The following is a 528,030-nucleotide window of genomic DNA, read 5'->3' as shown; positions in this document are numbered from 1 at the left end:
CAAAAGCCCTTTTAAACACAAGCACAATTCCAAGGGGATTTTAATGAGCTTGTCTGGGAGTAGGCTACACCATGATTTATAGCAAACAAAGTAATATGGGACAAAAAAAGATAAAACATTTTAGATGAATTGGTTATTTCCTTAGAAGTACCCTTTTAGGTCACTCAGAGCTACACATCAGTTCCTGTAAATTTAATGAATACTTTCAGCCAAAAAAAAATGTAAAACATTTTGAGGAAGATAAATTGAGCCAAGTTTAATTTTACAGGGGAAAAACAAATGCAAACTTTTTTTTTTTAATTAAGTCAACAAGACAAAATACGTGATTTCCATGGCTCTGATATGGAAAAGAAAAAGAAAACCTTTACTCTGGGATATGACGATGCAGATCCTGCTTCACAAAGGCTCTGCTTTTTATACATACAGGCTAGTTGTTACATGACGGATCTCTGTTTGGCCAAGGAACCTCTGGTTGGGCCACACAGCTAACATTGGCCACAGGACACATCAGGATCGCAGTGTGCCAGTTTAAAATGACACATTTGATAACTTTCTCATTTTAGGAAGTTTAAAAGAGTACAAGTGCAGTAAGAACATTCTACTGAGCTTGAGCTACATTTATTCCTCACACGGACAAAGAACGTCGAGCAAAACCAGTCTGACATTAGCACACTAATTAACAGAGGCACAGTTACAGCTAACACAGCTATGTTGCTCCTGAGATTCAGGTGAGTATCTCTGCACAGGACTATGGAGATACTTTGTAAAGGATACTCCTTTTATATCTGTTAATTGTAATGGATGCAAAACCAGGATTGAGTGGCTGAGAATCATTCAAAAATGCAACATATTATGAAAGGAGTTTATACTTACTGTTTATATGTTCATTTTCTAGATAAAGAATTCCTGACTCGCAAGGATTATTTGTTCCTAATCCATATGGTTAATCAGTAACCAATTTGGGGCAGGAGTGGCTGTAGCTCACTTCATGCTCTTTCTCCTCAGGAGCAAGGAACAGATAAAAAGGAAGTAATGACAGCATGTGCCAAACAGAGGTGTAGTCTCCTTTAGCAGGATGACATTAAGTCCACATATACCCTAGGCCTATAAGAAAGCAGCAGCACAGATTTTTCAGATAGTTATTTTTCAAGCCATGGATTGTTTCAGTCTTGCCCTGTCACACGCAACACTGTGTTTACATTTGCAGCCTCAGAAGTCGTGAAACTTAGGATGCCCCAAACACAGTTACATAAAGCACAGATCCTCTCAAGTTCTTAAACACATAATATGGGTCACAGACAACCAAATCCTAAAGCATGATCCTCAAAACTCTAAAGGTAGTTTTAGATAATGTCTGTGCTGTGCAATGCTGAGCTACCTCAGCGCTAGGTCAAAGGCACCGAGACGTATGTTTTGCATACACAGATAGCCCTATGCTTATCTGCTATCTTGGAGCCCGGCAGTGGTACAGCTGTTAGTGCAGCTCTGTAGTAATATTTTTGGGAAATGGATTGTTCTTCATTCAGCAGCTAACTCGAGGATCTCTGGACAATACCAAGTGACACAGTGCAAACCTATACTCAGTGCATTACACCTTCTTGGCAAGATACAACCATCTGGCATTCAGTTTCTGTGAAATGTATATCGGCTTTCGCAACACGAGAACACTGAAATTTGCCTAACTACTGCATAAGCTACGTCCCGAAAGGGTGTTTGCCTCACTGCCACTAAATTAGGCCTTAACATGGGAAATATGTAGTTAATATATTCCAGACATCAATTGTATTTTATAGTTTGTAGGCAATAAATGGGCACAAGCAGAATATGTAATTTCTTCTGATGAGATAAGACATCCTGTAACTCAAGTAATTAAAGGATGTGTAGATAGATTTGTGAAAACACAGAAAAACAGACATATGGACTCAAGGATGAGTAAAATTGAGAACACAAGTAAGAAGATAAGGAGTGATTTGTTAGCATGAGAACAGCATTTTGGGGGTCAAAGATTATTTGACATGACAGATACGAGAAGAACAAAGGAAAACCAGAAGTTTAATGTGAAAATATTGAAAAGTGCGACTGGAGGAAAACGACAGGGTGAAAAGTGCAGCCAGAGGAAGACTACTGACTTCATCCCTTGCAGATCCCCAAAGGCCCCTCCGAACCACACGAGACGCGCACAAGTGGGGGGTGGTCTGGGGTGGAGTTATGTTAATAGATACCTGAAATATTAAAATAACCCCTTCGAAACGCCACGAACACAGTGTATAAAAAGGCGAGTTTGGGTATAACCGGTGCGCCTCTGGTTTTGACCATGCGCCCAGCGCTGTTTGCCTTTGTTCTATAATAAACTTGTAAAATTCATGAAATTCAGTGTGAGTGCATTTCTCACAGTCTCTATATGAAGCCTCCTCAAGGTAGGTGTTTATGCTTCTGTGGGATCTCACCCTGGAGGCATATTTGACACATTTGAGCTTAGCACACAAAGCTACAGTCACTCAACACCCAGAAATCCTTTTCACCCAAGCTTATGTCCTGTCTCTGAGCTGTCAGGTCATGATTTCTCATTGGGACCAAGTAAACTTCATTTTTGCCCCTGAACAGTAACAGTGAAAAAAAAAATCAGCTATGTAAGCTTTCACAGATGGATCTTTAGTCATATATCAGCCTCTCTCTCTCTCTCTTTTTTTTTTTTAGAATTGTTACTATCAGGGAATAGCAGTATTTTTAAATTAGTTTTTCAGAGGGGACTCCTGTTCTCATAGCATCCCATCTCTATCCCTTGCCTGACTGGCCACAGTTGGAAACTATTTCTTAGTTTATTAACGTTAATCCTGGATACAAATTGTCCTGGGTTCAGCTGGGATAGAGTTAATTTTTACAGGAACCTGGGAGGTGGGGGGGCACAGCCGGGGCAGCTGACCTGAACTAGCCAAGGAGCTATTCCATACCATGTGACATCATGCCCAGTATATAAATGGGGAGTGGGCTGGGGGATGGTCTCTCGACTTTCGGTGGGGGAAGTGGCGGAGCGTCGGGTTCCGGGTGGTGAGCAGTTGCACTGTGCATCACTCCTTTTGTATATTCTTTTTTTAGTACGGTTGTTGTAACTTCTTTTTTTGTGTTGTCCCAGTAAACTGCCTTTATCCCAACCCTCGAGGTTCCGGTTTTTTTTTCCTTTTCTCTCCTCCGACTCTCCTCCCTATCCCACCGGGGGGGGGGCGGGAGGAGTGAGCGAGCGGCTGCGTGGTCCTTTGTTACCGGCTGGGCTGAAACCACAACAAAGATCTATTAAAAATAGACAGCAGAAAGATACATGAAAATAAAGGCCAGTTTTAAGAATCTATGTTTTAATTTGTTGTGTTTCTCAGTTTAGTAAGTCAGCCTTTACAGCAAGGAGATAAAGTATCGAAGTCTTACAGATCCCTTAAAGCCAAGCAACCAACCAAGTAGCTTAACAACCATCCAGGCTTTATTCTTTTGTTGTAGATTTTAAATGATCGCTAATCCTGCTACAAAACTTCCAATTCCATAGGCTCTACATTGCCTAACTTCAGATACAGTCCAAAGCTTGGGAGTCTGAGGTCCCTTTCACTACTAATATGCATCATGCAGCAGCATACACAGGCTAGTCTTTTGTGTTCTTAAATTATTGTTGCAGAGCTAAGGAGATGGCTGAATAAACTTAATTAAATACATAAGGAGACTAATCAGATTTCCATTTCTTAAAATGTAATTCCTGACCAGTGCAATTTTATAAACATTAACTTCATTTTCTAGAAGATGTTTTCTGATTCTACAATTGCTAACCCAGCAAGCCAGTATAGTTTTAAATTCAAGTCTTTAAGAGAACCCAATCACATAAGTTATTTTATATTTACTAACAGAACAGAGGAAAAGCATTTACCAGAGCAATCACAATGGATCACCAGGAATCCAGCCTCAAAGTCTCTCCACGTTCAGCAAAAGGTAACCTCTTTCTGTCATCAGAGACTATACATCACACGTGTAAATCACTACTTGCAAGGACTTAGTAGATACATGTATCTGAGGGCAGGAAGGGAGCACTGTGCCAAAACCCCCCAATGACAGCAAAACTAAACAATGGTGTCTTTGTGGGTTTCAGGCCTGATCAAACTATTATGGAAGTCAATGGGACCCTTTCCGGTGGTTTCCAGGGACATTGGATGAGAGCCACAATACATTACAAGCAGTATCACTAACTCTGAAAACCAGAAATAAGAGCACACAGACATTAGCTTCTCATTTAGAATAGGAGTCTGTCCACTGATTCCTCCTACCTTTTTACAGAACAGAGTGATGAGCTTGTTGTAATCCCCAGCGCTTGTCACAGGAAGCTGGGAGGTAAGATTTCCTACAACTTCTTAGGTGTCGAGCTTTCATCTTGAAGAGAACCAGCCTGGGGAAGTAAAGCAGCTCCCAGGCTGGATGTTGTGGACATACAATGTAGAAAATATGAGGCCAATAAAGAATAAAAGTGGGCACTACAATAGAAGGCAAGGAGAAAACTGCAAAACACAAAGCTCTGACAAACTTGTTCCCATCAGACTATCGGCTGTGTGCCTGTGGTTCCCGAGGCCCACTGGGAAGCCCCCTTCTTAACCCTCTGACCAAGAGGTCTGTCTGTATGGGTCAGTTTGTCTGATCTCAGCCTTCTAGAAATTGCTCATGGCTAACAGTGTCTCTGCCACGTACATAAAGGTTAGTACCTTTCAAACACATGGATGGATTTGGGGAGGATTGCTTGGTTTTTTGTATTCAGAGAAATAGCCACTAAGGCATTGCTGAATTGGAGTTTTCTGAGATGTATCTATGTAAAACCTAAAATGTTTTGGCTTGATCAAAACTAGTGCACTCTGGGCAGTTCAGCACATCATATAATCATTTCAGCTGTTTGCTACTGAATTTTTACCACCTCTGACCTCTACGAAATACAAGGCAGGGTGTGGGGAATAACAACCCAAACCCATTAAATAGTTATATTTTAGATAATAATGATTATCCTCATTTTCCCATGGATGGTGTTCTGGTTCTTTCTCAAACAGGCCAGCTCAAATAGCAGTGTTACTTAGTTGGATATTTTTGCTTTTAAACCCCCCCAAATAAATGTGCATCTCCTCATAAACATAGCATATATGTATTCTGTGTGGAACTGTAAACCTCCAGCCACTCATTCTCAGATAAGCACTGATTTATAAAACACCTTCCTGCTTTTCAGCAGAATTGTGTTGTATTCAGGAAAAAAGGAAATCCTAGAATTATTATGCAGATCTATAGAGGTGAACTTGGCATGCAGCATGAGAGTCCAGCTTTCAACTTTGCAGTATGTAACTGGAAAAACTATTGAGCTATTTAGCTGTGGGGCTGGAGGCAGAGGGCATTTTCAGTTGGCTAGCTGTACTTGCTTTTGTGAGAGGTAGTTATTTAAGAAGACTTTGTACTTCCCAGGGCATGTATTTCTTTAATGAGGTCTTTCTTCGATTCTAACAGCCTGTAAAACATTCCTAGCCAACTCTTTCCAAGTTCTCAAGTCAAGCTTTAAGCAAAATCGGACCAAGACTCACCCTTACTGCTCCACAGGCAGGGAGAGGCACTACAAACAAAGAGACCGAAACAAACCTGAGGGAAAGTGTGTAATGGGAACACGTATTCCTGCACAGAAGGGGGTATGTGGCAGCACTGTGTGAGACATATATATATGCTGTACGGGCCAGAGCTGGTGGCCAGGTGGGAAGGAAGGAGCTGGTACTGCCTTTTCCTCTCTCTCTCTGAATTCATGGAGAGCAGTTCCTCCAAAATCTGAAGCAGGATCACTCTGATCTGTATTACATAGGAGACTGCACTAGTTCAGATTTTGGAAGGACAGGATGATGGCATTTCTCAGGAATTGTTCTGCCTGCCTCTGCTTTCCATTGAAGGGCAGCTTTTTTTACATGCCAAGAGGAAAGGAGATAAGCTTTGGTACATGGCATTGAACCAGAAAAGGGAAACATGGTTATGAGAGAATAGCAAGCCAATAGACTCATTTTCACTGTGAAACTGTCCTGGAATGCATGCCTAGCATACGCTCCAGCAGCACTTGCGTGCAAATTTTGGTTGTGTTTTTCTTTTTTTTTTTTTCAAATTGGCCTGGAAAATGTAGTTTTCACAGAAACCGCTCTCTAATGGCATGAGAATAGTCAGAGACCAACTACAGCAAGAAGAATAACTATTCTCATACGCTGCTTGATAAACGAGTGGAGCTGGCACTGAAGGATTAGCCACCCCACAGAGCCATCAGCTCTTGCTGACCCCTGTGGTTCTCCTCTGCCCAAGAAGATGAAGCAAAGCACAGCCAGAGCAACTCACGTCAGCAACACTGCATCAAAGCCTGGCAGGTGCTTTGTGCAGTCACTGTGAACTGCCCAACCTAAAATAAACTCTGCTGCTGGCCTACCGTTAAATAGCAATGGAGCACACATTCCCATTTTTATTGCGAAGCTTGCCTTCTCCCCTTTTCTTCCAGCACATCGTTTCACAGCAGCAAAACTCTCACGTGCAGCTGCCTCCCCTCAGCCCGCCGTGTTGCCTACGTTTCTTAAAAGGCAGCCCTGGCACTACAGCTGCTGTAGCACACTCGAGCCCTCACAGCACAGAACTCCTGCCCCCTCAGGTACAGCATGGTTCCAGTGAAAGGCCAAGAGAAGTAACAAACGTGGTACCGGCCCAGGCACGGACCAAACCCTTCCTTCTCGTAACGGGGGGGTCAAGGAGGGGAGAAATGCTGGATTTTCCCAACGCCCCAGGCAGAAGGAGCGTTAAATCGAGGAGCCTTGCCGGAGCGCGGTGCATAACACAGACCCCGACACGACCGCCGGCGGGGCGGGGCAGCTTGCCGCCCACGCACAAGACCGCTGCCCGCAGCCCCAACGGTCGCCCCGCCCCGCGCATGCGCTTCGGCCCGCCGCCCTGCCCCGCGCGGGCGCGCGCGCGTCCCCCTCGTCCCGGCCGGCCGGCCGGCCCTCCGCCGGACCCCGGCTGTCGGCGGCGGCAGCAGCGCAGGTGAGCGGGGCGGGCCCCGGGAGGGAACCGCGTCTCTCGTTCCAGCCGGCGGGGCTTCCACCGCCCTCCCCCCAGCCCCTTTCCCCGCAGCGGGAGGGCTGCACCCCGCTCCCGGGCCCTTCCTCCGCGGCCGCGCTGCCGCCCCTCGCCGCCATGGTGGGTTGCCCCTGCCTTTATGTAACTCGCCCCCCTCCCCTCAGGTGTAACGGGAAGCGGTCCTGCTCGCTTTGGCGCGGGCGGGCGGGATGGTTTGTCCTCCTCCTTGCAGCCCCCCGCCTCCATTCTTTACCCCTGAAATGCCCCTGGCCGCCTCTCAACGCGCCGACGGCGGGAGGGGGGACGGCCCGGACCCCGCTCCCGTGAGGCGCTCCTTCGGCCGCGGGGCGGGGGATGGTAACGGGCCCGGCTCCCTTTCATTGCAAACGGTTATTGCCACGGCCGGCCTCAGAGACCCAAACCGAGCGTGGATCTCTTGTAGGTTAACCTAGAATTGGTGGAAATCACCCAGAGCTGGATTACGCCCCTTGCAAGAGCGCACAAGGGTGGCACGCTGCCTGGGCTAGCCTCAGCATCAGAGGGCTCATTCTTTGGGAGGCACCCGTGGGGTCCTGTGCTCACGGAGCTCTTAGTTGCAATTCAAGCACAGAGACAAAACCACACGAATAAACTGAGCTGGGAGTCCACGCATTTCAAGATGGTGCATGTAATTCACTACTGTGGAGACCACAGCCCAAGAAGCTAGCACTCTGGTCAGCTTACTGGTTGACATCTTGCAATGGATAACAAGTAGAGTCACTTCAGTTACCCCAAACCAAATATTTCTTGTGTTAAAAAACAGCAAGAAATTACCTCTTGCTGCTGGGGAGAGCTTCAGGAGTTCCTAACCTCTCCTTCCTTCTCAAATAGATGAGAATTTCAGATGCTGCAACTCCACCAGCTCTTTATATTGCCCGCCTGAGTTTCCTTCCTGCTTTGATAGGTTCCACCTTCCCATCTCCACTCAAGCCAATTGCTTACTGGCTGCTGGGAAGTCTCAGTTAATCAAGCTCTTACCCATAAGGGGTGTGGATGTAGTTCACAAACCAGATAGAGCCTCCTAGTTCGTAGATCTGCATTTCCTCCTTTGCCTAGTCACTCCTACGTATTGTGCAGTAGTAAAAGTTATAAAACTCAGAGATACCTGGCTTTCTGTGCCTGTTGCAAATGCTTCTGGAAGTACAATCAAACAATTTACGCGTGTGACTGTAGAAAAGTACCACAGCAGGTAAAATAGCTCATCAACTGTTAATAAGCTAAAACCACAACAGGTGTGTCACATACAGCTTTGATTGCTTGTAACTGAGGTTAAGCTGCAAAAGGTTCAGCCACCTTCTTTAAGCAATTGGGTCTGAGGTTTTTGAGTTAGTTTGGGCTGATTCCCCTATAATCTATGTGAACTCGCTGTGTAATGTAAGAAGTGTATCGGCTTTGTAACATGCCAAGATTGTACCTGTAGTTTCTGTGCAGCATGTGATTAGCAGTGTACTTACAACCTTGTTTATTTTATAAATTGTTAGTGAGATGTCAGTAGCCCGGCATCCAGTTTTCTAGCTGGCCATTTATTTGTGAAAGCAAGTTTAATCAGTGTGGTCACAAGAAGACACAATCATTGTGTAATTACTGCCAGTAATTTGATGCAAGGCAGCATAGTACTATGCTAGCCAGTGTCTTAGTTCTTCCTCAGCAGGCTTCACCAAACAAATTTTGTAATAATAATTTCCTGCATCAATAGTTGTAGCTTCGTGGGTTGTGAAGCCTTTTATCTTGTATTACCTCTGCCCCCTCCTGATTTCAAACAGATTTTGAAGGAGCCTTACAGCTCTGGGACAAAAGGAAGATGATATTGCTTTATGGTTTGAGCCATTTGACTTGTGATTGTAACATGAGGCTGCAGCCTCAGTGAATCTTGACTCTAGATGAGAGAATATGATGATGGTTGGCAGCTAAGGCAGAGAGCTCTGAGAGGATGGGGCTGGTGGGTATATGGGAAATGGTGTTTGGCTACAGCTCTGGGATGCGCTGGTGGGTGCCATGCCTTGATTTATGTGTCCAGGATAAAGGGCAGCTGGCAAATGACTTAGAAATTATTTTGCTCTCCGTTAACACTTCCCAGGAAGGGCTGGACTAAATACTGCTGTGGAGACCATTAAACTATTGTTATTTTAAATCAGGTCCATCAGAGGAGACAATAGTGTCTCTCCTTGGTAAGGGCCTGTTCTGTGTTCTTACGAATGTAAAGTACTAGTTAAAATTTTTATTACATATCTACCAACACTTCACTATGGTCCCAATAATTGGACTCATTTGCAGTGTTTTTTCTTTTGTGTTCTACTTTTTGGATATTGCCAAGGTTACCTTGCATAAATAAATCACTTAAGTGCACCTGTATCTATAAAGCAGAGTCTTTCTTCACTGTTTTGGGGCTTCTGATGTGTTTTGCTGATTGTTCTGAAGCAAAAGTAAATCAAGCAGAAGTAAATCATGGCATATTAGGTTGTTTGGTTTTGATTACGCAAAATTGAACAAAATTGTCAACCTGTCATCCCATAAAGCCCAGAAGACAGTTGGCCTTTCTGGTGTTCGATGGAAACTGGGATTAAACCTCAGTAGAACTTTGTTGAGCATAATCATGTATTAGATCAAAAGAAGCAGGGAAGAAGCTATCTCAAAAGAGGATTAAGGGATTGCCAGGCAGAATTATTTCCAAAATGAGATTTTATCTGTCTGTGCTTTTCATGCTCTACAAAACACCTTTTCTGTCACATTTTTCCAAGAAAGAGCAGTCCACATTCACTGTTTGTGCGTCTACAGCACTGATGAGGTTTTAGTTACAGAAGAAGATGAAAGATGGTGCCAGCTGTACCCATTTCACTGTTTTCTGAACTACCTGTGTGACAAGTAACACAGAACAATAACACGTGTCAGTTTTTGCTACAAAGAACCTTTGAAATTCTGAAAGGATCTGGAAATTTATATTCATGTTGTCTTGAGAAAATTTTTTATGAATTTCTACAAAAGGAAGCCTGGTGGTTTTAAACAAGCTAAACCAGTTAGATATGTGGTTTCTGATTTTTTTTTTCCTGTTAAATTAACTTTCTGCTGAAAAGTACAATAGGCTTAGGCTTGTAATACAGTGTGTAACTTGAACTTTCCCATGTTTTCCAACCTTGTCTGATTTGACCTAATTAGCATGGGCATCTGAGCAGTTTTGCCTGAGGTTTCCATAACTCCTGTGACAGAGTTGGTGAATGGAGAAGGGGAGAGCACTGATGTTTTTCTACACTATTTTGTCAGTTTTTCCCCCCATGTTCCTTCTTGGTGATGCAGCTGTAACCAAACTGAACAGCGAACAGCTGCTTGTGCAGTCCCTGCCAAAGCTGCTGCTGGGCTGCAGTTTGCATTGCAGCTGCCTCCTGCCCTTCCCACTTCTGTCCCTCTGTCTCTTCCTCAGCTCTGCCAGCTGCCCTCTTTTCAAATGTTCAGGTTTTCTTAGTACAACACAAGACAACAACTAGCCTTGTTCTGTTAGTGTCCTGGTTTCAGCTGGGATAGAGTTAATTGTCTTCCTAGTAGCTGGTAAGGTGCTATGTTTTGAGTTCAGTAGGGGAAGAATGTTGATAACACACCAATGTTTTCAGTTGTTGCTAAGTAGTGTTTAGTCTAAAGTCAAGGATTTTTCAGCTTCTCAAGCCTAGCCAGCAAGAAAGCTGGAGGGGCACAAGAAGTTGGCACAGGACACAGCCAGGGCAGCTGACCCCAACTGGCCAAAGGGGTATTCCATACCATGGGATGTCACATCTAGTATAGAAACTGGAGGGAGTGGGGGCGGGGGGCATTGCTGCTCAGGGACTAACTGGGTGTTGATTGGCAGGTGGCGAGCAATTGCACTGTGCATCATTTGTACATTCCAATCCTTTTATTGTTACTGTTGTCATTTTATTAGTGTTATCATTATCATTATTAGTTTCTTCTTTTCTGTTCTATTAAACCGTTCTTACCTCAACCCATGAGTTTTACTTCTTTTCCCGATTTTCTCCCCCATTCCACTGGGTGGGGGGGAGTGAGTGAGTGGCTGCGTGGTGCTTAGTTGCTCGCTGGGCTTAAACCACGACGGTTAGCTACATTAAATTGGAGAAGATCTCATCACTGCATATGCTTATCTAATCTTGTGGTCAGCAGCACCAGCGTGTCATCAGGCTCTGTATTAGACAAGTTAGTTTTACACAGCCACACATATAAACTCGTATATATTTATATGCATGCAGTCTGTTCGTACTCAAGTCACTTCCAAAACCTCCCTGTTCATAGGGCTACAAACTTTGCATTTACAGAAGGCAAATTTCTCGTCTCCTTCAATTAAAAGGCCCTTTTGTTTTCTGAGTGAGTGAGGCTAACTGTCCTTCTCTGTACAGACCATGATGTGATTTTTTGTTCATCTTGTGGGTTGGTAACCAAAATTACATACAGGATACTTGGTGAAACTTCACCTGTGTCTTGACTTCTCCTGGATTTCTGCCGCCTTTTCTCCAACTTACTTCAGTACCACTGCTCATAAAGAGCATTGGATTTACGGGTATCATAATACTTCTCACCTGAACACTGCCTAGTTGTGGTTATAGTGGGGGTCTTGGTTTTGTTTCTGTTCTGTATCACTGAAATGTCTTTCTCCCTTGTGTCAGTGGAAGAATGAGGACAATCCCCTCTTTCTAGGGCACTGTCTCCCAAGGTACGTGACAGGGGGAGGAGGCCATGTACTCCAACATCTAGGTTGGCTCGTCGGCCAGCATTCCTGGGGTTTAATTTCATAACACAGGAAAACAGAGCAATGTTCATTCATGTCTTGCCACTGTCTTAATGTCTTAATTTCTTTTTGTTTCAAAATTATATTTGAGGTATTTTACCTATACTGAACATAAGTACTCTATGTGACTTGACTTGAGTAATGTTACACTTAATTCAGTTTCAGACTTAGCTAGAATGTCTGAATCAAAATCGCTTCGCTTCAGGGTGTTACTGTTATCTGAACTGTAGCAGATATAAGATAACGTGCTTGTGCTCTGACCTCCCATCCCTGCTTGCTTTTCTAAGTTTGATAGTGAGGAGTAGCTAGGAGGGCATCCTTGGTCCCTTGCCTGAGGACCAGCACTGAGGACCAGAACACCAACTCTGGGGTCTGGAACAGCTGCACTCTGGGAACAGCAGACACAATCAATATTTCTAAATATTTAACTTGAACAAGAAAATTGCTGGCCTGTTCTCAGCAAACAATGGTGAGCTATAAACAATGTGTGGTTTGTTTTTTTATTCAGTCACTCCTTCATGGAAAGTGTCAAACAGCTGTCTACAAGGAATAACAGATGATGTTATGAATAAGGCACTTCCTTTAGTTTCCTTAGAGTCAGTCACTTTCTGTGATGGCCACTTACACTCTTAGTGTAGTCGAAATACTAGACTGTACCGAGGCTGGAAGACTTAATTGCCAAGATGAAAAGGGAGCACATGTTATTGAGGTTTTGAATGGCCATGGCAGTGTTTCGTCCTAGAGAGGGAAATAACTCTGTGTGTCCAAGTGTGCAGCATTCACCCAGTACTAAACTAACCTCAAGTAGTTGGATGTTATTGTTGCATTACTGTTGATTTGGGGAGCAAATCTGTAAATGGCTAAGCTTCTCTCTATTTGTGGATTCTTAGTACATAATTAACAGAGCATCATGCACGCTAACCTAAATGCTGATCAATCCTCCTAGCTAGTGGTTCTTAAACTAGTGAACTTCTATATAATTAAAGATGTGAAAATACAACTTCAACTTCTTGCCCTTTTCATCTGCTGTCCCTTCAGGCTGTGCAATGACAAACCTATTTACCATTCCATTTCAAGCTGGAAGGAGGAGTAGGTTTGGACTTGAAATATACTGATGTTCATGACTTCTGTGTGACCTTCAGATTTCCAGAGTTTAGTATCTTGATTCAAGTGCTACTAAAACTCATTTCTGTTCTGTTTAAAATCTGAGAACAGTAAAAGCCTATAGCTAAGCATTCATATCAGCCCAAACCAGTATTTTCTGCAAGTGGAACATCTGTTCTCTCCTTCTGTCTGGATCGTGATCAATTCTATCACACACTGCAATACATTATCTTAATATTGTGTTTTACATCTGTAATATTACTTCTTTTCATGTTTAACTCTAGTAGTGCATCGTGTTGATAAGACTGGCTCTTGACTTACCTTAAACCTCTGATTGTGAAAATCCCTTGATTTTTCAAATAGATGATATAATTCATAACTGCTGTTTCTCAAGCCAGATACAATTAACAGCCAACTGGATATATACAGTGACCTGGCTCTCCTTCACAGCTAGCTTTACAGCTGTCTTATGGCTACAGCTGGTACTTTCCAATAGTAGATGATGATTTGTTTGAAGACTCAAACTGTGAGATGCTGTAATTAAGACAAGTGGAGGATTTGTGGATGGATATCTAAACAGATTTGGATGATGTATCACAGAAGCTCCTGAAGTGGTGACTTGGGAGAAGAATAAAAATGTTACCCTATGATATTATTATCTGTCACAAAGTCTCATCAAAATTAAACTGAAGTGTGTTAGACTATTGCTATCTGAATATTTCCTTAAGGTTATATTAAACATGTTAATTTTTAACATGTCGCAGAAACTTCTTTTTACTTGAGGAGCAGTAACTGACTTGTTCTCATGTTCCCATACACTTATTTCATATTGCCATACTGGGAGCTCCCTTGTACATGTGATTCCCCTATCTATGGCTATGTGCCTGAATAACGGCCTTGGTCTCCTCTGGTGTGATTTCTAGCTTCTTCCCCTGACATATCAAGTGTGTACTTAGTATGTACTAAATATATAAATACAAATACGTGCTCAACTTCTTTTCTTACAGGTGAGAGCTCAGAGCATCTCCAAGAGCTTCATTTGATACACGCATCAGATACAGATGAAAGACATTGCTTAAAATCAGTTATGTTTGGCTTTTGTGTTATTGCTCAGTTTTTTTAAAACATGAAAAAAAGCCACCCCAGCAGCAGTGATTTATCTTAAGACTCAAGGGTTTTGTGTTCATGTTTACAATGGCATACCCAGAATAGGTAAAATGTACACCATCAGCCTTTTTTACAGTGAAACACAGAATAGTTTTGGAAAGTATGTGTGCAGTTGCAGTTAAAGCATGAGGATAAATATAGCATATGTCAGATGGAAAAACCTTAAGAACTTGGGAGCTGCGAACTATTGTTTAGTAGTCAGTGGCAGTTCTGTCTGAAAGCAGTGTTTCCACTCGGCTATAAAAATACTGTTAGATGTGAGTAGCTAGGGAGCGGTGAGGTGAGAGTGTCAGTTAAGGAGCAAAAATAAGCAAGAGTTCCCTAGAAGTGTAGGCTAAAGACGCTGTATCTTACCTCTGAATGAATAATACATGATGCTTTTCAAAACCCTTGTACAGCATTTCAATTTCTTTCTTTTTCCTCTTGCTTGTCTATGTTGCCTTTTGTAACCTCAGTAGGTTGCCTCTGAAGCTGTGTGTTAGCTTCATATCTCAATGGTAATAGTGACTTCTTCAAAGGGCATGTTTGTTGTGTTTGAACCCAGCTGGTAACAAAGCCCCACGCAGCCGCTCGCTCACTCCTCCCCACCCCGGCCATGGTGGGATTTGGAGAAAATATGAAGAAAGGCTTGTGGGTCGAGACAAGGACAGGGAGGGATCACTCCCCCTTATGGTCACAGGCAAAAGACAGGCTCAACTTGGGGAAGAAACAAAATAAATTTAATTTACTACAAGTCAAATCAAACCAAGGATATTAGGAAGTAAAAACCAAACCTTAGAACACCTTCCCCCCACCCCTCCCTCCTTCCCGGCTCAACCCCACTCCCAGTTCTCTCCACCTCCTCCCCCCGGCGGTGCTGGGGGATGGGGAATGGGGGTTGGGGTCAGCTCCCCACACCTTGTCTCTGCCGCTCCTTCCTCCTCAGGGGCAGGACTCCTCACTCCTCCCCTGCTCCACCGTGGGGTCCCTCCCACGGGAGACAGTCCTTCACGAACTTCTCCAGCATGAGTCCTTTCTGCGGGCTGCAGTTCCTCACAAAATTCCCTGGCGTGGGCCCTTTCCACGGGCCGATCTTCAGTTACAGACTGCTCCAGCGTGGGCTTTCCCATGGAGTCATGCCATCATCGGGGGCATCTGACTGTTCCAGCGTGGGTTCTCCACAGGCTGCAAGTGGGCCTCCGCTCCCCTGCTCACCTCTGTGGGCTGCAGGGGGACAGCCTGCCGTCTCACCACGGGCTGCAGGGGCATCCACCTCCTCAGGCACCTCTCCTCCTCCTCCTTCTTCACTGACCTCGGTATCTGCAGAGGGGTTCCTCTCACATTCCAATCTCCTCCCCCACTGCAGGTTTTCCTTCTTAAATCTGTTATCCCAGAGGTGCTACCACCATCACTGTTTGGGTTGGCCTGGGCCAGAGGCAGTGGGGGAGCTTCTAGCAGCTTCTCACAGGAACCACCCCTGCAGCCCCCTCCCCCACTACCAAAAAAACCCCCACCACACAAACTCAAAACAATGTTAAACAAAGCAAAGGTAGTAAGTACCAGTAGTGGACAATTAAGTTGAAGTTAAAAGAGGAGAACCAAAATATCAAGATTTTTCCTCCTAATGAACTAGAAAAACATCTTAGTATAGTAATTTGACAAGTCTGAGAAGTTGTTAAGTTTTCAGCAGAAAAAGGTATTCCTTGCTATAAACAATATAAATATACCATGATCCGTAATATCGTTGAGCTAGTTTGTGGTTTTGGAAGAAGTAAGATATTTCTCTTAGATATATTTTAAAAGAAGAATACTTACCTTGCTAACAGCACCATTAGTGAATATTCTAGGTATGTTTGATCTTGCTTTAACCTGCCTGGCCCAGTGCAGTGAACAGCCTTGTCACGGCACAGGATATGGAGCTGACAACAACCCTGTGAACTACAGCAGAAATGGGTATGATCACCCTCAAGTCACTTCCTGCTCTTTCTCTGGTACCGATGCATGAGGAGTTATAAATTTAGTAAGAGGCACAGACACTTTCAAAATACCCTGGAAGAAAATCAGTTCTGCTCCCAGACATGTGACTGACACACATTTTTATTGTAGAAGAATTTTTTGTTACTTCAGTCAGTCCACTTCCTCTAACACCAGAGTCCATGAGCAGAAATCACTGAGCTACAGCAATCGTCAAGTCTTAGGGTAGACTGAAGAATGAATGCATAATAAATTAACCGGAAACCACGAAAACCAAAGCTAGCCAGTGTAAGAGAGGAACACACTACTAAATATGCTCTCCAGAGACTTTGTCTTAAAACCTTACAAATCCATTTTCTTCCCTTGCCAAAAATCTAACAGAACTCTTGCTTGTAAGCTGAATCAGTAACTCCATGCTTTCAAAGAGCATGTAATTTTTTTCTTGTGGACTTTGTAATCATCCTCCATAAAGCATGTGGATTAACAGCCTAAATCTCAGTGAGTTGGCTTTCATGGCTTTTAGACACACAGAACTAAAACTTAAAATATGCTACAGAACTGGAAAAAAATTTGCACTTCCCCTACTGCTTAACTTTTTTTTGCAAATAAAAAGGTCAACTTCAAGCTTAACCTAACTGACGCTCACAGTAGCAGGAAGAGTAAAGTATTTGAGTGACAGGAGCAGAAAAAGCCTTCTCCCCATTGTCTTGGTATCCCAGATTTGTCTTTCAGCCCTGGGAAAGCTGTGATGTCAGTATAGCTAAGATTCCTTTAGTCTGAGCTGTATAAATCTTAGACACCTTAAATATCTTCAGCTAAGCTGGGTAAACAGTCTAAAACAAAAGCTAGCAAGCAGGAGCAAACTTTTGCCTAACACTCATTCTCATGCTTTAAATACCAATCTGTTGGATTAATAAAGTTGCTAGATAAAAGGAAATAATTTTCATTCCACAATTTTTCTGTAAGTGTAAATTTTGTTCTCTAGTTCTGTAGAAGCTTTTTATATTTTGCTTACATTTGCATAAATGGATAAAACACTTAAGGCTTGCTTTAGCTTTTGAAGAGACCTAGGAAAGCTGAGTAGTATGTACAAAATAACTGGTGGGGTCAGATCAATAGTCTGTCTGTGGCAGCAGTGATGAGAGATGCTACTTAGGGACCAAAGCAGCACAGCTGTCTGCAGGCCATGTCCCTTCTGTTCCTCTGCCATCCACAGCAGTGAGATCAGCAATGTTAGAAGATACATTCTTGGCTTTTCTTTTTCATGTCTTTTTCAAGAAGTGTGGGCAACAAGTTCACAGACAACGGCTTTTTTCTAAAGGTACCTGCACAGGATTCTTGACTGTGGGTCTTTTTTCCCCCCCTTCTCCCATATTCCCCAAGCAAGATTATAGGCAGTATTTATAACATGTAATCAAAGTGTTAGGTACTAGCAGTACCTAATGTCTCATCTGCTTTTTTTGTGTTTTCTTAAACAGGAAGATGAACAGAACTTAACAGCACTTTAGGACTTGACTCCTGATGGACTGGATCTTTTCTTGGCAGGAGTTTTTGAAGATTCATGCAGTGAAAAGAAGAAACAGCCAATGGCTTCAGAATCCATGGTGCCAGAGCAGGCAAAACAACATCTGGTAAAGGGAAAAAGGCGGCAGCAACAGCAGCAGCAGCAGCAAACTAGGTCTTCCAACAGTGACGGTGAAGATGACATCTTTGTATTTGAAGCAAATGAGGCTTGGAAGGATTTTCATAGCTCTCTTCTTCACTTCTTTGAAGCTGGAGAGCTCTGCGATGTTACACTGAAGGTGATATTGTCACACATCCATTTCATTTAACAGTCTGAAGATTAAGCTACAAATAAGTGTGCTGGAGGTGGCTGTGAATTTAGGCTGTGAATTTAGGGGTATGGAAGCTATAGAATACCTGTTGGATCGAAGGTATCTCTAGATATGCTCATGGGGGTTTTTTTTTCTTATTTAGGAAGTTTACAACTGAAATGTAAACATTTAAGATATTGACAGTCTGAGAGAGGAAGTACATGACTTTGACGTCACCCAACTTGCCTTCTAAGCAAGTTCCCACAGTTGATCAGTGTATTACTGTGCAGTTTCAGCTCCTTGTAGCCTCTTTGTTCTCACACATTTTCATCCCCAATTTTATCTCTATTTTTGCATTCTGTGTTGCTCTGCTAGATCTTTCATGGCAAACAGGATTTCTGGAACAAATCCAACTTCCAGCATTCTCAAAGAAAGGAAAAAAAAAACCCCAAACAGGCAATTATGTTCTACAGTTGATCAAAGAGTAAAGGAGGAGGAGGAAACCAGTTTTATGATTCTTGCATAGCATTGCTTTAATGCATTCTTTGTAACTCAGCTGTATATTACTTATATCCTGATCACAATAAATTTATATCTAGCATCTGTAACAGTGGTTGCCAGCACCTACAAATATTAAGTATTGCTTAGCTAGACATCTTAGTAGTGCAAGATAGTTATTTAAGAAAAAGAGATGAAGCATAGTTCCTATACCAAGAACAAATGACAGATGCCTTTAAGAGAAATTGTTTGCCTGCCACTTTTACTATTAGATATTAATAAGGAAAATGCTTGACAGATGTGTGTCTCTTGTGCCCCCCCCCGGTAGGCATCTCATCTTTCTAAAACACTTGGGAGACAATGGAGATCTCTGAGAGGAAGAGGGTTTCTCTCCTGCCCCAGTGGACAACAGGAGTAGAACAAGCAAGAACATTTTTCTGTTCTGCTTTGCAGCAGGTATTAAATTGCCTGTCACCAGCCATGGAGCAGGCACTAGATGCAGCAGCAAATAGGTCCAGTGCCTCATAACAGTTGAGTTAATGCTCATAGGACACTGAATGACAATACTGAAGCTGCTCTGGCCAGCATGAGCGCCATGAAACAGAACTTGCCTGAGCTCATCATCAGGTCTTTTTACATCTTGTCATTTTAAAAGGTCTTTTTACATCTTGTCATTTTAAAAGGTGTTTTGGGGAAGAAGGTTCATGTCAGAGCTCTTTAACAACCCTCCTCTCTTCCCTTTTCTTGACCTCATCCTCACTTTTCTCTCTTTCCACCCACCCTTGCGAAAAAGGCAGAAAGTCTTATTTTATAAACGTAGTTAAACATATACTCGTGCTAGGGAGCTTGGCTTCCAAAATACACTTTACTGTGGCTGCAGTTTAACTTCCCCTGAGTTAGGCTTGTATTGTTCATATGTATTATTTGTGTGAAGCTACTTCAGTAATTTAAGAATATTAGATTGCATGACTTGGCTTCCAGTCCTTAAGTAGAGGAGATAATCTGTGCAGGCTAGAGCAATCTATGTATGTACATCTTACCATAAGGCTTCCTAAATCAGTGATTTTCAAGTAACTGTTAACTCCATCTTGAACTAGAATTTTCTGGAGGGCTTGATTATTCTCTCTCTAGCGCTCAGTCATTTCTCGTGTTTTAAGAATAATTACTTCTCTACTGAACTTTCTGCTTTTGTGCATGACCTCTGATAGTGAGCAATTCTGGCATTGCTGTTGTCAGACCAATTATTGATTTAACTGCTGGCTCTTAAAATATGATAGTTAATAACTGGAGGGGAACTTTGATTTCAAAATACCAAGAACATACTAGATATTTAAAGTTAAGCAAATTTGGGTAAAATAGTGAAGCCACCTAATTCAAAAGAAAGATGCAATTAGAGAGTGGGATGATGGACAGAATAACAATCTCTGAAGGTGAGAATGGCCTAGGAGCTTTTCCTGATATAGCAGGCCAGCTGGTACCATCTTTTTGCATCAGTACTATAATTAGTTGGAATGCTGACATTGTAACAGTGATAAACCATGGGAGACTTCCTCTGCTCCAAAAAGTTAAAATCTGGAATGTCACCTACTGTACTGCTACTGTCATATGAACAGCTCCCTGTTAGAAGGTGGAGAGTGTCAGTTGCATACCATCTATCTGCTTTTCTCCTGTTGGTCTGTTTTTTTGTTTGTTTGGTAGGTCTATGAATTGTTCCTTCTGGAGTGATCTAATTAACTCACACGGAGCCATCCATCTTTTCCTCTCTTTTAATGTCCGTACTCTTTCATGTGTGTTTGCTTTCTGTACTCAACTTACTGGTTACCAGGCAGGTTACACTTGGGTTGATAATACACACTTTTAAAAAGGGTAGAGCAATTGTGTATTGAATCAGAGGTAGAAAAACCTCCAAATTCTCCTTTAGAATTTAATATCCCTTTTTTTTTTTTTTTAAACTGCAAGACAGCTCAGTGTAACACTTTCATCTGGAAATGAACATGTAATTCGAGTCTGTCAGGGAAACTGGTTGCTTAACTTGGCCATGTGCTTGTTAGTGCAGACTGCAGAATGACAAAGGCTGTAAGAAAGCACTCTTGTAACACCAATAAGTAGTAGATTGTTCATTTACCTTCAATAGTTACATTGTCTTGTAATGTAATTGAATTCTAGAATTTTGTAAGTGAAAAGCTTATTTTGCACTTTCTGATCAGAATTTTGAAAAATACCACATCTTTTGTGGCTAAACAGCTTCTAAAAATCCTTGAAGTGATTGGTAACTCTTAATAATCCCTGTAATAGCTGTTATTATGGTAGTTTTACATGAATTTGCTTCTATAAACAGCATTATCAATTCCTCAACACTAGTAGAAGTCCAGAGGTTTAAATTAAGTAGTCTAAAAATGTCAGTTTACAATTCCCTGCCCCCCCAAATCTCTGAATACACATAACCCAAACAAGTGCCTAGCAGTCTCCTCCTGTCTCCAAGATGTATCTAGAAGGTTCTTAAGGATGTTTCATTTAAAAAATAGGACATAGCTCTTAAAGAAAATCAAGTTCAGTACATCAATGCTATTGCTTCCTTGTGTTATTGCCTTGCCCTACTCTGACGGCCAAGTTACAACTCAGATCTGTTTGGGATACATTGATGTAATGTCAGAAGTACAGGGCAAGTGGAGTTAATTTGTTTGAACAAAATACACTAGCTGAGTTCAGAATTCTTACTTCAGCTTAACTGTCCCTCCTTTCACAGCTGAAACTGACATTCCAGTAAAAGACTGGGGGTTTTTTTGTTCTTTTTTTTTCAGGTTGGGTCAAAGCTTATCTCCTGCCACAAACTGGTGCTAGCTTGTGTTATACCTTACTTCAGAGCCATGTTTCTTTCAGAAATGGCTGAAGCCAAGCAGACGTTGATTGAGATCAGGGACTTCGATGGAGATGCAATAGAAGACCTAGTGAAGTTTGTGTACTCCTCCCGGCTTACTCTGACGGTGGATAACGTCCAGCCTCTCTTGTACGCTGCTTGCATTCTTCAGGTGGAACTGGTAGCAAAGGCGTGCTGTGAATACATGAAGCTGCACTTCCATCCCTCCAACTGCCTGGCAGTCAGGGCATTTGCAGAGAGTCATAACCGCATTGACTTGATGGACATGGCTGATCAGTATGCTTGCGAACATTTTACAGAAGTGGTGGAGTGTGAAGACTTTGTGAGCATGTCACCACAGCACCTCCATAAACTCCTGTCCTCCAGCGACCTGAATATTGAAAATGAAAAGCAAGTTTACAATGCTGCTATCAAGTGGCTGCTAGCCAATCCACAGCATCATGCTATGTGGCTGGATGAAATACTTGCGCAGGTAGGGCAGACCAAGGTGCTGGGCGCCTGTCTCGTCACTGGGTTAGTTGTATAATCAACTGTTTGTACTTAGGTAGATCTCAAGATGAAGAATATTCTTAGCAGTTGGTGCTTCCTCTGGTATTCACAGTTGTTGAGTTGGCAGTGGAAGCAGGTTAGATCTCCTGAATATTAGGAAGAAGTTGTATTCTCCAGTTTCTGTAGAGAGAAGAGTACTCACTTCATGCTCATGGCTGGGGGGTAGGGAGCCAACAAAAAGCTGTATCTGTGTTAGAGCAGAAACTTCTTAGATTTACACATAGTGGAGAACATAAAGCCATCACTTCACTTGGTTTGATGCTACTGCAGCCTGAAACGCTCACTTCCCCTGCTGGTGAAGTATTTGTACTTAAGAAAGGAGAGCAGAGCTGTTGAGGAGGTTTTTTACATGATTAGGAAAGTAAAACTGTAACGGAGATGTGTCACATAAAGTTGTGCTAATTCTAGAACTTTCCGTATATTTAATTAACAAAAGACCAAGGTGTGTTAGCCCTATGAGCAGGCTAGGAAGCTGTCGTGGTTTAATGCCAGCCAGCAACTAAGCACCAGGCAGCCGCTCACTCACTCCCCCCCACCCAGTGGAATGGGGGAGAAAATCAGGAAAAGAAGTAAAACTCATGGGTTGAGGTAAGAACGGTTTAATAGAACAGAAAAGAAGAAACTAATAATGATAATGATAACACTAATAAAATGACAACAGTAACAATAAAAGGATTGGAATGTACAAATGATGCACAGTGCAATTGCTCGCCACCCGCCAATCGACACCCAGTTAGTCCCCGAGCAGCAATGCCTCCTGCCCCCCACTCCCTCCAGTTTCTATACTAGATGTGACATCCCATGGTATGGAATACCCTGTTGGCCAGCTGGGGTCAGGTGCCCTGGCTGTGTCCTGTGCCAACTTCTTGTGCCCCTCCAGCTTTCTCACTGGCTGGGCTTGAGAAGCTGAAAAATCCTTGACTTTAGACTAAACACTACTTAGCAACAACTGAAAACATCGGTGTGTTATCAACATTCTTGCATACTGAACTCAAAACATAGCACCTTACCAGCTACTAGGAAGACAATTAACTCTATCCCAGCTGAAACCAGGACAGAAGCATATGCTAGACCCTTTAATGCTCACTAGACTAGCACTGCTGGTTACCTGTAGGATCGGAAAGTAGTTTGGAGTTTAATTGTCCAGACTTGATGCAAGTCCACTGCTTCTGAAAGAAGGTATCAAAAGGTCACTTAGCTGAACTTATTTAAACACCCATCAGACCTCTTCCTGTCAAAGTGTTAGGTACTTCAGTTATTCAAGTTCCATATGTGCTGGCTATAGGAGTTTAAAATACAGTATTTGAGACAGGTATGGAGAACCCGTGCTGGGGAGGAGGGGGGTACATGCCATGCGCTGCAAAATGCCCTATGTATCTTAGCAGGTAGGATCAACTGTGCCGTTTCAGTTGTCACTGAACTCCAACTTAAATAGTTTGCATTTAGCAGAATTGCTAATATTGGCATCATGTGAGTAACGAGAGGTGCACTAACATGCTGCTGTCATTGTCTTCTTGCATCACTTTTCACACTTCCTGGTAAAAGATCACAACTGTTTATTAACTGTCTTCCAAAAACCTTCAGTTTCATCTAGACTAGCATGAGGTTTTTGGTACAAAAAAACCACTTCAGTACACTGTAATTAAATTCACAGGCTATATAATTTGAGATTAAAAAAAAAAAAAGATTGATTTTTATTGCCCAGTTTTGCTAGCAGATGAGATTAACAACAGCTTTATTCTATTCAGGGAAACCAGAGTCTAGAATGAAGCAATGAAAAAGTAAATGCCTTCGTGTAAACATGGGTTATTTGCCAGAGTATATGGAGCCATCAGTTGATTTGGACATTGCTGCTAGCAGAAAACATGACTGGGCTTCTTCACAGTTACTATCCACATCATAATCAGCCATACAGGTTTTGCTGTTATAATGAGGTTCTGAATTTGTCAGCCTTGAGTTCTTACCGCATCACTAACCTTATGATTCTATTAGCAGGGCTATGGTGGTGCTTTTAATTAGCCAAAAATAAGCTGGGCCACAGTAAAGGAAGAAGTGGGACTGAAAGTGAGTGGGCAAGGAAGAAGTGGTAGAGACACTTGCTTATGTGAAGACAGGGACACTTGTCAGCCATTTAAAAGCACCATGCTGGTGCTCTGAGAAGCACCAGAGATACTGGACTTCACCATTTCTGCTGAGCTAACTGGGAGCTGCCTGACAGCATTGACTCCAAACCTTAGGAATTCAGATGGTGATTTACTTCAGTCGTGTGTGTCCCCCCCGCTAACACCTGTCCCACCTTTGCATCTGATTGTACTTCATATTCCTCGCTGTTTCTCTCACAAGGCCAAACGAAAGGCTTAGTGAAATAAATTGACTGTGGGGAGGAAGGCATTTCAAGGCAGTCTTGGAGAGGCTGACCTTATTTCAGATCTGCCCTGTCACTGGGGATTGCTCTGGGCAGTGACCACCTGTAGCCTTACCCAGAGCAAGCCTTCTGTTCCTGAGCCTGGTCACCAGCACTCTTCTGGGGAACCACAGGAAGGATTTGAGGAAGGAAACAATTAACTCTCAACCTTTCTTTTTTTATCCTCCAGTCTTGTCAAGGCCACGCTAGAGAAAGGTGTTACTGCACTAGCAATACCTCCTTAATAGACACTTAGTTCATGCTGACAGTGGTTCCTTTTTGACTTGCCACCCAAAGAAAATGAACTATTCTAGCAAAAGCCCTCTATACACTGGTACAGCCGTGATCTGAAAATTCATACCCTCAGCAGACTACCTGACACAGACTATTCTGGTACAGTCACAGATGCTGCCTGTGTCATGCCAAGCAGGCACAGTTGCAGTACAGGCAGCGGCACTTCTTCCTCTGCTCAGCCTGGGCCAAGGGACAGTTCTCCACTGCTGCTTAAATGCAAATGGTTGTAGCAAACGTTTGTCACTAAAAAGAACTGTTCATATCACTGTTATTCTGGAAAAAAAAAAAATATGAAAGCTGCTCTTTTTAGTGAAGAGTGTGGGGCTGGTAGCTGGCTCAGAAGCTGCCATCTGTTATGCGTGCATCACTGTAAATGGTGAGACTCAGTCAGTTCAGCCAGTTACTCCAACTGTGTTCATTTCTGTCAGGTACGGCTGCCTCTCTTGCCCATTTGTTTCCTTATGGGTGTTGTGGCAAAGGAAGAGATTGTCAAGCAGAATCTAAAATGTAGGGATTTACTGGATGAAGCAAGAAACTACCACCTTCACCTGAGCAGCAGGGCAGTGCCAGACTTTGAGTACTCCATTCGCACAACACCAAGGAAGCAGACTGCTGGTAATTAAATGTGTGTCTGATTATCGAGTAAGGAGTGTGGAGAAAAGGTGGTGCATCTGTGCAGGCTTAGATAGCTTGATATAAATGGTTGTTAATGACTTAATGCAAAATTGTGAAAGCCATTGTGTACCTCTGGTAATTAGGAAATGTGCTGCATTTTCCTAGCAGAATGTTAGCAGTCATTTTCTTTCTTCAAAGCATTATTTATTTGTCCTGATTGGCTCTATCTGTATTAAAGCTAGAACTGTTAAGTATGTTATGACCAGGCAGTATGCTCAAAGTTATACCAAAAACAGTGGACACTTATCTTTTGGTGCGAGAAGGTTGAGCTAACTTTTAAACTCCTTGGCTAACCTACACCAAAAGTGACTGATGAATATTAGACTGCAAATCCTAATTTTACATTGTTATCTTTAACAAACAATCTGTTCATCTCCCTAAACAAAATCACAAAAAGCATATTTAAAATATGCATTGTTTTTGCAAGAGCATAGATAGTTAATTGCCATAGCAGCATGCCAAGCAAAGGCCAGAATCCAGCATCCAATTATACAGGGCAATGACCATGCCCCTTGAAGTGAAATACCACTTCTCCCAGACTACATAATTTTCAGTTCACTCTGCTATACAACTTTATCTGCCATCTTCCTGCTGGTTTTCTGGAAACCCGTTTTGTCTTCTTCAGGTGTGCTGTTCTGTGTTGGTGGTAGAGGTGGATCAGGTGATCCATTTCGCAGCATTGAATGTTACTCTATCAGCAAAAACAACTGGTTCTTCGGCCCTGAAATGAACAGCAGGAGAAGGCACGTGGGTGTGATCTCTGTGGGAGGTCAGTAACCCTATTCAAGCAACCCTATTCAAAAGGCACTTGTTTGCTCCTTTTGCTGGAATTGGTACTTTACTAAATAAATCTGTCTTGCAATGGCTTAACTGTTGGATATTCTTCAGTTTAGTAAAGCTTCTTCCTCATGAAGGGGTTTTTGATTCTGAAATTATCTGAGAGCATGCTTACTGAAAAGACATTACTGCGAACTGAAAAAGTTAGGGTTGTTCAGCCTGGAGATAGCTTTTTAGTAGGGCCTGTAGCAATAGGACAAGGGGTAATGGTTTTAAACTAAAAGAGGATAGATTTAGACTAGATATAAGGATGAAATTTTTTACAGTGAGGGTGGTGAAACACTGGAACAGGTTGCCTGGAGAGGTTGTAGATGCCCCATCCCTGGAAACATTCCAAGTCAGGTTGGATAGGGCTCTGAGCAACTTGATCTAGTTGAAGATGTCTCTGCTCATTGCAGGGGGGGCTGGACTAGATGACCATTAAAGGTCCCTTCCAACCCAAACTATTCTATGATTCTATGAACTGTATATAGCCTCTTGCTTTAATAGGCAATTGAATTTTTTTTATTCCATTTATAAAGAAACAGCCTTACACAGCAGAGTCACCCAGTATTTGCTATCTCCCTTCATACTTAAATCTGTACAGGCAAGTCACTAAGACCATAACTCTTCTGAGAGCAGACCTACCTTTATTTTTGGGTCTCCTTCTTCTGAAACTAAGTCCGTGCAGTCTAGAGCAGCTTAGCACCCATGATGCAACTTTTCCTTGTACATGGTAGCTCCTGTGTTGCTGCAGCAGAACAGGTATCTTTTTATCCCCATAGAAAATCTGGAGAGACTGATAGAAATGTCCAAAATTGATCTGACCTGCAGTACTGAAGTTATGGGAAGATCTTTTGTCTACGTATCTCAAGCTTTGTGTAAGTTCACGTTAGAACAGATTTCTGGTTGAGTACAGCATGTAAAAATATAAAGTCTGTACTTATTAAAATCCTGATATTGAAAACATTTGAAAACTTTAGCCTTTGTTTGAGCTTTTGTCTTCACATAGGCAGGGATATTGCATAAATGAAAACTGAAATGTTGCCAAGCAATCTCTGTACCAAAAGATGTGTTTGTGTTTCAGGTAAAGTCTACGCAGTAGGTGGGCATGATGGAAATGAACACTTAGGAAGCATGGAAGTATTTGATCCTCTCACAAACAAGTGGATGATGAAGGCATCAATGAACACAAAGAGGTACCTGTCTCATGATCCAAAATATAAGTCCTAGTCTGTGATGTATCATTTCTTGCTGATGCTGAAAAACGTCATGTCTGTCCTGTCTTTATTTGGGTTTCCAAACTGTGTTATTTTTAGGAAATTTGTTCTCCTAGTTTGTGGCTTTATGCTATCAGACACCTTTATTTACCACCTGTAAAGCAAACACAAATCTGCATCACATACTTGCACAAACACAAAGTTGTGTGTAACATAATATTTCACTGCAAAACTGCATAATCCCTCTCTCTAGGGAGAGGCCCTGGCTGGTAACATTGGTTATGTTTATGCTTTGGCTTTCTTTTGTTGCTCTATCCTTTTATCCTTTTCTTTTTTTCTTTTTTTTTTTGGGGGGGGGGGCGGGCAGCGCACAGTGTGGCTGGCTTCTGGAGCAGAGAGCTCTTCTACTCCAGCTGTGCTTACATTCTGACATCTAGGGCCTTTCTGCTGTGCCCAATAAAGAACTTGAAACTGATTAACTGGTTCTGTGGGTTTTCTGCTCTTTTTAATAATGAGCAGGATAACTGCCATCAGAACATGCACAGTGAAATATTTCATGCCCAGGAAACGATAGATGCCTATTTTTTTGCCACAAAAGGCCGGAAGCACTAAAACACTGACAGTCAGATTGAGGATTTTTCTTGCCTTTTGACATTTTAAGATTCTTTTAAGGAGCTACTGGACTCACAGATCTGTATTTTTTTTTCTGCTGTCATTTAAATCAGCCTCCGTAATTCTACATTCCATTTTGTTGTTTGTTGTTTCTAAAAGCATCATGTACAAGTAGGAGTAAAATACCAAGTTTGGCTAAGTCCTAAAATTATTTGTAGCTGTGACCTAATCAAAATAGAAGACCCACACTCCTGGAAGTGGCTTCTTGCTCCTCTTCCTCCCTCCGTCATGCCACCACCCCAGGGCATATTCTTGGCAAACATCAGTCCTAGATTTCTGTGACATTTCTTACTCAGTACCTTGGTAAAGGAAAGGGCTGCCGTGCTGTCGTGGTTTAAGCCCAGCCAGCAACTAAGCACCACGCAGCCGCTCACTCACTCCCCCCCCCACCCAGTGGGATGGGGGAGAAAATTGGGAAAAAGAAGCAAAACCCACGGGTTGAGATAAGAACAGTTTAATAGAGCAGAAAAGAAGAAACGAATAATGATAATGATAACACTAATAAAATGACAACAGCAATAATGAAAGGATTGGAATGTACAAATGATGCACAGTGCAATTGCTCACCACCCGCCGACCGGCACCCAGCTAGTCCCCGAGCGGCGATTCCCCGCCCCCACTTCCCAGTTCCTCTACTGGATGGGACGTCACATGGTATGGAATACCCTGTTGGCCAGTTTGGGTCAGGTGCCCTGGCTGTGTCCTGTGCCAACTTCTTGTGCCCCTCCAGCTTTCTCGCTGGCTGGGCATGAGAAGCTGAAAAATCCTTGACATTAGTCTAAACACTACTAGCAGCAACTGAAAACATCAGTGTTATCAACATTCTTCACATACTGAACTCAAAACATAGCACCATACCAGCTACTAGGAAGACAGTTAACTCTATCCCAGCTGAAACTAGGACACGTGCCTGGGCTACACTCCACTCCTCCCATTCACCGAGGTGGTGTTGGAATACTTAGTTGACAAAAAACTGCCACCATTGATGGTGTCTATGCTAACGGCTGAGTAGAAAGATTGTGCCTCCCTTGCTCCTGCTTAGGTATCTGTGAACCTGCCCTCTGTGTAATGAGACAAGAATGTTCTCAGTGAAATGGTAAATCACCTGTCTTGGTAGTTAAAGCAGAAACTTAATGCTTACATTCTACACCATACTTTTCATTTTGTAGTAGTGACTGTACTTTCATGTTGGTAGATTCAGTAGAAAAAAATCTGACAGCTATTTTAACACAGACTTAATAGAAAATAACAGAATGGAAGAAACTGCAATTAAATCTTGCTAGAGTTCTGTCATCTGATATCCAGCTCAGGTTTGCCTTTTAATGTATATTAATCTCACCCCCCAAAAAATCATTCCCAAATTGTAGCAGCAGCTATACCAGTTAAAACCAGCAGGTTTTGGTTCTCCATCAGATTCAGTAAAACGAGATAGGAGGTGTAAAATTAAGTACCAAGACAGAGATATCAAATAACTAAGACAATCTCATATATCCAAGCATGTAAGTAGAGGACTTGGGCCTTAGGTGACATTCAGTCAAAACAATATTCCATGCACCCCACCTTTATTATTTTTTTTATTTTTTAAACAGGAGCTTTGTCTTTTCGCAGTCTAAAAAAATTCTAGCTGCAGCAGTCCTAACAAACAGGTGCCCGGGAAAGCTGAGGCGAAGTAAAGATAAAACTCTAGAGTCCCTCTAATGGGAGGCTGCAAACATACAAAAGACTTTCAGGATAAAGCTGCAAGACTGATACAGGTGTGCAGAGGGCCAGCCACAGTTACTGGTCATTATTTATTATAAACTTCACTTTTAAAATTTTCATTACTTTTTCCCCATAGTTTAAAACAGGTGCCAGTCACTTGATCTGTCTTTCCCATTCCCTTTCCTTAAGGATTTGCACTGAGGTATTGATCCTATGGTTTTCTTAGGAGAGGAATTGCTCTTGCCTCCCTTGGTGGCCCCATTTATGCAATAGGAGGTTTAGATGACAACACTTGCTTCAGCGATGTGGAAAGATACGACATTGATTCTGATCGATGGAGCGCAGTTGCCCCAATGAACACTCCCAGGGGAGGAGTCGGCTCTGTAGCCCTTGTGGTAAGTGACTGTTTCCTCCCAAGTCAGGGCCAACTGAGGAACTGACCTGCTTTTCAAATCTGCTTTTACCAGGTAGAACACAAGGATTTTAAACAAAATGCAGCTGGTGGGTCTGAGCACCTCCAGTCATCAAAATTCTATGGAACTGTGCAAAAGGTGAGGTATTTAGGATAATACTCATAGCAGATTGAACCGCGCTCCCTGTTTCAACAGTACTTGAGGTACTGGGAGCAAGTACAAGGACCCTTCTAACAACATCAGGTTAATGCTTCACGTCTCATTCAGAAGACTCTGGTTTGCCATGGTTACTATGTTTAAAGGTACTGAATGTATCTGCACTGTAACCCCCTTCACCATATATAATCTGCAAGATGTCTGCAACACTATGTAACTTTTTCACTTCTTTAACTGGAAGATGGCGTTTACAATTTGTTGGATAATTAAGTCCGTTGTTGGAATTATTAAATAAAAGTAAATGATTAGGACTGTGTGGATATACCATGTTTTCCTATAATTCTAACATTGCTTATGAAAAGCTGAGTAAATACATATACATTACAAATAATCTTTCTCTATACAACTGTTTTGCAGAACCATGTTTATGCTGTGGGTGGCAACGATGGTGTAGCATCTCTTTCCAGTGTGGAGAAATATGATCCCCATTTGGATAAGTGGACAGAAGTGAAAGAGATGGGTCAGCGAAGAGCTGGCAATGGTGTCAGCGAGCTCCATGGCTGCTTGTATGTTGTTGGTGAGTAGGGATGTGACATTTTGTAGTGCTGTTTCTGCCAAGTATTGGCATTTGGAAGAGGCTGTGTTTGCTAGAGGAACTGGGGAACAGATAGACCTGACCTATACTTTGTGTTCCTGGGCAGAAGAAAGCAAGCACAACCAGGGCATGCTTAAACGAAGGTATGTTAGCGAGGAAATAAAAAGCAGTTCCTAACCCACATTTAGGGTGGCCTGTACTGTTCAGGACAGTAAGTCTATATAGAAGATCCTCTTGAGACTCACTAATCTTGAGTTTCCTTTTAGGAAAATTATTCTGAAGTTCACGCACTTCTAAAGCACTCTACTTCCATTTTGAGCGTAGACAACAGTAGCTTTTTCACATGGTGATGATACTTATTCCACAGCCTGTTTTCCTAGGGCTGTCTTGTTCTGCTCTACCTTGCATTTACCTGCTCTCCTGAGGGGGGAAGGTGCCAGGTAGGTATGATGTAGTCATAGGTTGCAGAGCTCTGCCTTGTCTATTATCATAAGTGATTTAAAAAGTTTCAAGTAAAATGCTCATCTGACAGCTGCCCCAGCAAGGGGAATGCATCACTGAAGTCCTACTTGAGGATTTTTTTTCCTACTCAAGTATTCAGCAATGCTGTAATTTGAAAACAATGCAAGAGTGTGTTTTGCTTAAGCCAAAATAAGATCAGGACCATCCTTTTACTGGTCTTAGGGTTTTTTTCTATTTCAAATTAGAAGCTGTTTTATTATAACTATGTGTAAGATGAATTCAAGGAGAAAAATAATAGAAATACCACTCCTTGTAACTTGAGTAGAAGAAAACCGTCACTCTGGGTGATGCTTGTACAGTGACGGGAGGGAGAACTGTTAATTTTTAGGAGCTTGTAAAATTCATGTAAAGAAATAGAGCTGGACACTAGCCCACTGAATGCTGAGAATAGCATGATAATGCCAGTCTTGGATATCAGCTAAAAACTGATAATGTGATGATTCTTTACAGGTGGCTTTGATGACAACTCTCCACTGAGCTCAGTGGAGCGGTTTGACCCACGCAGTAACAAATGGGAATATGTAGCAGAGCTTACAACTCCGAGGGGTGGCGTTGGCATAGCGACACTGATGGGTAAAATTTTTGCAGTTGGAGGTCATAATGGCAACACGTACCTGAATACAGTGGAAGCATTTGATCCCATAGTGAATAGGTAATTTAAAATTTTCTATTTGGCTTAGTAAGACAATGAAATTTGCCTATATGAAAACACAACATAATAGAAATAGTGTGCAGCAGGAGTTTCTCTGTTGTTTCCTCGTAATAATTGAGTAATATCCATGACTAGTGATGCAGGAGTGCTGCTTATGCCACTAGGTTCTTGTAAATATTTAAGCACCTCTTCCTCCTCTCCATCCCTTGTCCTCTTCCCTTCATTCAGTAAGAATCTACATTCTTCTGGTTGTTTCAGTCTGATTTTGCACTAAATTTACCAGAGAAATAAGAATAAACTAGCAGGGTGTATTTTTGTGCACAGTAAACAGCTAGGCTGTATAATAGAATTTCAGACACAGAAAAGAAATACTTTCAAGTTGCTCAGAAAGGACAGGAACTTACTTTTCTTTTTTTCCTCTGCCATCTTCTTAGATGGGAACTCGTCGGCTCTGTGTCACACTGCAGGGCAGGGGCAGGTGTGGCTGTGTGCTCTTGTCTCAGCAGCCAGGTCCGGGATGTGGGCCAAGGATCCAGCAACGTCGTTGACTGCATGTGAGCTCTGCTGCCTCCTCCAAATTGCAGAGGAATGATAGTAGGGAGGCACTGCAGAGCTTTTAAACACCATGTTTTGTATGGTAGGTTAAGAAATAAAACCAACACATTTTCTTTGTGAAAATGTTACCTTCTGCAACTGTAAAGCTTTTGGTGGCTTTCTATCAATAGTGATACAGAAAAGCCTGTGAAAACATGGAATACAAGTGGGACTCACAGGAGAAGACCTGCCAAGAGCTGCCATCATCCCATTTTTAAGAAGTTGCAATTTCAAAATCATTTGAGGCAGCTGTTGCAGGGACTCATTATTGAACCATAAACCAGGCATGGGGTGAGGAGAGAGAGCGGCAGTTAGGACTGCTGAGCCTTACCTAACAGGCCTGCTACATGTTTTCTGGAGGACTTGAGTGCCATTTAATATAACTTATTTTCAGGAATGTAGTCTTAAACATTTCCTAATTGTACAAGAGCTTTGTAACACAAAACACAAAGTGTCTCAAGTTTCAGAAGGTAATGATATCCCTGTTGCACACTAAGATAACTGGAGCAGAGAAGTTCACTGCACACCTCCCAAGGGACTTACGGCAGCAGTGGAAATTGCCGGTACTTAGTCTGAAACCTGCCTTTCAAAGTACTTTCTCAAGCTAACACACTTGTTAGAAAGCTGAAAAAATTCTTGACCTGAGTTTAGCCACTGGAATACTGGAAGTTTCAAGTCTTCAAAAAAATTTATAGTAACGACCCCCTCAAAAGGCAAGTTTCTGTTGAGAGGTCATTGCTGAAGTAACCAGTGTGATTTGTCCTACTTTGAGATGATACAGTGTATGAAAATGTAGGCTTCAGTGGTGTCTGAATCACCATTTTCATATGAAATGGAAACATAATAAAAGTTGCAGTATTCTGTAAAGACCTTTAAATGCAACTCTAGAAGATGACATGTCCAATTTCAGTTTCCAGTAGCAACTCTGTGGTAATTCTAGGGGTACTGGCTCTTTTTAAGATAGTTAAGCCAGAAAGATCTAGCCTCAAAACAGGTAGATGACTTAAAGCTTACATAAACCAAAGAGAATCAGCAACAAAAAGAATTGGAAATGAACCAGTTCTTACATCAAAAATTGAAATAGGAAGTTGACAATGCTGTGTACAAAGACGTCTTATGCAGTCAGACACCCTGAATTCCACATAAAGTCCAGCTGGAAAGACTGCAGATTCTTATTCTGGCATCAACTTGAACAGACCAACAACTGACAATCCTTTGTGACCAAAGTTTCATGTTACCAGGTTGTTACAAGTGACTAGGGAGAGCAGCAAACTTCTCTGCATTCAGTACCAGGTGAGAGGCAGGACAGTACAAGCATAAGGCATAGTCATGTTTTGCTGTTGAGTTACCATAATTTAGCTTTTCTGTTTCAAATGGCTTGCACTTTGGTAGCACCCAGGGTCAAAGTGAATGGTACTGTAAATAATGAAACATTGCAATAAAACATTTGTACTTCAAAGCACCTTGTTTATAGTATGACTGGAGCATGCTACTGTGGGGAAACATTTGAGTATTTTTTGGTTTCTGCAGAGTGTAATTCTCAACAGGAAGCCTTTATCAGCAGGGAAAATCCTGCGTTAGAGCCATGAGCCATACCACCCTGCTACTGCCCTTGTCCCCATGCGAGGATGCGGTCACCCTTGTGGCTCTTGATCTTGCTAGGAGGGGTGGAAAGAAGAGGTGCAGGTTCCCTCTCTGGAACCAAACAGGTTCTTCTATGGATGTCCTAGCTAACGAGAAAACTTAAGAAGGAAAAAAAAAGAAAAAAAAAAAAAAAAAAAAAAGAGGCAAGTTTTCCACAAAGTAACACTGACCATGAAACCAAGTAGCCTGGCACTGCTACTTGCCAGCTGATACATTTCTCCTCTTGGTGGAAAGTGCTACCACCCACAGGTACAGCCTGTAACTCACACTTACGGACCACACTGACAGCAATCACCTTCCAGGCACCAAAGGGAGGCATGTGTGTCAGCACGTTAAGGTTACAGCAAATGCACTGGGATTCTGTACAGTGTGGGAGGAGCTCTGCTGTCAACCCTGTAGCTGGAAGTCAAACTATACTAGGTCTGAAGACAATCGTAAGACAGACACTTCTGTTGTATTTCAATTCGTGCACCCTGCCCCCCAACATTTGTGCTCAGGCTTCTGAAGGCATATCTTTTAGGGCTGGCAGGAAAACTGCAAAAAAGGTTTACAAGGAACAACCCTGTTGCCAGTATAGTGGTGTCCACATTATTAATCTTAGACGGCACCAGAACTACAAATATTTTGTGCAGAACTGTTTTTAGGAACACTTGCTGGAAATGTGATAATGATGTCAAAGTATATAAAAAAAAAAAAGTATAGGATTACTGTGGCAACAAACCGTAATGACTTACCTGCATATAAAGCTGTTGTGATTTAACGCCAGCAAACTCGTTTTTCTTCTTCCAGTACTGGCAACAGGACAATGGTAACAAAGAAGTAACCTCCCCCAGGCTGGGGAAACAGAGCAGCCTGCCCTGGTTCCCCGTGGTGAGGCAGCCCTCCAGTGGCAGCAGGCCCTCACTCCCACTGCCTCTTCTAATTTAAAAGTAAACTCAGGATTTGCAATAGCAAAGTCTTTAAACATTCAGGATCATGAAATCATTGCATCTAAACATGATGCACATCTCATGCCAAATGTGGAATTGTTACTGCTTCTGTTAATGATGTTTTTCCTGTATCCTTGACCTCACCCATAAAAATCATAAACCCAAAGATGTCTATTAGTACATCCTTTAAACACAAAGAAAAAATAATTTTGGAAGAATCGAGTGTGGTCACAGTTACATCAAAGTTCCCAGCCTGCTGATTTTAACCATGTCACGGGCTTCCGGGAAGAGCAAGACCAGGTTCTGGACCACTCTTGACCAGCCACCCTGCTGCCTGTCCACCCTGCTGCCACCCCAGGTTCTGGGACACGCCACCTCCCCATCTCAGCTCTCCTGCTGCCCCACAGCAGCCCTCACGCATGATGCTGCTCCTCACCTCAGGACTTGGACCAATTCTTCCCAAGCCAAGGGCAGCGCATCATCTGCTGTGCCATCCACAGCCATGTTGTCTTCAGGAAATTTTAATCTCAGCCCTTTTATTTATGGAAGATCAATACAAAGACAAAGATTTCCCTTTAAGTTAGATTTCTTATCACTACATTAAAATAGTAATTTCTGATGGTATTTTTTTCAGGACATGCCACCATGTAACACCATGATGATGCAAGGATCTTGCATGTATTACTGTTTATTTCAATTTTGTAAAATACGTCCTTTCAATATAATCTTAAATTCATATCTTATTATTTACGTTCAAAGTGGATTGTGAGAATTTGGTTATACTTTCACAGCTTTGAATACTTTTTAATATTGTTCTTCCCCAAAGGCATCTCATTCCTAATAGAGCCATGCTTGCAGCAAAACTGTTTGGCTTAGACATTCTGCTAAAATATTCAGATGTGGACAGAAGACTTCAGAAGGTGATGCACATGCTACTTGCATATTTTAAAATGTAAACAAAATATATGCATGCATTCTTACTCCATTCAGAAAGACAACAGACTTTCCTCCTGCTGAATACCAGCTGAGAGAAAATTATTTCACTGAAATGTCCGCCTGTAGAGGGGGATGCAGCCCAGCAAATAACCAAGCCTTTGCAGAGGGCTTTGCACACACTTCTATTTATGCCACATAACCAACAGGCAATCAACCAACGGCCTCGGGCTGCTGCACGGAAGCAGGAGGTAACAATGACCCCAGCCAGGCACTGGAGGGATCCCGTGTCTGTCTCCAGGATCTTCTTTCAGATGCAGTGGGATCTGGGCGCAGTTATTCCCAGTGTCAGTGTTGTTAACCCGTGTAGCATGCATTCATGTAGGGCAGACTGAACATGTCAAAAGCAATTTATTCATCAAAATCAAGGAAATGCTCTTGCTTGTGATCTGGTAAGACACTTCTTTATTTAGAGCAGTGGAAAGGTAATTAAATAAAAGCATGACTGGCAGCAGATTCTGAAACCAACACTCAGGCTGAACAGCCTCTTTATGCTCAATCCGACTGCATTCAAGTGCTAGCAATAAAGATGCAGACCAGCAGCAATAAGATAATCAAAGCCCCAGGAAATTTTACGAGATCGCTTTGCTGCTCTGAACTTTTCTGTGAACTTAACTAAAATCAGGCTGCCTTCCTATGTTCCGACTGCATGACTTCAGTTCTGTGTCTTACCTCCACTTGCAACATTTTAACTCTGGAGTGATTCCATCTCTTCTAAGCATTGGAAGCAAGCTGCATGAGAAAATTCAAGTCAACAGGCAAAAGCATTTACGAACGGCAAACACTGAGGAATGGGGGGCAGGCCTCACTGACTCAGGGAAACTCCTGAGTAAATAAAGGTTTGTTAAAGATAAAACTGAGTGCTCAGAACGCAACGCTGATTACGCAGCTTCCCAACAGCTCCAGCCCAACGTAACTGCCCTGAACCACAATGAGAAACAGAAGTGGTTGCATTTACCTTGTTTTCTGTGTGTCTGCTCTGTCTGCCAAGACAACTGCAGCATGCTCAGTATGATCTTGTATGATGGGACCACAGCTCCAACACAAAATGACACTGAGATTCATTTTACAAACAAGTTGTCATCAGGCGATAAAAATTCAGCCAATTAACCTGTTCAAGCTTAATTAGAAAAAAATGCCTGGAAAGTCCGTAACTCCAGATTACTCCCACAGTTAAATAGAGCTTTTTAGGCTGAAACTGCTTTTAAAACTATTTTCAGCATCGCTGCAGTGCACAGTTTTGCAAACCCAAGTACTTTATTCCAGATGCTCCACTTAATTTTTTTTGCTGGCTGCTTTTATCACATCTGTGTTTGTTTTCTAAACCTTTGCATGTTCTCTTGACTGGAACTGGCAGCAAATAAAGCACTCCTAGCCAGGAGATGAAACTTGTATTTGTAATTCTTTCCTGGCTGTCAGCATGGTTGGTGTTTCTGTCACTTTGCAGCATTTCAACGCAATTCCTTGGATTCCAGACAGTTTCATTTTAAAGCTGTTCCAGCACAAAAAAAAAAAAAAAAAAAGTCAACAGGGAACTATGTAATTTCTGCCATCTGACTCGTCTGGTCTGCAGGCGTTGTTGTGTTCCATCAATTCAAGCAAAAAGCCCATGCAAATACATACCTGCCGCAAGTTTTCCACTGAAACGGTAACTTGATCTTTTAATGAGTACACACAACCTACGTTAGATGGTGCAGCAGCCACCGTACGGACAGAGATAGTAAGACACATGTGCACTGGGCTGTGATGAAGAGAACACATGCATGACTATGGCTGCCTGCCTGGCTTCTAAAGCGCCCCTGCTACCTGGCAGTGCCTCACAGGAGAATTTCTCTGATGTTCGTTAAATTAATGGTCCTGAAAATGAATACTCCAAGCAGGCAACTATGCAGCTATAGCTGTTCTGGGAGTGGTGGCAAGGCTTGGCTCTGGTTACATAGCCAACGAGAAACATTTTTGTGTCTTCATTTGCTTGATGGGTAAGACTTAACTTGGGCCAAGAACCATAAGGAAATTATCTTCCCCTACACACATTTTCCAAGAAAGAAAAAAAATTGGACAGTGCAAGTCAGCACACCTAACTCAGCACAGGCTGCTGGGAGAAAGTAATTGCAAATCCATGCACTGTTCTGACACAGTCCTAGTCAGACCTCCAACTGAACGGCTGCCAGATGAAACAAATGGCACATTACAGCTGCCAATACGATTGTATTTAGGTGTCACGTTGTCATCGCGCATTATGCCACATGGCAACTGCCTCCTCCCGCTTCTCACTTTTCTTTTGTATGAGCAGCTACCAGCTCCCCAGCCAAAATCTTGGTCAATGCAGGACAGAAAGGACAGGAATGGAAAAGCAGAGCCAAACAGCCCTTCTTTCTTCCCGTCCTCAGTGGACATCCTAGCTGCTCTCACTACTGCCATTTGGTTCCCAAGGTCTTCCTTTTACCTCCAAGAGACCACCATGCTTCTCTCTCTCTCTCTTACCTTTTCCTTTCCCAGCTCCTCACACCTGGCTCTGCTTCCCCCCAGCTGGTTTCCTTGCTTTTTATCACTCCCTACGCGACGTGGGTTGCTGGAGCACCCCTAGGTCAGCTAACTGTAATAATCCATCTTACCTAATTACCACCAAAGATCTACAACTCCATGCTCCCTCCCGAGGACCAGCTCCTCTGCTCCACGCACTCTTTTCCTGCTTGCAACATCTGCACACACACGCACTTCAGCTTTCAGATGAAGCCCGTTTCACCTGGCACCAAGACCACTCTAAGGCATGCCAAAACTCCCTCCAGTGGAGCCTGTCCAAGAGGAAAAAAGGAAAGCTGATATGGGCATACACTTGCCTTGCTCTGTAAAGACTGTGGCCACAGAAACACACAGCACAGCCCTACTGGAGTCCTTAGCTGGGTTGCTGCTATGTGGTGCTGAGTCACGCCCACTGATGACTGGTTTTTAGCAGAAGGTTAGTTACCACCCTTAATTAAAGTTTTCCTCACTGAAAGAAGGTCAAAGCTGTCAGACAAAATGAACAGGTAAAACAGAAGAGTAATTCTGTTTTCTTTTTCATGTTATCAACCAAAAGACAGAGGCAGCATTGGACCACTATGCATACAGTCATTAGGAGAGAGGAAAAAAAGGAAAATACATACGTACCAGGTTATCCAGAGCTCCGGAGGACACTTGGCCTGGTAGAACATGCCCCAGTCTCAGGCAAAATAAACGGGATTTGGAAACATGCTTGAATATTTTGCTGAAGTAGTACTTACAAATGAATCCCTGCATCGCAGTGTCATCAGGATGGACACCTGAATTTCAAACTTCAAGGTTAAAAAACTTGAAACACACCATTTTGATATATTCCCTCAAAAGGTGGCAATGAGGTGACAAAAGTGGCAAGTTCGTGCTGTTGAATATTTCAAGAAATTCAACCACTTACCAAGGAAGATGCACGGCACAATCGCACATTGCACAGCCACATCAACCCTCACCTCTGAGCAAAGCTGCACCCAGTGGCTGTGCTTGTGCAACTTTGTGCAACTTTGTGTGAGCAAAGCACAGGGGAGGGTGAGACATCTCAGCTTCAGATCAGGAAAACAAGAAATTCCCCCTCCCCAGGCAGCTTGTTTTTCATTTCATGTTTACAATTTTGACCAACATCCCTTTCATCTGAAGAACTTGAAGACAAGCAAGTCAAAATTCATATTTTAATTTTATATATATATACACACACACGTGCAGCAATTCATCCTCAGTACAGAAGACAAACAAACAAAAGATCTGTGGCACAATTTCTTTGGAGAGGTTTTCTTTCTTTTTTTACTTTTTTTTTTTAAGCTGTATCACAGATCTGATTTTTGTCTTTTTCAAGGACTATAAAAGGCAGCTACTTCTAATTCACAGAAGCCTTTGAGTGCGGATTCAGTGCTGAAGTCAAACACATCAGTCTCCTCCTCTCACTTATTTGCACATCTTTTCCCACTGGAGACTCCATTTTGCAAGAGGTTTGGCATCCTCATTTCTCCATGGGGCTCTAACACTTTGCACCTCTCCCATGCCCAGGCCACTCCTGTGTCCCAGCACATGAAGAGCTGCTGTGAGAGGGGAGGACTAGCATGTCACTCCCCACAGGACGAGGACCATTTAACAGATTTAAGACCGATGTTCCATGTTCAAGAAACCTGACAGTTAATTTTTAAGGACATTTTCACTGAGAACTGCAGATTTTATTTACGCTCGAAAATGATGAGTAAAGCAGGGTGAAAAAAAGAGAAAAACCCAACCCTGTATGATAACAGTTGAAACAGAAATCCCACAGAAATAACCTAGAAATGCAAGGACAGAGTGGCTGGCAGCTGAACAGACAGGCAGCGGTTTGACCAGTGCGCCACAATTCACGTGCTGCCTGGAGACCTGATGACACAAGCCCTACCGGCACCCACAGCACTACCGTACGCATTCATGTCGCAAAGAAAATACCACCCATGAAACCTTCAGCTCCTGCCCTCCTTTCCAGATTGCATCTCGCTCAACCCCATTTCCCAGGGACCCCTGGAAAAACAAGACAAAGCAAAAGCCTGACCCCGAATCCTAACTAGCTCTTCTCTGAACAGCAAGGAGAGTTCATGAGCAAGTTCAGAGCCTGCTGCACCTCATGTGTAACAAGCAAAAAGTTGCACAAGTTGGAGCAACTTTCAGAAATACCTTTCAGCTGCCACAGACCATATACAGGCTGGTACATGCCTTCAAATATTGAAAGAGAACAGAAAAAAGCTATTGGTTGGAATGCAGTTTTGCTGGCTCAACAGAAGTGGACAACATCGCCATTTTGCTATGATATGAAACACTGGACCCAAAGAAAACCTTAAGCTCAGCAATACCGAGTAGGAGAGGAGAAAAACGCAGCAGGAATTTCAGGAACCCTGTAGCTTGACAAAACACATCACAAACCAGCAGTGATCGCATGCTGTCATTGCAACATGCACAAGTCCTCATTTCAGAAACACAAAGTTTAAGGAAACACGATCAGAAATGCTGATGGTGGCCCAGGAACACTGTTGGTTTCAGGTAGTGACAGGGGTTACTAAAAGTGCAATTAATATAAAGCAAGCATAGGCTGTCAACGGGCTATTTTAGTGTTTGGAGAGCAGCATAGGGCTGAGAAACTGTAATCAACTTTAATGCAGCTGTTTTGCCAAAAATAACTTTTGTCTTTGAAAAGGGTAAGCCAAGCCAAAGAGAGAAAGCAAGCTAATCTATAACGTATAACAAATCTCAAAATAAATTAAATGTGGTTGCAAAATTAGGTTTGGTCAATAAAGGCTCAATAAATAAATAAACAACAACAAAATATTATTGGAAAACAACCCCAAAATATTTTTGGCAGTTTTAGCCCAGGGTGGGCCGCTGCCCCAGGCAGAAAGCTGAGCAGGGTGGTCAACGCCTGCTGCAGCCCTATGGCCTCCTGCTCCCCCTTTTCCCTCCCTGGCTTTTGGATGACCTCCCCTGCTGGCATGTTGCACCTCCTTCCTCTGCATCCCTCCTTCCACTCCCCATCTCCACTCCACCTCCAAAACTAATCCTCCTTGCTTTTGCCCCAAGCAAGGAGTCTGGGAAACATGCCTTTTGGGGTGTGAGGGGGAAGGAAATGGAGGGACAGAGGATCCGAGTAACCCAGGAAAAGCAGCTCCACCCTGACCAGCAGACAGGATAGCTCGTGTCCAACTACGCCTCGCACCCCACTGAAACCGGAACAAAATTCACAGATGCTTAATCCACATATGTATGGCCACAACCACAAGCTATCTTCCTATGCTCTTTTCTTACCCTCCATCCATCTTCCAACCAGCCTGGGGCCAACCTGGTTTCATGCCACTTGAAAGACTAATTGATGGCAATGAACTGAGTCCCAGTCCCACCTCGCCTGAGCAAACGCACCACCAAGCTCCTCCTGTCTAGTCTGTAGCTAAAAATCCCACCAGATGCTCATCTGGGGATGTTTAACGTTTCATTTTTTTTTTTACTAACTAGATATTTTTTCCTTTTATTCTTACTTCAATACCAATTTTGCCATTGGGATTTTAAGCATGCAGTGAAAAAGTGCATTGACCCCAGAAAAGTGTACATTCCTATGTACAACATCTGTAACAGCAACATATCTAGCAGGTATTAAAACAGGTTTCAGTATCGTCTACAATTTACATACTACATTAGAAAACCACATCCATTATTAGCAAACATCTTAGGTGCAATGCCTGTTGCAAAAAGGACCTGAATTATACACACAAATTATATCACAATAGTGCATAGAGAGATGCAAAAATCATTCTTCCAAGGAACAGCTACATTGCCCGACATAAAACAAAAAGTGGGAAAAGCCCCAAACAAGAAGTGTAAGGCCATTGCAAAGAGATCACCCTGCACAACCAATGAGAAGCAGAGCTATCACGGGACATGAAATCCTGCAGGATTACCCAAGGGAATTCCTCCTTGCAGCACTTTAGAAATGTATCCATGAACTAGACCTGAGCAGACCCTCCTCCCACCACCGAGCCCTGCAACACCTTTGTGGCAAACATGGAGCAGTATGCTTCAACTACTATTTTTGCACCTTGTCTCCTTGTTTTCTTATTTAACTTGTTCAACTGCATGAAACCAACCCGTGGGATTTTCCTGTCAGCAAGCGCTCAGAGCCAGGCTTTGCTGGCTGTCAGCGGCTGACCCCAGCATAGCCTTCCCTGAATCTGTATCGGGAGGATAGGAGGCAGATTTCTTGAGTCGTGACCCTTCTGCCACTCTGAGCATGTAGATTTGCACCCATTCTTGTTCCTAAAGGAAAGGGCAAGGGGCAATAAACAGGGGAGCAATTGAAACAGAGACTTCTTGTACAGAAATTCATGTTTAAACCTCATTCAGAAGGGAAACACTAAGACCATTCAGAGAGAAAAGGCAAATTACAATTTCTCTACAAGAAGCTGAGAACATGAGGACTCTTGCAACAACTCATAACAAATAGGCTACTTCATTTATTGTTTATTTCCCCATATGAATAAATCAACCATCTCGGAAACTCCCATCACACACAGGGCAGAAAAAGTTATTTACAAAAGGGACATACATCCCCAAAATAAGTTTAAGATGTACAGATTTATAATGGGAACCAAGAGGGAGGGGAGAGGACAAAACCAAAAACGACGACATTGCAGTCAGACTTTGACTTTCAGTTACAGAAGAGATCTCTATCGCCATGTAAGTGGGGTTTTCAACTATTAAATAAATGGCATCTTAAAAATAGAACATTTGAGAATTTCAACACATGTATTATTTCTTCTAAATAAATATTGCATGGAAATGATTCTGCTTTGCCACCATAGCTGCCTCCTCTCCTCCTGGGACTCAACCACCACCTCTGTTTTTCCTTGGATTCATGGTTTTGTTTCCTAATGGCAAATGCTATTTCCTCCACTGTTATGTTTTGGTTTGGTTTTTTTTATTTATTATTTTTTTGTTCGTTTTTTTTGTTTGTTTTTTTTTAAAGGCCTGAACAGGCCCAAGTCAAAATGATGAGCATCTTTCCTAACCCTTTGCAGGCCTCTGACCTGGCTCAAGGTTGAAATACGATGGCTTTTCAAAAATTTCCTATTATTTAAACAGTCTTCTCCATGACCTGAAACAAAACATAGCTTCCTGCTATGTAGCTTGGTACTGAGGCTTCCACTGATCGCTTTTGAAATGAGAGCCCCCAAATAGCCCCCCACATGCCTGTAACACAAACTGCCTGTGATCTCATTTACTCCAAAGCCTGGGGGAACGGGAGCAGTTCTTGCACAACTGCCTTTGCACGGTAGCAGAGCACGTGCTGCCTTTTCCCAACTGTAAAGAAGCAAATGCCAGTAGTTCATCTGCCTTCGCTGGGTGTCTTCTTACCAACTTTGCTCACCCGGCACCCTTGCATGAGCTTTCCTAGGAGCAGGACAACAGATTATCACTCTCTGGGCAGTAGAGTGCCCAAAGAGCAGGCGAGGACAGGACCTGGTGCACCCGCAGGCTGCACCAAGCTGGATGCAGGAGCGGGGCAGCCGCACACCCTGACTCGCAGGTTGTGGCAGGCAGTCGCCCCCGGGGCTGGCAAGCCATGAGCAAGCAGCTCTCCGACAGGAACCTGGCCTGGCAGCAGGGAGGGAGATGGGTGTATGCGAAATGAAGTACCAGGGGTACCCGTGTCCCTGCTTCACCTTATGCTTCCCCCTAACACTTTGCTATCATTCTTACAGACTCGCACAGCGGTTTTCAGGTTCAATAAAGCTTTCTGCCTGCCTTCCTCCTCCTCAGCTGGTGATCCTAAAAATAGCTTTGTTTGAAGACAAAGTCAGAATAAGGCATCGACCCACTAGTATGGAATCAAGCTCCAAAGTGCACGTCAAGCCTTCAGGCCAGCCGGCCATCGCTGCACTTCCTGAGAACAAAACAGTTAACACCGAGCCTCTCTCTGTCCCTGGCTTACTCAGAGCAGTTGCTCCTCCAGGGAGGAGGAGTAAAAGTGAACTTTGATAGGTAAAATGGGGAGGGGGGGGACATGGACCTTCCTTCCATTGGCTAGGACAACTTATCCCTGAAATGCACTAAGGCTTTTGATAAAGTGAACATAAAAGGACAGTCTCTTGAAGGTGCAGGAAGACGCCGCCACGATCCTGGCAGTCCTGCGCTGCCTTGTGCTCGGGATGAGGGCAGGGCCACAGCACACTCCTGCCAGCTCCTCCCAGAGGCAAGATGACTCCAGGCTTCCTTGTGGCAGGGGCCATTTCTACAGAAACTACTTCTGGAAGTGCAGACCTTTTGCTGATATTTATTTACTGTCCATTTTCAGAAGCCTCAAAACCACAAGAAGGTATTTTACAAAGGGAGTACTGCTACACGCATGCAGACCTGTTCCTCCATCCTGAAATTATGTGGAAAAGGGAGCTAATTCTTTCCTGTAAGCACAATTATTTTGGGATACCATCCTTCTCTTCGCCACTCCCACGGGTCTGGGATAGGGAGAGGGGTCCAGAGGGCTAAGGCACACTATTAGATACGAGGACGGCAGGACGCTGCTGTCACACAACAGGAAACCTTTGGGTAGAGAAGGGTGTCATCTTACTGAATACACTAATGCCGTGGATGCTGCCTTCGCTGTTACTGTCACCTGCAAAATTGCAATTTCAAAAATGCAGCTCCTGACAAGGAAAAAATGCTTGCAAACAGTTAATTATCCCTTTTGTGTTCTCTTGACAGATTTCTAAGTTGCTGGGCCCATCCTGTAGTTTGGCTGAGAAAAAGCACAAGTTATCTCCCACATGAAGGATGCCCTACTTTGGTACCAAATCCTGCTCTTAGATATTCACTGAGACCAGCAACGGTTGCAGGCAAATACCCAAAACCAAAATTTGTCTTATGTTTCACATTCAGCCACTTAGTCCCTCCTTAAACAGAAGTGATTCCTCCCCATGTAAGCTCTCAGACTCAGAACCATGTCCAAGCAATCAGAGTGACCCAGTACAGCTGTCCACCCCCACTCATCAGAATGACAAAAAGCAACAAGTCAAGGAGTCCTCAGTGTGAGTGACGTCCCTCCACCACAGAAGAAAGGCAGAGCTGTTTCCAACCACACCTGGTCATTTTGCCACCCCAACTGTTTTTGGCTTACAAGGCTTAAACCAAGCAAGACCCTAAGTAATACAGTTCGAGTGCTAAGGGCTTCTGTGTGCGTGAGTGCATGGCAAGGAGGAGGACCAAAGCAGCGATGACTTAAAAAGTGAACTTGCAGCACTGAAGGCAGTGGCTTCCCCCGATTCTCAGGACAGCAGCTGGCTGACAAATGCAAGAGGGTGAGGTTGGAAAGCAGGCAAGGCAGACCACTTTGCTGTTTTTATTGTAACATAATGCTTTTCGGTGCTGATGAGGTTGCTACTTGCCATCTGAGGAACAAAGACACCAAAGATTTCATCCATGCTTGAAAAAACATTTCTCTGACATGTCTTCTGGGCACACAACTGTTGCAGACTGTGGGATGTTGCATAATAACCTCTGGAGGCAGATTTCCTTCTTGTCGGCACTTTTTCATGTGTGATTATTGTCCTGCTGGTTATTCGTAATAGAAATGTTTATAGACCATCAATACATTAGGCCATTCAGACAATTCATTGCACTTCATCGTTTTAAAGGAAGGTGCCATCAACGCTGAGGCTTTCCTCCATCTCTTCTTTTTCAAGGCAGCAAAGCACTACCCTAAAAACGCAGTTCAAAGTTTTTCCAGTGTAACCAGATCCCTTCCACCTTGATTTATTTTCCCTTGCAGGTGCTTTGTATCCAATGATTCAACAAGTTAGACTGTTTCTGAGGCTTCAAAAGTGCAAAAAAGTTCAAGGTACTTAACCACCTTGAGCACCAGTTAAGGCGTATTTGTTTCCAGTCTCAGCCACTGTAAACCCTGTCTAGTGTAGTGTACCAGTTCGGTCATGCTACTGTTCAGTGCCAGAGCACACGTCACTGTGCTGAGTTCAGCAAAAAACTCTGGAAAAAGGGGAGGGAGAGAGAAAACATTTGGTTGGTTTCACACAACAGGCACGTCTGACAGGCTAGGGGGCAGGGAGGAGTGACAACAGCAGCACACTGACAGTTGGCAAGTCCCATTAAACATTGTTAATGCAGAGAGGTCAGCAATATTAGAAGGCTGAGAAGTGTAATAAGTACACGAGGCACAGCACGTGAGAGGAAAATCACACTCACACATGCATACACGCACTGAACCACCTCCCCAGGTGCTGCCTTTAAAAGGACATCGAGACTCCATGGTAGGTGGGCAAAAGTTTGCGTGTTCATACCCCAGTTACTGCTGTGTGCTTCCCCCAGATTTTAAACAGGCCAAATTTGAGTGTCTTTCTGAGTGATGCCGGGAAGCACACACAGCTGTCATCAGACTGGTCCCCTTCCTTCATCCATCCTCAAACCTTGGAGACATCATGATTTCTCAACTGAACAGGTTTAAAAATTTATATAGCTTGCCAGGCTATACAGCTCAGATTTGGGTTGCTTATAGCTGGGCATGTCAGGCAGATTTAACAGAGTCCTCCTATCCTGCCACCAACTTGAGGCACCATGCTCCTCCTCCCACATGGGCAGGAGATGGCTCTTGCAGCATATCTGAATCTGCTGGGAGGTGCCGGCAGGCTGCATGCCCTGCTCTGTGCTGGCAATCATCTGTGCAGGTAACAGTGAATTACGGGAAATTATAACACCTATTCCTTTCCAGTCACCTTTCCAAGATATTCCTGCCTGACCTGCCTCCCAGTGACATGGGCTCGTCCCAGTCCCTCGGTCCCTCCAGCCCTGATCATGTTGCCAGGTACCTTTTCAGAAACCGCCCGTTCTCAGCTCTCCTTTTTTACACACAAAGATTGAACCTGGAGGCTGAAGATTTCTGCTTGGCTGTGCAAGGAACTCTTCAGCAGCAGAGAGCACAACACTTTCATTCTAATACTTTCCAATTCAGAAGCAGAGAACACATTTCCCCTGATTTTCCTCCTTTTGTGTACAAAATGGGTATCCATTCCCTTCACGGGAAACAGAAGAGCTGTAAGCAGAGACAAGGAGTCCGAACACCCTGCCTGAGCAACAAGAAGATAATCTGATCTGTGACCACAGTACTTTGTGAAAGGAGAGTGACTTCACATGCACACGTGCAACCTCAGCTTGTCCTTGCTGTGGGAAATCAGAGGCCGGAAGACAACCTGTTACAGCCTCATGATCCACAGTGCTGCTCTGCATTACAGTGAGGAGCTGTGTCCTGCGCTGGAAGCACCTGGTTGCGGACCCGCCAGAAAGCACTTCAGCTCTGTACAAGTGACTTGGACATCAGTTACAACTAACTGCCTTCCACTAACTTATGACTTCCCTGTTTAAGGGAACTCGATAGCTGAAGACCACTGCTCTTTCCTCTTCTTCTTATGCCCTATGAATTGCACAAAAGAATCAAGGATATGGCCTTTTTTTTAGTTTTAGGTACTCACTCTCTGTACCTCTTAGCATCTGTACATTACACTGAATATCAACAAGTTCCAGTTCTGAAATTCCTCCACCATCCTGAACAGTGACAACAACTGCTAAGCCTACATGAGTATTTACTGTTCTGCACAGATCTACTCCCTTAGGAGTATTTACTACCCCGGTCATCATTCCCCTACATCAAAACAGCAACACATAGCAGGTTTTGAATTTAGTCTTGATTGATGCAAGATTGTGCTCAGGCTGCCCTCCCACAGGTTTTCCTCCATGACTCATTCCTCTGGCTTACCAGCAGCATCCACTGCTCCTTCTATGTGACAGTCTTTTATCAGCCTTTTGAGGCTATAATCCAAAATACTACACATTAATTGCTGCTGCGAGCACAGATTTGCTCAGAGGACAGCCAACAACTGGAGTTACTTTATTCAAAGGTGACTTGCAAAGCCTTTTAAATTTCAGCAACTGCCTCATTAGTGTGAGTATTTTTAAGCCTTCCAACAATTCAGCCAGCCACATCGTGTTTATTTTCTTTCACAAGTTTGCCAATGGATCACGGCAACACATCCCTTTGCCCACAGTAGCTCACAAAACTTTGTGTTTTATGGAAAACGACACTGCAAATGCCACATGAGATGGGAGGTTACAGACTGAACTGCACCCGCTCTAGGGCTTTTGCTTATTCACCACTGCTTGTACCACCGGACAATACAACATTTTTAACAACAAAACTGTAAAATAAAAAAAAGTAGGAGCAATTTTAGGAAATGCTGCTTGGCAAATACTGGTCACATGCCCAGCAAGGACTCCAACTGAAGTGCTGCTCAGCTTCTCTGTTATGGAGAGAAGCCAGCTTCACCGTTTTCAAGACAAAAATACCTGGAAGTTTGACAAACAAACTAAAACACAAGGCTACAGGCCAAAAAGCTGTTTTTAAAGAAAATGGACCAATTCAGAAAAGCTAAGCGCCCCAAAGGGAAAAACAAACAGAAGAAAAACGCTTATGCTTCTTGTGTTACCATGGAGCGAGTTGGCTGGTTTCCTGCACTTGATACCCTCATCCCTTAGCTCTTAGACATTTGAGGATGCCAACCTTTTAATTGGAACACTCATCATTATATCACCATCAAGTATCTCTGCCAATAACCTGCCAATAAGCCATAGCTGTCTATTTCAACATTTTTACTGCTTTGTTCTTTAGGTATGGTGTTTGCTACACTGAGTGTTAGGATTTAAGCAAGTACATACACATAAACACAACACATAAGACAGAAAAGCCAGAGGGCAAAAACTTACCCTTATTCTTCCTGACCAGTGCATCAGCCCGTTCCCAAATATCATACGCATAGAGGATATAGGAAGTAATGTTGACGTAGGAAGAGGTGATGCTTGGGATATTATAAGGGACAGTGACTGAAGAGCCAATGCTGTTGCCACTGCAGTTGCTAGCATTCGATCCTGGCTGAGAACTCACAGAACTGGCAGGAGAGGGCATTGGAGAAAGAGGAGAAGGCATGCCTGTGCTTCTGCAGGAGAAAGAAACACCACCACAAACATTTCATTTCAGAGTTGAAAGTCTTGCCACAAGACTGCCTTATGCCAGGAGCTATCCAGTATCATCTAGGCCTGCAGCATAGAGTGGAGTGTTAAAAACCGAGATGCGTTCAGCTACATAACAGGTAATTGTCCTTTGAGTGCAAGGCCAAAGTTTTTGAAGTGATTTGCGACTCTAAGGACTTCTCTTGACAAAAGAAAATGTGGGACCCGACATCAGAAAGGGCCACCCATCCACCTTCCAAAATCTACACCTCCTTGTGCAAGCCTTCACCAGATTCTCTAAGTGTTTTTTGCTAAAGACTTCCATTTCAGGCATGCTGAAGCTCCCCACCTACGGAAGCTAGAGCTTTCTGACAGCTAGTCAAAGCAGCCAGGTCAGCCTACACACACTTATTTATAGACCTAGGGAAGCTAAATGCAGTCAGCTGCCCGCCTTCCAGACACAGGCTGGCTTCATCACATAGCTTCACCCCCACCACTTCAACCAACCTAATTTTAGTCACTGGTATGAGAGAGCTTCCACCACTGCTCTTGGGAGACCATTTAATTCCCAATAACCTACACTGTCCAAGGTGGCAGAAAAATAACTGGAATTTCAGCATCACTACTGAAGACCAAACAACCTTCTCTCAACTGCAGAGTTTAAAAGGGACAGACGTGGAGCTGGATAGCTATCTGCCAAATGCAATTACCACAGTATACAGAAAAACTCTTACTCATTGTCATTAAAACACAGCACCAGCCTGCTGGGCATTGGGTCAAACACTGTTATGTGACATCTTGCCTTTTACTTTTGCTGCCACATATGCAGCAACACTGCTGCAGATACATAGAAAGGACAAAATGCTCAATAACTCACAAATTAGAAAATGAGTTTCTTTTTCTTAATTGGTGACTGAGGTAAAGAGAAAAATATTAAAGTATCACCTCAAAGTTATGCTACCACAGGGTGAAGGCATAATCCTACTGGACAGTGGCCAGGGAGATGGGGATGGTACCCTGTTAAGTCTGAAACGATCTCTAAATGAGAGCGACAGAACAGAACAAAGATGACAACAACAGGGGCTCTGAAATAGCATAGTGATGCTACCTTCCTTGCTCCTCTGACCTGTTTCTCTGGTGGAGAACTGCTCTGCCTGATACGCAGTAACTCTGGACCTCAAAAAAAAAAACCAAACCCTTTCCAATGAGAAAAGACAGGAAAGAGAGAGCAGAAGCCTACTCATGCCCCCTAACAGTATGATTTCAGGTGGTAAGAAAGAGCGAGTGGTGAGGCACTCAAACGCAGCTTGCAACTCAAATACTCTGGATACTGTTTTCACTCACACCCTTATAGACACATCACAACATATATATTTTTAAATCTTACCTTGCAACACATGGAGAAGGTGCTTGTGTTACTCTGGAAGAACTCTGCAGTAAGGAACAGAACTCTTGTTAGGTTTGGGCTATTCAGTCAACATCAGTAACTACTGCAGCCATCCAGCTGGCAGCTTAGTAATACGCATGCCCTACCTTGAAGTGGTCATTCAGGATCCTGGAATACTTTATTGCAGTGTCTTTTTTGTAACGAAACATTGCCATGTGCAGAATGGACTGGCAGCGCATGCTGTGAACAAAAACACAACCAAGCATAAGTGTTCACGCTCACTGCTGCCTGCTCAGCAGTCATCAGCCTTGTGGGATGGAGGCAGGCACACATCAGCTGTATTGCGAAGTCAAGAAAGCTCAGAATTTCTCCTTCTGCTCATCTTAAAGAAAAAGTCTGTGAAAAAATCACAAGGAGGGGGGGGGACGGACCAAAACAACCAAACAAGGAAGGGCCATGTCTGGTCTTTTACATAAAACAGGTGCCCAACCTCTTATAGGTGCCACAGGCTGACTAAGCCTCTGTCCAGAAGTGCCTCAGCTACGTTCAGCTACAGCTTCAGTTACGCAGCTCAAACACGGACAGGCAAATTGCATTCTTTCACCTTAGGTGAAAGCCCTTATGTGCTCTCAAGTTACCAGCAGATCAAATTTTTGAGCCTGTGCCTTCCACGTGTGGTCCCTTGTGATATCCCAGCTCGCTTTAGAGATGTTCCTGTTCATTCTGGTTTTTATATTGTGCGTTTTTTTCCTTGCAGAACTCTAATTCCCATTTAACTCATTCTTTCGCCCCTGAAAGTAATGGGTCCTTCACTCTATCAAGTCTAAAAACAGAATATGAAGGCGCAGAACAACAGTTACGCACCATAACACGGCAAAGATTTTTTCTTGTGAAGATGCTGAGGAGTCCGTAAAGGATTTCAATGTCATGATGAATCTAAGGAAACAAACAGAATCTTGTCAGTCATCAGGGCCCTGAAGTCCCACTGTTTATGAAAAACCAGTGCATGCTGTTATCTCAAACACTGGTCCAAAAGTCAGGAAACCTGCCCTGAGTTCTTAGTCCTGGCACCAAGTGCTTTGTATGATCTTGAGCAGAGGACTGTCTCAAAACGCCTTGTTTTCCACGGAGCAGGAACAGATGTGGCCCCTTATGTGACTCGCTCTCCTCTTACACTGATTAATGGGCAACATCCCTACAAGTAGATGCCCCGCTGTGGGCCATGTACAGGCCTGAGGCCCAGAAGAGGTGCCCCCACCACTGACTACAACACTAATTCAAGTGTTTCTGGACAAGACAGACATCTCAGTGGAAATGTTTCTTTTGGCAAAGAACAAATAAGCAAACCTCCTTTTTGAAAACAAAGCAACAGTAGCATCTTGGAAATGCAGTCCATCAAGAACAAAAAGCAATGTAATTTAAACAGTTTGAAGTCTACCACAAAAAAACCCCTGACAGCTCTTTCAGCTCTAAGGCAAGAAGTCAAATCAGCTCTCGAAAACTCACATAACCTGTAATTTCAATATGAATAAACTGATACCTGTCTCTCTTCTATCCAGTACATAGTTCCTTGGATTGCACTGCCTGTATATGTCATACTGTCTACTATCTACATACATCTACTATGGCTGTGAAACTAAACAGGGAACATTGCTAAAAGAAACCCCAATAAAGTGCACTGGTACAAAGACACATGGGAGAAACCAGTAAAATCTGCCTTCAATCAAGCTGCAAGACCTTTGGGGCACAAACTGCTCTTCCACGTGCTATATTGTTGCTTTGATTTTTTTAACTGAAATACTATTGAGCTTACATGCAAAAGCAACTTCAGTTCTGGATAAAGTAAAAACTCCTTCATGTCCTCAATTATCTGAACCAGTGTCCTCTGGTGTACCTCAACTGCAAGGCTCAAATGCTGAGGAGGACATGGTGCCTGCTTCTTCTGATAAGCAATGCTGAAACACATTTCAAAGCATTTGTCTCTGGTGCCTCTGGATGGACTGTCTCATGCTTGTACAGCAGCCCAAACTCTGCTCCATGGTGGGAATCCAGAGCTGCCACAGTTGCAAACAAGCAATGCAACTAACCCTTCCCCTCCAAACATGCTGCCTAACCATCATGCTTTGAAAACCACTTACTTGATGAGATCTATGGTGTCACTGAATATGCTGTAAGCTGATTTTGGTGCTGGTGCATCCGATTCCAAGGCAATCCCATACTCAATGAAGGAAAGGGCAGCATCTAAGTACTGAAAGGCCTTTCCAGTCTTGTCGGTCTATTGGGAAGAAAATTCTCATTTTTAGACTAAGACAAAAACTACTTCTCTCAAGTATACCTGAATTCCTTTTTTTTCCCCTAGTTAGGCAGGATTTGAAGAAAGAAAAAGATGCAAGTCAGGCCTCCAGATGATAATTAAAGGATTCTCAGCAGAACCGCTAATGTGGTCCCAGTCATCAGCTTTGTGGGCTCTGGCTATTCGTATCTCTTCCTCTTGCTCAACGTTTTCCTTAAGTAATTTATTACCTTCTCATTTTTTGGATATTATTGTCTCGTCTTGGGGGCCTGCCTTGTGAGAGGCAGATGGGGCCTTCCCATTGCAGTATTCCCTCACTTCATTTTCACAGGTAAACGGCAAGTAGCAAATATACATTATCTGACTGAGCCATAATTAGCAAAAAAATAGGTTCATTCATGCACACTGTTAAACTGCACATAGTGGAGAAAGCCAGTTACATCTGCAAAGGGCACTTCCAAGTCTTGTTCACCAACAACACAGGATCCTGACGTTTCAGAGTAAACTGTCCTAAAACTATCTTCCAAGGACTTTGTGATAGCTCTGCAAAGCAAACAGGCCTGCTAACCTCAGACAACATCAGTTCTGAATCCTATTCTCTAGGCACATTCTCTAGATGTGTTTATAACAAAGGGAAATGCCTGAACATTTGGCAAATAAAGACAGCCTCCCCACATACGACTTGAACATACTCCATGTATGGAGTATGGAAGTAACATTAGCCAGCGAATCTTATTCACATGCATGCAAGTATCAGGTCTGAATGGAAGAGCTGGTTAACATTTCTAGCACAGGGCCAAGACTTACCATTGCATCAGCTTTGTGCTTCAGCCTCTTGGCCTCTTCTATGTAGTATTCCATCGGATACTGCCTGTATTGGGGACAGAAAGAGAAAAAACAGAAAACAGAGAAGAAGAGTAGGATAAATTTTACCTTCTTATCTACAGGATGCTATGAGTCCAAACATCCTGTTTTGGTAAGCTTGTTACAGCTTTATCAAACACACATTACAATTATGATAGTCACTAAATGAATGTGGTCTGCATGTTCAGAAATACACAGCAGTTGAATGGACAGATAAAATGAACTGATTTCTTAAAAAATGTATGTTAGAATAACACTGAAAACTTACATTTCTAAATAAAAAAAACACTGGAGGTTAGGCTACTATGAGGCCAAGTTTACTTCTTCGCTCCCATGGAAAGATAGTAATTACGTGATGCCCTATCATTCCTCAAGTACAATACCAGAAATACATTTTTGATTGAAACATACAGTAAACTCTGCAGTATGACACACTCAGACCAAAAGAGCTTGCATTCAAGTTATCTGCTTACGAGAGATATGGTGCGCAAGGCTTCTACAGATCTTGGTCTCAGTCAACACATAAATGATGATAAATTTGGACTGCACACATTTCTGTGCATTGGGATAATCTATTCACCATGGAAATGGCACACAGCCACCTGTGCACTAACAAAACGAGCAAGTAGAGTCATGCCCTCTCAGAAAAAGTCAGTTGTCTGCCCAGCACCCTGTCACAGAGGAGTTTGCCACTTGTCAAGAATCAGACAAATCAAAACCCATCACTTGTAGGCAGGCACAAAAGACACCTCTCAGAGTTAAAAAGTACTTAATTTCTAGAGTAGCTTCCCTCAAACCAAGAACTGTTGTAATGAGACCTTTGCTTTGTGGCAGGTGGGCTAAGTCCCAGACACAAGAAGGCAGTACAGGGCAGGTCTCAGACAACTCTCTCTCTCTCTCTCTCTCCCCCCTCCCCAAAGAAGTGATCAAGAAGCAGAAGCCTGGGTGGCTGCAGGGCCAGCCTTGTCTGGTGTCTTCAGAAAGTACAGGTGACGGGTGTAAAACAAAAACTTACTTTTCAAACTTGAGTTGAGGTCTCCTTGGCTTGGAGGTACCATTTGGCAAAGAAGGCACTGGGAAAGGATTTGTGACATCCCCTGCAGATCCCTGAAAAAAACACAGAGTGGAGATAAAGCTGGTTAGAGAGAGATGTCTAAATCAATTCCAAAGCTTGGCTTTCCTAAATTTCAAGAGAAAATGTTTATTTGTCCCAGGCATAGTCTATTCTCCAGGCTCTCCAGCTCTTCTTACTTTCTTCCCCAGCACCCCTTTCAATAATGGAAATGGAAACTTGGCATCTTACCTGACTGCTAGCAAGGCTTAATACCATTCAAACTTCTCCCAAGCATGGAGAAATTAAGTAGCAGGTTTCCTTGCACAATGGCTAAAATAGCAGTAAGGCTGCAAGCAGCACATTTTTCATGGCCACTAGCCAAGGCAGAATGGATAATATCCATTCACACTTATTTCCAGCTTAACCACATGGAAATTGCTGATTCTCCATTACTAACTACATTATCAGGAAAAAGCAAGCAGTTAGAAGCCAGCTAATAGAGCATGCACAGTCTGGCTTAACACACACACACACACACACAACAACATCCTAGATCACACACACAGAGCCATGAGTAAACAGCAATATAATCGAATTTTATAACCTCAAAATGCAAAGATCCAGCTGCAAGGATCATTAGCAATTTTGTAAGCAAGCTATAAAACCTTATATGTAGGTCACGGTCAAAAACACAGGTTGCTTGTTTCTTATTTTTAAGCAATCCACTCTTTCTTTTTGTAAACACACTTATTTTTACACCAATATTGTACTTGCAGTTGCCTACAGTCAGAAACAGTTGCTACCATAAACATGATTCTCTTGCCTTTGTTTTTCACATGGTCACCCCTTCTCACTATGTTTCACTGGTAAGATTAAAACAGATGATGGAAAGTCAGCAGAGAAGTTACAACACAGGCTTTTGAGCTAGCAACATAAGGTCACAGATAGCCATTAAAGGGGTAAAAATGCTTCAAAGAGCTTTCTCTGGTGGCTGGTTTATCTTCCTTCCTTTTTAATATCCTCAGAGCATGTTTCTAAAGAGAATCACACAGCACCCATGGGTTGCAGGAAACATCCTGCCAGTTATAATGGATACCTACTTTGATGCCCTTTGAGAGCTCAGCGTGATTTCTCTCCACTTTCTTGTGCTTGGAGAACAAAGGATCCTTGTGGTTGCTCTTGTTCCTGGCAGTGTTATCCACAGCAGGCAGCTCGCTGCTCTCACTTTTGTGTCTCTTTTGGGCCATCTTGGTTGACTTTGGTGGAGGATGTACAGGAGACACGGGTGGCAGTGGCGGGGGTAGCAGGAGATCTTTCTTCTGGGTTTCAAGTGAAGTTTTTGATGCTCTGGAGATGGGAAGCAAATTCAACAATTGGGATGAATATGGTGTACATATAAGGCAGGGATTTTTTAAAAACACAGTTACATCATATGCCAGTTCTGTTTAAATTTCTCTGGAAGTGTGAAATGAGTTGTTAACATAAAGAATCCAACAAAAGCAAAACAAAACTTCAGGGACTTCACTGGCATTAGATAACACATCTTAAGCTGCCAACAACACACAAGCAAGTTGGTTTTCAAGTAGGAATAACCTCCAGGACTTATCATTGGAGTAAATGCTTGCAACCAGTTTATGAGGATGTTGCAAAAAAGGCATCCCTCCAACACAGCCCCTTTTCACTGAAAGAGGGAGAGAGGCAATCACAGCAACTAAAATCCCTGGCACAAATCACCCAACAAGGCAAATGAACTGCAGCACTACCTCTCTTTCCCCATTATGGTAGAAGATATCTTCTATGGTCAGAGATACTCACCTAGACACTTGATCCTGTATGTGCTTTGACAGAATTAAACTGAGTCATTCCTTGCCAGGACTCGCCAGCTCAACTAGACAACACTATAAAGTTGAGAGGATTCAAGTGATAGAGACTTAAAATGCTGTGCTTTTAAATGGCAGAGACTATCACATTTAATAGGATGGTGGCACATCAGATTTCTGATCATTTGAAGTTAGGGTTACCAGGCAACTCTGGCAGCTCTAAGCAGCACCAAATAGCTCTAAACCTTGTTTCACTACTGCTCATTTACATCATTTTTATTCAGCTTCTCAAAGTTTCCAGGAAAACACAGAGCAGTGAATCCCAACTCATGGACTGCAACATCAGAAGAGGAGGAAATTAAGTTAAACCCAGTGAGAAGACTGAAGTGTAACATTGCACATCTTGCTTCATTCTGCTGTGCATGCGACAGTCCTCTCCCCTCTTCCACAACCCACTTTTCCCATGGTACAGTCCCTACTCACTGCGCACATGCTCCCCAGCTTCACTACCTTGGTACAGCTGACGCTCCAGAGAGGACTATTTTACACAGAGCTCAGCAGCATCCCCTGACCTGATCCGGAGCCCTCTCTCCCCAAAAATGCATCCTATTCTTCCCACTCTGAAAGCCAGAACATGGCTAAAAGGGGTGCTCATTTTCACTGAGAAAAAGGGAGGAATGAACCACAGAAGTAATGCCCTTCCATTATTACCACAGCTGAAATATCCCTTCACCCAACTAAATGTTAGCCCCAACGTCTAAGTGCTTTCAGAGTTCTTCAATGTCTTCTCTGCAGAAAAGCAGTTTACTCATATTGTCAGGACACAAACCTCAATGCTACATACCAATCCAAGTCAATACCTCAAATTCAAGCCACAATCAAGCAGGAATTGAATGCAGTAGCCCATAACTGACACAGGAGCCTCCCCTCTCAGGAACACCGCCCATTTGAAGACATGCTCTTGGAAGCATTTGCTCTAGCAAAGACCCAGCCAAAATGCTGGCAGTACACTGGTATGCAAATTATGGGGTAAGTTTCAGCAGATCTACCAGAAACACTGCAAATGCTATAGTGGAATACATGAGAAATTCCTGGCCATAAAGGCCACGTGAAATTGTAGACAGACCATAATTCAAAAGGCACACTGGTTGTGTCCCCATTAAGTCACATACAAAAAAGACAAAAACAAGACGATGATTTTAGTGGAGAACGCAAATGCTCCCTACCCACCTATACATACAAATCTGTTTTCTGGACTGGGCTTTGCACATTTCACCTCTATGCAAATTTGGGCCAGTCACAGTGAAAAGCCTACTGGCACTGCGGCATCTTGGTTTGGTTAGAGAAAGGGGGAGCTGCATATCCACGTGCTTCTGGAGCATCCCAGCTCAGCAGCCTCCCATGGCAGCAAGGTGAGAAAACAGAGCTCTGCAATATCCATCACATTCACCTCTGCGTTCTCAGCTGGGAGAAGACAGGTTCCACCTAGCACAGACACTGCGTGCACCAGCAGCCAGCCGCTAAGTGCTATTCAAAGTCTGTAACCGATGACAGCAAAAGCAGCTGAGGGAGTAGACAGTATCAGCATTAACACCTGACTTTTTTTTCATCAGGACCTGTCCAATTAAGAAAACAGCAATGATCACCAAGTCAAAATTTATGGACATACAGTTGCATTTAGTACAATATCCTTTCCCAAGAGGCTGCCAGAACTTGCTCTGCTGTGGATATGATTGCTCAATCATGGGAATAAGACTCACGACTTCCGGGCCACACTTTCAGCTATTTCACCTGTTTGCAGCAGGAGCCTGAGCAAGCAACTCAAATTTGTCTGCACCTCAGTTTCTCCATGTGCAAAACATGTTCACATCATCTTCTCACCTTACAAAGACTCAGAGCTTTAAATGCATGTGAAGTATTATGAATCTGCTAAAAAGCTTTCTGCTGCTTCCCATGCAGCGAGAGCACGAACTTCCCCAAAATAAGTATGACAGTAGAACCCAGAATGAGGAAGACATGCGCAAAGAAGAAGTTCATAAGAATCATTGAATGGTTTGGGTTGGAAGGGACCTTTAAAGATCATCTAGTCCAACTCCCTTTTTAAAAGCATTTTAAGGCTAGTTCCATTTCTCATGAAAGCAGAAATAATTGATACTTGAACTCTCAAGTCTTACTCACCTAGAGTCATACGATAGTTTCGGTTGGAAGGGACCTTTAAAGATCATCTAGTACAACCCCCCTGCAATGAGCAGAGACATTGTCAACCAGATGGCAAGTTCTCTTGCCATCCCCTGAAACACCTAAACCATCGTGCAGAACAAGCATATGCTACTCCCCACAGAACAGCTGCCACCTCCCAGATCACCTGGGCAATTTTCTGCTGAGAGATTACCACCACTGTAGTTTGGAGAAGGGGAGATGACTCCTACATCCCAGCATGCAGGCAATCTACCACACTGTTTGCAACTCAAACAACGTATAATTTTTTTGCACAAATTTGTTTCCTGCATCTGGTCTGAAAGACAGCAGTGCAAATGGTTGCCTACCAGCTTAGAAGGAAAAGTAGTACGGGCACAACTGGCAATTAAATTTCTTGCAGCATAAACAGATTCTTTGAGCTACATGTAATATATGGATCAGAGCATGCAGCAACATAAGCTGCAGGATGGACAAGTTTGTGTTTAAAATGGTGAAGTCTTCATTCCCATCTCAACTGTTAGAAATCAGGACAAATGCCACAACATTCAATGCTTTTGCAGCAGTGTAAACCAAGTATAGGAGGATGATCAGCCACTGAAACGTCAGCTTATGCTTGAATGATTAGAACCATAATCCTCAGCGTTAAGAAGGGAGAGGAAGATAAGTGACACCCAAGTATCACTTCACATCTGCAACAAATAAAAAGGCAAATAAATTACAATCCCATAGCCATATGGTTGGTTCCAGGATGTAAAGACAGATTGCAGCACATTAAGTTTCAGAAGGCACACTATGTTATAAGCAAACACAGAAGTATAAGGACAGGAGATACAGTTCCTCGCCTTAACCTTTTTAAAAAAAGACTTAGTTTTATGCATGTCTGCCATCCCACCACTGTATACTCACTTCAATTTATTGGAGTCTTTGTTAGCTGAAGACTGCAATGATTTTGTTTCTTTTTCTGATTTCATTTTCTTCCTATCAATCTCCTTCTCCACTTCCCTCTAACAGGAAGAAAAGAAAAAAAAAACACTCATGTTTTGAAAGTTCATTTAAAGTACAGACCAATACAGCTAAGTTTGATTCTGGTTAAAAAAAGAAAAGGATAAGATAACAGAACTGACAAAGCGTAAACCCAAAGCACAGCGGATATAGATTTCAGGCTCACTGACAAGTATCCTAAAATGACATTTTACCTACTTTTGCTTGGATAGATTAATTATTTTGTAGTGATGGGGATGGAACTGCTAAACCTCTTGTTGCTAATAGTAATCAAAATTAAGGCATTTCCATTGCTGAAAATAAGCATTTCATCTGTTCTGGATGGGCTTTTTTCTCCTACTCAGTATGAATTATACAGAAATGTATTCAGATTCCTCCTGGCAAAGTCATGAACTGCAAACAATTGTGTTTTGTGATATGCCTTATCAAAGGGAAGGAAAAAAATGCATTCACAGGAGACTTAGATCACTCCGATTCCTCAGATGTGCAGGGGTTTTTGGTTTTATGAACAAGAATCTGATATAGCTGAAATTTTAAACAGGCAGTTAAAATCACTGCCATTGTCCTCCAGAAGAACAGGAACCATTAAGGCAGAGAGGTAATAAATAATACTTTTTAACTGCACTCCATAGGTCTTACAATACAAAGCATGCAAATCATCAGCTCACCTGAACGAAAAACTTTAGAATAATTTGCTACAAGCCAAGAAAAAGTAAAAGAAACTGCACTTATCAGTCAGTGTTACCCAGAGTGTGCCTGGTGGCAGCCAAAAGCATTCCAGGACTTTCTGTCTCTCTCCCAAGAGTACATCCAGGTTTATGACACTGTGATGGAGCTCAGTGGGTTCTGCTCGGCAGAGTCGACCTCTGGCAGTGTGCTCAGGGCAAGGCTCCAGCACCTAGATCATGTTCTTAAACTGTTTCTCAAGTTGAGCTCCACACTGCTGCAAACAATGTCTGACAGTTGTACCTGACCTAGCTGGCTGTTACAAAGCCTGAGCCTCCAAGGACACTGATGCATGCTGACATAATGCAGACAGCAAGGCTCTGAGGTGGGGTTTCCTGCAATCAGACACTCAGACTGCAAGGGAAGACATGTCTAATATCAAATAGCTCCTCTTTTGGGTCTTTGAGATAACAGGAGAAGCAACAGATTTACTGCCTGTTTACCCTCCTCCACTGCTCTGCAAGAGGGGGACTGCTGGGGTCTCTCAGGTTTCTTCACCCTCTCCCTGCTCTTCTGAATTCTCCCCCACAACTATGGGAAGTTCAGAAAACGACAAGACTAAATGAAACCCACGCGGGAACCAAGGTTGTTCACCCACACGTGCTAAGCCACCTGCTCTATGAGGAGGACCAAAAAGGTATACAGGCACTGAAATATCCACAGTGAATACCCATTCACCACAAGGCCTGCAACCAACTCTGTGCAGCTGAACCAGCTGGCTAGAAGTATATTCACAGCCCCCTTCGGGACTTAGCTTTCCAAAAAACATTTGTGAGCAACCACCATCTCAGTTAAATAAAGGGCTGTCTTGTAATTCAAAGCAAAGCAACTATTATAGCTGAAGGACTCTGGACACATGCATCTTTTAAGCACTAGCATCACTGCTAGCACCTCAGCAGCTCCAGGGGAAACCAAAGAAGTTTTGTACATATTTATCCAACTGCTGAGATCCAAAGCAGGGTTTAGTGACAGTTGTTACTATCGGTGAACCTGGTTCAGTTAAAAGTCTGGATTTATGGAAAAGCAAAAACATGGGGCTGCTGCCATCATCCCTAGTAAAAACACAATTCACACCGGCAGAATTTGTTCCTCTTTGTGTAAGCAAGGAATCACAACTGTTTCATGGAAATAAATGACTCCACACAGGAAAAGACTACACTACGCAGACTAAGGTTGCATGGCCAAAGGCAGCAGAAGGTCCATACATAGACAAAACCAAAAACCAGATCAGGGCAGCCTGTGTCAGTTCTCCCCACAAACTGCAGGCAAGGTGCTCTCCCACAACAGACATTAAATGGATAGTGTAGATGACTGCACAGTCTGGGACGTGCTTCAGATACCATGCTGCATTTAAAGGGGTTGCAGGGGGAGGGGGCACCACAGCCCTACAAAGCTCTGCTTGGGTTGAAAGCCAGGGAAACCCACAAATGCTACCAGGGGGCTGGCCAACCACATGCTGACACAGCCTGCTGCTGAAAGCTCCTCCAATATAGGAGGGCTGGGGTTTTGTTGTCTGAGAAAACTAGTATTTCAAGAAAATACAGCAAAAAATGTTTTAAAACACCAAAGTGTTTGTTAGCTCACAGGGCTTTTCATTTGCTCAGCAGGGCATTTGTGACCAACAAGAAACATCTGTGGATGGTTTTGATACACATTCCCTTTAGAAGTTTGATAACACCTTTACAGGAGGAGCGCAAGGGATCTACTCCCAACTTATGAAGCAGAAATGAACTCTCCGCATGGGTTTTTCAAACACCACCTTGGTCCTTGTACAAACCCACCTCCACCTCTTACCTTCCTCTTTTGAAGGGACTTGTCAAGAGTATCCGTGATTTTCCTCTCCAAGTCCTGCTTCCTTGCACCAGGGGGTTCCTTGGCTTCCGCTCTCTTCTGGTGACTCCCTTTCCCAGGGGGCTGGGGGACTCTTGACAGGAGAGGGAGATCTATTTTCACCATGAGGGACTGAGGGGCAGAGGAGTCCCTCACTGGCGAGAGCAACTTCTTCTCCCTGATAGGCAAGGGAAGTTTCTCCTTGTGAAAATCCTCTCTGGCCACGATGGCAGGCCTGTGGCCGCTAGTCCTGGTGGGGGTTGTGCCCTGGCCTTGAGGAAGGGGACTGAGAGCGAGATGCTCCTGGACACTGCCAAGCAAAACATCTCTCATGATCTTGGGGTCCAAGAAGGGTTTGGCATTGGCCTGGTGGGAGCTCTTGTGCTTTCTGTTCTCAGGGGGCTCTTGCAGTGCCGGGTTCAGGTCTTTTCTGTCACTGGATTTTGGCTTCCCTTTCGTTTTGACTTTTGGCTTGTCTCTGGAAGACTGGTCTCTGACCTCAAAAGGACCAGGGTCACTCTCCACCTTCAGGCCTCCCTTGGGCCCCTCGTGGACAAGGGCCTTGCTGGGCCCTTTGATGCCCACAGTCTGCCTGGGTGAGGGCTCCTCGGCCTGCACAGGAGACTTCTGGCAGTTGCGTTTGGTCAGAAGATGAGCGTCCTGAGGAGCCCTGGCTGCTCGGCCAGAGCTTTTGTGATGAGGCTCCCTCGGCTCAGTACACTGGTGGGAGGAATTGCTGCTGACAGCCTGCCCCTGCTCCTTGCCCTCCTCACATCCATCCCCATGGGCAATTTCGCTGAGACTCTCTGTTGGCACTGCTGGTGGGTTCACCTTGGTTAGCCAGTTGTCAAGCTGCCACTTATTAGAAATCGGTGGGTCAGGCTGCACACAAAAAGAGAAAGGAAGGATGCAAGACTGATGCCTTTATGGGCTATTTTCATCCTAGCACAGCTTACCAGAACACAGTAAAATTTCCCCTTAATGTTAAAAGAGCTTGAAAGTGAAAGACCATGTGACAGTGGGGATGCTTTAGCGTGTGCACATCGACAATTCAGAAACACAGACCTCATTTTCACACAGGATCAGTCAAATGTATTGCACAGCCCTCCTGGATCTCTGCTAGCCCTACCTGTTGCTCAGCAAGAGACCAGTCTACATGAAAGCTTCATCTTGGTTTGCCACTAATCAACATCGTTGTGCTATCAGACAACATATAAAAAAAGCAGCAGTTGTAAAAATGGATTAGGTGCTGTCCTCACAACACTTTTTGAAAGTTATCTGCACACAGCACTACTTTCAAAACAGATGAGCAGCTGTGCCAGCTAACACATCTCATTGAAGCCTGACAGGTAGGCTGTCAGGCTCCTGTGGTTTAACTAAAAGAAAACCATTTACCAAAATAAATTGTATGGCTAGCACGTCAAGTCCGGCCTCTTCTGAGTCCTCTGCCTACACAACCCAACACTCGCTTCCCTCTGGGTCAAGCAAGGCATGAGCAACGACTGAAGTCTGAAGGCCTCTGGCATCACGGTCAGATAACATAATGTGGTTGCTACAAGCTCTGCCTAATCCAACAGCAGTCTGACAAATTACGAGAAAAGCAAACCCAACTAATGCTAAAACAGACAACAGAAGCTGCAAATAAGGGGCATGATTCTCTAGGGCCCATTCTGAAAATACCATGTATGTGTCAGCACCACTCAAATGGGTAACTCATTATCTGGGCACCATCAGAGCACAGCTAAACTCTCGCCCTCACTGATTCTCCCCAGTTACAACTCTCACTTCTGAGAAGAGCCACAACCCTTCCCCAAAAAGAGAAAGCCCAGTACATGAAATGTTTTCCGAGACTAATGAATCCCTTCTGCCATGATTTTCTTCTCTATCCAGACTCAACTCACTGTAGAACATGTAGATAAATAAGACATGTCTTCAACTGTGTTTAAGTCAGTCAATCTAGAATCCTGGTTTAAAAAACAGTGTTTGGTTTTACCATGGGTTTGGAAGTAAAATTAAACCACAAATTCCATTAGACTTTTCAGATAACACAAAACTGCTTTATTTTCATCAGAATTTTAACTTACTAGCCACTGAAGAGCATTTTTTTTGGTCAAACACTATAAAAACATGGCTAAAAGAATAGTAAACTTTGGTTTACAATGTAGTTAGCTATCAGACAGTGGCATACTCTGATCCTTTTCTAGCACTTCTACCATCGGTTATTTTGTTTGTGATCTACACCATCATACAGGTTTTCATTAGGTTTCCAAAACCAAAGGATAGTAAGAGACTTTTTTTAAAAAAAAAAATAAAGGAACTACTGCCTATAGGTCTTAAAGTCTGTGCTTTTGCATGTGAAGAACTGACTATAAACAAATGGGCCATGTGCACTAACTTACTCCTTGAGCACCATGGATGAATAGTTTGCTGAATAAAAAAGGATAAAATGGTCAATGGCAAATAGTTAGGACTTCACTAGAGTGAGAAGGATCTTACAATCTAGTATTTTCAGGACAAACCAGGCAGGATTTGGTAAAAGAGGACAAATATAACATCTGTCCTTCCAAAGACACCCACATTGCAGAGGGCAAAGTCTGTAACTGAACTGCTGGAGGGTGAAGTGTATTAGATGTGAGATGAAAAGATACACCTTCTCAAAGCTTGTTTTCTGCACATAATATTCTCCCTGTTCATGTGCTTCTAAGGTAAAAGAAAGGAAAACTAGGGCTGGAGGAGGGGGGGAAGAAATAAATTACACGGTTTCTGTGCTTTGTGAGAGTACCTCAAAACTGTCAGCAGATTGGTTTACATCAGCCGTGGTCCACAGGATATAACTATATACTTCCCACTGGCCCAAGAATGTTTTGCAAGCTGGAGGAACTGTTTGAAACCATGGGATATGAGCACTTCTGCAGCAGATTTTAAAAAAATGCATGGTCTCAATTATGAAACTTTAAGGCGCTAAGTTCTGTTTGTCTGCTTTTCCCAATAAAAGCCTCAGAAATGCCAGTGCAGCACTATCTGAGCCAAATTCAACAGAAGCATGTCTAAGCACATTCCAGCCCTTCCTGCAGGTCTGATCACTTCAGCTGTGATCTGGGAGAAGCTGAATCTGTCACTCACACACAGGAGCTGCAGGGAGGCAGTGGCTCCTCTTAATGTATCAGGAAACTGGTCTCACCCCGAAGCAGCCCATAGCCTCGGCACCCAGGAAGGCTGCACGGGCAGACGTGGGACCCAAACACCCCAGACAAGCTGTGCTTCTCATCTGCACCTTGCTTGTGTCTCACCAGTGAAGGCACTAATTCCTCCAGGAGTGCTAGACAATGATGCCAAAGGAGGAGGGGGGAACACTTCAAGGTTAGGCACGTAGAAGTCTAATTATGCTGTTACTAAGGGTTATTTAATTGACAAACTCTAGAAGGGAAACAAAGGGCAAGATAAGTCTGATGATGCAGCAAAGATGTCAAGGGGATACCTGAACAATGACAGTATCTCAGGTCTCCTGTCCTGAATGCATTCAGACAGCAGAGAGCCTGAGGCAAGAGGGTGCATTAAGCAGCCTCTACATTTTATTTGCATTCACCTCAGGTGCTGACGCTCTTGGAGGGTCGTTTGCTTCACTGTCACTCGAGTTGCTCTCCGTCTCTGAGTCTGAAGAGCTGTCTGAGTCACTGGTGCTCCCTGACTCCGGGCTGCTGGAATGTGCTGATGCCACACTCTTGGGCTGGGACTGTAGGGCACTGCAAGGCCACCATGAGATAAAATTAGAAAGCAGCATGGGTGAAGGTTACTTACTTATTATATTGACATGGCAGGATTCAAAACTAAAACTGAAACCCTGTGTTTTGGCACTGAGGGGAGGGCAGAAGGCCAAAGGAATACCTTGCCATAGTCAAAAGATAAAGCACTGGAATAAAAAACCTCTGGAAATAATAAAACCTTCAACTCCAACCCAGTCGGACAAATACATAAGCAGGACATCACTGCTACAGTATGAAGCTGCATTTAGCCAACCAAAGTTTAAAAAACAACCAAAACTGACAAGTGTTTTTCTGAAAGCCCCAACCCTCATTGGAAAAATTTCCAATAAAGGCTAACAAGACAGAAACATACATTCCAGGATGGTTTCTCTTTTTTGTGTTCTCCCCCTTAAGTTTTCACTTCTTCATCTGTGTTACTTGGTCAAGGTGCTGTAACAGTTTCATTAAAGGTCATGTCAAGCAGTAGCATTTCTTGCAACACCCTCCCCTACTCAAAAGTGTTTTCCTCCAGCGCTGACAATGGGAGTGGATGGAACTGAGGGAGAACCGTGACTTTTATGCACACCTTCTTTTTGTTTTGAAATGGGCTTACAAAATCAAAATGTTGATTATTTTTTTTTGCTTTGAAAACCATTTCCCACATTAGTATCAACACATTTGTATGATCTGGAGGCAAGCTCCTTGCTTATCCAGACTGATACTGTGAGAACACTCTATTTCAAGAGCTTGCAGAGACACAGATCACACCACGAACTGACGTGCCCTTCTGCAAGTCTGACTTTGTAGACCATTACCCTGTGCTTGAAGAATATAGATATCAAGCCAAAAACATATGTCGGTGCTCTCCTATAGGAAAAATTCTGGGCTTCTCCACCTTTCCTCCTCTAATGCTGGCGTGTGGCTGTTCAGTCTACCTTGAATACTGCTTCTGACTAACAACACATGGCAGGAACTGCTTACAGTCAGCTGCCTTATCAGTAGGAGCTGAAATAGCCTCCATGAGCCTACCTAACCCTTTCCTGTTCTTCACCCACTTGGCTTTTTTGGGCTTCCTTCTAAACTAAAACTGGACTCACACCTCACTCGTCACTACTACAGCTGAAAATCCCATTAGCTCCAGTGTGATCTACGTATACACTGGTGGAGAGGAAGAGGAGAAAAGAAGGGAACAGTTGGGGAAATCAGTTCTGGTTCATAGGCAAAATCTAGCATGCCTGGATTATTACTTTCTAATCGGAGCTTTCCGTAAAACTCCACACAACTAAAGGCGATTTTCAACAGCAGCTTCAGGCAGCTAGAAACCACCACCTGTATCTACAAGAGAAACCAGGAACCCTTACCCATCTACCCCATTAGTTTTGTTTTTCCTCCTTATTTGGTCTAGCTAGTAGTTTGGGAACAAACCTGTACCTTGGAGGAGCAAGTGAAGAAGGTGGCTTTTCAACAACCTGTTTTGTTCACAAAAACAAAGAGGAGAGGGGGAGGAAAGGTTAGCTTAAGGAACTCGGAACAACACAACAAGTTGTGATGATTTAAAGGGAAGTCTATGTGCCTAGTGTATAAAACATCTAAAACTGACTTGGTCGTCACCACTCTCTTCACTATCACTGAGCTGCAGGTCGTCCTGGAGCATTCTGAAAGACAACCAGAAGATAAATATCAGCCAAGGCAGACACATTTTCAAGCAGCAGACACTGAAAAATACTTAGTTTGCACTTGCCAAAACAAACAAACCTCCCACATCCTTTTTGAACATTCAGCATGCTCAATCTGCTAAACCTTGTCATTACCTGAATGAATGATAAAATGATAACACACAACCTAAGCATTTTACTGTGCTTTCCAACTGATCTCAGGACGTTTTGCAATGGAGGTCAGTATCCTTGGCTGCCATCTACAGACAACAAAGACAAAGTTCTGTGAGGGGAATTCTCAACGAAGGTTACCTAGCACACTAACACAGCCAACAAAGGTTACCTAGCACACTAACACAGCAGGGCGGGGCGGAAGAAGTCTGATCCTTGTATGGCAAGAGACTAGCGTGCTATTAGACTGCACTGGCTCCCCAAGGGGCAGAAAGCATTGACTTTGCACCAGAAGCTGTGCATGTTCACTCTCTCTGCGAATATTTCTTCTGCCACAGGGGTTCTTTTTTTGCTGCTGAGGTCTCCTACACAAGACGTAAGCAAATGCCAAGGTCAAGCCTTTCTCCTATTTTTTCTCTACGCAATGAACTTCATGCTCCTGCACATCTCAGCAGTAACTGTAACATTGAGCAGTTCAGATACTTAAAGCAGTTTACAAGTGGGGAGGCATGAACTCTGTTTTACTGTTGCTAGAGTAGAAAGCAGGCTGCCTGCAAATGTTTCCAAAAGCATAATTTAGTCCTCTGCCTGCAGATGGCAACTACTGCTGGCAATTTCAATGTATTACCGAGGTCCTCAAAAGGCTGGAAGGGAAGGATTTATGGGGAGGGACCCGAAGTTCTCCCAAATTGCTATTCCCCTCTTTGGCAATGATGCAGGCATCCCAAAAGGAGTTGGAAAACAGACAGGCAAAACTCTTGCTATTCAAAAGTATAGTGGTTTAAATCTTGAAACTAGCTGGAGACCGACTACTCAATGCAAAGAATTACACAAGTGTCGTTCCAAAAATGGGATAAAAAGCTTGGGAACCGAGACAGGGGTTTTAATCAATCAGGTCAAAACTGTTTATTTCAACCTCGTTTCAAACTAAGGGCTCTCTGTGAGAAATTTTTCTCATGCCCAAATAAGAAAAATAAGCTATAACACATTTTATAGCAAGAAAACAAATACAAAAGATTCCCAGTGAACCACATCACCTTGGAAAAGTGAGGAGAGAGTTAGTGTTCCTGACACTTGTTAGGAAAAGGAAAACTGCATAAACTTTCACACTCTTTCAAGCCTTCATGTCAAATTATGAACAAAGCAAAAAAGATTTACAGCTCTGTGGGTCACCTCTAATGACTCTGAGCAGTTTGCTTTTATGATTCTGTGACAACAGAGGAGTAAAAACCTTGAATAAAAAAGTGATTCCCTTATTTAAACACTATCCCCACCAACTAGACAAATTATTTTACTCTCATACCAAAGCAACTGACATGCATGGAGATACTTTCATTGAAATAGGACCACGTTTACTGCCGAAGGTGGTCACCATCTCGCAACGAAGAACAATTTCACAAACCAGAAGTGAGAAATCTGCTCTTGTCCATGGAGCAGGACAACATGAAGAAACCCCAAAGGTCTCCTGTGTCTACCAGTACAGAGCCAACCCCTCCTGCACAGGTGACGCCTCCTGCAAATGTACTGACCCCACAGTCCCTGAGTACCTCTCACTGATGCAGAAGAGGTTCTCAGTGCACAAGGGCTCTGCCAGATTACACTTATGAAGACGTACATGCTTTCTTTGTTCAGGCATTTTGACTTTGCCATTCCCCTGTGACTGTTCTCCTCCATCTCTCAGCTTCTACTGCCTCATTTCCTTACACACCTTCTTGGTGGAAATCACTTCCTTCCTCTTCTTTTAGAGTAAACACTGAAGGGAAGCACTATGAGACACCACCTTGGAAAACGAGGCCCCTGAATTTCCTACAGAAGGCAAATGGCACACAGTCTGCAGCAATCCTGCACACACCAACTTCACATGTAGGGTACAGCCGAAGCTCACTGCCAGTCCACCAAGACACAAAAAGGAAAAAAAGAATAGCAGCAACAATACAGCCACTTTCCACACTTCTGGGCAGTTTGGCCAAATGTCTACTGGCATCTCAATGAATTCTTTTTATTTTTTTTCCAACCTGTTAGGGGAAGTAGTCCTTCAAAGGTGATAATGAACAAACTTCCAGGGATGCTAAAAAGTTCTGAAAGTGTTTTTGCTTTTTTGTTTTGTTTTGCTTTAGGAATTGTGGACTACAGATGTATTTCCTTTAGCGGTAAGAAGATAATGCAAGGAAACATTACCTAGATCTTCTTTTAAATCTGATTTAACTGTTTGTAATAAAAAGGACTGCCCTTTTCACCTAAGCTGCTAGTGAATAAAACGCATCAGCATAAAAGAACATTGCAACTACTTAAGTTCAATTTAGGATCAAGGAAGAACAGTAAAACTTTAAATGAGTCATACTTCTGCAAGGATAGACAAAGCCAGTTTCCCCAAAACAAGGTTTCAACAAGTTGTTAAGTAGCCTAGTTAAAGAAAATAAATCTGCTTTAATATTTTTACGGCTTTAATTAGCTCAGGAGTTAATAGATGCCAAGTTTTCATTTGCAGGACCTGTTCATTTGCAGCTTATATACACACCATCAATCTCCCTGTAAAGCTATGTAAAAAGAGCTCTTTTAGCAAGAGAAGCAGCCCTAAAATTAATATTGCTTGCCAAACAACGCCACTGAAAGCACAGGCTGGTCCCTCTCCACCAGCAGGTTAAAGATGCATCACCAAGAATGAGCTTGGCATCTCCCCTTTTAAAAGAAGGGCTACTTCCATTCCAGCACAGCCAGGTGCTAACTTCAGGGCTATATTCAAGAATGAAAGCCATCTGGGAAACCCTTGCATGCTCTGTAAAGCTGAATGCTTAATTTGGGCACACAGATGCACTGGGATTTCAACTTCTAATTAAACAGCACAAAGGCTGTTTGTTTTCAGCCAGCTACACTCTGTAACACAAGCTACTCTAGGCAGCTGAATTTTCAGGCACATGAGCTTTGAACAGCAAAGAAAGCAAGCCCTGTTGTGCAAATGAAAACAAAAACAAAACAAAAAAGAAGGGATGCATCAGTTCAAGGGAAAGATGTAGAGGAAGTCCTTGGGCAAATCTCGCTTGACTCCATTTTGGACATAAAACTAAGCCATGCTGTTCCTCCCGCTTCAACTGCCTTCATCTATTGTGAGCACACATGTCCCTAGTAGATGACCGCTGACTCTGAAGTGCCCACAAGGACGCTGAGCAGAGAGGGGGTGTTGGCTAAGGACAGAGTTACGTACCATGTCAAATTTACAATTCTGGACCTTTGGGCTAAGAAAGGAGTATTTTCAGATTCTTATCTACAGTAAAAGTCTCTTCTCTCTCTGTCACCTGGAGAACTGACTGAAGTGCTAGAGGGATTTTTACAAGCAGCTGAGAAGAATTGAAATAAAGATGATGATTGTAGGGTAGCTGAGGAGGAAGGCAGAGCCTGGAGCAGTTGAAACTAGTATTTTTAATAGTGCAATGAAAATTTCCAGAAATTGTTCAGGAGGAGCAAGCTGGGGTGGAAAAAGTTGGAAAAAAAATAAAGAATGGATTTAGGGAGTAGTTGACTGCTCAGCAAGACACTATCTCACACTCCCAGCCAGCGAGGGCTCCTCTGCATGATGCTGGAACAGTATGGAAAGAGTTGTTCTACAGATCTTACAGAGCTCGAGTGCAAAATTTTACAGTCTCAACCAAGATGGAGAGATGCTCTTCCTCTTACTTGTGACTAGCCCAGTTTTGTGGGTTTTTTTAACTAAATTGTTCATGATAAGGAAAAGGAAAACAAGTGGAGCAAACTTTGTAGCCTGTAGTTTGCAGCCTTCCATGGAACAACATACCACGGAGTAACATGAGATCTTTATGTATCACATGAACTGACAGGCATTTAATGGTTCCGCAATTGCCTTGCACACGCACCCCTTAGCCTTCCAGGCATGGAAAGACTTCTGTTTGTTACTTGGGACTCAGAACCTATCAATGCTGCCATCTGGCCAGGTTAACACTGAAAGACTAATGTCAGCTCAGACAAAACTACTTTCAAGCAATTTCTGTAATTAACCTAATTGATAGATAGCCACTTTCACCTACAAGGACAGTACCAAGTTATTTCATCCACCAACTTAAAATTTTCTATTGGAACGATTCATTTATTAGTTGATACTCCTTCCTAGCCTTGTAAAACTTTTGTAGTGACACTGGATAAACATCTTACACTGAGACTCAAATTCTAAGAAGCTTTCTTCTGAGAGAAAATATAACATGACAGGGAAAAGAAGAAATATATAAAGAAAAGTAGAAATATATATACTATTAAAAAAAGGTACAGAAACTTCATCTTCACCCCACTTTGCAACTAGTTAACTATTAGAATATAAATTGAGGTTTCTAGAAAGTCCACATGAAAGGTGTTTGTTTGTTTGTTTTTAAATAAAAATAAAATTAAGACAACACTTTTTAGAAAACTTTTCCTTGGGCAATTGCAGAAAGTTACGCCACATGATTACTTTAAAGTGTCATCCCTAGTTTTCACAGTTTTCATAGCTGTAGCTTTACTAGCCCTCACAGGCTTTCAAAATGATATGCAGAATAGATCAGATTCAGTTTGTATCCCTTATAATTTATGTCAGTTGAATGCATTGCTAGTAGTTTGAATAGCACTAAATGTGACAAGATGTTAAGTAGCCACAGACTAAAAGAGCAAACAAGCTTCAATCATGTACATAATAGTTGGGGGTTTTTTCTTCAGTTTTGTTTTAACACTGTCATTATAATAATGAAACAGCAATGCTTCTGTTGGTGAAAATTCCCTGCATTGCAATTTTCTGAGAAAAATCAGACTGATAAAACCATCATGTTCGGAATCATCAAGTAAACCAAATTTTAATTCATTCCAGGTTCTTTTAAGTAACTGCACAGTAGAGATGGGAACTGAGTCTGGTTACTTACGATGTTCTTGGTTGAGAACTAGGCAACGTTTCTGAAGGTGCGTCATACTGTTCTGTAAATCAAAAATGAATCGGTTGGTTTTATTTGCCTCACTTGTAGCATATTTTACCCTATGATCTCTGAGCATGAGATTAGAAAGTCACTTTCTTCCAGGATGTAATTGTTTGCCATTGAGATTATTCATCATGGCAAAAGGGGTTTCCTAACAAAATATTGTTTGGTCTCTGATGAACTGCTGCCTTAATTTCTAGGCAATGAATGTATACGATCTCTTAAACATTTTCTAAATTCATCACTGTTCAAAGCAGCACAGGAAATTGTGCTCCTCAATCAATGTAAACATTTGATGTTCTCCTCAACCTGTTAACACACAACACACAAAACTATCTATCAATACACACATAACAGTGTGTTTTCTCTGGATTTCTACTTACTCTGATTCTGTGCTACAGATCCAACATGCTGCGATTCCTAGAAAAAAGGGACAAAGTGCAAACTGAGAATAAAATAAATCAGCTCTCTCTCAATAGCACCATATCGGTGATTTGTTTTCCACATGTTACTTAGTGTAATAAATATTTTTACTAACTTGTCAAAGTATGACTTTTAAGTCATAATAGTCTAAGCTGGCCTGACGTACCTTAGCATGGACAGAAATGATACGTGCTACTGCCACCAAAAATGTGTTGCTAGCACATTAGTGGTATGTGCATTTTTGAAGAAATATTAAAAAAATTTTATAAAAGCTGCCAAACACTTCTGTTTAACACAGTCAGCAAATATTTTTGTTGACAATAAAGATAAAATGTTTTTTGTGCTGCAACAGAGATGAGATGCTTAAAATATTTCTGAAAAGCAGTCACATTTGAAGCCCACAATTACAACAAAAGTGTAAGTCATTGAAACATTATTCATTCATCCCCCCATCTGGCTCAAACATCTTACAAATTTAAAAATACAAAGCTTGCTTAAAAAATAAGAAAGAGGAAAGATAATTACCCTACCATATAGCCCACTCAAAAACAATTACTCAGAAGCACAATCTGATCTAATTCTCAGTAAAACAATGCATTGCAAGCAGCCATTACGCAACTCAAGATCCATTGTGCTTTAATTTATATGAATTCTTCTAAAGATAATCTTTCCTAACAGCCTTTATCTACAAAAAGGGAGACAAAATCAGATGAAAACACATGCAAGAGCTGGAAAGCTCTCTTCTAATTTATCAAAAGCCCTGGCAAAAAGAGGGTGTTTTACCTTTGTTGGGAATGGAAATTTGGAAGGCTCTGCTGTACTAGGCGTATGAATAGCTGTCAGGGGAGGTGGCCATGAGTGGGTCATTTCCTGTAAAGAGATTGAGAAGCGGCTTACAGTATTTTTGCTGATAGACGCAGGTGAAGTTTTATACTAAAGAGATTCATATTGATCTACCAAAATAGTCCTTGTCAACCCGATCATAAACCCAAGAGACGGTACTGCAGCGAGAAGCCCTCCTTTGAGCACAGCAGCCAGACCATGGGAAGGACTTGCTCCTTTTCTGCAAGCATATTTGAATTGCCCAAGTAACAGCAATCTCAGTGAAGCCTATAGAGAGTTAGGTACTTACTGTGTTTGCAGGATTAGGCCTCAGCCTTACAGCTATCACAGTTAATAAAGGGAAAAGTAAATAAAATCCATATATGAGTAGTTCTGAGGTTTTTCAAAGCGCAGGACTTTCCTATTATGGAAGTTCTTATATCCCCTTACAGCAACAACACTCTGAAAGGCTCTTCATACTTTGAGGGTGTCACCCAGAGAGCCCTGACTGCCAGCCTTTCCCCATGCTATTCTGCCTGAAACATTGGCTTTTGCTCTGAACGACCAAGACGTCTTTGACGCAGAGCTCCAGGATGTGGTTTCAAACCAAAGAAAGAGACTGCTTGATATGCTATGTCTTTAGGAATCCTTCTGCCCTGTTCCCCTGCCCTTACTCTCACCCATCATCACTACCAGCTACTGGCTTCTTGGGCTCAGCCATGGTCCAGGTGAAAGCAGAGCACAAACATCACGGCCATGGGATAGGGCTCAGCAGGTGAGATCAACCTCCAGCCTGCCTCTTCTGGCACCACAGCTGGGCCCAGACGAGCATGCTAAAACTTTGGCTTGCACTGCAACACACACACATGAAAAGCCTAGCACGAAGATCTTTGTCTTGAACATACACTAAAATACTTTAATAGGGGTTAATCTAGACGAGGCCTTTGGGGAAGCTGGGGGTCAGAAATTTAGAACCACCTTGTTGAAATCACACAGGACAGACTTTTCTTGGCTCCTGAGCCTCAAGTTTTAAATCCTGAAGAGCATAATAGTCGCTCCAAGAAGTAAGTGAATTCATATGGCCTGCCAGCCTCACTGCCTTTCCAAGAATAGTTATCTCAGGATTTCCTGCTCAGTCCAACACCACCTCTGTACTCAAGGTGTGCACCCACCATCCCCATCCCCAGTGGCTGTCATCACAACCATTCCCTGCCAACTTCCCAAAGAAAGCAGCTTGCAGAGTAACACAATAATGGCACTTTGCTCAGCTCAGAAAGTTAGCAATTATGTTCATGCTGAACACATCTCATGATGAGGATGCACCACACGCAGCTTGCTCAGGGGCTTAAAAGAAATTAATGAGGAACCTGTCAGTGCAAAGTACATTTTTGTACTTTTGGCACCAAATAGACTGAGGTGTGAAAATCTCCACTGTGTTGTAATTTACAAGTGCCATTTTTTCATCAAGGCACAAATATTAAAGTTCAGAAGTGTCCCTAGTTTCCTATCTATTAGGAGTACCATCAAATGCAAAGATTTACAGGGAATGAAACCACATTGCTAGCTTTGGATCTATAAGCAGGGATCAGAGCAATCTACGGGGGTTTCTGTGCAGAACTAGAAGCAGCCTACAACTAACCTGGGTAACTATTTGATCGCGTTGTTACCACCTTTGCCGTCTCCTCCCCTCCCACTGTTCACTGCTCACTTCACTGCTCGCTTCACTCACTAGCTGTGCAATCTTTCAATAGATGATAAACTCCTCAATATAGTGCGCTACATTTCTTCATGTATTTGCACATGCTTCCCTGTGGTTGCTATAAAAATAGTGTTATGCATTACCAACAGGCAAGAAAACAGGACATTTTGTGAAACAAGAAAGAATGCAGTACTTCCAGGCAGAGTACTTGTGCTGCAACACCAACCAGCACATGGCAGCTAGTGAGCACCTGTGCACAACGAACTACCCTTCAGCTAAAACACTGCCCCAACAACAGCTTCTTGAGAGCAATAAAGGCACCAGGATTTTGCAACCTGAAGCAACAGTGAGGGAAGTCAATCACAGAAACCAAACACCTCCATTAGGATTTCAGTGCCTCAGAATAGTATTTGACATCAAGGAACTGTCTTCTCCGTATCAGCATGACCAGCTTGCACATCATAGTGCATTATCACACTGTGCATGGTGAATGGGTGACACGTACTTAGACCCAGCTACTGGGAGCCTGTGCATGGCTCACAGAGCCAGCTCTGACACAAGGTTACAAAGACAGTTTCGCATCAGAGCTGGCTTAGCTTTGCATGAATGGACTGGAATTACAGCAAAGGAGAAGCAGCCCAGCAGCAGCGCCGTGTGCAGGCACGTGGGAAGGACGCAGGTGCGCGCTCCTGTTCAGGGCCGAGCTGCTGGGGCTGGCAGCACAGACAGAGGCAGCATGTCCAGCGCCTCTGGAGGAAGTGCGCTTAGTAATGGCAACCCCCTGACTTGACAAGCAGCAGCTCTGGCTGTTTCAGATGACTTGTCAGTCTTGCTCTTGGACTGCACCAGACTGTATTACACTTACATACTAATAGAAAGACTGGTCTTACAACTCCAGCTGTATCCAAGGCTAACTTTTATTTTTACTTCTCCACAGCATACCCCAAAACACACTTTTAGTGATTGCAACATCCACTGATAGAACAGAAGCAGAGCGATATTTTTTTCCCACACACTAATGCATGCAAAATATAAGCAAACACAGAGATCTATTATTTAAGACCACCTACCCTCAAAATTTCTTCAATGGAGTGGACATCACTGGGAAAGGTTTGCTACAACAAAAAAGAGGGAAGCAGCATGAGTTTGTTTTGTTTTTACCAACTGACACAAGACAAACAGATGCACTCATCAAACACTGCTTATCAACAGTTCTATAAGTTTCATGGAAGTCCATTAATAATATAATGCTAGGAAGAATTAAAAGCCACATCAGAAGGGCAGTTAAAAATGCACTTCTGGAAAGCCTGTTGTTTTCAAGTCTCTAGTAGAAGATATATTCTAAGAAAGATGAGAAGGAAGGAAAGTGAAACAGAGCTCATTAAACAGTGGTGCTCGTTCAGCTGACAGGATTCTCTGTTTCATGACTTGAGTTCTTGTATGCACCCATGTACACTCAGCAGAAAAACAAGACAGTATAAAGCTCTAAGCTTTGGAGAAGGCAAAGTACAGGTGGTTTTAAGTGGAGGAATTGTGCACCAGGCCCTTGAATGCCAGCTCTTGGACTCATGGGAACATCAACTACCATTAAAAAACAGAAAAGCAATACAATTGTAACTTGTACAGTTCAGAGTAAAACCTCGAATGTACCACCAGGTAGGAGCAACATGGTGATTTCTAGAAAAGCCTGCAGATGACCTGGATCTGGATTGAGGGACTGCCCCTGTACCTCCCCTACCTGTTTTGCTGGCACCCAGGCAGTGACCACCATGTGCCCGTCTGGCAGGGGCCAGGGCTCCCCAAGTGCAAGCATGGTGAGGACCTCTGAAGGGAGGCCAGCTCCCTGGTGGTGCCCTGGCACTACCCCAACACCACCTGAAGGGGACGAGGAAACAGCTGTGGCAGTGTCTGCAGCTGCCTTCAACCAGCCTCACAAGCCCAGGCACGATGAAGCTCTGGGGAAGAGTACACAGCAAAACCAATGCTAATATTTGCCAGTTATATAACAAACAGCAGACATTGCAGCTTGTGCAAACACATAAATCTGCTTTTAATCTATCAGCAAAACTACTTCATGGGTCCTGGCAGGACACTCCCCTCCACACATGCGACACCACGCATTGGCAGCGTGGGTACTGCTGGGCAAGGCAGGGGCTGGGACAAGCACGGTGAACACCTCCTGCTCCCCAGGCACATGGGGATGAGGGTAACTGCACAGCCAGGGCGACCAGCTATGCCCCCTGACAGAGCCCCCCTGCCTCATGCCTGGGCTGTGCACAGCGGGAAAGGATGCAGCAGCAGTGCCCTCCGTCCAGTGCCACCAACAGCACTAGGTGCCAGGGATGCTCCACAGCAGGACCTGCACTGCTTCCACACACTGACCTGCCACCTGGCCGTGGGGAACACTGCTTCACTTCAACAGATCAGCTTCTCATCTACTAGCAAGGCATGTGTTTTCAAAGTACCTGTCATTTACACATCCTTTCCTAACTGGTATCATTAAAGGAAATTGAAATGAAAAACAACCAAAGAGCTGAGTAGTTATAAGGAGCAAAGTGTATCCAGGACCAGCTTCTTGCCCATAAACAAGAGATTCAATGGAAATGCCCAACAATCAGCATAATTGCTGAAAGGGAAAGGCCAGGAAGACATTCCTCGTGTTAAAGGAAGGGGGCAGTGAGCACAGTGCCCAATCAGAAGGATCTTCCGCAGAACAAGGTAAACAGCAAAGCAAGCAAACACTTTAATAAAGTAAAAGTGTGTCGTTGTTAACACTCTCACAGAAAGGTCACTCATCTGTTTCCCATATGCTGCACTATTTACATTGGAGGGAGAAGCGGAGATGAGGAATCTCTTTTCCCTGCAACCTCATTTGTCCGTGTCTACATAAAGCTCTCATCGAGGCAGTGCTCATTTGACAAAGATTTGACTTTTCTTCAGAAAATCACGCATGGATAGCTGCTTCTGACCTTAATCACCCCGAGACAAATGGAAGCTGAGGCATGGCCAGATGAGTCACATGAATGAAAGCAAGGGGCTGGGATCTAGCAAGGCTTGCGGAAGCACCCCACAGCAGGCAGGAGAAGGGGAGAGGGAGAGCAAACAGCAGGGAACTTCTACCACATGGCAAGAGATCCGGATGCTTCAGAACTCACGGTGCCAAAAAGCAATCCCTCTTCCTTCCCAGCAAGCTTAACCTGGTAGCTCAACCACCTAACTTACTTCTTAATTTAATAAATGGTGAAAAGCAGACACAGAAACTTGTGTCTTGCTGTTACAGAAAAGCAGTGTTCAACTAGCAGATTGCTTCAGAAAGCTCCTAAGATATCCCATGAGAGCATCACAGTAAAAACCCTTCCCACAAAACAGGTTAAGGAATCAAGATCCTGCCTGGACGAAGAATTCAAAAACTCTTTCTTTCTACAATGGATCAATTGCAACAAATCAAAATCAGTTTGCTTCTCTCATTCCAGAAACTTAAGTTTTATGAGGTGATAACTGATGACAAAAGTGGAATTCAATTAACCTGAGAATCAGAGAATATCTGCAACAGCCAGTTTGGACCTCTCTTATCCTTGCCAAACAACTCACATCCCTTCCTGAAGGTCTTTCAGATAGGCCTGAAGAGACTTTGAAATTGATATAGGTTTACATACAATGAGTATTTATAGTGCAATTATCAGGAGGATTTATCATAACACCAAAGGGCACTGTTCAGTGACTGCTGTTCTTCACAGGTCCAGTGGCTTAGCAGAAACCACTTTCTTCTTCATGGCACAAAATTTAAAGGAAAGCAAACACATGATACTGACCAAGTACTGCAGAAGCCTGCATCAGCAGCACAAGGACCTCTATTTTTGTTTTTTTAAGACACAAGGTTTAAATACGTGCCTCCAAAATATGTGCAGCTCTGGAGATACACAACATAAGGTATTAGGGATGCTCACAGGATTGCTTTCATCTTTGGCTAGCAGTTTACTCCCAGAGCCACTAAGTTAGGACACATCCATGCCCCTGCTGGAGACTCTTCCTGAAGAGCATGGGTTTTCAGGCATTTTTAATCTCTGTTCTGCTATCCTGCTGCATCCTAAGACTGAAAAACCCAATGACACTTTCACCATCAGTAAAATGTGCAACAGGCAAATATAACTGCTGCTCACAAATGGACTTGCAACACCCGCACCAAATATACGGTGAAACATTTGCTCTAGAGATTAAAATCACAGACTGTTCAGGACACACACAGAAAATTTGTTTTCTGTGCTAAAACCACAACATCACTGGTCAGTGCCATTTGACTGCACTGGGGAACCCTCCTGTCTCTCAGGTAGGACTGTGACTGTCATTTTTACTGCAGTCTGCAGCCCTTCACAGTCTCCGTGCCCCAAACTCGCTGGCCCTGGAGAGGGCAGGCACACACCCTTTCACTCTGTCCCAGCTGCAGTGTCCAAGCACTCCTCATCTTTTACAAAGCTGGGCTTTTCTGCATGCTGAGTAATTTTTTGCACGCTCCTCCACCCCCCCTTTTTTTTCCCTCCTTCAAGTCATATCTTGGCCTCTAAACGACCATTAAATCACAATTACCACCCAGCAGCAAGGGCAGTCTTTGGCAGTTTTAAGAAAAGAGGTTAGGGAAAAGGAGAAATACAATGTTGCTCAAAGAAAAGTTAAAAAGCCATAAAGCCAAAGAAATCACTGAAATGAGATAAGCTCCAGTGAGGGCTGTGTGTGTAGAAGATCAAATATTACATGTTGTTGTCTATCCCCGCTAGCAGTTTTACAGCCTTTACTGGGAACACTATAACATACTCCCCCCCAAAGACAAGCCCTGTGCATATTTGCTGGCTGACACTGACATCTGCACAATCTCAAGCTAGGATTTCCTCGTGCCATTTTCACACTCACTGTCAGTATGGGAATGATGCAGATGCCTCTGAGTGCCACTCATAAAACATTTTGATGGCCAAGGTCAAGCGCAATCACAGGACATCCAGAACCATTGGGTCACTGGGTTTTTGTTTTGGTTTTGCTTTTTAACGCCAATGTTCCCATCCAAACTGATGCTGTGCTTCAGTAACAGCCACCCCCCTCAGCAATAATACTAATTTATGTTCCAAAAAGTCTGGTTTTGCTCAAGTGAAGGCCCAACTCCCAGTGATCTCACAGCCTCCAAAAAGGTCTGTAAGGCAGCACACTTCTCCATTTACCATCTCCCCCAGCAGAAGGCACTGTCAGAGCCAGATGCACACGTCCAGCCACAAGCAGGTAGTCACAACTGACCCAAGACTCCAGCCCAGTTCTTCTGTTGACCCAGGCCCACAGACTCTGGAGAGGTTAAATGGATGTAACTTGGAAATAAATCTTGTTCAGGAAGACAGAAATCTACTTTAAGAAAGCAGGCAGAAGAAACTGCCACCTTTGTAATTTGCAGTGCTTATCTACAAAAATCCCAGGGAACAGCTAGACACAGACTGCGTAACATGGTTCATGCCTGTTACATGACCGATAATTTAAGGGACAATTTAAAAATTATACTTATATGATAACATATGATGGGAGCAGAATCTGGACTGATAAATTTCCATAATAAGTTTTGCAAGGCTAATTTAATAGACAACTTCCTTACTTGCAAGCTTAAAAAGCAAAGAGAAAGGTTTAAGAAGGTCATCAAGACAAAATCAAGTATCTCTGATGAGGATTCACAGACTTAATTGGCATAACAGACATTTCACAATGTCAAGGATAAGTCTGGTTTCAAGGTTTTTGTTAACAAAAAGCTGGATAAACATAAAGCCAAAGCCATTAAATAAATTTTGACTACAGAAAAATGCAGAGAATACCATTAATATGACTTCTAAGCCTCTCTCAGTTACTAAAGAACAAGCATCATGCTATTAAAACGGTGAGACACCACCACATTTTCTCCTTTTTATAATTTTTGCAGTATATACATTTTTCCAATTCACCAACTTGCACAACTGGCTGATGAAGGCCAAGTAATATTTTGCAAAGTCATATCATCTCAAGGTTAACAAAAGACAGTGCTACAAGGCAATATGCCTGAAGTACTGCTAAGTATAGGTGAAGTTGTCTGAAAAGGACTTCACTCAAACCTTTCGGTTCAACATAACTTCAACGTAATAGCTCAGACTAGCATGACCTAAATCCCACATACACTCTCTCCCCTTGGTAGTTGCACAAAATCACCCACCTCCTTCTTCCTCACTACTAGTGACCTCAGCCAAGAAGAAATCTCTATGCAGATATCTGTGAAAGTTTTAATAAAACAAACAAAAAAAGAGGTACCATATATTTTCAGGGGGCTTTGGGGAGTTTGGTTTTGTTTTGATTCAAGTTTTTTTGACAAAGAAGTTGTGTGCTTTTATTCAGCATCTAGTATAGGTACACCACTTTGGAAACCTCCGATACATGCAAGTGCATTGCCCAGATAATGATGTGGGGAATGACATGCAATTCAGAGTCATTTCAGACAAGCACTGCTATACTTGTTTTCCTTCTGGGAAAATGCAGTTGAAGAAGTTATTTCAGAGAGATTAATTAATTCCTATAGATTCCAGCAACTCCCTTTTCGCTCACTTACACACACACAGCACAACATAATACTGTATCCAGAAAGCCAATGTATGGTTACAGAAAGAAAAAAATGTATATAAATACCACATGCTTGGGTGATACATTTTAATGCAGTTTCTTTACCACAGTAATAAGGACATTAATGCTTTCACTTTATCCAAGCACAAACAACTCAAAGGCTAGAGACCTGCAGGAATTACCATCTACATTATAACCTACTGCAGCTGACCAGATAAAGAGTATTTTGCTTTGCTCTACAGCATCATGCTTGCTCTGAGGAAGTTAAATGTTTGCCTCCTGTACCATAATGCATTCAATCACATGAAACGTAGCTTTCTTTATGCTAAAGGAGGTGAAAAGAAGCGGAATTAGCAGCTAAAGCATCTATTAGAAATTTGGCTGTGAAAGATTTTGTGTGATCCCCTCCCCATATGTACTAGGGTAGCACATGATTTGCTGATTTGACTATGCAATGGGATTTACCCTTGCCCATTAAAAGTCAAAAAACCCAGCCACTGAAGGATTCAGTACTACTTTGATCCTGAGCTGAAAAGGATTTCAGGATTGGGGCCAATATAATTTCAAGCATCTACACAAACATAAGAAGCCCTAGAAGTTATGAGAGGAGCTAGTCTGCCTTTATTACAACAGTCTTGCAAAAATGCACAGGTGCACATAAGAAGAGAGCAAGCTCTTAATTTAGAAGACAATTTAAAATCTGCACAGGCACTCAATTCAAGCTGCATAGCAACTGTGACACGAAAATCTCAGAAATACCTCCGAGTCCTCTCTTCATGAGGAATTCCAAAGAAACACACACTTTGATGAGCACAAAGCTCTGCTCATGCCCCAAGCCTTGCACAGCTCTGCTAGACACACTAAATGGAGATGAACGAGGAAATTGAGGAAATTGGGATAATAAGAATTACCCTGAAACCAGACTAAACTGCTTGAGGAACCACCTGGTACATAAATGAGATGCCCCACTGGCCGTAATATGTTGGCCAGACACCCAACCATCAACCAGAAGCGCTGCAGTGCCCCAGTCAGGGAGTAACACAAGAAAGGGACAGCATCAACCCTCCTGGCGCTGCGCTCTTTTCCTGCTGACACAGTTATACCCGCTAGACCGTCACAGCAGGAGGGAACAGCAACCTGCTCCTTGGTCTCAGCATGATGGCTAGAGGGGGAAGGGGAAAATGAGAGAGATGTTGAAAGGATCCTTGCAAAAGCCCAGCTTTCTCCTCTCTGGCACAACGCAGTCAATACTGGCCAGAGTTGGGAAACTAAACAACTGGGCATCTTTTTAAAAATAAGGTTTTGCCATAGATACTACAAGGAATAAGCACTGCTTTTTTTGGTAATAGAGGTGATGTTGAAGAGCCTCTAAGATTGCTTCTTTTTTTAAAAAGGTATTCCATTGAAAACTACAGCACACGTTTTTCTCCCATTCTGCCACATGTGCCAAATGGACCTGAAGGACCATGAGGCTCTCACACTTAGAAGTGGGGGGCTGAAGCTTTCTCCCTGGTTTTTAAATGGCTTGCCTCATCAGGAGGCTGGCAGAATAGTTTCAAGCAGGCCATCAAAAAAATTGTCTCCAAGAGAGAGCTGGCCATGCATTATTTCAGAAGTCACCGAGTGGCACCGCTGGGATGTGTGGGCTCAAACAAGGCCAGCGGCCATAACAGCATATAGATTATGCAGAGATGCGGACAGGAGGTCTGGAAGCAGATATTAACTAGAATGGATATGGGCTGCCTTTCAGGCAAGCATTAAGGTGTTGCAGACCTTTCTGTTCCTTCTCATCTCAGTAATTTCTACCCGACTGCATATTTCTGCTTATTTGCATGCCTCTGCTGTCACAGCCCATTTAGAGCTGCCCCTCTGACACCCTGCACACAAACAAGCCCCATGCTTCCCCATCTCCTTCACCTCCGGTGAAACTGGTGCCTGTAGATACCCAGGCAGCACAGGTGAAGAACACCTACAGCATGCATGCGTTTCATATGCTGCCTGGTATCTCCTCCTAATCGAAATGGGTTTGCAATGTGCATGTGTGTGTAGATCAAGTGTGCCAGCTATTGCTCTTTGCCTCATTTCAGACTGAATTATGACTGCTGAGAAAACCCAAGTGAGCAGTGCAGCAAGGATAAGAAAAGCCAATTATGAGTTCCATGCCCTTCATTGTATTGTCTGTTTTCTTTGTTTCCTAATGAGAGCTTTGCCACTGCAACTATCAGCAGAGGTCACCTGTTCACGCTCAAAAAAACCCAAACCCAAACCTTCACATTTACACCTGCTTCCCATTTAATACTGTATTTTAATGTAAATATTTAGTTTTAAATTTATTTTTCGCGTCAACTGCACAGGCTTTTGCCACTTGAATGCAATGAAGATCACAAAACTGCATATGCATGAAAGGTTAGTTTGAAAACAACAGGCAGGACAAAATCAGACTGAAACCTACCATCCTGTCCTCACTTCACCCACATGTGCTTAGCCAGCTCAGAGCAGGAGGAGATCTTGCATATTAGATGGACTCTCCTACTTGCACACAAGTCACGCTAGGGATAGCACGCTAACTTACTCTTCAAAGCAATTTTCCACATGCATTTCTGTGCAGTTAAAAATCCACTCTCTCCATACTATAGATAGATGTGAGATGCACACAGAGAGCGTGTTTCCAAAATGACCCAGCCAACAAAAGAGACAATATGTATTTTAACCAAGCCTCTACTAATCTTGATTATGGATGCAATAATGTTCTGCCATGTATTGAAAAAAGCTGCCAAAATTTGAAGCTCAGATTACTTTGTTGATCAAAACAAACACATAACACACAAATTCATAAAGGTTTTCACACACTATCTTGAGGAACACCCAAGCAGATTCTCTGCCAAGGATGTTTAAATGCTCCGTATCACAAAACGGATTAAAATACATCTATGATACAAAGACAGGTCCAATGGTCTGAAACCTGGCTTATTCCATCCACCTTTTTTTGGAGGATGTGGTGACAAAGCTGCTTTCACAGAAAGCTGAAGCAACAATTCCTAGTTATCTATTCAGGAGAACATTTATCAGAACAAATATGAAGACTGTGTGAATACATTTGTGACTAAAATCACTTTTAGCCAGACAGGCATCATCCTGCAAGCAAACTATCAGCATGGGTGGTCGTTAAGTGTGTTTTTAAAAGATGTTCATATTTTGCTGCAGACATGGTGCACTTGTTCAACAGATCTCTCTCTCTCTCACGCACTTACTGATTCCCAAAAGCCGTCTGCTGCGTGGGGAACCCTTTCTTAAGAGGGCAAACAAAGTTTTTCCAACTCAACCAGCTAAAGGTTTATTTTGCGGTTAGACAGGTTTCCTAACAAGCCTTCAAACAGTATGCACTCAATTCAACAACATTTTCTTACCCTGAATAACAATTGTTAAGATATGCTATTAAAAAAAAAGTGGGGGCAGGAGGAACAGAAATGAAAACCAAGACTAATTAGATAGCAATGCTAACAACATTCTCATGCCTGTGAGCTTTACGTTTTGATTCATCTTTTATGATCTCTCAGCCAGCATTAAGCATGAACTGTACAGTAAACAATATTTGTTTTAGCAGTAATGAATCTCAGATAGAAGGCACAAAAGGAAGTGCTATAAAGTAATCCCACCTAAAACAGTAGCCTTGAGGCAAAAAATCAGCCCCACAAGTCTTTTGGGGAGGCAAGCAAGTCAGCCGCCAGCAGTCACTGAAAGCAGGACTCTGCTTTTGAGCTTTTTGCCTCGAGTGGGAGCCAGGGAGGAGAAGGGAAAATGAAGCAAAAATAATTTTGAAGCAGAAACAGCTCTAGGGCTCAAGGGTGAGGTTTGACAGCACAGGGAAGGCAATGCAGCCCTCGGTGGCTGCCAGGACAAGTGATTGCATGGGCCCTGGCCATGTGCACCCCTCTGCTGCCCTTCCCTTACCCTGGCACTGGCCTGAGCCTGCACTGAGACAGTCCAGGACTTAGTCTGGCAGACAATCATTCCCCTTCTGTTGATTCAGCTCCTTTGATCACCTGGCCACAGCACCAGATGAATACCAGAAGTGGTGCAGCTGAAGGGGAAGGAGAGTGCATTCCCACAAATGCTCAGGCGCACCTGGAGGGAGCAAAGGTCTTCATTTTACACAGCTTCCAATGTTTGGTAAACCCTTTGGATCCAGAGCCAACCTCCTATGGTCAAAATTATCTCCAGAAGCACACAGTTCACAGTTTAACTCTGCTCCTACAGTGGTAAAACTCCCATGAACTGCAGAGGAAAAAGTGTTGCAATTCTTCACATTTTACAGATCTCAGGTGCCTCTTATATTGCACCTGATATTTGCATAACTTGAAAATAATGATTTTTAAAAAGTGGGTATTTTAGATTTTCAAAAAGACAAAGAAAACCTCCCATGCGATCAATGTACGTTTTGCTGCTAGCAAATTTCCTTATGCCTAGAAAGCCTGTAAATAAGAAAGATTGTGTCATGATGCTCCATTTTCTTGCATACACTAATCTAGTTCAAGGCACTGTTTTTGCCTCAGTACTCTGAACTGTGGATTAGGGGTTTTTTAATTGCTTATAGCTAGACAGATTGGAAACAAAAGAAAGCGATGACTTGGGTTTGAAGTGCAGGACACACTGGTGAAACTTACTAACCTCAACAGCTCTCTGGGGCATAAAACCACATTTTCGTTTCCAACCCACAGGTTTTATCAGCATCCACCCCTTCTAATGCAATGCAACTTGTTCAGATCTGGCACCACCAACCACTTAGGTGAACCTGATTTCACCTACCCAGGGAGAAACCAAACAGCTGTTGTCTGCTACCATGCCAACTTTCCCTGCCCTCGGGTGGGCTCCTCGGCTTGTGAGGGCAACCTGAAATCACAAGCAAATCTTGCACCCACATCACTTGTGGAGGATCAAGATCAGTAAAGAGCCCACACACAACGAGCAGAGATTTTAAAGCCAGCTGGCTCCTCTTCACAGCGCTGTGGGGCTGCAGAGCCCACAGCACTGGGAACAGTACAGAACAAGCCCTGGGCGCTCTGCATGGCTTCACTAACCACAGCTCAGAGCAGCGGCATCCTGACTGCACAGCAAGCGGCCCTGCTGAGTGGGGGGCAAAGTGGTCTGCGGGGAAGGCACAGCCAGCAACAGCAGAGGAGTTCTCTGCCGCGTTCCTGCGGCATCTGCCATGCTGCGGGGAGTCGGGAGCAGCGGGAGAAGCCGATTCAAAGGGCACGTGGTTAACCCAAAGCACACCTACGTAAAAGTCAAAATGGTTCAGATGTATCACCTGCATTTGTAAACATGTGTATTCTTGCAAGAATATATGAAAGGAAAACATCGCTATCACAGCTGCTGCAGTAAAAAAGACCCCTACAAACCACAGGAGAACTGACTACACAGGGGAAACAGCCACACTGATGAACAGCCAACGAAAGCAGCAAAATTGCATCAAATACGAGAAAGGTGCAGGCGGGTAGTTAATACAAGATTTTCTTCTGATTTCTTTCAGCTTCAGGAATTGTAGGGGTTAGGATTTTGTGTTTGTTTCTTTTTTAAAGTTCATACAAAAAAGTGTTAGCATTTTTGAAAGGAAAAACATGGAATTTGAGCTAAAACTTACTGAGATGAGTAGATCTTTGCACTCTTGCCTGTGAGCTTTGGATTGAGTCAATAATAAATCAGATAAAAGAGTGTGCAAAGACTTCAAAACAAGCTGTATTTTAAGAATGAGACCATCCCTTCCCTGACTTCAGTGTGGGAATACTTGCATGCATTTAAGTTTTCCTTCCTGCTATTTTTGTATTAAGCTCAAAAACATTTATTTCAGAAACTTAAAATAAGAAGGGACTTTTATTATCTAGTCATGAAATCTTTGTTGATATCATTTGTTTAAAATCTCAAATTGTACAGAGCTAAATATGTCCTTAATGACTGGCTTCATAAATTATAGGTACAGAGTTTAAGTGCCATTTTGTTATGTGGAATATTGCCTGAGGTTTCATTACTACTGTAAAATAATGCACAGATAATATTTGGCAGCAGAGTCCTTGTAACAGCAGCTTGAGCTGTTCTAGAAAATTCAGGAAGCTGCTGTCAGAGAATGACAAACCGGTGAGAAGGGAAGGCAATTTTCTCAGCAGGTAGCCTAAGACTAGGATTAATTTTCACAGGAGGTTAAAAATTACTGCAAGACGCATCATTTTCAGCACAGAAGAACAAAGCTCACCTCATTTCAACAAAAACTTGACAACCACAACAAAAAGACAGAAGACAGTAGAAGAGAGAGGGACAAAAAGAGGAAATGAAACACAAAGAAAACTGAAATAGAAAACCAATTTTATAAAAACCTTGTTATCAGACTATCTTTGTGGAAAGAGAAGAAATTTGGTTCTAGTGCAGTACTAACGAGGCACCACACACCACAGCAGCTGTAAAAAATACATGTTTGGGGATGCACTTGTTCAAGTTTTGGTCTAGCTTCAGGTAGCCAGCTGGGTGGGTTTAGCAATGAAGGATGAGCAGAAACAAGCAACACATTCTAAGTCTCCCCTCTCACCAACTCAGTTCTTGAACATAATGGAGCGAGGCTAGAATAATTCCAGCAAATCAAAGCAAAGCTAAAGTAGATCTGCTTTCCATTGCTTACAGCATTAAGTTTCACTTCTGTATTTCATGAAAAACAAAAGCCATGTTATACTTTTTGCTTTATGCACACTGAAACAACACTGAGGCACCATAGAAATGTACATAAGGGCTCTGCCTCATCCAGCAAGACAAAAATCTTCAAAATTACATTATAAATGCATTTGTCTTCACATTTGTGTTTATGCTGCTTGCTTGTTTTTGACACACAAGACTTCATTGTAGACTACAAAACCAATCCACAAGTCTCAAAGTCCACGGGAGCCTTCTAAAATAATTTCTCTGGGTGCTATTTCAGGTCCTCTGTGGGCACCAGCATTAAACCAGGAGGTTGCATGTAGCCAAGTCCCCTGTGGACCCTTTCACAAGCACACTTAACCCATCTGAGTCCACTCCTCTCCTTTCCAAGGCAACGCCAAAGTTATTCCACCGTAACAATGCCACACCACCAGGCACTCTCCTGCTTCTGCCCCGACGTCAACCCAGCAGCCCAGCTCACAAGAAAAGACAGCAGCTCCAACCTGCCACCGCCCTCATCGCAGGTTTGAAAACAAATCAAACCAGTTCCATGAACTTCTACTCTTGCTTTCTTCAGCTGACACTGAATGATCCTGGCAATTTAAGCATTTTACATCAAAATGCTCAGTAAACAATGGTTGTACTCTCGTGTTCCTGCGTGGGCGCCTGGAGGAAATAAAACATTCTTTAAAGATTTTACACGCTTTTCTAACTCTGAGATGGATTATTTTGCTCAATCTAAAAATAAATGCATGGGCCTCCTTGTGTTCAAACAGCGTAAGAGAAAAAAAAAAATCCCTATTTTGTCTTCCTTTGTCTGCTGGAGCAAAGGGTTTTGTGTTCTAGGGGAATGGACTGTTGATATGTTTTAATAAAGGTTTCTTTAAAAATCTTGCATTGCTGAAAGCAATTCATGCATCCCTTGTTAGCCTTCATCTAATAATAATATAATTGAAATCCAAACAAACTAAACATGAAAATTAAGAGCAGCATCACCTGCATATAGCCATGTAGACCTGAACTCCAGCCAAGGCTGATTATTTCACTAGTAAATTGCTCTACATAAATAACCTCTGCACAAAAGCACCTCCCCATTGTAGTATATACCATCTGTATAGCACCCCTCAATAACCTAATTTTGACCACTTGATCCTGCAAAACTTTCTTACCTACTCTCCTCTTAAAGTCTCTGCAGTAAATAATTTTTAAACTGCTTAACATTAATCTATAAGTATTGTGTCCATAACAGGCTGAGTCTGTGTCCTCCTGTTCCGTTCAGAACAAACACAAGGCATCTTTCAGTGTAAGTGTTGAAGGTATGAAAAGCATTTGAGTAAGAGTAGCAAGCCATGATTTCAGGTATTTTCTCATTTCCAATACCACCTTGTCACAATTTATGCCATTAGATATAATTTTTACAATATTTTGGGTAGCCTGACTCTTAGCCTACTCCAGAAAAAAGCTGGTCACTGCAGCCGATACAGATAATGCTGTGCAAGTAGCAGAACTAAACAGAACTCATGTCACAGGAGATTTTTGTTGATAATCTGTCAGATGAGTAAATAAAATAAATCTGTACTCTGCTGACATAACTAAATTTACATATGAATTTTTGCTAACATAAAATAGTCACAGGGAAGGATCAGGGCAGGAGGAGAAATCACAGCTTTGATATTATTCTGGGGGCTGGAGGGGAAAACAGCTCAGACCTGGTTGAAAGATAATGATTTTTAACATTTTTCTAAAGAAAAATAGCATGAAATCACACATTAGGGTGCATCATTATTATCTGCAAAATTTAATACATGATCATTAGTAGGAATGTTGTATCAAGGCTAATACATATATATGCGTTAGTGATAGATCAACTGTAGCAAAGCTATTTGAAAACCACGAAGTGCCATAATTAAATAAACATGCAGCACAAGTTAGGAAATTCAAATGATGGGGTATACATTTCAAAGGTTTCCAGTTTCTCAGATGCTCTAGCTTTACTTCCTAAAGTGATTTAACCATTTAAGGGTCCATGTTTTGCTGGAGGTCAGCAGGACTTAGGCTTTTAAAAGCAAATAGCATTTTGCCAATAAATTCTATTCACTTAGATCTGAGCTGAGCATAGCTACCTTTTGGCTCTAAAAAAAAATAATAAAAAATATCTGTGCATTAAGATACCTGTTAACAATACGAGCAAGTACAAAGGATGCACTTTGGTTCTCAAATCAACTGCTTTAACCAAAAAAACCTCCTTGCAACACTTGAAAACCCACACATGCTTCCCAAACTTCCACTCTTTCCCATCCCATTCTTCACCACTCCTGTATATCTTATGGACGCTCAGTGCCAGTATCACAAAACCCTGGGTATTCATACTGGAAGTAACTTCGAATCACATAGGAACTACAGTCTTCAAGCAGGCTGACTTCTTATGTCAACCATAACTTTGGCACTAGTATGGTTTCCCTTCCATGGAAACAGTAATGTTGTAGGCATTATTTTATTATGGCTAATATACTTCTTTTCCAAATCCCCTAATGCAAGCTTGAGAAATTATTTGATGGTAAATCCTGATCTTCATTTGAGTTCAACGAAAAGGTAAGAAAACAGTAAGTACATTTGTTAAGGCCATCAAGGAAACTGGGGTTTTTAGTGGTGAGAGGTGTCCTGTGGTTCTGGGGATTATCTCAGATAATTAACGGCTGCCATCTCTCAGAAGTTTTTTCCCTTTCCAAACACTAGTTTCCCCTTGGAAAAAGAGCCGAGTTAGATTTATGATGGCAGTGGTGACACTTGGTGCACTTCCCCTTAATGACTCAGTAAACAATACTTGGAGATGCAGGCTCTCGCACTGTTTTAATACTTAACAGGACTGCTTTTCTGAACCGAGACCTTTTATTTGTCCATCTGTTTTGAAGAGCAGTACCCCATGCCACCTCTCTGCATTGCCACCACTGCAAATAAAAATTTGGAAAACAAAGGAATTTAAGAGGCAGGCTGGAGCCTGGCGGAGCATCACCAGTCCCAGTCCAGCACCCGGCACAGCTCTGTGCTGCTGCCTGGGACAGATCACACAACTTGGAGGGGAGCTGGAAGGCATCAGCCACCAGCACAAGTGCATCAACAGAGCAGACAAGCGGGAGGGAAGTGAATAAAGGGATACTTGTTAGTGGGTCCAAGGATAGTATTCCCAAAGGAAAAAAAGAAAACGTGTGTGTTGAGAAGACATGAGTTTTATCTCTCTCCTTAAGAAAGCAAAGTTCTTAACTGAGAAAGAGCCTAGGTGCCATTTTAAAAACTTAATGGAAATTTAAGAAATATTTTTAAATGCTTCCAAACCAAGGTACTTAACCTGTGGGAAAAAAAATAGCAAGATATCCTTTTACTTGTAAAGGCAACTATTGCCATAGTTTTACAACTCACCTAAATGCAAACAGATTATTACTAGATTTGATGTTTTGGGGTTGGGACAGTGAAGTGCCTTATTATTATTAAGTCATGTATACACAGATGAAAGTTATCCTCCCCGAGATGAGCATTGGAAAAGTCTCTTAGAAAGCTCCCCTCTCTTGCCGTAGAAGACTGGAAGCCACAGCAAGTCCTGTCCACCAGTTACCTGGTCACCCTTTCCGGTATACAAAACTACCTGCTGAAGTAGCTTAACTTAAACTTACAGCTGTAAAAGCAGTGTCCGAGGCTGACAAGGCCTGCTCCTGGGAGATGATTATTATTACTTTACTGAACACACACACACAGACACTTTCATCCTGTCCTCAGCAAACAGCTTTGCAAACTCAAGTGTAAAGCCCGCAGCATGCTCAGCTTGTTTGCCAGGTGGGTACAGAGGCCAGGGCTGGACACAGCCTTCTAGGACCTGCTTTGCTTGTGCTGTGCCTAGAAAAACCAGTCTAAAACTGATTATTTCAAATCCGTATGTAGAAGATACTTGCCTCTGTTATGATTAAAAACGTAAGCTTCCCTAAAAGACATTTTTATCATCCCCTAAACTGTGCATTAAAGACTACAGACAGTGTTTCCCAAGTCCCAGAAATTCTTTACGGCCAGGCTTAAGCGCTGCAGAGCTGTCACATACAATTTTTACCCGCAGCTAAGTGAAGCGGGAGGTGCTGAGCTTACATACCTGGCTGGCATTTGAGAAGTGATCCCTGTTAAGTCAGGTGTATTAATTAGGAAGGCTATGGGCCATCAGCCTCCCAGGCTCACATAGCTGTCAAAACAAAGCAATGCTGAGAGGACAGGAGAGTGTCAGTTCACTGTTTCTTTCCTTGTCTGTCTAATCTGGAAGGAAGAAGCAGCTTTTTTGCTTATTTAACATACCATCTGAATGGCTTATAATCAAAATCCAACCAAGGGGAGATGGTTACAAGAATTACCAAGAGACCAGCCAACCTCGGCCTAAGGAAAGCTTTTTGCATCTTTCTCTAAAGCAGCTTTTGGGGACAGCAAACTGGAGAAGACTTAATTACTTGAGGCTCTCATCCCCTACTCTCATTTCCAGATTTTCTGTATTACTGTTTCACTGCCTGTACTTTCCTTCATACATAATCGCTCATATGATGGCAATATTTGTGTGAAAAGTTCCCATGAACCAGTGGCAAAATACTCAAACCATTTTAAATACTTCAGGGATGTGAGCAGGCAGGTTAATAATTTGTAGTCATATGATGGTTCGGGCTCAACACCTTTGTGTATTGCAATTTGTTCTTTATGTCTTCTCAGGCAAAGTCTCTACATCCGGATAGTTTTGCATGCAATCCCCAACCAACCTCCTGCAAGCTGGACAACAAGCATTTCCCTACATGTACACCACAGAAGGCTGTGGACTACAGGACTCTGAGGAAATGTCTAAGGAAAGGGTAGGACATACCCAAGGGGTTACTGCTACCATAGCAAACAAAAATAAATACCACACTGCTTCTCTTCTTGCTTTCATTATGGAAACATGCGGAGTATTACTGTGGTAACATGAACACTGTATTAGCAGGCAGAGGAAGGAATGGAGCTGACCCTGCTCTGCAGTATAGCAAACTAAGGAGGCAAGGGAAGTCAGCCTGTCCTCTTTCAGCACATCCAGCCAAGGATTAACAAAGCAAAACTGCAAATAGACAAGCAACTTAAAAGCCAAGAACACCTTTAGTAAAATGCTTGCTTCAAGTGAAAACGTTCAGGCTGAAAATACTGCACTTTTCACCTTTAGCAAACAGATGGAGTCCAACCAAGTCTGAATTACAACTTAGTCTGAACAGCAATGAGCTGACAGGCTGATGAAAGAAACCAAAATATTCCTTGTATAAGAAGTAGGTTGGCAGGATCCAAATCTGACATGACTTTGTCTCCTGTTACAGGAATTCACCCTTCATCTTCCAAAACCTGTAGCGTTCTTCATAAGCCACTGCTATTCAAAATGCAACATGCATAAGGCACATGTAAAAAAACCTAGTGTTCTTATGCTGTGTTAAAAAAAAAAAAACAAGCTTTAAAAGAAATATATACCACAGCATTAATAAGGAATCATTCCACACATTGTTTATTTTACAATAGACTTTAAAAATGAGCAGTCACCCTGCCAGTGTGTTCAACCTAGAAACACAGAAAAATAGTTGTAAATACATACAGCAGTTAGCCTTAAAAATCGTGGGGAAGTACTCACTCAAAATTTCCTGCATTTCTGTGGGTTTGATCTCTAAACTTTAGGAATTTCTCCCTTTGGGCGTGCTTTGTTTATTGAATTCAATAGTGCATTAAAACAAATATTTGAATCTAGGCTCTGATTCAAGAGGAATAAGTTCTCTCAAAATTCTGCTAATACAGAAACTTAATTTTCTCAACATCTCTCAAGAAAAGGAAAAAGTAAGTATTGCTATGTAGTCACTATTCTTTCTAAATTCAAGCAGTGAAAGAGGAAGATATATCTGAAAACTTTAAGTTGTGGGTTTTTTTAATGTTCACATTTTTCTTTTCACTTAATGAAGCTTAATAAGCCAGCCAAGATGATATTTCTGCTTGTGGCATAATCTAAGCTATACAGCAATGTATTGAATAGCAATAGTTACTATTTGTCTTGACAGGAAAGTGCACATCTGGATAAGTCACCCAAACTGGAGTTTCTGTAAGCAATGGGAGTTTAGGTTAAGTTTCATTTTTTTACTAGTATTGAAGGTGACTAACCAGTTAAAAATTAGTCCGTAAGTCCAGTACTATTGAGCTCTATTTCCTTAGCAGACAAGGCAAACATCACCCTTGTTCCTTCCTCCTTTGATTCAAGAAAAGCTCCATCTTAAGAACAGGCAGAAAGGCCAAAGTGATTAAATTCAGTATCCCAGAGAAGCAGGACTCATAGAAAGCAGTAATGCCTTTTATTAGATGAAGGTAGCTGCAGGGAAGGAAGGGGGCAAAGGACACTTTCCAGCATCAAGCCCCTGCCTGGTCTGAAACAAAAGCTAAGTCATGGCCACAGGCAGCTGCAGTTTGTTTTCCATGTGGTTGGGTATATGCAAAGGCAGCTGGGCTGACAGCAGAGCCTCTCTGGGAAATGCACCCGGACCTTTTGCTCGGAGCAGGATGGACTGCCAAGATCATGTCTCGTACTATTTGCTACACCTGACTGCATGCAAAAAGAGCACCTCAATATCTAATGACATTTATGAACCATTTGACCAATTGAACAATTTGGCAAGAAAATGTAACACTGCTAATGCAGTTTAGAAAGAGAAATTAGTGTGTTGAAAAGCGGGAGATCAAAAAGGTAGGAATATCACCTTTTCCAACTGGGAATTAAAATATTCTTCTGTTTAAAACAATTAAGCACTAATTTATTGTCTAAGTAATAAACGCTCATCATTATGATAATGAAAAGTGGCAGCTAAAGCTTGGGAAGGAGGGGGATATTAAAGATAATTAAGTGAGTGACATTGTTAGTTTTTATTTTCACTGATGTCTAAGACCTGAAACTTTGAGAAACAGAATAACCACACAAGGTAACAAATAAGAGAGGCATAACTGACAGAAAACAGATTATGCTGAGTGGTATGTCATGGCAAGAATACCACTACTTTCTTAATATCATTTCAAAAATTAACATACTGGTATAGTCAGGCTTTGGGAACAGTACAGCACATCAGCCAGAGATGTTGAAATTCAGGATTGGTGTATCATTGGTTTAGCACTAGCCATCAGCTTCAAAAGCAGCCAGTGCTGGAGACTGCAGAGGTCAGGTCCCCACACACAGGGATGCTCACAGAGAGCTGGACCCCCACTCTGAGCCCATCCCTGCCAAGGATGCTAGAGCTGTGCTCTAGCCAATGTCACTGCCCCTAAGGTGGCAGTGGTTACACACTGCCTTCTTTGGTGAGCTCTGGCAATCTCACGCCCTACCAGGTAACATCAGGAATCACTTCTGCCATACAGGACTATACCAGCTGCCCTCTCAAGTTACTCATCATCAAGAGGGCAGGAAAACTTTTCTCCCCTTAGTAAGCAAGCTTATTGAAAACCAGAGAGCTGACCAACACTTCAGCATAGCAACTTCTTGCTGCAGCACCTGTATGGGGCAAGAGCACTGCAATCACAACAGAGCCCAACAAGCAAGAGCAGTACCACAAGACTCATCATAACATGCATCACTGTGCTGATGCAGACGATGCCTATGGAGCATCCTTAGGCTGCAAAATGCCATTTCCACTGTGGTTCACTGGTACCTAGTAAAAATCCCATGAAATAAGACATGAAACACAACGTGTGCTAAACATCTCCCTTCACTCAAACAATGCCAAGAATCAGATCAAAGACGAGAAGGTGCTCAAAATAGCATTAGGAGAGTATTAATGTGATGCCCAATGTAGAAAAACAAATCTGTTTTATTCCTGAAAATACATTCTTGAACAGGACACCAGAGGTATATTGCCAAAATAATGCAGAGGCTTGAAACAGGCAAATTCATTCTCTGAGGAAACATCTCCAGTGGCATGCAGGACCACCAGAAAAACGACCTCCAGCCTGGCACTGAGCTATGAGGTGCTGCTTGGCCAGGGAGGAGTGCAACTATACACAGGTGTTTTAAGACTTGCCTTGTTTATAAGCTCTTTTGTCCTTCAATAACTAGAGAAGTTAACTCGATTTACATGAGGCAGCCTGCAATTACAAGACTCACTGAAAGCAGCCCCCTCTCCCCACCAGCCCATCCTTCAGCAACCTGCTCGCAAGCCAGATACGAAAGCTGGACCCAGACAAGGACCCCCGCAGACTTCACAGGGCTCAGCTGCCTGCCTGGGTTTTACCTCCTCCCGCTGAAGCTAAACGCCTGACATTGCCCTGGCAGAGGCAGCTTAGTGCCGAGCCACGTCTGTGTGGTGCACTTACCTCCGTGAACATGTCTTACTGCCTTCCTACATGGCAGGGGAGATTTCCTGTTTTCATACATTCCCTTGTCAGCCCTAATCAGTGTCAATAGGTTATGGTGTCTTTTGTGCTGGCAGCGTCAGCCCTGACAGGAAAGAACTTTTAATCTCTTCCCTCGCACCAAGCCATGAGAAGCTGCAAGCGCTCCCAGGCATAACTCCCTTGGCTCCTCTCCGAAAAATGCTCTCTCAAGCACACGGTTGCTTAGCAATATTTGCCTTCCCCCTGTACGGTTCAAATTGGCAACATCTGTCCCTTTGGCACTTTCCACTTGTGCAAGAAATGGTGCGGAGAGTTTAAAAAAAATCTACAAACAGGTTGGTGGAGGACATTTTGTGTGAGCTATTAGTGCTGCTTTGGCATGTTATTGCTGGTTTATTTCCAGCCTGGATAAAACATGTGGCTTCTTCCAAAGGAGAGGCACACAAGGGAAAAAAAGTCTTTCGCATCCAGTGGGACTCACCTATTGAATAAAATACAACAAGTAGCTATTTCTGTTTATATAATTACACTTGCATGCTATGGCTTGCTTATTAAAAAAAACCCAAACCAAAACACAGCACTGCCATATAATTCTCTCCTGTCCACTGGGATTGACTTTGATTTCTCCTAAGATACTGCATGCACATCAGGTGAGAGAAAACAAGAGAAGCCAAAATCTGTTTATGTATTTAAAAATGCGAAAGCTGTATGCAATCCTGACCTCATAACCAGTAGCGCTCTGTCAAACCGCTAAACTGCTTGCGTCTATGAAATCACCCCAAGAAGCAGTGATCAGGGTCAGTACCTCTGAATGTACCTCCAATACAGCTGCTACAGCAAATGAAGGGAAAAAGAAATGAAATTAATGTAAGAGCAGAAAAGGTACCAACTACTTTCAATTCTGAGAGCCAAAAAGGGCCATGGAGAAGACTCAAATAAAAGGATACATCTTTGGGCACTTGGTATTACAACAAGCAGCGGAGAATCCTGTAGTTATCCTTTCTCTGGCTGCAATTCATTTCAGCTCACACTTACCACAATGCCTAAGGGTTACAAGAAAGGATCGGACCACACAGCTTTGGATATTTACATGCAAGTTTTTAGGGATGTTTACTGGGAATAGTGTAGCTCAGTTTCAGCCCTTATAGTGAAGCTGAGGTTTTGGTGGTTTTTTTAAGTTTCTCATATAAAACAAGAGTGAGAAAAATAAAATGGAGTTGATCAGACTAAGTGCTATTACAACAAGCCTGAGTATTAAAGTATCATTACATATACATGTGAAGAAACTATAAAAATAAATGGTTTTGCCAAGCGATTTAAAAAAAAAAAAAAGTAATTAAAACCCCCAATCCTCCTAGAAACACATACAATCCATCCTCTTACAAAGATGCAGGCAAACACCTCTAACATCTTCCAAGGTGCCAACCACTATGCCCAGTAAGGGGATAGTGGTGGAATCCAAGTTCAGTTTCTTCCAAACAAATGACTCGTGTCATGTTTAAGATCAAGTGACATCCCAGATATAGGCATTTTTATGCCACAATATAAACCCCAATGACAGACTCCACCCTGGTTGTTAAGAGATGCTTATAACACGAAGGCTGATGAATGGCTAGCTAACCATATACTGTGAAAAGCTGATGTATACTTTAATCTACAGAAAAATAACTTCAAGAGCTGCCACCATGTTCAACCCCCCTTATCTTGTACACTGCACTCTTCCCACTGCCCCCTGGCTTGGTACAGCAAGAAAGGCGCTAGGAGAGAAAACACTGGGAAACCCAATGCAGCATAAATGCAAGAGGAGAGGAGGGAAAGAAGTGAAGGAATTGTGATTTGCGGTCTCCAATGAGCTGTTTATCCTTTTTTTTGCCTGTTTCATTTTACTTTAACAGAGGGTAAGATACTGGAGCTTCAAGGCTCCATTGAAGCGTGCAGTTTTCCGTACAGGTTTCCAAAATATGCCCCAACCAACGCAGTCTGGCTTGCAGAGGACTGATGGATTAAGTGAGCCATGTCGAGGACAGAAAAATTTTCTACTTCAAAGTCCAAAGGAATTCTTAAATAAATCATAAGTCATTTTTAAACAAACCTTAGACATATTTCACGTTTAAACAGATATCAGGTCAGAAATAAAGCTACTCCTCAGCCGTTAACAAGCTTACTGCCCCAGGCTACAAGAAAATTGTCTGTCGGTGCCGCCTAACATCAAGTGTAACATGGATTTTCAAAAGACCATGGGTTTGTGGTTTTGGGGTTTTTCTTCCAGAATTACATCTAAAATTAAAAAAAAAAAAAAAAACCCAAACCCAAAACTTTTTATGCCTCTTGCAATCAAAGACCTTACAACTGCAGGACAATGGAGTCTGGAGACCAGGCAGAGAAACAGTTGAGGCCACTACAGTCACCTCCTCCTCCTCCAAGATAAATGTCTGGCTTTACTTTTGAAACTAGAAGTGATAAGCTGTCAGTGGCTGTGTTTTGTTTGGAGCTTTTTAACATGCATGTCGCCTGCAACGTCTCCCTGCCTTCAGTGCTTGCTTTGAAGTTGGCTTGTTGGAAGGTTTGGCTGTCATCTGCTCTTAGCCTTCTCATCAGGCTTTCCAGACCACTTTTCTTGTCTATTAGTCATAATATTGGGCAGTAACAATCTGTATTAGCAGTATGAAATGCCTCTTGTAATGTTTCTGCAGCTAATCACAACCTCCTTGGATTTCGTTCATGATGTGCACCCACAAGCAAAGAACCCAAGTTCTATTTTCACTTGCTGTTTCTTCCCCACAACAATTTCCTCTTTGAGATTCCACTACATGAGTATACGTTACTCTGTTCAGACAACAGTTTTGCATACCAGCAGTCGCCACTGGAGACCCATGTGAACAATAACCAAAGATAAGGTTGACATAAAGTTTTCTCATTTCCACACAGATTTTTAGCAGGAGTGTCAGGTAATTACTGCGAACAATTACTATCCACACAAGGTTTGAAAACAGCCACTTCAGCTTAACAAAACAGTTAAAACCAACCAACCAACCAACCAACCAATCCCTCCCTGACACGCCAGCCCAGCAGCTGGTAGTTCATTTCCTCCCTTGCAAAGCTTACCACCCCAAACGAGCTGCTTCACAAACCAGTAACGCCCATGTAACTGCAGTGGCCACCTGACAGTCAGGGAACATTGTTTCCATTCCCAAACTACTTTTTTTTTTTTTTTTTAAATAAATATTTTTCTGCAGTCTGCTCCCTTCATTGAATTTTGCTTTCCTTAAGTTGCTATCGGAGCAGCTAAGCTTTGTCTGCAAAGGCACAGGCTGCCTCTGCATTTAAAAGATTTGTGCAGAAAACTTCCATTAGTTTAAAAAAAAAAGTTAGAAATAATAGTTCCCAATTCTTCTAAGCCAGTTCTAAAGAAGCAGTAACATTTCTCATTCACCCAACTAAAATTAGACTCCTTGCTGTTCAGAAGTAAATAAAGCTGGCTATAATGCAACCGTCTGCAAGGTGCAGCTTGACACTTGGCTTCAAATTCAGAATACTGTTCAGGGTCAGGTAATTCATGCTGGTCTCCAGGTTGGGTTCTTCTGCCGAAATTTAACTTTGGCTAAGCAGCTCTAGCAAAGGACTTCACCATCATCATCACTACGGGGGGCAGCACAGATTTAAGTCATGACAGCAATGGTTAAGCCTTCAAGGTAGAAGATGGGACTCTTCCGAAAGAGCCAAAAAAATAAATCTTTCAGAGGATGGAGAATACCCAGCACACAACTCACAGCATTATGTTTTTACTCCTGAGTTCTGTCAATATAACTGTTACAGTGACACTGAAGCAGCGATATTTGTCAAGACACATGATTCCAGGTTCCCAGAAAGAGATACTACTACTTATTAAACAAAGTGCTTTAGCAGAAAAACCAAATCAGGCCTTCAGGTGTACAAGCTTTTCTGAAGGACTAAAATAGAGACCACAAACTTCCAAACCAAACACAGCTCGCAGACAAGCTCTGCATGTTTGATTTGGTTTTGTTTAGCAATTATAGCACAAGAAAAGCATCCTCATATGAAACTCCTGCAAGACAGACAAGACTATTAAACAATGTGTTTTCAGCTGCCTTCAAATGATGCTTCCTTCCTTCCTTCCCTGGGACTCACGGTCAGCACCAAAGCCCACAAACTCCATGCTGTCCCTCAAACCACAGCTACCCTAACATAACTGCAGTCCCAGTGGCACACACTACATTCCCCTCACTCTCTCTAGCGTGTACAAACTCACATAGCTGGCACTAGATAATCATGGCTTGAAAAAGTTAGGAAACCTGAGGGATCCAGCAAAACTGTCTCACTGACATTTTCCATACTCGCTCAGAAGCCAGCCACTCATTCCTGCTGCCCTGCATTTCAAGAATACTAACCCAACAACATCAAGCACTCAGGAGAAATGTGAGAATGTGTGTCATATAGACGTTTTGCCATTTGCCGTGTTAGACAGATGGAGCTTTACAAAGCAGCTTATAGCACTTGCTGGTTTACCCCTCAGCTCCAAACTATTGCTTCTTGCTTGACTTACCAGAGCCCACTACTAACTCCGTGCTTTGAAGACAGGGTTATCAATTTTATTTTGATACCTTCTCAGCATTACTACATCTGAAAGTTTCTACACACATTTATTCACTCACCTTTGTAAAACTTGTGCATGTTAGTCCTCATTGTACAGATGAAGGTTTGGAAAATTACTCATACCCACAATTGCAGGATATTCATTTTACTCATTAACATACAGCCATTGACACAAAATGGGTTATTACAGGAAAAAAAGTAGCTGTTTACATACACAACATTTAACAAGCGCTGATTTTGTGCCTGCACGGCAATGGTAAACAACATAAGTGCTCTTAAGTTCTCCTTAAATTCAGCTTGTTGGCTCCTGACCTTGCAAACTGCAGAGGACCACAGGTTTTGTTTCTTTTTTTTTTTTTTTTTTTTGTCCCTCCTTTTTAAACACCGCTCTCTTTACAGTTGCCAATGAGAAAGGCAATGGTCTAAATGCTGTGCTGGAATCATAACTGATTCCAGTAAGGATGGCTGATCACAAGCCCTTTACAGGAAGAACAACCACCTAAAAAACCTCAACCAAAAAACTTCCCAGTGATTAATACGCTATGGCAGCTTGTTTAAGCCCAAGTTTCTCACAGCAATCTGGACGAGACACTGACTTCTGAGTCATCTGGAAAGATGCAACGTAGTTTATGGAAATTCTTGCCTGACCTTATCTATCCTGCTCTTGCTCTCTGCAGGATTTGCAAATCCCCATCTAACTACTCTTTCTCAGTCTCCCATTGCTTTGCAAAGTGATGGATTTAGCAACTGAATCTGGACAAATGTTCTGCAATGGTGCCCAGAGACACTCTATGGAGAGAAGTCGGGTTTGGTGTAAGCCAAAGAGCTAAGTCCATCCACATCTGATGGGAAAAACTGGCAAGGACTCAACAGTTCTCTCAGAAACAGTTTCTTGGCACCCCCTCCTTCCCCTCCTCACCACACACTCTTGGCAGATGCAGGATCCCTGTTCCTTTTCTTCACACTGATACTGCCTAGTTGGCCTTCCAAGCAGCAAGAACAAACACTACCCATTTCTGGTGGCCTGATGGCTGAATGCAGTTTTTTTAAAACAATTCCCCTATTATTTGGTATTTTGCATAAAAGCCAAGCCCAGACCTTGGAGCCAAGTGAACAAGCAAGGGTCTCAAACTTGAAAAGCCTTGCAGGTGAGAGTTGGTAGTTGGACACTGGACTTGAGCGTACCTTCTCCAAGCATCAAAGAGGAAGATGAACGAGACTACTTCTAATTTATGACTTGTGCAGTCTGACGCATGAACTTTGAACATCAGAGTCTGGTTAAACTGAATTAACAATACAAGATGTCCTTTGTGGCTTTTGAACCAACCACCTGCTCCTTGCCCCACATGCCCTCACCCTCCAGCTCTTCCAGAGCACTCTTTGTTCTGGAGACTGTAAGCAAACATTAAAAATCTAGTAGTAACAATTGTCATTCATGTTTGATCTACTTCTTTAGCAGTCACACACCAACAAAAAGACAAATTTACACAATGTTTGTGGTGAAGCAAGGAAACCCTTCTCCAATCACATAAGGCACTTCTGACTATAAAGAGGGCAGCAGAGGAGACACAGAAGCAACACCTTGTTACCTCTCTTGGTGCAAAGCAGGGGAAAAAAGAAAAAAAAGAATTAAAAAAAGGAATACAAAGGGGAGAGGGGAAAAAAAGCCCAATATTCCTTCTATTCAGTAAATGATAAATAAATATAAGGTTGGTAGAAAAACAACAATAGCAGCATAATGCTAAATACTCTGTATTCAGTAGGTAAGACCAAATGACAGTGCTATATATGTATTTCAAAAGATTTTCATTTTTAAAGGACAGATTAAAGCAATATATTTATTTCTAGTTTACAGGGTTCACCTGTCTGACTACTTCCAGTAGAAAAGCTCAGTTGCCATGGAGAGAAGTCAGTGAAAAAATATTATCTAGAATGGTTTTGTTTTGGCATTCAAACTTCTTTCTAGGTATTTAGTCATCACTATATACTATGCAACAATCATGTTTTAACTGGTGACCATTCATAAATGTTTACTGAGGTGAACAGAGCTCAATGACACCAATCCCACTTCGAACAGAGATCTTTGTGTGTACCCTGTACTTCAAGGATAATACAGTATTACCAAAAAGACGTAACATGTCTGGACTCCTCTATTGTTTGCTGCTGTTGTTTTGTTTGCTTTTTTTTTAAATTGGTTGCTTCCCTATTTGCTTCCCAGTTTGTAGGTGAAAGAGGAAAGTCCAATGAGGTCTCATTACATGAGATAAAAGGAGCTACTCCCTAACGTTTACAAAACTGCCGGGAAAACAAAGCCAAATCTTCAGTGAGCATCAAGTGCTATACATTCCTCCAGACACTATGCCCTTAATAATGCTTGAGGATTTATAAACACTCTCAAACCAGCCTCACTGCTTCTTAGCCCTTCCGTCAAGACGATTCCCTTTAAGACATCACAGTCTTTGTCAACTGAGGTAATACAAGGGTCTCTGTTGGTGCTGCAGCTCTCCTAAAGACATGAAAAGACAGAATGGCTTTAAAAGCATCTTTGTTTAGGTGCTGGGGGAAGAGGTAAAACCTGGCACATTAAGAGAAGGGATACATCTAAGCTTCATGTATGCTATATTTTTAAGTCGTCTCACAATAAATTTGGAAAGATTCCTTAAAGAGTCGGGGATGACGTTTGAAAGTGAAGGTTTCTATTTGGGGAAGTGGGGCAAGAGCTGTTCGGTTTCTTTACATGAATGCAAAGTGAGTCACTGCGCAGTTATCCACTGTGGATTAATTCACTCTACAGTGAATCTGCTTGTCTATTCAGACTGGAAGGCTTAACTTGTCAGTGTTGCCATGAACAGAAGCTGTCAATAATGAATTCACAGCTGCAGGTGACACACGCCTTAGAAATTCAATTAGCCAAAAAACATGCAGTAAGAAATGGCTTTCCTAAATGATGTCAAGAGAGATCACGGGAAAAACTGTGTTTGGCATGTGGCTGTTCAGTATAACTGGGGCCGAACAGTTTAAATAAAATTTGTAAAACCATGCTCCCAGTTGCTGGGAAGAAGAGGGAAGAACAGCAGAGTTTCTGCTAGTCTAGACCTATTCACTGTCAGGGTCATGGGAGGGCAAGAAGCCTTCCCACAGCTCCTGCTTCACCAGAAACAAAAGGGAGGGCCAATCTTTCAGGCAAAGGACCCCCTGATTAGCCTTCCCAAGATCCCTTTCTTTGGGTGAATCTTTCACCTGCATGCAACATACCCCACTGGATGTTTCCTAAAAGCAAACCAGCCCAGCCCTGTTCCCCAATCACCTCTCTTATAGTGTACATCCAGCACAGAGGGAATATACCCAGGTGTGCAACCACACTGTTTCTTCCTCTTCACTCTCCAGGCTTTAGCACTGAAAGACTGTACCATCAAATATACATTAATCATTGAGACCAAACAGAAGTAAGTGAATATGATAATGATGAGCCTCAAACAAGCAGAAAATGAAGTCACAGATTTTTCACTAGAGCTTACAGAGCCATTATCCAAAACGCCTATGCACAGAAGAAAACAGTCAGACGTCACAGCCTAAAGATACCTACCTCAAATGAGGATCATTCAGCATATTCACAAAAGGTTTCATCTATCAGCTTCAACATGGACTAACCATATAATTAAAACCAGGGTTTTGGTTTGTGCAAAACCATTTCTTTCATTATCTTCAGTTCCCTTTTTATTATGTTCTTACTCTGCCGCAGATCTAATAGCATGGGTAACACTACTCATGCTCTGGCAGCTGTAAGATTTTTACGGGCATTTGGATTCAGAGTCACGTGCTCAATGGAAAGTGAGAAAGAATTTCATTAAGCATATAGCATCATAGCTAACACTACCCTATCTAAAATCGTATTAAACCAGAGATACATGAGACAACATAAAAAGCATGGGGATTAAAAATGAAAAAAAAAATTAAAAAAAAAAAAAAAAAGAGAAGATGAAAATAGAAATGGGACCAGGGACCAGGAGAGTTGGAAGAAAACAAGGAAGTCTCATTTTTAAAAAATAAGCATGCCCTCTCAAAAAGAAAAAAAAAAAAATTGCAAAGAGTTTTAAAAAGAGTTTTAAACCCAGAAATGCCCTTTATCTTTTTGGCAATGGTTAATGAAGAATGGGTAATGCAGAAGGTAAGGCCCTGCACTGCTTTACTTCTCCCCCAGGAGTAAAATATCTGGTCAAACAAATAATGAAAAGCAGACCACAGTGCACTTCCTGTTCGGAGTTATGATGTGCAATGTCAAACCTACTTTGAAGCAAATAAAGTCTCTCAGCATGAAAGTATTTTCACAACTTCTCAACAATGTCATTTTGCCAGTCTCATCTCATTTTCCACAAAAAATTGCCTACAGCCATTTGCAGCTGATCAACACCCTTTTCCATGAAAAGCAGACCTCACCCACACTCTCCCTTTTTATTACAAAGGCAAAATACAATTTGAAAACATCTCCACAGCTCTCCTCGCCCAGCTGCCTTAGGTCAGCACTGTGGGATCCTACATCCCACAGAGCATAGCAATATTCTCAGTGCTGAAGGATGAGCATGGTAAAACTGCCAAACGTACCTGGGAACCAAGTGCCTTTGAGCTCGTAGGAGGCTAAGCCGCAAGGCAGGCAGAATCAGTGTGCTGGTCCCTTAGCAAAGCTGAAACAATGGTCTTCAAAGGGCACAACAAAAAAGAGCGTGCATTTGCTGAACAACACTGTTCCTCCTCTCCCACTGCTTTATCAGTGTGAGCTTCAAGCCACTTTAACTTACAGCACATGTCTGAGAAATCCAAGGCTTCTACCTCAATCACACATGACAAATCAGATAGGTGGTCTTGGGGTCAGCAAAAACGGAATACAACAAGGAATCTTGCTGTATCAAAATAATTATAAAGGAAAGAACCACTTCTTAACCGCCTGGTTAAGAAGCAATTTTAATTCCAGCCATCCTCCCCTTCCCCTAAAGTTTCCTAACAGTGTCCTAAACAACACACCTGCTCCTTGTGAGGCCACCGGACTTCAGAGCAGGGCCCAAACACAGGTGAGAGATGCTTTCTGAAATCTTTGGAAAAGCCTTCCCAACCGCTCTGACCACTGCCTTTTCCTTTTTCTCTCAAGTGAAAGCTAGAACAGACTAATCTAATCCAGTTTAACTGCGCCCGTCTCTACCACACACTGCATATGATCTCTAACCAACTCAAGATGCAGGGAGAACTATATAAAAAAATCCATATTCTCAGAAGTTTTCGTCCCTCTGGCAAGAGGGCCAGTTAAGCAGAACAAGAGCAACAGCGTTATGTTCTGAGTTGCACCTGCTAATCTGCAATACCCCTGCATTCAACCTTGCTGCAACCAACTGACATGTCTCAACCTGGAAAAGACAAATCCATGAAAATGACCAAAAGAGCAGAACGAAAGACGGAAGAGCACCTGAAGAGAGAAGTCTAATTGCAGATTGAAACTGCAGATTCTAACTGAAGGTTGAAATCTAAGCCCCAAAACATTATTCATTTTTAAATGGGGGACAAATGAAGAAGCTAGTGTTTTGCTCTCAAGAAAATAATATATATCAGGAAGAAGCTGTTCTCAGATGAGCAGGAATAACCAAAGGTTAACATGCAACACATTTTGGTCTTTGGCCCAAATGCCACCTCTTCACTGCAACAACTGCAGCTTCACATCCCACGTCTTTTGCAACATCCCTCTCAGTCCTTGGCAGAGAAAGGGTAAGTGTGGTGACTAGAATGAAGGTATGCACAAGCTTGCTGCCCAGGCTGCCTTCTGCTAATAAGAACAAACACATAGCAGAGTTCTGCTCATAGTTGGTACAAGAAAGAGGGTATCTTCTTTGCTTGAATGCAAAATTTTACAGAACTTTTAGGATCTTGCTTATCATTGAGAATTCCACTTCTGCACTAAATTTACTTAACCTTCAGAACTTACTCAAAAGGCATTTGATGAAGCGGGAGACAGAACGGTGGTGTGTTTCCAGAGAAAGCTAGGCTAAATCCATCTGGCAGAAATCTATAGGATGTTTTTTGTTCACATTAATACTTTCCTGAGGGTCTACAGTGAGATCTTACAAACTTATTTAGGAGAACCCTGTGGTGTTCACAGTCACTTATCAAAGCCCCAAAACCTTCAACCTACCAGGTGACCACAGAACTCACTGCACAGTCAGCTGTCCCAATAGTCAGTGAGGATCTGGGGCTTCTACCCACCAGCACTCAGACTGAGTACTGACACTCTGCATGTACTAACTGCAGGTGCATCACCACTGGACCTTCTCAGTATATCATTTCCCCCTTCTCCTTTTCAACATCCTTTACAGGCAAAACAAAAATCGTAGCAACAGAAGCAGTCTCTCTAACCATAAAACCTGCTACGGCCTCACTGAGAAAACCACAGAATCACAGCAAGTGTTGCATTTTCACCAAACAGGTATCCCACCCAGGTCAGCAAAAGCCAACCTCAAAATGCACCTTCTAATAATGGTAACACATGCACAGCCATCATTGCTTCCAGTAGCCTCTGTCCCTCGATGACCTGTTCTACCACAGCTGAACTTACCCTGCCAGTAACAGAGCCCCCCAACAATGGCACTCACCTCTATGGGCTCAGAAGGGATTTCCAATTTGGATAGTTTGGCTTTGGCATTTGCCTTCAAATCTGAGATTTTTTCATAAGGTTCTCCGTGGTATTCCTCCAGAAGAGGTTTGAGCTCTGGTGATTCAACTGGTGCCTGATCTTGGCCATCCATTGGTCTGACATACGCTGTTGGTTTCTGCTGCATTGCACTGGTTTTTGATGGCAAAGGTGGGGGGAAAGTCTGAGAGGAAGGCTGAGTGGTGCTGGTCAGGTTAACAGCTGAGCTGTCCCGACTTTCCTTCTCCTGTGATCCTGTCACTAGGTCCTGAGATGATTTTGTTTGACTGTAGGTCTGCCCACGACTTTTGCTGCTGTTCTGTGACCTGGAATTGATATGCTGGCTGGAATGTAGAGGTGACAGGGGTGCCACTGGAGAAGAAAAAGATGACAGCAATGGAGAAAGCACCAAAAGGGAGGCCTGCAGTTCATCAGCATGACCTTCACCAACCACACGCCTGTCATTTCTCTTGTGGTGAAAACATGCATGACTTTGCTGACCACCACGACTGTGTTCTTGACCTTGGCTCCGACCATTGGATAAGCTGTGACTCTTCGTGTGCAAACCTGAAGCTGGTTCTGTTCTTGATTGTGCCTTTTGGTAGTGAATGGAGTGGCTTGGAGGGGGAGGAGGTACAACCATAGGTCCCATGGGTGGATGGTAGGTTGTGCGGTGGAATGAAGATGGTAATGTATGGCTGGTCTTTTCCGGGAAGTATGGGCGATCAGGCTTTCCTTGTGGGATCAGAGGAGCAACACTTTTTGGAATCCCTATGAGATTCTGATGGGATTTGTTGCTGATGAGCTCCTTGACCTCCTCATAATTGCCCAGCATGTTCTGAATTCGGCTTGACAACTCATCTTCTTTATTAGTCTGCAACAGAAGAACAGAGAGGCGGAAACTTAAAAAGCATGACCCCCCATCCCAAGAGATCCAGCTCAAGAAGAGACATTCTTCAGGATCTTATTTTAATCACCATGCATCACTGTGAGTGAAGTTATGCAAGCTCATCTTGATCCTGCATGCAGTTTCTGAAAGCAAGTGGGACTGCTCTAGTCAGTATTAGTTCTTCTGAGCCAAGTCTTCAGGAACACTAACATCAGACCAGTTTGTTTCAACCACAGCTGCAGACAGGCAGCCAAGCTGCTTCTGGGCAACTCTCCCTCAAACTCCCAGACTACAGGAGGCCCCCAAATGAATCTGCGCAACCCAAAGTCTGTACTGCGCTTGCACCATCTACAGAGCTTTAAGCACATACTCTGATGAATTTAAGTTAAGCAGATGGGAAGATGCTGTGTTTGCATGTATCATGCTCAAGTCTGCTATAGCGTATGCAGAGGCCACAGCTCTCCGCTTCCACCCCAACCCTCTTTCCTCCTCTCCCTCCACCACGCACTCCTCTACCATTACCTTGTAGGGTTCTGCAAAGAGGGGAGTCTTCTCAGGGAACTTGTCTTTCTCCTGCAGAGCCTCCTGATTCCGCCTCTCTTTCTCTCGAATACGTAGCAAGTTTCTGTCCTCGTTGTACAAGCTTTAGGAAAGAGAGAAAGAAAGGATGGTTAACACTTTACACCAGTGTTATTAACAAGTATCTACTTTGTGCAGAAACTGTGGTTTTCAGACTGGCATATGTCCAGCACGAAAATAATTTTGAAATTCACAAGGTGGTTATAGCTGACTAATCAGTTACGTCAAGTATTTGCCATACCGCATAGTAACGTAACATACAAGGTACAGCATACATCCTTCTCAGTGATTTCTACTCCTGATACCATACATCAAGAAGGGTGGGAAGGGAAAAACTATCCATCCATTTAATTGTGAAACACAAACTGAGAGGAAGTCAACGTGGGTGATCAGCGCATGAGCTGGCAAATCCAGTTGCAATGATTGATGTGAAAACTACCATTCTTGTTCTCCTCCAGACTTCTGCCCCAACTCTTCACCTGAGAGTAAAAAAGAATTCACTACTTTCAAAGTGTTGCCACTTTCAGAGATTGAACTTTGCTTACTTTATAAATAGGCTTGAAAACTTACTCTCTACTTTAAATGGACATTTGGAAAGCTGCTTGCCTGGCAAACCACATAGTTGCATTTAAAGCAATTGCGTAAATGTATTTAAAGAGAAGGTCTCCGAAATTTGGAAAACACCAGGTCAAATCCCCCTGTTCCTCCTCAAACACGTACGCATGCACTCAATTCCACCAGCCCCACATCAAACCAGCAATAAAACTGTATCACATGGACAGCAGGATGACTTCATGGAGAGCCAGATCCTTTAAACTACACCTCCTCTGTGAAATACTACTGCAAAATAAGTGAATCTATTGCCCTAATATTTATGGACATTTGGGAAGAAAAAGCATGCAGGCATAGTATGTGGATGCAGGTATTTCTCTCCTCTCCTGTTTCTACTCTATTGCACAGCCTACTGCATACATGCAATTTCTATATTCGTCTTGGTACACTCAACTTCTCAAGTGTTCCAGTTTGGAAGGGAAGAGCCTTGTCTTCCCCACCAGTGACATTGTCTCAAATATCACACTAATAATCATCTACTGAAAGTTTAATCATCCCTAAAGGAGAGATAGAGGACTGGCTTTGCTGTAACAGTTAACCAAGAGGTCTGACTACTGCAGAGGCGGTTTCCGGACTCAATGTGAGCTCTGGAAAACGATGCTGTCTGATGGCAAATTTCCATATATGGAACTGCAGCAAGGATGTACTTGTGCCACTAAGACAGAAAAACATATTCAGGGGGTTAGACTGTGCACATTTAAAATAGTTTCCAACTTTGTTAGTGCTGAACTGTTTCCAAACATAGCAAAACAGGTTTCCAGTAAGCTCTATGTAACCCACTTCTGCAAACAATGCAAAAAATTTTAAAAATTAAAAAAAAAAATAAATCACAGATCACTGATTCAGTAAATATACACAATCCTTCTGTTACGAACAATATATAATAGAAACATTTCTTCTGTGCATCCGATGTCATTCTGAATGTGAGCAATTTCATATCTATCATCAGTGAGTTGCCGTGTGTGTGCCAGGAAAGCTTTGTGCAGCCAGATATGGGAGATACCAACTGCAGAAGACAAAAAATTAGGAGGAATTATACGGCAAACTAGAAGCAATCTTGGCTACACCTACTACTTGAAATTGTATGGGAACGAATGATTTTTAAGTGAATGCATTTCAAGTTGACAGCGTTTTTTAAACATATCTGTTCAAGTTATCTGGAAAATTTTTACTGAATGAAGCACCATTTTCCTAACATTCCAGGAAGTAAAAAATGATTCTGTAAATATCCTTTCTATAAACTTCAAAAAAATTCCCTTAACAGCAAGCATGAAAAAAACACAAAAGATGGTTTTAACGGCTAAGATGCTGGCTTGTAGCATGAAGGAGACTTCTGAAACCTTCTCTTCACCAATCTGTGACACTATGGCTCAGTGTCAGGAACACCAATGAGAACTGTAGAATGAACTTTTTTTTTTTTTTTTTTTTTTTTTTTTTTTGATGGGCACAATTTAATTCAGGTCCATCAGCAACTTTTCCCCCACTGGTCCCCAGTCCATTTCCCCCATGGCTGCACAAGTGCTCAAGCTAACACAGTGGGGAGGGCAAAGGAGGAAAACCACTGCCCTGGTGGCAGTCCTCACTTCTTGCCATTTCCCAGCCTCTTTGCCCTGCTGTCAGTATCTTCCCTTAACAAATTATACAACTCTCTTGCAAGGAGCTCTTCTGACATGTTCAGACTAATCAAGACTCTTACTGCAACCAGGTGCTCAGCTCCAGCTCTCCCCACCCACCTTGACTTTTTCCTTTTGAAGCTACCACCATGTTTTTGAGCCTAACTATAGTATTCAGTGCAATGCTGAAGGTACAATATTAAGTTAGTTTAACTCCTCCTCCTTGAGCATCAGCTGTTTTCCCAGTCATGTTTTTCCCTGTCAGCTCTTCAGCCATAATTTTCATCATTCGATAGACAGAGGGACATACAGGAAATTAAAACACAAAGGGGATCTACTTTTTACAAGCTTGACAACTGCATTAAAGAAAAAGAAAGCAAAGCTCCTTCTCCCACTTTGTGTCTCTTGATACATGTACACATTTTGGTCTGCACAACGCTACTGACATCTCAGCCCACCCTGTTACTATTTCTGTCTTGATCCACACCATGAATGGCAAGCACTCAGACCTACACAGTACTTTTTAATACAACTGCAACATTAAATATACTTATTTGTTTTTGTTTGTTTTCTCCCTAGTACTTATTAAATTACTCATGGTGTTGGCTGGAGTACACAGCACACACAGATATTGTGCTAGCTTTCCCCAAAACAGATTCTGCCACTGCAATTTGCAGATTGTTGTGGCACACTTCAGATCCAGGCTTCCTGCAGACAAGCTGTTGAGCTGGCATAGCCCTCTGCTGAAGCCCAAGAAGTGAAAGCAGTTTAAAAAGTTCATCTAAACAATACATAAGGACAAAAGCCACAGCCAACCCTTCTGTTTTTAAAATAGATTGTTTTAAAATGAGCCAATCTCATTTTACCTTCCCAGGTAAGAGACTGTTTGCTTCTTTCAGAAGGGACAGAGAAAGACATAAAAGCCACAAGGCTGAACACAAGTCTCTTGGGGAACACTGTCAAGACTAAAAGAATAACTTCTCTTCTAACAGACCCATTCCCAACCTCCCTAACAACATCAGTTACCTTTCAAAAACTCTAACATCACTACTAGAGCATACCACATCACTTTATAACCTGCATTATTATATAGTAAGACACATGCAAAAGTATTTGAATACTTGAGATCTTTCAAGGTGCACTATTGTAGTAGTGGCCATTCCTATAAAGCACTGAGGACTTTGAGTAACAGCCTCCCACACACTACTAGAGTCAAGTATCATATCTTGTTATGACTTCACTACCCCCTGCTTGTCTAGCTTTCAACAGTAATCTAAAATTTACTCCCCTGATCAGCTTCTTCACGTAAGATTTATTAGCAAGGAGATAAATGTAGATCAACTTTCTTAAACAAAACAAAAAAAAATACATGCAATACTTTAGATGGATCCAGTTAACAAGCTGGGTTATCATTTCCACATACCAGAAGGCTGACGTGGGAAGTCAGTGGGAATCCACATGTTCACCTGTGTTCTCCCTTTGTATGATAAAACCTATACAGAACATTACTTGGTATTAACAGGTCTTTTTCTATGGTTGCTGGGTAAAAGGGCAGGAGCCGTGAACTACTCAGATTACTATTCTTGCAGGAAAATACAAAACAGCATGCCACTATCAGCAGTAAACCAAGATTGAAAAGCATTAGTGATGATACACAAATATCAGCATAACCACGTGTGTATCTCCCTGGCTGGAGGAGCACTGAGAAGCTGAACCACTCCACAGTAAGACTCTGCTGCAAAACAAATGGAAATTCTGACCAAGAGGTTTTGTTTGGTTGTTTCAACTTGCAGAGCAGGAGGGTTAGCCAAAGCCCACTGAAATAGGCAAAAAACTTCTTATTGATTTCAAGGGACTTTGTGTTGGGCAATAAGAGCACATTCTTTAGTCATGCAAAACAGGCGTGACCTTGGGCACACATTTGGACACTATACATCAGCTCACAAGGTTCAGCTTCTGCACCTTTCAAAAAATTTAAAAAAAACAAACAAACAAAAAAAAAAAAACCCCAAACCCAACAACCCCCCCCAACCAAACAGCCCTCAAATATTAAGTGTGAGTTTATAAATCTTAATCATAAACCAAAGCATTAGCACAATATTACTACTTATAAATGTCATCTTCTTTACCACAGACTCTCTTAACAATAACATCAAGTCCTAATTATTAAGACAAAACAGAACCTGTATGTGCACATACATGCACAAGCAAAAATCTACTGGAAAGGAGGCACACAGAAGAACATCAGTCTGACATGCTGGAAGAACTGCAGAAAATGTCATAGGCTATTTTTATTTGTTCTCCCAGGACAAAATCTGCTGTCAGCGCTGGCCAATCAGGGTTCTTGTTTTACATTATGCCTTGCTATAAATGTCTTACTAGATCTCCACTCAGAGCAAGAGAAGCCCATAACTTGCAAGTAGTTTAAAAACTAACAGCAGCAATGAAAAAAAAATTAAAACCAACCAAACAAAAAAAAACCCCAAGCCACATATTATGACCCTGCAAATTGTTTTCTACTAAAACACTGCGCTACGTCAGATATCCTTCTATTTCTAGGCTGGCGAGCATCCAAATTCAGAGCAATCAAGCTGTTTTGCTCAGAGGTTCTGATTATATTCAAACAAAAGGAAAACCCTAAACAACTGTAACTTGTGTCTCTTGCAACAATAATATTTACAATGAGAAACAGCTATCTTTCCTATAGGTATCCCAACACTGAATGTAAAACATCTTACATGCCGCTTGCTGCAAAAACGGCAGCTGAAATACCTCCAAAGGCCTTTTCTCTCCCTGAACCTTCCTTGACCCCAAGCTCTCTTCCCAGCAATAAATTCTTTTTAAAGAGTGTGTGAAGAGAAAGAGAGGAGGGGCAGTGGGGAAGGGAAGGGACACCGCCTTTCTGCCATAATGCCAATTCCTGCAGGTTTAAAAGAAGAACGTGCCTACTCCAAGGCAGCCCGGCTGACACGGGTGCTCTCACACGTACAGGCCTGCTGCGCACTGCTCAGCGAGGTTAGTCATGCGTTGTTCCTACTGCAGACCTCTTCGTGCTGTCATGGTGACTAGTGGCCCAGGCTGCTGGCCATGCACAGCTGACTTCCCGTTCAGCCAGGCAAGGGGTCATACCCCTCTGTTTTGCTGCTCAGGATCACCATCCACCCTCTGCCTCCCTTTCTGAAATGGATCAAACCAATTTTCATTCCAAGTTTTCCTCCAACTTCAGTGCACAGATGGAGGTATCATTTTAACAGCAGGATGATAAGGGAATAAACACTAAGTAGCTACTTACTTGGTCATGCAGTGGAGAGCACCAGCCCTCGCTTCTCTTAAGTTACAGACAAGCCCTTAAACTACCTGAAGACAACAGCTAAAACTCATTTTAATATGTATATTTTACCATGTAGGTGTCAAGTTTCCATGCATGCTGCCTCATCTCATACTGAGGAGCTCTTCTTTAAAAACAAGTAAGTTGTATTGCACTAGATGCAATTCCTGATTCAGAGCAGAAGCATCTGCTGCTTACTGAAATGTCTACTTTTTAAATGTAAGCCTGTAGTTATCCTAGTCCCAACATCTGTGGAGACAGTTTCTGTCCACCATTAACCTGGCCTTTTAGGGTATTTGTCAATATGCTCTCTAAAGCTTTTGAAAACCTGGGCTATGCTGTAACTCATAACACTACACAGTTTCCCCAAAGTTAGTGTTAGGAAGGCAGGCAGAAAGCATCGGAGAACCACAGTCAGCTAAGGGCCTTCATGGACCTGTGCCAAGAGGAGAGGAGGTCTCCACGGCCTGCCAGGCACCATTAGAGGAAATGGCAGCAAAGCTGCCTGCCAGGCTCCAGCAAGCCGTCCCTTGTGCATGCATGGCCAGAGCCCTAACCTCACTATTGCCACAGCTGCAGGATGAACCCCAGATCCTGTTCTTCAGGAACCTCTCCAGATTAGCAGCTTTGATATTTAGATTTTCCTAGAATGGGAACTCAAAAAACCTCAAAACCAAAATCACCCCCAAGCTCTTCATTACTGATCTGTGGAAGTGCTTTGGGAAACTGGACCTCCAGGCTTAGCACCAACATGCCAAGTACATGGGAGCCTGGGAACTCCACAGTCCCACCCCATCCATCTTCAGGGGGGAAACAGTTCAAAATTTGAGTTAAAAATAGTGCTGCACTCTCTGCAGCTGGGCCACACGTGACATGTCACCAGGAAAACCCAAGTACCCCGTATGTTCAAACAGGCAGATGAGACAATGTCTGCTCTGAAACATTAGTTCAGTCTTGATCATCTTCAAACACATGCACAAGTCCCGCCCCGGCTGCCCCACCCCAAGAAACCCAAATCATGCTTTGCTACACACTGAAAGGGTACAACACTCCTAGGCTTAAACCAGCCCAAGCTCGAAAAGGCAGTCCACTGGCTCCAGTAAAAAGAGATCTGGTTCAGAAAGTTCAGCAAAGCATACACCCTGACCCACAACATCTAGGCTTGGGTCTGTAACAGAATCCATGCAAATACCAAAGTGCTCTGAAGCCACTCTCAGTGACATGACAATCCTTACTACAGAGTTTCAAATGCCGATATGTGACAATCCAGCCCATGACAACAGTTTTCAAAAAAAGACTGGTGCAGGAAGAAATTCTGCCTCTCCTCCTGCCCTGTGTGTTCTCCAAATGAAAGTGAAATGAAAATAAAAATCTGCTTTTATTTTAATTGTAATAAGATATGTTGCTGGCTCCCAAAAGGAATTAATTATTCCAGCAGCAGGGAAGGGGGTGGAGAAAGGCTAAAAAGCAAACACACAAACGGTGCTCACTTCCTTCTGAATGCACAGAACCTCTTCCTCCAAAACATTAAGACAGAACATTTCCTTTTAGTACAACTGCAGGAAATCACAAATTTATCGAAGCTGTTTTGTCATTCAAATGGACTCTTTTTTTATCATGACAAGCTGCTGATCAACATTTCTCAAGATTGAGACACATATTCTTGTTTAATTTCAAGGCAAGACACATCACCCCCCAAAAAAGATTAATAGAAATCACATGGATGCAGTGTAACAGCCTTGCTGCAGCACTCTGGCTCTGCTGCTCTGAAAGTCTCCATAGAAGAATTGCCACCGATTTATACAGCCAGGATCACATCTACAGAGATTAAATATGCAGTTTCATTCATCAGCCCATCAGCTTGAAAAGAAACATGGATAAACGCATGGCACAGGAAGTTACCAAGCATCACAGATGTGCTCAGCTCTCACCTCAGCAGCTTGTCACTGTAAGACAAGCAGATGAAAGGATGACATTAAAGTTAATACCAAACAGCATTAAAAATGCCTCGTCCTGACTTTTGCTTCCTTTCCTTTATGGAAACATCACCAAGTTGTGACTTGCTGGATATTTTTAAGTTCTGTTTCACATCAAACACTACTTCACAGAACATACACAGTTTGAACAGAAACAAATGATAAGAGGAAAACATATGGCAGAAGCACAACAGATGGTACAGTTAGTCAATTATTTTCTGCATCATCACCATCAACCAGCTTTGGTACATGCTTTCCAAAAATACATATCTTCACACTGGAGAAATATGAGTTGGAATTTGTTTTTCAAGCTTTTGCTACCTCCAGCTCCTTCAACTTATCAAGTCTATCCAGCCCTGTTCACTGACTGTACAACAGCAGCAATTAGACCACTGAGCAGGAGATCAAGGCCTCACAGCCCATCTGTACTTCCACGATGACTCTAAGAAACCTCCTGGCAAATATTTTTTAACAAAAACAATGTTCCAAGAAAATCCAGTACTGCTGCAAGCTTTCCTTCAAACCATATGGAAAAATTATGCTGAATACACCTCCTCCTATGTTTTAAATACAGAGCCCTCTAGGTTACACCAAAAAATTGAAGTGGAGAATGGCTGGGATGTTGTAACAGGCAGCAGGGAACTGTCAGTTTGCTTAAGTATAAGCTAAGTTGGCTTTTGCCAGAAAAAAAAATCAGTTCTACCTATGTAACATTAAGCATCTTCTCACTCTGCCTGTTCCACGGTAATCTTTGGGTTCAGATTCTTACTTATTTGTTTCCTATTGCTGATGCCAAGTTTAAAAATACATTCATTACTCAGCCATTAAAAGGTTTTTGCTTCCTTTTGGCATCAATAGGCCTTTCTTTGTCAAGCAGTTCCCAGGAATAATCCTGAACATTTCCTGAGAAGAGCTGAGCCCCTGCAGGACCCAGTGACTTTGTCAGGAATTGGGAACTCTCAGACATTCTTCAAACACAACAAACCCTTCACGCAATTGAGCCTCAAATGGCTATGCACTTAAAAACACACCCCGGGATTTGGAGCAGTACTTCTCAGCCTATGGTCTACAAACCACTGAAGGCTCAAAAGAGGAAAATGAAGATTTTTTTAAAAGATGCAAATAATTGACAGTAACAACTTCTTCTCTGCCTACTCAAAAAAGGCAGAAAATGAAGGGTTTATGACTTGGACTTTCCCTCATGCACTGAAATGTTTAAAATCTAACTTTTATTTAGTTGTAAATGAAAGCCATTATAGCAACATCGCACTAGATAGGATACTTGGATACTTTCAAAAAAGGTGCAGCACTCTCCAGCTGAAAATGCTTCCAATAGGAGTGCTCCAAGCTGCAGTGCTCCCCTAAGCAGCAGGGCATCCTATTCTTCCTCCCCTCCACCGTGACAGGAGCTCTCATACCTGAGTCAACTGTTCCTCGGTCTCCACAGACACACCATTTAACCTATGAGCAGAAAGCTTTTGATTGTAAGAGGCAAGAAAGCCTCACGATGAACATATAACAGAAACAAACGACCCCCTCCCAAAGTGGTGAATCCCTGAGAGGCCAGAAAACAGCATGCAAACAGTCAGAGCCTGTTAGCAGAAAGATGCTCCCAACAAAAAGCAGGAGCTCATGCTGAGGGCCAGCCTCACTTAACAGCCACATAGAGCAGCAACTTACAAAATTTGGAAAAATGTGACAATTACTTCAGTTTATACAATCTTCACTTAGTGGTCTTCAATAACAGCACTTAACTATGTTGCCGTAGTTGAAGCACCTGAACAAATCTAGAGGCAGTCTCTCCACTCATGATGCTGCAAAAATGAAGTCTCTAAAGAAACCCATGCTTTCAACCTCACCCCACGTATGCTGATGTTAATCAGCACTGTCAGAGAAGCACTGTCAGACACTGTCAGAAAAGGTGTTAATTATGAGTTACACGGGGAACACAAAAGTTGTCATTCTCCATCTAAATGCAAATATACTAGAAGGGCTTCTAAGAAGGTGTGGATGTGTTAAGTGTAATTACAAGGAGAGCAGACAAGGCGTTGGAACAATGATGAATTTAAGGCTTTCTTTGATCTGGATGTGGCAAGCAAAGGAGGAAATGTGAAAAATTTAAATCACCAGGTACCTGCAATGAAAAATCCTGACCACTTTGCCTCTTAGAGACAAGGCGTTCTGTACACAGCAGCCTAATTCATCAGGCACACATCTCAGGATTTCCCCAAGCCAAAGTGGTCCAACTGCCTTTCAGCCCTGAAGGCACATATGTCTTTTTGGGTAGGTGAGTAAAGATCGGCAATTCAAGTACTATTTCAGTAATTGAGTATGCACAGAAAGATTCAGACAAAGCTGCTGGTGCCTTGGCTGCAGCACTGATGGAGCAGCTTTAGATATGCAGCCTAGAATGGGACCCGAGTGCAGGACTACTCCCCAGGCTCCAAGAGCCCCCTCACAGTTGTACGCCAAGCAGTCTTGGTTGTGGTGACCCAACTGTGACAAGACTGAGCTTACATGGGAACAGCTTTTGCAGGCAAGAGGAGCCCATCCATGTCTCTTCTCACTTCATCAGCAAGGATCAAAAAGTTAGCCTGGTCAGGATGCAGATAGACACATGCCCAAATGACTGGGATTACTTTGCAGAGGCGACAGTGAGAAATGAGTTATTCTAAACTTCACTCTGTATCAAAATTGGAGACCTCAATCTGCCACAAACACAGTTACACTCCTCTGTTGCACAGCTGAGCAAACATTTTCACATAGACCCAAGTGCCTCCAGAGCCTCTCCCACAGCATGCTCTCAGACCCAAGAGCAATCTGGTTAAGCTCAGCTGGTAGTTTGAGAAATGCACACCCAGATCCCTCTGACAGAGTGTTACATCCTGGCTTTGTCTGAGAATTGGTCTGTTTGGAGAAACAGCATTCCCTGCTGAGCAGATCCTGCTCTAACTGGGAGAGGACTCCAAGTCACCCATGATCACCCCAAGACCTGTCTGCAAAAAGGCCTGAGGAAACGATCGCACAAACAGAAAAGACATTTACCCTTCAAAAGCACTTACATCATGCCTCCCTAGATCAAAGGCTACTGGAAGTAAATACAAGGCCTTGGCACTATCAACAAACATATGGGGTGTAGCCTTTCTACCAGAGTGTAAACTTCGGGTCTGCTTGGAAGTTTAGCTCAGAGAGAAAATATCTACCGTCAAAGCACAGGAAAAACAGATTTCAAAGGCCAGCCACTCTGTTCCTCTTGCTGCCCCCCACAGTGGTCATGCAGCTAATTCACATTCTTATCCCACTCGATTCTACTTGTCCTGTTTTAAGCGGTCTCACACTCACACCATTTCTAAGCACTTCATGCCCCCCTCCCCCAAAACCTGCTTCAGCATGCAATTTCATAAGCTATTTAGAAAGGACTTCTTGGAAGATGCCTAGGGTAGCCTTCATTAAGCACCATCCATCACCACAGTGACTGCAGGATCACATTCGAGTTTTCATCTATCATTCTTTTCTCTTCTGCATTTGTCTTGGAGTCATCTTGCATTAGCTTAGGCCCCTTTCTGACAAGCCTTGGATGTTATCTTCCTGACGGTTCGTCTGTGCTGAGGCAAATGCCTTCCATGTTAGCTCATTTTCCAATGAGAACAGCCATGCTGCATAATACAGCCTACAGCATCTGCATTCACACCACCATGCTGAGTGCCTCTACATGACAAAGCAAGCATCAGCAACATCTCATCTTCCGAGCCCCAGCAGGTCCACCAAATGACCAAAAGACACGAGCTGCCTGGTTGAATCAAGCTAAGGGCAGCTGAGTTGAACCAATTAGGAAACATTGTTGGTTCAAGGCCACAAAATGCCTTTCACGTGAGCAGAACTGAACTTTTCACTGACATACCTGATGGCTGTAAACATCTTGGAAATTGCTATGCACAGACTTACTGTAGTAACACACCACTCTTTGCACATACTATGTTGCTTAGAAATTCATCTGCATTGCCTAAGAAACAGCCAGAAACAGGCAGATTCTGAAGTTAAGTAGACAAGCAGGGAAAAGACATCACTAAATAGGTTTGTTTAGTTTACAGAGGCACATATACTTGGTGGATGGCTTTATATCCTTCCATTCTTCTCCCTTCCCTTCTCCTACCCTGAGAAGCATGCTTCCTGAGTTGACGTCTTTTTTTTTTTTAAAGAAGCTCTAACATGTGCTCATTATTCCAAGATAACAAACACAAAACAAAGCAATATTTATTTCAGCAGAGCATAGTATGACAACACAAGAATTCCATTTACTACTTTTTTCTTCAAGAGTTCTATGAAAAATGAGTGCAGAAAAAGGACTTTTACACAGAAGGTGCAGTCAATTTTGCATTTAAAATAACTGTCCACAGAAGGTCATCAAACACTTCATACGCACATACAATTACATCTCATATAAAGCTACACCCTAGTAGCAAGCTTTCCCCAGTTATGAACAACATACTATCAATAGCTATGGAAAGATATCGCTAAAAGCCTATAAGTCTCCTTTACCACAAAAAACTACTATTCCTTTTTTGTGTTTTTACCCACCAAGTGCCATGCATGCTAGGATAGCAACCTTACTAGCACTTATACCCATGAAGATGAACATATTTTTACCTGCCTTCCTAAAGCCAGCAGAGCTCCCCACATATGAACTGTGACACGTTTCCAGATCAAAGCCCAGACTTCTACCAAATATTACACATGAAAAAAAAAAAATTGCCACAAAGCCCTCACCAAGTGTCACACATGCCTCTATAGAATTAATACAAAAGAGATGTGAGGAAATAATAAGGAAACAAGAGAGGAAAAAGACTGCGAGAAGTAAGTCACAGAATTTTCTCCAGGGTTTCTTCTTCCAGAAGAATGCCAGACATTGAGAAACCCACCAAAAAAAGCATCAATGGGCATGGGAGAAATTATCTCTAGTGATGTACTCTCATTTTTATTTCCTCAGATAAGGAGAAGGAAGATAGAGACAGTTGAAAAACACATTCACGAAAGGCACAGTTACTTTCCAGAGCTCATCATGGCTGATCCTGCTCCACCCGGTCTAAACATTACAATACAACATAGATGCAAAGTAACTTTAAAAGGAAGTGACCTAGGATCAAATCTCACTAAGGAAAGCGTGTGTTTAAGTAACCGCAGATGTACTGTAGCAACCCATGGTTGCAAAAGACCTGTTGTCACAGTACACAGCGTTCTGAAAAAGTAACTAGTCTTCTACTTAAGTGTGCTACCTACAGTCTGATTTTGTTAAAAACTTAGTGCAGTTAAGATAAAACTTCCTGTAGGCAGAGTTCAGGTTTTAAACCAGCTGTTTCACATGCAAACCCATTCTGAACACAAGATCAAGATCTACTTCTTCTCAGAAGTGACCTTTTCCCATTTTTATGGATTTAAAAGTCAAAGGTAGTCATACAGTCTCCCATCAACAAAAAGCAACCTCGTATTATTCCTAATTTGCCACAGGGCAAGCGCAGGCATGCTGGCAGCAGGGTAACAAGCTACTGTGCGTCAGCTGCTGTTTGTACCTGTTTCAGCAGTACCCTGCCTCTGCACCACCTGGAGCTTGCTGCAAGGTGGAGTTTTTCTTCCCGTTGATGAAAACAGAGGTAAAGCACTTAGCAACTGCCATGAATTAAGAACATATAAATGAACTCAAATATGGCCACCTTAGAGCAGGACAGTGGCAATTTGTTTGGATAAGTCAGTGTTCAGTCAGTATGAGGGCATTAAGAAAAATTAAGGTGAGTACACCCGTTAGAGACCCAGCTCAACACCTTCTGCTCTCTGCCAGGATTACAGCACCCAGAACAACTCTCACCACTCAGGAATGGGCTGCCCTGCAGCATTATCCCTTCCCACAATGTTTCTCCCTCTTGATTATCTACATGCTAGTCATAATAAAAACAATCACGCACTTCTCCCAGTTGTTTAAGTCAACTTGAGACAAATAAATAAGTCTAACTCAAGTGTTAGCTTACAAACCCCAGCTCAGGAAAATGATGTGACTGAAGTAAAATCAGTGGAAGAGTGCCAAAACTCAAGTTTTGTTAATCCCGGCTAGATCCTCTAGCACTCTGCACTTCAGTGCACCACTTCAGCTATTATCTCTGTGCCAAATCTTTCTGTTACAGCTCTTTAAGTCAGTTATATGAGCACAGGAACAGGGTAACTACTATGTGGTAAGCAGCAAGCTTTTCAGAGCGGGGGTAGCCTTTTGCTGCGTGCACATGTGTGCACAACTGCCCGGCACAGTGAGGTGTTCCCCAGTGGAAACACAGAGGCCATGACTATGATGTTTCATCAACTAACCCACCACTAGCAAAATATCACTGTTTCTAACACCAATAAGGCATTCTTGAATAGACAGAAGTGGTTATCAGCCGCTGCCCAATCAGTCTGAAGGCTTTCTTCAATGAAGTGCTGCATGAAATCTCCCACCATACCCATCTGTTTCTGAATTCTTCCTCTCAGTGGCAGAAATCCAGCACCTCAGAGGAACTGCTCCAGGTTTGCCTGGGAAAATGTATAGGGTGAAACCTACATTCTACCCTATATAAGACCTATCCTACCTGTTCATTTGCTTTTGCCTTGAAATATCTTTGTTGTTGTTATTGTTGTTCTGTACAGTCAGTTTATTGGTAATAGGTTTAAAGGCAGCAAGAGAACAGTGCATTCGTAGTAGCGATGTACAAAAAATGGAATGTAATCGTGAAATCAGGTTTCTATTTCTTTAAAATAGGCTCCAAAAGAATGTCTTTTACAAGCAAATCTTGGAGATCAGAGAGATTAGGTAAAAGGCTCTTGCAAACTAGTACTGGTTGAGAAAGAGCCAAATAATCAAGTAAGGAATCAAGAAATTTTAATACATTTTTTCACTCAATTACAAGATGATGATTCACACACTTATTTCCATCTTACTGATTGTAGGAAATGAAACTGTGATTGCTTAGACATACTGTTTCTTCCACCAACTGTCCAAACATTTTATTCCTGACCTAGCACAGAAGTACTCAGTACAGCAAAGCCCAGTGGTCCCTCCCCCAACCCAGTTACTGTTTCCCCAGGGTCCTCATAAAAATTATGAGCCTTTCAATGAACTAGCTCAGTCAAAAGGTCTTAAGATAAAAGTAGGTTACACCAAAATTAAAAAAAGAAAAAAATCTAGATGATATCAGCCATTACATTTCAGAAAACCCCCCAATGTTTAATTTTCCATGTGAAATCATCTTGCAAGTTAAATCAAGGATTCAAGTCTTACAATCTATTTTTCTACCTCAGTTCTTCAAGTATACATAAATGCTTACTGCAGGTGCAAGAAGTCAAATGCAATAAATTTTCTGCTTTAAGACTACATTAAAATTATTCAACCAGATGTGCCTTTTGTTCAGTGATTTTATAGAACTGGTTTCCCAAATGCTTTTAAAAAAACCCAAAACTTTATTGTTCTCCACTACACCAAAGAAGAATTTTAACAAGATATATAGTTAGTAAAAAAGGAACTGAAATATTTAGTGACCAGCTGCTTCATGTGTCTGCATTTTAAATCTCTTCTCACGTAATACTCCTCCTCACATAGCTAACATCCCTGTACATCCAGCCGAGTAAATACGTCATTGGGTTTACGTAGGAGCCTGCTATCAGCTGACCTTGTCCATGCTCTGCCAAGCAGCTCATAAGTCCATCAGCTGCATTGCCATGCGGCCCACAGATGCCACATCATACATCTATTGCCACACAGTGCCTCACATCCTCATTTCACACACAGCTCAGCTTCAGTACCATTTCTCCACAACGAGCCCCTGCACACTCCCCACACCATGTTATGCGGGTGGAGCACCAGTTGCAGCATTACTTCATCTTGCTTTGCATAACACACAAATATATGCACATACATTACAACTTATCTTTTGTCAATTCTCCTCTTGAGGCAACAGAACCATCCATATCACCGTAAAGCATGTAAGCCTGTTCCCTTAAACACTACCAAAAACCCCCTGTTTTTCAGAGACCTAATTCCACCCAGCCTTTCCTAAATGCTGTCAGTTTGCAAGGCTGGCAGCGAGACTGCTGCAGAGCCTAAGAGCCTTGCACCTCGCATTTCCTGCAGTCAGAAGGGTCCTCCTTTCTACCCTCTGCTACCATCCCAGCTGTGGGCTAACATGTACTCCTGAAGACCTACAGCTTAACACAAACAAAGCCCAACGTAAAAAGGAATGTAATGTCAGCCTTTGCATTTGTTCCTTTCGTGACTGCAAACCTGAAGCTGTTTAAAGAATAAACTACACATCAAATGCTATCAGTGGTTTAATTTGCTATGGAGCATAACAAAAGCAAAACCTACAAATATAAGCATTTGAAACTGTCTCAGAAATATGGATATGTACAATTCTGCCTCCTGAATCTTTAAACCCCCTGCAACCCATTAAGCGCATGAGCAAATCTGTAATATTTTTTGTGAAACATACTCTGTAAAATTCTTGCCAAACAATTGACTAAATCAGACCTAACATGCTATGAACAGGAACAAGACAGTACTGTAACTAATTTGAGATTAAGAAAAAATTAAAGAATATTAAAGACCTAAATTCTTTCATACTTTCATAGGAATTAGCAGCAAACAAATCACGCGCAAATGAAAAGGTTTCCTATTCTTTTGATTTTTCCACTTACATAACAGCATGTACCAAGTAACAGGTTGGACAAGTCTTATCTGCATAGCAAGGACTAAGCAGGAACAAATAGAGATTAATAATGTTTGTAAAAAAGATCTGTTTATATCCGAGAAAGCCTATTTTAAAATCTTTCCTGCAGTCTCTGCCAGACTATAATTATTCCAGAAGTATTTCCTAATTTTTCCATTTACACACACAAGTGCCTGCTAATTTTCCTATGGTTTTGTAACTGTTGTTCAGTTTTATTAAGAGGCGCACATGCTCCGTATCTCAGTACCTCTCTATGCTGGAGTTTCAAACTGCATTCAAATCATTAGCCTGATGTCTATATAACAAAGCATTTCATTGTCATTCAAAAGGACTTGGAAAGCGTTCAAACTACGCAAGAGCAATAATCCATGACAGGGTGCATTAGGCAGGTACTGATGCATGCCTAATACACATTGCAAAGCATATGCTGCTCTAAAATACACTCTGAAGTGTCTTATCTTTCATTTTTCCTGCTTTTAAAAAAATATTTACATGCAGTTCATCTTACACAAGCTATTACTTTTAGCAACTACAAAAAGCTACTCCTTTAAGAGAATAATTTAAAAAGCTACAAATACTTTTTCCCTTCAATCCCAAACACAATTATTCAACATCTTTCTAAAAAAAAAAAAAAAAAAAAAAAAGAATCATTTTCCTTGCATCATCTGAACCTCTATTTGAAAAGCTCCTATCTTTCCCTCAGGAATAGTGAACGGCTCAGCAGGCAGTGAGAACTTCACACTGGCCCAGATCAAAAGCAACAGCTAGGTCCAGTTCCCACGGGACAGCAGCATGGGTTTGGAAGTGCTGAGACCCACTCCAAACACTGGAAATATCTCTGACTTGCTTGGTGCAGGCATGGCACTTGGGCTGCGTCTGTGTGTACCAGAGAAAGAAAGATAAAGTCCAACAGGCACGTGGAATGTCCCAAACATGCAAAGAAAGGCTTGAGCAACAGAGGGGCTTTTGCAAGCAGGTGAAGTCAGGTGTCCTTTTTCTTAGGCAGCACAGGGAAACCAGGCAGTAAATTGTGAGAAAGGTAAGTGCTGGTGGGAACCAGCAAGGCCACTTCCAAAACACTTGCCTTGCCTTCCTGAGCAGCATGTGCTCTTGGAGGACATATTCCCTGACAACTATGCTCTGTTCCGGAGAGCACACAGCTGTACACCAAATCAATTGCCAGCTCAATACCAAGCTATTCTTTTTCTACCTGCTGCTGCCTAACCTAGGTGAGATATGTGAAAGACTGACACAGCTTCTGTAAGGACTAATGTGTCTTGAAAGGCTTGCAGCAATACCAAAAGATGATAATGTCAACACGCCTTTGAGCACATCTCCTTTGCTGCTTAAAAACATGAGGTATTTTTTGTGAAGCACGTAACACAGCAAAAGCCATGATTTTAACAGGGAGGGAGAGGGACAATGCATTTTCTAGCTGAAATAGCAAACTACTACATACCAGGAGTTATCTGCCAATAATTGGGCAATGTGCTGATTAATACTTTTTCTGGGTTGCCTAAGGACAGTGCATGCATGAGTATCTCACCACTATTAATTAATCGCTCTTTGTGCATTTATCCTGGTAGAATTTACGTGTCCCATGCAGTGAATACCATGAATGAGGCAATTTCTACCTCTAAAAGCACTTACTATTGTCAGTTTATTTGCCCTGCTTAGCCTGATGCTCAAATTGGCAATAAATCATCATTCTTAGCAGCTGAAGTGTTTAGTGTCCTTCATTCAATATTCCTTCCTCCCCACTGTCCCCCCTGCAAGTACAGTAATCATGTGCTGAATAGTCATTTACAGCACTGCAATTAAATGATTATTCCATTAGGCTTTGTATTTCTATCCAGTTTTATGTTTCCATTAAAAGCACTTTGTTAAACAATTGAGCAACAAACATAATGCAACCGCAGGAGTCTCATGAGCAGATACCTGTCAGGCAGAGCCCCTGTGAAGCAGCCCAGGAAGGGCAGGCAGTGCTCATGGGTCAACAGAAACACCCTCTTCTCATGTGGGGTCCCAAAACCAGGGAAAGGACATGTAGCATGCCTACAGATGGGCCAACGTGGAATAAGCAATGGAGGAGTTGGCTTCCTGACAGGAGTTTGGGTGAAACTGGGTAAGAATCACTGGCTAGACACCTATGTGCAGGATGAGTTCCTCTGTAAACACAGCATCATTGCTCGTGCCTCTAAGAGCAGAGTAAGAAATGTCAAGGAAGTTTTACTTCTGCAAAAAGTGACCACTCCTGCCTCTTGCATTTCAGTACGCATGTGGGACTCAGGAATTCAAGTATTTCAGACATCTCCAGTGTTCGTGCAGCCTCAGTCAATACATTTACCACCAAGAAAACTGGACAATGAAGTACGTTTGCCGCTTCTGTGGGTGGTTCTCCTCATGCCCCACTTTACCGTTTGTTGGTTTGTTTTGGGGTTTTTTTTCTCTGCTTCCTTCTTTTTCTGCAGCATAGCTCTGCTGCTCTTTCCCAAGTCCTTGCCCTCTCTGCATGATCCATTTTAAGCCCATGAAAACTGGAGGTTACTGGTGAAAGCCCCCGCTTTGCCAGGTGCGCAAAGTTTCAGCCCTTGGAAACTATCAGTACCAGTGAAGCCCTTGCAAAGTAAAAAGGCTGTGACAAACGAGGAAGATGTTCTTCCTCGGACCTTGGCAGGAAGTACACGTTAGATGCAACTCCCGCAAATGGAAATTAGAGAGGAAGCTCAACTTCAGTCATATTAAAAATATGCCTGTCTCAGCTATGAGAACACCCTGTCACATCACGGCAACTTTTCTTTCCTTCTTCAAGGAGCAAAACCTGGCAGCCAACTGGTAAAAGGCAACTAGTCAAAATACTTGTTAATTACATTACAGCTCTTCTATTTCATCAGCTTCCAGACTCTATCACTTTGTTTCCAGTTTTAACCTTCTAAGGGATTGGTATCTTTCCAAGACTGTTCTCAACCAGCTGTCCTTTTGTCTGGGGAAACTACCACTCTCAAAGGAAGTCAAGTCTGCCCAGGCAATAATGGTGGTGATTTTGTGCCAAGCTTGCAACCAAGGCTGGAAAATTACACTGAAGTGCTGCAGGAATACACAGGAGGAGTTCCACTAGGCATATGCAACGTTTTGTCCACTCAGTGGCGACTCAGGATGTCTTCCAGCGATACATTGCCTTCTCTGATAAAACCCATCAGAGCCCTGCCCTTTTGAGTATTTTCATGGTAACAACCAACAGCCTCTTAGAGCCCCTGTCCTCAATGCCACAGTGGCGACAGACAGTTTGGAAGGAGAATGAGTCAGCACTGCCTCTCCCTGGGGTTCCTCATCCCCTGCCCTTCCACACATGTTCCCAATGACACTTACTCATCACCCTGAGCACGAGGCAGGAGGTCTGTGCTTTGCTCTCCATGGGACCGAGCAGATGCCCTACAGTAACTATTGTGTCAAACTTCTGAAAAAGGTTTTAAATTCTTCCATGTCAGTTGCTGCATTTTCCCTTGCGCCCTGACCCTGTCTGTCTAGAGCTACATCCAGTGTCAAGCGTGGTAGGCCTCTTGAACAACCTGCTTCCAACCAGACAGCTTCCTGCATCATCATGGGGACGCGCTTCCTCTGGATTGCTTCATCTCTCTGTAGTCTCTCACTGTCCCAGAGATTCATTAATGAAGCATCCACAAACACGATGAATAACAACTCCAACACCAGCTAACACCCCAAATAACCCAAGTAACATCCAGCCAAGTCTTCTGTAGAAAGCTAGATACTTTCAAGAAAATGCAAGCTGATCATAGGGATTTGGAATAACTTTTTTTTTCTAAAGCACAGGATAACTACATCTCCCTAAAATCTCAGCACACACTTTCTAATACATTCCATATCTTTTCCACCTTACTCAATTGCTTAGTTGTCACAGTTACTAAACATGCAACCACAAAAGAGTAGACGTTTTGCACAACAAACTTGTTATGCATAAGTATTTCCGGAAGCCACTTGAAAAATGGGAGGACGGAAAGAACAGAGAGAGTCGCTATTTCTGCATTTTCCTAGTCCACCTGAAACTTTCCTTTTATCCGTCCTCAGAACAACTCTCAGAATCCTTCCTGGCCAGCATATTGTGCCTTAGCACCACATTTTTTCACTTAACACAGCCCTGCTTAGAAATATGATGCTTGTAGCAATACAACAAAGAAAGAACAAAGGAAATGGTAAGGTTAATATCCCTCCCCTCTCCCATATCTCTTTTTCTCTCTGTCATGCGCACATGTAGAAGTCATTCCTCAGTTTCAAGCTGTGAATCAGGAACCCATTTTGAGCACCTCCTTATACACACACACATGCAAAGACCATCCTCTGCGTAAAAGCTCGAGGTCAAGAATTCATTCTGAGCACAAACTCAAGCACGGCTCTTTAACAGGAATGCTTTCTTGAATTGGACTTGAAAGCTTAAAACCAAAGGAAACTAGAAAACCAGATACCAGTCTAAAATCCTCCTTTCACCAAAGTAGTTCATTGCCTTATAATATACAGTTTAAGCCTCTCAAAAGATGCAGGGGGAATAGATCAGCTGGAACTGAGTGTACATGCTGAAGGCTACAATTTGGCCCTGAATAAGACCGACGTAGAAAAACCCAGAGGGACCCACGAAATTCAGAGCAGCAGCTCTAACACCTTGCACGTACACCCTGCTGAGCCCTGGCGCGTCACCTCTCACCGCCGGCTCAGCTTCCAGCACACCCTTGGCAGGCTGAACTCGCACAAACCATTTCAACCCTCCTCTGGTTTCCTATTTTCCATTGAGACTTTGCTGCCTGTCAGCAGGGTCCAAGATCTGTATCTAGTCACTGCCCGCACCTCACTTGCACTCCATCTTATTTGCACTTACTCACCAAAGGGAAAGAGAAAAGGAAGGGGTAAAAGAATAGTTCAAGGACTTTCTAAGAAAACTGCATGACTTAATTAAAGACCATTTAAACGCATCATATTAACTCCAGTGACTGCTAGTGGTTTTTCAGCCCTCACACTCTGGCTCCTGTGTGTTCAGGGACTTCTCTAGGGGAAAGAAAGAAATATTGAACAAACAAAACCAAATCATTATTTGCTTGCCAGATTACTGTACATAAACAGTCTTTAAAGTTGTTACACTCAAGTAAACATAGCTTATATCAACATCATCTGTACATTTCCTTCATTAGGCTGAGAGGGAGGAGGATTGCCCATTTTCAAGGAAGCAATTTTTAAAAAAGGAAACCATTAACTTGATATTTAATCAATGTACAAAGGAACAGGGAAGTAAAGAAGTAATTTTCCCAGTATTTCCCCTGTCCATAAGTTGCATACTTTTTCATCTGCCCCATGCACGACACCCCTCGCCCACCAAATTAACAGCTAGAAAACAATGTCCCATAGAAAAAAAATGAAAGGACGGCTAATACAGAAATCCATCAAAAGAAAAGCAAAAGATGGGGTTGGGACACAGAAATAAAAGAGTTTTCTTCACAATACCCTCTTTATACAGCATTTCTATCAGACTTTTTCAAGGAGGGGAATATTTTTAAACACGGCTTTTGAGTTTTTCTTTTGCTATAGATGAAAAAAGGACTTTTTCTTCCCCTCCCCGCTGTTTTGGCTAGCACAAATGATTACTGCCAAATCAGAAAGCTATGGGAATACGCACTCTTAAGGGAGGGGAGCTGAGTGGAAATGGTACTGAATGCGAGACCCTTGACTGAGACACCATGCGCTCCGTATGTGTCTCTTTATAATTAAGTACAGCACAGATACCAAGTCAGTTCTTAGGCTAAGGACTGAAACAACTGTATTTGGCCACAAAACGACACAAGGGTCAGCCCAAAGGATGGAATGTCAACTAAATGTTCATCAGATTTAAAAATTAACCTAGATCACATCTGGCTGTATAAGCATTACAGGATGGGGGGCGAGGGGGGGCAGGCGTTGTGTGTCATTTTCTTCTTCTTTGTTTTGGGGTGTTTTGTTTTTCAATAGCACAGTTCCTAAGTTTTCATGATAAATACTTTCCCAAGCTGTTAAAATAGTGAAACAACATCAACACACACCAATACAGCTGCCAAAACAGAGCCTGAGAAGCTTTTGGTTGCAATTATCAGATTATGTTATAATTACAAACTACTTTCATTAATTTAAGAATTACAGAAAGAAGGTTCTGGCTGTGAAACACAGTGCTAGACTACATCAGCTGTCTACACTGTAAGAGAAGGGAACAGCAATAGGCTCCCTGCATGTAAATTCAGTCTGTCCCTCCAAAGACGTATGAAAAAGGGATGTGTAATGAGAGAAACCTATCTACTGTAGGTCAGTTCATTCAGTTTACTTAACTGACCTGGAAAGAAAACACACTTTCCAAATCATTAGCAACCAGACTGACTCACATATTTAAGGAGCAGCAAGAACCAGCTTGGGAGCCAAGTTTTAGTGTTATCATTTCTGCAGACTGACAATTTCATCCATCCAGTTTAATTAGCTGTGGTCCTACTTGTGCAGAGTTGCACTGCCTGTGCACTGCAGCACTGAGCAACAGCACTATGCTATGCTCAGCAACATGCTAAGGTAGGTACAGAAATTCCAGCTTGGGGCTGTCTCATTTTGGCTTGCTCGGAACCAAGGTTGAGGTCATCCCATTTACTCACCAAGAGTTTGAAGCTGGTCTGGAAGGAGAAGGGAACAACATCAACAAAAAGTTAAGGGCATCTTCAAAGGGAAAGTCTAGCCTTTGTTCAAAATAAAGTTGTTAACTTTTTTTCTTCTCCATTCCCAAGTTAAATTCTGCATTGCAAACTGGCTAGGCTGCCTTGTAGGCACAATTCCATGTATCTGCACAGAAAGCCTTTGATAAAAAATGAGTTTCCAGCGTGGTTTATTCTTGCAGAAAAAGCTGCAGTCTGTAGATAAAACGTATAGCTATTCACAACCAAACCTTAAGCACACCTTTTTACTCAGAGATATTAATTTTTGTGAGAGATTCATTTAAGCTAGTAACTTTCCCTTCAGCTGTTGTTATTAATGGTTCCCTAGTAAGCTACAAAACTGCTCAATACAAACACGGGTATCCTGCTAAGAAAGTCTACAAAGTAAAAGCTTTTCTCCCCCAAAATGAAACTTGCTGAATGATATGCTAAAAATAAGGTTTTTTTCCATAGGTAACTTATGGAAAAAACACTCTAACATCTGTTACAGTTAGATGGCACCTCTTTACATCATTATTAGTGTTAACCATGTTCTCTTTCAGCTTTCTTACTTGCTCTTACTTGATTACATTGTACCACCTAACTTACTAACTCTGGGTTTTCCCAGCAGGGAAGAATTTCTGCCAGCTCCTTCATATATCACATCATTTTTGTTGCAATAGCTTGATGACATTAAAAATTCCCTATACCTAGAAGAACAAAAGCCATACCATAAAGGTATTCCTTTATCAGCATATGCTTTTAACAGAAAAGGCTGGCAATACTGGTGCCATTTTTGTTACAAATAAATAGAGAACTGCAAGGGAAAGCTTTGTGGCACTTAATTCACTAAATGACCAAACATCTTTTTTCAAGGGTGATACACTGAGTTACTGAATTTTTCCAAGTTAGTCAATTTCGGAAGGTTTTTTTTTTTTTTTGGTCTATTATTTTTAATGCCTCAGTGTATGAGTCAACTACTTTTCATGCAGAATGCAATGGGAAAAATCCCCCCTGTCTCTGAATACCAGATCTCATTATTACAGTGTTTCTAAAAGCAGATCAGACTTTCTTAAAGAACAGAACACAATTCTACCTATTTTTCTGTCTCTCCCTGATTTGGGCAGTTACACAGAATTTTCTTAAGCTCTAGACTAGTAGGTTTTTTACTCCTGTAGTCCATTACACAAAACAGGCATTTCCTCTTAGGAGGGTCACAAACACTAGCTAAGCAAAGAAAGCCTATTATTAGTTTGCTGAAGCCAGCCCATGTAAAATGGACAGGGGTCTGCAAACAGATAAAGATCGTTAATGGTGTTCCAAAACTTCAGCAAAGTGATCACATTCCCTTTAAATATTTTCTCGTTCATCTTGTTTCCAGAATGAAAGTTATAGAATATCATGTGTTAAATAAATCATAAACCCAAAATCAAACCTAAAACTTCATATATCTAAACATTTCTGAGACACAGAGCATCTAAACAAGTTGAAAATCATGAGCTTTCAAAAATAAATGTGCATAAAACATACTCACAGACACAGGAAAAAAAACCATATAAACGCCACATGCTTCTGAATTGACATTCTTAAAGCTTTAAAACTTGATAACTATTTTCGAAGGGAGAAGCACTGCTTCGAGTACTGCCATAAGTTTCATATCAGCCCACAAAAGAGACACCCATGGGGAAAGCATCACTCTCCAGCCTGGGACGTACCTCAAATCTGGGTGTCCATCAGCCAAGATCACCCTGCAGCGCAGACTGAGAATTAACTGCAAGCCAGGCTGCAAATGAAGAGTTTACAAGTGGGCTCGGCTTTCCAGTAGCAAATACTATAGAGAGGCACGAGTGAGAAAATAGCAAACAGACTAACCACAAATGGGTATCACACTGGTGAAGGCAGGCCCCAAAACAGCCTTCTCTGAGAAGGGCGATGAGTTTTATTTCTCATGTGCTAACTCAGGCAGTAATCACAGTTTAGGACAAGAACCACAAGAGACATGGTATGAATTCTCAAGTATCACCACGTTATTTCTAATGACTGCTTTCCATTCTCCCCGTTTCCTCCCCAAAACAAGTACCAGAACCAAATGCAATCACCTCACTCACACACTGAAGACTCAACACAACAGTTGGGAAAAAAAAAAAAAAAAAAAAGGAAGAGTAGTTGTACAATTATTTTTGCAAAAGGACACCTAGCAGGAACAGAGAAGTAACTGCATTCCTCGTGTCAGACTACATTGCACTAGTAATAGAAAAAACGAGTTTCTCCAAAAGAGGTGCATACTATAAACCCAGTGATTTACACGAGGCATCTTCATTTTTCTATGTAAACCACAGGGGGTTCAGTGCTTTTTTAAATGTATATAGATAGACAATTCTAGAAGTAACTTTAAAAACTTAAAAGGCGGGTGTAACATTTCAGTAAAATTGAATCAAGCCTTTCAGGCTGGAGTACAGGAAAGATCATGATCCCACTGGACAGATGGGTGTTTTCTTTCACCAATTAAGAGTTAACTGCTGGACAAAGCAGACTATCCCGCTGCAAGGGGTGTGCAGGGTCTCAGCAAAGAAGGGAGACGCAGTGGTCCAGAAGAGCTCTTTAGCCAACACAGCTTACATCCACGATCCCATACCCAACCCCTAGAAGCTGTATGCCAGAAAAAGCAGCCTTATTCACCAGCATCATGGAGTTTACACTAATCTTTGGCCAACACAGTTATCTCACCTCTGCAGTATATTTGTTGCCTGTACTTTTAGCTATGCCAGCAAAACTTTTCACAATAAACAAGACCTTGAAGCTGCAGTGACAGACAGACAGACAGACATGGTAGCCACCAGGGGAGCCTCTAGGTAATGGCAACACTAAGGGAGTCAAAAAAAAAAAAAAAAAAAGCCAAGCAAAAAAACCCCAAGCAAACCTCTGGGCTCTGCAGCATGGGTAGCCCATGCTATCTTTCTGTTAGTAGACGTTATTTTAGCAAAGGTATTAAGAAATAGGTCCCTAGACTGACAGCCTGCTCTCAGCAGAACCACAGGCTTACTGGCACCAGGAAAACAACTTTTACTAGAACAGCTTGCTCTTCCGAGGGCTGTGGGGACAGGGAAAAGAGAGAAGGATTTCACCAAAGCACTTCTAAACTGCCAGCATATTCCCTGTCTTCAAATTAGGATGATTTTTCCAAAACAGCCTAGTGGGGGGAGAGGATTCTTGAGAAATAGATGCAGACCAGTTATGAGGGAGAGTTTCTAAGCTGTGCTTGCAAAGATTAATTATCTTGATAATATTTTTTTAAGCACAATCTAACAAACTGCAGTAGCATAAGAACACTGAAAGCAATTTCTTACAATACGTCTACAACTCCCCAAAAATGTAAATATCCCTTTATTGCTACACATTTTAATAACTCCTTTCAATTTCAGATGCTAGCAGATACCCGTATTTCGAACTGTAATGCCCATAACTCAGGTCAGGGAAGAGGCACATGCACTCATGCTCTCTCGCACACCTCACATACACATACCAGCTGCTAAATGCTACTGTGCCATGAAGGAGATGTTCATACATCGATAAATACATCATTTGCTGCTTATAGATTACACAGTATATGGTATTCCAAGCAAAACATGTATAGAATAAAAATACATATGCTTATGCGTTTGCTCTTCTGTTTCTTTTTAAAAAGGGCATCTGCTGTGCTCTTCTTGCTTAGGTTTTGGTGAATTGGGGGTAGGGGTGGTTTTGTTTATTGTTCTTTGTTGCATTTTTGGTTGTGGTTTTTCGTAGCTTTTTTTTTTTTTTTTTTACAAGTACAAAAATGAAACCCACATTTTTTACAGTTCTGAGAATGAGTTCTACTGTCGTCTCTGAGGTTAAACGTTAACAGTTTGCCTGTTGAACCTTCTCTAAAAATTAAAGCCGGGACATTATTTTGTCTTAACCTGATGGGTAGCATTGCAAAAACACTACCAAAGGAAAACTTTAGGTCACTGATACAATAAATACTCAGTTCAACTGAAGATGACAACTCTACACACTAAACAATATCTAAGCCTAAACTAACCCAGAAGACAAACCTCTTCATGAAGCATATGGTACCTATGATGAAGGTTGCCTATTCAAACCTTCCTAGACACCTCGGCTTGACAATGCTGAAAACAGCATTAACATTAGCAGAGCACCTTCCCAAATGCAGTTTTGTGCCCACAGACCTGCTTTTTCTCCCTCCCTGCCACCTCTCCCTACCCCTACAAGAATAAGGCAGCAAGAGAAATGCACTTTTTAAAACCTGTACAGTAAAATAAGGCGATCAACAATTTCTGCACCTCAGCAGCGTACAAGACAGCTGGGGGCTAGCTCTGCACAAAGCAGCCATCACAGCCAAGAGGAAAGACAGGCAGGAAGGATTCTGCCCCTCACCACTTTCCAAAGCTGCTTGATTCTGTACAGAACTAGAATGCAACTTCTCTTCCCCAAATTGTCTGTGAATATGCAACTGTGGAAAATCTGCTCATAGCACATGCAGTAGCTCTTGCTTGTTCCCCATAAAAGCATTCTGCTGGAACAATGCAGCTCTATCCTAATCCACCTATGATAACACTGCATTTTGGAGCAGTATCTGCCCCAGCCAGTTGCTCCACCCCAGCCAGTGCTACGTGTGTCTTCTCATTTTTATCATGGACACAGATGAACTGCAGCAGCCAAAATTGCAAAACATAACATAGCCAGTACTTTTTTCACTATAACATACCACAGGGGAAAAAATCTCCACGCTGTGTTCAAGCCTGAACAGGATGAGTCAGGATGAATACTTCCCCCCTTTTTTTTTTTCGAGGCTTGGGCATCTCTACATTAAAGTAACTCTTTCGCCATGTTGCTCGCGAGCTAGGCACTAAACCAGCCTCTGCACTCCTGACCACCCTATGCCTGATCCAGGCCTTAGGAAGACACCCTGCACTCAGTGGAGAACTCTTCCTCACTTCACCGTAGTCCACCTCATGAAGAACAATGTCTTCATAGCATCCGTATGTACTACTGAGACAGCTTTTCTATTATATTTTAAAAGCATTTAAAAGCTATGTGCTGTCATTCACTATGCCTACGCTTAGAAGGAAAGTGATGAGGAGAATTTATGCAGTTCATTAAAAGCTTGTTTCCTGCTACTTGGACTGCATCTTACAGTTGAACTAGCAAATGATTTTCTCATAAAAAGCAGTGAGAACATGCCTTTCTCTACAATGCAGATTCAGACCCAGTAAAATTACGTGATCTAAAGAAACATTCCCTTCTATACCATCTCATGTATACCATGACAATTGTATTTCAAAGTTTTCAAAGGCCTATAACAACTTGAAACCCCCACTGGAAAAAAAAAAAAAACAAACAAGAACAACCCCCAAAGTAACAAAAAACCACCACACAAAACCAAAAACCAACAAACCTACTTGAAAAATCCACTTCCCTGTGAGCATCTCTTCTCTGTGGGGGAGCTTCAGCTGCAGGCCTGCTCCAAAGCAACAGACTCCAGGTTCAGAAAGTCCAGGAAATAAGGAACTGTGAACTGAAAATCCCTAGCAGCCCGCAAAACATGCTGTAGATCAGCTAGGCATTTTGTTCTGGAGAAAATAGTGTTGTATTTCTACAGGCAGGGCTAGTAGCAGTGTATTAGCAAAACTGACGGGGGTCCACAGGATGTTTTAGCTTTCAATAGACAGGTAAACTCCAACAAGACATTGCTTCACCCCTTCTTCACCAAGATCAGCTGACTGGAATGCAGCGTCACCAATACCGGCATTTGCCTGTACCAACAGGACCCACGAAACAAACAAGTTATGAAACATGTCTTCAGATCTGGCCTGGAAAGCTGTGAAATGACATGGAACAAAATCAAGCTGCATCATTCAACATAGCTTCTCCTCGGGGAAAAGCCTCAGCGTTATTCCCTTCAGAAGAAACTGCCTTGCTGCATTTACCATGTTTTAAATGCGGATATGGCCACATTTTACTTCCGCACAGCATCACCTTCTTTTTCTACCAAAATGAGTGGTTTGGCCTCATTTGAAGACTCTTCTGGGTTTAGCTGGTATGCTTGGCTTTAAGGGCCGGAAACAGAGGGCTTCCCAGACTGCTGTCCATCATTACCCTTCCCTGCAGGGCTGACTCCGGAGAAAGAGCAAGGTGAGCCCAGCAGGGATGACAGCACAACACTTGGATTTCATGTTGCTCAGACTGTGCTACTGTGTTCACCTATGTACAAAGATTAGGAAATTGCACTCATTCTGCATACCTGCAATCATGCTAATCATGACCACTTCAAAAGGCAAGTTATACGACAACTAGAAATTCTTAGCATCCATAATGACAAAGTATTTATTTATCCACGAATTTTAAATAAAGTAAGTGTAACCAACAGGCTCTACAGATAATTTCAAATGATCCCAACCAGCCTGAGAAAAACAACCTACATCTTCAAAAAAGCAGCTGTTCACCTAAAGATCCTCCGCTTGCGATTGCTGCAGTAGAGCACACATTTTAACGAAGAAGGAAGCAAAAGAGAGATGGGCTCTGCCACTCACTTAAGGAGCCATATCCTCGTGCCTCACTGACCACTGGTAGTAGCTGGTAGTGAGCGCAGGTGCCAGTCAGTCCCACACACCTCCTAGGGGTCTTGCCGTATCTCAGAGCAGCTAAACAGCATGTGATGAATATCACACCACATTTAACAAGAAAGTAAACTTGTCCTCATTCAGATCGATTCTGCTTCTGCTCACACGCTCCTGAATATACCATAAACACCTGACACAAGCCCTGTTGCCTGGGGACACTACAGGCATCAGATCATCCGTGCATTCCAGAAGCGAGTGCATAGAAAGCTACAGCTGAAAACCTACAGCTCAGCTAGCAACTTGAAAAAAAAAGAAAATCTACATTATACACAAAACAACACTAACTGGAGCATCGTTTCTCCACCTAATGGCTCTAGATATAGGCTATTTACAGCAGCTACTGGTAGAAACTGATTATTCTCAAACAGTCGAAACAAAAACATACCCAACTCACCACATAATCATTTCTTAAGATTTACTATTTTAAAAAATGTTGTGGCATCCATTAGCACATCAGTTTCTCTGTCATCACTATTACAGTTTTTAAAATGCTGAAGAGCAGCAACAGGCATGTTTTATCACCTTGTTTTCCTTACCCTTTCACCCTTCAAAACAGTGAAGCCCAAATGCTAGGCGAGCTGTCCAAGATCACAGCCCTGAAGCTCAAGAAAGGATGCAGGATTTTCTTATTACCAAACAAGCATCATCCCCAATGTCACATCCCTTTCACTAGCTGAAACATACAGCACGTGAGAAATAGCAAACCCAAGCAGATGGAGGAGTGCCTGAAGGCCTCATACAGAGTGATACCCAAAATGCTACATACAGTGCTCTGTACCATACCACCTCATCAGTAATTTACTGAGCTTGCAGAACTTGTTTGTATTTTTTACAAAGGAGAAATGAACACAAAAAACTCACCCACATCTTTTGTCAGCTACCTAGCAGAGTAAACCCTCCAACACGTTTTGGCAAACAAATTCTAGACACATGTGGCCTCTCAGTCCCACACAGTGTATATAACTCCAATTATTATTGTGAATATGAATTCATCCTTCACTGTTGAATAAAAGCTTCTACGCATCCACAAATTACAAATCTCTTGGACTGAGATGGATACCCCTGCTGACCTGTGCCACAAGCACCAGGCTTTCTGGCAAATGTAGCCTCTCCTGCAAGAGATTCACTTCTGCTGCCCTTATTCACTCCTACTCTCTTTCAAATGTCTTAAAATGAGCAATAATCAGAGACTTTAACACTGAGCTTCAAGCACACAGAGGTTATCTTCTTACTCACTACGCTCAAATGCTCTGACACAGTTTTACAGCTTGAGCACCTGACAGCATCTTGACAAAAGCAAAAGCCAACGCATACGACAGAGGAGAAGGGAGGGTACAGAATGGCAGGTGCACATCTTGTCTCTGTGCCTGTCTCAGACAGTAGGTGTGGGCCACGGTCCTTTCACCTACCCCACAGGACTCAGCCCCATGGATGCAGCCCTTGGTCCATTTTCCTCACTTTCAGTTTGAACCACTCAGTGTATAAAACTTTATTCTCTGCACCATCCACCTTACAGGTTAGGGATGTGGGCTGCTGACCCCAGTGCCAGCCTTGCCCTTTCTCAGCCAGTTTGCCGAGGCTGGGGGCTACTGCTGGGATCTGACTTCCATGTGCTCTCCTGCCACCCAAGAAAATGGCTGTGCAACCTCTGAGACATCAAGCACGTCCCTGGCCTTGGAGCCAAGCCAAGCTTCAAGGCCAGCCAGCAGCACTAAGATTTATGCTGTATCCTCTCTTAGTGTGCAGACCTATTAAAGCAATGCACTGGTAATGCAGGCCAGTAAATCATGCAAATAAGTGATCATACGAAGGAAAAAAAGATGCTGAAAAATTAAACCTTTGCCTCTTTGTTAAGTACTCCCAGTCTTCCCACACACAGAGAGAGCAGGCAGTCAGAGCTACAGAAGAGTTCAGCTGTTCACGAAGCAATCAATCTTCCCGTCCTTCCTCCCCAAACCTCAGGGCTCTGTCATTTGCAGTTTGTAATTTAAAGCCAGCTCATGGCTTCAAACCTGCAGAAAAGCACCACTGTGAGAATACACTGCAAGTGCCAAACTTCTGTGTAGGATATGCCACCATTTTAATTTTTTTTTCTCTCTGCCTGGAGGAAAAAGGGGAGCAGGGTGACTGTTTGGTATGGGACTAAAGAGCAAAAAAGAAAGGAATTTCTCTCTTCAGCATTTCTGAAATGCCCATTAAAGTATCGTAAAAGCTAAAAGGCCTTTAACAGGTACCTTAAATAGTACTGCTTCATCAAGTACTGTGACTTAAGAAAAGCTGCCTCCCCCACGCTGAGTGTGAAATTTACTTTAGACAGGATGCCCCCCGAGAGCAGGCAAGAAGTTGTTTCTTTAAAAACACAGTTTGTTGAAAAGTATTTAACAAGATTGGTATATTTGCTTGAATTTTGCTGCCTGACAGCAACTACATTGGATCATTCTTTTTCATACTCTACAACCATTTTCTACCCTCCCACCTATCCAGCAGATTTGCACACAAGCAGACACAACCTGCTTCCATTTTATACAGCCAGCTCTCCAATGCAACCAAATATAAACCATTTACCTTTTAAAATATTGCTGTGATCAATCACAGAAACCTGTTTACACTAGGCTGGTTACAGGGGAAAAAAAAAACAAACAAATAATAGACAAGTCCACAAGGGAGAAGAAAATCAGCTTCAAAGAGCTATTAACTTGTTGGATAGGGAGAGATTTGACAGGGAGGAATTGAGACTTTGTTTTCCTGTTAAAAGAAAGTTTATGCTGAGAGGAGGTAGTGGACACTTCAGTGAACAAAATACATGAACAAAATCTATCCAGGACGTTTCTCTACACACATCTCTGTGAAGCACCGTGTGAAAATCAACAGCAAACCGTGTCTGAAAACGAACGAGAGCATCATTAACAACACCGGGCTATGAAAAGCCCTCAGTGAAATCCACCAACAGCGATAAAAGTTATTTAATGCCATACCTCGACTGGGCAGCCATCGTGAAGTTTATACTGCCAAGCGTCCTCTATCCATGAGCTCTTTCCCCAGCTGTCCAGGCTCTACCCCCCTGTCAAAATCTTCTCTTCCATTTGCCGGCTGCCTTCCTGCCCGCTCCCCGGTTCCCCTCTAAAATGTCACTGCGCCCCTCGCTCCCGGAGCCCCAGTTTCCCGAGCCCGGGCTGGCTAGCGCAGGGTTGGATTACACTCATTTTGATCGACATCCGGGCACTCGGGCCCTCCCCCGGCTCGATGCATTCCCGGCCGGCAGGGAGGGCGATGCGGCCCTCGCACTTTCAGCTGGCGGGGGGGGGGGGGGGGCACACAGAGCCGCTGAAAAGCCAAGGGCTGGCTCGCAGCTTGCGAGCGTCAGCGCCGCACGCCGCCGGCTGCTCTTTTCTTCCTCTGCTGCTTTTTGGCCAGCGGGCCTCGCAGGGGCTCACGCAGCCCAGGCGCCCGCAGTGTGCACAGCTACCCCTTTTTAGCAAGGTTTTCATGGTACGACCCAACCTCCTTAAATGGACATGCCGCTCTGTCAGGGCAGGAGAACTGAAGGGTTGGGTCGGCGCGGTGCGGTCCCGCGGTGGTGGGGTGGTCCCTGCCCGACACCGAGACCGGGCCCGGGCCAGCGCCCCGCCACCCCCGGAGCGCGAGCGCAGGCCTCCGCAACCCGCGTCCCTCTCCGGAGGCGCTGCCGGGGCTTGGGGGGGCCTTGGGGAGGACAAAGCTAGAGAAAAAGAGCACGCGTCAGAAACCGGGAGATGGGGTGGCAGCGGAGGCTACTCCGCGTACCAGCTCCTGCCACTTGCCGCGCCCCAGGGGCTGGCGGGGGGTTCTTTGTTTTTGTAGAGAGACGAGAGAATGTGGCTCACACAGTTTCCAAAATTTTCAAAGCCAGACATAGAACCTAGATGTAAACGTGAACCCCATCTGGCCACACAGATGGAGCAAACGAAAACCTGAGTATACTACTAAACTTGCGGGTGCCCGTACTTGAAATTGCAGGCTGAGAAACTGGGCGGGGGGGGGGGGAATCTGTTACGCAATTTTTTCTGGGCTCTAGTCCTGACCGTGGTTTGTAGACTTGCTCAGAAAGCAGCAATACCTGTCCTTTGCTCTGGGTGTTCTTGGCACAATTATAAAAACAAAACTACTGCGACTCCTTTCAACCAGTAATTAACCAAGCATTCAGCAGGCAAAAACATTTATCCAAGATCCCTTCACCTTTTCTCAGCAGACTATATATAGCTAAGATTCCTACCAACACTGCAACATTACATTCCTCCTAATTTTCTGTTTTAAAGCACAACTTGCATCAAAGTACTCAGCAGGTACCAGGAAAAGAGTTTATACCCCGTTCATGGAAAATAATATAATTCTAAAAGGCCATTTATATAAAGCTTCTACAAGCATATAATTTTAAGTACATAGTTTAAAAATATAAAAATTATTGAAAAATGTTTGGGTTTTTCCCATTCCTTGTCTTTGCCCAAAAAGGAAAGATTGTAAATAGAAAACTGCAAAACAAGTGGCTCTGATTATAAACTAAGCAGATAATACCACTGTTATGTCAGATAATCACGGACTCAACTGCTCATAAGTGACTGGGGATTTGAGGTGTCACCTTGATAATAGACAATGTCTATTATGAACTCCAAAAACCCACCCTCAAAAACCAACCCAAACAAACGAAAACAAAATCCACACCCAGCATTTTGTGAAATTGTTTGAAGTCCTAAAAGTGCCACTAAAACCACTATCATCTCTGAAGACAAGATGACAATTTCACAGCAATTAACAAATAAGCAAGCCCATGAGGGCTGGACAAAATAATAAGTTATCCAAGCAGCAGACACCCCTCACTAGGAAGAGTAACTGTAACACAAACCCCCTAACTCCCAGCAAAGCATACGTTTTAAATTTACACAAACACTCGCATACACATTTTTTTAAACTTAAAACTAAGCTTGCAGAAGTAGCTATTTAGTGCAAATTTCATATGTAAATGAGATAGTACAGAAGGCAGCAAGAGATGATTACTGTATATGACCTGTGGTGTGGAGGTAACAAGATTAACATGAAAACCTCATACAACACTTTTTAATAAGGGCATCTCCAAAGAGACCAATATCAATCTCATCAGGTTATGAACAGGGTACAAAAGACAGGTGCCATGACGTGCCCAGCATCACCCAGCTGGCCAACAGCAAAGCCTAGAACGGAAGACAAGCATCCCAGATTGCAGCAGGGGTCTTCAAAGAGGCAAACTAACTACCAGTATTAGAGTTGCTAACGTTGGTAGCTAATACTTCTTATTTTGCAGCATTTTATAAATTCATAACACTATAGAAATATTAGAGCTCTGTCAAGAAGGAAGCACAGCATCTCTCTTTTCCCTAGAAGACTAATTAAGGCTCTTAGCTCTGATAACTTGATACTGGTGACCACAAGACCTTTCAGCCAGGTTTGTAATATGTAATTTACCCCACATGGTAAAAATGATAGTTTTGTCTTTTTTTCCCCTTGGCTTTATTTGAAGAATCACTCCAATCATCTAAACTCCTGGTCTGGAGTTTGCCATTCTGATATTCAGTATTGTATGAATTAAAACACTTCTGCGAGGTACTACAGAAAAACAAGCTAGAAAATTCCTGTCTACATCCTCTTCCTGTTGCCTTCAACTGTATTGTAACCTGGAGGGGGCTTTTTGCATCTTGTAAGTGTTTTTATTTTGTTGAAGCTGAACTCATTGATTTTCTCATCGGGGGATTTTTATCATTTTCAGGTAAGACACAACCCGAAGGAAACGCACCTTACCCTCATGCCCCTTTTCCACTAGGAAAGGGCCAAATGAACAAAGAAAGCAACAGCGAGGCAGGAATGCTATGCAGATACACGATGTGCAAGCCTTTGCCATTAGGAGAGCAGCTTAAGCAGGAGAGTTTCAGCACTTTACAGTCAAGAAAAAAAAAAAAACACTGCTGTCGGGGCTACCACTGCTAGAGCTGGATTCACAAATACCTAACTCTTCTCAGGTGAAACATCTCCCCTCTCCCCAACCTTAAAAAAAAAAGTTTCACATCCCAGGTGAGTACCCCAGTCCTTGGACCATTGCTGGTCTCTCCTTATCACCTGTCACATTTTGTCGAGTTAGGGATGAGAGAAGGAAGAGAGACTGAGGATAGCCAGGCTGTCACTTGAGGGCGCAAGAAACTGAGGCTTCTTAAATACATGTTTCAAAAGGTTTAATGTGAACAAAATATAAATTGACAACAGGTCTTTAAAAGTTTGGGGGGTTTTTTCCATTTTTTTATTTTGCAAGACAGAATGACAGAATAATTTAGGTGCCTGGGATATCCAGACATCAGTTAATCCAACTTCTGCCCTCAAAGCACAACCAACTTTTATCAAGTTGCACTGAGGCTGGATATCCTACAATCTCTCTAGCCCCTGCTCTTACTATCTAATTGTAATTTCTTGTGTTTCAAAATGCACCTGTTGCCTCCCATCCTTTCACTGTTCACGTCTGGGAGAACTCTGCTCCTGCCTGCTCTCTACCCCCACCGGATAGCAACAGACAGGAATAAACACCCCTTCATCCTTCTCTTGCCCAGGAAAACAAACCCAGCTGTCTTGGCCTCTCCTGCACTTTGTGCACTCCAGCCCGGCTGTCCCGGTAGCTCTGCACTGCGTTTTCTGTAACATCTCAGTGTCCTTCCTCTACTAGGGAGCATGGTCTCCCCAGCATTGGACAGAGGGGAGGAATCCTTTCCCTCATCCTGCCAGCCACCCTCCTGCTAAGGCAGTCCAGGCAGTAGTTTTCTACAAGGGCACGCTGATGGCTCCTGTTCATCTTCTTCACCACGACACATAGTCTGCCTTACATAGCAAAGTCTGGGATTCAGTGCAATGTATGTCACCAACAAGAAGGTAAGAGTAACTGCAGCTTTCAAAACACATGCTGCTTTTCTTCTTAGGGCTTAATGATAGCATTTGAAATCATAACTTAAAAAAAAAAAAAAAAAAAGTCCCACATCCTCTTTCAAGCTCACACGTCACTTGAAGGAACTTGATTCTTCCCCCTATGAAAAGCTGTGGAAAATAATAATAATGCTGAGAGCCTGACAGCTTCAGAGAAGAGAATATATTTAACTGCTGCTAGAAAGTTCTTACTAAGTATAATCAAAAGCACTGGTAATTAAACATACTAATACCAGCACCAAAACTGCACATCCAGCAACACTTTGGAGGGGTTTTCCAAACAAACGCAAAGATCCTATTTGCCCTGGAGAGTTATATATGTAATTATCTTCTGCCATTTCAGCTGAAGAGATTAGAAAGCAAGGAAAAAGGGAAGCATTTAATTATTTAAGACTATCTACTTTTTTAAGTAATTTAGAATTCATTTAGTCTTCTTCATGTATACCTTTCATGCAAACAATAACAAAACTCTCCTTTTTGAAAGAAAGGATACTGTGCAGAGAAAGGAAACAAGTTGAAATCTATGCCTCTATCTCAAAATTTCATCATCAAGTTTGGGGTTTTTTTTCCCCTGTATCTATCTAGACCATTACAGTACTTTTGAAGATTTGGAAGCTATTGATTGACAGGAAGAAAGCTTTACCAAGCTAGCAAATTTAAGGTTCCTCCAACATACCATTCTGCTGTTTAAGCAAAGAAACAAAAATGCACTGCTGTACTTAGTTGAACACTGTGCACATCCAGCGCTGCAAATGCAAAATACCAACATGGGGAATGACACTTTTGGCTACCCCACAGTTCCCACATCTTGCTAAGACCTGTGGAATCCACACTTCCCCAAGAATCTGCTAACTGTTTTTTACCATGGCTACTCAAACACACAGGCTGTAACTATTTTCTATATGTTAGAAGAGATTTTGCACTTGAATCAAAGCTGCTACAAAATATTGCTAAACATCACAAAATATTCACATTGTATAGATGGATAAGCGTATGCACAAAGAAGGCAATCAAATTTCTTCATGTCTACCCTGCAGAAATCCTGTGACAGAGATGATATTCAGCATTTCTCTCTCCAAAACCTGCACTTCAACTAATTCCACTCCACCTCCCCAGGTGAAGGGAATGCTAAGTACTCTAGGCTCCCAAAGCACTTAGGTAAATATCAAGACTTTGACCACATGTCAAATCTTCTGCTTGACTAGAAATTAATTTGGACCAGGGCCTGCAGTCCAGAGTACATTTCCAGATGTTACACATCTGGAAAAATCATTAAATGAGAGGGTCAGTTTCCTTTCCATGAGATCAGTTTCAAACTTTCTGAAGACACAGCTGGATGCTTCAGTCCAGTATGAAGAGATTAACAGAGCAGTATGGGATATCTTCAACCCTTTGCCGGTACTTAACCAGGCTGGAACCTGCTCTCTATTCAAGAAAACTTTAAAGATTATATACTTCTGGACTTCTTCTTTGCCTCCAATAGTAAACAAAGCTTTTGTCTGTAAGGCTGCACAGATACACTGGTTAGGAAATTTTAAGGAATATGATTTGTCTTATTCTGGCTGGTAGCAGGTTCCATTGCTAGATGTGGACATACATACACCATCTAATATCATGGCATTTAAACGTCTATGCAGTGAAATACAGTAAGCCAACGTTGTATATATCTACACACACACTTGATGTACACAGCAGTCTTGCATTTGCTATGTGCTCTGAGGTTTAAACACACATTCTCTTAATGACTGAAAGCTTTAATAAGATATTTCACTGCATACACAATCATGTAGTCATGGGAGAAGCCAGCATTTTGAATATGATACTGAGTGCAATTAAATTTTTATTTGATAGTTTCAGGATCAATAAGCAGTAAGAGATCACTGCCACCTCTTCCCTAGGATGTGAGAAGGGGAGAACATAGTGAAAACAATCAAGAAACCCCTAGTGTATGTGTATATACTTATGCAATATATGTAGGTTTTAGTCTGTTTTAGGAATGCTTAAATTGGGCAGGAGGAGGAGGTTGTCTAGGTCATATAAGCACTTCCACTGTTGGAAAGAATTTGTGAGGTGGAAACAAAGGTAAGAAAAGATCAGAAAACACCACCCACTCCCCTTACATGTCCTCCCGTCTCTTCCATGACTCTATGGTATTCGGTCACTTTTGACCACAAAATGCATTTTCCCCTCTTAAAGCATTAATCTGACCTATCACTAGCTTAATTTCTGTTATTTATTATAGTACAGTAGTGCCTAAGATGACACTAGCTACAACTATAGCTCCACTTGCCTCCATATGTACTAACACATGGACATCATTCTTGTCCAGTGGCAAAAAAGGCCAGGGAAAAGGGATAAACAAATGACAGGCACAGCTGCTCTCTGTTTTAAAACCCTCTCCAGCTGATCATACAAGTTTTCTTAATCCAGATATCTTAGACTGGAGATTTCCATACAGCTTATCTCCCTGAAGATTAAATAAAATTCATGTAAGCTTTTTCAGGTAGAACAATAGATAATGGAAAAAGTATATTATATAGACTTGCTACAACAGCTAAGCTTTCTCCAGGAAAAAATGTCAAGAACAACATCCTTTGTTTGCATCAAAAGTTTCTAGCAGTTTTCCACCCGCCCTCCATGAAAAGCACTTGTTGAAGTGCTTCTTGATTCCAGTATTGTGAAAAGAGATTGATGTTTAACAGGGTGTTGGCTTTATGGCAAGGCCTTCTGCATTGATCCAAGGTACACAAGGCTGTGCCAAGGTGACACACCTGTACTGGAAGCACAGAGGCTTTCCAAGAGAACAAGGAGTGTGAGGAAATAGGGCAGAAGGAGACAAACCTCCATGTCATTATTCAACTTCTGTATTTCAGTGCTCATTTCATAAATGCCTATGAAACCTCTCTGAGACAGTAAAAGAAAATCTAACCCTGCTTCACACTGCCAGGTGAGGACTGCCTACCATCAATTTCTTCAAAGCACACAGCAGAGACCTCTGCTGAGGCTCTGAAGAAATTGCAAACCTGTAAGGTAAATCAAAAGGGTGACCAAATAAAACTGTGGCATAGAAATAGCTGCTAGCCTTTTTTTTAACATAGCCCTTAAACAGATACACTGTGATGAAAAGTATGCTATTATTTTTGCAAAGGCAAGCACTCAAAAATTAAGAAATGTTAATATCACTGGCACCCAGGCAATGATGATACAGTCTTTCAAGACATGACCACGAACAACGTAGAAACCACTGTTAGTCCTCAGGACAAACCTATCCTGGGAGTGAAACACCTGTTTACAGAAGAAAGGAAGTTAATGTTCATAACAAGCTCTTTGGGCCTTGTGCTGAAGCCTCTACCTCATTCCTCTCAGTCCACAGCTCAGCTGGCCTTCTTGCAGCAGTAGCATTGCTATCCTGAGTGGGTCGTAGACACAGCCTTCTCAGAGCATCAGTGCCATGAAAAGCACAGCGCTGGTCTGAGAGACCCCCACAGCGGTGACGCTATGCCACAGGCCCTGATATCTGGGGCTGTACCTGACAGAAAGGCTATTTTATTAGGCAGTATCCAAGCAACAAATGCAGCAGAAATCATTGCCTTTGCCACTAAATTATTACTTGAACCTTACTTAAATCATCTAAATCTTGATATATGGTATTCTTTACCTAATGGTCTCCTCCCTTCCCCCAATTTGTGTCACACTGAATTTGGTTTAACAGTGAATTCAAATAAAAAGTAGATTAATATCAGCTGTTAAAAAAGATGAACAAAGTCACCATAACGTCACAGAGTGACACTGTCACACAGTACGCTGTCACATGGGAGTGTTTTGGATCACTTAAAGAATCACCGTCAAAGGTATTAGCAAATGTGATTTTAACATGGATTTGTAAAAGTGCGACTTAAGAGTTCAATGGCAAGGTTCACTCTATTACTAACTACGTGGAAAAAAACATACAAAGGAAAATTGAGCTAGAATCAATTTAGAATGATTTACGCAGAGACCAGAGATGCAAAAAGGAAAGGGAGACCCTCCCGATGAGTCACAAGGTTCAGAGTGGACCCCCTTACTTTCTAAACTCCTCCTCAGAGAGGAGTCTACGTGTGGCTGGTCCAGACTTAGTCCCAGACTTGGTCAACAGTTTATGGCTAATGGAATTAGCTACATGGATTTCATTAGACATTCATTCAGCATGCTATCAGACACTTACCGAGGATCTGTTGCAAATAAGGGGCCTCTCTGCCTTGGGTAAGGAAGGATCTCTTAGTCTCAGATAAGGAATCTCAAACCTTGATGTTAAAGAAGTGCCTTCTGTCCAGACATCTGGTGTTAGTTCACTCCGAAGTTCAAACCCTAGGTTTCCCAAAGCAGAGTTTGAGGCATCGAATCTTATAAAAATAAACAATGTAATAGAGTGGTACAGCAGCAGGATCAGCTCGAGCTGGGTGCCTCCAGAGAGGGACACTGAACAAAGAAATCCCTGGGCAGTTATACCCTTAAAGACTATTCACCCACCCCTCACGCACTGTTCACACGCCTTCCACGCGCCCTTTGGTCCAATAGTGATTCTGGTCTGGGATCTTCTGACTCTTTATTGGATTCCTTCAATGTCTCCAGACAGGCTGTTATCTTGCCTAGTTGCAGCTGCTGTTGACAGTTGTAGCCTCCTTATCTTCTGGTTTGTGCTGGCTCTGGAGGCCCTTGTGTTGCTTAAGTAGGTACAGGCTCAGTAAATCTAGGTGAAAGTTTACGGCTTGCAGCCTAAGACTTCAGCAAATCTAGCTACTCATGCTAAGTAAGTAAAGCCAAGCAAACAGCATACTAAATCACACATTATAACTCTATTTAAAACTTACTTACTTAAGCTAAACAACTAATATCTCTTAACATTGAGAGGCGTCCCTGCTCAAGGGGAGAGCTGCCTGGCATACAGTCCAGTTGCCATACAGGGAGAATTCAAATTGGGCTCATCCAACGATCTGTCATTGGTAAAAGATCTCATTGCTTCAACGCACAACCTTGAGAGGTGTCCCAGCTCAAGGGGAGATCACCGCCATGCAGCCATCCTGCCTAGCAGGGAGAGCTCAAAGAAGGCTCATTTATGCTGTCATATTTATGGGATAAAGTGCTTGGCTCATCGTCAAATTGCATACAGTGGGGGAGGTATGCACAAGACTCCTTGTACCCACAGCTTGCTTTGTTCCTTGATAAATGATTCTTGGAAGAACCACCCCGCTATTCATGTGTTAATCGCATGATCAGTGTTCCAAGCACACATGCATCAGTGCTCACTGGACTCTGCTTCTTTGTGGGTTTCCTAGAGGAGTTCTTGGCCCAGCTACGGCTCAGGCCTCTAGCTCCTTTGGAGCCTGTACCAAACTACTGCTAGTTTGGTTAAGGGGGGGTTGAGTGCATCTGTCTCATATGCACACCCCCTGAAAAGAACTTGTAAGTAAAATCAATACTCAAATTGTTTGAAACCTCAGTGCAAAAATATCATACAGCACAAGTAGGGAATATCAAGATCCTGCCAACTACTGGAAGAGAGGAAAAACAGTATCAGAAATTGAAGCAGGAAAGGACTGGGAGACTAGGACACTAGGAGTAGACTTCCCCTAGTGCTGCTCACAGTGATATAACAACATACTGCTGCTGAATCACAGGACTTTTTTTGTTCTCCTTTCCTAGGAAGGTATCTTCAGAGAAAGAAAAGGGAAGGAACACTGGAGTGTCATGTGTGGAAAACAGCATCTCAAGTTTGCTGAAGATGTAAAAGGAATTTCAAAACAAAAGCAAACTGAGCATTCTCTCTGTCACAAATTTAACAAGGAAGATAATGAACTGAACAACAACATTGTATTACTTTCAGATTTTCTAAAACATCCCAACAATCCTAGTTACTGCGGTTTTCCAAACAGCCAAGGCAGGCAGGTGCCTGCTGTCTCCTAAAAGGGGTAAGTAATAATTCCTGAGCTGTGCTGGCAGCCACTTTCCATTTTTAAGGAGGGGGGGGGCAGAGCATTGAACATCCCACCCAGAATAAAGCCTCAGAAATCCTGTGCCACAAATGTTTCACATGAAGCAAGTACCATTCGGATGCTTTTTTTAAAGTTTCAGACACATGACCAAGGGAATGGCCAAGAGGCCTCGTATCGCCCACCTGTTTTTTGGCTCACCAGCTGCCCTAAGAACAAAATTATGCCATTTGTACTGGAAGATTTGATGAAAACTGGTAAGTTCCCGTGGAACATTTCGAGTTTGAAAAATCAGTGTTTCCCCGAAGAAAGCTTTCTGTCAGAATATATCCCATCAGCTGTAGACCCCCTCCCTTATATCTGTTTTCAAGATTAGCAGACTGCAGCTTTTCCCACCTGTTTTTTTATTCACCTATCAGGGATACAAGTTTCCCCTTTTTCAGGTCCTTGTCTCTGAAAGATGTATTGCAAATGAAGGGAACCGTCTCCATTAAGTAAAGCGCAAACAAAGCAAACCAATAAAATAAGCTTTTCATACTCTTCAGCTCATCATAAGCTCAGAAATGCACTCCTGAGGTGACGAGGATTACCAAAGTAATAAACGTAACAGCAAAAGTTTCCTACAGGTGATCATAATCCCATACATATTTAAACTATTTATGAGCATTTTGATTTTAGAAGATCCATTCTTATCTACCTATGTTTTGAATGAGAATGGAGTTCTCCAGAGACGAAGCCTGTGATTTAAATACTGCATAGAAATGCAAATCCAACCAAAAAACAAAGGATGGTGTGCAGGCAACCTGGATGACGTTGTTTCTTAATTTTGAATTCCTGAAAATGCCAGACTACTGACCTCAGGCATCAGTGATGAAGCACAGGATGTGGGTACATTATTTGCATTTTATGTACACAGCACCATCTCGCCTGGCCATATACCTACCCATATCTGGACATGTTGACCAAAAGGAGGCTGAGATTTACAAGGGGAAAAAAAAGACTCAGAAGTTTCAAGCATAAAGGAACAACATTTTCAGATAAGGTGCAGATGCTGATACATTGCCAAAAACAGTACCTACAGCACCTACAAAGGGTCTGGCACTCCTACAGAAGGAAGATTGGTATCTCTTTGCTCACCACTAACAATGCCTGCCATACCTGAGTGGTGGTTCAGTACTACTCAGTTCACACACCCATGGATTTTCAAAGTAATGACATGGTATTTTATCTCCAGCCTTGTTCATCTATTCAACTTATTCCTCCTGAAGCATCTGAAAGTTTTCCACATCTCCACACAGCTCAAGGAAGCCATTTTTTAAGTTAATAATTTTTCACCTGCTATGAAATTTAGTTGCTCCTGGGCCTTTTCTGTTATAATGCTATTTAAGGTGTTGGGTGGGCATGCATGGGGGTGGTATTATTAAAGAAATCTTTGCACATCTTTGTTTTCAAGAAGTGTTAAATAAAATAAAATAATCAACAACAACAACAAAAAAAGTTAACAACAGCAATCAGTACCTAGCTTTTGTTGCAAGATTCCAACAAATCTGAATCAGGGACTGTTCAAAGGAGAATACAGCATCCTTTAACTCAGGAAAAAAATGCAATATGACATTATACTCATAAATGTATGATAATCCATTAAGTTTGTGGGAAAAATCCCAGAAGCTTACAGTACTGTGAAAGAATTAATCAAGCATGAAGTACCAATGAAGAAGGAATAGATACCAAGCTGTATTAAAATCATTAAATACACAGCCAGTAAGCTTTCCTGAAATGTATTTGCTGGAAAATAAAACATGTATTTGTTTATAGCCAGAAATAGGTAAAATTCATGCCCTTACCAGGCTTTTCAAAACATCTCATTGCACTGTACCGCATCAGGTTTTTTAGACACACCCCCTTACTTTCAGTCTTCAAGAGTCACTGCTGTCCTTTAATTAAAATGTGTTCTCCCAGCTCTGTTGACAAGAAATCCGTCTTGCCACTGCCATTTATTGCCACTGATGAGTCCTTCGCATTTGGAGGTGAAAAGAGTCAACTGGATATTGTGATTCCTGGCCTGAAGCAGCCTTTTCATTTGCAAAGGGGACTTCTGCACCAGGTCAGAAGGCAAGGACCATGCTCCACAAAGGCTCTGCTGCCTCAGACCAGCGGGACAATTCCTAACATCCCAGTCCCACGAGCCTCCCCAGCTGTCAGCACCCTTCTTCCTTGCATCTCCTTGCTACCTCTACAGAAAACCAGAGGCCATATGTCTGCAGAGAGGATAATCCTTAAAGAGTTGCTTACATTCTGTCAATCCCAAACCCTACACAAGCCTGTCAAGGACTTCATACTGTTGTGTCTTTCTCCACCAGTATTCGAGGAACTAGCTGTGCAACAAATACATACATTGCTACTGTAAAGCACAGGTTACAACTACAAAACACAGAATTTCAAGGGCTCCACATATTTGGAGGAAAGGAGATAAATTAATCTTATCCCCAAACTCCTGCCTCTAAAGTACAGTTGGAAAGCAAGCAAAATTCAGAAACCCATACACGCAAGCATACACAAAAACCAGTTTAACAAGGTAAATGAAGCTGTGCGCTGTAAGCAATGGCAAGTCTGAAGAAGGCTGAGGCAGCAGAACTCTCTGTTGACCCTGATTCAGCAAAGCACTTGTCCATAGGCTTGCTTTATAGCACCTTCTTAAACTTAGCACTTTCCAGAACCAAAGCTGACTGCCAGCAGTACATCCTTGCTGAACAAATCATGAAAGGCACTTAGATTTCACCAGGTCTAACCCACACGGCACGGCTACAGTGTAGCTAGAGGAGCAGCAGGGCAAAGGAAAGAAACTACCGAGTACAACACTGAAAAAAAGGGCAAGGAAGAATATAATCAAAAGAATATTTCAACTTTAACAACAGAAGACTAAGCTGAAAGAAATTGCTCTACAGATGTTAGGAATCAAACATTTCTGAGAAAAGAGAGGAAAACAACCTTTTGTCCTTCAATATTTAAACTGAAGGAAACATTTAAAAAAGAAACCACCTTCTCCCAGGAACCAGACTGTACTAGAGGCTGCACCCTACTAGCTTTTGGCAGCCATCAGAAGCAATTTCCATCATCTTCCTTGGCATTACTCACTTATCACTCTGAATGCCTTAAAATGTTCCATAACCAGTATGAACTTTCACAAGCAGTTAAAAACAACAGAAAGAAGTTTATAGTCCTTGTTGGCTTTAGCACTGGAGCTGTCAGAAACCACACTGTGAAGAGTGTTAAATATCCTGATTTATATTCCAATTGTATCAAGATAACATCTACATACAGAACACAATGTACCCTCCAGATTCACTACAGCTGTCAGATTCATTTTGTGGCAATCCAATCCCTAGATGAGGCAGAGAGCTATGTAGGACACTGAGCAAGTAAATGCCTGTGATTTTGGTTTGCTTTTTGATCAGGCTACTAAATACAGTATTCCAACCAGAAGCCATCCAGAAAACAGATTTTTTTTTTTTTTTTTTAAAGTCCATTCCTTCCCTTGTATTGCCAAAAAAAAGAAATTATGAAGTTAGATGTACTTTGGAGAGTGATAGCAGAGGAGGTGCAGTAGAGAGTTTGGGTGTCTTCGCAATATCCCTGTCCACCCACACCTCCCCCCTTAATGTGACTGTGTAGTGATCACTGTCCTTTTGTGCCTCAGGATGGCATGTATAATAGCGGAAAAGAACAGTGACCTGTGGTATGAAGATAAAGCATACTGACAGTTGTAAAGAGCTAAATGAGAAAGAAATTGGAACTGCAGAAAACTGACCCCCTTGGGGGGGGGTGGGGGGGAGGACAGGGGGAAATCAATTTTGCAAATTAGATGTCTAAGTGTAAAAACCCTCATTGCCCAAACTTCCAAAGATGTGTACCTGTGTCATGGTTGAACCCCAGCCAGCAATTAAGCACCATGCAGCTGGTCGCTCACTTCCCCCCCACCCAGTGGGATGGGGGAAAGAATCAGAAGGAAAAAGGTAAAACTCGTGGGTTGAGATAGGAACAGTTTAATAGAACAGAAAGGAAGAAAATAATAATGATAATAACAATAATGACAATAATAGTAAAATGATTGGAATATACAAAACAAGTGATGCACAATTCAGTTGCTTGCTGACCGATGCCCACTTTGTTCCTGAGCAGCGATCTCCCCCAGGCCAACTCCCCCCAGTTTATATACTAGGCATGACATCACATGGTCTGGAATATCCCTTTGGCCAGTTTGGGTCAGCTGTCCTGGCTGTGTCCCCTCCCAACTTCTTGTGCCCCTCCAGCCTTCTTGCTGGCTGGGCATGAGAAGCTGAAAAATCCTTGACTTAGTCTAAACACTACTTAGCAAGAACTGAAAACATCAGTGTGTTGTCAACACTGTTTTCATGCTGAACCCAAACCATAACACTATATCAGCTACTAGAAAGAAAATTCACTCTATCCCAGCCAAAACCAGGACAACCTACAAGACTCAGAGCCCTGAGTCAGGTCCGGATTGCCTTTCTCAATTCAAATGCATTAAGAGTACAGAAACGTTTGTTTAAGTGCTGGGTTGCCTCACACAGATCACTGGGATGGCAATGTTGCCCCCAGCTACACTGAGGCTGTGAACAGGACAGGATATGAAGCAACAGGGCTGGCACACTAGGTATCACAGCATGATGTGCTGTAAGCAAACACCTGAACTCCATGTGATGAGTAGAGTTTCCACAGGACAAGGGGCCACTCTCACCAGTGAGAATCATATAGCTTGGAAAAGACCCTTAATATCATCAAGTCCAAGCATTAACCTAACACTGCCAAGTCCACCACTAAACCATGTCCCTAAGCGCCACATCTACATGAGGGTCCCATTGCGACCCAGTGTCAAACACTGTTCATTTCACAACAGATTCAAGTTACAAAAGGCATCAATTCTTTGATAAAAGAGCATGTTAGATTTGAAACTCCTCCTCTCCCACTCAGTCATTACGATTCTTGCACTGAGGGGGGGATTATTTTTTTTAAACCGTCTCAAGATTTGCCACAGCACCTGGGAAGCCAGGATTACATCAAATTAGTTCCTACCCATTGTTGCTGCTCTGGTTGTCTGTAGGTTCCATTATGATGTTTCCATTTGAGTCAGCTCATCTGGAAGAAAAAAAAAAAGATATTCAATATCTCTTTTACAAAACAGCAGCACATTGTACTCAGTAGATGCCACCCAAGCTTTGTTTCAACAGTCACAAAGACCAACAGAAGAACACCCTTCCTCAGAGTAAGCAGAGGGGAAAAGAGGGAATGTTGAACAAGCAAACATGAAAAATCTTCAGTTTCCAAAGTAGCAAGTCATTACAGTATAGCGATGTCTAGAATGTTTGTCACAGCAAACAAAAAATGAAATAAAAATGTTTATTTCCTTTGTCTGTCTGCGTCTGTGTGCACACTCTGCATTTAGGTTTGTATGTGTGTTACATCCGAAATCTCCATTTTAAATTAACTCTCCAAAATTATTTTGCACTGCAAAATTAAAAAGATACACAATACTCACCCCCAACACTCTCCCACAGATATTTTCAGAGTTGCGTGAATCCCTCAATTCTCCCTAGCAGTCTAAATCATCTTTCAATTACATTCAAGATGATGGTGTGAAATACTACACAACAGGAAGGTTATATGGGTAAGAAATCTATTCTTTAGGTTACAAGGCAGCAAATCATTTGAATTTTTGCTGTTGACTAGGTTGACAGCTTTCTCCACAATCCTCAATACTGATAGGCTGAGGCACAATCTCTACATCAAACACACAGTTCAAGAAACTGAGCTCTGAAAAAGCTTGTAAATGCTGGGAACGCTCCTGTAAACACTTCTGTTGGTTTCAAAGATACCTGTTAGAGCCACCAACACTCATTAGTATATCGTAATGAGTGTTTGCAGAAATTGGCCTTAACTGTCTAGCAACAACGAAATACATTTAGTAATCATCTGTCTGGAACAGCAAGACAGCAGGAGCTACCATGTGACATTGGCTCTCACAGCAGGTTTTTCAAAGGACTAGCAGCTACCTAATCCAGCACCTGTACCAATCTCTGCTGAGCTCTTCAGCATTCAAAACAGGGAGCTAACTACAGCTGGCTAAGTACCTGCTTACAGCTGGGAGGCTGGGCTGAGATCTCCAGGGACATGCTACACACAGAGTGTGGGATGTCCGACTGGCAGTTATTGCAGTACTCCTAAACACATACATTCCAAACACATGGATCCTACGTAGCTAAGAATTGGAGAACCAAGATAACCATTTTCCCCTTCCCCAAACAGTGACACTGCATTTCAGGTTGGCTCTTAAAGAGAACTATAGGCTTGGCCAAGAGCATGACAAACAAGGCTATTGCACAGGCTCCAGGATATTCAGTTCAATTTTAAGAATAAATATGCCATTAGGGCACTCCCTTCAGACAACCAAATAGCCCTCTGATGAATGGAAACGTTTGTGGAAAGGGGAAGGAGAGAAGAGAAAAAACAAGCATGAAAAATAGAGCTATAGATTAAAAGGTAACACTGGATAAAGATTCAAAGCAGCAGCGTTCAGGAAGCAAGGAGGAAACAGAAGGGGAAGGATGTTGCAGCAATTAGTACTGCAAGAGAGAGAGCCCCTCAAGTCAGTGTAACAGCAGGTCCACCTATCAGGGCCCTCAGAGACAGCTAAGTTTCAGCCACTACATAACTAGCGCCATTTTGGCTGATCACAGGAGAAAAAAAAAAAAATTCCCCTTGCTTACATCCACACAAAAGAGATGAACTCAGAGCATACCCTCACACAAAGCTCTTTGCTCACTCTATGTCCAACACCTATTTCTCACCATCTCCTGTGTGCCCCAAACTTGTCTTTAGTTCACAGTGGTGCAGGCAAAGCAAAGCATGTGCAGAACTCATGGCATCAAAATAGTTTTCATGATGCCTGCCACATTGGTTGTTGCCCTGTGCAGCTAAGACGTGGTCTACAAGGACTTGTGAAGAAAGGAAATACGCCTGGAAACACAAAGACACAGTAAGTGCAAGATCACCTCAGCAGAAGCGTAAAATCTCCAACAGGAAGAAATATGACTGAAAATGTTTACATATCAATTTGTGACATGCATTTGCAGCATCTCACGCTCCTGAGGGAGCAAAATGATTTATGGCTGGGGGGCAGACTACAGTAACATTATGTGAAGCCTTGTGAACCCACCTACAGCAACTGATATTAAACAGGAGCACAGATGCTTTGATGATTAGATGAAGTATCTGACCTCTAGGTCATGGTTTTAGTCCCACCTAAGATACCATCAGATAATCATTCTGCAAGTCACAGAAAGACACAGGCCACTAAAGATGGGAATCCTGTCAGACACCCACCTCAACCTGCAGCTAGGAAGACTGAGTAATAGACACACATACTAAGTTTAGAGTACAGACCTGAAAGCAAACAAACCCTTATTATTTGTTCCCTCCTAAGAATCATGAAAACCATAACCTTTGCTGGTAAATAAACAGCCTTAAAAGAACAAGGTGCCCACTTGAATTTAAAAACAAACTGAGGTGGGAGAAGCAGGAAGCACATATGGAAGAAGTCATTCCAACTTTCTTTCAACTTTTTTTTATTTAATTCTACATTCCTGGTCTTCAAATATTCAGAGGACTTTCCTCAGCCAATGCATGGACCTCACATTGTAATGACATAGGCAGATAGAAATGCATGCACACATTTGACTAAACAGCATGGTGGGGAAGCCTGCTCTGTGACCAACTTGTCCTTAACATGGCTATAAAGCATGTGAGCGTCCAGGAATAAAATCTAGATTTCACTAAACAGTCTACAAGTTTTGCGAATGTCTTTGACAGCGCCAGGTTTTCAACCATACGGATGCAGCACGGATTTGAGGTTGCATGGGCATTATTAATCTGACACATTTTAAAAAGTTACAAATGCTTTTGCTTTTATTTTCTGCAACCAAGCTATCTTTATAAACATAAGCTTTCCTTTCTGATGTCAATTAGCCTAGCTGGCTAATTTAGTCAGGATGCCTTTTGTTGTTCCAAAAGCAACCGTTCTGTTATTAACAGTGCTTTTTGCTCAAAAAGCTTAAAATAGTTTCTTCCTTCACTCATTTTCAGTGATATGTGTTGCTGCTTGCCCTGCAGCCGCCCCCCCCCCCCCCCACCTCCCTGATGTTTCAGCAACTCTAGGATGCCAAGGTTTTTCTTCTGAGTCAGTCAGGAAGCACCCTTGCAAAAGACTGGTGGAAATCGCTTTTTAGATATGAAAAATGCTAACCATTTTTTGTAAAGCTTGTTTCTTTAGTGGGTTTGTTTGTTTGTTTCATTCTTCAATAATTTCAGATTGAAAATAGAAATTAATGCCTGTGTGCATTTATACAGACTGCTAACTTGTCCTCCAAAAATGTTGCTAGTATCAGTCATGCAAAAATGAGGCAATGCAAAAGGAGACAGACTGAGTTTGCTGTATGGGAAAAGGTCACATTTTTATTATTTGCTTTACTGAAGTCTTAGAAATAGCAATTCTAACACTACTTAGGATACGTCGTAACTCTTAAATAAGAAAGAGGAAAGATTAGCACTACACATCATAGTATATGCAAAAATACTATAAATAAAGCCCTGATGGCACCTGGATGAAACAAAATCACCCTGCCTCTGTGGCCACATTGCATGAGGAGACAGTGCACCACCTCCTGGCCATGAGATGCAGCTCATAATCCAGCTGCACCATACCCTAGCGAGCCAAGCTCTGTTTTACACACTTGGGTACAGATTAATCAAGATGTTAGCCAAAACTGAGGAAGTGGAGAGCTGCCGGGGGAAGAAACTGTCCACATCTGCTCCTAACCCCAGGCGAGCCAACAATGCCTCCTAATCCATGGGGCTGAGGGCAGCTGGGGGCTAATTACACCAATGCTAACACCTGAGCTGCATACCACAGCAAAACAGCCATCAGAAATTCAAGACCAAGCAGTTTCTGTTCCAAAGACTCTCCCCAAAGTCATGAAAAAATAAGATAGTCAGAAGCTTCTAGATTCCTCATCACAACCTAATCAAGATGTAAGACTGCTTTGTGACTGGCTAGATCAAGAGCATTAAACACCACCTTTTTAACAAAAAACATGCCAGCACTGCCTTTAAAGGAGAAGCCTGCCTAAGTTAAAGATACAGTCCAACGGGGAGATAGAACAAGCATACCTTGTGCGTCTTCAACAGGCAAGACAGACATGGATTCAAGGATTTAGATGTGGAAGGTAATTTTAGGTACTGAGAGGTGACAGATATGCTCATAAACTGACTCTGCAGGAGCTCAGACTTTTATGAAAGGAAGGCAATGTAGTTCTGCAAAGCTGCGAAATTTACAAATGCATTGCAAAGCTCGTGGATGCAGGTGGACACCTTAGCTGAATATTGGGTTAAGTTCGCCACCAATAAGTAGTTTTCTACCAATCTACCAGAAAACGTATGCAAATTTAATGTTATTTTGTATTTCCCATCAAACTGTCTGGAAGCAAGTAAAACATACATGTAGTACCATGACTTAAAATTTACTAATAATGAAAAGCCAGGTGAGATGCACATGTACTTACCTTATCATCTAAAATAGATTTGAACACTGCAACTAGTATTCATGAACAGAAGAAAGGGTTAGAGCTGAGTCTGGAAAGCTCTGGCTCTATTTCTCAGGAATTGCAAAAAGTATGATCATGAGGGGTAGCAGGAGTAATTTATTTCACTGGCTTTACCCTTGGATAGGCTATCTGCAGCTGTCAGTTTTCTACTACTGCCAATTATTCCTTTCTACTTCACATTTATTGCAAAAAGAAGTGTAAGGCTAGTTGTTGGTAAAGAAGCTGAACTCTTCATAATCACTGTTTCTCATTTTTAAAAAGCTATTGTCGTAGGCAGCCACAGCGTACAATGGGGATGAAAGCAGGCACCCAAGTGGCCCTTATCTGAATTTTTACAAGTTTCTTACAGTGCTGTACTTGGAAAAACTGATTTCTGTATCCCTTAGCTGAACATATTTGTATTCCTCTTCTTTCTGCCTTTCTCCATCAAGCCACAGGCAAACAGCTGCTCTGATGGAACACATAAGCTGCTTGGAAAGTTAAATCTTATGTTCCCATCTCAAAAATTTCCCTTCAACACTGTTATTACTAATATAGATATGATATTATTATAGGTAAAACTTGATGTATTTGCATACATAAAATTATCTGAAGGTACATCTCAATGACCAGTCACAGAAGAATTTGGATTATTGCAACTAAAAAAAAAACCCCCCAAACCACCACTAGTTTTGACTTCACTTCTCCAATCTGGGTTTTTCCACCTAGGCTTTACCATCTTCCTCTAGAGTCATAGAGTGCTACAGCTCAACTGTAAGACTGACCAATGCCCATGCCCGAGTGAGAGCAGCGGTATTACTCACCTGAGTAAAAACACCCAGGATAAGCTCCTTGCCCAAGCAGATCCCACGCTAGTAAGATCCCACTTACACAGCGCGGGGAGGCGGGGCGGGGGCGAACAGACAGAAAAGACTGCAGCAGTCAAGGAAAATTGCCGGGGAACTGGGATACAACCACTCTGATGACACCCGGCTTATCTGGAGGAAGGCGTTTTAAGTTATCGCCTTGCTAACCTGAAGGGATACAGCACTTCTTCTATGCCTAACCTCACTTTCCATGTCACAACGCAGCAACTTTCAGCAGCCAGTTACTGCGCTACAGCACGCTGTAGCATTGCAACGCCCGTCAAGATGCCGCAAGCGCTCGCGCAGGCGGTTGGAAACCGCCCCGACCCCCGCCTGGACACCGCCCGCTCCGCCCAGCAGCCGCGCGACGGCCCCATCCACAAACGGCGGCGGGCAGCACCGGCTGCTGCTTGCAGGGGCGCCCCGCCGCCCCAGCCTCCTCCCTCCCGCCGGCACCGGCCGCTCCGTCTCCACGGGTAGTCCCTGGCAGCGGCAGGCCCCCCCCACCTCCTCACCTCACCTCACCCCACCCCACCTCACCTCACCTCACCTCCACCGCATCGCTGCCGGCCGGGCTCCGCGGCAGCCGTCCCCGCTCGCGCTCCGCCCCCCCGACCTGTTGCGCGGAGCCCTGGGGCCGCCCCCTGCCGCCGCCGCAGCGCGGCCGGCGCCGCAAGGTGAGCGGCGCCGGGCCGCCCCGCCCGCCCCGCCGAGGGATTCCGGACGCGCCCGAAGGGTTCCGGAAGGACCCGAAGGCCGGCGGTGGCGGAGCTCCCCACTCGTGTCCGCCCCGGCCGGGCCGAGTGCGGGCGGTGCCGGGGCGAGCGATTTCGGGCGCTCTCACCGCCCCCGCGTTGCGTCTCGTTGACACCTGGATGAAGAATGGATTTGAAGAACGACACAAAATCCAAGGGAATAGCAGAGATTAAATCCAAACGACTGTGCAGAAATAAACGTCCCGACCTATAGACCTGCTCGGGGTTCGAAAAGGCCAATTTCACAAATTGCCCTGCGGCTCTAGCAATTTGACACTGAGGTTGACGCAAAAAAAAAAAAAAAAAAAAAAAAAAGTTTATTTTTTGAAGGGAAATGGATGCAGGCTGATTTTCTATCCTAGAACAATGCAATCCACACAGTATCTCACTTTGCAGCCACCTTGACGGGTGATCACCTCACAGGGAGCACCACTGTGGGCTGAACCCTCAGGCACTGCCAGTTTTGCACGACTCACAGGGAGCTCTGCACTTTACCAGGACTCCTAATCAGCTTCCAACCCACTGAAGTTAATGGTACCTGCTTAAGGGCATTGCTTAGTAAAAGCACAGAGGAGCTACTGTAGGTCTTATCACAGAAGAGGGTGCAAGGAGTTGCTCTTTCCACAGATATGATTGTCTTCTCTCAACCTTCTCTTTTTCAGCAGTGTGACCCTTTGGCAGCACAAAGACCAGAAACAAGTGTGCTTTGCACTGCCAGTATCATCCCCCTTTACAACACTATCAATGGGCTATGAAATAAAAGTTATAGCTCAGAAACATGTTACCTAGCTAAGAAATAAACCAAGAAGAGGAGGGAGAACGTGCTGTCCTCCCTGGGAAGATAGGTGTACTTGGCGGGAGGGAAATAAAATGTCCCTTGGCATTGCTCTTTCATGTCATTGTAGGGTCAGGCAGCAGGGGCCGCTGTGGAGTGCAAGGGCTGCTGGATGCCTAGATCCTCCTCTGCCTCAAGGACCACCTAATACTTACATTAAAGGCTCAGGCATGCAAACCTTACCTAAACAAACTTTCCAATTAGCTAGTAAATTTTCATACACACAAGCAAAATGCAATGAAGCTACTTTATCAAAAGACGTGTTTTCCTATTGTCACACAAGTATGTGTGCAAGACACTTAAGTTCTTGTCTTGTATTTCTGCTCAAACTCTAGAAGCAAATGAGGATCATCATCTTCTCAAATATGTTGTGCATTCCTAAGGAGTTCATTAGCATAGGAAGCAAAACAGTAGCAACAGAAACACTGGGAGAGCCGACTGACTGAGAAACCTCTTGGCCATAAATATTCTCTTACCATCTTCCTTTTTTTTTTTCTTAACAAGCAATGAAACATTTTCACCACATGACTCATGTCAGACTACGAGAGAACTCCTTCAACACACACATATACAGGCTGAGAGAAGTTCATAAAAGCTGTGCCAGATGCTGCAGATAGATCTTTGGATGTATACACTTCCTGCACACAGAAGAAACCTCACCAGAGAAATCACTTCCACAACACTCTCTGCTTCACACAGCTTCCTGTAGGCCCTCTTGATTTACTGAACAGGCCAAGCCAGTAACAGAACAGTATGTGAAATTTATCTCATCACAGAACTTGCAGTAAACTTACCTCAGGCTAGAAAACACTAGATGAAGGCATTGACCAGTGCCTAGGCACTTGGCTCCTACAATCAAGTAATTATGAGCAAAGATCAACTTTCAGGATATACAATAGCAAAATGCCAGCGTGAGGTCTTACGGTTAGGAAGACAACACATAACACAATCTTTGTTTCAGTAGAGAAATATTTTTTTAGCAGAAATTATTTCCTAGCAACAGTAGCTATTTTAGTGGCAGCTATTAGTTCAGAATGTATGGAAAAGCAGGAAAATAAGTAATTCATTTAGTAACATCTGTGTATCCTAGGATGTTCCAAGTCTAAATTCAGACTCATTGGAATTAAAATGTGAGTTTACTGCTAGTCAGTGTCTCAAAGCTGCTTTTTTCCAACTTTATTTAAATATTGATTGTATAAGACTCTTTCTTCATTTTAAGTTCAAACTTGAAGTGTCAGCAGATTGTCTAACAGGACTGTTAGAACAGGTGCATAATTTTGGGAACACATTTTAACTGTCCTAACTCTGAGGCTTGAGGTAAGAAGGAGAAAAGGACAGATGTGCTCCACATCATAACGCTTTGAAATGCCTTCTATTTCTAAGAGTTTTACAGAAACGCGGTAACTGGTGTGTGCAATGTCTGCATGCTGATTTGCTACGCCTGATACATTGCAACTGCTGCATCAGCTCATGCCAATCCTCTTCCTGATCTTGTTTCAATCGCTTGCTGGGGGCAGCTGATTCAGAGGAAACTTCAAGAAATCCTCAAAAAGCTATTTTTAGAATCAATAACTGCCCCAGTGGTAGCGCTACTTCCTAACCATGCGCTAGCCCTTGGTCTCTGCTTTGATACACTTCTGCTCTGCTGGGTGTTGAACTTGGCTGAACTTGCTCACACTAGCCACACAACTGTACAGAGAAAGATTCTTCCAAGTTGGCAACCCAAGTTAAAGGTGCAGTTTTATGGTGGAGATGTGTTCTTGCTGCCAAAATTCAGAGCTCCAGAAATCTTTTTTTGTCTGCTCTTCCCCTAACAAAGAAATATCATGCACACAACACAGAATTTGTACTTGGCCAGGCTACTCACTACATGGCAGACACCTAGGATTACAACACAAAACTATCACTACAGAGCACTCAAACAAGAGGGATTACATGGCTATCCTACTCCTCAAAGAGACTTATGTTTAAAGCTGAATCAGCAGCAAGCCCTCCTGGAACCTTACCCTCCTTACCTTATTCCTCCACTTGGAATTAATTTGACACAATGCAGTCTGTTAATAATAATTAAAAAAAAAAAAAATCCATAAAAATGGCCTTACCTGCAATTTGCATGGTGAGGTGACTTCTTGCAGGAAAAAAGATTCACAGCATCCAGCTTGCAGAGAAAAGTAGTAAGAATCTGGAGTTAAAGATGCAGTAGCATTTTTTTCTCCTAAAAAAGGAGGTAAAAGAAATCCAGGACTGCTAGAAGAACAGCAAAGAGTCACCAAGTTCAGTGTCCCTTATCCTCTGTATTTTATGCAGAGATCCAGGTCAAAGGTACTGTCTGTGTTTTCTGTGAATGACAACTAAAGGATGGCACTGCAAAGCTAAGCCTATGAGCATTTCCTAAGCTGCCTGTAAAAGGAATATTCAAGAGGATATATACAGCTGAACTTGTGGATGTTAATGTTTACAGCTTCTGAAATCTTCCAGAAGTTAATGCTGAACTGTTCTGGGGACAGGTCACAATTTTACCATATTTCTAAGAAACACAGCCGAAAATTTCAGTAGGCAAATCCACCAAACCCAGCATTTATGACTGTTTTTGAGGCCTTAATTTTCAAGTGAGCTGCATGATTCTGCTGGGCAGGTGGATGATGGCATGACTTTTAAGGGGTGTACTGATAAAAGCGTTTCACACAGCACAATAAGGTAATTAAGACTTTTCAAGTCCTTGTATTTCCCAGTTATCTGATCCTTTCCACTTCTTCTCATGACATCAAATTTCATCCTTTTCCCTATTGCCTACAAGAATGGAAACCAAGAAACCCAAGTTCCTTCATCCTGCTAGCTTTCAACCCTGCAGGCAGCTGCTTTGGTGCCATACCCACTATGCTGCCCACAGCAATTAATCCTGTGATAATACAAGCCAAGGTAATGGACAACTGTAGATGGTCTTTCTTGAGGGTTCATACTGGATTGTCCATGACCAAATACAGACCGCCTGACCTTGAACTTGTAGGTGCTGCCCTGGCTGCACACCTATCTCCTGGGTTCCTGTCAATCTACACTGATGGAAGGGAGAGGAGATGCAAGTGCCTACCCTTTTTTCCCCCCTTTCAGATAAGCAGACAATTTTCTTGGAGTCCCTATTCTCTGATGCACAAATAATGACAAGGAATGCTTAAAAAAAAATCAGAGAAAAGACCTAATGAGACATACTGCCATGCATACCTTCTAGCTCTGCCTGAAGGAACTGGTGCTGTGTTCCCGAGGGTCTGGAGCCCCAATGTCAAAAAGGTGTTGCTGGGGCAGCATCGAGCTGTGTGGGGCCGCACTGTGGGGCCAGTGACCCAGGGACACATTGGCAACGCTGGTCCGATCCACAAACCGAGCTGAAGTTGGGGGAACTCAGCACTTCCAAACACAAGGACAACGGCATGTCACTAAGGCAGTAATACAGCACAGACCTGTATGACAGAACCTCCCTACCCTCTGCCCAGAAGCTGATAGTCACTTAAGGAACCCTTAAGTACCAGGACCAGACATGCAGCTTCTTTTTCCAAAGGCTGCAGTCTCAGAGGGATTAAATGAAAAAGAGAAAGGCAGCAAGAAATTAAATGACGTAACTTGCACATTTCGTGTGGACCTGTGCACCGACGGAAATGCAAGGAGGCTCTGTTTACCAATATAGACAGGCTAACTACTGGGCTGGGTCCTTTGCAACAAGAATTTCATATATAAATTCTGTGTTAATGGGATAAGAAACACAAACACCACTGGAATTCTGTAGCCAGTGAAACACCACAGCAACCCAGCTTTGAGCAGGTCTATATGATTTACAGGGTCTTTACATTTCCTTCAGCTAATTCTTGAAAGACTTGATATGAGAAAAGGCTTCTGCACACCTTCCCGAGTAACCCCATCAGATTGTGAATGCAGTATTAAATCTTCTCAGTCAAATATACACAACTAATCAAAAAAAATTTAAAATGAACACATCACTGATAAGGTACAAATCATCAATTCAAAGAATTCCTAATTTGCTGAGAAAATCAAGGAGATTATTTGCTCACCTCTACACTGAAAAATACTTGTATTAGATGATTTTTTAATGAAAGCTGATTCACGCAGCTCAATTGCTCTAATTATCTGTCAGCTGCAAATCTTTTTTTTACATTTGATTGCTACGCTGTAACTCTAAGTCAGAAAACTTTCTGTGAAAAGAGGGAATCCTGTATCAAATTCCTGTTTAGGATAGCTTTCAATTACAACAGTGACAGCACTTAAAAGTCTGATCTCCTACAACACAGCTTTGCTGGAAGAAGACTCAGCACGTTAGGTGATTAACTGGTCTCCAGAGGGAGCATTGTCCTAACGCTCTGGAACCCAACAAGAGTGGAATGCTTTTATGTCATAAAAATGATACCATTTAAACAAATTAACAAGAATATTGTGTGTCTTTCTCTCTATGACGTGTACACACAATAAAAAGAGCTGCCAGGCTTCCAGCCTTTTCCATGGGAGATTAGTGTAAGATGTCTGGCTCACACAATGGGCTCAGCTGCCTCACCTTCAATCTCCCCACATACAGCTCAACATTCCCTTGCATTTTTCTGAAAGAGCCACAGTCATTAGATTCTTTGACCAAAACATACTGCCTGAATGATTTCATTTCAGTGTACAGTTTAACCTGTAGTTGATTATGGAGCACTTAACCTTATCTTCAGTATACCACTTCCTACAAGAGACTTGAGATCCCTCAAACAGCACTGAATTCAGAAGCAAAACTGCACGATCATTTCCAGCTTGAAAGCCCAAGGGACATTTTTGCTGTCTGTACTGATCAGAGACACCATAGCTATTGCCCAGCCTATTTCTACCTAACCCAGTTTCCCAGCCTGAACTTTTACAGTCACTGGAAATAAAATCAGAGGTTTAATTTCACTTCACGTTTTTTTGGTTTTGTTACAGAATTTTCTACTTCCTCCACTTTAAATGTGCAATTTTGTTTTAAAGGACATAAGCTCCAGTATCGCATTTTCCCATGCTTAATGCTGAAGTTACAAGGAGAATTAAGAGGTATTTCCTTTTGCCTTTTCAGTATTCATAAAAAATAAATCTACATTTATTTCTTCACAAATGTTCTCCCAAAAAAGCTTGCCATTTCCCACTTATCGCCAGTCATTGCACACTTACACTGCATGGTCTCTCCTCTTGACGTAGTCCTAAGGAATCACCGTAGAGAAACAACACGCAGTTTATGCACCAGTAAGATGTCCACGCTGTACCATGTCAGTTCTAGCTACCAAATTGCAGTGTGAGATTTTCATTTTTCCCAGGGCAAATCTTGCTCTTACACAAAAAAACAGCAGGGGGAAGTAATGCTTCTGTCTGTAGTGTAGCTTTTCCTCCAGTAACAACATAAATACTATGAACTGTTTGCTTTTAGGACTGTCTGCCTCTTGTTTAATAATCACCACAGAAACCCCCCTGGGTGTCTATAAGCAGGTTTAATGTGCCAAAATAAACATTATGTCTGTGATCTGCAGATTTCTCTTCACCTTTTAACTGAGTCAGACTATTTACTCTAACTTACTACCTGCACTCAGCTTACTATTCCAATTAACACTGAATATATTCAAAGTGAAGGGCTCATTTCTCCTAGCTACGTAGGTTAGCAAAGACTTCATGCAATGACTTCAAGATACATACCCCTAATGCATCTCCAGTTCTGACCTGCATGCACTGTATTTCTCATATTGGTCTGTAGCACTACTTTTTGCCCACAACCTCCTCTGTGGTCCAAAAGATTCCAGCTACTCCAAAGGCACTATATTGTCTAAATAATGAATCCTTTACAATCATTGAACCATTAGTATTTTCTGATTCTTTCAAATAAAAATTAAACAAAGACCGTAATTTATCATAGCTATAGTTTCCAAGTGAAAAGGAACAGCAGGCATCTGGGGAAAAAAACCACACGCAACGAGTGAAACACAGATGCACTTTATTACTTGGAAATTGAAAAATAAAAATCTGAACTATTTTTTCCATTTACAAACATCTCTTCCGATGCTCTATAGAGGCCAATGCCCGGAAAGGACAGGGCAGCAAATAGATTTCAATTTAAGGAGCCTTATGTCTTTCATGTAATTTTCTATTTTATTCTGTTCTCCCTGCTGTAACCTAAGCATTCGAGATCTAAAGAGCCTGACACAGGCCCACTGGATTTAGGAGAAAAGATCTTCACTGACACTTTTAGCCTTTCATCAAGCCTAAAAGTCAGTTTTCTTTCTATGTATACAGAAAATATAGGAGCAAAATTGAAATTGGGATTAGAAAGTTTGTTCATTCTTCCCTTGATGATGTGTTCAGAATTAGGCAACTAAAAAAAGAGCTAAGTAAGATGGCAGGCAGAATGGGTCTTCAAAGCTAATAGGAACTACTTTTGTAGGTGGGCACTGAGGAAAAGAAGGCAGTTTAATTCAGTTTTTGCCATATCTACAGAAGTGCATTTCATTAGGTGCAGACTATGGAATACAATTTACACAAGAAAGAGGACATTCAAAGCAGCACAGCATTGTTCTTTATATTGCTATATTATATTAATCACTAGTTACTAAGAGACTGTGACTCAAAAGTGTTGAGCAGCATCCAAACACATGATAAAAGAGAGTTTAAGTAGCTTAAGACATATATAAAAGTACTCCACCAAAAACAGAACAGGAAAAAAGGCAGGGAGATGATTTTCCCTCACCTGGGCAGACAGACAGCAATACTACTAAGACAAGAACACCAACGATGGCAGCTTCTTGCTCGCAATTCCTGGTGACCTTTCATGCTCTTTGAGTGTCAGAATCATGGAAGGGGAATTTTTGAGTTGCTAATGCCAGGAAGCTAGCTAGCTATGAGTGCTAAAACAGGCTCTAACACATGTAAGATATAATGCCAAATCATATGTAACAGCAAACACTAAAAAAAACCAACCACCAAACACCCAAGCCTACCATGAATAAAGGTAGATTAAACATATATAAAAAGTAGAATTAGGGAAAAAAAAAAAAAATCATTCCATTTGCATCATCTGAATCAACTGCATGATTTCTCAACCTACAAGTTCTTATTAAAGAGCCTTAATTGTAGATGTCTTAATTTTCTGTTACTTCACTGATGTGGCTAGACCTCCAGTAACTGTAACATGAGCACAGACACCAGGCTCCCATGATGAAACCTAACTTGTTTCTCAATTATCAGGAATCCCGAGTCCTGTCCTCAAAAAGGACATAGATGCCTCACGTTAGTGAAAGTGAGTGGGACACACAAGTCGACCTTGAGAACGCACACTGAGGTTTCCAATGTCTCGGTTCCCTGTATTAGCAAATGGGGTGACAGGAGGGGGCCTGGGACTGGAAGAATTCCATAAGCATCTGGAGCCAGTCCCTCACCATCACTGCTAAGACAGCAGCACATAACAGTACCCAAGATCTTTATGAAGATAAATCAACCTTCTCTGAGCCCTGCAGCGTGCATATTAGCAGGGGCTCTTGTGCACATAAATAATTTAGTTTCCCCAAATATTATCCAGGATCCTTCAAGCTCCTGGAAAAGGAGCCAGAAAGATAACACACAATATATGTGGGAAATTCCTTCTGTTCTCAGAGTTTAACAAGGCTAACAAAATAGCCTTAAGTACTGTTAGTGATTCTAAGATCTTGAGTTAGAGCTCTATGTCTCAGGCTCCGCCTTATGCTAATTTGGATATGAATTGATTTCATATGGACTTATTTTTACTGTTATGTGGGTCTTACTAAGCACCCTTCTCCCAAGACAATACCTATGGAGATGATGAGCCACAAAGTTGCATCATCTGGAATGGCTGCAAATTCAGAAGACACCGAAAATTTTCTTCACGGAATGTGAAGACTCCCCAGATTTCATGTTTTCATTTCTATAAGATCTATTCTTTCTATTCTACTGGAAATGTCACAGGCATGACCCCATGGAACGAGCTTTGCAAGATCTGGGAAAACATCCAATGACTGCTCGTCAAGACATCCCCAAGAAACATGCTGTCACATTGCAGAGAAGCTGTAACCATTGAGAATGGCCCGATACCACCAAGAGAAAGTATTGTTTGCTTTCTGAAGCAGCACAGGACCTTTCTGATTAGGAGCCTCTGCTCTCAAAGATGTGTCTTCAAATCTGGTTGCCTTGAAGAGACTACTATATTAGTCCCTCATAGCTATGACAATGACATTGACCACAGCCTTGATATAGTCACTTGGCATGCGTAAAATGTGGATACTAACAATTACCTCCAGTGGTGTCTTCAGAAACAGGACTAATTACTTAATGTTGAAGTAAAACATGTTGTAAATTGAAATGTAGCAGAACAGAGCTCCTGCAGAGCTTTCCATCAGAAAATCTCAGGCTGCTATCAACAAAATGAATTCTGGCATCATTATTTTACAAAAGGGAAACCAAAGTACAGCATGGCTATATGACTCGTTGTAAGTTGGAATCTGACGCAGGTCTACTCAAATCCTATCAGAAGCCCCATGCAGAATGCAGAGATACATTATAGGAATAAAAATGGATATGGACATGACACGATAAAGTGTGGAATTATTTGCACCTGCCTTATAAGTGCTTGATTCCCAGTTATGCAAACTCATGCTTACTCTACAGATAAAAAACATGCAGGCACATCTCAGCTTCTCGCCTAGTAGAAGTTCTGGGCTGACTGAAGCCTGAGCTAGCCCCTGGCAGGTATGGAGATAACTTTTGAATGCTTTCAGTGGAACTGAGGAGTGGGGAATTCAACTTGTCAATTTTACCTCCCACAGGAATTCCCCTCTGTAAGTGTTAGATCACTAGTTGCCTCTCAAGGGCAGTGCTAAAGAGCATGAAAACCAAATTGAAGCTGGGCAAGATTCTAGCTCAAAACTCCTACTGTAATAATTTAAATCAAGAGGAAAAAGCAAACCCACTTCTCCAAATCATGCACTAAAGCACTGACTCTTCGTTCTGTGGCTTAGCTTTTAAAAAAGAAATTAAAAAAAAAAAAAACAACTTTATTTTTAACTTCTGGTGACAGCAGTTTCTTGGGGGAATTTCATATCCCCCAACAATCCTATCAGGATTAATGACACCATTGAGTCAGACTCCAGAATATAAATGCTAGTGAAGCGGTATTGCTTCCTGTAGAGTTTAACTCAGAGATGTCAGATGAAATGGACCTATTATTGATAGAATTGACCTAAACCAGTTGCTTGACTAAGCCCTTCCAGCTTCTTAACTAAAAAAAAAAAAAAATAAAAAAAAAAATTGTATTCTTATACTTGAGCCTCTTTATGTGTTTTTGTGAACATAAAGTTTCTTTGCAAGGTTAAGCTGTAAATTGGAATCTGATGGTACTTGAACATGTTTGGCAAAAGCTCGTCATTAAACTCCAGACTGAAAAATAAGCCAGAAGAAGAGTTCCTCTTAATATGCACAACAATTATTTATGCAGAAGATGGAGGAAAGGGTAGGAGGAAAAATTCTTGCATTTCCTCTATCTTTTTTCCTTTTGAGACCTCCTGTCCTGGTGAAATAGATAAACACTCACCAAAATCACATTTGCGGTAGATAGTGTTTTCCTTAATCATACCATGAACAAAACCAATCCTGGGAAATTAAAAAACCAAAAAAATTATTGGAAATCACCTTCTCCTTTTCCTGGGAGAACCCTAACATTACAGTTTATATTCAGCATACTGTATATGAGTGCTAAAAATCTTTCAGTATATTTACTTTTTCTCTCTTTTCCCCGTATAGCCATAGAGGCTGAAACATTAGCTAAAATTGAATTCCTCTGTCTTTACCAGCACTGTTGGGCCCCAGGCCTTGGGAACAAAAATCCAGGGTGATGCAAACACAGACCCACCATCAGTGAAGGAAGAGTTGGTATGTGAACTGTTACAGGAGCTTGACCCCTACAAATCAATGGGCCCTGACAATATCCACCCAAGAGTGTTGAGAGAGCTGGCTGATGTCATTGTGAGGCTGCTCTCCATAATCTTTGAGAAGTCGTGGAGATTGGGGGGCCTCCCAGAAGACTGGAAGAAGGCTAATGTCACCCCCACCTACAAGAAGGGCTTAAAGGAGGATCCAGGGAATTACAGGCCCATCAGTCTTTCTTCAGTCCCTGGGAAAGTTATGGAACGAATCCTCCTGGGGGCTACCACAAGTCGGATGAAGCAAGTGATTGGGAAAAGCCAGCACAGATTCACCAAGGGCAAATCGTGCTTGACAAACCTGATGGCCTTCTACGACAAAGTAACTGGCTCGGTTGATGTGGGGTGAGCGGTGGACATGGTCTACCCAGATTTCTCCAAGGCTTTCAATACAGTTTCCCACAGCCTCCTCCTAGAGAAACGGATGCTTTACGGTCTAGACAAGTGGTCTGTGCGGTGGGTGGGGAACTGGCTGACGACCGCACCCAGAGGGTGGTGGTAAATACCTCCTTTTCGAACTGGCAACCTGTCACAAGTGGGGTCCCCCAGGGATTGATACTGGGCCCAATGCTGTTTAATATCTTCATAAGTGATCTGGATGATGGGATCAAGCGTACCCTGATGAAGTTTGCCAATGATACCAAATTGAGTGGGGAAGTGGATGCTTCGGAAGGGAGAGCCACCCTGCAGGAAGACCTGGATAGGCTGGAAGAGCGGGCTAACAAGAACCTTATGAAGTTCAACAAAGACAAATGTAAGGTCTTGCACCTGAGAAAACATAATCCAGGAGCGCAGCACAGGCTGGGATCTACCTGGCTGGGGAGCAGCTCTGTGGAAAGGGACCTGGGGGTCCTGCTGAACAACAAGCTCAATATGAGCGAACAGTGTGCTGCTGCGGCAAAGAAAGCCAACAGGATGCTGGGTTGCATCAACAACGGCGTCTCCAGCAGAGATAAAGAAGTCATTATCCCACTCTACTCAGCACTTGTTGGGCCACACCTGGAATACTGTGTTCAGTTTTGGTCCCTGCTGTACAAAAAAGATGTGGACAGGCTGGAGAGGGTCCAGAGAAGGGCCACAAAGATGACCAAAGGACTGGGAAGCCTGCCATATGAGGAAAGGCTGAGAGAACTGGGTTTGTTCAGCCTTGAGAAAAGAAGGCTTAGGGAAGACCTTATCACCATGTTCCAGTATTTAAAGGGTAGCTACAAAGAAGATGGAGACTCCCTTTTTACAAGGAGTTACATGGAAAACATGAGGGGTAACGGGTACAAGTTACTCCTGGTGAGATTCCAGTTGGACACGAGAGGAAAATTTTTCACAGTCATAAGAGAATAATCAGCCATTGGAATAACCTCCCCAGGGAAGTGGTGGATTCCCCAACATTGGACACTTTTATGATTTGGCTGGACAGGGTGCTGGGCCATCTTGTTTAGAACGTGTTTTTGCTGAGAAAGGTTGGACCAGATGATCCTTGAGGTCCCTTCCAACCTGGTATCCTATGATTCTATGAATAAGCTCACATGGCAAACTGCATCCGATCTGCAAGGCACAACAATTGGTGCAAGAAGACCCCTCCCACCCTCTGAGCACAAGCTGAACCCAAACCCTGACTCCAGCTTTACCACACTTTACTCAGACCTCTTAACCAGGCCAGGCCCCCAGATCCCATTTACACCAGCTAACTCAGACCTTCCTACTTCTACTCTTAACAGGCACATGAGTACCAAAAACCCCAACTGCCTGAAGCCTTCTCACGCAACACCCACTTGTCACAAAAGCTGCTTGAAAGACTACGGCAAGAGCTAGACGGAGGAGGAAACTTTTGAAATAAACATTACCCTTTGACCAGATCCTTCATAAGGACTTAAGCAATTATGATTGCTTGGCACAGTTCCCTCTTGGATCCCTCTCCTGGAGGAGCCGATCCTTACACAGCAAGTGAGGCAACTTTTAAGTTCCATAGGAAGGGGGAGATTCTACTACTTTTAAAATAACACTAATAAAACCCACTTCTTTCCATTCTAGCCTTTCAGCTGTGCTTTCACACCACAGCTCCTTTGGGCCCGAAGATGAATTTTTACAAAAAGAAACTGACTGGAATGTAATATAATCAATTTCTCTGCACACCTAAGATAATAAATTTCTTGGGTCACGTGCTGATTCGTGGTTTTGCCTAGTACCAAGAACACTGGTAACTCTCAGCAAATGAAGTGAATGAGACAACTGGACAACATGACACAGCAAGACTGCACAATAAATAGTGCTAGGGGAGCCAGGAGATCTCGAATGATAAGGTACCTATGTGCTTCCCTTGGTTGTACTTCTCTTCTGCCCAGTTCCATAACCTCGGAGTGCAGAAGGTTATTGTATCTCTAGGAGCCTCTGATACCATGCCTGAATGCAGAAAAAAAAACCAGAAAACTTCCCAAAATTGCATTATCCCTATGACCATCAAGTCACTGGTCAAACAAGAGACATGTAAAGAACGTCTCTCTCCGAAGAGAACCTTAATAATAAAAAGAGAAAGAAGGTGATTTTGGGGCTAAGGTAAATGTTCGTAAAGTAAACAAGGCAAACATTCCTACTAGTACATCCACGTGTCTAGACACACAAATCCCACTCAGGCAAATGTTTCTGTTAAATCCTGCTCTCAGATAATTGTAATTTCTAAAGCAACCATCACCATGCCAGTGCTACACATGACTAGACAAGCAGTTTATATCTGAAGTCCACAGACCAGAAGACCCAGGGCAAGTAGCCTGCGCTGCTGGGAGCAGAAAACAGTCATGGTAAGGACTTACCACAACACATGAGAATTACTGAATGCTTAACAGGGATCCAGCAATTTGAAACAAACAAAAAAATTTGGGCTCTGCTGGGAGGAAAAAGCAGCTGTGCATGAAAAAGCAGGTTACAGAAAGGGGATGAATGCAGAATAATTATCATATGAATAGACAACCATGCTTGTTTAAGTGTATGCTTGGCTCACATAGATCCTGCATAAATCTAACCTTGCTCACTAGTGCTTTATAATTCACTGAGAAAAGCTAAGCAAAGCAGGTAACTGTGCTTCAGGAATCGTTTCCATTAGGGCACTGGGTAACGTGATCAAATTGTGCTGATGGAAGACTGGCAGTGCTCTAGGAACACTACCGTTGAGGAAATGTCTCCTGATAACCATTCACTCACCTATTATCTGTAGCATCAGCAGGATAACCTTTCCCACAGCAGAACTGGGAGTGATAACTTTGTGTCATTATACCAACAGCCAGCTTTAAGAGCCACCAGGCAGTGTTACAGCTGCTTCAAAGCATTCAGCACTTGTTAAAGACACTAGATAAATGGACTTGACCTTACTTTATCATTTCATTTACTGTAAATGAAGATTCTTCTCATGGATACATCAAGAAGGCCCAGACCAGTTATTTTAATTATCAAGCCAGAGGTCACTGATCTTTGAGACATTATTATTCATTGTTACAGAACTGCTACAAAAAGCCTTGTTACATACTAAGACTCCACTGAACAATGCCAAAACCTAAAGACAGATTTGACCTCAAAAAACCCGCAACTTAATATTAAGAAGCAACAGAATGACACCAGATGGACAGACAGCACAGGAAACCAAACAGACTATATGTGCCAGGCTGACAGTCACTATTTTGAACATACCAATAGCCTGCGTGGCATCAGAGCAAGGGTGAACTATAATGAGATAAACAAGGTGACTGGCAATCGGCTGCCTGCGCTTTTTGGGGCCAGCTCCAATAGGCTTGAAACATCTGGCTTCAGATGCTCCTGTGGTGGCCATACCATAAGGGCAGTCTTCCTTCTCTATCCCAGAAAAAGCCACACACAGGAGATAGAAGGAGATGCAAGAAGATACAGTCGCTACAGTTGTGCTGCACCCCCGACTCTTGACCACTCAAGGCCAGGATATTTTTAAAGCCACAACTGTTTGACATGAGAAATTTATTTGCTTGATAGGTGTCAAAGTAGCCCTGGAAAAAGTAATCCCATTCTACACTGCATAGCCAAGTACTCTTTTGCTTTATCCTCTAACCCTGTCCAGCTTCCAAAAGACTCCCGCAGGCTTGCTCAGCACATTGAAGTTGGCTTACCCATCTCACGGAGACAGAGACTTGTTATAGACAAAACACTCACCACACTTGGCTCCAATTTCAGTAGGCTTGGCCTGAATACTCAACACTGTTAGTGGTGGAACCAAAATCAGGCTCCTTTACCGAAGCTTTGAATTCCACCTCTCTCAAGACTTCAAGGCTGGAACAATAACTTGAAGTGTTGACTGCTTTTCATGAATGATCTGCTCCTTGCAATGACAACTACAGCATGCACAGCTGAAGGCAGAGATGCAGCTATGATCACAGACAGATGCACTACTGGGGAAATGGGAAAGCAGAACCCCAGAACTCCTTTGTATACTTTCTGAATTCCTTTGCATACTTTCTTTAACTAAATCTATATACTAAAACAGATTATTAACCATACATTCAGACCCGATTTTGCTGTTTGCAAAATAACCTCCCACTTCTGGAAAAAGCAAAGGCTTATCTCAGCACTCTGTGGGATTTACCCATTATCGAAGGCACAAACAATGTTCTAGGAGTTGGAATGGAGAGTTGTAGCACAAGGAGATAAGAAAAGAAACACAATAGGATGAAGAGGAATGGGAATGTCTTCTGGGCACATGACTAACACCTGCATTTGGGATTGCAGTATTGGTCAGAGACATGGAATACATTTAGAAGCATGCACCGAGAGTCTGCCAGTTCTCTGCGTGATGCCGTGACGATAGATGGTCACATCACAACACACCTGCACAACACGCAGGCATATTCCGCTGCTGTGAGAAGTGATCCCAGCAAGCCACACTTCTGACAGACTGAGTAATCCACATGGGGTTTGCACAGACACTGTACCTGTTACCATGAGGGGCAAGGGACTTCACTCTCCAGTGCCAGCACTCTCACAGATTTTCTTGAACCAGTTCTCAGTTTGCCGCACGGTATAGAAAGATGACATCCAATACATATTTGCTGTCTACAGTACTACTGCATAGACAAATCAAGCATGGGAGACGCGTATGATTCTTTTATGCATGGTCTATCCAGTGTACAAGGAATTAACATACATGTGATATGAAAAGCGAAGTGAAACTACTGGACTTTGTGAAGTGCTTTAAAAAAGCAACAGCTTTCAAGGGGCATTGCTGTCTGAGGAAGATGAAAAGAGCAGTGAAACTCAGATTCACAGACACCCTAAAGCAACCCTAGCACAGCTGGACTCCATACACATTTTGCAAAGTTGCAAAATTGGCTCTGAAAGGCACTTGAGTTTCTTTGAACAAAATACATCAAAAAATGGAAAATCAGTAGTAAGAATGGTCTGAGGTAACACTGAAACTTTTTCAATTGTCTTAATGCTAAAAGGAGAAAATACTTTCTGAGATGGTTTTTGTGCTTAGCCTTCAGTGGGCTACCGGTGATGGCCTACACAAATTAGCTACAATTTCTGTCCCAACCTTCCCCAGGGATTTAACAGTCCCTTTAATTCTGACTGCAATACCAAAAACATTACTGATATTGGAGACGTAAGAGATAACACAACAGACTTATACAACAACTTCTTTAGGAAGGAAAGACTGAAAAATTGACATGCTACCATATCTTCCACAGCAAATCATTCACATGAACTTTTATGAAAAACAGTATATAGTCTGTGGAGGAGAATCCAGCAGTACAAAAATGCGGTGCTGAATATACACCTTCCCCCAAAGAAATAAAAAGCATATATATATATATATATATATGATTCAAAGGAATTATGAGTATGTATGAACAGACAGCTGTAGGACAAGACATGTATTTTTTTATGGGATATCCCTGTGTATCTGTTCTTGAGGACAACGTGGAAATATCCAACCTGGCTTTAGAGAGAGCCAAGAAGCCAAATTAGTCCATACAAAGCTCCTTGTTACTGAATACCAGGCTGCTTCTGTGACCAAGTTAACTTGTTTAGAGATAACACTGTGTTTGGGAATCTGGTTATTATACTGAAATAGCAGTCAGAGCCCTACTGAAGAAAAAAATTTATTATGGTGGTCATCACAGTACAACAGGGAAGACTAAATCCATTTCCTGGGACTCACTTGAGGAAATTAGCAATTAAATCTGTTCCCAGCCCAATGATTTATCCTTCAGATCACATTCTCTTAGCCAGCAAGGTCTTTCCAGCACTTCATTAAAATAAAACTAACCACCCCTTCCCTAACACCTCATTAAGAAACAAAGCTCCCCACGCAGCCCACTTGGCTAGCTGACACAAATCAGTAGAAATAAAGCACAAATAATGTTAAAATTCAGGTCTGAGTGCCAGCCACAGAAGGTGTTGTTCTGCCCCCTTTTTTTTTTAAAAAAAACAAAGCAGCACTGTTCTTTACCCCCACCCCAGACTTCAAGGTGACTCAGTCCCTCACTATGGAAAACAGCAATGCCATCACAGTGTGTAGCTGTTTTTCTCCTTACAAAGAGAGCTGGCTGAAGGTAGTGAGGACTGTTCTGCTCCTAAAAGAGGAAACTTTGCCCCAAATGAAATAATCTGTTTCCAAGACTCAGCTCCACCACCTTCCTCTCACAAGCCCAACCAGAATTTCTAAGCCACCTGCCTGCCATGCTGCTGTTCGTGACCAGGTGCCAGGCCCTCTTTGAGCTCTGTACCACTTCTGCTCTGGGATTCTTAAAGACAACCCAAACATGCTTCTAGGAGATCATCCATGAATCAAAAGGCGTATTTTTTTGGGTTGTTTTTTTGTTTGTTTGTTTTGTTTTGTTTTTTTAACATGGAGTCAGAAGTGAGTCAGAAGCACTTTGTAAGCATTTTACCACCTGCAAGTCAGCTGTTTTTGAACCTTCAAAGCTTAGATTAAAATTTTCTTCTACACTGTTAATCATACACACTACTTATCCTGGCCCAACTATTATCTTGTGCCTTCATTTAAGAGGTTTGCAGAGGTGGGTATTACACTGGCTTCTGCCACACACGCAGGGTCACTACAAAACACCTTCACTAAGGTGTAGTTCACCTCCCAGAAAGAGTTGTCCAGCTCCCAAGATTTCTCCCATGTCACCTTTCATTGTCCTCCTAAGTCCCACCTCATCATACAGACAGAAGACTTTTTCTATCTGCAGAATCACCTGAAGACCCAAGAGAACAGGCCTCTATTAGGGCTTGCACCATCAAACGATGATGTGCAAGTGTTTTAACAAAAATACAGACCCACACCCTAGTTATGAGCCTGCGTCCACTTACTTAAAGGAGATATTCACATCTTTTCCTACCACCTTTCAGGATCCTCCAGCAAAACACTGGACACGTGATAAAGGAAAGCATTCCCTACACACAGCAAACTTCTCAATTGTTCTTAAGTACTTATTTTCCCCAGATAGCTAGTTTTAGAAGAACCTAAATTGTAAAGGAAGAGGCTGCTTAGAAGCATTCAAGGAGCAACAGTAATGAGCCCTCAAAATAGTCTCCAAGGAGCAACTGGAATTTCTCCTTTGTAGGCTGTTGTCCTTCTCTTGCATAGGCAAAGACCAGCAAGAAAAACAAAGGTATAACAAACTACTAATGGCACAGGGCTACTTACATAGCAAAGCATATATGCTTCTGTCAGCTAACTCTGTTTGGAAGAAAAAAAAGGATCCTTTCTCTCTTGGGTTAACACACAAGGGCAGTTCTTTAATTAGAACCATAATGGGTTATATATGCTTTTTTCCTAGTCTGGTAAACTTCCTGCGGCAAATCAGATACCTATAAAAACAAAAATCCCTTTCAGCTGGAGCATGTCCTGGTTGCTTACTCAGCAAGACATCACAGTTCTAAAAAAAAGCAAAAAAAAAAAAAAAGGGCAAAAAAAAAAGCCACTCAAGATTTTTCCCCCTGAAAATTATATAGTCAGCATGCTAAGAAAGCACATGGCATTTTTTCCATTCAAGGAACTAGCTTCTCAGTCATTTTTCTTCTAATTTCTTCAAAGGGTGTATAAAGATTTTTAGGTAGCCTAATCCTGTGGAGAAAAAGATGAGCATTGGTGCATATTTCCAACCAGGTTCCCCATAGAAACCAAGCTTAAGCAATCACCTGCATAAGCATGTCCATTTTCTTGTACTAAGTTTTGAGCTATGGGGTCTATTTCAACCAAACTGACCACATCAAGTGTCACAGATGGCAAGTTCCTCCTGCTTAGTAGAAAACAGATACCTTCCTAGTGTCCTCAACAAATATTAGACCAGGAAGCATTCCATCTTTATTAGATATCTAATTCCTCAAGGTTGAGACAAAAACCCAAAGAAATTCAGACCATTTCTCAGAAGGGGCCAATGCCATACTTCACCATACATGCATGTCTTAGGAACACCTGAATGCTTCCCATTGGGGCCCATCTGTCTTAACATAAAGTCAGGGTAATCAGGAATTTGACCAAGAAAACTTCAGTGTAGGAACTCTGTATTATTCCTGCATGACCCTGTTTTCAGCTACGTACTGATGGTACTGGGAGGATGATTTCAGATGGAAAGAGCTGGATCAAAGAGATTGAAGGCAGATGTAGAAGGGCCGCATTTATCCTTTTTTGTTCAGACAAGGATGTTTTGCTCCACAAGATCCTCAGTTTCTTAAAAAGAGTTAAAATAGTTAAAAAGTGAGTATGGATAGCTGGGTTTCCCAGCGGGACTTCTGGGGTTGGGGTCCAATACAATACCTAAACATTAGCAGGGTGAATAGACAGGTCTGTCTATTCACTAATCATGTGCTCACCTTCCAAGGGTAATCATCCGAAAAACTGAAAAGACTGTCGGGGGGGGTTGGTTTCCTTTTTCTGAGGATGGGGAGGTTAGGTCAAATTAATTATCCTCTCCTTTTCCGTGCACCCATCATTAAAAGGAAATTGCGTATAACATACCATACCATAGATCTTCATATTTGTGAGGACAAACCGCAAATCCTGGAATCTTGTACTGATTTGTTTCCCATAGGCAGTAATCTGATGCAAATTGTTTGTGCCATACCAAAATGGGCTTCATGTAGCATACTATACAAAAAACAGTTCCTGTTTCTACATTGTTTGGCATGTATCTGAAAACATCTAAAGGAAGAATTCAACTGCCTTAACCATACTGACTAGTTACCATAACCATTTTTTTTTCCTAAAAACCAGATGTACCCAAATCCTCTGAACTCACTATTTATGTTAAAACAGTAACAGCAGTGTATCAACTAGCTGCTTTGACTTACTTTGCCTGTTGACAACTGTAGTCCTGAAAATCTTCTGTCTTCACTTTAAAGCTCTTTCATATACGTGTACTGTCAACATGGCTTGTCAATTTGCCTCTGCTTCTATCTACAGAGAATTAATTTTCCTTCCTCAAACTACATTGCTCTGAAAAAGGCACAATTTTTCAACTGTGTTGCTACGCTGGAAGGAATAAAAATCATAGTATTACTGTGACAAGTGAAAAATGCTCTTTTCCTTTTTTAAGTCATGCTATTGCTAGCTAGAATACCATTAAACAAGCAAGATAGTGACTGTTTCAGTTTTGGGACACCAGAACACTGTGGGCTACTACTTTGAACAGTGAAAGCCTTGGATAATCACAGGCCTCTGAACTTATGTCCACCATTGCAATGCAGAATGCTGTCAAATTAGTACTCTTATACCCTTCTTGACAGCACAAGTCACAAGCTTCAATTCTGGTAAGGACTACTGGGACAGGAATACTGCTCAAACACTCAAACGGTCCCCTGTGCTGGCTGATGGCAGTTATTCATCATCCAAGGTTCCCATACAGTATAAAATGAAGATTTCCTTTCAGAACAGTTTTGACTGTTTACAATATCACTAAAACACTGAGTTACTTAGAACCCAATATCCTGTCTCTCACCTCAAACCTGCTTGCTTTAAGCAAAGTAGCTTACATTGTTGTCAGATCACTGCCATAGCACCCAAGTGCAAACACACCCCAAAAAAATGTGAAATGGGTCTCAATGCCCAGGTATGCTAAAAAACAGGAAGGGAAGGAAAATAACCTCTTCCTTTCATCACAGTGTGGAAACTCTCCAGAAAATAACCCGCAGTTCTGCAGTTTTTTTCAAACGGACACTGAAGAACAGAAGGACACATTAAGATTTAAAACGTGCACAGCCCTTTTGTTGCAAATTTCTTAAGAGCAGCAACCACAATGAAGGATGCCATGTAAGGCCAAGAAAAATCAGTCACAAGGACACAAAAATATCCAGACCCACTGATCAGTGTACTTTAGGTGTATTTTTTATTTACAGAGTAAAGATGCCTAATCAGTTATAAGGTTAGACACCTGATAATTCAGCTTTTTTTGTAAAAGTATATAAATATATACATGGACCTCTATGAAGTAAACATTATTAACTGTGATACTTACAGTAAACATTCACTACTATCCTTATGCTAATAGGCATCTCTTAAAGCTTAAATGCTGATTTTAAGATACCCTCTATAAAATAGCTGTAACTGTACTAAAAGGGCAAAAATTCTGTGCCATAAACAAGCTTTTAAAAGAGACTAATAAAATGTCTTTGTAATAAAGTTTGCCAGGATAAAAATACTGCTTCATCCCTCCCACTCCCCCACCCCATAAGAAAAAAATACCCCCAAACAATTGCAGAACTGCAAGAATTATTGTAAGATTACTTTTTTTCTTCTTATTTACTTTTTTTTTTAAATTAAAATATTTTTATTTCAGTATTTTATCACATATTAAGGAAGCTGCAAAAAATGCAGCTTTATTAAATATTATTTACTGTTATACAAAAAATCTCACATATGTATCCATGGGGCTGAAGACATTAGTGGTACTGTATGAGCTATCCCTTTTCCTTATAACTATATACCTTATTTGGAATGATGGAGAGACTTTATAGAAAAGATTTTTGACAGCAACTGAAGAAAGGGACTGGAAAACTATTGGCAGAACAAAGAAAACATGTGAGAGCCTCTAGACTTCCTTGCTTCCTTATTTTAAAAGCACTTCTGCTTCAGTATTTTATTTGCCTCTCTATTGTTCTTCATGTTGGAGATGATTCAGGACATAAAGGACAACTTGATAGCAGAAAATGTACTGATCCTGCAAGGGAAAGGAAATCACAGAACATTTCACTTCACAGGTGCACAGCACTTGATTTCCATACTATTTCTACAGTTAAATAAAAACCCCACAAAACAAAAAACCCACAGTGGAGAAATATGCAACTTCAACTTAAAACAAATACAGGCACTCCCCTGCCACTAAAGATTTATTTTTATATGGGACATTTATCCCCCTTTCACACCAAGACCACATCAAGCAGAGTAAGTACTTTACATAAGTAGAAATGAAGACAGCAAGTGAATTTCAAGGTCTTGCATCAATGCCAATTAATACAGAACTCAGATGACAGTGCAACTTCTTATCTTAATCTCAGTGATACAGGTGTGGGGGCTAATCCATGTTTTGGGGTGTGAGGTGAGGCTGATAATTTTGTGGTTTGGTTTTAGGTTTTTTGGTGCTGTGGTGTTGATTTTTAGTTGGGTTTTTATTAAACTGTGATTCAACAATTCCTTCACATTCGAAGAGAAAGTGCAGATTTTAACAAGACCTTGTGATGTCTAAGGTATTTAGCTCTAGATCTAGATTATTCCTAAAACATTCATTTAACTTCTGGTTGATTATCTGCCCAAAGGAGATTTCAGGACATCTCTGGCAGTATCAGTGATTCACAGCAGCTGCAGTTAGGCTTTCTCTTCAGTTTATAATGCAATTTTTAGCCAAAAACCCCCAACTGATTACCCTATAACACATGCTTTTGAAGATGAAAGATCCCAACTTTTTTTTTAAAAAACACAGATCAAAACAGCACAGCATGTTAAAAATTGCATGCATTTATAACTGTTAAATATGTACTGCTACTCACTGGTATGCATCTGATTTAATTCTCACGACACAAACGTTGCATTAGAGGGCACAAAGACAATCATTGTGTGCATCACAGAAAGTTTTCTGGCACATCAGAGTTAGAAGTCCAGTGTCCTTCCTTTAGCGTATAGCTGGGGAAGCCAGACTCACCTCTGTCTGAACCATCCCATGTCTCTGCAGACGCATCGTGCGCACCAGGTCTGAGATGTCAAACTACCAAAACAAACAGCAAGTTAAACATTCAAAAAAAGACGTACATGCATGTAAAGAAACATCCCCAGCATCAAACCAAGAAATCCAACTAGGTACATTAAACATTTAGTAGTGAAACAAATAACAATTCACTATAGCCTATGCATGTCTGGTAGATAACCCGCATGTGCTGTCTCTGGACAATATGTATGTGGCCCTCCTACACCAGACACGCTCCTTCTCTTGTTTTCTTTCTCTGTGCACAGGCTCTCTTGCTTACTTTTACTGGGAGCTGAGTGTGCAGAAAAGAGAGCCCCTTGGTCCAACCTAGCAAAACACTTTTTATTTCCCCAGGTCTATAAAGTTCTAGACATTTAGTAGGTGCTTAGAAATCCCGCTGAGCTAAGCATGACATAGCTCATCTTCTCTACAAATTCACAAAAAGATTTGCTACACCAGGCCACTGAAGGACTTAAACATAAGGAAGCTAACACCCTCCTGTGGATCACCCTAGAAAGCACATCCCTGGTTGTGCTGGAAAAATTAGTTTACATACCCTCATCTCCAGCTCAGATGTTTGCACACTGAGGTTTTGGTTCAGTCGCCTAAAGCAGATATTCTGCTTGGCTTCTAGCTGCCCTCCAACAGTTCACGGATCTCTGACTGACCAAGTGCCACAACTCTCAGCCCTAACGCCATTTAACACGATAGTTTCACTAAGTACATACAGCCAAGGTAAGGCAGGCGTTTTAACTTTTCCTTCAATTGCCCGAGTCATCACGGCAACACACTGTTCTTCCCAGAAATTTGCTATGGTAGTTGTCCTTGCAACATACCCTAGAACGTCTCAAGTGGCACCTAACAATGTTGGATTGCTGAGGTGTTAACACTTAACAAGATTCCCTGAGCTAACCCAAGAACCAATGGATGTTAGAGCTCTTCACCCCTGGGATCATCAACAAAGAAACATTTCACAGGTACTACTGTTACACCCTCATTTATGTTACATTAAGACATGGCCAGCATACTACTCTCAAAAGCATGGCATATTCTGTAAACAATTGAACAGATCCAATGGAACACATTTCCTGCAAGTCAAAAGCACAGTTTAGCCCATCCTCTTGGGTACTCACATCGAGGTCTCTGCTGATTAACCCTAGAACAACGTCTATACAAATAAGGGTCCCCGATCGTCCAATGCCTGCACTGCAGTGAGTTATGATAGGTCCTGATTTGTGGACATGCCGCATGTAGGAGATAAATGTAAGCAGGTCATCTGGTTGAGAAGGGGTGTCATGGTCAGGCCAGGCAATGAAGTTCAAATGGGAAATGTGCCGTACTTCACCCGTCTGAGGTTTAAAAACAACAACAAAACGTTAACACATGGGAAGAATAAAACAACAAAAGGTAAGTTCCCAAAGGAAACAGTCTCAAAGAGAGGGATTTGCCCAATAAAGGTGTTCTGTAATTCCATAAAACCAGAGAAACAATGAGCTAAACTGAAAATAACTAGCAAGTAAATGAATAGTATAAGGTTCACTGTGCAGATGGAGCTGATCTCACAGAGGAATGAACTAGCCAGACTGAATTATTAGTGCATTATTAGTGAATTTCATATCCCTATATATGTTTCTGTGGCCAAAGGCACCTAGGGAGCCAAAATGTAGAGTCTCATTAGCATAATGAAATCATGTCCTGGCCCAACTGCCTCCTCCTATAAAGGTCACAGAGTAGCACAAGCTGCAATGAGGAAGAGTTGTCCAGTAATGATGACTGGGCAAAGAGAAGCCCCGGGTTACGTCTTGATGCAGACATTGCGATTGAAAGCAGGCAAGCCAGAAGTATGAGGATAAAAATGCCAACACTCAGAAAAAAAATTTTCAGCCTGCAGAATTAGATTCACTTACCTGAATCTCTTTTAGCTCCAGCACTCTAATGATAAAGCCTTTCAGCTGCTGGAGTCTTACAAGAGTAAGCCATAGTCTATCATTGATCATGGTGGTTTTATTGAGTACATCTGGCCAGTAACGCTGGCATTTTATTTTTTCTCCTTCAACCTCCTGAGTCATCATGGCAATCACAGTACAGTTTTGCTCCCAAACCATTTGCCAGAAATCTGCTACAGTAGTAGGGAGAGGTCCTTGACATGCAATGTAAGTGAACTCTTCATTCCCCACTGGCATGCGAATGAAGCTGGCATTGATGTATCCACCTTCAATCCCAAGAGGTACTCTAGTGGTATCATCTGCAAACCCACACAACAAAAATACCACAATGTTATGCGTGCACATAATTAGACCTTCACATAATAGAGATGCTGAGCCTTACACACTCACATAGTACTTATGTCTACAGATGCTTCCAGAACTTATTAAAAAAAAAAAAAATAAAAAAATCACTACAATACTTGCTTTTGGATACTAATCAGTACTTCTCTTTGAATAAAGAAAAAGATGGCTAGGGGAAAAATCTAAATCAGCAGACAGGCAAGATACACGATTTGAACTGCAGCATCTCTGAAACCGAGGTTGAATATTTCTCACTCAGAACTAACTTTTGTCAGTTCTCACTTCTCCACACATATCCCACCTAACAAACAGAATTTTGTTGCAGGAAATTTACTGACAATAGGAAACGTCTGTTTTTCCAATTTTTCATGGGAAAAAGTGAAAAAAATCTTGTCTGGCTCTATATGTATATCTCATTTAAGACACAGGATCTGCCAAAACAACTGTAGAATCTGTGAACATCCATCCCAACCTACTAGAGTAGTCTATTGTTCACTGATCTTAAACTGCTTTATAAATGCTTGCTTTAAATGTGTAGAAAATAAGTGGCAGATTTATTTTTTTCCCTACTCAGTAGCAGAATTAGGAATGAGAATCAAACCATCCCACTCATCTGACCATACAGGTGGTGACAAAATATCAACAGTGAACTTCAGATTAGTTAGGACTTACAAGGAAGTATGTTTTTGTATCTGTTCTTTCTCCTGTTCTCCTTTGCTTGTCCAATCAAACACTGATCCAAAGGTTTTAACTCCTGAAGGTTCTGTAAAGAAACATACATTAGAAAGCCCTGAACTGTAAGTAGTGTTAAGAGCAGTTATGTAACCAAGTCTTCAACAGGCAGAAGCATTAAAAAAAATAAATCCTAATGTAAGTATGCAAAATAATTCAGTCACAGGAAGGAATCTGATTTCACATAGCTAAGAAAATTAAACAAAATAATAATAAAAAAAACCTATTATCCAGTAAGTATTTTATCTCATTCTTTCAAAAAAGAGATCATGTAACATGGTTAACTTAAGACTTTGGAAAGGCTGTTTTCACATTCTGCAGCTAGATTTCAAAGCCTTTATTTACCTTGTCTATGCATGTTAAGGTCATATTCACTTGGTAATTTACCAGAAGTAAGAATGATGTAAACACACTTTTGAATTGAATTCCCAGTTCATATCTCTCAGCAGCTAGTGGGGGGAAGGGAGAGAAGTCTTTGGTAAAAGAAGTCTTTTCATCCCTTCAGAGCTGCAAATTAAAGAGCTATGGTATTTAAGGCAGTGATGAACCAGCCATTCTATTTCTAACTGTTTCATACCAGAAAAAAAGGACTTTAAAGGACAAATACTCACTTCAATCTCTTTAGAAGGGACTCCCTGTTCCAGCAATCCACGCACCATCCTGATCACCGACTTCAATTTGGCTCCTGAGTACTTGCCTCCAGGGAGCACATTCACAGTAGGGAGTGCAGAGATCTCTTCATTTGTCACTAAAGGGAAATCTACCAGAAGAACAAGACTGATTGATATAAAAATAAATAAATAAATAAATAGCTAAACCTAGGGAAATGTAAACTGCAGTGTAATGTTGGATTTCCTTGTCACTGTTCACCACTGTACTACCTGTTGTCTCTAGAATGCCTCCATACACCAGAGAATACACAGACGTCCTCTCAGTTTGACAGGCAAAAACAAATTAACAAAACCAGTAAGACACAAAATCAGCTTTGATGAATCCAGGAACCAAAAGGAGCATTTTCCTGAACTTCCAATAAATACACTGATAACAAACTTCAAATACAATTTAAACGTAAGTTCTTCACACAATAACCTACAAAATTGACGAGTGCACACAGGGATGAATTCAGAACTCTCCACTTAAACATCACAGCCTGTGACTTCATTTTTAGCACTTATACTCAACATGTCTTTCAAGTGGTAATTGTAAGCTGTGTTAAACACATCTTTTTTTCCAATAAAGCTTGCTTTCTATCAGGCCTTCAGTGCTTCTCTGAAGCACAACAAAATTAATAAACCAAGAGTCTCTCTGGTATGGCAATTAAAAGTGCCCTAAACCTACTGACTTAGTCTAAAGGTTTACATGGATTATCTTTTTTTCTTTTAATGAATGCAGACAAAAGGCTGCTGTATATGAATTTCAGGAACTGACATTTCTAATGCTATTCTTAAAAAGTAAAGACTAGATTCTGCCAAACACATCAAATTGAGTAGGGTTCCACTCTGCCATGTTGAGCAGCAGTGGAAGAATTAGAGTCAAGATAAAGAAAAAAAAATTGCCCAATTTGAGCATGGAGTAACCAGTATGTGAAGCACATAATATATTGATCTGATCACGGTCAAACATCTATATTGTTTACAGCTTTTGCCAGACAGATACTATGCAAAAAAGCATCTCAGCTGGTTTCAACTCTACTACAACTACAGGCACAATGTTGCCAATACTTGTTCCTAATAACTCTGACAAATTTATTACACAAAGCTGTAAAGATCCTTTCCAGTGGGTTGCTGAGCTGTTAGATTTCCCATTATACCTGTCACTACACCCTCAAAACATATCCAGGACATTCTAAAATTAATTTCTGACATTTTGTCTATTTAATGTGATCCTCAGTTTTCCACTGATTATTTACTGAAGTTCTTGCCTTTATTTACATGTTCCTGGCTGACTGATTCAATCGGCAGTTCATCACTTCCCCACGTGACTTCATCTTCATCTGCTTGGCTCAAGGGAGGTTGTGGAGGAGATCTGCAAGAGAACAAGGAATTGAAGTAAGAAAGAACACCTAGAAATAACCAACACATTTGCAGTCTAATAAAAAAATCACCAGAAAGTAATTTATAGCTACAAGTATTTCTGGACTGGATCCATACCAGTCTCAAAAACCCACCATTTTTTTCCTTTTTTAAATCCCAGCGGGGATTTGAAAAAGGTAACAGTGGAAAAAGAGCCAGGAAGGCATGAATCTAGTAATAACTATAACTACAATTACTTTTCAAAGGCTAAGCAGTAAAATAACATCCAATAGCAGATTTGTACCATTAACATAATTCACTACCTATATACTAGAATATCTATTTTCAGTTGCAAGTTTACTAGCTTTGTTGAAGATGGTGAGAAATGTATTAAGTATTTTAGGTCATAATGTCGCTGCTTGTGCCAAGTCTCAACCCAAAACTTCCCAGAAACTTAATCAAAACATAAAAAGAACTATATACACTTTGACTGAAGCTTCACTTAGACTAAGGTCTAAAATTATTTCACATTGAAAATGATCTTGGGAACTTCCAAAATTCAAGGTGGCTCAAAGGGACAACCGGTAACTTGGCCAGGCATACCCTTAGTTTTTCATGCAAGGAAAAAAAAAAGTTCCAAGAACCCAAATGGGAACAGATGGACCACTGGAACTACACAGCTTAGTTTCCGTGCTCTAAAACCTGAAGAAGTAACATTAATGAAGCTTGTAAAGATTCAAACTGAAGACAGCATTGTTTGAATGTTTTCTTCACACACAAGTACCAAATTGTTAGTAAAATGCAAATTAAGTTATTTGGAGCCGTTTGAACACAGACCAGTTACTTGTTATAACTGCATATAAAAGGAATAAATAAAACTAGGGCATAGTAAAACACATAAAGCTGACTAGTATTTGGGCAAATTATAACCTTGTAAATAACAAGAATACAGAGAGAGCAATTCAACAAGACATTGCACAGATTTTATTGGGTTTGGTTTGGTTGTGGTTTTTTTGTTTTGGTTTTTTTTTTTTTTTTCCTCTCATTATAACATATCCCTCTTCAGAGTTTCAGACTTCACAGGACTGCTTTCAAGCAACACTAGAAAAGAAATCTTACCTTTCTGGCATAGCTTTTACTTCACAATAGTCTTCACAACCATTTACATGTGTTGGCTAGTGGAAGAAATATTTCAAAACACATGAAAGGACATAGTTGTAACACTCACCCACTGTAAATTTTAAATGATTAACAATTACATGGATTATTTCTGAAGGGTACTAAGTTCAAAGCAGCACATAATGAAAGACTTTCCTCTTTTAGATGTCTCATTAACCCAAAATAACAGAGGATGAGAACACTGAGCACTTGGAAAGAGGCTCTACTGTAACAAGGCCAAAAAAGCTATCTTAAAATCATTCCTGACTCACAGCAGCAGTAGAGCCGTCTAAATTTTCTCCAGTTGACTTTTCTGTTTCTAATACTTAAAAACCCTTTACGAGGTAAGTTGAAGAGTGAAAACTTCTGCCTCTTGTCAGGCCACCATTCCTATATAGAACAGAACAGAGCTTTACCTCTAAATGACAGGTACTCCTATATACACCTTCCTCAACAGACAATGAAGACTCAGCAGAGAAAGCGGCATTTTGATACTCCTTTCAAGAAAAACTCTACAAAACCATTTATACTTATTATATTAGGCCAGCTTGCAAGTTTCCACTGCCATACTCAGAGAATTTGTCTTGTGGATCTCCTAGAGCACACTAACGCACAGCCAGGTTCCTGATTTGACTCTCAGGTCTACTAACTGGACTGAAAGCTGCAACAGTCAGGATGTGCTGGGTAGACAGAGTTCTGCTGATTTGAAATACGAGACAAAACCTGGGCATCTAGTGACTGATGTAAAACAGGACATGCAATAATGTAGGGTAAACCAGACATAGAAATTATTCAAGTTAATGAACATATCCTAGCAAAAAGGAGGGGAAAAAGAAATCTCAAATTTACATTTTGGACAGTTAAGTTTACACAGCATTCATTATGACTACTTCCCTTTTTTGAGCAGGAATCAAGGAAATCTTTTCGATTAAATGCCTGAAATAACACACTAACAAGGTAGTTTATTATCGCCCTTTTTGAAAAAAAGCTGTTGGGCTTTATATGAGAAACAATGTAAAATAACTCTATGCTTTGTTCTCTTATATAATTAATTTATGGTAGAATAATTATACACTATTTAAAAAGTAAATGTTTGTACACCATTTACAGCTACTACCGACAAGGATGTTTTCATTTAAAAGACATGTAAAGTTATTTCCACAAGTTCTATGCCAATAAAGAAAATAATAAAATGAAAGAGCATCCGAGAAAGCAAAATCAGTAGATAAATGTCTGCCAGCTTCTTGCCATCCCACCTCTGAAAAATCTTCAGGTAAAGATGACCCATCACAGTCTGTGTCTTCAGACTTATCTTCTGTCAGCTTTCCATTCATCTCTACTGGAACAGGAAAATCAGGAGATACAGCATAAACACACCAAAAGATGCCCAGGAGTCACCTTCTCACAGATGTGAATCCTGTTACACCTGTCTGGCACTACACAGGGAATACAGGTGCCAGAATAAACAAGAAACATCTTTTAAGTCTCTTTGCTACCACTGTGTTGGAAAAGAGGTCTTACTGTATAGGATAATCAGACCTTAGGTCTCTTTCTTTTTTAACTGGAACAGCTGTCATTACATGTGAGGTTGTTTGCCAAGCTAACAGAATATCTGTGCCACAGCATAATGGATGGACAGGCTAGCGCTAGTAAGTTATCAGGATTCCCATGTCAATAGTGCTTCTGCAGTTCAGTTACATTTAGACCAGCAGTATGTCTAAACCAGGATTCTACTTGTTCTTTCTATTAACAAGACCTAATTAAGATGTGCTGGGTAAAACCTGACTTGTATCTGTCTGCTACAGTACTTCCCTGATGCCTTATCTTATGGATTCAATTCATCTTCAGTTGCAAAGGCTAGATCCTATCTACAAGAAATTGGAAGTAGTGGAGCTCCAATGATATTCCACAGCTGAGAGACTGGCACAGCCAGAACCTCAGCGTTCCCTGATTTCTAACGTAATGACCAATGACAGTAACCCAATGAACTTGAAGAGCAGAAAAAGAGCTGAAATAATTATAATTTTGGAAGGTATATCTTGAGTTCTAGAACGAACCTCTGCAGGACTAGCAAGGGTCTTGCTTGAACTTTTGGAGCTTACATAGATAGTGTGACACCACAAAGGAACTACAAATCCTACTCCAGGCTAAATTTCAGTTAATAACAACTGGGGCTGAGGAGATGGAATGAAGGAAAAGAAAGGTGTACAGACAGAAGCAGATACTGAAAAAACATATTTTTTCCTAAAACAGACAAAGCAGGTTGGCGAATTGTTTGGTTTTGAGAGATCTCAAGACACTTCCAAGTAGTGCAATCTGCAATCAATGAAATGTTGAAAAGCTTCAGCATTTGAACATGACTGTAGCTGCAGAACCAGGTACCTAAACAACATGAATTCCACTCAAGAGACAATTCCAGAATGGGATTAATTTTCCCAGATTACTTAAACAAAATCCAGATTTATCAAACCAGAACTTGACTTATTAAATTGCATCTGAAGTGCACTGGAATCAGCAACCATTTGTCTGTGTTCTACTTGGGAAACTTTCAGTTCACACATCAATTCAATGTCAGCTCTCCCCCTTGCGAAATCAATTGCTTACTTGGCATCTTGTTTCAAGAAGTATTTCGCTGTTGATATGCTTTTTCAATGGCTCATGTTACCTGGCAGGTGATCTTCTGATGCGGCCTTCTTAAGATGTAGAAGACACTGAGCCTCTGAAGTTGCATTATTACGATTTAAGAGGTTCTGGGCTTCCTCATCTACAACATCCAATAGATACTGGACAACTTCATTGTGATCATCCTCATCATAATACTCATCATCTGGAACCTCTGTTTCTAATGAGAAATAGTGTAAAATGACAAGTTTTCCCAGTATAGGATGTTTGGGGGGGGGACAGGACGGGGACGGGACTTAAAGGGGCAGACACCATGGCATTATTTCTAGGTGTTATCCACCAACAGAATCCAATTTCCAAAAATCTACTTCCAACATCAACTAATTCCTCTAAAGCAGAGCATATAACTTGGGAGATGATCTTCTAAAATTGACTGCCAGCCTAACATTGACTTATTTCAGCCTATTCAACAACACCTTGATTCTCTTGTACACTTACACTAATGACTGAATAATGCTGTCCCCCATCTCACCTCCTCTTACCTGATTTGTCACTGTGTTTAGAAAAATCTGACATCTGATTGGTGAAGCTAAGGGAAGGTACATCTCCAGATCCTGAGAGATTCATTAGTCTTTTTGTGTGATGGATATTGTTTTCTGTATTTGCCTGAGAAGGTCCTAGGATGCCATTGCCATTTATCTAAGAAAGCAAAGAACGGTACAAATTAACTTTTAAAAAGTCTGGCAGTTTGTTGAAGCAGCAAGCAACCCTTAAAAAGTTTATCTATCTACTTAGCAACAAATAAAAAACCCTATTCATATTGTTTTCTCATCTGAGATAGCTGGGTGAGGGGTGGGCAGCTTTCAGGTGTGTTAGAAGTTCCACATGAAAAGAACAAATAAAAAAATTTTAAAGCAACTAAGAAAAAAACCCACATGGTGTTGAAGAAGCAACTACTACAAGAGAACACATAGTAGTATTCAACATTATTATAACATCTATAAAACATATGCAGGCTTCAATACTTTTGGTCCCACAACACACCATTTCTCAGAAAAAACAAAGGGGGAAAAAAGAAAGAAAACCATCTAGTAAACGTGAGATGCAAGCATCTGCAGATACTGTGAACAGAATGGAGTTTTCTGGATCGTAGCCATGCATCCTTCTCATAAGACCATTTGTCTTTCGATAACCCAGTCCCAAAGAAAGAGAAGATCAATTAAAAAAAAAACCCCTTGCATATTTATTATGATCACTTCTTATTCACATCAACTGACAATAGTAGGTTTGCATACTTTCATTAATGGATTGTTTAATTTATTTATTTATTTTTAAAATGTATATAAAGTAGATCCTTTTCTCTGGTTAATGATAATAGGTACAATAGAGGAGTATTTACCTTGGGCCCGTAAGCATCAGTTGTCTTTTCTGTTTTATCACAGGGATCACCACAGGAACTGCCTAAAGAAAAATGGGAAAACACAACAACGTTACAGCAACTTCTTCACAGATATTAAATTAGCGCCCATCCATTATTTTTATAAAAGAAACAAGGTATTTAATATTATGTTATGAAATGAATAACATTTCTGCCTGCCTGGTTACTGGGTATTGCCAAACTTATGTCTGATGGACTATACTTTATAATGACTTTTTAAATGTTACGTTCAATGGGATCAGAAAGCATGAATTCTAATACAAGTAACCAACTCTAGGCAAAGAAAACAACATAGGCAACATACAGCGGAAACATGCACCTTTGGGAAACAGGGCATGATTCCCTTTCCCTTGAAATGTACAAAATACAACCCTACAATCACCTGTCACTAACTTTTTTTTTTTTAAACATCATCTGACATTTGGATCCTTGTTCAAAGGTACCTTTCCCTTCTTGCCAAAGAAAAGAGTGATACTATGATATCAGAGACCACTGCCTATCCTAGAGATTCCATTACTAGTATAATAAATGAGACAAAGTGGAACCAGTAGATGCTATATACCTAGCTATTAGTGAAGTTCTGGATTTTCACATACATTACACTTTTACAAATGAAGAAGCTTGTAGATGAAATAACTGAAGGCTAAGAGTAACCTTATATCCTACCATGAACCTATGCATGACAAGTCAACTACAAGAAGGGAGTTTTAAGTGGGGTCTTCCAAGATTTGGTTACAGGGCTTGTTCCTAATGAATATCTTGACCAAGTTTTTTGAAACAAAACTTGTAGCATACTTGGAAAATATGTGAGCAACACTAAACTGTAAGAGTTGCAATAATTTCATAAGGCAAGATCAATACTCAAAGTTATCTAGATACATTAAAGGAAGCATGAGAAAAAAGATTATGATGAATCAAGACAAATGCAAAGTGCCACATTTCAAAGAAAAAGCAAATGCTTAAGATGGTAAGTAACCACATAAGCTGTTGCTCTGCACAGAAGCAAATGTAGGTGGTAAAGGATCCTGAGTCTGAACAAGCAACTATTTAGCAAAAGGAAGTTAATCTCAACTTGGGATGTATTAACAGGAATGCTGTCTACACAACTCTGGAAATAATTCTTCCTGTCTGCTTGGCAACGGTGAGCCTCACCCAATCCCATGTGCATGACCAGAAGCACCGCACTTGAAGAGGAAAACAGCGAGACATAAACAAACTGGAGGGGAGCAATAAAATCAATTTCTGCTCCTTTGGTCTTGGAATAGAGAAGACCAACAGGAGACCTGAAGCCCTTTCAAATCTAACAAATTGGTATTTTTATGCCTGGTCAGAGGAAACAACAACAACAACAACATCATTATTATTATTATTAACAACACTTATGATGATGATGATAATCAATTGATTAATTTTTTTTTTTTAACTCCTTGAAAGACTTAGGCTTGATATTAGAGAGACTTTCTAAACTACAAGAGAAATGGAATCATAAAGAGACTATGGTTGAATCTCTTTTCACGGGGCTTTTAAAAGAAAGATCAAGCAAACACCTGCTGGAGCTGCCCTCTGTAAGTGGAGTTCTAGTGCAGCCACTGGACTAGGATGGTATCCTAAGGCCCATATCGGTTCCTTCATTTTTATAAACATGCGCATTTCACTTGTAATAAGTAAGCAAGCAAATCTTACCATTAGCTTTCATTGGCCATGGATTTGAGCTATCGGGGCTTTGGGATTTTGGAAGCACTGGATGACCATCTCTATGAAAAGAAACGTTTACAGAAATTTTTATTAAAAAAATAATAAATCATGGTAATCATCAGATATTGATGTAAATATGTCCTATTAGTAAAACTGCTAATTGTGCTTTCTATTACAACAGCTTTGGAATACTTAAAATATTCAATGAGAGAGATTAAGCACTGGTAGTTAGGCTAGTTTCTACTTTAGGGAGCACTGAAGAGTTCGTTAGAGCTGGACTTTCCTTATAGATTCTGACAAAAAGATTCGACCTTGCAGCCTCAGGACTTTGCAACTCCTTCCCCTTCTGAGATAAAACAGAATGGGAAGGAGAAAGGGAGAGAGGAAGGAAAGAACAGCAGGCATGGCTGGAAGACTTCAAAAATGAAGTAAATGTTTCAGTCCCAGGTAAATATGAAAACAGAGTAATCTGGAGTTTTTTACATGGCTGTATTGCCATAAAAGAAGCAGCAGGGCTCAGAGAAAATACAGTGGCACGCTAGGATCTGTGCCATAGAGTTTTGACATTCACCAGTGTGCTGGGACATCCATGTGACTGTAGAACCATTTAAGCACAAAACAACATTTTATCTCCTTTTTATGATTATAGAATCCTCAGTAGCAATTTTAAGGAAAAGGAGTAATTGTATTTAAATAACCTGTGCCGTAGTTTGAAAATGACATTTTGAACACTTGCACTTCATAGCTGGGCACAGCCTTGTCTTCCCAAGAAACACAAAGCACAGCAAGTACTAAGTACCCTTCTGCTCCACTGAAGCACAAAAACTGTGAATATACAGACCCTTTCTGTGGTGTCAGTCCTCAATAACATGCTACCTAGTACCACCCTGGTGAATTAGCTGTCATACCAGGAACATGTTTTACGCATATACTCATACAATCATGTGAGAGAAACAAAAAGTACAAGGAAGCATTTGCTTCCAAAACATACCTGGTCACTTTGAGCACCACTTTCGGAAGGTATGTTTCTAGCATTCTTTTGGCTTCTTTCAGAGTCATTCCCTGTGTGCTTACTCCATTAATGTAATGGATAATATCTAGTGCATGGAGACTCTCCTCTCTGGCAGCAACCGATTTGGGGAGAATGTCACTAATATACACAACTTGGTAAAGGCTGTCATGACCTCCTGATAACAACAAACCTTTGCAGGAAAAAGGAGGGAGGGGGGAGGAAAAAATCAAGTTCGTTCTTTGTAACTGAAGGGCAAAATTCTGCTTTAGAGCAAAAAGCAGTATACTTCTGTGTTACCTAGCTCCTCCTTATGGCACGTTAGTGTAATATCAGGCAGTAAATGAGGCAACACTGGCATCTTAGGTAACTCCAAAACACGCCCTAACACTAATCTGACAGTCTTTGGGGCAGCGCGGAGAAAGTTTACTGCATCGGTATGGCTCATGTTAGTGACATCAATGTCATTAACCTATGAAAATAAAAGCAACAGAGATCTCCTTGTTAGGTTCCAAGTAAAACAGTTAGCATAACTGCAAAAAAATTTATCACTGTTCCTATTGTTGACATTTGACATTAAATGACAAAACAATAGATGCTTTATCAACCACAGTTGCAGTTCATCATACTTACCCAAGGAGACAGAACACATAAATGTAACTGAACTTTTGCAAGTGAAGAAACAAGTTTACAGTCCAAAAGTCAAAATATTAGACAATCTGAAGAGGTATATTATTTAACTGTTCCTATTTAAAAAATTGGAATGCTGTAACTGCATAGGCCAACACCTGAAATTCTGACTCACAACCTAATCCAATTTGACTTGTATTTGCCTAACTTTATTAAGGTTTAACAGTATTCAGCAGTGCTTCAGTGTCCTGATCTAGCAACGACTCACACACGTGCTCTGTATTATGCACTTCGTCACTATTGCTCACAGTCTCTGTAAGCCTAAATGCAAGTTTTCAGTCAAGCAACTCCTGGTATCAATACAGGCTGGAAGATGAAGGATTGAGAGCAGCCCTGAAAAGAAGGACTTGGGGGTACCAGTGGATGAAAAACTGGACATGAGCCAATAATATGGGCTCACAGCCCAGAAAGCCAACTGTATCCTGGGGTGCATCAAAACAAGCGTGACTAGCAGGTTGAGGGAGGTGGTTCTGCCCCCTCCCCTCTGCTCTGGTGAGATCCCACCTGGAGTACTGCATCCAGCTCTGGAGTCCTCAGCACAAGAAGGACATGGACCTGTTAGAGCGGGTCCAGAGGAGGGCCACAAAAATAATCAGAGGGATGGAACACCTCTGCTATGAGGAAAGGCCGAGAGTTGGGGTTGTTCAGCCTGGAGAAGAGAAGGCTCTGGGGAGACCTTATTGCAGCCTTTCAATACTTAAAGGGGGCTTGTAAGAAAGATGGGGAAAAACTTTTTAGTAGGGCCTGTTGTGATAGGACAAGGAGTAATGGTTTTAAACTAAAATAGGGTAGATTTAGACTAGATATAAGGAAGAACTTTTTTATGATGAGGGTGGTGAAACACTGGAACAGGTTGCCTGAAGAGGTTGTAGATGCCCCATCCCCGGAAACATTCAAGGTCAGGTTAGATGGGGCTCTGAGCAACCTGATCTAGCTGAAGATGTCCCTGCTCATTACAGGGGGGCTGGACTAGATCACCTTTAAGCTCTCTTCCAACCCAAACTATTTTATGATTCTATGATGAAGATCTGAACTACATGATACGCACCTGGTAAACTCTTCTATAGCAAATCTCTTAAAATTTATGTCTTAACAATATGTTAACTATAGATGTATTTGAGCAACAGCCTCTCCACATATTTGAGCAACCATCTTAATTTAATCAGTGAATGCTTTTCTCTTTAAACCATTTTTTGCCATCATGAATAGTGGTTGCACACATGCCTAGCTGTGGGACATACTGTAACTCCCTTCAGCAATCTTCTCACATGTTTTCACACTTGTATTTCTTTTGTCTTAACTGCTATCAAATTAAGCCTCTCAGAAGGCACATGCCTTTGTTCCTTAACCACATTTACTTTGGCCCACAACAGAGGTTTTTGGGTTATTTTGACTCAAAGTTGTCCTTTTCACACAATCCCTGAAAACATTAATTCTCTCACTTTTATCAGTCGGTCTCCAGGTCGTAGTCTCCCATCACTTTTGGCAGGATCCTGAACAATGTCATGAATGTAGCAGCCCACGTTATCGTTACCTTTGGTCACTGTAAAACCCAGACTACCCTTTTCTGACTTTGTCATAGTAACTCGGAGCTCTACTTCCTAGGGAAAGAAAATAGCACTTTACAACACAGACAAACAGAAGCAATGTGAACACTTTACTGAATTTAAGACAGAAACAGACAACTGATTTACCTATTAGTTTAAGTGGAACACAAGCCTGGACAGTACCAAGACATGCATCTTAGCAGGCTCAGCTTAGCTGCTTCAAGTAAGCAGCTCTAACGAATTCAGACAGACTACTGTTTTGCATGGAGCTAACCTTGAGTCAAAGGCCTATGATCTAAACAAAATTGTGAAGGCATATACCAAAACTGACACCTTATTTTACCCTCAACTAGCTGCCATATATAAAAAGGCTCTGTATCTTTCAAATAAGACAACACATCAGGGATTATTCAACTGAAGAAAGTAGGTGAACGTATTTTCCTACGATGAGATAGAATACCATAGCTTATCTTGTAACTGAACACATGGGCATGTTTTGCCGATTTTAATTTGCATGAATTTTTATTTGAAAGATACAGATCTGCCTCATTTGCATAGAAATTCATAGAGCACCAGGAACGTTTGAGAAAAACTTCTGAAAAAGGGACTAAGAAAAAAGACAGTTTGTTTCTTCTCAAAATAGACTATGTGCTAGAATAGCTTTGTAACCTGAAAGACCCTCACAACTGAGATACATCAAGGCTCAATTTTCATTTTTTTCAATCTTTGAATAGGTTATGTAAGGATATGGAAGCAGAAGTCCCTTCTGTTACACAACGCATTTCTGGGGTGGCAAGAAGCTATCTCAGAAGAGTCTCAAAAATATGCTGCATTTTTCAGCAGAGCAGAAAGCGTTTGGGATTCACAGATATAAATGCAGCAAAGAACAGGGTCTCCTGGGGTCCCTTGCTGCTAATTTATCGCCTGATCTCTGAACAACCACATGTAAAACTAACAGGGCAGAAGCAACATATCTGCCATTTAAGCTTTGTCTGAGTACATGGTTTAGAGGTAAATAAATATTTAATGCCAACTTTTCCAGGCTGAAATGACACACGGAATAGACATATACACATCTAACTATGTTTGCATGGATGCCTCCACATTCACAGAGAGAAATCTATCAACTCCTCAAGAGCTCAAACAGATAATGCCTGCAGAGCTGCAGTTCACTGGTTACAAATGGCACATGTATGTGTGCCATTTATAAGGCACACACCCAAGTTAGTGCACGTATAACCTACAACTATCCCATTTGTAAATTAATATGTCTAAATTCTATCCAGTCACTCCCAATACCATGGCTACAACAATTTCCAGTTGGCCACAGCAGTAGGTACATTTATGCTACTGAAAAACAGAAACAGTAAATTACTGGCTCATATTCTTCAGCATTTTTTTCCAACTGGCTGTGTAATGAATCCATTCCTCCCAGGTGCGGAGTCAGCTCAGAAGCAGGAGTAGCATAACAGTCATTTATTAAAACGGATGTGGTAACATCAGGAACAGTTCTACAGGTTGGGATCAATGGCAAATCCAATGGCAGATTGCTACAGATAAACAAGCAAAAAACAAGGATCAGCTTGTACAATATGGCTGTCACCCAGAAATGAATATATGAACCAATATTGACTTTATGCAGATCTAAAAACTAAAACAAGAAAAGTATTTCTATGAATAGGTGCAATAAACTATTTTTGTGAACACGTTCTGCAATATTACGAGAATCATTATAAACAGCATACCTGTCCTCAAGCTCTGACTTGCTAGAAGCCTCTTGATCAGAATATAAGATGGTGCGAACAGCCTCTTCCTGACCACCGTGTGTCTCATACTGACTATGTGCCTGTGCCATAGCTTCATCTGAAGTTTGGTATAGCGCAGAACTCCAGTCAAGGCCCACCTGTGCTGGCAAGTCTATCACCTCCTCATCACCACTCCTGCTGCTGTCACTGTAGCTGTCTCTTCTAGAGGGAGATTTTAGCCTTTTCTTGCTCAGATCCGTAGTTTCATTTTCATCTGAGCTGTCACCTTGTTCTCTGTTTGATGGACCAGAAACTTCTCTGCTGACATCTGGAAATACTTGTTGGGGTGAATGGATGGGAGTCTACAGAAAGCAAGGAGACTTAATTCATCAAACTCCGGTTTTGATGACAAAAGAAATTTGCAAAGACTGCATGAAATTACCAAAAGCAATTAGTCAGTGGCTCCCTCCATTTAGATGTTGCCTTAACTGTGTAAACGTATCATAGCACAGTTTCACCAAGTTGAATGCAATTTGGCCAAGACAAAGTGTGCAAAACTTTGAAACATATACTCTAAGGAACTGCAAATTCATCTAAGGAAAACAAATATACTCTTGGCTTTAGCCTCGGAGAGCTTGCTGACAGATGCCTTTAAGCTATGCCCAGCAGTCATCTAGGCAATTACCATGAAATCCCTTCCAAGCACAACACACTGCTGACGCTTACAGTGTAACTGAAGTCAAATTAATCTCACGCAGGAGGGAAACAGGGAAGCTTTCAAGCAAAAAGCTACATAACAGATTATGATAATTTACACCAAAGGGAGACTGTTCAGCCAAGTTATTAATTCCCATGAGCATGAACAACATTTTTGCCAATAATCCCATATTCCCAAGAAAGATGTCAGCTAGCAGACACACAAAGCTTAAAAGCTTCATTTACACTTTTATGGCCAAATTCTTGTGTTCATGAACACAACAATTTGTGATGATGTTATAAACCAAAATTGTAATTTGTTTATTGGTTTTTCTCTTCTTTTAATATATGCGCTGTTTTATTAAAGTTATTCCATACTACAAGCAGGTTCATTACAGGACTAGTTATTTGTATTATTAGTTTGTTCAGTTGCTTATCTCTTACTCGTAATTTTAACTTCACTTAAATTTGTATTTGTACATTTAAATTTCTGTCATCAGACTTGAATGGTTTTTATTGTTTGAAAATTATATGAAAATAACTTAAATTGAAGACTTGTCTCCATTAGTTTTACACTTTCCTATATTATGGAAAGCCTACTTTTCAGGCAAATTCCCCTCTACATTCTCTTTTGCTGAAACACATTTAATTTCCACTTCTTCCAAGTATCCTAAAATGGCCTTCTGTTATTTTGATTTACTTATTGGAGCATTTTGAAAAATATGCTTTGGGACTCCTCTAATTTCCAGTAAGTAAATATGGCAATCTTTTCCCTGGTTTTACATGCACCAAAACCAGACAAATCAGTGTTTTGCAGAATATTCTCCACATATATTACAGAAATAACCAATTTCTATTTGAGATCAACTTCAAACCATTGGGCTGCAAAGAAATCCCTGCCACAGAAACAGGGTATTAAGCCAACTTCCAATGTCTTAAGCCACAAAATGGAGGGGGAAAAAAAATATTAAAGCCCTGCATTCTTTTCACATTTCCACAAAATGCTTAGTACGTTCCTGAGGGATTTACTATAAGAACTAAGTTTCTGTGAGCACCCTCCCCATCTTTCCATCTGCATCTTGCATTTAAACTAACCCACCCACCAGTTTGAATAAATGAACCTTCAAATAGCAATTTGAAAAAAGAAAAAAAAAAAAAAAATCATATGCCATACATCTTACCAACAAAGAAGGATCGATGTCTGGTAGTATACCGGATGGTGGCCGACAAAGGAGGAGAGAGACTTCTGGAGATGTTCCCCTCAGAGCAGAGATGACTTCCTATGGTCACAGTGGGATTCATTATTAGATGCAGACCCTGCAAGACTTGCAGGACTACCACAGCATGAGTTTCACTACTAAGATACAAACCTGCTGGGATAAACCCTTTAGCGATGCCCCATTCACTTTCAGAATGACGTCCCCAATTTCTATCTGCCCACTTTCTGCAGCGGGCTGCCCAGGGAAGAGCTTTTTCACCCTCACAATAGTGGAGCCTAGTTGCTCTGGGGTAAGGTTATCTTCACGGCAGAAACTGAACCCAAGGCCTGAGCTATTCTTCAACAGCTTTACTTCAAATGTGTTCTCTGCAAAAGAAACATTAACTTATTATTTTCCACAGCATGCTGGCCATGAAAAAAAGTGACTGGCACTCTTAATTCAGACATGACAATGCACACTCTCCCTCTCACAGGGTTCTTCCACTTTACTGAACACAAGCATTATCTAAAAGATCCCTCCAAGTATAAAGAGGACAAAAAGCTGATCATGACTTCTCAGTTTGCTGGCTTGCCCTGACAACATCCACACTATACAGAAAGCCAGGGTGTCTCCAAAATACTGTTCCCCAGGAAGTCCATACAGGAGCCTGTTAAAGCACAGTGACACACAACCTTTCTGGTCACTGATCAGACATTAGTGAGAGCAGCAACTGGAGTTCCTCGCAGACAGGATAAATCCCATGTAGGGAGACCATAAGCTATCTGCAGTGGTTTCCCCATGTGGGTAGGCTTCCCTCCACTTTCACAGGTCTCCAGCAAGAGAAGCTGAAATATGCCAACCTCTAGTCAGCTACACAAATCCCTCTGCTCTCTTCATCCAGCTCTTGATGTCTTCTCTCACCTAGACAGGAGCAGCAGGACCTACAGAAGTTCTCATTTATATATGAGTATCTTAACCTCCTTGGCACTCCTTAGCATCACCTCTTTTACTCCAACCTTGCTACAGCCCTGGTCTGCAAGGCTGGTGAAATTGAGAAACAAGAAAGAACAGTGAGAGAGCAAACAGTTAATAGTAACTAAACAGTTACCAAGATGTGAAAGGAAATCTTAAAAAACAAATGCAACAGCACAAAAAGGAAGAGACTGCATTATGTGCAGGGGCTCGGTATAGATTCATACCAGCTCTTTCTCTTGTCTGTCTTTCTATTCTACAGAAGACTTGAAGAAAAATATTATAAAAACTAAAGGATGCTTTGAAAGTTCAGACAACTGTCCTATGTGACCTGACCTGCAGTGACAAAGCTGTAATCTTTGGCATTTGTAGTTTTTGTCGCTGGTTTCTCCTGTAGGTCACATTGCCCCGCCTGATTTGGAGGCGTGCATTGTGGTGTTAGCGGAGCATGAACCTTGGCCACAGAAAGCTGACCTTTTTCCAACAGCAGATGCACCACCTAAAGAGATGAAACATTCTCCAGTTAACTGGCAACAGTCATGGAAATAGCACAGTCTAAAGCATGTTGCTTTCTAACTTGTCAGGGTCCTAAGTTTTACAGCAGCAAACTTTATAGACACCTCCCTCCCCATACAGCCTCAATTTATTCCTTATTTTAAGGGCTGCAAGTGACAACCTCCAAAATACACTAATGGACTTGCAAGATACTTGCCAACACACAGTAAGAAAGGGTTTTCTTCCAATAATGCTGTGAGGGTGTTAAGAAGTGTCAGTATCATTTTCACATGCATACAGGGAAGAGTTAAAAGCATTTTATAAAGTGAGCACAAATAGTAGTCCTTAGCAGCTCTGAATGTGTACATTCACGGGCTATTTTCAGGTGTGCACGTACTTCCACATATGAAGCAGCTGCCATAAACAGCACTATTAAATGAGGAGACACCACTGACAGAATCAGGCACTATCCAAGAAGGCCAGGACTCAAGTAAAGCTACCAACACAGCATGCAAACACAGCTGCATATATGGAGGCCCTTGTCTCCTCAGTGGTTCAGATTTGGGACCTGTCTGTAGCATGCTGCTGCAGCTGCTTTCCAACCAATGCACCTGGGCTTCCCTCCCTCCCCTCTCACCTGCACATAGAGCCAGGTGGGCAGCAAGACTCAAGGCCCAGGAAGCCCAGGAGTATAAGAAAGCACACCTAAAGCAACCAGGACCATGGGGAGAATTTCAGTCTTCAAGGTCCTTTACCTCTTTTCACTCATGAAGATCTGGTTTACCACAGATTGGAGTAGAACCAGCAGCCACTTACCTGCCCAGTGTTTCTCAGCGTTTCAACAGCTTGCTTATGGGTAGCACCTTCCAAACTAATCCCATTGACAGAGAGCACACGGTCACCTACAAAGAAAAAGCAGGCAGAACATCATCTATGAAATGTATATGACACACAGAAACCTTCAAGTCTCAGCTAACAAGGACAGTTATTGAAGTAACTTCTCCCTCCACACTCTGAGTCAAGAAGAGAACTTTGCAACTAAACTATATGGTTGGACTCAATGATCTTAAAGGTCTTTTCCAACCTAAATGATTCTATGAGACAACCCCATGTCAAACCTTGTTAGCCATCAGAATGATAGCCTGCCACAATGCTCAGACTCTTTATTAAAAACAAATCTTGGTCTACAGTGGGAATTCTCACTTCAGTAAAGAATGTGCCCTGGCTTATGTACAAGAAAAGCTGTAATAAATACAGTGATTTTCTGCACTGAGTTGCCCAGCATGCCAAGCAAGAAGGCCACAAATAATACAAAGCCCTCTCTCTCCATGGCTGGAACAGAGAAGTGTTCTCCATTAACACAGGCTGCATTAGAAAAAAAGAAAGAAAAATCCTGCAGCCTATCTCCTATTTTTCCCCTCCACAGTCTCAGCAGTTTTCTATTGGTTCTGCAGTTGTTCCACACTTTTTTTTTAATCTTCACCTGCAGAATTAGCTATCAAGGCAATATTTAAAATGACAACTGCAAATGCAGTGGCTTGGAAAAACAGCTCTTCTTCCCAGTGAAAAAGGTACAATGAAAGGAGGCAAACAGAGTTTCTAGCTTCTAGGCCACAGTGTATCGTCAAGTCCACCACAGACAGTTATCTGCCCTTTTTTCCACATTAAGAGTCCCGACTGAAAATACTGAAATACTACCTTTTTCTATTCTGCCATCTGCTTCAGCTGCTCCCTTAGGAATAATCGCTTTCACATAAATACCACCATGCCTTATGCTAGTATTTACACCACCCTAAATGGAAAGCAAAAATAGGATTTTTTAGTCTTTTTGCAGTTAGAATGCTTTGTAATTAAACAGTGTCACACAAGAAAAATTGCACTCAGGAAGCACTTGGGCTACTGGCACATAAAAAGAACAGCCAAACTATCAAAACCAAAATGTTACACAAAGCATGTCTTTGCAGTCATGCAATTTATTACAAATGAAGCTGGGGTAGGGAGATTGTAAAAACACGATGCATCACAATGCAAATGTATCCAAAACCAAATAAATGTCCTTCAGCAGAAACATGTCTGCATTATGCCAGACTTTACATGCTTGCATGCATATCAAAGCTCAGAGATGTGTGAGAGCACAGCATACCAAAGCAGAAGATGCATACCCACGCAGTGTCCTACTCTAATATACCCTCTCTGATGTAACAGGAAACTAAGGAGTGCTGCTTTCTTTGAGCTCATACAAGTTTGAAGGCCTAAGCTGAAAAAATCTGGTCAAGCTCAAATGGCATTGGTTTTGGAGGGTCTTAGCCTTTCTGCTCATTGCAGAGGGGGTTGGACTAGATGATCTTTAAAGGTCCCTTCCAACCCAAACCATTGTATGATTCTGGCTCACTGCTGCACTATCAGTGCTCCTCCACAAACTTGGAGGGAAGAGGGAGACCAACAGTGTATTAACGTTCACTCCCAAAGCACACAGTATTACATGTGAAAACTTAAAACACAGAGCTAATCGTACACCTCTTCTTTTCACTACTGTACAGGATAGCAATGCAAGGGGCAGAATGGAGGCTGGAAAAGGAAAGGTCAATGAAGATACCACTTGGTCATCCTTTAAGGGAAATCTTTGCATTGGTGGGCATCTTCTAACATTTTCTACAAAGCCAATGCATGCATACAGCAGGCTTGATGCTATTCAATAATCAACTCGTGCTGAACCTTTGTTCCTCCAGCTGTCTCAAGTTATAAGCTTGACAAAGCAATATGACTTTGAATAGACTGGGATGCTAAAATAATAGAATTTCATTCTGCTCCTCTTACAATACTAGCCATATATATGAAAACAGTGCTAGGCTTGCGAGTTGGCAGTCCACCTACATGCCTATCTATATGGCCACATTTGGGAAAAGGCCAACTTAGTTTTAGGTATAAATAGCCAGTGAAAGCCACCAGTTTTGAACTACAGCTAATAACTGCTCTCTATTGTTATAATTTAAGCAACTTTCCCTTTTTCAAATTACCACGTAGTCCATCAATCAACCAGAGATAATGTATTTTTGAACACAATACAAGAACAGAAACAGTGAAAAATGTGTGCATCTCAGTCATAAATCATTATCTTCTTCCCTGAAGTGCCACTCTGCAGTATGGCAGGCCCTAAATGTAAATTACCTTCAAAATTTTATAGCCCCAAGAAAAATCAGTTCATTAAAAGTACATTTTTGTCTCGTATTGCAAGAAAGCAGTGTCGGCCAGGTCTTACTTGGATTTAGGTAGCTTTTTGCTTTCTGCCTTTTATCCAGCAGAGGGAGAACACTAAACATGGTATATGTGTGTGGACCATGCATAGATACTCTTAAGTCTTAAGTAATACTATCGCTTCCACTGCCTGCGATGCCAGTCTTATTTCTCTCCCTTGTAAATTTGCTACATTATTAGGTAGCAAGGGACAAAGACCATCTTGCTTTTTGTACTCACAAAGCCGCACCTGTAATAAGATTCTATTAGGACTTTGGGAATCCACCATAAAACAACAAACAAGAGTTACTTAAAGGGCAGATGACAAGAAAAGGTATATAAAGTAGTATTACTTTTCAGCTTTGGTAAGATAATCACACATCAGTAAAACTACATACTTAACAGTGACTCCAGAAAATATTTTGTTTCCTTGTAATTTAGCAATTTAATGGGTTGCTGGGAGTAGAGAAAAAGAGAAAACATCTAAAAACCTTGTCAAACAGTACCGTGACACTTATTCCCAAGCCGTTATCTTTTTTGGCTAGTTCAACCTCAAAGATATCTCCAGGTTTAAGAAGTGTTGGAGTAACCTTTTTAGAATTCATTTTGTTTGCTGTATTCACTGAGGAAGATTCCTTTATTTAAAAAAAAAAAAGAAAAAGAAACAAACAAAACAAAAAGAATTATTTGCCATTAGAACAGAAGTTTACAGTTAAGACCCAAAAGGTGTAGTTTTGAGTCAGATGCAGCCAAAAGGAGTCCACATGGCAAAGTACCAATTAGTAAGACTCATAAGGCTCATTGATTTAACTCTTTCATTGCTGTCATTGAACAGGTTTAGCACAGAAATATGCTTGGCCTTCAGCAGCCGAGTCTTTACTGTCAAAGTGAGTTGGTCACAGAACACAGAAACTATAGTACTTCAGTATTACAGCAGCCTAGGGGTCTGTTGGATTCATTTGCAGGCGCTGCCACAACTTGATTGAATAACCTCCATCAGCTGAAAAGAGGAATCACCGGAAGTTAGGAATTAATTTGTAGTACTTGCCATTGTGTACTTTTGGAAAAGTGAAGCAGCAAGCTGTCTCTGTTCAGAGTACGGCTTACTGGTGAACTTCACTCCACAAGAGCAATTTCCCATGGATTAGATCAATCCCAAAGGACAATGAGTTATGCTGCTACCCATTCCAGATGCATCATAACCACTTTAATCTAGGCAAAACTTAATTTCTGTGCCAGGTGAATAAACTTACCTTTAGGGGTGGTCACTAGACTATAATCATATTGGATAAACACAGAATTGAAAGAAGGTTTTCTACAGAATCAATAAGTGCACTATACATTCATCCCACAGCACAATCTGCCTCCAGCAAGACATGCCCATCTAGTGACACTGGAAAGCTGCGAAGTTGTTTCAAGTTACAGGAGTGACTTTCTCGATTTTGAACAAAATCACCGAACTATTAGAAATTAGCTATTCGCATTTGCCATTAGCAGGATAAGCTGCGGGCTAGCCTGTCCTTCCCCCACGTCCTTCCACCTGATTCACACCCACAGTCAGCTATTTCACTACCACTATTATACTGATGGGAAATATTCATATGAAATACACTATGCCTTTTTAGCTGGCTGTTGCTCCTGACTGCTGGAATAAGTTGCTTCATCCATGTCAGAATCCCCTCGGTCAGAATATTCCACAGATTCCACTACCCCAGGCCTTTTATTTTTTGCTCGAGTACTGTCAGACGAGGATCTTCTCTTCTCATTCATTTTAGAAAGCCCAGACTGGGAATCACTGTAATGCTGAGGATCCTGCTGAGCTCTACCACTTGCATGTTTGCCAAAGAAGCTGGCTGGCTGGCTCTGAGACAGGCTGGCACTCTCAGTTCTGGAATCCTGGGAGCTCATGCTTCCATCCCGCTTGCCTCCCAACAAACCAGACAAACTCCCCGAAACAGGCCTCTGGTGACCATGGGACCAGTTGTGTTCTTCTGAAGAGGACTCTGCCTCATTGTCCTGCACCAACGATGGCCTCCTTAAATAACCCCTGGTTCCATTACTGATGTGTGCAGCGTTAGATGATGCTGAAAACCAGGAGACAAGACAGTCATCAGTAGATGGTAACATCTTATCTGTGGTATGACACAGATTTCTCAGCTCACAACCACATAAGATTTTAACCATTCATATTACGCAGAACACTTTCCGTTTACGATGCAACTGGTGTGTCCTCACTGTAACACACTTCTTTGTTCAATCTCAGAACACAGTTTCAAGCATATACTAGCTGGGGTTGCTTACAGAGGTGACTGCAGTTAGGGTGATGTTTTACAGCTATCTCAGTTGATTAGATTAGTAATTTTAAAGAAACACAGGAACTACTTTACAAAAGGTGTTAGAGAAGGCAGAGTGCTCAAACTCAAAGAACTCCTCTTTAATAATAAGGAATATTTCTCTCCGTACCTTTGGGTAGCTTGTCCTTGGGCTGAGAGATAACAAGTGTCACGTCTTCAGGTGCATTCTCCAAAATTTCTAATGCTGCATGGTGGCTGACGCCTTCTAAACTTGTGCTATTTATGGATATTAGTCGGTGTCCTGCACAAAAGGGTTTGTTCAGATACAATCTAACATCTATATTTTTATCCATCAGTGAGAATGTGGAGTACAGGTCTAAAAATCTCTACACAGCACATGGATTAAAAATTACTAAAATTCGAGTGATGCTGGAATAGGGAACCCTAATCATTAAAAAAACTCACAAAACCCAAAACAAACCAGAAGAACTGGTTATGAATATTTCCTCTTTTTAAACCTGCCAAACGCTTCCATATTATGATTTCTACCCTTTCTGCTGTAAGAAAAACATATGCAAAAGCAAAAATCAAGAAGTGAAATAAGCAATATGCAGTTGAGTTCAAGGCACGGACTAAAATGAAAAGAAAAAAAAAAGCAGGTATTAAATAAAACAAATTATCCCCCCCGCCCCCGCTACAGTAGCCATATGGTTACATTCACTTTTTCCAAAATCAAAGTATGGATTTTGAGTTTTAAAACATTGAAATTACAAAGCACCTATAGAGAAGCAATAGCAAATAAAGCCCTTATGGTTATATGCAACTTTAATTTTCTGCTACTTCAAGCTTTATCATTTTTACTTTGATTCGAATGATTTTTGTTTTCATATAGTTTAACAAAGAAGTATCACCAGTTTTCAGAAATTATCCAGAAGGTAACTGGAGGTCAGCATTTGTAAGGGACTGATGCCCACAGCCATAGATGGAAATGGTACTACATATGTGTTTTGTCTTTTCTTTCACGTATACACCTCTTCTTATTTACACTATTCACCTGGTTTTAGAGATCCTTCCAAATCAGCTGGCCCTCCGGGAATAACAGAGTGAATAAAAATTCCCAGATCAAGTTTCCCAGTCTTCTCTCCGCCAACTATTTGAAAGCCTATTAAAAAAGGCCCAAAGCAGGCAAAAATGTCATTCTAATAAATATAAAGTAAAAGAAAACTAGGGAAGGATGTTCAAGATGAAGAAAAAGAAAATAGAAGATAACAGGTCTTCTCTATTCTAGCTAAAACAGCAAAGTACCACAGATTGCATGTGGAAGAATGAGAAGTCATGCATTTCTCATGAATTTCCTTCCTTCTTGGTCAACTCAAGTTACTGTGCTGGGTAAACACTAAATATTATTGTCTTGTAGGCTTTTTCCACTCCTCAAATTTACGCAACAGTCCTATTTTGAATGACAGACAGAACAATGTCCTTAAGGACACTTTAGAGATCCTGACACCAAATTATTCATTACTCATACAGGGAAAAATTATGTTGGTTTATGAAAAAACTCAGCAGTAGAAGGAGGAATGGAATGCAAATATCTTGTCTTCCAGGCTCCTTAAACTTCAAAGTAGTGTTCCATCTGATGATATTATAAGAGTAAGAAAAACAATCCACAATTAGCTCATAATGGGTTTTTAATGTCTTTTTTTTGTTTAAAGCCTTCAAGCTGTCACAGCTGTGAGGTGTCCACATAGACAAAAATCTTGTGCCTGAACACAGAGATAAACTTTAAAGGCCAACTTTTACAATATGAATATTAGCCTACACTTACAATATGGAAAAACTGAGAAATAGACTTGCTTAACATCACTCAACAAATCAGTAGCAGGTGCTATCAAGTAAGTCCAGGCTTCAGCATCTTAAATGCCTTTAAAATCCAGCTACTGTCTGCATTGCTTTCCCCAGTCCTACAATAAATACTTAAATACAGACTCGAAAACTTTATTTTGTTTTTGGCTTCTAGGAACACACATGACCACAACAATTTTAAAGCCACTTACCTAAGCCCAATTTTTCATCCTTTTTCAAGTTCACCAAAGTGATCTCTCTTTCCGGTGAGGCAACTCTGTTCTGTGTTGTTTGCAGAGAGTCAACTGAAAAGCCAACATTTCATGATCAGACACTACCTGAATGCTTCCCTTCAGGTTTGCCTTGAAGTTCTATTCCATTTAAAAAAAAAAAAAAAAAAAAAAAAAAAAAATCACTTCTCTGATAACCTGAAAAGCTGTTCTGAACTAGTGGGTCCAACCTTCATCTTCCAAGCCATGTCCAAATAAAAAAAAACCCACCACTGTTATAACTCACTCCCATCTTCAGCAGTTAAAATCTTTTATTCCTCCTAAGAAGAGCACCTAGCATAGTCTCTTAGAATCACAACACAAGTGAGCCCTAGAATCTTCACATTCATTAGTCTCACTTCAGCGAAGTATTTAGATTTAGAAGTATTTAGATTTACATGCCCTGCTCAGGCAGGCAAGATGTAAGCATGTTGGTAATAGTGAAACTGAGGCTTATTATATGAAGTTACTAAAAGGTTACTCAGTGAGTCCTCTTAATGGTGGTCCTTCATTAAAAAACAACCAACATTAGAAACATCTACTAAACCCCATCTTGTTTAAATTTATTTCCTCATTTGCAACTCCACAGGCTGCTGATTCTGCCTCTTCCAAAATTTGAACACCCTCACAATAGATTTATGTGACTCCTGAGGGTTCCCAACAGGCTAAAGTAGAACCAGGCACTCAAGAGACAGAAGGAGCATGATTTTGGGGGGGGGGGGGGGGGGGAGGAGTGGGCAGAAATCTCCTGAAACTTCCTGAAACTTCAGGAAATGTCAGCACACTGTAAGCCTGAACTCATGAATTTGCTACCTAGAGAAGATACAAGTCATTTGGTCTAGAGTGCCTGGCATACTTTTGCCCTAAGTGGAACATCCAATTCAACAACGGCAGAAACCTACTGAGCGCTACACACTGGTACAAGCAGAAAACAGTGGTGCAAGAGAGTGAGACAGACTACATGACCTGGAGGAGTTTTTCTTCCACAAAACCAAGTCAAACCTAAAGATTAAAAGAACTAAAAATAAAACACAGTCTTCTCAGGCTATACAGAACCATTAACATCACAAGTAAGGGAAAGGAGCTTTGAAGACCATGGTATGTTAGGTAATAGCACCCACCCTTCAAGTCTCAAACTAAATAGACACTATTCATATTTGAAAAATATTACACACAGATATCAAAATCTCCCCCAAGCAGCAATCCAAAAGAAATATTAGAAGTTGTATTTAGGAAAAGGTCCTAGCCAGCTAACTGGGAGAAGTATTCGATTTAAGAATAGCAAAGAAACAGGACAGATGGAGCAGTGAAGTACTTGACAAGTGCTTCACAAACTGACTGAATTAATTCTATAGGCATATTATTTATTGACTTACCGCTCTCTTTTAACAGTGTTGATGATGGAAGCTTTCCCGAAGTATTCATACTAACGCCTGTGACATGAATGGAAATGTTAGACATAGTTATCAATTTTTTTTTTAATATGAAAGCTACCAAGAAGTATTTCAGCCTTTACACAGTACACATGAGCTCATTCACAATATCAGATTACTTACTTATTTTAAAAATGAATAAACATGAAAGTAGTTTTGGATTAGCAAATCCAAATTACTCATGTACTTTGGTTGTAATTCAAGGTTCAGACAGATGGGAGCTCATGCAAAGGCAAAGAATTAAAGAAAGGACAGAGGTTTGGCCTTTACAACCACTGTTAACTTCAGATAAAATTAATGGATCTTTGAGAAACTAAGTCAAAGACTAAATTTTCTAACAGGATTGGATAAATATGCCCAACCTAATAAACCAACACAACAGGAGTCTTGTAAGATTTTGTACAGTAACAAGTCAGTTGCTGCAGTAACAAGCAATTTGAACCAGGTATTTCTATTTAAATTGGTTTGCATATAGAATCATATTTTTTTTGGAATGATCAATGCCAAGCAAATATGGCCATACTTTAAAGAGGATAAAATAATAAATGTACTAAATTATGAAAGTAAATGAGGTAAGTTAATTCAAGTTTCTTAGGAAAGCACTCCTGGCCTTTCCCAAACCTCTGAACCCTAAAGTTTCAGCTGATGAGTTTCATCATGCAAAGAACGTGTATGTCCCAGCACAGGCAATATGATTCAGCAGGACTTTCTGATATGTAGCTAAGATCCTTATCGGAATTGCTGCCCAAAAGATTATGGGTAAGCACATGATAACACTAATCGTAAAGCTAAAAGCATAGGATAAATGGCTGCAACCAGTCACTACAGAAACTGTATGCCTCATCTCACACTTCAGTAGTTTATGCTCTCAGTACTGAAAAAGCATGGTTCCCAAGTCAGTCCTGGTTTCAAGTGCAGTGGGGGCAGATGCAGTAAGCATTTGCATGTCACACTGTTTTGGGTTTTTTTGTTCAGTTTTTTTGCAAGTTTGTTTATACCAACCCTCATAAACTTAACCTTCTTCCACTTTTTCTGATGTTCTGTAACTAATCAATATTTTAATATTGAGCAAAAGCAAAGCAACAAAAAAGCAAGCTAAGGCTGCAAATGTTTCAGTCATTGTAGTTTTATTATTCTAACAGGGAACCTCCTATAACCAGAAACTGATGACACACAGATATTAAATATTAAAGTATAATAACCCAATGTGCGAGTTTAAGTCTATTCAGCTGCTCTGAATCTTTTTTTTTAATGTGAACTCTGTATTTTTATTGCCTAGTAAGACTATTTGTGTGCAATCCAATCCTTGCCAAGCAAATGGAGTAAGTACATCCGGCTTAGCCTATTACAAGAGTGTTTTTGTTAAACACCCAATGCACTGCAAAAAAATTGTACCTAATTTATTATATCCAAATGAGACCAAACAAAAAAGAACTGTGCAGTTACTGCTCAGAAGTACTAGCCAATAGCCAGCTTATGTCAAACTCAGTCCACTTCCAAAAATCACTCCCTGCACCCTTTACACAGAAAACACTAAAAAAGTTCAAGCTTGACAAACGGACTGTGAAGACTGGCAAATTATTAAAAGATCCATACAATAAAATGGCACTCTGAAATGACAAAATGGAAGATGTTTTCTGGAACCGCTTTTACTGTCAAGTACCAATACTTTGCACATCTGTGTACAGACTGGTGTTGTCCAAAGGAGGATTATTTGATTCATTGCAACAATTATTCAGGAACAACAGGCAATTGGCCTGGATTACTTTAACATGTGACATTGATCCCTTTTTCAAATAAAAATATTACCATCAGTTAATAAATATATCAAAGCATTACACCCAAAGCAATTTTAGAGGTTAGTTAGTAAATACAGTAATATTATTTTTTGCATGCTGACCTACAACATAGGCTTGACTGGTATCTTCGGTGGATGATGAGTCTGATTCATTTTTCTTTCTTTCAGGGCTTCTACTTAAACCTGCATGAGATTTTGAACTTAAAGGGGAGAAGGAGAGAAGGGGAACCAGACAGAGGGAAGAGGAAGTTGGGAGAGGGAAGGGAAGGATCAATGTAATAAAATAATGGTATGAATAATAAATCAAAACTGATGCAAAATGTACATTGACTGTACACAAAGATATTGCAGGGTGGTCAGAGAGACTCTTACTTGCTCAGTTTTAATGCTCCTGCTGCTGATCCAGTATCAAATTTTGGCATTTGCTGAAAGACTCTTCCCATTATGTCTTCTATTTTTTGGGAGGAAGAGTCCAAAGCAGTAATAATATTTCTCCTTGGGGGGTAAACCGAGATGTGGCTCTGACTCAGATCGTGAAAGGACTTGCTCATAACCCTGGGTCTCTCCTCCCACGGAGTCTTCTCGTTCTTGTCCTTTGAAGAGCCAGGAAGCGGCTGGAAGAGTGAGAGCTCAGAGCAGGACAGTCTCTTCAGAATCTCTGCTTGAACAGACAGAGGTCGAACGGCAAGTCGGTTCAAAGTGCTGCTGGCCAGGCTACCAGTACTGATTGCTCGTCCCATGTTGAAACCTTTGACAGAGTCTGCATGAAGGTTTAGGCTTCTAAATGAAGCCCTTTCTGTGGAATTTTTTTTTTTTTAAACAAAAAACAAACAAATTAAAGTTATACAGCAGAGCTAGTGTGACCTCCTTGTGTAAAGCATGCCTTTTAGACAACTAACACACAAAGCATGTCTTCTCTAGATGATCAAAAGTATGTACTATCATCAGGTACATAAAAACAATCACCACACAGTATGCTCAGTATGCTCATTTGGAGTTCATGACATTAATGCTAACCTGACCATCTACTACACTGAAGACCAAAATCACAGAATAGCAGAATATTTATCCCCTTAGTAGTATGAAGACTCGTATTTCCTGCTAAACTGCTGTGCCTTATATACAGGCACATCACCTCTTTCTCCAAAGCAAATAATATCCTCAAAGCCAAGTGACCTGGAAGACTATACTTCCTTTAACGTGCTCATACAAGTCTTTTCCAGAATTTGAACAAATAGGGCTCCCCAAGCTCTACACTACCACATCCTACCAAACTTCCATCCATCCATTCCTTAGTTTTCTTCAAGTAAGTCCCTGACATGCTTACAGTACAGCTGCAAAGTTGTGTGGGCTTCGCAGCATCTCTACCTGGTTAAAGAGCACCAGTTCACTCAGGTGCACTTGGGGACCTCCCCTGCCAGAAACATCCTAAATGTTTTAGCACAGAACAGAAAGTGTTGGCTGGGGTTTGCCAGACTTTTTGACTCAGGAACTAGGATTCCCTTAAGCAGCAGAGAGAAACAGGTTTTGGATTGTAATTAAATGACTGTCAGCTGAGTCGTGGGAACTGTCTGGGTGGATGTTCCTAGCTGAAAGCAAATGCAAGATAATACACCTTAGCCTAACCCCCTCTTAATTCAGAGCAAAGCTGAGCAGGGTTCATTTCTATTAGCCTAACTGCCTCCTAAGGCAAGCAGTTAAGTTCCTGTGGCTTGGCTCTCACACAGAAACTTGATAAGCTGTGGCAACTTGTTTGCTGGTTAGAGCCTTTAAAGAAATCAGGACATCTGAACCCTTCATAAACTTCACTGATGTCTTAGAGTCAGTTCACAGGGAAGTCTGAAGAAAAGCAACCCTCAACTGCATACAAATTTCTGATTTAGGGTTAACTAGTGTGTTTTTAAACTCTACATACACCTAGAAAATAAGCTGCACTGTAACTCAAAAGGAAAATGCTACTTTTTGGTAGCTTTACTAATTGCTGAAGTATTCCCCATTTAAGAGTGTATTTGGCAAATGCAACCTCAGCACTGCCATTCCCAAAAGACATTCCTTCCTCCAATACCTAGGGCAGGAATTAACTGCAACAGTAACTCATGTTTTCTCTATAACAGGCATACAGATTGAGAAGATTTAGTTGTGGAAGGTATTTTTTTGTCCTTTTTAAAGGTGAATTAGTATACAACTACCACTTCCTTACCCACACCAAATACCTCCTCTACCCATAGCCACCAGGCAGACTAGATGAGCTACGTAAGAATGGTTTTGCTCAGACCAGAGATCCACAAATCTCAGTTTCCTGACTCTGACAGAAGCTATCAATGACACTTGCTCTTGTTGTGTTCCCATCCTGGGGAAGAGTACCTTAATAAATTACTCTAAGATGTCTTCTCTTGATGTCATGCTTACCCTCTGTGAACACCAAACAGGATTTCCCTATGGATCAGATGAATACTTTCACATCATTATCATTATCTATATAGACATTAGGCCTTTCACACCTTCTGCCAACCCCTTAACTGAAAATTCTCAAGTGGTCAGAAAACTTGTCCTTCGTAAGGCTGACTTAACCCTCACTTCATCTTTGTGGTTTTCTATATGCCCTTTCAGGAATCCAAACATCCATCTTAAAATTCAGTGCTTGGTTCTGTTCACTGCATGGCCACAGAAGCTGTGTGAAAAAGAAACCATCATTCCTCATGTTATAGCTTGTCTCCTTTCTTATGTACCTTAAAATTGCTACTATTTTTTCTTCTCTTTTTTTTTTTACATGTTGTGTCTCATCTCTTTATATTCATGCAGAAAGAATGTTATTCAAGAGGCATCTTCCTTTTATTTTCCAAACCTAATTCTTTCTATTAGTTTTACATGTGTTAAAATGGTTTCTCCCAGGTCACTGAAGACGTTGTGCAACAAGTCAAAAACATGTAACGGTATATCACAGGGACTATAAAGTGCTCTCCCTTACGCCTCCACGCTCTGTTGTTGTGTTCCATGAAAATCTGTTCACCATCACTATGCATGCCAGGCCTTCTCCCTTGTCTCAAAATATTTTCTCCATTTATTGGCTGAAATCAAGGTGAGTCTTGCAAGACACTGTAATACTGTATTTCTAAAGAATATTCCAAAGTATACTAATCTTCTGAAGTCTGCTACTCCACCCCACAAACACTGCAAGCATTATAGGCACATGCTTGTGTTCACTGTGCTGTTAACACAGAATCAGTCCTTAAGTAAGGAACCTTCAAAAGGTACACTTGCTGTGGTGATCAGCCTTGAGTTAATAATATTGTCACCCGCCCTTTTCTTTACTGTTTGGCTGAGTGCTTCCAACCACCAGTTTTTACTGATATTTTAAGGGCCCTGAAAAAAAAAAAATACTTGATGCTTCTGCAGGCCAAGAATAATGCTTCCCAAATACTGCCTGGGATTTCACTGCTCTAACAAAAGAAAAGCAGTAATATGCTATTTTGACTAGCTGTTTCATCATTGTTTTCTCTTACCTGTACTACAATACTTTCTCTTTTTAAAAATATTATTCTAGTAACTTTACTGCTATATCCATATATATATATGCAGGAAAGAGAAACATGGCTAACCAATTTAGATCAGTAAAGTTATGACAAGCAAACTTTCTGTTTGAATTTGTTTTAGTTTTAATAACCAAGTGTAATGGAATTAACCATAATACTGATTTATTTGCTTCTGATTACAAATGATTGATGAAATTTGAGACGTCTGAATTCCAAGTGATCTGCACTGCACAGAAGCAAACTATTATTTTCCAGACTCCCAAAGCACGACACATATTGCATCTGTAAGAGTAACCAAGTTTGCCTAGCCAAGAAAGCCTTTCATGTACTGCTTTTCTTTGCAATTCAGGATAAGCAAGCACTAAGTTAGAGAATGGTACAAAGGCTTTAAGTCACTTGGTCCTTTTCTTTGCACTAAGTTGGTTGAGCCCAATAGAACAGAAAAAAGGCTGCATAGTTGCAACGTGACTCCTCCCCCCCCCCCCTTTTTTTTTTTTTTTAATTAGAGATCACAATCTCCACAGGAATGGGGTCAAACTCCATCCCAGCTACACTGGTGGAAGTCTGAATTAACAGCAACTGGAATGCAGACAGATAAAAAAAGGGAACAAAGAAAGAATGACCAGGCAGACTGACCAAAATAGCACTTCTAGGCTGCGCTAAAGGCCAGCCAGCCAAGTGAGCTCTGCTCCAAATAGTTAAGAAATTAGTACAGAGGGTTTTTTCGGTTATTGCATTCTCCAGTAAATATTTTCTATCTAAAAAGAACACCTTTACATATTCTATTATACACACAAATTAGATGGCAATTCTGAAGAAAAATTGACTAGCATCAGTGTTGTTCCTTACTAGGTCTACCAAACATTAAGTGGAATAAAGACAGCTACACCTACAGCTTACAGATGCAGCACCATGAAATGCTATTGTATCTGCCCTCACATGATCACACTATTTTTTCTGTAATTCCACATTATCAAACAACTCATTTTACATTAAGCAAAAGGTAAAAATCCTATTATTGAAATATCTTCAAGTTCTTTCTGAAAAAAGCCAAAAGGCATTAATCAAATGGGAAAGTACTACCAGTGACCTAACTTTAGATTCCTTTTATTTTAGAGGAGCAACTGTGTGCCAGCTCTGTGAGATCTGCCAACTCTTTTCTTCCCCCCCTTACACAGAACCTAAACAAACTTAGCCAGTAGATTCTCTTTATAGTATAAACCTTCCAAATGTAGAGCTACACACATGTAAGCACTGGGCAGAATTACTGAAGCTCAAGTTCAGTTTTTCTCCTTACAAAAATACATATAGATTGCTATTAAAAACCAACACAGCATCACAGTCCTTACCAATGTCCTGAGTGTCTTGGTTGCTCTGCCTAGTTCTCATCTGTAGTTGGAACTTATGCTGGGAAGAGCAGAGATGCAAAAGGTACTGGCAAGTCTTACTACTGTCAGTCTGAAATGCATGCTTGATACCATCTGATGTGTTCTGCAAAGTTATTTTCTTCTTCTACACAATGGAGAAAGAAAAAAGATGAAGACTGATTTCTTTTAGCCTACAAATAATTTTGTATTTGCTTGTGTACGGTTACAGCATTCAAACTTTCCTGAAGCAAAATGCACTGATGGGAGAGATTTCTGTCAAAATAGGGGTTGAAAGTAACTTGAGATTTACAAAGTAGCACTTTAAAACTACTTCTGGGCTAGCTGAGATGGTACTTTATTATTATTTAATCTGTCTCTGTTACTGTTAGTGATGACTAATGACAACCAGTACTGTTACATTTGCAGGATGGCATTTTCAAAAGCCTCCAAGGAAGTCACAAGGGGTGCTGCCACTCAAAAGAAAAAGAACTAGATGCCCATCTAATTACAAAATCTATCAGTTAATGTTCCAGGTCTTAAATTTACCTTTTTAGTAATTTTTAAACTTCAATTTACCAATTGTAGTTAAAATCATACCACAGATGCAACAGGCTGTAGCTTTTCAATAAGGTATCAGAGTTAAGAAGTATTGTTTTCAATACCTGTTGTATTGGGTCTGGCTGAGATGGAGTTAATTCTCCCCATAGCAGCCCTTATAGAACTGTGCTCTGCATCAGTAGCTAAAAAGGTGTTGATAACAGACCAGTGTTTTGGCTACTGCTGAGCAGCGCTGGCACAGCATCAAGGCTGTCTCTCCAACATTTCTGCCCTCCCTCAACGGCAGGCTAGGGCAGGGCAAGATCTTGGGAGGGGACATAGCCAGGACAGCTGACCTAAACTAACCAAACAGATATTCCATACCATATGATATCAGCTCAGATATAAAAGCTAAGTAAAGGGAGATGGAAGGGGGGCATTTTTGTCTTCCGGAGCAACCACTACGTGTACTGAAGCCCTGCTTCCCAGGAAGTGGCTAGACATCGCCTGCTGATGGGAAGTAGAGAATAACATCATTTGTTTTTCTTTGCTTTCGCTTTATTAAACTGTCCTAATCTTGACCCACAAGCCTTTTGTTATATTTTCTCCCACCTGTCCAGCTGAGGAGGGGGAGTGATAGAGTGGCTTTGGTGGGCACCTGGCACCCAGCCAGGGTTAACCCACCACACCTGTATAAAGGTAAGCATCTGAAACTCAACACCTCATCAAAAACTGACACATGACCACCAGATTATGGTGTACCCACTAAAGTTGGCTGGTATTGCCCAGATCAAGTGTCAGCCCCTGTCACCCATTATCATTTAACTTAACTACTCTTGGAAATATAACAACTTAAAAGCAACCTTGGTGCATCTCCTAGTTACACTGAGTACTGGCATTTGCCAGTACGCAGCCCTCTAATGCAGGATTCTCATTGTGGTGCTCCTTCACTACCCATGTCCCATACAGCAGCATGGGCAGATTGCCCAGAAATGCAGTAAATGGGCAGAGCTTCTCCCCATGCTAAGAGTAATCCTTGATCTATCTTCATGATAGTTCTTTCCTTAGAAGGCAGGGAAGCCATGTTTCACAAATACAGATTTGCCAAAACACAGGAGCTAAACTCTCTTCTGAGGCTGGAACCTCAGCAGAACAGAACGCAAGCTAAGGGAGGGGAAAAAAGAAAAAAGAAAAAAAAAAATCTTTAAAACATCAGAACTTCAAAACTCCTATTTCAATCACATAATACAACACAGCTCAGCCACAGAAAATGTATTCAGATTACACAGTAAAACAGCAGCTTAATTTGCAAAAATAACAAACACACATATCCAGTATCTGGAGATACAAATATAGACATATACACACAGATAGAGGAAAAGAGACCGACTTACACTAAAGGATATTTTCTTTGTCTCTCTCCATGGGAAGCGTAGTACAGGTGTGCGAGCACCATTGTGAACTTCAAAAATAACAACTCCTTTGGAGCATACTCCCAGAAGGATACCTGTTTGGGATCTCTTCTCAGGCAGCACATGATGAAGATGAACCCCATATTCTGTGAGCCTCTGACACAACTGTACAGATCAATGCAATGAAACTTCTAAGAATATGAAGTTAAGGCTATTACAAGTTTTTTATACCTCTATATAAATACTTTAATATATGCATATATCTATGGATTTTAGAAAAGACTCCTCTCTGGCTGGTGATTCCACTTATATAGTTTACAGATGTTGCAAGAGACATGTCAGCTGCTCTAGAGGGTTATAAGTCTTGGTAGTATCCCTTGACCTGCCAAACACTACAGCAAATGAACCTAGCATTTATCAAAATCAAACAGTAAAACCACAAATCAAGAATGCCTGTGAGTAAATCAAACTTGCACAAACCAATTCTTGGCAACAAACTGTAACTAGCCAGATGCACTTGTTATTGACACATTTCTTAAACACAGAATTAGATTAACACTGCAATTCTGTGATCACATTAAGGCATCATAACTGCCAAAAGACACAGTTTCACTCACTTTGCACTCCCAGTCATTCATTCCTGCTGTCTCTTCAGTAGTGGCATAAGGCATTGATATAATGATTCAAACGAGGGAATCTAACTGCTCTCCCCATCCCACCCCCAGTCAGACTAGGTTTAGCTAGGATCAAGTCCACTACTCCTGTTCTCTGTGGTTAAGTTACAAGAACACTTCTGCCAAATGAGCAACAGCCTTAGTTAGAAGGGGCAAAGTCAGTTGAGTGCCTCTTCCACCAGCTTCTCAAAGGGACTGTGGAACTACAGTGTGACTGTGGAATTACAGTGTAATGGTTATCCAGTGTCTCAGCAGCAAACCGTCACCCCCTGAACTCATTTGCAGCCATTGTATCAAGGCAGGACCTGATCATTATCTTATTAGCAACAGCAGCAAACCCCATAATTACGTTTCTTAATGGTTCCTTTTAGAATAAACCAAATACATCTTAATTATAGTTTTCCTATCATTTTACATAGTACCTGCACAAGGAATTCTGCTTGGTAATGCTTCTCGCTTGCTTCATACCAAGCACCATAAACAGTATTGGCTGTAAGAAGACTTTTCATAATTTAAGTATTATTTTTTTTCCTCAACAGAAAGAAAAAAGGATGTAGGGAATGCAGGGTGTGCTGCCTCAATCATAGCTTCCTTTAGAGTAAACACAAGGATCAATAGTTGCTTTTAAATAGTTTGAGCTAAAGCAGGAAGACTACTGATTGGAAAAAAAAGTGAAAGGACTTCCTTCCCATCTATTGTAATTTCTTTTCACTTGTAATGATGTGTCTTTTGAGAAGATCTTTTCAGGTTTCTTTCTTTCAGTGTTATGCAGAACCTGAGCTGTTTTCCTGTGCTTTTGCTTGAAGTCCACGCACCCATATTCCCACAAGGAATTTCTTAAGTCACAGATCAAGGAAGCAAACTGCTGCCCACTTACCTTCAAAAATTCTAACTCTGTCTCTTTTTCAGATGCACCCACATAAGTGCTATGCAGTTTTGGCAGCTCCTCCTTGATGTAGGACAGATCTAGTTTCTCCATCACTCTAGCCGGGACATAATGTTCTAGTCTGAAATATGACATGCCATGCACCTACAACACGAAACATTTTTGTTACTCTGTGAGCACGAATGAAGCATAAACATTCATTTTACAGACAATTGTACATTACAACTTAGTAAGAGGAGGGATTCAGAATCTCAACCCTGACCTGGAGCTTAATTCCACATATGGCTTCTTCCTATTCAAGCCTGACTCTACTTCCACTGAAAAGAGAGGGTTCAACACCCAGATCTTGGACTAGATTCTGCAACAGCCCTGTGTTAGACTAAAAGAAAACTTGCCCACAGCAAAAATTGCCAAAAGCATTTCAGCTGAGCTTCCAGTCCAGGGCAGAGCTGTGAAGCATGTGTGGCAGCTCACAGTCTGTTCTTTAATTAAGCAGCAAGAACACAGTTTCTCAAAGGTGAAATTGATGGTGTACCTCTGCCTGGTAATCTCCATACTCAGCTTGGAGAGCTAGGGATGCTAATAATAAGGCTGTCTCATCATCACAGTGCATCCTGTCTTCCAGGATGTCCTTCCGCAACTGTAGATAATACTGGTGACAGGTCAGCGTATGCCTAGAACAGGAAAACAAAACAAAAACCACAAAAAACCCCCACACCATCTTTGGTACTCTTCCTGTTACAGCAAATTTCCAGTATTTGATTAATATCCAATTTCTGTCCATAAATCTAGGGCTTAAGGGATTAAAAAAAATTTTCATACACTCACTGTATAAGACTGACATCATCCACAAAAAACTTTATGCGAAAAAACAGAGTGAAGTTGACAGGGGGCTTGTTCTTTTTCTTCGGTTCTTCTTTCCATCCTTCTGGAGCTACTTTACTTAGCTTTATGTCAGGATCAACGAAGAAAAATTCATTTTCTGCCATGAATGTTAAAGGGAAGCAGATGGGTAAAAACATTAAAACCAAATATTTTCTCCAGCTGGAGGATCAAGACCAGATTTACAATTCTGAAATTTGGTTTTGAACAGTAAGGTTTTCTGTTGACTAACAATGGCTTATAAGCACAATAACTATTAAAGGGAACACTGAATAAGGGCAGAAGAAATAACTTTATAGTTATCCCGAAGACACCAGTGGGAAAAAAAAAAAAGAAAAAAGAAAAAAGTTACCTTCCGTGATAGCTACAAAATAGGAGCTAGGGTTTCTTTAAAAGTTCTAATTTCTTATCCCACAGGAAATCAAATGTCTGTCATTCCTTCCCCTCCCTTACTACTTCTGTCCCATTTACATTTCTGCAAAATGTTTTCAAGGCTTTCTAAATTGCCAAGAGCACCGGGAGCCTGCCACAGACAGAATAAGCTCTTGGGCTGCTAAGGGCTTCTATCTCATGCCAATATTCTGAGCGCTACAGTTCTGCAACAGCCTATGAGATACGCCGACAGGAAACTTGGGTCTGAACATGTTAGTTCTGCCACAATGACCGTTTATCTGGTGGGGGGGGAAGCCCAAATTCTGGTCTGTTCTAATAGCGAAAAATTAAGAGCTCAGGAGCAAATTCTTTTTTCTTAAGGCAACTCTCTCTATATAAGGGGCCCTCCTATGCATCCTAATGGGTCTGACTCCACAAGAGGCTCCAACATTGCCTACGGCATATTAACAGAACCCAAAGCTCTTTCATGTCCTCTGAGGGGTACTATTCAGAGTGAAGGCAACAAACGGCAGGGAAGAAAACTCGGCAACCAAAGGGAAAAGGCTGCCCAAGATGAATGGCCATTACTCAGGCAAATGTAGAATTTTATTGTGCAAAGTTGATCTTCACTGAAGAATGTATTTTGCCTCAATACAAGAGAGCATCACTCAAAGTAAACACTTTGTAGATGCTAGGCAGTCTGCTTATCTTTTCTCAACACCATGTAGCTAATTCTTCTCATTCTGTACCTGTCAACTACATCAAAGCATTATTCTTACCTCTTAAAGTAGCCAATCCAAACAAGTGATGCTCCACCAAGCCAATATGGGCAACAACCATATCAAAGACATCTTTACATATCGTTTTGGTATCACAGGTCAGCTCCAGCTTCTGCCCACTTAGAAGCATCACATTTACTTTTCGCCTGGTGTCATCATTCCTCCCTTTCTTAGTCTGCATTTTGTGAAATAAAATATCCCAACATTCACACTTGTGATAAAAGCGCATTTGTTCGTTTAACATACTGCCCTACCACTGATTGCTGAATAGCCACTTTCTTACCAAGATAGACTTTGGTAGATCCAAGGAGATGAATGGCTCAATCGTCATTTTCACAAACTCAGGGCCAAAGAAATTCTGCAAATCATGAATGTATGAATGAAAACTGTGTTCCTGGAACAACAGACTGAGGCACAGTTAACTCCTGCCCTGCAAATGCCAAAGCAGAACCAGAGGCCAAAACTAGAAAATTGTACTGAACTCATCCCATGAGCTGCTAAGTCTAAAAAACCTGATTTTACCAGCACGCGTGCAGATACCACTGGCAAGCTACAGTGTTGGTGACATTATTACTCTGCATATTTTCCTTCCTTTACTGGGCAAAAAGCCATCACTGTAATATTATTTGTCTTCCTTTAAAATACAGAGTGTGGGTTGCATATTGGGACCATGTGGGCTTATCTCAGTAAGGAACTGTCTGACATTACTAAGGTTTTCTGCATTGGTGGCAATTCCGCCTTGACAAATCTCTGCCTGTGACACACAAGCCTCATCTCCTGAAGACTGAAATGTTTCAGCCTAATTCTAGGGTTCAAGTAGAGATCCTGGCCAGTTTCTGTCTGCCTGTAGACAAATAAATGTTGTACTAATTCACCCTGTAAATTATAGGAGCTTACCTGTCTAAACTGTTAACGGAAGTCCTCTGCACAATACCCACTTCAATACCACATTAAAAAAGCAGCCCAAGATTCACCTTTTGAGGTAAAACCTTCACTGGCTACTGCCTACTACCTACTGTGTACTATATGTAAAACATCTGCATGTAAACCTCTTAAGGGCCGGGGGAGAACCAGCCTGGGTAGTTAAAGCCTACATGAACTAACTGGTCAGAGTGCTATGCACTGGAGACAGATACAGGAACTATTACCCTGGATTAGGACAGCAAATTCACCTGAGTCTTGTTTTAAGTTTTCCCATCTTTAAAAACAAAAACAAAAAAAACCAAAACAAAACAAAAAAAAATCCAATTCACTGAGAGCAGCAGCAGAGAGCATCAAGCCATCATCTCTTCTAAACATCAGCACTCTATTTACCTGTACCACTGTCTCCCTCTTTCTCTGTAATATTATATTTCATCCGCATACCAAGACAGCAGGGAAAGGAAAGGGGAGTTTGCACAGTGATTCAGGGTGAACCCAAGGGCCAAATGAATCCTCTCTGTTGTTCTTTACCTTCCCAACTTGTTCATTTAATAACCTTTGATGATGGTAGGACACATCCACATTCTAAGAGAATGTGGATGTGACTAAGAGAAATAAATTGAAGTGGTTGAAAACACCACATAATTCAGGAGAAAACTATATCTTACCTTTGTCAGGGTGCTATATTGTTTAATCAATGCAATCTTTAGTCAAGGCTTGCTGTCTGTTTTAGCATCTCTTGATACTGCTTTAGGCTACGTAGCCACTAATGCCATAAAACCTCAGAAGTTTACCCTGTGAGAGTAGGTCTTTCCTATCAGAGCAACACCAAACACCTAGTATTTAATCTGTTGATGACTGTTTATTACAGGACCCAGTTTATGAATCCCACATGTTAGAGTTTCAGTCAAGACACTGCTCTGTTTCAATGAAACTAAGAGTTCACCTGAGATCAGGGCATTACCCTCAGTTTTCTTTGTGTCATGGCTGTTTCCAGGGCTATTTCTCTCAGCGGATCTCTGGTGATGTCAAGCATTGAGGACCTAATTGCATCTCCTGGGTAGAGGTTAGGTCGGGACTGCCTGAGAGCCATTCTAGCTTGCAGTTGCATCATTTCTTCTTCCTGACGCTTTAGCATCACTTCTTGACTTACTAGACTGCCTTCAAACGCTGCTTCACGTTGCCTATGGCATAGTCAGAGAGGATGAAAGACATTAGTAGGTATGCCTAAGACGTTCTGCTGCTTTAAGCACTTACCTAAGTGGAAATCCAGAACACAAAAACTAGTTATCAAGTATTACATTAAACACAACATTTATTCAGCAGCCAGGAGATTAGCACTCTACAACAATCCATCATATAGAAAATAAGCAAACATGCCAAGTTTCCACAGCTGCCTGTCATTTATTCATATGAAAATAAAGGCTCAGCTGCAGTCTAAAAAATACTTGACACTACAAACCCGGTGAATCAGTAAAAAACCAGTGAACACACAGGAAGAAGAAAAATATTAATGCTTCGAAAATATCTTAATTTCTCTGTTCAAGCAGGGATTGTGAAAAAGGCAGGCTCGAAAACATGTCGTTAAAGAAAAAAATAAAATAATAGTATACCTTTATATAAGTAAATATTGTTCCAATTACTTTCTCCATAGCAATTCTTCATGAACTCTTTGCACAGCACTGTTGTTTACTCCCTGATTTTTCCTGAGCAGTAGTATAGCTTGAAGTATTTGTATAAATATTTTATATGTATCAACATCCTATATACTAAATTACTCTAAATATCATACTCTAATGTTTTCATCATCTTATTTTACTGAAAAAAGTCCCTTTTCCTTTAAATTCCTAAGAATGGCTTAGGTGATACACAGCCACCACAAAAAAAAAAAATTAGATTCTAAATTAATAATTTGAAGGGAAAAAAAGAGAAAAATAAACAAAAAGCCCCATCAGTATTTCTGAAAAACACAGCAACCTATCCTCCAGTTCTTTTCTCAGCACGTATGGATCCCAAATGTCCTACCAATTTTATTCTCCATGGAAGGAAAAAAAGCCATGTCCCATTTTGGGTGAACAAAAGCCATTTTTTATTTGAAAATTAGGGAACTAAGAAAGAAGAAATCCAAGAAAAACAAAACCAACTTCCACTCCCCTCCCTCTGTCCCATGCTTACAGAAAAACCCCTTTAAACCCCAAACTACATATAAACTAATCAAGGCTTCTTTAGAAATCCCGAAACAAGAAAAAACAATGTTGTCCCTCTGTTAACGTTAACTATACAGAGGTAATTTTTAAACACAAATGGACAGGGGAAAGTAACAAGACTTTCATCCACCAAAAAACCACTTTTAGCAATTCTAAGCTAAGTGTTAGATAGTATGCTAGGGTAATGAAAAACATGAAAAGAGCAAAGAAAGTGTTTTGAAGCCTGCATATCATTGCACCAAAGTTTAGGAATACAGATAAATGTAGAGTAAGTCCTGCACTAAGACTGACGTACGGCCCTTCGTAGTAAAAGGTAATCTACAGTCTTTTAAAGACATTGAATTTATATACCTACTTTTCAAAAGAACCTAAAGATACGTTTGGTGAATGACAAATCAGTTAATAAATTAAGAGAAACTGCACCTGTCCAGACAGTACAGTTGTCTATGCTAATTGGCGGACATGATTTCAAAATTTTTTTTTCGTTCTTTTACAGCAAAGTTTCTAATGAATGCCAATAGTGTGAACAGTGCACCACATTCTCTGAATTTTTTTAATAATAAAGTTTCATTGGTTAACATATAAAACCAGCATTAAAATAAGAAGAGTTATGTTATCATGAGAGTCCAAACAATAAAAGGCCACTAATGTGCCACAAACTGAGCAAAACAATGCTGAAGTTCCTCAAATGGAATTTCAGGGAAGATATAGAGTAGTTACAGAAAAAGGTATTAATGTAAGCCCATTATCCTTTCCATTGTGCAGGGCTTTCATAGCATCGCTTCCCTTCTCCCTCCTCTGTTCCTTTCTGCAACAGACTTAATAATGTGCACCTAAAAGGACAAAATAATGAGAAAAGGCCTCAGACCTGCAAAGACTTGTGCACATGCTTAGCTTTTCACCAAGAAGAAGCTTATTAAGATCAACATATGTGGGAATATTCACAATGAACTAAGTTAAATACACCCACGAGTGCCCTTCAGATCAAGGTCTAAGGATGGGCTCTGAAATAAAACAAAAACAAACACTTTCTGAACATAAATATCTATGAATTATCACAGATGATATGAAAAAGATAGACATGTTGCAACTGGCTGTATCCAAAAACACTTGCTAATGTGAAAACCCCTACTGCAGAAAAAAATTTTGCTTTTTTAATAACTGTCCTGGTTTTGGCTGGGATAGAGTTAATTTTCTTTCTAGTAGCTGGTACAGTGTTATGTTTGGGATTTAGTATGAGAAGAATGTTGATAACACACTGATGTTTTCAGTTGTTGCTAAGTAGTGTTTAGACTAAGTCAAGGATTTTTCAGCTTCTCATGCCCAGCCAGCAAGAAGGCTGGAGGGGCACAAGAAGTTGGGAGGGGACACAGCCAGAACACCTGACCCAAACTGGCCAAAGGGGTATTCCATACCACGTGACGTCATGCCTAGTATATAAACTGGGGGGAGTTGGCCTGGGGGCACAGATCACTGCTTGGGAACTAACTGGGCATCAGGTGGCAATTGGTGAGCAATTGCATTGTGCATCACTTGTTTTGTATATTCCAATTCTTTTATTATTATTATTGTCATTTTATTATTGTTATTATTATCATTATTATTTTCTTCCTTTCTGTCCTATTAAACTGTTCTTATCTCAACCCACGAGTTTTACTTTTTTTCCCTGATTCTCTCCCCTATCCCACTGGGTGGGGGGGAAGTGAGCGACCAGCTGCATGGTGCTTAGTTGCTGGCTGGGGTTAAACCACAACAATAACATACAGCTCTGTGCAATAGAAGCAAACGTAAGTTACTGTGTAAAGTATTATGATCATGCTGGTTTATCATCTTCATTGACATGTATTAGTTTCTCTGAAAATTGGGATGGGTGTGGGGTATCCAGGGAGGAAGCTCAAAAACCTAAGGGTTTAAACATTTTCTTAACTTAGTATGTAAGTACTATCACTAACCAGAAATCAGCACACTTCAGCAGCCTGGGTAAGTAAAACTAACTCTGTCTTGGTCAGACTGTCAATTTTCTATGGAGGGTATCAGCATGATTCACTCTTTAGGCTCCAAGACAAGCAATGCATCTCTCATTCTACAGAAGAGGAGATACTGTTGACAGATACAGGTAGAGCTCTTCCATGAAGTTCAGAATATGCAAGTATTATTACTCCAACAACAACAAAAAATAAATCCAAATTACATTCCTAACAGATAACATCATAAAATTGTGTTTCCTATGGTACTTCATCAGACAAGTACTTGGCTGCCACTCTGTATTTTCACCAATGTCTGCAAAACAGAATCTCAGTTACTTATTAACCTGAAGATGGTGGGTGAGCAGTCACCTGGAAGGCTGACTCCTATAAAAAATGGAAGCAAATTAACTCCTCACCTAATGTACTTACCAAGAAATTAGCAGGTATTGGATCAGAGAAGGAAGTTAGAAGAAGGAAGTTGGAAGAAGGGAAGCAGGTAGGCATTCGCTAATGATTAGTGCAATGGAACGGTCAGGAATAGATTGAGAAAGAGGGCCTTTTGGTAAGGTAGGAAGGATATGAAAATGCAATCTAGTGGAAGGAAAATGCAACAGAAGGAAGAGATCCATGTCAGCTGCTGCTCCTAGAGAGAAAAAGGAAGAAGTAGTAAAGGAAGAAAAAAAAAGGGTGGGGACAAAAATAAGGAATATAAGAAGCAAAGACGAAACACAGACACAAGTATACATTGCCATGACGAAAGCATTCCAAGAAGTTTAAAGGATAACAGTCACAGATCACGAGAAGGGTTTAAGTGCACTACTGAAAAATCTATGGCTTCTGCTAGTTTAAGAGCAGGCCAGCCCACCCAAACAGCACAAGTTGCGCTGGCTGATAACTCTGATTAGCTTCACTGGGTTTTTTAATATTGGCGGCAGACTCCCTCAAATCCAAATTCCCCTATTTGATTTACAACTCAAGTTTTACAAGGATAATTCTGTGGATAATTAAGCAGACTGCCTCTAAGGACATCCCACAGGAGCAGTAAATTAAATACGTATTGAAGTACAGATGGTATCTCTGAATGCAGAGAAAAACACTGAAACATGCTCCCAAGTGCTGAAGGAATTCAAGTAATGGATTAAGTTGCATATACATCCCCAAACCCTGAAATCAAATGACCAGACAAAAAATGTAAACTCCGAGAATCTGCTCCTTGGAACTACTTGTTATCAAGAGTTTTACTTGGAGAGCTTATGTTTCTGAAGTTATAAAAGTCATGGTCTTCTGCACCACAGGACATTTTAAAGCAGCAACATGCAATGTTCTGGATAAAAATTGTAAGCTACTTTCTTAGCAATCTCCCTGCTTAACTAGCTACCATCTTTGATGGTATTCCTTTTTACACTTGTTAGCACTGGAAAGTTTTAACAGCTGTTGGAGAGAGAGAGCACAAGCAGTTTTCTATCCAGCTCACATAATTAACAGAGATAGTATCTAAGTACTATTTTAGGACCAAATTCTGTTTGTGGCTGCTTTCCTGTTTCTCAAAAAGTCTACCAAAAAAGCTAGTAAAGCTAGATTTCAGGAATTCAGCCTTGTTTTTCCATCTTGGATATACTTACTAGTCTTGAACTTTTTTAAAAAAAAAAAAGAAAGCTTTTTCATTTTATGAAAACGGGGGAACAATTATGAAAATCAGGAAAGAACTATGTGTGGTACCCTACCATGACATTTTGGTACATTTGGACAAGTGCAGAGCAGTATCTTTTAGCAAACGCACAGAGAGGACGCCAAGCAGAAACAGGAGATTAAAAAAAATACTAAGCCTTGAAGTAAGACAGCATAGTTACATACATGTAAAATTAATTCTATTGCTAAGCACAACAGGTAAGTCTATGCTACACTTACAAAACAATATTTTCCAGATTTCACACATTTAAAATTATGTCCATTAAAGGTACCAGTCTTAACAGAGCAATATGAAGTAAAATAATGTAAAATGAACCATGAGAAAGTATGTACCATTTTACCACGGCATTTTCACTTGCATAATAGGCCTGATTCATTTACAAAAATGTGACTCATTTACATACCACATACTACTTTCCATTTCTGAAACATTTTGTAAATAGAAGTTCTCTATCAGCATCCACAAATTACTGCTGTTTTATTTTGAAGCATTGCTAGTGTTGAATTGGCAACTTTCCTGGGTTCAAGTCAAAGAATGAAGGTTGACTTAGCAGTATTCGCCAAAAGAAAAAAAACAATGGCAAATAAGAAAGCTCTACACTCATTCTGTACACATAGTAGTAATAGTCTACTTTGCCATTTTAGTGTGGTGCTAACACAACATAAAATGCAAAGCAGAAATTTACAGCTCTTTAACGGGATTACATGGAACATAAACCTGTAACCTGAGTCCCTGAAAATTTGCCCTAAAAGCTCACATACTAGCCAAAACCCTCTTACTTCAAGACAGGCTGGATTTCTAAGACTGCTTGGACACTGCAGTTTAACATGTATGCTGTTACATGAACAGATACCATATTCCTGCCAACGAAGCAGTGTTGACCCAGCTAAGCAATGTCTAAATACTTCTCCCCTGCAAGAAATGCCAATATATAAATTTCTAAATGACTTCACATTTTGCAGGCAAAGTGCAAGCAGTAAGAAAACCAACGCAGCTGCTCAGCAGATCACCGAAAGCTGTAAGATTTCCAAGAAACTGTTCTCTTGTTCATCTGCACTCAGATACAGCTCATCTGAGACCCTGCCTTACTCAGATCTATTAAAGGCACACAATATAGTGCAAGAAGCAGATGTTCATTTATTTTCATCTCCATGTTCAAAGCATAGATCTAAGCCCTACTCACTGCACATCACTGTATATGTTAAATGAACACAGAGGACAAATTTGACAGACAACCTTGCCACATCACCTGAAACAGTTCCAATCTTCAGACACCTCTAAGTTTTTTTTAATAGGATAGAGCAGGAGTACCATCCAAGTTATGCCAAAAACATATAAATATCCTAAAATATTGAGTACAGCAGCAATCTTTCTCCTGATCTACCCCAAACAAAGCAAAAAGCTGCTGAGAGAAGGCTTTGTTTTGTAATGTGGTAAGGGAAGAGGGGGAAAACACACATGTCTTTTTTCTTCTTTTACTACAAATATTATTTGAAACATTTTGATATAATATTCCAAGGTGATTCAGCATCTGGCAGAGACTAGAAGAAGAAAATTTTCCATCCAAAAGGTAAATGTCAATAAAAATTCTCATTTAGAATGGAACCACTCTCAAAACCTAACAGGTATGGCAAGATACACTTCTGCTGTACTAAGGTGATGTACAAAGCAGAACCTACTTTTTAAAGCAATATTGATGAAGAGCCCTTGAAAAAAATAACCCCCAAACAGATGTAATATTCAAATACACAGCACAGCAAAAGAAATTTCAAAAAGCAGAAATTGTTACTGAATTGGCCTGCCTAATCAGTGCTGAGGTATTAAAAAAAAAAAATAATCTAAACACAACATAAACTAAGAGTTTGCCAGAATAACCAACCAAATGTATGGCTTTTGGCTTATTTCAAAGAAATATGCATGCTATTGTTTCCTTATTAAAAGAAAAAAAGCAAAATTAATCTGTACTAATATCAATACTTCCCAAAACTTTATTTTAGAAAAGTATAATCAAAATAAATATTATTAAATATTTCCAAGCAGAACATAGGCCCTGACCTTCTGACAGATATAGCAACTTCACAGAGTACAACCCAGTCTCCTTTAAACATGGGAACTGAATTTGGACTCCTAACCAGAATACTTACCTCTATACCACAGTGCATCACGAGCCTTTTACTTCAGACTGCAGTATTTCTATGTAATTCTGAAATGCTATTTTCTTTCAAGTACAACATGCCACTTTTTAACCTCAAACAGAAGCTGGGATGGGACTGAAAAATTCGCTTGCAGATTTAGAATACTTTCTTTGATAAAGACAAAGCACTCCAAGACATACTGTTTTCACAGGGTTTACCTTGCCCTCTGAGAATTAGCTTGACTTGATGTGGAGATATCATCAGCACCTGGCAAAGCACCACTGGCATCATCATCTCTCTTGAAACCTTCATTTCTTCTCACTAGCAAACCAAAGGACAAATTAATACCTGACTGGGCAACAAAGCACACAGAGTAATCCTGTCTAAAAATCAAGGACTTATCAGTCATACGAGATTACTTAGAAGGAATCAGGTTCATGTGTTCTGCACAACCGCATTACAGTATTAGACAAACTAGCATTATGAAGTTGATTTTTCAGTTTTCAAAGTCTCCCCCAACAAAGATAGCTGCACTATGCAAGTCCTTTGAAGAATACTAAGGAAGGCATTAAAGAAACCACAATAACCCCCCCCCCACACACAATTGCATAGACACCTTTCCAAGGTGACACATTTCTTTGTCAGCCATGAGTTGACACATACATAGCAGAGACATCACACAAAACCACCCCAGAAGAGAAATAGAGCAGCTAAGTAAGTAATTACACATCCAGTTCACAAGAAGGGAGTTAAGAAACCAGTATATATATTGCTGAGCTCCTGTGTTTAATTTTTGTCCCTGGAATGTGACTCCTCCTTATAATTTATCAAAAAAAAAATTTTTTTTTTCTTTTGCCAATACACTAACCTGCTATTCTGTTTGTAATAGTTATCTCCTTTGCTGGTATGTCTTCCTGTAGCAGCACCTGAGATGCTACACTTAGAGCTTGATTTTGCAAACTACTTCACTTTCATCTCTTACTGTAACCTCAGTAACCAGAGCTAGCAGGAGAGCTTTTGCAGAACACATTACAGCCACATCGATTTAGAAATAGTTCTTTTTGACAGTCATTTCACTGAGTCCAGCAATACTACTACTAGTAGCCAGAAAACAGTTCTCTCTTGCCTGTACAAACTTAAGAGTTGTTGACTTTGGCCTGGAACACACAAACAGCCTGTTCTAAATGGCAAGAAAATGAAGGGAAATGCGTTACAGGAGCCTTGCTACTTGTTACTGCTCCTTAGGCTTCTGGCTCAGTAAGTAGGAGGATAGACAAAGACAAGGAAGGTTGAGAGAGTAGTGAGTACAGGGAGGCTGGGTTGGAATTCTGTGTGTACAGAATACATATGGTGCAGCTATAATCTAGCCTCCTAACTATTGCTTTCTTTCCTCATTTTCATCAAATAGTTTGTCTCCACCACTTACAATGATTCTGTGAAGCTGTTTTGTCAACTATGTTCTCATCTTGACTTCTTTTCACTATTCTAGTGCTTCTTTTAAAAAATGCTCCAAGCATTTCCTTCCATGCTATGCTTCCACTGTGTAAACAAAACCCTTCCTGCCATATATAAGCGAACAACCCTTCATGCCACCTCCTGCTTTTCCAAGCCACAGATTTCATAGAGCTTACTTAATCATACAAAAAGCCTGTGCTATGTAGCACTTTTGCATTACACTGAAATCTATAAATTATCAAGCATTTAACCCTCGCAGTAAACCCCACTGATATAAAAACAATTAAATCATGCACATCCCCTATAAAGCTTTCACAATTTACTGTTACCGTACACTAACAACTCGATCATTTTTGTGCCTCTGAAGACAGCATGTCATGTAAAACAAGCACTCCAGTAAAAAGTTAACCATTTCCAGCTTTTCCTACCAAATTCCCTTCCAGAGTGCTAAATATCAAATTCATTTCTCAACAGACTGCCTATTATGCTGAACAGTATACAATGTTGTAGTTACATGAGATCATCTTACAACTTTGTATTAGTGGTATTTATCAAGCCTTCTACTAAAGATGTAACTTCATAGTTTTGGGGTCTATTTTTCATCTTGAACTTTTTTCTGTAGTTTTTGTTGGTTTTTTTTTTGTTTTTTTTTAAACACAGGTCTTACCTTGCCTGAAGTCTGGTTCCGAAGAAATAACAGATGGACTTTCACTCGAAGTACTATAAACGTCACTGTGATAAGATTTGTACCTTCTCAAAGGCTCTGAAAGTTTAAATCAGGGTATCAGAAGAGTAAGAGAGCAACAGTTCTAGTGAAAAAAATCAAACACAAATTAAACAGTTGAAATTTTTTGAAATCTCTTCAAAATGTTTTTAAATGTCCATCTGTGGCTCTGAAGTCTGAAAGCAAACACTCAGTGGATGCTGTGCAGTCCCATTCTGTCCCCACAGCCTGAGGGTTCTGTAGTCTGCCTGGGCTCTCTTGGCTATCCTAACAAAGCCTCCTCCTCTGAACTTCTCTCTCATCAGCACTTCCAAGTTAAAACCAGTATTTAAAAAACCCAACAAAACCCAAGGCAAAAACCAAACCCTCCTGCAAACAAAACTGATGAAAACATTTGGAGTGCACCTTTTGTGTGTAGAAAACATCCACCAGGACTCAGTCCCTGGTTCCTTCATGATAAAAAAGAAAAAACAACCACAGAGACAAAGCAGGAACTCTGAAATGATAATTCATTCAGCTCATCTTTGACATCCACAAAATATGATTAACAATCAATTAATAAGCTCCTGTAGGATATTTAATTAACCAGAACAGCTAAACGCATGTGATGAGAAATCAATAGAGCTGTCTCAGTTCCTACTCTCAGTGGATTCTTTAAATAACACACTGGAGCGAAGGACTCCACAGAAGGGGTACATACTTGACATTTGCAACAATCTCCCCAAACTTTCCTATGCACAAGCCAAGGAACAAACACATAGTGTGCATAGAAGCAGAAAACAAAACAAGAAAGTCCCCACATTTCGGGATTACCAATGCTTCACTAAATGAGAGCAAACTTCAAGTGTCTTTATTTACAGAAGGCTGTCTCTGGTCCAACTACAGTTAATGTTTTTGAAAACAAAAGTGATGATATAGAGAAACACATGTAACTGCTGTGTAAGACAAGTGCAAATCACTACAGCAAGGAATATAAAATGTAAGAATACAAAATGGGGAATACATGAGCAGATGCATCTAGGCACTGCAAAAAGGAATTCAGAGGTTCCAACCTCCCACATCCAGAAAACAAAACGCCTGGTGAAAAATCCTGTGAGAACAATAAACCTGTGGTATAACCTGTGTTAGGTGAGAGGACAAGTTAGACATGCAGTGAACAGCACTACTCATTCAGACTTCCTACAGAAGCAGGGAAAACTCCAAAATAGGAAAAAGGCATGAAAAGTTGTAAAATAATGCAGTAGACCAAGACTAAAGACTAGTTCATGTTAATTTTGGACTGTTTCCAAAACCTTCCTTCTTAATACCCAGCATTTCCCCCATTTCTACCAGCTCACTTGGGTTGTGCTGTTCCCCACTGTCCAGCAAATACAAGATTCTTTAAGAAAACTGGGAAAAGTAAGCAAAGTCACCAATCAACCCACGAAACCAACTGCTACCGCCAGCCCATCCCAGTTGCATGGCTTAGTAGTGTAAACCCCAATTAATCCTAAGGACATTTCACATTACTCTCAGAAATAAGTAATACTGTTGCACATTTGCAAACCAACCTACAGCTAGATGAAGAGAATTCACTAGGGGAGAAGGGGGAGAGGCGTTGCTTCAGTCTTTCACAATGGCTACTTTCAGCGTTCTGGATTTTACAACAAAGAAATCTACCACCAATCTAGCAATTACTTGCCTAACAAGGGAAATAAAAACCAAATTCAGTGGGTAGCTTTTGGAGATGTATTTTTAAAATGCTCCCAGCTGTTTAAGCAAGGCATCAATCTAAACATGATACTGGAACTACAGTCCAGAAATGTTTAACTGAAAACAGATCTCTTCTTTCCCAGTAGTTTTATAAGCTGTCTGTTTTTCAAGTCTGCTAAACTGACTTTGAAGCAAGAGGATGGAAAGGGAACAATGAAATAGAACATGAGATTTTAAACAGATTTTTTTTTTTCCACCTAGTCAGCAGCCTGGGCTTCCTGAATTGCACACAAATTGTGGCTCCATCCCGGTTCTTCAAGATGGAACATTTTGCAAAAAATAAATGTAAAGTGGTAAAACAGAATTGCCGTTAAAACATGAAACAAGTGTTTGTATGTGGTGGTGCGATACTTGACTCTGCAGGGTATTTGACTTCTCTTGACTCATCCTGCTGTAGGCCAAGGGGTAAGTTCATTAGCCAAGAAACATAAAAAGAGATTCCCAACCGCTGCTTATCTCAATGTTTTCACAGATCTCCACATGAGGCCTAGCTAAGTTTAAACCTATTCTCCCAGCATTCACAAGTAGAGACAGAGATGGGACCACCCTCCTTTCTTGTCACATCTTTCTCCCTAAGCAAGACTATACAACTTATCCCAATAACACAAGCAAAGGTATTCTTCTCATCTTCTGGAGGCATTTTACAACCTTTTCACATGGGGCTGCATCAATGACTATCAGCCTGTTCAGCCTAGGGACAAAAGTTTAACGGCAATTAAGAAGCTACTGCCTGAAATTCGGGGTAAATCCTCTAGATTTTTCTTCGCTTTGCTCAGTTTAGGGAAAATATATACAGATGTGGAACTGTTTGCTGCTGGGGCATCTTCTCTTTGGCAACCACCTTCCAGTTCTCTGCTGGTATATACACATAACTATGTACACCCCCTACACATCCCCCTGACACCGCACATCCTCTTAACCAAACTTAATCTTTTCCAGCACATGGAAAGAATATGTACCACAGACCTGCAAGCATTCAATTAAATTGTAAATATTGAGACTACTGTATCTATAATGCTTGCAAATAATTTATGCTGTCTCCTCTCCTCCAGCAAATTCTCCTCAATTCTAACATATCATATTAGGATTCAACTTCAGAGAAGGCACTTGGATCATGTCCAAGCCAAACTTCTAATTAAGAACTGGCTTCCAAAGGTCACAAAGTCCCAATTCTGGGATCAAGTTAAAGTTAAGCTTTTCATACAATAGTTTCAAAAATGAGGACAAACTTCTAGCCTGTCTGGCTGGGAAGGAACTGAAAGATGACATCAATAAAAGCTAAAGACAACAATAAAACAACTTATCTCCCATATTTACAATTTTCCCTGGGATTTTTGATTGGCCATGGTCTGTTGTTTTGTTTTGGGGTTTGGGGTTTTTTTTTTTTTATTGTTGGTGACTGAAGCGAGACTTCGGAATTGATAACTTCTAGAAACATCAAGCACTTTGCAGCAAAAATTATTCTACCAGTTACCCTTCTTAACATTTCAGTGTTTAGATTACAGTCTCTTACCAGAACACTTCAAGTCATTTCATACCTTAGTAGAAAAACAAACCTGAGTTTAAGCATGTTTTAAGAGTCCATAACTAAAATGAATATATAAAACTCGTACTAATAATGTAAGTTAACACACTGTAGCACCATGATGCAGAGATGAATGAAGCATTACAACTTGAAGAATTTGTGTTTGTGCTGCTTAGTGCTGCAGTGGTGCTTTTCCAAACTTCCTATTAAAGCCAGCAGAGCACACCCTTACAGGCACCTAATGCAGCATAAAATAACAAAACACACTATTTACGCAAGGCGAGACATGCAAGTCCAGTCAAGTAATTTACAGAAAGCCTCATCTCAGCCAACTTCAACAGAAATCAGAGAACCACACTTAGCTTGGAATTTCATTATCCTGAACACATGACTCACATTAGATACACAGGTTTTCAAATACACATTTTAACTTTTAGGATTTCCACCACCCATATTCTAAATGAAAAAGCTGTATTGTGCATGCAGCTCAAGTCACCAGCCATCCAGGCAACTCCCTAGAGTCTAACAGACATCTGTTGCATAGGATCTAGCAGGATCTGAGTGACAGGAAGAAACAGAGCCTTGTAAAATCGCAGAACACACATATCTCTAGGGCTACTAGGCTGGAAAGGAAAACAGCAAGATTAAAAATAACGACTCCAGGGTCTGGTAAGAACTCAGTATCTTGTACTTAGAAAGACACCCTTCTTTTCTGGATCTGGATCATGCCATCTAGGATAAAATCTGTAAATGGACACAGACACAGAATAAAAGTGTGGCCCATAAAGTTGTTTTTTTTAATTTAAATGGTTTATCCAACTGAGAATGTAATGTGTTAACTAAAAATTGATAATCCCAGACTGTGGAGCTGCTAAAAGCTTGATAAAACAGATGAAGCAGATGCCACTTTGCTGTGCAATTACGGAATTGTAAGAGCTGTTTTACTACGTTATGTTAAACTGTAATTCAGAAAAAAATAATAGTGGCTGATGCCAGAATACTTGTACTTTACAGAAATCCCACAAACATTTCTTTCTTTCTCCTTAAAAAGCCAATTTCTGTAGTCTTAGTAAAATTAACAACCAAAAGTTTTCTATCTAATATAGTATCAGTCCATTACCCTACCCTTCAGCTTCAATAGTATGATTTCTGAACATTGTTCTAATTGAACCTTATCCTTACCGGACATACCAACCACATGAGAATCCATTTCGCCACCGCTGAATTTAAATCATACTGCAGCACAATGATCATAAGATGTGTAAACTGAGCTTTAATTTGCTTTCACATGCAAACAGATATACCACTGTGGATGACTTGCATTTCCTCTACTTAGCCTACACGTGAACTGAGTAAATACAATTCAAAAGAAAAAGAAAGCACGCACACTTCATTGAATTTACAGAGATAAGTTTGTAAAGCAGCTATTCCTCTTTTGCCCTAAATCCAATCTCCCATTTAGCTCACTTCTACAGAAGCTCCCAAATTCAAATATCTGGGGCTTAATTTGCTGGGATAAATTTCCTACCAACAGCTGCCTGATTACCTGCAGAAGTTTTCCCTTATTCAAAAATGCAGCTTCAAACTAAGAGACCTTTTAAAATCTGAACATTTAGAGTATCCCTAACTGTAATTCCCCACCTAAACATGTGCAGTCGTAATATGGAAGTTTTATAAATGGGGTCCAGATGAGTCTTCAGGGTAGCTAAAGAAAATGTTGTTTTGTGAGATAAAGACAAAGAAGACTTAGGAGGCAGAGACCCATCTCTAGAAACACACAGAATATTACCGCCTCTTCTTGCTGACCGTATGAAGCAGAGAGCACTAAGTGGACGAAAAAAAAAAAGAAAAAGAGGACTTAATCATCTGGATTTTCAGCTGGAAAAATCAAAGGTAAAAAGAGAGAGGGATAAACACAACTTGAGGCTCTGGGATTCACAGGGTTCCCAACTGCAAAAACATTTAACAAAGGCTTGAGAATATTCCCAAACCACCCCCATTCCCCCACCCCTGGATTCAGCATTCCAAAGCGTCAGCAAGATCAGCTTTTTTGGTATCGTCCCCTCTTTTTCCTCCCTGTCTGCTATTTAACACACAGCCAGCTACATTACTACTCTCCTAAGTGGTTTTGTGCTCCATCAGGACATAGGCAATCTTTATGCCTTGCTTGCTCGTGCATCTCATTTACAACATCCTCATAAAAAAACCTGCATATAAAAAAGAAGGATGCATATTCACTCAAGTAACACATAAACCAATTCACTTTGAATTACACATACACTCAAAACAAGGCGGGGGGGGGGGGGGGGGGGGCAGGAAGCTGCCTAAGCAAATAAAAGGGAGAGATTCATACAAGGCCACCATCTCACAGCCTTGTGCCTTACTATTGTGCCATTTGAAGGTAGGCCTGAGATAGAAAAACTGAAGTGTGTTTACACTTCATAACTCTCAGACAATACAATCAGTTTTGTGGGTGAGAAGGCAAAGAAAACTGGGAGCAAGGGAGAACAGATGACACTTTCACACTCTTGAGCTGCAATGCAGACTTGCAAGATGTAAAAGGTAGAATATTATTTCCTCTCTGAAATGGGACACTACCAGTTGGTGCAACAATTTCCAAGTTTCAGAAGAACAACAAAATGAAAATCTGCTCTTCTGGTACAGATAAACTGCTTGGTTTAACACCTAACAACTTCACGACTCTAAACAATTCTGCCTAAGCTCACAAAACCTACATAACAAAACCACAAATGAACAATAACAGCAGAGATGCAGAACTTACTCTCCCATCTCTTGGCAAGATTAACACATATTTTTGTACTCTGTTCTTAGTGTTCAGAATTGGCTACACCTGAAGTCAAATAGCAGTCTCTTTCCTTTCCCCTTCCCCCCATCTGGCTAAGCACCTAACCATAAACAATCGTCTTTAGTACACAAGAGATAAACAACCTCAACCCTGAAACTGTACAGCAGAATAACATATAAAACAGCAAGTTCATGAGCAAAGCCCTTGCAATGACTGTCTTTGGAAGGCTTGTGAGGCTAAATCTGAGATGTTCTGACTGTAGATTACAGTGCAGTTTAGACGGTCTGCAGCTCACTACAAACTACACTACTACAGCACAGCTATAATTAAAGCTCTGTCATTCTTTCCACTATAAACTCTACTTTTCATGAGTTTATAATTTGGATCATAAAAATCTGTTCTGAGTGAAAAAGCTTGGCATACCAGTGCCTGTGCATGAGAAAATATTCTTTTTCCAAGACAGTCAGCTCCTTAAAGTTTTATGAATAACAATAAAGTTTGCCAGCTTAACCCAAAATAAGTTAAAGAAGAAATAAGCCACATGTCACTTAAGTTCCTTTGTAGTTTGAGGAGGGAAGTTTTATCTGGCCACGTTTAACCTACAGAGAGTCCAATGCCACTTCACGATTCAAAAACTGAAAAGCAATGTACAGCTGAAAGCAGAGGCTTACTACAATTTACACAGACTTAACTATAACTTAGACCTGGACTCAACCAAATTGAAATATCCCTAAACCTACCAAAGAGAAGGCAGATTGTGTCTTCTCTACTAAACCAAACCACCAACCCTGTTCCCATGACTCCTTGCCCAATCCTCCTTCCCAAGCTGAACAGAACCCTTACTCCTGACTACTCAAGCTTTCAAAATACCTTATTCTCTTTCTCCATTTTTCCATTCAATGCCGCTCCTTTGAGGTCATGCTGTGTCCCATGTAGGGAAAGAGTAGTAGTTGCTGGCATTTTCTGTGGATTTCTTTCCACTCCATTTCTAGTTGTTGCCCACCTATCTGCTATGTGAGTACCAGCTGTAGGCAGTTAAGATACCCTTGCATCAAGTGCTGCCCAAGAAACTGCCACCACTACCTTTATCAAGATAGGTGACATTTTACCACAGCTTTCCACACAGTTGCTTATATCTCTCAGCTAGGCTGGGTTTATGTCAGAAGAGCAATTCCACACAGACTTGACAATGCCTGACATTCGGAAATATCTGTCTACCCACTAAGTGCTTGAAAATTACATACAATAGTAATGCACAAAAAACTTAGACTGTATTTTTCATTTCTTTGACAGATGAAAGTAGCAATACACTCTTTTTATGAAAGATCCCAAGGGACTCGTCTGTTGTAAACAAGATGAGAGATAAGGAATAGTAAAACATATGGAACAAAAAAGGAAAAGGGAAAGAAGTCTTAATAGACTAGCAGACCTTATATATTAAAGGCTTTTGTTAATCTGCTCATTAAGGTAGAATAGAATACTTTCAGTCAGGCTCCTCAAGCCCTGTAAAGAACAACAGCAGCTAACACCTATATGAAAAAATATTCCCCATCCATCTTACTAAAATACTCCTTTAAACTGGCTCTCATTAAAAATTCATATTCACAACTAGGTTCTGGCCTAAAACTTTTAAGTAGTTAACTGATTAAAAAAAAGAGAGAGAGAGACTAAAATAAAAACAGCAGAGCACACATTCCTAATTTTAATTCAAGAGTGAAACACACCTCCTTTCTCTGTTGAAAGTAGAAAACTCAGAAGACAAGAACATTGCAACCCAGCTATCTGTTGAGAAAGTATCTTCATTTTTTTTCTAGCTAGTAATGACTGTGAATTCATAAGGATGGGCAGTGAGTCATTAGCTATTGCCTCAATCTTCCCTATACAGATTTGTCACTCAGCTCCTGTGACTATTAGGCCCCAGTTCCCAGTTTACTTTGACAGCACTTTTACCCATTCCGTTTATGAATCGAGTAGTTTCAAACATCTGAACTCTCTTAGTTTGCAAGGCACAGGCACGTTATATGTTTTCTGCTGTCTCCCAATCTGTTTGAATGAGAATGATAAACTCTTGCTCATCAATGGGTTTGGCCAAGCTTTTTGCTGTTGTGCAACACAAACCTGCACTCCTGAACAACAAGGCTATTGAGCTTTCCCAGTGCAGGGAGTGGCCTCCTTTTAAACTCTGTCAGCTGCCTATCTCCAAAGATCAGAGTTGACTCATATACTTGAGATGGTCCCTTTGATTTCAGACTCTTACACCAAAAACCAATCAATCTTCTCTGTACCTCATCAGACATCTTGGTAGATTATGACAGATGGTGAACTTCTACTGAGATAAACAATGGTATCCCCACAGTACTACTTCCATATTTTTTCATTCCTTCACATGTAACCCTCATCGGAAGATGCTAATTTGATAGCACAAAAAAACTCCAGCTGTCTTGTCTGTACAACTTGTACGGAAATCACAGTACCTTTTTAAACCTGCCTATGCCATTTCAATAACACTCCTTTCTGGAGCACAAGGCTCAGATGCATAGGAGAGAAAGAATTGGCTAACTGGAATGTAAGCATCTCCTGAGATGGCCACAAGGGGCATGAACAGGCATTTTTAGAAATTCAACCTTGATAAAAGGCTTTATCATCTCTCCTTAATAAGGAGGTGTTTACACCTCAGTGCGGGAAAAGGAGGCAAAAGTGGTTTTTTTAATACAGTTATTTCTGTCACACAACAGACAGGCAGCCATGAGTTTTCAACTGTATGGATTTTGAATGCACCTGAATAAATGACTGAGCTAGCTCTGTACATACAGCTCTTCTACTGTATACCTTAGATGACTAATTTATGCCTTCTGGCCCATCACAAGCAGGATCCGACTCTGCTCTTGGTTTCTACCCAACTGTCCCAAGTTTACAACTCCTGAAAATCATGTCACATTTTCAAAGCAAACAAAATATGCAGTTTTCCTTATAGGGGTCTGCATACAGACCATTTTATAAGTCTCCACAGAACAAATACGAAGACTTTTCCCCCCCCATGCATTCTTTTAATTAACTGATGGAACTTGTTGTCAAGTATTCCCACTGAGGTAAAGAACTTAACCTGAGTCCAAAAAAAATTTCATATTTCAGGGTTTAACTGCATCATCCAGAGTTACACAGTGCAAAATCTGTCTCTAATAGCTGGAGACCAGGATTCTCCTTCAAGGAAAATTACTTGACAATTGGCTGTTACCAAGTTTTTTTTCTTTTTCTAATTTTAATTGATTAACTTGATACTGGCTGACTTACAGAGATCAACTATTTTCACTGGGTATGCAATCTGGACAAGTACATTTATCTTCATTGGCAACAGATGTTCTAATGCTTTCACTTTACCTAAAAAAAGAAGATGAAGCGAATATCTCGACAGTTTCAAGGACTGCTACATGGGAACTCAAATTTTTCATAACGAGAAATCTTTGTTTAATGACTGGAATACTCAGAAAATCAAAAAGCTTCACTAACCTTCTACATTCATAGCTTCCCTCAGAAGCTGCAACTTCTTCTGTCTCTCTCTTATCCTGTCAAAGGCACTTGATATTGCTGCAGAAGTTGATGTCTCAGGCACATGGCGCGTTTGGTCCAGTTTTTGTGGTCCAAAGACATCCAGTGCTATGCTCCCATCAGAGTATCTCGCTTCCTTGTTTCTGGTAGTAGTAGAAGTCCGTACCATAAATGCTTCACACTGATGGTTGTGCCCATGAGAGCCTCCAACATGGTCCCTCTCAGCTGCCTTGTCAGTTGTGCAAAGCAAATCTGTGGAGGAAGCCCATACTTTCCGCTTGGGAGCGACATCTGTATGAAGGTGACCTTTTTTTTCAAACTCACTGGTTTTACATCTATGAGGACAAAAAACATCTTCCTGTCCTGAGTTGTAACCTGCAGAAATGCCCTGGAAAAACTCTTCCTCACCTTGTGTTCCTCTAATGGACAGAAATCCCATCGACTTGCTAAGTCCTTTGTTAAGCATGGTCTGTTGAGAGAAGTGAGCTTTGTGTCCATCAGGTGCATCAACCACCAATGTTTTTCCTAGAATAAGGAGACATTTCATATATGTAATTTTGTACTTAATACAAAAGAGTGCAACACAAGTTACTTATGGTTAAAGTGTATACTGAGCACACATTTTGGCCTTAATGTTGCCATGCAAAACATTGAGACAGCTACTTAAAGTGCTGCCTCAGTCAACAAAGATAGAACTCCAACTACTTCATATCTGACAGGCATTTTATTTCTTTTATTTCTTAAGTGCCCAAGAAAAAATTATGGCCTACTATAATTCAGCATTAACATTTAAAAAAAATACTATCACATACATGCTGAAAGTTTTTTCATTAGTTTTATTTTTAAAATAGTCTGGACTATCACCAAAAGTACTGTTTAATGATCAATCTGAAACCAGCCATTCCTCTCACCTCTTAACACCCAAAGATACCACCTACAATTTTTAACGACAAGTCCCGGTTTGTTCTACAGATTTACAGATGCCCTGCAGTAGTGTCAGTAGTAAAAGAAAAATGACTGTGCAGTTAGGAATTTTAAAAATCCTGGATCTTCCTTTAATGACTATTTTTGGTGATGACAGTCTCTCCAGATAAAGAATACTCTAAACCAAAAACAACAAAGCTTCAAAGATCAAAGTGATTCTATGAGCCTCTACACTTCATGTCTCATTAATAAATGGATCAGTCAATACTAATGAAGACTCTCTTCTCCCCCTCCCTTACCATGAAATTACTTCCAGAATAAAAGAAACTGTCAGCGGTGGAATAATATCAATGAAATATGTGCTCTCTGAAGAATATCATATCATGGTCACCGAGAAGTTTTGATGATCATGTATGTCTTGGGCATAAAATTTTCTCAAAGTATTAGCCCAATTTTACAAAACTAATCAGAAACATTGGTAAGTACAATCATATTTCTTAATGTTAACAGATGACCTACAACTTTGCCTTTCATGTTCTTAAGTCTTCCTGAGATCAGAGTAACCATTATAAGAGTAACAACCCAGAGACAAACTAGTATCAAAGACTACCCAACTGCTACTTACTTTGTTAGCAAACTAAAATTTGTGAATGCTTCTGTATTATTAGAGTTGCAAAAATCCAGTCTATTGCAGGCAGTCATCTACTCATAACTCCAACTGACCAAGTACATTGCAAAAATTATGAAGTCTAACCTTTCCAATCTACATCATACACACTGCATTAATATGGCAATCTCAACCTCATCATGATACTCCTGATGAGAAAACCCAAATAAAAATACTCTGTGCTGGGTTGCGTAAGCGATGCCTGCTCACCCAGGTGGAGTCAGTATGGCATGTGATGCTTTTCTTAGAGCTAGCTCCATCTCTGCTGTGATATTACCACATACATCTCTTAAGAAGCAGCAGCCTTGAAGACATCCTCCCAATAGAAAGCAGTTGTGAGCTCAAAGTAAATTACTGTGCTGTATCTACTACTCTCAAAGATGGCTCTACAGTGCTGCCTGCTGCTCTTCCAAAGTTGATTGAAATTAACTGCCCCACTTGCACAGTAGACTCCTGCTGATCTTTATCTAGAGTGTATTATCCTTTCGAATTGAGTTTCATGGAATGCTTTAAGGACGCTCATAATTGCACTCAGAAATGCTTTAAAAGCTTATGGCTTTACACCTTTCAATCCTCATATTCTGCTTGAAAAGGGGCTGTTAGTTTTCAGTTTCTATTTCTGCGATATTAAACTAACAACAGGTGTTTAAAAAGAAAAGCAAGACTAAAGCCAAATGCAACTAAGAAGCCCCTTGCTTCTTACCAACACACAAATACATGATGGTAAAAAATGTTAGGGTTTGGATTGTCTAAAAAGTGTCTTGTAAGAAATTACACAGTTCCCACATGTTCCAGCCAAGAGAATAAAACAAAAACCTTTGCCAGTGACAATGAACTAATCTTCTGAAAGGATCTGATGCATCACTTCATATTTTACAAATATGGCTTTAATCCTAAACTCAAGTAAACATAATTATCTTTGTGGTCAGATAAATCTTATGTTATTATCTTACTCTCAGACTATACATCCCTCATAAGGCTAGTGAGTTACATATAATATTCACACACACCAAAAAGCCTTTTAAAAATAGCTGTTCACTGTGAAGTTCCCACTATCTATCTAAAGCAGCAGGATGATATCCATTCTGCAAACACATACTTCACATTCACATACATGCACATCAAGGACAGACATTCCTAAACAGGATTTTAGCTCAGTCATTTGTGAGAGAGAGAAAAACCAAAATACTGCAGTATCTAAGATGGTCACCAAAAAAGGCAAATCAAAAGGAGCTCTGAAAATCTTCCCAAATAATGAGAGTTCCAAGATAATTTTAGGCAGAAAAACCCAAAACAACCTCCTCTACATACTGTTTTCACATATTTTTTTAAATGTAAAAAAAAAAAAAAAAAAAAAACACAAAAACCCAAAACCCCCACCTCTTCAACACTGAAAGTATTTACATGCACAAGACCTTACTGAGCAAAACAATGGCAAACAAAGCAGAAAAAACAAGAGAGACAGCTGCAACTCCAATATGCTATTGAGGCTCTAAATTCAGGATTACTTGGTACATCACTGGTCATGACTCAGAAGAACATTCCTGGTTCAAAAGATCATTTAGGTCTCTGCACGTTGAAGTGTTATCTTGTTTCAGGATCACATTCAGTGAGAAAAGCCACAACGTACTTTAAGTACCAGTGGGTATCCTCACCATAGCACACGCAGAGACATAAACATATCTGTTGTATGCTGGTGAGAACTGCAGTGAAAGAGCCCAGCTGCCAGTAAAAAAGAGTGCTAGAGGAGCATCGTCCTCACCAAAGCTGTAGTTTCCATCAACTTGTAGCATTCAGACTAGATGTAACAGAAGCTGCTTCCAGTTCATGCAGAGGCTGAGAAGACACAAGCTCCTTGCCTCAGCATGCTAGAGATGTTTTCTATTCCCCAAGTCATCCATCCACCTGGAGCTTCCTCATGAGGAAAAGTGAATGCCATTAACACTATCTCATCAGCAGTGACTGGGAAAGTACTCATCGCTACACCTTTGCCACTCATTCAGCTAACTGCATGATGAGACAGCAGATGAGCTGTCCCATCAGGAAGCAGTGCAGGAGGCATTCCACTTCCACTCCGCTGAGTGGAGATGTCTACAGGTCTATCTCATATCCACATTGACTTATGCAGCCAACATGAGTTTTTAACATAGTACCAAAAGGAATCTACAGCTGGCCTTAGTATTCACTCTTGAGACTGTAAAATTCTCTTGGACATCTTTCATCTTTCTGTTATTACTCTCCCCATTCCCACTTCTGCTTTTCACCAGTCTTGGCATTTCTTCCCACCTTTGCAAAACCCATCCCTCTCTACATAATGTCATTTAAACAAGCTGTCCCCAAACCAGCTCACAGCATCAACATGAGCTGTTTAAGAATCATTCTCAGAGAAAGGTAAAGAAGAGACTAGGAGGCAAGGGGTCCACAGGCTGCTCATGTTGGGCATTCTGAGAAGGCAAACCGAAACAAAGCAGCAATACAGAACTTACAGATCCATACTTTATACCAGCCAAGAATGCATGCTGCTCTTGGCACCAGAGAGCAGAGGTCAATGATCAAGGACAAGACTTCTCAGTACAGAAGCAACTCAATTGCAGATACCAGTGAAAAAATTGGATTAGGCAACCAGCAATCAGTCCAGGTCAATTCTTCTATTGTTAATAACTTAAATCTGTCCTCATCCCTCCTTACTTTTTTTAAGTACTATTATAGACTTTGTAAGTCACAAAATCAACTGTTAAGGTATTTTCACTTTTTTTTCCCTGGACTTTCTCAACAGACTACCTCAGCATTACTTAGATCAAGGGTCTTAAATGACTTCAGTAAGTCTCAGCACATGGCTCGTGTCTAGCTTTCAGCTAACAATAAATCTCCAGAATAGAGCAGACTGGAATCATAGGCCCTTCTTTAATACATGTATTTTCATTTGAATGGCATACACAAGTCCAAATTCATTAAGCCAATACGTATCCACTAACTTTCTTTCCCCAGCTTTTATGATGAAATGTGTGGGAAAGTGAAGGGAAGAACTACCAGTAAAAGTTGTATATGAAGAATTAAGATCCACCTACTGATCAAAAGGAACCTGACTTCATAATGGAACTTTTATGTCTTTAAATTATAATGGATGGAGAGACTCGTGTTATGACCTTCCTTTAAAAAAACCGCACGTATTTGTAATGGAAACTGGAGACGCATCCAAAGTATCTTGGCTCCACTAAAGACATTAAGTATCTCACATGAGACCACACAGAGCTACTCCATGCTTCAGTTACCCAAGAGTGTAACAGGACAGAGAAGTGCTTCCCTACTTGTCAGTGATGGTTATAGGACAAGCCATTAGCAATTAAGATACTACAGCATGTAAGTAACTTCAGAAGGCATGTTTTCCCCTTCCCCAGTTACTTCTCTGCTGAACTAAACTCTTCTTCATGCTCCTCTGAACAGTATCTGGATTCTTGATTTCACGTATTGCCTGTGGGTGTTTATCCTCTACTTAATGTTACATTAGTGCAATTATTTATAATTACTGTAAATAATTCAAATGCAATTATAGTAATTGCATGATTCCAAAGTATAATAAATAGTGAGGGAATATATACAATAAAAATAGCAATTAATCACCAAGAGCTCACAATGAAATTCTCTTGTGGTGCTAAAATGAAAATCTAGTTTTCCACACACCTTCAACTGGCAGATGTTACATTTGCTAAATAACCATGGATCTGCTTCCTTCTTCCTTTGGTGTCTTCAGCTATGAATGCAACTATACCGTCTGACACCAGTGTCATTCACAAACCATCTTTTACTCACACTGACAGTAATTTGGTTGACTTTCCTCTGAGCAAGAGAGTTGTTATCTGTCCCTAACTAAATTCAGCCTGTCTGCAATTAACTTGTGTACCAGCTTGATCATACAGGCAATCAATCAATTACTACGTAAGTGCAAACATGGTCAGTGCCAGCACATAATGTAACTGTTTTTACTGAATAAACTCAGCTCAAGTTTCTTTAGTCTTTCTGATTGCCCCCTTCTTTTGTTTGCACAAAACAAAATACCTTTTTCAGCTCCATTTCAGCAAACTTATAGATATATACATACATACACACACACGGAGGGGGGCGAGAGGGGGTGAGGAAGAGACAGGGGCTGGGGGGGACAAAGAGAGATTGCCCACATATGCATGAAAGTACACACCATCATTGCCAGACTGGAAGGTCTGAAAAGAGGAAATTATTATACAGGAGTTTAAAAAACATCTCCCACATGATCTTTGTGCAGAGAACAGAACAACAGAAAAATCCTTATCCCAACACAATACAGTTAGTTTCTCAAACATGAGTGGGTAGCTGATGGAGGAGTTGGGTTTGCAATCCCTTTGGGGCAGGCTAAGAGCCAAACAGAAGATAACAGAGCCAGATGTGTCCTGTGGGTTGACTGCTAGGAATGGCACCTCCTCCTTTCTTTTACTTTTTTAAATTGTTGAGAAAATCCAAGTTTCAGATGGAAGTACTCCTAAAACAATGCATTCTTTGTGAAGGAAGAAATGAGCTGGACACAAGGACTGTTGAAAGCACTGTAAGTAATGGCCAAGCTATAAATCCTGTAGAACAATTAACATTCTGCTTTGGACTGACATGGCTCCTCTATCAAAAAACCAAATAGCTCCAGAAACCAGGCATCTTGTTCACAATGGTGCTAGTGAACCTTGCCAAGTAGCACTTAGTAAATGCAACGTTTTACCTGTTCCCTTCCTCAGCACCTCTGCAGAAAAGACAAGTGCACCACACCTCTTCCCCACTCAGGTTTGTGGGCTGCTTTTTTTTGGTACATTTCTCAACCAAGTAGGCAACAGGGCCACCCAGCTATTCCCTTCCTGGATTTCAGCATACCCCAGGAGAAGCTCAGTGATACAGCTGCTTTTCTGCACAGAGACAGCATTTGACATCTCTGGTTTGGTTTCCTCACTAATCTTTGTGTCCATTTCTGTTTTGTCTTCAGAGTTCTGAGTTTGTCCTTAGCACCACTATGACAGCACTTCCAATACTGCCAGGCTGGAAGCTCAGTAAGGCTGTAGCAACTATACTTAAGTTTAAAAGAACTCTACCAACACCAACCACTAGTACTGCTAGATGCAACCAGAAACACTTATTGGAAGTGCAAAAGAAAAAAAATTTTTTTTTTTTTTTAAAACCAAGAAATCTTCATCTGGCTTCCATTTGGTTTTGATGAACTCTGGAAGTTATTCTCCACCTACTCAGTGCTTTGTTTTTCTAGTAATGAGGAGACAGGGGAAAGAAAAAAAAAAAGTTTTATTTCCAGATGAGAGATTTTCAAGTCAATCGAATTAAGTTTGTGCTGTATTTTTTGATAAGTTAAATCTGTGTGCTTGGATTTAGCAAGAAAATGAGTAAGCTGTTTCAGTTCACACATGGAGGTCATCATTATAATCCATTTCTTTATAGAACAAAAGCTGCATTTTCACTCAGATCAGAAACTAAAACATAATCCACAATCAATTTCCCTGGATCAAAAGCAAAAGGGTACATCTTTTGTCTGAGAATTTTTGCTGGGCAGCTACATTAGTAATTGATATTCCAGAGAACAGTAACCAACACTAGAATTTCTTGTTAAAATTGAAAGCAAGTTCACTTAGCCTTAGAATCTTTTATTCAGTTTACACCACCTACCATTTTTGCTTCACCTGACAGCATATAGTCTAATTAAACAGGGAGTTTATCAACATCTAAAATTTTGTTCAGCATTTCCAATTATTTCCTGTTACATACAGTTAAGGTGAACCTTGGTGATCTTTTAAATTCATTCCAAGCCTTTATTCATGTGGCATGTATTCTTTTGGCAGAGACAAAGGCTGGAATTGCAGGATACAACCATAATATTGTAACATAAAAGGTTAACCCGTGACAGTCTATCACATTGCACAAGTCAAGTTAAAATCAGAGACCCTTGTAGTAGGAAACCAAAGCCCAGATACCTGTTAGCTAAATCTCTTTAAAAGATGAAATATCTCTGCAAAGGTCTGTCCTTGGTGTTCACAGATCATCAATATAAATTGGAACTTTGTGAATAAACACACAAGGTGCAGGATTTCAATTACTAGAGGGCTGGGAAGCAGGCTGCCAGGCATGTACAACTTACAAAGATTTCAACTGGGCTTTAAATAGACTATGCATCCTTTTGAAGGATGAGTGCCATGGTTTGTGGCAAAGAGTAACATGGTGAGTTAATTCCTGCTTTATGTTTGGAAGAGTTTGACAACTCTTTTGTCACACCAAAATAATTTTATCAAGCAACTTCCACAAATAATTCTTGAAGTAAAGACTCTTAAGGTCTAAAGTGTTTTGAGTATGAAACTTAAAAAACACTCATTAGTTCAGATGACTCACACCAGGTTTTACCACTTCTATTTCTGCTGGCTAAGTCAGTTCCTAAATACTATGTTCCGAGTATGACTTGACTAAAAGCAAACATTCTGTAATATTAATTTAGAATAAATTACTTCTGCTGTCAGCCCTGCCATAAAGCTCATTCACCAAGATGGCCACAGAAAGTGAGTCATAAAAGAGACAAAAAATAAATTTAATTGGGGAGAATATTAACATGAAGCTATTTATTAATTTAATAATTATCTTCAAGACATAAAGATGGAAACGAATAGCTGAAAATATCCAACCTTGGTACGTGAGGAGAGCAAAATATCCGATCTATGCACATGAAGTGGAAAAATATTTCACAACGTTTGTCCTAAGCCAACAATAAAGGCCCAGCAATTATAATTTTGGATGACCACAGCATGGAAAACTGATCTTGACATTAATGACTTTCAAAGACTTAAAGCAAAAATGTTGGCATTTTTCAAAGACTGCAAATATCTAAGGTATTAGGTGGCTACTCTCCAACTAGGAGCACATCTCTCTTGCTGAACCATCTCTGTATTTGTGAACTTAGCATGATTTATCAGCTATCTTAAGTTAGATACTGATAGTAACATTCTGAAACCCTTAAGTTCATAATAAATGCCTTAGCTCTATGCTGCTTTTTTCTCCATATAACAGCTATTCTATTCATTGAAAATTCTCTAAGATTTTCACAATGACTCAACAGAACTTGACCTCCATGATTTACATCCGTAAATATGCTGGTAAAATGAGACACGTCCTTATGTGTGCCCCACCCCACCCCAGTTGTCCCAGTGCTAAACTGGGCTCAAAACATCATCTCAGAGGAAGTTAAACCCAAACATTTAGATAAAAGATGACTGACATAACTTCTAACTTATTAGAAAGACAGTTCACTCAGAATCATAATCCTGCCTGGTAGCTTCCTACCTTTCTAAGGGTTTGCTGTTTTGCAATTGGAGTAAGAGGCGTGTATTTCAACTACACACAGCAGAAGAATAATACAGTGTCAACAGAGGAAAAAAGGACTCTATGCTTTTCTGAGTTGGTTTTTCTTTTTTTTTTTTTTTTTTCTTTTACCATTACTATTTTTCTTTCATTTGGCCTTCTACTTGTGGCTCCTCAATCTATGAGATTATCATCAGTATAATTAGTACTACATTCCACAGCTCACTTTTCCAGAAATCTAAAAGCTGTGCCCTCAGGGCAGCTGATCTGTGCTGTTATTGACAGAATTTGCAACAGCAAACCAGCATACCATTACAGAAGAAGAAATAACCAAGCATTAAATTGCCCTGAATCAAATGTGTGCTGTCTCTCAATATCAGACACCCATTTCACTGAGCCCTCACTAACTTTCAAACACAGAACTCGGTATACATGCCAAGTGGAACTGAAAACAGCTAGAGCCAGTTTGGTTATGTGTGGGGGTTTGTTTTGTCCTGTTTTGTATTTTACTGATACTCTATATTCCCTGAGGTCCTAGTGAAGTGGAGATCAAGGAATGTATCTAACACTGAAAAACAGAGAAGTAAGATGGTGCTATTAAGACATAGCAGGAAATGGGACTGATAACAGAAGTAGAATTGGGAAAGGTTTTGGGGAAGCCAAGAGGGTTGTAAACCCTCTAGGGAAAAGGAGAAAAATAACAAAGAGTTCCACAGGTAATGAATGTGATACAGGTAAATTGAAACAGGTTGAGTGGAAGCAGGACAGACAGAACATTAAAAAAATAAAGGAATAATTCATTTCAATTTATCTTCTTTTCTGAAAGTAAAGACTCAAATAACAGAAAACACGAAGAAGATCTACTTCTAGGGATAGGGGGAAGAAAGAAGCATAAGAGCAAAATATCATAAAACCCACACAGTAACTGAAAAACATTTTTGCTGGGTGACAGTTCATCTTGACAAAAATAGGAAAAATAAGTATTCAAGAGCATCCAATTAATAACTTGTACCTTCAGGACCAGGCTTGGAGTGATACAGACAAAATAATGTTTGCACTGGAACAGTGATGCACAAACATTCATTCCCTGTGGTGCCGCACATTATCTGTAACAACGTACATATGCATGCACTTTCAATCAACTTAAGAGATAGAGAGGTTAGAGGATGAGGACTCTTCAGCCAACTTTATAGCCTGGGGGTTAATCAAGCTCACTCACTTCACAAATATTATTTGAGTAAAGATTATGTTTAATTAGTTCTCCTCAGACAATGTGATGTTCCCTAAAAAGAGAAACATTTCAAAAAGCGATTTTGACTGAGGTCACTTAAAACACTTTTTTTGAATTTACTGATTGATAGCAGCTGAGCCTAAGGATGACTCAGTCTCAGAGAATCCTTAACTCTTGGTTGTTCTTCCCTGACCCAGTGACAAGCGCACACACACAAGGGAACCTCTTCTGCTTGGCACCCTAGAACTAGGCAGAGCCAGAAGGCAAGTGAGCACACATCAGACAGACAAACATACAGTTCCACAGCCCTTCAGAGATTCAGACACTGCATCTGAACTGAACTTTGCAGTAATTAAAACAAACAGCAACACCTCTCAACCACCTCAGAAGCAAAATCATATATACTAAGCAATTCAAAAAAAGCAAGGATAAGAGGAAAGAATATTCTAGCCATGACATTTTTTTCAAGTCAGACGATACAGCAGAAAAACAGCAATCAGATCATCTAGTCTATATCCTTTAATTTAAAGACATAGTCCTCAGAGAAAGTTTCAGACATTACAGGGATATTATTCACCCTAGTACTGAGCCAGAAAGCCATGGAGATACTGGCTGGAGTAATACTTCAATCTCCAAAATTTAGTAGAACCTAAACCAAAAGCTTTTTTGTTAAGATATACTTAAGACTTTGGGGACAAACATTACTTCTGGGGGAAAAAAAACAAAATCTGGTAAAAAGCTTAAACAAAGTTGTGTGTAGGAAAACAAATGAACAATACCTCCCCCCCCCCAAAACCACACAAACATTTTAAAAAAGAAGTTAAGGGTTTTCTAAGAAAATGAAAAGCAAACCAGCAAAAGACTATTCAACTGTATCAGTGAAAATAAAAAAAGAACAAAGGTGTGTAAACAAACTGTGAATATGACAACACTGGAAACTGGAAATTGGGAAGAATAGTGTTAAAGAATAAACTAACAATTTAACCATCAGAACAATAAGGTTATAGTACAACCCTTATAAAATTGGTGGTGTATTGCATTTGTGTGGCAGGGTTTTGGCAGCAGGGGAGGGGGCTACAGGGGTGGCTCCTGTGAGAAGCTGCTGGAAGCTTCCCCGGCTCCAAGTCGGACCTGCCTCTGGCCAAAGCCCAGCGCCAAGGACCAGCCCATCAGCGATGGTGGTGGTGCCTCTGGGAGAACAGATTTTAGAAGGGGTACCTGCAGTGAGTAGGGGGATTGGAATGTGAGAGGAACCCCTCTGCAGATACCGAGGTCAGTGAAGAAGGAGGAGGAGGAGGTGCGCCAGAGGAGGTGGATGCCCCCGCAGCCCGTGGTGAGACGGCAGGCTGTCCCCCTGCAGCCCATGGAAGAAGGCGGGGGAGCAGATGCCCACCTGCAGCCTGGGGAGGACCCCATGCCGGAGCAGGGGGATGCCCCCGAAGATGGCCGTGACTCCATGGGAAAGCTGCACTGGAGCAGTCTGTGACTGAAGGACTGCACACCATGGAAGGAACCCACGCTGAAGCAGCTTGTGAAGAACTGCAGCCCATGGGAAGGACCTACGTCAGAGAAGTTCACGGACAACTGTCTCCCGTGGGAGGGACCCCACGGTGGAGCAGGGGAAGAGTGAGGAGTCCTCCCCCTGAGGAGGAAGGAGCGGCAGAGACAAGGTGTGGGGAGCTGACCCCAACCCCCATCCCCGGTTCCCCTGCACTGCTGGGGGGAGAAGGTGGAGAGAACTGGGAGTGGGGTTGAGCCGGGAAGGAGGGAGGGGTGGGGGGAAGGTGTTCTAAGGTTTGGTTTTACTTCTCATTATCCTGTTCTGATTTGATTGGTAACAAATTAAACTGATTTTTTTTTCCCCAAAGTTGAGTCTGGTTTTTGCCCATGACCATAACTGGTGAGTGATCCCTCCCTGTCCTTCCGTCTACTCACAAGCTTTTTATTATATTTTCCCCTTCCCATTCCACCCAGGGCGGGGGGGAAGGAGTGAGCAAGCAGCCTCATCGTGCTTTATTGCCAGCTGGGCTTAAACCACAACAGGTGGGAACCACAGAAAAAAATCATTTTAAGAAAGAGCTTAAGAAGTTCAGAAAGAAAGGTATTACATGGTTTACAAATCCAGTCAACTAGATTGATCCAGTCCCAAACCCTGTATTTCTACAGATCTTCCTATTGCTACAGAAATATTCTGGAAAAGAAGAAGAAAAAAGCCAGTAAGAAAACAAGGCCCCTGAGAAAGCAGTAAGAACAGTGCATTTGTGCCAGAAAATTAAGAGACAGCTTGTACCAGAAACTATTCCTAAACACATAGCGCCATACTGGAAGGGCTGGCAACCACTGACATAAGGTTTTTATATCAAAACGTAGCCTAATCTAGGACTCATCTCTAAAGAATCAATAAAGGAAGACCACCAATGCCTGGCCAGACTCATGTCTAACTGTTGCAGTTTCTATTGCCACTGACAACTCCATGGATTATTTCGGTTCCTGCAATTCACTGCACAGTTGCTTGACAGAAAACTAAAAAACAGAGGAGCAACACAAGCACATCAGCAACATAACTTTGTTCCAAGTCTACTGGTGGTAAATAGGCAGGGAGATAACGTGAGGCAGATGAAAACCCTGTGTCCCTAACACTTATGGTCATGGCCAGCATCAGCTGTCAACCTTTATCCCTTTTCCTCCACAGTGGCAACAGCAACAGTTTGCCTCTGAAACAGTCTGTCTCCTCCATGCCCCCACCCAGTTTCCTCTTTCCTTACTTCCCTAAAGTAACAGTACAACCCTACCTGGCCTCTTTGTCCACCTCACACTGTCAAAGCACAGCAGAACTGTGATGGAACATAGAATACTTCAGGAAAAAAGAGGAGTCAGAAAAAACCTGTGCGTGCAGAGAAAAGAGTCCAGGGCTGCGTGGGAAGCAGGGAAAGAGGCTGGGTGCAACTAGAGCTGTGAAGAGAAAGCAGAGTCCACAGGAAAGAGGGAACAAAGAAAAGCTGCTTCCTGTTCCTCTAGCTGACCTACCTTCAGCTGAAGATTCCCTTTCTCCAAAAAGAAAACTTTTGGCTCAGAACCTTTAAAATCTGTTCCTATCATCAGGACTGAACTGGAAAAAGACATGTATTTTCTTGAAACAATTATTCTCATGTCACCATCACCAACACTTAGCTAGACACTGTACCATCAGAGTTCTGTGAATGTCAGCAAGTCCTCCACTGTTCAATTTCTTTGGCCACAAAATGTACCCAAACTTGGTCTTTCACAGGGCTGCATTTATTGCCATAACCCTTACTGCAATGAAGCACTTACCTGTGGGAAGTCCTTTTCCCCTCAGCCGCTCCCGAATAGCCTGGCTCCTGTCTGGCTGCAATTTTCTCTCCCCATTGCAAGAAAGCTGATCCACCTGCAAAACAGGCAGTAATGCAAAGTCAAATATTGAAAGAGCACCCATTAGTATGAAACAAGTGTCTGTTACATAAATGCACAATGTAAGTCATTGCCAAATGGTTAAGTTCAAGTTCAGAGTGGAAGTTTAAACTTTTTTGATAAAAAACAGGTTCATCAGTGAGACCATCCCCTAGAGTTAACCCAATTTGAATAATCTATGCATTATTTTTACTACACATTTGGTCTACTTTTTTCCACTAAGTCTAAATTAAGTTCACAAGCATATAACTTAAATACATTCTAGCCCTACAGCAAACAAGATACACCAACACTTGAAAACCATGTTCTGTGGTTGCAACATGACTGGAACTTGTGATTGGCCTGATGAGTTTTCTGTGTAACAGAAGAACTGTCTTGTACCTGATAGTTTTAGGCTGATACCTCACACAACTTACTACACATGTAAAATCTCATGCATTTGTGAGACCTCTCTTCTTTAGCCCCCCAGGCACATTCCTTTCGTGTGTCAGGCTTAACTACTCCCATTAAATTTTAACTTTTTTTTTTAATTGCTACTTCCCTTAAAAAAAACCCAAAAACCAATTATTTCACATGTACAGTCATTCAAAGAAGAGTTTATTTGCTACAACAAAGAATCTCTAGTGAGATCTTTTGCTACGGTGGGAATTGGCATAACTTGGACAGTGGCTTAGCTGGGAGGTGGGAAAGAGAAATCAAGCAGCATTCTATCCATCACAGTTGCAATGCAACTCAATTAACATTAAATAGATTGAATCAGTCTTGTGCCATATTGCCCTTTACAAAGGATATTAACATGGAAAGTGAAAACATTCAAACAGGACCTCTCAGCTGTGCTTCATAGACCACCAAATGACCTCTCTAGCCTTTGATAAGGCAAATCAAGACTGGATGCATGCTGATCTTGGAATAGCAAGTTGTACTACAGTTCTGAAAAAACAATTTTATGTGCTTTTCTTATTAACTTAAAAATTCCAGCACACATACAGAGCACTAAACATTAAAAACAGCAGGGATGGCTAGCTAAGCTGCATGACAACACAGCAGCACAGCACTGTCATCATTGTTCTGTTAACACTCGGTTCTATCTGGCTATATTGTTCTTGTCTTCTTGCAAAGCCAATGCACATTATGAATTAGGTTAAAAAGGTTACTGGCAGAGGAAATCTAGAAGATTAGCAAAACTTCAGCACTGGATAACCGCCAGTAGTCCCACTCCTTCATTATGAACATGGTACAGCAGACAGGAACACACTTGCTGGATTCAGCTCTCCGCTGGATTTCACTATATGCATTTGGGACAACTGTTGCTGTCTTTGGCAGGCTGGTCTAGATTAGTCTGCCACACTAACCTCAGACTCCCTCTGAAAGCCTGCTGACAAGAACAAGATGAGGAAAAGCAGAAAAATTGCTAAGCAGACAGGGCCATTAACCACTTGGAGACTAATGACTTGCTCTCAACAGTGGCTGTTTCTATAGCTTGTGGCCCAATTTAAGGTTTGGATCTTTATTTTAATATTTTAATTTATTTCATTGAATCACAGACTAGCTCCACTCAGCAACTACACAAGACTTCAGACATTACAACAAGGAGCACCAGACTGACAGACATAGCCTCACAGACTATACAATGCTTTGTGAAGCTTAGGCTCAGCACTATTTCTGGAGGCCTGTCATAATCAGCTGCTGCCAAATATTAGACAAATGCTGGGACCTCTCACCTTGTACAAGCACTTCCAAACCAGATTTATGAACAAACTATCTAACAATTAGATCATAACAATTTTTTTTAAAAAAGAAAGCATTATTAAGTCAAACATTTTTCTTGCAATTACAGTGCTGTCTTGCCAGACACCAATTTTTACATTGGCATAACCCCTATGAGATTAAAAAAAGGAGATTCAATGATATAAAACCAGATAAAATTCAGGACCATCATGGGATATCATTCCAGCAATAATAAACTGCTCATCATTTGTCATAATTGTAAACAGAACACAAGGAAAGCAAGTATTGGCCAGAGAACAATCTAACAATATTGACAATTTACGGCCTTCCTTTCTATACAGAGTCTTGAAATTATTTAACTATTCTGAAGTTATGTTGTAATGGTTTAGGTGAAGGGAGAGGTTGCCTGTCAGGAATAGTAACTTTGCAAGATGAGTTCATGTAGTTTCCTTCACTCCTGAAAAGAGTTCAATGCATTTGTCATCATTAGACAATAACATCCTCCACAATTATCATATCCAAGAGCTGAGCAGAAGTGCAAGAGAATTGGCACACCATCTAAAAAGTCCCTCTTCCTGTAAATAAGGAACTCCCCAAAAGTCAAGCATAGCTTTAAAAAAGAAAATCCACAGCAATAATTTTTTAAGCATTTCAAGTAGCAACAAGTCTAAGGCTTGCCCCAGAGTTCATCATCTTTTTTGCTCTCCCATTTTTCTCTACTTTTCTTTCAATGAAGACAAACAGATCACAAAATCATATTCCTCAGAATCAGCAGTCACGAATGCATATTCCAGAAGGAATTGTCAAGTGCACAAACTGTTACAAGGGGAGAGAAGCAATTCTCTCCTTTCAACACTCATCCTTATCAAAATTGCAACATAGTAAAATAAGAGGAAGAATGACTGCAGAGTGACTCTGAATTAGCACCTTTGCTCTCTTCCTGCTCATCTCTATTATTCCTCAAATGCTGACACAGACTTACCCCAGACAGGCTTCCCAGAACCAGTCTGACCAATTGTTTCACATATGAAAAAGAAGGGGCACAGTTACTGTTCCTTATGTGGGCACTGCAAGCATCCAGAACAGTCCGTACAGATACACGGGCATAAATGACATCTTCACACATGCCGAGAAGTATGCTGTTGAGATGATCTCCAAGTTTGATAGGCTAGTGACAAACAACACCAAGAGGGATAAGAAAAGCAGTTTTAATAGTGACTTGTGGTACACACAGAGACAAAAGACATTCAACACAGTAAAATAACTATTCACGAGACTTATTGCCTATATTACCTGAGTGCCAATTTGAAAATCACCATCTAGGTGGTGAAAAAATAGCGGTTGTAGATCAGGGGACAGGCATTCAGCATCTAGATTTGATTCCTACTCTACAACAATCTGGTCCAAGCAAGCTGCCTGAACTGTAAGGTCAGGACACCAACGCCTTCCTTTCTCAAGGGCTTAATGACTAGAGAAAAGGTTCAGAGTAAGCTTTCTTTGTTGTTTTTGAACGTTCTGCCAGTCACAAGCATAAAATTAATCCTCATTACAATCATATTGTAACCCTCTCTCTGCTATGCTCATTTTCTACAGTTCCTCACGTCACCAATATCTTGCAGCAGCTGCGTTAGCTTTTCCAAAGTCCAGTGACATCATCAAATAATACCAAGTAAAAAGTAAGGAATAAAACAACAAAGCCATTGGTTAAGGAACCAGAGCTTCATAGTTGCAGGACAACACCCATACAAGTTAAGAACCATCTAGATTTAATTCTCCTCTACCCATTCAGTTAATCCAGCACAGTGTATGTGGAATATCACTCCTCAGGGTATGCAATAGTCAGTGATAACACTTGTTCTCAGATGCCGCAGGCACTTGGGACTTGAGCTTTCTGATCTGCAACTCTCCCAAAGTGGGTGGTTACCCACAAAGTACAAGCATTGTCATGCTTTTTGCATCACAGAGCACTTCAAACTATTACAATCTTACAATCTTCCCTGTATTAGTACTCTTAAACTGTACCATAAAAAAAAAAAAAAAGTATTCTGGACACCCTGATTTAATTAACATAGGCTTTTCCCACCTATCTGTTTAGCACTTCTAACTCATCGTAAAAATGAGTCTTGTATTCAACCACACTCCCAGCAGAGAAGCAGCTCATTAACCAATATAGGCAGGCAAATATGGAAAAAAAAAATTTAAAATGGGAAAATCTGCACATGCAAATTAATACTTAGAAGTAATGCCATACATAGACTGTCCTTTTGCCTCCACTAACTCCACAGGGCAGAGGCACTGCATGAGCACATCCCAAAGGTAAATTCTAGGCTTCTGCTCCCCCTTTCTTTCCAGGCATACCTCACCACACTGTCTTTGGAAAAATATTGTTGTATCAAAAGGTAGAGCACTCCTTCCCACTGCATTACTGTGAAACTGTTGCTTCAATCTAATACCAAAGGAAGAAACAAAGAAAAAGGGGACTGAAATTCATGCCTACTTTCTGCTCAACACCTACTTCTACCTACCTTAAGTCACTCTCCCACTAGTGCTGAATACTGTTCCTTTCATGTCCTACAAGACAGGAGAGCAAAGAAAGGGGATAGCTGTCTAAGAAAATACTGGGGCTTTTGGGACAGGCACAGTAGGTATTACAAATAAGTATCCCTAAAACAGTCATAGCTTCAAATTTTCTGACTTTTGCATTCAGGCAGCTACTTCCAAATCAGTATAACTGAGAACCCAACTACCACTCTGTTAAAGAAAATATTAGGAACTGAACACTTAAATTGCCAAAAAGCCTTTCAAAATTTCCTTCCTTACCCTTGCACATAACACCAACTAGTAGCACTGAACCCAAATATGAAATAGAAATAGCTTATCTCCTTGAGCTGCACAATGCTCTGCCAAATCCCACAATTCCAAGCCCATCATTAAATGATTTTTTGGATGCATTTCATCTTATTTTCACGCTTTTAGATATTGACTTCTAGAAGTTTGATTGGGGGCGGGGAAGGAGCACCCAGGAAGATGATGAATCACATCACCTTCAGTCAGTTTTGGAAGGACAGTCTAGGAGTTCTGCTGGGTGTGTGAAATAACCCCATTGTGCAATAACACTCGGCTCTAAGCAGTCTGCAACTGCGTCTACATTGATTGACAAGTCAATCAATAGCAAAAGTCTACTCCCTGTTCCAAACAATTCATACCCTTTGTCATTATGTAATGTAAAGTATCTGTATCTGCCAAGTACAGACTCACAGAAGTTACAGCAGCATAGAGAACAAGTTGCTTTATTATGAGTAAAGCAACAAAGTTATTTAAATATTTGTTTTTATATAAGCCTAAACCAAAACAACTCATTTTGTCCTTTGTCAGCAGCTTAAACTGTTGTCTTTCAGCCTGTGACACTACAGGATAGACTAGCACAGATATATCTTCATGGAAACTTTCAGAAATGTAGTATCAGCACCTTCTTTCTGCAAGACAACACTACAACCATCCTCATACACCCCACAGGAAAAAGCTCTAAGTACAAGGAAGAAATCTTACTCTTCAGTGTATCATTATGACCCCCTGCCATGTCAACTCAAATGCAGATACAGTCAAACTATCAAGTCTGAAGTTGCAATATTAAACAAAACCAAATCTAAACTTACCTGACTTTGAGGAACTTCATGGTCAGCTCCCCAAAAGAGTGCCATACCAAGAGAATAAATATGGACCTGTCATAAGACACAAGACATTTGTCAACTCATTGAACAGGACTGGAAACACAAAGCAGAACTTTAAAGTAGAGCAACTAACTTAACGTCATTTTGCCTATATATATTCCTGGTATTTAAGCTCAGTTGTCTTTCAAATTGTTCTCCTTTGCCATGAGGGTCAGAGAAGCAAATCCTACTGCTACAACACATACTGCATCTAACCAGTGCCTCTGTCTTCTCTGTTCAATTTTAAGCTTTCATCTCACATTGAAGCCAGAAACACACATAATCCATGAGATCAGCCTGGTGTGAGGCACAGACTGCATGGTTGTGTCCAAGGATCCTTAAAACTTTAGTCTGAAGGCAAGGCAGACCTTAGCAGGACTCAAACAGTGGGCTGCTACTGTCAAGAGATCCCTAAGATTGGGATCAAAGGAAAAAAAAGGAATGAACATAAGAGTATCAATGCAAAAGCAGTCACCTTAATCTATTATTGATATTTTAAGATACAAATACATTAATCATTACATGTATAATTAACAATTCATATCAACATTAACAACATTAATATATCTTTAACATATTAAGCCCATCAGGACAGGGAATAAAACCTTTAAATACTGCAGAATTAATAGCACAAACACATACTGCCCCTGAAGATGACTGTGAAAATAAAACAAGTAAGTGCAGGAAAAAAAAAAAAAAAAAAAATCAGTCATTCTGGACTGTGTAAGTAACATACACTAGTGATGGCTCTTTCTATCAAGTTATAAGTAATATTTGTGCTACTTAAAGCAACAAGTTTATTAAATAATTGTGCAGGCTATGAACAACGATTACAGGGACAGTGATAAATTAGAAGCGATTCAGTTAAATCAGCCTCTTCACTAACTAAAAGCAAAACATCTTACTTAAGTCCTAGATATATACATTGACAAGATCTGTCCAGACTCAGAGATTTTAAAAACTTTGGTGTAAATTGAGTGTACAAAGGTAATGGATGGACTCAACAGAACCTATGAAATGATAAAAATAATTTTATTCTTCCCATACTAAATACGTAGAGTTGTTACAAATCATATATCTAGAACTAGGTTAAGGTCGTACAAGAGAATTCATCTCTGTACTGAGGAGTCTCTCAGCCTACTCAAGACAACAAAATATATTCTCAAAGACTCTGAAAAAGGATGATGCATAAATGTTTTTCTTTTTAGACCAGATTGCTTGAAAGACATTATACCATTACTGCACTATGCCAGGAATTAACCCCAAAACACAAGTATGATGTATTTTTAGATTTATACCGCAAACCAGAAGTTTCCTTTTTATGTATTCGGAAGAGCAGTACACAGCTTCGTGACAGGGTAAGGAAGTAATTACTAAATACACTTAGAAGCAACACATTATTAAAATTGTTCTTGTAAATTCAATGTACTTTATTCATATAAAATTGGAATTCAACGCACTCAGAGAAGCACTCCAATCCTAAACTTCTGCCACTTAAATCTTGTTGGATGGTCTCTGTCTAGCACAGCATATAAGTTGGCGCAGGACAGAAAGGTTTCCATCAGTAAAAGGCAGCAATACGCCAGATACTGCTGACACATGATTACTCACTGGTGAAGTTCAGTCCAGTTGACTGACAAAACACTGAAGACAGAGGAACGGGGTCAGCTGGTGTGCATTCAGACACAGATGTGCAAGAAAGATATTCAGCCAGAGAAAAATACAGAAACAATGTTTTCCTTTGCGATAAAGCTGGAGCAGAACCGTGGAGAATTTCTTTGCAATCGTGCTCAGAAGGGAAAATAAGGCGGCAAATTTTGTTGCCAGTGGCATGTTCTGGCAGGACTGCAGCAGTGTTGTACACCCCTGCAGATGAAACACAGCTTTATGCTAGATGCAAATATGTAGCCAGTACTGTGTACCTAACACGGGCTCACCCATCAGCCTCCTCTCCCAGAAAGCAAATGCCACGAAAGTAACGTGTCTCTGTTCCATGCAAAGAACAGAATAGGACAGAAGTCACAGACAAGCATCAAGGGTTCTCAGTTAATACCACTGCCCCATTCAAGCAGAAACATTATCTTGCAAATACTGTGAAAATTGTTACATATCTAGTTTATTACCCACTACCCTTTCAACTGAAATACTAGAAAGTCACTAGAAAGTCTTCCTTACATATCCAGATATACCACAGCTATACAGAAAAAGGTGAATATACTTTCAGGGTAATAAATGCATGCAAAAAAAACTTTTCAGAAAAAAAAAGAAAACAAACAAAAAACCACACAAAACCAACCTAACAAAAAATTTGCCCAAAAAAAGCCCTCCAACCTCTCCTGTTCCCCCAAAATGCAAGAACAGCACTTAAAAAGTCTATTATCAAAATTACTGATTCTAATCAGAGAAGTGGTCATGGTCCTAAGCCTGTTGGTGTTCAAGAAGCATTTGGACAATGCTCTTAGATACATGATTTAATGTTTGGGTTGCCCTCTGTGGAGTCTGGAGCTGGACTCAATGATCCTTGCAGGTCCCTTCCAACTCAGGATAGTCTATCATTCCGTGATTCTAAGCTTCAACATAATGGAAGATATTTCCAAAACAGAGGAGTGCATCATCCTTAACAAAAATATTATTGTACAATCACACAATCAGACCTCTAAACTAAAACATGCTACCCTACCACACCTCAACTTCAAAAATCAGATAATTAGTCATACTGCTACTCAACTGGTGTTTGACAGTTCCCCTTAGGAATTTCTAACTGCTTATTATAGTTTGACAGCCTTAGGTTGTATCAGATAGTCGGGGGGAGGGGGAAGAAATCCCACAACAGTCTGTTTAAAAGATCACCGCTGCTTGAGGTTTGTGCAGCATTACATTAAGTTCCTTACATAAGAGAGAATTCCAGCATAAAAACCAGGCGAAAGACATCTATTGATAAATTGTATTGTAAAAACACAAGAATTTTGCTAATTTCAAATGACTAGTAACTCGTGTTTTTGTACAATACTACCTAATAAGCATTCATATTTAAAATACCCTTCTCTCTCTCCAGATGGGGTAACCTTTTGATTTAGAGGCATAACATGCATCTCTTAAAAATGAAAGCATTTATTCAAAAATTCTAGTTCATTTTTGTTTTATACTTCTAGTATTTTCCACAATATATAAATCAACATCAAATTAATTTCCCAAATTAATCTTTTATTATAATTTTGAACAGTTTGCTTACTCTATTTCCAATAAGCTTGCAGTTACCTCACATTTATTTTGTATTCAAATTGACTCGGTGTCTTAGAATCAAAAGGGTATTCACTGAATATCATTTTTTCTAATATATATCCTTGAATACACTGTTACTTTGTGTTAGCAAGTAAATTCATAATTCAAGAGACAAATGCAACCCCGTCACTGTCTGTTACAAGGTCTTAAGAAACAAGATGCTTTTCTGCCTTCAGCAGCTTTCAGACATGGTCTGATTTCAGAAGAACAACCAAAAAGGAAAACACCAAAGTTCTCCAGTAAGTGAATTTGGTGAGCTAAAGCAAGTTGTGAAAGAACAAAAAATAAAAAGTTTAAATATGTTAAAAGTTACCACAGTCAGCATGTGCAAAGCAAGATCTAAGAAACATGAAGTCAACATATCAAGACAAATAACCAGTATACCATCCAACACACAGTTTAACACAAACATAAAGGGAAACATTCAAAAAAAGAAGGCTGCACACATAAGCTATTTATCAGCCCTACAAACTTAAACTAATAAAGCCATAATAGGACAAAAGTTTTTGTACAAAACTATGCTTCAAGTAGCTTTCTCCTTCCATATAAGCAAGTAAGCAAATAAACTCAAGAGGTTTAATATGTTTGAAGCATTTCACACAAACGTACTGTACTGTGTTGTTCCCGACTGGGGGATTATAGACCAGTATTACGGATAGTCCCATCTTTTTTTTTTTTTTCTGATGCATTATCAAAGATTATTTTTACATATACTGGTATATACCATTGCCATCATGAAAATACTTCAATTCTTTGTACACAATGGTATATTTCTAAGAATTCAGCCGGAGGGTCTCACATGAGCAAATGCAGGATGAGTAACTCACAGATCCCATCTTCAGTTTATGGCTATCCTTCACTGCACCCAGACATGACTACCAGACTGGGAGAACAGCTATGTGATTTATCCACAAGGCTTTAAACTGAGAACAAGAATGGTAGCAGCAAGTTTTCTTCAAATGTTTTTGCACCATCCCAGGCTGTCAGAACAGTTAATTTCCCCCCTGCAGCGTGTGCAAAACACACGCAGAAATCAAGTAGAGTTCAAACACAAAACAGGTTAATGCATCTCAAGCCCAAAGCCTGAAGCTTCAGCCTAATGCTAAAGATGAATACCACAAGCTAAAGGGTGTTATTTAGTTTATACATGACTGTATGAGTAATTTGCTTAAAGCCAAAGCTTGTCTATTTCCACATCCAATTGTTTCCCAATGAAAACAGCAACACAATTACTGCAGCCTAGAGTCTCAATTTTGTCATCACCTTCCAGCAAGCAAGGTTATACTGATACCATGAAATAAATTTCACATAATCATAATTGGAGAGGATTAATCAGTGCTGCATATGTGCAGAATGCCAGTATTTGGTCATCGCCTATTGACATGCTCTGTGCCGGAGTTTATAGGCCACAGTGGTCCCTCTGAGTATTTCCTTCCTAAAGATTAAGATAAAGAAACATCATAGCATGGCTTTTAATAGTAACAGTTCTCTATTTATTTCAAAAAGAAAAAAGTAACATACTGAATGAATACTAGCACAGAACAAAGAAAGCAATCAGCTCTGATTAAGGTCACAAACGTGTCATTTCAAAACTTTTTTCTGGCGTTTTTAAAGGCCTGGTTTGTATATTAGCTTCAGAGTTGGCACTAGAGGGAACATAACTGTTTTCAACAGCGTTGTCTCTCTTGAAAGACAATAAACAATTCCAACAGTATGACTACAAAGCTTGGCAGCTGCATCCTACATAACTGATCCCAAATTTGCATTGATGTCAGTGTTATTTTTACTTCTCTAGTAAAACTTTCAACCTAGGTTGCTAATTGCTTATAGTCTTGTCATAAATAAAATTATATACATATTTTATTATACCATTAATTTTGACTATACTGCAGGACAAGAAGGATGTCTAAGGGCTTGTGAGTAACTGAGGAAACAGTGATTTTTGGTAGGTATTTGGTGATATAGTCCTAAAGAAAACTGATATATATATACAAGGTTTAGAAGAAAAAAAGCTGCAAACACAAAATATTCAACACAGAAAAACAAGTTTTAAATAGTCCTTGTGCACACAACAGCAATTGATGCCAATACCAGTTTCCTCTGGAGTAAGAGCAGGTTGCTGTTCTTCCTGAAGGAAGACTGCCAAATGTCATAATTGTTCCCAGATTACAACACTGGCTGTGGCTAGCTTCCCTTTCTAAGGATTATCAATCCAAAGAAGCCAAGGAGATGGAAATAGAGCTCAGCTTCCTTCTTACTCCCACCTCTAAAAATCTTTGACTAGGCCAAGGGAATGGTTTTCTGGGGACAGCTTTACTATTCGCAATCAATTGTTGTTAACAAAACATTTGAGAAGCTAGTCATTTTGACTGTGCTTACCAATGACCTGGAGATCCCATATGCAAACCTTAACTGCCTGAACATCTACCCTCGAGGAAGAGTTAAAGAAGGAAGTTGGAAAGGAACAATTTTCCACACAACTGAGGAATACTTACATTAACTAAAACAAACTTTTTCTTCTGAGATGAGTGCAGGAATATCCCATTTTTTGAAGCCCTAGACTGCTTGAATAATTCCTTTACTTACCTCTCAGATGCACTTTGCCAAAAAAATTTTAAAAAATCAAAATTGTTGATGTCACTGAAATCTTTCAGAAAAAGAAGGCAAAGTCTTGCTTACTACTAGTTCAACGGTCAGTTATTCTGTGCAGCAATTGCCCAAGTATGGCTGTCAGTAGCACACACGACAGGAACCTACACACAGATACTTCTTCGTAAGTGCATACAACCATAATCACTATTCCACTTTTACAGACAAAAACAAAGTAGGAGGATCCCTCCGCCTCTCACAAAAGAAATTAACAATTACACATACAGATCAAGAAGCACAGGGAAATAAAAAGGACAGCTTAAAACTATCTTGTGAAGGGATCAACAGCAAAAGACAACAGCTGTCTGCCAAGGAAGAGGTATTGTACCTTTTCAACGTCTGACAGAGATGATAGAGAATGGTTCTGCAGAACCTCTGGTGCTGTGAATGCTCGCAGGTCTTGTTGGGACACATTTTCATCAGTAAATGATACACTGCCAGATGGAAGCAACAGGAGAGACCATGGAGAAATGATGAATCCCAGAGCAGTAGGATCAGCTGTATTTGAAAGGAAAAAAAAAAACCCAAACCTGAAATTAAAACAACGTTTTTCGATGCCCTTGCTTGATGTTATTTCATTTGTTCAAAGACACACTTAATATCAGTCTACATATTATTATTGGAATAGATTCATGCTTCCTTTTCCACCTGTGTTACTTCATAACCACAACCACCACCTCAATTTTAATCACACTAAGGAGTAACATCTATATTTTTTGGCTATTCTTTGCTATTATTCATAGCAGCAAGCTCAGGAAGAGACTGCTAAAATAGTCACAAGCTCTCCTGTCCTCAGGTTATTTCATTTATGTTACAGTTGACACATAAAATGATCACATTTTGTAGTGTGTATATCATTAAGGCTAATTCCTACAATAAGAATGGAGTTAACTGCTACACTAATATAACACTGCTGCAGCAGCAATGATCTGAAGAGAGAAGACAAAGTTAGTAGAGAGATGAAATACTCCTTATTAGAGTAGCTGATAGAACCAGATAAAATGGAACAGTTTTGGGGCACAGAAGTCCTTTTTAGCCTAAAGGGAAAAAATAAATATTTCAAAAGTGAAAAAGAAAAGGATAATTCTAGGCAGCAGTGGAAGTGGGCAAAGAATAAACCTGAAACCTTAGTAAGATCACCCATTCAAACCCTGTGAATAATACTTGAAAATAGCAAAGCAAGCACTGAAATCGGAGAACCAGAAGTGACAAAGAAGACTTCCTACACCATGAATATGCAATTTGCCAGCTAGGTTTTTGATGTCTGATAATACTGCTGTCAAACTTCTGGCCACAGACCTACTAAAAAAAAAAGGGGGTGGGGTGGGGGTGGGGGGTGGGGGGGGAGAGAAACAGGCTGCTTGTACAGGGGAAAGTGTTAAACCCCAAAATCTACCTTGAAAGTAAAAGTTAACTAAGGCAGGAAAAAGAAAGACCATTTCCTTGAGTCAAAATATTTTTTTCTACACCTCAAACAGTAAATCAACTCAATTTCATTGAAGGAGGCATAAGCTTTTATCTAAGTAAAAATAAAACTTAACTTATTTTTCCATAGGCAAACATGCAGTTGCTCTGTTTTCTGCTACATGATTTATCAAAGATCTAAGGAAACATGCATTTGAATGATAAGTCTTTCCCTCTACACAGTAAGCAACAACAGCCGCATAATAATTTCCTCCTTCAGCTCTGCCACTAACAACATTTTCCACTGTCCTATCAGCTCAGGATGTTCCTACAGTGCTGGCTCCTAGCCTGTTCAATTATCTTGTAATCTAGAATATTTCTAATCTCCTAGCAAATGTATTAAATTACTGCTTGCAGGTATCAGATGTAAAAGGATCTACCAAATAAGTCCTTCAATTTCTTCAACTCCCCTTCCTCCAAAAGAAGCTAAGAAATTGCTTTTAGGCTTTCTACATTCTGTGATACCAAAGCAAAACTGTACTAATAACTTGGTAGTACAATTATCCAGAAAAACATTCCCAACTTTTAGATCCCGAAGCTCAGAAAGTTTCCCTTCCTGCCAATGTGTGCAAGAGATATCATTCAGTAGAGAACTCCATAATTCATTTTTCAGTCTAAGACTAACACACACATTTTTCTAACATACCTTAAATCGCTATGCAGAATTTTTAAAAAGGAAGAGACGCCACTGAGGGCAACAAACATTCTAGAAATTGAAAGATCCTACAGAGTCTACTTCAAGTAGTTATTTCAAGTTGTTTAATCACCTGAGAACCAAAGCAGTTTGTTACAGTTTTTCTAATCGATTTTAAAACACCAGTGAGTTTTGCTGAAAGCCAGTATGACAAGCTTAGGATTCACAGTGCAGAACTGTCTTCCCTCTGCTCTGCTTTTTATGACATACAAGAGAGGCTCAGTCTTCTTGCCTCAGGGGAGTGTATTTCATTGCTCTGGCTTTCCTGCCTGGATCCAAAAGAAATAAGTAATTGATAGATAGTATCTCTGATCATGTAGGCTAAACCAATTTAAGCTCTCACACAGAACTGCTGAGCTCTCCACTGAAACCAGAGGTCTTTGTCACACACACACACAAAACAAAAAGTCCCAAAACACCCTAAAAATATCAAATATAAAACCATACATGATATCTCTCTTATAGATAGAAGACAATATCTCAGGGGGTTTTCCTATCCTATTTCAGTAAGTAAAATCACAAGGGACAAAGCAATATATGTTACTTGAACCTAACAATGTCAATATAAGCTAAACTAAATAAAACATACAGCTCAACTAAAGCTGTACAAGTATCCATTTCTAGACTTCCTCCAGTGTGACTGAATTTATCAAGGTGTTATAAAAAAATATAATCCAACCAACAACCAATGAATTGCATTTGCTGAGCTACTTGAACAACATCGTATAAATTTGGTCAAGAGAAGAAATTCTAAATTTCATGCAGACAGTAATTACCAATCCTTACACTGCAGTAAACATTTTCCCTCTTCCCCACAGCTATCCAATCGAGCCCTAGCTACAAAAAGATTTAAACCTGGAATCACTCTCTTTAATGGCCATGAAAAATATCTGCTTGATATAGTAGTAAAAATAATGAATCATGTCCGAGATCATGGTTTCACCACAGTGTGTAGCAAGACACTTGGCATGAAGCAAATCACATTACCTCTACAGACACCTTCTCTTAGCATGGCCAACTTCAAAACCGGAGTTTAGAAATATCTCATATTGTGAAAAAGCCATCAAAAACGCAGATTTAAAAATAAGACGAGCTGAAGAAAACTCCCCCAGCAAGAACTTTAAATACCATGTATGGTGAAAGTAGTGAAAATTTACTTCAATCAACTGAATTAAATAAAATTTTAATTAAGAATAAAAATAACATTATCTGTTCCTCCCAGTCCCAAGAGATGACATTTTGTACTATACCTCTAACCCTACTTCCTCTGAAATAAAACAGAACTGCTGTTCACTGTTGTGGCAGTAAGTTCAGACAATAAACAAAAGAAATGTAAAGATGGAAAGACCCTTCCTATTATACATATATAAGAAAATATTACATTATATAGCAAAACATTTTTAGAAAGATGACCATAGTTGGCCAACAACTTCCAAAAATAACCCTGCAGGTAATGACTGGGTTTTTTTTACTAGTTCAGTGTGTATGCACCACTGATATAAAAAAATTAACATTTTAAACAAACTTTGGAGCATGCATTTGTCCCCTACAGATGTAAAGGCTGAATTTATTGATTCACGTAAAATACTTCCATCCACACTCAACAATCTTCATGATCTGAAACAATGTACAATAAACATGGTTAATTATAAGTTTAGAAAAAGGGCTGATTTTGCCAAGCTTGTTTTGTTGACATTTTCGTAGCTTCCTCTTCTAGTAGCTTTTAACTAATACAGCAGATCATACTGCCTACATCACAACTTTGGGAATCTAATCAACTGTTACAAAGGATGAGAATTAAATAAGTCATTCTCCATTTCCTTCCTTGAGGCATGCATCATAAACCAAAATAACTGTCTCAAAGCTCCTACTATGCAGATTTAACCTAAGAAAAATATTTTTAAGTAACTCTTCTCTTACCCTTTCACGTGTTTGTACCATGGGAAAAAAAAGTAACAAAGATGCAATGCATCAAATAGTCAGGGACCATAGGAAAACAACAGAAACTAGTTTCCAGTCATAATATTCATGTCATGTTCTGTTTACACTTTCAGAAGAATTTACAAGAGCAGTAAGGGAAACATACTCCCCAAAATACAAGGGGAAATGACAAAAAAAAAGAGATTCAACCCCCTTTTTCTAAAAGCACTGGAATTCAGGATATGGCTCCTAGACAATCTTCTATCAGTAAGTTTTCAACTGTGCTAGAGCTGCCCGCCTTCTGAGTTAACTCCAGAACTATGCAACGTAGTAACAAAACACTTGCAGAGCACAGTTTATCAAGCAGTGCCAAGACAGAGATAAATAGTGTGGTCTGTCTTAAAGTGAGTGTACTGGTTTTAAATGCAATAAAAACTGAAATAATCTTCAGTTACATAGCCCTGGCCAAACAAATGAAAGACTTTTAAAACAGTCCTTTACATGGTTTAACAGGATACAAGCATCCAAAGATGGAAAAAACCCACCACATTATAAAAGACTAAGTTCAGCTAGAAATTTAAAATGGATCCATTTTACAATATTGATGGCAGGTAATTTTGAATTCCCAAACTATATACACAATTCAAGCTCCTTCAGTTTTGTTTTCTCCTACTCTCTCTTAGGCCGCAGCCATTAGCAAAAAACAGTCAGAAGTGATGTACATTTCAGCTCTTTCAGGACACAAAAAAAAATACCTTAAAAAAAGCACAGAACAACCCAAAAACATACACAAGGTTTTCAACACTCGTCTCATCTTTCTCTTTGCTTCGGTCTATAGCTCTCCCTGCAAGAAGCAAGATTTCTCCTAGCACAAAGGAACCTGAAGATTTTTATGCTTAGGCCAGGTTGGAGGCAGGCAAACCACTGATGCATCTCCAGAAAGGCCAGGATTATGCCAGCACAAGGGACCACTTACACTGTAAGTCCTATGCTCCTTTGAGCCGGTGCAGCATGTCCCTGCATTCCTGGTGTGCAGGGGAAGCTCCTTCTCCCTTGGGCACAAAGGGATGGGACTGAGCAGAGAGCTCTGGTGTGACACTGAGCCACCTGGAAACCAGCAACACAGTGAGAAACACTGAGAGGCTAACTGAAATTAACTCTTTCCTGAGAATACTGGAGCAAGGGTGAGCAATCAGTTTCTGAGATCACCGATGTTGTTCCCCAGATGCTCCCCAGTCAGCATAACACCACACTACACTTTATTGTTACCTTGACCACATCCAGCAGAGAGGTCTGGAAAGAGCTCAAGTAGTAACCAAGCCTCACTTGGGGGGCAGGGGGATTTAAAAAAAAGAAGAAAAAAATATCACCGAAACCCACAAAAGCTTGATCTCTTTCCTTCTCAGCAACCAAAAGATCAAATGTTACCAGAAAGTGAAAAAAAATTGTTCCTCAGCAGTTATTGGTAAAGGGAAAAAACAATCATTTAACACCTTCCAGCAAGGAGTGGCTAGAAAATGAGGATTTATTTTTTCCCCCCTCCTATTGCATTTTCCCTCTTGTCAACCAAAACATCCACTTCCCCCTCCATCCCAACTAGGTCTACAACTACTTGGGACCCACCGCTAGTCCTATCAACACGTTCCACACTTCACCTTCCTTCTTTTCATTATAATTACCCAAGCTAAGCAGATGCAATAGAATGACTGTCAACAAGATTTACAGGTCCCCCAAAACCACAATTGTCCTTCTTCACATCCACTTTCAGATGATGTAACTTTTCTTTATGCAAATAATTTCCCATATACAAATTTGCAAGACAGTCAATTTGTAAAGTGTCTCTTTCTTTGCTCCACCTACCTTTCCATTATCAGACTCATTTTTTTCCCCTTCTCTTCCCCCTCCCTTTAAACATGTCTTGAAACATAAGGTCCAACTATTTTCAGAATCCACAATACACACTTTAGCATAGGAGTGGCCTAAGTGACATATGAAGTCTTTCCCACTTTCAAGTTTTGATAAATCTTTTCCAGTTAAACATACCAAATTAGAGGGACGCCCGGTTTATAATTCTCAGCAGCAGAGAACACAGCATGCGCCTTACACTTACATGCTCACATTTAAGATACTTCACTTCAAAGACCTGTTCCTTTGACCTCATGGAGTACTGAATACAAGATACAGCATGTCTGAAACAGCTGATACACCCTCTCAACAACAAAATAGTTATTGCAGATAATTAAACAGATGTAAGAGAAGGGCAGGTCTGGTATCGGCCTTTTCAAATCTCCAGATTAATCTCAACGTCACCAGCAGAACTGATGTCAGACCTGCAACTGAGTACTAAATTGTCTTTCTCCTCTATTTAACAGCTTATAATACGCTGACAAGACAGCTACCAGAGTTGATCTTCTAAATCGGTGATTAGTAACTGGGCTTTTCAATCTAATCTTTCATTGCTTATAATGATTGAAATCAATTTGCAAAGTATTTTTAAGGAGTTCAACACCTGTTAGAATTGTAAACACAAATAAGCATAAAAATATGCACATTTCTGTATCAGTCACCAAATTAGACGTGGTATGATATGTGATTAACCATGTAAGACATGGATTTTCATTCTCTGCTGCTTTTATTCAGTGCTTTGATGGATAAGAAGATACACTCACTAAAAGACATGCAGAACTTTTATAAATCAAAAAGTCACCAAATCTGTAACAGAAGCTTGTTTTGGGCATTTTTCCCTACTTCCTGGAACTAGTTTAAGTAACAAATCAATTGAAGAACACGTTCTTAGTTGATGGAGTAATAGCAAGGATTCTCAACTTCAAACAGGCTACCAAAACTCGTCCAGGATTACATAAATAAATAAATGGTTACTTGGGCTGGTAATTCCCTTAAGTGTGTGTGGTTGCTGGGCTGGTGTGGGGAGGTTGCCAATAGATGACAATTTAAGAGTTGACTTCCATGGCCTTTTTAACCCCCTCATTGCAAAACAGTTGGACCATAAACTGTTGAACAATATGCCTTATTTTATTTTTTTAAAGAAACTTAAAATAGAAAATGCTCATCAAAGCTTAGATTTTGTTACAGAACATGTTCAGGGACTCCAGAGCTATGCAAGGAGGAAGAAAAGAGCATCTCTGAGACTGGTCAGAGCTGAGCATGCTGTGAACTTGCAGAAGCTAGGAGCTTGCCTCACTGCCCTCTGCCCAGGAGCAATTGGTCAAGTTCTGTAAAACTTTGGAAACTCACCCTCTGCCATAGAATAGCTCTTCTATGCTGTATGCTAGGTCTGAAATTTGACCAAGGAAAACAGGATTTCTCTAGGATCCCCTGTTTGCTACAAGTCCCCCACAAATAAAGAACAAAATTGAGTCAGACAAGCCTACAGGAACCTCTGCATTCCCTGCTCCTGCATCTCTGCAACTCATCTTTGCAAGTCAGCACAGAAACTGATATTCAGGATGACCAAAAAAGGTTTCTTGGTAAAGCCAAATCTTCATTAAAGACTGTCTGGTTATCCTAATCTTGCTGGGAGGAACTAGATTGCCTTTGTCAACCCTAGCTACATAGTAAAGCTCTTTCATTTGGGTGTCTCTTGAAGTGCATTTTACCGCTGGGCTATATCCCAGGTTAATTAATAGCATGCAACTGAAAATAGTTTGCTGAATTAGCAGAAAATGACTCAATGAAACAGCTTCATCTCCAAGAAGAGACAGATTCTTCTGGCACTGATTTTATCTGAATTTGTGTTTTGGTCTTCACTGATAGGAAGTAAGACCAGAAGCTTCTGCCAACTTAGCCAGTCTTGGCTGGCAAACATTCCCTTACCTTAAAAGCACATACCAGAAGTCTTGGGGCAGATTTCCATTTTGTGCTCTCATATTTCAGTACTCGTCCCTCTGAAGGAGGGCTGTGTTCTCATTCTCTATGCTTGCATGCAGCCTTCATAGTAATTATAACTCTTTTCTGCACTACTCTCAGCCCAAGAAAGGGTGAGCTCTTATTTTCAGTGGAGGCTTCCTTCTTGAAAAGAATTTAGACCTAGGATAATGTCTTAAGTGGTTTCACTACTATATACTCAGGCTACTGTGATCTTTCAGATAGATTTCAAGATGGAGCTCAATGTGTTGGATTCCTGTAAAGTGTACAAGAGTAAGCCTCTAATCATTCAAGATCTCTCTTTAGTCAAGGTCTCGACTGGTCTCAACAGCCTGCCCTCTTAAAAAAATCATTCCTCTGATTCTGTCTGAGAGACAACAAAGAGAGAAAGAGAGGAAAGATGCCAGCTTTCCCTTTCCTGCAATACAAGCAGAAGGACAGGGCAGTCAGTCAAATTGCAACAATAAACTCAGAATTCCTAATAGGGAACACTTCTTACCACACATGGCCTGTAAGCTCGCTGGTGAAGGGGAAAAGGGAAATTTGTATGGCATATCAAAACTACCCATAATTTCCCTACCAAAAAATATTTCAGAGAAATTGATGAAATTTCATATCTATAATGCTAAGTCAAGCTTGATTAGAAATCAAACACCGTATGGCAGTTTCTGCCCACATCTGCCTTTTTTGGAGTCTTTGTGAAGTATCCAACAGAGACCACTTTCAGAGGTTGTCCAATGTACAAGACAGACGTACTGTCTGACTTGACAGATTGTCTAAAACAAATCTTAAAACAAAAACAAAAACAAACAAACAACAAAAGACCCCAAACAACTTAAAATGTTGAATCTTGATGAAATTGTAAGCCAAACACATGCAAAAGATGCAACAAATTTTGCCCTCAATAATGAAGATGTGCCCCTTGCATAGTCATGTGGCAAAACAACAGCTATTTTCAAAGTGTGAGCTTTTGATTTTTCCTGAATAAAACTCAAAAAGCTTACACATGCATGCTTAGATAGAAGGAGATGACCCCCATTTGCTGAAATATGAAGATGTATCTATCATGGGAACATATACTCTATCTGAGGCCAGGTTAAAGATGTCAACAAAGTTCAATATTAGAGTTAAGCTTTTATTGCTATAAGAAGAAAAAAGGGGGGAAGGAGCATAAGGATTTGCAAATTTTAAAGAAAAGAAAGGGAAATGTAAGGAAGAGGAAGCGTTCCATACTTAGACCTAGTGCTAAAACATATAATTATTAGCAGTATTGCAGATGCTCAACTTAGAGCCTACTAATTTGGGGCGATGGGGGAGAAGAGATACTTCTACTCTTTTAAAGTACAACAAGCCACCACATTCCTCTCAGTTGCTATATATGTCTTGCTAATTGCATGCTGGGGAATGATACCCAGCCCTTTGGTCAAGTTTTCAGTTTTCAAGTTTTCAGCCCTTTGCCTCACTTGAGGCTAAATCTCTTCAGAGCAGACTGGTCATGACTGCACTGTACCACACCTGTTTCTATGTACCCTTCAGGACTGAAGTGCTCCAATGGTCTCAGACATATTTATCATTTTTTCTGTGTTTCTATCTCATTTCAATGAGTCTAAAATAATGCAAAGACTCTGTGGTAGCTTCCTACCAAAGTGAAGTTGTTACCACATGAAACTGAATGTGCTGCAGGTCCTGACAGAACATGAAGTGATGGTTGAAAACATCCTTTGGGCTGGGGTGCAGCTAGGCATTTTACCCAAAGATAACCTACAAGCAAGTTATTATTTGGATTTAGAGCCTAGGAGGAACAAGGGAGTTTACTTATATGGCACATAAACATAACCAAGATGTTTCCCGTTCTGTATATATCAGTATTTAAAAATGCTTACCTTTTCTGAATAGCTCTTGAAGGCTCTCTGCACTTTGATTCAAAATAGCCCATATTTCCTCTTCTTGCAATGGCCCTCCCCGAACCTCCAGAGCCTCTGCCAGTGACACGTGCATGTTACCTGGGAAATAAGACAGAGTGATTTAAGAATACATAAGAGTTATTTTCTCCTTGCATGTAATACTTAAGTAGTAATAACCCATGTTCAACTCTGTCACAAAAATTCTCTAACATTAATAGAACCCATCAAATATAAATACTACAAAACATTCACCATGACAATAAAGAACTTTGAGCACCTGCTATTATGAAGAAGAAAAACTTGGGTTAACGCAACGATATTATTACCATATTAATACTGTAGGCTACTAAATCAATAAACTCAACAAGCTGGCATTAGTCCATACGCTATGGGCAAGTTTGCTCTGTTTAAAAAAATGACAGAATGATTAGTAGTTACAGATTTATTAACGTAAATCAGCTATTAACATTATTTTGACAGGTTTAAGTCAGTCAAGCTGCTGTTAGGAAAGGAAGCTCTTCTTCCGATATATTTTCACAAGGCTGTTTATATTATCTCATGACCAAATAATAAGAAGCACTGCCTGCAAACATGCAAGCAAGCAAGTTAGCTGTGAAACTGATAGTTATCTCCTTTGTTCAGCTTCTTCATACATTTAAGAAAACAAAGTAAAATCGTTAGTGGCACTCTACGTATTACATCCCCAGAAAACAAATAAAGACTTCCTTCCCCAGGTAAAAGAGGTCAGGCCTTAATATTTTTTCAAGGAATTAAATCATGTTCACCATACCACAACATGATATTTGGTTGTCCAAAACCACAACCATTTTTAGAAGTGAAGGACAGATCCCTAAATATTCTGGCAAAGTCAAAACTTCATCATTTCGGTAAGCTCAGGAGCAAATAAATCATGTGCCTACTTAATCACTTCAACTTTCTATGGACACTAAATGTTCTCAGATTGAGCACTCAGGCCAATTTATTTTTCCAATTGAGATGCAGCTGCAGTTGCTTTGCTCTCTGCTTCTCTCCAAAGCCCAAAGAATAAAATCTTGAGGCAGTGAGCTGCAGCAAAAGCCTAAGGTATATTGTCAGTCATCAGTGATGAGTTTGTTAGGTCTCAAAGGCTCCAGAGTTGCTGCTGGAAATGGAAAAGACAGTTCCACAAGCAACGCATATTGTCCTGAGATCAGTAACTGATATCAACACCTTTAGATGACCCAACAGTACTGCTGGAGGTTCCTCCCTCTCCCTTCCAGTCAACTAGATGGAGTCTCCCCATCAGCATACAATCCTGGCTCAGATGTACACTCATGGATATTAATCTAACAATTTCCAAGGAGGACAGGCTGACCAGCTATATTCAGTTTCCCAACTGTCTAGGCAGTTTCATGTCTTCCATGTTTTTTCTACTTCCAAATAACCAAGCTCATACCCATATAATGGCAATATAAAAGGCTGAATACCCTGCAGTTTCTAGCTGAAAAACATGGGCTTTGAAGATACTTGCTAAAGTACTACCCAGAGCCTTTTCAGCTAGAATTCTATACTATGTTACCGAAAAATTACATATTGCTGGCTGCATTTCATCACAGCTTATTTTTCCTTACTTCACAGCTTGCCAGTTTTTAGTACTCAATTATTCTGCTTATTTACTAGGCCAGATATATTTTCAACAATTAATGTTCAAAAGTCATCATCAAAAGATAATGGAAGGGAAAACAGATCCAGACAACATTTAAAAGAAAGATGAAATCTGAATCCCCAAAGAGAAAAATAAATACACCATTCAAAATGGAAAGCTAGGGACCAACACAGACTTGCAATAAATGGATGGAAAGCCAGAGATAAATATGTTTCTAGTCAGTATGAGATTCACATACACCCAGCATAGAGTATCTGGTTAAACATTCATACCAGGAAATTTTGTGATTTCACAGCACTGTCTCAAATTTCAGTATGTACATCTAGAACCTAAGTGAATTATTCAGATTAAAAGATCTTGTCTTCTCCTAGGGACTAAAAATATATAATCTACAAATGAAAACTTTTGGTACTAAATACTCTAACGGAAGTATGCTGAGCATAACATCACCAAGAAAAATCTCCCTCCATTCCTCCTCTGCCACTCCCCTTTTCCCTATCCTGCAAAGTCCCAATTCCTTTCAGCTGTGATTAAAGAATAGTGTAGACTGTTCTGTAGCAGATATAAGCTGATTCCCTATTTAACATCACTACAAAGACCATAAGCATGTCTGCTCAAACTCCCAAACATGTTATATCAACAGTAAAAGAATCCTACAGAAAACAATTTCTTGATCACAGTAAGTGTATGAATATCCACCCAGCCACACAGGCCTCAGCTGCAGCAGTATAAGCAACAAGATCTGTTTGTATATTACAGACAGCAGTAGCTTGACAAATAAAACCAAACATCACAACACACCAAACCCAAAACATTTCAAATTGGTTTTGAGAGCCCAAGCAGAATACAACAAAACATCAATCATTAAAAACACAGACACATGCAAAATGGCTCAAGTTAGGATTTGAGTGGGACGCTCATTGACATGTATCTGTTTCAGTAACTTTTTGGTAACTTTTCTTCCTCAAACCTATCTTGAAGCTGCAGTGCTTGCCTGTCACAGCAAAGAGCAGGTCAACGCATTCATTATGAAGATTAAAGAAGCTTCCATGACATGGTTCTCTGTCACCGGGGAACTGACTGAAGCAAGTTGGGGTGAAGTGTTTGCAGGCAAATGTGTGGCCAGAGCTCTCTATCTGTACAGTCCACCTGTTAGCTGCCGCAGACCATTAATTTCATACAATGAAGCTGACAGAGAAGTGCCCGGCTCAAAACATTCTTCCCCACCAGTTTGTTTGAGATGGATGTTTTCCACAAGGAGAAAGGAACAATTTGTAGGAATGATAATGTTTGCAATGCACAATTCTTCCGAATTTGCTGTCTCCTGAGATTCTGGGAGCCTTCAATTGTGTCTGGTCCTTTGTGAATACAGAAGCTGAAGTGCTAAGTGCTCAATACATACAAAAGCTTCTGGTTTTGTGTAATGCCTGAACATTTTGATAAATTGCAACATAATAAACTGCAAAGTAATTTAGGTAAGAGAAAAACATATAAAGGTTTTTTAGAATACCATATCAAAACTATACGGACTGCCTATCTTCACATCTTAGCCCTCTAACTGCAGTTACATCTGTGGCTATATAGTTGTATGACATTCATTTTCCAATTAAAATTAATCACCATTTAAAACGTGTATTTAAACTCCTACGGCTAAGAACTCAGAGAAAGGAAGCCGGGTGATAGCAACAGGGGACAACAGACTAAGAACAGCAACCTCTTAAAATGCAGGAAAGAGAAGACAAAGTAAAGATGAGTTCTCTCCATTAAGGATAAACTTCTGGCTGATTTCAATTGAGCAAAAAAGGGCTAATCCAAGGAGCGAGGGTGAGTGGATCTCAGGAAAGCTGAATAGTACTGGCCTAAAATGACAGATTGCAAAACTGCAAGTAAAATGAAGACTTTTCTCTTGTACTAATGGTACAAACTAGTCTGCTTCAAACTTCTAACGATGCTCCTGGCAGTCCCCGTGTTTTTCACGGTATCAAGTTGACTGGCAAAGAAATCTAGATGCACTGGCAGAGTTCTCAATGGACTCTTAGTTACATTCCTGTCAGGCCACTTTCTTGCAAGGAGTCCTCTCCCTGTCTCCTCTTCATTTAAGTAAGCAGGATCTGTTGTCCTGGCATCCCGTGCCCTGTTCCTTTCACTCTTTGTAATAAAAATGGACAGATTAAAGAACATTGAAAGGTGCACCTTCTACAGATGAGTTCACTTCCTTTTTCATTGGGACACCATTATGGTGGCATCTTAATAGGAAGCCACACTGACACTTAGCTGGAGACGGGACTGAGGGCTTACAAAGCTAAGCACATTCTGTTTCTGCACCTTGCTTCACAAGGTGAGAAATCCAGGTGCAGTCATGATCAGGAGACACATCAAAGGGCTAGGTGGTATGAACTCAGCATGAACTGTGAAGGCGTGGCTTCCCCATATACCCCAAAACCATGCAAGATCATAGCCACAGAACATCCAAAAAGGGACATTCACACAGCAGAGAGCACAACACAATGTAGGAAGACAGTGGACAAATTAAAATAGTTAACACTGGAGAAGCATAGACATGAACGTTACTTTCAGGTTACTTGTTCTGGGACAGAGTTTAGTCCTAGACCATAGAGGAGTACAATTTCCACAGGAAAGGAGTTGCATCATGTGGAGGCAGCTCTTTTTCGCTCCAGGACAAGAGAGTAAATTCAGGTGTAAATCATTTGTATCAACAAGCCCTGAGTGCAATTTCTCACCCTCCACACCATTCAGCCCTAAGCCATACAGGCAACACAGTTCCAAGAAAGAATGCTGTTTAAACCAAAGGCCTCTCCCATATCTCAAACACTTCCTTTAAAAAGCCTGTTTACCTCAGGAGGACCAACTGCCAGCTCCTCCCTCTAAGGCAGACAGCTTATACACTCCCTGGTGAGTGGGATGGGTAGTTCTGTCTCTTCCCTGTAAAGCAAGTTCAGTAACCTCCTTGCCCCTATACAGTCCCAACAACCCATGTTAAAAGCACACCACCTATGGAACTGCCAGGCAGTGCCAACATGGCACATGAGGCAGCCTGACACTTTCCCAGTTCAAGGTAAGAGGGAAAGCACAACAGCAGCAGCCCCTCACACTGAGTAATGCTGTCAAATCACTATTTGCAAGGTATATACTTAATTTTTTTCCTACAACTTGCAAAGTTTTCAAAACACCTCACTTTTTAATTATTTGCGTATGCAGCACAGAAGTTAAATGCTCAAAATTCTCACTTCCCCCAACCACCAACTTTTTTCCTTATGCATTTTAAATTTGAAATTGAAGGTCTCCAACAGCAACCAAGATTAGGAAAAGTTTAATGGCTTACTCTTTCCAAATTTTACTGAACTCTTGCCAGCTGAAATATTAAGAAGCTATTGCTGTAACTGAGTTTAATAAAGACTATAATATCAGTAATTTTGTCAAAAAGTTCCTAAAACCAGACTAAAAGTCAAAAGGCTAGACTGCTTCAACTTAACCATTGCTTGACTGCTTTGTGTTTTGGTTTTAGTAATACATATACCTTGCTTTTTTCCTTACCTTCTGCATCAGCATTTTTCCCCATGTTGTAACTTCAGAACCAAAACTTTAAGTCAAAAAGCTGTGCTTTAACAACATCAGCTAACTAAGATGCCTGCAGTACCTCATACTTATTTTTCAGCGGAATACACTGCCAAGAAACACGGAGAGCAGCTGCTCTAGTCACACACTCTGTAGGTTTTTTTAGATGTGCTAGAAGCAGTGAAAAAAATCTAGAATATAAAAACTTTGTTAAGAGTTTCTAGATAATCGCATAAAATACTTTGGTATTCATTTTTATCCTTTGACAGAATTTAAAACAGAGAAAAGAGATAGCAAGAAGGCTCTATATACATCCAAAATATTTTCTGTGGTGAAAAAAACACCTTACTTCTCCCATATAAAACACTGTTAGCTGACTTTATCTGTCCCGAATATAAGCTTTATCACCCCTTTGCTCCAAAAAGTATACTTAGGCAAAAAGTGGCAATTTCCAAGGAGCACCCTTCTCTTAGCAGGTAAGTAAAGAGCCCTTTCTCTGCATCTCCTCTGTAGATACAAATGCCTGAAGGCGGAAGCACATTTAACAAGACAATTCTGTCCAAAAGAACCTCTTAAAATTCACCTTTCCTAAAGCCGTGATTAGCTGCCTAAAAATAAAATACTGACACTTTTATTCAGCATTCACTGAGTGTGAAATGCTTTCTAAAAGCACTCAATATGCACAAATCTCAGTGAAACCAAACTGGAGCTATACCTGAACAGTTTTGAAAGTCTGGCCTCTCCCATTTCAAAACCTAAGCATCTGGAGTCATTACCATGCCCTGTAATTTCAGAATGCTGGCATCTAGCCTATTTATTTACATTGACCCACATCTTACACCACTGAAGAAGACCTGGAATGCGTCTATCAATTAGTTTATCCCCAATAATACTCTTGCTGAAACTGTGCTTAAGTGCAGAACCCTGGAGCCAAGTTAGAAAGCGTGTGCTTCAGTAGTCTTTGAAACTTTATTTTAAAATACGCACATACTTAGATGTGTGCACATAAAATGTGGTTTCCTTTAGCTGCAGGTCCAATTTGCATAGACTTTCCACAAAATACGGCACTACTTGCAAATATTCACGTCAAGCACGCAATCAAGGTAAATATACAAGCTAATCAAGTCAACTGTGTTTAAAGATGTTTGGTTTTTTTGTTTTTTTCCAGAATCCTGCTCTCAAGTTAATTACTGCACATTATTCTCATTTATTGTCTTGAAGGATAAGGAAACAAATCCTTGTGCCATGACCACGTTTTTCACTTCTCCTATAGATAAGAAGAGGGGTCAAAAAGCCCCACAAGATGCAAATCCCGTCTCCCTCTCTTTTTTAAAGTCTCTAAATAGCTGCCAGAAATCGTGTGAATCTAAGTTTTTGTGAACAAACACACTTTCATGGTGCTTTTCATTCAATCAGCTACCTGATAATAATATTATTTAAGTATAAGCACTACTCCTTCCTCCTTCGTTTTGGAGAGGTCAGCAGAGATTAGTATTACCACCCAAGAACTTCCTCCCCCCAGTTGTGGAAGAGATTAGCTTCTTCCACTCACATTTTTCCTTCCATGTTCTCCTCTTTTTCTCTCCTGTAGGCAGACAGGATGAAGTGCCAGCAAAACAGTCCCATGCTCCTGGGCCAATCCTCAAACTTTATCAAGAAAATTTCTTTAAAACTGCATCTCCTCTTCAAACTGATAGCTTGCTGCTTGAGCTCAAACCTCCTAAGTAAAGGAACAGAAACTAGCTCAAATTTGTGATAAAACACAAAGAACATGAGGCACTCCCAGAAGCACAGGGCACTGTTCGCCTTTTATTTGAGCATACAGTAATGCTCTCACACTCACTGCATCAGATGAGATGTTAGCATTTTTCCTTCCAAAGCCTTAAATCCGTCTTGTATTCCCATGTCTGGAAGATGAGAAGAATGTGACATATTGAGAATCTTGGCTTACACCTCCAGGGCAAGCAGTGTTTATTTTACACGAGAAGTGCTTGCTTTCTTTCCTGGAAGGTGGAAAGAAATCAGCTTTTGGCATTGGACTGAACTCACAATGGAAGACAAGCAAGGGTTATTGCTGACTCCCTCCCTTGCTTTTCTGTCTCTCTATCACCAGAACCAGATAAACTTGTTTATCTGAGACTTCATGTAAGGCAAACTAGTAAATCCAGTCCAAAATGTATATAATAATCATGAAAGTCATGTTTTCTAGGCAACTGTAGAATGTTCTTTTATACATCAGGGTAGCTGATGTTTCACATCTGATATTAAAATTGTATTCAGAAGAGTATATAATTATCACTACAAAGTAAGCTTAATCCACATAAATCAGGGCATGACTCTTGTATCCCTCTCTTAGTTTAATTGTCAGTGTAAGATCCTTGGGCAACTCCCTTATTTTGCTGTTGATCTGCTCCACCTTGGAGAGGCAGGTCTCCTTGGTAGATTTCTCATACTTGCAACTTTCATTTTAATTGCTAAGTAGGAATGAAGGACCTGTGACTAAGACAAGCTTTATAATGGAAAAGCAGAAATTTCAGGACTGCAAAACAGCTTGGCAATGGTAACACTTTTCAAATAGCAGATCAACCAATAATACCCTTATCCACACGGAATACACAAAACTCTTCTAATGACATGGAATAATCACAAGCAATACACATCATGCTACTGACAACATAACTTCATGATGTAATGATGTACTGTCTATCATATAACTTCACTTATGACAGACAAATTCCAGACTGAGCAGCAGTCTTGATGAAGATACCTTCCTTGGCATCATTCCATACTGCTTTTTTTCAGAGCACAGTGACAGTAATGCTCTTCATGAAGTACACTGGGGTACACAACTGTTGCTAGGTCTATGTGGATGACATGCATTGTCACCACAGCAAGGACAGACTACGCTGAGTGAAACTAAGAATGGCACCTCCAGCTTTAGTCCAGCAGTTATTCCATTGTTGCATGCAAGAGCTACGCATTCCTCGCATATTATAAAAAGGTCACGACTGAAGTCTGTCCTGATTCACTTGCAGCTCTTAGCACAGCTGAAGAGGGAATGAAAGTTATTGTCAGAGGAGCAGAAATAGCAGCACGCACATGATTTAAATATGGAGTCACTAGAAAGCATTATTCTAAGTCAGTAAGTACTACTTCCCGCCATCTGTGGCATTTTAAAGGTATCTACAAGTAAGACAATGAGGCTCTGATGAGCAAGCCAAGTAAGTAGTGACAATTGTACAGAGTAACTGCTTTTTCATATGACTACAAAGATTATTTTCTTTATAATCAGTCCCCAATGTTTGAGAAGAATAATGATCAAATATTTAACACCAAGACATGAATTGCCACAGACTAGAAACTCAGTGACGCTACAAGTAGGTTTCACTGATTTAACGGGTGCAAATTAAGCCAGTATTGCTCAACAGATAACTTCCCTAATGGATAAACTTACTCTAGAGTGGGTTTTTAGAAGCTTAGCTTAAGGTCTCTCCTGTGACAATAAAGTGATACAAATTTTACTACATTAGATAAATTCTCTAGTACTGAAGATTCTGATAGAATGATAGAAGGTTCAGATTCTGATAGATATTAATCCTTCCAGTCTCAGTAACATGGAATGGTACCTTGCTTTAAAAATGCCACTTCTCAGTACAACAGCCCCCTGCAGCAACATAATAACCACTGTAAATGAAGGCAGCAGGACTGGATCAGCAAGAAACTAAGCACGATATGCCAAGAGAGCTAAGAGTCCTCAAATTTCTTGGATGCAGCGCTAGAAAGAGAAAGTCAACTTCAGGAAGCTTTACAGCTTTTTGCCTTTTTTTTTTTTTAACACTCAGAAAATTGCTGACTTTCAGATAAATATAGAAATATAATGACATAAAATGTGTTAAAATATTGGGGAAAAATAATTTTTAATACCCATCAACCTTAGTAATAAAAGTGTTAGGATTGTAGTATATTTGCAAATCACTTGAAGTCAACATACTCTTAACAAGTATAAAGACTGACCCCACTATACAGTGTTTCAAAACCAGATTTTAATCCCATATATTCACATCCAATCCTTCAACAAATGGCTTTTTCTTTTGTTACGGTGGGTGAACAGTGGGGTTCACTCTGTTTTTTAGATTTCTTCCCACTGTGGGAGAAGGGTGGATGTGGGAAAAAAAAAAAAAAAATCTTTGTCAGCCTCATATGTTTGACTACCAGACATTTTTGAAAAAGAAATTAGCAGAAGAGGTACTTTACTATGGCACCAAAACAGTTCCTCCATAGTTAGAACAATCTAATGTATGTGAGAAACGTACCGGTTTCAGAAACAACTCTGTTGTGTTTTTAGTTTGAAAGCAGTACCCTTGCATACTCACAACAAGAAAGCCATCTGTTAGCAGGAAGCATAACTTGTGTACTCAACCACAATAAACTTCTAGTATCCAGATGACAGTTCATACTAACAGCTACTTCATATGTCCTGCCTGGGAAGGAAACAGTATCTGACAACAGAAGAAAAACTGGCCAAGTAACAGAACAAGTTTGAAAATTACATCTATCTGCATCTGATTCCTCCAGCACTGCTTTACCTTAGGCGTATACAGGCAAAGAAGCTGCACTACTACAACACATGGATTTTTTTGTTTAAGTACACATTTAGCTCAATATGAGAGCTAACAAACTCCCACATGGATCACCCCACCTACCAATATTTCTACTAAACTGCACTTGTACGTATTTTTTTTCGCTATGAAAATGAAAAAAACCCAACCAATTTAGAAGTTGCCACCTAGCAAGTGTTCTCTTCAGCTAATCAGTTGCTACAAATAGTCCAATGGCTTTCTTACCCAATGCCCTAAGTCGATCTACATCCTCACTCACATGTCTTCTGCTTACAACTTTTGGTGAAAACAGCTGATGAGAGTCCAAACAATTACTGATGGAGATGAACCATCTCCTGAATAACACCATTCTCCTCAGCCATGACCTTGAATGATGTTTTAGTTCCTGGTAACTGTCAGGAACAATTCTGAAGCAGCCCTATAGCTGGGGGAAGAAGTGATTATGTTCTCAAACTTTAGGATGCCTGAGGGCACTATCCATCTGGAGGGTCTATCATGCAGCATTTCTTCAGTCTTTGATGTTCAAGATAGTAATATTCCCAACTCTTTAGAAATTTAGACTTCTTTAAGTGACTGCATATGCTCTACAACACAGGCAACACCACAGAATCCCAGGACTTGCAGCAGAAAAAAAAGTGTTCTGCCTGCCCAGACAGTTATACAGTTATGATTCTTTGGTTCTTTTCTGGAAAAAAAGAAAATAAGGGAGATATGGCATAAGGAACAGAACATTATGAGGTCTGCAGCTAGATGACATCATGGATATCTTATCTGTGAACCCACCTGTCTGGGAGTAAAGCTATTACTCACACAAGTGATGACTAATTCTTATTGCGAAAGTCTGAATTTCTACCCTGAAAAACAGACAAGACTGAACATAGGCCTACATTTCAGGTGTCAAGAGCTCTATACGTAAGAAGAGCTGCACCTTTAGGACCAAGGCATAAGCTGAGAGATCCTTGCTTTACTTATCTGTAAGTTGAAGAAAACACTAATTCAAGCACAGTAGCAAATATCAAGTCTTATTCAAAGAGCACTGCCTTTCCTTCAGTCTTCTGTAGCAGGAAAAAAAAAAAAAAAAGTAATTTTGCTTTCAAACAGAGAGCCTTTCTCTACTCAAACATGCTAGTACAAGGCATGAGATTTATACTTTTTATATGCCCAAAAATACAATTTAAAAGGTCTATGATATATTGTCCTCCTGTGAGGTGTGAAAATCTGTACAAAGATTCATGCTAAAGAAATTTTAAGCAGGGGGAATCAGTGACTAACTGTCCTAGTTTCAGCTGGAATAGAGTTAACTGTCTTCCTAGTAGCTGGTACGGTGCTATGTTTTGAGTTCAGTATGTGAAGAATGTTGATAACACTGATGTTTTCAGTTGCTGCTAGTAGTGTTTAGACTAATGTCAAGGATTTTTCAGCTTCTCATGCCCAGCCGGCGAGAAAGCTGGAGGGGCACAAGAAGTTGGCACAGGACACAGCCAGGGCACCTGACCCAAACTGGCCAACAGGGTATTCCATACCATGTGATGTCCCATCCAGTATAGGAACTGGGAAGTGGGGGCGGGGAATCGCCGCTTGGGGACTAGCTGGGTGCCGGTCGGCGGGTGGTGAGCAATTGCACTGCGCATCATTTGTACATTCCAATCCTTTCATTATTGCTGTTGTCATTTTATTAGTGTTATCATTATCATTATTCGTTTCTTCTTTTCTGTTCTATTAAACTGTTCTTATCTCAACCCGTGGATTTGCTTCTTTTCCCGATTTTCTCCCCCATCCCACTGGGTGGGGGGGGGAGTGAGTGAGCGGCTGCGTGGTGCTTAGTTGCTGGCTGGGGTTAAACCACAACACTAACTTTATAAAGCAACTTCATACATTTCCAAGGGAGAACCAACTTCACGTTAACTATCTCTCCAAAACAGAGATATCTGATGATACCCCATTCTCATACTGAGACCCGATCAGGAAACAGGTACACTCCGAGGGAACAGCAGAGATGTGAACAGGCAGCTGGCTGGATTTGACTTGTTCATGGAACAACTGTTCCTACACACAGCAATTAGAAAGACAACAAATGTTAAACTGCTGCCTTGTAACATTCTCCTCATATGAAGGCAGACTGATTCTAAGGAAATGAGAAGCACTGGCAAGTGAGATTATGTACCTGGCTCTCTGAACTTTATGTCAGCCTTCAGAAAGAATGTGCTTTTTATAGTGCACACCCATGTGAGAAAGAGCATGTGTGTCCCCACACATATATATGTACATATACATATGCATCTATTATGTTACTATCTATATATAATGCATATGTGCATTTGTCTGCATGTGTTTACTTCATATACACCAAACAATTCACTTTGTTTTAAGTTTCTGCTGAAGGACAGGAGAAAAACCCTGAAGGACAAACAGTTGTAAAGGAGCAGGAACACTGATCTATTTTGAGTAGTCAACATCAACTACCTGAAAGCCCTGTGAGAGGGTCTCTAAAGCCTATTAAAGGTTTTGGCCAAGGCAGATTTAAAGTAAGATTCTGTAACTATTTGTAAAAACAGATTTTATACCAGCAGATGGGCTGCAACTGTAGTAACAGACCTCAATCTGTCCAGAAACCAGCTCTTTGTTCTACATGCATGTTACTGCAAGTGTAGTGCTAACAAGTCTTCAAGAGTAGAACCATTTCCTGAGAAGCATTTCAATGGCATTCATCATCTGTGTATACACCTGTCCTCATAAGAGACTTCACAGCAAGTTCTTCTCTCCATAAGCAACTAACTTTCCAGAGAAAAAGTAACCTATTTAACTGCTACTTCTTCAAAGCGCTTAGTTGCTGTTCAAGTGACATAAAAGATGTTTCCCCTTCCTGAAGTGATGCTGAGCTGAGGAGCAGACTGTTGCAAATTCATTAACATTGTCCTTGAACAGAACATGTCTCATTTTTTCACCCAGTAACTGAGAATCTGTCAATGTAATGTAACTTGGTGATCTACCAGTAAGGTCCAGACATGAACTATATTCAACAGTATTCAGTGAAACCAATAACAAAAAAAAACCCCAACTAGATAATATGGAAGATAATTGAGCTCTGAGTTAGATGCACACAGTGCAAACATGGCGATTCCTTTTTCTGCCTAACACTTGCTTGTCCCAAGCACAGAATCCATGACAACTAAGGTGATCGTTTGTCCTCTCAGATTGCAGATACCTTCTTTCCACACTTGCTTCCATACTCATGCATACAGAAATTAATTTAAGACTAAAGTTGTACGTATTCTCTGCATACACACTCCCAAGCAGTAACCAATTTGCAGGGCACTTAAAAATCTGACCAAGAGCAGAAAACATGCAGCGTATACTTTCATGCTGTGAAACAGACCCATTGCCCAGAAAAAGGAAGGCAAGCTTTGTAGGAAGGATATTATTCCCTAGTAGGTTATTATAGTATTTCCCCAAATTCTCAATTATCTGCTGCTGGTGTTTCCATACTCTGGTATTTTTCAGGCTCTCAAGTTGTTTAGGTATTCTGTTAAATTTATCCTTAGCAGGGTTTCTAAGCACACTCCTCACCACCATCTTTCAGGTATTGAATAAATACTGTTTTTTTTAAAGGCAGACTTTCTTTATCCAACCATCCATAGTTGATCCGTTTCCTGCAACTGATAACATATATCAAGACTTACCTACTGTTTGCCCATCTGCTCCACTCAACTCTGTAGATGTGGTATAGATCAAGTATTGAGAACAGTACAGTTCATGTGACAACTATCACCAACTAATTTAGCAGCATGTCTAGAGATATCTATCAGTTGGAAGATTCCACACAAAACATGAAGTTTTTTAGTCAGGGATGCTTGGTTTTTAAATGAGCTCTTTATGGAGGCCAAAACCTTCCCGAGCAGCTTATACCGTCTAGTTTAAATCCTGCAATTAGGAGGTTTTAGCTCCAGATTAATTAGCAGACAAAGCCACTTGAAGACTTGGAATGCCTATGGTTAAGAAATCATGATCTTGCTCCAAAACATGAGTTGACACAGCACATATGGCTTTGTACCAAAATTATACAAGTTAATCAGAACCTGACCGGTTAACTAGAGTCCCTCAGCTTGTCACTCCGTTCACTGCATTTCAGAAAAATACGTAATTATATACTGCATGATTCAGTATGCTGTTTACAACTTAACAATTGTTAAATTGACTATACTGCCCCTTGAACAAATTTCTAACACACACCCAATTTATGATTCATCTTAAATTCAGAGGCTACGTATAATTTATTCAGTCCTACAGCCATGATATTCTCCACCTCTTAAATGTCTTCAACGGTGATGTGATTATTAGTCCTTTTTCTTTTAGATGCGAAAACATGCCATTTCTCTTTCACAAGAGATTCATCTACCTGTTATTGCTGCCCAGTTTCAAATCCTTACCAAGGTTATGGTTTCTGAGCCAAGAAAGTGAATGGGATTCAGAGTGTAACAAGGACCCTCACCACAAAGAACATAAGCTTCAGTATCATTTGATAGCAACATGAAAAATCTGCAAGGGTGATTTATAGAACTCTTAACTAGACCTTCCACACAAAACAGACTGCCAGATCTATAGTAAAGACAGAGAGATAATCCATGATATAACAGATTTGATTTAGCTTCACACACTAGAATGGATAAAGACTCCATCTGATCATTATCTGCACTCCATAATATTTTGGTACTTTGAGAGATTACAGGACAGAACAAGCTACAGAAGATGACATTGCCAAAAAGACAGGAAAAACAAGATAGCAGCACCTCCTCCCAGGACATAACGCCAAGCCCGCTGTCGCCAAAAACAGAGTTCAGGGAAGTTTTGCTTTGTCTGGATGATAAATACATTCATATTAGTAGAGTTACAGGATAAAGAGCCATATTACACCCTTGGCTGCGTAACAAGGACAAACTAGCAGAAACTTTTCCTCTATGGGCTTAGAAACTGTGAGAGGAAAGCAAGTCACAGCATCATTTTCTTCTCTTTTAAGAACATTCCTATGAACAATAATAGAGAGCTAGTCAGATGGAGGACACATGCAGATAATGCCCATGTACAAATTATACTTGCTGTATTAGAATGGAACCAAGCAGAAGGTTGTATTAACCTCTGAATCCACTGCCCTAGTGACGGATTAAGTGAAAGGAGAATAGAAGGATAATATAACAGCGCCTGAATCTTTTATTGATGCAGCTGGACCACAGGAAGTTAGCCCAGTTCAAGAATGCATCAAATTTTGCCACCTTCTCATTCAATTTGATAATTCCATGTACAGCAACTTAACCCTGTAACTCATTTCATGGAGACCCAACAAAACACTAACTAGAACCACATAAAATAAACAGAACCACACACACACACATAAATTTTCATCCCTCCAAAACCTAAGAGCTCAAGTCTTATTCAATATGGTCTGTATACAACATACCAACTTTCATCGCTTCCATGCATGGCTAGAACTTTTACAACAATCCAAATTTTCTTCCAGTCCTGAATATAGTATTTCAATTTTAGTCTTGCAAATTTAAAAAAATTGATATGTTATATAAAAATATTATTTGCAATTTCAGTATACAAATGGCATAAACTTCTAATAGAAAGTTCTGCTTTTAGGAAAAAAATTTCAAAATTCTGTGCGAGAAAAAAAAGATGGGCTGAAGCTCTTCAACTCCTATTTCCACCTTTCATTCCTAAATAAACACTTTGAAAAAGAAGTGAAAGAGATTATTCATTGACACAACACATAGAAAATTCATAAACGTAAGGCTTTAAAAAAAGCACTGGGCAGTAGTCTGAAACAGATTTCAAAACTTTAGAATGCTTTATCAATAGTTTTAAAACATTTTTAGTTTTGATATATGTTGTCTCGCTACCATGCATTCCCTATAAACTTTGCTTATAAAATACAGAAATCGAGTGATAGTTTATCAAACTGGACCAGTTGTATTGGTTTACCTCAAGCTGCATGCACTTATCTGATAATCAGTGAGAAGTATCAAGTGTTCACTACTTACAGAAACACCCAATTTGACATTAATGAAAGGAGGCGGGGAGGAAAAAAAACAGGGAGGGAAGATACAAAATTTTACAACCTTGAGATTTAAATCTCAAATACAGGATAATGTAGTATCTTCTCAGTCCACAGTGGGAATAACCCATAGATTCCTCACTGTGCAGAAGCACAGAAGCCAGAACCAGCACTTCATCAGACAGTCAAGAGAAAAGAACAGAAAGAAAGCGTGCTTGCACAAAAGCATACACATACCGTTTTAGCCAAGGAAGAAATACACAACTTACAAAGTAGCAGTTAGGGGCATCGAAAACTTTCACATAAAAATAATAAATTAAAAAGTCATTATAGATGCCAAGTCTTGCTGGCAAACCTAAGACATCCCATGGACCATTACTAATCAATTACAGAAGAAAAATACTTCCCCTTCAAATAATTGTTTTGAGTATTTTTATGATTTGGTTTATACTACTGGCTATTTTTCATCCACTTACCTAGAAGCTGAATATTACCCTAGTCACTTAGGGAGAAATAAATGCATAGAACCATTCACAGGCTGCATTTTAAAAAGTACAGATTCACAGATTAAAATTTTGACTTTTGGCAAAAAAATTAACTGAGGACATCTGGCACTAACCTAGCCTTTGCCTTTTATCATGCTGATGAGCTACCTCGTCAATTTATTGTGGAAGATCACTAAAAATCAGACTTCTGTAAAAGTGGTTGTAAGACTTCATCCTTTATTTTACACCAACAGTCTACAAACAGGCAATAAACCGCCCCCCCCCCCCCCCCCCCCCCCCAGTTTCTCTGACTGACAGATGGGAGGAAAAAAAGGAAGGACAAGGAAACCCAAACTTTCCCCACGCAGAAGTCACACACAATTTACAATTGCTCTATATCAAAGAGCTTGCTGGTCACTAATTAGAACTTTTGCCACACAGAAAAATCTGAGTTCCACAAATTATTCAAAAACAGTTTAAAGACAGTATACCTTGGGGTTCCAAAACTCTTATAAAAAGCAATTGCTCTTATTAGATGCATATTACTTCTTGGCACAACAGTTGCATTGTTTGGGGGTTTTGTTTGTTTGTTTTTGGTTTTTTTAACCGGCACATAGCCTATCATTGAAAATACATCATAAGCCTTGAAACAAATGTTATCTACATAAAAAGTAAATGTATATATCATTTATTAATGTCTAGACAGGCAATAGTTTCTATTCCACTTCTCCAAAACCACTGGAGAGGGAAGCAGAACAAACAGATTTTGCATCATCAACTTCCCAAACAGCAGTTCATATACAGTGAAAAGTTAAATTCTGTGATCTTCAGTTCTTTAATATTCTCAAAGCAAAGGCAATGGGTGGGACAGAATCAGTAAGAATTAATGCGTATATCAAACAGTTCAGTTCATGTCAAGCACGAAAATATCTTCTATAATATTGCAAACTATATTCTGCACTGTGCAAGCACCAGGGAAATTTCCACATACCATGTTAAATGCAATTTGCTGATTCCAGTACTGAACGACACAAATTCCATCAGTCTCTGACAATATCACAAAACTAAAGGGTTTGCACTGAAAAATGCTCTTTTTGACTAGTCTATGCTTATTTCAGCATGCAAGGCCAAAGAGCACACACAGCAAACAGCACATGCACTAGTATTAACAGAGAACAAGAATTTGATGTTGAGGCAAGCAAGAACAAAAAGAATGCCTTTTATCATTGCAGAATGCCCTTCAGTTCTTAAGTAACATGTTTCTCATCTGTAAAGAAATTATTTATGTCTCCACAAGTTGTTGTTTGTTGTGCTTTTCACCATTTAAAATGAAAATTACTTATATAATCTATTTTATTATTTCATCAAGTAGTATATTTTCACTTTCCTCTTAAACAACTAATACTGCAACTGAAACTTATATCACCAAGATGTTCCTGTCTTTTTGTCCTCTCTTCCTGAGCAACTATTTTTACTCTAGAGTTGTATGTGTGAAAATTAACTCCCTTGATTACTTGACTATCCATCATTTAATCCCTCCTTAAGGAGTCTGAAGAAAAGGGAAGAAGGATTCCATGACAGAAAGGATGAAAAAACAAGCAAGGAACTTCAGCTTGAACCAGACAGCTCAACATCCAGTTTATATTTCTTCAAGCTAGGTGGAAACTTCTCCCATCTTTCAGGTACAGCTATGACCACTGCTGATGCCTCTAATCCAGAGCACTGACCTAACTGCAACCAACACACTGCTGTAATGCAGACTTTCATGGACAGCACAGCAGTTCCCAGTGTTTGGATTCCTTCAATTCCTAGCGCTCTTCTCTGAATAGCAAGTCAGCCAATATGGACACACACGTTTCAAAGGCAGATCACAGAAGATTTCTCATTGAGATTTTTTTAAAAAAAGGTTAAAGTTTTCAGTTTGGAGGAGCTTCCTATTTCTTTCGGTATTTAGAAGCCTAAGCAGTGTTCAATAAAAGAAGTACTATACTGGATCAGACCACCTCTCCCATCACCCTTCCCTGGCAATCACCAGTTTATCGAGTTCCTCAGCTAAAGGTTAGAGCTGCATAGTCAAATCTAATAGTCACTAATGGTCTCTGTTCTGTTAATTTCTCTAATCTCTTTCTGAACACATTTACACTTTTACTCCACATGAAATTTTGTTCCAATAAGACAGCTGTAATTAAGCAGTTCACTAAGAGTATTTTCTTTTGTTTGCTGTAAAGACAGTAACCTACCTTCTCAAATTTCACTAGAGAAGAACACGCTAAGGGTCTTGAAGGACTCCATAATGCCTCACAGTCACCTGACTTTTACCAGCCACTCAGTAGTAAATGTTCGCAGCTACCAAAAATAACAGAAAATGTTTTCTTCCACCAACCTTTGCTGTGTGCACTACCACCACAGTAACTGACAAATCCAAACAATCTTCCAGCATACAAAATGTTTTCTATTCTGAAGACAATGCATGCAAATAAAATTACAAAATGATAATAAAAACCTTTTTCAGCTTTTCCTTAGTATTTTGTGACAAAACAACAAAAAGTAGGCTTCAGGTTTTCTTCCTTTAAATACCATATTCCTCAAATTCAGAGAGGATAGAACTGTATCAGGGAGCAATGAAAAAGGGAGAAAACTGCTCTTGCTGGAACTTTTGACAACAGATTAAAGCAAACACTATTGCTAACATGATACAATGGTATCAAAAACTACCGAAAACAAACAAGAAAAAAACCAGTTAATTTTTACAATGTATCACACTCTCCTGAAACACCAGTCTTATAACAATCACCGTGAGCACGCACATTTTAATTTAACATAAAGGAGCTTTACAAAGCTATTTCAGTGATTCAGTTCTACACATTAGCCCATGTGCTTACAGCTCCAGGCTGATTTGGCTGTTCCACACATGTGATAACCTAACTGCAAAGCCACTCAATAAATGAGTCTATATAGCTGATGAAACAAACATTCATCACTGCCAGCCAGCAAACCTTTATAATCAGATAATCTTTAAATTCTTCATTAAGGTCATTCCAGGGATTGCAATGACAGGACACACTGAAAAATTAAGCTATTCAAAATTTAAGGTTCTTGGGAATTAGCTTGTTTTGCTGAGCATGTACATTTGCCAGATAAATAGCATCAGAAGAAACCTCTTTAAAGAAACATAAGTCTAATGTTTTGGGGGTTTCCTCAAAAACTTGCAGCATCTATTTCCTGCAATTCTTATTAAATGGATCATTATAGTGGACTTCCCAGGCAGATTTCTGATTTTTGGAGCTTGAACAACCTTACAAATAAAAAGGGATGAAGACCAACACTTCTAAAAAAACCTACAAAAAACCCAAGAAAACAAACAAACAAATCACACCACACATCAGATAATTATTAACCCTTGAAGGCCTTAAACATGACCACTAAGCTGGGAGACCCAGAAGTAGTTGCAAGTTCAAAGGTCTGAAAACTCATCCCAACCTTTCTCAGGGAGAAACCTCAGCTCACAGAAGCCTCCACCACCAGCACATGAGATGGTAGGGACATTTCAGTAAGGCCCATAAACCTGGACTAAAGGGACCTGAATGTGCCCCAGCACACCTTTAATGAAGCCACCCTTTCCCCCCCCCCCCCCCCCCGCCTTCCTTCTTTTCCCCACCTTCCTTTTTTAAACTGTGTGCACTGCCAAAAAATACTGTTTTTCTAACGCTGTTTTCACAAGCTAGGCCTTCTAGGTTGAAATCTTCCAGGTACTGTACAAGTATATTCTAGCTAGCTTGTTAAATAATTTCTTCCTTTTTCAGACACAAGCCATTTAACATTTCACAACTGCTACTTCTGTGAGAGAACACTTTTTCTCAGTTTACAGACATACAGATATATACTGCATTATCTATTGTAATCTTACAATAAGGATGTCAGCAGCGTTTGTATTCCACTTGCAACCTACTCAAATTTCCAGTGAAGTTAGCAGGGAGATTCTCATTGCTCTTCAGGGTGTATCGATTCAGATGCCAAACACCAGCATGCACAAATGTCAAAGTTACTTTTACAGAAAAATAACATTAAAATCTTAATTTTCCCTAGATTGCAACATTTTTTTTTTAATATTTCAAGAGGACTCATTAGATGTGTTGTCATTTTTTTCTGCTACTCCTTGTATAGATTTCTAACGCTAATCAATAAGCTGACTTTTCCTGCAAGTGTTTCTGAAGCTCTCCTTCAAATGGTTAAGAGGAAATTCCTTCAAGTGCAGGGCACTGGTCTAAGAACAGAGAAAAGATGACTGAAAATATACAAGAACTCTAAACAAGAGTCTGTGAAGGCTGGACAGAATCTGTTTCCTCCTAAAAACCTACCTGAGATGATAAACCCTTTACTGAAAAGTGCAGAGAACGCTTATTGACAAATAAATCTCTAATTAATACATGCATACAGGCAGCACTCCCTTATTTCCTGTAAGTCAAATTAGTGTGAAGAAGTCCAGTTTTGAGACTTACAGAAGATGAAAGCAAACTGGCTTCAGAAGAACAAACAAAAAATGCACCTCATTGAAAAATAGTTAAAATTTACTAGAACACTTGAAAGAAATACCATAACAAAACCTCTGAAGGAGAAAACAGTATTTATCACCTGTTGAAACATACCATTAAAGGAAGTTATATATAGTCTTTAATTAGGCTACTGGAGGGATAACTCTACATAAACCTAACCACGCAATTGTCAAGTCAGAGACGTATGCTACAGAGACGTCTCTCAAAGTAACACATGTGCTGTTACTCATTGACATTAAAAATTAAAGAACAAAAGTAGCAATTGTACCAGTGTACTGACCATTTACTTGCCTGGCATTCAAACTCCCAAGTTAATTCATTAAAGGCAAATACAGCTTTGCATTGACTTGGGAAAAGTGAGCTATTATTTCACTGACCATAATCCTAAGCATTAGGAAGGGATTTTCCACTTACTGATTTTACAGTAAAGTTACTAAAAGGCAAAACGCCTGCTCCCTTTCCCTTCTAACTTTTCTCTTTGTTGAAACACTAAATTATGTGTAGGGAAATGGGTAAAATCAGTAATAATATACTGTTGCACTTGATGAATTGTGACAAGAGAAGAAGAATCAGCAAGATTTTTTATAGCTCTGATGAGCAAGCTAGGTAGAAAATTTAAATAAAGTTTAACTGTCTATGTATGACATGTATAAAAATCTAAATACTCCATTTTTCATGCCTCTATTACTTAAGGCAATATGCAAGCCCAAATCTTACATCATTTAAACCAGGCACGACTTTGCTAGGAAGCACAAGTATTTCTAACAGTTTAAGTTTCAAACTCTAATTTAGCCCCCTCTTTAGTTCATTTAATCTTTTAAAATTACAATATGTAGAAGCAGTTAGAAGAAAAAGGCAACAGTCCTATCAAGAAAGATGGAACACATTTAACACCAAGTAAGGTTGCTTATAAGTTGGAAATTTTGTAGTTAATATTTCAGTAGCAATGTTCTACAGGGTCTCTGAATACCTGCTGCACAGCAGACATGGCTTTACAAGTCCAAGTCCTATTACCTTTCCCTGGTGACCTTAAGAAAGCCCTAGAACCACCAGCGTCATAGGTTTATTGGGGGTTTTTTATGCCCTCCTTGTAGCCACTCATGTCTATATGAAAACCTGAAAATACAGTAGCCAATCTACACACGCTATTAATATGCTGAAGAAATTAATATTAAAAAGGGAAAAATCCTCATCCAAAACATAAAATTAATCACTGGGAACCAATTCCCCTGCCCAAACAGGGAGCTGCAAACGAGAGTGTCTATAACCCTTGAGATAATGAGATAAGCCATGTTCTGTCTGTACTCAGTAATAACTTAGAAAACCTTTGCACTCAGTTCCTTGTTTTTTTTCTGCAAAGATTTTGAGGGCCTGCTGAGTGAGTGCAACACCAGCTATTACACGAATAAAAATAAAGACAGACTACAGAATGGACACGAGACTCAGAAGATTACATCTCCAAGCATGCAACTTTACTGTAAATGTTATTTACATTAACAACTTTATGCCTTTCAATGTTGATTCTGAAATAGCATTGAAGTCAACAGAAAGTGCAACAATTTCTAATACATTGGCATAACTACATTATTGCAATGAACTAGTATCGTTAGTTTTATACAGCACACAGCAGTGGTGGTAAGATTCCAACACACAAGGACATCCTGGAACCTACTAGGAAGACTACTGTCATCTGGCTGCTAGAGAACATCAGCTGCACCTACACACATATATACTGATGTAGTGAAAACAGCTTTTACAGCTGTTGTGACAGTAGATATGAAATACAGGAGAACCTGGTATTTGCACTGATTTATCCAGTAAGAGTCTAGCATTCACTACGCTGAAAAGCACATTATGCCTTCAAAACATGAGGAATTTGTATGATCTAACATTTTTCTCCCCTTGACAAATTATAGAGCAACAAACAAAATTGAATTTCAGGGAAAGGTCTGATGGGAAAAAGTTCTCTTACTTGAGAGAGTTAAACAGAAGTGTTTCCTCTTAAACTTAGCATCAATTTAAAGCTTACAGCACAAATATAAATCACCTACAACGGCACTGTTCAAGAAAAGTCACCCAAATAGTGTTTCAGCTCAAGATTATTTTTTTTTCTAAGTAAAACAGACTTCAGATATGTCACTTCTGAGGTACTTCTCTGCACATGTGCCTGAAATGAAGTACCTACACTACATACAAATGCTCAGTTAGAGAAGATGTCAATACCATATGAAAACCATTTTCAGATTCACTTTCAAGAATTTCAGCAAGCTCTATAGGATATTCCCTCCCATATCCCTCCCACAGATACAGACAAATTTTTTCCACTAAGACAGTTTTCAAGAAACAAACAAAAAATTCTTTATCCAGAGTTGGGAGAACACCCCAGAAAAGCATATCCTTCCTCTGACAGAGTAGAAGCACACAGAAATTCAAAGTCTTTTCATCTCAGAGACTACTGAAAAAAGTGATGTGGTTTTTGACAGCATTGGATTAGTTCATGAAAAGGTTTGTGTTCAATTCCAAACTTGCGCACTTAAATTTTCATCATTTTTAGGTCAGTTAATTCTTCTCCCTGTGCTTTACTGCTAGCTACGAAATGGGAGATAAAGCTTCCCTCTCTTTTCCAAGTGACCCATCTCATCTAATTTAACAACAGACTGTTTGAAGCAGGAACAATGAGCTGACACAATGCCTAGACCTAAATCTGACATTACCCTGTCATCTACAAAAACACTCAGTGTCCTGCAAAACTACAGTATTCCCTATAAATACCAGCAATTGAAAATCAGCAGTTTTAATACTAGGTCTCCTTTAATTCTTGACATATTACTTGCAGACATTTCTGTGGCATATTAAATTTACACATAAAAGATAAAGAACAACAGATGAAACCCTGAGAACAAAGCCTTCTCACCTCTGTTATTCTTCCTACGGAGTTTCATAAGCTAACTGGAGCAGATCTCTATCCTGGCAATTGGATTTCAAATTCACAAGGCATATCATTGTCCCAAGGCAGCCTACTCAATTCATTGCCTTTTATGAAAGCATTTTAATAGATAATGATGTACAAAGAATATGCCTAGTTGCTCACCATGTATTTAACTGGGATAGGAGAAAGAGAAGCCCGGACAAAATAAAAACGGCACCAAAGAGTCTTCTTCTGCCCTTCCCATCCGTAAATGCCAGCTTCCTTCTCTACAATTCAGGAGGAGGTGGGGCTGGGAAACACTTCTTTCAGAAGTTCCACCCTTCTTTACAGATGCACAGATTTCATTAATAGTTAACTGGCGACATACAACATTAACTTACTCTGGTATTCATAGCTTTCCGTCCATGCTTGTCCCATGGTAAGCAACAGCTTAGGGGAATTGCTTACAAATATTTTCTGCACCATGACACACTACCTCAAGACTTGCTTTTCAGTCTCATTGTCTCACTGACTAGCTCATTTTAAAACAGTAAAATTCCAGCCAGTTTTTCTGTAAGCAGAGAAAAAAAAAGTGACTGACAGAGCATTGGGCTGCTAACCAACACCCCCTCTCAAATGTCCAAAACGCAACAGCCAGATCCACACTTACATGTTCTTAGGTTGAACAGACGCCTGGCAAAATCACTTTGAGTTTTACCAGTATCATCAACAGACTAAAAGGTTCTCGGCTTGTCACATGAGTAAACTGGAAAGCTCTTCAAAAGAAAATAATTCCCCTTAAAGAGCTGACCTTACTCTTGTTCAAGTTACTAAGTCTTGACAGGTGCTCTGGAACAACCACTAGAGAGTCGCTTGAGTGTAAGGTCTCCTTAACTACAAAGGACTTGGAACAAGAGGACGTCTATATTAACCAGGCCCTCTGGGCCATATTGTCATGTATTTCAACACGTAAATACTTGAAGCCATTTAATGTACAGCAGTATGCAGAGACTTCAGTGATAAAGAAGAGCTTTGTCCAACTGACTGGCATTTCAACAATAAACTCCATTTAAAAGTCTGCCCAGTCTAATTTTATCTGTCTAATTACTTACCTCTCTTGCAGGAATAGCATGCTATTAAGGTTTGCTGATTAAGATTTGAAGGCACTTTGAAGATTTATTGTACTATACAACTGCTAATTATTATTGTTCATACCTGCATTCAGTTGGGAGGAAAATAGCTATGTGCCAAATAATTTCTGTTCCACATGTAAAAGTGAAAATATTTGCTTTGCTGTGCTCTTTAAAAAGTAAACAGATAAAAGACTGCATTTTAACTTGCAGTCCTTCACTGTGATACTTACCCTATAAGAGCCACATGGCTGAAAAAATCCTACCATAAAGCAAAAAAACCAAAGAACACAACACCTTCCTTCCCACTGGAACAAGCAAACGCAACATTTGTGCCTTGGTAACTTCTCACCTGCAGGAATGCAATCTCCTCCCTTTCCTAGGCTTCTTCACTACTTCCCTTCGAGGCATCCAAAATGACAATGCTATGCACAAGTTACCACAGGCTCAATATGACTAGTTACAGTCTTTATTTACCACTCATCCATATCGCAGCCCATTGTTACTTTCAAAGGCCCATGAAGCTGCAAAAAGACTACTGGATCCCATCCTCTTCATACAATCTGTTATCCTGGTGAAAATACGTGCTGTGCACTCACTTATCCCTTAACATCCAGCCCATCCTCCCACAGATACTTCCTTGTTTCATGCATGCTCTTCCAACCACTCAAGTGTCCTCAAGTCTGTGGCTCTCATAGCCTTCAACTCCACTCAACAACAGCCACAGAATGAAGAGATCTTTTTTAAATTAAGCCGTTATAACAACGCCCTGTAATACAGCCTGTCTCCTTTTACATCTGGTGTATTCAAAAGTGTCTATTTCTACTGCACCTTTAACTTAAGAGAAGAAAAAAAAAAAAAAACACACTCTGAATAGGGAAAAAGAAAAATCAATACAAAACCTCAACGTGCAACAGCAAAGGAAAAAGTTCCATTATGGGAGAAATAGATGTTATGTGCTTTTCCAGTCATCAGACAGGATTGTTAGGTTAAAAACAAGTAATAAAATATTTTAAAAAGTTAGGCTGTAGGTTTTTGTATCTCTTGTTATCATTCTTTCTTCAAATTGCTGCTTACATTTAAAAACTGTTTATGGAAAGACATGCTTGTTGGCAGATAAAAAAAAAGACACTCCGTATGAATGAAATACACGTGCCCAGTGTGAAAGCTGAACAGATAGGTAAGTTTGATAGCACTAGCAGTGGTAGCAAATTCTGTTGTAACTGCTCTACCAAAGATTCTAAGACTAGATTTACTCTTTCCTCATCAGTATTTCTTGCACAAGAACCAAACTATTTAAGCAGTTTTCCTACTTGTATCTACGTCCTGGTTGATTCTAACTCTTGCAGAAATGTCTTTAAAACATAATTCTGGTCATCCAAAGCCAGACTTGTACAGGCAGAGTATCAGTCAGAGGCCTGATACATAATTTGAACACAGAAAGCAGTCCTGCTCTGGAGTCATTACTTTAGGTATTAAATGTCGTCACTTCACTAGCCTGTGCCCAAACGAATGACCCGGGAGTCAAGACACCTAGGTACATATGTATTCAATGACGGCTTTCTCACATGAGGTTCAGCCCCCAGGAGAAAGTCTGCATATTCTGACCCAGTTTCACTGTACAGTTTCATAAAACATGTTCTCTTCCCACTGAAAAGGCTTCATGAACTGATCATGGTTACTGCCCCAGCTAGTTCCACATGCAAAGACTTTCATATTCCCATCTCCAAAACTCACACCTTAATAAGATGGCTAGACAGAGATTACCTGCAACCACCCTTACAGTTTTCATGTCCTACATTTACTTGTGATCCCACCTACAAAACCAAACCGGTTCCCAAATGTTTCCCCAATAAACAGGAGGGGTACAGAGCAGCTCCTGGCGGTTCCCTATGAAGTCACTGCCTTTGTTGTTTTAAACATGCAATTTAAAGAGAATGACACAATCTAGAATATGAGAGAGATTATCCTGCGGTCTGTGGAGGTGTCGATTGCTAGGAGATAAAAAGCCAATGAAACCTACGCTATTTCTCATCACCGGCCAACAGATTTATACTTCATTTCTGTTCCTCCAAAAACGTTAATAAGGCAAAAAGTTTCCCTCTGTTACGAAGTTCGGGGGGTTGCTTTGCCTGGTTTGCGTGAGCAAAAACGAGCCCTTCGCCGCCGGCAGACGCAAACCCCCACGCGTGCACTGCTGTTACCGAAAGCCCACTTCAATCCCAAAGGCGACCTGGGCAGGAAGTCCAAGGGGAGAGCCAACACCACCCGCCGCGCTTTGTGCAGCCTTTCTTTCCCTCCTCCCACACTCCGCGGCGCTACGCGGCCAGGGCTGCCACCCTGCGCTAGCACCGCACAGGCGCGGGGCCGGTACCTCACCCTGCCCGCACACCCCGGCCGGGCCCACCGCCCTCCCTCCCCTCCGCAGCCCGATCCCTCGCCGCGGGGGCTGCCGCTCACCTGGCCCCGCCGGCACCCCCGCCACGCCGCGAGGAGCGAAGCCGCCCCGCGACAGAGGGGCCACCCCATTAAGCGGTCGTCCGCCCGCGGGACTCCCTCCCCCCGGCCCCCGAGGGCCGCGCACCTCCAGCGCGGCCGCGAAGGGCTCCCCGGCGCGCAGTGACGAGCGGCCCGGGGAGCCGCGGACCTACCGGCCGGTCTAGAGACGCCGTTCGCGCAGGCAGTGCGGTGATAGAGCGCAGGAGTCCGGAGCTTCGCCCACCCCCGCAGCAGCGCTCGCGTAAGGTTGTGGTCGGCGCCTGAAAGGGAGCGCGGGGACGGAGTCAGAGCGGAGCAGCAGCATCTCCTCCCGCGCCGGCCCCGGCGCCCCGCTCCCGCACGGCGCGGAGAGGGCGGGAGCGGCGGCGCTCCCCGCCCCGCGGCTCGCCTCCTTCCCTCCCTCCCCCCGCGCGCGGCCGGCCCGCCGCCAGCAGCCGCCCCTCCGACCCGGCTAGCGGGCGCGGGTACCCACCGCGGCCGCCCGGCCCCGCTGGCCCGGCCCTCCCGCTGCCCGCTCCGCTCCACGCCGCTCCGCCGCCGCTGCCCCCTCAGGGCCGCCAGCAGCGCGGGGAGGCGGCCGCGCAGCCGCCCTCCGCCCCCGACGACCGCTCCCTCCCTCGCGCCCCCGAGGCGGCGGGGAAGCTGCTGACACAGGCCCGGCCCCGCCCTCTCCCTCAGCGCCCGGCCCGGCCCGGCCCGGCCCCGGCCCTGGCCCCCTCCCGCCCTCTGCGCCCCGCCCGGCCCCAGTCCTGGCCCCTTGCCGCCCTCCGCGTCCGGCCGGAGCTCGGAGGTAACTTGAGAATTGACTTTCTTGGGGGTAAACTGCTGCGCTGGTAGCGGCAACCGGTCCTTGGCCCCCAGGGCCGTTCTTCTCGCGGGTGATGTTACTTCTGGCTGCTACCAGTCCTTGGCGCTTATACTGGCAGTCTTGGTTCTCTGTCCTTTCGCAGAGTCACCCGTCCCTGAAAGTACTGAAGGGATGGGGAACCCAGGAGGGGAGCCATCCACGAACAGACGTTTAATTTCCCATCACTAGCCAAACCGTTGCTGCATGGTTTGGGGGGAAAAAAAAAGTTGCACAAAGCAAACTTACACAAGCAAAAGCCTTAATGGCAAAGTTTTCAAATATGGCTGATTGCTTTTAGCCTGTCAGACGAATTGTGGTAAGGAAAAGGTCTACTTGGCTAGGTGAAAAGTTTTTTTAAAAATAAGGCTTCTTTTTCCACTTGGAATGTGAGATCCACTGTGAGGACCCACTGACCACTTGTGCCATGGGGTTGAAGCTTCTCTGGTGGGTTCCTCTGGGGTTTCTGCACGAGCTCCCTCCTTTGTGGAGACAGACTGTGAAAGGAAATAGTCACAGCGTAGGAAAATTACTTTTAGTTGCAAAGAATACTGTCACCACAGATGTGGCCCCAAATTTGGGCTATGTGAAAATGAACTTTTTCAGAATGATAGTCTAGAAGAATCGTTTCTATTTAAAAAAACAAAAAAACAACAAAAAAAACCCAACACATTTTTGTGGAAACAGTTGCTTTAGAATAAATAAAAAATGCTTGGCTGTAACTGTTTCATAATTAAATACTAATTCCTTTGGACTAACTAAAGTATTAAGGACTCAGCATGAAAGTGACTCTGCCATAAGTAATAGTGTCAGTGACTTTGTGTAAGTCATAACAAAAATAAAGATGAGTAGTAGAACTAATTAACGTTTTAAGAGGCTACCGTAATCTGAGATGTTGTTAGTTATGTAATTTAAGTATTATTTTAATGTAATACAAGTTCCTTAAGTTGATAACTATCTACTTACTTTTTAAGGTGAACTGAATATATTAGTATCCACATTTCCAACAAGACCTCATTTTGATCTCTGTACATTTAGACATTCCATGGCAAGGGTCCACCTCCTCTTTCTACAGGTTAGTGTTTTACTGAAATAATAATTTTTTTTTTATGGATGTTGATGATCTGTAGTAGATTTTATCCTAAAACTTTGCTTCCATGCCTCAGGTCAATTTATAGTTGCTATAACCCATGTTACTATATATTCTGTCTTTTTTTACTGTATTTGAAGATGGGCCATGGAAAGAACTCTTTGTAGGAATATGGTTTTTTGCAAAGATACATTATTATTTCAAGTGAACAGAATGAGTAAAATGGGACTTTCAGATGTGTTAAAACCCAACCTACATAATAAGGCAATATTGTCTTCTACTAGAATATGCCTCTGACTATAGAAGTCTCCTCCCACAAAAGTCACCTCTCTTAAAAGACTGCAAATTTGATTGTAATTTACTTTCCTCTGAAGAAGATTTAGTTCCTTGTTCTTCATTGTACTAATGAGCATCTGTTTGGGACAGCATTTTCCTTAGCCTTGTAAATGTATGTGAATGCCTTAACAATTATCTCATTAGACTATTTGATTTTTTTTTTAATTAAACATCTTCAACAAAGAAGCTTGGAGCTTAGAGAAATATAATTTCTGTCTTCACCTACTGTGCATTTCACAGGGAGCAAATACATGGAAAATGTCATAACTTTAGAAACTTCTTACATCACTGACTAAAAGAAAGACATAACACATTGTGCACAAAACCCGATGCCTTGGACTGTCTCCACTCTGGAAAAATGAAATGGCTTTTGTCAGTGTGGTACTTGTGCCATTTGTCATGAACACAATGTACATTTACTGCAAAGACTGACATGCCACTACTTAACTTAATAGATTCCTGAGTGTGACTTTTTCCTTAGCTGTTCAGTGGAGGTGTCCATGCTAACCAGACTTACAAACTTCAAATTTTCCTCTGCAGAGAGTGTCTGGCAAATAAATATATTCCAATTACTCTACCATCAGTATCTTGCATCATTTACTCATAGCTTTTGCTTAGTGTAGTGCAACTTTGCTTAGGGAAAAAAAAAAGCCAAATTACATTATCTACTGTTCTTGCTGAAACTTCCTTAATAGACAGGTGTGCCTCTATCTATGTCTAAACTGAGGGATTCAAAAGCACCTCCAAGTTCCTGATTTGGGATGCATGTCTGGCCACACCTTGACTGTGTATTAGGACAAAACCTGTACATAAACTAGAACCCTCCCTTAATCTCATGTTTATGGGTAACTGAGGAGTCAAAAATTGTGTGACACACTGCAGTGTACATGTAAAGGTCAGTTTAGAGGAAGACTAAGTCTTACTATTCACACTTTGCAACTAAGGAAAACGATACTAAAAAAAAGAAAAATGCCCAACATAACTGCATCTTAGGGCAATTGACACACAAGTTCTTGGGCTGCAAAGCATCTTCTTTTAGAGTTAAACTGTATTAGGGTATTAGGTGTTGTCCTTATATTATCTAAAAGATCCTAAGGAAATAACATGAGTTGCTCAGAAAGAAGCAGCAAAGAGAAATAGCTACCACAAAGATTAAATCTCTGAGAAAGATAAAGACTTAGTACAGTGACTGGGATTTTCAAAAGTGACAATTAATTTTGGGTGTCTCCCAGTTTTGGTGCCCAAACAGGGACCTTATTTTCAAAAAGTACACAATAAGCGGTGTCTGAATTTTGGCAGCTGATTCACAAATCCCTTTAGAACTGTTAGCCATTTTATGTTCTTTGGCTAAATGACAATCAAGGGACAGGGAGAACACTGCCTACAAACATTTGATGAGGCTGGATGCCAGTGAGAGGAAGCAAGTATTTTTGGTCCCCATCTGCAATGAAATCCATCTGGTAGGCTAATGCCAGTGACGTTTAAAGTGTGGTTGTTAGCCCTGTATCGGTACAGTTGCAGAAAAGGGGCCTGAAACGTGTTTGGGAGTATAGTTACATATGTACCATGTAAAAGAGAAAAAAATTAGAGATTTTACTAGGAAAATATTTCCTACGCTAAGAATTACAGCTCTTGAGGATAATCTTCAAGAAAATCTAATTTACAGAAGCTAATTAGCTTTAGATACTTAAACCCAGACTGGTTGAAATAGTAGTAAATATACAGTAGAGAACAATCTTGCCCAGACAGAAACTACTTGTTCAAACAGGTCCTTTCTGCATTTAACTTTGGAGTCTATCTTAATGAAGGTTTTGTTTGGGAGTATTGCAGTCAGGAGTTAAATCAGAGCAGCGGAAGAGAGACATTAAAAGGTATAGGGAGATTAGGAGAAAATGAGTTGGTTTTATTTGAGATTTGAAATGAGATGAAGGGTCAGTAAGGCTGAGAAATACACAAAGGCTGTCCCAGACTACAGCCTGTTTTGAAGAAAAGGCTCTCACATCAACAGTAGCTAGATTGTGTGGAGGGACAGACCAAAGTCTAGACAAGTTGCGGGGGGGGGGGGGGGGGGGGAAGGGGCATGGAGAAGAGAGAATTTTTCTCAAAATTGTAGTGTTTCTGTAATTCCATAATTGATGACCCTTGGCTGACCAAATTTTAAAGGCCAGGCAGACAATTTGGATTTTGAATATTCCTTTGTTGTAGCTCTCCGACATCTAAAAGCATTGTGCTTATCTTCAATGAATTCATTGCTCTATTGCTGCAATGCAACTTAGCATCATCCTGTGTGCAAGTGCTAGTACGACTTTTGCTGAACACAGTAAGAGCTTCATAGTTCTATTAAATGGAGAAGGCTCTGACCTGTACAAATGACAGCTTTATATTTTGCAGTGATCTTCAGTACACACATGTCAACAAGAAATTATGCTTATCTATTGGTAAATTCTATAATTTGGGGGTCATCCTTTATTTCTGTTTTTAATGTCATGCAATGAAAGTTGCACAATGACAGTTTCAGTAAGCAAATGTCTGCAGGCAAACAATCTAACGTTTAGATCCAGCATTTACAGCTCGTGCAATACGTTATTACACTTCCAGAGCTGTTGAAATTCCTAAGGTTACTCACATAAATTTTTCAGTTTAATCAAATCTCACTTTTCTAAGGTGATAGAAATGACTGGAAACTAAGTTCTTTATACTAATCCTTAAGGATTGCACAGTTTTGCTATTTTTGACTAGCAAATATGTGCATATTCAGATGCATAGCTTTTGGAAGGGACGGGAACTGAATATGTTAATTACAGTACTTTTCATTAGAAGGTAGCAAAAACAGTAAAAGAAATACAAACAAAGTTAACATAACCCAACTTTTTTCCAGAACTTTTTTACCACTGATTCTCTCTGTTGACAACTAAGAGAATTTTTTGCAGTTTCTATCATTGATAACATTCACTCAGGGACGCTGGTTGTAGCAACAGTGTAACAAACTCTCTGGTCCTGGAAATCGTGCTTAGTATTTTCTTTATGCTTTTTATATTCCCAATACCATCTTTTCAGGGACAAAAACTGGGTCACTGCATTTTTTGGTAGCAGCGAAGCATACATAAACAACAGCTAACATTACAGGTGATGAAATATCTTGGTAAAGATTAAAATATCCATGCATGAAGAGGTAATGATAAGAGACACTCATGCAAACAAGTCTGTCGAATCATTAAATGCTTTGAAACAGCCAGCAAAAAAGGCTGAAGATAGATGCCAGGGAAACAGAGTGAGAGCATCACAGAATTAAAGAAGTAGAATCCCTGAAAAAACTACTAAAAGAACTATCAAAGAGTCAAAAGAAAACAAAAATAAGAAAATACATCTAATGCCTTAGAAATATTGTACTCCCTTTAATGGTGCTAGAATTTCTTTCAATACTTGCCACAATCTCTTCTATCTGTCTGTAACTCTCTTAAGGGTACCATTCTCTGCAAGAGTTCCACCAGAGTAAATCCAGAGTAATTACATTAAAAACTGCAGAATTACTCCACATTTACATTGATGTTACAGTGACCATAATCTGACTCTGTAGGGGACAATTATTGTTTCCCCTACTTACTCTATAAACTACTGTAATTTATATTTCTACTCACATTTGCCATAAAAAGCTGTGAATTAGTTTGACCAAAAAGCTGCTTTGTTCCTGAGAAATGCCTCTCTGTTTGTATGTAAGAATAAGGATTATTTTAATATAATTTTTTTAAGTTATACAAAACTGAGCTTTTAAAAAGCTATGTGCTGGGATATCTGATTATAGTTTTTTACCTAATAAAACTTATTTTGTCAAACTAAAGGGACTGAGTTCCACCCCAGATGTCACAACCCTTTCACACAATTATGCCCGCTGAAGTGGGTTACTTTTAATTTTATTGGAATAACTGTACATGCTCGTGCATTTGTGCAGGCATTTTTTCAGGACTTTACCTTGTTTTCTTAATTGTTTACTATCACCAAGTTTTCATGGTAAAGTTACTTTTTTTGTAATTAATTACCAATTAGTTTTGCACTCATGGATTTTAAATCAAGTGTCTTTAAAAAAAAAAGACAGATACTTCCTTTTGAAGAAGAGAACTTCTCACACAGAGTAAGTGGCATCCCTCTATACTGGTAAATTTTTTCTTAAGTAATACATATGCCAGCACTCTAGCTGACTGCTGTGAGAATTGCATGTGAACATCTGTAGAAGTTTCACATTTACTTTGGCAATTAAAAGAATTATATTAATGTAATTATATAATCATTTTTGGACACTTCTACCTCTATTTAGCTGTGTCACATTGCTTCTCTTAATAACGTTTTACTGCTTTGTTAACTGGAAATTATTTTTCAAGTACGAAGCAGATGAAGCAGTATGTTGGACAGTCTTTTTTATGTTGCTGTTGTGCTATATATTTCCACAACTGGAAATCTTAACAGAATTTATAACAGTCATTAGCCCCAAAGAGAAATTTCTTTAGTATCCCCTGGCCATAAATTACTTTTAGAACAAGCAGAGAGGGAAAAGAGTTTGCAATGGAAACATACCCTTGGAAAAGTTTCTCGCTCCTAAAAGCCAGGTCACTGTTTAATCCCTATAAAGGAAATACTTGACAATTTGGGTCAATTGTTAATGAAGTGCTTAATTTTCAATTCTGGCTTTATAATCCCAATTATATATTTTCACGTGTCTTTCTACACCTGATAATGTTTTGACATCTGTAACTCCTACCTCTTGAAGCTTTCAAAGCAGTCACTATACTGATATGCTAAATCTCACAACACATATGGAAAGGTAATATTATTCACGTTTCAAAGAAGAAAAACTGAGGCATGACCTGATATATTCAGGGTTACACAAGAAACTTGGTGCAAAGTACTGGAAGTGTTGACTTCCATTCCCACACTCTTCCTACAGAAGAGCTGGTAGTCCAGAAGGAATCAGACTCTTGCTTAGTCTCTGGAAGGTTTTCTTCTGGCTACACATAGCTATAGCTATTCATCTATTTTCACTTCACTACCTTTCATAATATGTCCTGTACTATTCTGAATTTAAAACATGCCCTTTTCTCCCTGCAACTGTGGAGATTGTTAGGTAGAAGACTGTCTTATTAAAATTTCAAAGGGCTTCTTTGTAAAACACTTCCTTATGGTGGAACCACTAGTTTATGCTTTTAAATAAAATCTTTACTCAGCGTGTTTAGAAATTACAGGGCATTGCAAACAAGGAGCATTTCAGGCTACGTTTGCAATAGAATTTAGTGTGAACAAGTGCAGTCAGAGTGTAAGAATGTTCTGATCTTTTGAGTAACTTCCATTGTTCTGAGGTTGCAACTCTTTGGCTTGACACTACTTTAACTAATTTACCCATGCCACCTAAAAATCAAAGAAACTGTACCTTACTCTCTTTGTTTGGCAGCTTGTATTTTTAAGAACCCAAGCATAAAACGTACCATGTATACTTATCACGTGACTAATTACAATCCAACTACTTTGCACTAACGGAATGCATCTTATTATGTCAATTACGGTCAGTCATCATCATCAACCACGCAATGACGGCTGAATCCATTAGTAGGAGAAAAAGCAATACAGAGCAGACTGATGCAACATCATGTGGTGGTACCTTCCTTTTCATAGCATCATTAAATTCGCAAGCACTTCATACGTCCTCTTTCCCCAGTGAGCCACGGCAGTCCATGGCACGATATCATCAGTGAACAGAGACAGAGGTTGTACACCAGCAAAACCACTAAGTGTTCCTGTATCATGCCTCCAAGACAGTACATACACCCTGAACAGGTAAGGAGAATTCAGGCCTTAGCTGTTCCTTCTGCCTGCTTTCCACCCCACATAAAGGTTGCCGATTGAAGGCAAGAGCAGCTGGGGCTAGATACGTAGCTAACAAACTGGATATGCATTGCAAAGGTCAGAGCACTTAGCCAGAATTTGAGTTGCTGGCGCTGAGCTGATTGTGTGCCGGGGGCCTATGGAGGGCAATGTACATGGGAGTGCTGGGTGTATAGCCTGTGACAGGAGAGCAGAGCTCTGTCACTGGGGTCAGGGTGTGGGTTGGCGTGACAGGATCACGACCATGCCAGGGAGCTGTCAGACAGACTTTTATTTGGTAACAAGGCTCGAGACACAGTGCTTGTCTGCCACATTCACAGCAGCTCTGGAGTCAGGCACATCCATGACAGATGTAGAGCTGGGAATGGGAAAGTCTACTAATTCAAGTGTCTGCTATGTGTCTGGACAGCAGAGTCTTTTGTTACCGCTGCTGCAAAGAATAATCTCATTCTAAAATGATAGTCCTCAGAGAAGCTTTTTAAAGCGTTTAATTCCCATTTAAGCAGAAAACGTGTAATTTTTCTCTGTTTCTTGTGCTAGAATTTGATTGTGTTGTCTACATCTCTCTGTAATTCTTCCCATTGCATGGAAATAGAAAATAATAATGCCCTAGGGAAGGCACACTTACCATGAATGCAAAATATGTCGAAGGGGTATATTCAAATTGTACAGCATGCCATGACAGCAAATCATAACCACATTAGCAGTTAAAGCTGAAGGAAAAAAATGTATAGAGGTCGTTATTAACAGAGTGCTCTTATTACTTCATTATATAGCACAACTACAAAAAACACTTAGTTCCCTGTGTTCCCCTATCATAGTAGGTCTACCTGAGGTCAGAATTGGGAAACTGCCATTATTTATGGAGAAAAATATTGGCATATGTTTTTCCACAACATATTTTCTGTCCTTCACATACCAAAATTCCATAAAGAAGTACCTTGACAGCTTCAAGAACATCAGAGTATTTCTGGGCTTGGGAACAGAGCAGTAGTACATTTCTTGTTACTGAATTTTTGTGTCCTGTTAAGGAAAAGCTGACCCTTCTCCATCTATAGACTTGCATAGAGATAGCCCATTTCTGTAGTGACTCTTGTTTTTTCTGACTACCCAGTATTTGTTTTTCTGCCAGTGGATGCTCTACTTTTTCCTTCATCTCTCCCCAGCTGTGAACTTTTCATTTAACTGTTCAGAGATTGTTCTTCCTTAGTAGGGATACTCCCTGCCCTTTCTACAGACCATTAATAGTGAATGGTCCTCTAGAGAGCCAGCACCAAGGATTTTGGAGAACCAGAGCTCCATACCCATGTGGTAGACAGCAGTTGTCCAGTGACAAAGGGTCTGCAGTCGGTAAAAACAAGGTGTGAGCTGTCATGACTTTGACAGCTCCCCCCCTGCCCCAAGACTGAATGGGCATATCCTTCTGTGTGACAGGACTGTATTTAGCCAGGGATGAACTGGGAAAATTGAAGAAGCCTAATCTAGACATACCTGTAATTCTGTGAGGCTTGCCCATTAAACAGTATTTGCCTGGTAATCTGGAAAAGGCTAGTACTTTAAAGGTTTGAGGGAGTCATTATAATTTAAAAACCCATGGAGACTCTTGACTTGGAAGCCTCACAGACAGAGGCAGAAGCTGGCCAGCTTTCATTTAATTATTAGGAAGAAAAAGGAAGAAAAAAACAAGATGAAAGAAAATAAATAGAACATGCTCTCTTAATCTCCTGTTTTGAAAAAAAAAAATAAAAATCAGGGGAATGCACCCACATCCAGTGTGATCAAGTCTATCACTAATGTACGTGGTTTGTATGACAGTTTAAAATGAAGCTCAAGATAAGGGGGTTTCGCATGTACTGTTAGATCAGATGGTGGCCCAAACCCTTAGCTGGATGCGTTTGGGGAGAAGTCTCTTTTCTATTACAGGAAACTATTTGGTGTTAATTATTTCCTTTACAACGTTTAAATAGAGCCATTGTCTCCAAGGCTTATCAGGCAGAGATTTAAACAAGCAAAGTTAACCATACATAATGCACATGCAGGAAACAAAATATGAAAGAATATATTTTTCATTTCTTATTTTAATCTGAATGACCTTATAATTGCTAGATAGCTGTAGGAATGATTTAGATACAAAATCACCAGAGGAAAATAACCACATTTTTTAGGCTGTGTAATAGTGGGAGTAAAAACGTGAATTACGGAAAATTAATTTATCTGGAGATCACTGAAAATGTGAAGAACTTACCTTTTCACAGTTCCTGGGGAAATACATTAGCATTTTTTAAAATAGTCTTTAAGATTTGTATTCACTGCTGGTATAGCTGCCTTATATCAATATGAGCTGTGTATTTTAAGTAAGCCTAACAAGTTCCATTATTACATTGTTACTTTTCTTTCTTCTAAAGAGAAGCAGACATGACATTACTCAATTTTAATATGAATCAACTATCTTCTTTTTGACGGTAGGCTAGTCTGTGTCAGCAATGCTCAGGAAACTTACCTGGTTAGTGGAACAAGGCTGAGAATTGCAGCTACATTAGCTCAAAAGTTTCTGAAGTATTTAGCTGGAGAAGTCTTCCCTCTGATTTATGACTTCTCTGCATGTAAATTGTGAACTTATTTTTTAAGTAGTCTAATCAGTAGTGTGTGTAAATAAACATGAGCCTGCGGATGGCTCATGCTTGTTCAAAACAAGTATAGTTTGATTATTCAGTCTTAGGAATTATTCAAGCAGACTAAGTGACAGCATACCCAAATCAAATGCCGTGGTTGCTCTTCTATGAGTAGACAACCCAAATTTGGGGGCTAAAAGCAGATGTACCTTGCAATTAAGAAAAACCAAGATTTTCTTGCTTGTTGGGCCCTAAATTGGAGTACTCCGAGTATCACTTTGCATAAAATGGTAGTCAGAAGAAAAGTACTTGCAAAGAGAAAACAAGGGAGGACCAGAGCGGTCTTATGTAATTTGGAAAAGGCAAAAAAAAGGAGGTATTCCTTCCAAAATTCCGCTGTGTGGGTATGTATTTTTTCTTCTCAAATCCTTTGTCGTTAAGAGTTGTGCTTGTGTTTCTTGGGTGGAAATAATAATAAAAAACCCTCTAGGGAGGTCTTCATAATTTAAAAAATACTATATACATGAGCAATCAACAAATCAGCAGTCATTTGAGTTGTACACATTAACTTCCTCTTGACTCGCTCCAATCCAGAGCAGGGGTTTTCTGTTATATCATTGCACCTGCAGTCTTCTTCTCTGATGTAAATTGACATAGTACAGGTGACTTCACTGGAGATAACTGACTCACAATTGATGTCCCACATGCAGTGACAATGTGATCTGCTTTTGGAACTTAAACACTTAAGAAAACAAATTTATCCCTTGCAGTAGCACATGGTAGTTTCCTGTCTTGCCTGTCTGATGCTATCCTGCACTTAGACTCTGTACCGACAGTCCTATATACACACTCCTTTCTTGCAGCTTTCTTAAGAATTTCCAGATTCAGAGAGGTTAGAATTCTGTGGCATGACCACATTCTTGCTCCAGGAGTGGGGATGAGATGATTTCATTCTTGGTTGTTTTCTTAGCCGTTTCTGTGCCCAACTAAAACTTGCTGCTCATGAGTTTTTAATTCTTTACGGACTTGTTTTACCCTTTGACTTGAAACATCCTGTATGTTTCCACCCACTGGCTCATCTCTTTTCCATCTCTCTTCTGTCCTGCTCTAGCTGGGAGTTGCTTTCACCAATGGTGCACCATCTGCTTTATTTTATACCTAGAAAATCTCATTTTAAAGCAGTTTTTGTTTAAGTGCATTAGTCTGCTCCAATACCAGTGTCATTCGTCTGTCTTCCTAACCAATACTTCCAATGTTCAAATATGGTATGAAGCGTAGGAAGCGTAATAAGAATTATTCTGTTTTAGAAAATGGAGTGCAATGTGGTTTTTCACTGAAAGGAGATGTTGCAAGTAAGATAATTTACTGATATTGCCATAAATACACTGAAGTCAATGGAGCTGCACTGATTAACTATGCCTGTTAAAGCTCAGAGTAAAGTCTTGTTACCATTAGTTGTGTAATTATTACCCAAGAAGGGGTCCAGAGGATATTTTTTATGACACTGCTGGAGTGCTTTCTATTACAGAATACTAGCAGAAGAATAATCCAAAAGCAGTTATTTTAGTGTACTGCCTACTTGTAACTGGCTTAACACTGTAGATATTTTTTTCTGTCTCAGAAACACACTTTACTGCAAACCACAGACTGTTCCACAGACACTTTAATTCAAGGGACTTAAATGTTCAAGAAAACAAATATGAAACTCAGCTGATTTTCTTAATGTTATCTTAGCAATGCTGCAGAACTGAAATGTATTTCCTACACAAGGGACTGCAGTCTGATGTGCATCTGTTGTGCTCTGAAAAAAACAAAGCAGCTCCCTTTTCACCCTGGACATCTTTTCTTTCATTGTTAAAGCAAATAATGAACAAAATCAGATAGTCTAAGAAATGCACTTGAAATTAGCATGCTACTTAATCTTTCAGTCTAATATTTTGCCATCTGCATGCTTGGGTGTTAAGCCTGTTTTATATTTCATATAATATGCTTCAAGTACTTGCAGTGGAATGACACTTTCTTGGTACAGCTGGCACACCATTAGCGTGGCTGCTGTGACCAAAACCTCTGTCTCTTTCAAAACACCAGAACAGACAGGTTTCTGGAATAGCATGTTTCTCCCCAGAATCTATAGTCCTGTAACACTATTTAAATAAATAGATGACCGTGGCTGAAACTCTGGAATTATTTATACAAAATATTTTTATACATGTATTTTCTCTGTACCTTCTTTTACTTTCTTTGTAATTGAATTTACCTTCAGTCTCTTGCTATCTCCTGCACGCTTTAGTGTTCATAGATGAGTTAAACAATAACAGATCTCTTACCTCTATTTCTCCATTCTGTAGGAATGCAAGATATCTTTTTACAATTGATAATAAATTAATATCTGGCTTTACAGATTCTTAAATACAGGGAGGCCCAGCAAATTTTAATTCAGACTGTGTGTGGGATAATAAAAAATTTGCATCATCAGCATAACAAAAGTTCCTTAATGGACATCTTGGTGTCATTATTTGCAACACCTTTAACAATCTCTTATTTCTGATAAAAACAGGTGGGGAAGAGGAAGGTGATTGGTTTTCTGCACATGATTTTGAGTGGAGATGTAGCCATCCTGGGAAGTTTAGCTCCAAACATAGGAAACTGAATTTGCAACTTGTTTAATGTATGCTCACAGATGGCCAGTCCTGATTTGTAGCACTTCTACTAAGACGTGTGAGGAATCACAGGGTGCTATGGGTAACAAAAGAACCATAGCATGTATGCAAATGGTCAACCTCAATGTATGGCAGCACTCATAAGACAGTAACACATGAAACTGGAGCACACTGTAGATAACAAAATGGACATCCTGACAGCCTAAAAAGAAAAAAAAAAATATATAATGTTAGTTATTAAAACAATAGGATACACTGTGGTTGTGCAGTTTGTGCCAATGGATCTGTCCTTGACTAAAAAAAAGATGTGAATAATTTTATAAAAATTTAATGTCAATATAGAATAAGTTTCAGATTTCCCTCCATAAAACCTGATTTAATTTTTATCGCTTGGAAGAAATATCCTGGTGGTGTTGAAACTTCAGAACACTGTTGGAAATGTTAGACATTTCATTTGTGTCTAGTATCCTAACCAAAACTGTAAGATAACAAATGGCCAAGATAAAACATGAAAAGCACTTAACTTTTTTTTTTTTTTTTTTTTAAATCAGAATACCTTCCTATTTCCATTCTAATTCAATCTCTTACTGGATAAAGGTTACAGCTTTGTATAAAAAGTATTTATGAACAATGTCTTAAGGAAAAACAAGGTTTTTCCTCAGCGCTGTGGTCGTAAATGGATTTGAATTGTTAGAAAAACAATTGTAATCAAAGCACTAAAGTAAGTATAGCTAACATTTTTATACCATTCCTGAATACCAGTGTATTAGGAAAAAAACGAACCAGAATTAACACTGGCAGTAAATTGTTTTCTAGTTCAGTATATTATTCAATCTTTAATTCTCTTGTCAAGGAAGTGGCTGAAGTTATTATATGACATCACATGTTTACCACCACAAGCCAGAGTGTTACCACAATACAGAAACTAACTACATCCAGTATCTTTAAATTTCAAGGCAAAGTTTCTTCATTTCCTTCGCTGTTCTCCAGAGGGCAATTGCCAAACATGACTGCACTGCATTTGATAATAATACCCTTGACAAGCAGAGTCTCAGAGTTGAAAGGGTATGAAGCAGTCCACACTATGGTACTGATTTCAAAGACTTGCTTTTATTTTCAATCACATACATATAGTAGTTATTCATACAGAGGAACTTTAAAATCTTGAGCATCTTTTTGGTTCTTCCTTCTAAAAAAATATAATTAGTTCAGGATAGGAGACATACATAAGTCATTTCCTGAAATTATTATACTTTTCTGAAAAGTCTGGTGGTGGTTGGAGTTGAAATTCAGGGAGCAGAGAAGGGGATGGAGCTGTCAGACTCTTACACTACACTGCTGTAGAGAAACCATGCATTTAACTCCTTCTCACACCAGACCAAAATCAGTCACAATCAGTACAAAAGAAAAATGAGCCAAAACTGCTTGAGCTGCTATTTATTTAGTTATTTTACAGAAAATAATTACATTTAGTCTCAGCAGTTAAACAGTTTCTTTCTCTGCCTCCATCTGTATGGAAGGTTTGACATTGATTCTGACCTCCTTGTTCAGCCAAATCTCCTCTTAGACAATGAAGGAGGAGTTTTTGCCTGAACGAGGGATACAGCTTTGGACCTGTGTGAGCGTTGTTAGTAAATGAGAATGTACACACGGGGTCTTCAGTGCAGGAATAATTGCAGCAAGTACCTGAGCCTCCCTTTCTCACTGAGGTCTTAACTCTGTGCCACTCTGGCATCCATGACTGAGATAAGGAGGAGACTGTAATTGCAACACACTAGTAAACTCTGCTCCTACATTTTTGTCCTGAAAGGGGAGGACGAGATTTTAGTGTGTCAAGAGCATGGAGGGAAAGGGTTAAACTTTAAAGGGGATAAAAGTACACCACCCATACTTTTATCACCATCACCTTAGGTCTTTTAATTGCTATTTTAAGTCCTGCTCAGTTGAAGAATAGTCATTTTCTTTCCCAGCCTTAGGAGCTGCCTGCCTTAGTCTTTTAAGTTCGAAACTCTGAATGGGTAGGTCAGAGCCATGTGAGTTAGTTAGAAGAGGCCTCCCACAGGCAAACCAAAGACTAGTTCTTAGCCTGTGTGACAATAAACATTCCAGTTCGCATTACTGAACCTCAGGGAAAACATGCACCAACTGACGCAAAACCTACAAGTTGAATTATTTGACATCAAAGGCCACAACCCCCAAACCAGCAATTGCTCTCAGAACACCATGCAGAAATGGAGAAGTCCTCCTGACATGGAGAGGAATGATGGGGAGTCCACTGCTTCTCTGCAGTGCAAAACCAGCACGCCTGTATTCAGATGGTGGGACAATGTGCTGACAATCTCCAGCTCTCCATTCTTCCCTACCCTGATGTGCATGTATGAGTGTGTATGTTTCAGGGGTAGTCTTACACAATGCTACAAAAGCCTGATGCTCCAACAGCATATGTGGTATTGAACCGACTTCTGATGTGGGCTGAAGGTGAAGTTCTGATTTGGTATTATTTACAACTGTTTACCTACAGGGCGACTGTTTCCAATTAGCAGGTATTGCTTTGTTCTATTGTGCTCGTTAAACCTGGTATTTCCTAAAAGAGTGATGACTGTAACCAGCATGGCTGTCAGGTGTTTGTTCATCAGTTCAAAACGCTGAACACAGTGTCAACAACCGAATTGCTTATAATGTCAGAGCTGTTTCAACCAGCTGCTCAGCAGTCCGGTAGCACATTAGTTCATTAGTGTTGGTTATTTGCACAACTTGGCTGAAACAATTGTCCCACATTCTTAACAACCCGTTTTATTTTCTTTCAACATAAAAACTCCTACGAACATCCAATGCATTCTTGCATAAAGACTTGAGTAATTGCAAAAAAAGCCACTATGGTAGATTAATTTATTACTACTACTGAGACAACTGTAATCCTCAGTAGTTAAAAAAATGAAAGGAAGAGAACATAAAATATCCTCTGCATTGCAGTGACCTGGGGGCAAGTCTATGGCAATACTTCAGTGTTGTGTTGTAACAAAAAAAAGAAAAAGCTATTGTGCCAAAATGTTTCCAGGGATATTTCCCCAAAACACCACACTAATTTATAGCAACTGCTGCCTATATACAATGTCATTTACTTTCCTAACTAGCCTTTGAACATATTAAGCATTGTGATATGACTTACTCACACACACATAGCACACACAGTAGGTAATTCATACTTGAAGAAGCACCTGATAGAAACTCATTGCCTGAGACAGGCCTTACTGGATTCTGTTTTACAAAAAATTTGGTAAGGAAATATGTTGCATTTAGCTTGGTGAATTAATTGCAATTTTTCAGTTAGTTGCTGTGTTGTTACTGCTCTGACTACTTTTCCACTTAATGCTTTTTGTGAAGAAAAAGAAATGCTCGTGTACACTTAATATATTATGTAGCTGCTCCCTGCATATTAACTGTACATCACCTACACCATCAAATCAATGAAAATACTAATTCCCTGCATGCACTTCACTATGAAGTGCAAAGTCATTACCTCCTCACAACAAGATTGCAATGTTGATGCAATAACATCTTTTTCCCTTTACTTGTAATACACTTATTACAGGCAATGTAGCAGGAATTTGGATGTAATCATAATTTTAAGCAGCTTCTCTGACATGGTGAAATGAGAGATGTGATAATTACTGAAAGCTAGTATCTTTAAGAGAGCTCATTTCCTTAGCTGATAAGAGTAGCCCCTAATAAGCTTAGAGCTAAAAAACAGAAGATACAAACTGTATCACTTGGCAAGATGAATGCTTTCTAAAATGTTACAATGTTTGCTCTGTGTGGGAGCATCAGGTTCAATTGTATAGACCTAAAGGAAAGTTTAGCCTAAAGCAGTTATTACTCACAGTAGTCATGTGTAATTTCTTTCAACTTCAGTCTGCCACTCCTGACCGTTTCCACTGTTACAGAGATAAGAACTAATTAATATTATGACAAGGTTGATCTCTCTGTAGTTTGGTGGTACTGGTGGGACCCCACCTGGAGTACTGCATCCAGCTCTGGAGTCCTCAGCACAAGAAAGACATGGACCTGTTAGAGCGGGTCCAGAGGAGGGCCACAAAAATGATCAGAGGGATGGAACACCTCTCCTATGAGGAAGGGCTGAGAGAGTTGGGGTTGTTCAGCCTGGAGAAGAGAAAGCTCCGGGGAGATCTTATTGCAGCCTTTCAGTACCTATAGGGGGCTTATAAGAAAGATGAGACAAAGGTTTTAGCAGGGCCTGTTGTGACAGAACAAGGGGTAATAGTTTTAAACTAAAATAGGGTAGATTTAGACTAGATATAAGGAAGAATTTTTTTATGATGAGGGTGGTGAAACACTGGAACAGGTTCCCTGAAGAAGTTGTAGATGCCCCATTCCTGGAAACATTCAAGGCCAGGCTGGATGGGGCTCTGAGCAACCTGATCTAGTCGAAGATGTCCCTGCTCATTGCAGGGCGTTGGACTAGATGACATTTAAAGGTCCTTTCCAACCCAAATCATTCTATGATTCTATGATTGTTCCTGGATGACAAAGCAGATGTTAACTACGTTACACACCACAGTGGACATAAGACTCGTCAGTCTACAAAGCAAGAAACACAGGAAACAGAGTCAACGACAGAGTCAGATGCCATGGCAATCTTTTTTTTTTTTAGGAAACAGTTACCATTACAGATGTGTAATTACTTTGTCTCCAGTTTCACTATGTGTTTTCTTTTTTTAAACTATACTACCTCATTAAGTATTGGTGCAATGACCAGAGAGATCCCATATACCATCAGGGCAGAGTCCAAAGAGGAGTCCTCAGACAACAGGAAACAGAGATTGGCAGTATCTTCCTGCTTGGGAATTGCTTTGTGTCAAATATACTAATTTAACCAGAAAAAAGTTCTGCGCAGATTCTGAAAGGTACTGTGGTAAGTCAGAAAGCTCCATCTTGTTTTTAATATTACCAGAAACTGAAGGAAGGCATATTTAAGGTATGGTTCAGAGAATGCCTCTGTGTTAAAGTCGACATAAAAAAAGAAAACAACTAGAGCAGAGATTTGCAGAGAAAAGAACTTAACCAAAGCAATTTCCCAGCATGATGGTGTTGTCCAATTGTACTGCTGTCTGATGGCTGAGCTATCTAAAAGGAAATCTGCTTACACAGCATGTCTGTTTGGACATATCTTTGTATGCTATGTTGGAAGAAGTTTTCACTACGTAATTTCAAGTTGGACACAGACCAGACAGTTGAAAATTCATAAAAGGTAATTGCCTAAATTCTTTGTGGCCTTTTACTTCCAGGACTCCAAATAGTTTTAAAGAGCTTGATGGTGGCCAAATCTACCCACACCCCCAGTCTGTTTAGCACCACCATCACCTACCCCTCAATTCTGCTCATTTGACCATCTTTCTTGTCATCTCCTGTGCTACAGAGTGATTTACACACATTCATACACAAAAGTTATTGGAAAATGAAGAAAAATTAACGAAAACTTACTGAAAATGTAGAATTATGCTTTATCCAAGAAATACTCCAGACCATCAAGTACACGATGAACTGTCCAGGGTCAGTCTGGCTGGAGAAGAAACGCAACAAGCAGATGATTTACAGGCTGATGGGTTTGCTCAATTTTGCTTTTGCTGGAGCCTTCAGCACATTTTTGCCTTTAGGTGGCACTCTACACCTGTACCGTGCATCTTCCTTGCTGAAGGGAACCGTGTTTATACAGCTCTGCAATAACCACATTCAGAGGAGTAAGATGAGCGCGACACTAACCTGAGATAAGGTATCTGATCTAAGACAGAGCAGAAGCTGGAATAACCATGGTTGCCTTCCTCCATCAGCTTTAAAAAAATCTCTTTGCACTGCACACTCTGATTTACTAAATACTTTTTTTTTCTCCCCAGTTACTGGATGGTCCTGTGAACTGGTTGCAACACGTGCAAATTTGATGTGGAATCACAGTCCCTCTGGATTTGGCGTTGCCTAAGAGTGACAGTGAATTTTTGCAGTACATGTGAGTGTCTACCTTTGTCTCTGTGCTAATGCTTAAAAATCGAATGCTAAAACCGATGGACAGTTTGGTTATCCTGTCAATTTTCTCATGCTATAATTATGGCCAAAAAGGGAAATTAAAACTTCCTTCATATATTTCAGAAATCACATGACACTGTTGGCAAATGAATTATTTTAGCAATACATGCTGTAATTTTATTGCCATGTCCCCATACCGTCTTGTGCTTGTGACAAAATGGAGTCAGAAAGCTAAAACTGACAAGTTCAACTGTGCTGAAACCCGGCCAGCATTCTCCCACTGACCCACCTGCAGTCAGCAGCATGGTATTATGTTGCAGTGTTGTTCAAGGAGATGTTACTTTTCTCCTTTCTCGTGAAAAAAAAGATGAGAGATCTGCACATTACCAAAAATTAGTGTTTTACTTTATGCAGAAAATCACAATAATCCTTCAACTAACTGACATTTCAGAAAGACATACAATAAAAATCTCAGAGGACTCTTGCTCTGAGAACACAGCTATGCATTCTGATCTGCTACATGGCATTGGGCCTTTGAAAAAGAATTTGGACAATGTTCTGGCTGCTTGGAACTCTGAAATTCAGTGGTATTCAGACATGAGGTTTGATTCCTGAACTATTTCTCATAATGTTTATCGCTTTTAAAACCAGAGCTTCATCCTTCAGTCCACTCAGTTACATGGTGGGCCCTAGAGTACTTCCAATTTTACCTAAGAAAACTTTTGTACATACTCTGAATTTATCTGTGTTCAAACCCCATTAATTCTGGATCGAGGATGACATTAAGAGTCTCCATTCCCCCTGAACACCTATATCCACAAACCTTTCCCTGAAATGCAGACTACTCTCTGGAAAACAGGTGTGGGGTGGGCACATTTAACAGCACCCTGTGGTGACATACCTCCAGGACTTTTGCTATTGAAGTATTTAGGGTAATTATTCATATAAAAAAGAAGGAAACCAAAAAGTGAACATTTATTCTAGCTGTGATTTAGCATTCTGATGAGAACACTTAAAACATATCCTTTCCCTTCTAAGATGATGCAACTGAACTAAAAAGGTAAGACTACTCCAAGAGCAGGAATATCATCAAGAGAATGCTGAGAACAAATCCAGCAAAGCATGGGCATAAACATATCTTCCAAGACAAAAAATTCCAGAGGTAATCTTTCTGAACATTTGTTGATGACAAATCAAGACTTAAAGATGTTTTCATAGTATCTGCCATCAATTTCTTCATCACTAACACAGCTTAATCTTGTAACATCAGATACATCTTTAACTAGCTAGGGTTAACAGCAGGAAGGGGTCATTGTACAGCTTTTTACCTCATCCACACATTAAACCATTAATTGTTATGGAAAATGTAAGGGGTGTTTTGTTGCAGCAGCTACTTCTTTATAATTTTGGCCTCGGGAGTTTGTAAGAATCAAAGGTAATTCCCTTTATTCTCCAGTGTTAGATGTGAAGTAGGGGTGAGAATAATTTCACACATTTCAAATTTAGCCTAGAGAAATGTTAAATACCCCCATTGCTTGTTCTAGGCTTATGATGAAAGAAAGGCTAAAATCTTCCAGACAACGAGTCAGCCACTTCTTGTAATGGGAGTTACTTAACAAAAGCCCCAGTCTATCCATTAAATAGACATATTCAGAAAGAGAGCTATTTTCTCCAGCACGCTAATTACTATTCTATATATAAGTGCTCCTGGAACGTGGACAGAACATCATATGGTAACATCAGGAGACAAACAACACTTACTCCTTCCCAGCATCAATTTCAAAATAAGACAAATACATTAGGAAATCAGTATTAATTTAACCAGCTAAACTTCCTCCCTGGCTCCTTACACTATGCCGATTGTCATGTTTTCTTGGAGGCACAGCAGATTTGCAATTCAGGCTCTGAGCTGTACCATTAACAGAGGGTTTCGGAAAGCATGTTTAAAAGCAAGATAATCTCGGTCTTTGTCTGCATGTACTGGAAGAGAGTCCCAGCCACAGGGCAGAGAATGGAGCCTCAAAATTGTTGCTTTCTAAGCATCAGCACACACATAGAAACAGCCAAAACTGAACAGCCTCTAGCAGAGGGTTCCACAGGAGAAGTGAAACTTTAACTCTGACATGAAACTAGAAAGATCCCACATGCAGATCACAACAGCCATACGTACTATAAGGGGACTGTGAACTGGTCTCAGTGCATTTAAATGGGCCTCAACACCATAGCGAATGTCCATCAGTTTGAGCACAAAGGTTGTTCACTGACCTTCATCCCATTCATTTGCCTCAAGTGGAGAGGGAGGGGCAGTTTTGCAGAGGCACTCTGATCTCCTTCCTTCACCTCTGCTTCAACACAGACGATTCCATTGATTTGCTACAGCTCATCAGCGTGCAACACATACTCCCCCTTACCAAATGAGATGTTTAGGCCATCACGCAAACTGACTGAAGAAAAATTCCAAGGCTGGTCTGTTGCTACAAAAGGTACTTGCATTGAATACCAAGGAGCATTATAGGAGATAGACCTGTCCTGTTCAAATACAACTTCAGATTTTCTGGAATTTAGGAATCTTGAGTTATTTGAAGCTAAATCACAGTTACAGCTTCAGATCTGGATTCAATGATGTGTAGATAGCTGAAATATGGTCATAAAAATTCTGACTCATGAAAAGGGCAAAAACCTCTCAAAGAAAGATGAATCTTCAATTGTCTCAAATGGTACCCAGTAAAACAAAAAAGCTGGTCCCTATCCTTCCCATTTTGCAGTAAGAATCACAAAGCCAAAATTCCCTAGCCACTATGAATCAGAGGTTTGTGTTGTATATTGTAGCTTAGCCAATCTCTGCATATACAAACTGGAAGAAGAATAGCCCTTGAAAATTGTCCTGTTTTAGCAAGTCAGAGCAAGAGTACCAGCTCTGCACAGTATGTTTGAAATGGCATTTAGCTACCAACAACCGTAAGAATTTCTTTCTTTACAGTGCTTACAAGGTGCTTTAATTCATTCTTTTCTGTAGCTTCCCCCCCTTCAAACTGTTTCTACAGAAGACTGTTTGTGATTTTTCTTTTCATCTCTACACATGATAAATCCAAACATAAAAATGTCCCGTGTATGGGCACAGATAGTTTGTGCAAGACTTGAGAAAACCAGCAATGTTTTCCAAAAGGCAACACCTCTCTCCTTTTTATTCTTTTTTCATTTGGAGTGAAGTGTGCTCACCTTTGTGAAAAATCAGTCCCCAAAGAGTAACTCCAGTTGGTATGATGGTTTGGGTTTTCTTTGGTTTGGTTTGTTTTTTTTGTTGTTGGCCTGATTTTGTTTTACATTTTTTAATGGGGGAAGAGATGGGAGAGGGACTAGCTTTTACTTGGCAGTTTTTCTTCATTCTGTCCAGTCATGTGGTCATTTTTTTCCCTGGATTTTGTAATCCTGGATCTGTAATCCTGGCAACTTCCACATGTTTGCAGCTTTATCTGTGTCCCCTAGCAAGGGCTGAAGGAAGCAAAAGAAGAAGCCAGGAGAGCTGTACAAGCATACTTTGTATCTTCTTAATTGATACCCTTCATGCCATTCAAATAGGACTCCGGAATACACTATTTTAATTAGCAAAGCTTGTTTTAAAGTAAACAACACAAACACTCCTTATAGAACAGTCACAGTCTCCCCTGCTAGACATAGAGGCTTTTTGGAAAGATCACATTCAAACAGCATGAAATTCACCCCTGTGCACGGCCCCCCAGAAAGCCCTCACACCACTTTAACTTCCACTTAGCTGCCCTGGATAGGAGTGAGTGGTTTGTGGGATAAGGACCGAGGTTCACTACAGCTTTCCTCCATAAAAATATGGTCCAAATCCACGTCCATAAAGATCAGCAGTTTTACCACTATAAGGTCATAAAGGTGTAATATAGGCGTCATGCATAGAGTACACACCATATTTCAATTGAGTCCTGTCCCTGCATGACTTTGAGCCCCTGTGAAAGTACAGATGCACAACACACATGTAATGAAGCCCTCAATCAATATGGTTTGCTGTGTTGTGCTGTTTATTTGGAACACTGCAAAGTCATTCAACTGACAGGAGTCAAGACAGCAGTGAGAAGAGTATCCTCATGAGGAAGCTCTGACAGGATTCCTTCTGACACATGGGAGAACACGAGATTCCCATCTTAGTTCAGTAATTGCTAAACAAACAGAAATCAGAAATCATTGATGCGATATTGACCCATAAAACACCAATGACTGAGGCCTTGTTCTCCCCTGTACTACATACAGGGAACAACAGATGGTCAAAGGAAAACAGGATAAGAACAAAACAATATGGAATTAAGGTTGGTTCCTTAACAAATGTCACTACCACAGTCCATTTATGCTGACTGACACTGGTTGTTCTTTTCAGCTATAACTGCGCAACAAAACTGGACATGTTTCATCTTCCAGTCCTGATACTGAACTGTTGCTGTTGATTTTCTTTTGTTGGTGAAGTTTTTCTTTTTTCTTTTTTTTTTTCTTTTTTTTTTTTACATTTACGTTTATCAACACTGATACATTACAGATCTTGTTAGTTATACTTTGAAGTCTGATCATGCAGAACTACAGGCAGGTGCAACTTAGATCTTATTACAGGATGGACATTGCAAGGTGAACAGTTGTTTTTGCTAGTTAAGATCTGCAGCTTTGTTACTGTGTAGCTTAATGGATACTGGCCATAAGTCCCACTTACTCAATTTACTAAATATACATGATTCTTCTATATGTACACTGAAACCTCCAGCACCCTCCTTTTCAGCATGTGACTGACTTAGGAAAAAGTCAGAGGTCAACCATATTTAGGCATACAGCGGCCTTGTTGTAAAAGATGTAACAGAAATAGTGTGTTGGATTATTACATATTAGTTACAGAGGAAGGAAAAAAAAAATCAATACAACTATTTACATTATAAATATCTTGCTTTCCAGAAGACAAGAATGGCCCTGTTCAGTGAAAATTAGCAAAAGAGACAGGCTTACCTGTCTGAAATGATAAGCATGGTAGGCATACATTTATTTCCCAAATTGACTGTGTCTTCCTTCAATATGTGCTTTTCAGCTTTTCACTCTCAGGTAAAAAGGCACCATTAGCCTCAGTTGAAGTTTTTCAACATTCTTTTGTCGAATCAAACCCTCTTTAAAACTCAGACTTGCCATGGGCCAATAAGCCTGAACAGAAATTAAGTTAAACAGTTCACCTTGTGCAATCAAGAGTTAATTAAAAACAACAAAAACAAAAGAAAAAAATAATCAGGCCACACTGGCAAGTTCCCAATACACTAAGCAGATTCCACTAAATTCCACTGGACAGGTCAGTTTTCCAGCTCATCAGTGAAGATGACACATTCACCATTCCCCCACCTCCCCCAAGCATCTTACTAATTAAGACATTACATATTTGTGGAGTATTCAAACCTACTGCATAATGATTTTCTTTTTGTCTGTGTGTGTGAAAAAGACCACCTTGAGCTTGCAATTAGTTAACCGTGTCCTTTGTAAAGTGGTGGAAGTTCAAATAAGCACAGCCATCAGATCCTTGAAGATGTGTGATTATGTTACAGTTATGCTCTTTCTCCACACTGAGAACTTGGATCAAATATGAATAGAACACAGGTTCTAAAAAACACATCCATATGCACTCCCTCTCTTTCCTACACACTCATACAGAAGCAAAGAAAAACAAAAGCCTAAACTTAAAGTGAACCACTAGCTCAGACTTTTTTGCCAGACTATTAAAAGAAACTCTAATTCTTCCCTGCAGGTTTTCTTTAAAATTGCTCTCCCTGGGAGCACACAGAGTTTGTTGCAAAATGCCTTTTATTTTTTTGTTTTTGCATGTTTGAATTCACACATAATTTTAAAATCTCAGTAAGCATGAAGAAATATAGATCTGAAACAAAAATAATTTTTGATCCTTTGAAATACTGCAAAGTTTGTAATATAAATAAGCTAATGTTGGGTATTAAAAATTATTTTGAATTAAAATATTCCAATTATATTTTACAATGATTTCAGGATTCTCAAAGCACATTTTTCTTTTTTTTAATAACAAATTTGGGAGATTTGCTGAAACTGACTCTCTCAGGCAGTTCTAAAATTTACTATTAGCATATTTTTCATGAGAAAATATGTTGGTGGAAAAGAAATCACTGGTGCTCACTGACAAACATTAGAATACAATCCAAATCAGTTAAGTAGCACTACTTTGGAAAACTTCCTAAAGGCACTGCAACAAGTCTAATTTCTTCAGTATCGTTAGCCCAAAGCTTGAAGGTAAAGCAATATATATGAAGATAAAACCATATATATGAATGTATTCTTGGTTATAAGTTTAGAAGAGTGATACAGTGACATGGTCATCTGTCTAGTGTAATCTCTGGAAGCCAATACTGTGCAGGAACTGGTGATTTCCAGAGGAAAACCATCAGCACATTAGGAAAGTACCTGATCAGGCTTTCTGTAGCTTTTTTTTTTTTTTGACACGTTACCATACTTGCACTCCAAACACAGCTTTAAGTTCTGCTTTATATAATGCAAGCTTGCTAAGATTCCTGAATCTATCTGTGCCATGGAATTCTAGATAGTATGGGAGGATTATCAACCACAATGCGATTCACATAAATCAGTGTGTGACCAACTCAAATATCTGAACTCTCTAAAGATCTATTACATTTTAACGCAATATAGTCAAAACTCACAAGATACTATTCCAGCTGCCAAGTCATTATCTGAAAACTAATTTCAAAAATTACAGAAAATTTTGGATTAAAAAACATGCATAACCTTGCATCAACTTGAAGTAAATCAATACCTCATCCTCATTTAAACTCATCAGTGAGAAGGAAAATGGGAGGAAGGGTCTTTTAAGAGCAATTCTGACTTTTTTTTTTTTTTTTTTTTTAGTTTCTCATACTATCCAGAAGTACTCCATCTGAAAATAAAGCAGGAGTGTTTTGCAGCAAGTTTCCTCTCTCCCTTCTCAATGCTATTTTTTGCAGTTAGTGCTCTAAGCAGCCACTGATAGTTAAGATGCTTCTACCATTTTCCTCACCCTGATGATGGCTATCTACATGACTTAAGCAAGCCACTTGGGACAGAATTTCTTCGGGTATTCAGGTACCTAAGATACCAAGAGGCTCTTAGGCATATTTTCAAAAATACCAAGGTGTCCACAGCTGCCATTCATGCTGATGGAAAATACGCCACTTCTGGCATAGGCTCTCTGATTGCTCCCGCTTTAGTGCCTAAATACCTTGGAACATCCGTCATAGAGCTCTGGCTTCCCAATTTCCTACATCTCTGCAGTGGTGGCAATTACGCTTACAACTGCAAACCTCAGAGAATGAGGTGAGAATTGTTACTCAAGTATTATTTAGCAACATTTTAAAGAGAGGTAGATTTAAAAGATCACTGGCAAGAAAAATAAGAAAAGCATCTACATTATCAAACTGAACAGACTATTGGAATAAAGGGGTATATACTTGAAGAGAAGGGTATTAAAACTTCTAGAATCTGAAAGAAAAATTTTGTTCACCTTAACACAGCTACAGAATATCATAACTTCAATCTTTTATTCAAAAGTACATGCATTCTTGTAAGATATCAGCTGACGGCACCAACTTCCTGACACAAAGCAAAACAAAGGATACTATTCCTGTTTATGGTTGCTACTTCAGTTTGGACAAACAAGGACCGGAATTGTAAAGACCTATTGCTTTTCTTCATTGATGGCTTTTTTCTAGTGTCCAATGTGGACAGCCCCAAGTCTCCTCCCCCATACAGAGCTTCTCATAAAGGAGACTTAACTAATTTGAGGGCAAAAAGAGATGCAGTAATTCTTTTAGGCCCCATTTCAGCAAGGCACTTCAGCACATGCTGATGTCGATCACTGCTGAGCAAAGGACAAAAGCACATGCTAGTTAAAATTATGTATGCATCCCTATAACCTCCATTAAATGTTTGTACAAGCACTGGTGCTTAGCAGAATCAGGGCTTCTGGGAATAAAGCTATATAAATTCTATGTTGTGGGTTCATTTAGTGCTGATCACTAGGACATCTTCTATGGTGACTGGTTCTCCACCCAGCACTCACGAACCCAAACAAGATTGAATTATACCATGGGAGTAAGAGCATGGTTTTTGGCTTTGATAGATGAAACATGGAAGATCTGTAAGCATCTGTCTATTACAAATGGCTTCTCTGATATTGCCTATGCCACACCTTCATAATATCACTGGCAATGAACTGTGATTATTCCAAGTTTCTACAGTTCTATTTGTGGTATTTTTGCAGTTTCTCCTACGTACAGCTTTGCCTCTTCGAGACACTTTTTTGTTTTGTTTTGTTTAAATAACACACCCAAATGGTGCACACTACGGAATGTAAAGCAGATACTAGTTACCTGAATATTATTAATATATACCTACGGTGAATTAAATCTGGAGGTGATACATTTCATTATTGCTAAGAAGTCACCCTTGGTGTTATTGCCTTCATACCTGCAGAGCATTGCTGTTCACCTTTCAACACTTCTATGATCATTGGCTTTGAAGTGAGAGTTATATCACTCAACAATGACTTGATGTTTCATGGCTTAAGAGAGAATATTGCTAAATATTTTTAGCAGTAGTAAATTATTGCTTTTACAATTACTGCTCTGAGTTTTTAGAGCATTATTGACCTAATTTTATTCTTAAAAAAATTTCCATAAAAATCTACCAAAATTATACCTGGGGAAAAAAAACCATTTCCTACAGCAATTTTGAGACAGCTCAGACCTAACAAGTCTAAAATTATTTTATATCCACTTAATTTTTTATCTCCCCTCCTCCCCACCCTGGACAGAAGTTTTTTTTCTTTGCCTTCTTCCCTTTGAACAAAATCTGACTTGTTACTGATTTTTTTTTCCTACCACAGAATGGCAGGCTTGTAAGCCACCTAATTGAACAGTCCTATTTTGGTAGAATTTTGAATACATAAGAATTAGTGAATTTAAAATATCCAGTAATATATTCTAAATAGTTTCTCTCTTTGATATTTGGAAAAGCATGAGAGTATGATTTAGCTCATTTCAGTTTACATGGCACACTTTGGTAAGAGATGACTCAGATTTTAGTTAATTTCCAACTCGGGTAATGATGACCTTGCAGTGGAAAATGCTAATTGCTGTTTTGGCTGGAAAAATATTCAGCTGTTCTGAAATTCTGTGTGGAGTTTTGCCATTCTCTGGTAAAAATGCTTGCTGTTACTTACCACTGGGAATCCTACGTATTATTACCTGATAAAATCCATTTGACATTCGGTCACTGTTGGGTTCTTCAGAACTTGTCAAAACTGCCTTGGACCCCTGATTGTGACCCTTTCAGCCCAGTGCACTAGCTGATTAATACCCTCTATTATTACTTAGAATATAGGAATACGAGACCCATGCACTCTGTGGTTCTTTTCCATGTAACACAGCTGATAAAACTTCCTGGGGAGTCAGATGATTTGTAACAAGCAAATGAACAGCCAAAAGCACCTAGAGAAGGCCTGTTCTCTTAGTGGAGATCCCTGCAAGGGAATGATTTAAAAGGAAAACAACCTCTAAGCCACAAACATACACTGAGAGGGAGTGGGCTGCAAATATCCTTTCTCTATTTAACCTAGTAAAGATCTAGACATAAAATAAAACCAAGTCGTTACATGTCCTTTTGATCATAATCTGCCTATTCCCCAACGCTGTCATACCCCCTAACATACAAGCATACACACAATTCATAATAGCAAGCCTATCTATGAACTAAGATGATAACTCACTTAACATTGACAGGAAAAGTTGCTTACTGAGATAAATCTTTCTGGGCTTAGACATGCATAAAAAAACCTTCATTCTTGTTCCCTGTAGCTTGCAAAGATATATGTGCTTCCTTCTAACCTGGTCTTAAACTTGGCATATCTGCTCTAAAAATCAGAACAACAAGTCTTAACGTTCACAAACAAACATTTTTCTATGAAGCTTTGTGGCTTCTTCTTTCAATACAAACTGCTTATTATTTCAAAATACATATACAACTCTCAGCAGAAATTTTGGTGCTACATCTTCAAGTGTCTGAGGGAGCCACAGTTCAATGTGGTTATTTACACTTCCACAAATCCTCATACAAGATATGCAACCTCATCAGTGAACAAACAAATAGAATATATACTGGTAATATCACACATGTAGTTATGCAGTTCACCTGAAATGGGCCATTTAGTTGTGGAGTGCACACTAAGTACGTATGCAGATGTGCATGCTCCTATAGGCACACAGCTGCAAACACTGCCAGAATTCTATTGGCACGTGTGTGTATGTGCTACTCATATATGAAGAAAAATGCATGTATATCCCTATCTGCCTCACTGGGCAGAAGGTGACAGAACAGAGAGTGAAGGCAGATACACACTCGTATGTTTGAGAGTGGCTACTGCACACCTTGTCATGCCAGCGTGAAAAGGACAGTCGCAGGTTGCTGGTTTTGCAGCCATTAATTTTACAACTTATGGGGAGGGGGTAAAAAAAAGGATTTTTCAGTTCCTTTTTTTTTTTCCCCAGTAAGCATCATTGGAAGAAGACCAAAGCAGAGCAATAAGTTAAGTTAAATATACACTTGAGCTTAGCTGTATTACATAACTCTGTAGGAGAAGCAGGCTGAAAAGATTTTTTTGTTTGTTTTGTTTAAATCTTTGTATTTTATTTCTCTTCCTTTTCATCTCTTAACTCCTGTTAATTTTTCCTCCTAAATTACATCATCCTCTGAAGAACGCTGGGTTTCGCAGGCAGGCGGCTAGTCACCTGCAACAACCGAGGGGTCCTGCAGAAGCTTCCAGGCTGCTGTCCGTGTCAGACGCCAGTGTTTGATCCGTGGACATGGATGAGATGTCATTGACAGATGAGGATGGAGGGAGGCTTTCACTGCTGTTCACTGCTGCACCTGTGCTACGAAAACGAACACCAACGTGATTAAACCTGAAACCCCTAAACGTCTCACAGTTTAAAAAGCAAAGGATACTTACCCTGTGGCAACAGGCATGTAAGTACACAGACCATTTTAAACAATGGCAAACATTAGCAGAAAATGGGCCATACAAACTTCAGGCATTGGATAATATTAAATATTTTACCAGGAAATTCTCTCCCTCAACAGTCTGTTTTGAAGAGGTATAGCTCATGTTGTGTCTATCACTCCACTTCTTTCTAGCCTTCTTAGAGTTTCAAAACATCCAACAATCAGATGCCTGCTAGGATCACACAGGCACCAACAAGATGATTAAAAAAACTAACCCAATCCTCCACACTGTCTCATAAAATCCCGGTTTTCTTATAGGTAGTAGAATGGGTGGCATCAAATTGCCTAGTGGCAATGCAGTGAAGATGGCTGTGGGGAAGGCAAGGCTGTTTTCTTCCTCTTAGTTAAGGAGTAGGTGACTAAACCCAGGATTTCAGTTGTGACAGTATTTTTGTGCACCCAAGTTTACCTATCCTCTGTAAAATGACGATAGTACCAGGTATTATCAAAAAAATCACTTTGACTTTGTGAAACGAAGAACATACCTCCATGAGATTATCATTAACGTGACCGAACATTTATCACATCCCTGAATATTATCAGAAATTATCTGTCCTATAAATGCAGATACCTGTGTGATAAATACAAAGCCATGTGAAGAATGTATTTATCGTGCACCTATGACTGCTCAACTGTCACTCTGCCCATTAACCTCAGCTCACACATAAGTTCTCAGAGTAGCAAACAGTTTGATTGGTATTTTTTTCCACTGAAAAAACATTTCACGCAACATTTTATTGTCCTCTTTCCACCAAAATTAACACTGTCTGCAGTTTGAAAGGGATACATTAATTTTCATTAAATATTCATGACAATAAAATACATGATTTTGCATGATATTGCACAGCTGGAAATTGTAGCTAGTTACCATGACAAACAGATCTTTGTTCTGCAGATAGATGCCATTTCATTCTTATGGCCAAAAAAGTTTTCTCAGCTGATTTTTTCAGATTTTCATTTCCTCGAAATGGACAGAAATTAACATCTATTGCCTTGAAAAGCAAGAGAACACACCTAAAAAACCACACCTAGTAAAATTACAAAACTCATATATTCTTAATGAGGAAATTAATAGCCTAGGCAAAATATATGATGCTATGGCCAAAAGGAGAGGATTTCTGTCACTTTCCAGTTTGCAATAAAAACATTACTTTGAGAAAACAAGCCACCATACCATACCTCCAACCACTCTTCTATTTTCCTCAACTTTTTCTTCCCTTTATACACATCCACTATAAATATGCATAAAACAGAAACAGATATGCTCACATTCAGAGCTCCAGATGGGAACTGCTTTCTGCTGTTGTAGCAGTACAAAGATATTCTGGCATCAGAAGAACACTTAAATTAGTTTACTCTCCTGATACATTTGGAAAATAAAATAGTTAATTCTGTAAATGCTGCAAAAAGACAGAGCAATCTCAGTGTCATCTCATTGGTGACTGCAGACACAGCAATCATCCATCTTTTCTGACAGAAGATTTGTTTTTCTAAGAGTTATTTACACATACCTCATTCATACTCATCAGTAATCACCCAATACAATACTGTTACTTCATGTTTACATGTTATTAAACCATGTGGCATTTTATGAAAATACTAATCAGTCAAGACAAATGCATTTAGATATAGTCAAAATATGACTGAATTTAATTATATTAATGACTAAACAATATATTACCTTTCTAAATGTTTACAGTGCTGGACAGAAGCCTGCCATTAAGTCATGGATACTGTCCCAGGAATCAAATGGAAAGGATTCCAGTAGGTTCAATCGACTTTTGATCAAACTGTTGCTGTGCAGCTTTCTTTGATGAATGTGCGATCAACTTAGATAGGCAAAATAACTGAAGAAATAGTTGCAGAAATTGTATAGGTAAAGATTTTGTTACACTCTGTCTGATTCAGCACCACTGAATTCAGTAAACGCTGCTATGCTCATTTTGGCAAGTATCAACTCAGCCCAGAAGTTTCTGGAAAGTGCATTTTTATGGTTATTCCTAGCTTTCAGCACAATTCCACATGACGCAACACACAGACCTGATAGTTACTGTTGCAGCCGCAAAGCACCCAGACACACAAAATACCCACAAAACCAAATGAAACCACACCAAACCTAAATGATAGAATTAAAGAATTCAGCAGCACAAAGCAGCACTTATGCAGCAACACTCAGAAATCCAACCAAAAGCTGTCCTAGTCAGTAAGTAATGCTTCATTTGCTATGCTTAGCACCTGCGTGGTGCTACAACAGCTTGTTCCTGAAAGGATGGGTGCCAGGTGAAACAGTGCAGAAATGAGAGAGGTGCATTTGAAAAAGAGCCCCATTTATGAATTTGCTCTTTGGCAGGAAGCTCCTCACTGGCTGCAGGGTCGAGGAAAAGAGCAAAAGGTTAGAGCAGGTGAGAAGGAGCTCCTGGAATCTGTTCATGGCTCTGCCGTTGACTTGACAGCTACTTTTTTAAGCCACACATCAGCTTCCCTGCTGTAAAGCCAGAATTCCTTCTGCAGAGGGCTCCTGTGAAGCCCTATTTAATTAGCACCTATGGAAGTACCTTTAAGACTTCAGCTGAGAAGTGGTACAGACTGGAGGGGGGGGGGGGGGGGCGTGGAACTGAAAGAACTGCAGCTTTTGCTGTTTCCAAAAAAAGCCTTGGGTCTGTTTTGGGGATTTGCTCAGCTTCTTATAAATCATGTAACTAGTAACTCTTGATAGCTAATGTCACAATGCTTGGCAAACCCATCAGCTGCTTATTTTAGCTTCTGCAGATGACAGAAAAGGACTTCTAAAGGTATCCAGTAGTTCTTGGGTGATAGCAATAACCGACCAAATAACTGACCAAATCAGACAGCAACTAAAAGGCAGGAAGGGAAGAGCAATTTTCAGCAAGGAAGGGAACTTCTAAGAATAAGCTGCACAAAGATAAGCGCTATTTACTATATTCAGTATCCAGAAATGAGAAGACAGTTGTAAATGTTAGGTATGAAACCATAGCTGGGTAGTGAAGACTAGGGGAGAGTGTGAGAGGAGGTTAGATAGTACGCAGTGTCAGAGCAGAGGAAATCTGCAAATAGCAGGAAGATTATTTACTTTGGACAGAACTTAAGTTTAATTCTAAATAATCTACAGCATTGTATTAAATTTTTTTATTTAATGGAAATATCTGCTGTTTGATAATACCAGTCAGAACACTTTTTTTAATGCATTAACCAAATAGGAAACAGTATTGATAAATTCCTCCTGTATCTTTGCATAAAACAGCTTATATCCTTTGCTTCTCTGCTTCACAAATGACAGAGCAGAAGAGTCCCGAGACTGCTAGTGAAAAGTTCTACTGCACTTCTTGGTAAAGTGAGTAATTTAAAATAAATAACGCATCATCTGTGGAACCCACAAGGAGACCTCAACAGAAGATGCACATATGCATGTGTGATAGCCACATATATATGTGTGTGTGTGTGTGTCTATTTTGGAGAGGATATAGGTGTATAAAAGGTATATATCTTCCTGTTATAAGGGTGTGAATTAGTCAACAATCCTGAAGGTTGATTAAATTTAGAGGCTATTTCTCACATGTATTGTTGTTACTGAGTTCCACTGAGAAAACATTTTATTCTAATCACTTTTATTCTCCCAGATGAGTAATGATATGGCACAGACCCTTTGAATAGTGAGCATGTCGGTAAGGGGTACAGCATCTGAATTTATAAATAAACCAGAACCGTTTAGCAATTCTGTGACACAGAAATAATAGAAAAGCAAAAACTACCATCTGAGATTAAATTCAATGTTCATGTGTGCACATGGACATGCAGATGTTTGCTTACATATTTATGTAACACATATATATACACCTACACACAAATCCTTCCACTCAATTCAGCACGACTCGTGCCTTAAGCAGACAGGTTTGGACACCATGATCTATGGAAGATAGAAGTCAACTAGATAATGTGTATAGAGAAAAGCAGTAAGTTTGAAAGACAAAGATGTGGGTAGTGAAGTTCAAAGGAAGGAAGACTGAGTAGGGATGTGATAATGGAGCTTATGTGAGCTAAAAGCTGCCAGAAAGATGGAGGAAACTGTTCTCCATGTTCTCTGGAGACAGGACAAGAAATAACAGACTTAAACTGCAGCAAAAAAAGATTTAGGCAAGACAATACAAAAAGCTTTTTGAAAATAAACAAGGTAGTCTACAGAGGTTTTTTGCAACAGGCAGCAGAAGTATCTGTTGGGAACAGTTTTAGACACAGTTAATTTTGATCATGAGCACGAGGGGCACTTGAGGTTCCCCCCAAGCCCCACATTTCAAGCTTGTATGTTGTATTAACTAATTCTTCACAGGACAAGAGGAAGCACTAAGTGACCGACACCCTGATACACAGACACTCTTACGTAGCCTGCAGTATCAATGGGCAACTATTATCCTTGGTGCTGTCAACTTCAGCTGTCTCCCCAAAAGCTCTGATTAAGTAATCACGGAAACTCATCTCCAACTTGCTTGATATGATTATTGATACAGCACCAAATCTTAGCCTTCTGAATTCTTGGCAAGAACACCGACCAATGAACAATGCGTGTGTAGAGTCTCCCTCATTTCCCTTATGCTCAGAACTCATGACTCGTTTTACCTCATTATTTCAGTATTTCGTTCAGTTGAAAAAAATTGTCAGGCACACAAAGTGATGAAAACCAGGAAATCGACTGTTTCATAAAACAGCCTCATCTCAGAGCAATTTTTAAATAGTTGCTATACTTGTTGGTGCCTAACAATCCAAAAACAGTCAAAGGGAAACAGCAAAAGAAAGACAGGTAAGAAATGGCAATTTTTTTTGTTCGGAAATGTTTTACATAAACAATAAAAACAATCCACATCGGAAAAACAGAACATGGAATACATAAAGAAATCCCTGGGTAGTTAATTCCTGAAACCAGCAACTACAATGTTTCTTGATCACAAATCAGACTGCGACCATCATTTTGTAGGGGAGAGAGATTTAAGAATGAGGATTTATCAGATACTTGTCACGGCCCCAGATTTCTTTTCAGTGGTGGTACAGTAGTTTGTTAAATTAAATCTGCAAGTCCTATACTTTGTTTGCTACTCAGCAAGAACACAATGGTTTGTTTTCAATATCTTACTTCATTGATGTCAAAATCCAGGTGCAATGCTAGCACTCTAATATAACCATCCAGCACTCTATTAACTTCCTGCATTGTTGCCATGTTTCCCCTTGTCCTGACAGTTACTAATGAGCCATTCTTGTTCTAACATTGTTAGCTCAGCAGCAAGTGGAAAATAAGAATGCAAAAAAAAAAAAAAAAAAATCTCTGAAAATATGCAGAGAACACCGAATCAAATGATTTTACTTTGAGGAGAGGCTCTGCAGAAGGTAGTTTTACCCATAAATGCTACTGGAACACTGTGCTCAAAATCTGGGCACTTCAAGTCTGCCAGTGAAAGTGTACCTTCACAAATATGTATTTCTGTGTACTGGCAGTCACAGTTTGCATTCCTGTGAAAAGACTGCTGATGTGAATTTTCCTCAGATAAAATTTAGTTGTGATTTTTTTGTGACAGAATTTTAAGAATCTGTGTTTAAAGACAACTTTCCCTTCTCGTCGAAGTGTCAACCAAGCTTGTCAGCAAGTTGTTCTAATGTTATCAGACTTCTGAAAGGATAAACTACCAGAGTAGGTACCAGATGCTTACAAGGGCAGGAATGCAGCATCGTGTGTCCAACAGACAGCTAACATCACCAATTTTGCTTTTATCAGCTAGCAGAGTATTAGTTCAGTTATCCATCCATAAGCAGTATAATAATAATAGCATGAGATAAGCCTCCCCACCCACAGGATTATAATCTGTAACCACAGATCTTTCCATAGAAAATACCAGGACAACTATATCTCAGATAGCACGCAGACCAATTTTTAAGTATTAACATGACACTGTAGAGCAATTAATCAAGGTCAACCCATTAGAAGCACTGGATTTCATAAAAACTTCTTAACTGGTCTACATAACTGCAAGTGTGGCCCAAATGCTTCAGCTATCTCCATTCTCTTTTTGTCAGTACAGACAACACATCAAACTTATTCAATGGGGCTGAGTACCTGAAGGAGAAGGCTGTCCTTTTACTACGCCATTTTTAGTCTTTTCTTCAGAATTCATTACTTCTTTGTAGATGAGTTCTGGAAGAGAGAATTGCAACAGTTATAAACAGGAACTACTGCCTGTGATCAGGAACAAAACTATCATGAAACAGTGTTGTAGTCCTCCCATGAGCTCCCTAGGTCTGCCTTGCCTTGTCTTCATAAGTCTTGACAGCTCTACTTGCCTAAGACCTCTCTCGTCCATTCTCCTCCTCTCCTATCATCTCTTTTTGGAGCTGAATTGAGAAAATAGTGTTAAACTAGAACATGAATTGTTTAATGCTGCACTACCTAGAAATGAAGCAGCACAGTAATACAGTGCTTTTTACTGTGGGTAAAATTCTGATGCATCATCTTGCTGAACAGTATCCTGTTCTCCAGATTACCCTTAGATTTCAATGAAGCACTGAAATCTGCACCTCCTGTGTTAACATTAACCTGTGCAGGTAATGATAGTCTTCAGGACATTTCTTATATTTTGACTACCAAAGCACCTGTTCATAGGGCTAGTGTCAACTCTTCATGTCAAAGGAATTCTTTTAGTTTTACACAGCTGCACTTGGTGGTGGGCATGTGGCTGTTTCGCCACTGAAATACCCCTTCTCACATAATTCTAAACCGTGATTACCTTTCCATTCCTCGATTGTATGTTCCCTTTCATCCAGCTGTTTATCATATATCTGAGGAGGAGGCTGCAGGAGAGAAACAAAGCCATTTAGTCGATTGTCTGTTATATTGTAAATAATTAGGAGTAGTTATTTAAGTAAAGGTCAATTTTCTCCTCCCTCTGTTATCCATCCTGTACATGCAAAACCACATGAAACACATTTGAATATTAAAGGGATTAACGCTTCTGGAATTCAACTCTTTATGTAGAAGAAATCAATATACTTCTCCCTTTTCCTCTTTTAAACAAGAGGCATAGTTGCAGTTGAAATAGAACCCAGGTCAACAATGCCGTTGTGCTTATACTGAGCCCAGAAACTCCACACACAGATTGTTTGCACTGGCAGACAAAGTACTGTCAGAGTACCAGACAAATACCAATCCTGATTAATTAGTAGTATTGTTACTATCTGCATTTTTAAGTTGCCCTTTAGACATCATTCTTGCTGCTATACAAACTTCTCACAGTAACTCTAATTTTGAAGTAAATCTCCCTGCCAGAATTTCTGATCCATGTTTCAAATTCTCAAGCTTTCCAGTATACATACTTCTAAGTAACTTTGCTTTGACCAGAAAGTTGGTTTTGTTTTTTTTTTTTTTTTTTTACTGTATTTTTTAGTTGATGAGAATGTCACAGAAGTAGCAGATCCTGGAATTTACCGAGACAAAGGCAACTAGAGTTTCCAAGAGGCTGAATACCTGCTTTCATTGGGCAACTAAGCCACGTGTTCATTGTCTCTCCTGATGTTAGCTGCCAAATACAGCAGCCAAGCAAAGCAGAGGACTCTCTCCTCCTTCCTTCTACCAAGAAGCTTCAGCACCTGAGGTAAGAGTATCTAATGAAGATGGAAACGATCTACAATACTTTTCTCACTCATAAGTATTTCCTCTAACTTTCATCTAGGGCATTCAGCCATTGCATCCCTTTCAAAACATCCTACTATTAAATGCACATTTACCAACCTGTTTTCTGATTCACTAAGAAGTTGAGAATTTGTCCATTAAGCTATTTGCATGCTACAAATACAACTGAGAACATAATAACTCAGTGGCAGAATATGGACCAGGAGAATTATATGATAGCTGAACTGGACAAGCCCACTGAAAACAAGAGAAGTTCCTGCAGAGTGACATTTGTATTGGGGCTAAAGACAAGGGAATTGGGTGAAGTCCTGGACTGCCAAGTCTCATACCTGAGAAGGTGCTGACAAGTAACCTGAAACACGTGCCAGGAGTTAAAGTGAGTGCCAGGCCTCAACAGGGGTACCTGAGGTTTCACTTTGTCAGCAAGGTAAGACAACCACATAAGAAGTCAGATTCCAAAACCAATGCAGCTGTTCTCTTATTCAGCGTAACAACCCTTCTGAGTCCCTTCCAGTCAGTGCTGAAGCTAAGATAGATTCAACCAAAATCGATGCAGTCTCCATGGGGATTTCATGTTTCTGCTGATTATGATATCAGGGAGCTGAATGCTACAAAAGAGAGCAGGTGAGCCTCACCATTGACCAGTGGGATGTGGTAAGCTCGCTCTACTCCTCCAGCTGAGCCTGCTGGACTACTGCTCAGCCACTCAGCCAGCCCCGCAGCATGCATTTCCTACCAGGGGAAAGCAGAGAAAGCTGGCGAAGACAAGGAAACCCTGGGGGGCTAGGAATTTACAGGAGACTTACAGGGGCTGTCAGCTCCACTACATAGCTGGCTCTTGGCTTTTATGGTAGCAGCAGGGGAGGCATTTGGCTGAGCTGTAGTCTGAGTCACAGTGACAGACCCACTGCTTCTCTGTCAGGTGGAAGGAAAGCAGGTAAACCAAGTTGGACAAGAATATCCTGCAAGTACTTTTCTTTATAAAAGCTTCAGAGAGGGGCTTACAAAAAGCACAGGCTGTGGGTAAAATTGCTCCTACCAAGCATGAACACTCTTTTTACACATTCCATAGAAAAACAGTGGTATTTCTCCCCCAGCCAGAAATAAGAGGATAGATTCCTTCACTACTACAATTCCCCAACACAAATTACAAAATGAAAAGCAACAAGTGATCAGATGCACATTCCTGTCTTCAGTTCATGCAACCACAAAATCTTTGGCTTATGTCTCTTCTAATTTATTTCAGCTACGTCTTAAGCAGGCATAATTGGCTAACAGGCAAGAAGAAAAGCAGCAGTAATTATTTCCTAGATTAACACATTCTGGAAATGAAGACATCTTCCAGGGAGAGAGCCCAGAATAATCTCATTTGTTACCAAACTCCTATTTTTCTATGAAGACAATCAAGGGAGAGCAACCAAACTCTGTACTTCACACACCGCAGGATACCAGAAACTGCACCTGCACAGCATTCTACTGCTGTACCAGTGTTTATACTGCAGACCTTTATTTGTGAGCTAGCAGAACCCACAGCTATAAAACATGGCCCTCAGCAGGAATGTGAGACCCAAGGGTAACAAATATTCAGCATGATAATGACATGAAAAAATCCCTCCTCTTCACACAGGCAGGATCTATAACCTCTAAAGCCTGTGCAGAACATAGGTGAATGGAGTTCCACTGAGAGGCCAGGCCAGCACTCTCGTGCTGGGAGAAGTAAAGCTTTCCCATCTAAATTCCCTGATAAAAGGAAATGAGCCCTTATGATATATTTTCATTGATTGAAAGCACAGAGCTGAGCTGAGAATACCACAACAGTTTCAGGAATGAATTTGTTTTCCCATGATCCTCATTAACCTTAATGAGATGGACAAAGTTTAATACATTGTTATCAACCTAGATAATCCCCTCCAGGCTGACTACCCATTTTCTGCTAACTTGTTTGGTTTTTTTTTTTTTTTTTTTTTTAAACCAGTTTCTACAATTAAAGGAAGGAAGAGAAGCTTTTAACACAAGTATTGTCACAGCAATGGAGCTGACAGAGCAGCTGCCATACTTGGGTCCTCTGGGCACCTGATTTCAGTCTTGGTGCAAAGGCTGGCCTAAAAATGACTTTACTGCCTAACTCAAATGCCTTAGAAAATGACTGAGTTCATCACTATTAATTTTCTGTGTGGATGCAGCTGCAGTATTACAGACATTCTTACCAATCCTTCATACAGCACATCCCAGCTGAGATTTAGATGGTTTAGTTTGTACAGGTTTCAGAAAAAGTACAGTTAAACTAGCATTAAATCAAAGCCGAGTGTGGATCAAGCCTATGGGTGGCAGCATCTAGCTTCAGTTTAAGGTAGCCATTTTCTCCCCAAATCAGACTGATTTGTAAGCAATTGCATTGGCAACAATAACAAAGAATAGAATCTATTTTTGGATGTGGAAGATGAGGAATGAATTATATTTTTCTTGTAGATATTAAAATAATACCTTGTTGTTTCAGTGGTTCTTGGCTTTTACATTTTACAAATGGATTTTTAAAGTATTTTTGCATTAAATTTAACATTCCTTGAATATAATAAAAATTACAAAAAACCCCAGAAAATATCCACATGGACCTTTTTCTAAAAAAAACCCAAAAAACCAACAAAGAAACAAACAAAAAACCAACCCCCCCCGCCCCCCCGCCGCCCCCCCCCCCCCCAAACCAAAACCAGAACACCACCCAAGCCCAAAAAACAACCAAAACTCAAAGTCCACAAAAGACACATTTTCTTTCGTGTGGTCAGATAAACATCAGGAGACTACTGGATTTGTTAAATACCTTTCGAATATCCAGGGAGGAAAAGCTTTTCACTAGGGAAAAAAGCTAAACATATGTTGAGGCCAATGTATTCTCACTTTCCCAAAGCAACATGGACTGGTTTGTATGCTACTGCTAGAAAGCAAAGGAAATGGGCTGGAGCTCACTCACACTTGAATAAATCCTGCCATCTCTGTCCCTGCCTCTGCAGAGCTAGTGCCAGCATAGTGAAGACCTTGGGATGAGCTGTTTTTAGAAAGCTTGGCAAGAGCAAGGCTTAATTCTGCATCTGTTCCCAGAATCACAGGGTCTGGAGCAGTAGTTGTGGAGCAGCATACAAGGCAATGATAGAATTAGCAATATACAAATAACAGAGGCAATGGAGGCTGTAAAAATTAATGGTGTGACGTTAAACAATTTGTTAAATGGCTTAAAGCCTCATAACAGGTGAATATAAAAATTCCTTTGTGTTTTGCTACAACCTAGATTGTGTTAGTGGTACCATTTATATATTTATTTTTACAATGCAAGCCAACACACACCAGTGTGCTGTCACCAGAGGCCTTAAGTCTTTTTAACTAGGAAGGAAAGTGTCAAGGGCCTTGGATTTCACCCTGTATGGCCCAGGGACTCCACAGTGCGCTGGGCACGATGTCAACTATGGATATGGAAGAAGAGGTACCTCTGTGCCCATTCGTTCCTTAGACTCTTTGCAGAGCCTTTTGGAAAACTCCACACATAGTATGCATCGAAGAAACTGCGGTCTGAACTGTTTCTGAACAGCTGGACTGTAAGGATACCATGCAGCAGGAGTCAAGACTACTCGGCTACACAGAGATGACTGAACAGCTTGCAGATACATACAACAGCAAGCTGGAAAAAGCTTTAATTTGGTTTGGAAAAGAAGAAAAGAAATGCCTCTTTCTTCTCTAACCACTACTTCTCACTGACATTAAAAAAGATTGCTGCAGAAGCTGTGTTCAGCTTCCATAATTAATCAGCTATAAATGGATAGATGCCGCTGACTAGAGGAAATATCCATGCTTTTGTACAAAGCAGAGCTACAAACTTCTTTTGTGAGACAACAGATGTGCACCATCGACCTCTAAGCAGAAAACCAAACTGTAAGTGACTGCTAAAAAAACCCCTGTGGCAGATTACCAAAGAGTTTAAATACAACACCTATACGCACAGGGCTGAGCAAGAGAAAAGAATACCAGAAAAGATGCACAACCTGACAGCCTTGATTTTGCCATGAAGTGTCACATGTAGTGAAGGTGACACCTTCTTTGAAGTGTTGTTTGCCAAGGTCACAGAGCTCTCCAGAAGTGCTTCTCCATCAGCATGGATGCTCAGCACACACAGGTAAAATAAGAGAAGGGTGATTTTTTTTTTTTCTTATGACAAAGTATGAAACTTGAAATTCATTTGAACAGATTGTATTTAACAGCTGGTCATAGATAGTTTATACAGGGCTAAGACAATACAGCAGCAGTTTCTGTCCTGGACAGGACCTCAGACTGAGAACCGCAAACCAAGCTCTCTTCATAAGCACTGTAGGAAACAGCACCACATTCATAAAAGGTAACACACAGGTTGGCATGCACAGGAAAATGAATGATAATTCACAGCTCAGCCCCTCATGGGTGGTCCTAGATGCAGAGATACCTCAGTGAAATAGAAGTCCTATGAAAATAAAACCAATAACGAAAGCAGTGTGAGTTACAGTGAATAAAACCCCACAAAATCTATCACTATTGTAAAATTCTGTCAACACAGAGAAATGCTTAAAAGGAATATTTTTAACATCTGATCTTTCCGTTTTCTAAGAAATCTCTCTTCTAATGGATGGCATGTCAGATAACAAGCAATAACTACAGGTACAGTAAAATCTAAGACAAATTTTGAACCCAGTTAACAGAAAACATCAGATAATAATCTATGGCATATTTTACTACTAGACTTGTTCCCATGGAATGAACAATACTGTTCCCAAGTAGGAACCAATATGAGATCACATGGATATTCAAAAGGTTCCAAAATGAAGTCATTTATAGGTGAGGAAAGAATGTGCAAGATTAAGTCCTAAACAATTGCCCATAAACAGCAAAAGTTCTTCTAAGAGAATCTCTTCCAGAAATGTGCAAGCAAATCTTTTTGGCCAAAAAATACCTGGATAATTTTTTATGAAATACCATAATGATTGAAAGATTAAGGAGACGAATAGAAAGCAGCCACAGCCTTGCATAAGAATGTGACTTTGATACCGCTAAGTAGGTATCTCTCCCACTCAGAATTATTTCTACTGCCAACAATATGGAAGGAATTAGACTGCAGACCAGGCAGCTCAAGCCAATGCAGTCCTAGAGAACAACCAGCACAAGTGTTCTGAAATTTGATTTCAGAGCCACCTAGGTGGCAATGCTAAAGCTATTCTAAAGCACGTGTCTAGGAATCCATTCTGTTCACAAGCAATTTAAACATTTTGGGATAAAAACAGTGACATGCATATAGGCAGCATCGCGTAAGCACTAGGGGAGATACGAAAAATCATATATCAGATTTGGGATTTATTCACAGATCATCTCAATGAAGGATAAAAATGTATAGCAACTTCAAGAAAAGGCGGCTGTGTAAATGAAAACAAAGTCTCAAGCACAGCATTTTCAGACAAGAAAACAGAGAAGCTAGTATGTCATCAGGGACGTATCTACAATAAACAGGATAGTCTACATGTGGACGCAAGAGATGTTAGAAATATCTTCTTTCCTAAAAATAGAACAAGAGCACTTTGAGGGAAAAGGTATCGTGTGTCTCATTCTTGATAATAGTCCAAATGCTGTTACGTAGGTAAAGTAAATATCATAACATGAGAGTAATAAACATAGTGTTTGTTTAACAGTGGAACCGAGACAGTTTCTGCATATAACATACAGGAAGAAGGAACCTTTAACTGAAATATCAAACAGAGAAGCAAGGTCTATAGGTTCCTATTCTGATTCTACAATATACTTCCTGTGTAATATTAGTAACTAATACTTTTCCCCTTTGAACTCTGGTTTCCCTACATATAAATTAGGTGTGAAGATTGATAACAGATTTCAACAGTTCCTAAAATCTTGGGAATTCCACACAATCATAAACACATATTATCTGCATGTTTTCATATTTTTAAAAAACACTTATTTTAGTTATAATTGGTTGAACACAGAAATTACCTTAACTGTGAGTAACACTATTCAAATTAATATCAGAGCAATGAATGTATGCTCTGGAGAACCAAAAAGCTGGCTAACTAGGTTAGTACATTAGACATCAGAATTTCTTCTAAATCCAAAATGTAGTTTATCCACTCACTCCACAGGCAAGCTTAAAAACTGTGTAAGGCCTGTTTCTAAATGTAAATATGATGACTGTTTCAGAGCTATTGAGGGCTTTGGATGTGGTTTCTTTTTTATGCAGAAGTCTGTGGGAGAGTCACAGCACTGCTTCAGTAACCTCCTGCTGTTAGTGAATAGCAAGTACCACATCAAATAACATATCATCTTCCTCTCTGTATCACGGAATCACAACATGGCATTTAAGGCTGACCAGAAGAGTTTAATGGTGTAACACATCAGGGGGGAAAGGGTATTGCATTCCTACCACTTTGCATTTGTGTTACAGTCTTTGCCCATTAGAATGAGACGTAATAGTTTTATTGCCCCCACACAGCCTGTGAAAGACCATAAACTTTTAATAGACTGAGAAAAAGGGACTGTAAGCATCTCACTAGTCTGCTTTTTAACTGGACAGGACTATTTTATCTGTTCCACTCACATTCATAAATCTGGGCAGACGCAGAGGGTCGTTACCTCCAGGTTAAACTTTGACAACAAATTCTCTGCTTATTCCCTAAACTGTCTTCAGTGCTCTTCATGGTCTACTCCAGCACATACTGATACTTCATGATATTGCAACAGCTCACTTCAAAATTCCTGTCACATTAAATGCTTTCAGTTACCTGTCCTCCTAGGCCTCTGAACCAAATGAATACTGTACAACAGATGCCTGGCTGCTTTTGATGAAGACATTTCCTGGGGAGAAGGAGTAATCTAACTAGACAGCTAAGTTAACTAAATTCCGCCCCCAATGCTATACTGGTTGAAAACACCATCTTGTTTAATACCTCTGTATCCTAATTTCTGTGTTATCTCTACTATACAGGGTTATTGGTAGTAGAAGGAATCCTGCCTCGTATTATACACTATGGAAGGAGGACTCAAAAAAAAACAACAACAAAAAAAAACCCCACCCCACTACCAAACCTTAGTCACATGATGAAAGACTTCACTCGATGGCAACGTGCTTATCAAGTACTACAAAAGAGAGTGCAGTGAATGTGGGCAGATGTAACACAGTGCAGGCTTCTAAGTCCCCGTGGGGCAATCAGGAAAAACAGTGGGAAGTTAAGCACAATGCAAGTGACCAAAAGCACCTCCATCACTCATTTTCTTATCGCTCTCTTCTCAGGTTCCCTGGCCTGCACATTTGCAGGGCAGTCTGTCAAAAAGCAGGGTTGCTTCATAGAGTCTTGTCATGCTGCAAATCCTAAAGAAGAATTCATTAAGGTGCCAGCTGGTCCTCTGCAAACTTTCCCTAAGGAAGCAGCACAATATTCATCTTTGCTAGTCCATCCTTTCTCCCACTCCTCCCTCCACTCCACCCTCGCCTGCCCACTTTGCTTTGAATAGCTAAGGCTCCTATTGTATCCTCTGGCAGCTAGCCCATGAAATAGATGCAAATCACTGAAGCTTGAGCTAGTGGGGTGAAGTGCTTATCTAAGAAGAGACAAGGCCTGCTTGGAGAAGGCAAGGCAAAAACTGTGGTTAGCACGTGTTTTGGGTTTGTGTGGTGGGGGTTTTTTTGGTAGTGGGGGAGGGGGCGGCAGGGGTGGCTCCAGTGAGAAGCTGCTAAAAGCTTCCCCGGCTCCAAGTCGGACCTGCTTCTGGCCCAGGCCGACCCAAACAGTGACGGTGGTAGTGCCTCTGGGAGAACACATTTAAGAAGGTGTCACGACCCATTTAAGAAGGTGTCAGACTGGACAGACCAGGGAGTCGTGTTTACTTCAAAATTCCCTCGGGCTAAATTAAGGTGAAATGACACCAAACGATCAGTTACAAGATTTTATTCATGACAAAAGCAAACTGAACTGGGGAGGCGTGGTAGTAGGTGGCAGGGTTTCTCACAACAGGAATTGGCATAAGACTACTTCTGTAAACTGTGTAACCATCCATATACATCGATTCAGGGAATAAGGAGATCCCTCCCGTTGAGTCACAAGGTTCAGAGCAGACCCCCTTGCTTTCCAGACTCCTCCTCAGAGAAGAGCCTAGGGGCTGCTGGATCCACTCTTAGTCTCAGACTTGGTCAACGGTTTATATCTTGAAACGGATGAGGTGTAGGGATTGTGGAAAAGGAAAAGGAAAGAGAGAAGAAGACAGAGAGAGAAAAAGGAAGAGAGAAAGATTTCACCGGTCCTGGGTCCAGCGTTGGTTCAGTCAGCCGACGGGTCCAGTCCCGGTGGGCTTGCGCAGCCGGGGCTTCAGTTTGTGTCCTTTTATCATCCTTGCCCCTCCTTCGGGCGGGCACCCGAACTCCTCAGGTTAATGAACAGTTTGTGAGCCTTTGGGCTTGGGGGTCGTTTGTGGAGTAACTTCTCCTTCCCTGCAGACACGGCCATTGTTTGATCTTTGTATCAGAACAGCTTATCAGAACAGGGAGCTGCGCACCCTCCAGCACGCCCTCCCCCTCCTGTTGCTGATGTCTGAGCTGATGGGCTTTTCACCTTGCTTCCTTGCTGTGCAGGGTTTGTCTTTAAGCAGAACTTGCCCCACCACAATGTTTGAGACATTAACTCTTTCAGTCTCTCACAGAAGGGGAACCTGCAGTGAGTAAGGGGATTGGAATGTGAGAGGAACCCCTCTGCAGATACCGAGGTCAGTGAGGAAGGAGGGGGAGGAGGGGATGCCCCTGCAGCCCCTGGTGAGACGGCAGGCTGTCCCCCCCCCCAGCCCATGGAGGGGAGCGGGGGAGCAGATGCCCACCTGCAGCCCGGGGAGGACACCACGCCGGAGCAGGGGGATGCCCCTGAAGATGGCCGTGACTCCATGGGAAAGCTGCACTGGAGCAGTCTGTGACTGAAGATCGGCCCGCAGAAAGGACCCACACTAGGGAAGTTTGTGAGGAACTGCAGCCCCACAGAAAGGACCCATGTTGGAGAAGTTCATGAAGGACTGTCTCCCGTGGGAGGGACCCCACGGTGGAGCAGGGGAGGAGTGAGGAGTCCTCCCCCTGAGGAGGAAGGAGCGGCAGAGACAAGGTGTGGGGAGCTGACCCCAACCCCCATCCCCTGTTCCCCTGCGCCGCCGGGGGGAGGAGGTGGAGAGAACCGGGAGTGGGGTTGAGCCGGGAAGGAGGGACGGGTGGGGGGAAGGTGTTCTAAGGTTTGGGTTTACTTCCTAATATCCATGGTTTGATTTGACTTGTAGTAAATTAAATTGATTTTGTTTCTTCCCCAAGTTGAGCCTGTCTTTTGCCCGTGACCATAAGTGGTGAGTGATCCCTCCCTGTCCTTGTCTCAACCCACGAACATTTCTTTATATTTTCTCATCATCCCTCTGGGGCCGGCGCGGGGAGGAGTGAGCGACCGGCTTCATGGTGCTTTGTAGCTAGCTGGTTTTAAAGCATGACAGTACCTGTTTTCTGTGATACAGAAAGACAGAATGTAAAATCTGACTTTTATCTGGCTTTTCTTCTCCCTTTGCCAGGAATCAACAGAGAAATCAACTTGAAATCTAGTAGACAGGCACATCCCCAAATACAATGTACTTCCTTGTGTAAAGGAAGAGAAGAAAAGATGAAGAACGCTGCAGTACCTAGTAAGCTTCTGTGAAGTGCTTCTGATCCCTCTGCCTGACAGAGGAGTTCTGATCTGCCTGTTCATCACACCCAGAGTGATGTAATTCAGCTTGGGTCAGAATCCAGACAACAGAGAATTGAAGTGTTGAGCTTTTATTGAGTCAAAGACACCTAGGCTTTTCTTAAATTTCTGTCCCTAAAGCTTTGTTCTCAGGAAAAATAAATTTACACACCTTGGATGAGACCAGTTGCAGAAGCCAGAATCTGACACAAGAGAAGACTTGCTGAATGCAATTGTAAAAAAAGATTTTTCAAATCTTCCAGACAGGGAACACAAACGATTTCATGCAACTTACTACACACTGAGAACAGAAATTTTATAGTAGCAGACTCACCTTAGGCTGATGCGCATTTGCATAAACCTTTTGTCAATCTATTCCAATCATGAACACAGATCCTAAATCTGTACGTGAATAATTGTAAGAAAAAATGGGGCTAAATGGTTTGAAAAAACTATTTAGACTGTAGTCTTTAATTTGCTTTTGTCCTTCATTTATAAAAGCTGGCTCCCAAACACAGCTAAGATAGGTAGGCACAAAAAGTTGAGACCACATTGGGACAAACTCTTAACTGCATTCAGTGAAACAGTTAATGATCAGTACACGTTTCTCTTCCTTTCCCATGTAACCCCCCGCTACCAAAACCTTGCCACACAAAACCAATACAGAGACATTTTTAAACACTTCACAAACTATGGCATAGTTTGTGGACAAAAAGGACCTAGACTAGCAGCGTGAGGATTTCAACACAATTCAACAGTGCTTTAATCTACAATTGTCTTCTGGTTTACATCTAGAGACAGGTTCTGCTGCAGAACTGAGGTCCAGTAACAGATGTAAATTCCACTTCCACCTTCCAAAATTCAGTGGGCTAGATCTAGAGATCCATTAGAAAAGTCACTGATGAAATGTGCTGGTGCAGTTGTTCATAGCACACATTAATTAAATAGCTTACCAAGACAGGGAAAAATTACTTGTTCCCTTCAAATTGGAATGGAAAACTTAAGAGCTACACAACCTGGAAGAATCAGACCGCAATTTGCTCTTCGTACCAATGTCCTTGAGGGTTTGGTTTTTTTTTCCAAAAAATAACATTAATGAGCCAGTAAACCATTTTTAGGTTTTTACATGTCATTCAAATACTAATTCTCCATGCAACTGTACCCTGTTAAAACTTCTGCAGTTTAATTCAGTATAGACAAATTCAGAGTCAGACTATTAAATGAATCAGCAAAAGTACCAACCTCTCAAAGCGCTCATTTGTGGGATGTTTTTAGATGAGTACCAACTTGCTGCTACAAAGTTGGCAAGTTCTAACAAAAATATGTAAAACGACAGTCATTTCCCCACTGCCCATGATATGCTTAATGCATGGTGTTAGGAAATATTTACTGTATTTGATCCTAACTCTTCTGCAACTGTAACAAGGCGGATATTTCAGTGAAGTATATATTTGAGAGAGATGCAAAGACTCTTGTAATAGTAATTCCATTCTTTATCCAATACCCTTAATAATACAAAATTGCAACAACAAATAACACCGAAGTAGAACAAGGGAATTAGCACGATGCAGAGCCTGGGGTTCATGGCATAATGTAAACTACTGCACAAAACTAATCATTTAAGACATCAGATGGCAGCGCAGTATTACAAGATACTCCAAAAGGTATTCCGGACGTTACACTAGGTTCCCCTAGTACATGTGTGAGGTCACAGACAGATGGACGCAGCCTGTTGTGCACATCAGCACAGCTTTTTCCAAGAGGAAGTAAGGTACTTAATGCTTGAAGCACTAAATCACTCGTGTTGTCAACAAACAAGTTTATCATAGACAGGTACTTTACTGTCTTGTAAAGAACTAATAGCTGATCAGACATCAAGCGTTCAGACAGAAGTGGCAAGTTGTAACATGGATGCAGGAGTAAACTTTCTCTCCAGTGTAGCAACAACCACTCCTCGTAGAGGCACAGCCAGTTAGTAGCAGTCCCAGAACCTCAGGACACTCTTCTGAGAAAGAACAGAAAGCCACTAATCTCCCATGAATCTGTTTGAGAAACTTACTGAATCATTGAGACAATGCAGATGAAAAACATGGACTGACTATACTACCACAGCTGAATCAAGAGGGAAAGAAAAACCAACTGAGTAAAGTTTTCTCCAGAAAATAATTAGTAAATGATTCACAGCTAGCCACTGAAGGTGTGTCAGCATGAACAGATGGAAATTTATAATTTAATAAACTGTTAATTGCGAAAAGAAAGTCCTCTAGTTCAACTTTCCCTCTGAAAATGAGATTGGAAAAATAATGAGCATTAAGTGAAGCCAGGCTCTTTCTAAAATTCCTAGCACTCTGACAAAATGCAATGAATATTTATTAATCCCATGTTCTTCTGCTTAGGTTACATTGCACACAACCTGAACCCTCCTGATTTTTAACCTGCTGTGGTCCCAAAAGAAGAAGGGTCTCTGTACCATAGAGTGATTGGTGTCAAAGCAATTCAATAACACTTTGCTGTCAAAGTACTCATGACAAAAGTATTAGTATGATTCTATAGTATGTTATTGACAAGATAAGGCATGTTTTGGAAGAGAAAACTTTGAAGCTAAGAGAGACAGAAAAAGCAGCTGGGGACGCTGATGTTCAGCTCATGTTAACTACACAATAACTGTGCGAAGAACCAGGTGGGTGAAAAGAACAGAGGCTTATGTAAAAAGATGCAATTCAGACGAAGATGCAAACTACAAATAACTGGGACAACGTTGAGTGTTTGAACGTTTAAAGGCGCTGCTCCTTTTTCACAGGACGTCCTCTGTTCTTTGAGGTGCTATGGGAGCAATGACAGTTTGGTTTTCCACTGCTTTACACCTTCTGTAGTCATTTACTGAACAATGAAATGCAGCCAAGAGTGAAAACACAAGGAATGTGATTTGATAGTGTGTGGCACCACATTTGTACAGGTATCTAAGGTGGCAGGAGGTGCATGTGAGAGACTAATGCCTCAGTGAACTAGAATGTAATTACTGCAGGCTTTTGAGAGTTAGTCGGCTCATTAGATTCCAGCCAATTCACCTGGCAGGCAAAATGAATAATTATTATTCCTGTTTTACAGTCATGATCCAGAGAAAGGATGTGGTTTGTTCTAGATCATGTGAGGACTCTATGGTACAATCAGAAATTAAACCATTGTCTCTTCAGCCACAGATGTACCCCTGATCTCTGTGTAAGAGGACAGTAATACAGGGTTCAGTATCAACTGTAATTCTAGGCACGTGTGGCAAGATTTTCCCTCTAAAAGGGCAACCTCATTATGACAAAAATTCATCCTCCGCTTTAATCTGAAATACAACTAAGAGCATACATTTCGAAATTGGGCAAATCATTACATTGAAATATCCACTATACCAAATTCCCTTCCTGTTCTGCATCAGAAGTGGCTCTCCATGGTTAAATTCACAGGCAAAGCACGTCTAAAGAGGGACTCAAATCTGAGTTCTGACATCTGAGTAGTTCCATAAAACGGAGTTAAGAAATGCAAACAAATACAACAGAAGTACCTGACAATGGAATGAGATCTTCAAGAGGAAAACTAAGATGTACATGCCAGGGGGTAAAATATTGCAGGGTATCAAATGTTTACACTTCAGACTGATAAACTTCTTTCTTGAAGAAAACTAAACAGGACACACAAACTAAAGGCTCTCTAGATAGCAGAACCATCCTCTATAAAGCACTCCTAAGTAACATACCCTGCAAAAATCCTATGCGCGTGAAATTTGATGAGGTTTTGTGCATTCTGTTTACTTCTGAAGTTTACTGCACTTTCAAGAACACACACTGAATTGGAGCATATTGCTAAACAGCAGTGATTTAATTTTGCAAGTTTCAGGGTCTTAGTTTCCTATTGTGGTTAAGTAAGATTTCTAAACCTGTTGAAATACTGAGCTCTGTTTTCATACATTTCATACATAGTACTACAGAGAACATCTCTGAATTTATACCTACATACCTATTATACCATGTCACTGAAGTGCCTACAGATTGCACATATTCCTGTTAATACCAGACTCATCAAGGTATAGAGAGGTGTCTAGAGCATGACAGGATTATAAGAAAAATTCCATTTCTGTTTGCACACAGCGTACCTGATACTGAACACTGAACTGTGGCTCAGGGAAACACATACCCTGCTTCATTTTAAGGAATAATTTCTGTCCTGCTAAGATTTTTCTGAATCCCAACTTCAGGATTTTGTGTTGTTTTGTTTAATTCTCCTCCTCTCCACATATATCCTTGAACACAAACATAGGAAGTGATGTTTGCTGTTTTCCACAAGGAAAGGTTTAGAGAGGAAGATAGTATCTTGCCAGACTGACTTATATAACTAGAAAAACCAGGGGAGCTACTAGGTTCAAAATCCTTTCTTCATGCTGTCTAGCAGAAAGCAGAAAATGGCTTCATGTGCTTGATGTGTTTTTGTTTCTCCCATCTATTGTCAGTTAATCTAACAGAGATACATCCTGTCCCTACAGATCTCATTTCATGTAAATCCAGAGACCACCACAGTCACAACATTGTTTATAGCATGCTTGCTATCAAGCAGCAAGAATCTATGAATCATATCTGTGTTTAGCAGTCTGAAGTAAGGAGTCACGCCCCACTTACCGCCTCCACTTCTGCTGGGTCATACCAGACATTAATGTATGGATGCTGTAAGGCTTCATCTACTGATATTCGCTTGGCCGGATCAATGACTAGCATCTTTGATAAAAGGTCCCTGGCTTGGCTGGCTAGAACAATGAAATCAGATAAGCACAGTATTAGTACAAAACAATCACTGCTTCCAGAGGAGGGTTAATTGGGTTAGTAAAGTAACAATGACACAACCCTTTTAGAGACTGTTTGAATGTACTTCTGCCCCATGCCTTGTTATAGCAAGAGTTCTTCAGTAATCATTTTAGGTCAGATTCATTAGAAAGGTACCAACATCAGGGCTGCATACCATAAGCCCCCTAACAAGCTTCAGTGAGATTTTACATGTTGTACGCAGATTCCCTGTAGAGGGCTGAATAATACACCCAAGAAAAATGTGCTTGAGTTATCTGTATTATTGCCAGGATCAGAAAACAAAAGCTCGCATAATGAAGTCTAAAATCATGGCATTACTAAATCAAAGCCTGAAACTTACAGGTACTCTTACGATGGCTCAGAAAAACATCGAAACTTTTCTGTATGTTTTGAAGTTTTTCACCTAGCCTGCTGGGAGGCATTAAATATTTTAGTGAGGCATAGGTACCAGGCTTATCTTCGGGCATCCCATTAGAAGCAATAATGTCAAATCTGTAGCCTGGGATCAACACATAATGGTATGGAAGTGCCTTGGAACTGCTGAAGTCTTGTTTGTCCCACATAACAAAGTTTAAATCAGTGGGACACATCATCCTCCACTACAGAAATGCCCTGCCTTATATATACATTGAGTTTTATGTTGCAACACTGATATATTTTACCTGATAATATAGCCCATTGTGCCTATCAGGCCACAAACTCATCCTTCTGTTACCCAAACTGTTTTTACTGTTTGGAGTTTGTAACAAATATAATACCATCTAAACCCATGTAAAAAATTGTAACAACATATATTTCTAGTATTACTATCAAGGTAGTGTTCTAAGCTCTTCCATGCTCAAAATTATTTTCTGTGTAAATGAAAAAGAAAATGAAAGGAAAAAGAATGTAAAGAGATCTAAGTGCAAAAATATTATTAGGTATCTCATCAGACATGGGTGAGTAAAAGTGATATCTAACTAAACCATTAACATTACATTATGGTGGAATATTTAGGCAGGGCATGGGATGATACGATGACGCACAAGCAGAATTTTTTTAATGCACTGTTTCTTGTTTTGTGACTATATCTCGAAAACTGGCATTCAGTATGCTCAAATGCATGTGCTTCCCGTATCCAAAAGATAACAGCACTGTTTGACAGTAATTTCTATTCATCAGATCCAAATCCAAGAAAATTCCATTATTCAGTTTTATTGTAGTAGGAGTATAAAATTCTGTATACACAAAAGCTTCTGCTCAGACCTTTCACTTCGCTCCCAGAGCTGAGACAGCAGCCTTGCTATGAAAAAGTTGTTAATTGGAAGAGTATTCTGGGTAATGTAATGACACGCAAATTGCAAGCAATTGAAAACCATTACATGCCACCGTACTAAGTGGCCCCAAGTACTCAAGTGGTGCAGAACTGATACACAGTACAAGTTTGCAGGAATTCCAGAGCTGCAGTGAGAAATCCCTTCTATACTAAACACACATTAATCCCTCTTTCCAACTGAAGGTCAATGCCCTGTTCAAGTAAAACAAGACTTCAATATATGATTAAAATCATTGCAACTTATATTTTACAGGGGTATATCTAGTCACACTGTAATTAAGTTAGTGCTCTACTTCACATGTCCAAACCGACCCACAGCATTTTTCAAAAGAAGAAATCCACCCATAACAGATATTAAACCTCAGCTACATCAAGACCATTTTGGCTGACGTTGCTACTATCTTTCAATCATCTAGTAAGGGTAGAGCTATGAGGCAGGCATCTGGCTGAACTGGTATTTTTCACCTAAAACAAAACAGTGCAAATGCTGAGATCTTCCGATGGAAGTTCTACTGTTCCTTTGTGTTTCAAGTTTAAGAATGAGAGTAAAGGAACACTTCAGTTCCTTGTGGTACATAAACATCACACAGAACACCACTGGGATATGCTCAACACATCAGTGACAATGTATGTTCTCTTGGCTGCCCAAGCACCAGGGTCTCCAAAAGTCATTTCCAGAAGCTGCCTCTCAGCTGAACAAAACCCATGTAGTCATTCGTCTCTGCAACTAACTGCATTACAAGGGAGTGCAACTAGAGAGAAGAAAAAGTGAAAAAAAAACCCTTCATTGCATTGTAGCTGTTGACATGTGAACCATGTCCCTTTCTCAGACATACCTTTGAGTTTGTTGTGTTCAGAGTCAGCTGGGAAGAGAGAGTCTGGAAAAAGTTTGGGGAAAGTGAGGCCAGCGTACTTGGGTCTGTTCTCAACGTAGTTCCGTACCGTTGGCTGCAGCTTCTTCATGAATTCTGGACAGGGTGTTCCCAGCTGCTCAATAACTTTATTCCACTGATCAATATCTGAACATCAGTAGTTAAGGAAAACAAAATGCAAACCCCAGTGTAGTCTCCTGACATTTCTGTTTGAGTGTTCTCAGGGAATCCTCAGAGGTGTTTAACTCCCTCCATAACATCTTTACAGTCACTATCTTTTTTCATCATTATGCCTCCAGGTTCTACAGCCTGCAAATGGCAAAACTCTCTCACAACTATACTTACTTGAGGACACTGTGCAATCCTAAAACCACCACCACCATGGGAAAATACACTTCCCTGCTTTGGGTCAACACTTGTTACCATTTTTATTTTTAACTTGCAGTCCAATGACTTGCACTCCTTTTTTTTACATGCAGGTAATAGCCTCTATGTCACCTTGGCTACACGGGTGCAGCAGGGAAGAACGACATGTTCACCTGCCCTCTCTATTCAGCCTGTGGAAAGCAAGACCCAGCTGGCTCAAAGGAGTTCTGCCCAGGACAGAAGTCACCTTCAACTCATCTGCTTTGCACTTGTATGTTTATTCTCTCCAATAACTTTATTGGTGCTAATTTTGCTAAAAACACCCAACCAGCAACCCTTCAAAAGCAATTTGTTTGATTTTATAAGTATGCACTGGGACTCATTTTCTATAGACAAATGATGCCTCAGGTATAGACAGATGTTTCTCTTCAACTGCAAATGTGATGGCTATGTTGCTAAACCATTGCTGACTAATAAGGCACAGGCTCTCATGCTTAAAAAGAAATTGTACTACAGCAATTTGTACTGAGCTTTTTTTTTTGGTGTTAATATTTTTAGTTTTCTTGAGAGAACAATTAGGCATCTGACAGATGTTATGTAGCTCTTCTGGCCATGTTGAGAACAAGTGCCAAAAAAAAATTATTAAGCAAAAGTCTGTAAAATCAGTACCATCTCTACATCACGCTGTCTAATTCACAGTCCTAAGCAGCTGATGACAACATTAAAAAAAAAAAAAAAAAAAAAAGGAAGAATATAGCAGCCATGGGTACATTGATGCTAAGAAACATGATGAAAGGAGTTTTGTTAAGAACATATTGGAAATAAAAAGCTTTTAAAAGACAAACATTCAAAGCATTTCAGCACTGACTTTTTTTTTTTTTTTTTCTTCTAAGTTATTATGGTCATGAGTGTCATAAGTGTGGAGAAGTTTCCCAAATACTAAAGACAGTTCCTCACAATCTAGGAGAGAAATCAGGTCAACAGAATGAAGATAACAACAAAAAAACTCCAACAACAACAACAAAACAAAGTCAGGCAAAACCCAGCTTTTTGGTGTAGTAGCAATATTCGATTTTCAGAAAAGTGTTTTAGTTTAGACAAATGGAAACTTAGTGTTTTCACATACCTTGAAAATTCAAGACAGACTTAATTGGGTTCACCTGAACTGTCTTATTTGAACAAAAATAAGATAATTAATTTTAAAATTGCAGCTTTACTAATCAAAAGTGTTTAAAGAAATGAAAACAGTTTAAACATACGCTTTAAGAACGATGAAACAGTGTTTTGAATGGTTTTAATTTCAACTGAAAAAGGTTGCTAGAAATAGCAGTGGTCTGTGAAGTTTTTTCTGAATAACTTTAATTTTTTAAACTAAATCAAGGATTTATGTAGAACAACCACTCCCACACACACACTCCATAGGCTGTATGCATTGTGTTGTCCATGAAAAATATCTTTTCCTAAACAGAAAACTAAAGAATTGCAACAACAATAAAGTTATCCAAGACTATAGCTGCTCAAAGAGCAGCCTGAATATTTCATTAAACATTTTATTAGAAAATAAAGCATTTTGACATTTTAAACTTGTATTCAAGTTAACACACCTCATTGTTTGCTGGCTGGACTATTTCAGAAGCAGGTCTTTCTGAGGAACTTGAAAATATAGTGTGTAAATGCTTTGCAGAGAAGAACAAAGAATACAGAAATGAAGGTGCTGTTAGTTGTGCCAAGAGAAGCTAAATGGGTGAGAAAGCCAAGCTACAAAAGCATTACTGGAAGCATTACCTGTGCAGATTGAGTGAAGGTCATCTGATAAACAGGGAGGGCCAAATACAGGACTTGCTTCAAAACAGATGTCAGAAGCTTACGCTTGTACAGAGCAGGGTAACCATCTCTCAGGCATTTCATGAACGCCAAAAAGTGAGAGATCTTTGGGATTAGAAAATGTTGTGGGACTAGGACATATTGAGAGGGAAGATGTAGCAAGATGCTCTGCGTGTGTGTGATAAGGGAAAAAGAATAAAAAAAGATCTCAGAACAGGGCCTGCATGGTGGGAACCAGTGTCTATGGTGATGCAGAGGGGAGAAGGAGAATCCTCAGACAATGGGCCAGTACCCGCCGCACACATTTCTTCTAAGCTGATGGAAAGGCTCTCACTAAGAGACAACAGACAAGCAAGCTACCACACATGACTGGCAGATTTTAAGAGGTGGAAGAAGCTTCATGAGTCATCAGCGCAAAGACAACAGCCAAGGCCAAGGGAGCTGGCAGAGCCACCATGTTCCACTGCTTGACTAGCCTTGATTTGTAGGAGGGCAGCACTGGAGCTTTTGCAGCCCTGGCTTGCACCAAGGGCCAAAAATGTCAGGCTTTAGGCCGCAGCAATTTTGGAGGCTGGTTTTGAGTAACTGAATGATCTGAATGGATAATCGTGCTTCTTTATTGTATGATTTCTGACTTATGTTACTCAAAAACTGCCAAACCCCTTAAATAAAATATATTCATCTGGTCTTTATGTATCTATACACACACACACACAAATTGGCCCGATGGAGCACCCAGGACCTGTTTTAGTCCTAATAATAGCAACAGCAAAACCACGCTCAGCAAGAGCAGGTGGAGACAGACCATTTTTCAGTCAGATGGACACATATTTTCTCTCTAGTATTGTTTCTCCACTTATCTAGGCCTTACCAGCACTGGGTTATATTCTGAGGTCCAATACATGAAAATGTGCAAGAATATAATAATGTTCTTGCTGAATACTGTTCCAGCTCCGTTTCATTGTTATGTTTTATACAGTCACTGGTTGTAATGCATCTGTGGTGCGCACCTAACGATGAGAGCTTGTACCCAACGTGAAAAAAAATATCTGAGCTCTACTTATTGAAGCAAAGAGAAGAAGCTTTCTCTAGCTGGCAGTCAGAATTAACTTCAGCAATTCTGCAGAAAACAGATGTTACTATAGGACAGTCCTTATGTGAATCAAAACCTACTGTAGGTTACATTAACCAATGAGTGATTGTGACTATAGACGTTATTTGCACACCAACTGAAAAAATGGTACTATGAGTTAATGATCACATAACTCTAACAGAAATTTCCCAGACCAAAGAAGATTAACCTGTATTTGAGTGAAAAAAACCTAAAGGAAGAAAATCTTCTGCTAACAGAAGACTCTGTTTTTCCCCTTGAAATTAAGTAAACGTTGGACAGACTGGAAGTTGGAAAGAATTACAACCCAAAGCTCTGGAAGATGATGAAATGTCTGCTTTAAAGCTATTTGAATGACCTCCACTGTCCCTTGCCCCAAATAGGATCAAGGAAAATGTGTCAACTATATACAATAGCATGTGTATGACTTGAGAGAAGAAGGGATCTAACCTGGATTTATTAGTTTGTCCCTGACACTAACACTGTAGCATTTTTACTAACATTAAGATGGCCATACAAAGTTACAGCAAAGCAACTTAAGAAAATAGTTATGAAACAGTTCTAAAGAAAATCGTTCTAAAATAGGTATCTTTTGAATGAAGATTTATCATTGAGGCTTCAGGTTGCCTCAAGCTTCCCAACCACCTTTTCTCTTTGCACTCTAATACTGTCTTAAGGATTGTTCTCCTTTGCTTTCTAATTACTTGGTTATTTACTTCGAAAATAACTAGAATCTGAACTGCAGATTAAGAGACGTACTTTTCTAAAGCTAATGCACAAAATTTCTAATGGGAAAATAATATTTTGTATGCACAATGAAGTATTTCTATTGGAAAAATCAGATTTCACAGTCAAGTCATCTGTTTAGAGGTACAGGCTGAAAGTTCACCATTACTTCTGTTTCTGTTCCCATTGATGGAATGTGTGCATTGATGCAATGTATTTCAGAAGTGTGAATTAAGGACCACTGTTCTGTTCCTCCAGTTGGCCTGCAGGCTTCAGTTACACTACATTTCTGCAAATATTCAAACAACTAAGGAAATGAGCTTGGCTGTAAGGGAAAACTTAAAATACTTCTCTGTCTCAATCAGAAAATATTAAAAGCATTTCTACAGTTGCATAAATTAACAGCTTGTGATTAAAAAATGAAATTTAGACAACAAATTGTTGTCTTTGTACTTAAGCTAGCTAGCCTCAAAACGGTATAATTTTTCTTTTTCCTTCTCATGTTATGTCTGTGTAAATCACACCTTTTTTTTTTTTTTTTTTGAGTGAAGGATTATATTTTCTTATGTTTAACACCAAGGTTTTGCAGGAGGAGATACTGTTTGCAGTAGGATGTTTTAGTTCCACTGCAATACAGATAACAACATACGATAAAGCATGTATAGTTAAGTCCGTTCATTCTTTCCTGGTAGTCAGAAACTTGTCAGTGCTCAGCTGTTTAACCTGGAGCAATAACTTACTGTAATCGTTCATGTTCCTTTTCCTGAAAAGTGGGGAGAAGAATCTCCTGTTGTAAATCTCACAGCCGACCGATGATCACCAGAGACCCATCATTGCTTTTCCACACTACTCCAAAGTGTGGCTGCGCTAGAAAAACCTCTTCCTAAAATCCTCCTCAAACAGTATCTGTGGACTGTGATTTGGAGAACACAAGTAATTCTGCCAAAATGCCTGTTTATTTGGAATTGTGCTGGATGGTGGTAGTGATGGTGGGGAATCATGCTTCCCTGCCTAGCATACCGGACTCCACTTTCTTCACCTATTAAGCAGCACATCTACACTAGCTTTACTGCACTGGAGCAGGATTTGCTCTTTCTGGCTAAACCTGCTTCCTCTGAAGATGATTAGGACTAGGGCATGTCAAATCTTGCTTTTGTTAAGGTAGACACAAGGAAAACAAAATGGACACGGAGCTCTTCCTTCGTAACGGGCAGGGTAAGTTCATCTCTTTTCAATCTCAAAATCTTAAGGGAACCATCTTTCTGATAGTTTTCTCCTTAAATGTGCATGTTCCAGCAATGAAAACTAACCGCATTGCTTCAGGTACAAATTTTTGATGCTCCTAACTTGTCAAAATTAGAATAATTACTATGAGCACCTCTGTATTTCCCTCCCCAACACCAAACTGTCACACAAGCTGTAAAGTTGATAGCTCAACTCATTTTCATTTTTTTTGATTGGACTTTTTTTTTTTTAAATAAATCTGTTAATATAAACCAAACTAACCACCTTCACTGTGGGAGACATCAGTCAGATACATATTTTTTCCACAGTCCCATAATTTACATACTGATGTCAACACAATTTACAAAAAACACACAAAGGAATTGAAAACACTAGCATCTGACAAGACAGCAAGTGTAGAGCATTTTCTGTGCCAAGGTTAACACTTTGAGAAGAATGTGGCATTTGTAAAATTAGACCATAACAGAAAATATTTTGCAACTTTACAGTAGTTGCTATTTATATGCTATAATAGAATAAGTGGTGATAATAAAAACAACAGCACATAAATAGAATTACTTCAGAAGATTACCATTGATCATTCGGAAGTTAGGAGATTGCAGTGTTGGCTGTGTAGCTGTCATTAACCCTTTGGATGCATATCTATGATGGTATCTTCACTAAAATTTTCAACTGCTATTTTTTTTTAGCTGGCACTTCATTCAGTTGCTGAGCATCTTTGCTTACACAGCAGCAAGCAAATCAGTGCTTAGTGGGTAGTCCAGATATGCAGCACAGGATTGCAATCTTGCCCTTGGATACGTATTACCATTTCCCTTGTGGATGTCTCCTCAACATTGCAGTATTGACTTAATGCTCCAGGCTGTTACTAGGCTTCTAGAACCTTCTGTTGTGGTACACTTCTATCTTTGTAACATGTACAGCTAGATGCATGATGATCATGTACCTAGCCTAGGAGGCAGCCTATGAACATTAGTATTATTAAGTAAATTCTAAATTAATTGTAAAACTGTGCATAAAACACCTATACCCCAATCTCTGTCACTTGCATAACATGACTGCAGTTGTAGAATAAGGCTCTGTAAGTGACACCTTGTATGGCCATCTGTGATTTATACTAAGAGAAGCTGACATCATGCTAACCTTACATCTCTCTACTGAATACATACTTGTCTCTCTAAGCACTCCCAACTACAGAATTTAAAGGCACATCCTTCCTTGTCTGCCTGAAATGCATTCGGCAGTTTAAAAAATAAAAAAAAAATTTAAAAAATCCATGTATAACTACCACGTTCACAGCTGAGCAGAGGACTAAGGCACCTTGTTAACTCCTTCAGATCATTTATGCAGTGGTGAGAAAAGAGTAACAGTCTCCCTCACAAAATTTTGAGAACACATGGAACAAGAGTCAAGTCACAGGTACAGTCAGCTTTCCAAATTGCTCCTGAGGCAACACAACAAACCATGTTGCCGTTTTCTCCTTGCTTAAGGCACAAGTATATCCAAGCTTCTTGATAATAGTTTCTCTGTAAGCAGAACTACTGCTGTCAACCTTGAAAAGAAGTTTCATATAACATTAAAAAAAAAAAAAGAAAAAAAAAGCTTTAGCTCGCAATTAACAGCATTGTGAGCGTACACCAAAAATGGTAGAGAAATAGTCAAATAGTAAAATTTCAAGGATCAGTAAAGACTGTGGGAATTTTGGGCACTGCAAAGCATTCACTCACAATTGGATTTTAAAAAAGAACAGAGGTGAATTCTGTTCTCAGCTCCACCCAAGCAACTTCAGTGAATTCAAATGGATTACAGGAGTGGAATAGAGCTGCAGCCTAGCTAAGCACTCCACTCCACACTTACTCAAAGGCATTTCCTATTTTTCTGCTGGTGAATTTTCCACGACCATGTAAGATGGATCTATTTTGCTACAGAATTTGTTTCAGTTAGCTGAACAGACCATTTAGTTCTGTAAACAGAAACAATATCAAATGACCTATATTCCTTAACCGCTGGAAAATGGCAAATAGTAAATTTTGCAGTCAAATATATGACTGACAGTGCATTTCTCATGAATATTCAATCTTTCAGTTTCAAAACTGCTTTCCACAGTTATTTATGCATAAAAATTGGCACAAATTAGCATTAAATACTCTTCAAGTAACAGTGTGGTTGTGAAATGAAGCACTGTCTGTGAAGAAAAAATTGCTGATAAATTCAGATACGCTGCCAGTCTTAACCCATTTTACACCCATTTTATGTCAGAGGAAGCTTTTTTTTTTTAAGAAACAGATTTCTAATTACTCTTGCTCCTTCCACACTTAAATACATCCTTAAGTATGCTGCCCTCAAGCTCTTAGGGCTCATAGTCCCTGCTGATGGAATTATACAGGTGCTCAACTCCATCACACGTCTGAAGAAATAATCTTTTTTACAGAAACACTAAGCATTTTCTATGCAGATTTGAGGAAGAAGATGCCATGAGGTCATCAATCTCAGCAGGCTGGGTCTGCCCTTGCAACTTTCTGACTCGTTTTCAGCTGCACAGACAGGCACAGGAGCAAGAAGTGCTGAACCCCTGCCAGCAGCTGTTCAGCAGCAGGGGAGAGGTGGTGGGGGGTGGATTTGGAGGAGAGGTGGCTTTGAGGAGGATGCTCAGCAGCCTGAAAGAAAGCAACAGCATCGTTCTCTGTTCACGGAATAGACATTCATGGAATAGCAGAAGAAAAGCAGAGCAGTACATAAAACACAGTGCAAATTTAGCAAGGTATTATAAATACAAATGAAGAATGTGAACTCAATTACAGAACAATCCCAAACAAATCAGCAGCTGGTAATGCCAATTTCTGTGGGGTTATCACAATAATAAACAGCACATAATGGTTTAATTATAGAGGCTTTGTGTGATTTCTTTTTAACAAGTATGCATCTGTGTCAAAGAAACCAGTTTTTGAAGCACTATGTAAGATATGTTCAATTCTTTTTGTACTTACTTGGGGATTTCTTTAAATGATATCTTACAAAACATAAGTCTACTAACAGAAAAACAGTTCTGACTACAACACTGAACTATGCTAACCCCCATGCTTAAATTTCTCACTCCACATTTACAGAAAACACAAGCACAGCCTGGGCCAAATCCTCAGGGAGCACAAATATGTGCTAATGACTTACATTAACACATAGAAGGGAAAGGTTTACTTTCACATATGCAGATGAGATGTGCTCCAGATCATATGAAAACACATGGGAATTTTAGCATTCATTTCAGTATGCATATGCTCATCCAACATTTTGGACAAAACACAAATCAGAATCTTACTAGACAAGGCTATGAAAATATTAATGATATCATTGCCTACTTTCATTTCTTTAATGCTCTTCAGATATTACTTTTTCCACATTTTAATCAAAATATTGAACCCTTTAAAGTGTGAATGAGGCCAAAAGTGAAGTGCTAAACTGAATTAGTAAGTATGTATATATATACATACAGACACACACACACACATATATATAAGCGTACACGCACATATGTTCAGAGAAAGTTACATAAAAATGAATAATGCCTGGAAACTCTTCTGTCATCTAAGTACAGAGTTTAAATTAGAAGGAAAACTCATACACAGGTCATCTCCACTTCTCATTTGCGTAATCCTACAGACCATAAATCACTGCAGTTAGACCAAGCATGTATGGAGCTCAGTTGCTGTTGTACACAAGAAGAAACCACTTTCACAACCTGATACATAATAAAGTATATATCAAAGCTTTAATAAAGCATCAAATCAAGTAAGAATTATGGCTGCCTCAGTCCTGAATGCAGAATGGTCTCTAAGGAAAACGTACATATACCTAGTCTGCTTGGACCGCTTGTCCATCGATTTAATGCATTTATCTATAAATCACTTCTTGTTGATGTCAAAGATACATTCTGCTTTCACATAATAACTACATGTACTTAAATAAAGGATGACAGACTGAAGTCCCCTACAACAGTTTCCAAGGAAATTCCCAGCCTTTTTAGTCATCAAATTGCTACTAAGTTAAGTGATAATTTTAGTCTTGGGAAGCAGAAGTTGTCCCCAAACCGAAACCATTTCCTACTTTCCTACTTCAGTACCACTTGCAGAGCAAACAAGCAAAGAAATAAGCATTTCTAAAAGTCATGTTCGAGTTAATCATACCTTATTCCTAAAATGCAGAACCTCTTACATGCCATCCTGAGGTAAACAGTGACTTGTGCCTACCATGCTACAACCTGAACTTAAAAAACCTGTCATTTATGAGCCACCCCCCCCCCCCCCCCAAATTAATAAAGAGACATTTATAACAACAAAACTAAAAACAAGTGGTCACTGGCTGCAGAAAGTGATTCTGATGAACCATGTTGGAAGTTGTTTTCCCTCTCCTTACACTATAGTCACTGCGGTTTCCACCTAAGGCTTTTACTGAGAGGCAGTAACTGTTTATTGACATTTTGGTTTACAAGGATTTTGCAGTGGGACTTAACCCAGCTCTTTAGGTACAGTACAAATGTATGTCAGCACTAGTCTAGCAGGAAGGGGCTGGAGGAAAAAGGGTTGGAAGTACCTACTGAGACCAAAACGGCTGCTAGGAAGGATACGATCAGTGCCAGGAAACAACACAGCACCTTTAATCATTTCTCCCATGATGCACCCTACTGACCACATGTCAACTGAAAACAAAAATGAAATGAAGGTAAACAAGAAAACAGGAACAGAACAACAAATAAATGAGAAGACTTATCCAATCATGCTATATAGCACAGAGCCTGCAGCCCACACCGCAGACACAGACCTGCCTTTCACTCTCTGCAGCTGCTTTTCTGCTTGAGCATGTAAGTTTCATGACAACATAGCAGGTCTGAGAAAAATCAACTCCAACAGTTTTCTTTACCCCAGTGTGGATGAAAGACAATACTATTAAATACAGAAAACCAAGTGAGACCCATGGCTACTGTGTCATAATACAACTTTGTAATTAAAATTTACCAATTAATTCAGTCTTTTTTAAGTTTTCATTTGCATTCATTACCTAGGTTTATACTGCTTTGTATTGTAAATGAATGCTGGTCTCTGTATGCAATGAGGATATGCAAATTGCTTTTCCTTCATCCTTTCAGTTACCAGAGATCCATGCTTATTTTCACAAGCTGAACTGCCAGAAGCCACAAAAGGAACTTGGGTCCTTGTGAAGACATATCCACCTCTTATTCAGGGGCATAAACAGAATTCGTTGAGATTATTCAACTCTAATAATGCTTGCTTTAGAGCCTGTTGGCTCACTTCCATTGAATCTCAGTGAAGCCAGCAGTCCATAATAGGGGTCTTGAGAATCTCATAAGATTTCCATTTGCTGTGATAGGAAATGGTGATTTCTAAATAGGACAGTTGAGACATAGAAGCACTAAGCTGTACCTTCTGCATTGAAATTCAGAGCAAACTGGGGGACTATTTACCTCGTACAGAGAACAGCAGTTCAGCTGGGTCAAACAAAGCTAACCACAATTTACACTGGAACATGAGATGAAAATCAGACTCCTTATATCCAGTATGGGATTAAGGTGGCATTTTCCCCCATACCAATACCATGAAACCACATTACCTCTGCTGTCCTTGCTCTATGATAAGTCATAGGGCATGGAAGCAAGAAAAGGGACAGACTGGTCTCCCAGGGCCAGAAACTGTGGGAAAAAAATGAAAGCATCATGCTGCTTGGTTAAATTTACTCCTATAATTTCATATTGAGCAACAGTTTAAAGTGGATTTGACTTTGAAGGCAAATGTCCTATATGTGGAAATCTTTACATGCCTGGGTCTAAGGTTCCCTGTTGCTTTATTTAGCATATGAAAAGCTTCATCACTACACAATAAATAAATCAATAAAAAACCAAATAAATAAAAGGCTACTTGTTTGGAAGCAATAAGCAAAACTAGAGATGCAAATTATTGCTGCTTTCATCACAAGCTAAATGGCATGCAAAATATCAGGAAAAGATAGAGCAAGCAGTTGTTTGTTCATCTGTTATTAATTCCTTTTTATTTTCAGAGGCTGCCTTCTGACATTACTGCTCTATGCTGTGCTTAAGAGCAAACACAGAGAAGTTGAACTAGTGACTTACTAAACTGTAAACTGTGTAAAGTAGAGATGATTATTCTCCTCTACTCCTGAGGTTTTGGGAAGGAAGCTCTTTGAAAATTTCCAAATCAGAGGAAGCAAAGATGAACATCTGAATATAAGCAACATCCAAAGAGAAAAAAAACTGTGCCTTCTTGACTGCTGCCTCTTTTTCCTTTCCTGAGCCAATTAGAAATAAGTCAAATTGGAACCCAGAATTTCACTGAGTATTTAAGAAAAGTAGTTAGTTGGAGATTAGGAGTTTCAGCATATACAGCAGCAGCTGCAGAAGCCCCAGTTAAGGCACCAAGACTCATGCAAAGCTCAGTAAGGGACTGCAGTACAGAGACCTAAGCCTCAGTCCTCAGTTTCATTTAGTCTAACATCAATCCAGATGTAGTCTGAGTAATTTCAGTCATAACAGCATCACAAACACTAACAAACCACAATGTCTAAACATTTGTACTCAACTCCAAAGCACTGAAAATTTACATTTGGTTCAAGATTTTTTCCGAATGCAAGATATTCACAAAGACTGGCAATGCTCCACCAACACATGGAATATCCCTAAGCTCTAATCAAATGCAGGCTAACATATAGCCACAGAGGCCTCTGCATGACTCTAGGTAAAACTTCAGTTTATAGCAACTATTTGCCTTGATGTTTTAGGATCACACGAAACAGTGTTAAGGAATTAAACCTACAACTTTTCATGACTCTCTGAAGTGAAATTGCTGAGATGTGGGCAGCCCTTGGTGAGAAGCCTCCTCTCCATTAGAATACCCGTGTCCTGGATTACTAGTAGTAGGGGATTTTTAATTTGTTCAAAATCTCTACAAACCAGATCATTGCACAGAGCTGCTCTGAAATGCATTCTTGAGTGTGTACATATACTTCAAAATACGAGTAAGTTTTCTAAGGACACCAAATGTCTCCCTGGCATAGCCACACTGAATAAATGTCCACCACAAACCACATGCAAGTGTTTTCCTCAAAAAAGGAAATATTTCACTCATACAGCAAATGTTAACCTCTGGGCCACCTCCTGGTTCTGATTCCATGCCAAACAGTTAAGAAATACCCTCTACAGTGGTTGTGCCAAGGCTGTCTTGCAAAACATTTGGGGAATGAATCTGTCCTCCACAGGAACCTCCAAAATCTCCCCAGGAGCTTGAATAGAGTTTGGGGAGGCTGAACAGAAGTTGCTCTGTTGCCACTCATGCATGCCCCCCAAAACTTCCTGTGTACTGGGGAAGCAGTCTGGTCTGGCTGCTGACACAGCCCTTCACAGGGAAGGTGACCAGAAGAGATGGCGAGGAGAGAAGGGACAGTTGGGATGGAAGAACATTAATAAGACATCTGTTCCTCTTTGTGTTTTAGTCTCACGTACCTCCTGACCCAAATGAGTGCTTGCTTATCCTTCCAGGTTTCAGATTCCTTTCAGCAAAGGTGCAGAAGGATCAGGAATTGTAGAACTAGGCAAAGGTGTTTCTATATGGAAAGGACCCAAGCTAACCTTCCATGGACACCTCCCTTGTAACTCAGCTGTGGATGCAATTTCCTTTCCTGTTTCTGCAGAAGGCTGCTCCTACCATGCTGGATGAACTGGAAAAAGCATGGGTGACACTCTGATACTGAAGACACCATATCTTGTTTCCTTCCTCATTCCTTCATAATGGCCCTGCATTCTCCTCCTGCCAAACTGCAGGTTCTCTGGAACTTGACAAAACACAATGAAATGGAGCCCATAAGGAAAATCTGCAACTGCCCTTGCTAAAACTCCTGCTGAGGTGGCTCTTCAGACCTGCACTCAGTAAGGTCCGGTCTTCATTCAATAAAAATCATGACATTCAAATTAAAATTCATGAAATGCATGCTACAGGAAACTCTGGAGACCAGAGATGCAGGTGCAGCCAAATGAGCTTTGCTATCTTTCCCAACCTCATGGGCTAGCTCACACTTTCTCTTTCTGCCCAGAGCATTAGTGAGAATGCCAAACATTCACATTTGTAATAGCTCCTGTTTTAGTGATGCAGAAATCACCCTTCTGCAAGCTGAAAAGAGATGATCATGTCCTCAAAACTGACTTGGGAAGACTATGGTAGACATATTAATGAAGTAAATCATGATACCTGATTTTATTTGTGTAACTGTAGGCCAAAATATTTAGCACACAGTGTTGTTTCCCAGTGGCTGAGGTGCAAACTCTAGTAAAATTTCAAGGTGACCAAGCATGCCTTTCACAACACAGTGAGCTTCTCTCTTCAAATCCTCCTAAAATAGAAAGACACCTTGCTTGGTAGGACCTCCCTTTACCTCCATCTCTGTTGTTGAGTGCTCCTGCAGACCTGCACTGAGGTCTGCTCTGAAGAACCATTTCTAGGCCCTTACTTGAATTTTCAGGAAGAAAAATACAGCAGTCTGTATTGGACACTGTACCTTGCTTTTACAGGTTTTTCTGTTACTTCTATGCAATAAAAAAAGGACATGGTTTATAAAAATACTTAGCTATTCTTGGTAATACATGGGTAAAGCTGCTTTTTTTCACAAGCTCCAGACAGCACAGCTACAAAGGCTTCAGACTGCCAATGCCAAGGAAAGTTTGTGATGCACAGCGCTCCTAATGACAACTGTGAAGATGGCTCAAACACTTGAAAAAGATTAAAAGCCTCCCAAACCCTTCCTGCCCTCAATTCTGTCTAAATCATGGCAAACTCCCAGTTTTGTGACATTCCAATCTCAGGACCTCGCTGAGATACCAAAAACCTTCCCTTCATGCTTCTATTTATTATATGCATGGATTTCAACATGTTTTAATGAGTGCTCAGCAAGTATCAGCTCAATCCATTAAGATTTCCTCAGAAAGTCTTTTCCTCTCTAATTTGAAACACCACTTTCCACGTGATGTTATTAAAACCTTAATACTTCTCAATAACAGTAATAGGGTTCCAAAGTGTTTAAATATTTTATTATTGACTTCTAAGTTACTACCTGCACCTGAAGCTGCAAAACACTGTAGAGTACAGCTACTCTCCTGACAGATTCTATATGGAACTGAAAGGGAGTTGCCACGGTTTTACAAGTGTGATGCTTCAAACCAACTTATGAATTTCGCTCTTTTTCTTTTAAACTTTCTGTGAGTTCCAAACTGATATGCATCACGCCTTCTTATGACACAGCTGAGCCATCACTCCTTGGGATTCGGACTAGCAGATGTTCACCTTCATTTGGCATAGACAGAATTGATCTGCAGTAGACAGGCAGGTGCCAGAGCCTGGCCCACCTGGAAAAATGCAGAAGGACGTATGAATCGCATCCAAATCTTCGCTCTTTCTCAGAGGTTGCAGTGCCAAACAAGTGCTGAAAACCTATTGTTTTTCCTTGGGAATTCAAGCTCCACTGTCCCTTTCAGAACACCAGAGCTTGCAAAGGGACTGGAAGGGATGTCACAGGATGTTAAGAGGCACATATTACGAAAAGGCCATGGGAATCCTGAGATGCAAGCTCAAGAATGAGCGGAAGCACAAGGAATGACTCATGCCCTCCCTTGTCTCCCATTTTCTTTTGAATATAACTATATTAAAAAATCATTGCAGTAAGAGAGACCTATGGAGAATCTCACCAAGGAACATGAAACACACTCCACTGCATCTAACAGACAGTAACATTTAAAACATGTTTTGCAGATCCTGCAGTTGCTAGGTTCAGACCCTCTTTTTAGCATAATTTAAAATTTGACTTTGAAATATCTATTCCCAGGTCTTAAAGAGTATTCAAGCACACTGATTTTACTTCTTCCAGCAGGAATCCCACAGGTAGTCTCTCCTGCTATAATACAAACAGATTAGCATATCATTTAAGTATACTTACATATTTTCATATCTGATAAATGATATGTGATTTTGAGTGTGTTCCAGTCCTCTACTTTGATCCCGACCAAATACCTACATGCTCTTGATAAAAGACACTTCAGTACTGTTTTGTCCACAAGTTCTAAATTCTCTGCTCAACTGTACCAGTGAAACTCAGCTCAAATTACTAGACTTGCCATTGAGCAAAAGCTGATTAATGGCATAGAAAGGAGAAAGGGAAAAAAAAAGGGGGGGGGGGGGGGGCAACTAACTTGCCTTGGCTGAAATTCATATGAGGCAGCAGTAGGTGTAGCTCACATACCTCAACACTCGGCCACTTTTAGAGCTGCATTTTCAGACCCATGCTGAAGATCTTTAAAGTGAGTATTGGGAACCGAGCAATGGATCATCTTCATTGTAGCAGCTGGAATCCACTCCAAACACCACACGGATAACAGACAGCATGGGGCTCTTATACTAAGTGCAAACTGCACTATAAACTGCTAGAGTATACATATCTGAATTAAAAAAGAAAGAGAAGAATGGCAACAGCCAAATCGTCTTCACAGCCACACTGAAGTCTCTGAGACAGATCTCATCTCATATGAGCAAACTTCCCCCAGTAAAATCATCATAATTCAAACTCTTGGTATATTCTCAGAAAAATCCTAAATCTCAACCCAAATACCATATACCCAGGGAGGAATCATTCAGCTGAACAAAATCCAAACTTAGCCATCAATGCCATCATAGCTAACAGACACTTAAGCAGCAGGCTAATGTGTACCAGCTGATCCAACCTGGAGAACCAGGTCAGCCACTCTTCATAGTCTCTTTTAAATAATCCTCATGCTAATTGTTGGTTTTGGTTTTTTTTTAAAACACAAAACAAGCCTTAAGAAAAGAATACTGGGAACATGAAAAACAGCAGACTGCACTAAACAAAAGTGCAGATGTTTTATTATACCAAAGTTTAAGAAAACCCCCAACATGCACTCAGAACACTAGGATTATACCCACTTACAAATGCAGATCATTATTCAAATGCAGAGACAAATTCTGCTAATGAGTGGTGGAAAGGCAACATCTCTTCCTGAAAGACTTTCTTGATTCAAAATTTTTTCCCTAAGGCAAGCAATTTTCTTCCATATAAATTCCTGGGAAAATACAATAGAATACTCTGTCAGGTGTCAGAGAACATCTCTTAATCCCACCACTCTCAAAGATGGCTGGTGGGCAAAGGCATTTTTGAAAATCTGGCCACAGAAAACATGAACTTCACCTGTTAATGCTGACTTCACAATCAATTTTGGATGTTCATAGATACATAGAATAAGTTTGGACTTTTTTTCTCTCTTGCTGTCTTCATGGTATTTTCTCTTTTGATCATCTTAGACTCAAAGCTATTTGCAGTAGGAATTCTGTTTTCCATATTCACCACTGTAATCCAGGCCTAGCCAAACTTAAGACACTTGGCTGTTAACACAATATATTTCTATGACTAAATCACTGTTTCCCCTTTGATCTGCTGAAGGACTCACACATGAACTTGCTAGAGTACCACTCTTTACATGCCTCTCCAGTACTGAAAAGAAATGCTCTTTGATTGCTTTATTTCCCCACTAAGTCATATGTGCCTGTGGGACATCACTGTGGCCTCAGCAGCTCAGATCTTAATAAATCTATCTCACTTGAAAGCATTCAGACCATTTTAAATTTTCCCTTCTCTTAAAAAAATACACAGAAATACATTTCCAATCCTTAAATTTAAATCTTAAAAGATTCTGAACATATTATTTGACTAGAGCTGAACACAGCTTTGGGGAAAGTCCTGGAGTTTTCCAACATATTTCCAATGGCATCCAAGAGTTTGGGGCATTTTTAGTTGCTCACACTCTTTCTGTTTTAACTGAGACAAGAGTGGAATAAGTATTGAAGAAACACTGAGCGAGAAGCTCAGAAGTGGACTACAAAAGCTTACCAGAACTTGCCAAGAATATTTTGGTCTGGAAATCCATCTGGAAATTGATCAAAAGGTGGATTTCTTCTCATGAGGGTCTGACTTCTGACAAAGAAGTCTCCCTGACAGTATTTTGAAGTGTCTGCTTTAGGTGAGTAACAAGGAACAAAGGTATCTGCTATGCAATTTCTACCTGGTACTCTCCAGGAGGCTGGAGGCTGTTCTTATTTTGCTGAAAACCAGCTCACTCATCACAAACTGACAGCACTTGAATGGACCAATCCTCTAGCCCTGCTGTATCTCAAGTGTCCTAGTAGGTCAATTACATTAAATACCTCAGCAATATTCACAGAGCAATCATTTTCAAGTAACTTAGATTTATACTAACCGGGACAGTTATCATATACTGGTACCTGTAGCCTATACAGATTTCAGAGTTTTTTTACCATAACTTAGAGTTTCTTATTTATGTAGATGAGATGATCTGAAATTAATCTTCTTTATGTTTTAATTTCAATGAAGACTTTCATTTAAAGTCAGCAGCATCTAAATACAATGGTAACTTTTAAAAATTTTTCTTTCCATAAAACTTGGCAGCAGCTGTGAAATTTTTCTTAGATGTATACTGGGCCATACATGAATGTTGTTACTCGAGGCTAGAAATGAGTAAGATCCTTATATTGATAGCAAGTGCACACAGTAGACATTCTTCTGAAAAATTAAAAAACTGACACAGATTTGTGTCTTTCAGCTACAAACCCCACTGCTGGAAGGCCTTAGGTAGCCCAAGGAAAGCTTTATTGTAATGTCATTCCGTGAAGTTTACCTGAAGCTGCATAAATGCTTATCTAGCTCTTCCTGTACAGAGACAAACTAGATCTGCTCATCAACAGCCATGGAGAGCAGGGAAGTAATATGGACCCATACACAAACCAGTCTTTCTAACACTGAAAACTCTTATTCATGGGGTCAAACTGGTTAACAAATGAGTATTGACTTGGAAATGAATGTACAGATTCCATTTCCCCCCCCACCCTCACCCCCATCCCAGGGTATGGGAATTACAGTGATTTAAAAAGTAGGACTATCCCACAATTTAAACAATGTTTTCTGCATTTGTTCAAAAATTCAGTTGCTATTTTTTAACAGATACTGAAATTTTAAAAGGTATTTAAAAAAAAAATCTGTTGCTATCCCTGAATAAGACACTGTCATAAGAGATTGTTGTCACAGTCAGACAGAACCAAAGTGATTCTCATGTTTGAATGATTTTTTAAAATCATTGTTTAAATTATATATCATTTATTTTTTCTGGAAATGGGCAGAAGAACATGACTCTTAAATACCATTTGTTGTTGAAGAAGAAGAGCAACCCACTAACCACGGTGCTACATTTTTTACACTAAAATAGCTTTTCTTCTGTATTCTAGTTGTTTATCAACTGAAAACTCAGACTTCTCTCCAAATAGATTAAATCGAAATATCCTCAGTATTTACAGCTGAGCCTCAAGTATATTATAGATCATTTTGTTTTTCTTTGTAAAAAAAGAGGAAAAGAGCACAGTATTTGGAGGAAGAGTTATGGTGGTGTTTCTGAGGTGTTGTTATCACTGAAACACACATAACTATCACACTGAATTACAGGTCTCATCAATGCTGGGAGCTGCTCTGCACATTCAGGTTACAGCAAAAGGTGAGCGTGCAGCCTGCTCCACGTGTTGCAGGAAAAGCTCAGTGGAGTGACATCCCAAAGCTATCCACTAATGATAAAAACCACCATTCTTACTTCATTGTCCTGTTTTGCATCTGGTAACTTTCCAGTCCGTATTCCTACAAGACTGGAAGCTAGTACAATGTTGCTGTTTCTTCCTCAGCAAACAGAAGGTACTTGCAAGTTTCCCCATCTACCTGTTAGTAAAGTATAACTGCATCTTCACCTGGCTACCGAGCAGAGCTCCATTTTCAGAGAAAGTCAACAGAGCTGTGAGAATAGGACAGGCAGGACCTAACTCTGACAAACACTGCAGGAATCACTCAAGAGGCAGGAAAAAAAAAAATTACTTCCATGACTACACGTCTGTAAAAGCTGGGTTTTCTCCACACCAACTGCCAGCGTCCGCTGATGCCAGATTTTTATGGTGTCTTTCTGCCAACCTGCTAAAAATAATATGCCTTTTTGTTTCTGAAAGTGGGAAACATGTTATGTTGCTGCATTTTATTCTGATGGGCAAAATACACACTACTTACACTTCCCAGACATCATGGGCAGGTTGCCTGGCTTAGCCTGTGATAAACCAAAGGCTAAGTAGACACCTCCTCTTTTGTTTTCATTTTCTAATATTGCTTTCACCACCTTGGAAGTGGTAAAAATAATATCACCCAAGATGAGAAGAACAAGATGGGAGGGAAATACAGTTTAATTAACGACACAGACCTCATGCAAGTAAAGGAAAGTCCATTTTTAAATCAAGAGAATCTGATTTCAGGCCAATTTGGAAACCACAGCAGATAAACAGTTGCCTTAAACTGGGCGAGTCAAATTCTTCATTTTGTTTTAAAGAAAAAAAATGTTGTATTGACTCTACTCTGAGCCCATACAGCATTGAGATGAATCCAAATCCATGATGCATATTAGCAAGCAAAAGATTATGTCGTCACCACAAATATTATGAAGTCACTATTTCCAAAACATAAAAGCAGAAAAACAGATTTACAGGAACCAGATGGGCCAAGTTAGGATTCTTCTCTTTTTTTCTTATTTTTTCTTTGAAGAATAATCAGTAAAGCTATCCAATTTGCAATCATAATGCTTGTTTTCTATACTGCTTATTAGTATGACATAAAGACTACATGAAATGGAATGATTACAGGATTTAAAGTAACTTCTTTGACTGAAATAATTCTGTGCATCTGTTTTTCATTTTCAATTTTGTTCATATCAGTAGTATGCTATTTTCATTTACTCATACCTCTGGGATTCAACTTTTTGCTTTTATCTTTACAGTCCTGGTATAGTCATTTTATGGTAAAAGGGATGGGGTGGAGGAGAGGAACAAATAATAGGTGAAGCTGCAGCAAATGGCACAAGGATACAGTCCCTTCCTGGAAAGAGGATTTTGTGGCGAACCATTTCTCCCATAATGCATCCCACAGACCATATATCCACTAGAACAGCAGAGACAGGGAAGTGAAGAAGGAGGGAAAAAAAGCAAAGTTAACTACGACATTTCACTCCTAAAGGAGGGGAAAAAGAGCAGGTTGATCAGAACAGTACAGTTTGTTTTGTGGTTTTGTTGGGTTTTTTTCATGTCTCACCAAAAGCTAAAATAAATAAGCAAATAAGTAACAGCTGTCAGTCAGCTCAATGGTAGTTAGTAACAATGGTGGGAAAAGTTTAAAATCAACATTTTTGGGAAAAGGCCCACAGCTAGCAAGTAAAGATCAAGTAACAGCTGCACAGTCCCATGGTATACACTGAGTATATGGTGAAAAAACAACTTTTTTTTTTTTTTTTTTTTTTTTTTTTTTTTTTTTTTTTTAAAAGAAAAAAAACAGAAGCAAAAAACCCCACCAAACCCAGACAATGATCATCTGGAATAAATCCTGCTTGCAGCCAGGCAGTTTCTAGGCTTTATCCTGCAGGACTAAGTCTCTTTGCAGCAGTACACAAGAGGTTCCAAATGGAACTGCTCACACGAGTAAAGACCATATGGATAAACACCACCTTTAAGGGTTATTTAAAACTCCTGCTTCAGGATCTGTATCTATGTCTTATCTATAGGTACCTATCTATATGTATCTGTCTGTACCTACATACTGACTGGAAAGAACTGGAGAACGTGACCTGTGTAGACTCCGTTTTTTACTCCGTAGGTACTCAAAATAAGTGCTAAAACAAATGCTTCACAGGACAAGTACCAACAAGACTAGGAGCATTTCTTATCTTCCTGATCCTGCCTTCAGCTTTTAGATGCAATATGCATAATTACGTTACTGGCTTGACTTGAGCGGGGGTTTTTTTTGCCATTTAAGTCTTACAAAAAAAAAGGCTAGATAGATAGTGACACAGTATGCACAGAAAGAAAAGACCTGTATTCCACGTGAAGGGGGAAAAACTGCTTTCAAATGCTTTAAAAGACTACATTGTTTCTCAGCTTTGAATCCTCATTTTGTGGTCATTTGTCCTACACAACCAGTTTCTCCTCTTTTTCTTCCCCCTTTTTATCCTTCAAAAGCAAACCAAAACAAACCAAAGAAACAAACAAACAACTCATTTCTTGGTAAAACAAAATAAAGGTGAAATGTTCCATTTGGGAAAAGGAGGGTACAGGTATCGGGGACATGGGACAGCAAGAGCATGCCTGAGGCAGTGGCAGAGTTTTCTTTGCAGTGACAGCTTTGGGACCTTCCACGGAAGTGCAGCAAACTGGTGATAATTATGCATCTTTAGCCAACCAAGTGCAGAAAGAAAATGAAAGCAGTGAACAGTCCTTATACACGCAGTGTACATAGTAAGAGGAGAAAAAGTAGGGGAGCTTCAGTAATGTGGCAGCATAGGCCAGAGCAGGGAAGGAAAGAACAACCCTTTGTTAACTTCCTTAGGAACTAGATCAGGGCCTCCAAGCCAGACCAGCTCCTCAGACTGCTGACCTTCATTTTCAAATATTTTGTTTTCTTTCTCTGTTTACTTTATTTTTTGTACAAGTAAGACGAGATCATTAATCTTGAGCCAGATTCATTGCCCAGGGAAGTCAAAGGAAGTCTCTACATTAACTTCAACGGGCATTTGATTAGGACCTTTGGATGTGGCAAACATTCTTAGTACCTTCCCAGCTGTGTACTTCATTGTAAAAATGTGTCTAACTTTTTCCTGGTGCAATTGTAATTATGTGAAAAGCAAGTGCTTTCTCTTTCAGTGACAATAACACCAACAATGGTAATCATCTACTAAATGTCTGGAGAAAAAAAAAATTAACGCAAAATAATTCATTTCACAATAGAAGGAACTCTGGATATTGACTAAGGAACTATCTAAATCGTGCTGAGCCTAGTTCAAATTTCTAATGGCACTTATCAAAAATATCAATTACAAAATATTTTAAGAAAGATTATTCCTTTTTCAGAAATTATTCTGTATGCTTAGACTCTGCTTAGTAATTCTCTACTTCTTAGACTTTCATATTAAAATGTGTACTGTAAATTCATAAACATTACAAATAATTCATGCAGAGACTTGCTAATTTTAGAAGAGGTTGTGTGAGCATGCCTTTATTCTTGCTCAAGTCATGGAATCAGCTCCTGAAATCAGTTTCACTGCCCTTTACAGGCTGCAGTTGGTTGTTAGTAAAAGTTCTGCCGCAGGTTAGCTAACCTCTTAAACATAAATTAAGTAGGAGACCTTTTAATAAATTCCTGGTTTTGACGTTTGCTGTATTTGTCATCAAAAAGTCTCCTTGATCAAACAGACAAGTGGTAGCCTTTGACAGCAGAATCTGAGTCATAACAGATTTTTCTCCACTATATGTTGTATCCCCTCCTTTCCTGCCTGGTCCACCTGGCACTCGGATGCAATTCTCAGTTTTGTCACAAAATGAGAATCACTTATAAAGTTTTCCCTTCATCCCCTGCAAAATGTGAATTTTTCCTTACCTGCTTCTCTATAGTGAGTACCCCCTACCTGCTTTTCAGAATCTTTCCAGGGACCAAGAGGTATCCAGATCCCTCACAGACTGTTCAGAGCAAAATCCTATTTACATCTAGGGATATTACATACAAATTAGATTCATGGGTTTTTAGCTTCAACTTTTTCCTCTTCTCTCCAACTCTACTTTCCATTTAAAAAAGACTCAAACTGCAAAATTTATACCTAGGACTTGACCACATGAAACCTGTCAGCAAAACCTGGGAATTTAGTTAAAGCTATCATAAAGACAGAAACCATTTCTGAAATTCAGATCTAGCTCTGGACTTGGAGAAATTCTTGAAGGGCTAGGATTCCCTATTTCAGCTTGTAACTCTTCGTCTTCCCTCAAACAATTCAGAGACCCAGACTCAAATTTAGACCACATCACTCGTTCAGCAATTCCAGTGGTTCCTAAACTGTTTCATAGCCACAGAAGCCAAAGACATTCTGGTCAGAAAGAGCTAACTGTATTTAAGTTCAACCATAACTAAGAACAAGTTTCTCATTACTCTGCAATCCCACACTGCAATTCACCAGCATTGCATCCCAAATACATTCTGTAGCTGCAGTACACAACAGTGAGAAACTGCTTTAAATGACTGGCCTTTTAAATTCAAGATGTCATTTCCCATTGTTTTCTTTTTCTCCTTCTGGTGCCCCTTACAATTGTAGAGGCAGACCTTACACTTCAGGTCGCACTGTGCTTGCTATGAAATTGCAGCCCTACCGTTCTCCTTGTAGCCCATTCCCAAGATGACCTCTGGTGCTCTGTAGTAACGTGTCACCACATATGGAGTCATCATGAAGCTAGTGCCTGCAGTCCTGGCCAGTCCAAAATCCAAAATCTTCAATGTGCAGTCAGATTTTACCACTATATTACTTGGTTTTAAATCCTGCAAAAGATAGTGAAAAGACATATGACTGTTCTTCATAAAGCCAGGCACAGCTGTGATACGGACTGATATTTTATGTGACCCTTCAAATATTCTTTTAGTCTTCTGACACTTAGTTACTATCAGAAATACTTGTAAATACACAGCAAAACCTTGCTACAGTTTCTCTAGTAAACTCTTCTGGAAGATGTTCTAACTTGGCGTACTGTGGGGCTTTACCTGGACAGCCCAAGCCTACTGGTGTTAAACAAATTGCATTTAGCAGTGCGAGAATCTAGGATTTGTATTAGAGTACCATTTAGAGTATTTTTTTTTTAATGCTGCGAGCCTAATAGAGACATTCCAACTGTACATGTGGAGATACCTGTACTGGGTCTGGCTGAGACGGGAAGCCAAATCTATCATCCTTTGCTAAACATACAACATGCCAAGAAGGAGACCTTTGTATATTGTAAAGCAATATCCACTTTGTAACTCATTTTATAAGCCCTTATTTTCTTCCTTTCACAATGGAAGGGAAACATTTTTGGAATTTTTTTTTTCAGCTGGAAATCTCAAATTAGTAAAAGTACATTTCAATAAAGAAGTTAACTCAGGATATTTTCAATCCATTCAGATTTGCCTCCTGCTCACAGTCACATGAACCATTCCCTCTGCTGTCAACAATCACCCATAGCGCTACCTCTGGCATTCACAGCCAGGTACCGCATCCTTACCAGACACCGCACTCTGACATGGAAAAGCAAAATGAGAGGATGCCTCTAATATAAATTTGGCAGCCTTTTAATTTGTTTTAGCACACGTAAATGATGGCAAATGCCAACTCCATATGCCCTGACCTCTGTGGATCCTGATCAAGCAATACTTGGACCACACTACAACATCAATTCAAAGTGTCTCAATGTCATGCGTGGTAGATGTAGCCAGCTTCATTTTCAGGAGGAATAACATTTATCTACGTGTTTCAGAGATCATAACAACTTTGATGATTTCCAGTGCTTATTATTTGGTTATTATTTATTTTCAATAATCACGGTGTCTTCTTGTCTGATTAAGTTCACAAATAATCTCATTCCTAACAAAAGCATGAAGCTACTCTGCCAAGGGGATGGACTATGACTCTTAAGTTTACAGTCATTTTACTGGGAGATAGGGCTTTGATCCACAGTACACAAGAAACTCAAGTGGCTTCTGAACTCTTCATGATGATGTTAAATGCTGCCTTAAGTTTTAAACCAAAGGCCCCTTACCCTGTGAATAATTCCTGCAGAGTGAAGATGCTTGATACCACAGAGCATTTGGTACAGTAGATAAGACATTCGCTCATGGTCTAACTCCATCTGAATGACCTGGCACAGATTGGCATCCATTAACTCCATTACCAGGTAACTGAATGAAAAAGCAAAGTCATAGGGTTATTTTCTGTGTTGAAGAGGAACCACAGCATCATCTCAAATAAGTAACAATGCCTTTTCTTGCTTCAGAATTCACTTTATTTCTGATGACTGGGCGTAACACAGCTAGAGACTGGGCCCACTCACAATGGTACCACCGTGGTGTTCATTTCTCACTGCAGCATCTCACTGCAGAGACACCACTCTTTTAGTGTCCCAGCAAAACAGGTGGGTTGCTGACCCTTTCTTAGTGCATTCCCGACAACAGAGACACTGGACCCTACATGGGCAAACAGGCAGCACAACACCAAAATGTGCAGAAAACAGAAGAGCCGCAAGCACCAAATGACACGACTGGTTGGCCTTTGACCATTATGAGGAATGGCTACCACGGTACATGTAGGAATTGGAGAGTAGTAGAGACGTCTGAGAGGTTAAAATATGCATCCCCATGCAAAATGTCTCCAAAAATCCTCCTAAGATTGCATGACTTTGCATAATTCTCATTACAACTAATTGGTCTTGTGCTTCTGATAAGTGAGCTTCACTGACAACCTCAGCAGGACGGTAACCCAATCCCCTTTAGTGGTAAGTTAATATGTTAAACACATCAGCTTATTTCTTATGAGACACCTCACAAGCACAACTGATTCATAACTGTAACATTACATTAAAGCACTCTCAAACTTTGGGGAAAACACTAGCTCTCCATTTCCATGTGAGCTGCACGCCTTGTCTTCTCTCCAGCACTAGTTGCCTCCTCTGCTCTGCACAAGTCTGCAGTGACAATATTACACGGAAATTCCATATACCAAAACCACAACAGCAGTCACCTGACTTCAGCCTTTGCTATCTGTCTGTTACCACTACTGATATTGGAGTACAGAATGGGAATATGTTTCCATACAATGTATACAGAATCTGGGAAAGACTGAAAGATAAAAGGAGTACAACTATTTTAAACACTGAATATTTAAAATTTCATTCAGGGCAGGCTCATACTACACACAGCAGTGTTTGTGCAGTGTTCAGCAGAGATGCTAGTTGTCCTCTACACCTAGCACTAGTTCCCCAGGCAAGTAATTTTACGCAGTCAAAGGTTATGTCAAAACAAATACAAAATGAGGAAACGTTTCACATCAGTCTCTTTTATAGGAAATTATTTCAGAATGAAGTGCCACATTTCAAAACCTCACACACGTCAGGGAGTCACATAACAACGATCATTTCCCTAGCAAACTAGCAACACAAAAGCAGGCCCTTTTAACTACTCATACCCCTTCCTCTGCATGTGAAGGCAAATGCGAACGCATTAACCTTCTCAAGAAGAGCCACCGGCAGGCTTTGCACACTATTACAGCTCTTAGGAAACCTGGTATTTGGCACCTTTTAAGTGTCAAAATTGCTCTCAAAATGGGAATGCAGAATATCTGTCTACCCACAGTGTAAAGTACACATGATCTTCTTTAGAGGGGCTCATAACCTTTGTATTTTGCTGAGTTACTGCATTCAAGGTACACTATAATGCCCCACACGTCTCTAAAGCTTTAGTTTAATTACTGCCTGTGTTACTTACACATCCTGGAACTCCTCCAGAGATTTCTGTGGTGTGAAGACATTTAATAAACTGATAATCTGAAAAGCAAAGTAAGACAAAAGGATGAAGAGAAGTGATAAATGTAAGCAGTTGAACCCATTTTGAAGTGTGTATTAAAGGATAAACTCTGTTTTTTCACTGCTCAATTTATAGTAACATTTCTCACTTTATGGATCAGTAAGTTGGCAACATTCAAAATAAAATACTGCAGATCTCCAAGATTTCTTCTAGGTGCACTTGAAATGATTTCTGAGAGAAGGATTAGTGATGATCGTGACAAATCAAAATGCTAAGGGTGAGACAGTCCTCCAAATTTTGAAGTTACACGTTTAAAGACCAACTTCAGCTCAATCTAGCATAGCAGTTCTTGTGCTACAGTGAGAAATTTCTTACATATGAAGAATGCTCATCTGAGGGGACAAATAATCAAGGACCATCTTACTAAAACTAAACAGAAGACCTTCTTTCTCTCTGACATGGCCTCAACTCCTTTCAGGGCACATACGTGCACATGCTGACACAAATTCCATCGTGAGAGGTACTGCTTTTTAGTAGAAGCACTTTAAAACTGTAGACACGTTCTGGGCAAAAACTTCTTGCATACTGCAACTCCTTTTTTACTTGTTTTTTTTTAAATGGGTTGGGCTGTTGAAAGACACTGATAAAGAGGTGTGAAACAGCATAGAGGAAAAACATGACCTCTGGCACCTGAATTTCCCATGCTTTCCTTCTGTGTGGGCAATAGAGGTAGAAGATATCAGCACAGCCGCCACGAAGACAACATCTGAATGTCTCCCTCCACACCTCCATCACCTCTCTAGGCTTTCTAACAGGAATGGTTCAATATTCTGTCTACTCCACATACTCTGACTGATTCTTGCCTCTGCACAGCTGCCTTTACAATCCTCTCCTTCCTTTGCACTTCTCTGTCTGTATAGACAGGTTAAAACTCTGACCCAACCAATGTGGTGCGATTATCAGCTCTTATGCAATATTTTAAAAATTATGTATTTAAAATTAATACCGCACCTGCTGCCCTCCGCTCTTTCCAGTCCATTAAAAATAAAAAGTGAGAATGCATCATTCTCCCGCCTACAGGGAGAACTACTCACTCATCCCCGCATTTTCAAAGCTCCGTGCATTGGTCTGACTGAGGGTAGTTTCCATCCAAGTCAACAGGAGGGAGACAGGTACTGTCCTGATCAACACAGTGGAAACATAAGGATAAGTCAATGCCCAGAAGTGGGGCAGAGGACACTATAGGTGGCAAGTCCTGCTGTTTGCCATTTTAGGGTCAGTCCTTTCACTTTCAATGTGAATTTATGATCGAGAACAAGTGTCAAATCTCACCTTACATCACACTTTTCAAGCTCATTTATGCTTTGCATAAGGAAGAAGAGTCATTGAAGGATCTGATGCAAGACTAAACATGTAGCAAACTGAAAAATTCACTCCTAATGAAAAGGAAGGGGCACACAGGTATGGCACCAAGCCACAGCAGAAATCAAGGAACTGTAGGAAAATTAAATCCTTGGGAGATCCCTTGACAATGCAACGGGGCAATCCTACATATCTCATTACAAAAAAGCAAGCTTATATAGTGTCAGGCAGATAGTTCTAATAGATAGATGGTTACAATTAACATACAGCCCTGGAATAACTCTTTTGCTGCAGTGTAGGAATACTTTCATTCGTTACGGATACTAAATGTTATACAATAGATAGTGGGTGTAAGAAGCAGGGAAGTCTAGAACCTGCTAGTGCTGTTTATTTCAACAAGAACACTGTGATTAGAAGGAATGGCACAACGTGTTGAGGCTTTAGAGTCCCTGGCTCCACAACATTAGCTTACACACAAATACGTGAGAATGGAAAAGGGCTTTTGCTTCTTAATTTCCTTCAGCAGTTTTGCAGCAACCTTCACCAGGATGACCCCTCATCTTGTACAAGCTATACAACCCATGTATATGATTAGGTTTCAGATGAAGTTCCGAACAAGGAGTGACACTTGTGCATGGGTACTCCCAACTCAAAAGGCACTGCTTTTGAGTCACAAATCCCAGTGACAAGAGGATGGAGCCAGGATTCCAACAACCACTTATCCATTTCTGGATAAGGAGCTGGCAAGAACGTATTCTGCTCTCTCCCCTTTTGTCACCCTAACCCTACTAGCAGCACCCTCATTTGGCATAGCCTTTAAATAAGCACATGGAAGATCCTCACTCTCTCATGTGGGCTTATAGTACCAGAAAGACTGTAGCCCTTGAGCATAATTTACTTTTCATTTCTTCTGTTTTAAAAAGCCATCGAGCAAAACAATTTTCTAACAAACCAATATACATACCGCTTCTCCAGTTACCTACTGAAAACTTACATTTTTATGATTCACACACTTCATGAGGACCAGCTCCCTGTAAGCTCGCTTCGCATGAGTTTGGTTCTGAAATGGTCTGCTGAGCTTCTTAATGGCCACGTTTCTGTCAAGGACGGCATCATATGCAGCACTGCAGTAATTACAAACACATGGGTTATGCATCTTAGAGGATAGCCTGCATTTCTCATGGCAAATTCCTGAGCCTCAAGTCTACTATTGCCTTTTTTTCCACTGAGAAAATACTGGGACAAAAGAAGGAGAGAGAGTTTCTAGTGAGAAAAAAGAAGACATCAAAAGGAAACATGTACCACCACATCAGCAGAAGACAGCATGCACCACTACTTCTGAACTCCAGTTCTGTAGGAAAGTAACACTTATTTTCAAGGGGTGAAAAAAAAAAATTAAGTAACTTCAAATAAAAATACAATAAAAACTGGATGAGACAAAAAGTTGTTTCATAAAGCAACTCTCTGTGCATTGTGTACAGCGGAGAGGCTTTTGCTTTTTCTGTCATTATTAAGGACACCTTCACCGAGTGGCTAAATGAACAATTGCCCACTTTTATCTAAAATGAAGTTTGTATTTTCCTTATGATATTTCTAATGGAATCAAGTTATTTAATCATTCTTTGACACCATATCATCCAATTCCAATAACATACCTAGAAACAGAACCATTTCACAAAATTTCTTTACCATTTCCTTCTGATAATGAAAAAATTTGTTACATACGCTTAGTTAAAAATTTTGAAAACATGAAGAAATACAGGCTCTGGTTGGCAAAGTGGGCTTTTAAAGCTGGGCTCCTAAAATTCTCCTTAAACTTTTACGTGTTTCATACAACCTTCAGTTATTTTGATAACCTTCACCCCCTATGAATTTGAACCACTTATTTTGGTGATTCAAATCTGACTACACAAATTTTGACTTCTACATTTCACAAAGCACACTAATTCTTAGAAACGTTCCCAAATGAACAGCCCTCAGACCCTCTTCCTGATTCTACCTTTTACCAAGAATGAGGAAAGGCATGACACAAGTTTTCTGCTACTCCATGAAAAGCAACAGTGTATTTCCCAAAAGATAAATCAACCAAGTCACTAGTTGTTCTAAAAATAATGACTTTTTTAAGCATCAAAATTAGTATCTTTTTTCTTATTAATTCCTGCTTATTGTAGACATTCACTGACATTCACTTAGAGACTCTTACTGACCAAGTACAGAGCAGAAAGCATGCAAGCATCAGAAGCTTAGTCACAAAGCCAACAAAAATGTACAAGTGCTCTAAATAAGTAAAAAAGTGTTGGCAATGTATGTCTTGGAAACCACACAGGTGGAGAAGAATAAGCAATATTCCAATTACACTACTCCTGCATAAATAACACACCAAATACATCTCACAAATAAGAATAATTGTTTGCTAAAGGTGATGAAGAGTTTTGTGAAGAATGTTTTAGTCCACTCTTGGCATTTGGGGCAGGATGGTGGGATTCCCCCCAAAAATATGTTCAGAGAGAAAAAAAAAATTTCTCATGACTGCCCTTGCAGGTATTCTGAAACTGTCAGGAAGTTCCATGTTAACATTTTCATAGTGAAACTATTTCAGATCAAAATGTTAATTTACAGAAAAAAGTAAAAATAAATACTGAATCTCCCCAAATTATCACACTGTGAAATGTCAAGTACTGCACCTGGGGAGGAACAATCCCAGGTACCATTACACGCCTGGGGGTCAACAGTCTGGAAAGCAGCTTTGCAAAGAAGGACCCGGGGTCCTGGTGGACAACAAGCTGAACATGAGCCAGCAATATTCCCTTGCAGTAAAGAAGGGCAATGGCATCCTGGGCTGCATTTAGGAAGACTGTTGCTGGCATGTCAAGAGAAGTGATCCTTCCGCTCTGCTCAGTGCAACTAAGGCCACATTTGGAGTGCTGGGTCCAGCTCCTGGCTCCCCGTACAGGACAGACAGGGACATACTGGAGCAATTCCACTGATGAGCCATGAAGGTGACTAGGGACTGCAACATCTACCATTCAAGGAGAGGCTGAGCGAGCTGGGGTTGTTTAGCCTGAAGAAGGCGGCTCAGGGGGGATCTTACCACTGTTCATCAGTATCTGCTGGGAGGAGTAAAGACAATGGAGTCAGACTCTTCCAGTGGTCCTGAGCAACCTGCTCTGGTTGACTCTGCTTTGAATAAGTGGGTTGGACCAGGTGCTCTCCAACATCATCCATTCTGTCATTTGGTAACAATTCTTTCTTATGCATTAATAAGGCATATAACTTTTATGACCCAGCTAATATCATGCTAGGCACATGCATAAACAAAGATATCACACTCACTAGTTACAGCATGTATGAAGCAGCTCAGGTGATAAGGCTATCAAAGATCCTGCCTGATTTGACTTCATTCTGGCCAGGGAATTTCACTCAACTAAACCTGACTTGAGGAGGAACAAGATGTGTGATTTATAGCCTAATAGTACGTAGCAGAAAGCAAACCTCCTGTAGCAACTGTCAGAACTGTGTCTCTCGTTCTCATTTAGTTCAGCCACAACAGGGCATCATATAGGCCACAACTAAAATACTCCTTAATTCCATTAAGAAAGTATTGAACAAATAAAACGCAAAGCCAAAGGATTTAAAAAAAATGATATTTCAACAGTTAAAGGTTTTGTCTCTATTGTTCATGGACAAATATTGCAAATATACTTCAGCAGACAATCTCTCAGCTAATCCATACTACTTGATCACCCAACTTCTTTTAAGAAGAAAAGCCTACACGAGACTCACCTGAGCTATGTAAGAGTACTTTGAATCATTTTAACAATCTTTTCTCTTCTCATATTTTAATCTCATTAGTTACAGCATAAAATCACTGACTAGGAGTTAGAAAACAGTAACACCGAAAGTTTGTCTGGGCAACCATCTTCTCCAGTCTACAATCTCTGTTTGCTTTTCTGAATTTTCTCTCTCCATCAAAGCAAGAGATAAAAAAGCATCAATCTAAAATCAGAAAACCATAGGCTTCTTAAGCCTTTGGCTTTTATGATCCATTCCCAGTCCTTTACACATCACGGAGGAAAATAAAACAACTAAAGCAATCCTTTGTACAGGGATATTTACTTTGAGATCCTTGTATCTTGACTGCAGTTCTATCATTGTCTTCTATCAAATGGAAGGTGTCCAACTACTTCAAGAAGTCAATACGTAAATTCATTGCACTGAGTAAATTAATAGCACTCATGTTTTTCTATTCACCAGAGAGAAGCTTTTGTTTACAGACAGCCAACTATGCATTTTACTACAATGAAATTACAGATACCACATGTAGGTCCTCTCTCTGGTGCTTGCTACACAAAATCCTTACCTTGGAACACCAAGGTTAGTATTGATGATATATCAGCCTTCTTAAGACAAACTTCAATCACTGGCAGAAGAGTGGCTGTATAAACAGGTGACTCAAGGGAGCAGGAATAAGAGAGAGAGAGTAATGAGTGTCTGTGAACTGCTCTGAAAAGGCTGAGTGTGAAAGTCATTTCAAGATCTCCAATAAAAGACTGGACTTGCATCTAAAAGCCTGTGCTTCTTTCTCTGGAAACTCTACCATAACACTTCTTGCTCAACTATGAATTTATTTTTTAATTTATACAGTTGCCTTATTTTTATAACAAAGGCTATAATTCACCCCGGTCTTGTAATAAAATTATAGTTTTACTGCAACATGAGCTCAGAAAATCCTCCAAGTTTACTGCCATATCTCTGGCAGCTGTACAGACAGAAAATGCAGTAAATAAACTCCTTCCCTATAAATTCTGTTTACAGCTAGTTTGGCAAGGTAAATGTTAGCATTAAAAATGCCTTTTAAAACTGTAAATAATTTGAAACAAACCTATTCAGCAGAGTGAAAAAATTTTAGCCAGATGCGAACATAAATTCATGACTACCAAGAGATATATGTAATTACAGCTATTTAACAGGACTCTTTGCTGACTTCAGCAGGGGAAAAAAAAAGGAAATAAATGAAACTCATTCTAGTCAGATTCACACAAACCCAGATCATCATTTACCACCAATGTTGTGTGCAAGTTCAGACTGTAATGATCAATGAGCAATGCTCTGTTATGATACACTTGAAGGTCCAGGCATTTTTATACCTATTTCAAAAAGCAAAGAAAAGCATTCTAGTTTCATGTCCAAGCTTCTATTTCAACAGACAGTTACCAAGTAAATACTTTAAATTATTCTTCCCATAGAGGAATAATTCTTTTAATCAACAATGAAACTTAACAATTATCAATTCCATTATATTCTATGCCAGAATAGACTGCCAAAACCACAGAAAACCTAGTATCTTTTTTGAATCGACTCTTAGAGATGGGTTCCTAGGATTACAAATGGCAATTTTTGGTAGCCTTTAGTTTCAAGATTTTTCAGATGGGGCACACACATCCTTTTCAAGATGCTTACCCTTTCTCAAGCCACTACTTCATTAAAGTACTACTATTAGCTTTCAGATGATGGAATGGAAACCCAAAACAGGAAGGGAAGCTCCCAGCCTCCAGCCTCCTGGGGCAGGCTGTGAAATGGAAACTCTTGGCAATCTCAGCAAACAGCTTTCTATATTAAGAAAGTCTCTTCACTGAATGTTGTAGAAATCTGAAGACACTAAACATTCCTCTTACCTATCATTACATAGATATATTGTGACAAATATAGTATTAAAATCTTTCTGAAAAGCTACTTAGTATTACATCTGCTTTCTAAAGTGACAAACTTTGGTCCTCTTTGCCTTCATCCAGAAAGACTGCAGCTGCAACTGTTTATTATGAATGACTGCTATTTATATCTGCATTACTTGACCCTTCTAAGCAAGGTAGTTTTGCCACTGACATTAGCATTCTGCCTTATTTCCTTCATCCCAGCACAGCAAGAGGGAAGAAAGCTGAAACCAATCTTGTTAAACAAAGAACTGATCTGTGTATTTGAAATACCCTGGTTATTTAGTGCTGAGATCTCCATCAGTGGAGAAAACTGGTAATCTTGAAAATGACGCTTAACAAGAACGCTAATGATAGCTCATACCCAACAATCACCACTGATATATGGAGCGGAACACATTCTATATACACACAGAGTTACACATCTAAATGTATATACACATATACATAAAAAGAAAAGCAGAGATGGATGTATATATAAATCCTTTTCACAGTAGTTTCTGTGACCTCAAACTCTCTGCCCTTGGTTTCAGATAACTATCACTACTGCACTTCCTCAAAGACATTTTTAGGAACAAGAGCCAAATCTCTTTTTCCTGTATAAAGCAAAATTTCTGTAAAAATGGTTTATGAAACTTTAACTATAAAATATTTTAAGTGCTTTTTCTTCTCTCTACTTAAGGTCCCATTTCAGGCATGCACTCTAACAAAAAATAGTGAACAAGTTATTTTGCTTTAAGGAACTTTTAAGGTATATTCTGGTAGGGGTTTTTGTGGGTTTTGGTTGTTTGCTTTTTATGTTTTTCTCACTTATCAGTCCAAATTTTAGAATGAAATTAGACCTTCTCATTCTTACCTTTTTTTTTTTCCTCCTTTTAACATGTAACTTCTGAGTTTCTAAAGGCAGACATTGATACATTTCTTTTTATAAACAGTGCATATTCCTCTTTTCAAGAATTACTTTTAAACATTTTTTTAAAAAAAGCATTATTTTTAGAGTGAAAACTTCTCTCCAGAAAGTATCTTTAAAAATAGTGAATGTTTTCCATGACAAAGGTGTAAAAGAAAAGAACTCCATACATGCACCAATATGATCCTAATGAAGAGTTGCAGACCTGTTGTCAGGAATGGCTACTCTACACTCCAGATCAGGTCTATTTCTCCTCAAAATGCAGAGAAATTCAGTGGCCTCTGAGACAATGTTCAGAGCTTATACTTAAGGAGACCAATACAGTTTCATAATGGATGACTGCTGCACTTTTCTTGTTACTGTATATGGTTCCAGCTATTTGTTTTGAGTTTCCATCAGCTCACAGCTTCTTGCAACCAGCTGGTAACAGTTGGATTAGGAAATACAATCAAGCTGCCTCCCCAGCTGCAACACAAGTCATCATTTACTTTTTTACTATTGCCATGGATGTTTCGCAGAATAAATAAATCAGCCTCCAAGCCCTTCCATGAGCTTCCTCATCACAGCAGAGATTACTGATTGAGCTCAAAGTGTTCCTTCCTGCACGGGGCAGCAGAGACTGGACGTGCTGAAGTGCAGCAGAGCAGTCAAACACAGGCATCCTGCCACAACAAATACCTTGCCAGCAAGGTGCTCCAGCTGGTGCCCTTTGGAGCCCCTTCACATGCCAAGATGACATGAAACCTAAGCAGCAAAGACAAAAAGGTCAAACTAGGCTGTTACCTCGGTGCATTTTAAATGGAGCAGGTCCCCTCTTTGGGCCTTTGGGAACATTGCAACCAAAGCAAGGTAACTCGCTGCCAAATATTCAACACGTAATCTCTTATCCTGTGTTGGAATGAAGTAACATGAGAGAGGACAGAAGTGCTTGAACCTTTTGGGATTATCATCCTAGTTCCCTGAATGAGAGTTCAACATTGCTGTCAAGATCATATAGTGAATTCTGTAGCACTTAAACTTCAAAGATGTACCATTAAAACTGGATGATTTTAAGACAAAAGTTCAAAATGTGTGGCTCTTTTACCTTTCAGTGTTTAATCAGGAAATACAGGTTTCTTTTCAACAAAAACTTAGAGAATCAGGCCCACTGTTCAGTGTGCACATGCTTTCATTTATTTAATAAATATATGGCAGGCAAAATCCAGTTAAAAACAGAAAAGACATGTCTTGCTCTCTGCTTGCACAATACTCTCCATTTAGAGTACTGCACTAGAAAAAGCTTGCTCTCAAACTTTGCTTGTAAGACTTACGGTTCTGATACTGAAATAAAGTCCTCTGAAAATGAAGAAGTTTATTGTCCAATTCATATTATGGATTTTACATTTAGATATTAAATATTTTAGAACAGAGAAGAGCATATGTGGCACATTTTGACTAAAAATGTCCATGTCTCCTGTATCATTTCATTACAGTGTCAATGAAATTATTACTGTAGCATTTTAAAAAAGATCACTTCACTACAACATACTTATTCTATTTCCCACCTTGCAAAATACAGCTCTCTAAAGGCCCTGGTTAAATGGAAATATGTTTTAGTTGAGCTACATTTTTTCAGAAATCAGACCAAAGCTCTCTGGTTATCCACACATTAAACAAAAAAAGGTGATTTAAAGAGCTCTACACACATTTCTGTCTGAAAATGGAAATGACCAAAAAAAACCAACCAACCAAAAAAACCTGCTCACGTGACCAGTCGTAACCGTACTTATTAAAATGGGAGTCAAACAGACAAATCTTCGCCATAGCTAGAAGAAACTACTTCAACAGGAGTCTTTCCCCAGTCAGATCTGTGACAGTGTATGCCTAGGTATTTATGATCTTAAAGAACTTGTTCAGAGAACCAAATGCACTCCTGCTTATTCTTAAAAAAGCAAACACAAAGTCCAAGCTCACAACTCATCCAGTCCCTTTACTGTCACCCATAAAGGATTAGAATAGTATCATTTTCATATCTGTGACATCTGCAGCCCAATTTTGATTCCATATTACTCATTCTGTTTAAAGTACTGCAGTCATTGCCTGAAATGTCAAAGCCAAGCAGCCCTTTCCAGCAAAGATAAACTGGGAAGCACAATGGATTTGTATTTCTAAGGGCAACTAGATTTGAAAACTTAGCTGTGAAATCTATTTTACAATTCGGTCATGCTGAGACAGCTCTCATCCGCCAAACTTTCAGATAGGTGGTCTGAAGGAAGATGATTGAGACATCATATATAAGACAATGTAAAAGAAGTTGCACAGAAAAAAAAAAGGCTGGAACGCTTATTTTTAGTAAACATATTTACAATAAAAGTTCACTCAACATCTGTCACTGGTGTCTCCAAATGTGCTGTATTATAATTTCACCAATTATACTACTGGGTAAAACTGTAAAATAAGAAAATAATTCACTATGAGGCAAAAGAAGCTACACACTTGGAAAACTGCTGGGAAAGAGGAATCACAGACTGGAATCTATTAAGAAAAAGGAGGGTCTGCAGTAGAATTTGCCCTCTATTACTGGCTGACAAATTTTTCAGTTACTATGCTAAACCTGCTCTGCTGATACCTTCTTTTAAAACAATTACACAGGTGAAAGTATCAAATTTGTTCATGTTAACAAAGTGCTCTTCCATCAAAATCTCCAGTAGTTCTTAAAAGTGACTATCCTCTCCAGCTCCATCACCACCACAAACCACAATCCTGTGTATAGATGTATAGAGAAGCTCCACACCTTGCACAGACCAAAATCTCTTGACTGAGCTGACAATTCAGATGCACAAGGTTATGCCCTTTTGGCTCAAGCTGTGAAAAAATACCTCTGAGACTCTCTCATCCACAGCTGGACTTCAGTTTAGTTATCTTTCTGATTACATGAACTGGTGATGCCCTAGCAAGAACCATTTCGGAATCCACTGATCAGCTCTGTATATTGATGCAGGATAAACTCTTTTCCCATGGCCATTCTCACTCACAAAGATGGTGCAGGGATATGGTAGGAAAGGCAACGTGGAAACAGCTATACTGTTCACACACTGCCTGGCACACCTCTCATAATGGGTGCCATTTTAGTTTGCCTGGTGACTAAAATATTCATGAGGATGCTAATATGAAGTATGTTTATATACTTCTCATCTGTATATACTCTGCTAATTCTTTATACTTGGCTCTGAAAGTGACTCGGTTGTAGAATCTGTTTCTGAATAGAACTGTAAAACCAGTACTTTCTGGTTCTGCATTTCTCTTGTCACTAATTCACTACATAGTCTGCTAGCTCACACTAACTTTTATTAACTGCCAGCCTTGGAAATTCAACCTGGTCAGTGAAAGAAGCCAAGTTTTTTTTCATTCTGCTTTAAAAGCGCTCTAGGCCAAAATGCTTTCCCTTACATGTCACACATGTAAGAGATGACAGTCTCATGGTTTCCAAAGTATGCTACACTACTCACTCTTTGTATGCTCAAGATTTACCAAAGCCAGAGCAAGGCAAAATTTTGCAAAATGGATCAGAGCTGGGGGTGCCTATCAATATTCAGTGGCAGGAAATACATGGACAAAGGAAGTTAAAGCATGATTTGTAGTTAAACCATATTGAGTAAATGTTTGCCCAGCGTTTGGAGAATGGGTATAAGACACTAAATCTGGTAAAGAGATCTTGCATTCAGTGCTCTGAACTGTCAGCAGGGTATATAAACTTTGGACAGTTTTCAAGTTGTGTTAAGTATCAAAGCCAGAAAAAGTCCAGTTTCCTCATTTAACAGCAATTTACAAGACTAGGGAAATACGGACACTGAGGCAGAGTCTATGCACCTGGCAGAAGTTGAGTACCTAGCACATTCAAACTGTCAGTCACATGATAAATCTGTTATTTTTGGATCTACAAACTGAAACAGAAAACAGCTACTATCTTCCATAGCCATCTCACGGTCATAATTTAAAAGACTTACTGGCTTGCCTGAGGAACAGAACAAAAGCTGTCAGTTTAAAAGAAACATTATTTCACAGCCTTTCTTGCTGCACTTCTCACCTGATTAACAGTCAAAATTCAACCAAGCACTAAAAACGTATTGTCAGTTAGTCATCACCTGCAATGTGATAATCATGGAAGGAAAAAAAAGCCAATGTAAAAAGGTTAACCCTAAAAGGCTACTCAAATTCTAGTTTCCCAAAACTAACCCTGCAATCTCTGCAAGACTATTCTAAGCAGACAGAAACAGAAGATCGGAAATGCTGAAATGTCACTTGGTGCTGCTGTGGGAGGGAAGAAACCTAATGCTGCCACATGTCACCTTTACCCTCCCAGCCAAAGGGCGAGTCCACAGCCTGCCCCTACGCCGACAGTAACTCAACCAACTCAGGTTGCTCTAACTCATTCAGCACTCTCGTCCAACTGGGGTAATCCTGTATCTACAGTCTCTCATACTGAGGGACATCTCTGACACAGGTAAGATGCTAGGAGGTAAAACTGATGGTTTGTAAGGATACAAAATGTTTTTACCTGCTGTATAACAAGCCAAAATGCCTTTGTTCAACACGAACAAAATTAAAAATTACTTAAGTTTTCAGAGTTGCTCTGTTACACTAGAAATTTCAAGATGTAGATGCTCTGACACAATTTTAAAACAAGATTTTTGTTTGAATTACAAACCCTACCCCCTTCTGTGGCTCATGGTGAATTAGCGACCCCAGAGCTACAAAACTTATTTCCAGTTTGTAAATGGGCACCAACCAATTTTGGAAGGAAAAGTGTAATGCCGTGAATCCAGAAAAGAATAAAAGCAAAAAAACCAATCCAAAAACCCCCTCAATGTCCTGTTTGCCACTTGCTTTCACTCCTGCCTTTGAGTCTTCCTCCTTTCTGCTTCCCTTCCTAACTGCCTCTCTCTTTATTGCCAACTCTTGCCCATTCTGGTGAGTTTTCCCACTCCTGTCACGCCAGACATGTCTCACAATGTTCACAAACATCACCTAAGCTTCATACACAATCTCTTGTTCCATATTGTCTTTCTACTTTGCACAATTTCTGTTATATTCCATTTTTTTGGGCTGTCACTGTTTTTTAATATTGTCTGAGGACAGCAGGTCCTGGGACAAGGGACAACTTTTTGCTTTCTGTAAAGAACTGTGAAAATCTGTAGACCACATTAATATCAGAGAATAAATATCAACAATACATGCTGACAAAGAAAATGGAATTATCTGAGCTGCATTTCCTTCCAGACTGGCTCTGGTTTTTCTATTTTTGGTTCCATTGCTTCTTTGTTTTGATACCTGCCCTTTTATTTGGATGCTCTGTCCTACAGGCCTACCTCTCTGATTCCATATGGTCACAGCTATTCTCCTATCATAGGAGAAACCCCTCGTCCCTAAGAGGGAACAGAAGCGTTCAGTGCAATTGCTCTCATGTTAAATACATGGTAATCAGTGATGATGATGCAACAGTCTTCATTTCAGTGGTGACAGGATTTCAAGTGAATGAAATAAAAGGTTAAGCCTGAACTCGGTTAAGGAATGGCTGCAATGCACTGACAGTAGTTAATTCCAACCCTGATTCCCTCCTTGAACTGAAATTTGTATGCAACTGAATTCCAGGCAGACAACCTGACACAACAGGAGAAACAAGGAGAGTCTTGAAAAAAATCTGTCCGATATGTCGCAGCGTAGGAGTGAGACAGAACAAATGTGAGAAAAGGGAGATCTGACAGTGACCAAAAGGAAGTTTTTGATGGGGTAGGAGCAGATAGGTGCCTGACATCTGTAAGGGGAATTATAAAATGTTACTGCCTGATAGCGAAAAGTGTAAATTAAATTGAGATTTTAATCAGCCAACACAGAAAGAGCTTAAGTTACACCAACGTCAGTTACTTCTCTGCAGCCACAGAATTTACAAACAGCTGATAAATTTTTTAATGGCTCTAACAGGATCATAAATGCTTATCCAGTCATGGCTGTGAACAAACCCACTCTATACCTAAGAGTTGTACTGAAAATCCTGGGTGTCAACGCTCTCAAATGAGCCTGACAGTGCCTTTACAGGACTGTAGTTTATGACCAAGTGAAGTGAGTATCACTGTCAGGGTTCACAAAAACAGGTTGGACAGAGAGCTTCTACACCAACTTATTTACACTTTTTTTCATAAACTTGCAGAGAGAAAATTTGGAATAGATTTTGCCCGCTTAACTACTGTAGTCATAGAAACTACACAGGTTCTTTAAGGAGAAAAGAAGAAAAAAGGACAGTCAGAAATATAGGCAGTCTGAGTATTTTAGAGACAGAGACTCTGATCTCTTCGCTAGGAGACCATACTGTGGCATTTTATTATACATCATTTGTGATTACCAGAACCTAAATTACATTTGAGATTTCTGTGTACAAGCAAATGGAAACAAAACACAAGACGACAAACATGAAACACATGGTGGCTTCCTGTCTGTCAGGAATCTCTTCAGTTAGGTAGAAAAAGGACGTTACAAAAAAGAATTGAGAAATATTTTTTGTAAAGTAATTACATGTAAAAAAAAAAAGAACAATAATTCTTTTTCAAACATTACATCTCAGGTACCCCTGTCATATAAAAATGGGTCTTCATTCTGCCTCAGGTGCTTTCATGCACTGCTACTGGATATATACCTCTTTTGCTTCTTTCCCACTTACATTAAAGATAACAATAGTAGGTAGAAGAAGGTGTAAGAATCAAAGCAAACGGGATAGAAGCTGCTTATTCTTAAAGACAATTAACTTATCTCATTTTTCAGGCGCATTATGTATAGTTTGACATATGGCAGCTGTTCTCTATGATCTTAACAGCAGTTTCCTCCACATCCAAGCTAAGTTCTTTGTTGAGGCCATAGCAAGAGCATTGCAAGACATTGCCTCCTCCTCTCACACCATATCCAAGCAAACTGTCTCTGAATATGTGTTACTATGGAAATTCTAATAACATCACCTTAAGAAATACAAATCTGACCAACTTAGATAAGCACCTTCACTCAATATTCTGGAGCTCAAATCCACAGAGATACTCAATCTTTGCTGTTCCCACTGGTCATCTCTCAGCACCTTAAAATTCACGTGCTGGTGATCCAGATTCCAAATACAATTGGGAAATTTGCTATCTTTCTGAAGAATCAAGGCATAGATATATCAGAACAACAAACCAGAATGTGCGGTTCCAGATGTACATCAAATGGTGATCAATGGCTAACTGAATATATGCAATTAAACTTTTGGCATTTCAGAGCAATGACACGCTAGAAAATCCACAGAATACTACAATGTGAATGCAAATTGGTAGTTGGAGAAAAATCCTGCAATGTACAAATGAGTAAGTGAGGCTTGAAGCTTGCTGTGAGTTTACTTATGATATTTCAACATTTAAGAACTTCCCAAAGTGAAAAAAAATTCTGTCAATAGTTTAAACAACTTGTTCTCAGGAGAGAAAAGAAAAAATCTCATTCGGTGTTGCCATTGTATGAGATGATATTAGCACTGGGAAACATGAGATAATTTGTTTAAATTTACATGCTTATTTCACTAACAGTGCAGTAATACTTCACAGTACAAACTGACAGCTATTTTCTACATTACTCTCTCACAAACCACTTGTAAAACTCTCTAAACATTGTGTTCAAAAACCTCCTCAGGAGCGGAGTGTCAAAGCACATCAACAAAGCATGCAACAGCATGAGAAAGAGAACACAAGCTGAACTAATGGATACAATTTGGAGAATCTTTAACAGAACAGGATAAATCTGCAGTGCCAGCCGAGAGAATGTTAAGCACAAAAAGTCTGCGAGATGTGACTGTGTAACTGAAATGCAGGTAACTGAACTCACAACACACTCAGTACTGATTCACAGGAGAGACTGGGACTGACAAAATTAACACTGCCACTCCCTTCAGGGCCACTGAAATTCTAGGCATATCTGGATATGTGCTTCACTTCATTTTTCCTCTGAAAGACATGTATTCTTTATTCTCCTCTTCTGAGGAAAATTAGTGATCTATCCCGCGGTGAGAACACCTCTGAACTTTTAATGGAACTATGCCAGTTTATAGAAGCAGAAATGTTGACCTCTATCAAGGAATACAGTATTTCAGATCAGTGGCACAAAGAAAGCAAAGCAGTATTACTGGGATAGCAGGGTCATGATGGAGAAATATACTGATCTCTCAAGAACTTCAATACGCCAGTGTCCAGCTAAACAATACAAATGAGGTTGTGCATTAACTGTAAGTCACTGAGATGTCCACTATTCTCTGTCTCTTTTCCACTGCACCATAGTAAAAGCATAGACTATTCTTCTTCTTTGATCAGTGTGGGCTCAGAATTAATTATGCTCAGAAGTGCCAGCTCTTCTTTTCCATGGCTTTTACTATTATTCCCATTGCAATATCACTTTAGAACCTTATACTCAGACCAGGAGTCAACTGTGCTACACAAACCCAGAACTGAAGGATAACCTTCATACAAAAGATCTCAAGTGTTTTTGCAAACTCAAAGATCTGTTCTTCATCATTTACAGGCACATTCCACACAGAAGGTAGTCATATTAAATTAAAATCTATTTTTAAGTGGTTCTATTGATTGACTATGTTCACATCTTCACAGACCTCCACCAGAGATCTATGGGATGGAAGAGGTTTCCCTATAATACTTGTCTTAGTATATATAATACATGAATATATGGAGAATTAGAGCAAGTTTTAGCCAACTCCATCTTAACAAATCTTCCATTACCAGTATCATGACACAACAGGACACTTCCCTATGATAGTTCCAAGGAGAACAGCAACAAAAAAACCTTCATACTGGACATCTTGTAGTGGACAGTATCTGTTGCATTCTTCCTCCAGCCTTTGAACACTGTGGGAAGAGGTTGAGTCACAATCCCTGGAGATATTTAAAAGATGCGTAGACATGGCACTTAAGGACATTTTTTAGTGGTGGACTTGATGATCTTAAGGGTCTTTTCCAACCTAAATGATTCTATGATCAGCAGTTATATAAGCCACAACAAGGACCACCATCACAACATGCTGATTTGAAAGAACTCCTTAAGATTCAACTGCCAAACTACAATTAAATCAGCAAATGAGAACCTATGGTAACCTTAGGCAACATAGCAAGCTATCAGTTGACTTGCTGACTCTACCTGTTACAGGGAACACAAAGACTCTGCAAGCTCCTTCATATTCAGGCTCAAAGATATCATCAAATCACTAATTCCAAGAATAAAACCACAACAGATTGCCCAACTTACTCCTTCAAGAACATATTAATAGTCTCCTCTATATCTGCAGATGAGATATCTTTCTAAATTTATAATGCATTCACTGAAGAGCTACCAGGACTCTTCAAAACTATCCTCAAACCATCATTCCTGCTCCCATACTCCCCCCCTCCCCAAACATTACTCCAAGACACAAAAACTTCTTGCATAAACTAGATAGCAAAAAGCGCCTCCCAGCTAACACTCCCATGGTCCAGCTACACATCATTAGACCACATCCCAACATCATACAGCATGAAAGCCTGTCTTCACTCTTCAGAAAAAAGCAAAATAAACATTCAGGATTTCAGCTGGAAGACATCATCAGACTCATCTATTTGATACTCACCCAGACAACTTTGTCTTTAAAGCTAACACTTTCTGCTGATAATGCACACAGGTATAGGCACCAATGTGGTCATAAACCAGGCCAAATGTCTTCATAAGCTGCTTCTAAGATTTTAATTACTTGTATCCTCAAGCCTGTAAGTGATGTCTTCACTACCTGCCATGGAAAACTGGACTTCACCCTTGCTTCCATCATAAATTCAAAAACCATCACAGCCCCTTCAAATTCTTTTTTGAAATATTCCTGTACAACAACATTTTTCTAAACACCACAGGCAGTATCAAAAATATCACAGGCAATATAAAAATGATAGCTTGCAAACCACAGCAGAAAACCTACAGATCAATTGCCTTGCTTCCAGGCAAAAAGCATTCATTTAAAACACAAAGAAACATCCACTCCAACATCAGCATATTTCTGTTGATTTTATGGAATGTGAGAACTCCTCTCCCTCCACCCTCATCTAAACCAACCATACCCGCAGGCTCTAAGTGACCTGTCCCTCTCTCTCTCTCCCCGCCTTGTAAAATAAGGTAGTTGACACCTCCCTTCTAACATTGCAGAGGGGTATCAACTACCTCTTCTCTCAGCAGTTTAAGTGGCACGTATTTAATTAAACTCAGAAAACTATTCTCAACTCATTTTACCTTTGACGTTTTCTGTTTCTATCCCAGACTTGAAGATCAATTCATGTGGTTAAAAGCCTGCATAGTTTTTACAACTACGGCTTGGTCTAATAAACTACAAGCTCTGTTTCAGCTATGTCCCATTGTCACCACACCTATAACAATATGATAATTTTATGCAAGTGCACCCTATATAGTCTTTCTCACAGATTTCAGTGTGATGTACAGTGAGCAAACAGCCTACACTTGCATTAAGAGTAATTTTTGCAGAGTGAAGAGGAACCTCCTGCTCAAGAGATTTCCAAGCAGCTTTTTCTTTCTTCCTGCTGGCAAAAATAATCTTGTGAACACAGTTAGCACAAATCCCATTGAAAGCTCCTACAATTAATTTCTGAAGATACCAAATGCACTATGTCTACAGCCAATACCACTTTCTCCCCAAGTTTATAATTATTTCACATGGGCACAATCACAACTAACACTCACATCATATGGCTTTCTCTTTTTCACATAATTTAATAAATTATCGTCCTCTGAAGACCTTAATATCTTTCTTTAATACTTCCATATCAAGAAAATTATTTTGTCTTTGATGTAATTTTCAGAATAATCAAGTGGAATCAAGTCCCAACTTCTTTCATAACCACATTCCCTGCTTCCCGTGCCTGCTTCTGTTCCACGGCATGAATTATTTTCCACCAAAATTCTCCTGCTTATGTTGACATCTATTTATAGAATTCCATGAGAAAGATTTCAGTACTCTGTGGCTTTGCCTAGGAACCCAGCAACACCAGCTTCCAGAGCAGCCTGAAAAACATCATATCTCTCCTCCATCTCCCTCTGCCTCTACAATTACCTCTTGGGCTGTAGACAGTTTGCCTGTCCAAGTATATCCAGCAAGGTGCTAAGGCAGCCAGCATGCTGGGCACATGGGGTCCCACATCCAAGTTCAGAGGGAAGCTGTTGCTAGCAAGTGGAGTTTGGTCCTGAAGTTAGTGCTGAGGCAGTCCTTAGCATGGAATTTCTTGCACCTGATTGGTACTGACACACTTGATGTCAAATTATTGAAAAATCTATTATTAAATAGGCCCCTTTTTCTCAAGATGTAGGAATTACAGTTGTGTGGCCAAGTACTTGACAAACCAGAAAAGTCATCAGCAGCGCAGCTCTTCCAGCGTGGGGAAGACAGCATGGACTCCACTTGCCAAGCTGCAAAAATTTAGACCAGTCAAGCAGCAAGCGACTGGCTGCAACTGCTGGCAGCTGCTCAGTCCTGAAAGGGTAGTTAGCATTTACCAATAATACTCTACCTTTATCACTCCATAAAACCAGATGTCGCTATGCACTAAAGCTGTCTCCAGTAGCTGGGTAGCCCGTCACTCCAGCCAGACAACAGGTAGTGTCCTTTTACCTACAAATATCTGGAAGGAAAATCCAGAAATAGTGCATGCTGTGAGAGGTCTGAGCCTAAACCACTCTGAGCTATCCTACTTCTGTCTGTCCTCGGTAGAAGGAACAATCAGAAATTACCCATTCAGCTCCTACACTTCTGCTAATTCTGGCACTAAGAGACAGAATTGCATCCCAGATCTGTTATGCTTCCCGAACAACAAGTCATTAAGTATAAACAGAGCCACTGGATCTAAAAGAAACTATGACCTAGGTTTTTCCCACTATTTTCATAGAGGCACTCCTCATGGTTATTCTTTGCGAAGGAACAAGATGAGCAGGCCAAAATACCTCCCCCACCAGAGCCAGCAGCACTCCACAAACAAGCAGTTGTTCAGTATATTTTTTTCCCTTAAATTAATCTGCTTTTTCTAGATATAACCCTATATCCATCAAAATACCTATAGTTTCTAAATAGTGTTTCTACTGTAGAAACTTACACTATTTAAGTTTACTATGTAAACTTATTATTATTACTATATAGTTATTATTATTATGCAAGTAGAAACTCACACAACTGATTTCTTTTTTTTTTAATTACATATTGTCTTCCCTTAGCTAAACTACATATATTTATATCACAATTTTTTTCATTAATTTCTCACTTCACCATTGATTCTTCATGTTTTGCTCATAGTTTGTTAATGTACTTGTGGTAAATTATGCCTCATGACAGGCAGGTTACAACGTAACACATACTAAGCAAAAACGCTCATTATCTTCCCCATCTATCATGTAATACTGAAAGGCCTTCTATGGCCTCACCATGCTGCTCAGCCATTTCAGGGGATTTGTGTTAACTTTCACTTGAACTTACTTGTTTTCTGATTTGATTTTTCTTTCCTAATGTATTCTTAATGTTTGCCTATCAACTCTTAGTATGAAAGACAATTCACAGGATGTTATTGATTTTATTTAGCTTAACTTCTGGTTTTTTGCTGCTCATAATTGATCATTACAGGAATTCAGTTGCAGAGAGGTTCAACAAAATCTGATTTTCCTCTAAAACAAATAGAGGATAGTAAGTAGGAAGAAAAAAACCCGTCTGTTGCTATATATGGAAGTGGACAAATAGTGCAAAATGAACGTTAATAGTACTCAAAGTATATTTCTTTCCCAAAGCTGATTTTAAACTAACCTTTAGCCCTTTTGTGTTTAAGATATGAAATAAAGTACTTGATCATTTAGATCAATCTTTGGACTTGTGTGGCCTCAAAGTATACTAAATACTGGAAGTGACAGACTGAGACTTAAGGATGTGTTGCTAATTGTTGTGACACTGTCAATTATAGTGCCAATGCCAATGATCCATGGAAGCCCACTTGTCCCTAGATTAAAGGAACCTGTTGCTTTACCACTGCCTCCAACTGTAATGTAACACACTACATCAAAGTCAGAAAAGAGCAGTGATAAAGACAACAGATGGAATTAGACTTCATCTCTGATCAAGTTATAGATAAAGATTGTGTTAGTTACCCTAACGCCTCATAATTAAACAGGTAACAAATACTTGCACAAAGACATTTAAATACACTGAAATTTAAGAGCCATATCTGAAAATGCAGAGGCAAAAGCCAACCAGGATATCACAACTTTTGAACATAATAATTTTGAATTCCATAAGCCTTTTCTATTATTTAGAAGAGCTACTGAATTTCTGTCTTTTGTTCACATTGCTCACATCACTGCAATGTCTCTTTTAAGAAATAAAGGAAACATTAGCAGTTACCTTGATTCGAGAGGCTCCCATTCTTAATAGTTGAGAATTCTATGGGATGTGACAAGTTTCTATATTGCTCTCAGTGACTTTTACTGTACAAAGACTAAAATTACAGGGTTTACTTGGGGTATTATTTGCACTGCCTCTGGAAATAGTGCCACAGTTGTCAATTATGGTAAGATGTTTCTCCTGCTTTCTTGCTAGTTACTTTTTGCCATGTGGAGAAACAAACGTAGTGCTATCATTCTCACCAGCAGGAGAATTTATTAGCGAACCACTAAGCTCCTTCTGCCTCAGGACGTCCGTTGCCTGACTGTTATTTTTGCAATTTTAGACAATGTCTGTAGCTAGCAAACTGTGAAGAAATGCAAAAGGCAAATCCTGTTTAAAAGCATAAGAGAAACTGCTGATACTTACCAAACTATTCCCTGAGCCCCAGAGCCAATAGGTTTCAAGTTCTGGTAGCGTTTGAGAACTGTGAAGGTCGAGTCACCTACTTCCACGCTGTAGAACTGGTTGTCAACTTTGCTTTTGCTCATGTTGTAATGTTTGGCAATATATGACACATCCACTTGTTTCCCAAATCCCTGTTGTACAGAAGAAGGGAAGGGGGGAGGGAGTGGAAAAAACACAGAAACCAAGACTGGTAAAACATCACAATACTGATAAAACACAGTCAGCTTAATTCTCCAGTATAAATTCTTGTCATTTTAGGTTTACTGTCACAGATCTACATGATCCTCAAACACTCTCAAATACTGTATCAAACCTTCTTTCACCCAGGAAGTAACCATAAAAAGCCACTGATTAAAGAAAGCTAGTGAATTCTCCAGCTGATGTTTGTGACACAGTTACTCTCAACTACTGGTCTCTGCTTGCCATTACTGCTGCTTTATGACTACTAGCTTAGGTGTTCATGCTGATTTTGCCCTCATTTGTATTGCAATAAATATCTTATTTTAAAATGAGAAGACTTACATCAGTGTAGAAGTGGAACAAGAGACACAGCAATTAGGCTCTCCATCATTGGTCAGATAAAGCAAATAAGTCTATTCACATGAGCGCTAAAACCTGCCCTGAGCACATGATAAAGGCCTTGAGAACCTTTCAACAGCAGTTGAAAAAGAAACAGAGCAGTTTATGAGATGAAGTGTAACCTGACATGACTCAGCATCATGGAAAGTATTCAGCAGCTCAGGAGATCTTCCCATGTTCTGAGTTCTGAAGGACAGAAGAGTTGCTCTCGTGACCTGACGAATGCATTAGTCCTAAGCAAAGGCTAAAGTTACGGTAAACTTTTTACACACTGAAGCTAGCGCTGCAGTGCTGTAATCTCACCCAAATTTGTACAATTATGATGCAAAAAGTTACATTATAACCATTTTATGACTACTCAGTCTTCAGGGAACTGAGCTCACGAGTAGTGAAGTATATAGTAATTTGAGATAAAAATCAGAATTTACTGTTTGTAATTTAGGATTCTACACTATCTGATGCTGAGCACAGGATGCAAAAGTTCGACAAATTACAATAGATCTGTCCTCAAGTAGTTGACAACTCATTTATGGATGTCAGGACTTTTCCAAATGCCTTCTCTAAGGAGAGACAAAACCCAAATGTGCCTCTCTCTCTGCCTGTGCATTTATTTTCAGTGCTCGCAAACACAGCTTCTAAATTTTCTTATTTGCTCTATTATAAATTACTTTCCCCCAAAAATCTGAATAATCAACTGTGTTATGTGACTATGGACTACTAAGTTGAATGTTGATGGAGCAAGGAAAAATGTAAAGTCGATTTAGAGAATATTATTTTTTCGATTTAAAAGGATGTAATTCCAGTGTTCCATGAAGCTGGTCATTAAAAACAGATAACTGACCTTGCTGAGAACTTGGATTCTCAGGTTTGCCTTAGGACAATTAATATTCTTTTTCTGTCCGTTATCTCACTGAAAGGTCCATTGTCACTGGACAGCATTGGTTAATCCTAACCACCACATTTAGAGATTTAGAAACATTCTAATAAATGTAGCTGTTCATTCAAACAGAAAATCTCATTTCAGAAGAGCAACTAGAAACATTACATTTACTTGTTAATCAGATACAGGGCAAGGCTTTTTCTATTATTTTTTTTAAATGCAGAAAGTGAGAAATTTATGGACACTGACACAGTGCTAAATTCAAGCTTACAGAGACTGAAATGACTCCTAAAGAGGTTTGAATTTTTCTCATCTGAAGAAAGACAGACTGCATCTGATTTGCACTGGGTAGCCTTAGTCTTAAAACTCCTTCCATTACATGAAGGGAGATGCATAGATTTGGCTAGCTCAGCTATTCATACCAGACCTAGAATTGAGAGGCTTTATTTTAATAATATGCTCCTGAGAGACAGGAAATAATCACAGTTCCCTCTGGCTAGACAAATGCATTTGCAGTGTGTTTTTTTCTGATGTCATTATCAGAACAATGCAGACAATATTCAGCATTAACACCCGTTACTCTGAAACCAATGTTATACAACGTGTCAGCATAAAAATTGCATTCCTTAGTGAGCCTGACTCATAGCCAGCTCCTCTGGAAGTACAGATACAGCGACTTTTTTAAACAAGCCAGATCACTGTGTTAAGGCTTGGGTGAGCCAGGCCTGCCATAGCTTGTTGCATCCTCACTCCCAAGCTACCCAACAGTTTGTCATGGGGTATGGAGCTACATGGGAAAAGATACTTCATTACTCTACATTTAGAATCCTGTGCACATCAGAATTACTTGCTTTTAAGTTAGACTGACCCTGTGAACTGTTGGCCTCAGGATTCCCATGCTGACTACAGTGGGATTTCTGAACTACTGCAGTTCCAGCAGGTGGTTATTTTAAATCCAGGAATGCCTTAAAAATCAATTAAAACAGCTCAGAAGAACACTCTGTAGTACCTCAGTTACATCGATAATTAATGTACGCAATTACTTCAGTCATTTCAACAGCAGTTGAAGTGATTTGATCAACCGGACGCAGAAGACCACAATCGGTAAGACCTGGTCAGAACACACAAGTGTCCTGATGAGCAGCCCTCCTCTGTGTAACACGGACCATTCCTACGACAATACGCTCCTAACTGTGTGTGAGTAGGAAAGGTAAAGACTGTTTTATTTTTCACAGAATTTCATGGAAAAGTCTGTCTACTTAAAAATCTGTGAGCCATAAGGAGCTTTGATAGAAAATATCAACACCAAGAATTCCTTACAGAAGTCAGAACAGGCTGATTTAGTTTGAAGTTCACTCCAAACAGAATGCCTCCTCTGAGTGACAAACACTTCAGCTTTGTGGACAGGCCAAACAGACTCCAGGTCATCTACTAATTTGCCTCCTCCCTTTAAACCAACACTGTTAAAAAAATACCAAAAAACCCTACTCTCTATATTTTCCTGATTTTTACCAAAGCCTAAATAAGCAAAATTAAAACACAGTAAGCCTACTGCTTAAACCAAAAGTACTGCTTACTTTTCTAAGAACAAGGAGATGAATGATATAACTATCCCTGTCATGATCGTAATTTAAATCAAATCTCTAAGTCAATGAATTAAAAGCGTTATTGGCTTAATCACATTTTATCAGATCCCCAAACCGATGACACGTAATCAAATCATGAACTATCTCCAAGCTGATACAACAGCCACTTCCTAAATGAGGACTCCAAAATTAAGCTAAAAAAGCTTTTCCCATTAGCAAGGAAATTCATACTCTTAATAGAGCATGTCAATGTTAGGTTTAGTTCCAAACCCTGATTAAAAGGTTCTTCTCAAAGTCTTCAAATCCACATTGCTGATCTTAAAGAAACCTACACACCAGATTTTGGTCTTGTTCTGTTACATTCTCAGTGCTCACTCAAACCTCTTCCAGAAGCCTTGGTGTTGGTATAGCAGTTAATATCCCCTTCCCACCGACCCCACCCCCATCTACACTATGTAAACTATTTCAGATTCAGGTTTTACTACATAATGCTTACAAGTTCTGTACTGGCAGCTTAAGTTAAAGCTTTGATTATCTGACAGCAGAAGGGAACACAGGGCTAGGAATTTCCAGTATACATCCTTCTGTATACACACCTAAACCAAAAACTTCTTTCAAATTTGATTGATACTGACATCTTAAGAAACTAGGAATTAGCACTTCATTAAGAATTAATTAGCTGGGGAAAAGGAGGGTATACATACACATGGCAATCAGGTTTACTTCTTAGGATATCATAGCAAAGATGCATAGGTCTCATGGAAAAGTGAGTTTCACTCAGTAAATGAATTTTCAGGTGAACTTCAAATTAAATTGGGCAAGCTATAATACTGGGGCCCCAAAGTAATAGTAAACATTGAGGTGTGAAACAAAAGCAAATTTCTCCATCCTTTTCACTTTGAACAAAACATGTCTAGTTTCTCAGACCTCTGCGTAATGTGAAAGATTATTCCTCAGAGACAAAGTATGCATTGGAGTGCCATTTGTTCTTGGTTTCCATAAATATTGCTTCAACGCTGACCTGAACTTAACTATCATTTCACATGTACAAGAATGCACACACCATTATTTTCTCCTTCCAGTATCTAGTTGAAAACTTCTAACAGACACCTAATGCCATTCTCTTTCCTCCATACTGAGAAATTTAAGAGTAAGAGAAGTGAAAGTTTTTCAGACCTGAAAACATAACTATCCTTGTTGGGTCACTTAAACGCAGAGCCATATCTGCAATGATGTTTGCTTATTATCTCAACAACTGGGGAGGAGGAAAGAAAATGAACTGTCATGACTCAAGCATTTGACATGAAGGAAAAAGATACTCTCAGCATTACTAAATGCTTAGAGAACATATATTTTGCTTTCAAACAATAATTATTTACAAATTTGGTGAAACTCAAATAACTTAATGCCTCAAACACAGCTACAAGTTGTATTCTTTTCCTTTTTTTCCTCCACAATATAGAGAGCAAGAGAGAGGGTTAAAAAGCACAACAGAAACAAGATGATGTTATTTTCTGTATTATGAGGCGAATTGTTTCCTGATATCCCATTTTATTTGTCCATTTCTACCCCATAAAATAACTGTATTTTATTATATTTCACTGACAGATCTTTGTTTCTGACCACCATTCCTCCTGTTACTGATAAGCCTAAAAATATCACAATTTCTTACAGCTCAGTATCTCATACATCTTAGCTTTTATAAATACAAATCATGCTAATGGCAGTTTAAGCTAAATTGTTCTCCTTTGCATTTCCAGGACAATGAGTGCTGTCAGAGTTTGTTAGCGGGCATCAGTTGAGGGGAAACTTTACCTCAATATTAGCATCCTTCCCTGTCTGCACACAGAAATACCTACAGGAACACATCAGCTTTTAAGGGTGCCATGATTCAAGGCTACTGAAAACAAATAAATTACATGTGTGAACACAGGCAAGGAAAAGAATTAGATGGAAGACTGAAAGGCTGGCTCCTAATATGCAGTTGGCACAGCACCCAAAGATGAGCAGGATGCAAAAGAGAGGATGTTCTGAGCCAGCAATCACAGTGGCTCCCCTGGGGCCCCCACTCTCCACACCATCTCAGACAAAGCGAGTGGTATGGGGAACAGTATGTTTCAGAGGTGGATGCCTTCGATTCCCTCAGGATCCAAAAGGATAATATCTTAAAGCTACAATTTGACCTTAAAAGTCAGATGCTGAGATTATACAAATTGAAATTCTGAAGCATGGTAAACTCCTCAGAGTCATCTTGCCAGCTCTGAAAATGTACATACAGGCAAGCCCTGCTCACGTGTGTGCATCTGCTAAGTCAACAATGCTATTAATTTAATGGCTATCCTCCCACTTGTACAGCTGTAATTGTCTCAGAAGATTCAAGTGCCAGAATTCTGGGATGAACAGACATTTACTGATCCTCTGCTTTGGATTTAACGGTCACAGGTTTTGCCGTGTAAATTTGGACGGCCACAGAAGCCGCCACTTGAGAAATACAAAGTATCATGCATAGAAAGGCTTACTAAATTATTTTTCATTGTGTATTCTGTATATGTCACATTTATGGCAGAAATATTATCTATTTTTCTCACCATGAAGGCAGACTTCTCACTTATTCTGGCTCTCCCTGAACTCAAAAGTCCACAGATAGTGATCAAATCTCCTACAAAAAAATAGGGTTTTCATCTTGTATGTGTGTGTTTGGGTGTAGCATTACAGATTTTTACCTTATCAGCTGCATCGCACCACAGTTCCCCATTCTTCCACCTCATTCCCACGCTGTAAGGATTGTATTAGTCACCTAGCCTTCCTGATTTTAGTGTGTTTTGGATAGCATTTTTAACAGCTTAATTCTCTGCCTTCTTTTAATCTCTCTCCAGCAGTCTTGCCCTAGCCCCCAGACACAATCTACCCTCCTTTATGAAGTCAGCCTTTCAAATAGCCAACTGACCCTTGCAAACAACTCAATCTTGATCGATTAATCATTGACCTTTTCACTATATTTTCTTTGTTCACTCTATTTTAAAACATCATATTAAAACACTCATATTAAAACACCTTATTAGATGGAGTACAATATTTGTAAGTGCTGGCTGGTTTTTTGTTTTGTTTTGTTTGAACACACTGTCTTTGTTTAACCTATTCTAACTAAGATATCGAAAACCCAGCAGCTTCAGAACTGGCTCCTACCTAGTTCTGATTACACAAGAAGCAGCACGACTGCCTTCTGTTTCCTTTTCATCAGTATCTACTCAAAACACAAAGCAAAGCACTATTTACATATTCTTCACTTGTCCTCCACATGTTCACTGAGTTTTAACTACTTTTAATTAATTGCTTCTTTCTTACAGGCACAAAATGTTTGTAGTTCATTTGTAACTGTGGTATCACATGTTGCTCAGAAGTCACTGTGACACAAAGGTGTCTGCTTCATTCCAGGCCAGGCTTCTAGGAGATGAGGAACATGCGAGTATCTGCACAACAAAACAAAATGATTCCTCATTCCCCCGCTGCCTGAAGAATTCAAGACTGACACACAGGTAACATCCAACCCTGGTCATTGTACCAAAGAAGGTAAGGATGAGAAGACTGATCAATAAACACTGAGAGAAAAGATTCCTTGAGAGTGAAGTTTCTTCATGGACAGGAACTTAATCAATAATCCAAATGGAAAATGTAGACAAGAATACAGGAAAGAAAGATGTAAGAGTAGGTGAGAAAGCTACAGTAAAGTTGTCTGGAAACATCTCATTCAGGCGCAGCTCCAGAGATAGGAAGCTAGCAAAGACACACTGTGGAATTGTGTCCAAAACAGAGGAAAGCGATGGCAGCAGCCACATCTAACTTGCAGGAGAGATGGGAAGAGAGGAAACACTGCAGTTTGTATTAATCAGTTTGTTCTGAGGCCCTAGCTTTGAAAAAGAAGCAATAACATGGGAAGAAGCGAGATACAATTAAGATTAGGAAAGAGAAATGGGATCGCTAAAAGTTGGCCGAAACATCGCAACACTAAGAAATGAAAAGTACACTCAATTTATCAACAGTAGTGAAGGGAACATAGCAGTACAGTGTGTTAGGAGCATAAGAGAGCCAAGACGGGATTAACAGCTCCTCTTTATTTATTGCATATATTGATAATACAGTATATTTCAAATGGTTTACACTTCTCAGGAAACACTGAAATAGCAGGTATTGTTTAAGAGGCTTTCTTCTAGTACACAAACAGGGCAGCAAGAAGACTGATGACATGAAATGCTATGCCCCAATGCACATCATGGCTTTCTTTAAAAGGAAGGGTAAAGCAGCAGCACGTAACAACAGTACAGATGAAGTATTCAAAAAAAACTAAATTTCTCAATATAATTATATAGTTACAGTATTCACTGTGAAGACAATAGCTAATGAAAAGATTCTCCCTTTTATAAGTAAAGGCTGTAAGGAGCTGAATACTTTAATCACACCTTTTGTTAAAAATAGACAGCTCTTGATACTATGAAGTATCATTTTAGTCCTAGAAATCTAAGACATAGGTCACTGCTCATTGATGGCTTATGAATACCAATTAATCTCCTGTTGGATAGAAGCATAATTATAGGACATGCTGCATTAAGACAGTTTCTTTAATCGTCAAAGTAGTAACTCCATCCAATCTGATTAAAGCATTAGTTGTAACTAAAGTGCTTTACCAAAGTTAGGATAAAATTAAAAAACAGACCAGATGAATCAACCAATCAATGGAGAGCAATGCAATTAATAAGGCTGGTCTTTTCTATGTGTAAAATGAAAAAATTTCTAAAATCATGTGATTTTTAAATGGTCATTGATGTAATATTGCATCTAGGAAGTCTATACACATTTTGTTCAAGACAGGTAAGCATGACTGTGGAAATAAAGGAAGCTAGTATGAATACAGGGAAAAAAAGATGTCTAGAGAGAAATTGAAGCTTTTAAAATCTTTTCTGTTTCTTTTTTTTTTTTTTTAAAGCATGAATTAAGCAGAAGTTTGCAAAAATACCCTCGATATGCCAACTAAAATTTCATTCTAAGGTTTTTGTTCGGTGGCATCAGTACAGCACCAATTCCAAATTCAGTATGCAAAAATGCTGACATACTCTATCTGGGACATGAAATTGTTTAAATTGGGCAGTAAAGACTAGTGATGATGCCGTAGCAAAGAATTAGCATGTGAATTTACACTCCTGATTCACATTAAACCTTTTCTTAACAGGCATAGCCAGGTCCCCGATATCTCATCTCAGTAATCCCATGTCCTGCTTTTCTGTTAAAAAAACTATTTGTTGCAGCAGTATGGAAATACTGTGACATGTGTTTTTCAAAGACAAGAAAATTCAGGACTAGTGCTCCAAGTAAAAAAAAAATCACAGAATTGTATTCTAAATAAAGGTATCCTACGCAGCTACAGTTTAGAAAACTTGAAAATTCTGACAGGCTGTACACGTCTTGATGTTGATTAAAAAAAATGTCAAGAAACTAGGTGAAGAAAAACATGGATGAAGCAGTCAGCATCCTTTAGACATTGTTAGTTATTATTCAGCACTTTAACATCCTGTTTTACTCAGAATATACTACTCTGCATTACACTGTACTTCAGTAGGAATGTGTAGGGTCCTACAGATAAAACTTGGTGATATCCAGCTTACAAAAGTCTAATGAAATTCTATAAGCCTAAAAAAGAAAACTTCTTGTCCTACCTTTCTATTGCAATAGAAAAGCAGATGTCTGTTTCCTCAAAGACAGCTGTTTCAGAACATGATTTGGCTAGCAATATACAGTAATGCCAGACTCCAGTATTTTTATACTGCAAATGGGGAGGGGGGGGGGGCCCATACTTACCCCATTTATGCTACTGAGTTTTTCTTAGGAAGGGCTTTTCTTTTTTCCTTAAGTTGGAAATCCTTAAGATTCTACTCCTGCTGAATTAGCATTTAATAATTTAAAACTAGTGTACTCGATGTAAGCTCTGTATCAAGAGGAACAGCCTATAACTAGGTATATGTCCCTTTCTTTCATAGCACGTAAAGCTATGCCTTTTAGGCCATGAGAGAGAAATTGCCACAAAATATTTATTACAAGAAAAATATGTCCACAGTACTAACAATCATTGGAGTACTCTTCCATATTGTATGTTTGTAAAAGACACTTCAGCACAACTCTATATTTTGCAGTAAGTCCGCAGCAATGCACAAATTCCAAATGGGAGCAGGACTACTGTTCTGCGTGGTAAACACAAGTCACAAAACTGCAATAGTCCACTGGATAAACTGTATATTCTAGTACACCATCACTAGAGGCACTCATCTTAACAGGTCAAGAGGGCAGGATCGAACTATACCACACTGACTTTTTCTGATATCTGTTGCATGCTTACATAGTAGAAATAATTTTTGTATTTGTTGAACCACACGAAAAAATTCGAATTTGAAAAAATTATTGAGTTTAATTATGTTCACTGGAAACTATGTTTTTGTGGTCTCTTGTCTAGATACTGCTGGGATCCTTGCCAGCTGTAGATACCTCAAGATTTGAGTGGCAGTATCCACCTCTTGCTGGTGACAACTATTCTGCTGTCACATCATCTGTTGTTAACAGTAGTTCCTGAACCTCTCAGATTTACTGATTCAGCAGACAGAAGTTTCCCAAAGGTACAAACAAATTTTACACTTAGAGCAGAAGAATGACTAGTAAATCACAGGGCATTTGATTTCCACATTAGCATTATGAATAAGCATGGAATAAACAATATTACTGGAGACTGTTGAATAGTCTCTAAATAAAGATCTGGATGTTTGGACCAAGTACTACCAGGATACAGATATAACCCACATCCTGCCCTATGCAATACAAATGAACAGCATCCATGACAGCTAAGGTCTTAATACAACAAAACACTGAATTTAGAGACTGTTCATGTACTTAATGCTAACTATGTGCTTAACTGTTATTTGGATCAGGGCCTATCTTTATGGAGAGAATAAATTAACATGAACCCTGAACCAGCTTTTATCCTCAGGAGAATAAATCTGAAGATCTGAAGACCCTGAAAAGGTATTTGTGCGATAAGCACTTGAAGGATAGAATCCGGTTTCCTGCAATGTCAAGATAGTATCTGTTGTATGTATTTATGGCTGACTTCCCTTTGGGTACCTGCTGTAGGTGTTAAACATGAATCAGTTTCATTCAGTGCTAAAAATTCATCCAAAATGCTGTTGATTTCATCATATATACTTTAACAAAAACATTTTAAATACATTTGGTTCTGTATGTGCCTCTGAACACCTTTTATTAAGTTAGGGTAACAGCAAAGGAATAATTACAGTGGCATGTTTCCACTAAATCCAGAACCAGGAGTGCAGTGACAGAAAGCACTGGCTATACATGGTCATGCACTGATTGATGCCAAGACTAAAGGAGCACTGAACATAAAAGGAAGTGATTAAGAGTACCTTTCCTCTGCATGTGTAAAATAGAAAAGTTTCTGTACAGCTCTGCTTTGGTCTAAGTAAAAACAAGAGGAAAGTTGGCAAGCAGAGCTATGCAAAAACCTGTATTCTGCACAGTGAAAGTAACTTTTTCATCAATAACATCTTTTTCATACAATCTCAGGAAAAAACTTTTTTGCAATTTTTGCAAAATTTTTTGAATTTTTTTGCAAGCAAACTGTCAAAAAATACTACCTTTGACAAAATGTTTTCTTCTCTCAAAAACAGTGGAAGAATTAAGCCAGTTAAACATACGCACATGAAGAACAAGAGATAAAAAAGGACAGAGAAGACAGTTAAACAGATTATCAAACTGAATAGCCAAGATCCATCCTAGAGCTGATGACTTACTAAGTGCAGAGCCAACCTTCTCAGCAGAACAAATATTTAGTACTCCTGAGCTGAAAAACACAGAACAAACCTCCCAACACCTGTCACTGTTCTGTATTAAATGCTTACATACAAGTAATAGCCCTTTCTTTTTTGGAATTGTACTTTCACTTGGACCCCTTAAGTAATATAAAGGGGAAAAAACCAGGGTTTACCATAATTCCATTTCTAAGAATGCAGCATTGTTCTCACCCCTCCCAAAAATGAAGAATGTACCTAATGTGCCTCCTGCTAGTTAGATTATTGGTGTCCCATCTCACCACAAGAACTATGAAGAGACAGAATTCAAACCCAAAACACTGTTCAGAAGTGAGTAAAAAAAGTCATCTTTCATGATGGAAAAACATGCACACAAATTTGTGACATATATATATACATATATATATATATGTTAACTAACTAATCTAACCAAGAGAACCAAAAACTGGACAAATCAATACACTTTTTTCTTCATATCACAAACTTAAGTTTCAGCCTTGTAGACTTCCAAGCATTGTGAACAAACCATTTCAAGGGTAATTGAGAAATACAAAATTGGCTATAGTGCAGTCTCATGACTGCAGAACCTACATAGCACATGGTGTTCAACTGGAGACAAGATGCACAATTTTAATTACTCTCCCTTCACTTCTAATAAAGGTAGACTAAGGAACAGAAAATTGTAGTCACAGGCTACAACGTAAAAGGCTCTGTCTCATAAAAATAGAGGCTAAGATAAAATAGTTTTAATTTGCATATTTCTGTGAAAGCATCTGTGTACGTACAGTTATGTTGTTTGATTCATCATTAAGTTTATTGGAAGTACAGCCAACATTTTTTTCTGTTTGCAAACTCTGCTATTTTTTTTACCTAAAAAAAAAAATCTCAGAACATTAGCTGACATTTTAGCAGAACAAAATTAAAAATCACTAAGAGCAAACTACAAAATAAACTTTAAATAGAAAAGTAATTTTTGTGATGCATTCTTCTATTTTTTATATTTACTCTCATTCTTATAACTGGTTACTCGCAGTAAGCTGCTGAAATTCACTTCTATTTTTAAATTTATTATGGCATGAACTGCAAAAATAAAGTATAAGTTTATACTGTACCTTGTTTTACCTGTAAGGAACACACACCTGACAAAAGGCAATCTTCACATCCAGAGTAGGTTCACCACAATAATACAAGAAATGGCGGCTCATAAATACCTGCAATTAAAGAAAAGTAAACATAGAAATCTTGTACGTCTGCTGATGTGCAAGTACAATGGAGCTCTATCTACATCTGGATTATAAAACCAACTTGAGTTGCTACCCAGCTTGTGAACAACAGATATCAGTTAGAACACTGAACTGTAAATAGGCTCTAATTTTTTTCTGATGCTCATCAAGGTTATAGCCTCAAATATGACTTGGTTACATCTGCAAAATTTTACAGTAACTGATGCCATTACCTCAAAGTTTATCATGTCATTTTGTATATTCCTACACAAACAAAAATAAAAATCAGGTCAATAACGTTCTAAACAATGTGGGAATGGGAGACGGTTGTTATTATGGGGAGGAAAAAAACAAGTCTTAAGTTGACAATTATTAGGAAAGTTATAGAAATGGAAAGACTAATTATGTCACTGTATAAATTCATGGCACAACCACTTTATGAATATTACATGTAGTTACGGTTCTCATCTTAACATATTACAACTAGAAAAATTACAGAAAAGGGTGGTAAGAAGGGTCCAAAGCACATACAGATTCCTCACATGATACAACTGCACGGACTGAGAATTTTTTTTTAGCCTAGAAAATAGCTGTCTGAGTGAAGATATGCTGGAGATCCATAAAATGAGTGGCATACAGAAAAGTGAAAAGGAAAACACTTGTCCCTTTTTTTAAAAAATAGAAGAATTATGTGGCATCAAATTAAGTTATCAAACAACAGATTCAGAATTGGCAATAGGAGAGAATTCTTCATAGTGTTTCATCAGACTGTGAAACTCCCTGCCTCATGTTGCTGTGGATGTCAGAAGTCAACATTAAGTCCTAGTATGATTAGGCAAATTCACATAAGAAGGAATCTGCTGAAGGCTATTAACCTCAAAAATATCACCTCTGACTTAAGGCAACCCTGAGTCACAGTCTGCCACTATATGCTCACCCTATTTTTAGATTCTTTCACAAGCATCTGATACTGGCTAAGGGAGCCATACACTAGACTAGACAGGCCTCCCTGTGTACCCTATTACAGCTGTTTTAACTTAATTCCATAGTACCACATTCAGCTCTGACTAATCAATCCTTTCCTAGCTGCATTCTAGCATGGGACATCAATGGAAAAAAACCCACAGTAATGCAATCAGGCTGAAATAAATAGGTATGTCACAAGACTTTGGAGCACATGGATTTTTTTGCATGACTCCAAAAAACCAAACAAATTTTTAACAGTACAATTAAAAAACCAGCAATTTTAGGTAAAAAGAGATAAATAATACAGAACTTCCATGTTTTTCTTTTAAATATAAGCCCACTGCAAAGACTTAAAAACCAAAAAACCACAGCATCACTCTTTTAAGATATAGCCATGATTCTAAAACACTATGTTCCTCCCTAAGGCACTTGTCTTCAATAGGAACAATTAACTAACTTCAGGTGTAAACACCACTGAGACAAGACTTAATTTGGAGTAACTTCATCTGACACAAACTGACCAGGACTTAAGAAACTACAAGAAAGTATTCACCAATACTTGCCAACTTGAATGCATCAAGTGCTCCCACATGTGTTTAATTTTTAATGAATAAATGAATAATCCTGTTATGAAAGCAAGCATATGACCTTTTCTGCATCACATTACAGTGTCAAAGATTGCTGCCTCATTGCCCAGTGAGTCATTACCAGAGCCTCACATTCCACAGAGAGTTTATATTAAAACGAGAAGGAGAAAGAAAGAAAGATACAAAAAAAGCTTTTAAAATTAGTCATATTGCCAGTGATTTCTGGAAAGCCAGCAGATAATTACACTCTCACGCTGCAGATATACACACTGTGAAATCCTATTGGCTGGATGCATTATATTGCTATAATAATCAATGACTGAAATATCGTTAGTCATAACATACCACATTCAAGACAGAGACTAATCGTGGAAAGTGAATAAAGGAGGGGAAGGGAATTGGGGAAATTTGGTTCCTCACTGAATTTGCTGCAAGGCTCAACTGAGAAGACACGCTTTGTATTATATATGTATTACTAGTCATACACAGCTCCTCAGTTTTCCACAGGAGTGACTGTAAGTGTTAGTAGTCACCCTTGGCAGAGGAATAGACTGGTGAATTTTATGAACTGGAATACATTTAACAATTTATTATGTTGTCCTTATATGCAGTCACTGCTTACAAAATAACATAAGTATGATATTTTTTAATGGCCTAGATCAATACTCATAATCCTCTGTACATGAGATATATCAAATGAATCACTAGAGGCTGAGATCCTCCAATTGTACACCAGGAATGGCAATACCTTTCTGTAGCACAGAGGTCTGTAAGACTGTATACTCAGGGCAAAACAGATCTGAGTTCATGTTTTACATAGTGCGCATCTTCATATACTGAATTCATATGCAACTCCCTTCAGTGCCCTGTAAGTAATCACACGTGTATGTAACTTAATTTCTTAAGGCAGAAAATACGTTTACACTCAACGACATAAATACACTTGACCATACCTCCTCTGGTGCTAGCTGACATTGCACCACTGAAGAAGTGTCAGTGTAAAGTGAATAAAGAACTATCCTGATGCTGAGATAATTGTGTCACAACATAAAGCAGTTATAAAACAAGAAGCTGACAAACAGCCTCACTCACTAGGGATCTGAGCTTTAGGTGAGAGCATAAGTATCCAATATTTCTTTATCCTTACTTCTGATGCTTTATCTTTTCAACCTTGAGCAAAATCATCCAGGCTGGGAAGAACTGGGACAACGGGAACAGTGCTGATACAACAAAACACATTGCAATAACCCAGGCTGGCATCCAACTGGGAAGCCAGAGATCGCAGTAGCATCACAGGGAGAAAACCTATCTATGAAACATCAACACCAAAATTGGATCTCAAATTTTCATCAGGATCAAGACATCTGTATGCCAGAGCCCAGACGGTTGTGGTGAATGGGGTGAAATCCAGTTGGCGGCGGGTCACAAGTGGTGTTCCCAAGGGCTCGGTGTTGGGCCCCGTTCTGTTTAATATCTTTTTCAGTGATTTGGATGAGGGGATTGAGTGCACCCTCAGCAAGTTTGCAGACGTCACCAGGTTGGGAGGCAGGGTCGATCTGCTCAAGGGTAGGGAGGTTCTACAGAGAGATCTGGACAGGCTGGATCGATGGGCTGAGGTCAAGCGTATGAAGTTCAACAAGGCCAAGTGCAGGGTCCTGCACTTTGGTCACAGCAACCTCATGCAGCGCTACAGGCTTGGGGAAGAGTGGCTGGAAAGCTGCCCGGCAGAGAAAGACCTGGGGGTGCTGGTTGACAGCCGGCTGAATATGAGCCAGCAGTGTGCCAGGTGGCCAAGAAGGCCAAGAGCATCCTGGCCTGTATCAGAAATAGTGTGGCCAGCAGGAGCAGGGAGGTGATTGTTCCCCTGTACTTGGCACTGGTGAGGCCGCACCTCGAGTACTGTGTTCAGTTTTGGGCCCCTCACTACAAGAAAGATATTGAGTTGCTGGAGCGTGTCCAGAGAAGGGCAACCAAGTTGGTGAAGGGCCTGGAGCACAAGTCATATGAGGAGCGGCTGAGGGAGCTGGGGCTGCTTAGTCTGGAGAAGAGGAGGCTGAGGGGAAACCTTGTAGCTCTCTACAACTACCTGAAGGGGGGTTGTAGTCAGGTGGGTGCTGGTCTCTTCTGTCAGGTGGCTGGAGATAGGACGAGAGGAAACAGCCTCAAGTTGCGGCAGGGGAGGTTTAGATTGGATATTAGGAAAAATTTCTTTACTGAGAGGGTTGTCAGACATTGGAATAGGCTGCTCAGGGAAGTGGTTGAGTCACCATCCCTGGAGGTATTCAAAAAGCGAGTAGATGGGGTACTGCAGGATATGGTTTAGTGGGCATGGTTGATGGTTGGACTCGATGATCTTGAAGGTATTTTCCAACCTAAACGATTCTATGATTCTATTCTATGAACCCATAAAAAACATACAAGTCTCAGCAGCTAATACATCATCTACTTTCAGGCAAGACAAAACTAGGAGGCACTAAAATAGGAGGAGGAAAGTAGACATGAAGGCAAGAGTAACAAAATCCTGAAAATCCTCTGAGCTGTCCAGCGGCACAGCCCCCAAGCAAACTGCTGCCTGGGACTGTGCAGATACCACTGAGGCTTGGCCTCTACCTGGCCTGCTGCTTTGCCATCCGCTTCGCTCCACTCCTCCTCCCTTAACAACAGCTACTCTTCCAAACAGAACATAGGCTAATGATATGCTCCAATTTCAGGCATGAACTTCCCCTTTCCCTCAGTGCTATTACCAAATCTGTCTTTTCTGGAGAAGGACTGTTTATTTTTAATAATGCTCATCTTTCTCTCCAGGGGTCAGAAAGATTATCTCATTATTATTCAAACAGCTCTTCGAAGACTGAAAGGATTAAATCAATACTATTAGTATAATTACTGAGACCAGAGAGGAAACGGCGCAATGACAGTAGACAAAGCAGACTAGAAAACCAATAGTAACTGCAGTTCTCAAATATAGCCTCCCACAGTAAATCTTTCTGCTTGTCCTTGATTCTCACCCTCAAAGCTACATGATGTTGGTACTCACTGAATGTCTGGCCAATCTGGCAACCAGTCTTTTGGCCTAGGAAGCCTTATTTTCCTTCCCAGACAGCACTATTGTTCACATAATTGCCTTCTGGATCATGAATAGAGAGCCTGTGTTTGCCTTAGGCCCAATAGATGCAAACTTTGAGCCTGAGATGCCTGAACTGTTGCTGTACTGATCCGAGGAAAGTCTCGGCACTTGCACCCACCATGTTGCCTCTAAGCTGCTTCTCTAGCTGACACTTAACAAGTTCTCTTGTCTGGAGAAAGCATCACAGTTGCTTTCTTTTCAGAAAATATCTCCACGATGGTTTCTCATCCCTACGTCTCCTATCAACAGGCAAATCCCTCATGCCCAATGGATATTGCCTTGGCCTGTCAAAGCATAATTAAAGCTTTTTTGTGACAATTTGGAAGACAAATGAGGAGCCTTAGGAAAGTTCCATGTAAGTTTTTAATTCAGAGAGACAAAGGAGCCAGGTGCCCTGCTGCAATACTGCTTTCTTCATCACAGCAGGCAGGACTCTTCACCTCACCCCACAGCAAAATCACCTGTGTCAAATACACCAATCCAGGGTTGAAACAAGGTTCTTGATGAGAAAAGCTGCAGCACCTGTTTGACACTGTGGTAGGTTGACCCTGGCTGGGTGCCAGGTGCCCACCAAAGCTGCTCTATCACTCCCCACTCCCCCTTTCAACTGGACAGGGGAGAGAAAATATAACAAAAGGCTCATGGGTGGAGATAAGGACAGGGAGAGATTACTCAACCAATTACCATCACAGGCAAAACAGACTCAACTTGGGGAAAAGTAACTTAATTTACTGCCAATCGAACCACAGTAGGGTAAAGAGAAATAAAACCAAATCTTAAAACACCTTCCCCCCACCCCTCCCTTCTTCCTGGGCACAGCTTCACTCCCAGATTCTCTACCTACCCCCTCCAGCGGTGCAGGGGGATGGGGAATGGGGGTTGTGGTCAGTTCATCACACCTTGTCTCTGCCGTTCCTTCCTCCTCACAGGGAGGACTCCTCACTCTTCCCCTGCTCCAGTGTGGGGTCCCTCCCATGGCAGACAGTTTTCCACAAACTTCTCCAACATGGGTCCTTCCCACAGGCTGCAGTTCCTCACAAACTGCTCCAGCGTGGGTCCCTTCCACAGCATGCAGTCCTTCAGGAACAGGCTGCTCCAGCGTGGGTCACCCACAGGGTCACAAGTCCTGCCAGAAAACCTGCTCCAGCGTGGGCTCCTCTCTCCATGGGTCCACAGGTCCTGCCAGGAGCCTGCTCCAGCGCGGGCTTCCCAAGGGGTACAGCCGCCTTCAGGCACCCACCTGTTCCTGCGTGAGGTTCTCCACAGGCTGCAGGTGGATATCTGCTCCACCGTGGACCTCCATGGGCTGCAGGGGGACAGCCTGCCTCATCATGGTCTTCACCACGGGCTGCAGGGGAATCTCTGCTCTGGCGCCTGGAGCACCTCCTCCCCCTCCTTCTTCCCTGACCTTGGTGTCTGCAGGGTTGTTTCTCTTACATGTTCTCACTCCTCTCTCCAGCTTCAGTTTCTGAGCCCCAGCAACTTTTTCTCCTTCTTGAATATGTTATCACAGAGGCACTACCACCGTTCCTGATGGGCTCAGCCTTGGCCAGCGGCGGGTCCGTCTTGGAGCCGGCTGGCATTGGCTCTGTCGGACACAGGGGAAGCTTCTAGCAGCTTCTCACAGAAGCCACCCCTGTAGCCCCCCCACTATCAAAACCTTACCACACAGACCCAATACAGACATGTATTTAAACCAGTGTTGCTGCACTTGAAATGAATCAAATCCCAAACTAGTCCTGGTACTGTTCTCACCAACTCCCACACTCCTGAGGCTGTGCTCTGAGATGTATTTACATGTCCTACAACAAAATGAATTGGAAACAAACCCTTCAAATCCTAATTTAAAAAAAAAAAACCCTGTGCGGAAAAAAAAAAATTATTAAAAAGGATGAGTTCCAATTTAAACAGAAATCAAACGGCAGCTGAAGATACCATAGACAGAACTACTTGTATTTAAAACATCACTAGATTTAAATCTGGCACAGTATGGCTGCAGACTGGAAGTATTTAACAGAATCACAGGACATCCCCCAATAATATGCTATAATCTATTCCCATTCCCATCATCTCAATAATAAGGGGAAGCTATATATATTCATATCAAGAGCCAAATCTAGCATTTCTGATTATTTGATATTACCACCAAATACATCACATGTGCACAATGGGTACAGTGAACGTGGTCCCTATCTTCACAGGCATGTAGTTCTATACTCATGCTACAAAAGGCTAATTAAAGTATTCATCGCTGCCTCATTATATTTCATTCATGAATGGAAAGATTCAGAGCATGAAAAAAATTAATGAAATAACACAATCATTTAAAGTTATTTTTAAAAAAAACTATCCTGTCGCACTTCAGTGAGAGGGGGCAATTTATCAATTCAGCTGTCATTTAAAAACCTTCTCAAAAAACACTAATGTTCAAAGATTAACATTTATGAATTATTAATGCTTCCTGTTTTGAAAATGTATTTGAATCATTTCATGCATTTCTAGTACTGGAATTCCTCTCTCCATCTGAAAATATATACTCCTATCACAGTAGCTTATCAGTTCTCTGAAGCTTTGAGTAATACTCTCACTCCTATAACTATATTTTTCCTTTAATGAAATTTGGCTATTCTGCTCTGCATAAACAACAAGAAGAACAATAAAGAAGTTACACAATATTGTCAGAATACTGCATCTTTCCACTTAGCATCTTTGTATCCTAAATGAATGAAATAATGAAGACCTGATCAAAGACATGTAGCATGAGAAAGCATACTTGGAGAGAATGGTCACTTCCGATCCCCAGACTCCTATGGAATTTCATACATGGGCTCTGTCTTCCTTAACACGCTGCATCAAGAAAGAAGGGCTGCAATTTGCCCCAATTTTTCATATAAGTGCTGCCAGTTATGATTGGGACATATATGTACAAATATCCTATCAAATTGGTCTTCAAAGACCAGACCTTCAGGCTTATCAGCAATTTTTATAGAACATAATGTTTTTTCACATCTAATTTAGAGCACTGCAACAACAGGGCATTTTCAATATCAGCTTCAATGAGACTCACTGCTTGGCAAGAAGCTAAGCTTCAAGACCTGACAGAGGATAAATATGAACTGAAATTTGCAAGTGGCTTAATAATAGACAAGGAGAGTGCTTCTACTAAGAAAGAGTGTTTTTCTGTTGCGTCTATGCTCTCATTTTAGTTACTCTTGGAATAACTGGGGAAAGCAATGGTGTGAACAGGGTAATCATTAAGGTTAAATCCCAGCAGAAACAGATCATCTTCCACTGGCATGAGAAGTAATGGCATGTAAAAATTCACAGGAATCATGCAAGCAGCTCTAAAACTGAACTGCTGGAAGAGAAAAGAGTGGTGAAGAAAGAATTTAGGAATAGGACTGAAAAGGCTTTTGGAGGAAATACATATTAAAGGAAAAAGAGCATACAAAATGAAAAGATAGGGGACTTATAAGCAGGTTTTCCTAATGATCACACCTCACATGCAGAAGACAGGAATAAATGAACTCCAAGTCTGGCCTTGCTACCAGCTTCCCGTGTACTCTCAAGTCAATTATTATGAGTCACATTTCCACATTTAACAATACCTGGTGTAAATGCCCAATTTGTAACAGTCCAAGATATCACATACCTAAGCAATACTTACTTTTACAAACAGGTACTCTCAGATAAAGAACCTGCTCCTGTGAGATGCTGCAGCAGATTAATTAGTTAAGGTTTATGATGACCTCGTGTGCTGGTTTTGGCTGGGATAGAGTTACTTTTTTTCATAGAACCTTGTATGGGGCTATGGTTTGGATTTGTGCTGAAAACAGTGTTGATAACACAGGGATGTTTTCATTACTGCTGAGCAGTGCTCACACAGACCCAAGGCCTTTTCTGCTTCTCACACCATCCCACCAGCGAGTAGGCTGGAGGTGCACAACAAGTTGGCAGGGGACACAGCTGGGACAGCCGACCCCAACTGACCCAAGGGATATTCCAGATCATACGATGGCATGCTCAGTATATAAAGCTGGGGGAAGAAGAAGGAAGGGGGGACGTTCGGAGCGATGGCATTTTGTCTTCCCAAGTAACCATCACGCATGATGGAGCCCTGCTTTCCTGGAGATGGATGAACACCTCCCTGCCAGTGGGAAGTAGTGAATGAATTCCTTGTTCTGCTTTGCTCACATGTGCAGCTTTTGCTTTACTTATTAAACTGTCTTTATCTCAGTCCACAAGTTTCCTCACTTTTACCCTTCTGATTCTCTGCCCCATCCCACGGTGAGGGAGGTGAGCGAGCGACTGCGTGGTAATCGGTTACCAGCTGGGCTTAAACCACGACATCTTGTCATAATCTCTCATAACATCTTTTCATTTGTAGCTGAATATCTTCATTCTCTGATGCAAATTCAAAGAGAAAATAAAATCTAGCCACTTCCTAGAGGCATTAAATCAGACTTTGATGTTGGAAGCAGCTCTGAATTTGCACAGGATGACCCTCCAGTGTTAAGTGTGCAAGACTATGGCTACTATTGTCACCAAAAAATGAAGAAAACCTAATTGGAAAGAGCTGAGCACAGTAAAAAACACTTACTTGCCTACATTTACAACAATGGTAAAACAAGATTTTTTTTTTACCGCCCCCCCCCCCTGCATTTTTTTGTATTCTGGCACTTAAGTTTTAATCTGCTTTCTCTTTCGGGGGGAAGACAAAAAATTGAGGTAACCACCTCAGCACAGCTGAATGAAAAATTCTGCCCTCTCAGAAATTTGGTTTCCTCCAAGAAAAATACTCAATTACTGTCTGCATCAAGCAGTATTAATAAAACTAATAGGTTTGACTAAATTATATATTCTAAGCTCTAACAGTTTGGAATTAACTTCTAATATGTTGAACAGTATGTTATTGGATCTCATTCTTAATACACTGCTCTGTTATGTAAGTTAACCACCCCATTAAGAAGGGTGCATGTAAAAAGAACAAATATCCTAGTCAAAAGCAAAACTCTAACTTCGGGAGAAATGTATGAAAGGCCAGGCCACTTAGATCCAGATATAAATCCTATTTCAGGGTACCTTCATTTTGTGGCACTAAGGTAGAGTAAACAGCAATTTCTATTACAGTTTCATTCAATTTAGAAGAAAAAATTATGGTTTGGGTGACTTAAGAGGAACAAATTATGTAAACAAAATAATATGTAGCCATGCTTTTACTTATATGATAAAAAATTATATTACACTCTACCAATGCTCATCTTTCCTATATCAAAGCTTGTATGATGGAGATAGGAAATGCTGTTTAGGACTATGGAATAATTTCTCAACCGAAACAGCCGTATTTATCATCATAACTTTAAAAGAACTGTATAATTGGCCACTGAACTGAGCCAGCCAATTTACACCTCAGTCATTCAGGAACAGAATCACAGAATCACTCGCATTGGAAGGGACCTTGGGAAATCTATTATCCAACCTCTCTGCTCAAATCAAGGACAGTTGCTTCAGTTGCTTGCAAAGTCAGGGTGCTCAATCCCCGCCTTGGTTTGTATTTACATATTATATAGTAGATACACAACTAAAAATACTATTACTCTAAAAAATGTAAGAGGCTTAGTTCTGGAGTACAAGCCTGTGGCCACAAGCAGATTACACTGTAAATTCTGCAACAACAAAACAGCTTATTTCTCAAACAACTAAAATCCAGATACCTTCCCTTCTGAAAAGCTTTTCCCCCTCCCAAGCTTTAACATTTGTAAATTTTAATTACTCCCATAACAAAACAGCTACTAGAACTACTCATCTCAGGGATGCAAGCAGGATTTATTGCAAATCACTGCAAACTGTTAACATCAAATGGCAGCTGCATTGCGTTTAAGAAAACAGAAAATTTTGATACTTTCTGGGTTGTGTTGATTAAAACTCTAAATATATGAGAAAAAAAATCTTAATGGAGTAAGAAGAGGCCCTGTGTTTCTGATGATCAATAATTAAATCTAATATGATGTGAGACTGGAAAGAACAGCTTGTCTGCTGCTGGACTATATCCATTTACCTATGCTGCTGGTGTTTAGAATGTATGTCATGCTAATGCAGAAAGGCTAAAGAAACCAAGACTACTTTTGAGTTAGGCAGCGTACAAACCCAGCAAAAATGGGTGTTTCTTTGGTCCAATCTAGCTGTGGTTAATGCAGGGTAAAAGTTTTTCAAAGGATAATTGGCTTTGTGCTAAATAAAATACTAATATAGAACGATTTTCAGCCTACAAGCTGATGCACACAACTGCACAATATTTTCTTTTTTAGCTTCCTTAGCTGTCTGCATGCATTAGATGTAGCACATGTACACTGATACTACAGTCACTATGTTCTAATCCCATGTAGGTTTGTTTTCCCTCCTCCAAACAGGCACTTCTTAAGTGCTACATCAGATTTGGCCATGAAGTTCTTACATTAATCAAGCCCTTAAAGACACAAAAACTGAGTGCAGCACCTATACTTCCACTGATGCCCAACTTCTTCATGCCTGACACACAATTTGCAAAAACTTAGCTTACTATACTTAGCAGCTAGACCAAAAAGAAAACAAAAATAAAAAACCCTATCCATTACTACAAGGAATAATAATAATTATATATCCAGTGAATACAATTAAGGTTCTAGGGTCTGACAAAAGAATGAGAGGAGAACTATTTAAAGAAAGTGTATCTACTTCTGATGAGTGATGTTGCTGCAAGTATCATTTGTTTTCCCATAAGCAAAACCAGAAATATAGTAGCTGACTAATGCAAAGATACAGAATCATGAAGGTTATTGTTAGTTACTTGTTACACATATGACCACAAACTAGCATATTAGAAAAGAATTTACAGTTTTGTGAACTTAGACTGGACAGGTAAGGAGTGATTAAAACCAAGTCACGTTCCTGTTAGGCTCTTGTATAAAAGTAAAACAAGGAACGGTGCATTAAAACACAAAGGTTAACTGTCACAAGAAAGTAAATTTTTTTTTTTGTTTTCTTTGTTCTGTAGCATTGGAACAAATTGACTTTGATAAAGTCAGAGGGTGGGATTTTCAAAGACGCCAAGTAGAAACACTTCTTCATGTACATCTCTTTTTCGACCAAGGAACTGATTTAATGTTGCAGAAAGTGCACCAAGGCCAGGAATTTAATTGAGGAATTTGAGCCTTACATGAAAAGCAAGGTTATCCAGGTTTATAGTAGCTAATGGTTACAGCAAATAAGATGTTCTGGTTTAGGACTTCAATTAGGGTCCTCCTATTTAAGGCCTACTGTGCAAGTGATGTCCTATATGGTCATTTACAGATTCTTACACTTACCTGTGAATCTTCCGTGAGAGACCATGAGAAGCAGATACAACCAGGAGAGCTAGAGCACTCCCATGTTTTGGTTTTGCTGCAACAGAAATTTTGCATCTCTGTTGTACGTACTACAGCAGCCTTTTCAAGCCTCTGCCATTTCAGGAGATGTATTTAGAATCTCTCTCTGTTTCAAGGTTCTTCCATTTTTAACAGGCTGTCATGGATTAAATAAAGGAACAGGGACAAGAGATAATGGGAAGGAGTGTGGACTTTCTTGAATCCCATGGCCAGTCTCCATTAGCTTGGGATGCTGGCTCACTTCGAATATTACCCCACAAAACACTGACCCCCACAGAGGGTCCAGCAGTTTATTTCAATGGGCAGGGACTTCAGAGAGCTGGGATGTAGCACACTCAGAATTGTGCATGAAAATAATCCTAGCTTTGGTTCTTTTCCCAAGTATGAAATGGCCAGCAGGAATCACATGTGCCAAATTTAGGCTACTTTCTTGTGCCAAGTGGCACAAAACAACTCAGGTGAAGTTAAAACAGCAACATTGAAAGAAGGTAACTCTGCTGCAAAGTACTTTCCCGTAGTTGCTATCTTTTTGTAGTAAATAAAAACATTACAGCATGAAAGATGTTGTATTTTCACGGGCCATCATGCTCTTCTCTATTTGCAATTGCAGAGCTATTTTTCTACTTACGTTTCCCAATTTCACTTTCTGAAAGGAAATTGTTCTCTCTCTCCCTCTCTTTCTGAGTTTCATCACATCAGATCACCACATCATATCCTTGGAGATACATGACAGAATATGGAGAGAGTGTAACATGTTTGGTCCTACTTTGCTGAGTGGCAAAAGATTCAATGATTTGAGGGACTTGGGGATTAACCTTTTACATCAGACACTATCTATTCAGAAAAGTGTGTCATCCATTTCAGTTGGAAAATTTTAAATGCCATTTTCCATAAGCCATTCATTAAAACAACCAAAGAGAGGGAAAGAGAGAAAGTGATTCATGGAGGTGAACTAATACAGCAACATAAAAGTTTCCACAGTACTGAAATGGAAGGCAACATATCAAGATACCAGTAACTATGTAAAAACTGTTCTTCACATCACTGCAAACTAAGCTGAAGGGCAAAGATGCCCTCTTAGCTTGCTCCTTTTAACAGAAGAAGAGCTTCTCCTAGAGCTTTGGTAAAAAAAAAAGGAGCCATAGAGGCAAACTGGGCAATTTTCTAGACAAATGGTTTGGGAAAAGAGAAAATAGAAAGCGAAACAAGCTGTTTTGTAATTTCTCCCTCCTCATCGCCACCAAGACACAGAGGCATTAGCTCATACATCTTTCTGACTGTAGGGAAAGACTCCCTGTCATGAGTAAACAGCAATTTGGAATGGATTCTGCCAGGCAGAGGCACACAACACCATTTAAAAGCACAAGCACCCCGACAGTTATAGAGAAATGCTGCAAGTGCATTAAAGCGGAGATACAGTGCAGATATTTTACACAAACAGGTAATTGTTTACCTCTCCTATTCTTAGGGAGCTGTCAAAAGTTTTCAGAAATACCTGACTCTGCTGAGGAACCAGAGAGTTCAGGGACAGGGATAAAAGGCTTTCAAAATCTACGGAAACACACAAAGTCAAACACCTCATGTGAAATCAAGATTTTCACAGGTACTGAATATAATTCAAATATGAAATGACATCAAGAACTGTATTCTTTCTTGCATCCTCGCTCCCCTCAGAGCTGCGCCAAAAGGTGAACAGCAGCAAATATGGGTGTCTGATCCAGTAAGCCAAGGGGGCTAAGGACAGTACGACAAGTTTAATTTACCTGGGTACACCAGATGGATTGAGGACTTCTCTCCCCAAAGCACTGCCATTTATAAGGTATGGTATATCCTAGCAAGAACAAGCTGAGCATCCTTGAGAAAGTCTTTGCTACCAGAACTCCTCTGCGGTGAGTAATGCCAGGAAGCAAGAGAGAGAGAAAGACTAAAGAATTACTTAAATGACTCACCTTTATATTACTTTGAAAGAGTTTGGACGGGAAGATCTGAGGTGGGTACCACAAAGTGATACATTGCCATGATCAGGGTAAACATGTATTTTACATGAGTTACTCTTACTAAAGAATTTAAGAAGAACACAAGCTTATCCTACTTTTGACTGCCTAAATCTAAGCGCAAGAGTAATTCTCAAGCTCTTCCATTTAGCACCTTCTTATGTATTTTTCAAAAAATGCTGCAATCCATAGCTTGCTATTCTAATGTTTTTGGCTTCTTCAGCTGTGACTCAATTACCAGACCTTCTCCACAGCTAGAACACCTTCTGATGTCCACAGTGCCAAGCTTTCTTCAGGCTCACAACAAAATGTAAATACTCTATTTTGTCCAGCCCTTCACACTTGGTTAATTCTACTCCCTATAAATCATTAACCTGTTTGCCTAATACTCATCCCAGTTAGACTACAAGCTTGGAGAGTATAAACACTACACATTTTGTAAAGCTTTGTGCACACATGCCATCAGATCAGCATTACATAGCAGTAATAATAATCACATCCCTTACACGTGTGCATAATGCACATGGTCATCTAAAGAAGAGAAAGCTCGAGGGAGATAAAAACCCACATGCCCTTTTTGTTCTAGGAAAATCTCAGCGATTCAGTGTGTGCCCAAGGCATAAATGCTTCCTAGAGCTCCCATGGGGACAGTGCAGCTCCACATTAGCCTCAGTGGAGGCCTGTGCCCATACAGCGTTAACAGAGGCCTCGCACAATTCCACTGGAGTACTGGCATTCACTCTCCTAAACTAGAAATGTAAACATGACTCAAAAATGTAGAACTCCGGCTTATGCCAGGGCTCTAGAGATTTAGATTAAGGTTTCAGGGTTTTAACATGTTTTTTTGGGTGACAGCCTTTATTGAGTACTCAACGGGGGATCATTTTCTGTTTCTGAAACATCTGTTGGCCAGTAGTCGCAATTACACTTAGCTCTCTTCTTGCAGCAGGCAAGGAATATATACTACAAGAAAGCAATTGCCATTTGAATGAGCAACAGACCAGCAAACATAAGGGTTTCTGGATTCACTTCCTAGTGCTTTTATGCTTTAATTACAAATGTAAACCTTTCCTGAACTAGACAGAAGCTAGCAGCACATTGCCTAATTTTACTCTTATTCAGTTCCTATCTTCTAGACTTCTCAACAGGTATGAATATTATGAAAAATGTATGGAAAAATATGTATATATAAAATATATGAATACTTTTCTTAAACACTAGCAGACAAACATCTCAAACCTCATGGATTGTGACTCTTTCTAGTACACACAAGTTCCCACACTACTAACAGAGCCACTGGAACTCCATTTTCCAATCTGCAGTATATGGAATGCTTTAAAAAATATTTCTGAACTAGAAACAAAACTTTAACAGTCAAAATTCCAAGAAAAAAGCCTAAAAAAAGATATTCCTTAGAGTACAGGAAATCACAAATGAATTAAAATATTTACTCTTTGATCGATTTTCTTTAACCCCCCCCCCCCAAGCAAATGTTTCTAAGTGCTTTTTGTAATGAAAGGTCTTCTACCAACATTTTCTTCAACCAGCTGTAGTTAATAATATCTCCTAAATGTACTTCCGAGTCTAAATCCTTTAAGTTAAAAAAAAATACATGCTTATGTGCAGCCTTCTTCAAAAAAAACCTGATCCTCTGCTGGAGAGGTCTGTGAGGTGCTTGTGCCATCTGAGAGTTGCCAGTCTGATCACAGCCTTCGCTCCAAAGTTACGCTGTCTGGCAGAAAGAGCTTAGGGTTGCACAAGCTAAAACATTAAATCAACATTGCCAGACACATTTTAGACACTGTTGTGTATACTCCTTAAAAAAAAAAAAAAAAAGAAAAAAAAAATTAAAAAGTACCCATTTACAAGATAATTGGAAATACATTAGAAAAAGAATACAGCAACATTTCCAGCATGTAAACATGGCAAAATGGACAGGACAAAACTGACCGGTTGACAGGCTGTGGCTTGATCACCATCTTGTAAATGATATAATGTGCTTACCCTTCCTAAGGTCAAGTGCAGTATTTTTGCTCAAGTTACACAAAAACAGTTTACCAAATTGGAGCACAGGGAAAGGAAATCCATATTAACTTTTTATCCACAGAACAACACTACTCCACATGAATACTTTAAGATAATTTACTTCAGTCCCAAGGTGAACAAAAGATCTGAGTTCAAAAATTTCCTCAAACTCTTTCCCCTAGTCTATGAATAAAGTCATTATTTTTCTTCTTAGAAAAGCAATGAATATCATGGCTGTTTTTCTGAAAAAGAGACTGGTGTTTCAGGCAATTTTAGGAATTGTCCAGCCAGCATGAAGAAGACAGAAACTATCAGAAATAGGAAAAGACCTGTAATATGCCAGATGAGGTGCAGTTTCTAGGTCACATCATAAAATGCAATAATCGCTTCCAAAAGAAACTATCTGAAGAGAAGACTAATTGAAGAAATACTGATACATGAACTGAGAAATAAACTAAGGAGAATTTCCAGAAATGACTGTTCCCAATTTATAATAGACGTGAACACATGAAACAGTGAATGAAGTTTAAAGTTCCAGGTAACTGTAATAAGAGCATCCATCACTGACAGCTGCTCTTATTGCTGCTAATTACACAGACCTGACAGCTGAGATGTTGTCAACACTACCAATAATACGCACCAATCCTAATTCATTCATATTTATCATATTCTTGCCATTTCCCCCCTCATTTTACCCTCATCTTGTCATTTACCCTCTCACTGGGTTGTTCCTACACTGCAATCCAGATAGGAAGTGCCAATAACAACCTTTCAGTACCTACCTGGAAAATACCATGGGCTCAACCTATTAACACTTTTTGTAAATATTCAGGAAAAAATTTTACATATAAATACCTGGTTCGTTGGCCTGCACAAAGGTCTATGCTGTTCTCCCTAATTTGCATTTAGAATTTGAACTAGATAAAGTCAGTTAAAATATGTTTCTTCTGAAGCAACTGTCTACTGTGTCTACACATCATCTACTGGGGTGGCCCCGCTGGCACTGTGTGACCCCAAACTTGCCCATGGGCTGCTTACACTGAGGTACCTGGCCTTCTCTGAGGCAAGCAGCTGCTACTTCCATGACAACACAGGAGGAGTAAGAGGTATTCTTTTATGCTTGCACATGAACCATTGCCATTACTCCCTTGATAGAGCATTTTAAGACAGACTGCCTCTTTCTCTGTTCCTATTTCCAGAAGGTTAGGAAATTCCATGATTTCTTGTTCTCTGGAACCTCACAAAGGCCTCATGTCCAGAACACAAGCATAAGCGGACAGCTCTGCTGTCTGCTTTTCAATGCCAAGCTGAAAAAATGCACTGAAGGACACTAATTTCCTGTATCATAAATAAGTTTGACCCCTGCTTCCTAAACAAGAGCAGATGCCCAGAGAATCAGATATGACTGTCCCTAAGTATTTTCTGATAGCATTTCCAGCTCCCACAGAAGCTGCATATAACACAAATCAACTTAAATCCAACTGACCTGACATCACTTGCAAGGAATTATCCCACTGTGAGACAGCTGATTGATTCCTCTTCTCCATTTCAAAGTGGTAGCACGAGCTACTGCAACATGCAATGAATGTCATGAAGCTGCTCCACACAAAAATGACTCACCGTCCATGAAAAACACCTGAATTTAGACAAGAAATTTGCTTCACATGGTTTCCAGCCTCCTGTAGATTACAGATCAGAGCATACTTTCCACACCCTACACTACAGAAATGCTTTGTAATAATGTGCATAGTTCCTGTATTTCCTAGGTAATTGACTGTTTACTGCTTTTCCAGCAAAATCAATAAGAGACAGGTTCAGTGATACTCCACAGGGAGGAAACCTGATCATAAAAAACCCACCTGTTAGACTTCCTCCTTCCCCCCTCCCCAAAGTCTGTGCTAAGCAAAAGTAGCAGCTAGATGTTTTACAAAAACAGGTTTACCACACTCCTCAAGAGCTCTTCCACACACATTTGACAGGTAATAAAATCAAGGCACCAGCAAAATAAATGACATGTCCACTCAGTCAGGAATAGCGGCCTGGGTGCTTGGTTTTAATCCACCTACTGAAAGCACCACCGAAAGCCAATATAAATAGCATGGGTCAAATTCCTAAACAAAACTAAAACTAAGAAAGACTGGGTTTTACTGAAACCCATCCTTGTGACACCTGCCCCAGAAACAAAGGAACAAAATCCAATTCTGCTTGCATAGGCAAGTGCTTTCTTTTTTTGTATTTCATTTTTGAATCCAAATATTTTGAAGTGTAGAAACGAGCAGCTGAATAAACTAATATATTTCTCTGTAACACCTAGTATTCCACCACCTCCCCCTTTTTTTTTTTTTACTTTCTAAGTTTTTTTTCCTAGGACATGTTTCTGAGTTTTGGTGTGAAATCATATGGATGCATGAATAACAACAGACTCCATATTCTTTTAATTGGCAGGCAGTTTTAAGTTAGGCTGGGCAGAAATTTGTGAATGATGATGGGAAATAGATAAAGTAACATGACATTTCTGAACCACAATGAGCTTTTAAAGCACTTGTAATTGTGCAAACACCTTTTATCAGTCATTCCATGTCTCCCTTGATCCTTTTTGTCCTCGATACTTTGTTCTCCAGGGCATGGCAAAGAGAAAGGCTTAGATTTCATGTTATTTAAGTATCTACAACTACCAATACACAAACTGTAGCCTTAAAAACAAACAAACAAAAAAGATAAAATCTTACACCAGATCCTGACCTCACAAGAAGTATTTTACAATACTGGATTTTTTAAAATTTTATTTTTAACCTAGATAGCCCATCAGCTTGAATATGAATTTTCCAGAATGCATTGTTTACCAAACCAGTTGCTACTTTCACAAGTTGTTTTGTTTGTTTGTTTTCTTTCCTTTGTTTTTTGTTTGTTTGGTGTCTGAGGTTTTTGTTTTGTTTTTAGTTGGGGCTATTAGTAAAGGAGTCTTTTACTTTTTTTTTGGCCTGAGCTGACCACCACTAACAATTCTGATTAAAATTAGAGTTCTAACTCTACTCTATGCCACAGCTTTTTAAAACAGTAACACATACACTGAAGAAAAATTCCACTTTTATTAGAGCCCGACTGAATTATCACAAGGTCTTTAATATAATACTATTTCACGATATTTACAACAACAAATAAGAACTGGCCACGCTGGTTACCATAAGATGCTTGAATCTGGCTAACCACCACCGCTGTTTTCTTGTTCCAAACTTTTTCTTCAGCTGCCATTTGTTCTTACCTAACAAACTCATACATCAGTCGTACAAATGCGGTTTTCACCCTTCCTGCATTACAATAGAGCATACCTGAAAGATGCCACATTGAACCACTGCAATTCCAGTGAAGGTTACCTGTAGATGACTGCTTAAGCACTGTAAGCTGGACAGGCTGAGACAGCTCTTGTCCTGCAGCATCTCAGGGTAAACTCAGGCATCTTTGCAGACATTGCCAAGCAGGATACCAATAACTGCCATGCAGACTTAAAGTTTTAGCTTGTTTTCCTACTGGAATAAAGCTTGTCTGTTAATCCTTCAACTTTAAATAACTTTTGAAAGTGTAATTTATCAGGAGCTAGAAATACAGAGAAAAACAAGTTTTAGTAGTTTAAGTGTTCATGAATTAATTTGAGTGAGTTTACAGACATCTTGTCTTCTAGGATGTTTAATGAGTCCAACAAATTCACTGCAGCAGACAAATGGTGAGACACAATGTTATAAAAACATTTCATCCCTACTTTACACAAAACAGGTTCAAAGTGAAGACAGGCATTTCTATACCTTTATGGATTTTCCATAAATACATATAGATATGTGCAGTAATGCAACATAAATAAAATGATTCAGACACTTTCCCAAACTGAAACTCAATCAGCAGAAATGCCACGTATTGACCACAACAGAATAGCAGGAGAAATGTTGTCCTGTTCTCCTCCTCATGACTCTAGCCTGTTTCTCTAACTTACAGGGCTGTATCTCTGCAATAAAAAAAGTGTCAGAATTAATGCTTTGTGCCAGTTGCCTTTACTTTGCTTGCATAGGGGCTAGTACCCCATGCTACCTAATTTAAATGAAACACATTCTCTGAAATAACAAGAGAATCATTTCAGCAGATTACTGAGTTGCGACACACTAGCCTGATCCTACCTCAGTTCTATCCAAAAACTGTATCTGATTTCAGTTCCTTCTCACAATGTCTCAAGCTTTCTAATTTACAGCAACATTTTATCTTCAGGTAACATGTCTTTGTAATTTACAGCTGAAGCTACTATTTTTGAAAAAAAAGAGGATTCAGAAAACAGAATCAAGAAATGCAACAGGCTTGGCAGACTAGATACGTGAAATATAAAGGTGTTTGTGAATGTCATGATTTCAGTACTCAACACAGCATATTGGGGATGTTCCTGTGCTGAACTGCATGTACTATTTATCCTCAGATGTAAAGCATAAAGAATTTACACACATTCAGCACATTTAAAAACATTCTGAGACAAGTGCGTGGTGAGAACTTCAGTGTTCTTTCTTGTACCTCAACTATGTCAATAATGACTTCGTTGGAAATTTAAGCCCTGTACATTTAGCTAACAGAGACTATGGTCTCAGAGAGGAGGACTATTTTTGTTTTATATTAAACACACACATTCTATCAAAAATGAACAAGAAATGACTTCTGGGGAGGGATGGATTCTGCACGCTTCAGCCTAGATCCTCACTCCATTAGCCATAAACTGCCAACTACACCATTTCAGTGACTCTTGTTGTTTATTCGTTTGCTGCTGGAGCTCTTACAGAACCCTGATACTAGTCACAAAGTAAAAAGGGAACAAAGGCTTTTTCTTGTACTCATCTAGACAGAACAGGAACCTCTTAATAAGCAGAGGTTCAGTCTGTCTTGCATTTTGGGCTGCCATCAACTCTACTATGACACAGATTGATGGCAAGTTGTGTCACTTCTCTAACCTCCTGTAGAGGAGTATGAACAGACCTGAATGTTCATTCAAATGCTTCCAACAAAACCAATTCCTGGTACAGGCTCTGCACCAGTGTTCCCAGGCTGACCTGGCAGTGATGCCAGGCAGAACAGCCGTTACAGCACTAACACCTCCTCTCCAGCATCACCCAAGCATTGTTTAATGGCAGTTCATCTTAAAATGACATACTGGGGACCCAAGAATGGAAATGTCTCATTTATTCCTATTTCCCATGCATTTGCTTAAGAGGCAGCCAACAGTTACAGCTCCAGCAGGGCCAGTACCTAGGAAGCTAAGTTTACCCAGTCACATTATATCATGAACTTAATTGGTTATGTTTATCAAAGTAAAAAAAAAAACCAAAAAAAACCCAAAACAAAACAAACCACACACAAAAAACCCAAACAACCAAAACCCAACAAACCAAGTTAAAACAAGAAAACCACTCACCAAGTAAAAAAAAAAAAAAAAAAAAAAAAAAAAAAAAAAAAAAAAAGGTAGGCTACATAAGATGCAAGAATGCTTTGTGGTTTTCTGCAGCTGTTCTCAGCATTGCTTAGCAAATGAAATTAACACAATGTCATTCAGAACTGTCTTTAGTCCTTGTTAGTGTTTTAGTACATTATCATGATTAATCATTAGCATCGTATTAATGTACAGGCACTTAAAGACAAACTAAGAACAGTCACATTCTACCAGGTACTGCTAACTCATCTTTTATATTATCATTTACACTATTATTATATTCTATTTATATTATAATACTACACATCCATGCTACACAGAGAAGAATATTACAAGTGTACTGAGGTCTTGATTTTGCAAAAATCTGAATACGGGCCTAAAGGAAATACCAGCATGTGCAATGTCCTCTAGACCACAGAGGTAAACATGTGTGTAAGGCTTTGCATAGGATCTACAGTTGCACAGTCAAACTCACAGAAGGGAAGTAATACTGGAATTAGATTTAGAGGTGAAACTTCACAGTAAAATATGCAGCTAAATAGTCAGGTCTACAGAATACAGCCTACCTCATCCACACACTGTCCAGTCTTAGAGCTATCATGCAAAACACCATATTCATTCAATGTTTTTTCAAAGGTTCATTGACCGGTCAAAACAAAACCAGCTCTGTCATAACACTCACAGGCATTTTTCAGACTGCAGACTGCAAAAAATAGCTACAAACAACAAACTACAGAACACCTTTAGAAAGTATTTCTTTTCCTGTACTGATTCTCCTCCTACTACTTTGTCTGCATTTTTATGGTATACTCATCACAGTGCGATATGAACATTTCACAAACACATAGCATCTCTGTAGTAGTTCACTTCTTTTGCAGGGATTTTTCCTTTTTATTAAGCTTGTTTTCATTGGTAATTAGGTGGCCCCAGATGCCTTACCAGGCACAGGATAGTCTGACAGCAAAGTTTTACATTTTATCCAGGTGACGCACTTGTAATTGTTCTGAGGTCTTTCCAGTTAGAGCTGTAAATCTGGGACCACTGCTCAACAAATGCAGACTGGTGAGTTTCACCTCTGTCCCAGTGGGGACAGCTGTCTAAGGAGTTAAAGACATGCAGGGTTAAGGAAGCCTGGGTCTGAGTTGGGACAGTTAGCTCATTTTGGGACCATTTGTTCCATTTCACTATGCTCCAATTCAAAACTACACAGATAACATAAGCAAAGGATACCGAGTGGTCCATTTTCTCTCATTAAACTAGCTGTTTTCTTTCAAACCCTCTACAGCCTTTCTAAGGTCAGCACTTTCACCCACTGGTATACTCTGTTGGATTAAAAAAGCCTGGAGGTCACTACAAAGCATTGCAATAGTCAATGACTGCAATATCCTGTTCAACTCCAGGTAGAGAACATTTCTGTAGCTGTGGACCTTCAGGTATAGCAAATAGTCTGAAAGGCAAATAAACAAGCAATACGTTATTCCTTAAATGTGCTATTATACAAGAATAAGGAGTCCACATCCTGGATCTTCTTTCTGTACAGTACTGAAGGCTTACACGAAAGGGAAAATTCCTTATCTGGAGAAATAAAGAAACCTGAGGAAAGGTAAATTAAAACCCACAAAATATCACTGCTGAAATACTCAAGAGTAGAAGTTTAACAGAGGCAATCAATAAAATCTTATCAACTACATATCAGTGAGGAAAAGGTACATCAGAAATATGTATTGTTGTCTGCTCTTTAAGAATAATATCGACACTTCAATTTCTACCAGACTCATGCAATTACAATACCTGTTCACCAACCTACCTTTTTTTGGTCCCACCAACTACACATTTCATCCTTCTCTTTTGCCTTGCTGTCCTGAACAATTGTAGCAACCCTTATAATCTAGAGAATGGGGAGAGGAGGGCAATGGCAACCAACAGCTTTGCAACTTCTCCCATTAACTTATTCTACAGGCTGCTTAAAAGTCACTCTTACAGACAACTTGGCAAAATATACACTTCAGACCACCATACAGCATATTTACCTCCATACGCCCTTAGGCTTCTACAAAGGGTTGTACTATACGCCACATCTGATTTAAGGTACAAACTCTAAAAGCAGCAAACAGCTCTTTGAGGCCTTTAAGACATCCTTAGGTGTCAGTGAAAAACAGGGAAGCATTTGTACATTCAAGAGCCTCCACATCTTCAAAAACAGTATCCATGAGCATACTCTCCTTTCTACACAGTCATGGAAGAGTAAGCCCATGTCACAAATTGCTGTGCAAAGCCAATAATAGAAGATTAATAACCTCTCCTTTCCCTTTTTTTCCCTACACATGATTTTATGCTTTTCTTACCATTTTGAGCTAAATTCTGATATTCCTGGTAACAGAGCTATAGAAAACACTGCTGAAGGAGACATCAGTAAATTATCCAGTCTATACTCCTGCCCAACAGCAGGATCAACTGTAATTATTTCTGACAAATATTTTCATAACTTGTTCTTCACAGTGGGACATGCCCTTGCAATTTATATTACATTCAGTGGAGAAGTTCCTGTTTACAAAGAATAAAATCTGTAGCATCAGAAGAACAGTACTCAACAGAATGCTAGACTTACAAAGATATAAAAGAATTTACAAAAAATTGGTATAGTCTGAGCCAAATTAACTGCTGGTAGAAAGGTTAATCAGGGTTCTGCTCACCTCCATGACGAACCACTATATGCCCTCTATAAAACTTTGAGAGTTTTATCTGTTAATGAAGCGCCTGTATGTTTAGTATACTCTTGTGTCAGTTGCTTAACACATGCCAAGTATCATTTTAAACAGCCACTGCATTTGAATTACTGTAATCTGATGAAACAGGTCTAATCAACCCAACCAGAAGAGCTCAATGTTTTACTGAAGTCAAGGAGTTTTCTTACCCACTTCACAATAAGCAGAGAAATTAAAGCCAACAAAAATTGATCTTCTGGCTCCAAAGCACTTTTCCACCACATTTGCATCGAGTTTAACAACACTGAGAGTAAATGCCTTTGCATGGTCATTTACCCCTGAATTTTGAAAGCCTGCCAGATATGGACTATTAACCAGTAATTGTTTATGTTTGGTTTGTTTGGAGTGGGAGTGTTGGTTTTGTTTTGTTTTTAAATTTTCAGTATCACTTCAAAAGTAACCACAGTAACAATTTCTGCTCAACATGGGACGGGTACCTACTCTGAGAGCTCACAGAGCATTGCTGGAAGACTCAAAAAAGCACATGGCAGCTGAAAGAGCATCTTACTGCAGCACATTTCCTTTGTATGGGGATGGCCCTTAACATTCCCCACGGCATTTTCAAGGCCTAGCTTCCATGAATTGACTCCAGGGTTGCTCAGTGCATACCTCATGAGGGACTGGCAGAAGATTCAGAAATAGAATACCACTGGCTTAGGTTCACCAGAGATGAATCACAGACCTGGAACAAGATAAGTGAAACAACCAATGCACAGCGTACAGCTCAACAGGGGGGAAAATTCATGGCACTATTTCATATCCACCATGTAAGAAAGTTAAGGTTTATTTTAGACCTTGCATCAGTATCCAAGCAGGACAGGCTATTTAGCCCCTTGGGAACGTGTGATGTCCTGCTTGTAGGAAATCTCCAACACAGGAAGTATTTTGTTTATTTTGCAGCTAGTACAAGGGATGTACAAGCCAAGCAAGGCTCAGCCACAGAGATAATCTTCCTGGCTTTGCACTTCTACTGTTGACTTGTATAATCACTTTAACATGATAACCACTCTTACTAAGCAGATGCAGGCATGTGAAAGAAATCCCTATGTCCATTAACATCTCATAGGCTTTAGGAAAGCCACGCAGGTAGCAATGAAGCATGCCACAATGAGCAACAGCTTAGAACACACTTCTCCTGAGGCAGAAAGCTTTCATCAAAAATGTGTCACTGTATTTTGCTACTTAGCAATTTCATTAATTCAGAGACATGTTTCAGAATAATTACTCTCTCCTTCACTTCTTCGGGGATTTTTTCCTTTAAGAGAGATAACTCCCTCTAAACCAGGTACTTCCTTTTGATACATGAAATTTTATTTTATCACTTGCCTCTGTCTCATTTAAAGCATGTATTATAATTGTAGCTCCTTTTTCTCTGTATAATCCAAATAATGTCTGAAAGCTGCTCGATGAGAATGCTGGTGCTTTATTTTAAGCAGAAGCTCCTACCTCAAACATACACTGAAAGAAAAATAAATTCACATTTGTGGGATACTATTCCCACATGACTGCAGAACAACCCAGTCAGTCAGTCACAAAAGGGTGGGTGACGAGCAACCATTCTTCTATGACGAATGCATCTATTCATCCTATAGTAGAACACAATTTCCCCCAAAATAACAGCCATATACTACCAGTGAAACAATTTTACTAGATTGCAAAAAGGGCATTCGTTCTGGACTAATTTTATTATTTCAATGAAGTTTACAAATTAAGCCTATTTCATTTAGTAGAGTTGCTTCGTAATTAAAGAATCAGGCAGCATTCACTCTCAAACAGACATTGGAGGGTGAAACACAAAGCACATAGTGCAATGTTTGGGATTTTTGGGGGGGGGGGGGGGGGTGGGTGTGGTAGACAGAACTTCCCTGCAATAATTGAATTGTTAGAGAAGATCATCAGATATCTTTCTAGACTAGCCAGCATGTGCTTTTCAATAGTGTATCAGTCCTGAAGAACATTCAACCATGATGTAAAAAAAGAAATCTCTATCCTACTGTTAAGCAGGATGCAGTTTATCCGTCCATATGTTGAAAGAAATGTTGTACAAATGAAATTCACAGCATCAGCAATAATGACTTGGATGTTTAAAAAGCTCATCAAAGCAAGATGGACGCCTCCAATTCTCAATCAGAAAGGTGCATTAAACCAGTCACAGAAAGACATTTCCATTTCCAAGACATTTTAGTGGGTTCATGCCCAGTCCAGGCTGCATTTCAATGAAGATAAAAATGAAATGACATGTACACTACACCAGCTCCACAGTAGGAGCACTTCCATGACTGGGAATGGAAGAGGCAATTTCTGAAGCAGAACTTCTCAAAGACATGCAGAGTCAGCAGAGCACAAAGCAGCTGTTGCTGCTGACAGGATGGAAACTGAATTTGCAAGAAGACTACTTTGACTTGGAAGGGGAGAAGGGAAAAAGGAGAAAAGGAATGTGACCACTGCAAGCCTACAAAATTTACCACAAGTCTTCCTGGACAAATTTCAAAGCTTTTTGAAAGGACAATTTTAAAACCAAACATCATCAGTACAGAAGCAGAGTTTTGTTGTGATTATAAATAATCCTCAGCAACAGAAATGTTTTACTCATTTGCCTAAGTCCATAGCATACTGTAGCCCTTCCAGCCCCAGGTGTGTGCTGTTCTCAAAAGGATATGAGCCACTGCCCAACATGACCAGCCTTTGCTCACCTTTCTTATCATTATTACTGCTAGTGCTGACAACTCTTATTATGGTATCACAAAGTCCAATGGTATTTGTTGCTCTTCTCAAAGCTTCAGATTAAGAATTTTAACTTTCATTCAAAAAGAAGTTTCTCTCCCTTACAGTTGCAGAAAGAAAACAGAGAACACACTCAACAGCCTCAAAAGATAAAAAACGAAGAACACACAAAGATTCTCCATTTAAAAACAAAATGACCCAATGATTTTTTGAGACTTCAACCCATGATTTGTGAGTACATGGAGGCAAAAATCCACTTTGCAAATGAAAGGCAGACCTAGGCATATGCTTATTTAACCAACCTGCAGCCATAAATGTAAGATAGTTTCTTGTCTTGAAAAGATTCCTTCCTCTAACATCAGTATTTAAAGGAAACTCTACCGGTTATTTCAGTGGGAGGAAAAGCAGGTTCATTGGTGACTGGTATCAATCACTAATAGTGAAGGATAAATGAAATTTTTCACTATACAAGAGTTTCTTTATCATGATTGTTAAAATAAAGGTCAGAAAGAGTCCACACAAAGGCTCGCAAGCAGGATGGACACATTAATCTGCTGAGAAAAATTCTGCAGCATTAACTAACGGTTAGCTTGGAGTAATGCACAGCCAAAATACAAAGTCTCATCTACACTGCAACTGTGAGCACTGCAGTGCAAATGATTTTAAAAACCTTGCCAGTGTGTAAGTTTACTGCAGCCCATATGAATACATACAAGCAACGCACATGTCCGTGTCCTACCGAAATCTTCTTGGCTTAATATGAAAAAAATTGCATATGAGAAGGAGGAACTGTAGGGCACTGTCTTATAGGAGAACGTTTTATTTGCCAGAAATTACTCCAGTGTATCAGAGACACTCTGTAATAAGAGATTTAAATGTAATTACTTAAGTAAATGTGCCAAAATGATGCAGAACACTGAAAAAGTGCAAAGACCGCCTGCATGAAAAGTGTGAATCATATTTTCAATAAGAACTGTCATCCCAGTTTATCCAGACAACTTTTCAGAGATTGATAGTAACATGAAGTATTGGACTTCAAGATTTTATATACCAGGCAATTGTCATAATAGCATTATTACAAGAGTATCATATTGTGTTTTGTATAATACTCCTATTACAACAACAAAACCCAATAAAATAAAAGATAAATAGTATTCAACAAGAACAATAAACATATTAATAAACAAATTGTGCCTGAATAATGTAAGCAAGCAAATTCATGCCCATAAGAACAGCCAGAAATTCTGTCCTGCACATGCAGTCTTGTACAAAAGTTTCCACTGAATCACAGTGTTGCCAGGGTTAGGGACCTCACATGAGAGCCATACCTAAGCCCTGACTACTTGCTGGGACACTTGCTGTTACAACAACTGACCAGAATACAACTTGTATATTCTCTGGCTAATTCTTCTCCCAAATGCTGACCCAAGTCAAGTATCCAAGTAGCTAATGATGTGAAACCCGGTGATCAGAATGAATGCTAAATAATCAAGCATGAATTACAGAATCCTAGAATAGTTTGGGTTGGAAGGGACCTCTAAAGATCATATAGTCCATCCCCCCTGCTGTGGGAGGGACATCTTTCATTAGATCAGGTTGCTCAAAGCCCCATCCAAGAGTAGCCTATGTACACTTCATTTGAACCACGGTTAGATGTGAAAGCAGACTGTCTTCCACAAAGACAGTTTCAATGTGTCACGGTTCAACCCCAGCCAGCAACTAGAGCACCACACAGCCACTCTCTCACTTACCCCCCTGCCCAGTGGGATGGGAGAGAATCAGAAAAAAAAAAAAAAAAAAAAAAAAAAGGTAAAACTCGTGGGTTGAGATAAGAACAGTTTAATAGAACAGAAAGGAAGAAAATAATAATAATAGCAATAATAAAATGACAATAATAATAATAAAAGAATTGGAATATACAAAACAAGTGATGCACAATGCAATTGCTCACCACTTGCCAACTAATGCCCAGTTAGTTGCCAAGCAGCGATCCCCCCCCCCCCCCCCCCAGGCCAACTCCCCCCAGTTTATATACTAAGCATGATGTCACATAGTGTGGAATACCCCTTTGGCCAGTTTGGGTCAGATGCCCTGGCGGTGTCCCCTCCCAACTTCTTGTGCCCCTCCAGCCTTCTTGCTGGCTGGGCATGAGAAGCTGAAAAATCCTTGACTTAGTCTAAACACTACTTAGCAACAATTGAAAACATCAGTGTGTTATCAACACTGTTTTCATGCTGAACCCAAAACATAACACTATACCAGCTACTAGAAAGAAAATTAATTCTATCCCAGCCGAAACCAGGACACAATGGTTTGTTGAGCTCATCCTTACAATGTCCTCTTCTACTGAGATAACATAGAAGCTTTCAGCAAGATGAGATTTTATCAGCTTTCTCTGTACAGTGGGTATTATCCAACACCTCTTTGAGTGCAAATTCCCAGTGTCTACAGGAACATAAGTTATGATTTCAAACTGGAATGCCAAGAGAGACAAAAGAACCCCTTGCTAGCCAACGTATCTCTCATCAGACAAAGCATGTGGGTGGAAAACAAACCAATGGGACGAACCAACATGAATTTTAACTATGGATATATGCAAAATTTTAACACCATCAAGGGAAATTATTTTGTTACAGTTTTACCATTTAATTATGATTTGTTTTCCTCATTACATTATAGGTATGAATCCATGCTGCCATACTTAAACCTATTCTCTCTCACTTGTACAATAGTGTAAACCATCTGCACCAATGACCTAATGAATCCCAGTTACTGCAAGTGAATGCTCACTGAGGAAACACTGAATGACAGTTACTTAAGATGAATTCTGGAACAGTTTAAGCAGCTTATAGCTGGGGGGAGGAGGGCAAAAGAGAGAGAGAAAGAGAGAGACTTACTCTTTTTGTTTTCTTTCTATTACATTGACTAAACCAGCCTATTTTGAAACACACCACCATGAAGCAGTTAGGTACTGGTATCACTGTGTGGAGGGCTGTTTCACAGTAGAACCCAGCATTCTTTCTGCCACGGACATTAAATCCAGTAAAATTACTACAAAGTGGGTAAGTGTCAGATAACATGCTGAATTACCTTGACCTACAGAAACTATGAAGCACCTGGTAGTGCAGGTTATAAAATACCTATTAAGATTAAAGACTGGACAAAACATTTAGAAGACATCCTTTACAACACCAATAGGTCATGTTTATAAACCAATAAAAGATCTGAATGGCGTAAAATATGGAAATGTAAAAGCTCATGAAAAGATTGTATCTAGTTTGATCACCAAGAGGCAATCATACAGCCTTGTTTTGGGCTGAGACTATGTGGTCTGGTTTTGGACAGGCAAGTCTTTGTTTCAAAAATAATTCAATTACTCTGTAGGTCTTCACCCAGCAGATAACCTCTCCACCCCAGGCTCCCTATTTTAAGTTCTGAAGAATGTATTTTGTCAGCTTTTTTTTTTGTTTGTTTGGAGGGGTTTTTTTATAAACTTTAACCAAATAGCATAAACTTTGGATTTCTACACGTCCTTTTGAAAAGAAGGGTCTGACAGACTGAAGGATCTCATCAAAAGTGAGGGGGAAAAAAAGAATTATTTTTGGTACTATCTGCTTCAAAGGGAAGAAAGGAAACCAAGGTCTAAGTACAAAGCACTTAGTCTCAGAAAAAATACACATAACTAAAAACCACAAAATAGCTTAAGTGATCAAGATGCCTAAAGTCCTGTGGGTCAGGATATGTCACTGTGATAGCGTTAAATCATGAAGGTGACAAAAGCTTATAAGCTTTCCTATACTCCCATGTCTGCAAGGCATGCAGTTATCTGCTGCAAAAAGAACACGTTTCCTTTCTGAGTTCCAACATTCACCTAGCTTCACTAATGAGCCTCTTCTTTTGGGCCTGCAGCTGTATTCATAGTCCTAACGATAAACCAAATTGAGTATGGACTGCTGTGTCTGTGCACTTTGGGAGCATCCCTCCTTATATTTATGCAGACCATATACATGTCAGAAGTCGCAAGTACATGATCTAGGATAAGCTGCAATTCTCTCCAGCTCCTTCAGGATTTTCCTCTTACAACATGCATAGCCAAATCAGTGATAAAAAAATCTAAAGCTGATTGGAGGAAAACATCAGCTTAAGTATCCTTAACTGTACTGAGATTCCTTCACTTCTGTTCACACTGAGTCACAAATACATAAATTATTCCTCTGTTCAGACTCATGTTGGAAAATACTGTGAAAATACTTTCTTCTTCAAGAAAGATGACTCGATTGGAAGATAGCCACCTGATGCTGAGCAGTATTTAATCACAAGTGTTAATGTGGCTGTAGATCACAGAAATACCATGCTAATACCTTGTGTTTCTCATTTCTTGTCAAATCTAGCTCAATGTCTACAACCACTGTGACAGACTTCACTGACTGGCCCAGCCTCCATTCACAAAGAGAATAAAACTACTAACCACATACTATGACAGAACGAAGTTCATACTCTGGCATCAGCACATTTTACTGTATGCTCCTACTTATCCCATGGAAACCACAGATAAGTATCTAATTCACACTGCCTAGTGCCTAAATAGCAAGCTCAGACTAGACATATTTAAAATGTATATAAATGAAACTTATCATCAGAGGAATGCTTTCAGAAACACCACCCCACAGGCCATTAGATTTCACTGCCAGATACACATTCTCTCTACTTAGAGCACCCAGAGTCCTCTTAGGTCCTTCATTTGAAAAGACTTCAGCTCATATGCGTCCATGCATTGATTACTTGTCAATTCCTCAAACCCACACAGGCACAATGAAGTAGCACTACTTGCCAGTAGGGTTACATCTGGGATTCCCCAGGCCCGCAAAACAAGTGTGCACTACCTGTCCTTCAAAGAAATAAAGCATTAAGTAAAAAATAATCACACTTACATTGTCTTTAATAACTGACCACAAGCAACATGAACAGAAAGAGCAATGTACAACAGAAACAGAAGACAATCCTATAAATAAAACAGGAAAGCACATGGTACCATACCCTAGGAAGTAACAGTGAATTTACCATGGTATACCTGATAGAGTAGTTGCATGTAAAAAAAACCACAACAAACTTGCTTATTCATCAAATGTAAACTTATCTACTGTATTCTATGCAATATGCACCACAAATTCTAAGCAAAACTCATGTGAAGATAAGCTCAGATTAGCAGGTGTCCATGAATATATTAACATGCAGCAGTGCTCGCAAGCACGTGTCTTTGTATAGTTACTAAAATAAATTTATGTAATTGTGGTAAATGTATACAATCTAATGTTTGATTTCGTTGACCTTTTGTGAAGTGCTGTTCAGCACTGGTTTACAGACAATGTATGTTCAAAGGAGCTCACAGAATGAAGAGCCAAGAGAGTCTTTGCAAGAAATGCCAATATCCAGTTACCACCAGTTACAGACTAGGAGGGTTAAAAATTACTGTCTTTAGAGACTAGACACATATGCAATCATTACCTGAAGCGAAGTACAGAGACACCACTACCTCTGAAAGGATCATCACTCTTAGCAACATGGAGATGGTAAGTTGAAAAGTGTATCCATTTTTATCAGAAATTCTCACTTCTTTACATACTGTGCAAAATCAAGTATAAGGAATGCTGTAGGCAGGCTAAAATAACTATTGTAATTGACTTAATGACCTTTCCATAAATAAATGGATTACAAAGGCACTGTTTGCAAATTTATTAAGGTATACAGGAAGAATTCAGTTAACATTTTTCTCAAATTCAAAGGGATAGCTATTTTAATACCTTTTCTGGACTTAGTACAGCTATGTCTCTCTGCACACTGCTAGATCACTCATGCTAGAAATGAATCTACAGTTTTTCCACCTCGACAGTGAAATGAAGCACATCAAATGGGAAGATATTTAAAAACCTTTCTGACAGAGAGCAAGCATGGGTCTTTGTCCTTTACCTCTTTGTACTGTCAGATATGCACATTCTTGATGCATTTGAGCTCATCAAGAAGTTCAAAACAAAACAAAATAAACACGTTCATTAAAATTCTGGCTGCACACTGCCGTTGCTACAATCGTGTGTGTCAGACAGGAGGACATTGTGAAGTTTGGGGACAGATGAATAAGGACATGAGAGCCAACTCCCTTTGAAAAGGAAAGGGTTTGATAGCTTGGATCTTTTCACTGTTTTGTACTGGACACTAAATCCAAATGCCTTCAGGTCTCAGGGGAACGCAAACTCGTATTATGAATCCAACATCTAAAGTCAGGTCTCACACTACCTGTTGCAATATTGAAAGCAAGCCTGAGTTACAAAATAGGTTTAACGTCCTCGCATTAAATCATCAGTAAGGTCAGAGTGCTGTGGCTTCAGCTTAAGTACATACAGCACACAAGTTTTGAACAAGCCATCTTGGGCACTGGTAATAAAATAGCCACAGTAGCATGCCGACAAGCAGCAACAGCTGGGCATCAACCCATTTTTGCTGCAGTTCATAGCAAGTTCCATACTGCTGGGACTCCACTCTTCTCAGCACTCAACTTAGCTAATTTAAAACCAGTTGCATGTGCACTGTAATCTTGCACTGACTACAGTGTAGTCATACATTTAACAAAAACTAAATAAAGGGCCAGTTCTGTACATCACACAGTTTACCTAAAGCATATAGATACTTCAAAATAATTTCGTTTTCCCTGCACTTCATGTATGGATAAATAGTTTACATAACTAGTAATTGTGCAAAAAATAGGAAAAGATAAATATTTAAGATAGTAACTAGTAAAAATAATAAAAGAAAAAATAGATTAAAATAGGCAAAGGAAGATCCACACATAGAAATGTACCTACACATTTGGAAAATTAAATTATATCTGCAATGACTAGACACAGAAGAAAATGGTGAAAAAAGACAGATCAGTGTTTTCATATCTCACTCTTAATAATACCAAAAAGGTTGTCTTGTCAACAGAAATGGACAGTAACACTGCAACGTTACAACATTAACATTACCTAATGAGAGAAAATATTTGCATGATCAAAGCACTTGATAGAATCTGTACGGATACAAATGTACCTGTAAGGCTACATTTATTTTCTATCAAAACAAATGATACTGTAAACAAAAACACCAAGACAACCGAGCCTAGTAGAATGAAAAGACTGCAACTAAACATATACAAAGGGAAGCAGTAGAAGTACAAGGCTAGTCCCAACTCATCTCAAGATAGCCAAAAGGAATAGGCTGTACAATTACTTCAGGTTTTAATAGAGGCTACAGTTGAACATGCTTAGTAAAGACAGTACAAAATGTGTCACACTGAAACTAAATTTTCAAACAAACAAGAGCCAGAAGATAGTAAATAAAAGGCAAGAAATTAACATCCATAGTCTCAGCCTGGAGAAGACATACACATATCTCCCAAAAGGCATTCACACTCAGCAAGAATAAGCTAGCAGTGGGGCAAAGACAAGATAAATCGTCCTGTACATTCAGACACTGACTGCAATTGCTGACCACCATTCCCCTAATATCAGTGGCATCTTGTCTTTGGATTACATTATTTATATAAAATACAAAATTTCTTAATCTCAGAGAAGCTTTCTATGATTGATACAGATGTTTCAACCTTAGGAATCTTTTTTTTTGTGCCAGTTCAGTAACTTCATTTCTGATTATACAACACATTCACAATCTCAAAAAAATGACTGCAGGTCACACTTTGTCTGGTACTCAGTGTATTCAATAGATACCTTGCTACTCATTTCACTGGGCTTTGGATTATTTCATTAAATGGTGTTCTAGTTTGTAATAAGGGCCTCCTATTTACAGCGCCAACCTAATACCTTTCAGTTACGTTTTGCAGTCGGGATTCAGCAAAGTAATTAATCTAGAGTGTTCTATTTCCCTGATGGATATGCTTAAGGACTTTGCGTAACAAATATAAAAATCAAACTGAAAATTGCTTAACTGGTAAGCTGAATTTTAAGCTAAAGCATCCTTATTTCACTAGCTCTCTTCTCCCTTCCAATCAGTGCTATGCATATAAGAAAATTCTGTAATTTTAAGAGAAAGTTATCACCACTTAAACGTTCTCTAATATCCCAAGACCAACCAGCCACATTTTAATGAAAGCTGTATAATACAAAGCAAAAGTAAAATAAATTAGAAACTTCAAGTTATTAACATCTCAACATAAATCATATGACATTACTGACCGAGCTGCAGCACTAGGCCATTGTTCTAGTTAGTGACCAGAGAAAAGAAGCAATGCCATAGAGGAAAGGACAGCGTTATTCAACCCTGGCACTCACAGTTCTTCTTGTGATACAGTGAATAGACGGAAACTGAGTCTTACTAATGTGGGAACAGCCGGCACACTTCTCTGGGCAGCAAGAACAGTGGCAAAGCCACCTGGTAAGTCTCTGTCCTCCTTCACTGATTGTATGCTGCTGCTGAAAGCAGGTAGCTAATACTCACATTTTTATGGTGAACTGTTTGTTATTTGGTAATTTTTTTAAAATTGTTTTTTTTAAGCCCTTAATTCTCAAGTCATGTAAGGACCACAATCTCATCTTTCATTAAATATACACACACATTAAAGTCAGGAATTAAATGAACTCAACGAACATTTAATGAACATAACTCATAAACTTAAGGAATGATATCTCTGTGTGTGTATACACATATATATACATATATCATTGTTCATAGGTCTCAAAGGGATGGAAAAGGTGATGATGATTGACCAGGATGTAACTAAAGGTATGGGAACTGAGCATGATGTCAATGGTATAGAATAAGGGGTGGATACTGTCCTAGTTTCAGCTGGGATAGTTAACTGTCTTCCTAGTAGCTGGTATGGTGCTATGTTTTGAGTTCAGTATGTGAAGAATGTTGATAACACACTGATGTTTTCAGTTGTTGCTAAGTAGCGTTTAGACTAATGTCAAGGATTTTTCAGCTTCTCATGCCCAGCCAGCGAGAAAGCTGGAGGGGCACAAGAAGTTGGCACAGGACACAGCCAGGGCACCTGACCCAAACTGGCCAACAGGGTATTCCATACCATGGGACGTCCCATCTAGTATAGGAACTGGGAAGTGGGGGCAGGGGAATCGCCGCTGGGGGATTAACTGGGCGTCGATCGGCGGGTGGTGAGCAATTGCACTGTGCATCATTTGTATATTCCAATCCTTTCATTATTGCTGTTGTCATTTTATTAGTGTTATCATTATCATTACTAGTTTCTTCTTTTCTGTTCTATTAAACTGTTCTTATCTCAACCCGTGGGTTTTGCTTCTTTTTCCCAATTTTCTCCCCCATCCCACTGGGTGGGGGAGGAGTGAGTGAGCGGCTGCGTGGTGCTTAGTTGCTGCTAATGAAATATATTAGATAATCTTATTTATCTTATGAGATGTATCTTTATCACACATATAGATTATTATTATTTATCTATATATACATGCCTTTTCTGCCACCAGGGTTCTAGAGTTTAAAATGCAAAATGAAATGGTATAAAAAGTTTAAAAAAATTACTGAGAGCAGATGCTGCACCAAACAAGTGTGGAAAAGCACAGCAGCTATGTACATGAGACGATAAGAAACAGCATCATATCCAGCTGCCTTTGACATCCCCAAATCAAGACATTAAGTTAGATTCACCAAGCAAGTTTTTTTGCTGCTGGACATCTGAAGCAAAGCCCAACTCCACATCACTCAACCTGGCATCTCCAAAAAAAACCCCACCACAAAGCAAACACATACAAGTCAGACAAAAAGTTTTGCCACTGATGATTTTCAAACTTGCATTTCTAGGCCATTTTCACAACCTCAAAGGAATCTTTCTTAAGATTTTTTTTAATAACTTGAGAGGATAATAATGTAACTATAAAAGCTGTTGCAGGGCTCACACTGTCAGACATAGTTAAATACTAGCTCACCCTCTTGGTGCCAAGGTCTGCATTAAGCACAGGTAGAGAAATGCGAATGAACAATAGTGCTCCTGAAGCTCCATCTCCTCTTCCACCTTTTGAAAAGTTATTTTGCATAAGAAATGCAGCAGAATATCTAAAAGCTGAAATACCAAAATGAAATTACTGGCTCATATTCCATTTAGCTTGGGCCATAGTTCTGGTCTCTGAGTTCATTTCACTGTCTGGTTCTCATCTTCTCTTGATGTGGTTACTCTTTACCTCTTTGTGATCTGTGGTAACACATGAATATTGACTGATTTGGCGGCTGGTTTTGTAGGTGTACTGTGACCTTGTACATGCTAAACAAGATTTGATTCTTACTACTTGAAACAATGAGTGAGGCTTCAACCATAGTCAGAAGCAAAGCACCACAGAACAAGGTTGTATTTCTATGTAGGTGCTCTTTGTTCAAGGGCCTAAGTTGGTACATGAACTGCCTGAGAAATAACAACTCGTAATCAAAGTATGTTTTAATTTCTCCATATTTTTTCAAGAGAGAAAAAAAAAATACCCACCAAAAAACACCTAAGCTACTTGTTCATCAGCTACAGCTAGAGTAGTTTTCAAAAGACTCGTAAGGTTAAAGTATGTAGTATAGACATTATATTAGTAAGGAAATCATACCAATTACTACATCACATCTTCTAGAAAGTTAAAAAAGCAAGCAAATGAGATAGCACTGCACTGGAGTTCTGTAAAACCAGTGACTCGCCTACAAGATTTACCTCGACACACTCACTGCTCATGCAGCTAGCTCATACTTCCCAAGGGAGAGCCATGTCCCGTGTTACCTCTTACTAACTGCAACTGCATAGTACATTAGCTCATTAAAACTACATAGGAAACATTACAGTGGACAGTCACAGACAAGCCCCATTGTGCCCCTGATCCCATTTCCTCATCTAATTCTCATCCACCTGGGACTTGCGGGCAGGCTAGACACAACAAAATTAGTATTAGTTACCTACCTCACTTCAAATGTTACCAAAGGCCCATCCCACCACATTCAACTGTGCCACTTGAATATGGCCTCTTGATATGTACCAACATAATTTAAATTGGAACAAATAAAGGAGCGGCCTGAAGGACAAGGTTGCCAACTTGTCATTTTGCAACTCTAAATTGACTTTAGCAACAAGTCCTACAGTAATGCTGAGCAGGTGATGTACAGTATGATGGCTTGATCAAATCCAAACAGTTCCTTGCTGCATCCTATTCCATGACTTCTCATAAGCCAATTATTTCCTGTGCAGAAACTATATTAGCACAGCAATGAGGCCCAAATACCAAATGCTGCTGAGAAATGTGGTAATAGCAAACATTGAAGTTCCAAGGCTATAATCAGATTGTTTTCTTCAGCCAAGAATTTTATTTTAGACTGCATTCAGTAAGAAAAGGCAGATCAGTCAGAAATTTAACTGGTTGACCCAGATACCACGCACCTTAGTTAAACATTAGCCAATTACTTTTTACATCTTTTTTTTCATGGGTTTATCTTCATGGACAAAAATCAATTCATTAAGTGTTCTTGCAGTTGACATATTTAGACAAAGACCCCTATGTATGCAATGTTTGATGGGCAGTATTTATAGTATTTGTAGCATGTTTTGCCTCTAAGTATCTAAACATGCATTTTCATTGGCTTTAAAAAAAATGCTTTTCAGTTCCGAAATCACAGGTTAGAGTGACTAAAGAGAGTTCTGTCTCAGTAATTCCAGTTGGCTCCTCCATCAGTACAACATAACATGACAGCTTTCACAATGCATCACCTTCCTTAAACATAAATGCTATCTTTCTGAAGTATTGCCAAGTGTTTGGCACAGTTGCCAGTCTGGATTACAAGGAGCAGACCACTACAGCACTGACCTGCTCAGAGCAGAATGCTGTTTGGGCAAATACATCTACCCTTTTGCAAAATCAAAGACAACAGGTAAAGTGACAGTCACAACCATGGTAGTCATCTACCTATGATACGTGCAGCAGGGAACCTTTGGTGATGAAACTATGAGCATCAGCTGTTAATGCTCTGACCTCACTACCACCAGTGGAGTTTGGTGGTTCTGCCCGGTCCTAACCAATTTTAAGAAGAGACAGCCACAAATGAGCTATTGCAGAACACATTCATCACCCACACTGCTGATGTTATGATTTCTAGTACTGATTACAATGTTCCACTCTATCACCTACAATATATTCAGCTTGCCATCTAAAGCTACCTGTGGGTTAACTGACATTATTTACCTTTATGGATTTTAGCAATAAAATCTGTTATTTGGCTAGATAACTAGCTGTATCTTCCACTGAATTTGTTTTTAAGAATATAGCACAATACACCAGTTGAACAAGACATAAACTATTGCCACGGCACAGCACCACACACTTTCACAGCTTTCGGATTAAGTACTAAATGCTTCCGCAGGAAAGCTCAGTTACTGCTTCATTGTAGCCGAAGGCAGGCATAGCTTTTTGTGGCAATTGCTGTATGAGCAGTTCTTTGTAGAGCAGTCACATCCAAAAAGACAGGATCTGTGCCCCACAGAGCTGTTTATCCAAAATGGCAATAAGTAGTACAACAATAAAGAACAAACATGAAAGAGACAATGGCAACTAGAAAGCTAAAAATATGTATTGGTTGAATCAACAATGGATCTACATATTTTATTTTTTAATGCTTTATTATTGTAGTATTATTATTGCTGTTAATGATATTAAGACTTCTATTTTTGCTACAATGATCAAAAGGGCAGGTCAGTGCTTTGCTGAGAAAAAAATGAGGCACCTTTCAGATGTTGTTTGGGGCTTTGTGGCTTACTCCCATTTCTCCTCACCCCACAAGCATGTACAAATTCACTGCCAGAGTTCCCAACTCACTAAACCAAATGGTTTATCAAGCTGAAGGTCACTATAAGCAAGATTTCCCTAGCTGCTGCCTTCATGTCAGACACTTTCGTTGATATCAGCTGCCTGTCAGCCAGAGCTATAGCCTGTAACACCAAAACACACCCATAAAACACAAATACAGTGAAAGATTAGGTCAACAGATTGTTAGTGTTCCCATACTGATAAGTGTCAAGTTCTCAGTAAACTGGTAGACAAAAAAAAAAGTTAAAATTAAAAAAAAAAAATTAAAAATCTTTTCTTCCACAAAACAACAGAAGGGGTAAATAGTTTGTTGGTTGTTTTTTCTTCCAAGAGAACATCTCTTGAATGTCTACCACCAATGAAGAAAATCTCTCTTCCAAAATTAAATTAAGCAAACAAAAGGGTTCTTTAGAGCTCCCTGTGTCCCCCCTCCCCACCTCTCAACCCTGACTATTTACCAAACCCTGAGAAAACATTTGTCTCCATTCCTTTCAATTTGCTGAATGCACTAACCTACAACATCCTACTGGCCTCTCTTTATTTTCTCATCACAAGAAATGGATATGCTGCCAGACTACTGAAGGCTTTCTATGGCTTCCATTTCTTTTCCCTTCCCTCCCTCTAAACAGCACACATCCTCTCTGAATAGCAAGCTCCATATCCAGTCTGCTTCTGTCACTGCAACGCAGTCACACCCAATAGAGCCAACCACTGTCTGCTCTCAACATGCTGCCCAAGAAAACTCCTCCTCTCCAGACTTTTTTCTTTATTGTTATAGCCTCACCTGCTTTTGAAGGTCGTGTAAAAAGAGCATACACATTGGGTATGTTTTAAACAGCACCTTTCTTCATGGTATAGGCATGTTTTCCAGAAATGACACCTTCATGTTGTCTACATCTCCAGTTCCCAAATTATGCATTTCTTTTCTTACAATATTTCTTATTGTGCTTCTTTTCACATATTTTTTGTGTGTTTCTATTAAAGCTAATGACACAGCATTTTGTATTTTAACCATTTCTCCACCCTTTTGTGTGTTTTTCTGTAAACTATATAGGAACTTTTGGCATCATACAGTGTGAAGCTGTTCAAAATTACCTATTCTGGGCATGCTGATGCGTCAACAAATTTATATACACCAGAAAACTTTCTGGAAAACACCTCTATAATCTTTGGATGAAAAATTACTATCCCTTTACTAACTACTGCATGCTTTGGTGTTTTAGATATACATACCTGAATCTATACCTTTTCCTCTGAAAAAAGTTTTTCTTTCCTTAATTCTGCTTAGAGATCACTTTCTGTTTCCTCATGTGCTGCAGCTTCTCCTAGTCTGTTAGCTCTTTTCAGGGCACCTAATTTCTCATTATTTCAGTTTGCTGCAGTACAAAAGAGTGAGGAAAACCCATCTGAATAACAAATAAACCCCTACTGTTCCCATGTGGTCTTCTTTTTAGATTCTAACTGATGTCCTCTATGATTAGAAACTTCCAGCAACAATCACACTCAGTAAGTACAGATTTGCTTACTGAGTTTTAAGTTTTCTGCCCATTGGTGAGCCCCATTGAGATCCTGAGTTCTTCATCTATGAAACATAAAACAATTAAGACATTATTCAGTGACTCATTTAAAAGATTGTCAGCTTTATCATGTAGATTTTAACTTACTAAGTTTGTTTTAATAATTTCATAGACAATAAAACCCCTAGAGCAAAAATTGTCCGTACTGAGTCTTCCTATCCATCCCTCTCCAGGGAGACTCAGTATACCCATATCACAGGCTTTTTTTCCAAGAGTCCATTTTTATGAAGCTGCATTATTATATACCAGCAATCTAGACAGATAGCCAATGTCCATTTCAGGCTGGGTGTTGCACATCTTTGTCCTTTGAGATTACATTTATCTCCCATTGTTCCTACCACAAACCCTAGAGCAAACAAACAGTCACAAGCCTGCAGTTGTCACTATAGGATTATCTGTCAAAAGCAATGAAAGCACAATTCTGTACAAGTAGAAAAAAGGAACTTGACTTCTTTCAGTGAATTGTTTGTCCTTCAACTTTCAGAGAATCTGGGCACTGAATTGAAAGATGTCCTTAACGTTTGAAGTTTAAGAACAGACCCTGTAGTAAAAAAATCTAAGTCATCAGGCAAGGAAATCCTCACTGATTTCAATGTGACTATTGGAAGTAAGCAACTATCAAAGTAAGAAGCTATAACTTGTTCCAGAAAAAGTGAACTCTTTTCTGCGCCCTGCCTGAGGTTATCAAAACCACTTTGAAAAGCCCCCAGACACTGCCAAGTATTTTGTAAATTGCAGCTGCCAACCAAAATCACTAAAAACTGAAAGCACAAAGGGAAGCCTTCCAGAAATTCTTTAATGACATGAAATTATATCTATAATCACCTCCTTTCCCTGGGATGCGCAGCAAGTCAAGTCCTTCTTTGTGTCTGCTTTCTGGGACGGGAGTTCACTGGAGCAGAAATCCCCTTTGTATTTGTGTCTTGTGCAGCACAGATAATGTCACTAATATTCTGCAATACAGCACTGCAGCGGAGCATCAGCACTAAGCAGCTGATTGTCCAAATGAATTTATAAACTTAAAACTTTGTTTCTAGAACATGGATGCGCTTAGGACTTTTTTTGGTGCCTTAAACCAATAAAAAAACCTTCTGCAGGCTTAAATAAAAAGGAAGGGGATAATACTGCCTGTTATTTCACTTTCCAAACTACAATTTGCTATATCAATCCATGTAACTTCACATTTTAACCCAAACAACACGGAAGGAGACTTAAGACAGTACTTCTCTACCTCTTCTTGTTTAAGGGAAACAATACATCTAGCACAGACAAGCTTTTTCTTGGCCCTCTTCTCAATGGTTGGCACTGTTACGACAGTTCAAGGCTAGCCAATTTGTTCCTCCACTCTTTTACAGTATTATGTGCAGCTATTAGAAAGCAATCTAATTAGGAGAAAAATAAAAACAGTAAGCCAACCACCTTTTTCCACACGCCATACATGCTAGAAAACCAATGCTAGCATGCCGAAACAATGTATGACCCCAGACTGCATTCACAAGATGAATCTTTTAGGTTCCCTAAGGTGAAAAAAGAACACCTGGCATGAAAAACATTATCAGGAAGGCAGAAGTTTTAGTATCTGTCTATAACGCCCCTTATACTATGTAATTTAATGGAGGTGAGGATAGTAAAGCAGGATAAATCACTTGCAAAACAAAATGCCAAAGACCCTGTTTTACACAAATTTACCAGTTTCATAAGAGGGTTGGACAACTTTTTGCATGATACGTTGTTTTAAATTAAATGAACTCCACTGGGTGTCATAATCTGTTAGTTAATATTGGTAGCCTAAAGGTCCCGTAACAAATGTAACCTTCAAAAATGGCAGCTCAAACAATCTAAACACCCATCAAACCAACTGAAATGGTCATAATTCAGTAACCCCTTAAAATTGAGCTTCATTTGACACAGAACAAATGACTACCTCAAGCCTTGGGACATATTCTTAAACATGGACTTTTCAGCTTCCTCCTTTTTTGAGATGGTTACTACCCATCAGTCAAAACATTTAATAAGCCATGGTTTAGGGAATGGACTGTGAACTACAGATACTCTTGTACCAGAAACCAGACCATAGGTGCAACACACAAATATATTTTGCTATTTTTGTGTATCATACTCTGGTCTACAAAAGCCCAGTGTAAGCTTATCAGTGTCCCATAGCAGGGAGTCAGATGTATTACTGTAGTGCAATTACTGGACAGAAAACAGCGAATTGTAGAAAATTACAGGAAGACAACAGAAAGAACTTTGCATAGCAGTTAAGCAGTCTGATCCATTGAGAAAAAATATCTGTGAAAAGCCAAAACAAGAAGGGAGTAGGGATGGAAGGAAAGGGCCGTTATCTTGCAGCGTATTACAGCTGAAACTGTCTGATAATCCTGATATGTGCACATATCAAAAAACATCAAACGTCCAAAACGTAGAACAAATGAGAAGTGCACAAATAGAGAGTCTTCCTTCAAAAAAAATTTTTCTTTTTCTTCTCCTCATTCAATGTGTTTATATATAATTTGGGCTTAAAGTTTTAAAAATGAAATGGCAATAGATTTTCTTTTACTTAGACTACTAGACTACTGCTCATCTTGTAATCACCTTGGATGGGCCTTGGTGGTCGCTTTAAAGAATTAATTGGTCTGACTTTACTACAGAGGTAGATTCCTGTAGCAGAGGCTCCTCATGCAACAGGTCCTCCTCTCTGACATTATTCTCCCTAGATTCTCTTAAGTCCATTACAAGTGTAGGCAGATATACTTTCCTGATGACATTTCTACTTGCATAGAAAAATTGAAAGCTTGTCAACCTGTATGCTAGATCCACATTATGATATCCGATCATGTCCTTAATGATTCCATCTTTATTGTAATGAGTTTACAGGAGTTGCTGGTTCTGTCTCTTTAACTGAATTCCAGAAGTGAGCTTTCATACTCAAACAACAGAGAGTCATAATACTGTTATAAAAGTGGTTTTTCACTAGGGTTAAAGTACAAGGATGTTTTCAATGTATCAAAAAGCAAATTGCTTCTTCGTTAACAGGAATATAAGCAGAAATTGACTGTTCTTAGAGTTATTGAAGGAATGCAAGGGATACTAATTATTTTCAGAATGTCCTTTCAAAATGGCCCTTTCATTATTTCAGTGGTTGTCCTAAGATGCTAAGTTCTAGTTTTAAAAAAAAATTAAGTGCTTCATACAAGGACATTTTATTCACCATTGTAAACAAAAATAAAATTCTGTTTCTATTTCTCTGCCACTTTACCACTTTCCTATTTCCCAATTTTTGTTGCCATTTTTTTGTCCCAAGGAAACCTCCACTATCCCAAAATATGGAATCTTACTGAATGGTAGTCATCGTTTTAAGGACTGACTTAAGTTCACACAAGACGAGTTTGTATATCTCACATTTCAGCAAAAGTTGACCAAAGGAAATTTGGGATGTTAAATTCAGGCCTGAACTTTGGCATAGGCAAAATAAGCAACTACTTACAACAGCATGGTTCTGGGCACAGCACACGCCCATTGAATCCTCTGCCTAATGCATTTGTGCCCAATGCCCTAGAGAGACAGATTTTGTGCCCTAGAGAGACAGATTTCCCATTGCTACTCGATAAAAGTTAGCATATATGGAGTCAGGGCTACTACGGAAGCAATTTCTGTAATCCATTCCCTCTATGCTCACCCCCCTCAGCACTCCATCAGCTGCAGCAACAGCAAACCTGGCTTTCCAGAGATCTTGTCCCATCAGCCAGGTCCCATACCTCATAATCCTGGTGACAAAACTTATGCTGATAACACACCTTCAGCTACCTTTGAATATTTTGAGTGACTCAACTTCGAGACATTTGTTAGATCTCCTTCCAAATATATCAGAGGAACATGCCTTTCATCTTCTCATACCAAGTCCTACAGAGGCAAGGCAGACTGTTGCAGGGTGAAGTGGTTCCCCACTGAAGCTAGTACCTGTAGTTTTCCAATAAAGTTTGAATGCTATTTTGGTAGTATCTTTTCTGAAGCTCAGACCCTGCACTCACTAAAACAAAACATTTTAACAGTTTAAGGCAACTACCTTGCAGAACATAAAAGGAAATGTTTTGAATGAAATGGTTTCAACCTGTGATCATACACTATGAAATTTTCTGGCGTTTTCCAAAATGACCAAACATACCTACAATAGCAGAATCCTTATGAGACATGATAATGTAATTATTACCAGAGTACTTCAAGTATTAAAAACAATGAGACCATAAAATATATTTGATAAGGTTTCTAAAAGACTAGGTGTATCATCAGAATACCTAAAGTTAAGTAGAAACACATGCAGCAAACAACTTGGCAATGCTGGGACAAGTTATGTTTACCTTCTACTTACAAAAAGACCAATATCTATTACAGCCATTTCTGTTTCTATAGTCCAAATTCACACTACTACTACTACTACAAAAAATTCCACTCTCCTCTGTTTCCTAATAAGAAACTATTCAAGGTACCTGTTGTATGCTATTAATGCCAATAATGTAATACCCACAAAAGAAAACATCCTCCCTATTGCAAAGATACTTTTCTTTGTCTGCGTTGTTCTGATTCAGGAAAATAATTTAGTATGTGTCTAACTTCATTTCCATGGCACTTCTTACACGCTTAGGAACTTGCTAGTGTGCACTTATCAAGGACAGCAGTACACTAAAAGCAGAGCAACAGTACATTCCCAGCCTGAGATTACTCACTTTGTATGGAGATTTAAATTTATGATTAATTAGTTAAAATGTGATGGCAGAAAGCACATTATAGGAGATTCACTGGATAATCTGAAAAAATAACTGAATTTGACAGACTGTGGTGTGATTTCAGAATGAGGTCGTGCCATTTTGCACATGCAACTATAGAGCAATTTCACTGGAAACAATTAATCTGTGTGGTAAAATTAAAGGCCCAGCATGCCCTCACTAGCAGAGTCCAGCCTGTATTCTTTGTGTGGCATCTTGTCAGTCTTTATGTGGAAAGCTATGGTTTACCTGCAGTAATGATGCCTTCACGACCACCTTGTTTATTTTACGAATTGCTTTTCCTTTTGGGAGTGATTTCTTAACATCCAGTGAAAACTTTCTTCCTCCTTTAGCTTCAGGCCATACTTCTTGCCCTAGAATCAACACAAGCATTTGCAAAAGCAAATGGGGAACAAACATCCCAGGCTGGTCTTGTTTCATTATTCTTCTGTTCATTTTCTGTACAATAGATAGCATTACTTTGTTGGTACAACACAGAAAGCCTCATTTGGAAAGGCCGTAGATGACCACAGTTCTGGCTGTCTTTAAAATATCATCAGCTGTTCCAAGGGGAATAAAAGCATATGAGTAATATTCATATCTAACAGCACACTGCATATCTGAACGTTATCCAGGTTAAATCAACCTATCTATATGAAAATACTTAAGCAGTCAACTGACAAAAAGTTTTTATTACAGTACCTGTAGTCTTCCACTTTCCTGCTGTTGACAATAGCAAAATGCCTTTTCTCAGTACTAAATATAAAACCACCATCCATGGAATTCTGAAATTTTACAGAAGTCACTTTTAAGTGGTATTTTTAGTTTTTACACACTACAGCAAACCAATTCTGAATCAAAGCCACTGACAATAAAAGTAGATGTGAATGTGTTTGACTAATATATAGTATCTTTGTGTTGCCAGGATGACATAATGTGAGCAGAGCATAGCCTTATTCTGGATAAAGAAAGATAAAGCCATTGCAAATATAGGAAAAAATCTAAATAAAAGGACAGCTTATAGATAAATGGGCATATTAAAATCTACGGTAAATTAATCCCAATTCATCTTAGTAAGCACCAATAGTGAAATAAACCAAAATTAATACAGACCCTAAGACATTTTCCATTTCATCTTCCTAGGTGACAACAGGCACTTTCCTGAAAAATATTATTTCCAAAACTTTAGCTAAGGTACAAACAAGCTGCATCCAGAACTGAGAACAGAAAGTTAGAAATTATTTCTCACCATAGGAACATAATAAGCAGAAGTCACATGAGGTAGATCTGTCATGTACAATATGGGTGCTGTATCATGTTAAGGAAAACACAAATGGGACTTCAAAAAGCAATTACACCTCTCATCACTTCTTATGTGTGAAATACAGTCTATGACAAAGACTTTCTACAAACAGATAACATATTCGTGGAAAGAAAGTGCAGTAGGATAAACAGCTTGAAATATAATTGACCCAACCAGTACCTCTTTTAACAGAACTCAACATGTTCAGAGATTAAGTGATCCAACAGTCCAGGTGAGGCTGCTTTTACCTGCATGTGCAATGTAAAAATTCTAGTTATCTGGGAGTAACCAGATTACTGTTGGAAATAATTGTTGTACGTGCATTTCTCAACAAGGGTAGTCTACCCACAGTAAATGAGGCTGGAAATATCAAACATAAATCACAATATCCACATGGATATTCGGAACAGTCAGATAAAATAATTCAAAATAAAATCCAATAAGCCATTCCCTACTAGAGGAAACACACAGAGAAAATGGCACAAGATAGCTATCTGCTCACTGAGCTGGCTGACGTTGATGCCATCCTGTGCCCAACTGCTCAACACTTCCAAGGCTGAGAGGTTTCACAACACCTTAAGTTCCAGGCAGTGATACCATTTGTGCTGTTGCCACAGCATTTCTGATGGTATGAAAACGGATAACCACTTGCAATTCACAGGGGGCAGCTAATTTCAATAATTCTCTTCAGCACACCATTCAAACATCCTATATCAGGCTCTGACTATGTGAACTGTTTGCAAGAACAGAAATCTAAAGGCTAGTAGAAAACTCACAAATCCAGTAACTTTCCATAGGAGCCTGGGCACAATCAGCTCCTCAGAAAATCAGCTGCAAAGTATTCTTTCATTAGGAACTCAAAAGAGAGAAGTACCCCAAATCGTTGGAATCATTCAGAATCTTGCTTTAATTTCTGCATCTCTGTTTTAAAATAAAGGTAGTTTTATATTTCTCTCATTAATTGCTGTGAGGCTTTCTAAACACCTGCATGCAACTAGTGTCTTTTACAAAAGACAGGAAAAAGAAAAATTATTTGACCTAAAAAAAAAAAAAAAAAAAAAAGTGCTTTAATCATTGTGTATAAGTGTAGAAAATAAAGATCCTCCTCCTTCTTCTTCCTCGTTTTTCCCCACCCAAAAACCAAACTACCCAGTGACCTCAAGCTGATAGAAAACAAAACTGGACTATAAAAAAAAAAAAACAAAGAGATCCAGGGCTAATTCTTATCTCATTTCCCCAAAGAATAACTCCATAAAGTCTTAGCTTTCATCACAGTAATTAAAACCAGATATACAAAGGTGTAAAAGAAACCAGAATGTCTTTTTCCCTTCACTATCACAATTGTGCAGTGAAGCAGCCAATGTTGTCAAGAAAGTTTTACAGATAACAGGAACAGAAAAGTATCTAACATCAATACGAAAGATTACAGCATAACATTTTGTGCCCATTTATCGCTAAGTACTTCATAAAACTGCCATCTTACTCATCTCCTGTATTTTACAAACTGAAAATATGGGAAAACAATCTAAAGTACGAAATACTTCAGACAACTAAACGAACACCATCTCAGTTCCTTTTACAAAAAAAAAAAAAAAAAAAAAATCACACTTTATCACTCTCCAATTCAAAGCCTTCTACACATGCCCAAATCCCATCATATAGTTAAAAAAGGAAGGATCTCACATGCAACAGCAAAAACAGAGCCCTGCTCATACTAATGTTATTTACATTTCCTAAATCAAGAGCACTTCTTTCTAAAGCCCGCATTATACTGCAATATCCACTACATACACCAGCTATATGTATACTACATAAATTTATCTAGTCATACTCATTGAATGTATGTGGTACTTTGAGCATGGAAGTCTACATAAAACTAGCCTTTTAATGTAGCAGCCAAAGCAACATTTCTTGCTTCTCCTCCTGTCCCTCACAGTGAACAGTAACATTGCCCAACTTTACTGCAAAATGCCCTATGTTCTCATTTCTCACAGAATGTTTCACAAATTACTTCTATTTACTCATTGATCTACCAGCAGACTGTAATTTTACTTTGTTATAAAGAGCGAAGCCTAGGAACTCTATATGTAATCTAGCCATGTCCCTAGTATTACTGTTTTTAAACTGATGCTAAACATCATTTAATTTTAGGAGTAACAGCTGCTCGGGTCTGGGTGCCTTTTGGGGTGGGGGGGAAGTAATTACAGTTAATGTTTCATATTCCGATTCTAAACAGCAGCTGTTCAGATGAAAGCTCTGAGATTTCAATTTGAAATTAACTCTGAACATTTTCCACTGCTGACAGTGCAACCATTGCTGTCCATTTTAATGGTATTGGCAAGTCTTCCCATGTCAATAACCACTTATCCTCAACATGATATGGATGATTTTCTTCAGCTTAGACCCTGAACTATCTAAACTGCTGATTAAACTTGTGGTTCTGATCCAAGACAAGGGAATGAGCAGTCTGTGATTAGATTTCAGTTCAGCAGGCCATTTTACATGCTGAAATTATTTCGAGTAGAAGTGGAAGGTTGGTTCTGCTTCACATACCAGATGTTTTTCATGCACAATGACATCACACATTGAAACAGCATCAAAGTCCTCTCCACCCAGAAAATGTGAGCATTCCTTCAGGCCATGTGGAGATCCTCAGTATTTTGTATTGCATCAATGTTGTACTGCTCAGCAAACAAACTAAAAAATCCTTTGGCTGATCAAAATGTTTTCCTACACTTGCTAATATGGGTTTCTGAGATGTTAATCTATCATCACACTACAACAGAACACAAAGCCCAGCACACTCTGAACTCTAACTCTGAGGACTCCAATCCTTTGATACATTACCCTTTGCAAAACATTATTAGTATGGGCTGTGTCTATTTTGTTCTCAGAACAGAGCAATTAAGTCAAAAATAAGTATGCACGCTGCTGAAATGCAGAAAAGTTGCTGCTGATTGAAATGACTAGTAGAGAGAGGTCAAGTATCCAAATGTCTTAAATATTACATTGTCACCTATGCTCCTAGTTTAACTCCATTCACAGACTCAAAATGAATTAGTCTATTAACAGGCTAGTTACATGTGCACCCTTCCTATACTTAGTAAAACGCAGAACCTTCAAACCACCAATTCCATTCAATTCATGCCCTTCATATGAAGGAAGTGGGGCTCTCTTTCACCAGTTTTGGATAAAAGCTTAGCTAATACCCTGCTGGCAATTTTAAAGATGTTGAACAAGCATTTACCAATTAATTTCTCAGATCATTGTCAACTAAGCTCTGCTTTACAGAACTACACAGGAAATAGTTTTGAGCTTACAGACCACCAGAAGAATCACTGATGAGAAGGAAAGTTTTCATACTTGTGCTGGTTTTGGCTGCGATAATTTTCTTCATAGTAACTAGTATGGGGCTATGGTTTGGATTTGTGCTGAAAACAGTGTTGATAACACAGGGATGTTTTCATTACTGCTGAGCAGTGCTCACACAGACCCAAGGCCTTTTCTGCTTCTCACACCATCCCACCAGCGAGTAGGCTGGAGGTGCACAACAAGTTGGCAGGGGACACAGCTGGGACAGCCGACCCCAACTGACCCAAGGGATATTCCAGATCATACGATGGCATGCTCAGCATATAAAGCTGGGGGAAGAAGAAGGAAGGGGGGACGTTCGGAGCGATGGCATTTTGTCTTCCCAAGTAACCATCATGCATGATGGAGCCCTGCTTTCCTGGAGATGGATGAACACCTCCCTGCCAGTGGGAAGTAGTGAATGAATTCCTTGTTCTGCTTTGCTCACGTGTGCAGCTTTTGCTTTAAACTGTCTTTATCTCAGTCCACAAGTTTTCTCACTTTTACCCTCCTGATTCTCTCCCTCATCCCACTGTGAGGGAGGTGAATGAGCAGCTGCATGGTGCTTGGTTGCTGACTGGGGTTAAACCACAACAATACTGAAAAAACAATTGTTGCTGCAGAAACCACTTGAAGAGTAAAACAGCATGTACAACACAAAAAGGTGTTGCCTATTCTAACACCTGCTAAGACTTTTTTAGAAACGTGCTCCAGGTTCTTTAATGACCAGAACTGGAGATAACCTCTACCTTACTCACCAGAGAATGTCGTGATATATCAGTTATAAACTAAATAAATAGCTCCATTTATTTCATCAGGAAAATTATTAGAACTCATTTATCAAACTATTACAATTTGGCTAAATACCCAACAGAAATGTAACAGTTTGAATCGCCTGCTGAGGAATGATTGCTGGAGGTGACTTATCGATATGACACCCCCCCGCCTCTTAAGGGAAGGTAAACCTCCAGGGTGGAATGCAGTGGATATGCAAAAAATCTGTTCCATAATAATTCCCTAAGCAACATAACCTGCAACCTTTAGATGTTGGCAACACCAGGGGAGCTTGGTATGCTGACTCCAAGAGAAACAACACGGAGGGTGGAGCAGAGTGGAGACACCGTGGCCAGGCTCTGGCAATATCACCACAGGGATAGGGAACTGGAACTACTAGAACAAGAATGGAAGGTCCCTGCATTGAATCCACTGAAGCAAGGAGGCGAAGCAATGGGGTTCTGTCTTACTTCTGATATATATCATAAGTGCCCAGTTCTGGAGTAGTGACACGCTAAATCATGTTCTCTGGGTGAACTCTGCTCATTATAATCTCATTATAATACCAAAACACACTTCCATCCCAAAAGTTACCCGCCTCCAAGGTGTTACCACCCTCAACTGAGCATGTGCTCTGAATTTTTTCTAGCATATACCTTTCAAAGCAAAGCAAGAGAATTTTATACCAAAGTAAAAGTATGTATGACTAGAGTCACTCAAGATCCACCTAAATAGGAAAAATAGGATAAAAAGGCCCAAAGAGAGGGGGACTATTAGGGGAAACACCATCATAGACAAGTCAGGAGGACATCGCTGACTTGTGAGATCAGTCGATGGGCTGAACCTACCTTCCCCCCCATAGCGACACCTATTGGGTAAGATTCAAACCCTCGGTTATACCGAGTGCTTCCCCGGGAAACTTAGAAATCTCTATAGAGTTTTTCCATAATTTAGTGTGCTTGTATTTGACTGTATTATTATTTGCACGTGCTTTGCAGACAGTGTATTTATCACTGGCAATCCAAAAGAACCTGTACTGTTGCTTTAATAAACTGCGCTGCTCATTAATCTAGTTGTGATAGTTCGTTAACTGTATTGGGTCTGGCTGAGATGGAGTTAATAATCCCCATAGCAGTCCTCATAGCGCTGTAACTATCATTAAAATCTACATTCATCACACAAAATCTTCACTCACATCAACAAAAAAAAAATTCCCCACACCAAAATCAAAATAATGTCATCACAAAACCGACAAAAAGTGGACAATTTACACACAATCCACCCCTCGTCCCTTCACCACAATTACAACAATAAAAATTCCCCACTTGTGATGCAGGTCTTAACTCTCTAGCTGCATTCAGTCCATGTTTTGCCCGTTACCTCTCTCAATTACTACCCTTATCTCAAATTGCTCACATGACCGCATTCTCCACCAAAAAGACTGTGGTGGGTTGACCCCGGCTGGATGCCAGGTGCCCACCAAAGCTGTTCTATCACTCCCCCTACTCAGCTGGACAGGGGAGAGAAAATATAACAAAGAGCTTGTGGGTCGAGGTAAGGACAGGAGAGATCACTCACCAATTACCGTCACGGGCAAAACAGACTCAGCTTCGGGAAAATTAACTCAATTTATTACAAATCAACCAGAGTAGGCTAATGAGAAATAAAACCAAATCTCAGAACACCTTCCCTCCACCCCTCTCTTCTTCCCGGGCACAACTTCACTCCTGGATTCTCTACGAACCCCCACCAGCAGCACAGGGGAACGGGGATGGGGTTTACGGTCAGTTCATCACATGTTATTTTCTGCTGCTTCATCCTCCTCAGGGGGAGGACTCATCACACTCTTCCCCTGCTCCAGCATGGGGTCCCTCCCATGGGAGACAGTCCTCCACGAACTTCTCCATCATGGGTCCTTCCCACGGGCTGCAGTTCTCCACAAACTGCTCCAGCATGAGTCCTTTCCACGGCATGCAGTCCTTCAGGAGCACACTGCTCCAGCATGGGTCCCCCCCAGGGTCACAAGTCCTGCCTGAAAACCTGCTCTGTGGGCTCCTCTCCACAGATCCGCAGGTCCTGCCAGGAACCTGCTCCAGCGTGGGCTTCCCACGGGGTCACAGCCGCCTTTGGGAACCCACCTGCTCCAGCATGGGGTCCTCCATGGGCTGCAGGTGGATATCTGCTCCACCATGGACCTCCCTGGGCTGCCGGGGGACAGCCTGCCTCACCATGGTCTTCACCACGGGCTGCAGGGGAATCTCTGCTCCGGCGCCTGGAGCATCTCCTCCCCCTCCTTCTTCACTGACCTTGGTGTCTGCAGGGTTGTTTCTCTTACATGTTCTCACTCCTCTCTCCGGCTGCCGAATCTGCCTGTCCCAACTTTTTTTTCCTTCTTAAAAATGTGATGCACAGAGGCGAGGGGTGGAATGTATTGGTTTTGTGTGGCAAGGTTTTGGTAGTGGGGGGTGGTTACAGGGGTGGCTTCTGTAAGAAGCTGCTGGAAGCTTCCCCTGTGTTCGAGAGAGCCAATACCAGCCGGCTCTAAGACGGATCTGCCGCTGGCCAAGGCCAAGCCAATCAGCGATAGTGGTAATTAACGCTATTAAATGCATCCATCATCATGATAGTTCAGCATATTGAACGTGACTGGACCTAGTACTGTTGAATTGGACATCACTCAAATTAAACGTAGCCGCTCCCAGACCCTCTGACATCTGAGGATAAGCTGAAACGCAAGGGGGTTTATTTTCTGTCAAACTTCTTTACCCTTTAACACAACACATGGAAATTGCATTTTGTACCTCAAAGTAAAGGTCCTGCTTGGGGAGTTACATGGAAGGCCTCAGTGCTTTTGACAGAGATGTGCAAGAGTAGTTTAAACTGCTGTTCCCTCTATTTAATGACCAAAAATAGTACCTCTGTGGAGACTTTGTAATAGGACACAGCCTGGAAGTCATCATCTCACTAACACCATTAACAATGGTAGTAATAGGGACAATAAATAGCAGTCTCTGTTAAAAACTTCTAAGTTCTGTTAAGAACTTCTATTATCTGTCACACTAGTGGTTGGTTTATCAACTGCCTTTAGTAACAGTCATCACCAGCCATGTCACACAAAGGGCACAAAATCTTGCAAAAACTTTACAGAAGACACTGGAATGAAGGTCTTACCTTCTCCATGGCAAGAAAAGACCTAATTTATGTCCAGAAGCTAAATCCACAATTCTTCAGATCTTTTGGTCTTGTTTATCTTTTATAATAACTTAACAGCTATTTTTACTACTTTATTTTTTGGTCTTGAGACATTGAATTCAGAAACAAATATACCACACACAATAACAATTTTTCCTATTACTTACATATTTGGTTTCATTGACTCCTGTTTCTGGAGGCAAGAAATAAACAAACACAAACGACAGCAGGTGTTAATTACATAAAACACAGGTGTATGTCTAGCTACTTCATCTTCTGCTCATTACTAAACCTTGCAGAGACAAACAATACTTAGATGCACTGTACTAAGCATAGTATCAGCATCAGGCCAAGAGGTCAGGTCTCACTCAGAGGCACTTCACAACATTTGAACATTACACCAGTGACAAGAATATGAATCAGGTCTTCGCAACAAACACACACTTTCAGAGACAGGCAAAACACATTTCTGTCACCCATGCTGTCAGTTACTGCCTCGAAGAAGCATGTCTCTTGACAAATACCAAAAAGGGGGTGAAAAAGTGCAAAGGAAAAAAGGGACATAAACCAGGATTGTAGACTGCCCGGTTTTAGTGTGTTTAGTTTTACAAAAGCCAAAGATAGAATCACTGCTGCAGACTGTTCTCATAAAGCTATGTTTCTCCGACAGCAAGTCATGACTGCCTTGGGAGTTACAAAAGTAGTCAGCAGCAGCTCACTTCTACCCTAATCAACAGTGGTTTAATTCTTGCAAGGTAGAAGGAGAAAACCCCCAAATTACCAGCCATAATACTCGCACAAAACAACTGCTAACTCTCTTCAATTGCTGGCAACAGCTGCCATTCTTCTAGAGCTTGAGAGCAACTGTAAACAACTGCAGTGAGGAATTAGTGCATGGAAGACACTGAGGCTGACTGAAGATGCCACAGGAAGACAGACAAAGGGGATCATCCTTCTGAAATACTTGAAGAAAATGGCCTTGTGGAGAACCACACAATTCAGACAGGGGATGGTATCTTTCTTCACCCTTGGAGTGAAGGGGGAATCTTGATTCCCCCTTAATTCCATTCCTAAACTTGCTTGCTACCTTCACAATTCAATGCATTCCTTCCTTCAAGTATCTTTTTTCCTATGCACCTCATTTTCTCTCCTTTCTCATATTTTGCTTCTTTACTACACTTTTTACAACTTCCTTCTCTGCTTCTTCTACCCATACTGCCTCCTCCTTTTCTATTCTGTCCACTATTGTTTTTCAATGGCAAACACTTCACTTTTTTTTTCTTCTTTCTACTGCCCAGAACGTCCTCTTCTCATTTCTTCATTCAGTATGTCTCTTCCTGAGCACACTCTTCTCACTTCTACACTTTCTTTTTCCCCTCAAGGACATTTCTTGACTTTTCCCTTATCTTTTGTTACTTCACTCCTTTTCCTGCCTACAGTCTCCAGACTGAAGGAGATTCCAGAAATGAAGCCAAGCCCAATGCCCGACGTAAACTGGCATAATCAATTAAAACAGGAGGGCAGGTTATTGGCTTTACTGGTCAAAGAAAGTGAAATGGACAGATGAGAAACAAAAGCAATATAGTCAAGAACAGTACTTGCAGCGTATCAATGCTGCATCTCTAGTTGTAGTAGTTTGGAGATCACCAAGCCTTACTGCTAGACACCAATACTGTTCTGCCTGCACGCTCATTTGCCTCAAGAGTCCCCATTTCAGCTGGGGTTAGTTGAACAAGATTTTTGAAGTGGGGACATGATTCACACCAGACTAAGGGAAAGAAAAGATTCCCTATTTTATAACAGGGTAGACAGAATGGCATTTTTTCATCTACGTCATGCAACCCTTGGATACCTATGCCACCTGTAGACAGGCAACCAGCACAAAGTCTTTTGGGCAATTGAAGACCTGTTTTGAAGTAGTCTGGGAGCAAAGAAACAGTAGGAAACGAGTGACTGACTTCCAGTGATGTGCCTCATGGCTAAGTTACCCTGGAGATAGGGAACTGGAGTTTTAAATTACTCGACAACTGTACCTGAAACTCCTAATACTGCTAAACATGTCAGTGAACTCCGCACATGAGTTGAGGCATAGCCTCAGCAGGCAAATAAAACAAAAAGCATGCCAAAAAAGTTACTTTTCATACAGTGGTAAAACCAACAAATGGTCAAGTCACCACAAACTCAATTTGTGCATCTAAACCCAAAACAGCTCCACCTAATTATTTTCAGGAACCCCAAGACCAGGCTATTTGTGTTTGTTTAATTATAACACTGATTAAGCTATCATCAGTGTCCCTGATCCTCCAAGCTTAATAATGCAAAACAGCCTTTTAAAATTTAATCCAATGGAGCACCCAGCTGCCAGAAAACATGGACAGGCTCTCAATGTAGAAGGAAAAAGTGCTCCCTGGGAAACAGTAGCCTTACACAGCTGTTCATTAGATTTCTGAGGAAATGTGTAAGGGCACAACCCCCTGAACTCAGAGTATCCATATTAACAGACTTTCTTTCTGCCAGGATAAACTTCATTAAACTCCCTCCATACACAGCAGATTAAGTGCAATTGATCACATACAGAGTCAGATGGAAAATTAGCTGGTTTAGAGATGCAGTGAGCAGTTAAAAGCAGCTGAGATTTTTCATTCCACTTTCTTAATAAAGAGCTACAGTGACTAAATTTAGTATTACTTCTTGGCTGAAAAAAAAAAAAAAAAAGGCAGCTGTAAAATCAATTAAGACCTGCTAACATTCTGCTAGTTTCAGAAGTTATCATATGTCAGACAGTCCGGTAACAGTCCCATTTTGGTCAGGAACCCACAGGATTTTAAAACCCACAACAGTTTTCTTCCTTCCAAGTCCTTCTATAGCAACTGATCCATTCCTCACTTGACTCCCATAAGGAAGTGCAATTCCAGCTGACCCTGAAGGGAAGCAAAAGATTTCTGAATGCCTTAGTGTCTATCTTCTCCACCTTTGCCTATCTAACAGTTGCCTAAGACAGATCAAAGGGACAAGGAGAAGAACAGTGCAGACTTCAGCTTCCTGCCAGACTCCTAATGCTGCAGGAATAAGTGTGGTCTGCCTCTGCATTTTCCTCTTCAGTCCCCAAGTTTCTAGTTTAGGATGAAGGGAAGACAGGCCAAAGGGAGGTGTAAGGTGAACCGGATCACATGAAAAGCTATAAAGGAGGTGAAACGGAACAGAATGCTGATGGAATGAGACCATGCGAAGTTATGAATTACAAGCCAAAAAAAGAGATACTGAGAGGGCTAAAGGTTGGAAAGACATTAGGAAGGCATTTCTGAAGGAAATACTTCAGATAATACCAAAGAGCCAGGACTTTCCTCTTTCAATGCAGACACAGTCAAAATATGTCCCTGTAGCTTATACCTGAAGAACAAAATGGAAAGAAAAAGTATCAGTTTATTCTCTGCCTTTCTGATCTCTTCTTTGGAAATCTTTGGTTTGAAACTTAAAATAGTTCATGCTAGTGATGAGGTAGAGTGAAAAGCACAATATTTCCTATTGTTAGAAAGTGCCTCTTCCTTTTCAGAGATTTTGCCTCATTATGGCAAAAGCAGTTAATATACACTAAAAAGAAAACGTCCTGGAGAACAGTAATCCCTTAATACTGTAGAGCAGAAAGATGCTGTTGACTCTGTGTGGAAACAGAACCCAAGTTTCTTACTTAACCTCCTAAAAGCAATTCCTATTGACAAGCACTTAAAAAAAAAAAAACAAAACACACTGAACAAAAACACAACAAAAACATGAATACCGAAATGCATAAAAGTGTTAATTAACACACACATAATATAAAGAGCATAGTCAGACAGAACTGTTGAGGGGTTTATCTCAGATTTTTGTAACTTGTATAACCAAAAAACCAAATCTTCCCACTCATCTTCCATATCTTTCTGCAAAACTACTAAACAGTCTTTACTGAGGACCCTTACAAAATACCAACCCTATTGGGAACATTGCTATCCCATACAAGACATACAGACCAAGTCTCATGTCTGCTTACAGTCAGGCCAAAACCAGCAGAGTTGAGGTCTCTAACTGCCTCTTACAGACTGCCTACATCCAGAAGACAAAATGACTGGTGGTTCAGTTCTCGATGTGAAGAAAAAACAACTGCAGACTGCTTTGAGAGGATTAAGTGAGTGAAAAGACAACTATCCTCAGAACCAGAAGAAATGCAGGGGACCTGAGTGAGAAAGAAAAACGTAAAAGAACTAGATTCCTCAGGATGACAGGACAAACAATAAAAGCAAAGCAGAAGGCATCAAAAGGAAGGGGACATTATTCTCATACACTACCTGGTTATGAAACACATTGACTCATATAATCCTCCTTCAGTAGCTTCCATCTGAAAATTGCTCATGATCCTTCCTACACTGTCCAGTATCCCACTGAAACAGAACTTTTACAGAATAGTTTATCATGCAAGTCTAATGTTTTATGTCCTTTGGTATTTTCTCTTTCCCATTAATACACACCACTAAAAACAAAGTTATCATTAAAATAATGCATACACACCCCAAATCCCAATATTTCTTTTTTATGTTTCACAGCACACCAGTATAACCTGTGGAACTATTGATGTGTCCCCACTCTACTAAGAGGAACTAGTAAATGAGCATCTCAATACACAGACTGGAAGCTTGTGGTGGGTTAACCCTGGCTGGATGCCAGGTGCCCACCAAAGCTGTTCTATCACTCCCCTCCTCAGCTGGACAGGGGAGAGAAAATATAACAAAGAGCTTGTGGGTCGAGGTAAGGACAGGAGAGATCACTCACCAATTACCGTCACGGGCAAAACAGACTCAGCTTCGGGAAAATTAACTCAATTTATTACAAATCAACCAGAGTAGGCTAATGAGAAATAAAACCAAATCTCAGAACACCTTCCCTCCACCCCTCTCTTCTTCCCGGGCACAACTTCACTCCTGGATTCTCTACAAACCCCCACCAGCAGCACAGGGGGACGGGGATGGGGTTTATGGTCAGTTCATCACATGTTATTTTCTGCTGCTTCATCCTCCTCATGGGGAGGACTCCTCACTCTTTCCCTGCTCCAGCATGGGGTCCCTCCCATGGGAGACAGTCCTCCACAAACTTCTCCAACGTGGGTCCTTCCCACGGGCTGCAGTTCTCCACAAACTGCTCCAGCATGGGTTCCTTCCATGGCATTCAGTCCTTCAGGAACAGACTGCTCCAGCGTAGGTCTCCCATGGGGTCACAAGTCCTGCCAGAAAACCTGCTCAAGCGTGGGCTCCCCTCCCTCCACAAGTTCACAGGTCCTGCCAGAAGCCTGCTCCAGCACGGGCTTCCCACAGAGTCACAGCCTCCTTTGGGCATCCACCTGCTCCAGCGTGGGGTCCTCCATGGGCTGCAGGTGGATATCTGCTCCACCATGGACCTCCCTGGGCTGCCGGGGGACAGCCTGCCTCACCATGGTCTTCCCCACCATGGGCTGCAGGGGAATCTCTGCTCTGGTGCCTGGAGCACTTCCTCCTCCTCCTTCTTCACTGACCTTGGCATCTGCAGGGTTCTCTCACTCACACATTCTCATTCATCACTCTTCTGACTGCTACTGGTGTCACGCAGGTTTTTCCCCCCCTTCTTAAATATGTTATCCCAGAGGCACTACCACCATTGCTGACTGGCTCGGCCTTGGCCAGCAGCAGGTCTGTCTTGGAGCCGGCTGGCATTGGCTCCATGGGACACAGGGGAAGCTTCTAGCAGCTTCTCACAGAAGCCACCCCTGCAGCACCCTGTTGTGGTTTCAGCCCAGCCGGTAACAAAGGACCACGCAGCCGCTCGCTCACTCCTCCCGCCCCACTCTGGTGGGATAGGGAGGAGAGTCGGAGGAGAGAAAAGAAAAAAAAAAACCAAAAACGGAACCTCCAGGGTTGAGATAAGGGCAGTTTACTGGGACAACACAAAAAAAGAAGTTACAACAACAACAACCGTACTAATAAAAGAATATACAAAAGGAGTGATGCACAGTGCAACTGCCCACCACCCGGAACCCGACGCTCCGCCACTTCCCCCACCGAAAGTCGAGAGACCATCTCCCAGGCCGCTCCCCATTTATATACTGGGCATGATGTCACATGGTATGGAATAGCTCCTTGGCTAGTTCAGGTCAGCTGCCCCGGCTGTGCCCCCCCACCTCCCAGGTTCCTGTAAAAATTAACTCTATCCCAGCTGAACCCAGGACACCCCCCCACTACCAAAGCCTCGCCATACAAACCCAATACAAAGCTCTTTTCTTTTCACCAGCTAATAAGTAACTGCCCTGACATTCATATTTGTGGAATAGGACATATCCAAAAAGAGGAAAACACTCATCATGTGCCTGAAGTCACTGTAGATTTAGGACAAGAACCTACGAACTCCATTTCCCTCTGCCAACCTCTAAGATTTCCTCTTCCTCTCAAATTATAAGGTTTCCTCTCCATTTAACTGCCGTGAAAATCCACCCAAGTGTGTTCTGAGGAAGCCACTTCTGAGCACACTGAAATCACAAGGACCTGGGGACACAAACTGAACTACTAACTGGCATTGTCTTACACTTAATTTTCCAAAGAGTTTATAAATCCACCCATATATTTGCTGGAACAGCCACATTCAGTAACGCAGCAATGATAAATGCATAAATAACACCCTCAAGCAAGCTCTGTCTCTGCCTTGTGAGCCTGCAGACCTATCATAAAATGACTCCCTGCTTGCACAGTGCTGGTCTCATTCCTCTGAAGTTCTCTTGACTTGAAAGGAGGGGACTGAGGTAAACTGAAGTATCAGCTATGCTTCTGCTTGAGGTCCCCATTCTCTTTGTAATTAAAGTCGTGTAGGTTCTAAAGAAATTCAGCAGAATTGTTCTGGTGACTGTGAAAAAGCAATTGAGACACTGTGCACAACTAATTAATTTAACTTTCACATATAATGACTACTGTGAAAGGTGAAACAGATGATCCAAAGAAGACAGGAAAGAAACTGTGCAGCAGAATGTGCCGTCCCTCCTTGCAACTTTCAGACACAGGCAAGCATGCAAGCTGAATGAGGCCTTAGGATGTTCCCGTAACAGCTCAGGGCCCTTAGGGGCTGCTCCCCTACCAACCAGCCCCACAGTATGCTGCAATGCTGCAAAGAGCCGGTGATACCTCCCCCTCTGCAGCCTCTTTGGGACTACTCTCCTTGGCAGCTATCTTTGATTCAGGAGCATCACAAGGTAACAACTCCATAGATGCTTTCTGTATAATGGCCTTAATATACATCATCTTCCATCTATCACAGGTGAGCCACCTGTCTGCTCCTGTAAAGGTCCCTTGTGACCTGCCTCCATCCCTCTTACTATTTCCCATCAAGTATGGTATCAAACGAGCAGCCCCCACATCAGACCAGAATGCCAGTGTCCATCATCCTGTAATCCTCTCAGCTCACTCTAATGTTACCTGCCACATGTAGGAGTAATAACCTCCGAATGTCTGCTGAACAATGTCAGTTTATTCCTTAAAACAGTAATTTTCCTGGATGTATATAAAAAAAAGGAAGAAAGACCATAAAGCTACAGGAAGTGCCATCACTTCCACATTTTTTTCTTTTCTTTCAAGTGGAACCCAGAAGACTGGTCAGATTTTCATCCAGGCCAGAAGACTTTTCCAGAGCTTTTGAAATACAATTACAGCAACTCCACCACGAGTGTAGAAAGACCATACTTAAGTGTTTGACAGGGCCTATGGAGAGTTACAGAGTGCAGGTTATAAAAGGCTGATGCCCAGTACTGCCAGCAGTAATTAATTATTTCTAATTTTTGCTCTAATAACTCTTTACACATGCAATGGTGAATTTATTATTTTGTAATAGGTATGATTATTTTGTTACTCATCAGTAAGGTACATGTTATCTGAGCTAAAATCAGGGAGGTTTCTGGACAAAAATAGGGAGGAGGTACTGATGCACTGTTTAATTTAGCAACTGTTGCCATGGAAATATCTTTTTTACTGACTGCTGATGATTATCTCATGTTTGAAATGTGATTTACGCACATTCTACACGAGAGCAGAGAAGCATATTTATAGATGAGTAAAGCAAACTCTGGTTATTCTAACATTAAAAAACAGCTTTCTCCATGTACTTTTCAGAAATACATAATGTGTCAAAACAGACTATTCATCACGCAAATATACTGGCCTCCTGCAGTATATAACCCAATTACCAGAGTAAAGCAGAACCCCTTCCCAGATCTGAAATAAACAGGAACAGGAAATGTAATGCAATTCCCATTTTCTTCCTCTTACCCTCTCACAGGAAAGGAGAGGGACAGAACCAGAGAGACTAGCTGGTCCAGCAGCTGCTATCATTATGAATTTACAAATGCACAGGCTGCATGAAGACATGTTGAGTCTACTGCCGGAGGATTTTTGTCAGTTTTCTTCATATTAGCCTTTGTGCCTAAAACTCATTTTAAGAATCAATGCTCCTCCACAACCTTAAACATATTGTTTTATCTGCTTTGTCCTGGTATTTGCCTGCCGATTAATCACCTCTCATTCCACACAATTTTCTATTTTGAATGACCCAGCTACAACAAACAGAGAAAGCATGCAGATAATACGTGTGTGTGTGTGAGCGATACCAAAAATTTAGTATCTCCATTCCTTCTGGCAACCCCTTGAAACAGTCAAGGCCAGAAAGTGAGGTTTTCTTTACCAGTTGCAATGAAAGACAATGAATGAAGCCAGCAAGGATAAAACCAAAATGGATGGCAGTGACTAGAGTAACTTCAAATGTAGGAAAAAAGGTTTCTTACTGCAGACTGACAGAACAAAACAAATAGACCTGTGAGGAAGTCCCAGCAGCCAAAATAAAGGACCTGAGAAATGAAACCTAAATGGTAGCTTCAGCTCAGAGAAACTTACACTACCGATAGGCAGTATGAGCATCTAAGAATCAAGGAAATAAGCACCATATCTTTATACTTAAACATAGCTTGTTTATGTTATTACATACAGCTTGCAGTGCAACCCCTGAGTAGCAGGGGTTAAGGAGATGTTTCTAGTGCATGGAAGGACATGCATTTGTGGGCAGCAGTAGGTGTGATCATCTCTTTCATCAATAAGCTAGTCTAGATGTGCTGTCACTTTATGCTTACGACTGACTTTCATGCCAAATACAAAGGAAAAGGAAGAATAGACTGCAAATTGCCATCCTGCTCAAGCAACAGCTAGAACAATCACAATACATTACTGCTTGAACAAAGATGCCCACCATGACCAGATGTATACAATATAGGAATATTTAAAATTTACTCAGAATACCTCTCTCTTTCACAACACTTGTCTTTGCTATTATCTGTAAAGTTATCAAGAGGAAGCCTGATGCTGGAAGGCACACCAGTAGGGATTTCTTTTCTTCAGGAAATAAAGGTACTTAATGCTTGTTTTTAACTAGTATGTGCATGTAAGAAAAGAATAGCTTAGTTAAAAATAAAAACTCTTGAGAATTAAGAAGAATTACAGTTATGGAGCAATGGATGACTAGATAAAAAGAAGAGGTGTTGAAAGTTCCTACTTTAAGGTACAAAAAGCAATGTAGAATTGCAGAGCCTGCCTTAAGTCACAAGAACCCAAAGGTCTCATAGTGACCAGCCTGTGTAACCAGCTGCACAAAAACACTTTCAAGGTAAGGGAAGGAGGAACTGAACCAATGAAAGTAAACATAGAGCAACAGGTCACACAAACTGAAAAGACTCTGTACAGAGCCACCCAGAATATGCTCAGTATTTGAAGTAGCAGCAAAAATGCAGAAAATTAAATGTCTGTTCTCCTGCACAAATAGCCAAAAATTTAGCCATACGACACCTACAAATTGTTTGCTGAACTCAGATGTGATCAAGCTGTTCTTGTGTATGAGGTATCACAGATTAAGAGTAATTACACAGTACAGTGGCTTCCAAACTACAATTTAAGAGGGAAAACAGACCACAAGCCACCTGCAGATACCTTAACCCTCACACCGACAGAGGAACACTCTCAGTATGTGGAAAATCTTTGCACAAAAATACCCAAACTGCAGACATTCTCCCCCTAGGCATTGCAAGCTATTAGCCAGGATCCTTGGGTACACTCTTGTGTATAAGGTCTTATTTCTGAACCATACAGCTGCAGAAGGAAACCTGCTAGAGTGGAAGACTGGAATTCAACTGCACTTTGTTCAGTATGGAAACAATATACCTATGCATTTCAAATTTGGTACTGCAGCTAAAATTTTTTACTATCCTACATTTGAAAAAGGTATCAAAGGTATTTAAAAATCACCTGAATGTTGTGTTTGTAATATACAGAGATCAAGGAAAAGTGACTGGTGAAATCCTCCATTAGAAATGACAATCAAGAACAAGGCCACTCTTCAGTTCTCCCCCACTTATATTTTAATATCAACTGGATAAATGTGTAAAGTTAAAGCTAGAATGCTTTATAAGCTTACTATAAACAAAGATGCACAACACCAAAAGAGCTGATTACACAATATCCAGAAATTTTGATGAAGTACAAGAGCCCTTGAATAAGCCAAATAAATACACCAATTGCTGAGTCACCACTATCATATGTGGATGCAGAAATACATTCTTTGCCATGACAGATGTAGGGAGCTCTATGCACAGAGCTGGTAAAAGGAGGAACTCACAGCCGAAGCAAACAAGCCCACTCTACAGGATGACAGCCTGGCAAAAACTTAAGAGAGACATAGCAAGAATAGGATCCACCTAGATTTCAGACATCTTAACAAGGCTATCCTGAAACAGCATTCCTGAGTCCTCATACCAGACATTCAGTGCAGCCAAATTGCTAAAAACATACTTAGTAATCCATACAGATACTAACAAATCAGATCAGACAATCAACTGTCTGAACCACGTACTTTGAAGGGGCATGGGGGGAAGGAAGAAAAAAGAATGTTTTTCCGTTTACTTGCCATTATACTGGCAATCAGTTCAGCTGAGAAAGTATTTTTGCCAATGAACACAGAAAAACCTATAAGTGTTGCCAGCATTTGTATAATAGCTGATGACATGATAAGAGCATCGGTTCAGGCAGATGAAGCTAAAGATGGCAAAGGCCCAAGCAGAAAACTTTAAGGTCAGTCCAGGTAAAATCTAGTTTGTGATGAAAGACGACAAATGCATGGGCCATCTACTCTTATCTGACAGAACACAGCCAGTGAATTCAAAGACACTTCTAAATCTGAAATTGTAAAGAGTGTTTTAGAAGATCCAGTTGCGGAGTATGCCAGAAGAAACCTATTTTGACCACTGTGGCAACTGCTGCATGACAACAGCTGAGCACCCAGGAATAGCAGGACAAATACTCCCGACAGGAGAGCTAAGCCACCTTCTACAGTCAAGACTGCGCCTACACATAATGACCCCTGGTGCCCAGCACCGCAATCACAGCAAACTGAGACATCAGCAGAGTATCAGGGCAACGTGAATGGGAAATGTATACATAGCACACTTATTTATACTTAAAGAAGAGCAGAATCAACAACTGACGTGCACCAGCAATTAGAAATGCCACCACCATCTTTAGAAATGCACTTTACATAAGAAGTGTCAGTAAACAAATTAACAAGTGGAAATGGCTTATGCATTCTAGCTTGACAGTATGACACATATGACAGCTTCACTCAGGCACTGCATGAAGAAACAGACTCAGAGAGTAGTAAAGATTGAGCTCTGACCAGTTAAGTGTTAGTAATACCTGACACACATGGATGAGGATTAATCACGGAGTTGTCAGGACCGTTATAATAATGGCTGCTTGAAATGCTGTTCAGTGGGAAGGATTATAAAATGAGAATACATTCACTTAGCAATATATTGCACTGCTCTCTTTTGAATTAATCACAAATAATCATTAGAGGGCTTTTGGTTGGAGGGAGGGAGTATTTCACATGACCCAAATCCTGGCTGTAGATCTACACAGATGGGATTATAGCTGTCTGGTATCTAATAATGAGAGCTCTGTTTCAGACTTACACCTTTTATTTCACTCTTGGTCTCTAACATTGGGAAGCAATGACAGAAAGTTCAGCAGCTTTAGCCAACAATCATGCCGATATTGCTAGGGTTGAAGAAAGCTACGATGTAAATACAGCTGTGCATGTTTGATGCTGTCAAAGATGTACACTGGAGAGAAAACTGTGATTTCTGCCTGTGGAAACTTTTTATTTGCTGTGTTGCAATTATGTTTCTCTGCATTCAAACCTAACATAGTAATGTTCTTAATGCTGTGCTTAATTTTAAGTACCTGAATAGTCTGATTAAGGCACTGTTCAACTGCTTAAAGTTAGATTTGTCAGGATGATTCAGCTGCCTAAAATTAAGTATGCATACAATTATCCTGGTAAACTGAGCTGTCTCTTTTTTAGTCCTGTGGGTAGTACTGGATCCAGAAATGGTGTTGACAGTAACAATAAAGCAGCCAGAAAGGAGAGAATGCAGCTGAATACTTTTTTCCATAACAAGAATTCAGTAGTCGATGGATGCTGTTGTTTCTCCAATCAAAGTTAAAAAATTAACTGCAGACTAAGAATGCAAAGGAGTATCCCAGATTTTTAATTTCTTGCATTCCAACTCCATATGTACCCTGATTACAATGCTTATCTTGCTTCCTTCACTTTGAGGTTGTCTTGTTAGTCCTCCTAGAGACAGACTAAAGTTACTTCTAGTCTACTACTAACACCAACAATGCAGCAAAAGTATTCTATTCTTTCCTATTAGAAAAAATTCTTCCTTATCATAGTCGCTTGCTCCTAAAAATGAACTGAGACAGCACTATTTTAATTTGTTTCTCCTTCCGTTGTAGTCACGTACCAAACACTGTCTCATTGCTCATTGATCTGTGGATCAAATATTAACATGCTTGAATGCAAATTCTATTTAATAATTAATTTAGGGCCAAATACTGCTTAGATATGGTAAGCACTTGAAGTTCTAATCTGAACAAAGGTTAAATACTTGTCAAAAATACCTTCTGTTCTCATATCTAAATTACCTCTCAGAAAATAACAGATTTCTCAGTCATGTCAAAATGTTTCGCCTATAAATCTGTAGTCTTGAATTTACAATACATATAGTCAGATTTATATATACTATACAATAATGTATATGCTGTTATATGGGGAAGCGTCTCTTCAGTCATAGGGATGTAAGCTGTTGACCAATGTGAATGATACTGACTTCTGTATTTGTGAACTTTATACATACTACATAAATACTGTGATGACACTTGTGGAAAATATCAGTAAGTTACACTGGAGTGTAATTTAAGTCAGAAGATATCAGCAGTCTTTGGCCACACTGAAATTCTCCCTCTCCCCAAGAGAGAGAATTCAGTATTTATGATGGTTTGCTTCCAGTTTTTTTCATTATTTTTTTATTCTACTTTCTCACTGTATGATTTAATTTTTTTCTTCTTCTGAAGGAAGGTTTTCTATTCCTTATCTGCTGTGGTATGCCTTCCATCAAGGCATCTGTAATTATTTATTCTGCATTTCCTGCTGTGGTGCAGGTTAGGATATATTTCCGGAAGCGGCTGGTTACATACGTTTCCTGTGAATTTACACTTAAAAAAACCCAAATATGCAAGGTCAGCTTTTATTTAGTCCAGCAATTTTACTCTATTAGGTTTTTTTATTCATTAAATGCATCGTGATGAGGTCCACCTATCTACTTCCTAACAGAAAGTTTTCCCTGTATTAACATGCAACTGATGTTTGACTGCTTTGCTCTTCTGCTTACACCCTTCTCAGCGACATATGCCTTGAGCACAGAAAAACATTGTAGAGGGGTTCCGTACAAAGTTTTTGCTTGCAAGAAAATGGAAATACTTTGAGGAGCTGAGAGAACACATGAGGTCCTTCAAATCCAGCTTGGGCTGGGCATTTTGTCAAGGGCTGGATCAAAGTGCTATATCCCAGCCAAGATTCAGGGTCTTCCTGCCCGAACAGGTGAGCTGTGAAATAACAGATTGACCATGATGCTTTGCCCAGCAAAGGCTCATGGATTGCTTTCATGGTCATCCACTGCAGGCCATACTCCTTGGCTCTTAATCTCCACAGCAGCAGAGAGCACAGAGAGACCTCTATCCTCGCAAAGGGTGATGCACTGCAGATCTGCAGGCCTGTCTTGGGCCTTCACACAGCTGAAGTTCAAGTGTCTACATTTATGTGTCAGAAAGGCACAAAAGCCTGTTCAGAAGAGAAACTACTATTTTTACGGAAAAAGCTGAGCAGAAGACCTCAGGCAGATCAACCAAAACACCAAGTCCTTGTCTTTTCCCCCAAAATCTCAGACCCACGCTTTCTGCCACAATGAATGTTATTTACGCAAATTAAGCATTGTTGAGCTCATTTTTTTGCTATTAAATGTTAATATTTAAGGATCCACCCAGCTACCTGGACTTTAACACTGTGGTCCACACAGTTGGAGGAGTGTCCAGGAGCTGCCCTTTGAAGTATTTGTCACTTCAGAGCAAATCACTTACCCTCAATTATGTTTACCCAACTGTAAAATAGGGGTAATAATACTTACTCTTCAAAGTTGATATGAGGCTTATTAATGCGTGTTTAAATGCTTTGTTACGCTTGAATGGAAAAGGAAATTATTATTATAAGTGAAGCTTAATTATAAAACTGTTAACATAAGCACATTAGAAAAATGAACTCTGAATCGCAAGCCAGCAATTGCTTGCTTACTCTTAAAACAGTACAAGATAATTTTATATGGATCTTGCTAACACTAATCCCCACTTTTCTAAATCCTACATTTGTTTTCCACATTAAAGCTAAGAAGAGGCAACATGCAAATTAAATTTGGTGTCTAATCAATTGCAAAACAATACCCACTACCTTTCGTGGTGACATGCCATCACTGAAATCTTGATTAAAAAAATAGCCTCCATAAAAAACTACTCTGTTTACTATATACTAATTTAAGCTATGCATATGATTGTCACTGGCACAACTCCTAACCTGGAAAATGCGCTAATTTACCAAGATGAATTTACCAAGTTACCCAGATAACTTAAAATTTGTAATAAGATTCTCTTGCAATGTTATATATAAATCCTAGACAGCACAGCTCTTCCTTTAATCAAACAACAATATAAAAATCTTTTAAGTGGCTTGCTTAGAAGACAGCTTAGGACTTACAAAAGTATATGATACTGAAGATTTTTGTAAGGAAAGAATTGAGCAAAATAACTTGCTTTTACCTGACATAGCGTATTTGTCAAAACAAGTATCACTTTAAATCCTCACTCCCAATTCTTCTGCAAATATGTTCTACGAGCTTAAGCTCTGTCACTTATACAATGTATGCAAATAAAAACAGAACTCCAGGCTCATTTTCAGATAATAAACAGAAAGAAAAGCCAACTATCTCACTCCACTTCCCCCTACCCTACTACCTAGTTGTACTTCAGAGGCTCATCAGAAGAGGTAAATAACCATAAAGTCTATTTAAATGAGCCACTGCTCACAAACCTTTTAAAAAGAGGGTATTTGACACTAAAACAATGCATCTTTAAAAAGACTCCTCTACAGTTCTGCATTCGTGATACTCCCTGCCCAGAACTGGTATCTCTGAGAAGGCAATGGTGGTTTCCAGAAATAAGTCACATGAAAAGAAAATAAACACTTCATGCTGGGGAGGGGTGTGGGGATGCTGTGTGTGAAGCAACAAAAAAAAACCAAAACCAAAACTGATATCCAGCAAAAACCCATCTTGAGATGAAGAGATGCATAAAAGGTTGTTGTCCAATATTAACCCAAACCAAATATCTGTATCAGCAAACAGGATTTGAGCAGAACTGAAGGACACACTCATTCTTTACTGAATCCCAACAGGAATATTTCATCTAAATTAAATTTTGTAAGCTTAAAAATCAAGGCTTAAACGGAAACACAGCTCTCTAGATTTACAACAGTAGTTAAGAAAACTGTCAGTAAAATCAATAGATTTCTGTCAGTCATGGTCATAAAATGCAATGGCACCATTATCACCTCCCCGCTGCAGTACTCTTGGAGCATGATCTCACATGCCACCCCCAACACCCCTCCCCAAGTACAAGATGGGAGAGGGAAAGTGGAAAGATGGGAGACTAAATCCACTGAAACGATACGACAGAACAGCCTTAATGCCTTCTAGACAAAGGGAAAGTAAGTACAGTTGCAACACTAAAGCCTTAGTACTAACAGGTCTCTGACAGACTAGTGAAAACATACAGTGTCACAGGGTTACAGCAGAGTGCTGCTACAGAAGTGACCAGGAAAACACAGTTAAGAACCAGAATGTGCCTGGTTCTTTCTGCAGCTGTACCTTGCCTCCTCCCCCGGTGATATTCCAACAGCAACTAATTCAGAGAGCCACAAGGCTATCCACGGGGTTGCTTGCTCTTCCTTCCTGCATGCAATCATGATGTCCTTACAGCAATTACCTTGTCTTCCAGACAACTTAGCTGAAGGCAAAGGTTTTGCTGATTTTGAACTACCAACAGTGTCAGATGCTTACTTCTACTTTCCTACTCCAAACTTTATCAACAGATCAAAGTCATCATTTGAATGGATATTTCAAATGCTGGTAACCAATTGTACTTGTTCCCTTGGCAGATTTTCCCCTGGCACTGGCTTGTCCTACCAAACAACTTCAGTGACAAAAGTCTAATACCATATTAGCAGGAGGCTTTTTCTGCCCTCTTACGCAAACACCCTTTACATTGTCCTCCACGTTTCTAGACCGCTGGTTCTGCAAGCATAGCACACTTGTCAGCTAGACTTACTGAATGTTTAACAAACATTCAGTGACTATGTGAAAGCCTCCTGCAAAAAAACTGAGTATGTCACGTACAGCATCAAAACTACCTTGTCCTGGACCACAAGAACAACCATATCAAAGTTGCCGCCATTTGTCTTTGCTCTGTACCATCTTCCCTTTCTCTTCTCCTCGTTTTCACTCCTGGGGTTTACATTACATTCAATGCCAAACATGGTACTTCGCAAACGAACACACACTTATTTATCATATGAAAGGGAAAATCAGTTCATTCACTGACTTCATTTTAAGTCTCAAAAGCCAGCTATGATTTACTACATATTCTATATATTTAAAAAACCAAGACTGACAAGTCAAAGCAAATAAGCAACACTGATGATACACTGTGCTAGAGAATTAAGCCATAATATTCTATAGCATGGAAAACAGTGCAAAATATCACATGCACAAAGAGGCCAAGTTCTGCGTCCTGAGCTTTGTATTCCACAAATCTACTGCATTTTATATCTAACAAAAGGAAGTTACAATAAACCCCAGCATAGCTTGCTTTTTTTTTTCCCTCCCCTTTTTTTTTTTAATTCCCCATTATATGCATTATGGGGAAGCCATCATCAAAAGGCTGACATTTAACATGAAAAAAATAACTGAGTATAAGGACTAAGTGCCAAAAAAGAAGTGCAATATCAAAGCAACACCAATTTCTGATGGTAAATTTGAGCAATCTAATGGCAGCATCTGCTCTTTTTGATAAGTAGGCAGATGTATATTGGGCCTCACCCTAACTGAAGGAAAATGCTTGCATCACTTACTAAAGAGCAAAAGTTAACAAACTTCTAATATCAAAACCATAATGAAAATCTTACTCATTTTGATGACTTACTAGCCTAGCAAAAGCTTTGAGCCCAAGTACTTCTTTTTACTGTAAGAACAAAGTGATTCTAGACATGAATTTCACGTTACCCATCTGCAGTATTACTCTGTATTGAAGATGGAATAATGGTTTACATCTCTCTTGACACCATGTTTTATTTTCATACATGGTAATAAAAAGCAGAAAGTTTTATTAATGTACAACCATGAAATCTACCAGGAGATACACTAATACTATTCACCATGAATATAAATTAAAATTTATGGCTAGTTATATTTTCATTAAAGCTATTGTAAACAGTATCAGGTGGAGGTGTAATCAACATGAAAAAGCTCTACATGGGTTTAGGTGTAATCAACATTACAAAGCTCTTCATGTGCCAATAAGTGCAATGATGTAACAGATATAAATCCAACATAACGGCACAGTTAAATATAAATCTTATCTTGTTTAAAACTTATTCTGCCTCTACCTTGCTATGTCTATTTCCATTCTGCCTCCATCTAGCTGCCAAGCCTGCTAGTTACCTTGATATACACTTGTCCTTTGGAGCAGTGATACAGACTTTCCAAACTGCAGCTCAGTGTTACAACACAAAATTCCTGGAGGACAGAGACATTCCCTTTCACAGACAAACAGAAGGCATTCATGGCACACTCTCCCTCAAGTAACTCTCAACTCCAAGTTGAAGCTTTGCATTAGAACATAAGGATTGAAAATAAAAAACAACATAAATTTGAAGCTCACATCAAAAGCAAGTGCCTCATATAGAAAAAAAAAAAAAAGTCAGCAAAACAAATCCTGCAAAACAAAGGTACACTGCTTTTTTATTGTCTGTTCTAGCTCTTCCCCAGCCAGAGAGATGGTGCCTAGTGAACTGAAACAGTTACTGATTTCTGGACTGGACAGCGGCAAGAAAATTTTTAGTAACTTTCACAGATTATGGTATGCAATGAATTAAGGATTTACTGATTGAATAAAGGAGCATCCTAGGCAAGGAAGTCTGTTTCATTTCCAGCATGGCTACTAAACACTCTTATTACAACCAAGCTTTTCAAGGTACAGACTTGCTAGTCTAAACCTGCTCTACATCTGGAATCTGAATTTTTCTCACAGAGGTGAATTTTCATGGTATTGCGTTGAAGAAGTCATTTAACTTTCTTTGAAGTTTTTTAACATCAGACTTACTTACCACCTTGAACTGCACTAGACACAAAATGAGCCTGCAGATCTAACCCAAAATCATGCAGTTATTCTTTTGGACATTCCACATAGTATTACTTTGATCATCTGTTTTTTGGAAATATCCACCAAATCTTTTCAAGGACAGTTTCAAGCACAGAACTAGCAAAGAATGAAACCAAGCAGCAACTCATTCTGAGAGAAAAGGGCAGACACAGAAAAGGAACAGAGGTGATGGATGCAAGACAGCAGCAGAGGAGGTACACGGTTTTGTTGATAAGGCACAGCATTAAGAATAACTTGATTCTGGAATCTGTTCTTATTTCAGAAGCAAGTTCTAAGGCAAAATACTGGTAATTCTGATGGCTGAAATAAAACAGAAAGCTTCCTCTTCTTCACCCCTCTAAAGAGCTCTGGACAGGGTCAAAAACAGAGTTCTACTGACATCTGCAGAAAGCAGAAGAGAAGAATTTAGGGAACCAGTGGAAAGGCCACACATTCTCTGTTTTGGGTTGGGTTTTTTTTTTTTTCTTCTTCATATCTCCAAAGCATATTTGGAAGACATTTCTGTTAAAAAGAAATATATAAATAAGCAGAGAAAAGTTCATAGCTACAATAGCGTATGGAAGGCTAAGACAACTATGCCTAGCATTTGTGCTTCACCCTTATCTAAGATACTTTCACCTTTAGCATGAAAAAAGAGTATCCTGGAAAAAAGATGAAGGGCATGAGACTTAAAGTCCTTGTAAACGATGGTGTCCAGAATCCCTTCAGAAGATACCTGCATGCAAGAGAACTGCATTAGCTGTGAATGCAACTTATTTTAATACAAATGCTTAAATTGCAGACAGAGACAGCAAAGCAGTAGTGTTTATGTAGAGCAACAAGACAAGAAGTAGGCAGCAGAACAGAAGTAGCTCACACCACAAGATCAGGAGAAGCTTCACTTGGGCTTTGTAACCCAGCAGGACAGGTAACAAAAACCTGAGGCTTGACAACACCAAACTCTGTATGAGGCATTACTGGAGAAGGGAATAAGTATGCAACTGCTAGGTCAGGTTGCTCAACAAAGACAATGACTGTGAAATAGCATTAGTCCTACTTCAGGGGTATTGGTTTGTACCCTGTTTATCTACTTAGCCAAGTTTTTCTTTTCACAGAATCATAGAATGGTTTGGGTTGGAAGGGACCTTTAAAGGTCATCTAGTCCAACCCCCCTGCAATGAGCAACATCTTCAATTAGATCAGGTTGCTCAAAGCCCCATCCAGCCTGGCCTTGAATGTTTCCAGGGTTGGGGCATCTACAGCCTCTCCAGGCAACCTGTTCCAGTGTTTCACCACCCTCATCGTAAAAAATTTCTTCCTTATATCTAGTCTGAATCTACCCTTCTTTAGTTTAAAACCACTACCCCTTGTCCTATTGCTACAGACCCTACTAAAAAGTCTGTCCCCATCTGTCTTACAAGCCCCCTTTAAGTACTGAAAGGACACAATAAGGCCTCCCTGGAGCCTTCTCTTCTCCAGGCTGAACAATCCCAACTCTCTCAGCCCTTGCTCATAGGAGACATGTTCCATCCCTCTGAGCATTTCTGGAGCAGGTCTAGAGGAGGACCACAACAGGGGGAGCAACTCTTTCTTGTACTGAGGACTCCAGAGCTGGACACAGTACTCCACGTGGGGTCTCACCAGAGCAGAGTGGACTTGCTAATTAAACTGACTGATGCTTGCAGAGGATTAAAATTAGCTCACTGAGCACTAGAAAGTTTCTCTGCAATATTTCCAGGCGTGAGGTCAGAGGTCAAACTTCAGTAATCACCAGTTACATCCCAGTTTGGACTTTGTTGCTGACAGTCAAATCCTGACAGATTTAGAATATATTACTTAACTACTTATTCCCTTTTTCCTACTAAAAACAAAAAAAAAAGTCTGTCATGTATGATGGGCTACTGTTTGATTTATGTGCCCTAGGGTCTCTAGGAAGTATTTTTATGTATAATATTTTTTGTCACTTTAAAAAACTGCCACTATTGCCTTCACCCTGTTAAAGAAGCATCTACCTTCCCCAGTGGATCGTGTTCTCTCCTGCTACAATTCAACATTGCTCCTTTGAAAACACCCAAGCAATTCTAGCCTGAACCAGCTCAAAGTCTGCTTTGATCCATTCTGATCTATTACCAGTTGTGTAATACAGAGTTCACACATAAATTAATCATTAGTCCAAAAGTACTCTTACAGTGGGGAAAAACACAGTAGTACTTGCACAAGGATTAGCAATTTAAGTGCACTTGATATACATTTACTCTGAAATCTTGGATATCATGACTCAGCTATAATTTTCAAGGCCACTAAAACCTAACCTGATTATAGCTCTCTTCTTTGCAGTTCTCTCCAGTTACTGAAACTTTGGAGCCATGAAGAAGAGCATCTAGTCCCATATACTAGCTAAACCCTTAAGAAGTGCTGCAGCATAACTAGCTCAGGTAACAGTATCACTGACAATTACACAGGAGAGTATGACATGTTCCTCACTACTGCAAAAGGGATTTGAGAAAGAGAGGAATGTGTGGCTTTATTTTCTTTTCATTAACACCACCAGAATCTAGTGTCAAAAAGCTTATGTTCCTGACACCATTCAAAATTTGAGCCAAGTTTTCATTTTTCTTTTTCATTGACAGAGAGAACAAAGAACTAATGAGAGAGTAGCCCGATGATAGCCTCAGAACTGTAAACTCCACAGCACAAGGGATACATCTCGATCGTCTTTGTCCATACTGTTTCCATTTCCCCACCAAGTTCTGCTTCACTGGTTAACCGGTATGGACTATCAAGTGTCCAGACCATTCAGATGAACAAACTCTTGAGCCAACTAGCCAAGCATGTACTAAGCTTCAGGTGGGAAAAAAAAAAAAAAAAAAAAAAAAAAAGTGGGGCAACGTGGATCTAAATTGATTGTGGGAGATGCAACCCAGGGCAAATTTTCCTTCCAATTGCCCACCTTCAAGATACAATAAAATGTGTCAGAACACTTCCTTATATATAAGAACTACATTTCATTTTATAATTTTAACATTTGATAGCCATTTGGGGCGATCTTGACAATTATTTTTCAAAAAAGAAGTAGGAAGTATTTCCCAGGTCAGATTCTACCTGGTAAGGATGCTGGGCAGTTGATCCATGTCTAACTGTGTTTCCAACAAAATTTGCTGTAAAATTTATCCCACCACTGCTGACACCAAAAACTTTTACTGTAATTCTCCTGTTAGTTGGTTTGTTTCCTGGATCCTATCTTAGGTTGTTATGCCCTTTCAGTTTTCAGAGAAAACCTTAACAATGAGACCCAAAGGTAGCCTACAGCTCAGAAAATGAAAATCAAACAGCCTCTGAGTCTGAACATTTCACTCAAGGTTTTTCAATAGTTCAGTTTTGACAATACTGCTTCACATGTGACAGTTTCAGCTGCATGTAATGATGACAGCCAGAGATATTTTTTTCCACATTAATGAGACATAAGAGCTCAGAAACAAAGCTTGGGTGAAGTGGAGGAAAGTCTGTAGTCCAGAAACACAGTCTCCATCAAATCAGAGAAGAAATTTTCTGCAACAAACCTAGTGCCACTTAAAAAACAATGTTAAATCAAACCTACAGAATGCAAATCTCAACTGATGTGAATAGGCCCATTCGTACTGCAATCAATATAATTACAGAGAGGAATTGAGCCTACGCATGTAAGCTCAAGTAACAATTGCCACAGCTACCTAAAAAAGCCAAAACCACGCAGATATACTTGTCTTTATTTTTTCAAATCCTCAAAAGAAAAGCAGAGAATTGCACTACAGGTTTGTTACACTGAGGAGTATACACCACCTTGAAATCACTGTTTTTATGAAAGAATTTATAGATCACTGCCATTTGTACAAACATGTAGGTATTTTTTCAACATTTTTCTGTCATGGAAGACATCCACCAGATTCTCTTCATGCAGTTTGACAGATAATAAATTAATTTTAAGTACAACAGCAAATCAAGCATTCATGATGCCATAAAAACACCTATCTACACACTGATGACTGAAATCTAACATAAAATTAATGCAGGCATTTAAGTAGCATTATGATTCACAACTAAGCCATGCAGATCTTTTTCAGGAAGAGCTCAGAGAGGATTTTTTTGTGGGTTTTTTTGTTTCAAGAAAAGCAGCATTAAAACGTATTTTTTGCCCTTTTTTTTTTTTTTAATGTTCCTATTTAAGGATATGAGCCAATCTTTAAATACTACCTCTGAATTTTCTGAGGTAAATTACATAGACAGTATTTGGACTAGGCATGAAGTATTGGAGTTAAATGGTGAAAACCCAACAACAACAGTAACCACTTAGGTTCAAAGAAAAATTTGCTTTGAGAGTACAGGAACATTTGGATACCATTATATGTCATTATGTCATCTGGTTCTGATGTGTAACCAAGAAAAACCTTCACGTCCACTCTATGAAACACAGGCTAAATAAGTCTTCCCTGCTTTTTCTTGTGTGCTCTATTTCAATCGTAACAGCTTAATAAAGCAAGAAAACCCTCCCATCTTTCACCCCTCTCATGCAGTATTGGCAGGCCAGAACAGAGAGCACTGACACCTGCTCAGTCCATCCTACACACTACTCCAAGGAAAGTAACCCTAGCTGGATACCTAACTGGAGTTACATTTTTCCAGAAACAAAGGCAGTAAGGAAGCAGATTAGGAAGTCTCTGTATCATATGCTGCATTGATCTAGATGAAGCAGCTTGGGATATTAGCCATGTTAACACAAAGCTACATACACGATAAATCACTCCAAAGTCTGCTGTATAAACATTACCTTTAGCAATGATTTTGTATCTGCTACAAATCAAAACTTTGTATCAGGATGCTGTTATATCTTCATAGTACTTTCAAAGTCCCTGCTGTCTTACAATGGGTTCACACAAGAAAAATTTTTTTTTTCCAGGATAGGACTAGTATCTATATCTGACATCACTTTAAAAAACAAATAAACAAAAAACCCAGCATTTGCAATGCAGCCAGAACTTGTTCTTCACATTGAGCACCTAGAAAAGAGGTCATAAAACACAAAACTGGGAGAAAATGTTGAATTATGAAACAAAATTTTTAAACAGAAACAACTTCTGTCTCAAAAATATCAAACTTCTGGAATACAGGAGGACACAGCAAGAGAAACATTAATGATTGCTTATCTTGTTCTCACTTTTCTTCACCAAATATTTAGCTAATGGCCACTGAGGACAGAAGCCTTTCCTAGATGCATTTTTCCTGTGAGATTACTGGCTATTCTTATATTCTCAATCTTCTTTAAAGTGATTAAAAAAATGTAAGCCTGAACAATTCTGATTTTTATAAAACAAAGCCAGAGCGATTCAAATCCAGCAGCTCAAGAATGCCTATCCAATAATTACATTTCCTCAAACTCATCACAGGTGAATTTCTCTTATTAATTTTGCCAGGAATTTAGAGTGTATTAAGAATGCACAGGTACTGCACCACGCCTGCAATGTTTGCTCTCTTCTTGCCAACCTGCTACTGCACAGCAGCCTGCATCCAACGCAACAAGGATACTTCAGGTGCTGTGGATGTACAATAAGTTTAAATAACCTCTGGATAACCTCACCCTTCTGGATAGGATAGTCCTCCATCATGCGTATTTGCCTTCATCCTTTCACTTGTCTGCCACACTCCATCCCCAATACACAACAGTTAAGAGAGAAGGGTCATGACATTAACATCATACTTGCTGCACTGCATCGATAACCTTCTACATATATCTTTCACTTGTTCAACTCCTTTTTTTTGTAGTTGGGAAATGACACCCCAAGAGCTTAAAGCAGCTAACCTGATGCCTGTACACAGCAGTTACCATGCTGCTGCCTTGAGCCAACTTGACCTAACCCTAGTGCAGTGAGCATGATGAATGTGATTGCTGATGCTGTCAGTACTGCAGATGCTTCTCTCTACAAGAGCTATACTCTTCACTCGCAGTCAGTGCTCCCCATTCTTTGTGATACATACAACAGCAGAGGGAAGGTAAGCAGAGGAAAAGCTGACAAGTATTACACAGTAATTACAGTTTCTGCTCCTGTTGACAGATTATTGTAAGAAAAGGCGCTTTTCCTAAGAACAGTACACAAAGAAATAGGCACAGAGACAACACACCACACTGACAAGTCTAGAAGAGGAAGCAGGCAAAGTATTTCCCCATGTGGTTACAAAATACTTCCTACCACTTTATGTAATATGGGTTCATATGCCATACCCATTAACACAGCTGAATTTACTGCTGCCTTGGTCTCTTTTCCACCCTTCCGCTGGCACCATTCTCTGTGTTTTTTAGTTATTGATTTGGCATTTTCATTTATTCTTCTGCAGATTACTCAAATTATTTTAATACAGCTCATAAGGATCACAGTGGAAAACTACTCAAAGATTCAAAAGGTAGTTGTCTGACATTCTACTCCCATATTCTACAGCAATAGTCCTGAATATTTTCCATAAGGTTGGGAGGGGAGCCTGCCAAATACTGAACTAGCCTGCCAGGTGGCACAGAGTTATTTTTTTCATCAGCAACTCAAAAAATACAGCACACACACAAATATTTCATGTGATATGTTTGCAGGTCACACCTGGCACAGGGAAGCATTAAGGTCGTAAAGTAAGTTCACTCCTTTTTAATAAGCACACACTGACATATGGCAGAATAAAAGCATTTGATCCATCAGTATTTCAAAGTGAAATTAAACAACTGGACATCCCCCAAAGACAGACATCTACACTTGAATTCTTTTTTTAATAATTTAATTTTCACTTTTTAAATGTGCAAATAGCTTGACTTTTCCTAGGCCAATCCAGGCCACTGGAGGAATGCAGACAAAGATACAGAACAGAGGTATGTCCGTGTCTTTACAAGCATTCAGAAGAATAGCAAATCTTCACTTTCCAACTAACTCTAAAAATATTTTTTTTTTAAGACTATCAGTCCCAAACATCTAAGAACCATGTCATATGCCCCCAGAATTCCAAGATGCCACTAGGGAATAATATTGGTAGGAGGGTTATACATTTTTGAAGCTTCAAGCTTTCACATACTCAAGCTTCATTTTTTTCAGGAATAAGGACAAAAAGCCTACTTTTTACAGCTCATAAAAGCTATAAGCTCATAGTTTCTCACATGTATTTGACGCTGAGTCTAGGGCATTAAAAAACCCAAATACCGCAAGAGTTGACAATGCTACATTTCAGTATCATTTAATTAAAATACTAATCTTACAGACTGCAGGGATCAGTAAAGACAAACCAAGGATGGAGAGAGAAGGGATATGAATCAGAATGAGAAGTAACAGCATAAAAAAAGAATGCTATCTGACTTTAAAAGGGAGTGAAAACATCCTGCAAAACAATATGGTGAAGAGACAAAAAAAAAAAAGTCAATAAGAAGAAAAAATGCAAAGGCAAGAAAATTCCCTTTTATGGGCATTTCCAGTGAAGTTTATTAAAGTAAAAGGTGATCAAGTGGTTCCACTGAAAAGTCTGTAATTCAAAGTGAAGATCTCAGCACCTTCTGGAAAAAAAAAAAAAATATCCAGCCTCCTTGAACAGTAGGGAAAGTGAACAGCTAGAGTGTTGACAATTACAGGTCACTTCTGGAAAACCTTTGTTTGTATGTAGTTGATCACATGACAAATAGCTTTTGGAAATATGCTAAGGCAACAGTTCTCAAATGTGAAAAATATTGCTCATTACATCACCACCATCAATAACAGGTAAGAAGTTTTTACATTTATCATACGTGGCAAATTTTCTATTAAAGGCGGCAGAGGAGCAGAACACAGGTTTCCCAGAGAAAATTGTGCTCTGAGCTCCTCTGATACAAGTCTGGTATAACTGTACTAAACTCACTGGAGCTATTTTACATTTATTTAGCTGGATGGAGTTCAGAATTTCTATTTGTGCACTTAGCACTTACACAGGGATGAACATAAGAGAAACCAACGCAATGCTTCATAAAAACATGTGACTAGCTGCAAGATACCAAGCCAAGACTTTCTAAAGAAGAAACATTTGAGGATCTTTCTGTAAGTGCTTAAAAAAAAAAAATAAAAAAAAAAATTACTTTATCCCAGGTACTTTGTTCACCTGCAGAGATATATCAAAGCCTCTCTTACATGATTTCTATCAAAATTACTAACTCAGCTTTATAAAACTCCCATCACCCATAGCACTAACCTTATTTTCACATTAAACAAAATATCATAATTTTTTTCATTACCTGCTCTTTTTTGTGATGAATATTGGTACGTATTTTTGTTCTCCAAATGCTACTTTTCCGACCATTTTAAAAAGTTGTTTGACAATTCATTTATATGCTAAGTTTCAGACCTGATTTCTGATTTCACATACAAGTTCCACAGTTACAAAGTTTGCATTTTCATTAACAGAAATGGCTGAATGCAAAATACAGTTATATATTCAAAGTGATTTGTATGCCTTAACAACCAATATTAACTGGAGAGAACCTGCACAGAAAGCATAAGCATTTGTTGCACATCAAGGCTCCAAATTTCAAATTGTATTTGCTTCACACATGTTTACAGGTATGTATCCCTAATTCATACGCAAACAAAACTTCAAATACATGCTAAAGGATTGTATTTTATGCCTGAAGACACCTACAGACATTTTCTGTGGAGCTGTAGCTTCAGAACAAGACCTTGAATTCCTTAATTTCTGTTAAAAATGTTTAACTATTTTTGTCTGTTAAAATTGTATCAGTTGGGAAGAAAACTTTTCAAGCCACTCTATGACATCTGAGTTGTTTTGATTTGTATCATATACTCTTTCTGAAAACCTGCTGTCTATTTGTACTGATTACCCATCCTAAAATCTAAATTGGGAAGAACAAAGCTGGAGGTGACTTAGATGTGCATTGAACTCAGAGAGAAAGTACATTGAACACAGCCATTGCTGCATGCTTTAAATACCACACAGCAATATCAATATATTAAGACAAAGATATCTTGGTGACCTGAGGGACAAAATGATCAAGTCACACTGCTTGTAGACAGCAGTATCATTGTATTCCAAAATTAGCATTGCATATACTACTAAATGTAAAATTGGTAAGAGTGGGGATTATCGTCACCTAGCTTCTTCAAAAAGATTTTTTAAATTGCTGTATATGTAGAAAAAAAGGTAATGGTGAGAGGAATGGAACTGCTATACTATGGGCTAATCATATTAACACGTACACAACACCATAAAAATTCCATGCAACTTCTCTTTAGCTACTGTTCATTACGGACATATTAACAAAATCCTTTATTTGCACAACACTATCAACTACCATAAATCATATATACTTTGCTGTTGTCAGTTTATTTAAAACTCTCATTATCTACAACTAGCAGGTTACCTATATGCTCCTAAACACAGAAATTAAAATTATGGGAAAAAAAAAAGGTCACATAGTTTTGGGCTTCATCATGAATTCAAAACTCACCCAGACCCATTCATATAAGAAAGGTTAAGTGTCACGGTTTTTAGAGTCCACATATTAAACCAAGATGAAGGCTGTCTTGCTAACAAGAACTGCCTTAGGACAAACACAATAGGCCTTAAAAGCTGTAAGAAGTTAAAAATATCATAGTAGTAATACAGGGAGGGGTTTAAGTTCTACATAAATGTTTTACTTCCACTGGATGTCCACAAGTTCAAAGACATGAACATCCAGACTGGGACTCTTCATGCCACAAATCACTATTCATGTCAAGTGTATGGTTTCTCCCCTTGGGAAACTCCTTAGGTTTGAACAGAATACAGATTCTTTCAATGGACTAGTAGGCACTGCTTTCTGCTACTTTCTCTCTCATTTCACTCCAGAACAGAGTCAAATTGATTTAACTGACACCTGTTCAATTTTTTTCAGCAGCTCTACCAAGTATGAAAATGACATGACATCAGAGCACTCATTTCATTACTGTTAAATTTGCCATGTATCACTACTGCCCACCAGTCAGTACTGCCCACCAGTCAGTACGTACTATTTGTTTCCAACTCTGCCTGACCTACAAATAACAACAGAGTTCTACCTCCTAATGAAATAGTAGAAAGATTATAGTAACTTGGATCTACACCTTATTTATATAATAGCACCAGGAATAAGATTTGACACTGGCCACTGATAAAGGCCAAATCACAAAAGATCTGCTTGAAGTCTACATATCAACTTGGATCTGTGGATTCTTTTTAAAGCTGTTAGCTTTCAGTTTATGCTGTTTATGGTGACTGCAGCTGACAAATATCTAGCTGTTATTAGGGGGAAAAAATTAATATAAGCTTGTTTTGAACAGAAAATCAGTTACCTTCAGGAGTTACAAGATAACAAAATAATTCTATTGTGATTACATGGGACATCTAAAAACAATTCCTCATCTCCCAAAGGTATACCAAAGCCATCTTAAAGAAATTATCAGGATAAAATGACTTATTATGTAAGAAATATGCATTGAAATTATTAGCAGACTTACAGATAGTTAAAGCCACAGAGTATTGTTAAAAAGGCTATTTGCTTTTCATCACTATTCTCACAATTTATTTTCCTGTCCAAGGATAAAGAGATATATGTCAAAAAAATTCTGTCAGGATTCCTCAGTCTTCTTCAGTCATCTCAGAGAAACAAAACCGCCTTTCCTCTCCACCACCCCAATCAAAAACATGCAAAACATTAATTACAAAAGTGGTGTAAAATAGTGGATATATCAAGCCCAGAACACTGCACATGTAAGATTTTTTTTATTATTTTGCTATCTTCACACTTTCACCAAACCATACTCCTGATGCATTCCATCTGATAACTACATGTACAATACAGAAGTGATACACTTGAAAAAGGCATTTATAAGACGACAGCATTATGCTCATGTGTACTAAAAATTACTAGAAGAATTTTAATGTTCCCACCACCAAAAAAAAAAAAAACAACCAAAACAAACCAGCAAGCACTTTGGCATTAAGCACTATTTTTTTTTGCCAAGGAGCATGATTTAATAAATTAATACATTGTTGACTCACCACAGCGCGTGCTATGTCTCATCTATAGGAAATGTTTCAAAGACATCAACTTCATGCACGGGTTGCCATAGCTGATATTTGAGTCTGGCCTGCTGCTGGTACAGGTTTCTATTACTAGCCCTAAGCACAAAATAAATAAAAAAAAAAAAAAAAAAGAAGAGAAAGAAATATTTGTGTTTATTTTTCAAGTCTGATAGACACAGAAAAAGTTCAGAAAACTAAGCTAACCTGGAATGTCAGTATTTGCACATCATATAACAAAGACTTAATATTTTCCTCTGATAATACCACAATGCATCCAGTTACAGGCAGTATCTGTACCATAAATTTCCCTTCTTCCATGCAAAGAAGAAAGGCTAGAGATAAAAAATAATGCAGAATGAAGTTTTGTTTAAATGGGAGAGAGGTTGTCATAGTTATTTTCCAAAGGAAAAGAAAAAAAGATAAAAATCAAGGCAGGCAGATCCCAGTGCTCAAGAGCTCACGTTCAAGACTGTTGAAATTGCAATAGATGCACTAAAAATCATGAAACTGTTCTAAAATAATTCTTTCTGTTTCTATCCTATCTTTCTCAGGTCAGATCTTCAAAATTTTTTTTTTTTTTAATAAAGAAGAGCAGAAACTTTCACTATAACAAGTTGAGATTTGTACACAGTCATCTGTCACTAATACCTGGGTACTGAAATTAAATTTGACTTGTGACATTATAAACAGCTTTAAAAACTGTGCAATATGGATACATATAGGCATAAGAAAAGGCCTGTGAAGTACTTCTGTTTATCAAATTGGCATCCTCTTAAAAACAAACAAAACATGATAAAATAAATTCAACTGACAAAGTGCTTGCAGTTAAGAAACTTACAGACAACCTCAAGAAATGTGGTAAAAAGCAAATGTTGCGGTATTAAGACAGTGAATGAGAGGAGGAACAATCAAGCATGTACCGCTCTGGTGCCTAACCACCAAACAAAATTAGGTGACTAATATTAAGCGGAAGGTTTGGGCAACATTTTCTTACCACTCTTTCTCAACATGTTTTCAAATAGCTCAGAAAAGAACTAAAACTTTGTACTAAGAATAGAAGATTAAAAATCCTTATGAGAAAACAACTGCTTAACCAGAGAGGGCCCACTACGTTTCGCTGAACTGTGACAAGAGTTGCACATACTCAGGCTCCCTGAAACCCCACTTCAAATAGCAGTTCCTAATTTCCTGGGTTATCTGATCTCTTAGTGTACAATCCTGGTGAAGCAGCTATTGACTTGACTAGAAGGCTCTTCTGGACCTCCAGCTGTTACCATTTATTACAACGTAAAAAGCTGACAGCAGTGCTGGGCAACTAAAACACCCCAAATTTCCCATGTCACTACTATGATGTGAGCAAGGGTCTGCACTCACGCAGTCATCAACCTCTTCTTTTCCTTGGACAGGAGAAAAAACTGGAAGCCTAAAATTACAACTGCTGCTTTTTCTATTGCTTGCTGTGACAAGGGCTCTGTCTCTGTCCTATGCTCCAGGCGTAGTCAGGGATATCCTAAGATACACAAAAGCTCATGACTTCACATCCCTTCTGTAGAGATGAAGCTGAGGAGAATGTTCCACTGCCACTAGTGAGTTCACGTGCCAAATTCCTTATTAAAAATCTCACTATACAACGAACAAGACTGGAACATATCGGGACTTGAATTTCCTGTCCTTCTCTTCTAACAACTAGACAAGACTGATTCTAAAGCTTGCTAACAAAGCTACAGCTATCAGGCTAAAACACAGTATAGTGACTCAAGAAAAGGTGTGTAACTTTTGCAAATGGTAGACAGGGGACTGTTAAATTCTGTCCCATCCCCTGTAGTGCTTTTGAGCTATACTTTAATCTCACTACCACAGCACAAGAGAAAGGAAACATAACCCTAACACCTGGTATTTCATGCTGGAGTTGTATGTTGCTTTCAGTTTTAGACCATCAGTTTTAAATGGTTACTTGAGTACAAAAGATTTTTTGCTTCTGTGAAAGGCTGTTTTTCTTATGTCTGCATCCACAGATGGTGCTGCAAGAAAGAAAAGAACTCCTCACAGCAAATGCAGCATTTCTTCTTTTAACTGGTACTCTTTTATGAGGGTTAATTTTTCTTGCAAGTGGCCTTCAAAACAGTAAGTGTGCAAGAATCATAGAAAAGGGTAGCAGAATATGACTGTTGGAAGCCAGGTCATATTTATATTCAGTATTGTGGTCCAGTGAAGTCTCTCTCCTTTTCTCCTGATGACATAACAGAGCAGCAACTGTGGTAATACTGCATTCACTAACCTTTTAGGTCATAATTTCTAGTAGTGCTATTATAAGCTCAAAATGTAACCAGTGGAATGGGAGGGGCTATGGATATAGAATGCTTACCATAAAGAAACAAAAATATTGAAAACTTACTTTGTTTTGAAAATTTATCAACAAGCTGGTGATATCTTCTGTTATTCAGGAATTGTCCAAAGAACTAGGTAGCTTCTACTGAACACCAGTTTAAGAGATAACGAATTTTAAAGCTGGGGAGCTTTCTCTAAATGCAGCTTTTCTGCCTTCCAAATCCTAATAGAACTATAATGTCATCTGCAAAAGCAATGCTAAAACCCTCCTCCTTCGGGCCTGCTTTAGCTCTCCCTTAAATTGCATGAGTTTTGCAACAGACTGCAAACTACAAGGAAGCTTTATGACATTTTCTAATACCATGGTATGGAAATTTTGATAGCTCTCCCTTTGCTTTCACAAGCCAGATTTGGTACTGTAACATTGCTGGAAGATATTTTGTCTTACAATTATTGATCCAGTACTATTAAAATCTCTAAATAATGGCTGCAAACATGCCAACCACTGACAGCAGGAAAAAAAAACCCCTACAAGAAAACACTCATCCCCAAGGTCTGCTCATAAAAAGCCCCTTCAGTGCACACATATATTTCTAACAATGAAAGGGACATTTTCTAATGACAGGCAGGCAAACAAACAGCTGAAAGCAACTTATTTTTCATGTTAAGCAATTTTTGCCCTTACCCTATTTAGGAACATCCCTGTAATCCAACTACTCTTCAACAAAATCATAATTACAACAGGACCCTGGCAAATTATGCATACTCTGAAACAGCAGGAGAAAGCAATGCGCAAGAGTGCAGTTTACTGAGAGTCAGGGAGAAAGAATATTTAATGGCTGAGGTCAAATCACCTTTGTCATTCACATCTGCATCCCTGTAAAAGAGAAGTCATTAGTTGAGCCAATCGAAAAGGTATTTCTATGCCATCTTTCCTAGCAGGAAGAGCGAGCACAGCAGAACACTACAGAAGAAAATACTACTCCAGAGTGTTCCTGGCTAGTGACTACAGGGCAATGTTCTGAAAGAAGGTTAAAATACCAGAGGTTTCGCACACTCCACTCTCCCCAAGGCACAGGAACCAAAGATAACTTACATGTGGGCAAAGGCAAACAGCCCTGTGCAGTACCAACACCATCCTATTCTATCTTAACCCTTCTCTTTTTCTGAAGCTGGCCTTGCATGACAAGCTCCATGTCCTCCAGCAACTGACTTCAGGCTTCTCCTGAATTTACAATACAATCATTTGCATTTTCTTCCTAAGAAATTTCTAGTCTATGCCATAATTTTCTTCAAAATCTGTATTTTCATACAGTGTTGGTTTGTCTTTAAACAAGTCTCTGGCAAAACTCATAGTGAACACATCAGTGGAGGGAAAGGCTGCACTGAGGATATCGTGAAGCTATGCAGCAAAAAGAACCCATGTAAACAAGCTTACAATCACTCAGAACACAAATGGTGTGAAACATGCCCATCATGGTTCACTGGAAGCACCACCTGCTTATTAAACAATGCTGTAACACTTAATTATCCAAGTCAAATTTGTATTATTTCTCTTAAGGCCTCTCTGCAGTAAAAAACAAACATTTCTTCCTGTAGCAATAGCTTTTCTGCCAGAGGATTTCCCTGCAAAGCAACATTGATTTCACTGCAGTATCTACAGATTGTTAATTCTCTTTTGCAGAATAACTGGGCTGTAGCACACTATAAACACTTCTCCTAAAAGCTCTTGGTGGTTCTGTAAGACCCAATGGGCCAAGTTGTTCACTTGCATTCTGTGTAACACAGAATGATGATTACCTTAAAAGACCACCTTCTTAAAAACAACCCCCACCCCAACATCCAACACAGTTTGTCAGACACTTGCTTCTCCCCACACACACTCTTTTTTTTTTTTGGGGGGGGGGGGGGGCATTCAAACACTTTGCAAAAGGCCAAGACTTCTGTCCTCTGGATCTTCTAGTTGCTTATCATTATCCTTTCTTCTTTTTTATTTTTACAAATTCAAATTTTATATGTCTCTGTATGGACTATATAACCCACATAATGTACTCATTTCTACTGAATTGCAAGCCAAGACACCTCCTTCCCCCAAAAGCCCCCAAGCAGCGTTAGAGGTGATGAGGCTGAGTAAAACACTACTGTTTACATGAGCCAGCTGGTAAAGTGCTATCGCACTCCTGTCCGTGATGTGCATCTGCACTGCTCTCACAACCACCGGTCACCTAAAGCGCCCAAACAGAAAAGCTGATACACACCCGAACACAGGAAAACAATGGTTCTCTGGCCACAAAACGTACAGCTGCAGCCTTCTTGCTTCACTTAGCAGATTACTTCATTAACCTGTCTCCCTCTCCCCCATATTTTTAAACAGCAATCAATATTCATCACCCCACCCTGCAAAAGCAGTTAGTCATAGAATATTAGCATCAACCACCTACCATTCCGTGCTTGCGAGCTATTCTCCTCGTCCAGAAACCTTTCCCCCAAACTGCGACTTTAGGTGGTATTTTTAAATCACATTCCAAACAGTGCCGAGGAAAAGCTGGGGTATTTATAATAATTAAAAAAATAAAAAAAATAAAAAGATGGGCAGTTGGATTCAAGGTAAATCACCCGTTTTCCTTTAAAGAACCAAATAAAAGCCTGTGGGAGAGTGTAGAGCAGAACAGAAAAAGGGCAGGCAAAATGTCTGATAATAATGAAATAAAAGAGAGGAAAAAAAGAGTGGCTTGCTGAATCACGCTCTTTCACTGCCTGGAAACCATTGTGCAGCGTGATGCTGGCTGTACCATTGTGGAACCTACCAGAGGAGACAGGCAGAGAGCTTGGGGAATGGGGCTGCTATGGCAACTGAAAGGAGCACACATGACGTCAAAGCACACAGAGGTCTCGCAGGGGGAGGGAGAGAAGAGAAAAGTCTAATCTACAGCCACAGCTACGGTATCTCCTGGTGAATCAGGGGATAGAGCAGACTGCAATGGGAAGCTGAATAGTCTTCTGTAGCACTTACCAGCAGCAGCTTGGGTATCTGCAGCATTGGGGAGCTAGTCAGTACAGAGAGGAGGTAGTAACAGCAGTGTAGACCTGCTCTTTTATTTGCATTAGCTATTATACAAAAGCATAAATGCCCATCACCCTAAACCAAAATTCAAATATTTGAAATTCATTTAAGTTTTGTGCTCAAGGAGGGGGGGGGGGGGTGTTAAAAAAAAACAAAACCAAAACAAAAACACAACACATTTCCTTCACAGCTATTGAATGCAGCTATTCATGCAGCTATTGCTTGCATGAACAAGCAATGCTACTCTGAAAATAGAGTCCCTTAGAAGCCCAAGGAACCGCTAGAGATATCCCCGTTAGCAGTATGTTGTGCCTACTACTAGAATGCCCCAAATCCCCACACTAAAAACTTGCCACTTCTAAAAGGTCCCATTGCACAGTGGTACTACTGGATTTTGAGCTCATGGAACCAGCAGAGTTGGTGATGACTTCTGATGTTCTCAAGTTGAAAAGTCATGCAGACAACATTTCTTCCGCATACGTCAAACTGCAGGGTGTCTCCTCTCTTCTGGCACTAAATAGCGAAGAAAGTACACTGGTTAAGACTACTACACTGAACTAGACTTCTATGAGATTTAGGCTGGAATAAGAGGTAGGCAGAAATATTACAGTGAAATTTGATCTTGCTGGAATATCTATCTTGTCTGAGAACAAACCATTTCATTCAATATATTAATTACATTGGTCAAGAAGAGCTCCAAGGAACTCATGCAGCTTTCCTGCCAGTGGTCTGAGGCTGATCCACAGGCTTTACCATGGCCAGAGCCAAACACAGTCCCATGTGACCTGAAACTCTAACACAGACATTATCTAACTCAAATCGGTTCCCTTTCTGAGGGCCATCCAAGTGCCTTTAGCAGACCATATGCTGATATAAGACATGATCCATAAACACTTAAAATGTTTAAACGTAACTACAGATGAAGTGAAATCATTGGCCGTCTGGCCCCTGAGCTATAGGTTACCCGTTCGTGTCTTAACTATACCATGTTCCTCCACCATCCTTTCTTCATTAGCCTGTTTCTCCTGCATGTTCTACTATCGGCACTTAGTTTTTGGAAGTGAAGGTTTTCATCTTGATCTGTGTATCATTCCTGAGTGTATATATATAAATGCTTGAACACATTTCTTTCCAGTAAAAAAAGATTCTATAGTTCCAACTTTCCCAGCCTGTTGTTTTTTTTGTTTGTTTTTTTTTTTTTTTAATTTACTTAACAGCTCTATCACAAGCTAGCAAACACCACAGAAAATGCTCCCCATGCTCCACCTTACACTAAGAGAACACTGGATGGGGCATAGTAAAGAAGCACGCATAGGTACATTTAGTGCCTAGAGAATGCCCTGCCATTGTCACCAGTGTCCGGTCAGTGTCACCAATGTCCTGAGGAGGCATGAAGGGCAGCAGGGCACAACCTCCACCACAGTTTGCAAACACCTGCACAGTAGATATAAGCAATAAGCCAGACAATTTTAGTGTGGCAAGCAACTGGTCTCAGTAACCATAGCATATTTGACTGGGTAACCTTCAGAAATCTACAGTTCACTACACTTCTTTGAGTGATGAGGGTAGGAGGGGCAAGTAAAGGAGCTGCAAGATGCATAGCAGAAGCCACAATTAGCAGTACCTACAAGATATTGAAAGATAAAACTCCAACCCAAATCCTCATCACAAGATTGGGAAAACAACAACAAATTTACACAGGCAGTTTTCACATCATCATTAAAAACACCAAAACCTTCATTCCCTTTTTGTCACTGTAACCATATTCTTCATTCTCCCATACCACACCTACTCTCTTAAGGCATCTAAGACATTATTTTCTGCTACCATCTAACTGTCACGTTTGCACAAGAAGTACTACTTCTGCTTCCAGCATAGAGGGGTGATAAAACACTCTGAGAAAGGTTTTGTCCCTTCCAGATTCTACAGAATACCACAAGAGAATACCCTGAAAATTTTTTTCTTTTGTGCTTACAGTCTTCAACAAGACTCTAGATATACACTATTGTTAGGAAAAATACCAGAATGTAATTACTTCTTTGAATAAAGCCTACATATTAGCCTCTTTTTTGGGTGTGTCTGTTTATTGCAAAAATCTATTCAAAGACTCCACTACAGCAACCATATACAAAATATATACACATATATTTATGAGTTTATTACTAACCTGGAACAAAGGGGAATTTTTTTTCTTAAAAATATGTCCATACACGTATTTTACCTGTATTAGCTAAAACGCTCAGGATACATCCAAAAATAGGTTTCCTGGAAAAAAAAAAACCTATTGTACGAGTTAGTAGAATGCAGAATACCTTTGTAAATAGCATTAACTGACCATTCATTGGTGCAGAAGGGGTAGGGAGTGTTTGCTTTTGACAACTAGGAGACTGGGGTTGGGGGAAGGGAGAAGAAACAAAAGAGCCTAAGCTCTTGCAAAGGTGACAGAGGCTTTGGAGTGCAAATGGGTATTTGTCCTTGGAACAGATCTAATGGAAAACTGCATCTTTTCAGATGTTGCTTTTTCTTATGAAGGGATGTTGCTTCCTTGAGCTCAACAGCTAAACCAGCATTTCACTCCACACTCATCTTGAGTGATTACAGCTTGCTCTTTATGGTGTCCTGCTGACATGGCTTACTAGCTGGGCCAAGATATACCAAGATGCCATGAAGTGCATTTGAGCCTGGAATCAGGCCTCAGATAAACACTGTAATGGCCTGACACTGCAGAAAATTTGAGTCAAACCATTTAAACAAATCATTTTAGGCACCTCTTTCCCAGGATAGCTGCCCCAGTCTTAACAGGCAGACATGCTCTCCATGATAATCAAGACTAGAAGTGGGTATGGTCTAAATTTAAGATCAACTGGACTGAAGCAGATGTTTACAACAGACAGCTACAAAGGTCACTATGAACCAATTAAATGCATTTCAGCTAAGCTCTTGTACCCCCCCCCTCCTTTGTGCCTCTAAAGCACTCATTAGTGTACATCTTTTTTTGGTACAAAACTTCATCTTGTTTTACTTTAAATGTGAATTCCAAAAAAAGTACATACAATTTGTAGGCCAGGAGCTAAACACTAGACTGTACCTCTGCCATCAATTTTCATGAGACAGACTGGGAGCACTGAGGCTCAGAGAACAATTGTGTCAGGAGTTGCTCACATTCAGTCCTGTATTTATACAAAAAAGAGATCACTTAAAAAATAACAATGTCAAACTGAGATTCTGGTCCATCTGCATTTCCAATTCTTTGTTTGCTGATACTGTTTAGTTAAAAAAAAAAAAGTTGAAAAATAGATGTAGGTAAATGAGGCACTCTTTAAAAGAATTAAGCACTGCTTTTAACAGACGGAGGAAAGCAGCTGTGACACTGTGCTCACCATTAACAGTTTTTATATGAATCTTCTGAAATGGTCCTACCAGGGAACCAGTAACTACAGAAGTACTAACTCTGTCTGCCATGGAAGCACTCAGTGACTCACTGTTAATCCATGTGAGGTCCAGGACTAAACTGGAATGCTCAAGCAGTTTATGCTGTTCCTCCCAGAGCCTACTGCATGGATGGCTGAATGTAGCAACTCCTAAATTGCCACAGTTCACAATCCAGCATATTAAAGTAACCTGAAATTGGCAATGGCTTAAGGCACTGGGTTGCACTGGTGGCAAACTGTGATAGTTTAGGAGCTGCTACACACCCTATTCAGTTCTATCTGCCTTACAGGTCATATTCTTCTCAATGACTAAATGGTTCACATTAAATTAAGGCCACTAAAATAAAATCCTAGTGAGCAAGCATCTTCATGCTTTAAAGCATAAAGCAACAAACCAATCTCTGAACAAATTCTTCCACCCAACTCGGTGCTAAAGCTAGAACTAAGTGGTTTCTCAGCATCACTTTCAGCTATAGTTTTCTATGATTCCAGCCTGATGTAATGTTGCACTGTCAACTGGAACAGTGAAGAGGTGTGACAAGCTATCTACTGACACTGGAACTGTTACTGATTTGTCATTGATTTGTTGTCAGTTAGAATTAATCATATTTAGTTTTAACATTTTAGCAAAATCATATGTATGTTGTATTTTATACATTTAACCACCAACCAGTGTCTGCTGTGAAATCCCCTGTATAGCCCCATACCAAGACCGGAGAAATTGGCTAAAATCATCTAGTAGGAACATTTAGAACTTAGATAACAAGATAAAGAAATTAAAATCTCATTATAAAAGAGTTTGATTTGACTAAAAAGTAGAAAATTGTGAAGCATAAGTATGGGAGTGTTAAGTTTGAAATGTAGCCTTAGGAACTTAGGAGCTTAGAAAATGTATAATGTGTAACCGTAAGTATTGTTCAAAATCATTTAGCCACAGAAGTTTTGACAAAGATTGGTAGTCTTGTAGTGTTTGTTTTAGAAACTAAGGAAACCGTTATGGACACCAGTTTGTTGCTTGGAGACACCTGAGAGGTCAAGAAACGGACAAGTGAGGAAGACTATGAAAGACCCCAGAGGACTCCTGAGGACCACCAGAGACTTTCAGTGCGCCTGCGTAAAGGACATTTACATATGCTAATGATTTCCCGGAAGTTTAATGAATATGTATAACTTTTCTTGGAAATCTAATGAATATGCATCAATAAGTCCTAATATAAGGTGTATTGTTTTGGTGACAGGTGTGCGTGGTTCGTGAGAGGACTCGCCCACGCACCCGGCCGTCAATAAAGAAGTGTCTGCTTATCTACACTAAATTGGTGTTGATAAGTTCTTCTTTCCGAGATTTTCGGTAACAGTTTTCGGCGACCCAGATGGGACCTCGCTGAGAGAGACCGGAGGAGTCGGGGACCGATCGGTTCCTGCCGGCACCGAGGATTTCTCGGGGATACCCATTGATCCCCGATCCATAAGGCTCTTTGCGACGTCCCCTGGATTTTGGTAAGACACTTCTCTTAAATATTAAGGATAGTGGGTTAGAGTCCCACCAGTATTGTTTGGGGTTAGAGTCCCCCCGAGTGGGTTAGAGTCCCACCGGTATTGTTTGGGGTTAGAGTCCCCCTGAGTGGGTTAGAGTCCCACCGGTATCGTCTGCCTGTCAGACGCAGCGAAAGCTGCGCAAGGTTGGACAAAAGGATCCTGAAGGAAGTAGAAGCCTAGGCGTCTGCCCGTAAGACATAAGCGAAAGCTATTGCTGGGTTGGACAATTTGGGAGTGGGTTAGAGTCCCACAACTTTTGAGGATTCTGGGTTAGAGTCCCAGCTTCAAAAGCATTTTGGAAATTTTGGGTTTGAGTCCCAAATTCTAAAAAAAAAAAAAAAAAAAGAAAAAAAACCAAAACCAAAAAGAAATAAAGAAAAAAAAGAGGGAAAAAAAAAAAAGTGAGATATATTGTGTACTTGGAAGTATCGTGAGTGTTGTAAGTGTGGGATGTGCAATTGAACATGAAGTGAGTTTTGGCAACGATTGTAGTGTTTCTTATTGAAGTTGGAAGTTATAAAGTGTGAATATATTTGCTGGTTAATAATCTTGCCAGGGGATATTGGTTATGACTCTTGCTTAGGGAAGTCGGCTTTGTCCGTGCCCTAGGCAAGTAGGTGGACTCCATTACCTGGCAACAATTGTTATTTGCATTTATTTAATATCTGGTGTTTGATATATGCATTTGGTATTTGAAACTTTGTATTTGATATTTGGCATTTGGTATTTGGTTTGGTATTTAACATCTGATAATTGATTATTGATTTCTGATATTTGTTATATATTTAATAGATATTTGGTATTGGGTATAAACATAATGGCATTTGCCAAATTATTTAAGAGTAAGAGTATGGGAAATTTGTTCACTGATGGAAAGATACCAAAAACATCTCCGTTGGGATGTTTGTTGACACATTGGGGTGAATTGTATGATGATTTACGTAAAAATCAAATGATTGAATACTGTAATCATTGGTGGCCTCTGTATACATTAGAGGAAGAGGACGAGGTGGCAGTGGACAGAGAGGATTCATGAATTTTAGCAATCGGAATTTTAACACCCTCTTAGGAGTGAATCAGTGTGTTTTGTGTCGGGAGGAAGGACATTGGAGAAAAGATTGTCTTAAAAATGTACAGTGTTCAGGAGGAAATATTCAAAAGGAGGTAGCCAGAATGATGGTTTTGGATGAATGAAGAGGACCGGAGGGGAACCCAGCTGAGCCTCTGGTTGTAATTAAGCTGGGAGAAAAAGAAGTTAAATTTTTAGTGGATACAGGAGCGACATTTTCGGTATTAAATACTTGTAAAGGAAAAATTGGAACAAAAACAGCAAACATAGTAGGAGCAACAGGGAAAGAAGAAAACAGACCATTCCTGCAACCTCTGGATTTGAAATTTGAAAATAAAATAATTACACATGAATTCTTGTATGTACCAGAATGCCCGATACCCTTGTTAGGAAGGGATTTGTTATCTAAATTAAATGCACAAATTGTTTTTGAGGAAGGAGAACTCTTTTGAAGATACCTGAGTCAAAACAGGAGAAATCCTAATGATACAAGAAAAAGTGGAGGAGCAGGAAATTCCACCAGAGGTGGATTTTGCAGTGATCCCTACAGTGTGGGAAACAGATATTCCTGGTAAATCAAAATTAGCAGCACCTGTAAAAATAGATCTAAAAGAAGATGCAGGAACAGTAAAAATTAAACAATACCCAATTAAACCAGAAGTTAGGCAGGAGTTAAAGAAATTGATTGACAAATTTTTGAAGTATAAAATTTTGGAGGAATGTGAATCTGAATATAATATTCCTATTTTACCAGTTAGAAAACCCTCGGGAGAATACAGGTTAGTGCAAGATTTGAGAGCAGTGAATCAAATAGCCAAAGACATATATCTTGTGGTTGCAAACCTTTATATATTGCTAACAGCATTAAAGGAGACTCATCAGTGGTTTACAGTGCTTGATTTAAAGGATGCTTTCTTTTGCATACCCTTGGAGAAGGAAAGCAGAAAGTTGTTTGCTTTCGAATGGGAAAATCCACAAACTGGGTGAAAGATGCAGCTGACATGGACAAGACTACCCCAAGGATTTAAAAATAGCCCGACAATTTTTGAAAACCAGCTGGCAAAAGAGCTTGAAATCTGGAAACAGGACAAACCAAGGCCTGAACATTTACTTCTACAATATGTGGATGACATTATTGATTGCTACAGAAGAAAGATCTACCTGCATACAGGTAACCATTGATGTCTTGAATTTTCTGGGACTAAATGGGTACAAGGTATCCAGGAAGAAAGCCCAAATAGCATGTCAGACTGTGATATATCTAGGCTTTGAAATTTCAAAAGGGCAGAGACAATTGGGAAAAAGATCGCAAAGAAACCATCTGTAGTATACCTGAGCCGAAAAATATCCATGAACTTAGAGCGTTCTTGGGAATGGCAGGGTGGTGTCGTCTTTGGATCATGGACTATGGTCTAATAGCTAAACTGTTATATAAGGCCCAAAAGAACTCTTCCTTTGTGGGGGGTCCAAAACAGCAAAGGGCCTTTACAGAGTTAAAACGCGCTTTAATGTCTGCACCTGCTTTAGGCCTCCCTGATTTAACTAAAGATTTTCAGCTGTTCGTTCATGAAAGACAACACCTGGCTCTTGGTGTGTTAACCCAGAAGATTGGGGAGCTGGAAACGACCAGTCGGCTACTTCTCCAAACAACCCGACACTGTGAGTAAAGGGTGGCCAAATTGTCTTAGAGCAGTGGCTGCAACAGTGATGATCATACAAGAAGCTCGGAAATTGACTTTGGGAAAAACAATAACAGTCTATGTCCCACACATGGTGAAAACTGTTCTAGAACAAAAGGGGGGACACTGGCTATCTCCGAGCAGAATGATGAAGCACCAAGTAATATTAACTTAACAAGATGATGTAATTTTAAAAACAACTAACCTGGCAAATCCAGCTGTGTTTTTAAGTTCCATACAGGAAGAAGGACATTTGGAACATAATTGCCTGGCTGCTATTGAGTATGTTTATTCCAGTCGTGAAGATTTGAAGGATGTACCATTGGAGCGACCGGACTGGGAACTATATACAGATGGTAACAGCTTTGTAGAGCAAGGAGTTCGATACGCTGGATATGCGGTAACAACAGACACACAGTTATAAAAGCAGAAGCATTGCCAAGTACCTACCTCAGCTCAGAAAGCAGAACTTATTGCTTTGATTCGAGCTTTAGAACTAAGCGAAGAGAAGAAAGTAAATATTTGGACAGATTCAAAGTATGCTTTTGGAGTGGTACATGTCCATGCAGCATTGTGGAAAGAAAGAGGATTATTGTCCTCCCAGGGATCAAATATTAAACACCAAGATGAAATTTTACAATTATTACAAGCAGTTCAGAAACCAGATCAGGTAGCAATCATGCACTGTAAAACACATCAAATTAGAAACACAAAGGAAATTGCTGGAAATAATTTAGCCGACCGAACGGCAAGAAAGGTAGCAAAGGAACGAATATTGCAAATGGCATTAATTCCCTCCAAAACAGTAACTCTCCCTAGGGAAGAACCAAAATACTCAGAGGAGGATGATAAGCTAGGTCAATTATTAAATGCTAAGAAAAACCTAGCCGGATGGTGGGTAACACCTAAAGGGCAGGTAGTAGTTCCACCCTTTTTGATGAGAGAAATAATTCAAACAAAGCATCAGGAGTGTCACTGGGGAGCAGAGGCCCTAGTAACTTCCTTACAAAAACAAGTGGTATCGCTCAGAATGTTAAAAATAGCTAAAATAATAACTGCAAAATGTGAAGTATGTTTGAAAAATAATCTAATAATCAAGAAAAAAGGTTCAAATGGGTCAAATAAAATCTGGTACAGAGCCTGGAGATTATTGGCAAGTAGATTTTTCAGAACTATCTAGGTAGAATGGGTATTGGTACATCTTGGTGGGGGTTGGTATTTTTACAGGATGGCTAGAAGCTTTTCCCTGTTGTTCCACACAAGCAAAAGAAGTAGTAAAATGGTTACTATGAGAAATAATCCCAAGATTTGGAGTTCCTATTGGAATTTTTTCTGACAGAGGTCCACACTTTGTTGCAGAAGTGGTCCAAAATGTTAGCAAAATTCTGGGTATTACATGGGATTTGCATACCCCATGGAGGCCACAATCCAGTGGGAGAGTAGAAAGAATGAATCAAACCTTAAAAAGGCAAATAAGCAAAATTTGTCAAGAGACTAATTTAAAATGGCCTCAAGCACTTCCATTGGCATTATTGTGAATCAGAGTACAGCCAAAGAGTGGAACCTCAGTCAGTCTTTATGAATTATTAGATGAGAAACCTTATGAATCTCCAGAACCAAACCCGAACATGTATGTAAAAAGAAAACAAGATGTGTATAACTATTTGATTTCCTTAGGAAAAACTTTGACTGCAATTCGGAGAGCAGTGGTGTGGAATAGACCATTATCCCTGGAAGTTTCCGGTGCATGACTTACAACCAGGAGACTATGTCTATGTGAAAACGTGGACTTCCGAACCCCTGCAGGAACATTAGAAAGGACCCTT

At 40.2% G+C, this 528,030-nt stretch overlaps 4 protein-coding genes and 3 long non-coding RNA genes across 26 annotated transcripts; 3 read left to right on the top strand and 4 right to left on the bottom strand.

Moving 5' to 3' along the window:
- Positions 1-6,985: 6,985 nt before the first annotated feature.
- Positions 6,986-34,038, top strand: KLHL8 (kelch like family member 8). Of its 4 annotated transcripts, none has more exons than XM_030025868.2 (10): positions 6,986-7,062; positions 17,605-17,928; positions 21,240-21,788; positions 24,992-25,178; positions 25,864-26,007; positions 27,142-27,253; positions 29,874-30,042; positions 30,634-30,793; positions 31,784-31,985; positions 32,420-34,038. In XM_030025868.2, exons 2-10 carry the CDS (start codon positions 17,713-17,715, stop codon positions 32,541-32,543), a joined length of 1,863 nt encoding a protein of 620 aa, XP_029881728.1. In that variant the 5' UTR covers positions 6,986-7,062; positions 17,605-17,712; the 3' UTR covers positions 32,544-34,038. The 4 variants fall into 4 exon arrangements, with proteins under 4 accessions (XP_029881728.1, XP_040982254.1, XP_040982255.1 ...); XM_041126320.1 differs by lacking the exon at positions 6,986-7,062 and adding an exon at positions 7,223-7,239; XM_030025885.2 differs by lacking the exons at positions 6,986-7,062; positions 17,605-17,928 and adding an exon at positions 17,965-18,060.
- Positions 21,774-27,130, bottom strand: LOC115346158. The gene is made up of 3 exons (XR_003925039.2): positions 26,703-27,130; positions 22,974-23,034; positions 21,774-21,985 (listed from the first exon to the last, which is right to left on the bottom strand). It is a non-coding gene; the product is annotated as an uncharacterized LOC115346158 (long non-coding RNA).
- A 5,794-nt stretch (positions 34,039-39,832) lies between the features above and the next one.
- AFF1 (AF4/FMR2 family member 1) lies at positions 39,833-164,497 on the bottom strand. 7 transcript variants are annotated; one of them, XM_030025812.2, is made up of 22 exons: positions 164,450-164,497; positions 158,477-158,539; positions 110,740-110,860; positions 109,291-110,202; positions 77,425-77,469; positions 74,617-74,703; positions 73,794-73,830; positions 73,360-73,411; positions 68,236-68,290; positions 68,061-68,104; positions 66,479-66,635; positions 62,857-63,774; positions 60,241-60,338; positions 56,416-56,662; positions 55,277-55,368; positions 54,205-54,268; positions 53,243-53,379; positions 51,969-52,040; positions 51,251-51,344; positions 51,105-51,148; positions 49,475-49,704; positions 39,833-46,690 (listed from the first exon to the last, which is right to left on the bottom strand). In XM_030025812.2, the coding sequence occupies exons 2-22, from the start codon at positions 158,509-158,511 to the stop codon at positions 46,569-46,571; spliced, it is 3,663 nt and encodes a 1,220-aa protein (XP_029881672.1). In that variant the 5' UTR covers positions 158,512-158,539; positions 164,450-164,497; the 3' UTR covers positions 39,833-46,568. The 7 variants fall into 7 exon arrangements, with proteins under 7 accessions (XP_029881672.1, XP_029881698.1, XP_029881680.1 ...); XM_030025838.2 differs by having other exon boundaries at positions 68,067-68,104; positions 164,450-164,496; XM_030025820.2 differs by having other exon boundaries at positions 164,455-164,481.
- A 21,309-nt stretch (positions 164,498-185,806) lies between these two features.
- PTPN13 (protein tyrosine phosphatase non-receptor type 13) lies at positions 185,807-312,706 on the bottom strand. 2 transcript variants are annotated; one of them, XM_030017094.2, is made up of 48 exons: positions 312,490-312,706; positions 284,850-284,969; positions 275,332-275,501; positions 269,019-269,084; positions 266,345-266,530; positions 263,518-263,611; positions 249,980-250,543; positions 240,333-240,428; positions 238,429-238,531; positions 231,176-231,395; positions 229,574-229,648; positions 229,291-229,465; positions 228,086-228,239; positions 227,793-227,931; positions 227,249-227,401; positions 225,680-225,862; positions 223,731-223,893; positions 219,221-219,644; positions 218,951-219,048; positions 216,994-217,050; positions 215,561-215,653; positions 214,561-214,668; positions 213,676-213,807; positions 212,830-213,296; positions 211,704-211,847; positions 209,677-209,770; positions 208,795-208,880; positions 207,820-207,982; positions 206,683-206,897; positions 206,494-206,592; positions 204,617-204,978; positions 204,247-204,421; positions 202,767-202,925; positions 200,935-201,106; positions 200,617-200,827; positions 199,614-199,684; positions 197,892-197,953; positions 197,035-197,191; positions 196,536-196,712; positions 195,127-195,209; positions 193,832-193,887; positions 192,622-192,725; positions 191,312-191,460; positions 190,641-190,731; positions 189,588-189,925; positions 188,814-189,029; positions 187,639-187,701; positions 185,807-186,660 (listed from the first exon to the last, which is right to left on the bottom strand). In XM_030017094.2, exons 2-48 carry the CDS (start codon positions 284,962-284,964, stop codon positions 186,592-186,594), a joined length of 7,551 nt encoding a protein of 2,516 aa, XP_029872954.1. In that variant the 5' UTR covers positions 284,965-284,969; positions 312,490-312,706; the 3' UTR covers positions 185,807-186,591. The 2 variants fall into 2 exon arrangements, with proteins under 2 accessions (XP_029872954.1, XP_029872965.1); XM_030017105.2 differs by having other exon boundaries at positions 195,127-195,206.
- Positions 312,707-313,071: 365 nt separating this feature from the next.
- On the top strand, positions 313,072-320,390 carry LOC115338841. Its single transcript, XR_003922549.1, has 3 exons — positions 313,072-313,127; positions 314,156-314,256; positions 320,312-320,390. It is a non-coding gene; the product is annotated as an uncharacterized LOC115338841 (long non-coding RNA).
- A 14,933-nt stretch (positions 320,391-335,323) lies between these two features.
- On the bottom strand, positions 335,324-518,265 carry MAPK10 (mitogen-activated protein kinase 10). Of its 10 annotated transcripts, none has more exons than XM_030007660.2 (14): positions 517,867-518,262; positions 513,074-513,193; positions 428,134-428,205; positions 416,046-416,215; positions 396,546-396,675; positions 394,151-394,209; positions 392,431-392,569; positions 391,015-391,180; positions 377,280-377,351; positions 367,351-367,533; positions 365,017-365,141; positions 349,696-349,759; positions 349,029-349,106; positions 335,324-342,775 (listed from the first exon to the last, which is right to left on the bottom strand). In XM_030007660.2, the coding sequence occupies exons 3-14, from the start codon at positions 428,197-428,199 to the stop codon at positions 342,633-342,635; spliced, it is 1,395 nt and encodes a 464-aa protein (XP_029863520.1). In that variant the 5' UTR covers positions 428,200-428,205; positions 513,074-513,193; positions 517,867-518,262; the 3' UTR covers positions 335,324-342,632. The 10 variants fall into 10 exon arrangements, with proteins under 10 accessions (XP_029863520.1, XP_029863531.1, XP_029863512.1 ...); XM_030007671.2 differs by lacking the exon at positions 377,280-377,351 and adding an exon at positions 387,698-387,769 and having other exon boundaries at positions 428,107-428,205; positions 517,867-518,261; XM_030007652.2 differs by lacking the exon at positions 377,280-377,351 and adding an exon at positions 387,698-387,769 and having other exon boundaries at positions 517,867-518,261.
- On the top strand, positions 342,769-355,343 carry LOC115338836. Its single transcript, XR_003922548.1, has 3 exons — positions 342,769-342,874; positions 350,353-351,024; positions 352,573-355,343. It is a non-coding gene; the product is annotated as an uncharacterized LOC115338836 (long non-coding RNA).
- Positions 518,266-528,030: the final 9,765 nt, after the last annotated feature.

Source organism: Aquila chrysaetos, chromosome 1 (genome assembly GCF_900496995.4).
Source record: "Aquila chrysaetos chrysaetos chromosome 1, bAquChr1.4, whole genome shotgun sequence".
NCBI lineage: Eukaryota > Metazoa > Chordata > Aves > Accipitriformes > Accipitridae > Aquila > Aquila chrysaetos.
The sequence above is the reverse complement of the archived record's forward strand: the minus strand, read 5'-3'. Positions and strand labels throughout refer to the sequence as shown.

Bases quoted from the DNA above. Each gene is read 5' to 3' on its own strand.
- KLHL8 (XM_030025868.2), top strand. From the start codon at position 17,713: ATGGCTTCAGAATCCATGGTGCCAGAGCAGGCAAAACAACATCTGGTA. The intron at 21,789-24,991 runs GTAGGGCAGACC...CATTTCTGTCAG, and splicing joins TGGATGAAATACTTGCGCAG to GTACGGCTGCCTCTCTTGCC. The intron at 27,254-29,873 runs GTACCTGTCTCA...TGGTTTTCTTAG, and splicing joins GCATCAATGAACACAAAGAG to GAGAGGAATTGCTCTTGCCT.
- AFF1 (XM_030025812.2), bottom strand. From the start codon at position 158,511: ATGGAACCTACAGACAACCAGAGCAGCAACAATGG. The intron at 73,831-74,616 runs GTAAAACACCCT...CCTTTTTTCTAG, and splicing joins AATTTCCATTCCCAACAAAG to GAATCGCAGCATGTTGGATC. The intron at 73,412-73,793 runs GTAAGTAGAAAT...TTTGATTTACAG, and splicing joins ATCTGTAGCACAGAATCAGA to AACAGTATGACGCACCTTCA.
- PTPN13 (XM_030017094.2), bottom strand. From the start codon at position 284,964: ATGCACGTGTCACTGGCAGAGGCTCTGGAGGTTCGGGGAGGGCCATTG. The intron at 206,898-207,819 runs GTCAGGTCACAT...TTTCTTTTGCAG, and splicing joins TTACAGCTTTGTCACTGCAG to AGAACACATTTGAAGTAAAG. The intron at 200,828-200,934 runs GTAACACAGAAG...TTTCCTGCAAAG, and splicing joins GTGCCATAAGGAGGAGCTAG to GTTTGTTGTTATCAGGAGGT.
- MAPK10 (XM_030007660.2), bottom strand. From the start codon at position 428,199: ATGAGCCGCCATTTCTTGTATTATTGTGGTGAACCTACTCTGGATGTG. The intron at 394,210-396,545 runs GTAAGTTTTCAG...TTTGCTTTTCAG, and splicing joins AGTGTGTGAATCATAAAAAT to ATTATCAGTTTATTAAATGT. The intron at 391,181-392,430 runs GTAAGGGGCCTT...TATCTTTTGCAG, and splicing joins CTGCAGGAATTATTCACAGG to GATTTAAAACCAAGTAATAT.